The following is a 501,300-nucleotide window of genomic DNA, read 5'->3' as shown; positions in this document are numbered from 1 at the left end:
ACATAGCGCCGCAGTATTACAGGCCTCCCTCCCCTGATTAAAGGGGAGGGGCCTAGCGCAGCGTGCACCGGGGCCCTGCTGGACCACCGGGGAGCGGGGTGTTGGGAAAACGGCCCGCCCAGCACCTGCCCTTTAATTTGCACCGCCACAGCCGCAAAAACACCACCCTGACCCTGTTGGACATATCGTCCGGCGGTAGGTCAGGGAGCGCAACTGAAGTTTGTGGCCGGGGCGCGAGCAGGGCGCTGGGCACGGTGATGATGTCATCACCGGAGGCGCAGTGCCACGGGGCTACCACCGCCGCTTACCTCCTGCTGAATTTCGCGAGAGGCGTTAGCGGCGCCGCACCCAGGCGCCAACGGGATGTGCAAAACAACTCAATTTTTTCCCCAAAGGATCTTGGTTTAGAAAAACAAAATGTAGAATCAGTTTGGGTGGAACTAAGAAACAAAGGGTAGAAAACACTAGTGAGAGTAGCGTATAGGCCGCCCCCTAACAGTGGTTGTAGTGTCAGGCAGAGTATAAATCAGGAAATTAGCGATGCATGTAACAAGGGTAATACAGTAATCATGGGGGACTTTAACTTTCATATAGACTGGGCAAACCAAATTTGCAGAAATTGTGCAGAGGAAGAGTTCATGGAATGCATTCATGATAGTTTTCTAGATCAGTATGTTGAGGAACCTACGAGGGAATTGGCTATTTTAGATCTAGTACTGTGCGATGAGAAAGGGTTAATTAATAATCTCACAGTAAAGAGCCTCTGGGAAGCAGTGATCATAATATGATAAAACTTTATGTTGAGTTTGAGAGTGACTTAGTTAAGTCCGAAACTAGGGTCCTAAACCTGAACAAAGCAAACTACATCGGTATGAGAGGCGAGTTGGCTAAGATAGGTTGGGAAACTTGATTAAAAGATATGACAGTAGAAAAGCAATGGCAAACATTTAAAGAAATAATTCATAATTCGCAACGCATATACATTCCCATAGGGAATAAAAACACTACGGGAAAAATGGTCCAACTGTGGCTAACAATAGAAATTAAAGAAAGAGGCTTATAATGTTACCAAAATGAGTAGTAAGCCTGAGGATTGGGAGGATTTTAGAATTCAGCAAAGGAGGGCCAAGAAATTGATAAAGAAAAGGAAAATAGAATATGAAAGTAAACTAGCGAGGGACATAAAAACAGACTGTAAAAGCTTCTACAGGTGTGTAAAAAGGAAATGATTAGTGGGTCCCTTACAGGCTGAGACAGGAGAAATTATAATGGTGAATAAGGAAATGGCAGAGAAATTAAACAAATACTTTGTGTCTGTCTTCACGGAAGAAGACGCAAAAAATCTCCAGAAATTGTGGAGAACCAAGGGTCTAGCGAGAATGAGGAACTGGAAGAAATTAGTATTAGTAAAAAAATAGTACCGGAGAAATTAATGGGACTGAAAGCTGATAAATCCCCTGGACCAGATGGCCTATATCCTAGGGTTTTAAAAGAGGTGGCTATAGAGAAAGTGGATGCATTGGTCGTCATCTTCCAAAATTCCATAGATTCAAGAACGGTTCCCGCGGATTGGAAGGTAACAAATGTAACCCCACTATTTAAGAAAGGAGGGAAGAGAGAAAACGGGGAACTACAGACCAGTTAGCCTGACATCAGCAGTAGGGAAAATGCTAGAATCTATTACTGTATTAAGGGCGTGGTAACAGGGCACTTAGAAAATAATAATACGATTGGGCAGAGTCAACATGGATTTATGAAAGGGAAATCATGTTTGATGAATCTGTTAAGAGTTTTTTTGAGGTGTAACTAGCAGAATAGATGAGGGGGAACCAGTGGATGTGGTGTATTTGGATTTTTAGAAGGCATTTGATAAGGTGCCACACAAGAGGTTATTAAACAAAATTAGGGCTCATGGGATTGGGGGTAATATACCAGCATGGACTGAGGATTGGTTAACGGACAGAAAAGAGAGTAGGAATAAACGGGTAATTTTCAGATTGGCAGGCTGTAACTAGTGGGATACCACAATGATCAGTGATTGGGCCTCAGCTATTCACAATCTATCATCAATGATTTGGATAAGGGGACCAAATGTAATATATCCAAGTTTGCTGATGATACAAAGCTAGGTGTGAATATAAGTTGTGAGGAGGATGCAAAGAGGCTTCAAGGGGATACAGACAGGCTAAGTGAGTGGGCAAGAACATGGCAAATGGAATACAATGTGGAGAAATGTGAAGTTATCCACTTTGGTAGGAAAAATAGAAAAGCAGAGTATTTTTTAAATGGTGAGAGATTGGAAAACGTTGGTGTTCAGAGCGACCTGAGTGTCCTTGTACATGAATCACTGAAAGTTAACATGAAGTACAGCAAGCAATTAGGAAAGAAAATGGTATGTTGGCCTTTATTACAAGAGGATTTGAGAATAAGAGTAAAGATGTCTTACTGCAATTATATAGGGCCCTGGTGAGACCACATCTCTACCCCAGAGGGCTGTGGAGGCTGAAATTTTTGGATATTAAGCCAATCAAGAGATATGGGGATGGTGCAGGAAAGTGGAGTTGAGGTAGAAGATCAGCCATGTTCTTATTGAATGGCAGAGCAGGCTCGAGGGGCTGAGTGGCTTACTTCTGCTCTTATTTCTTATGTTCTTATGAGAGTGAGAGACAGGGTCAGAGGAAGATAGAGAGCGAGACAGGGACAGAGGGCGATAGAGAAACAAGGAGGGACAGAGGGCGAGACAGCAATAGAGGGAGGGAGGGGTGAGATTCCAGGCGCGTGTAGTCCGTTCCCAGGGACTGAGCGGCGGCCGCACTTCAGAACAACACAGGTGGAGGCGCAGCACATGTACAATGGCTGCTGGATGGAGGCTAAAACAAACAATTTTAAGGCCCGGAGTGAAAATGTTTTTTAAAAATTTGGAAAATTGTTTAAAGCCAGAAAAAAATACAGGAAAGTGATGATGGATGTCCCGTGGTAAGTTCCAATTAAATTTTGCCAGGTGTAGTCCCCTTTTTGAAAGAGTTTATCAGGATTATTTAAATCATATTATGAGAGAGGGGGAAAAGTTTGTGCCAGAGTCTGAGAGACGGAGCAAACGGCAGCAGAAAAAGAGGAAACAACTTCTCCAAAACATATCCCAACTCATAACCAAGGCTGGGGATAGATAGCCTCACCGCCTTCTTAGGAAGTTTAACCACTTTATTCACTTACTTATTTGAGCTTCGTTTAGAGTTTATTTTGTTATTTTTTTTGTTGTATGTTTAACAACAGCGTTGAAGAGGGAAAGAAAAACTTGGAGCAACTTGATGTGCCAAATAACTGCCCGAATCCGTGAAGTTAAAGTTTAAGACTGAAGGCTTTTATTAAGTAAGAATCATGGCAGAGTTAACAGAGTTCATCATCGACCGAGCCCTTGGTAGAACATACCAGAAGAGGGGCGGGGCCAGGGAGGAGCATTAGTGGTTCCCCCCGGTGGAACATTCCAGACATTACAAGTACAAGTACAAATATCAGAACACAGAGTTATTTCATCACACAACTTCTTCTGTCAAAGCTGCAATGAGACTTGAAAGAATTTAAAGATTTTTAATGAACTTTTAACAAAAATGAGTGTTAAAAACACTTTTCCTTCCCCCTAAATTTCAAATATGATTTTGGAAGAAACAAGCAAAAATCAATTGTCCCCTCATCTAAACAAGTTCCAACCAGGTGTTGAAGTCCAAACACTTTTAAAGAAACTTTGAATTGTTTTAAAATTGAAATTTCTCAATATTTGGTTTTAAACAATCGAAGTGAGTAGCTTTACACAAACATGCAACCATGCTGTTGAGGAGGGGGAGGGCAGGGAGGATTTGTAGGAGTTACATATTAATATTTTTTTAAAAGTCAATAAAAAGTAAGACGTTTAGGAAGAGAACCAAAAAAGGGGAAAAACACAAACCATTTTATTTTGCCTGTTGTTCTATAGTCTGAACAGGTCCCAGGAATAATGTAAATATAGATTTCCTCTTAAACGTTTAGTGGAGTGTTAATAGAAACAAGAGTTATGTAATGATGTATAAAAATTGCAGGAAGCTACTTTAGAAGATACCACTATTTGTTTATTGAGAAAGACACAGAAAATATTGCGATTAAACAGACAATGTACAATTTCGATTTGGTATAAATGTTTAAAATAAGAGATTAAAAATTGAGACTACAATGAAGGTTGTTTCCCGCTATTTAATTGCAAAATACCTAAAATAATTCAACACTTTGTGATAAGAGCAGGGATTAATATTTTGGAGAATGTTTGAGAGAAAAACATTAGAAGTGAAATTCATAAATTAACATCTTTTCATCAACATATTAGTGAACATTTCCAAGTCAGTCTGATTCAGTTTTCTTCAGGAGAACCAATGTTAAATCATAACTGTTCCTACTTTTTGTTTATAATTCAGTGACACAAATTGTGTATGTATTTTTCTGCACTTGTGAATAATTGCTGCATTTCTGACATGTTACATGGGGGGTGTGCTGGCTCAACAAGACGTTTATTAATGGAAGTGATTGAAATTGAAAATACGGGTACCCATTTTTTTTCAATTCTTGTTAATACTGGGAACTAAAGAACTACAGCACTTTATACTGGTTGGTTGACCGTTGCATTGATGTTCTAATTACGTATCTGGACATCCAGCATGTCAGCGCCATAGGAAAGCCGCTGCTCCTGCTGCTTGGGCAGCCATTGTTATAGTGACATGAGGGATGGGCTAATATGTTGAAAACTTTAAAATTAATACAAATTGCACGAATAGATATGCCTCTTTCAACTCACCTTGGACTTTTGGATTGTTTGTCAATGCATAATCGAGTAACTGAGTGACGTTTATGAAGTGTTTATGCAGTTCTTTGATATCCCAGTCATTTCTGACGAGTATTTAAAAAAAAATAATAATTTGTACACGACGAACTAAAAGCTTTTACTTAATTCTACCGTAAACCAACTTGCAGAATGGGCATGTAAATGACAATGAATTTCAATATAGATAAGTGTGAGGTGGTACATTTTGGTAGGAGGAATAAGGAGGCTACCTACGCCTTGGAAAATAAGAATCTAAATGGGGTAGAGGAAAAAGGGATCTAGGGTATAGATTCACAAATCATTAAAAGTAGCAACGCAGGTTAAATAAGCCATAAAAGTGCAAATAAAGCACGGGGGTTCATTTCTAGAGGAGTAGAATTCAAACGCAGAGAAATTATGTTAAATTTGTATAGAAGCTTGTCTGATTGTCCCATGATTTGAAATGGTGGGGTGGCAATATGGCATTACAGTATATATGCTTTTAAGTGGTTGCTGTTGCTGTCGTTGTTGTAAAAGTTGTTGTAAACATTGTTCTTGTAAAATTTGCCCACGGACGAAAAGGAGTTTGTGGCCTCGCTCAGTGGATAAAAAAAATTAGAGGTAACATTGCTCCCCACCATCAAAATCCTGTGGATCATAATTGACTAGAAGCTTAACTGCACCAGCCATATCAATACTGTGACTACAAGAGCAGAGCAGAGGCTGGGTACTTTGCGACATGTGGCTCATCTTCTGACCCCTTAATGCCTACCCACCAACTACAAGACTCATGTCAGGAGTCTGATGGAATATTCATCATTCACCTGAATGGGTGCAACTGCAACACTAAAGGAGCTCACCATGATTCAGAACAAAGCAGTCCACTTGATTGTCACTCCTCCACTAAATTCCCTCCCCCTCTAGCATACTGTGGCTGCAGTACGTATCTACAAGATAGACTGTAGCAACTTACTAAACTCATTTCGACAGCATCACCTGACCACATGACCTCTACTACCAAGAAGGACAAGAGCAGCAACGTCATGGGACTACCATCACCTCCAAGTCACACACCATCCTGACTTGCACCGATATTGCCGTTCCTTCATCGTTGCAGGGTCAAAATCCTAGATTCCCTACCTACCACCATTGTGGGAACACCATCACCACAAGGACTGCAGCAGTTCAAGGAGGAGGCCCATCACCACCTTCTCTGAGCAACAAGAATTGGGCAATAAACGTAGCCTTTACCAATACCGCCCTCATCCCGAGAACAAAATGTAAAATAATAGAAGGAACGGCGCTCGCCGTTCACCTCGCTGACAGCTGCCCACAAAGTTTTCGCGAGCTTCTCAGTGTAGATTTCCTCTAACCCAGTGTCTATTCCAGCGTGGTGCTCTCTACAGGGGATCTGTAGCATCTGTGAGCAGGACAAGAAACAGCATGGCTCTTCAACCGATCAGATTGAAGAATCTTCACTGAACCACGCAGAGTCCAAACCAGGAAGTATAAAACAGGAAATACAAATTAGATTTAAATGATGTACAGAATGTGAAATAAAGATAGGAAAATACGGATGGGATTAAGGGAGAGAGATAAGAGACAGACAGAAAAGGTAAACAATTATTTAAATTTTTAAAAAAAATCTCCAATACTAATTTTCTTCTGAGGGAATAAGACTTCACACTTGTAAAATTATTTTTTTAGGGACAGAGAGGTTGTTCAGCAGTAATTATCACTTATTACACTGTTAACATAGAAGATAGGATCAGGAGTAGGCCATTCGGCCCCTTGAGCCTGCTCCGCCATTTCTTCTAAGGCAGTCCCTCGGAACTGAGGGTGACTTGCTTCCACATTAAAAATGAGTTCGCAGGTGACTGAGGAGTCCAATGCGGGACCTACAGACTCTGTCACAGGTGGGGCAGACGGTGGTTGAAGGGGCGGGTGGGTGGGGTGCTTGGGTTGACGTGCGCTCCTTGCGCTGCCTGCGCTTGGCTTCCGCTTGCTCCCGGCGAAGAGACTCGAGGTGTTCGGCGCCTTCCTGGATGCTTCTCCTCCACTTTGTGCGGTCTTGGGCCAGGGATTCCCAGGTGTCGATGGGGATGTTGCACTTTTTCAAGGAAGCTTTGAGAGTGTCCTTGAAGCGTTTCCTCTGCCCACCTGGGGCTCTCTTGCCGTGCCGGAGCTCCGAGTAGAGCGCTTGATTTGGGAGCCTCGTATCGGGCATGCGGACAATGTGACCCGTCCATCGGAGCTGATTTAGCGTGGTCAAAGCTTCGATGCTGGGGATGTCGGCCTGTGCAAGAACACTGACGTTGGTGCGCCTATCCTGCCAATGGATTTGCAGGATCTTGCGAAGGCAGCGTTGGTGGTACCACTCCAGTGCTTTGAGGTGCCTGCTGTACATGGTTCATGTCTCGGAGGCATACAGCAGGGCGGGTATCACTGCTGCTCTGTAGACCATGAGCTTAGTGCCGGATTTGAGGCCCTGGTCTTCAAACACTCTCTTCCTCAGGCGACCGAAGGCTGCACTGGCACACTGAAGGCGGTGTTAGACTTCGTCGTCGATGTCTGCCCTTGTTGACAGTAGGCTCCCGAGGTATGGAAAGTGGTCCACGTTGTCCAAGGCCTTGTCGTGGATTTTGATAATCGGGGGGGCAGTACTGTGTGGCGGGGGCAGGTTGGTAGAGGACCTTTGTCTTACGGATGTTTAGTGTAAGGCCCATGCTCTCGTACGCTTCGGTGAAGGTGTTGACGATGGTTTAGAGTTCGATCTCCGAGTGAGCGCAGACACAAGTGTCGTCTGCATACTGTAATTCGACGAGAGGATGGGACGACCTTGGATCTGGACTGGAGGCGACGGAGGTTGAACAGTTTCCCGTTTGTTCTGTAAATTAGCTCCACTCCAGTGGGGAGCTTACTGAGGGTGAGATGGAGCATTGCAGCAAGGAAGATCGAGAAGAGCGTTGGTGCGATGACACAGCCTTGTTTGACCCCGGTTCGTACGTGAATTGAGTCTGTGGTGGAACCGTTGGTCAGGATCACAGCTTGCATGTCGTCGTGAAGCAGGCGGAGGATGGTGACAAACTTTTGAGGGCAGCCAAATTTGAGGAGGACACTCCATAATCCCTCATGGTTGACAGTGTCGAAGGCCTTTGTGAGATCAAAAAAGGCCATGTACAGTGGTTGTCGCTGTTCCCTGCATTTCTCTTGTAATTGACGTGCGGTGAAGAGCATGTCCATTGTGCCCCTTAGTGGGCGGAATCCGCATTGCGACTCTGGGAGGAGCTCTTCGGCCACTGGGAGAAGGCGATTGAGGAGGATTCTTGCGATGACTTTCCCTGTGGCAGACAGCAGGGAAACTCCTCTGTAATTACCACAATCGGACTTGTCACCTTTCTTGAAGATGGTCACAATTACAGCATCTCTGAGATCCCCTGGCATGCTCTCCTCCTTCCAGATAAGGGAATTGAGTTCATGAATTCGCGCCAGTAGTGCTTCTCCGCCATGCTTTAGTGCCTCGGCGTGAATTCCATCTGCTCCTGAGGCCTTGTTGTTCTTCAGTTGTCGGATGGCCTTTTCAACCTCATGCCGGGCTGGGGTTGTGCTGAGATGGTGGTGGGTAGCATGCTGTGGGATGGAGTTGAGGACACTCGCGTCGAAGACAGAGTCGCGGTTAAGGAGATCTTCAAAGTACTCCTTCCAGCGGGCACTGACTGCCTCTCTGTCCTTGATGAGTACCTCTGTTCTTGGCCCGCAGTGGGGAAGGGCCTTGGGTGCTTGGGCCGTAGATGGTCTTGACTGCGCTAAAGAATCCACGCACGTCGTGGTTGTCAGCTAGCTGCTGGATCTCCTGCGCTTTCTCCACCCACCATCTGTTCTTTAGGTTGCAAGTTTTTTGTTGGACCTCGGCCTTCAGGCTTCTGTAGAGCTGCTTTCTTGCTCTCGAGTTCTGTTGCTGTTTCCAGATCAGGAATGCCTTGCGCTTGCGGCTTATTAGCTCCTGGATCACCTGGTCGTTCTCGTCGAACCAGTCTTGGTGTTTCCTGGTTGAGTGACCGAGCGTCTCTTCACAGGTGCTGATTATGGAGGCCTTGAGTGCAGACCAGGCGCTGTGGGTGCTCTGTGTCTCTGCATCACTGAGAGTCGTCAGGTTGTTTGTGAGGCGCAGGCTGAATAGGGCTTTCTTAGCGGGGTCTTTGAGTGCTCCAGCGTTAATTTTCCTGCGGCATTGTTTCTGTTGCCGCCGCTGTTTTGGGACTACATTGATGGAGATGACAGAGCGGATTAGGCGGTGGTCTGTCCAGCAGTCATCAGCTTCCGTCATGGCGCGGGTGGCGTGGACGTCCTTGCGGATCCTCGCTCGGACGATGACGTAGTGCAGCAGATGCCAGTGCTTGGAGCGAGGGTGCTGTCATGAAGCCTTGTACTTGTCTCTCTGATGGAACAAGGTGTTGGTTATGACAAGGCCATGTTCTAAGCATTTCGACAGGAGGATACCGTTGGAGTTGGCTTTCCCTACCCCCTCTCTGCCAATCACATCTCCCCAGAGGTCTGTGTCCTTTCCAACTCTGGCGTTAAAGTTGCCAAGGAGGATCAGCTTGTCGCCCGTTGGGACTCGGGACAGAGATTGTTTGAGGCTGGAGTAGAATTCCTCTTTGGTCTCGTCTGTGGCTTCCAGTGTTGGGGCATACGCACTAATGACTGTAGCGCACTGGTTCCGGGCTAGGGTGAGCCTAAGAGTCATGAGGAGCTCGTTTATACTGCTAGGAGAGTCTCTGAGATGCCCTGCACCCCGACCCCGCTGCTGATCCAGGCTCCGCCACTCCTGGGCCTTGACCTTGCTGCTGTGCTTGTCCTCGCTTCTGCGTCCCGGCCTCGGACATGAATGATGCCGTCTCTCACAGGATCAAATTAGCACTGATATTCTCGCGATCCCTGGCCGCGAGCTCCACTCGCGATCCACTAGTCACTAGATCACTAGTCTTGTGGAGAAGCGTAGTCTTGACGGCAGAGAGATCTGGGAATTTGGGAGCTAAGTTTAAGTGAAGAGCCAGTGCTCAAGAGAACAAAGAACAGGCATGGTCGGGGGATGGGTAGTGGGCTCAGGTAACTTTAACCTTGCAACTTGAACTTGTAGTTAGGGATAAAATGCACCCACTATTAGAGCCAGGGGAACTTAAACAGCAGACAAAAGGAGACTGGGGGAAAAAGAGCAAAGGATGGCAACGGATGGTCAAGGGTGGCAAAAGAGCTCCCTAGGGATCTGCCAGCACAAGAGCCATCTTGAAACCCACTTTTAATCTGCCATTTGATGAGATCATGGCTGATCATCCAAATTCAGTACCCTGTCCCTGCTTTCTCCCCATATCCCTTGATCCCTTTAGCCTTAAGAAATATATCTAACTCCTTCTTGAATATATTTAATGAATTGGCCTCAACTGCCTTTTGTGGTAGAGAATTCCACAGGTTCACCACTCTCTGGGTGAAGAAATTCCTCCTCATCTCTGTCCTAAATAGCTTACCCCTTATCCTTAGACTGTGACCCCTGCTTCTGGACTCCCCCGCCATTGGAAACATCCTTCCTGCATCTAGTCTGTCTAGTCCTGTTAGAATTTTATAAGTTTCAATGAGATCCCCTCTCGTTCTTCTAAACTCCAGTGAGTATAAGCCCAATCGACCCAATCTCTCCTCATACGTCATTCCTGCCATCCCAGGTATCAGTCTGGTGAATCTTCGCTGCACTCCCTCCTTAAAAAACTCACTTACTCCTGAATGCACCAGCCCTAATATTTTCAGCCATCTTTAGTGGGGAACTAGTGGGCAACAATGTTCCCTGTAAGCTGGCGGTGCTCTGGAGCTCCCGCGCACTGGTTTTTAAAATGGGAAAAACCACGCATGTGCAGTATTTTGAATGGGCCGCGTAGCCACTTAAAAGTGCTGTGCACCCCAAAAAAATCAAGGGAACATTGCTGGAATTGCTAAATTTACCGATGACACCAAACTTGGGGGTGTGGCAAACAGTGAGGATGATACCAATCGTCTGCAGCAGGACATAGAAAGGCTAACAGAATGGGCAGACAAGTGGCAGATGGAATTTAATAGAGAAGTGCGAGGTGATGCATTTTGGCAGAAGGAACAGGGAGAGGCAATATACACTTAATGGCACAGTTTTAAAGAGTGTGCAGGGTCAGAGCGACCTGGGAATTAATGTGCATAGGTCCCTTAAGGTGGCAGGACATATTGAGAGAGTGGTTAACAAAGCATATGGGATCTTGGGTTTCATAAATAGAGGTTTTGAGTACAAAAGTAGAGAAGTTATGCTGAATCTTTATAAAGCGCTGGTTGGGCCACAACTGGAGCATTGCGTCCAGTTCTGGTCACCACACTTTAGGAAGGATGTGAAGGTCCTCGAGAGGGTGCAGAGATTTACCAGAATGGTTCTGGGGATGGGGGATCTTAGCTACAAGGACAGGTTGGAGAAACTGGATTTGTTTTCAGTAGAGCAAAGGAGGTTGAGGGGTGATTTGATAGAGGTGTACAAGATTATGACCAGCTTGGATAGGCAAGATGGGGAAAGGCTGTTCCCACTAGTTGACAGTAAGTACAAGGATTAGGGGACACAGGTTTAAGGTTTTGGGCAAGAGATACAGGGGGAACGTGAGGAAAAACTTTTTTATGCAGCGAGTGGTGCGGGTGGAGGCGGAGCTGAGCGGCAGAGCGACTACAAGAGGCCCCAGAGGCTCAGGTAGGCGTACCAATCTCCAATCTCAGGCAAGGAGAGAGGTAAAAAGTATTCAAGGTGTGACGTCACCACAAAGCGGGTAAGTGATTGGTTGGTAAGTATTTCTCCCTTTTTAAGCTTAAATCTCCTTGGTTTATAGTTTCTAAGGTGTGATATTCACCATCTAGAATCGAGGCAGAGGGTATTTAAGAATAATATTAATAAATTTAATTAATTACAAAAAATGGGAGATCAGGTGATGTGTTGCTGCTGCAATATGTGGGAGCTGCTGGACACCATTGATGCTCACGGTGATCACATTTGCAGTAAGTGTTGGCTGCTCGAGGAATTCCGGCTCCGTGTTGAAGAGCTGGAGACCGAGCTTCAAACACTGAGACACATCAGGGAGGGGGAGAGTTACCTGGACTCTGTGTATCAGGAGGTAGTCACACCAATTAGATTAATTAATTCAGATGTAGTCCGTGGCCAGGGTCAGGATGGTGTGACTAGAAGTGAGGCAGGTACGGGGATCCAGGAGGTAGTGTTGGAGGAGCCGCAGCCCTTGCACTTGTCCAACAGGTTCGAGGCTCTTACTCCCTGTGAGGATGAGCAACCTGGCCACAGCACCGTGGAGCGGGGGGCCATTCAAGTGGGGGGGGGGGGGGGGGGGGAGTTAAAAGAAATGTTGTAGTGGTAGGGGATAGTATCGTTAGGGGGATAGATAGTGTTCTCTGCAGCCGAGAGCGAGAGTCCCGAAGGCTGTGTTGCCTGCCCGGTGCCAGGGTTAAGGACATCTCCTCTGGACTGGAGAGAAACTTGGAGTGGGAGGGGAAGGATCCAGTTGTCGTGGTCCATGTTGGTACCAACGACATAGATAGGACAAGGAAGGAGGTTCTGCTGAGGGAGTTTGAGCAGCTAGGGGCCAAATTAAAAAGCAGAACCACAAGGGTAATAATCTCTGGATTATTACCCGAGCCACGAGCGAATTTGGCTAGGACAAATAAAATTAGAGAGTTAAATGCGTGGCTCAAAGACTGGTGTGGGAGAAATGGGTTTTGCTTCCTGGGACACTGGCACCAGTACTGGGGCAGGAGGGAGCTGTTCCGTTGGGACGGGCTTCACTTGGCCAGTGCTGGGACTCGAGTCCTGGCAGATCATATAACTAGGGCTGTAGAGAGGGCTTTAAACTAACTAGTGGGGGGGAGGTTCCTAGAGAGCAAATAATACAAATGACAACAGAGAAGGTCATAGACTTAGGTAGCAGTGGGGAAATTAAAAACCAGAGCATGTCAGGAAGGGGCAGAAGGTATGGAGTAAAAGGTAAAGTAATAAAAAGGGCAAAAGCAGGAACTAAGTGTCACAAAACATCTTTGAAAGTTCTCTATCTAAATGCACGTAGCATTCGTAACAAAATAGACGAGTTAATGGCACAAATAACTACATATGGGTATGATCTTGTGGCCATTACAGAAACATGGCTGCAGGGTGACAATGCCTGGGAATTAAACATACCAGGTTATTTAACGATCAGGAAGGATAGGCAGGAAGGAAGGGGAGGTGGGGTGGCTATGTTAATAAAGGAAGGAATCACTGTAATACAGATAAATGATATTGGGTCAAAAGATCAGGACAATGAAACAGTTTGGGTGGAGGTAAGGAATAATAAGGGGAAAAAAACACTAGTGGGCGTAGTCTATAGGCCTCCGAACTGTGGCAACTCTGTTGGATGGAGTATCAATCAGGAAATAGTTGAGGCTTGTAATAAGGGAACATCTATAATTATGGGGGATTTTAACGATCATATTAATTGGACAAATCAAATTGGGCAGGGCTGCCTTGAGGATGAGTTCATTGAGTGTATTAGGGATGGGTTTCTTGAGCAGTATGTAACTGAACCGACCAGGGGGCAGGCAACCTTAGATCTGGTCCTGTGTAACGAGACAGGATTAATTAAAAATGTCCTAGTAAAGGATCCCCTTGGAATGAGTGACCATAACATGGTTGAATTCCATATTCAATTAGAGGGTGAGAAGGTTGTATCTCAAACAAGCGTGCTAAGCTTGAATAAAGGAGACTATGAAGGTATGAGAGCGGAATTGAGTAAAGTGGATTGGGAAAATAGATTAAAGGGTAAGACGATACATGATCAGTGGTGTACATTTAAGGAGTTATTTTACAGCTTCCAAAAAAAGTATATTCCACTGAGAAAAAAAAGGGTGTAAAAGAAGACAGCCATCCGTGGCTAAGTAAAGAAATTAAGGATAGTATTCGACTAAAAACAAGGGCATATAAGGTAGCCAAATCTAGTGGGAGGATAGAGGATTGGGAAAACTTTAAAAGACAGCAAAAAATAACAAAAAGATTGATTAAACATAGAAACATAGAGATAGGAACAGGAGTAGGCCATTCGGCCCTTCGAGCCTGCTCCGCCATTCAATGAGATCATGGCTGATCTTCGTCTGAGATCATAGCTGATCTTACCAGTTCAGTACCCCGTCCCCGCCTTTTCTCCGTAACCCTTAATCCCCTTAGCCTTCAGAAATATATCCAATTCTCTCTTGAAAATATTTATTGAATTAACCTTCACAGCCCTCTGTGGCAGGGAATTCCACAGGCTCACCACTCTTTGAGTGAAGAAATTCTTCCTCATCTCTGTTTTAAATGATTTGCCCGCTATTTTTAGACTGTGGCCCCTGGTTCTGTGCTCCCCGGCCATTGGAAACATTCTCTCTGAATTCAGCCTGTCCAGGCCTGCCATAATTTTATATGTTTCGATGAGATCCCCTCTCAATCTTCTAAACTCCAGTGAGTACAAGCCCAAACTATTTAATCTCTCTTCGTAGGTCATTCCCGCCATTCCAGGTATCAGCCTGGTGAATCGCCGTTGCACTCTTTCCATGGCAAGAACATCCTTCCGCAGATGGGGCGACCAAAACTGTACACAATACTCCAGATGCGGTCTCACCAGCACCTTGTACAGCTGTAGTAAGGTATCCCTATTCCTATACTCGAACCCCCTTGATATGAAGGCCAACATACCATTTGCCTTCTTAATCGCCTGTTGCACCTGCATGCTCTCCTTCAGTGACTGGTGCACAAGAACACCCAGGTCCCTCTGCACTTCCCCATCTCCCAATCTATTGCCATTTAGATAATAATCTACCCTCCTGTTTTTACCCCCAAAGTGGATAACCTCACATTTATCCACATTATAGTGCATCTGCCACGTATCCGCCCATTCCCCCAACCTGTCCAAATCGCACTGTAGCCTCCTGACATCCTCATCAGAGCCCACCCCTCCTCCGAGTTTAGTGTCGTCAGCGAATTTGGAAATATTGCATCCAATTCCCTGATCCAGATCATTTATATATATTGTGAACAGCTGGGGTCCCAGGACAGATCCTTGCGGCACCCCGCTGGTCACTGCCTGCCACTCCGAAAACGAGCCGTTTATTCCAACTCTCTGTTTTCTATCCGCCAGCCAGTTCTCTATCCACGTTAATACTTTGCCCCCAATCCCATGAGCCTTAATTTTGCATGATAATCTTTTGTGTGGAACCTTATCGAAGGCTTTCTGGAAGTCAAGGTACACCACATCCACTGGCTCTCCCCCATCTATTTTACCAGTTACTTCCTCAAAAAATTCCAGCAGATTAGTCAAACACGATTTACCCTTTGTAAATCCATGTTGACTCTGTCCGATCCTTTCCCCATTTGTCAAGTGCTCCGCTATTTTATCCTTAATAATGGACTCTAGCATTTTGCCCACAACCGATGTAAGGCTTACTGGTCTATAATTCCCTGCTTTCTCTCTACCCCCCTTTTTAAATATTGGGGTAACATTAGCTACCCTCCAATCCACGGGTACTGTTCCCGAGTCAATGGAGTTCCGGAAGATGATCCTTAGAGCATCTGCTATCTCCAGGGCCACCTCCTTAAGTACCCTAGGATGTAGTTTATCAGGCCCCGGGGATTTGTCGGCCTTCAGTCCCCTCAACTTACCCAACACCATATCCCTAGAGATACTAATTTCTGTCAGCTCCTCCCTCTCATTAGTCCCTATGTTTGCCGATATTCCTGGGAGGTTATTTGTGTCCTCCTTTGTGAATACAGAACCAAAGTATGAGTTTAATTGGTCTGCCATTTCCTTATTCTCCATTATATATTCTCCCGAATCGGACTGCAAGGGACCGACTTGGGATTTTACCAGTCTTTTCCTCCTGATATACCGATAAAAGCTTTTGCAGTCTGTCTTTATGTTTGCTGCAAGTTTACTTTCGTATTCTATTTTCCCCTTCCTGATTAATCCCTTTGTCCTCTTTTGCTGTATCCTGTACTGCCCCCAATCTTCCGGTCTGGTGCTTTTTTTTGCCAGTTGATATGCCCTTTTTTTTGATTTTATGCTGTCCCTAATTTCCCTCGTTATCCACGGTTGAGTCACCTTTTTAGGTTTATTTTTATGCCAAACCGGTATAAACATGTTCTGGAATTCTTCCATTCTATCTTTGAATGCTTGCCATTGTCTATCCACTGTCAATCCCCCCAGAAACACCACCCAATCAATCTGACCCAATTCCCGTCTCATACCCTCGTAATTCCCTTTATTTAAGTTCTGGACCTTAGTCTCTGATTCAATTTCCTCACTCTCCATCTCGACTGAGAGCTCGATCATATTATGATCGCTCTGACCCAAGGGGCCTCGTACAAGAAGATTGCTGATAAGTCCCTTCTCATTGCACAATACCCAGTCTAAAATGGCCTGATCTCGAGTCGGCTCCTCGACATATTGGTCCAGATAACCGTCCCGAAAACATTCCAGGAATTCCTCCTCCTCAGAATTTTTACTAATTTGGGTAGTCCAATCAATATGTAAATTAAAGTCACCCATGATGACAGCTGTGCTCTTATCGCACGCTTCTCTAATTTCCCTTTTTATGCCTTCCCTCACCTCCATATTACTATTTGGAGGCCTATATATCACACCCACTAACGTTTTCCTCCCCTTGCTATTTCTCATTTCTACCCATACAGATTCCGTTTCATCCGAGTTAATATCCTTCCTTTCCATTGCATTAATCCCCTCCTTTACCAGCAATGCTACCCCACCTCCCCTACCTTTTTGCCGATCCTTCCTAAATATTGTATATCCCTGGATGTTAAGTTCCCAGCCTTGCCCACCCTGCAGCCACGTTTCTGTAATCCCAATCAAATCATACTTGTTTACCTCTATTTCCACAACTAATTCATCCACCTTGTTCCTAATGCTTCTAGCATTAAGATACAAAGCCTTCAGGCTTGCTTTTTTCACACTCTCATTATGAATTAGTTTGGCCCTTTGTGTTTCTCTCCTTTGCTTATTGCTTCTCACCTTTCTACCATCTATTTCTGACTTCATATGACTTCCCTCTTTTCCACTACCTAGGTTCCCATCCCCCTGCCAAATTAGTTTAAATCCTCCCGAACCGCCCTTAAGAAAGGGAAGATAGATTATGAAAGTAAATTAGCAAAAAATATAAAAACAGATAGTAAGAGTTTTTATAGTTATATAAAAAGAAAAAGGGTGGCTAAAGTAAATGTTGGTCCCTTAGAGGATGAGACCGGGAAATTAATGGTGGGAAATATGGAGATGGCAAAAACACTGAATGAATATTTTACATCAGTCTTTACAGTCGAAGACACTAAGAATATCCCAACACTGGACAAACAGGGGGCGAAAGGGGGGGGGGGGGGGGGAGGAGCTAAACACGATCAAAATCACTAAGGAAGTGGTACTCGGTAAAATAATGGGACTCAAGGCGGATAAATCACCTGGACCTGATGGCTTACATCCTAGGGTCTTGAGGGAAGTGGCGGTAGGGATTGTGGATGCATTGGTAATAATTTTCCAAAACTCCCTGGACTCGGCAATGGTCCCGGCAGACTGGAAAACTGCTAATGTAACACCCTTATTTAAAAAGGGCAGTAGACAGAAGGCTGGAAACTATAGACCGGTTAGCCTAACATCTGTGGTAGGTAAAATTTTGGAGTCCATTATTAAGGAGACAGTAACAGGACATTTGGATAATCATAATTTAATAGGACAAAGTCAGCATGGTTTTATGAAGGGGAAGTCATGTTTGACAAATTTGCTGGAGTTCTTTGAGGAAGTAACATATAGGGTGGATAAAGGGGAACCAGTGGACGTAGTGTATTTAGACTTCCAAAAGGCATTTGACAAGGTGCCACACAAAAGATTATTGCTTAAGATAAAAAATCACGGGATTGGGGGTAATATTCTGGCATGGATAGAGGATTGCCTATCTAACAGAAGGCAGAGAGTTGGGATAAATGGTTCATTCTCAGACTGGCAATCAGTAACTAGTGGTGTTCCGCAAGGGTCAGTGCTGGGTCCCCAACTCTTTACAATCTATATTAACGATTTGGAGGAGGGGACCGAGTGTAACATATCAAAGTTTGCAGATGATACTAAGGTGGGGGGGAAAGTAGTGAGTGAGGAGGACATAAAAAACCTTCAAGGGGACATAGACAGGCTAAGTAAGTGGGCAGAGATTTGGCAGATGGAATACAATACTGGAAAGTGTGAGGTTATGCACTTTGGCAGGAAAAATCGTAGAGCAAGTTATTATCTTAATGGCAAGAAACTGGAAAGTACTGAAGTACAAAGGGATCTGGGGGTCCTGGTGCACGAAACTCAAAAGGTTAGTATGCAGGTGCAGCAAGTGATTAAGGCAGCCAATGGAATGTTGGCTTTCATTGCTAGGGGGATAGAATATAAAAATAGGGAGGTATTGCTTCAGTTGTACAAGGTATTGGTGAGACCGCATCTGGAATACTGCGTACAGTTTTGGTGTCCATACTTAAGAAAGGACATACTTGCTCTCGAGTCAGTACAAAGAAGGTTCACTCGGTTAATCCCGGGGATGAGGGGATGGACATATGAGGAGAGGTTGAGTAGATTGGGACTCTACTCATTGGAGTTCAGAAGAATGAGAGGCGATCTTATTGAAACATATAAGATTGTAAAGGGGTTGGATCAGGTGGATGCAGGGAAGATGTTCCCGATGATGGGTGAAACTAGAACTAGGGGGCATAGTCTTAGAATAAGGGGCTGCTCTTTCAAAACTGAGATGAGGAGGAACTACTTCACTCAGAGGGTGGTAGGTCCATGGAATATGCTGCCCCAAAAAACTGTAGAAGCTACATCATTACATAAATTTAAAACAGAAATAGACAGTTTCCTAGAAGTAAAGGGAATTAAGGGTTACGAGGAGCGGGCAGGAATTTGGACATGAGTCTAGGTTCAGATCGGTCATGGCCCTGTGGGTAGCGGAGCGGGCCCAGGGGCCATGTAGCCTGATCCTGCTCCTATTTAGTGTGTCTAATTCTGTTAGATGCAGGAGATGGTTCTGTGATAGTGGATTGGCGGTTAGGATCAGATCAGCCATGATCTTATTGAATGGCGGAGCAGGCTCGAGGGGCCGATTGGCCTACTCCTGCTCCTATTTCTTATGTTCTTATGTTATGACCTGGAACTCGCTGCCGACGGAAGCGGTGACACTCAATGTTTTCAAGGGGAGACTGGATAGGCACTTGAGGGAAATAAACTTGCAGGGCTACGGGGATAAAGCGGGGGAATGGGACCGACTGGATTGCTCTGCAGAGAGCCGGCACAGATCTGATGGGCTGAATGGCCTCCTTCTATGTCATTATGACTCTATGTACAGCAAGTTCACGCCGTTGCAATGATTTCAATGCCAATTCTATTGACAAGGTCTGCAACAGCGCACTATGGAGTATCTCTGACAGCAGCCTCCGGATTTCCGGTGCAGACGCCAGAAGTTGCTGTCCGCTCTATCCCATAATAACAGTGAGCGCCGATAGCCTCACCGTTATTATTACCGCAAAATCCAGGCCAATATCTATCATTGTCTTGAGACCGAGGTGAGCTTTTGGTAACATGCCTAGGAAATCAGCAGCAAACTACTGGACTTTTCCTATTCCAGCCACAACTGAATAAAGCAAACAGAAGTCTCACTTTACAACATGGATTGAGCTGAATTCTCAAATGTTTGCATTTTCAATTACAAGAGTTTTTTCCCCCAATAAATTATAGGAATACTATAGTTTGATTATTTTGACGTAATTGATAAAGTTACCTTTATTGTGCCCTGTATATTCAGAACATCTTGTGCATTTCAATTTGTTATTTAGATATGGAGTTCAGAACACATGTGAATGCAGATGATTTGTATAGATAAATCGCATGATTCGCTAATTGTAAACAGTTCACGTACAACATTCACTTGGATTTGATATTCAATTTATTCACATTATGGCAGTGAAGGAGCAGCAGTGTAACAAAGGCTAGAGAATACTAAGCTCCCTACATAGCTCAGCTGTGAGAGGCTGAGCTATATAGACCAAATAAACTCAAATCTGCTCTCATGATCTAATCCCAGCTGTGGCAGTAGCAGGGAAAGTACCATAATTTGACTTGGCACCCTGTGTGGGGCAGGAGGAAATCGGCAGGGTTTTGCACTCTTGATCGCTCTCAAGCGGTCCCTGATTGAAGTGCATGTGTGTGTGCATCTACTGCGATGCCTCCCCCACCAAGGTCAAACAGCCTGCAAATACTCACCATCTAGGCTCACATGTAAAGAATGGCCGTCGAGGCAAGGTACCAGAGGGACTGGGGCATCATGGAACTATGCTCATTCACACTTATTTTATATACTAGTTAGCCACATTATAGTTTTCTTTTATTCATTCACGGGTTGTGGACGTCGATGGCAAGGCCAGCATTTATTGTAAATAATTTATTGTAGTAAAGGAGTGGCAGTGTCACAAAGTCACGAGACTGTAATTCTTAATGAGTGTAGTGGATCAGACCAGCCCATCTATTTCATTGTACTATGCTAAACAAAACCTTTTCCTCTTTGGTTCCCCTAATTGTACAACAAACTATTAGTACCTCTCTGCAATATGTAACTGCTGGGCTTCCAATGAAAGTTTGCTTAATGTTTTCCACATGGCTTCAGTCTCTGATGACAGCTCCAATGTTTCCAGGAAAGCAGTAGCCCTGGAAAAAATATTAATACTTACACTCATCATATTGAAAGAAAAGTAGCGAAGTATTTCCCCAAACATTGACTTTTTTTCTCCAGTTTGAACACAAGGAGGTGATCAGTAAAATAGGTTCGAGGCGTTCAATAGTTCTGTCATTTCTTAGTCAGCCGCTGAAAGGGACATTCTTAAGTAGGGGAAATCTGACAGGTGTTTATCTCACCCCGGCTACTCTCTACCTGGGTTCTGGAGTACAACTGATGTCAAAAATATTAATTTTTTTGAAGAGAACGATGAAAGTTTGGCATATCGGGGAGAGCGCGCACTTCTGTGTTTGGGGTGGTTACTATTGTCCTCTAAATATTAGAATATACTGAAGAGTACATTACAGGACTGGTATTCTTTTTCCTGTCTTTCAACTAGTTATATCAATCTGCTCAGCAGAGATGTCCAACTTATTGGAGCAGGAGGCCGCATCCATATGCCACAACCAACGAGTGGGCTGCATACGATCACATCAAAAGGAGGGGCACCATAAACTAAAATGCAAGCCCCCTCCCCCATTCACAAAAAATCTGACGCACCCCATACACAAAAATGCGAGCCCCCTCAAATGCAAAAATTCCAAGCCTTCCCCAAACACTTATTATCCAAGCCTCCCTGCACTAAGAATCTGTACCTTACTTAGCTTTTTGTTATTCACTTACAAGTCTGGTTCACCGCTGCCCACTGTCCTGGATGGTTATTGCTGCTTTTTTCGTCCATGTCTACTACCACCGCTGTTGTTGCAACCACCATTGCCTGTGTCCTCTGTCAATGTCTCCAACACTATCCAGAAGACAGTTGCATGGTAGAGACATCAGCCTCAGCTCTTGAAACTTCCTAGCCCTAAAACACTTGATTCCTGATTAATGTTAAAAGGTTGTTGCTTCATTGGTCTAAATCCACCAATCAGGGAGCAGCCTTTTGTAATCCTCCAAGCCTGGGAATTTTAAAAAGCTCAGGCTGAAAACCTGCATTGTGCACAAGTGTGCGAAGAAGAAAGGAACCACGGACTAAGTGAAAGGACCTTGCATCTTGATCTCCACTGTTCTATAGGAAAGCATGTTTCTCGACCAGAGGAGTAGACTCAGCCAATGCGCATCATAGAATCAGTACTTCACATAATGTAACCAGCACAGATCTGGTATTTGTACCAATTTATCACAAATTACAAACCATACTTAATGTAGAAAATTTAAGCCAAAGGAACAATATAACTGAGCAACCAATGGGAAGATTAGCTAAATTTTTGGTTATGCTTACAATTATGCCCTCTGATTTTCTTTCTTTGAAGGCCTAAGAAAAGGAACCCCGACCAAAGTTTTTTTTAATGCAATGTTTTAATCATTTCCCGTACCTTCAAAAGAATTTCTATTATACAAGGTATTGTGTGCATAAACAAATTGTGCATTTTGTCTACATAATATAAATTCTTGTGCACTGCACCTGAAAATATTAAAATAGCTTGGTGCAAAAGATGCAATTCGAAGCAGAATTTTGTTGTTGCAGAAAGCTATGCAAACTCAAATACCACATAGAATATCAAATCATTTTGATCTGAATATAATCCGAGGGAGTTGCGGTTGCAGCTTTAAAAAAAAAATTCAGAAAGCCTACTTCCAATATCAAATAACTGAAATGTTAATGCTCAGTACCAACCTGTTGTAATCTCCATCATCGATCGCTGTGCCAAATTCAATCAGTCCTTCATCCAAAGTGTAAGAAATAGTATTTACTCCCTCAGTGACTATGACTTCTGTTTTACCATTACTCCGCTCCAGATCTACAATATCACCCTGTAGAGAAAAGAAAGAAAAATATAATAAAGCAGTCAATCAGCCATACATTTTTAAATCTAGTAAGGTAATATATCAAACAAAGCATTTATGGTTCATTTATTTGATCTCTCTCCACCCCATCCCAATGTCCCAATTTATGTTTTTGTAAAAACTGCGGCACAATTTGAGAGATCAACACAAACTATCTGAAATGTCAACTCCTTCAAGAATAAATGTAACGTCAAGAGGGTGTCAGAATACATTGCACAAGAACAATGATGATAAATACATCGTTCTATAGGCTCACTATATTTCTGATATGTCAAAGATTTTGGCACTTCAAAAAGAAGTTTGTCAAAAAATTGCACCAGTCTAGTGATGCACATTAAGATCTTTGTACAGTATGTTAGCTGACATAATATGAGCCAGAAGTGTAATGAGGACAATGAAGACAAAGAAACTGAAATAGGGTATCAACAGGCAAATCAAAGATTTCTCATCCATATTTCATCAACCCAAAAGCACCCTTTGTCATCAAGCATTCCTTGTCATATACAGCATGGACTGAATATAGAGTATTCTATTGTAAACCAGCATTGTGCTTATCCCCAAACGAAGAAAAATACAGCACGATTCTCATCACCACAGAATTATTTCTCCCACTTTGTAACTAACCATCCTTGTGGCTTCTTCACTGAACAAGACTGTCAATTTAGTGGCCAATCATTGTCAAATTAGGAGCAGTTTTTGTCACAGACACATGCTCACTAGAGAGTAGGTTGATATTGCCTAAACTTATTCCCCTTAAAGGACTAAGAATGCTAGAGCCAACAGAAAAGTGGTATTTTCATCCAAATCAATTAGTCTTGGCTAGATTGGATTTCAATCACTCAAGTATTACATATATATGATGCATATCTGCATACCTAACTTGCCAAACAATATTGCACAAGATACTGGATCGAACAATGGGTTAATACATTACCTTTCCACCTTTGAGGCCTGGAACATGATTTTCACTTTCGGCAGTGGTGGAAAACTCGCAATAATTGGAAAAGAAAATCGGGCGGAGTGTGTAACGGCTGGCCAATCCGCTACCACCAGTGGTCTGCCACCACCGAAAGTGAAAGTTAACTCCTGGTTTTCAAGCCAGCTCAAAATGATGGAATTTAACCTCCCTTTCTGCAAGGGTTGTTTGCGAAATGAGCATAACCCAGTTCCTTGTGGATACGGGGTCACCACACAAAAATAGCCAAAACATAGCAAAATTGCAATCTCACTTGTAGATGCCAAAGGAATGGTTGAAGTAGAAAGTTTATTTAAAAAATCATACTGGGATATGCTCTTGTGAGGTTTGCCATGAAAAGGAGCAAGAATGGTTAGATGGAGTACTAATAGTGCAAAGCCCTCCACCATTTGTCCGATTTTTTAAAAACTAAAATATTTCTGGTTTCCACTCATACCAAGTAATTAAACTATGGGGGTGGTCCACGTGTTTGTCGGAGAAGCTGTATTCTTTTCTACTGCATTCAGTGCTAGGCTGGAGATTCATCCAGAGGTGACCAGGCCAGATATTCTTAATACACAACAGTAATCAGCCAGTACAAAGCTGTCCTTGTTGGATGAGGTTCAAGGTGCAATTATAGACCTGAAATAGCAGAATTCTATGAGGGGGAAATACCTAGCTGAAATGGTGATATCGTCTAACAGGTATGAGACTCGGGGGTAGAAACTCTGCTGAGCTCTTTCTCAGGCCCAGAGTTGGCGCAGCGAGTGCCCAAATATGTAGGCGCAACTAGGAATTGAAATTGGTCAAGGGCCCTCACCAATGTTCCCTCTAATTTTTTGGGGGGGGTTACACGTCCCTTTAATGGGCTGTGCAGCCCATTCAAATTTCCACGCATGCCTGGTTTTTCCATTTAAATATATATTATATAATTTTATTCTATTCTTTTCCTTACCTTAAGTGGAAACATTGTAACTCGTTCTGGAGCATCAATATTGTACCAGACACACAGATTGCCACGGTTCTGGGCCACAGCTACATCACTGCCAGGTACCCATTGAACATAGGTGCAGTAATTCAGGACTGTTGTCTTTGTGTTTTCTTCTATATCAAACAGGTGCAGCTGCAGCATAGAAGACAATCATTGTGCCATGAGCAGAATGGTTTTTATTCCAAAAACTATGTTTTAAGAAAATCAGTTTTCAAAATCTCATTGCTTCTGTTGCGATTTAAATTAGTATGTGGTGCAGATTCAGATGGTATTTAAATTATTTCCTTTACCCACCACTTTTATTTTTAAATTAAGTGAATTTTGTGAGAAGCACAAATCTAAGGAATGCCCGTCATCTTGACTCCGATAGTGATGCATCATTCCAGTGTCAAGACCCTCTGTCATGTTGATATTCTCAGTCAGTCCTTCCCCGTGCATTACCGATGGTTCCAAAACCCCAGATTGCTGTTCTACCAACACCACATTGATGTCAATTTCATGTAAGTCATTTTCCTCATGGTAGCCCCAAATGCCCAGCAGAACACGGATAGTGTCAGCCCAAGCTTGACCATGTACCAGTCTTTATTCGTACCAGCCACAATTCAACTGAAACTGGCTGTTCTTATAATGATTCAGAAGTTGCAAAAGTGCCTGTTGTATCAATATGTGAAACTTACAGACATACTATTTTACTGTAAAATACACAAAATAGGAAGAACTTACACCAAGTTTTTTGTCTCTGAAAAGCAGCTTGTGTCCAGTTTCATTTAGTTCTAACCAGTCAATCTTTGTATCATGACTTATGGCGCCCAAGTTATAACCAGACAATAGATCCACTGGGAAGAAAAGAAACGTAAATATTTATGATTATTTTAAAAACATAATCTTCCACTTTATGCCCTCCAACTTATTTCTGCTGCTGATTATTTTCCTCCATGCATTTTTCATTTGCAAGGATGGTAGAGCTGAAACTCTTCAACACCCAACATCTGCAACATCGCCTTTGCCTCAGTGATGTAACATCTTATTTCTTTTATTATACTCTGCTCCCTCTTATACTCAGTCACTGCAGAGAATAGCCCAACTTTCTTGAAAGTTCCAGAGAAAGAAGCTAACAATTTGCAATTTAAAATTAATCAGCATCAGATTGGATCAAAAACTAGGCAACCCAGACAAATTAGTTTAGCAATAATTGATATTATTTGACCATAATCCAGTCTCCCCTTGAAAACATTGAGGGGGAGAAATTGGGTTGAGGCGCCAAGTTCGCCTGGGCGCTGATTTTTGCGCAGCGTTTGGAGCATTAACGAACGTCAGAAATTCAGTTTCAGCGCCCCTAGAGGGAGACGGGGTGAGGCTCGAGTCGCTCCGCGTCCCTCTTGGGGCGCTGAAACTGAATATCGCAGCGCAACGTGCCGCAGCGCCACACGCTGCGGCACGGCACGCTGTGGTACTGCAGGCCTTCCTCCCATTGTTAAGGGGGAGGGGCCTGCAACAGTGCGATCCTTGATCGCAAGTGCCGGCAAAAGAGCCCGGCACCAAGGAGAAGTGCCGGGCTCTCGGGAAACAGCTGGCAATGTCGCGGGGGGTGGGGGGGGTGGTCAGGAGGCTGGGGACGGAGGTGCTGGCAGACGGCCGCCGAAAAAGGCGGCTGCCACGCACCTCCACCTTAACTTGCGCCACTGCCGGCACAGCAAGGCCCCGTGAACCGGGCGCGGGTAGCGAACGGCGCTACAGCGGCGTTCGCTACCAAATATTGCGATCGGGGCGCTGCGCACACCGATGATGTCATCGGTGGCGGCGCAGCGCAACAGGCTAACGCCACCATTAGCGCCCCCGCTGAATATCGCGGGAGGCGCGGCCAGTGGCGCTACAGCCACTGACTGCCCTCTTTAGGCGCTAATAGGTGGCGCTACATACCCAATTTCTCCCCGAGTGTCTCCGCTTCCACCACTTCAGTCGGCAGCGAGTTCCAGGATAGGGATAGTGATAATGGCACCTTAATGTAAGCAGGCCTAGGTATTTGTCGCCTGTCGCTTTAATTCTCCGCTCCACTCCCACTCTTAGACCTCTTACACTGTTCCAATGAAGGTCAACGTAAGCTAGATGAACAGCACCTCATCTTTCGATTAGGCACTTTATAGCCTTCTGGACTCAACATCGAGTTCAACAATTTCAGACCATAACCTCTGCCCCTATCATTTTTTTCTCTCTCACATGCCTGCTGTCAATCATTCTGCCATTGCCATTATCACTTCATTTAGAGTCATCTTTTGTTTCTTAACTTGTCCCATTACCATCTCCTTTTGTCTCTTAATCTCTCCTGCCTTCCAGCCTATCACAGACCTTAGAGTCATAGAGTCATAACGGCACAGAAGGAGGCCATTCGGCCCATCAAGTCCGTGCCAGCTCTCTGTAGAGCAATCCAGTCAGTCCCATTCCCCTGCTTTATCCCCGTAGCCCTGCAAGTTTATTTCCCTCAAGTGCCTATCCAGTCTCCCCTTGAAAACATTGATTGTCTCCGCTTCAACCACTTCTGTCGGCAGCGAGTTCCAGGTCCTCACCACTCGCTGCATAAAAAAGTTTTTCCTCACGTCCCCCCTGTATCTCTTGCCCAAAACCTTAAATCTGTGTCCCCTAGTCCTTGTACCATCAACTAGTGGGAACAGCCTTTTCCCATCTAGCCTATCCAATCTGGTCATAATCTTGTACACCTCTATCAAATCACCCCTCACCCTTCCTTTGCTCTAATGAAAACAAATCCAGCTTCTCCAACCTGTCCTTGTAGCTAAGATCCCCCATCCCCAGAACCATTCTGGTAAATCTCCTCTGCACCCTCTCAAGTGCCTTCACATCCTTCCTAAAGTGTGGTGACCAGAACTGGACGCAATGCTCCAGTTGTGGCCTAACCAGCACTTTATAAAGATTCAGCATAACTTCTCTACTTTTGTACTCAATACCTCTATTTATGAAGCCCAAGATCCCATATGCTTTGCTAACCACTCTCAATATGTCCCGCCACCTTCAGGGACCTATGCACATTAACTCCCAGGTCCCTCTATCCCTGCACACTCTTTAAAACTGTGTCATTAAGTGTATATTGCCTCTCCCTGTTCCTTCTGCCAAAATGCATCACCTTACACTTCTCTGTATTAAATTCCATCTGCCACTTGTTTGCCCATTCTGCTAGCCTTTCTATGTCCTGTTGCAGTTAATTGGTATCATCCTCACTGTTTGCCACACCCCCAAGTTTGGTGTCATCGGCAAATTTAGAAATTCTACTCTGTATTCCAATGTCCAGGTCTTATATATATCAAAAAAAGCAGTGGCCCCAGCACTGACCCTTGGGAAACACCACTGTCTACCATCCTCCAGTCTGAAAAGCAGCCATTTACCACAACTCGCTGTTTTCTGTCCTTAAGCCAATTCCTTATCCAAGTTGACACTGACCCACCTATTCCATGAGCCTCAATTTTGTTAACCAGCCTTCTATGTGGTACTTTGTCAAATGCCTTCCTAAAATCCATGTGGACAACATCCATTGCATTTCCTTCATCAATACTCCCTGTTACTTCACCAAAAAATTCAATTAGATTAGTCAAACACGATCTGCCTTTTACAAATCCGTGTTGGCTCTCCTTAATTAGCTTAAACCTCTCCAAGTGCCTGTTAATTTTTTCCTTGATTATTGTTTCTAAAACTTTACCCACCACTGATGTTAAACTGCCCGCCTGTAATTACTAGGACTGTCCTTACATCCTTTCTTGAACAATGGTGTCATATTTGCCACTTTCTAGTCCTCAGGCACCTCCCCCGCATTTAGGAAAGATTGGAAAATTATGGCAAGCCCTTCTACTATCTCCTCCCCCAAATTCCTCAGCAACCTGGGATGCAAGCCATCTGGACCAGACGACTTATCCACTCTAAGCATACCCAGTCTTTCTAGTATATCCTGTCTATCAATTTTCACCCCTTCCATTGCTTCTACCTTTTCCACTTCTACCGATATTTTGTCAGCATCCACCTCCTTAGTAAACACCGACACAAAGTACTCAGAGTATTCTAGCCTTGACCAGCGCCTCTAAGCATATATCACCTTCTTTGTCCCTAATAGGCCCCACCCCGCCTCTTACTACCCGCTTACTGTTTACATAAGAACATAAGAAATAGGAGCAGGAGTAGGCCAATTGGCCCCTCGAGCCTGCTCCACCATTCAATAAGATCATGGCTGATCTGATCCTAACCTCAAATCTTCTATCACTCTCCATCCCACCCAAACCCATGTGATCTCCCGGGAGAGGCGAAAAACCAGATAAAAAACCCAATGGCCAATTTCGGAGAAAAAAAATCTGGGAAATTCCTCTCCGACCCATCTAGGCGATCGAAATTCGTCCAGGAGATCACTCTGTCCCTATATTTTCTACAGTACTTACCTTCTGTAAAGGCGATCTCCACCCCAGCCAGGAACAGGAATAAAACCATCTCCTGAAATCTAACACAGAATTAGAACACAAGAAGTAGGAGCAGAACCAGGCTACACGGGGCCATGACCATTCCGAACCTAGACTCATGTCCAATTTCCTGCCCACTCCCTGTAACCCTTAATTCCCTTTACTTCTAGGAAACTATCTATTTCTGTTTTAAATTTATTTAATGATGTAGCTTCCACAGCTTTCTGGGGCAGCAAATTCCACAAACCTACCACCCTCTGAGTGAAGAAAATGCTTTTACATGCCAGCAAAAGATTTTTGGATTCCCTGTTATGTTAACCACCATTCTACTCTCATATTCTTTCTTTACCAATCTTACTTTCATCTTCACTTCCCCTCTCAACTTATTGAATTTGGTCTGGTTCTCCCTTGAAGAATTCACCTGACATTCATCATACACCCTCTTTTTTTGTTTCATCATCTTCTCAATCTCCCTCATCATCCAAGGAGCCCTTGCTTTGGTTCCGAAGAGAGTTTAAAAAGCAAGGTTTGCAGTGGCAGTTATAATTGCAAAAATTGAAGAACATTTTTCTTAGCAGTATCCCAATACCATTTTGTGACAGCACTTTTACACTGTACTTATGACACTGGGAGGCTTCCCTTTTGCTCTTTCCTCCCCTCCCCCCTCTCCGTACACTTGCTTTAAAACCTGTTACATCACCAACTTTTTCCAGTTCTGACGAAGGGTCATCGACTTGAAACGTTTACTCTGTTTCTCTCTCTACAGATGCTGCCTGACCTGCTGAGTATTTCCAGCATTTTCTGTTTTTATTACTAATGTGCACTGGTTGGGCCAAATGATCTGTTTCCGTGTTACAACTTCAATGTATTTCTATCCAATCACTGTTGCACCAATACCAATACTTCATGAAACATGGAGACAAAATTCCTTTTGTTGTTAATTTTACCAAAAAAGCAGAAGTACAAAGCAAGATTTCTCATTTAGTACTCAGTGACTTTTTTGTTAAAAATCATCAACAGGAGGAATTTCAACTTCATGATACTAATCACTGAATATATAAAAAGAATGATGAAGTTGGAATGCCTAGCTGTGGTAAACTTTGAAAAACTTTAAGTTAACAAAATTTGGTTAATATTTTTGAAAATGTCACTTTGTGTATACAAAATGGAAACACAGTAAAAACTGTTGAATAATGTCCTTCTCCAGCCTCCCAGTGTCATAAGTACAGTGTAAAACTGCTGTCACAAAATGGTATTGGGATACTGCTAAGAAAAATGATCTTCAATTGTTTTTGCAATTATAACTGCAAACCTTGCTTTTTAAACTTTCTTCTATAAATTTTGGAACCAAGGTGGTCTGTCCCATCAGCTTCTCTTCAGTGAATAGAAATATTGGAGAGATAGATGAAAAAGAATTTGGGTGTGATTACAAAGTATTCATTGAAAGTATCCCATCAATATGACCATATTATGAACAAGACTAATCATGTACTGGGATCCATCTTGAGGGCATGACACAAGTTATTTTAACACGGTACAACTCACTAACAAGGCTTATTAGAATACCTTGTGCAATTATGGGCATTCTACAAAATATTAATGGAAAGCATTTACAGAAAAGCAGCAATAACTCAGTTATATTGTTGGCATTGATATTGTATTGGAAACCATTTCTGGAATGGTGCAGAATTATACAGCACCTGTTTGAGGCAGTTTCATACTGTTAGAATCAATAGCTTAGTAAGATTATGCTACTTTAATTTTGAATAGATTCAAAATGAAAACCCCCTTCACATCAATACAAGCTATCCTCTATAATTTCAGCATACGTTTCATGGAAGACTTATCCAATTGGTGTTCATTATAGAAAAGGGAAACTAGATCACTACTCAATGTCTTTAAAATGATGAGAGGTAATGATTAATGTAGGTGTAAGTAGGTTATTTGATTATTTTTTAATCTTACCAAAGCAAGTACACAATGTTGACTGGCTACTTTTAAAAAGTCAAGAACAGGCCTAAAGGTTATGAGTAAAGGTACAGGTGGTCAAATATTCCAAGGAACATGGTTCTCATGCTTTTGTAAACATGGACGTGTCATCTGTGGAGGTGTAACAGGCCAGAGTTGGACACTGTGGGTTGGAAGGCGAGGCCAGTTCAGTTTTACTTGATTACCTTCGGGAGTCAGCAAGACAGTTTGCAGAGATTTATTTTCCTCAATGGTTTTACCTGCAGTTTGTTGGTTGCCTCCCTCAGAAGACTGATTTTATTGGGTAGAATCTATGATGGAGAAAAGCCTGTGGAAGTAATGGTCCTTATGGGCCAAACAGCCAATGCTTCATACTTTATTTGCATCATTTCAAATACAGGCCATCATTTTAGTAAAGCAGTCATGCACTAGGAGACATACATCACTAACTTTACCCATTGAATTAAATATGAAATCACCCTGAAATAAAGTGCAATTGATTAGTTACCATGCCATAAGTTATACTCTAGATTGAACCTACCAATTGCTATTGTCTTAATATCTACCAGATATGCCAGTTTCTTATTGTCTTCTACCCCTCTTTGTTTGCGTTCATTCAGGCGAACACTGTCAAATAATGTGAAAGAGAAAAACAATTCATCTCAGTCTAGAGCTTTTTATAAAATAAGGTCATTAATTCATATAGTCACTACCATTAATGAAGTCAATTTTACAACATGTGTATTTTCAACATTCAGTGGGATCTACACAGCCACCAACACTTCAAAGATAAAGCAGCAGCTTCAAATCTCAGAAGCCTGCTTTCCAGGGGAGGCAGAAAAACAACCTGCTAATCAATAAGCTGGCAGCTGTATCAATTCAGAGCAAGATGGTAAACAAAAAGGACAAGATCCCAGCTAATTCATATTAACCTTCATTGTGAGATTTTACTTCCAACCAGCCAGTCCAGTAGGTTAAAGTTCTGGAAGTTAGAAGAATCTCTGGAAGAGTTAAAAGATCTAATCATTCATTAATTTATTTTCTTGGGTAGAGATACATATTAGTACAAATGAAAGGCTTAGAAAGGTAAATTAAATGAGACAAAACACAAAACCTGGGGTTAAAAATCTATATAAGCCACACCTGATTAAGTGAGGGTTCATGAACTCTGTTCTAACAGATCCCAAAATGTCATTGTTGCCATATTCCACAAGTGTCAATTCACCAGCATTGAAGATCATGCACACCTGTAAGAGAAATGTACTTTAAACATGATTTAGAAAACACTTACTACACATCTTCCAATGTTGGATGAAAAAATACTGTTGCCTACAACAAAATATTGAACAGTAAAGTATTGATGTGTGCTAGTAGTTTGAACTGATTTCTTCAGAATACTGCACATATAGTTGATAAGACACTGTTGTAAATGTATAAAAGTCAAATTTTGACCACCATGGCCACGTTTGGTAGGATAAAAGCCAAAGCCCTGATTTCACAACATTGGCAGAAATCAAGATGAGCTGGTCCATGGCACAGGCTCATCAACTCTGGCAGTTCAAGTGCAGACTGCACCGGATATTTTGCCAGGAACCCATCCACCTAATTTGAATTGGCTTTTGGCACATGTAAAGCTTTCCCAGAGAGCTTGACCTGAAGCATACTTGGCTGGAGAGCCTATAATATGACAAGGTAGCAGCTCAAAAGGCTGGTGGTAGCAGAACAGTGGACTTATTCTTCACAATGGTAACTTGGAAGGAGGCTGTGCTCCACACTTCTGCATTCACTTCTTGTGAGGCCAGTCAAGCATGACACATACAAAAGATGTAAACAAGGGTGAGAATACAGATGCAATATAATTGGATTTCTGGTTAAGTTTTTGAGAAGGTAACTCATCAAAAAGTATTGCAGAAAATTAGCAGACATTGTATTAGCAGCAGTGTGCTGAGACGGGATGAATTGCGGCTGGATGGTCGGCGCCTGTGTGAATGGGAAGTATTCTGGATTGGAGTGACTGTGGTGACTGATGTCCTGCAGGGCTTGGTGTTGAAATTGCTATTCTTTAACATTTTCATAAATGATCTGGAAGAAGGTGCTGGGAGCATCAACGTTTGCAGATGACACCAAAATAGTAGGAGTGGTTAATATAGTGGAGGATGGGGACAAACTGCAGGTGGACCTAGACTGTTTGGGAGGTGAGCAAACAATTGATAGATATAGTTTACTACTACAACAACTTGCATTTGTATTGTGCCTTTATTTTAGTCTACTTAAATGACAACAGCAGCCAAAAAATAATGAAAAAAAAAGTATTGGCGAAAAAAGAATTAAATTTAAAAAAATGGCAGATCACCCAGCAAACTCAACAATTGAATGGAAAAGAAATGCAGCAAAATGTATTTGTAAACACAAAATAAAAAACATTAAAAACGATTCAAACAACCAGGTCTCCAGATTCCTGCTACAGCCATTTAATTTGGGCGAGGTGCATGTTGTGATTGAAGCCTTGCCTTAAGATGTGAAATTCACAACGGGATCAAATTTAAGTATGTAATCGATGCTGATGAGGTTTGCATGTGCCTGTAGTATGGCCTGATTCTGGTCCAAAAACTAAATGTCACCAAATGCAGTAAGCAGCAAACTTATCCTTAAATTACAATTTTTCTTTTTTTAAATTAACTTAATCTCTTCATTGTAAGACATATATCAGATATTCTGCAGTGGAAAATAAACATTTCAACTCAGCTTCTTCTCATTAAAAGCTTACCAAGAATAGCATGTACCCATGTTTCATTCATACAAAACAAAAATATATTTTTGTGACCAAACACACATTTAACATAACAATTTCAAAGTGAAGCAAAACTTACACTTTCATTATCAAAGTAAAGCTTTTCATTTCCACCAGACCCTTGCCAAGCAACCTAAAACAAAGCAGAAGTTATGAACATTTTCACTTGAAGTGAGATTACCAATTTACTCTATGGGTATTCGGGGTAATTTTGCTGTTTGCAGATATGGTATTTCACAAAAAGGTGAAAAAAATGTTAATTCTCACCTTGGAATTACCACTTGCAATATGTGTACACAAACAGGCTTGTATGAAATTCCTTAAATAAAAATGCAAATGCCTCATTTGAGAAAGTGGACGGAGGAATTTCATGCCCAATAAACATTGATATGCTAATATTGTACCCACATCATTGTGAAGCCTAAATAAATAAGTATTTTTAATTCTCTCTCTTCCTTGCCCATTACACCATTCCAAGGCTGACACAGTAAACAAGTGACCTGTTCCCAGATCTGAATCAATGTTACTCTGGTATTGGCCATCACAACGTATACAACAACCATAAAAGTTAAGTCACCCTCCTCCCAAGCAGGTGCCTCAGCTAAAATCACAAATTTAACAATGTGTGAAAATCACAGGTATGAACCCATTCCTACCACTCTGGCACAGTCTATTAGTACAATGTCACTGAGCTGTCTCACCAGAAGCACTGAAAGAAATATATTCCTTCTTGGAATACTACAACCAAATCTTAACACTACTCTTGCAATGCAGTTGCAAATGAGCCAGTGTCCCCACTGTCTAGTTACCCATGGGGAAAAACATCCTTGTGTGAACACTGACTGAGAAGAGAATCAGCCACAGATGTGATACCCTTTATAGTTAAATATCCTGCCAACACCATCTAGGCTCACATAGGTGGGTTAATAAAGATTTGCTGGTCCTCCTGGAACTGCAACCCAGGAGTGAGTATCTTCAGGAGAGGAGGGCAGAAAATTTGGAAGATAAAATTAAAAAATTAAGAGACATTCAAGGCTCTCTCAGGAGTCACACAGTTATAGAAGTGCACTGCACCTAGCAAGCCTGAAAACCGGCCACGTGTCCTGGGCCTAGGCGCATCCCCTGTGCAAGCCTGCACCCCTTGATAGGGTGCTCAGCTGGGGACCGCGGTGGAAACAAGAGCACGGCAGACCTCTTAGGCCAGCCTTGGACCCAATGACCCTGAAGAGAAGAAAAAGAATCTAACTTCAATAACAATCTATTCTTGGTGTGCATTACTACAAGAAAAAAAGGTGAGTAATGCAGATTGAAAAAGAGAGAATATACCCCTTCAAGCTTTAAAAAAAAAAGGTAAATATAACACCCAAGGCAGACGTCTGAATTCACACAATACCTCACTAAGTTTGTTGGTAGCCAAGTCTCCGAGAAGCAATGTGTCAGTGCTATGAGCCACCAGGTATCGATCTTTTCCCATGATCTTCACTTCATCGATTTCATACCCATAGTGGGACTTCAGCACTACTCTGGTACCAGTTGAAAGGTTCCTTACTATAACCTGATTTGAAAAAAAATAGGCAATGATACCTGTCCTGAGTTTCTTTTATTCATTTAATTTTATGGAGTGTTTAAAATAAATAGGTGTCTTTACATGACAAAGTAATATAATACGCAGTCTACTGAATACAGTTCATCAAGACATTCAATAACTTCAAAGTCATGATTCATAGGACCTAATGTTTGTACCATGTAAGGCAATACTTTAGGATGCAATACTGGAATTAATCACAGTCACAAAGCCATGGGTACAGACATTAGGTCCTATGAATCATGACTTTGAAGTTATTGAAACAGTGAAATATTAGGCTGGGCATAAACAAAATCTGCATGAAAAACAAAATGTTTTAAAAATAATAACAATTTCCAAAGACAATGGGGCCAATTTTCCCACAGGTGCGGGGAATTGTCGGGTTCCCCGAATGTCGGGTTCCGACACGAATCTAAATGGGTCAGCCAGCTGCAAGCAATTTTCCCTCAATTGGCCAATTTATTTCCAGCATGTGGGCACTCTTGCTAATTGTCCATTTCCAGTCAGAAAGCCCCACAGTATGATGTCATCATTCATGGTGCTTTCAAGGTCCACAGCAAGCATTGCATCCTCTGAAGGCTTCCAAACGAACCATACAGGATGGCAGAGGAGCCTGCAGTAGCTATGGCCAGTGCCAGACCCCAAGCTGCCTCCAAATTCGACGAGGCTTCACTGCAGGCATAATTGGTTGGGGTTAGGGCACACAGGGAGGTCCTCTTCCCTAGGTCAGGGAGAAAGAGGCCTCCCACTGAGACCAAGGCTGCATGGATGCAGGTATCAGCAGATGTCAACTCCCTGGGAGTCACCAGAAGAACCTTGGCATTACATCTCTAACTCCTTCCTTTACTCCCCCACAGTACCATCCAGAGCCCCTGTCCCCACTTTGGAGGAGGAAGAGGCTGTGCAGCCAGACTCCTCAGAGGAAGCTCCAACCTCTGAGGGCGCAGCGTCAGCAGAAGTAAGCGCACCCAGCACCAGCGCAGACACTCGCACCTCACGGGGACCTTCGGGACATAGAGTAGTGTTGTCACCTGGTGTTTCACAGCTCACAAGTGAGCATCAGCAGATTGTGGAGACAGGGACAGCAGTGGAGAGTCCTCATCGGAGGGCACAGGACTCTGCCAGCTCAGCTGCATGTCGACCCTCTGCCTCTGGGTCCATCCGCAAAAGAGGTGATGGATCTCCATGCACAGATGCAGGAGTCTCTGGCAGGTTTTGTCTCCAGGGTCGCTGCGAGTGTGGCGCAAATGGAGGAGTCCATTGCGAAGATGAGCTGAGCCTTTGCGTAGTCATTGGCGCATGAACGCATCACCATGCAAAGGTTGGCACCCTCCCTGGAGGAGATAAGTCGCCAGGGTATGGAAAACATGGTGCGTGTTCATTATAGAATGACATCTCTTGAGGAGCGATGGGCATCTATTGAACAGAGAAACCAGACCTTCATGAAAGTCCTTCTGAGTAGGACTGCCAATGCAGATACGGGTCCCCATGGCCTCCTGATGCGCAGCAAGGCGCTCTCAAGCCACATCCAAGCGCTGGCCCCTTCTGGCCTGTGCAGCTTCAGGTGAGTGAGCAGCAGCCTGGCGCTCCTGCTGCTGATGCTCCTGGTTCTGCTGCTGATGCCTCTGCTGCTGGGGTTCCTCTAATGGCATGAAGGGAAGGGAAAAAAGGCCTCCCATACTTCTGGTAGATGCCTCCGTTGAGGAAGCGCTGAGTGAGGGTGCCGAGCGGTGCTTCACAGGAGCTCACACTGGAGAAGTGTGTGAGGCTCCAACCTTCCACAGCTGTGCCTAAGCCTTGAACAAGTTGCCCCAAGCTTGAAACAACAAGGTCCTGCAACCTACAAATGCTGTCTGATTAAATCTCTTCTTTTCTGATTGACCTGCAGCTGAAAGTAAGCGAGCCAATATTGTTCACGCCAGGTTTCATCAGCGGTGTTCCCACCAGGCGCGTTTAGCGTGGGGAAAGGCTGAAAATTGCAAGGGCCCCTTAAAATAGGATTACAGATGCCAATTATTGCTCATTAGGCTCCCGCCGACCAGTTGAGCCTGCTGCGGGCGGGACTGATTCGGGTCACGCTGAAACAACGGGGCGAAAGTCGGACGGGGCGGGGAGTCGCGACCCCCTATTTCTGCGATTTTCAACCCCCGCCCGCCTGAAACCCCGCCTGACGGCTCCAGGAAAATTGGGGCCAATGTGTGAGGGGAGGAGGCTTGGCTGATTACATTTTGTTACAAATATCTGAATTTTGCGTTAAACTATTAGTATTGTATAATTATTTTTACTTTCATTTATAAATACAAATTCCAAAGCTAACTGCTTGAACTACACCATGAGTGGTAAAAGGGAAGCCAATTTTTGCTACCTACCTGACTGAGGCCAACATACGTCATTTCAAATTTGTTCTTGTAGATAGATCTACGCAGACAGCAATCAAACTGTTCCACACCTCCACAAAGAGTGCCCTGTAAATTAAACACGACAGGGGATGTATAATATTTTCCTCTTCTGTAATTTTAACAAAAAAACTAACATGGGTATAAAATGGGAAACACCGCTTTTTACTCATGTTTATTTTTTCTGCTAAAACAGAAAAATATATCCCATCATAAATTTATCCCATAGTAGGAAGTTAAACATTTGTTTTAAACCATCCAGGAGGTAATATGATGAAGTCATTGTATTTATCTTTCATGTATAAAAATGGATTTGCTGAAAGTTGTATTTTAGAAGCTCAAAAACAGCTGTTGATGAAGCAGATTTTGTTTTGAATACTAACCGCACATAGTCTAGAACCATCCTTTTTCCAGGCTAAGGCAGTAATGGTGTAAAGATTTGGGATCTCTTTTGGTCTAGACTCATCCCATGCACTTCTACGAGGACTCCAGTTTAGCACTCTGAGCCTGCAAAAAAAGCACCCGATTTAGGCTAGCGAACATAAATTAGTAACTTACAACAATGTCCAAAACAGGTAGCAAGCTTTTTCCTACTTTAAAAAAAACACACATCTTCATGATAAAATTAATAACATACAAATGATGAGCAAACCCAGTGTAGTTGTCTATACTGAATGGAATTGCTGCATCAATTAGATGCAAGACCACAATGAGGAAAATGTCCAAAATTAGATTAGTCTGAAAAAATAAGTCCATTCATCTTCTGAAGTGATGTGGGTATGCAGTACAAATCCTAAGTGTTATCGAGAGAAAATAAATGGGTCTATTGTTCGCCTTGGGCACACTATTCCAAATCACTTTGCACATAAAGTCTCGCAGCATTCGATAGCAAGTGCCGGTTTGCCTACGAGAGCTGGTTTATGTGTTGCATACAAGAAAAATAGGCTGGAAATTGCGGTCGGAGGCTTCCCGCGGGCGAATGCTTCTGTCACCTCTGCTTCACCTGCCATCTATTCCATCAACATGGGTGCTGTTTATACTGTCTCACCTTGGTCCTCAGAATCCGACCATGATCAGCCCCAACACCAGCAGCACCAGGCACACCAGCAGCACCAACAACAACAACCTTCTCCGCAATCACCTGATGCTACACAGGACATCAGCACCCGACCACATTGCTGCCCAGGAGGCCAGGGATGGCCTCATCATGGTCAGATTTAGTTAACTTTACGCTGTACACCCATATGGCTGCCACATGATGTGCCAGGTTGGCACCACCCCACACCAACACCATAAATCATCCCTGCAATGACCAAGCCATTCCTTTCACACTCACACCATTGCCCGGGGGGGGGGGGGGTGGTACCGCTAAGTCTCACCATTCACTGGAACTCAATAAGCAACGTCCAAAGGTGCACACAAATCTGTCCAAGTGTTGAAAATAAAGATTTTTATGTTTGACACTACATTAACACAAACTTTACATAAACATTGGATAAAACACCCAAGTGGCTACCCTTGTGTGTTGTTAGTTGGTATGATTGCACTGCGATGAGGGTGAGTGTGAGGGGTGGCTAGTGAGATGGGAATGTGATAATATAGATAGAGAGGGATGGGTGGAGGTGCAAGGTAAGTTGGTGTGAGTGAGGAGGTGCAGGAGTAGGGTTGGGAAGGCAGAGTGATGGGAATGTGATGAGAGGCACAGGAGAATGAAGGCGAGTGTGGCTTTGTACTAATGCTTTGTGATCTAATGAGATCATTGAAAGGTTTGCGCCACTGCACCCAGGTCCTCCTGAAGACATCCCTGTTTGTGACCTCCTCTGCAATGTGCAACCATGTTGTGTTGGTCTCCTGCTGAGGGCTCTTCCACCCATCGGAAGAGAAGAGGACCTCACTGCATGCTGTGACTCCCTCCATAAGCATATGGAGGACATTGTGGGAGAACCTGGGTGCAGCCGTGCACCTCTGTGCAGTGATTGTCAGTGTTTGCAGCACCTTAATGCTGTAGAACACGGACAGCACAAATGTCAAAACAAAATTGGCCATGGTCCCTTTAAGGAAACCGGCTGATAATGCATCATAAATGACTTCACCAGATCCGCTTCCTCTAATTGGACCGGGAAACGCGCTGGCCGGGCTTAACAAGTCCTATCAATGTAAATTCATTTTAGGCAGCGGGATGGAGCCAGCAGCAGGGCCGCAACCCACAACCGACATCACCCGTACCGGACCCGCCGAAGTAAGGAAAATCCCAGCCTTCGTGTCAAGAAAAAGTGTCAGCCCTGCTTCTGATCATTATTCAGCAAACCCTATTGAAATTGCACATGCATGGCTATTAGGAGAAAATAAGTCAATGTGGCTGTGATGCTGCTCCCTTGGTCAAATCTCACTGTCTAGGTTCACACATGAAGAATGCCCACTAGGCAAGGTACCAAAAAAGATGAAGAAAAATATGTGAGAAAAGAGATTAAAGTAAAAGAAAAGTGACATATCATGCTCACAATTTCACCAACCTATTTACATTTTACTATTGATGTGGATAGGAACTTAGGAAATTTTAATTGGGAAACATGAAAGTACTGCCCCCCAGCATCCTCAATTCAACATGGGGAAAACATTGGAAGAAATGGTTAGTATATTTTATATAACCGCCATAGTAAGGATACATTATTTAAATCCTTTATTGGCATAATCTTGCACAACAAAATGCCAAAACATTTCAACAATAAATGTAATTTCTTTATCATTTTACCTGTCATAGCTGCCAATGACTACAGACTGACCACTAGGGCTAGTGGCAGCTACTGTGAACTCTTTTTCGGCAGTATCTCGGCCATAATCAAACTGTTGGATAACGTGGCCCTCCTTTCCATAGGCAATGATCTTCTTATCACATCCAGCAGCTACAATGCTATTTACAGCCCAAGCTAAGGCATAAGGTGGACAACAGTGTGTAGCTAGCTTACCCTGAAACAAAAAAGTTGCATTTCACAATTTAATAAGGTACCATTTTAACAGTAGACAGCATTACAGTATTACAAAAAATTGATTTATTTTTTATCTCAAGATAAATGAAATGTACATCTATCAATATTTCCTCAGACTGGTAAATGGAGGCATAGATTGCAAATGAGTGAGGCTTCTGAACATTGGACAGCAACCACAGCATTGACTTATCAAATAAAATGTACCAGTGAGAAAATGGATTTAGAAACAGTCAAATGAATACCTATGACCACAGGACTATGAGGCAAATAGCTTTACTACAGAACCATGGGATTTATTTTGTTAAAAGGATATTAACTTACACTAATTGTGCTGGAAAAGCCAATATTAGTTAGCCTCAAGTTAAGATTATTTTCTTTTTCTTGGTTCCACTGATTTCATCATAGAAATTAGAATCAACCCACACAAAATATATATGTGAACACTTAAGAAATTTAGTTACCTTACAATAAAAACAGGCAATACATTATGCGCACAGAATATTGAGTGTCTAGAAATGATTTCCAAGCAGAAATCTCATCGAGGTGTTTGGATAATGTCACAAACCATGGCATGAGTTATTGAGAACCATCTTCTGAACTCAAGGATGAGATAGTGTCAGACGTGACTCAGTCGGTAGCACCCTTGCCTCGGAGTCAGAAGTTTGTGGGTTCAAGCCCCACAAAAATCTAGGCTGACAATCCAGTGTAGTACTGAGGGAGTGCTGTTTCTTCAATGTAAAAGCTGATGAGCGGCCTGCGCGGGACCTCCAGATGGCCGCAGCTTAGCGGGAACGTTGCTCATATGCATTTGCTTACCTTAAGTTGGAGAATAATCAGTTTTATTACATGGGCTTGCAATCCAACAATAATTATCCCTTCCACTCCAAGCTATCCTGTCAGCAGCAGGATTTCTCTCCCCTCCTTCCCCCACTCGTCCCATTGCAGCTGAATAGAGTCTCTCTCTCTCCCCCTGGCTCAAATCGGTCTCTCTGACCCTCCGGTCTTCTCAATTTAACAGATTTTCTCTCGCCAATGCCAACAGGGTAGCTTTCCTTCTCTCTTTATTGCACGCCGCTCAAAAGGGTCACATCAACTACCTGCATTTATATAATGCATTTAACATAATATAAGCACTGAGCTGCTTCAGAGACAAAAAGAGATGCTGAGCAATAGGACAGGAATTGGGAAGGAGATCAAAGACATAGTCGAAGAGGGAAGTTTTTAAAGAAGCTCATGAAGGTGGGGTAAGAGAGGCAACAAGGCAGAGAGGATAGGGAGAGAGCTCCAGGGCAGGGAGCCCAGATGGCTGAAGGCTCTGCCATCAATGGTGGCATGGGGGCAGAGAAATTGCGAAGGAGGCCAAAGTTGGAAGACCAGAGGATCTGTAAAGGCACATAAAGCAGGAGGAAGCTGCAGAGGTTTGGGGTAAGGGATAAGGATGTGGTGGGATTTGTAAATGAGCACAAGAGTTTCAATGCATTGGAGGATGGGAGCCAATGGACAGGTCAGTTAAGACAAGCAGGACAGGATGCAGGTAAAATAGTTGCAGACAAGTTGGAGCTTATGTAGGGATGAAGAATGGAAGTCTGACAAGAGGTTATTGGACAAGTTGAGCCTGGAGGTGATGAAGGTATGGATGAGGATTTCAGCAGCAGTGGGAGAAGGGAAGAGGACAATGATGTTCTGATTGTGGAAAATGGTGGTCTTAGTGATGGGTAGGTGTTACATTTTGGGGTTTTTATGCTAAAAATTATTTTTGGGTTTAGCATCACCAGCCGCACCAATAAGCGGACTTTGTGCCCCACTGAACCAGAACGTTCAATATCTAGGTAAATGTAATGAGACCCAATGATTGAACAGAGAACCTTTGCCACTGTATTCCACTTATTGCAACATATCACTTGTCCCTATGTGATCTCCTTGAATATACACTCCATCAGGCTGAGGGTCAAACTATAAACCAACAGACAAGTTTAGTTAATAATAAACTGGTAAATAAACAGCATGCAGTACAAACAGTATATTTACAGATTTTACAAGATTTACTATTCTCCTCAAAATGGCAGAACAACAAAGACGTCACTGTCTTTTATTGTCCTGTGCTGTCAAAATAAACCTGATCCCTGGAACACTGTTGCTCACTTCTTACATTGCAAAGCACTACCATAGAGTCTCTATGGTATCTGTGCTGGCTTCAGAAATACTGCTGATTAATTTAAAATTAGCAACAGATATATCTAGTACACTAGTCAACTTCCTGTGGGCATGGCACATGGGGAGTCAGGACAAAATGTAGTCTTCAGGTGAAAGGGGGTTAAAGGGAAGGAGTGCAATGTAATTCAGTCCCTATTTTAAAGTCATACATACTATTTTTATATTTCCACTGTAAACTTCTATGTGTACATTTATAATGGAAACAGCCTATATAAACTTGTCATGCTGGAATTATACCCTTCCGCTAGTGGTGGCGCTGCAGTGCCTCCACTGGGGAAGGGCGCAATTACAGCATGACAAATTTACATTGACAATTTCAGATTATACATGTGGACATAGGAATTTATAACTAAAAAAGTTAGCAGAAACTGAGTGCCGATGTAAGATCTTTTATATATGTATAGACATTAAAATCTCTAAGTGGGTCATCGCATTCCTTTTTAAAATGATTTGAAAACTCCAATGTCACCCAATCTCGATGAGAAAATCCATTATAAAACTATTCACATTTACCTGCGGTAACTGTTACGCTTGTAGGTGGTTACACTGTAATAGGAGTTTGCAATGTTAAAGTGTTCTGCTTGTGATTTAATGTTAAATGACTGGCTTCCTTTATACAGATTATAATCTACTACTGTCTTTGTTTGAGCAGAACATGGCCAGTAAAAGCTGAAAAAAAATCCTGGATAAAATGACCAGTGTAACATAGAAATCGGAGTCAGTAAATAAGTCTCTCTAGAATTACAGGCAGTAAATCTCTGTAAAAATTGGGGTAGTGTAGGAATAGGTGTATTCCTAACAAATAGCGGCGCTTGACTCGGAAGAACAACAAACAGGATTTTAATGTTGGATAAGATGAAGTACAGCAAACAATGTAGAACGATGCAGGAGAGAGGAGAGTCGTGGAACAGGTCTTTCCCCAGTGGGGACGCCACGAGGACTGACTCGGCAGTCCTGTGGATTGCGTGATGACGTCATCGCATTTTCCCGTGCTTGGGCAGTCATGTGAATGGCGCGATGACGTCATCGCGTTCTCCCGGCACTGCAGCTGGCCGTTGCGGCTGAAGTCGCGGGAGGCCGAGCTGAGCCGGCGATTGCCGCAGGAGCGGGAGGCCGAGCTAGGCCGGCGATTGTCGCGGGAGGCCGAGCTGGGCCGGCTCGCGTTTAGGTGAGTCACGTGATGCGCGACGTGACGTCATCGCGTTAGCCCGCGTTTGGGTGAGTCACGTGATGCGCGACGTGACGTCATTGCGTTAGGTCGTGTTCTTAAAGAGGCAACGCCCCGTACATGCAAACTGTATATAAACATAGTTAAAGTTAAAGGGAATTATAAGTAAGGGACACTCGGTGGTACCGCTACAGTAGCATAAATCCATAATTACTTAATTCTGAGGACAATTGGTAAGTCACCAGTATTAACTTTGCTGCTGCTGTTTTTTTTATATATATTTCAATATAATTAACTCCTTCCTTTCATTTCTCCCTTCCAAAATTTATTTTTCCTACTGAGCCTCTATCTATGCTCCCTCCTGACGCACCGTGGAACTCAGCCATAGGGCCATTGGCCATCCACTCTCCAAAGCTTCTCGCTTCTCCTTTTCTTTTTGCTGCCTCAGTTCAGCCTAGTTTAACCAGCATTCCTCCACTTCCAAGAGCCAATCCCAAGTTACCATCTGATGGGGTTCTGATGAAAGGTCATCGACCTGAAATGTTAACTCAGTTTCTCTCTCCACAGATGCTGCCTGACCTGTTGAGTGTTTCCAGCATTTCACATTTTTACTTCAAGTTATCATCTGCTGCTTTTGTGCCTTGAACGCCTTTCCCCAAAGTTCCCCGTCCCTGCCCTGACTTTTTCTGGCTGCCCCCAGCAAAACATTCTCATGGCTTCTTGCAACACTCTAATCATGGATACTTGTACTCGGAAGTATACAAAAAAAATTGGTCTAGAAATTGTGGTCGGAGGTGTACCTCCGGAGTACACCTCTGACCAGGGAAACAATTACAAAAGTACCGCCTGGCGCCCAGGCTGCGAAAAGTTGCGGTCTCAGGCCTCCAGGCGGAAGGCAGCGCAATCGTCCACGGATCCCAGGGATGCAGGCAGTTCAGAAGCGTACCTGGGATCTCATGGGCCCAGTCCTCCAATTAGTAAGCAGAATTCTATTTCAATCATTGATGATGGGAATCCCCTAATGATATGCAATGAAATCCCAAAATCTAATAATTATACAATGTACAGAATTGGAATTTTATTCATAAGTTTCTTCATTGCACCAACCTCAATAAAAATTTGAGTTTTTTCATAATTTTATACATCATTAAGACTGTATTTACACGAACTCATTTAATAAAGTGTATGTGCATAATTTAGGATCTAAAAATAATTTAAGCCGTAGATATCCTCTTACACTGAGGCAGGTAGACCCTACACCTGCTTGCATCAACCGTAAGACTTACGTGGGCAATTCCTGGCCAGTTGCCGGGCAAATAGCCCAACTCTGTGCCAGTGATTGTTTTTTGGACCCCCCCCCCCCCCGCCACAGATGGCCCGTCAACGCAAGCGCATGCGGAAATCTGGAACTTACTGAGCATTTCAAAGGGATTACGATGGCATACTCTGACACACACTGCAATTTCAGGGCCATTATCTTTGTCTCTCTCGCTCTCTCTCTCCTTCCTCCTTCATTTCTGCTTCTCTCTTGTTCCGAACAAGCAAATATAAGAGTAACCTATACAATTCCTATTCCTATCTAAATTCTTATGTGGACCTTTGCCCATGTAAATTCATCATTTCTTGATTGTGCAATCTGCCCACCAGGTTCCCACAAATCACTCAAAATGCTGTCTGAATGTTTTTTTCATCCACCATTTCTTTCCCAGCAACTGAAGTCTATTGTGTCCAAAGTATTTATAAAAAATAAAAAGTTCATAAAATTACACATTTCACAATAACATGATTATATTGATCCATTGAATAGTCATGTGTGTCTTTTAATGCCTTCATTAAAGTTTGTCAAGCTTGACTTTAGACTTGATACTTCTTCTCAGAGCTGTGATGCTGTTAGATCAATTCAAATTGTGCAGTCTGAGCACGTGCAGTGTTCCCAATTGCAGTAATAGTGTGGAGGACAAATTCATGGAATGTATACAAGATAGTTTTCTAGATCAGTATGTTCAGGAACCAACTAGGGAACAGGCTATTTTAGATCTAGTATTGTGTAACGAGAAAGGGTTAATTAATAACCTTGTAGTAAAGGGGCCTTTAGAGAAGAGTGACCATAATATAATAGAATTTTATATTGCGTGTGAAAGTGATTTAGTTAAATCCGAAACTAGGGTCTTAAATCTACACAAAACAAACTATGTAGGTATAAGGGGTGAGTTGGCTAAGGTAGATTGGGAAACTGCATTAAAAGGTATGACAGTAGACAAGCAATGGCTAGCATTTAAATAATTAATATATAATTTACAACAAATATACATTCCTTTAAGGCACAAAAGCCCCATAGGAAAAGTAATCCAACCGTGGCTAACAAGAGAAGTTAAAGATAGTATTAGATCAAAGGAAGGGGCTTATAATGTTGCCAAAAAGGGTAGTAAGCCTGAGGATTGGGAGGAATTTAGAATTCAGTAAAGGAGGACCAAGAAATTGATAAAGAAAGGGAAAATAGAATGAGAGTAAACTAGCAAGAGACATAAAAACAGACTGTAAAAGCTTCTATAGGTATGTAAAAAGGAAAAGATTAGCAAACGTAAACGTGTGTCCCTTACAGGCTGAGACAGGTGAAATTATAATGGTGAGTAAGGAAATGGCAGAGAAATTAAACAAATACTTTGGCCGCGATTTTGTCATTGGTGCCGGTATGGGTGCGGTACAGCTGGTTTCCAGCTTCCTGTCCCGCCCCCAGCTGCCTCCGCTCCACAGACATGATTTTACCTTGATTGACCTTGTTAAGCCCGCCCTACGGGCTTGCCGGCCAATTAACAGGAAGTGGGTCTGATGACGTCATTTGATGACGTGTCATCAGCCAGTTTCCTTAAAGGGACCATGCACAACTTTATTTTGACAGTTGATTTCTCAGTGTTTGACAGCATTGAGGTGCTAAAAATACTGACGATCACTGCACAAAAGTGGCCTCTTGCACCCAGGCTCTCCAATAACTCCCTCCATATGCTGGAATAGATGACAGCTGCAGGTGAGATGACAGAAGCAATCTGTCACTGGTGAGAGAGGGTCTCCCAATGAGGTGGCACTGGACATATAGTTGGATTTAAAAACTTGTAAGCTAAAGAAATCTGTAAATGTTTAAAAAATTCAGTTGTAGGGTTCTCAAAATTCCCACATTCCCCAAAAGTTATGGATAAAGGGACCCTCTATGGACAAGTTGGTAAAAAGGGTATCCAAAATGGCTTCTACAACCTCGTGACCAAAAGTACAGGATTTTAAAAGCAAGGCCCTGCAAACAGGCAGGCACTTTTTCAATAGCCTGAAACTAAACCTAAAATGCATAAATCTGTGAAGAGACTTTGTGGAGCCAGACAGCTAAAGCAAACACCGAATATGCATTCATTCACCTTGAAACAGATCAGGTTAGAATGGGCCTAAATCGAGGCCATTAGGTTTCTGCATATTTAATCGGTAACAGCTCACAGTAGCCATCAAACCAGGATAAGGACAATTAAGTTTCATAAATGACAAACAGCCAGGACATCGAAGCCATTAAACACGGAGACAACCACTCCAGAAGTCGTTAAAGTAAATGGCTGTAATCATTTTAAACGAGCCCGCCAAAAGTTAGACAAAGGACTGACCTGGTTTGGCGCGCAGATAAGGAATGAAGAATCGGGTATAATTGTAGGCCCATCGGTAGTGATCGGTCTCTTAGCGCTCTTGCTTTTGCCCCTTATCGTTTGGCCGTTGGCCTGCTGCCTCTCGTTCTCGTGCCCTGGCCTCGTGGCGGGTTCTCTTCTTGCTCCCCACACTGCTCAACACCAAGGACGCCCATTACTACACCGAGGGCCCAACACGGGAGGAGAATGAGACCAGAGTTCAAAACCACACAGGACACACAGGCCACAAACAGGCAGACGAGACGAGACAAAGAATACGGTAAACTGATAAAGGCAGAGAAGGGCAGCGAAAAGACACATTGGGGGCCAAACGCCTAGTTATAAGCTGGTGTTTGACGAATAAACTGGTGTTCGAAGCATGGGTAGTAAAATCAGTTTAACAATATAAACCGCCAACCGAGCCCCAACCGTTTTAAAAACTCGGCAACGACTAAACCGCCCGAGGAAGAAGAAGACGATGAAGGCGCGACTCGGCGACAACGTTAGCTATGGAAAAGGAGGGTGATTCGCATAAACAACTCCACCGCCGCGCCCTGTGACCACGTGGCGACGAGATACCCCAAAGGACAGCAAGAGCGGACCCCAAAAATCGCAACCGTTAAAAGTCAACAGGTTTCGAATTGGTGAGCATAAATCCCTGGCCACTCATAGCTTAATCTAGTTAGGTATAGGGGTAGGTTAAGGATAAGGGGATTTTAATGTATTTGTTTCCCTCGATGTGCCGTGTGTTCCCCATTCCCATATAAAAGTGTATTATTTTTATATGCCTGTAATCAGCTTAGTAATTCTCAGTATTGTGTTTTATTCTGCCTTTAATAAAAATTACAGTTTGCTTGCACCGAACCACTTGTCTACTAGTTTTTCTGTATCGCCGCCTGTACCTAAGTCCGGTGTCTAGAACCCAGGGGGTGTGGGAGCGATTCGAACCGCTCAGAGACAGTCAGAGGCGAAGCTGACTGGGCACACGTCAACCCCCTACAAATAACCAACATTTTCTTTGCTCTGAAACTCACCGTGTGCAACATTGGATCCTTCACATCACTTCTGCAGCTGTCATCATTCCACAAACATTACAGCAGATTCACAACACCGCCACACTAACCTGGCATGGTGTCCGGACATCGGGAAACCCGAAACAGAAGCGGGAAAATCCAAAAACAGGCTGAAAACTACTGACAAGTACCCATTAATAGGCAGGTAATTGCCTTTAATCCGCTTCCCGCCGCTAGGTGTCGGGTCCATTTGCAAATCGGGGACCTGACACTTGAGAAGGTTGTTTGGAGGCGAGTTGACAGCGGGATTGGAACCCACCGTCAATCAAAACGAATTTAACCTCTGACCCGCCTCCAAACCCGCCCACTGAGCACTGGCAAAATCGCAGCCATTGTGTCTGTCTTCACGGAAGAAGACGCAAAAAGCCTCCTGGAAATAGTGAAGAACCAAGAGTCCAGCGAGAATGAGGAAGTGAAAGAAATTAGTATTAGTAAAAAAATAGTACTGGAGAAATTAATGGGACTGAAAGCTGATAAATCCCCTGGACCTGATGGCCTACATCCTAGGGTTTTAAAAGAGGTGGCTATATAGTGGATGCATCTTCCAAAATTCCATAGATTCTAGAACGGTTCCCGCGAATTGGAAGGCAGCAAATGTAACCCCACTATTTAAGAAAGGTGGGAGAGAGAAAATGGGGAACTACAGACCAGTTAGCCTGAAATCAGTAGTAAGGAAAATGTTAGAATCTACTATTAAGGATGTGCTAACAGGGCACTTAGAAAATAATAATAAGATTGGGCAGAGTCAACACGGATTTATGAAAGGGAAATCATCTTTGACAAATCTGTTATTTTGAGGTTGTAACTAGCAGAATAGATAAGGGGGAACCAGTGGATGTGGTATAATTGGATTTTCAGAAGGCATTCGAGCAGGTGCCACATGGGATTGGAGGTAATATACTAGCATGGATTGAGGATTGGTTAATGGACCGAAAACAGAAAGTAGGAATAAACGGGTCATTTTTGGGTTGACAGGCTGTAACTAGTGGGGTAGCGCAAGGATCAGTTCTTGGGCCTCAGCTATTCACAATCTATATCAATGATTTGGATGAGGGGACCAAATGTAATATATCCAAGTTTGCTGATGATACAAAGCTAGGAGGATGCAAAGAGAGGATATAGACAGGCTAAGTGAGTGGGCAAGAACATGGCAAATGGAATACAATGTGGAGAAATGTGAAGTTAACCACTTTTGTATGAAAAATAGAAAAGCAGAGTATTTTTTAAATGGTGAGAGATTGGGAAATGTTGGTATTCAGAGGGATTTAGGTGTCCTTGTACACGAATCACTGAAAGTTAACATGCAGGTACAGCATGCAATTAGGAAAGAAAATGGTATGTTGGCCTTTATTACAAAAGGATTTGAGTATAAGAGTAAAGACGTCTTACTGTAATTATATAGGGCCCTGGTGAGACCGCACCTGGAGTATTGTGTACAGTTTTGGTCACCTTACCTAAGGAAGGATATACTTGCCATAGAGGGAGTGCAACGAAGGTTCACCAGACTGATTCCTGGGATTGGGGGATTGTCCTACGACTGAGTAGACGAGACCAATATTCTCTAGAGTTTAGAAGAATGAGAGGTGATCTCATTGAAGCATACAAAATTCTTACAGGGCTTGATAGAGTAGATGCAGGGAGGATGTTTCCCCTGGCTGGGGAGTCTAGAACCAGGGGTCACAGTCTCAGAATAAGGGGTCGGCCATTTAGGACAGAGATGAGGAGAAATTTCTTCGCTCAGAGGATGGTGAATCTTTGAAATTCTCTACCCCAGAGGGTTGTGGGGGTTGAGTTGTTGAGTATATTCAAGACAGAGATCTATAGATTTTTGGATATTAAGGGAATCAATGGAATATGGTGATAGTGCAGGAAAGTGGAGTTGAGGTAGAAGATCAGCCATGATCTTACTGAATGGCAGGGCAGGCTTGAGGGGCTGAATGGCCTACTCCTGCTCCTATTTCTTATGTTCTTATGCTCTTATCAGTATCACACAGTCAGTTGAACTACTGGAATATTTTTCAGTAGCTTCTAAAAGCAACTTCACGAAGGGGGGTATGCATGAGGTAAGTGTGGATTTTGTTCAGAGGTCGGCGGCATACTCCTTAGCTACGCCGTCGACCGCAATTTCAGGGCCAACATTTTTAATATATAAAACAAGCATATGTAGATTATGGATAGATGTATACTGTAGTTGGCATAGATAATTTTATTGCCTTTTCATTCTTTTTTGTAATTATTGGGCATTATAGCAGACATCGGTGGTTAGGATGCTCTGTGCAGTAGCCCCTTCAGTGAAGGATTAACAATTGTGATGTAATTACTACATTTATTGAGTCATAATCTACAATTTACCCAAAGTACAAGTCAATATTCATGTTATACTGATGTGCAGCAAAACCTACATATCTTAAGCTCTTTTGGCCATTTGGAAAGAAATATTGAGGTTTTAGCCAAATCAGATTTGTCCTATTTATTTTCAACCAAAATCTTTTCCCTAAATCTATTAAATGTATCAAATGTAGGTGAGTACTATTCAGTTTCTCAGATCATTTAATGGATTTTAACACCTATGAATCTGTCCCTGACAGTTTTGTAAGTCACTGGAGTGTCACCATAGACAAAAACAGTAAAGCCCATTGGAGGTTGATCATACCCTTTACTTACTATTTATGCCATTTAAACTAATACAATACCTGCGAGTCACCCGCCCCTTCATCATCAAAATAGTAACGCACAATAGTGCCATCTGCATGACCAGACAGAATCCCTTTACCCGAGGAACTGTGAAAAGAAATGAAAGTGGTAAATAATTCATAATTTAACCTGGTAACTAAGACTTCAAAGATAGGATAGAAATTAAAACTCTGAAATTCACGCAGCACATTACATCTGAATCACTGATTAAGAAGTGCGTGCTAACAGCGGAGGATCAAAGGAGTATAAATTCATTTTGGGCAGTAGTGCAAAATGGGCAATGGCTAATCGGCAGCCGATTTTCCATTTGAGGTCAATGGAAAGGAAAATCGGGTGGAGAGTAAAGCGGGTGGAGGATTCACTATTGCTCATTCTGAGCTACCGTGCAAGACGAATTTATAGCCCAATATGTCAAACCTGAATCAAGGCTCATGGTGGTGGGTGAGTGGGTGGGTGGGTGGGGGGGAGGTAGATGGGGCCAGGTAGAGGGGTGCTTTTTAAAAATTTTTTATTCGTTCATGGGATGTGGGCGTCGCTGGCAAGACCAGCATTTATTGCCCATCCCTAGTTGCCCTTGAGAAGGTGGTGGTGAGCCACCTTCTTGAACCGCTGCAGTCCGTGTGGTGAAGGTACTCCCACAGTGCTGTTAAGGAGGGAGTTCCAGGATTTTCACCCAGCAACGATGAAGAATCTGCGATATACTTCCAAGTCAGGATGGTGTGCGACTTGGAGGGGAACTTGGAGATGGTGGAGTTCCCATGCGTCTGCTGCCCTTGTCCTTCTAGGTGGTAGAGGTCGCGGGTTTGGGAGGTGCTGTCGAAGAAGCCTTGGCGAGTTGCTGCAGTGCATCTTGTAGATGGTACACACTGCCGCCACGGTATGCCGGTGGTGGAGGGAGTGAATGTTTAAGGTGGTGGATTGGGTGTCATTCAAGCGGGTTGCTTTGTCTTGGATGGTGTCGAGCTTCTAGAGTGTTGTTGGAGCTGTACTCATCCAGGCAAGTGGAAAGTATCCCATCACACTCCTTACTTGTGCCTTGTAGATGTTGGAAAGACTTTGGGGAGTCAGGAGGTGAGTCACTTGCCACAGAATACCCAGCCTCTGACCTGCTCTTGTTGCCACAGTATTTATGTGGTTGGTCCAGTTAAGTTTCTGGTCATTGGTGACCCCCAGGCTATTGATGGTGGGGGATTTGGCGATGGTAATGCCATTGAATGTCAAGGTGCAGTAGTTAGACGCTCGCTTGTTGGAGATAGTCATTGCCTGGCACTTGTGTGGTGCGAATGTTACCTGCCACTTATCAGCCCAAGCCTGAATGTCATCCAGGTCTTGCTGCATGCGGGCATGGACTGCTTCATTATCTGAGGAGTTGCGAATGGCACTGAACATTGTGCCATCTGCAAACATCCCCACTTCTGACCTTATGATGGAGGGAAGGTCATTGATGAAGCAGATGATTGGACCTAGGACACTGCCCTGAGGAACTCCTGCAGCGATGTCCTGGGGCTGTGATGATTGACCTCCAACCACCACAGCCATCTTCCTTTGTGCTAGATATGACTCCAGCCAGTTTTCTCCAGTTTTCTCCCCGTTTCCCATTGACTTCAGTTTTACTAGGGCTCCTTGATGCCACACTTGGTCAAATGCTGCCTTGATGTCACGGGCAGTCACCCTCACCTCACCTCTGGAATTCAGCTTTTATGTGCAACAAAATCATATACCCATTTATAAAGAGCAAGTTTACAATGTCACTGTACATAACACAAAAGAAAACATCTTCCATGAGAGAATGTCTGCCATTTACAAAGAAAATAATACTTACTTTGAAGTCAATGAAACCACATAAGAATCTGTTCCATAAATGGTTGAGGACTTGTTTGTTTTCGTGTTAGCTAAACGAACCTATGTTAAGCAGAAACAATATCAACCGAGAACAGATACATTTAAAAATATTGCTTTTAATAACGCATGAATATTTACAAGGTTGTCATCACACATCTTACTCAATTACTCACAAGTAAGATTACAAGAAGAATTTTCTTCAAAACGCCACTTGGTGGCACAACTGCATTACTTTAGACTTCTTTCTCATTTAAGAATAATGCTCAAGAAAAATTACCTTTTTAAAAAAATGTTTTCCATGCTAGTAACAATTAAAATGGAAGTTAATTTATATGTTCCTTATTCAGTCGTCTGGAAAAAATGACTGGCGAAAAGACAAAGTTGTGTTTATTCAACATGGTTATTTCTGATTTGTAGTACTTTTTCGATGGAAAGCTCACAGAAAATCTCCTACAAATATGCGTGTTCTATTTGCACTGCACAAGCTATAAATTGTCTCATATATAAAAAATACCAGAAGCTTGGAGGTAATTTAATATAACTTATAATGTACTAGTTTATTTGAGGCACTCAAGGGATAATCATGAAAGCCAAGTTTGAGTATTTTACAACCCTCACCTGGATCCCAAAATTAGATTACTGCCTTCGAACAATTGCTTGTACAACTGAGCGGCTTTAGGCATTCACAGGCAACCACGTAGTTTGGACCAGAATTACATGGTGGCCAGACCTTGTACAAGTAGCAAGTTCCCTTCACTGAACAACATGCGTAAACTAGTTGGTTCATGACCTCTGGGCTGCTAGTTCAGTCCCACAACCACGACACTACAGTGCCCACCATATTTGCTGCATTTACAACATATACTGAACATTAATCTGAACTGTTTAAATTTTAGAAGTGCCATATATAGCTCAACACCTTTAATGCAAGATTAATCTGAGTCAACAGGACACTTCTAGATATGCCCAACAAGAAATGTAATTGAGCAGTATAGGAAGGGACACCTCAATAAAACACCCAGAGTTGACAAATAAACACTTTAGTGAACACTCCAAATAGCAAACATGCTTTTCTTACTTCAATGTTCATTAAGTGGTATGATGCTAGTGCTGTGATAGAATATTTTATCACTTACACTCAGCATCTGCATCAGACATTGGCAGGTTGAATACAGTGAGGGTAAAATGCAGAATAAACCTCTCGTGACATTGCATAATAATGTGTCTGAACGTAAGCAGTAAGGCTTCCCTAAATGAAATTGCTCTTTTTAATGCCAATTAGTGCCAAATTAGAGACAATTTTGTCCTGTAATCATGCTTACCAGGATCCACAATGAAATATTCCAAATTCATTTCACGTAGAACTTTTACACAATTAATAGAAAAGACGAATCTCATTAGCTTTCAAAAGTGAAAGACAAGTGTTCCACACAGCACTGTACTACTTAATCCATTTCACATGAACACTGGGTTAACTGGTCAGCTAGTTAATTTAATATCATTATTTTCCATTAATTTGCAAAGTTTGGTATTATTTAGTATTGGGCTTTGAATACATTTAGTTTTACATTTTGGGGAAAGACATCTTCATTAAAAAAGTTAAATATAAAAAACAGGGCAAATATGCTAAGCAGAATCAAACAAACTCTTTACTCCAAGGATCATTCAATTAATCTCCTGGCCACCTAACTAGTATTGCAATTTTCAGAATTTGTAAATTTCTAACAATCAACATTTGCAAAATTCCTTTATTAAAACAAAGAAATAGAAAGGAGGCTACAATGATATGACACTACCAGTGTGAGACAGTGGTTGCAGATAGGGTTTGGAGCTCCACTATAGACCTCTGTGCATTCATACTTGCACATGTGTAGAGCTCCTCACCCAACCTGGTAATTCTTTTAATGTTTTGAGAGTGTAGGTGTGAGTATCTACAATCTCGAAACATTTTTTAAAAACAACTGCACTTTATTAAAAGACCAGAAGGCCTGATGAACCCAGGGCACTTTTTAAACCTGTTTAACAATGAATTGGAGCAATCTCTCATATGGTGTCAAGCTCAAGTGGTGTGAGACTGCCTCCTCCAGTGGATTTGACATGACTGCATTCGAGAGGCAAATCAGAATCTGACTGCAGAATTAATGGAGGGGAATTTTCCCAGCCCTGGGGAGACGGGTATGGAGGCGGGACTGCCGGGAAAATGGCAGAAACTGGGAGCGGGTATCGCCCCAGCTCCCAACCCGCCTCCGTGTCATCTTCCAGGGAGGCGGGGCCCTGAGTCGCCCAGGGACCCTTCTGCTCAAGGCGGGAAGGGGTTTAGAGCCAATTAACTGCCTGTTAACAGGCAGTTTTGAGACTTTTCCCCATTTTACCCCTGCAAGTGCGGGCTTCCCGACGGCTGGGAACCTCGACAGGGTCAGCGAGGTGAGCAGTGGGTCAGTGGGGGTGAGAGTGGTCAAAATGTCCGCTGTAGAGGTGAGTGATGGGTGCAAGTGTGGACAGGTAAGTATGAGAGGTGAGTGTAAAGTGTTGGAAAAAGTTTCCTTACCTTTGCTTCTTTCTGCAGGCTTCAATCTTTGAGGATCCGGAGGTGCCTCATCTCAACGGCAGAGATGACAGAATGGCTGCTGCATTCTCAGATGCAGCAGCCATCTGCTTTCTGTTCAGGAGAGAGGTCTTGGTGAGCCTTCTGTGCAAGGGCTCGCCTTAGAACAGAGATTGTCAGTGTTTGACAGCTTCTCAAAGCTGTCAAATGCTGACAATTCATCTGTCAAAAACTTTGAGACAGATGAAGCGGCATACGCTGACGTCATGTCACCAGCTTTCCCTTAATTGGCCGGTAAGCCTGCAGAGCGGGCTTAACAAGGTCAATCAAGGAAAAATAGCGTGGGTTGGTCAGACGTCGCTGGGGGCGGGACTAAAACCCGGAAACCAGAAGTCCCGCCTCCAGCACGTCTCCATTGATAAAATTCAGTCCATAGTATCACTTTTGCATTCCTGTGAACTGCTTCACCACAACACAAAGGTGACAGTATAATCGTACCCAGTGCAATAGTGCTAATAAAGTTACATATTACATAGAATCTACAGCACAGAAACAGGCCATTCGACCCAACAGCTCTAAGCCAGTGTTTATACCACCCACTCTAATTAGCTCTTCCCACCCTACCCCCATATCCCTCTCTCTCTCTCGTGTATGCAGCAAGTCTTGCCTTAAATATATTGATATACTGCTTCTTTTATTTATTTATTTTTATTGTTGAAAGAATCAGTATAGTGAACTACAGGAATGTACCTTTCCTTCAGCCAATCCAAAAACGATTGCTTGATCTGCTGGCCAGATTAGACATGTAACAGCACTCTGAAATATAAAATAAAAGTATTTATAATGCGAAAAGCAATAATGAATATAGTGACGGAGTCTTTCACCGCATATAGAACCAAAATGTCAACAAAGGTTGCAACATTTTAGTATGAATTGCAATTAAAAAGATTAATAAGTTATTGGGTTTCTGTATAACCTGTTGGACACACGCTGTCTGGAGTACTGAGCTTAGTTCTGCTCGCAGGTACTGAGACAAACAACTAAAAATGATTCTGGGCATGAGGAATCCAAGTTACACAGAATTACATAGAAATCACAACACAGAAACAAGCCATTCGGCTCAGCCAGTCTATGTTGATGTTTATCCTCCACAAAAGTCCTAATCCCATGTGCCCACCCTATTCCCATATCCCTTATTCCCCCTATTCTTCAACCATGTTTCAAACCTATTTTCAAAAGCTAATGTAGCCTCTGCTTCAATCACTAACTCATTATTGCATCATACAGCTTCACATTCCTCCATGTTAATGTTTCTCCTGCTCTCTATCCTAAATTACTAAATTTAATCTTAAATCCCTCAACTACTAGAAATAATCCAGTTCTAGTCTGTTCCATCGCTTTATAATTTTAAACACCCCTGTCAAATCATCCATAATCCCCTCTGTTCTAAAAAAAAGCCCCAATTTTTAAAGCATTTTCACAGTTATATTTCCTGACAGCATCCTAGTGAATCTGTGCTATTGTAGGAGTCGCTGGAAATAAACAGACTGCGAGACTTTCATAGCAGCAAAGAAAAACGCGTGTTAGCTTTATTAACTCTCCGCATGGACTGAGGGGCTCGGCCTCGTCGCAGGGCTATGACGTCATCGCACAATCGACGAATCTTAAAGGGACCCTGCCCCGATAACCCAACCAAGTTCCGTACATAATGTGGAGCGATAACAACATTGGCTATACATAGTGAATTGTGTTACTGTCCCTATGTGGTCTCCGCCACATACGTCCCCCCAAAATTCGCTAGAACTGGCAATGTCAGTCGTTGAGGGGCCCGGATCACACGGCCGAAACGGCTCCTTAAGTCCGGTGCGGGGACGTCGCAGGAGGGTCCCCGGGCGCTCGGTGGTGGACTGAGGGTGCAGAAGCCAGAGGTCGGCCCCGCCGCGGAAGCTGAGCCAACCCAACGGGTCGGGGGCCTGGTCGGCCGCCATGCGGGTGTAGTCAATGCCGAGGTGTACGGCGCTGGCGATGGCCCGGGAGAGACAGTCGGCAACAGGGTTGTTTTTCCCAGCCACATGCTGGATGTCCGTCGTGAACTCGGAGACGAAGGAAAGCTGGCGCTGCTGACGGGCCGACCACGGCTCGGAAACTTTGGCCATGGCGAAGGTCAACGGCTTGTGGTCCACGAACGCCGTGAACGGGCGGGCCTCCAGCAGGAAACGGAAGTGTCGGACGGCGAGGTAGAGGCCGAGAAGCTCGCGATCGAAGGTGCTGTACTTCCGCTCGTTGGGGCGGAGCTGCCGGCTGAAGGCGGCGAGCGGCTGCCAGGTGCCATTGACCCACTGTTCGTGGATGGCGCCGACAGCATAGTCCGAAGCGTCAGTGGTGAGAGCGATCGGCGCATTGGGCAACGGATGCGCCAGTATGGTCGCGTTAGCCAGGGCCCTTTTCGTGTCCGTGAAAGAATTGGCCATCTCCTCGGACCAGCCGACGGCGAGCTTGCCTTTGAGGGCCTCGTAAAGGGGCCGCATAAGCTGGGCTGCCCGGGGAACGAAGCGATGATAAAAGTTCACCATGCCCAAAAACTCCTGCAGGGCCCTCACGGTGAGGGTTCGTGGAAAATCCTTCACGGCCTCCACTTTCGACGGCAGTGGCACCGCCCCTTCCTTCGTGATGCGGTGCCCGAGAAAGTCGATCGAGGACAGCCCGAACTGGCACTTGGCCGGATTGACGATTAGGCCGTGCTGGCTGAGGCGTTCAAAGAGAGTCCAGAGGTGGGACACATGCTCCGTCCTGGAGGCGCTGGCGATGAGAATGTCGTCCAGGTAGACGAACAGGAATGGCAGGTCTCGTAACACGGTGTCCATTAGGCGTTGAAAAGCCTGAGCGGCATTTTTGAGACCGAATGGCATGCGGAGGAATTCGAACAGCCCGAACGGGGTGATCACCGCGGTTTTCGGGATGTCCTGCGGCCGAACGGGGACCTGGTGGTAACCCCGAACGAGGTCCACTTTAGAGAAAACAACTTTCCTGGCCAGGTGGGCGGAAAAGTCCTGGATGTGTGGAATCGGGTAGCGGTCGGGGGTCGTAGCGTCGTTGAGGCGCCGGTAATCGCCGCACGGGCGCCAACCGCCGCCTGGTTTCGGTGCGATGTGGAGGGGCGAGGCCCACGGACTGTTCGACTGGCGAATGATGCCGAGGCGCTCCATCGTGTCGAACTCGGCTTTAGTGATGGCGAGTTTCCTCGGGTCGAGGCGCCGAGCGCGGGCGTAGACAGGCGGACCGGTGGTCGGGATGTGGTGTTCTACCCCGTGCTTGGTGGCGGTGGACGAGAAAGTGGGCTTCGTGAGGTCCGGGAACCCGGCGAGGAGGCGGGAAAACTCGTTGGAGGCCGAGAGTGCGCTGGACAACTTCGTCGTGCCGGAACCACTGAGCGAACACGGGAGCGAACTGAAAGTCTCAGCGTTGACGAACGTCGGTTCTTGACGTCCACCAAAAGGCCATTGGCGCAGAGGAAGTCAACGCCGAGAAGGGGGGTGGACACTTTCGCTGTAACAAAATCCCAAGCGAAACGCTGCCCGCCAAAACACAGCGCCACGCTCCGTTTCCCGAAAGTACGGATGGGACTGCCGTTGGCGGCTTCAAGGGCGGGGCCTTGGTTCCCCCCGTATGTCTACGGTTGACGTGGGCAGGACGCTCACCTGGGCAGAGGAAATGACGTCCAGAGTCAGTGTCCGTAATGAATAACAGACTACCTGAACGGCCGACAGCTATGGTAGCTAATGAGTGGGCCTTCGCGTTTCCCGACGCGGTAAAGCTGCACGGGGGCCGGCACTTCTTAGCGTTGGGGCCGAACTGCGCGTGGTAGAAGCACATGCTTGGGGGCTGCCGCCGTTGGGCTGTGGCGGTGGGGGCAGGGCCCCGCATGGCCGCGCAGTACTGTTGCCCGGCAGAGAAAAATTTGTCGGCCTCCTTGGCCAGGGCGCGGAAATCACTAATATGAGAGTTGGCTAAAGCCGACCGTACCTGCCCTGGCAGCTGTTGTAGGAACGGTTCTCTGAAGAGGAAGCACGGCTTGTGCTTGCCCAGGAGAGTTAACATGTGGTCCATCAGTTCTGAGGGCTTGGAGTCGCCAAGCCCGGTTAGAGAGAGAAGCAAGCGTGCGCGCTCGGGTTCAGTTAGTCCAAAAGTCTCTAGGAGGTGCGTTCTCAGCGTCGCAAATTTGTGGTGCTCCGGGGGGTCCTCGAGTAGGCTCATGACTCTGGCCGCGGTGGAGCTGCCGAGAGCAGAGACGACGTAATAATACTTCGTGTCGTCTGCGGTGATGTCCCGGAGCGCAAACTGAGCCTCGGCCTGGGCGAACCAAGCGGCAGGCTGCCGTTCCCAAAACTCCGGTAATTTGAGAGAAACGGCGTTCGTCGCCATCTCGGATAAAGTCTTTGGAAACGTCCAAAAGAGAAACGGGGTCACCAATGTAGGAGTCACTGGAAATAAACAGACTGCGAGACTTTCATAGCAGCAAAGAAAAACGCGCGTTAGCTTTCTTAACTCTCCGCATGGACTGAGGGACTCGGCCTCGTCGCAGGGCTATGACGTCATCACACAATCGACGACTCTTAAAGGGACCCTGCCCCGATAACCCAACCAAGTTCCGTACATAACGTGGAGCGATAACAACATTGGCTATACATAGTGAAATTGTGTTACTGTCCCTATGTGGTCTCCGCCACACTATACCCTTTATATTGCCTTAACATCTTCCTATAGTATGGAGCCAAAAACTGCATACAACTCTGGTCTTACTAGTGTTTTATCTGGATTCACTCTTGCCTCAGAGTCAGAAGGTTGAGAGCTCAAGTCCCACTCCAGAGACTTGAGTACAGAATCTAGCCTGACACATCAGAGCAGTGCTGAGGGAATGCTGCACTCTGGGAGGTGCCGTCGTTCTGATGAGATATTACACGAAGACTCCATCTGCACTCTAAGGTAGACATAAAGGATCCCATGGCAATATTCAAAAAAGAGCAGGGAGGTTCTCCTGGTGTCCAGGCCAATATTTATGCCTCAACCAACACCAAAAAAAATGGTTATTTAGTCATTCAGCTCATTGCTGTTTGTGAGACTGATGTTTGCAAATTGGCTTCCATTTTTCCCTACATTAAAACAACAAAACTTCAGAAGTACTTCATTAAGCTGTGAAGTACTTTGTGGTGTCCTGAGGTCATGAAAGGTGCTATATAAATGCAAATTCTTTCTTTCATCATTACATCTTGACTTTTGTATTCTATGGGGGAGAAATTCAGTTGGCTGCGCCACCCGTTAGCGCCTTACGAGGGCGCTAAGTGGGTCGCAAGCCAACTGTCGCCCGGGCGCGGCACTATCCACGCCTCCCGCTAAATTCCACGGGACGCTAGTGGTGGCGCTATCCGTTAGCGCTGCGCCACTACCGATGATGTCATCGGTGTGCGCAGCGCCCTGCTGATGCCCCGGGCGCAATATTTGGAAGCGCCCCCTGATTTACCGCCGGATGCTATGTCCGACCGGTTCAGGGGGGCCTACCTGCAGCCGGGGAGGCGCAAATTAAAAGGAGGTGCGGGGCGGCCATTTTTGTTGTTGGCCGCCTGCCAGCACCTGCCTGCGCTCCCGTCCCCGGCCTCCTGAACCCCCCCACCCCCCGCGGAGTGCCGGCTGCGTTCCAAGAGCCCGGCACTTCTCCTCGGTGCCGGGTTCTTTTGCCTGCACTTGCGATCCTCGGGGGCCCAGCTGGGCCCCAGATCGCGCTGCACAAGGCCCCTCCCCTTTAAGAAGGGGAGGAAGGCCTGCCATACTGCAGCGCGACGTGCCGCAGTGTGTGGCGCTGCGGCACGTTGCGCCACGATATTCAGTCGCAGCGCCCCAAGAGGGATGCGGGGCGCCTCCAGTAGCGCCGCGCTTCCCTTTGGGGCGCTACCACTCAATTTCCGGCGGGCGGCCGCGATTGCTTCCGGGGCGCTACTTTTAGCGCCCTGGCGAGGCTGGCGCCCCAAACGGGGCTATTCTCAATTTCTCCCCCTATATCTCTTCCCATAAAGCTTTTTTATGGCCTTAACCATTTGAGGTGCTGCTTTTAACGTCTTGTTAACCTAATGCTTTAATCCCTCTGCTCTTCCACACCACCCAACAGTTCTCCTGTTCAAAGTATATTTATTGCTTCTTTTAATCATAATGTACCACCTCCACTTACTGACATTGAATTCCATCTGCCACTTTTTTTGCCCATTCCACCATATTATTAATATACCCTTGCAGCTTCCTTTGGTTCTCAGAATTATCTACTATGCCTCCTATTTTACCACGTATCATCTGCAAATTTGAACTCCACTCTCTCTAGCCCTATATCCAAATCATTGATGCATACGGTTAACAGAAGCATGCCCAGAATAGAACCCTTTGGGACACTGTAACCCACTTCCAAGCAATTAGAAACCTCCGTTAACTTTTACTTTTTGTTTTCACCCTTCTAACCAATTTTAATCCAACTTGTTATCTGTCAGCTAATTCCAAACTCCTTAATCTTTTCCAATAATCTCCTCTGTGGTGCATTGCCAAATACTTTTTGAAAAGCTATGTACACCACGTCCACTTCATCACATTCATCTGCCATATGTCACCTCCTCAAAGAACTTGATCAATCTTCTTTTCTGAAATCTGTGTTGACTACTTCTAAATATTTTCCCTTCATCTTTCATGTAGCAATTTCATTTTTAAATAAAGACACCAAAACTTTTCCTGCCAGAGATGTTAAACTAACTGGCCTGTAATTAGCAGAGTTAGCGCCATCTCACTTTTTGAAAATGAGCAATACATTCATAAGAACATAAGAAGTAAGAGCAGAAGTAGGCCATACGGCCCCTCGAGCCTGCTCCGCCATGCAATAAGATTATGGCTGATCATCGACCTCAACTCCACTTTCCCACCTGATCTCCATATCCCTTGATTCGCTTAGAGTCCAAAAATCTATCAATCTCAGCCGTGAATATACTCAAAGACTCAGCATCCACAGCCCTCTGGGGCAGAGAATTCCAAAGATTCACAACCTTCTGAGTGAAGAAATTCCTCCTCATCTCAGTCTTAAATGGCCTACCCCTTATCCCGAGACTATGCCCCCTAGTTCTAGACACTCCAGCCAGGGGTAACAACCTCTCAGCATCTACCCTGTCAATTCCCTTTCAGAGTCTTGTATGTTTCAATGAGATCACCTCTCATTCTTCTAAACTCCAGAGAGTATAGGTCCATTCGACACAATCTCTCATCATAGGACAGCCCTTTCAACCCAAGAATCAATCCAGTGAACCTTTGTTGCACCGCCTCCAAGGCAAGTATATTCTTCCTTAGATAAGAAGACCAGAACTGTGCACAGTACTCCAGGTGTGGTCTCATCAAGGCCCTGTACAATTGTAGCAAGACTTCATTACTCTTATACACCAACCCCCTTGCAATAAAGGCCAACATGCCATTTGCCTTCCTTATTGCTTACTGTACCTGCATGCTAGCTTTCTGTGTCTCTTGCACGCGGACACCCAAATCTCTCTGAACACCAACATTTGAAAGTTTCTCACCATTTAAAAATTATTCTGTTTTTCTATTCTTCCTACCAAAGTGAATAACCTCACATTTCCCTACATTATACTCCATCTGCCACCTTACTGCCCACTCACTTAGTATCACTTTGCAGACTCTGGGGGGAATTTTCCCAGCCCTGGGGAGGCGGGTATGCAGGCATCACTGCTGGGAAAATGGCAGAAACTGGGAGCAGGTACCGGCCCTGCTCCCAACCTGCCTCCGTGCCATTTTCCCGGGAGGTGGGTCCCCGAGTTGCGCAGGGACCTGTCTCCTCGAGGCGGGAAGGGCCTTAGAGCCAATTAATTGCCTGTTAACAGGTAGTTAAGTCACAGTTTTGAACCTTTTCCCCATTTTACGCATGCAATTGTGGGCTTCCCGACGACTGCAAACCTCGCCAGGGTCAGCAAGGCGAGCAGTGGGTCTGCGGGGGTGAGAGGGGTCGAAATGTCCGCTGTAGAGGTGAGTGATGGGTGAAAATGTGGACAGGTAAGTATGAGAGGTGAGTGTAAAGTGTTGGAAAAAGTTTCCTTACCTTTGCTTCTTTCTGCAGGCTTCAACCTTTGAGGATCCAGAGGTGCCTCATCTCAACGGCAGAGATGACAGAATGGCTGCTGCATTCTCAGATGCAGCAGCCATCTGCTTTCTGCTGAGGAGAGAGGTCTTGGTGAGCCTTCTGTACAAGGGCTCACCTTAGAACAGAGATTGTCAGTGTTTGACAGCTTCTCAAAGCTGTCAAACACTGACAATTTATGTCAACAAATTTTCGACAGATGAAGCATCACACGCTGACGCAGGGGGCGAGCTTACCAAGGCCAATCAAGGGAAAATAGCGTAGGTTGGTCAGACGTCACTGGGGGCGGGGCTGAAACCTGGAAACCAGAAGTCCCGCCTCCAGCACGTCTCCATTGAGAAAATCTAGCCCTTTGTGTTCTCCTCACAGCTTACTGTCCCGCCTAGCTTTGTATCATCAGCAAACTTGGATACATTACACTCGGTCTCTTCATCTAGGTCATTAATATAGATTGTAAATAGCTGAGGCCCCAACACTGATCCTTGTGGCACCCCACTAGTTACAGCCTGCCAACCTGAAAAAGATCCTTTTATCCCTACTCTCTGTTTTCTGTCCGTTAACCAATCCTCTATCCATGCTATTATATTACCCCCAACCCCATGAGCCCTAATCTTGTGTAATAACCTTTTAGGTGGCACCTTATCGAATGCCTTTTGGAAATCCAAATATACTGCATCCACTGGTTCCCCTTTATCTGCCCTGCTAGTTACATCCTCAAAAAACTCTAATAAATTTGTCAAACATGATTTCCCTTTCATAAAACCATGTTGACTCTGCCTAATCATGTTATGATTTTCTAAGTAACTTGATACCACTTCTTTAACAATGGATTCCAGCATTTTCCCGACGACTGATGTCAGGCTATCTGGCCTGTTGTTCCCTGTTTTTTTTCTCCCTCCTTTCTTGAATAGCGGTGTTACATTTGCGACCTTCCAATCCACTGGGACCTCTCCAGAATCTAGGGAATATTGGAAGATCAAAACCAATGCATCCACTATCTCTTCAGCCATCTCTTTTAGAACTCCAGGATGTAGGCCGTCAGGTCCAGGGGATTTGTCAGCTTTTAGTCCCATTAGTTTCTCTAGTACTTTTTCTCTACTTATATTAATTACGTTAAGTTCCTCACCCTCATTAGACTCTTGGTTCCCCACCATTTTTGGTATGCTTTTTGTGTCTTCTATTGTGAAGACAGATACAAAATATTTGTTTAACGTTTCTGCCATTTCCTTATTCCCCATAATAATTTCTCCTGTCTCAGCCTCTAAGGGACCAACATTTACTTTTGCTACTCTTTTCCTTTTTACATACTTGTAGAAACTCTTACAATCTGATTTTATATTTCTTGCTCGTTTTCTCTCATGTTCTATTTTTTCCCTTTTAATCAATTTTTTGGTCGACCTTTGCTGGTTTCTGAAACTCTCCCAATCCTCAGGCTTACTATTTTCAACATTATAAGCTTCTTCTTTCAATCTAATGCTATCCTTAACTTCTTTAGTTAGATCACTTTTCCCGTGGAGTTTTTGTTTCTCAATGGAATGTATTTTTGTTGAGAATTATGAAATATTTCTTTAAATGCTAGCCACTGCTTATCTACCACCATATCTTTTAATCTATTTTTCCAATCTACCTTAGCCAACTCACCCCTCATACCTATGTAATTGGCTTTATTTAAGTTTAAGACTCTAGTTTTGGACTTAAGTAAGTCACTCTCAAAATTAATGTAAAATTCTATCATATTATGATCACACTGCCCCAGAGGATCCTTTACCATGAGATTGCTAATGAACCCTGTCTCATTACACAATACAAGATCTAAAATAGCCTGCTCCCTGGTTGGTTCCATGATATATTGTTCTAGGAAACTGTCCCGAATGCATTCCATGAACTCGTCCTCCAGACTACCTTTCCAGCACACATCAACTCTCAATAGAACCCTGAAATATAATTTCTAGAGCTGCTGCTATTTCTTCCCACCCAGCTAGGTGAGTATAACTTTTTAAAATCTCATAAATTAAACTTTCTCCTCACCACAAATTTATTTGTGAAGTTTAATCATGGAGGAGTTGGGGGAGGGGGCAGAAGTGAAATACAGCTTTGGTTTTTGACTGGAAGTTTAGTAGAAAAGGGCTGAAGCAAGTCACAAAGTATCAGTAGCAGCAGAGAAGCAGTAATAACATCTAAAAACAGGGATGTAAAGAAGCATTGACATGGCAAAAGATTCTGACAAATGTTTTCCTTTTCAGCTCAGCAAAGCTGAAAATAAGTTGCTTCTGGAGAATTGATATATTGGGGGTCATTTTCAACTTCGGCAAGGACAAAACCAAGTGATGGGGATCGGCCGCCTGTTATACACCCCAACGAATTTTGCTCAGGCAGGGTGCATTGTGGGCAGCCAATCCGCTACTGCTAGTCTTCTGCCCCGACAACGTTGAAAATTAACCCCATAGAATTTTACAACCTTATGCATTGGTCATAGGATGGTTTGGTTGGAGTCTGGTGTACGTACTTCTTTTGTGAAAATTATTATGTCAAAGAAGCATTTGATTAATACAATGTGGTTCTTAAAATGGTTTTGGGCTGGGATTTATAACAGGCTATTATTTATCAAGGATAACTAAAACAGCACACACTCCATCTGTGCAATCCTGCCGGCCATTTTCAGCACCATGGTATCTGATTTTGACTTAGTCCTGTTTTAGTTAAAGTTCCTTCAGTTACAGATTGAAGATTAAATTCATTGGCTATTTTTACATAAAAGGCATCGGATTCCAATTTGTTATGTACAAATTTGTTGGTTTCAGGAGTTAGTAATGTCTTATCATGTTTACCCACTGCATTGCTGAGCAATACAGATTAGGAAAGTCCCAGGTTCAATACCCTGTTTGTGCTAAGGTCACTGCCCTCAGCTGGGGTGGCATTGAGAGCTGCTCATAATTGGCCTCCGTGAACCTGAATAGAAAAGGGAAATTCAACCATCATTGTATTCTGAATGTTGCTAAGCTCACCAATAAACAAAGACCCATTAAATGCATGATTGTTTCTATTGAAATGTCTTGTATTGCTTAACAGAGGAAAATAATGAAAAAAGACAGAAACAGAATAATTTGATTCTAAGATTGTTCCAAGTTCATACTCCAGATGAACTGAATAAATTCTCCTGCCATAAAAGAATCAGATATGCTCAAACATGTTGACACAAAATGCAGAAATCAATGAAAGCTCCATATTCATATTAGAAAGTTCTCTTACCGTCTGTACAAACTTGTTACAGATAACCTTCTTGTCACCCCTAGAGAAATAAATGCAAAATAATCAGTAATCAAGTTTAGCTGCAATGGTTTAAAGCACCAAATCCACAAGTGGTTTTAATTCAGCCTTTGCTTTAAAGTAATCTACTTGAAGTGGCTTTAAACAATAAAAATGCCCAACACTGAATTTTTTTTAACAATCTATAAAGGATTGCATCACAATTTACTGTAATGCTCAAATTATAAATGTAATAATATGGGACTGTTTTGTAATTGCTGAAGAAGCATTCAGAGCTAAAAAATACTCCTTCCATAAACAATTACTGCCTAATAAAAGTTTCACCTGCTTTGGAAACTCAGTCACTGCTGTAACAAGCATTACTAAATTATACCCTCTCCCACCTTCCCTAGTTTTTGCACCCTGGACAGAAGTATTCAATGTGAACATCAAAGGGCTTGTGCTCTGCAAAACTGGCACTTTAAATTTCACAATGGTAAAATGCCCACAGAGGTGACGGAGCAAACCCACATTAATAGTTTCTGAAACCCAGACATAAAACCTAAAGTGTGGTTTTGTCCCATAATTGCAGCATAATAATTAAAACACTGCCTCATTTCCTGCCCAAAGCTCTTAGTGTAATAATAAAGGCAGGGTACAGATAACATCTAAAAAATAAAAATTAATGCTTGAATTTTAGAAAACTTGGGAATCATAGACTGCTTAAGTCTACATCATTTCTGCATAATGATTAAAGGACTTTTTTGTTAAATAACATTATTAAGTTAGTATATCTTAGAAAACTAGTAAAACAAATTGTACAAAATATTAACACACAGCAAAATATTATGATCCCGGAGAAGAAAATCAATCTATAATTTCAAGAATAACTCACTGATCTGCATGATCGATCACATTACTTTCATTGATGCTCATAAGTCTTTTAAACTAGCGTCTCATGCGCCCTTCATGATAAAGCTGGAAGCTATGGGATCACATAGAAATCTTGAATTTTATATAGAATGTATACTCCAGCTCCAAAATCTATATAAGAGTCAGCTTGGCCCAGTGGTATAATTCCTGTCTGTGTCAGAAGTTGTGGGTTCAAGCTCTACTCCAGGACTTGACCACATAATCTAGGCAGACACTTCAGTGCAGTACTGGGGGAGTGCTGCATTGTTGGAAATGTCATGTTTCAATTGATATATTAAATTGACCGAGGCCCTGTTTGTCTGTCCAGGTGGACATAAAAGATCCTGCAGCACTATTTAAAGAAGAGCAGGGGAGATCTCCCTGTGGTGCAGCCAATAGCTCCGAGTGGAGAAAAATATAAGTAATTTGATTAATTGATTCACTTTGAACATTTCAGAAGCTGATCATTTCTGTTGATTGGATCTTGTTTGGAAATGTTCTCTGATGCACTATTTTTCTCCACTAAGACAAATTGCAATTCCAATTTATTTCCACTTACCTATTCTTTCCCCTGCGCTGCTGGACATACCATGGTCTGGGGATGGGGGCAGCAGCAAAGCTTTAAAGCCCCACCTGCTGCTACGGCCAATCACAAAAGTCGAGGTTACCCTTTGACTGACATCTGTAGCTGGGCATTGCGCTCACACGCGACCCCACAACCTTGAACCAGACGCGTTCACTTGGAAAAGGCATACCTTCCGCAGAGAGACAGTAAGTAATGGATTGACATGTATGCTCATGAATTTCTGTATTCAATATAATCTTATGTTTTTACATAAAAAGATAGTGTGTTATTTTGAGTTTTTTGTAATTTTTTTACAAAATTATAGTTTGAAAGATAAGTTAAAACATACAGGGGGCTTATTTTTGAAAGCCCTGAAAATGGGTGCTGGGATCGCGATGCACAATTGAGCCGTGCCAGTTCAATGCAGTCCTTGCCCTGCTTTGAGGTTGCAGTTGTGACTGCAGCAGGTGGCAGATGTCAGTGAGGACGTCCTTACTGAAGCGCAGACGTCTCACAGATTGTTCCTTGTGGAGGTTCAGGTAGGAGAATTTCCCACTTAACACCCTGGGCGGATATGGCCTCCTTCTGAGAGCCCTTCTCCCCCTCCTTCTTCAGCAGCTTGTCCTACTCTTCGTGCCCTCTGCTCTTTTTCCAAGTCGTGCTGTATTCCAAGGGGAATTCCTACTAGTGCACCCATGTCTGGCAGCAAGTGGTTTGTGCAGAAGCCTTGAACTCAGGAAAAAGTCCTTCAACACCTGCCACACCACTTCCTGCAGACTTTGGCAACTTTAAACAACTATAGAGAGCACCAAACACTGTTAGACGTATACCAACAGCCAGAAGAAATCAACCAGAAACTAACCTCTAAGTAGGTGATGATCCCTTTAAATAGCGCTGGTGGGGGGTTCTTCCTGCTAATCAGTTGTGTAAGCTTAAGAGAGGGCGTTAGCTGGAGTTTTGAGCTCCAAAATGTTAGTGCTGGCATCAAGTCAGCGTTGCATGCTGATTGACACCATGATCTACCTGCTCTGCATACTTCACTGCGCACGCACCAACACCCACACCAATATGGCATCCGGCGTAATTCATCCCACAAGTGTGCACGCGTACTGTGGACGCCATTTTGGACCTCTAAGGGCACTCGAAGCGCCCAAAAAACATCCACTACGGATCCGAATTTTGCGCCAAAATAGTTTAGGGCCTCCTGACTTATCCACCTTGAATTCTATTCAATGTCTTCATCAATCTTCATCAAGTGCTTGATGCCATTGTGAAGGCCAAACTTGGAGTGCCTATTGGTGGCATTTCTGAAAATATTGCAGCACTCCCTTTTACGGATGACACTGTATTCCTGGCAGGCTCGCCTGGGAAACCAGTGCATTCCATGCACCGCCTTAAACAAGGGGTTAATCAATGGGATATAGTTGTCAGTGCTCCCATATACAGTATTATGGCCTTGCACAGCTAAAGATGGGAGCCCAAAAATATTGATTAGAAGAGTACCGGCGGGGGGGATAAAGAGATCACCCTTGGTGAGTACGGCTCTTTACCAAAGCCCCTCACATGGACACGGGATTAGGTCATTGATAATGAGTAAACCTGATGTGTGGCAATGGATTTGGAAATCTAGAACATCAAAGTAGCTGGTACAAGGCAAGCTGCACCGAGTAGCTTCTTCCACTATATTGAAGGCAAAAGTCTGTTGCATATCTGACGAGGAAACTTTAACATTTAACAATGACAGTTATCTGGAGGCCAAGTATGAGAACCCACACTCATATATTCAGGGCTTGATTGCTATGGGGCAAGCAGCTGCTGAAGCTCCACACTGTGAACTGGTGGAGCCACCACTGAATGAGGTACGGTGCGTGTCCCTGCTATGGTCAGGATGACGGTGACAATAAGTTTTATGGCAAGTTGTGCTGCTCAATATATCGCACATGAGGTGCTCTTTGTCTGTGCTGTCCACTTAGCAAGGGTTCAAACTCACATTTGTCTAACAACCAAAGATATTATCTGCCTGGGTGGGAGAAGGGGTGGTGGGCGGGGGATGAGGAACTCTTTGGCATCGTGGCGACGCACCTGTCAATGGAAGTTTAGAATTAACTCAACATGTCAGACTTGGTAATCCAATACCTGAACTAGGTAGGACTACAGTACTTGCAGTACTGATCAACATGGCAACCTAACTCACTAACGGAACCTGAAGGCATAGACCAGTTACTGAAGACTGGGATTCTCATTTAAACTCGGCTCCAAATAACCATGCAGTGCAAAGCCCCTAGGGTAGGGAGGTTGTAACTGGACAAGCAGAGCAAAATTTAACAGTGATCTGCTCTAGTAAGCATTTTAGCTGGCTAAACTCCAGCAGTGCCTTTGCACACACTGAGTTTTTGCGCTGCATGCCATAGCTCTCTGGACTACACCAAAGAGAAACCCCACAGGTGGGTGTAGATTTCCCAGTAGCATGAACTGAAACTCTTGAACCTAATGATGGGTTTGTGTGTGTGCCCCCAATAAATCTATATAATAGGACTTACCATTCTTCTCCAATTTTATAAACATATATGATACTGTCTGTCTGCCCAATGGCTATTTTGGTAGAATCTGGCGAAAAGGCCATGCCTTTGACCATATAGCTTTTCTTGCCATACTGAAAAAAAGGCATATACATTTTTAAATAATTAGTTTTCAATAATCAATGTGAACAGTACACAAATAATTCTTTAAGAACTTTACAGAGATGACTGCTGATGAGCATAATTAATTTATGATTTCACAAGTGAAGTGAACCAGACAGCTGATCATTCATAACTTGCATTGTCAATTGCCTCTGACCTCATTTCAGAACTGACTAATCACCAGAAAAGAACCTATGTTCATTGATAATATTTTGCATGGGTTACAAACTGTGCCGAACAAGTGCTCTCCATGTCATAAATTCAGAGGACTAATGTTAACAGCACTGTGGTCAATAACATTAGTTAGCACAGGTTTCAGAAAACAAATGAACTGGTTAACTACTACCAGTGCACATACAGCAAGATATTATTTATACAGTACTAACTGATTTCATAAGGTGTTGCACACACCTCCAGATCTTGTTTGTCATATTTAACTGCTAAATTAAAACAAACTTATTAGAACTTCATTTGTGAAATTATAAATGCAAGAAAAATTATTTTACTAAACAAGGGAGATATGGTGAGTTTAGTAAAATAATTCTTTGCAAACTTTACAGATGAAGAAAAATAAATCCCCTGCCATTTATCAATAATCATCTAAACTTCAAGATTCAAGATTCACCAAAAGGTACTCAGTGTGTAAAGAACTGTGATTTTTCTTTCTCCCTTTGCAAAATAAGTTTCTTTGTCCTACGTTTTTCAATTCAAATAGCTTGTAACAGAAGTCGGTTCAATTTTCAGCTGTCATAATTCAGCTGAGAATGCACACAACACAGGACTTAAAGGAATATTAGTTTTCCGACACCGAGGTTATTTTTAATGTCTAATTACAGAAAAGAAAATCACTATCCTACAGTATGGCTGTTAATGGCACTTCTCTATAAATAAATGTTAAACTATACATTTGTCAAGTTATCACATATAATCTTTTGAAAATTAAGGTTTTTTTTTACCTTGGAATCAGCAGGTTTAGTGGAGAATTTATCTCTTCTTTCTCCATTTTCATCATAGAGAAGAACAACTCTGTCCACAGTGCAGACTGCAAACTTGCTGTTATTGGGTGCCCATGACATACATGTAACTTTTGCAGCACCATCCTTGGAAGAGGGGGGAAAAAAAGCCTAAGTTCACAAGTTTGGATTGCATTAAAAAAAAACAAGCATTCATCCCATTTGACATTGCTTTTTCCAGAATTTCACACTATTTGTTAAATGAGACTAAAGTCATAGTCTCAACCACCCTCTCTAGCAACCCGCTGAAGCTTCTCATCAACTTCAACATAATGAAATATTTTCTGATGTCTGATGTCCTGAACTAGCCCTTCACAATCCTTAAACTGCTTTTAAATTTCGCACTCCAGGGCAATGACTGGCTTTGTTTCTTTTTAAAGATGGTTTTGACACAAGTGTGACATCTGAACGGTGTCTGACAGGCAATAAGCAGGTTGCAGGTACTGTGCAGCAGTACTCAGAAGTGTGCCTACATGGTAATGGAAGGGTGGTCCTGGGATCAATAGGAGGGGTGATGGGGTCCTGCAAGAAGAGAGGAGAGGAGTGTTGAGGTCTGGGAGAATTGAGAAGAGATTGCTGGGTGTGAGAATAGTAAAAGTGGCATGTTAAGTTGTGGATGGGAGTTCTGGGTTGTAGCAGGAGGGTGGTACTGGGGTGATAAACATAAGCGGATAAGTGTGAGTTGTAAGTTACCACTCATCTCTCTCCAGAACTGAATAACCGATCACCATGCCCGAAATGGGGATTGAACGACAGTGGCCACCTAAAAATATGAATAAACAGATAAAATGTGGGGCTGATCAGAAAAGAACATAGTCCGAGTGGGATGCAAAAGTGCTGTAACGCTGCAAGTCACAAATTCTGAACACATTATACTTCACTGGCTGTAAAGCGTTTTGGGCCGTGAAAGCTGCTATATTAATGCAAGTATTTCTTTCTTGTCGGAAGGACTGACGCTGAGGGTGGGCACCGACATTAAAGTTAAAATCGGCAGCAGAAAACCAATGGCAGCTCGCTCTTCGCCCCAATACTCGGGGCCTCGCCTCTCCGCTCCGCCTACTGCTCGATGCAGTGGAAGCCTGAATGGCTGCGGACTCTCGCTCTCCCAGTGCCGGGCCGTACCTGGGGGCTCAGCAGGGTTTTCAAGTGCTTGAGCTGCATGCCGCCGCGCTCCCTCCGCTTTGTTTCTCTGCTGTCGCCGAACCCGCCACCGTTGCCGGGGTTACCGCCACCCCCGTTCCCCGTGTTACCGATCGCCGTGACGTCACGCACCGTGCGGGGCGGCCAGTGATGACGTCATGCAGCAGGGCTCCATCAGGCGCACGACCAGATTAATTGATTTTCTGAGTATTTCCAGCATTTTCTGTTTTTATTTTAACTTATTTTTTTAACCGGCCGTCAAAAGTGAAGAAATCAAAAGCGCAACCGTTGCTTCAAACGAAAAAGCCCCAACAACTGAGACAGCGGGATCTTTTCGGAATGGTGGCGGCCCGCTGGGGACCCGCGTCCCTCTCTCCCGGACAACCACGTATGGTACGCGTAATGTGCTGACGTTCAAATTACATAGAATGGTTACAGCACAGAAGAAGGCCATTTGGCCCATCAAGCCCCTGCCGACTCTCTGCAAGAGCACTTCAGCTAGTCCCATTCCCACACCCTTTCCCCATAGCCCTGCAAATTTCTTTCCTTCGGGTACTTATCCAATTCCCTTTGGAAAACTGTGATTGAATCTGCCTCCATCACCCTTTCAGGCAGTGCATTCCAGAGCCTAACCACTCGCTGTGTAAAAAAGTTTTTTCTTACATCGCCTTTGGTTTGTTTGCTAATGACCTTAAATCTGTGTCCTCTGGTTCTCGACTTTTCTGCCAATGGGAACAGTTTCTCTCTATCTACTCTGTCCAGACCCCTCATGATTTTGAACACCTCTATCAAATCTCCTCTCAACCTTCCCTGCTCCAAGGAGAACAACCCCAGCTTCTCCAGTCTATCAACGTAATTGAAGTCCCTCATTCCTGGAATCATTCTCGTAAATCTTTTCTGCACCTTCTTTAAGACCTTCACATCCTTCCTAAAGTGCGGTGTCCAGAATTGGACTTAGTACTCCAGTTGGGGCTGAACCAGTGTTTTATACAGGTTCATCATAATTTCCACACTTTTGTACTCTATACCTCTATTTATGAAGCCCAGGAATCCATAAGCCTTTTTAACCGCTTTCTCAACCTGCCCTGCCACCTTCAACAATTTGTGCACACATACCCCCAGATCTCTCTGTTCGTGCACCCCCTTCAGGATTGTACCATTTAGTTTATATGTCCTCTCCTCATTCTTTCTACCAAAGTGTATCACTTCACACTTTTCTGCGTTAAATTTCATCTGCCACATGTCCGCCCATTTCACCAGTCTGTCTATGTCTTCTTGAAGCCTATCACTCTCCTCCTCACTGTTCACTATACTTCCAAGTTTTGTGTCATCTGCAAATTTTGAAATTGTGCCCTGTACACCCACATCCAAGTCATTAATATATATCAAGAAAAGCAGTGGTTCTAGAACCGACCCCTGGGGATCACCACTGTATACCTTCCTCCAGTTTGAAAAACAATCATTCACCACTACTCTCTGTTTTCTGTCATTTCGCCAATTTTGTATCCATGCTGCCACTGTCCCTTTTATTCCATGGGATTCAACTTTGCTGGTAAGCCTATTATGTAGCTTGCTTGTCCAATGCAGACTGAGTCAGATTGGGTTGTAGAAATGGGGTTTGGAGTAGAATAAAATGTTTGTTTATGTAAAGAAAATGTAAACAAAAAAGTAAGGTTTATTTTCCTTCCCATTAAAAAAAAATAACAGCCTTACAAAAGTGGAGATGCCGGGGATTGAACCCGGGGCCTCATACATGCAAAGCATGCGCTCTACCACTGAGCTACATCCCCGCTGTTCACTCAGCTGCCCGGCATTATACAAATGCTATCACCGGATGCATAGAGCACGTGTTGCATGTTTTCATCGCGAGAGTTCACTTGCGTTGCTGCCGATTTTGAGCCAATTTACATGAGCGCCAAACAGCGCCACTCGGCGGCGGGATGATTATTTGTCCACCAACCCTGATAACGGGAGCATGAAATGTCAATTTTAATAAAATCAACAATTGATGTATATGTGGTGACCGAACCTATCTAATTTGGATTCATCTACTTAGCTGATCTAACAACTACCAGTGTGTACATGGGACAGAGTTTTGTATCTGGACATGTCCAAAGATACCTCTATGTAGAGACCTATCGATTTCCAAAGGAAGCCATAACAGAACTATCCACATTCTTGCAGCCAGATGTGGGAACCACTTCCAGCACAGGGATAGCTCTGCCCGTGGCTATGAAAGCTACAGCTGCTTTTGATATTTATGTGGGAGGTGCCTTTTAAGCAACTGCAGATTTCTGTCGCATCTCCCAAGCTTCAATACACATTAACATCAGGAAAAAGAAATTCAGCAATGTTCCTTTGGAATGTGGTCAGCTGCAGAAAACAACCTTCCATTTTTATCGTGTAGCAGGATTCCCAGAGTACAGGGCATAACTGAATGTACTCATGTGGCCACAGGAACCCTTACCCTCAGTGCTACTCCATTCATGAGCACAGAGGGCTAGCACTCCATGAATGTAAAGCTGATATGCACAGCGAGCATGGCTGATGACACCAATGTGTAACCCAAAGATCTGAGAGAGGTACCACAAGAACATGCTTCCACCAGGTGTAATGATATCAGCAAATAGTGATGGTATTTGCCTGTTTGATTATTATGCCTTACCAGCATATTTGCCTGTTTGCCTCTCTCACATGCCCTCTGCTGGTAAGGCATAAATAATCAGAGTAGTTTCGTTTTGGATGGATCTCTAAGATGGTGTCTCCTGTAAAGCAGTTAACTTACTTGAACACACTTTAGATTAAAAGACATACTCTTTCATGAATGTGTCGTCATTGAACCCACATAGAAAACAATACACCAGGGACTTACTGAAGCACACCATTTGAAAAAAGAAAAGAAAGACTTGCATTTATATAGCACCTTTCACGACCTCAGGACTCTCAAAGCGCTTTACAGCCAATGAAGTACTTTTGAAGTGTAGTCACTGTTGTACTCAGTACTGCACTGGAGTGTCATCCTAGACGTTTGTGCTCAAGTCTCTGGAGTGGGACTTGAACCCACAACCTTCTGACTCAGAGGCATCCTTAAGCAGTGATTCAGATGCAAGACAGGTCAGAAGAAGTTCATCCTAAGGTTTCAAAGATTATTGTAGTCTGCTACATTATGCACAACCTAGCCTTATAAAGGAGCATAGCCATGGAATAGGCAGGAAAAGAAACACCGCAACAACCAGAGGAAGAAGATAAGCCTGACCACGAGGCAGAAGATATGTCTGTGCAACCAACAGGAAGAATCATTAGACAGAGTCTAATAGAGCAAACTTTTAATTAAGTGCCTTACATTGTATGGCGCGGGTGTCTTCAATCTTTTTTTCCTGAAGCTTTTCTCTAGTGCAGGTCTAGAGTGTGTGCCTACTACTTCCTAACCATGTGCTCCTTCTAATTGTTCCCCAGTAGGAGAATTAATTTAGGTGGTTGGCTGCTGGGTGTTAATGTCTTCCTGTAAAGATGGAGATGACCCAGTACCTCCTTGTGCTGTCAGTAGATGGCCCTGTAACTACAAGCAGCATGGAGATGAATGTAGTGACTGCTTGTCTCTGTATCCTCAGAAACACTTCTGTAGTTATTTGAGTAGGGTAATTGGAATGGACTGGTGTGGTGTCACCCTGCGAGACAGTGCCATCATCCATGTGAGTTCCTGCCATTCCCCTGTTGCTGGGCACTTCCTCAACATGGCAGAGACCTGTGTGAGAACAGATCACTAGACATCAATCTAGGCTGTTGAAGCCTCATCTTGTAGTGTCTCAATCTGATTCACCAACATGGTAAATCAAATCAAGGTAGATTAAACCCAAGATCTGTTGCACCTCAGTCATAGCATTCATCAACCTTGACCAATGGGGTTCTGCTGCAGAGGACCCTGGAGTAGTCACTTTCTCCATGGTAATCTGCAGCTTGGTCATGCTGCACTGCACAGACGCAGGCTGTGAACTCAATAGACATCCTCAAAACATATAGGATGCTTGCCACATTCTTGAATGACATCATGATGTTGACCTATCAATGTGCATTCTAGGCAGGACCTTAGAGCTGAGCAGCTGAAAGAGCCCTTGAGCTGGTTCTCTGGCCATGTGGTTGTGTCTCCTGTAATTTCACCTACATTTGCTGCTTTTTACTTGTGCCCTGTACTTCACCAAGTGCTACTGCAACTCACTAACTAACCCCTCTGCAGTGGATATATATCTGACGGTGCTTGCCACTGTAGGAGTGAATGACACCATTCTTTCACCTGAAGTGTACTGAAATACACATTGGCCCATAATTTCCCACAGGAGTTTTCCTGCGTGCGGATGCCTCCTATCGGGAAAAAATCTACACCCTTACCCGAGGGCTCGCGAGGTCCGGCCATTTCCGATCCTGGGCCTCTCCACGACGAAATGCGCAGGGCCCACGTATCCCAGGGGCGCATGCGGTTCGCAAGCGTCCCTGCGATCACGTGGGTCAGGTGAGCCAATGGGAGAAGGGAATCCCCCTTCATGCTTTTGACAGATAGACCTGTCAAAAGTATGAATGGGGATCACTGAAAAAAGACATCAAAACATTAAATACATTTTTTAAAACCCATCACGTTTTTAAAATGAGTTAAAATTACATAAACTTTTATTTAATTTATTTATGGGGCTAAAAATAAACTTACCTTTTTAAAAAGTATTTTTAAATTGTAAATGAGTGAAAAATAATTTATTTAAAACTTTTTTTAAGCTCTTATGCTGGTAAAAGCAGGCCTTATGCCTGCTTTTACCAGGCGTAAGATTTTTAAGCGATTTCAGCGGGCGGAGGTTCTGCAGAAAGCAGAACTCTCCACCTGCAGAGGCCCTTCTCCAGGGCAGGCGTCCGATCTGTCAAGAGGATTCTCGATAGATTGGAAATGCCAGTTTTCAGCGCATGCGCTTCGCATGCCTGAACCCTATGGGTGTGTACACACCCCTAGGCAGTACAAAATATGGGCCTGTGGTGGTACCACCGGGTGTCCCTTACTTATAATGTACATAATTCACTTTAACTTAACTATGTATGTATATAACTTACCTGTTCGGGCCGTTGTCCCTTTAAGAACGCGACCTAACGCACTGACGTCACGTCGCGCATGACGTGACTCACCCAGATGCGAGCCGGCCCAGCTCGGCCTTCCACTCCCGCGACGGCCGCCGGCACAGCTCGGCCTCCCGCTCCTGCGGTGGCCGCCGGCCCAGTTCGGCCTCCCGCGCCCGCGATGGCCGCCGGCCCGGTTCGGCCTCCCGCGACTTCGGCCACAACGGCCAGCTACAGTGCCGGGTAGACGTGCCGACGCGGGTCACGTGACCGCCCAAGCGCGGGCAAACACGCTGACATCACGACGCGGTCACGTGACCACACAAGCACGGGAAAACGCGGCCGAGCGTGATGACGTCATCACGCAATCCACAGGACTGCGGACTCAGTCCTCGTGGTGTCCCCGCTGGGGAAAGACCTACTCCAAGGCTCTCCTGCATCCATCTCTCTTACCTGCTGTATTTCATCTGTTTCCTGTACCTACCTGTTGGAATTCGGTTATTCTTGAATTAAAGAACTTCTTGATTGTTCTCATGAAGTCGAACTCGATTATTTAGTAGGCATTCGTCCAATACCTACTTAGGTGAACTCGAATACCTACAGGCCATTGTTATGTTAAACTGCACTTGTCATTGTCTGCTCAATCTATATTTTGCTTTGGTATTTTATTCTCTTTTCTTAACAGTTCACTATAACTCCTAATTTAGTATTATCTGCAAACTTGGACATTATTCCTCTCTACTCCACGGTCCAGATCATTTATATACAGAGGAAAGGGAAAAGTGTCAAGACATTGTTTCACGGATGACACAGCCGACAACTCTCCGACCGAGCACTCTGCTCTCGAGATGGCTACACTGCCAAAGACTGCTACACATCTTGTCAAATGTGAGTTTGCAAGGAAAGTATATAAAAAAGATACAATTGACCATTGTAAGACGTTCTGATTGTCTGACAGTTTATAGAATTCAGACCCGTGGAACAGACAACACAAAACCCAATGAATCTGTGAAACTTCTTTTACTTAAAAATCAACAAGAGGTTACAAGTAATTACCAGAATACAAACTGTACTCAATTCATGTACTTATTACTAGCAAGCATCTAAAATCATTTACTTTAAGCTCAGATGATTCTAAGCAAAACCACATACATATTAACACCAGATGAGAGGTCAATTCAATGATGACGAGACATATGACTTTAACTGGCAACTGACCAAGTCACCATCGACTGCAGCCACGAATGTCAGTCCACAATATCACTTATACCCCAAACTTGGCAACTCGCCCACAGCATTCATATCCCAAACTGTGTGATTAATTTTCTTTCTCACTCTCTCTCTCCTTCTATCTGTTTTGACACTTAGTTAACCAAGGCCAGACATTCAAGGGTCGGAGAGAGTCGTTGTTTTTACATTTGCAAGTTGTTGACTCGTGGTTCTCACAGAATTTTCAAGTTATACATTCAACAGCTATACATTCCTTTCTGGTGCAAAAACACAAAAGGAAAAGCGGCCCAACCATGGCTAACAAAAGAAATTAAGGATAGTATTAGATCCAAAAAGGAGTCATATAAAGTTGCCAGAAAAAGTAGCAAGCCTGAGGATTGGGAGCAGTTTAGAGTTCAGCAAAAAAGGACCAAGAGATTGATTAAGAGGGGAAAAATAGAGTATGAGAGTAAACTTGCAAGGAACATAAAAGCTTCTACAAGTATGTAAATGAAAACAAGTAGTGAAGACAAATGTAGGTCCCTTACAGTCAGAAACGGGAGAATTTATAATGGGGAACAAGGAAATGGCAGGGCAATTGAACAAATACTTTGGTTCTGCCTTCACGGAAGAGGACACAAATAACTTCCCAGAACTGCTAGGGAACCAAGGGTCCAGTAAGGAGGAGGATTTAAAGGAAATTAGTATTAGTAAGAAAATAGTGCTGGAGAAATTAATGGGACTGAAAGCCAATAAATCCCCAGGGCCTGATAATCTGCATCCCAGAGTACTAAAAGAGGTAGCCATGGAAATAGTGAATGCATTGGTTGTCATCTTGCAAAATTCTATAGATTATGGAACAGTTCCAGCAGATTGGAGGGTGGCAAATGTAACCCCACTATTTAAAAAAGGAGGGAGAGAGAAAACAGGGAACTACAGACCGGTTAGCCTAACATCAGAAGTAGGGAAAATGCATATTATAAAGGACGTGATAACAGGACACTTAGAAAATATCAACGGGATTAGACAAACTCAACATGGATTTATGAAAGGGAAATTGTGTTTGACAAACCTACTGGAGTTTCTTGAGGATGTAACTGGTAGAATAGATAAGGGAGAACCAGTGGATGTGGTGTATTTGGATTTTCAGAAGGCCTTTGATAAAGTCCCAAGTAAGAGGTTAGTGTGCAAAATTAAAGCACATGGGATATGGGGTAATGTAACTGGCATGGATTGAAAATTGGTTGACAGGAAACAGAGTAGGAAAAAATGGGTCTTTTTCAGGGTGGCAGGCGGTGATCAGTGCTAGGGCCCCAGATATTCACAATATATATCAATGATTTGGATGAGGGAACCAAATGTAATATTTCCAAGTTTGCTTACGACACGAAACTAAGTGGGATTGTGAGTTGTGAGGAGGATGCAAAGAGGCTTCAGGGCGATTTAGACAAGTTGAGTGAGTGGGCAAATACATTGCAGATGCAGTATAACGTGGATAAATGTGAAGTTATCCACTTCGGTAGGAAAAACAGAAAGGCAGAGTATTATTTAAATGATGATAGATTGGGGAATGTTGATGTACAAAGGGACTTGGGTGTCGTTGTACGCCAGTCACTGAAAACAAACATGCAGGTGCAGCAAGCAGTTAGGAAGGCAAATGGTATGTTGGCCTTCATTGCAAGAGGATTTGAGTAAAGGAGCAAGGATGTCTTACTACAGTTATACAGGGCCTTGGTGAGACCACACCTGGAGTATGGTGTGCAGTTTTGGTCTCTTTACCTAAGAAAGGATATACTTGCCATAGAGGGAGTGCAGTGAAGGTTCACCAGACTGATTCCTGGGATGGCAGGACTGTCGTATGAGAAGAGATTGGGTCGACTAGGCCTGTATGCACTAGAGTTTAGAAGAATGAGAGGGGATCTCATTGAAATGTATAAAATTCTGACAGGGCTAGACAGACTGGATGCAGGGAGGATGCTTCCCCTGGCTGGGGGTCCAGAATGCGGGGTCACAGTCTCAGGATACGGGGTAGGACATTTAGGACTGAGATGAGGAGAAATCACTTCACTCAGAGGGTGATGAACCTGTGGAATTCTCTTCCACAGAAGGCTGTGGAGGCCAAGTCACTTAATATATTTAAGAAGGACATAGATAGATTTCTAGACACAAAAGGCATCAATGGGTATGGGGAGAGAGCGGGAATATGGTATTGAGATAGAGGATCAGCCATGATCATATTGAATGGCGGAGCAGGCTCGAAGGGCCGAATGGCCTACTCCTGCTCGTATTTTTCTATGTTTCTAAGGCCAGACATTCAAGGGTTGGAGAGAATCATTGTATTTACATTTGCAGGTTGTTGACTCGTGGTTCTCACAGAATTTTCAAGATCTTATCTTATGAAGGAAAAGTACCAGCACATCATGTTATAGCCAAGTAGTCTCTTGCCCTCAAAGCTTGTCGGTACATTTGGTCACTTTTAGATTCAGTCAAGTTTACCATGGACAGTATTACATAATCCACCTTCAAGTGTCTGTACCTGAATTTAAGGTCACAGACACTTATACGTTGTCGTCGTCCTCGTCTTTCCGGGTCTTCTGTAACAGCTTGACCAATGCTTGCTGCTTGTGGCGTCTGTTGACTCGACAAGTTATTATCAGTAAGTATAACACAATCACCAACTGAACAACGACTAAAACATGGGAGGTAATTCTTATCCAGGAGTGAACCTCGATATTCATACCGATATCCCACGAAGCCAAATCATCCCCAATCCTAGATATTTCTTTGCGCAGGTTCAGGTTTTCCTGGGCCAAGGTATAAAAGTGCTTTGAGACTGACTAACTCGCTGCATTATTTCGACCAGGTGTTCTGGTAGAGGTGGAATGTCATAGCCGAATTGAGTCACATACTGGTGTAATTGCTCTTTTAATTCATCTTCTACAGTGATATCTACTTGCCTATGCGAATAAATGCTTAATAAAACCCGCGCACCAAGTCTTGCAGGTTGGACTGGGGTAAAGCAAAAAGTTTCCATCACAATGGGACAAGTCAGGTGGTTACCATACTGGTATTCCCGGTGTATGGTGGTGACACCTTTCCCTCGGTACGCAGATTGTACGGGGAAGAGCTTTCCTACAACTACTTTCATGGTGCAGTTCCATTCTACCCCATCCCAATCAAATCCACATGCAGGAGCTGCATGTTCTATCATATCATAAGGACAGATGATTGTATCCCGAGTTTGTGCGCACCCGGTAAGATCTGGGGCCACTGATGTGGTCCCATCCACCCGGGTCACATACTGCGGGGGTTCGTCATACCTTACTAAGTGGTGTCCCTGACGTACTCCTATATTCTCCACGTGGAGTAGAAGATTTGGGGTCGCCTTTAGGTGCAGGATGGGATAATACAATACCATCCCTAATAAGGTGATGTCATTCTGTTCCTGCAAATGACATTCATGTTTTACCGGGTAGACCTGTACTAACCCCCTGACTTGGCACATAGTTATGGTAAATTGATAAGTGGACATCGCCCTCAGATGTCAATCATTCGCCCACAAGGGAAGTTTCCCTTCAGCAATGCGCTGCGGGTTTTCACGGGCTTGTTCCACGAACCAGGATCCATACATTACACAAAACATCATTTCGCACGGCCTCACTAGAGGCATTCAGATTCTCCTTTAAAATTTGGTTTATCTTTTTAGCATGGGATTCTAAATAGTTAACCACGTTCTACAGATGAACGGTCATAATTTGGTCCTCCTTCAATTCCTCTTGTGCCAGACCGTTCATTTCAGAATTTCTTTTAGACGATTTCTAACTGCCTTTACGGATTGATCCAAACCAGCCAAATCAAGGCTATTAACAAGGGAGGATCGGTACTAAAAACATATGCATCATTTATCAGACCCCGTCGCGTTCTGATATGGTCCCCTTTAACCCCATAACCGACATTGTTTCCTTCAGTGATCACAGTATTTTCCCCAAAGTTACTATTAAATCCATTACCATCTCCTGAGCCCTTGCGATATAATGGCTCTAATTCCGATTCCGCCAAAGATGTGCTGGCTCTTTCCCAAAATCCTTCTATTAATTCCCGCACGATTCTCCCGTATAACCGTGCTGTTTCTGTTTGGCACCGGTTTGGTATTCCCACCTCGGTCAGATTTAATATCGCAGGTACCACCTCGTGATGCACATCATGGTACAATATCATCCAAGTTGGGATTACCACGAATCCATTTGTCAGCCCCGGAGAGTGGGATAGACAACCCGGGTTTCCTGTTCTTCCTGCGGTTGTGTTTTATTCGTAGGGTGGGAAGTTTAGGACGGACTTTCAATTCTACCGTGTGTATTATTCCGTTTTTACATTCCTGCACATGATAATGTGTGCAACCCTTTGAACCCCTACATGGTCTTCCCTCCTGATGTAAGCCCCCAAAAGTGCGGACCAAATGATATACAAGGTCGACGTCACTGGCTTGTTGAAAGAAAGACAGACCAACTAATTGAAGTCAAAACAGTTTACTCAGGCCTGGGGGAGAGCCTTTCAGACACGTCTGAATCCAACTCCAACAAGCTTCTCAAAGTCCACACAGTTATACAAAAATTAAGGCCCTGCCCTAGAGGCGGGGATAAGCTTATTAGCATATACAGAGTTATAGCTAAATTGTAATTATAAAACCGTGACATTCCATCCTTCCAGTCGCTTACAAATCTCACATTTTGTTATCAGTTGGTCCCGTCACCTCTTGTGACCATGGGCCTCATCTTAATTACTTTACAACCATCCATTTGCCGTGGTCAGATGGTTTGGTCTGTTTTAAGTGTTTTCTTAAGATATCGTTCCTTTTAAAGCGGGCAATCCGCAGACTTTCTGTCTCACTCTTGGGTCACTTCTGCAAAGCAAAAACGCTTTAGTTAATCCTCAATATACTTTGAAGAATAGAACCCTGTTGTGTTTTACACTAAACAGACCCTTAAGTGCATAGGTGTGACTCGCTTGGCCGAACCCATACATCTCTCAATCTTTCCAGGGGTTGTTCTGGCAGTTTTAATCTCTCAGCATTTGACCCTTAATCATGTTTAAAACTTAACTGGGTTTATACAATTTTACAGACCTCTATTGTTCAACTCAAGAGCATGAATTAACCCATTCCCTCCACCTTGTATATTGATGTTGCAAGTGAATCCTGGTTTGTCTTGCCCTGTTATCCAATTTTTAATATCTTACTTCACCTCCCCACCCATGAACCATTGGTAGGGACCCCTGTCATCTATTCCATACGCTTGGGTACTTTTCCCGCCTATCCAGTGGACGGGAGCTCCACAAAGCGGCTCTGTGAATACGGAAGTATGGTTGGATGACCGAAGGGTTTACTCACTCATAGATTCCCTCATGCTCTTGCCACCACCATGGTCAACATAACAGAGTGTCTCCCGCTGCTCGGGATTGGGTCGGGTTTCCTACATTCCCCCGAGGGTTCCCTATCTGATAATGCCTTGAATGGTCACTTGGTTCTGCTTGTAAAAAACACACCCTTGGCCTGGTGGGGCAATCTTTGCCCTCCCTACCTCCCTGAACCTCATAGGTGGTAACCCATACTTTCCCTGAACAAGCATTTTCGCAATCACCCTTGATGTACTGGAGGGTAATGTTTCGAGTGGCGTCCTGGGATGGTGTCTCCGGGGCAACTGCAATTGACCTATTATAGGGAAAATAGTTAGTGTTGGTCCAATATGCCGAATAGGCTGACATGGAAACTTCAAGATAGAGCAGAATTCTGATCATTGGCCAGAATAATTCCTTCATTTTATACAGTTCAGGCTCTCAATACTGATGTATTTTTTAAAACAAAACAAAACAAAATGGGACTTCCTACTTTTCTTTTTCTGCATTGGGCAATTTTCTCACCCCTACCACTGATGATACGTCAAGGGGGTCTTTTTATTTATTTTACTACGTCGTGGGGTAGGAGGGGTCTGTTGGAATCGTCTGCGGATAGGAGGTGGTTCCGGACCTGGGGCGGGGAGGTTTCTACAGCTTCCATGTCCTGTCCACTTTCATTTGAATCATACTGTATCTGTGGAGGTGCCACTTCAGGCAAGGCGCCTCATTGGGTGGGGGTGTCCCATTAGGCAACCCTTCTTCATCATCCCATTGGAGAGGGTAAATCCAGCTAACCATGCTCATGCTCTTGGCTTGTTGTCTTCTTGACCTGCTAGTGAGCTGAAAAAGCTTCATCTGGTTAATGTGAAACCATTTGATTTTCTTAGGTAACTGAACCGCGTATACCATAGGACTAGCTTTGTCAATAATGTTATATGGCCCCTTGTAGAGGAGTTCAAAAACTCTCACCCTCGCATAGTTTCGTACCATTACCTGGCTCTCCACTTCCCATTCCTGGGGTTTACTTGGAGCCAGGTGTAGTCGATTGTGTTGGTGTACCTTCCCAGTGTTGTGGGCAACTCTCAAGTTCTGTTCCTTTAAAGTTCCCCACAGGTCACTCAGGAATTTGTCCCGTGTGACTTCTTTAATTTGTTTATCAGTCAGAGCGGAAACCAACAGGTGTGTGGGGGTTCGCCTGGGTCTCCCCGTTACCAATTCATGAGGGGAGTGACCCGTTCCTTTGGATTTGTTACTACATAAGGATTAGGGGAAGTACCTACTTGACCTCGTCCTCACCAATCTACCTGTCGCAGATGCATCTGTCCATGACAGCATTGGTAGCAGTGGCCACCGCACAGTCATTGTGGAGACGAAGTCCCATCTTCACACTGGAGGACACCCTCCATCGTGTTGTGTGGCACTACCACCATGCTAAATGGGATAGATTCAGAACAGATCTAGCAGCTCAAAACTGGGCATCAACGAGGCGCTGTGGGCCATCAGCAGCAGCAGAATTGTATTCCACCACAATCTGTAACCTCATGACCCGGCATATCCCTCACTACCATTACCATCAAGCCAGGGGACCAACCCTGGTTCAATAAGGAGCGTAGAAGAGCATGCCAGGAGCAGCACCAGGCGTACCTGCAAAGCTGCAACACAGGACTACATGCACGCTAAAAAGCGGAAGCAGCATGCTATAGACAGGGCTAAGCAATCCCACAATCAACAGATCAGATCAAAGCTCTGCAGTCCTGCCACATCCAGTCGTGAATGGTGGTGGGCCATTAAACAACCAACGGGAGGAGGAGGCTCCATGAGTATCCCCATCGTCAATGATGGTGGAGCCCAGCATGTGAGTGCAAAAGACAAGGCTGAAGCATTTGCAACTATCTTTAGCCAGAAGAGCCTAGTGGATGATCCATATCGGCCACCTCCTGAGATGCCCACCATCACAGAAGCCAGTCTTCAGCCAATTTGATGCATTCCATGTGATATCAAGAAATGGCTGAGCGCACTGGATACAGCAAAGGCTATGGGCCCCGACAACATCCCGGCTATTGTGCTGAAAACTTGTGCTCCAGAACTAGCCGCGCCTCTAGACAAGCTGTTCCAGTACAGCTACAACACTGGCATCTATCTGACAATGTGGAAAACTGTCCAGGTATGTCCTGTCCACAAAAAGCAGGACAAATTAAATCTGGCCAATTACCGCCCCATCAGTCTACTCTCAATCATCAGCAAAGTGATGGAAGGTGTCAGACAGTGCTATCAAGTGGCACTTACTCACCAATAACTTGCTCACTGATGCCCAGTTTGGGTTCCGCCAAAACCACTCGGCTCCCGACCTCATTACAGCCTTGGTCCAAACATGGACAAAGGAGCTGAATTCCAGAGGTGAGGTGAGAGTGACTGCCCTAGACATCAAGGCAGCATTTGACCGAGTGTAGCATCAAGGAGCCCTCGTAAAACTGAAGTCAATGGGAATCGGGGGTAAAACTCTCCACTGGCTGGAGTCATACCTAGCACAAAGGAAGATGGTTGTGGTGGTTGAAGGTCAATCATCACAGCCCCAGGACATTGCTGCAGGAGTTCCTCAGGGCAGTGTCCTAGGCCCAACCATCTTCAGCTGCTTCATCAATGACCTTCCCTCCAACATAAGGTCAGAAATGGGGATGTTTGCTGATAACTGCACAGTGTTCCGTGCCATTCACAACTCCTCAGATAATGAAGCAGTCCATGCCCGCATGCAACAAGACCTGGACAAGGTAACATTCGCACCACAGAAGTGCCAGGCAATGACTATCTCCAACAAGTGAAAGTCTAACCACCGCCCCTTGACATTGAACGGCATTACCATCGCCGAATCCCCCACCATCAACATCCTGGGGGTCACCATTGACCAGAAACTTAACTGGACCAGTCACATAAATACTGTGGCAACAAGAGCAGGTCAGAGGCTAGGTATTCTGCGGCAAGTGTCTCACCTCCTGACTCCACAAAGCCTTTCCGTCATCTACAAGGCACATGTAAGGAGTGTGATGAAATACTCTCCACTTGCCTGGATGAATGCAGCTCCAACAACACTCAAGAAGCTCAACACTATCCAGGACAAAGCTGCCTCCCTGATTGGCACCCCATCCACCACCTTAAAACATTCACTCCCTCCGCCACCGGTGTACCGTGGCTGCAGTGTGTACCATCTACAAGATGCACTGCAGCAACTCACCAAGGCTTCTTCGGCAGCACCTCCCAAACCCGCGACCTCTTCCACCTGGAAGGACAAAGGCAGCAGGCGCATGGGAACACCACCACCTCCAAGTCACACACCATCCTGACTTAGAAGTATATCGCCAGTCCTTCATCGTCGCTGGGTCAAAATCCTAGAACTCCATACCTAACAGCACTGTGGGAGTACCTTCACCACACGGACTGCAGCGGTTCAAGGCGGCGGCTCACCACCACCTTCTCAAGGGCAATTAGGGATGGGTAATAAAATGCTGGCCTTGCCAGCAACACCCACATCCCAAAAATGAATTTAAAAAAACCTCATCCCACTTAGTGTGCTGTTTGTTTAATTCCTTTCGCAGAGCCAGCTTCAATGTACGGTTCATTCTTTCCACAATTCCCGATGATTGTGGGTTGTGGGTCACATGCCATTTCCCACCTGTAAAAGACTTCCTTGGCCTGACTCTACCACATCTGGAGAATACCTCTCTAACTAGGGTCTTGGCCATGCATGAGGCTGTGGCCGACTTGCACTGGAAGACTTCTACCCACCTGGTAATCTTGCACCATCAACACTCATCTGGCCCCTTGATTTTCCTTCGAGCCCAATGGGTTAATTCGTCAATTCCTGATTCCCTTCTGTCAATGTGGGGAAATATTCACTTAAAATTAAGAAACTTAAATGTAATAATGTCCAATATCTTTAAATTTCATTCAGTTGTTGTGTGGTGAATTGAAAAAAAAAGCTGTCAGCGGAAAGGGTTAACTCCTTTGCAGGTTGGTAAGAAGGTGGAGCAAATTGTCAGACGCACGCAATTGTGTCACTTCACGTAAATCTTAAAAAAAACTTTGCTGATCAAAAAAGACAGTTTGGTTTTCACAATTTAATAGGTTAGTTAACATTTTTCAAAAGAAGACAAACCCAGATACCATTAATCAATGTCAACTTGTATCACACAGCTTCTCGCAGCTTTCAGGTAAATTTAAAACAAAATCTTTGTGCCTTTAAAATTGTGTTACTACTACAAACCTTTTGAAAAACAACTCCACACACAACAATAGCATTTCTATTTTTTACCCCTGGTCACCCATACTTGAAATTGATCAGAAATGTCAAAAATATCAGTTATAGATGTGATTGCCTCATGTCCGGAATGAGAGGCTTTCACACAATTTACACCAACCAGAATTTCACCGTGGCCACAATAAAAGTCTGGTTTAAACAGGTTAATTAACCTCAATAACTCCAATTCAATTCAAACCAATATCAAGGAGAAGCTTCCCTCAGCTTGTAGCTTCGAAACATTGATACAAGTTCTTTTCAGGCATCACTTCAGACAGAACTTTTCCTTTTCTCCTTTCTTTATTTCACCATTGGCTACTTGTCAAAAATTTAGAAAGTGGGCGTCTCGGACTTGCTGTAACCAAATTAAGAAATATAAGTGCTTTGTAAATGTTCAAATTGATTTAAAATAAAATCAAACAATAGCTATTTTTTGTAATCCAATTAAAACAAAATACTTTCAAAAAGTCCAAACTCATTTCTACCAGACATGATTAGAAACCATGGTAACTGTAACTTCAAGGCTGAAGCTTATCTATTGTAAAGCAAACTGCTTCTACAGTTTGCTGTACAAGCCGTCCCAGATAAAATATATCCACAGCAGTGTCTTTAACTTAAAAAATGCAAATCACAAAGTTTCTCCCACTTCTAGGTGCACAATCATAAATTGAAATAAACATATTTAACACATCCACACTCTTAAAACTGCCAACATCCAACAAAGGGTTAAATGGCTTTAGCTCCATATACAGAAAAGTGGGTGGAGCTAAAACAAACACAACAGACAATTTCTTTCAAAAATAGACTTTCAGACAAAAGGAATACTGTAACTTTGTAAAATTCATAGTCAGGAAAACTTCCACACTTTAACACACACTTTCTCACAAACTGAAATTCCAGCATTCTTTAAGGTTCCTTTCACTCAGCAAATCTTGTGTTTTATTTGTCTCAGCACAGACGCTGATAGCTTCCGTGTCGGTAAAACTTTAAGTTTCCTTTTTTCCTTCTTTGAAATCGTCATCTCAGCAGCTTTTCCTGGCTTCCCAAATCCCTCTTTTTTTCCTTTCTTTGCCGAATTTTCAGCTTGGTTAGCCTGCAACTTGGATCTTTTTCCCTCTTTATCTCCCACTCGTTAATCCGCTTATTACATTCAGTGTGGTCCCCACAAGCACTCCGTTCCTCTGGAGCCTGGTTCTGGGTGACCCTAAATGCAACCTTCAGGTCCTCATTGATCTTTTCTGCCTGCTCTGACCGATGTCTCTGTTTGGATCGTTCTTTTGACAAGGCATCACACTGATTCTGATTATTTATACATTGGCTCTCGAGTTGTTGTTCTTTATTATATCACATCTCCTCCTGTTCTAACTTTTCCTCGAGCCTGTTTCTACTTTCCCTTTCTTCGTCTGTTTCCTTCCTTAACTTGATCTTTACCCTTTCATCAGATGTAACCTGCCTCTGATAGGCCAATAAACAAATGGATTTCCTTAACCTTTGCTGACACATGGACCACTATTCAGCCTCCAATACTGGATCATCACTGTCTATAATGACCCGTACCCACCCCTCTTTGAGGGGTAACTTCGCTGTCACAAACCTAGTGACTAACTCATCCATTGTCTTTGCCATTATCTGCTCCGAACGGGTCCCTGTTCGGGCGCCAATAATCTGTAAGACGTTCTGATTGTCTGACAGTTTATAGAGTTCAGACCCGTGGAACAAACAACACAAAACCCAATGAATCTGCAAAACTTCTTTTACTTAAAAATCAACAAGAGGTTACAAGTAATTACCAGAATACAAACTTGAACGGCAGAGCGGGGCTATAAAAGGCTCCAGAGACCAGGTAAGGCCTCAGAGCGTCGGCGGGAAACTCGAGCGGCAGAGCGGGGCTATAAAAGGCTCCAGAGACCAGGTAAGGCCTCAGAGCATCGGCGGGAATTCAGCGGCAGCAGCGGGGCTATAAAAGGCTCCAGAGACCAGGTAAGGCCTCACAGCGTCGGCGGGAATTCAGCAGCGGCAGCGGGGCTATAAAAGGCTCCAGAGACCAGTAAGGCGTACCAGTCTCCGAACTCGGAACTCAGAGGGAAGGAGAGAGGTAAAAAATAATCGAAATGTGACGTCACCAGAAAGCAGGTAAGTGATTGGTTGGTGAGTATTTCTCTCTTTTTAAACTTAAACTCTGTGGTTTATAGTTTCTAAGGTGTGATATTCATCATCTAGAATCGGGGCAGAGGGTATTTAAAAATATTAATAAATTTAATTAATTACATAGAATGGGAGATCAGGTGATGTGTTGCTGCTGCAATATGTGGGAGCTGGTGGACACCATTGATGCTCACGGTGATCACATTTGCAGTAAGTGCTGGCTGCTCGAGGAATTCCGGCTCCGTGTTGAAGAGCTGGAGTCCGAGCTTCAAACACTGAGACACATCAGGGAGGGGGAAGAGTTACCTGGACCCTGTGTTTCAGGAGGTAGTCACACCAATTAGATTAATTAATTCAGATGTAGTCCGTGGCCAGGGACAGGATGGTGCGACTAGAAGTGAGGCAAGTACGGGGATCCAGGAGGTAGTGTTGGAGGAGCTGCAGCCCTTGCTCTTGTCCAACAGGTTTGAAGCTCTTACTCCCTGTGAGGATGGGAACGGGGACTGTGGGGAGGATGAGCAACCTGGCCACAGCACGGTGTAGCGGGGGAGCCATTAAAGTGGGGGGAATTAAAAGAAATGTTGTAGTGATAGGGTATAGTATCGTTAGGGGGATAGATAGGGTTCTTTGCAGTCGAGGCGAGAGTCCCGCAGGCTGTGTTGCCTGCCCGGTGCCAGGGTTAAGGACATCCTCTGGGCTGGAGAGAAACTTGGAGTGGGAGGGGGAGGATCCAGTTGTCGTAGTCCATATTGGTACCAACGACATAGATAGGACAAGGAAAGAGGTTCTGCTGAGGGAGTTTGAGCAGCTAGGGGCCAAATTAAAAAGCAGAACCACAAGGGTAATAATCTCTGGATTACTACCTGACCCACGTGCAAATTTGGCTAGGGTAAATAAAATTAGAGAGTTAAATGCGTGGCTCAAAGACTGGTGTGGGAGAAATGGGTTTTGCTTCTTGGGACACTGGCATCAGTACTGGGACAGGAGAGAGCTGTTCCGTTGGGACAGACTTCACTTGGCCAGTGCTGGGACTAGAATCCTGGCGAATTGAATAACTAGGGCTGTAGAGAGGGCTTTAAACTAATTAGTGGGGGGGAGGTTTTAAGAGAGCGAAAAATAAAAATGACAGCGGAGAAGGCAATAGAGCAAGGTAGCAGTGGGAGAATTAAAAACCAGAGCGTGTCAGGAAGGGACAGAATGTATAATGGTAAAGTAGTAAAAGGGGTAAAAGCAGGAATAAATTGTCAGAAAACATATTTGAAAGTTCTTTATCTGAATGCACGCAGCATTCGTAACAAAATAGACGAGTTGACGGTAAAAATAACTACACATGGGTATGATCTGGTGGCCATTACGGAAATATGGCTGCAAGATGATCATGACTGGGAACTAAACATACAAGGGTATTTGACAATTAGGAAGGACAGACAGGAAGGAAAGGGAGGTGGGGTTGCTATGTTAATCAAGGATGGAATCACTGCAATAGTCAGAAATGATATTGGGTCAAAGGATCAGGATAGTGAAACAGTTTGGGTGGAGATAAGGAATAATAAGGGGGAAAAGTCACTAGTGGGCGTAGTCTATAGGCCTCCTAACAGTTGCAACTCTGTTGGTCGGTGTATAAATCAGGAAATATTTGGGGCTTGTAATAAGGGAACAGCTATAATCATGGGGGATTTTAACTTTCATATTGACTGGACTAATCAAATTGGGCATGGCAGCCTTGAGGAAGAGTTCATAGAGTGTATTAGGGATGGGTTCCTTGAGCAGTATGTAACTGAACCAACCAGGGGGCAGGCAATCTTAGATCTGGTCCTGTGTAGTGAGACAGGATTAATAAAAAATGTCCTAGTAAAGGATCCCCTTGGAATGAGTGACCATAATATGGTTGAATTCCAAATTCAGTTTGAGGGTGAGAGAGTTGGATCTCAAACCAGCGTACTGAGCTTAAATAAAGGAGACTATGAAGGTATGAGAGTAGAATTGACTAAAGTGGACTGGGAAAACAGATTGAAGTGTAAGACGGTACAAGAGCAGTGGTCTACATTCAAGGAGATATTTCACATCTTTCAAGATAAATATATTCCACTGAGGAAAAAGGGGAGTAAAAGAAAAGACAGCCATCCGTGGCTTAGTAAAGTAATAAAGGATAGTATCCGACTGAAAACAAGGGCATATAAAGTAGCCAAATCTAGTGGGAGGATAGAAGAGTGGGAAGCATTTAAAAGCCAGCAAACAATAACTAAAAGATTAATTAGAAAGGGAAGATAGATTATGAAAGTAAACTAGCAAAAAATATAAAAACAGATAGCAAGAGTTTCTACAGCTATATAAAAAGAAAAAGGGTGGCTAAAGTGAACGTTGGTCCCTTAGAGGATGGGACCGGGAAACTAGTGGTGGGGAACATGGAGATGGCAAAGACGCTGAACAAATATTTTGTATCAGTCTTTACAGTAGAGGACACTAAAAATATCCCAACACTGAACAAACAGGGGGCAATGGGGGGGGGGGGAGGAGCTAAACACGATTAAAATCACTAAGGAGATGGTACTCGGTAAAATAATGGGACTTAAGGCGGATAAATCCCCCGGACCTGATGGCCTACATCCTAGGGTCTTGATAGAAGTGGCGGTAGGGATTGTGGATGCATTGGCGATTATTTTCCAAAACTCCCTGGACTCAAGAAAGGTCCCGGCAGATTGAAAAACTGCTAATGTAACACCCTTATTTAAGAAGGGAAGTAGACAAAAAGCCGAAAACTATAGACCAGTTAGCCTAACATCTGTGGTTGGCAAAATGTTGGAGTCCATTATTAAGGAAACAGTAACAGAGCATTTGGATAAACATAATTTAATAGGACAGAGTCAGCATGGTTTTATGAAGGGGAAGTCATGTTTGACAAATTTGCTCGAATTCTTTGAGGACGTAACATACAGGGTGGATAAAGGGGAACCAGTGGATGTAGTGTATTTGGACTTCCAAAAGGCATTTGACAAGGTTCCACACAAAAGATTACTGATCAAGATAAAAAAATCACAGGATTGGGGGTAATATACTGGCATGGGTGGAAGATTGGCTATCTAACAGAAATCAAAGAGTTGGGATAAATGGTTCGTTCTCGGGCTGACAATCAGTAACCAGTGGTGTTCTGCAGGGGTCAGTGCTGGGACCCCAACTCTTTACAATCTATATTAACGATTTGGAGGAAGGGACCGAGTGCAACATATCTAAGTTTGCCGACGATACAAAGATGGGAGGGAAAGCAGTGAGTGAGGAGGACATAAAAAACCTGCAAAAGGACATAGACAGGCTAAGTGAGTGGGCAGAGATTTGGCAGATGCAATATAATGTTGGAAAGTGTGAGGTTATGCACTTTGGCAGAAAAAAATCAAAGAGCAAGTTATTATCTAAATGGAGAGAAACTGCAAAGTGCTACAGTAAAAGGGATCTGGGGGTCCTGGTGCATGAAACACAAAAAGTTAGTATGCAGGTGCAGCAGGTGATCAGGAAGGCCAATGGAATCTTGGCTTTTATTGCAAGGGGGATGGAGTATAAAAACAGGGAAGTCTTGCTTCAGTTATACAGGGTATTGGTGAGGCCACACCTGGAATACTGCGTGCAGTTTTGGTTTCCATATTTAAGAAAAGATATACTTGCTCTCGAGGCGATTCAGAGAAGGTTCACTCGGTTGATTCCGGAGATGAGGGGGTTGACGTATGAGGCAAGGTTGAGTAGGTTGGGACTCTACTCATTGGAGTTCAGAAAAATGAGAGGCGATCTTATCAAAACATATAAGATTGTGAGGAGGCTTGATCGGGTGGATGCGGTGAGGATGTTTCCACTGATGGGCGAGACTAGAACTAGGGGGCATAATCTTAGAATAAGGGGCTGCCCTTTCAGAACTGAGATGAGGAGAAACTTCTTCACTCAGAGGGTAGTAAATCTATGGAATTTGCTACCTCAGAGAGCTGTGGAAGCTGCAACATTAAATAAATTTAAAATGGAGATAGACAGTTTCCTAGCAGATAAGGGAATTAGGGGTTACGGGGAGAGGGCAGGGAAGTGGACGTGAGTCTAGATTCGGATCGGTCATGATCCTATTGAATGGCGGAGCAGGCCCGAGGGGCCGTATGGCCTACTCCTGCTCCTACTTCTTATGTTCTTATGTACTCAATTCATGTACTTATTACAAGCAAGCATCTAAAATCTACTTTAAGCTCAGGTGATTATAAGCAAAAGCACATACATATTAACACCAGATGAGAGGTCAATTCAATGATGACGAGACGTATGACTTTAACTGGCAACTGACCAGGTCGCCATCGACTGCAGCCACGAATGTCAGCCCACGATATCACTTATACCCCAAAACTTGGCAACTCGCCCACAGCATTCGTATCCCAAACTGTGTGATTAACATTGTTTTTTCTCTCTCTATCAGTTTTGACGCTTAGTTAACCAAAGCCAGACATTCAAGGGTTGGAGAGTCATTGTTTTTACATTTGCAGGTTGTTGACTCGTGGTTCTCACAGAATTTTCAAGATCTTATCTTTTGAAGGAAAAATACCAGCACATCATGTTATAGCCAAGCAGTCTCTTGCCCTGAAAGCTTGTCAGTACATTTGGTCACTTTTAGATTCAGTCAAGTTTACCATGGACAGTATTACACCATGCATATAAAACCCCCAATTATAATGTATCTTTTCTGACAAATGAGTATCTTGAAATGTCCTGATTTGCATGCAGTGTAATTCCATGTTAATATTGCTTATATACAATGAATGGATTACCCATTTACAATATTATATACAAGCAATATTGCCATGCAGTTCAAGAAGTTTACTCTGTTGCTTCTCCACTTTGGAGGACTGTCAACATTGCCTGTTTCCTGGCTTCTCCTCCTTCAACACCACCTTCACCGTTGTACCCGTTTTCTGGCTGCTCCTCTACTCAGGTCACATGCATTCTATTACCCGACTGAGGACGCTCAGGCCCCTGCACCGCTGCTTCTTGGCTACTTTTCCTATTGTGCCAGCAGTACCGCCATGATACAGTAACAAACTAAAGCCAGGTTAGTGTGTTCCAACGTTGAAATCGCTGTATTTAAAATTTTAGGAAAAACAAAGTGGTTTCTCAAAAACATCAGCAACGGGAAACAACTGGGCTCTAATAATTAATAGAGTGTATGAATCCTGGGGTCGGATTATAATCCGATCACTCTGCTCCTTGGCAGAATTTTCATTTTCAATATTCAAAATGTAAATAAATAAAGAGGCCACTTTTGGGGTTCATGAGCTGCTGATAAGTGTACTTATTCAGCAGAGCTTCTTCCTGATTCAATGTGTTACCATGTCAATGTTAGGGATCGGTGTACTCTGTTGGTAGGAAAATTGACCCATGGACCCAATTTTTCAGAACTTGCTCCTATCTCCAAAATAGACACTGGAAGTCAGGAGAAAGACAAATGTAATTAATTAAGTTTTGAATGAGGGAGAATAAAAATATAAAACAGAAGTTAAAATAATAAAAATAGGAATTAGGAGAGACAGAATGTGGAAGATGAAATAAGAATTAAATTGATACATTATTTTATTTATTTAAAATTGTGTTTTGGTGGTTATTTTTGTTGTTCAGGTTTGATATTACAGTAATAAAAGCTACTCCTGACATCTGTGTAGTTTTATTACGAAAATATTAGGATTAGTTTCTAAGTCACAGTGGAGCCACAAGTGACCAACTGGCCCAGGGATGCTGGAGGTTCCCTGGAATTGGCTGCAGCCCAAGGGTTAAATATTAGAGTGGTCATCACACTCAAACAATGTTGTTGAATAACCACAGTGGACTATCTTTTTATAGTCCCCTAGTAAAGATTGATATACTTGGAGTGGTGTAAGTTAGGACAGCTTGCCATGGACTTCTGAAGCAATTATGTAGATAGTCATCTAACCGTCTACATTTACCACAAACTCAAACATCACTTACTGCAGAGCTACGTGATATTTTTAACCCATCTATGTGTTAGATTGTTCTTATTTTGCTGTAGCCTTTATCCCTGTATTACCACATTTTCCAAAGTATCAAAGTCTTTATTCAATGATTCAATGAGCTGTTTTTCAGTTTATTGCCTGTCTGTGATATGATTGCTTATCTGGGATATGTTTCACAGGAAATCCTTGCCAGCTTTTTTTGTTAAGATTGATTTCACCATAACGTTGTCTCAATCTTTGGATCTAGTACAACTAGAATAACAGCTAGCTTGGAATGTTATAAGGCTCCTACTCAACTGAGAGCTTGACCTCATGTCAGATGTGTCCAACCTTTTGTCCAACCTGTATGAGGTCATCTGATTCTGTCATGCAAGCTTTTTCCTGCTAAACCTATTCTTACAGTACATGAATGAATAGTCTGGTTTATGTAACTTCAGACTTCCCTTTGTGTCCATTTGTGTGAGCATCTTGGCTGCTGCTCCAGACCAGAGACTATTACTCCAATTTCCCTTCCTGGGCACTCATATCCTCTTTCCATCACCCAGGCATGCCACCTTTCATCTCCCCCTTCTCCAGCATGAAGTCCTTCCTGATCCCTACTCCCACCCACCATTAATCTATGGCCTACCTTCTCTGCTGGCATTGTCCCAAGTTTGAATCCTCACTAATGAACCCATGGCTTTGCTCTGTAACTCCCTTGGCGGGGATCATTGTTGTTGCCTTCCTAATAGCAGCAACTGCCCTATCCTGCGCTCTCACTCACTATCTTACATATTCTTTGGGTCTTCAAATTCCTTCCCATCCACTTACCCTGCCTTCCACAACTCCTCCATACCCTGCAATTGGAACAAAAATCACCATTCTTGCTCAATGTCCGTTAACTTGTGAATTAGGCCTTTGCCATTCACAACCGCATCAAGGATGATTGTATTGCCAACCTGGCACTGAAAGAGATATGGATCTCGTCTGGCAACTCACTCCTCCTCACAGAGGCTCCCCACTATACGTTTCACCAGCAGGGACCTCATCACCCCCCAACCCCCCCAAATTAACCCGGGATCTTTTCCACCTTCGAGCACCTCACCCCTTTCCACCCTTCTCCTCGGGTCCCCACCATCACAGATGCCAGTCTTCAGCCAATTCGATTCACTCCATGTCATATCAAGAAACGGCTGAGCACACTGGAAACAGCAAAGGCTATGGGCCCCAACAACATCCGGGCTGCAGTGCTGAAGACTTAACTAGCCGCGCCTCTAGCCAAGCTGTTCCAGTACAGCTTCAACACTGGCATCTATCGACAAAGTGCAAAATTGCTCAGGCATGTCCTGTCCACAAAAAGCAGGACAAATCCAATCCAGCCAATTACCGTCCGATCAGCCTACTCTCAATTATCAGCAAAGTGATGGAATATTTCATCAACGGTGCTATCAAGGGCACTTACTCACCAATACCCTGCTAACTAATGCCCTGTTTTTGTTCTGCCAGGATCACTCGGCTCCAGAACTCATTACAGCCTTGGTCCAAACATGAACAAAAGAACTGAATTCCAGAGGCGAGGTGAGAGTGACTGCCCTTGACATCAAGGCAGCATTTGACCAAGGGTGGCACCAAGGAGCCCTAATAAAATTGAAGTCAGCGGATTCAGGGGATAAATTCTTCACTGGCTGGAGTCATACCTAGCACAAAGGAAGATGGTTGTTGGAGGCTAATCATCTCAGCCCAGGACATCGCTGCAGGAGTTCTCAGGGCAGTGTCCCTGGTCCAACCATCTTCAGCTGCTTCTATAATGACCTTCCTCCAACATAAAGGTCAGAAGTGGGGATGTTCGCTGATGATTGCAGTGTTCAGTTCCATTCACAATTCTTCATGTAACCCCTTCACGGTTCTCTAGATATATGTGAGATGTGGTCTCTGTTGTAGACAGTATTCTATAGTCCAGTAAGGAGATCACTACTACAATGGCTTAATTCTAATTATCTTACTTTATAGTTTTAACGTCAGACAGTACAAGAAGATTACGGGTCAATGACCTAAATTAGACATTTGCATACATTAGAATGAATCTAGATATAATAAACATACATTCTCCTTCATGGGGATTCAAAGGAGAATCTGTCCCTGTGTCCAAATTCGAGTGCACTCTTTCGTTGGCGCGCTTAAGTTGGAGCTCATGGTATGTATAATGTCTGCAAGACTTACGACTCCGAACCCCTTCGTTGAATTCTCTTCACGATCACTGAATCCCACTTTGAGTTCTGGATGCAGAGCTACTAATACGAAGGGCGGCGGCCGAGTTTGGAAGCCCGGGACGGGATGCGGCAGCCATTTGCCTCCTGAGCCCTCTTTTCAGAGCTCCTGCCCTCTTTTCTTCCAGTCGCTCCCGTTTCCCGCTCGAAAAACCCGACTCCACCCCTTCCTCCTGGGGTTTCTGCCTGGAGACTGCGCAGCCTCACTGCAACAGTGGATACTGGTGCAGAATTATGGAAAGTCTGCTCTTAGTCACATTGTGTCCTTAAAAGTTCTTGCCGTACCTTCACATGGGCACCTTTAACCCAGGGATTTATAACAATGATAATACAGTGTCTAAGTTAAAGATTGATAACCATACTTAGCGTACATAACATTTCCAGTGGGTATCACACTCCCCCCCTACCAAATATAGGCATGTCCCCATGACTAATGAACTTTACACATAAGGGGTTGCATGCTTCCCAACCATGTATAAAGGGAGGTAACATATCGAACCGTAGGGGCTATCATTACACTTGGCACTCCTAGTGTACTGTATGTCAATCTTTCAGGAACCTTCTTAACTCGCTGTGAGCTCCTTATTTCGGATACCCTGTCTTCAGTTCCTTCAACTACGTTGGAGGCGTTGGTTCCTTTGTTATCATGCCTTTCAGTCTCTTTTATCTCCTTCTCGGAAGCATCTGGTTCTTCCCAGACCATGTCCAAGTCTGAGCTAAATGGTTCAGACAATTCATCCAGATTCTGTCTTATGCGTCTTTCTGGGAGGTCGTACCATAGATCCCATTCTTCATCTTCCGACTCATCAGGTTCCTCATGATCCACACACTGTGTCATGGGTTTTCTGTCTTCTGGAACAAAGTTTTCCTGGTTTCTCGTTTTTTTCCTTCTTCTTCTCTGCAGGGTTCTCCTACTAGGTGTCGGCTCATTATCCGCTGGCGGATCCAGACGCACTTGCTGTCCCAATGGCAGGATATGATTCCGGTGCAGTATTTTTATGGGTCCATTCCTACCTGCAGGTTTTAGCCGAAACACAGGTAGTTGTGACATTTGACTTTCAACAATGTAAGGTGTAGAAGCCCAGCAGTCTGCTAACTTATGTTTCCCTTGAAGTCCTAGGTTCCGTATGAGAACTCGGTCACCAGGCACGAGTTGGGAAAACTGGATCTTCTGGTCATACCTCTGCTTATTTCCTTTATTCTGTTTGGCAGAAACAGACTCAGCAAGTTCATAAGCAGCTTGCAATTCCTTTCTCATGTCAGATACATACTTGAGGTAAGTTCTCTGTGATGTGCCATCACTGGATACTCCGAAACACAAATCCACCGGCATCCTCGCTTCACGTCCAAACATGAGGTAGTACGGTGAAAAACCAGTAGCGTCATTTCGGGTACAATTATAAGAATGAACAAGATGTCCAATGTGCCAACTCCACTTGTTCTTTCGCTTTGAATCCAGCGTTCCAAGCATGTCTAACAAAGTACGGTTAAACCGCTCAGGTTGAGGATCTCCCCGAGGATGGTATGGAGTTGTTCTTGACTTCTCAATCCCGAGCATGGACAACAACTCATGTATAAGTCTACTTTCAAAGTCTCTACCTTGATCACTGTGTATTCGCTTTGGCAGTCCATAGTGGATGAAGTATTTCTCCCACAACACTTTGGCAACGGTGGATGCTTTCTGATCCTTTGTGGGAAAAGCTTGGGCATAGCGAGTATAATGATCTGTAATGACCAAGACATTTGCGGTATTGCTGGAATCGGGTTCGATGGACAGAAAATCCATACAGACAAGGTCTAGAGGTCCATCACGTTGCATGTGAAACAGAGGAGCAACTCTTTTAGGTAAAGTCTTTCTCTGGACACAACGTGCACAGGACTTGCAGAACTCCTCAACCGCAGACTTCATACGCGGCCAATAGAATCTGTCCTTGACCAACCCATAGGTCTTATCTACTCCCAGATGACCTGCGTCATCATGCAAAGACTTCATCACTATTTCCCTGTACTTTTCAGGCAGGACCAACTGTGAATGACATGGTTTAGTGGGTGGGCGAGTGATTCTACACAACACTCCCTCTTTAATTTCCAAGTGGTCCCATTCTCTTAGGAGCAGACGACAGTCAGGATGTTTTGATTTGTCGATCTGTGTAATATCACCCAGACGGAGAGCTGAAAACACCTCGTGAATACAAGGATCCTCCTGTTGTGCTTTGGATATTTCAGATGAACACAACATGGGTAAGTTTTGTACATCCAAACTGGAAAGGTTGCAAAATGCCTGGGGAACAGCATGCATTGACGCTCCCAAGTGGTCAATCTCTCGGGCATGAAATGAATTCTTTGGTCCAGATACCACGGACATCTGACACATTACTTTCACATCTGCTGAAGCAACATCTTTCCACTCTGGTTTCTGGTAGTGTGGGCGACGAGACAGAGCATCTGCGTCAATGTTCTGGTTCCCAGGTCTGTACCTGAGACTAAAGTCGTAAGCAGATAGTGCAGCAAGCCAGCGGTGGCCGGTGGCATCAAGTTTTGCCGAAGTCAACACATAGGTTAATGGATTATTGTCTGTCCTCACTTCAAACTTCGCTCCATACAGATAATCCTGCAGCTTATCCACCACCCCCCACTTCAACGCCAAGAATTCTAGCTTATGAGCTGGGTAGTTACGCTCTGATGGCGTAAGACTGCGACTGATGAACGCTACGGGTCTCAGCCCTGCTCCTTGGTCCTGATACAACACACCACCCAACCCTTCTTGACTGGCATCCCCGTGTAGCACATATGGCAGCTGTGGGTTTGCAAAAGCCAACACGGGGGCTTGAGTAAGACTTTGCTTTAAGGTGTGGAAGGCCTCTTCGCATTTCTCATCCCATCTAACACCAAAAGGCTCAGAGGGTTTGAAGTAGTCCTTGTTCTCTTTACCTTTAGCCTTTTTCTTCCTCTCGGCTGGTGGGAGGTAACCAGCCAGCAGCTGATTCAGAGGATGGGCCACTTTGGAGTAATCCTGCACAAAGCGCCTGTAATATCCGCAGAACCCAAGAAATGACCGCAAGGCAGTCACTGTGTTCGGTTTGGGCCATGTGGTAACAGCTTCGATCTTGGATGGATCTGTGGCTACTCCATCCTGTGATACAATATGCCCCACATAGGACACGGATGTTTGGCAAAACTGACACTTGTCCAATGATAGCTTGAGACATTCATCCTCCAGGCGACCAAGCACTTTCAGCAACCGAGCTTCGTGTTCTTCAAGGGTTGCCCCAAACACAATGATATCATCCAAGTACACCAATACTTTGAGCAAGTTCATGTCCCCAACTGTTTGTTCCATTATTCTTTGAAAAGTTGCTGGAGCGCCTGAAATTCCCTGTGGCACCCTTTCAAATTGGTAGAACCCAACTGGACATATAAAGGCTGTCTTTTCTTTGTCCGATTCACTCATCGGTATTTGGTAGTATCCACTTCTGAGATCCAACACACTGAACCACTTGCTTCCATTAAGACAAGCCAGTGCATCCTCAATTCTTGGAACGGTGTATTGGTCGGGAATAGTACGTCTGTTAAGCGTCCTAAAGTCCACACACAACCGAATCTTTCCGTTCTTTTTCCTCACCACCACTATAGGAGATGCATAAGGACTCCTGGACTCGGTAATGATCTCAGCTTCTTTTAACTGCGACAGGTGCTGTCTCACTGCTTCGATGTCAGCTGGTGCCAGCCATCGAGACCTCTCCCGAAAGGGTTTATCCTCGGTAATTCTGATAGAATGGCGAGTACTCTTACTACAACCAACATCAAACTCATGAGTAGAGAAAACTCCTCTCCGCTCCATCATCTTCCTGACTAATCGGTCCTTCCATTCTTTAGGAACGAATGAATCTCCAAAGTTGAAGGAGGAGGGTGTCAGATCTCCGGTTGAGTTAACTTTGGACTCTTCCTTCACATGTGACGACAGTACATTTACAGGAAACAGATGCGCAATCGGCATTCCTTTCCTCAATGTGATTCCTTTGCCTGACATATTCCTCACGGTCACTGTAACTCTCCTTGACATCACAGCTGTCGGGGTCTGCAACTCTGGTCTCACCAGAAGCTCATTTGGAAACCGTGACTCTTCTGCAGGATCATCAGGTGACTCTATCAGAATGGCTTCAGTACCTGGCGTTCCAGGGAATTTTGGTATCCCAGGGATTCTAGCCACTCCTCCAGGACGCAGGGTGATAGGTTTGGCTCGAAATTACCACACAGTTCCTCTTTTGCTATCATCTACGTCGGAAGAAAGTTCAGGCAGTTTCTCAAAAGCCTTTTTGAAAACAGGGTGAATATGTCTGGTGCTCAAGAAGTTTTCACCTCCCTGCTCTTTGCAGCTTGTCAGGAGTCGTCTCACTATGGGTGTATTACTGCCAACCAGTATGAAAACCTCACCTTTCACCATGGGGTCAGGGCAAACCAACACAAGTGCATCAATGGTCTCAGTGGTCCCTACATCAGCTTCCAAGAACTCCAACCACAGCGACAAATAGCCATCATATGGGTAATCAGCAGGACTAAGGCCCCAGATCTGCAGAAGACTGATTGGGGTTAACGGCAAATGCGTCAGGTATCGGTCATAGAAGGATCTGTACAGTATGGTAACCTGAGAACCCGTGTCGAGGATAGCTTTAGTATAAATGCCTTCAATCTGTATTGATACAGCAGAACTCGGCCCTACTAAACCTTCAGGTATGATGTCTTTCATATCCCCTCGTCTATTATTGCACTTAGTGGAACGTGTCTTAACTACAGGGACAGCAGGCCGTTCCGTTACTGTGCCCCTTTGTAGTTTCCCGACTTCTTGGTAAGTTTTATGAGACGGTCATTTACTTTTTTTAGATTTTCCTCACCTCTACATTCTCGCTTGAAATGTCCATCCTTTCCACAGTTATAACAAAAGACTCCAGGTCTATCTCCTTCATGGGGATATCCTTTAGAGGAATCATTCATTTTGCTGTTAGACTTCGCAGGGTGTTCAACCTTTTGCACCCATGCGTCATCCCTTTCTGTGTTGGGCTTAGACCGAAAATATGCCATCTCGGCTCTCATGACATTTATTTCCTTCTTCAGCTGTTCCATCTCAGGGTTGACATCACCCTTAGGAGTAGGAACTGTAACAGGAGTCACAAGCTTGGACATCACAGCACTCTTTGCTACATTCCGGGCCTGAAGCATATCCTCCTCCTCTCTGACTTCCCTTAGCAGCTCAGTGAAGGTAGGTGGATCTCGCAACTTATGGGTCATGCGTATGCGAAGAGCAGTCACGTCTTCGAGCAATGCACCTCGCACAACCTGTTCAATGCGGAACCGATTCATTTCAGGCAACTCAATCCTTCTTTTCCGTAACATACAATGCAGCAGTTTGTCTATTCTCAGCAGATAACTGGACAGCTTCTCTCCCTCACACTGGAATGTGCTTCTGAATCTGACCATCAAATCTGAAATGGTTTCAGTAGTTCCAAAGGCAGTTTCTAGAGCCTGCATGTAGTCAAAGGAAGTAGCAGAGGTGTTCTGTGCCTTTAAGAATCTTACAATGTCAGCAGCAGGACCCTTAAGGTTTTCTACTATTCTCTGCCTCTTCACATTGTCACTGCACTGCCATTCCTCTAGCAGAGGCAGGGTCTGCTCAGCCCAGGCGTCGTACTCCTCTTCCCCACTGGGAGTTGGTCTCACTCCTGAGAACATACGGAGCTTACGGTATCCCTGAGCCTCGAAGGGCAGGTTGGTGCATTTATCCACCAGAGAACTAATGGCACTGACCAACTGAGTGTTCATATCCAGGGCCGAAGGACCTATCAGACCTTTGACATCAGCAACAGTCTTTCCTTCTTGTCTCAAGAATGACAACAACTTGGTCTGAAACCCTTCTTCTTCCTTAGTAGTAATAGGGACAAACTGAACTGGCCAGGGACCAGCCTCTTCAGAAAGCCCAACTGCCTCAGGTAAACCATGACCTCTCAGGTTCTCTGATGTCTGGATCAACACAAACTGCTTCTTGGTAGCTGTATCCAAGCAGCGCTCAACTATCCTAACCTTTCCAAAGGCTTTGACACAATTCAGAGCCCTTAGCAAGACATCATCAGGGTCATCGTTAGCAACACCATTCAGCACAATGGCATGGGTAGTAGCTATCTGCTTCCGTTTGCACCAAGCTTCAACCTCAATAACATCCATCTTTTATGCTCAAACAGCCCAGTAGAAACCACAAACCACTCTCTTAGCAATGAGCATTCAATACTGTTAGTTTACTGACATAAATAGACCACAATCCCAGACGAGCCCCCAAAATGTAACCCCTTCACGGTTCTCTAGATATATGTGAGATGTGGTCTCTGTTGTAGACAGTATTCTATAGTCCAGTAAGGAGATCACTACTACAATGGCTTAATTCTAATTATCTTACTTTATAGTTTTAACGTCAGACAGTACAAGAAGATTACGGGTCAATGACCTAAATTAGACATTTGCATACATTAGAATGAATCTAGACATAATAAACATACATTCTCCTTCATGGGGATTCAAAGGAGAATCTGTCCCTGTGTCCAAATTCGAGTGCACTCTTTCGTTGGCGCGCTTAAGTTGGAGCTCATGGTATGTATAATGTCTGCAAGACTTACGACTCCGAACCCCTTCGTTGAATTCTCTTCACGATCACTGAATCCCACTTTGAGTTCTGGATGCAGAGCTACTAATACGAAGGGCGGCGGCCGAGTTTGGAAGCCCGGGACGGGATGCGGCAGCCATTTGCCTCCTGAGCCCTCTTTTCAGAGCTCCTGCCCTCTTTTCTTCCAGTCGCTCCCGTTTCCCGCTCGAAAAACCCGACTCCACCCCTTCCTCCTGGGGTTTCTGCCTGGAGACTGCGCAGCCTCACTGTCTGCAACAGTTGATACTGGTGCAGAATTATGGAAAGTCTGCTCTTAGTCACATTGTGTCCTTAAAAGTTCTTGCCGTACCTTCACATGGGCAACTTTAACCCAGGGATTTATAACAATGATAATACAGTGTCTAAGTTAAAGATTGATAACCACTCTTAGCGTACATAACATTTCCAGTGGGTATTACATTCAGATAATGAAGCAGTCTGTGCCTGCATGCAGCAAGACCTGGGCAACATCCAGGCTTGGGCTGAAAAGTGGCAAGTAACATTCGCACCGCACAAGTGCCAGGCAATTACCATCTCCTACAAGCGAAAGTCTAACTACCTCCCCTTGACATTCAATGGCATTACACCATCAACATCCGAGGGGTGACCATTGACCAGAAACTTAACTGGACCAGCCACATAAATACTGTGGCTACAAGAGCAGGTTAGAGGCTGGGTGTTCTGCGGTGAGTGACTCGCCTCCTGACTCCTCAAAGCTTTTCCACCACCTACAGCGCACAAGTCAGGAGTGTGATGGAATACTCTCCACTTCCCTGGATGAGTGCAGCTCCAACAACACTCAAAAAGCTCGACACCATCCAGGACAAAGCAGCCCACTTGATCAGTACCCCATCTACCACCTTAAATATTCACTCCCTCCACCACAGGTGCAAATTGTCTGCAGTGTGTACCATCTACAAGATGCACTGCAGCAACTCGCCAAGGCTTCTTCGACAGCACCCCCCAAACCCACGACCTCTACCACCTAGAAGGACAAGGTCAGCAGGCGCATGGGAACACCACCACCTCCAAGCCCCTCTCTAAGGCACACACCATCCGGACTTGGAAATATATTGCCGTTCCTTCATCATTGCTGGGTCAAAATCCTGGAACTCCCTACTCAACAGCACTGTGGGAATACCTTCACCACACGGACTGCAGCGGTTTAAGGCGGCGGCTCACCGCCATCTTGTCAAGGGCAATTAGGGATAGGCAATAAATGCTGGCCTTGCCAGCGACACCCACATCCCGTGAATAAAAAAAAATTTGAATCCCTCATGCCTTTCATTTAAAATCTTCATCATCTACCATCCCCACAAGCCCCATGCAGAATTCCTCTCCAAGATATACTCTCTGCTCTCTTTTCTTTGCCTCTGCACCAAGTGACTCCTAATCCTCAATATTCACTTAAACATCCCTTGCCCCATACCTTCAAATTCACCACCCTCCTATCCTATCTCAATCTCACCCTTCATAAAAACTCATATTATCCTTGGCTACCCCTCACCATCTCTCATGGCCTGTCTGCACCCAGGAACTTGATCAGCTGATTTGATATCGCTGACCACTTCCTTCCTCCGTTATCACCCACAATCACTGCACTCCTTCAATCCCATTACTTCAATCAACTGCTTATGGAAAGGACTCTCCCTCAGGTCCCTTATACAGTAACTGCAATCTCAAATTTTTAAATCCCTCACCTGTGGCTCTCTAGTCATCATGACACCTTTGCAACTGTTCGAATCATAGAAACGTACAGCTCAGAAGGCCATTCACCCCATTGAGCCGGTGTTGGTTCTTTGAAAGAGCTATCCAATTAGTCTCACTCCCCTGCCTTTTCCCCATAGCCCTGCAAATTTTTCCAACTGTTGACTTGCTTAATCACTCCCTCACCTCTATCTTTGATTGCCCCTATTCACAGCAAAACTATCACTGTTTCCTAGTAGGGCTCTCATCTTAGCTCCACTAAGTATAAGTGGTGGAAATTCGAGTATACCTGGTGCATAGCTGTCCTAGCCATCAATCACAAATCTGGTTAAATCTGTCAAACACTACCATGATGCACTCTCCTCGGCCAAAACTGCCCACAACTCCAGGATTATGTCAAACTCCTTTTTTCTATGACCAACCCCATCTCCTTGTCCCCTCCACTCTCGCCTCAAATACCAAGTGCAAAGAGCTCATGGATTGCTTCGACATCAAGATCAAGACCATCATTGATCATTAGTGGCAGGGTATTCAACCGACTGGGTCCCACTTTCTGGAACTCCCTTTCTAATTCTCTCCATGTTCTCCTTTAAAAATAACCTAAAAACTCATGTCTTCAACCAAGCATTTGGTCACCCTTTAGTTTTTTGGCCAGTTGTCCACATCTTTGATGTGTCTTGGGATTTTTCTTCAATGTTAAAGGCACTATATAAATGTTGTTGTGCCATCTAGCATGGTCTGACTGGATTATCATTTTATTTGACAAATAAGCTCACTCGGTAAATGTCTAGTCTATGAAGTTCAGTTTTCAGATTCTAAACAAAACACATCTAAGTAGAAAATCTTTGCTAAAGGTATGATGGAACATAATGGCCCAGAAATTCAGGTCCCAACGCGTGAGTACGCACGGGGTGCTCATGCGTAGGCCCAACGAAAGTGCCGGTTTCGTGCATGCACTGCGCATGCGCGGGAAACCGGCACTTCCGTTCCCCTGAAAGAAGGGGTTCAGAAGTCAAATGTGTGTGCCGGAGAGGCAGCGCGTGCGCATTGAACTTACGTTTTTTTTGCAGATTTCTCCAGGAGGGTAAGTCTCCAGCAGTTACACTTTTAAAAAGCAGGCACAAGGCCTGCTTTTAACAAGGTAAGTGGTGAATTAATTAAATTTAAAACATTTTTTCCACAGGTTTATTATTTTTAAATACTTTAAAGAAAGCTAAGTTTATTTTTAGAATAACAACAGAAAATGCTGGAAATACTCAGCAGGCCAGGCAGCATCCATGGAGAGAGAAACAGGGTTAATGTTTCAGGTCTGGGACCCTTCATCAGAACTGGAAAAAGCTGGAAATGTAACAGATTTTAAGCAGGTGCAGAGACAGGGGGGCGCGGGGGGAGGGGGGGGGGAGGTTTAGGAGGGGAGGGTGCAGAGACAGGGGGGGCGGGGGAGGGGGTTTAGGAGGGTTTACATTTCCAGCTTTTTCCAGTTCTGATGAAAGGTCCCAGACCTGAAACATTAACCCTGTTTCCCTCTCCACGGATGCTGCCTGGCCTGCTGAGTATTTCCAGCATTTTCTGTTGTTATTTTAGATTTCTAGCATTCGCAGTATTTTGCTATTAAGTTTATTTTTAGCCCCGTTAGAAAATGTAATTAATTTTTTCAAAAATTTAAATTATTGTATAAAATAGTTATTTCATGTAATTTATAGTTTATTATTTTTAAAATGTGATTTAAAAAAAAAAATTATTTGCGGTTTCAGTGATGTTTTGGGGCTTATAGTAGTTATAGGGTTGACAGCTCTTCCTGTCAAACTTATGAATGAAGCATTCCGTTACCATTGGCTCTCCATGGCCCACGTGATCCCAGGGGACGCATCGAAGTAACTGTGCCCCTGGGATACGCAAGCACTGCGCGCCGGCAGTTGAAGGAGGCCCAGGATCGGAATTCCACGGGGGCCCACAGCTCAACGGCCGGCGCGCTAGGTAAGTGCAGGTCGGGGGCTTGCACCCGCGGGAAGCCCCCAACCCGAATTTCTGGGCCATAACTTTGTAAAATATGTGATAAGGATATTTTACATGGATTTTTTTTCAATTCATACATCGGTGTATTAGTAATTCATACAGATGATTCTGGTAACACTTAACTTAAATACAAACATCATAGGGTGCCTACAAGCAATAAGGCTGACATGTTGGCCAACATCTTACAAGAGCGAGGACAAGACACTTGAACTGGTGACAACTTTGAAATGTACATAGGTACTGTAAAAATGAGACTTAGCATAATTTTCAAGGTCTCTGCAATTGGTATCTCAACGTCCTCCATCCTGAGGTGCTCTGTTACCTTCTTTGTTGTATGCAAAAGTGATTTTTCAGATATAGTATATCATGATTTCTCATCAGAATATCTAATCTTTGCCAGCCCTTTAATGTTAAGATATTTTCTGCCATCCTCCTCATTTCTTTTGGTTGGAAGGCTCATTGATTTTATAAATGCAAGTTCTTTTGTTATAGGCATTTTCTGCTGGACAGCACAATGCTTGTTAAGTGTTGCAGCATGCTTGCATAAAGCAAATATTGCCTCACATTGTTTGATCACTTATCAGAAGAACAACCTCATAGCTGTCCAGAGTGTTTTTTATTGCTTCTTTTAATTTGCAATTTTCTAATCGTCATCACGAGCGGAAACAAGAACAGTAACACGACTCACACAATAGCAAAATACTGCGGATGCTGGAAACCTTAGTCATCAACTTGAAACGTTAACTCTGTTTTTCTCTCTCTACAGATGCTGCATGACCTGCTGAGTATTTCCAGCATTTTCTGTTTTTACTTCAGTAACACGACTCGTTTGGAAAGCTTCTGTCTCATTTTTGCATTATTAAACTGATTAAATTTACATGATTTTATCCTGGGTTTCAGATGTTGAACAGGTTAGCCAAACAGCCAACCAACTCCATTAACATTGCCAAGGCAAACTACATTATTGATACAATATTAACAGATCCACACACATTTGAAGTCAAGCTTCACAGTTTCAGAGACATTTCAATAGCCTGAAGATTTGGGCCTTCCTGACACATGGTCTTGATGGATAATGGAGATGAAGAAGAACTAGCCCTTGTCCTTGTTGATGTGTTACATTGGGCCAAATCTTGCTGGAAAAATTAATGTGCAAATCGGCCAGTAGGTTCAGGGAATTAAGAGCTATGCCAGATCTTGCTGGTCTATTTACGCCATTCCGCCATTTGCTTCACACAAACGGCATCTTGCCCTTAGCCTCCCTGTTATTTTTAAGAACTTACTGGATTTGCACATTAATTATCCATTAAACTCTCCACAGAAAGTTAGGACTGGTGATTAAGAGCACCCTTTTAATGACATAATAATGGTTAAATGCAATGCCAATCATCCTCTCTGGCCCAGAAATGGAACAATTTAAACTGTTCAATCTCATTCCTTCAGGTGATAAATTGTCGTTAGAGATTTTAAAAACGTCAAATTTTTAATTTTTACATTTTTTTACTTACTTTTCATTTTTGTCTCTTTTCTCTCTCTCTCTTAATCTAATCTTTCTTTCCCTCTCTTTATTTCTCTTTCTGTACCCGATTGACTCTAATTCACGCTCCTTCTCAGTCCTTCCTCTGTTTCTTTCTCAATCCTTAAATTTCATTGGTTAGAGATACACTGTTGGTCCCATCGTTCACTACGGTCCCAGATGCGCTGCTGCCCCTGCCGCACCATTATCAGCTCACACTTCCAGCAAATTACGGCGCAAAATATTTTTGCGCTGAAGGGTGCAGGAATAAGTTTCACTAATGGCGTACAATGCCCCACTCCAATAAGATTTGGCCAATTGTCTTTTTTGCTAAACTCGGGGGCAGAGATTTCCCCTCCATTACAATGGATAATGGAGATGCCACTAATAACACCAACTTTACCCCTCTGCCACCCTAGACTCCGCAACTGCTGCTGTGCTGTTTCACATCAAGTCATGGCTGAGTCAGAACTTTCCGCCTCTTGATATCGGCAAAGCTGAAGCCATTCTGTTTGGTTACCATGAGAATCTTTGCACCTCAGGCAACAATCCCATCCCTCTTCTCAGCTACTCATTTATGTTGAACCAAATGGTGCACAACATTGGTGTCCTGATGAATCTTGAGCTGAACTTCAAAACCCGGATCTTGTCATCACAAGATCACCTACTTCCATCTTTGCAATGCACCTGTCCATGTCCTATCATACCCGCACTGTTACTGAAACATTCATCCATGCCTTTGCCAGTGCCAGGCTTCATTTCTCCAATACTTTCTGCATCAGCCTCGTAACATAAGGAGTGGCCCTGGGAGTCCTCAACACTGACTGCGGACCCCATGAAGTCTCATGGCTTCAGGCCAAGCATAGGCAAGGAAACCTCCTGCTGATTACCACCTACTGCTCTCCCTCAGCTGATGAATCAATACTCCTCCATGTTGAACACCACTTGGAAGAAGCACTGAGAGTAGCAAGGGCACAGAATATACTCTGGGTTGGGGACTTCAATGTCCATCTCCAAGAGTGGCTCGGTAGCACCACTACTGACCGAGCTGGCCGAGTCCTGAAGTATATAGCTGCCAGTCTGGGCCTGTGACAGGTGGTGAGAGAACCAACACGAGGGAAAAACCTATTTGACCTTGTCCTCACCAATCTACCTGTCGCAAATGCATCTGTCCATGACAGCATTGGTAGCAGTGACCACCGCACAGTCATTGTGGAGACAAAGTCCCATCTTCACACTGAGGACACCCTCCATCGTGTTGTGTGGCACTACCACCGTGCTAAATGGGATAGATTCAGAACAGATCTAGCAGCTCAAAACTGGGCATCCATGAGGCGCTGTGGGCTATCAACAGCAGCAGAATTGTATTCCACCACAATCTGTAACCTCATGGCCCAGCATATCCCTCACTCTACCATTACCATCAAGCCAGGAGACCAACCCTGGTTCAATAAGGAGTGTAGAAGAGCATGCCAGGAGCAGCACTAGGCGTACCTAAACATGAGATGCCAATCTGGGGAAGTTGCAACACAGGACTACATGCATGCTAAAAAGCAGAAGCAGCATGCTATAGGCAGGGCTAAGCGATCCCACAATCAACGGATCAGATCAAAGCTCTGCAGTCCTGCCACATCCAGCCATGAATGGTGGTGGACCATTAAACAACTAATGGGAGGAGGAGGCTCCACGAATATTCCCATCCTCAATGATGGTGGAGCCCAGCGCGTGAGTGCAAAATACAAGGCTGAAGCGTTTGCAACCATCTTCAGCCAGAAGTGCCGAGTGGATGATTCATATCGGCCTCCTCCTGAGGTCCCCATCATTTCAGAAGTCAGTCTTCAGCCAATTCGATTCACTCCATGTGATATCAAGAAACAGCTGATCGCACTGGATACAACAAAGATTATGGGCCCCGACAACATCCTGGCTGTTGTGCTGAAGACTTGTGCTCCAGAATTAGCCACACCTCTATCCAAGCTGTTCCAGTACAGCTACAACACTGGCATCAATCTGAAATGTGGAAAAATGCCCAGGTATGTCCTGTCCACAAAAAGCAGGACAAATCCAATCTGACCAATTACTGCCCCATCAGTCTACTCTCAATCATCAGCAGAGTGATGGAAGGTGTTGTCGACAATGCTATCATGTGGCACTTACTCACCAATGCACTGATGCCCAGTGTGGGTTCCATCAGGACCACTCAGCTCCAGACCTCATTACAGCCTTGGTAAAAACATGGACAAAGAAGCTGAATTCTAGAGGTGAGGGGAGAGTGACTGCCCTTGACATCAAGGCAGCATTTGACCGAGTGTGGCATCAAAGAGCCCTGGTAAAGCTGAAGTCAATGGGAATCAGGGGGAAAACGCTCCATTGACTGGAGTCATACCTAGCACAAAGGAAGATGGTTGTGGTAGTTGGAGGTCAATCATCACGGCCCCAGGACATCGCTGAAGGAGTTCCTCAGGGCAGTGTCCTAGGCCCAGCCATCTTCAATTGCTTCATCAATAACCTTCCCTCCAACAGGTCAGAAATGGGGATGTTCGCTGATGACTGCACAGTGTTCAGTGCCATTCGCAACTCCTCAGATAATGAAGCAGTCCATGCCCGCATGCAACAAGACCGGGATGACATTCAGGCTTGGGCTGATAAGTGGCAGGAGTGGAGCTAATTTACAGAACAAACGGGAAACTGTTCAACCTCCGTCGCCTCCAGTCCAGATCCAAGGTCGTCCCATCCTCTGTCGTCAAATTACAGTATGCAGACGATGCTTGCATCTGCGCTCACTCGGAGGTCGAACTCCAAACCATCGTCAACACCTTCACCGAAGCGTACGAGAGCATGGGCCTTACACTAAACACCCGTAAGACAAAGGTCCTCTACCAACGTGCCCCCACCACACAGTACTGCCTCCCGATTATCAAAATTCACGACAAGGCCTTGGACAACGTGGACCACTTTCCATACCTCGGGAGCCTACTGTCAACAAGGGCAGATGTCGATGACGAAGTCCAACACCACCTTCAGTGTGCCAGTGCAACCTTCGGTCGCTGGAGGAAGAGAGTGTTTGAAGACCAGGACCTCAAACCCGGCACTAAGCTCATGGTCTACAGAGCAGCAGTGATACCCGCCCTGCTGTATGCCTCAGAGACATGGACCATGTACAGCAGGCACCTCAAAGCACTGGAGAGGTACCACCAACGCTGCCTCCGCAAGATCCTGCAAATCCATTGGCAGGATAGGCGCACCAACGTCAGTGTTCTTGCTCAGTCCAACATCCCCAGCATCGAAGCTTTGACCACGCTCGATCAGCTCCGATGGACAGGTCACATCGTCCGCATGCCCAATACAAGAGTCCCAAAACAAGCACTCTACTCGGAGCTCCGACACGGCAAGAGAGCACCAGGTAGGTAGAGGAAACGCTTCAAGGACACGCTCAAATCCTTGAAAAAGTGCACCATCCCCACTGACACCTGGGAATCCCTGGCCCAAGACCGCACAAAGTGGAGGAGAAGAATCTGGGAAGGCGCCGAACACCTCGAGTCTCTTCGCCGCAAGCAGTGCAAGTAGCGCACGTCAACCCAAGCACCCCACCCAACTGCCCCTTCAACCATCGTCTGTCCCACCTGTGACAGAGACTGTAGGTCCCGCATTGGACTCATCAGTCACCTGAGAACTCATTTTTAATGTTGAAGCAAGTCATCCTCAGTTCCGAGGGACTGCCCAAGAAGAAGAAGAAGAAGGATAAGTGGCAGGTAACATTTGCGCCACACAAGTGCCAGGCAATGACTATCTCCAACAAGCGAGAGTCTAACCACCACCCCTTGACATTCAACGGCATTACCATCGCCGAAACCCCCACCATCAACATCCTGGGGGGTCACCATTGACCAGAAATCTAACTGGACCAGCCACATAAATACTGTGGCAACAAAAGCAGGTCAGAGGCTAGGTATTCTGTGTCAAGTGTCTCCCCATCTGACTCCCCAAAGCCTTTCCACCATCGCACAAGTAAGGAGTGTGATGGAATACTCTCCACTTGCCTGGATGAGAGCAGCTGCAACAACACTCAAGAAGCTCGACACCATCCAGGAAAAAACAGCCCGCTTGATTGGCACCCTATTCACCACATTAACCATTCACTCCCTCCACCACCGGCGTACCGTGGCTGCAGTGTGTACCATCTACAAGATGCACTGCAGCAACTCGCCAAGGCTTCTTCGGCAGCACCTCCCAAACCCATCGGGAAGGACAAAGGCAGCAGGCACATGGGAACATCACCACCTCTGAGTTCCCCTCCAAGTCACACACCATCCTGACTTGGAAGTATATCGCCGATCCTTCATCGTTGCTGGGCCAAAAATCCTGGATCTCCTACCCTAACAGCACTGTGGGAGTACCTTCACCACACGGACTGCAGCGGTTCAAGAAGGCAGCCCACCACCACCACCTTCTCAAGGGCAATTAGGGATGGGCAATAAATGCTGGCCTTGCCAGCAATGCCCACATCCCATGAACAAATATAAAAAATGTCAACTTTTCCAAAACTCTATCCCATTACTAAATTCTGAACTTCTCATATTCTCAATGTCACCAACATCAATTGGCTTCCATCCCCAGTGCATCAAATTTAAAATCACTCTTCTCATTTTCAAATTGATCCATGGCCTTGCTCCTCCCCATCTCTGCAATCTTTAACCTTGTGTTGCTTCAATCTACATATAGATTGGGCTAACCAAATTAGTAACAATACTGTGGAGGAGGAATTCCTGGAGTGTATACGGGATGGTTTCTTGGCCAATATGTCGAGGAACCAACTAGAGATCAGGCCATCTTAGACTGGGTATTATGTAATGAGAAAGGATTAATTAGCAATCTTGTTGTGCGAGGCCCCTTGGGTCAGAACGATGATAATATGATAGAATTCTTCATTAAGATGGAGAGTGAAATAGTTGACTCAGAGACTAGGGTCCTGAATTTAAATAAAGGAGACTACGATGGTATGAGGTGCGAGTTGGGTAGGATTGATTGGGGAATGTCACTCAAAGGGTTGACGGTGGATGGGCAATGGCAAACATTCAAAGATCGCGTGGATGAACTACAGAATTTGTTCATCCCAGTTTGGCATAAAAATAAAACAAAAAAAGGTGACTCAACCGTGGCTAACAAGGGAAATTAGGGATAGCATAAGATCTAAGGAGAGGACATATAAATTGGCCAGAAAAAGCAGTAAACCTGAGGATTGGGAGCAGTTTAGGATCCAACAAAGGAGGACAAAGGGATGAATTAAGAGGGGGAAAATAGCATATGAGAGTAAGCTTGCAGGGAACATAAAAACTGACTGTAAAAGCTTTTATAGATCTGTGAAGAGAAAAAGATTGGTGAAGTCAAACATAGGTCCCTTGCAGTCAGAATCAGGGGAATTTATAATGGGGAACAAAGAAATGGCAGACCAATTAAATACATACTTTGGTTCTGTCTTCACAAAGGAGGACACAAATAACCTCCCAAAGATGTCGGGGAACATAGGGTCTAATGAATGAGAGGAACTGATAGAAATCAGTATGTGTAGGGAAATTGACGGGATTGAGGGCCAATAAATCCCCAGGGCCTGATAATCTACATCCTAGGGTACTTAAGGAAGTGGCCCTAGAAATAGTAGATGCATTGCTGGTCATCTTCCAAAATTCGATAGACTCTGGAACAGTACCCATGGATTGGCGGGTAGCTAATGTTACCCCACTGTTCAAAAAGGGTGGTAGAGAGAAAACGGGGAATTACAGACCGGTAAGCCTGACATCGGTAGTGGGGAAAATGCTAGAGTCCATTATAAAGGATGTAATAGCAGAGCACTTGGAAAAAAGTGACCGGATCGGACAAAGTCAATATGGCTTTAGAAAAGGTAAACCATGTTTGACTAATCTACTGGAATTTTCTGAGGATGTAACTGGTAAAATAGATAAGGGAGAACCAGTGGATGTGGTGTATTTGGATTTTCAAAAGGCTTTCGATAAGGTCCCGCATAAGAGATTAGCGTGTAAAATTAAGGCACATGCGGTTGGAGGCAAGGTATTGACTTGGATAGAGAACTGGTTGGCAGACAGAAAGCAAAGAGTTGGAATAAATGGCTCTTTTTCCGAGTGGCAGGCAGTGACTAGTGGGGTACCACAGGGATCAGTCCTTGGACCCCAGCTATTCACAATATATATTAATGATCTGGACGAGGGAACTAGATGTAATATCTCCAAGTTTGCAGACGACACAAAGCTGGGTGGGCGTGTGTGCTGTGAGGAGGATGCCGAGAAACTCCAGTATGATTTGGACAGGTTGGGTGACTGGGCAGAAGCATGGCAGATGCAATATAACGTGGATAAATGCGAGGTTATCCACTTGGTGTCAAAAACAAGGCGGCAGATTATTATCTAAATAAATGGCAATAGATTGGGAGAAGGGGAAGTGCAACGAGACCTGGGCATCCTTGTGCACCAGTCGCTGAAAGTAAGCATGCAGGTGCAGCAGGCAGTTAAGAAGGCAAATGGTATATTGGCCTTCGTAGCGAGAGGGTTTGAGTACAGGAACAAGGATGTCTTGCTGCAGTTGTACAGGGCCTTGGTGAGACCACATCTTGAGTATTGTGTGCAGTTTTGGTCGCCTTATCTGAGGAAGGATGTTCTTGCCATGGAAGGAGTGCAGCGAAGATTCACCAGGCTGATACCTGGGATGGCAAGAATGACGTATGAGGAGAGATTGGGTCGATTGGGCTTGTACTTGCTGGAGTTTAGAAGAATGAGAGGGGATCTCATCGAAACTTATAAAATTCTAACAGGACTAGACAGACTAGATGCAAGAAGGATGTTCCCGATGGCCAGGGAGTCCAGAACCAGGGGTCACAGTCTAAGGATAAGGGGTAAGCCATTTAGGACAGAGATGAGGAGGAATTTCTTCACCCAGAGAGTGGTGAACCTGTGGAATTCTCTGCCAAAGAAGGCAGTAGAGGCCAATTCATTAAATATATTCAAGAAGGAGTTGGATATATTTCTTAAGGCTAAAGGGATCAAGGGATATGGAGAGAAGGCAGAAACAGGATACTGAATTTGGATGATCAGCCATGATCTCATTGAATGGCGGAGCAGGCTCGAGGGGCCGAATGGCCTACTCCTGCTCCTATCTTCTATGTTTCTATGTCCCACCATCCTCTTCTTCCAATTCTGCTTTGCTGTGTATTCCTCTCTCCCTCTCCTCCATCATCATTGTGGAGCCTTCAGCTAGTACACCCAGCACTCTAGAACTGTTTTCCTAAACTTTCTAACCATACCTTTTGAAGCTTCCTCAAAATCTACGTATCTGACTGTACTTTTGGTCACTTCCCCTAACTTCCCTCAGTCCTGCTTAGGTCTCCTAACCTGCTGCAAAGCAATTTGGGACATTGTGTTATGTAAATGGCGCTATAAAGTACAAGTTGTTGTTAAAGTGTAATGTAATATGGGACAGCTCAGTTTATTGCTGGTGGTAAAATGATGGATTTGAAAATAGCAACTTTTCATCTTGCTGGTAAATGAAGAGGGTTATTTGCTAATCAGGAAACAGGTCCACTTGATTTACTAATTACCCATCTACTAGCTAAATTTTACATATACTGAATTTCATCAGGTAACAATTCATTCTTCATTTACAGTCTCTGCATTGACCAATTGGGGCTAATTTTAGAAAGACATGCATTTATATGGTGCTTTTCATGACCACAGGACGTCCCAAAGTGCTTTTTAGCCAATTAAGTACTTTTGAAGTGTATTCACTGTTGTAATGTAGGAAACACGGCAGCCAGTTTGCACACAGCAAGCTCTCACAAACAGCAATGAAATAAATGACTAGATTATCTGTTTTAGGTGTTGGTTGAGCGATAAATGTTGACCAAGACACTGGGAGAACTCCCCTACTCTTTTTCAAAAAGTTCTGTGGGACCTTTTACATCCACTTGAGGGAGCAGACAGGGCCTCGGTTTAACATCTCATCCAAAAGATGGCACATCCAGCAGTGCAGCACAGTGTCAGCCTAGAGTATGTAGTCAAGTCTGGAGCAGGGCTTGAACGGACAACCTTCTGACTCAGAGGAGAGAGTGGCATCACTGAGCCAAGGTATTATTCTCGCTCTGTTATGGCTTGGAATGGGATGCAACGGAGTGTGAAATTGGATGAAAATCTGGACCAACTAATCTGTGTTCATTCTGTGAGTTGTTCAAGTTTCTGATTCGATTGGGGCAGATAGTGGAAGCTCTCATCCAAAACAGGCAGGAGTTTCATTTATAGATGAAATTTGGGACAGCGATATCCTGCATGCGTTTTTAACGGGGCTAAAATAAACTTACCTTTCTTTAAAGTATTTTTAAATGATAAATCATCGGGAAATTTAAAAAAAAACTTTTTTCAACTCTTATCCTGGTAAAAGCAGGCTTTATGCCTGCTTTAACCGGGCGCAAGAATTGTAAGTGTTTTCTGTGGGCGGAGGGTCTCCAAAAAGCGGAACTCTCCACCCGCAGAGGCCCTTCTCCCGGGCAACCGGAGGATCTGTCAAGAGCATTCTTGACAGATCGGAAATGCCAGTTTCCAGCGCATGCGCAGTGCATGCCTAAAACCAGCATTTCCGATATCCCTACAGGTGGGTACACAGCGCGTACACACCCGTAGGGATCGGAATTTCTGCCCCTTTGTCTTTTTTCTTCCTGCACTTGATTCTCTGGAGCCTCTGTGCTAATTGCTTTTTTTTTTGCCCTCAAACCATTATTGGCAATATTGGCTTTCCCAATTGGAATCCGCCTATCTGAGGTGTTAAAACAAACAGGACGACCAACAGATGGAATCCAGGCAGGTCAGGCTACACAAGAGATGCTCTGTGCCCTCCCACTGATGCCCACACCTACAGACAGAGATGCACAAATGGCCAGAATTGGAGGAGCGCAGATACTTCGGACCATCTAACTTCCTTTCCTGGCCCCCCAGTTAGCTGATATTGTTACTGATTCCATCTCATCAGGTACTGTCCCCCTCCCCTTCAAATCAGCCGTCATCACCCCTCTCCTCAAAAAATTCAACCTTTGACCCCTCCGTCCTTGCAAACTACTGGCCTATCTCCACCCTCCCTTTCCTCTCCAAAGTCCTTGAACATGTTGTCACTTACCAAATCCGTGCCCATCTTTCCTGGAACTCCATGTTTGAATCCCTCCAATCAGGTTCTCGCCCCTGCCACAGTACCAAAACGGCTCTTATCAAAGTCTCAAATTACATCCTATGTGACTGTGATAAAGGTAAACCATCTCTCTTCATCCTTCTGCAGCCTTGGACACAGTTGACCACTCCATCCTCCTCCGACGCCTCGCCACTTTCGTCCAGCTGGGTGGGACTGCACTCGCCCGGTTCCATTCTTAGCTATCTAATCGTAGCCAGAGAATCAGCAGCAATGGCTTCCCTTCCCGCTCCCGCATCATTACCTCTGGTGTCCCCCAATAATCTATCCTTGGCTCTCTCCTATTTCTCATCTAAATGCTGCCCCTCGGCTATATCATCCCAAAACAGCGTCAGTTTTGACATGTACGCTGATGGGTGACGACACCCAGCTCTACCTCACCACCACCTCTCTTCACCCATCCAATGTCTTCTAAATTGTCAGACTGCTTGACCGACATCTAGTACTGGATTAGCAGAAATTTCCTCCAATTGGGAAGACCAAAGCCATTGTCTTAGGTCCCCACCACAAACTCTGTTCCTTAGCCACGGACTCCATCCCTCTTCTTGGCACCTGTCTGAGGCTGAACCATACTGTTCGCAAACTTGGTGTCATATTTGACCCCGAAATGAGCTTCCGACCACATAGAAACATAGAAAAATAGGAGCAGGAGTAGGCCATTCGGCCCTTCGAGCCTGCTCCGCCATTCAATATGATCATGGCTGATCCTCTATCTCAATACCATATTCCCGCTCTCTCCCCATACCCCTTGATGCCTTTTGTGTCTAGAAATCTATCTATCTCTTTCTTAAACATATTCAGTGACTTGGCCTCCACAGCCTTCTGTGGTAGAGAATTCCACAGGTTCACCACCCTCTGAGTGAAGAAATTTCTCCTCATCTCAGTCCTAAATGTCCTACTCCATATCCTGATACTGTGACCCCTCATTCTAGACCCCCCAGCCAGGGGAAACATCCTCCCTGCATCCAGTCTGTCTAGCCCGGTCAGAATTTTATACGTTTTAATGAGATCCCCTCTTATTCTTCTAAACTCTAGTGAATACAGGCCTAGTCGACCCAATCTCTCCTCATACGAGTCCTGCCATCCCAGGAATCAGTCTGGTGAACCTTTGCTGCACTCCCCTCGATGGCAAGTATATCCTTTCTTAGGTAAGGAGACCAAAACTGCACACAGTGCTCCAGGTGTGGTCTCACCAAGGCCCTGTATAACTGTAGTAAGACATCCTTGCTCCTGTACTCAAAGCCTCTTGCAATGAAGGCCAACATACCATTTGCCTTCCTAACTGATTGCTGCACCTGCATGTTTGCTTTCAGTGACTGGTGTACAAGGACACCCAGGTCCCTCTGTACATCAACATTTCCCAATCTATCACCATTTAAATAATACTCTGCCTTTCTGTTTTTCCTACCAAAGTGGATAACTTCACATTTATCCACGTTATACTGCATCTGCCATGTATTTGCCCACTCACTCAACTTGTCTAAATTGCTTTGAAGCTTCTTTGCATCCTCCTCACAACCCCACCTAGTTTCGTGTCGTCAGCAAACTTGGAAATATTACATTTGGTTCCCTCATCCAAATCATTGATATATATTGTGAATAGCTGGGCCCAAGCACTGATCCCTGCGGTACCCCACTAGTCACCGCCTGCCACCCCGTAAAAGACCCATTTATTCCTACTCTCTGTTTCCTGTCTGTTAACCAATTTTCAATCCATGTCAGTATATTTACCCCCAATCTCATGTGCTTTAATTTTGCACACTAACCTCTTATGTGGGACTTTATCAAAGGCCTTCTGAAAATCCAAATACACCACATCCACTGGTTCTCCCTTGTCTATTCTACCAGTTACATCCTCAAAAAACTCCAATAGGTTTGTCAAACACGATTTCTCTTTCATAAATCCATGTTGACTTTGTGTAATCCCGTTGATATTTTCTAAGTGTCCTGTTATCACATCCTTTATAATACTCTAGCATTTTCAATTTTTTTTTTCAATTTCAATTTTATTTGTCACATAACCAAATACAACAAGTGAAATCCAGTCAGTGAAATGCTTTTTTCTTAACGATCCGAGCACACCAAGCAGCAAAGGACACTTAGCTGCCTGGTACGCACGGAGCCCGCAAGGACAGCAGCCATCTTCATCGGCGCCATCACAATAAGGTCCGCTCCCGCCTTGCTCCGCCTTTCCCACACTCCTGCCCGACAATCTTCAGCCGCCGTGGTACCGACGTCCCGGGGCCTGCTTCTCCCTGGCTCTCCTTCCACCCAGTCTGACCTCCGAGCCTCCCGCGGTGTCCGACCTCCCAGGGCCTGCTTTTCCCGCCCTCGGTCCGCTGGCCGCCTCCCCTCCTACCGGTTCGACCTCCGAGCCTCCCGCCGAGGAGCTGCCGGCCACCGTGCTACAGCGGGTCGTCGTGGCCTCCATCGCTGCTTCTGCTGCCTCCCCGCCGACCTCATTAGCGCCGATGCACAGCGTCTGTAGCGGGAGTGGGCCGACCAACTCAGGGAGAGCGCTTACCCTGCTACTGATGTTAGGCTAACCGGTCTGTAGTTCCCTGTTTTCTCTCTCCCTCCTTTTTTAAATAGTGGGGTTACATTTGCCACCCTCCAATCTGCAGGAACTGTTCCATAATCTATAGAATTTTGCAAGATGACAACTATTTCCATGGCTACCTCTTTTAGTACTCTGGGATGCGGAATATCAGGTGCTGGGGATTTGTCGGTTTTCAGTCCCATTAATTTCTCCAGCACTATTTTTTTAAATAATACTAATTTCCTTTAATTCCTCCTTCTCACTAGACCCTTGGTTCCCTAGCATTTCTGGGAAGTTATTTGTGTCCTCTTCCGTGAAGACAGAACCAAAGTATTTGTCTTGTTAATGAAGCACCCGTAACTGATCAAAATACAGCAGCAGCACTTCTAAAGCGTACAAATTCAAAGGCACACACATATTCCGAACACTCTGAATCCTAAATGTCACCTATTCTATTCCATTTCCTCCCCATGCCCAATTTTTTTCTCATCTGCTGAAGGTGACTTGTGTTTGTGTAACTACTGCAGCATCAGCAGCCCTCTGATACAATTTAATTGCTCTGCCATTTCCTTGTTCCCCATTATAAATTCTCCTGTTTCTGACTGTAAGGGACCTACATTTGTCTTCACTAATCTTTTTCTTTTTACATACTTGTAGAAGCTTTTACAATCTGCTTTTATGTTCCTTGCAAGTTTACTCTCATACTCTTATTTTTCCCCTCTTAATCAAACTCTAGGTCCATTTTTGCTGAACTCTGAACTGCTCCCACATCCACTCCATCACTAAGACCACCGATTTCCACCTCCGGAACATCACCTGACTCTGCGCCCATCTCAGCTCTTTTGCTGCTGAAACCCTTATCCATGCCTTTGTTATCTCTAGACTTGACTATTCCAATGCACTCCTGGCTGGCCTCCCATGTTCTACCCTCCGTAAACTTGAGGCCATCCAAAACTCACACCAACTCCTGTTCACTCATCATCCCTGTGCTCGCTGACCTACACTGGCTCCCTTAAGCAATGCCTTGATTTTAAATTTCTCATCTTGGTTTTCAAATCTCTCCATGGCCTCACCCCTCCCTATCTCTGTAATCTCCTCCAGCCCCACAGCCCACTGAGATATCTGTGCTCCTCCAATCTGGCCTCTTGAGCATCCCCAATTTTAATTGTTCAACCATTGGTGGCCATGCCTTCAGTTGCCCAAACCTAAGCTCTGGAATTAAGAATATAAGAACATAAGAAATAGGAGCAGGAGTAGGCCAATCGGCCCCTCGAGCCTGCTCCGGCATTCAATAAAATCATGGCTGATCTGATCCTAACCGCCAATCCACTATCACATAACCATCTCCTGAATCTAACAGAATTAGACACATGAAATAGGAGCAGGATCAGGCTACGCGGCCCCTGGGCCCGCTCCGCTACCCACAGGGCCATGACCGATCCGAACCTAGACTCATGTCCAAATTCCTGCCCGCTCCCCATGACCCTTAATTCCCTTTACTTCTAGGAAATTGTCTATTTCTGTTTTAAATTTATGTAATGATGTAGCTTCTACAGCTTTTTGGGGCAGCATATTCCATGGACCTACCACCCTCTGAGTGAAGTAGTTCCTCCTCATCTCAGTTTTGAAAGAGCAGCCCCTTATTCTAAGCCTATGCCCCCTAGTTCTAGTTTCATCCACCATCGGAAACATCCTCCCCGCATCCACCCGATCCAACCCCTTCACAATCTTATATGTTTCAATAAGATCGCCTCTCATTCTTCTGAACTCCAATGAGTCCCAATCTACTCAACCTCTCCTCATATGTCCATCCCCTCATCCCCGGGATTAACCGAGTGAACCTTCTTTGTACTGACTCGAGAGCAAGTATGTCCTTTCTTAAGTATGGACACCAAAACTGTACGCAGTATTCCAGGTGCGGTCTCACCAATACCTTGTACAACTGAAGCAATACCTCCCTATTTTTATATTCTATCCCCCTAGCAATGAAAGCCAACATTCCATTGGCCTTCTTAATCACTTGCTGCACCTGCATACCAACCTTTTGAGGTTCGTGCACCAGGACCCCCAGATCCCTTTGTACTTCAGTACTTTCCAGTTTCTTGCCATTAAGATAATAACTTGCTCTACGATTTTTCCTGCCAAAGTGCATAACCTCACACTTTCCAGTATTGTATTCCATCTGCCAAATCTCTGCCCACTTACTTAGTCTGTCTATGTCCCCTTGCAGGTTTTTTATGTCCTCCTCACTCACTACTTTCCCTCCCATCTTAGTATCATCTGCAAACTTTGATATGTTACACTCGGCCCCCTCCTCCAAATCGTTAATATAGATTGTAAAGAGTTGGGGACCCAGCACTGACCCCTGCGGAACACCACTAGTTACTGATTGCCAGTCTGAGAATGAACCATTTATCCCAACTCTCTGCCTTCTGTTAGATAGCCAATCCTCTATCCATGCCAGAATATTACCCCCAATCCCGTGATTTTTTATCTTAAGCAATAATCTTTTGTGTGGCACCTTGTCAAATGCCTTTTGGAAGTCTAAATACACTACGTCCACTGGTTCCCCTTTATCCACCTTATATGTTACTTCCTCAAAGAACTCCAGCAAATTTGTCAAACATGACTTCCCCTTCATAAAACCATGCTGACTTTGTCCTATTAAATTATGATTATCCAAATGTCCTGTTACTGTCTCCTTAATAATGGACTCCAAAATTTTACCTACCACAGATGTTAGGCTAACCGGTCTATAGTTTCCAGCCTTCTGTCTACTGCCCTTTTTAAATAAGGGTGTTACATTAGCAGTTTTCTAGTTTGCTGGGACCTTTGCCGAGTCCAGGGAGTTTTGGAAAATTATTACTAATGCATCCACAATCCCTACTGCCACTTCCCTCAAGACCCTAGGATGTAAGCCATCAGGTCCAGGTGATTTATCCGCCTTGAGTCCCATTATTTTACCGAGTACCACTTCCTTAGTGATTTTGATCGTGTTTAGCTCCTCCCCCCCTTTAGCCCCCTGTTTGTCCAGTGTCTTCTACTGTAAAGACTGATACAAAATATTCATTCAGTGTTTTTGCCATCTCCATATTTCCCACCATTAATTTCCCGGTCTCATCCTCTAAGGGACCAACATTTACTTTAGCCACCCTTTTTCTTTTTATATAACTATAAAAACTCTTACTATCTGTTTTTATATTTTTTGCTAATTTACTTTCATAATCTATCTTCCTTTTCTTAATCAATCTTTTTGTTATTTTTTGCTGTCTTTTAAAGTTTTCCCAATCCTCTATCCTCCCACTAGATTTGGCTACCTTATATGCCCTTGTTTTTAGTCGAATACTATCCTTAATTTCTTTACTTAGCCACGGATGGCTGTCTTCTTTTACACCCTTTTCTTCTCAGTGGAATATATATTTTTTGGAAGTTGTAAAATAACTCCTTAAATGTACACCACTGATCATGTATCGTCTTACCCTTTAATCTATTTCCCCAATCCACTCTACTCAATTCCACTCTCATACCTTCATAGTCTCCTTTATTCAAGCTTAGCACGCTTGTTTGAGATCCAACCTTCTCACCCTCTAATTGAATATGGAATTCAACCATGTTATGGTCACTCATTCCAAGGGGATCCTTTACTAGGACATTTTTAATGAATCCTGTCTCGTTACACAGGACCAGATCTAAGGTTGCTTGCCCCCTGGTCGGTTCAGTTACATACTGCTCAGGAAACCCATCCCTAATACACTCAATGAACTCATCCTCAAGGCAGCCCTGCCCAATTTGATTTGTCCAATTAATATGATAGTTAAAATCCCCCATAATTATAGACGTTCCCTTATTACAAGCCTCAACTATTTCCTGATTGATACTCCGAATTCTCTCCCTATACCTCTCTGACTCTCTTTCCTCCTTTAAGATGCTCCTCAACACCTACCTCTCTGACCAAGCTTTTGGTCATATGCCCTAATACCTCATGTGCCTTGGTGTCAAATTTTGTTTGATAACGTTCCTTTCAAGCGCCTTGGGACGTTTTACTACGTTAAATCTGCTGTATAAAAACACGTTGTTGTTGTTCATACATAAGGGCTCCATGAATGAAGAACACTGTGGCGTACCGATCACAGAAAGGATACAACCCGCTTTCCGGTCCGTAGACTATAAATCAGGCGTCATGCCTTTAAGAAGGATCACACCTTTAAGAAACTCGATCTGCAACATAGTTAAGCCCAGAGCGGGGGAGGAGCAGTCGAAGCTGTGCACTGATGAAAGGCAGTCGGACTTTGTGTAGTCTCTGACTCCATTTTGTGTTCCGCATGCAGCCTCAACAATTAAACCTTTTCTGTTGAACCTCTCCGAGTTCAGTATTTTTTGCTAGGAGTACGTAGACTCCTACATTGGTGACCCCGATGCTCAGGACGACTCCTAAGCGTAACCATGGCTGACACAAACACAGTTTCTGTGAAGCTGCCGGAGTTCTGGGAGAACCTGGCCACCGCCTGGTTCCTTCAAGCCAAATCGCAATTCCGACTCCGCGGCATCACCGCCGACGCAACGATGTACGACTACCTCCTCGCCTCCCTGGGCAGCTCCACAATCACGAAAGTCTGCACAACACTACAAAACCCTCCGGAGGAAGGCAAGTACGCACATCTCAAGGCCGCGCTCATTAAAAAATTCACAGCCTCCCAATTCTTGCGCAACTGCCACCTCCTCGACCTCCCAGGCCTCAGTGACTTCACGCCGTCAGACTTGCTCTCACATATGCTTGCTCTGACCGACGAGAAACCGCCGGGCTCCCTCTTCCGCATGCTCTTTATCCGCAAACTACCTCCCAGCATCCGCCCGGCGATCGTGGCGTCCAGCCTCACGGACCTCGAGGCCCTGGCCGACGAAGCCGATAAGCTCCTGTCCGCCAGCTCCAACCACGCCGTCACCCCCGACCTGGCCTCCGCAGCGTCGGCGCGCGCTCCACCCTCTATCGCTCGGCCACGAGGCCCCCACGTCCCCCAAGCCCTCCGACCCAAGGCTACTGCTACTTCCATACCCGGTTCGGCGCACGGGCACGCCGCTGCAGCCATCCCTGCACATTTCCAACCGCCCCCACACCGGCCTACACGATGGCCATGGGGCAAGCAGGCGCGCTGCTGTACGTTATGGACAGCGCCTCCGGACGCCGTTTCCTATGCGACACGGGCGCGCAGCGCAGCATCATCCCCGCGTCCGCCCTCGAGATCCAGCGAGGCGGCCGCGGCCCTGCGCTGGCTGCCGCCAACGGCACCGACATCCGGACATACGGCACCCACACCATCACCATCGACCTCGCAGACCGCCGCTACCACTGGGAGTTTATCACCGCCAAGGTGCTCTCCCCGCTCCTCGGTGCGGATTTCCTGTGCGCCCACGGCCTGTTGGTCGACATGCCTCGGCGCCGCCTCATGGACATGAACACCATGTCACCTATCCCGGGCGCCATGGCCCCCCCCAACCCGCCGAAATGGCGTGGCAGTGCCGCGCCCGCTCAACGGACGACTACTCAGCACTCCTGGCTGAGTTCCCAGCCCTCACCAACCCGAACTTCTCCGCGAAGGTTGCTAAGCACGGGGTAGAACACTTCATCCCCACCACAGGCCCACCGGTGTATGCCCACGCCCGCAGACTGGACCCGGCCAAGCTGGAGATCGCGCGGGCCGAGTTCGCCACAATGGAACAGCTCGGCATCATCCGCCGCTCCAACAGCCCCTGGGCCTCCCCACTCCACATCGTCACCAAACTCGACGGGGGATGGCGCCCCTGCGGGGACTACCGGCGCCTAAACGACGCCACCATGCCGGATCGGTACCCCATACCGCACATTCAAGACTTCTCGGCTAGACTGGCCGGCCGCTCAGTCTTCTCCAAAGTCGACCTGGTGCGCGGTTACCATCAGGTGCCAGTCCACCCCACGGACGTTCCCAAGACGGCCATAATCACCTCTTTTGGGCTATTCGAGTTCCTCCAAATGCCCTTCCGCCTCAAAATCGCGGCCCAGGCCTTCCAGCGGCTCATGGACTCGGTCCTCCGGGACCTGAAGTTCCTCTTTGTCTACCTGGATGACATCCTGGTAGCTAGTTCCTCCAAGCAGGAACACATCGAGCACCTCCGCACCCTCTTCCAGCGGCTCAGTGAGCATGGGCTCATCATCAGCCCAGCCAAGGGCCAATTCGGCCTCAGCAGGATCGAATTCCTCGGCCACCACATCACGCAGGACGGAGCCATTCCCCGGCCCGCCAAGGTGCAAGCCGCCCAGCAGTTCCCCCGGCCTACCACCATCAAAGGCCTCCAGGAGTTCTTGGGGCTGATCAACTTTTACAACCGCTTCATTCCCGGAGCGGCCTCCCTCATGCGGCCCTTATACGAAACCCTCCGTGGTAAGAAAGACAGAATGGCGATCGAGTGGTCGGCGGACATGTTGACCGCTTTCGACTCGACCAAAAAGGCGCTCGCCGACGCCACCATGCTCGCTCACCCACAGCCCAACGCCAGGGTGGCCCTCACCACGGACGCCTCCGACCACGCGGTCGGCACCGTGTACGAACAGTGGGTCGACGGGGCCTGGCAACCGTTGGCCTTTTTCAGCCGCCAACTGCGCCCCCCGGAGGCCAAATACAGCGCCTTTGACCGCGAGCTCCTCGCACTGTACCTGGCAGTCCGCCATTTTAGATTTCTTCTGGAGGGCCGCCCCTTCACCGCGTTTGTCGACCACAAACCCCTGACATTCGCGATGGCGAAATCTGCGGACCCGTGGTCAGCCAGGCAACAACGCCAGCTCGCCGCGGTGTCCGAATTCACCACGGACATCCGGCACGTCTCCGGTCGAGACAACGTGGTGGCCGACTGCCTATCCCGCCCCGCCGTCCACGGCGCCCACCTGGCAGTGGACTATGCTCAACTGGCAGCGGAGCAACGCACCGACCCCGATCTGCTCTCCGCGCCCACAACCCTCCCAGGGCTGCGACTGACCGACGTCGCCTGCGGCCCGTCCGCCGTCACAGTCAAACGCGACACCTCCTTAGCGCAACCACGCCCCGTAGTCCCGGCGTCCTGGCGAAAACGGGTGTTCGACATCGTCCACGGCCTCTCACACCCCGGCACCCGCGCGTCCATTAGACTGGTGGCCAACCGATTTGTCTGGCGCGGCCTGCGCAAAGATGTGCGTGTCTGGTCCAGATCCTGCATAGCTTGCCAGCGTGCCAAAATCCACCAGCACGTCAAAAGCCCCACTCGAGGAGTTCACCGTGCCAGAAAGAAGGTTCGACCACGTCCACATCGACCTCGTCGGCCTCCTGCCGCCATCACAAGGTCACACGCACCTGCTGACAATCGTGGACCGTACCACCCGCTGGCCTGAGGCCATTCCACTGACGTCCACCACCACCGCCGACATCGCGAGGGCGTTCATCGGTACCTGGGTCGCTCGGTTCGTCGTCCCCTCCGACATGACGTCGGATAGAAGCCCGCAGTTCACCTCTGATCTGTGGGCCGCCATCGCCCGAAACCTCGGGGTGGCCGTTCACCGCACCACGGCTTACCACCCCCAAGCCAACGGACTGTGCGAGCGATTCCACAGGTCCATGAAGGCGTCCCTCCGCGCCAGCCTCGAGGACGAGGCTTGGATCGACCGCCTCCCGTGGGTGCTACTCGGCCTACGCTCCGCGGTCAAGGAAGACCTGCAAGCCTCGGCGGCGGAACTCGTGTACGGCCAGCCGCTGCGCGTACCTGGAGAGTTCCTGCCCACCGCCACGACCCCCTGGTCGGCTGACCAGCAACGCCGCGCTTTCGCCAACCGAGCACAACAGTTCGCTCCGGTACCCACCGGCCGGCACGGCGAACCAGCAACCTGCGTACCACCTAGCCTGCACATGGCCAAATTTGTTTTTGTGCGCCATGACGCACACCGAGGACCTCTACGGCCCCCATACGACGGACCCTACAAGGTACTCCAGACGGGGAACAAGTTCTTCCTCCTCGAAGTGGGCGGCAGAACTGACAAGGTGTCGGTCGACCGGCTCAAGCTGGCGCACCTAGAGCCCGACGAACCCGTTCAAGTGGGCCAACCCCCACCGCGGGGCAGACCGCCTAAGAGCCCGACGCGTCCGACCGCCCCGCTCCCGACACCAACCGCCAAGAGCCGTTCCGGCCGTGACATCAAGCCGCCATGCCGGTTCGTACACTCCCTACTAGCGGATTCTGGGGGGAGCTGTGTGGCGTACCGATCACAGAAAGGACACAATCCGCTTTCCGGTCCGTAGACTATAAATCAGGCGTCATGCCTTTAAGAAGGATCACACCTTTAAGAAACTCGATCTGCAACATAGTTAAGCCCAGAGCGGGGGAGGAGCAGTCGAAGCTGTGCACTGATGAAAGGCAGTCGGACTTTGTGTAGTCTCTGACTCCATTTTGTGTTCAGCATGCAGCCTCAACAATTAAAACCATTTCTGTTGAACCTCTCCGAGTTCAGTATTTTTTGCTAGGAGTACAAGTAGACTCCTAAAACACAATGAATGAGTCATACTCATATGCTTGAAACTTACAGGTTGTCCATTGTTTATAATGACAATTTGGTAAGAAAATATTTCTGTAATTTTACACAGGAAAATATACCTCAACATAACCGTTAAGTCTCTCACTACCGGCCAAGCCTCCTTAACGTTGAGCCTGATAACCATGAATTGAGTTATACTGTATAAAATACCGCCAGACTTCGCCTACACCTTCCTCAGACAAATTAAACCTCACCGAAATGTTAACCCCTCCCTTAGTTTGCATGCAAACAATACTATTATACCCCATTTTATTTAACTCCGTTTTGCCGTGATCATGTCCTGCGCACATGTTCACCGTCTCCATCGCTGGGACTAAAGTTAGGTACGTCACTTCCTTCGTTCAGCGGCATGTGCAAGCCTGTATGAGTGGAGCTGTACCTGTCGTCGGCGTGGATGAACAGGAGCGCATTCTGTACATTTTCCTCAGCCTATCTTCACGGGTTGTCCGGGTCCATTGCAATAAAGAGCGGACGATCAGAGGGACCGCCCTTGCTTTGATTGACAGCCGGGTGGAATCTCCCCTTTGTCCGGACAGAAGCTTGTGTTGCAGTTTGTGCCGGCCGTGGGGCTCACGTGTTAGGCCCCGTGCGAGTTACAGTCAGTGAGGCACTGGGAAGGGAACAAGGGACGCGCTGTAGCAGATAAGATGCCGGGGAGAGTTGTACCTGAGGAAATGGCTACGCTTTTCTTGGAAGACGGCTTTTCTTTCAAAGGCAGACTCTTCGGCGCAAGTGCCACCGTCTCTGGCGAAGTGGGTAAGTTTACTCGGTGTCGATCCTTGTATATGTGTAATACCGCAGTTCTTCCACGAGATAAAACTTTCTAACGATGCCAGCGTGGAGGACTTAAGTCAACATTGTAGAAACGCTTCACACCGCAACAGATCAAACGACGAACACGTGGGATTTTAGGTCGCAGTTTAGCTTTATAAAGGTTTTGAATCTTTAAATTGTGATTTATTATGTGGGGCCCATCGATTTTTTGATATTTTGGTTGCAGTGTTTTAGGGATGTCCATGTGTTTGTATCATCGTGGATTGTGCAGATGAGCGCCATGGTGTCGGGGGACAACATATATGAAGTTCAAATCCATGATCTCATTAGTTTGCATATATCTCAAGTTGCTGATACAACAGGCATCAATTATTTATCCACCAGTGAGGTAATAATGCGAAGCACATTTCTTTGCAAACCCGCAAGACCCGGAACAGGACAAACAAACATGTTAACACGTTTGGTTACCCTTGCTGCAAACATGCACATGATAGCTTACTCTTGTTGTAAACATGCATCGAACTTTCTGCATTAAAATGGTGAATGGAAGCCTGTGAATTCCTGTGTATGTATCAAAGCCTTTTTAAAAAATAAAGTGTATGTTTGCATGTATATATTTTTGTTAAATATTCAAAACGTCAGTAGTGGTGAATTAAGCTAAATCATGTATTTACACTTGCAAATTGATATTTGCGTATCATGCCATATATTATCATTTGCTTTATTATGTTTTATACAGTGAAAGTTTATTTTTTGAATACTGAAGTGTTCTGTTAGGGGAATCTAATGTTGATCTCTGTTAATATATTTAAATAGACCAAGGGAATTTGTTCTTGCAAAAACTGCAGTGTCCTATTTTGGGTACCACAGAAACCTGTTTGTTGAAAGAATAGATATCCAAACTTGATCTATTCTTAAAAGGCTGTGTATGATATACTAAATTTCAGCAAAAAATTGTTTGCTGCCGTAATGACTGTTAAGCATATTGCCTGTGTGGAACTAACATAAGAAGTAGGAGCAGGAGTAGGCCATACGGCCCCTCGGGCCTGCTCCGCCATTCAATAGGATTATGGCTGATCCGAATCTAGACTCGCGTCCACTTCCCTGCCCTCTCCCCGTAACCCCTAATTCCCTTATCTGCTAGGAAACTCTCTATCTCCGTTTTAAATTTATTTAATGTTGCAGCTTCCACAGCTCTCTGGGGTAGCAAATTCCATAGATTTACTACCCTCTGAGTGAAGAAGTTTCTCCTCATCTCAGTTTTGAAAGGGCAGCCCCTTATTCTAAGATTATGCCCCCTAGTTCTAGTCTCGCCCATCAGTGGAAACATCCTCACCGCATCCACCCGATCAAGCCCCCTCACAATCTTATATGTTTTGATAAGATCGCCTCTCATTCTTCTGAACTCCAATGAGTAGAGTCTCAACCTACTCAACCTTTCCTCATACGTCAACCCCCTCATCTCTAGAATCAACCGAGCGAACCTTCTCTGAACCACCTCGAGAGCATGTATATCTTTTCTTAAATATGGAAACCAAAACTGCACGCAGTATTCCAGGTGTGGCCTCACCAATACCCTGTATAACTGCAGCAAGACTTCCCTGTTTTTATACTCCATCCCCCTTGCAATAAAAGCCAAGATTCCATTGGCCTTCCTGATCACCTGCTGCACCTGCATACTAACTTTGTGTTTCATGCACCAGGACCCCCAGATCCCTTTGTACTGTAGCACTTTGCAGTTTCTCTCCATTTATTTAGATAATAACTTGCTCTTTGATTTTTTTCTGCCAAAGTGCATAACCTCACACTTTCCAATATTATATTCCATCTGCCAAATCTCTGCCCACTCACTTAGCCTGTCTATGTCCTTTTGCAGGTTTTTTATGTCCTCACTCACTGCTTTCCCTCCATCTTTGTATCGTCGGCAAATATGTTGCACTCGGTCCCTTCCTCCAAATCATTAATATAGATTGTAAAGAGTTGGGGTCCCAGCACTGACCCCTGTGGAACACCACTAGTTACTGATTGCCAGCTCGAGAACGAACCATTTATCCCAACTCTTTGATTTCTGTTAGATAGCCAATCTTCCACCCATGCCAGTATATTACCCCCAATCCTGTGATTTTTTTATCTTGATCAGTAATCTTTTGTGTGGAACCTTGTCAAATGCCTTTTGGAAGTCCAAATACACTACATCCACTGGTTCCCCTTTATCCACCCTGTATGTTACGTCCTCAAAGAATTCGAGCAAATTTGTCAAACATGACTTCCCCTTCATAAAACCATGCTGACTCTGTCCTATTAAATTATGTTTATCCAAATGCTCTGTTACTGTTTCCTTAATAATGGTCTCCAACATTTTGCCAACCACAGATGTTAGGCTAACTGGTAGTTTCCAGCTTTTTGTCTACTTCCCTTCTTAAATAAGGGTGTTACATTAGCAGTTTTCCAATCTGCCGGGACCTTTCCTGAGTCCATGGAGTTTTGGAAAATAATCGCCAATGCATCCACAATCCCTACCTCCACTTCTCTCAAGACCCTAGGATGTAGGCCATCAGGTCCGGGGGATTTATCCGCCTTAAGTCCCATTATTTTACCGAGTACCATCTCCTTAGTGATTTTAATCATGTTTAGCTCTTTCCCCCCCTCCATTGCCCCCTGTTTGTCCAGTGTTGGGATATTTTTAGTGTCCTCTACTGTAAAGACTGATACAAAATATTTGTTCAGCGTCTTTGCCATCTCCATGTTTCCCACCGCAAGTTTCCTGGTCTCATCCTCTAAGGAACCAATGTTCACTTTAGCCACCCTTTTTCTTTTTATATAGCTGTAGAAACTCTTGCTATCTGTTTTTATATTTTTTGCTAGTTTACTTTCATAATCTATCTTCCCTTTCTTAATTAATCTTTTAGTTATTGTTTGCTGGCTTTTAAATGCTTCCCAATCCTCTACCCTCCCACTAGATTTGGCTACTTTATATGCCCTTGCTTTCAGTCGGATACTATCCTTTATTACTTTACTAAGCCACGGATGGCTGTCTTTTCTTTTACTCCCCTTTTTTCTCAGTGGAATATATTTATCTTGAAAGATGTGAAATATCTCCTTGAATGTAGACCACTGCTCTTGTACCGTCTTACACTTCAATCTGTTTTCCCAGTCCACTTTAGTCAATTCTACTCTCATACCTTCATAGTCTCCTTTATTTAAGCTCAGTACGCTGGTTTGAGATCCAACTCTCTCACCCTCAAACTGAATTTGGAATTCAACCATATTATGGTCGCTCATTCCAAGGGGATCCTTTACTAGGACATTTTTTATTAATCCTGTCTCATTACACAGGACCAGATCTAAGATTGCCTGCCCTCTGGTTGGTTCAGTTACATACTGCTCAAGGAACCCATCCCTAATACACTCTATGAACTCTTCCTCAAGGCTGCCATGCCCAATTTGATTAGTCCAGTCAATATGAAAGTTAAAATCCCCCATGATTATAGCTGTTTCCTTTATTACAAGCCCCAACTATTTCCTGATTTATACTCCGACCAACAAGAGTTGCAACTGTTAGGAGGCCTATAGACTATGCCCACTAGTGACTTTTTCCCCTTATTATTCCTTATCTCCACCCAAACTGTTTCACTATCCTGATCCTTTGACCCAATATCATTTCTGACTATTGCAGTGATTCCATCCTTGATTAACATAGCTACCCCACCTCCCTTTCCTTCCTGTCTGTCCTTCCTAATTGTCAAATACCCTTGTCTGTTCAGTTCCCAGTCATAATCATCTTGCAGCCATGTTTCCGTAATGGCCACCAGATCATACCCATGTGTAGTTATTTGTACCGTCAACTCGTCTATTTTGTTAAGAATGCTGCGTGCATTCAGATAAAGAACTTTCAAATATGTTTTCTGACAATTTATTCCTGCTTTTACCCCTTTTACTACTTTACCTTTTATCATTATACATTCTGTCCCTTCCTGACACGCTTTGGTTTTTAATTCTCCCACTGCTACCTTGCTCTATTGCCTTCTCTGCTGTCATTTTTATTTTTCGCTCTCTTAAAACCTCCCCCCCAACTAATTAGTTTAAAGCCCTCTCTACAGCCCTAGTTACTCAATTTGCCAGGACTCTAGTCCCAGCACTGGCCAAGTGAAGTCCGTCCCAGCGGAACAGCTCTCTCCTGTCCCAGTACTGATGCCAGTGTCCCAAGAAGCAAAACCCATTTCTCCCATACCAGTCTTTGAGCCACACATTTAACACTCTAATTTTATTTACCCTAGGCAAATTTGCACGTGGCTCAGGTTGTAATCCAGAGATTATTACCCTTGTGTTTTTGCTTTTTAATTTGGCCCCTAGCTGCTCAAACTCCCTCAGCAGAACCTCTTTCCTTGTCCTATCTATGTCATTGGTACCAACATGGACCACGACAACTGGATCCTCCCCCTCCCCCTCCCCTCTCCAGCCCAGAGGAGATGTCCTTAACCCTGGCACCGGGCAGGCAACACAGCCTTCGGGACTCTCACCTCGACTGCAAAGAACCCTGTCTATCCCCCTAACGATACTATCCCCTACCACTACAACATTTCTTTTAATTCCCCCCACTTGAATGGCCCCCCGCTCTACGGTGCTGTGGCCAGGTTGTTCATCCTCCCCGCAGTCCCCGTTCCCATCCTCACAGGGAGTAAGAGCCTCAAACCTGTTGGACAAGAGCAAGGGCTGCGGCTCCTCCAACACTACCTCCTGGATCCCCGTACCTGCCTCACTTCTAGTCGCACCATCCTGTCCCTGGCCACGGACTACATCTGAATTAATTAATCTAATTGGTGTGACTACCTCCTGATACAGAGTCCAGGTAACTCTCCCCCTCCCTGATGTGTCTGTGTTTGAAGCTCGGACTCCAGCTCTTCAACACGGAGCCGGAATTCCTCGAGCAGCCAGCACTTACTGCAAATGTGATCACCGTGAGCATCAATGGTGTCCACCAGCTCCCACATATTGCAGCAGCAACACATCACCTGCTCTCCCATTCTATGTAATTAATTAAATTTATTAATATTTTTAAATACCCTCTGCCCCGATTCTAGATGATGAATATCACACCTTAGAAACTATAAACCACAGAATTTAAGTTTAAAAAGAGAGAAATACTCACCAGCCAATCACTTACCTGCTTTCTGGTGACGTCACACTTCGATTATTTTTTACCTCTCTCCTTCCCTCTGAGTTCCGAGTTCGGAGACTGGTACGCCTTACTGGTCTCTGGAGCCTTTTATAGCCCCGCTGCCGCTGCTGAATTCCCGCCGACGCTGTGAGGCCTTACCTGGTCTCTGGAGCCTTTTATAGCCCCGCTGCCGCTGCTGAATTCCCGCCGACGCTGTGAGGCCTTACCTGGTCTCTGGAGCCTTTTATAGCCCCGCTGCCGCTGCTGAATTCCCGCCGACGCTGTGAGGCCTTACCTGGTCTCTGGAGTGTTTTATAGCCCCGCTCTGCCGCTCGAGTTTCCCGCCGACGCTCTGTGGCACGTACACCAAGAAGATCTCAAGTTTTTTTTCTAGTCTCTGCTGATTTAGGTAATCTCGGGTGGGGAGGTAGTAGGACCACTACCCTTGGTATCAGTTCCCTGGACTAGTTAACGGAGACACCATCCAGGGTTCCTGTTCGCTGTCTGGTCCTGTGAGGTGCACATGTGGACTTCATGTAAAGATGAGGACTGGGATCAGTTGCGATGCTCATGATGGGCAAAAGACCAAACAACATTTGCAGTCTAGGGCTTGGTTTTGCTTTGCATTTGGGCCCAGTGAGATGCTTAACCTGGATGCAAACCAATTATACGGCTTAAAAGATTGCAGAATTTTGGGCATAAATGAGTTATGCGGGTAACTATAATATAGCCCGGTCTCAATCTTCTACACCTGCCCATTTGAAATCTTTTTTTTTAAACAAAGTTTTTGTTACCAATTTTGTCCCCAGTTGCATGGTTACAACCGTTAGCAATTTTTGGTTTAGGTGGCCCCATCACATAACATTGTCCTGTAACTATGCTCATTAAGTGCCACTTTCAGGTGCAATACTGTTAGAATGTTGCTACCACACATTTTTAGTTGGCTAAGTAAACTAGCGTCAAATAATTGGAAGCAGGGTTTCCATAAATTTCAAAGTCAAGCAGAAATCTTAAAAGTAGTATAATTAATTTGAGTTAGCAAAGAGAGTCTGGGTTCTGGCGTTGGATGATAAAATACAGCATTGGCTACCGTAACTGTTTAATTGAACGGCTATCGGGACGAGTAATTTTCGTAATATTGATTACTGCGGATAAGTGGTAATGGAGAACACCACCAACAACTTGTATTTATATAGCACCTTTAGCGTAGTAAAACTCCCCAAGTCTTTTCACAGGAGCATTATCAAACAAAATTTGACACTGAGCCACATAAGGAGCTAGTGGGGCAGATGAAAGCTTTTAAGGAGTGTCTTAAAGCAGGGAAGAGAAGTGGAGAGACATAGGGAGCGATTTCCAGATCTTAGGGCCTTGGCAAGTGAAGCCACTGCCACCAATGGTGGAGCGATTTAAAATCGAGGATGCTCAAAAGGCCAGAATTGGAGGAGTGCAGATGGGATAGAGGAGGTTACAGAGATGGGGAGGGATGAGGCCATGGAGCGATTTGTAAACGAGCATGAGAATTTAAAAATTGAGGCGTTGCTTAATCAGGAGCCAGTGTAGGTCAGCAAGCATGGGTGATGGGTGAACGGGACTTGATGCAAGTTAGGACACGGGCAGCAGAGTTTTGGATCGCCTCAAGTTTATGGAGGGTAAAATGTGGGAAGCAGGCCAAGAGTACATTGGAACAGTCAAGTCTAGAGGTAACAAAGGCATGGATGAGGGTTTCAGCTGCAGATGAGCTGAGGCAGGGATGGAGTCGGGTGATGTTACAGAAGTGGAAATAGGCAGTCTTAGTGATGGCACGGATATGTGGTTGGAAGCCCATCTCGGGTCAAATATAACACCAAGGTTGCGAACAGTGTGGTTCAGCCTCAGACAGTTGCTAGGGAGAGGGATGGAGTTGGTGGCTTGGGAACGGAGTTTGTGGTGGAGACCGAAAACAATGGCTTCAGTCTTCCCAATATTTATTTGGGAGGAAATCTCTGCCCTTCCAGTACTGGATGTCAGAGAAGCAGTCTGACAATTTAGAGACTAAAGGGGTCGAGAGAGGTGGTGAGAGAATGTTCCATAATACCTGGAGCGGAACTACTGAAGTACATTGTGATCTTGTATACAGGAAGCAGGTTCCAATTTGCATTCTCCATTGTTGATTGTCTGCTAAATAGGAAAAGAATAGCTTGTCAACTACAGTCATACCTGTTTATTTTCAACTCGCTCAGTTGTATTTCCAGTTTTAGCGCAACCATTTCTAAAGTCCCGTTTTTTCCCCTCGTTCCCTCCCCCCCCCCCCCCCCCCCCCCCCCCCCCCAAATACAGGAAACTTGGTTTATCCGGAGGTTAACTGTACGGAATGCTCGAGCCACCGGCAAAAATCAGGAGCCGTTTCGTTAGTTTTTTTTTCTTTTCGTTGCTTTTTTTTCCACCAGTCAGGCTCTGCAAGGTCTCGCTGAAGCTGTTGCTAAGCTACAGAGACGCTTGCAAGGTACGGCCGACTGTTTAGAAGCTGTTGCTAAGCAACAGGGTTTGTTGCCAGATACGGAGCTCAAAATCTCCATATGTTTCAACATTAGCGCTGGTTTATCCGGCAGTTTTGATGGGACGGCAACAGCTCGGTCCTGTCGGTGCCGGATAGCACAAAGTTTCCTGTATTTCCAGTTGTGAAAAGTTTGTTTTATTGCAATTTGATTTATTGGAATTCCCGCTTATATGCAACTATGGCGCTCAGAAATCCAGCTATAACAAGACTTGTCACCTTTTGAACCCGAGGCTTTCACCTCTCAATCCGATGGGTTCGGTGGTCAATGTGCCTAAAAACTTGGTTTTCACCTGTTTGTTAGTGTTGTGTGGGTGAAGGAGAAATGGAAATCAATTTTCCAGGTGGCTAAACAAGCAAAAGCGCCGTGACTTGTCGCTGCACGAGCACGTGGAAGTTTGGCACAGTTTGAAGGAATTGGAAAAAAAGAGGAAGACCTTGCATTAATACAGTTTTTTTTCTCCAACCTAGGGACATCCCAAAGTATTTTATAGCCAACCTTTTGAAGTGTAGTCACTGTTGCAATGTAGGGGAAACATTTTTTTGAATTGAGGATTCAAAAGTTAGTTGCACAGAAGCGTGGCATTTCTGAATCTCTGGTTTCTAGAATTTTGAAAAGAAAAGCAAACGTCTTGAAGCACTGGGGAAGAAATGAGAATAGGGATGGGAAATTGAAGCATGAAAGTAATTTGTCTGATGTTGATGAAGCGCTGCTAACGTGGTTTAATCAGAAATCCCAGTTGACGACTGCCTGTTGAAAGCTAAAGCAAAGAAATCAGCGTGGAAAGATTTTGAAGCATCGAATGGATTCCTGCGCCGCTGGAAAGTGAGATACAACCTTGTTTATAAAAAGCTGTGCCGCGACCAACCCGCCGCTGCTGTGTGGACTGAGGATGGCATCTGCCGAGAGATGACTGAAGCAGAAATTGTTTCTTCTCTGAACGACAGACTCGCCAACAGACTGCCGCGGATGTATCCGAGCTGCAAATTCCCAAAGTTAGAGGGGTAGATTTTCACTGCGTTCTGTGCCTGTTCATTGAGTCAAAAGATGGAAGGGGAAAGTTGATGATATCTGATCTCCTCCAAGAAAAAAACACAGAATTCTTAGCAGTATTAAAAAAAGGATACCGGGACGTGAACGTTTATAAATTAAGATGTTATTACTGTATCCACCGTTTCAAGATGTTATTAGAGTTGCAGTAGAGCAGGCAATAAGAGGCTGGTGGGGAATCTAAAAATAGCCACTGGGCACCATTATCACTAGATGGGGAAGGGGGTGAAAACAGTGGTTACCAGGGTCGGGTTCTGACTGTATAATAAGAATAGAATAATGGAAGTCATCAGGGTGTGGAGATGCCGGAGTTGGACTGGGGTGGACAAATGTAAGAAATCACACAACACCAGGTTATAGTCCAACAGCTTTATTTGAAATCACAAGCTTTCGGAGCGCTGCTCCTTCGTCAGGTGAAGTGGAGAAATGCATAAAGACACAGCTTATATAGTCAGAGAATAATGTCAGATGTTTACAGGTAATCTTTCCAACTGCCATTTATCGCACCTCAGCAGAGAGATAATCACAGCAGTCAAAGGTGTGAATGGTGTCCAAACAGGTCAGTCAGGGAAACATTACATCAAAGAACATGCAGATGCTGGGGTCTGTATGAAAAACAAAAAAACAGACAGAAAACACTTTTTTTGCTGGAAATCACAGCAGGTCCGGCCGCATCTGTGTAGAGAGAACAAGCCAATGTCGACTCGAGTCTGGATGACCCTGCGTCAGGTGGGGTTACATGTCGCGTGACATGAACCCAAGATCTCGGTTGAGGCCGTCCTCATGGGTGCGGAACTTGGCTATCAGTTTCTGCTCGACGATTTTGCATTGTCGTGTGTCTCGAAGGCCGCCTTGGAGAATGCTTACACGAAGATCGGAGGCTGAATGTCCTTGACTGCTGAAGTGTTCCCCAACTGGGAGGGAACACTCCTGCCTGGTGATTGTTGCGCGGTGTCCGTTCATCCGTTGTCGCAGTGTCTGCATGGTCTCGCCGATGTACCATGCTCCGGGGCATCCTTTCCTGCAATGTATGAGGTAGACAACGTTGGCCGAGTCACATGAGTATGTACCATGTACCTGGTGGGTGGTGTCCTCACGTGTGATGATGGTATCTGTGTTGATGATCTGGCATGTCTTGCAGAGGTTGCTGTGGCAGGGTTGTATGGTGTCGTGGTCGCTGTTCTCCTGAAAGCTGGGTAATTTGCTGCGAACGATGGTCTGTTTGAGGTTAGGCGGCTGTTTGAAAGCGAGTAGTGGAGGCGTGGAGATGGCTTTAGCGATGTGTTCGTCATCATCGATGACATGTTGAAGGCTGCGAAGACCATGGCGTGGTTTCTCCGCTCCGGGGAAGTACTGGACGACGAAGGGTACTCTGTTGGTTGTGTCCAGTGTTTGTCTTCTGAGGAGGTCTATGCGATTTTTCGCTGTGGCCCGTTGGAACTGTCGATCGACGAGTCGAGCGTCATATCCCGTTCTTACAAGGGCGTCTTTCAGTGTCTGTAGGTGTCCATCGCGTTCCTCCTCGTCTGAGCAGATCCTGTGTATTCGCAGGGCTTGTCCATAGGGGATGGCTTCTTTAACGTGGTTAGGGTGGAAGCTGGAGAAGTGAAGCATCGTGAGGTTGTCCGTGGGCTTGCGGTAGAGTGAAGTGCTGAGGTGTCCGTCTTTGATGGAGATTCATGTGTCACCTGACGAAGGAGCAGCGCTCCGAAAGCTTGTGATTTCAAATAAAGCTGTTGGACTGTAACCTGGTGTTGTGTGATATCTTACGGAAGTCATTAGGACAGGGACAAGAATGCAGTATTACAAGGATCACATTACCCAGGCAACCAGACAGAAGTTTGGGGACAGGCCAAGTGAAATTTACATATGTGACTGCTCGTAGCATTCAAAATAAATTGGTTGAATTAGAGCCATTGGTGATAACTGTACCAGTTAGACATATATGGCTAATCCTGGAATTTAATGCAGTTTGCAAGGGTATTCGGGAAGGATGGGGGCAGGGGAAGAACAGGAAAAGTGCTGTGCTGAGCACAGGATCAGACACAAGCAGATTGAGATGTTAGCTGTCCCAAAAGAGAACTGAAAAAGGACATAGCAGGTATAAGACGCGTCACACCAGAAAATTCTTCCAATACTATAACAGCAATATGGTAGGCAGGAAGAACACTAAAACCCTAAGGAAATCAATATGGTAGGCAGGAAGAACATTAAAACCCCAAGGAAATCAAGTGGAGGTGAAAATGATAATGAACAGGAGATAGTAATAAAAACAAAATGCTGGAAATACTCAGCAGGTCAGGCAGTATCTGTGGAGAGAGGAACAGAGTTAACGTTTCAGGCCAATGACCTTTCGTCAGATAGTAAACATGTACAAAGACTACTCCTTGGACAGTTTAAATAAGCTGCGCCAACGCTCCTGTGAAGCGCCTTGGGACATTTTACTATTGTAACCCCTTCACGGTTCTCTAGATATATGTGAGATGTGGTCTCTGTTGTAGACAGTATTCTATAGTCCAGTAAGGAGATCACTACTACAATGGCTTAATTCTAATTATCTTACTTTATAGTTTTAACGTCAGACAGTACAAGAAGATTACGGGTCAATGACCTAAATTAGACATTTGCATACATTAGAATGAATCTAGACATAATAAACATACATTCTCCTTCATGGGGATTCAAAGGAGAATCTGTCCCTGTGTCCAAATTCGAGTGCACTCTTTCGTTGGCGCGCTTAAGTTGGAGCTCATGGTATGTATAATGTCTGCAAGACTTACGACTCCGAACCCCTTCGTTGAATTCTCTTCACGATCACTGAATCCCACTTTGAGTTCTGGATGCAGAGCTACTAATACGAAGGGCGGCGGCCGAGTTTGGAAGCCCGGGACGGGATGCGGCAGCCATTTGCCTCCTGAGCCCTCTTTTCAGAGCTCCTGCCCTCTTTTCTTCCAGTCGCTCCCGTTTCCCGCTCGAAAAACCCGACTCCACCCCTTCCTCCTGGGGTTTCTGCCTGGAGACTGCGCAGCCTCACGGTCTGCAACAGTTGATACTGGTGCAGAATTATGGAAAGTCTGCTCTTAGTCACATTGTGTCCTTAAAAGTTCTTGCCGTACCTTCACATGGGCAACTTTAACCCAGGGATTTATAACAATGATAATACAGTGTCTAAGTTAAAGATTGATAACCACTCTTAGCGTACATAACATTTCCAGTGGGTATTACATCATGTTAAAGGCGCTATATAAATACAAGTTGTTATTCTTACAAAAGCAAAATACTCTGGATGCTGGAAATCTGAATGCTGGAAATCTGAAATAAAAACAGAAAATGCTGGAAATACTCAGCAGGCTAGACCCATCTTTTGTTTCTTTACGTGTCCCATTACCACCCCCTTTTGCCTTTCACCATCATTCCTTTTACCATTTAGTCACTCCTGCCTTCCACCCGATCACAGACCTTCACTTTTGTTCTTTCCTTCCCTGCCTCTCTACTTGCTTACAAACTATTCTAGTTTCCAGTTCTGACGAAAGGTCACTGACCTGATAGTTTAACTCTGTTTTTCTCTCCACAGATGTTGCTTGACCTGCTGAGTAGTTCCAGTATTATCTGGTTTTATTATTATTCTTGTTGGAGAGTTTAACCAACCTGTGCAATGACTACTTCTTGAAGAGTTTAACCAGGGAGGATGCTTAAAATAAACCATACACTGTTAAAATGCACACTGTGTATGCTCTGTGGCTTGAACAGCAGCAAAGCAGATATTCTAGATTGGCTCTAAGGACTGAAAAACAAATTCTCTTGGGTGTGCCAAAAATGATTTAAAAAGCAGCATTTAAACGGCCTACACATTGTAACCATACATGCAATGTAAACTAATGGACAGTCAGAGAGTTCTGCTCGCTTGTAGATGTGGAAACTATTGAACCTTCAGCATTAACAAGATTGGAGGTTATTGTAACCCAGATGATAATCCGGTAAAAATCTAATGGGCCAGAAATTGGTGTCGGGGGCTTCCCGCGGGTGCAAGCCCCCGACCTACCCTTACATAGCGCGCCGACAGTTGAAGCCTGGGCCTGCGTGCATTTCCTCTCTGTGGCCCGGTTCAGCTCCCGGTGCGCTGTGCTTGCGTGATCCAGCGCCGTAGTTAGTTCGATGAGCCGGCTGGGATCACGTGAGCACTGGGCAACCAATCGGAGGTTGCAAGAGTTCATTCATGTTTGATAGTAAGAACTGTCAAACTCATGAAAACTCCGGGCGCCCAAAACAGTACTTAAACTTGAAATAAAATTTTTAAAAACATCGCACTACTTAAATGAACTATAATTAACTTTAAAAAACTATTTTAAACAATAGTCTTTAAAAATAATAAACCTGTGGAAAAAATGTTCTAATTTTAATAGACCACTTACCTTTTAAAATGAAGTCCTTAGGTCTGCTTTTTTCATTCGTAAAAAGTTGAGGCCTTCACGCACGGGCAAACCTGTAAAAAAGACGGAAGTTCAACGCGCACGCGCAGACTCCTGCGCGCACGCGTTTGACCTCTGAACCCTTTGGTTCAGAGGTTTGGAAATGCCGGTTTCCCGCGCATGCGTAGTGCATGCAAGAAACCAGCACTTCCATCGGGTCCACGCGTGGGTACTCCGTCCGTACTCACGCGTTGGGACCCGAATTACTGGGCCATATCTGTGAACCTATGGAAGGATAGGGTAGCCATGTTTTACTCGCTCAGCATAACGATGCTTAAACTTCTTTTGAAATAATTAAATACTCTTTGTTAATAAATTAAGTTCTTAAATCTCTGGAACGAAGAGGATTAAAATACGCTGAGATTTGACCCGTGGCAGTTCAGGTTAATGTTTTTATGTATTGCCACACTGTGTTATGGCGGAAGATGTTTGTTTGTGGCTCAGCTGGCAAGTTTCTCATGGTTGGTTTATCAAGTTCAGGCCAGGTACATCCTTCCACAACAAGTGAAAATTCAGAAGTTGTCACAGGAAGTTTTCAGTTTTCATACACAAATTGGTTGCCAGTTGCAGGGCGGCTGTGCAAATTAAAGGAAGGATTGGAGCAAAATTTGAAAAAATACTTTTAAGAAAGTATAACTATCGGCCTTTATTCAATAAATATGGCGTCTAAAGACCAACTGCTGTATTTGTAACTTTACGAATGTACAGTTGTCAATGTAAATGGCTTAAGTAATGTATTTTCTTTTCAGTTTTCCAGACTGGTATGGTGGGTTACCCAGAGGCCTTGACTGATCCATCATATTTGTCCCAAATACTTGTCCTTACCTATCCATTAATCGGGAACTATGGCATACCAAAGGATGAAGAAGATGAACATGGGCTCAGCAAGGTACATAGCATGCAATAAACTATTGTGTATACTGATAATGCTTGAACTAGTCTATATAATCAAATCAGTTTGCAGTACTATATAAGTAAACCAGTGTCCTTGAATATAGGTAATCTGCTTTATTCTGGGTCAACTTTCAACAAGATTATGCAGTTACAAATGGCATTGGCCTGGCAGTAAGTTGTCTGTTTTTCCTCTGACCAGGAAATTATTCCTGATATAGACCTAAGAAAAACTGTATCTTCTCGACCTAATTCAGTAAAAGCATAGCATTTTTCTCTTGCATCCAGTAATCGTGTCTAAAATTAGGAAGGCTCTAGTATTTCTCATGTTTGGGACATTAATCACTTTGTTTATTTGCAAGGCTTATTTCTTGCCTATAGAAATTGAATGCATTTTAGACCTCCTTATTGCTGCTGAGTATGTGGATAGTTGGTAACTGATGGAAGTGGAAGAGATGGACAGCCCTTCAATTTAATTGTTCTCAGTATTGAGGTTGGCATGTTGTTTATCTGTTCATGCTGAAATGTATGGCAAAGTGAAGGGGAAGTTTCCTTTGAACAAGGCTGAGAGTTTGCGTATTGTGGCTGTTTCTAGATATTTGACCCTTTGGACCAAGTGACTGGGGTAAAGTTCTTATTTATATGAATAGGATGCACTGTATGAGAGAGAGGCCCTTCATTTTGAAGTCGGTGCGTGTGTTTAATTTTCATATTTTACTTTTTAGTGGTTTGAATCTGCCAAAATTCATGCTGCAGCACTGGTAATTGGTGAAAATTCGCAGAATCCAAGTCACTGGAGCTCGGTTCGCTCATTAGACCAGTGGTTGAAAGAACACGGAATTCCTGCATTGGAGGGTAAGAATCTTAACTCTTTACTCTGCATTCCTGATTTGCTTAATTTTAAAATATCAATCAAATCCTGTGGCATTACACACGGGACAACAAAACAAAATGGATGTTGCCAGGACTGGAGAATTTTAGATATGAGGAAAGATTGGATAGGCTGGGATTGTTTTCTTTGGAACAGAGGAGGCTGAGGGGTGACTTAATTGAGGTGTATAAAATTGAGAGGCCTAGATATATAAGAAGGATCCACCAGGGGGCATAGATTTAAAGTAATTGGTAGAAGGATTAGAGGGGAGTTGAGAACTTTTTTCACCCAGAGGGTGGTGGGGGGGTCTGGAACTCACTACCTGAATGGATGGTAGAGGCAGAAACCCTCATCACATTTAAAAAGTACTTGGATATGCACTTGCAGTGCTGCAACCTAGAGGGCTATGGACCAAGAGCTGGAAAGTGGGATTAGGCTGGATAGCTCTTTTTCGGCTGGCACATACACGATGGGCCGAATGGCCTCCTTCTGTGCTGTAAATTTCTATGATTCTATGAACAGTGATCCACGATGTGGGTCTGGTACCAACAGTTCATTAGAAAATTGAGTGAGAGGCGATGTTTGCTGTAATTTTTTTTCGCGCATGCGAGGTATTTCTATTGAAAAGCCAGCTCCACAGGACCCCTGGAGCTCCATGCAGCTTACAGGCAACATTGGTGAGAGGATGAACAAACTTGGCATCAGGGCCAGTCTGCTTAAGTAAGAAATAGCAAAATTTAAAAATATCCATGTTCTCAAAGGGTGGTGGGGAGGGATCAGTTCATGTCCTTTAAAATTATATAATTTCCTGTGAATGGAAATTTACCCCCCAGCTTGTAAACTTCTGCAACCCAATAGAAGCATTGCTGTGGAGCCACCTGGTGATTAGAGATAGAAACACAATGCTAGGGAAAGTTGACCACCATGTGTTTTTAAAACGTGCAATTTCACAGCCTACTTTAACCTTGAGATGCCCAATCACAGCTACATACCTGCAAAACGGGGATTACATGGAATGCATTTTTAACATATAATACATTCACACGAAATGCAAAGAAATGTTGGAACAATTGATTAACTCTTAATGTCCGTAGCAAATTATCAGTGAGGCAATTGCAGCCAAGTAGTTTGTTCTATGTTGACTCATTCACTTGGCTGTATGGCTGGATCCAATGAAGTGTTTGGTTTTAGGGACCAAACCAGAGATTGTTTTAGTTAGAGAGCCGTTGCTGACACGGCTTTGGTAGTTAAATTCCCTGCTTTACATAACCTGCTGTCCAATTCGCAATCTTTGTGCTTGAGTAGGTGTGTTACTGAAATCAACTGTAGTTGCAGCTCCGATGACCTACATAAACTAACTGGTTACTGTTTGGGAATCCAAACTATGCTGGACAACAGTTCTTGTTAACATTAGTTAAAACCTGATTGGATGGAGTGGACCTCAAATAGCTAGTTTTGCTTCTCGCACCATTTAGATTTGATTAAATTCATAATTATCACTTGAGGTGTTGAAGTTCAGCATGCACAGACTTCGAAATGAATACAGTACTGCTACTATGCATGTTGCCAGTATCCCAGAGGTATCCCAATTTCCGACCTGGTCATTAGTCAAATCAGCTGGAAATGATTTTCTAGTTTGGTTATGAGGGGTTAAGGCACACGAGCATTTATTTGTTTAATGCTATTGTGCACTCCCTATTACAGGAAACTTTGTGCTATCCGGCACCGACGGGACCGAGCTGTTGCCGTTCCCTCAAAACTGCCGGACACACCAGCGTTAATGTTGAAGCATACGGAGCTTTTCATCTCCGTATCTGACAACAAACACTGTTGCTTAGCAACAGCTTCTAAACAGTTGGCCCGTACCTTGGAAGCGTCTCTGTAGCTCAGCAACAGCTTCAGAGAGACTTTCCAGAGCCTGACTGTTGGGGAAAAAAAAACCTACGAGAAGAAAAAAAAAACCTACGAGAAGAAAAAAAACCTAACAAAACGGCTCCTGATTTTTGCTGGTGGCTCGAGCTTGCCTGTATCTAGTTAAATCTTTGACTTGCCTCATTTCTTTTCAACCTTGGTGATCCTGTGCACTCTTTATCTCATGGCCCTTCATATAGGTTGCTCAATTAAAAAAAAAAAAAAATCAATCCAGCTAAATTTTTTTTCTGCATAGTCTACTGCACACTTTCCAATGACATTGCAGCAAAAGCCAAGTTGACCTGTTCTCCATTGACTTGTATTAAGCAAAGAACAATGTTAAAACATTGTTGTTTTTGAGTAGTTGATCATGGACCTACAGTTGGAGAAGAATAATTGGAACCTGAACCTGCATTTTGTTACACTAACTAGCTTCCCATACTACATTTTTATATCTGTACATTTAAATCAGAAATAATTACTTTGACCAACTCATTGTTATTTTGAAGGGCCTTCATTAATTAATTTTTTGTAGAAAATGTTTCTATAAGATAAATTCAAGAGTGAAATAAGCATTTTCTCCACATTTAGAATATTAGCACTTGTAGGGTCTAACTAAAAATGTTGCCTTTGTGGCGACACGCCACCATTGGACATAATCCGCTCACGGCGGCATGGACAGTTTACGCAGGCACACTGCCGGCAGCAGCCGCCCCCAGCCGGGGGCCCTTTCTTTCGGCAACTTGTTTCCCACAGGGACAGGCTGCCGGGAGCACTTCCTGTCTGGGGAGTATTTAAGTGGTTGCGCGGGCTTTTCAAGCTCTCTCTTTGCCATGATGTAGATTAAAGCAGTTGTGTTTCACCAACTCTGGTCTCGACTCCCACGTTTGCCGCGGTATCTGTAATGCCCTGTGACAAATTACAGTAGTAGAGATGTAACCAATGCAAAGCCGCCTTATGATGGTATATGAAATAACAATAATATTACTTTCTTAAACTTAATAGGAATAGATACCAGAAGCCTAACAAAGAAGATTCGGGAGAAAGGCACACTTCTGGGAAAGCTTGTGATAGATGGGACAGACGAGAACAGTCTTCCTTATGATGATCCAAACAAAAGACATCTGGTGAAGGAGGTTTCCATTAAGGTAAAATTCAGGAGTGCAAAAAGACCATTCAAGACTTGTACTCGCTGTTATTCATTTCCTTGCCACTCAGGCCCGAGTCCTCCCCATTCCTGCTAAATCAGTAATTTATCCAATTTCATTTTGACTGCCTTAGCTGAGTAAGCATTTACAGCAGTAACAACTTGCATTTATATACCACCTTTTAACATGAAAAAAGTGCCAAGGCAGAGGTGTAATCAAATGAAGAAATTTCTCATTAAGTTACATTTTTAAGTTTATAATCATGTTCCCTTATTCTGAACATAATGGCCCAGAAATTCGGGTCGGGGGCTTCCCGCGGGTGCAAGCCCCCGACCTACACTTACATTTCGCGCTGAAATTTTATGACTGGGCCTGCTTGGGTCTGTGGCCCGGTTCAGCTCCCGGCGCGCTGTGCGTGCGTGATCCAGCGGCGTACTTAGTGCGATGAGCCGGCTGGGATCACGTGAGCACTGGGCAACCAATGGGAGTTTACAAAAGTCCATTCATGAGTTAGACATAAGACCTGTCAAACTCATGAAAAGTACGGGCGCCCAAAACACTACTTAAACTTTAAATAAAAGTTTAAAAACACATTCCAATAATTAAATTAACTCTGAATAACTTTAAAAAACTAATTTAAACAATTAATCAAATTTCTGCCAAAATTTTTTTTTCAAGAAATCGGGTCCAAGAATACTCTTACCTTACTGTAAATTCTTTTAAAATAATAAACCTGTGGAAAAAAAATTCTAACTTTAATTATTAGACCACTTACCTTATAAAACTAAGTCCTTACATCTGCTTTTTACATTCGTAAAAAGTGGAGGCCTTCACACACAGACAAACCTGTTCATAAAAAAAAAACGAAGTTCAACGCGTACGCGCTGCCTCAAACGTCGCTAGGGAACCGCCTCTTAACCCTTTGGTTCAGAGGAGAGGAAATGCCGGTTTTCCGCGCATGCGCTGTGCATGCTAAAATCCGGCACTTCCAACGGGCCCACGCATGAGTACCCCGTCCGTACTCACGCGTTGGGACCGGAATTACTGGGCCAATGCTTCTCAGCTTCCACCATATAAATTCCCTTTTCTGTTCTTGAAACGTTCAGTCTTCTCCTACTTATCTGAACGCAGCCAGTTCATTTCTAGCATTAGCTTCTCTTCCTGTCCCTGCACCATCACCACAGAAATCCCACAAGGATCGATCCTTGATAGCCTTCTCTTCAATTACAAGCTGCCTCTCGGTGATGTCATTCACAGGCACGGGGTCAGCTTTGATATGTGTGCTGGTGATGCCCAGATCTACCTCTTCCTCTACTCCTCAGCCCCATGACCACCTCCATACTGTCAGACTGCCTGGTCAAATTCAAGTCACGAATCTCCTATCCGACATCAGAAATACTAAAACCATAACCTTCATTTCTTTGCTACTGACTAGGGTTGCGAAGGGGTGGAAAGTTTCCGGAAATTTTCCACGGAAAGTTTAGCTTGGGAATTTTGCCCAAAAAAGCACATGCTAGCATAATATTATTTTTTTTTTGGTTTTCTTTCATTTTTTTCACAGGTCCTCTCTTTAAAATTACTAACAGAGATGGAATCTTAATTATTAAGGAATTTCTTAATCAATATATGTTTATCTTCTTACTTGGCTTGTTTTAATAATTACAAATTTTGTGTGTGACTGAACAAATGTGTCCTGATTGGTTGGATGAGCGATTAGCTCCCTCTATTGGTGATGTAGCGTCGTGCATGCACAGGTCATGCTTCCATCACATGGAGCATCAGGAAAAATTTACTCACCCTGTTGCAATCGTGCTGATCGACCACAGTTCGACACAGACGAATGCCCTTTATTTCTCTGCATAGAACAATGCCACGTTTACCGTCTGATGTGTGGAAGCATTTTACCCCAGGCATTAAAGATGGAAAGACTCTGTACATGTGCAAACACTGTACAAAGCCATATGTAAAGAATGCCACAAAGATGCAGCAGCATTTATCCAAATGCAACAACTTCACTCAAAGCTCACAGCAGTCAGCCCAGAGTTCCTCTGCTTCCATTCAAGAAGATGATGGTTCACATTCAGTATCAGGCTCCTTATCAGCAACTCCTGGCCCACTTGGAAGGTTCTCTGATACAATGGATAACCATAGCCAGAAGAATGCAGATGAGTGCCTTGCTTGAGCTGTATATGTGACAGGCTCACCCCTCATGCTCACAGCCAATGTGTACTGGAAGAGATTTTTCAATGTTATTCGCCCTGCATACTGTCCTCTCACCAGACATGCTTTGTCTACTTATTTGCTGGAGGCTGAGTATAACCGAGTCCAAGGAAAGCTCAAAGAAACAATAGAGATGGCAGGCTGTGTTGCAGTTATCTCAGATGGGTGGTCGAATGTACGAGGGAAGGGCATCATAAACTACATCGTCTCCGCTCCTCTCCCGGTGTTCTTCAAGAGCACAGACACGAAGGACAGCAGACACACAGGCACAGACATTGCTGATGAGCTGAAAGCGGTCATTAACGATCTTGGATCACAAAAGGTCTTTGCAGTAGTTACTGACAATGCTGTGAATATGAAGGCTGCTTGGGCTCAAGTGGAGGAGGCCTGCCCTCCTATTACGTCTATTGGGTGCGCAGCTCATGGACTCAACCTGCTTCTCAAGGACATCATGGGTTTGAGAACCGTGGAAACTGTACAAGAGAGCCAAGCAAGTTAAGTATGTCGGGAAAACAGGTAGTTGCAGCAACCTACAACTCCAAGCAAACGACCAAGAACACCACACTGAAGCTGCCCAGCAACACTAGATGGGGTGGGGTTGTCATAATGTACAACAGCCTTCTGGAGGGTAAGGAGTCGCTGCAAGAAATGGCAATATCCCAGTCTGGGGTTATGGAAACCACCATCAAGAAAATACTGCTGGATGATGTGTTTTGAGAGAGAGTGGTTAGCAGCCTTAAACTACTCTCACCAGTAGCATCTGCAATTGCTCAGATTGAAGGAGATGATGCTGTCTTGTCAGATGTTCTCAGGCTTTTTGCTGATTTTAAAAGAACAAATCAGCATTGCCCTACCCACATCCCTGCTGCTCAAAGCAGAGGAGAAGGTAATTGTTCAATTCATACAGACGCGTCAAGAATTTTGTGTCAAGCCGATTCATGCTGCAGCATACATGCTGGACCCAAAGCATGTTGGGAGACCAATACTTTCTGGAGAACAGATCAACAGCGCTTAGTGTGATTTCTACCCTCTCTCGCCACCTCAATCTGGATGTGGGCAAAGTTCTGGGAAGTCTGGCAAAGTTCTCTGCCAAGCAAGTTCTTTGGAATGGGGACGGGATATGGGAATCATGCAAGCATATCAGTGCACATACCTGGTGGAAGTGACTTCGTGCATCTGAGGCCGTCACTCATTGCATCGGTGATACTCCAAATCCCACCTTCATCAGCGACCTCTGAACGAAACTGGTCACTTTTTAGGAATACGCATACAAAGGTGCGCAACAGGCTGACTAGAGAGTGGAGAAACTGGTGGCTATCCGGGCGAACCTACAACTTATTGAGCCAGATACAGAAGTGTCCACCACACAGCTAGACAGTGACACAGAGGAGGAAATGGACACGTCAGAGTCAGAGAATCAGGAGGAGCAATCATGAGTAGAAGACTCAAAGGGACAAAATAAGGACAAATTACAGGCTAAATAAGCTGATGCTCTTTTTATTTTAGATGGGTCTTTTTTGTGGAGGGTTCAATAAAGTTCAAAATTGTAACCTAAATAAAGTTTTGAAAGCCTGTTTTTATTTGTATGGAAGAGTGTCTATTTTGATGACAAAGATAATATAAGGGTCAGAGACAAGAACCATCAGTGTGCAAAAAAACGAAATTCCCAAAAATTCCCATGGAAAGTTTCCTCTCTTAAAAATTCCCGGAATCTTGCAACCCTACTACTGACCCTTAAAATGAAGCCTCCCCACCTGGCTATACCTTCCACCACTTGCCCCGCTTGGACCGCCGTGGTGGCGGTGTGGCTCTCATCACCAAATCACAGCTTGGTCTGTCCCCCTATTCCTCCGGCAGTTTCTCCTCCTTTTGAGCATCTCGCCTTATTCCACCCCTCTCACCTCTCATTTAAAATTCTTCTTCTACCGCCCACCCAAGTACCATAAATTTTTTTATTACCGAGATATCTTCACTGTTCCCCTCTCTCAGCCTCGGCACCGAACGACTTCTCATCCTCAGTGATTTCAACCTCCATCTCAATTCATCATGCTCTCTCTCCTCTGAGTTCCTATCCTCCCTTAATCTCTCCCTCCATGTAAACTCCCCAACCCATATTCACGGCCACCCCCCTGACCTTGCCATCTCACGTGGCCATGCTGCTCCCATCGTGTCAATCATAGATAAGGCCATCTCTGATCACTTTCTTGTATCGCTCTCCACCCACATCTCCCCCCACCTCCCTCCAACCCGACTTCCTTCTGTGTCCGCCCCTGGGGAAAAAAACTCTCTTACAACTGCACTTATGAAATATAAACCTTGCCTCCTATTCGCTACTGCTACCTGTCTTCTTAAACCCCTCTCCCCTGTCTCCTCCACCCTCACCTCCAATAATAATTGTGAGGAACTCATGGACTTCTTTGTCTCTAAGATTGAGACCATCCGTTCAGCTGCCTCTGCCACTTCCCTTCCTTCCCCTAGCCCACTGGGCCAAACTTACTCTAAGGTTCCCCCCTGTCCTAGCCCTGACCTTGCATCTTTCTCCAGTTTCTCTCCGATCTCCCCTCATGACCTATCTGCGCTCATCTTGTCCACGAGACCCACCTCTTGCTCCCTTGATCCTATTCCCACCAAACTGCTGACCACCCAGCTTCCTTTTCTGGCTCCCATATTTGCTGATATTGTTAATGGTTCTCTCTCCTCAGGTACTGTCCCCCTCTCCCTCAAATCTGCCGTCATCACTCCCTCCTCAAAAAAACAAAAAACAAACCTTGATCCTGCCGTCCTTGCAAACTACCACCCCATCTCCAACCTCCCTTTCCTCTTCAAAGTCCTTGAACTTGTTGCCTCCCAAATCCATGCCCATCTTTCCCACAATTCCATGTTTGAATCCCTCCAATCAGGTTTCCACCCTTGCCACAGTACCGAACTGGCTCTCGTCAAAGTCACAAATGACATCCTTGGTGACTGTGACAAAGGTAAACTATCACTCCTTGTCCTCCTTGACTTGTCTGCAGCCTTTGACATGGTTGACCACTCCATCCTTCTCCAACACCTCTCCACCATCGTCCAGCTGGCTGGGACTGCTCTCGCCTGGTTCCATTCTTATCTGTCTAATCGTACCCAGGGAATCACCTGCAACGGCTTCTCTTCCCGCTCCCGCATCGTTACCTCTGGTGTCTCCCAAGGATCTTTCCTTGGCCCCCTCCTATTTCTCATCTACATGTTGCCCCTTGGCGACATTCGAAAACACAGCGTCAGTTTCCACACGTATGCTGACGACACCCAGTTCTACCTCACTACTTCTTCTCTCGACCCCTCCACAATGTCTAAATTGTCAGACTGCTTGTCCGACATACAGTTCTGGATGAGCAAAAATTTTCTCCAGTTAAATATTGGGAAAACCAAAGCCATTGTTTTCAGTCCCCGCCACCAACTCCGTTCCCTAACATCTGTCTGAGGCTGAACCACACTGTTCGCAACCTTGGTGTCAGATTTGATGCCGAAATGAGCTTCCGACCACATATTCACAGCAATACAAAGACCGCCTACTTCCAACTCCGTAACATCGCCTGTCTCCACCCTTTCCTCAGCAGCTGAAACCCTCATCCATGCCTTTGTTATCTCTAGACTTGACTATTCCAACGCACTTCTGGCTAGCCTCCCACATTCCACCCTACGTAAACTTGAGGTCATCCAAAACTTGGCTGCCCGTGTTCTTACTCGCACCAAGTCCTGTTCGCCCATCACCCCTGTGCTCGCTGACCTACATTGGCTCCCGGTTAAGCAGCGCCTCGATTTCAAAATTCTCATCCTTGTTTCCAAATCCCTCCATGGCTTAAACTTGTAAATGGTTGTACTTGAAGCTACAGTGTCCCATAGAGAATACCTTAAGCATATTTTATTTAACTTATTGAATATTTTCACATTTTAATAAGTGTATATATTATGATGAACAGCAAGAGTGGGAAAGAAAAAGCATGAATGGGAAAACTATGATCTGTAACCGAAGGGGATGGCAGCTAACTCTCCAATATCAGTGGGTTTCAGGCAAGGTGGTGTGCTGCAGTGCCATACAGACTAGGGAGGCCCAAGGTTAGCTGATCTGTCAGAGCAGTGGGGTGTTACAATTAGCTTTTGTGTTCTAGGATTCCTGCTATCATCAGTATTCCTATCCTATAGCTGGCTGCTGAAGATAGACTGTATCAGAGGGCTGCTGATGTTGCAGTAGTTATACAAACACAAGTCGCCTTCAGCAGATGAGAAAAAAATTGGGCATGGGGAGGGAATGGAATAGAATAGCCGACATTGAGGATACAGAGTGTTCGGAATGTGTTTACTCTTTCGAAGTGCTGCTGCTGTATTTTGATCAGATACGGGTGCTTCATTAACAAGACAAATACTTTGGTTCTGTCTTCACAGAAGCGAACACCAATAACTTCCCAGAAATGCTAGGGAACCAAGGGTCTAGTGAGAAGGAGGAATTAAAGGAGATTAGTATTGGTAAAAAAAATAGTGCTGGAGAAATTAATGGGACTGCAAGCCGATAAATCCCCAGGGCCTGATAATCTGCATCCCAGAGTACTAAAAGAGGTAGTCATGGAAATCTTCCAAAATTCTATAGATTATGGAACAGTTCCTGCAGATTGGAGGGTGGCAAATGTAACCCCACTATTTAAAAAAGGAGGGAGAGAGAAAACAGAACTACAGACCGGTTAGCCTAACATCAGTAGTAGGAGAAATGCGAGAGTCTATTATAAAGGATGTGATAACAGGACACTTAGAAAATATCAACGGGATTAGCCAAAGTCAACATGGATTTATGAAAGGGAAATCGTGTTTGACAAACCTACTGGAGTTTTTTGAGGATGTAACTGGTAGCATAGACAAGGGAGAACCAGTGGATGTGGTGTATTTGGATTTTCAGAAGGCCTTTGATAAAGTCCCACTTAAGAGGTTACAAACAGCTACAGGCGGCTGTACGAGCGCTGCCCAGTAACTACAACTTTGAGATATACAAGACTGTCTGGAGAATAAAACAAGCAGAAGCTAAGAGAGTTGCCCTGCAAATGCCTGAAGGACTCCAGATGTTTGCCTGCGCGATTGCTGATATCATAGAAAGTATTACATACGAGGGCGGGAAAAGCAGGCCCTGGAAGGTCGGACAGCACGGGAGGCTCGGAGGTCAGACGAGGTGGAAGGAGAGCCAGGGAGAAGCAGGCCCCGGGACGTTGGTACCACGGCAGCTGAAGATTGTCGGGCAGGAGTGCGGGAAAGGCGGAGCGAGGCGCGAGCGGACTCTATTGTGATGGCGCCGATGAAGATGGCTGCCGTCTTTGCGGGCTCCGTGCGTACCAGGCAGTTAAGTGTCCTTTGCTGCTTGGTGCGCTCGGCTTGTTAAGAAAAAAGCATTTCACTGCCTGGATTTCACTTGTTGTATTTGGTTATGTGACAAATAAAATTGAAAAAAAAAAGTGTGCAAAATTAAAGCAAATGGGATTGGGGGTAAATATACTGACATGGATTGAAAATTGACTAACAGACAGGAAACAGAGAGTAGGAATAAATGGGTCTTTTTCGGGGTGGCAGGCGGTGACTAGTGGGGTAGCGCAGGGATCAGTGCTTGGGCCCCAGCTATTCCCAATATATATCAATGATTTGGATTTCCAAGTTTGCTGACGACATGAAACTAGGTGGGATTGTAAGTTGTGAGGAGGATGCAAAGAGGTTTCAAGGCGATTTATACAAGTTGAGTGAGTGGGCAAATACATGACATGCAGTATAACGTGGATAAATGTGAAGTTATCCACTTCGGCAGAAAGGCAGAGTATTATTTAAATGGTGATAGATTGGGAAATGTTGATGTACAAAGGGACCTGGGTGTCCTGGTACACCAGTCATTGAAAGCAAACATGCAGGTGCAGCAAGCAGTTAGGAAGGCAAATGGTATGTTGGCCTTCATTGCAAGAGGATTTGAGTACAGGAGCAATGATGTCTTACTACAGTTATACATGGCCTTAGTGAGACCACACCTGGAGTACTGTGTGCAGTTTTGGTCTCCTTACCTAAGAAAGGATATACTTGCCATAGAGGGAGTGCAGCAAAGGTTCACCAGACTGATTCCTGGGATGACAGGGCTGTCGTATGAGGAGAGATTGGGTCGACTAGGCCTGTAGAGTTTAGAAGAATGAGAGGGGATCTCATTAAAACGTATAAAATTCTGACACGGCTAGACTGGATGCAGGGAGGATGTTTCCCCTGATTTGGGGGGTCTAGAACAAGGGGTCACAGTATCAGGATACGGGGTAGGACATTTAGGACTGAGATGAGGAGAAATTTCTTCACTCAGAGGGTGGTGAACCTGTGGAATTCTCTACCACAGAAGGCTGTGGAGGCCAAGTCACTGAATATATTTAAGAAGGAGATATAGATTTCTAGACACAAAAGGCATCAAGGTAGGGGGAGAGAGCGGGAATATGGTATTGAGATAGAGGATCAGCCATGATCATATCTGCTGAAAGGGCTGAATGGCCTATTCTGTTCCTATTTTTCTATCTTTCTATTTGATGTAAACTTAGCAAAACATCAGTAGAAATGTGCCCAAAATAGAAGTTTTGTCTTTACCTAACTGTCCCAAATGTCCCACTCACCCCCTAATGGTCACAACTTTTTTCTGCTATGCAGTGGTTTTATTTACATGCATCTATGAAACTAAATTTCACCCACATACTTCATCTAAAGGCTGAATATTTTCAAGAGATTTTTTTCAGTAAACATTCCTTTGAGCTGCTGATCTTTGTTGGTCAGTTAACTTTTTGCGTCTTAAGTTACAAAGGTGATCTGCAAAGGCTATTTTCTTTGTTTCTTAGGAGCCCAAAGTATACAATCCCTCTGGAAATGTGAAAATTATGGCAGTGGACTGTGGGATGAAGTACAACCAGATCAGATCCCTGTGTACGAGAGGAGCCTCTGTGACTGTGGTACCATGGGATTATCCTTTTGATAGTAACGGTGAGCAGAAATATTCTTTATGCCATTGCATTATTGGAAATATTAACATTGTGAGGAACTATATTAAAGAATACATCATGAGACAGTGATATAATCCTTATTAGCCCTTTTAAAATGTTTATACAGAAGAGAATATTAAGTTGCTTACCTCTCTGCACACCCCCGCCCCCCCGCCATGGGCAGTGTGACACAACACTGAACTGTACTGTGTTTTACCTGGCGTAAAAGGTTAAGCAACTCAGATGCAAGTGTGTTACGCACATAATTACAGTACGCCTGAATTTCCTTGAGCTTTTATGCTCATCTATTGATCCCTGTACCTGAACACATCGTAGTTCATCGTTATGGCTCTGACCCCAGGCTAAACATGCGAATTTCCTGCAATTATGCTGATTCAAAACGGGTGTAAAATTACGTCCAGAATTTAGGTGCAGCAGGAATCCATTATTTTTCTAGTGCTTTATTGTGATTTTCTAAAGCGCTTAAAAATAAATAAATAATCTTCAGTTATTACCAATCTGAAATACTATTTTTTTAGGGCAATTGGGTATTTCTAGTATTGTAGACATATTTGGAATAAATGTTGGGATTTGATTGATTTCAAATGCTATTTTTGCAGATTTCTAAGTTGAATACTGGAAACTTTGCAAAGGTTACTGAAGCTGAATTTAAATGTTCATTGTATGTGAATTTCTTCTGTTTACCATTTTGAGAGTTCTAAACCATCAAAGCAAAGATAAGCACACTAAGATGATAATTGCAAAATGTGGAAGAGCGAATTGTGACGTCCTCCATTCAATAAATAATATCTTGAGTTTTAAAATTAAGGCCATGAATGCCTATGACTACTCTGATTTTTGGAAAAGTTCTGGGAAAGGATTGATAATTATTTGAAATTCCCACTAATATTTGTTTTTCTGTTTTACAGAGTTTGACGGGCTATTTATTAGTAATGGGCCAGGAGATCCTGAGTATTGTCAACAAACAATTAACAATGTCAAAAAGGCTATTTCTGAAGAAAAGCCAAAGCCATTATTTGGAATTTGTTTGGGTCACCAGATCCTTTCATTAGCAATTGGAGCCAAGACGTATAAAATGAAGTAAGTGAACTACTTATTAGACGTGCACAGGAATTCTGATTTTTTTCTTCTTGTGGCAGTGTTCTATTGTGAGGATTGAAGACTCATAAGTATCTCCTTCAATGACCTAGTTGGTAAAGACACTGCTTGCTGCAGCACTCTGATCAGAAGGTCCCAGGTTTGATTCCTAGTCTGAGTTGAGTTAGCTGATCTCAGTTAAGTCTAAAGTTAGCCTCAGCACTGCTGGGCTAGGAAGAGATGGTGACAATGTTCCCTCTAATTTTTTTTCCCCCCTGCGCGAGCCCTCTAAATTTGCTGTGCGGCCGCACATGTGCCATTTCTCTTCCAGCAGAACAGCTGGTGAGCAGCCTGCGCGGGACCTCGCGATCGGTGCGCGACTGTACACCTTAGGGGGAACATTGGATGGGGTGGGGGGGTAGGGCTGGAGACATTAGGCAGGGTTCTCATTCTTAACCAGTGAGTTGCACAGTGTGTAGATACTGAGTGAGGACAGGATTGGTCTTGGCTGTGGACATTCCACAGTTGGAGAGAATGCTGACCCAAGTTGTCCAGGCTAATAGTGAAGAACTGGGCAAAGTACTTGAGGGCTACCAGTGCTGGTGGAACTGTACCCCAGTAAGAGTTGGTACCTAAAGGGAGAAAGGAGGTAATGAAAGTATCAAAAAAGCTGTTTTGAGTGATGTTTCATTAGACTGAACCTTCAGGGTCTACAATATCATGCTATTACCTATGTTTGTAGACCTTTAAGTGAGCATTACTTCATTCAGTATGAACAAAAAGCAAAATACTGCAGATGCTGGAAATTGAAACAAAAACACTCAGCAGGCGGGACAGCAAATTAATGTTTCAAGTATGGAGCTTTCGTCAGAACTCCAGTTTTACCTAAAACGTTAACATGTCTTGTTATCTACACAGATGCTGCCTGACCTACTGAGTGTTTCCAGCAGTTTTTAAAAAATTAATTACTTTATTGGTAATCCATGTTTTGAACCATAGACTAAAGTTACTTAGTTGCATATATAAACTATTGAATTTGAAACTGGAGGAGGATTAATGAAAAAGGATATGCTGGTTTTGTGCTATGTATAATGTGAAATGTTTTTTTCTTTCCCTTTGAGATAAGACAGTCTTCATCTATTAACTCGAGGAACAGCACTTCATATTTTGATTAGGCACTTACAGCCTTCTGGACTCGACATCGAGTTCAACAATTTCAGATTATAACCTCTGCCCCTATTTTTTCAGATGGCAGCTGTTGATTCTGCTATTCCCATTTACACCTCCTCTGGACCCATCTTTTGTTTCTTTACTTGTCCCATTACCATCTCCTTTTACCTTGTACCATCATACCTTCTGCCATTTAATCTCCTGCCTTCTACCCTATCACAGACCTTCCCTTTTGTTCTTTCCTCCCATCCCCCCTTTCCCTGCCCCATGCACTTGCTTAAAACCTGTTACATCTCTAACTTTTTCCAGTTCTGATGCAAGGTCATCGGCCCGAAACATTAATTCTATTTCTCTTTCCACAGATGCTGCCTGACCTGCTGAGTATTTCCAGCATTTTCTGCTTTTATTTCAGATTTCCAGCATTCGCTGTATTTTGCTTTTGCTTCATCTATTAGTCTTAAACCACAAAAATGTTGAAGGGTCAATTGATTTTTTTGTTAATTCAATCGATATGCAATGCCTTTTAATGCAATGCCTTTTATAGGATTGATTCTATTGTCTCGAAGACTTGTAGTGATAAGAAACAGACTTTTCTGTTGGATCATGGAGCAGATTTTGGTGTTGCTACTCATTGCTTATACAGTCCCCACTGCTTATAGCGGGCACATTTGTACGAATGTGATTTGTCCGCTATATGAGATAGCTGGTATATCGTAGTAGTAGTGTTCATTTCTAGTACTGTAATCTTATTGAGTGCACAGCACCTTGACTTTTTGACCTGATGGGCTGCTGTGTCAATGCAGTTCTTTTAAGCCATTAACTAAATGGATTTTCAATCTGCCTTACTCTTCATCCAGTTTTAAGGCTTTGTAGATGTTGCTATCCTAACAAAGCTTCTGTTTAGATGGTTGCTGGAAAAGAAAAGGCTTGAAGTGTCTCTGGTGTAAATAAAATTATAACTGCTGGGTGACTGTTCTGATATCCCCACAATATGCTGTTTTATAGTTTCAATGTAAAGTAAATGAAATGCATTGAACGTTGTTTAAGTACAACTGGCTGCAAACTGTACAATGTTTCTCATTCATTAAAGCTGTCATTGTCTAAGGGAAGTGAAGTTTGCCTCAGTGAGGCTCTTTTATTACATTCAGTGCACCTTAACATGGTACTATTTATTTATGTATGTTCTTGCATTCAGTGCAACAAGGTGCTAGTGAGTAATAAATGGAACACTATCTTTGAAATTGACGTTAATGCCCAGAGTTAATAGCTATCGATTTTTGGCCGATAGAAGCGACTGCCTGCATTAAAAGTGGGAATTTTAAGTGGTGGGGACAGTATACTTGAATCGATGTTTTTGATTTACTTTAATGTTAATCACCCTCCTAATATGTTCAACTATTTTGTTAGTATCAGTATCTTCATTAGCTTCTGCTATTTACTTAATTAAGACTCTTAACAAAGATATAGGAGAGTAAGTTAATAGGTTTTTAAAGGTAGACGTGTAAGTGGAAAAGACTATAAAAAGGCAAAAGTGAATTTTGCGGTTTGTACATAAATTGTTGAATATAAAAGCAACAGTGATACTGACTTTGTCCAAGCCATGAATTGGGCCACAGTTGGAGCATTGCTTGCAGTTCTGGGCCCCAATTATAGGAATAATAATAATAGAGCCATAGGAAAGATACAGTAACATTCACCAGAATAGTCTCTGGAATCAAAGGTTATCGTTACGAGGTTTGAAAAATTTTGGACATTTTTCACTGGAATTGGGAAAGTTAAGAGGTGTTGAATGGAGGTTTTCCAAATTATGAAAGGATTTCAGAAGGTAAGTCGTAAAAGGTTGTTCCACTGGTTGCTGAATTGCTAACAAGGAAGCACAGATTTAGGATTATCACTAGAAGAACAAAGGAGAAGTTAGAAAATATTTTTCACACCGGGTTATTAGAACACTGAAATAAAAACAGAAAATGTTAGAAATACTCAGCAGGTCGGGCAGTATCTGTGCTGAAAGAAATAAATCGATGACCTTTCGGCAGAACTGACCAAGGGTCATCGAGCTGAAACGTTAACTCTGTTTCTCTCTCCACAGATACTGCCTGACCTGCTGAGTATTTCCAACATTTTCTGTTTTTATTTCAGATTTCCAGCACCTGCAGTATTTTGCTTTTTTATTAGAACACTGATTGCTTCAGCACAAGTAGCTCTTAAGGCAGAGGCTCCAAGATTACTGTACTTAAAAGAAAATAGGATAAATATTTGAAAAAGAAGATGATATATTATAATAAAGATATATAGAAAGGGCAGGGGAATGGATTCAGATAGCTGCAGTGAAGTGCTAGCACTGGGACATCCTTGGCCCATATGGCCTCCTGTGTTGTAATACTGTGATTCTGGCTAATAGTGACTTTCAGCTGGCCAATCCTGGTGTTTGTTTGGAATTTCAAAGAATTTTGTTTTTAACCTTGAAGTCAGGTTTTAATTGCAATTTATTGTTCTGATAGATGTTCTCCACAAGCATTTATTTGGATTTTAGTGTAAAATTGTATTGACTAGTCTCATGCAAAACAGTGAAAAGGAGACTTGGCTCACAAAGATGATTGCTATATATAAAAATGGACGTTAATTTATAAGGTATTTAACAATATCATTATTTAATCTGCAAAAATAGTTTAACTTCATTGTAGCAGCTTTCCCACAGTATTAGTGTTTTGGGAACGTGATGTTTGTGAGAAAGGAGGTTGTTTTTAGCTCTCAGGATTTGATTGCAATGCCAGGTTTACATTGGCAAATAGATACTGAAACTTTCTCACAAAAGGTATGTAATTAAATGTAATTTTGTGAAGTGAAACCATTTCACTTTCCTCCTCAGTTTCTAGTACAGTTCTAAATAAACCATTTTCAGTTGCCTTTTTATTCTAGGTTAAACCAGAGATAATACATATTTGGGGATTGTGGGTGTGACATCACTTCCTAGCACTTTGAGGACTGAATACCAACTTTTTCACTTGAAGCAATCCAGCGCAGTCCTCAAAGGGATAATGTCTGCTTAAAAATTGGTATTTTGAAATCCGGTGCTTAAAATTTTTGATATCTTTTAAATTGCTGGGAATCTCAATAGGGATTGTGTGTCACTCTTGTCCAATTAACAATCTTCAGACCAGGAGCTTTTTCCTCCATTCAAGACCAAAAATATTACTATTCAACCAGCTACTTTTGATGCTTGTTTAAAAATGTTGGTTTGTAACACATGCTGAAACTTGAAGAATGGCCGGGCAGAAACATGTACCTACCATGTAATGTTTTAATGAAGCTGATCGTTTGGTAATTCGTGATTATGCTCAGCCATTGAGCAGCAGGACTTTTATTTTCCTTTGCATGCTGAACTTTTTCTGCAAGGAATAAATTTGTTTTTTTAAATATATATAGGTATGGAAATCGTGGGCATAACCAACCTTGTATTCACGAAGATACACAGCGTTGCTTCATCACTTCCCAGAATCACGGCTTTGCTGTTGAGCCAAGTTCTCTTCCACGGGATTGGTCTGTTCTGTTCACCAATGCTAATGACCAGTCTAATGAAGGAATAATTCACAACTCTAAACCATTATTCAGGTGAGCATTTGAAAAGCAAAATGTGCTGCTCCTCTCTCAATTTTTCAGTTATTACAACAACATGCATTTATATAAAACTTTTAATGTAGTAAAAATGTCCCGAGATGCTTCACAGAGGCGTAATCAGACAATTCATTGAAATCATTGAGCCTGGTGGTGACAAAAGCATGGATGAGAGTTTCAGTAGCAGATGGGTCTTGTTACAGAGATAGAAGAAGGTAGTCTTTGTGCTGGAGAGGGTATGGGGTTGGAAGCTTGGCTCCAGGTCGAATTATTGCAATAGTTCTAAATTTTATTATAGTAGCTTGCATCATTTAAATTATTTTTGTTAAATGATAAGATTTTGTATAAGTTTTATATTTTTCTTTGGTGGGCGGTTATATTGGATTCATTTGGCTAAAGTAGCAACAGTTTTCATGAGAGCAGAAAAGATTCACAGTTTTTTTTACTAGTTTTAAATACAGTGCAATTCAAAATTACAAATTTCTTGGAAGCCTTCTGTACGTAAGCTATCACAGTACATGACTAAGCTGTTTAATTTATTGGGCCCACTGCTTCACTTCCATGGCCAGTTCTCATGCATTCTCATTCTCTGCCTCGGGCTGTATCCTGGCTGCACTTCTTTCCACAGTTTCCTTCTGCAGTCAGGAAGCCTGAAGTTAGATTCAATTTAGAAGTTGGATATTGGCATCTGGAGCTTGGCATTCTTCCATTGAATGAACACCTGCACCTAATGAAGGTTTAGTGTGATAAGGTGGTGGTCATTATATATGGGACTAGCGGGGATGGGGATTCTAATACAGATATAGACCTCTGCTATCTTAGTATTTCTGTTATAGCTATCCAACTACATAAGAACATAAGAAGCAGGAGTAGGTCATTTGGCCCCTTGAGCCTACTCCGCCATTCAATAAGATCATGGCTGATCTGATCTTGGCTTCAACTCTACTTCCCTGCCCGCTCCCCATAACCCTTGACTCCCTTACCTTTCAAAAATCTGTCTTATCTTCACATTAAATATATTCAATGACCCAGCCTCCACAGCTCTCTGGGGAAGAGAATTCCAAAGATTCACAACTCTGAGAGAAGAAATGCTTCCTCATTTCTGATTTAAAAGGGTGCCCCCTTTTTCTGAAATTATGCCCCCCTAGTTCTAGATTCCCCCACGAGGGGAAACATCATCTCTGCATCTACCCTGTCTTATATGTTTCAGTAAGATCCCCCCTCATTCTTCTAAACTCCAATGAGTGTAGGCCCAACCTGCTCAACCTTTCTTCATAATATAACCCCTTCATCTCCAGAATCAACCTTGTGAACCTTCTCTGAACTGCCTCCAATGCAAGTATATCCTTCCTTAAATAAGGAGACAAAAACTGTACGCAGTACTCCAGGTGTGGTCTCACCAATGCCCTGTACAGTTGTAACAGGACTTCCCTACTTTTATACTCCATTCCCTTTGCAAAAAGGCCAACATTGCATTTGCCTTCCTAATTACTTGCTGTACCTGCATACTAACTTTTTGTGATTCATGTACAAGGACTCCCAGATCCCTCTGTACCTCAGCATTTTGTAATCTCTCCCCATTTAAATAATTTGTTTTTTGATTTTTCCTACCAAAGTGGCTAACCTAGCATTTTTCCACACTATACTCCAAAGCCAGATTTTTGCCCACTCACTTAGCCTATCTATATCCCTTTGGAGATTCGTTGCGTTCTCCACACAATTTGCTTTCCCACCTATCTTTGTATCATCAGCAAATTTGGCTACATTACACTCAGCCCCTTCATGCAAGTCATTAATACAGATTGTAAATAGTTGAGGCCCCAGCACTGATCCCCGCGGCACCCCACTGGTTACAGTTTGCCAACCTGAAAATCACCCATTTATCCCAACTCTCTGCTTTCTGTTAGTTAGCCAATCCTCTATCCATGCTAATATATTACCCCCAACCCTGTGAGCTCTTCTCTTGTGTAGTAACCTTTTATGTGGCACCTTATCGAATGCCTTCTGGAAATCCAAATACACAGCATCTACTGGTTTCCCTTTATCCACCCTGCTCGTTATATCCTCAAAGAACTCCAGCAAATTTGTCAAACATGATTTCCCTTTCATAAAACCATGCTGACTATGCTTGACTATATTATGATTTTCTAAATGTCCTGCTACCACTTCCTTAATGATGGACTCCAGCATTTTCCCAATGACAGATGTTAGGCTAACTGGTCAATAGTTGCCTGTTTTCTGTCTCCCTCCTTTCTTAAATAGGGGCGTTACATTTGTGATTTTCCAGTCCGCTGGGACCTCTCCAGAATCCAGGGAATTTTGGTAGATTACAACCAATGCATCCACTATCTCTGCAGCCACCTCTTTTAAGACTCTAGGATGCAGGCCATCGGGTCCAGGGGACATGTCCACCTTTAGCCCCATTAGTTTGCCTAGTACTTTCTCTCTAGTGATAGTGATTGTTTTAAGTTCCCCCCCCCCACCCCAATAGCCCCTTGATTATCCATTATTGGGATGCTTTTAGTGTCTTCTACCGTGAAGACCGATACAAAATATTTGTTCAGTCATTTCCCTGTTTCCCATTATTAATTCCCCAGACTCATCCTCTAGGGGAATCAACGTTTACTTTAGCTACTCTCTTCCTTTTTATGTACCTGTAGAAGCTCTTACTGTCGTTTTTATATGTCTTGCTAGCTTACTCTCATAAGCTATCTTCTCTCTCTTTATCATTTTTTTAGTTGTCCTTTGCTGGTTTAAAAAAAATTCCCAATCCTCTGGCCTTTCACTATTCTTCGCAACATTGTATGCTTTTGTATTCAATTTGATACCATCCTTTACTTCCTTAGTTAGCCCTGGATGGTTCATCCTTCTCTTAAGAGTCTTTCTTTCTCACTGGAATATATCTTTGCTGAGAGTTATGAAATATCTCCTTAAATGTGGTGGTTGCAGGTTTGAGATTGGGATTGTATATCTTTTATAAGTTACCCTGAAGGATCTAGAATCATCTGTGACGGGGCAATGGAGCATTGCGGTCGAGAGCTTTGCCTGCAGTGTTGGGAGTTGAGAACCAGTACAGTCATAGCATAGCAACAGGCTGGTCAGCCCATCAACTATGTGCATAGGTCATCTAGTCTAAACGCACTGTCCTGCTCACTCACCATACTTTTTTTAAAATCACTTTTTAAGCAATTATATGATTTCCTTTTATAAAAATTATTTATGGATTCTGCTGATTCGTCGCAGAGCATTCCACATTCTTAATCACCCTCCTGTGTAAAGAAGTTTATTTCTGCCCCCACTTCCCCAATTCTTTGTTATCATAAAATTGTGCCCTCTCATTACCATGTTGCTGACCAGTGTGTTATTCACCTTATCACAAGATCTTGAAGATCTCTATCAAGTCACCCTTAACTGTTTAAACTTTAATGAAAAAAGCCCCAACTTCTTCAGTCTCTCTTTATAACTGTAACCCCTCAACATCAGCACAGGTGATTGAGCATCATCACAATTGGATTGGGAGACTTGTAAGGTGTACCATTGAGATGAATTCTTGAATCACCTGCTAAGTGTGGTTGTGTGCCTGTTTTTTTGCCCATTCTATGTGTATAAGCATACCTGTTCAGTTGGGCAAGAAGTGATGATTGTTGCAGAGGTCTTTATCGGTTGCACAGGTGTTCATTGCCTGAAGCTGGAGACCTCTGAAGTGAGAACGTGAAAATAATTTATTATGCTGTTTTGTGGCCTTGCATCTAGGTATGCAACAGAATTCCAAGAAACTAATATAATTTGTCCTCTATTGATGATCTAACTTTGTTTCTTTTCTTACTATATTCAGTGTCCAGTTTCACCCAGAGCATAAGGCAGGACCAACAGACCTGGTGGATCTTTTTGATATCTTTTTAGAGTGTGCGCGTGACGTGAAGCTGGGAGTTAATTTAGACAAAACGGGTAAGAACTTAGACGTGCGCTTCGCATGCCTGAAACCGGCATTTCCGATGTCCCTACGGGTGTGTACACAGCTCGTACACACCCGTAGGCATCGGAAATACGGGCCACAGTATGTATGACCTGTACCTTTTTATGGCCTTATTTTCCATTTTGAACATCAGCAGTGTCATATAAAAGGCCTTTAGTCATAATCTTTCAAATCAGTTAATCATTATATTTGGTCACCTGGATAACATTTATTTCTCTTATGCTAATTCCTATTTTTGATCATCCTGTATTTAGTAGCCAGAAGTTTTTAAAGGTTTGAATTTGTTTATTGGAGGTTAGTTGCAAAGGGTATTGTACATTTTAGAACTTTCTCAAATCAGATTTTGCTTATTTGAAATTTTATATTTTTTTCACATAATGTAGCCAGAAATTCAACATAAAAAAAAACAGTAGCCAGGATGTAAACCGGTGCATCTTTCATTCTCTGGTTATGTCCTATTTAGATCTATGTTCAGTTCACACGTGCTGTCGTATTAAGGCAATTGTGGCCTCTTGTTCCTCCTCGCTACTGAGTTATTTCAGATTCTCCACTACTGTGAGCTTAACAAAATTATTTTTTAAAAGTTGCTTCAATAAATCTTCTGCAATATATAGAAAAAAAAATTCAAGTTCTTGATTATCATCATGCACTCCTAATCTGTTGCCATGTACATTTAAAACTTGGAGATACTGCTAAATTGTTATGTTTTTGTTGGTTTTAAAATAAAAATATACATGGCCATAAGAATTCTTCTGCAGTCCAAGTTTGAAAAACACAGGTAGTACTTGTATTGGAGGAAGAAAATTATACTGAGATAGTAATCTGATTACTGAAAATCTCGATTTGCTGTTATGCATGATTGGTAACCTCGGTCTTTAATTAAAGAGCCAATTCTTTGCATCTTGAAAAATATTTTATGATTTATTTTTCAAGTGTTTTTAATGCTGATTAATATTTAAGAACAGAGAAATGTTTAAAAAAATGTTCTTTATATATTCTGCAAATAAATGTTAAATCAGTCAAGTATTTAAAAAAAAAAGTTCATCAAAATAAAAGATGGCCATGCACTGCTGATGAATGGAACACTCAACAATGTGCCTTAACCTCATTTTGGAAAGAGCATCTCTCATGTGCCAGTGTGAATCATCGAATGATATAGCACAGAAGGAGGCCATTTGGCCCATTGTGCCTGTGCCGGCTCTTTGATGGAGCTATCCAATTAGTCCCACTCCCTGGCGCTTTCTCCATAGCCCTGTATCTTTTTTTCTTCCAGTATTTATCCAAGTCCCTTTTGAAAGTTATGATTGATTCTGCTTTCACCACCCTTTCAGCTAATGCATTCCAGTTCACAACAACTCGATGTATTTATATGAATTATTTTTTCCTCATGTCTCTTCTGGTTCTTTTGCCAATCATCTTAAATCTGTGTTCTCTGGTTACTGACCCTTCTGCCACTGGAAACAGTTTCTCCTTATTATCTATCAAAATCATTCATGATTTTGAACATCTCTTATCAAATCTCCTCTTAATCTTCTCTGCTCTAATAGAACAACCCCAGCTTCTCCAGTCTCTCCACATAACTGAATTCCCTCATCCCTGGTACCATTGCAGTAATTCTCTTTTGCACCCTCTTTAAGGCCTTGACATCTTTCCTAAAGTGTGATGCCCAGAATTGAACACCATACTCCAGCTGAGGCCTAACCAGTGTTTTCTTTTGCTTTTGTACTCTTATGCCTCTATTAATAAAGCCAAGGATCCCATATGCTTTTTAACAGCCTTTTCAACTTGTCCTATCTTTAAAGATTTGTGTACATATACCTGTAGGTCTCTCTGTTCATGCTCACCCTTTAAAATTGTACCATTTAATTCATATTGCCTCTCCTCATTCTTCCTACCAAAATGTATCACTTCACACTTTTTTTTAAAGTTCATCTGCCATGTGTCTGCCCATTTCACCAGACTGTCTGTCCTCCTGAAGTCTGTTACTAGCCTCCTCATTGTTGACTACATTTCTGAGTTTTGTGTCATCTGCAAACTTTGAAATTATGCCTGTATACTCAAATCCAGGTTACTAATATATGTCAAAAAGAGCAGTGATCCTAATACCGACCCCTGGGGAACACGACTGTGTACTTCCCTCCAGTCTGAAAAACCATTCACCACTACTCTGCTTTCTGTCCCTTATCCAATTTCGTATCCATGCTGGCACTACCCCTTTAATCCCATGGGCTTTAATTTTGCTGACAAGTCTATTATGTGGTACTTTTGTCAAACGCCTTTTGAAAGTCCATTTACACAACCTCAACCTCACTACCGTCATCAACCCTCTCCATTACTTCATCAAACGACTCAATCAAGTTAGTCAAACACGATTTGCCTGTATATATAAATACATCACCCATGTGCCCTTCTGGCCAACTTGTGCTGTGCTGTGAGCCCTCATCCACTGAGAATTGTTGAAGCTGTCCAAACTAATTTCACACAGGAGCCAATGGAAACATAGAAGATAGGAGCAGGAGTAGGCCATTCGGCCCTTCGAGCCTGCTCCGCCATTCAATGAGATCATGGCTGATCATCCAAATTCAGTACCCTGTCCCTGCCTTCTCCCCATATCCCTTGATCCCTTTAGCCTCAAGAAATATATCCAACTCTTTCTTGAATATATTTAATGAACTGGCCTCCACTGCCCTCTGTGGCAGAGAATTCCACAGGTTCACCACTCTCTGGGGGAAGAAATTCCTCCTCATTTCAGTCCTAAATGGCTTACCCCTTATCCTTAGACTATGACCCCTGGTTCTGGACTCCCCGACCATCAGAAACATCCTTCCTGCATCTAGTCTGTCCAGGCCTGACAGAATTTTATAGGTTTCGATGAGATCCCCTCTCAATCTTCTAAACTCCAGTGAGTATAAGCCCAATCAACACAATCTCTCCTCATACGTCATTCCTGCCATCCCAGGTATCAGCCTGGTGAATCTTCGCTGCACTCCTTCCATGGCAAGAACGTCCTTCCTCAGGTAAGGCGACCAAAACTGCACACCATATTCAAGGTGCGGTCTCACCAAGGCCCTGTACAACTGTAGCAAGACTTCCTTGTTCCTGTACTCGAACCCTCTTGCTACGAAGGCCAACATACCATTTGCCTTCTTAACCGCCTGCATGTTTACCTTCAGCGACTGGTGCACAAGAACACCCAGGTCTCTTTGCACTTCCCCTTCTCCCAATCTATTGCCATTCAAATAATAATCTACCTTCCTGTTTTTGCCACCAAAGTGGATAACCTTGCATTTATCCACATTAGAGTACATTTGCCATGTTTCTGCCCAATCACCCAACCTGTCCAAATCGTACTGGAGTTTCACGACATCCTCCTCACAGCATACCCTCCCACCCAGCTTTGTGTCGTCTGCAAATTTGGAGATATTACATCCAATTCCCTCGTCCAGATCATTAATATATATTGTGAACAGCTGGGGTCCTAGGACCGATCCTTGCGGTACCCCACTAGTCACTGCCTGCCACTCGGAAAACGACCCGTTTATTCCAACTCTTTGCTTTCTGTCCGCCAACCAGTTCTCTATCCAAGTCAATACCTTGCCCCCAATCCCATGTGCCTTAATTTTCACACTAATCTCTTATGTGGGACCTTATCGAAAGCCTTCTGAAAGTCCAAATACACCACATCCACTGGTTCTCCCATATCTATTTTACCAGTTACATCCTCAAAAAATTCCAGTAGATTAGTCAAGCATGATTTACCTTTTGTAAATCCATGTTGACTTTGTCCGATCCTGTCACTGTTTTCCAAGTGCTCTGCTATTACATCTTTTATAATGGACTCTAGCATTTTCCACACCACCGATGTCAGGCTTATCGGCCTATAATTCCCCGCTTTTTCTCTACCACCTTTTTTGAATAGTGGGGTAACATTAGCTACCCTCCAATCCATGGGTACTGTTCCAGAGTCTATCGAGTTCTGGAAGATGACCAGCAATGCATCTACTATTTCTAGGGCCACTTCCTTAAGTACCCTGGGATATAGATTATCAGGCCCTGGGGATTTATCGGCCTTCAGTCCCATCAATTTTCCTAACACCATTTCCCTACAAATGGAGAGAGGAAACTTTTTATCCCATCAATCTGGGCTGGATTTGAATCTAACTATGAAGGGAGAAGTATGCTGTTCAGTCTCTCTTTTAATCTGAAATGTTCCAGTCCCTTAAAGGGTCTTCTTTAGACAGAACAATTTACAACAAACTAGAAACTTTGATTTTGTTTACCTGTTTTCAAAATGATTGGGGGAATTAAATTTAAGACTTGTATTATGACCATTCAGTTGCTAATTTATTTTCTAAAGTTAATGTAATTGGAATTGGTATATTGGCAAGAGCAATTATTAAAAGCACAAGTACTTAAAGATTATTCTTTCTCCTAATAACTGATGAACGCACAAAGTGACTGCTAAATGCAGCGATGACGCAGATTAAATCTTTTCTTGTTCATTAGTTAAAGGACGAGTGATTTCACATTATTCCTTCAAAAATGGAACTGAACAATCTAAAACCCCACCTGGAAGGATACAGCCTCACAAGATCCTTATTCTTGGATCAGGTGGACTGTCTATTGGTCAAGCAGGGGAGTTTGATTACTCTGGTTCTCAGGTGAGTTGAGGAACAATGGATCATGAACAATTTGTTAATGGTGAAGTTTGAAAGATTTGAACGGGGATCGCATTCAACGGGAAACGAGTTAAGACAGCTACAGTAATTGTCTGCAGAACACACTGACTTTGTATTTACAAACTGTGGTAAACCACTGTAGTTCACTGTGTTCACTGTTGTTGTTGTTGTTGTCGTTCACTCTTGTTTCACTGTTGTGCCTGACTATGCCTCAGCTGACTCCGCCCCTGGGCTACCGAGTATAAGAGCGGCCGCATGGCAGCTCCTGGCATTCGGTCGTCCACTAGAGGCATAGTCCTGATCTGTCTGAAGTGCAATTCAGTAGTTAATAAAAGCCTGTCGTTCTGAACTCTGCCCAGCCTTTTATTAGAATTGATAGCGCATCACAAACTAAATTCTTGGATTGAGTGTAAGGATTCATGAAAGATTTCGGGGAAGTTAATCACGCTGCAATAAATTACTGTGTGATTTGAGCTTTGTTATGCCACTTTATTTGTCTTTCTGGTTTAGATTTGATTAACATTGTCTCGTCTCAGTAATTGTTTTCATTTCACTAGTTATGTTTTTTCTTCTGTTTCATATCTAAATTGTGATTCTATTTCAGGCTATTAAAGCGCTGAAAGAGGAGAATGTTCAGTCAGTGTTAATTAATCCAAATATTGCAACAGTACAGACATCCAAAGGACTCGCAGACAAAGTCTACTTTCTACCTATTACTCCAGAATATGTAACGCAGGTATAGTCTCTTTCACTGCTAATACAAGAATTCTTATTGAGCACCTGCTTATGTTGGGCAAACCTGAGTAAATTGACCTGTTGCTGATCACCACCACTGCAAAAGCTTTGTGTGTGTGTTTTATACTTATTGAGGTGAAGTTTGTGAAGGAAGTTGAAGGTTATTTTTGTAGTTGGTAACTACCGAGACTTTGGTACGCACCAGTGCTATAGGTCAAGGGACATTATAGTAAACTCGCTGGTATTTCATCAAGCTAACGCTCTGCTGCATGTTGAAAGGCTGTTGACAAGCAGTCCCTCCACTTAAGCAATGAATTTCAAACAGTTTATCTTATTGACTCCAGTAAAAAAGTTGAAGTAAGTGAGGTTTCTGGAACTTGGTTGTGATACTGCCTCTTTGCTGACTGGCTCGCTCAGATGAAACAATCCAATCCCCTGGAGTCAAATGCTCATCTTCAGTGCTGAACCTTGGATGACAAACATACAAACCATTAAAAAAAAGTACAATTGTACAGACTTGTATGACTTAAGTTACCAAAAACAAACTCATTACCATCTTAAATCTTTGGCTTTATTTTAATATTTTGTGGCTGCTTATTTTGACCTTGTTGACCAAATATTTGGCTCTTACCAAACTTATAACCTAGTTGCCTGGGGTTCCCCCAGTGTCAGAGCCACACAGGATAGGAAGATCCCAGGTTTATGTGGACTTGGCTAATCTTAGCTGACGTGATGGTAGGGGCATGTGCAGGTGGCTTCAACACCTCTGGTTTAGGGAGAGGGAAATTGGGTAGCATTTATGTTGCTAATGACTACCCAGCAACCCTTCCTATAGAAGGCTTGTGTGATCACCCGCAATGGCTTAGCTGTGACACCCTTGCAGAAGGACATTAAGCACTTGGATGAGATTCTGCAGGTGCCCACTGCCCGTGGAGCTGTAACCCAGCAAGGAGTTGATGTCTCCAGAAGCAGTGGGGTTGGAGGGAAGGGAAGTGGGGAGAATAATTTTAAAAACATGTAGAAAATAACTGGCCTTATCTATATTTAATCTTGTATGGAAATGAGAAAAAATTGACGAAAAACGGTAAAGAAAGAAAGTACCTGTATTTTTATTGTACCTTTCAGGTCTACCCAAAACACTTTTTGGAAAGTGAATTACTTTTGAAGTGTAGTCACTACAGTTTTGTAGGTATAAGAGGCAGCCAATTTGTGCACAACATGGTCCCACGATCAACAATAAGAAGAATGACTAGTTACTCTGGTGTTGGTTGACGGCTAAATGTTGGCCAAGACACTGGGAGAACTTCCCTGCTCTTCTTTGACTAAAGCCGTGGGATCTTTTATGTGTACCTGAACAGGTAGATGGGGTTTCTGTTTAATGTTTCATCTGAAAGACACTACCCATGGAGTGCTGCCTTGTTACTGTACTGAAGTGTCAGCCTAGCTTATGTGCTCAAGTGCTGAAGTGGAATTTGAACCCATGGTCTTCTCAGAGGAGAGAGTGCTACCACGGAACGAAGGCTAAAAGAAATGGCAGCTTATACATCGTTTCTGCAGTTAATATGGTGATTGATGTAACTAAGTCTTGAGTTCCATGTGTTATACATGGATATAGTTAACGCAATATTTTTGGACAAAAGCAAAATACTGCAGATGCTAGAAATCTGAAATAAAAACAGAATGCTAGAAATACTCAGCAGGTCAGGCAGCATCTGTGGAGAGAGAAACCGAGTTAACAGTTCAGGTCGATGACCCTTCGTCAGAACTGGAAAACGTTAAAAAAGATATAACCGGTTTTAAGCAAGTGCAGAGGCAGGGGGAGGGGAGGAAAAAACAAAAGGGAAGGCAGGAGAGATTAAAAGTATGATTGTATAAGGCAAAAGTAGATGGTAACAATACTTTGGATATTTTTAAATTTTGTATTCAGGTCATCATGAATGAACGACCAGATGGAATCCTCCTGACATTCGGTGGACAGACGGCACTAAACTGTGGAGTGGAGCTTCAAAAAAGAGGAGTTTTAGAAAAATACAATGTCAGAGTTTTGGGGACTCCAGTCTCTTCTATTGAGATGACAGAAGATAGGAAGATATTTGTTGAGAAAATGGCAGAAATTAATGAATATGTTGTACCCAGCGAAGCTGCTTTCTCTTTAGAACAGGTAAAAATCCTGATTTATTAATAGCTGCTCTTTCAACTGTTGCATTCTGTTTGTTGCCTCCTAGCAATGAATGCGTGTGCTCCTGGGTAGGTTATAGCAACACTTTCAAGTAAAATCCACAGCATATGTAGCAGTGTGACTCATCAAGTTTATAAATTTAAAACATTTTGACAGTGCTTTCACTTTACACTAGTTGGCTAGGACCAGAGGCTAATAATGTCACTCGCATGCAGACTAATTGTACTGTAAAATGATCTGCGTAATAACTTGCTGCACATTTCTGGGTATTGTTGGATATTTGTACGATAACTTCAAATAAAATAATAATTCAACCTCCTCTTCCTTTTATTAGGCTCAAGGTGCAGCAGAACGCCTGGGTTATCCTGTTTTGGTGCGGGCTGCCTTCGCTTTGGGTGGACTGGGCTCGGGATTTGCTCAGAACAAAGAGGAGTTGGTGACCTTAGTGACACAGGCATTCGCACATACATCTCAGATTCTAGTTGACAAGTCTTTGAAAGGCTGGAAGGAAATAGAATATGAAGTTGTCAGAGATGCCTATGATAATTGTATCACAGTAAGTATGGAGAATCTGATCCGAAAGATCCCCTCTTTCGGTTAGTGTGAAACCAGTTTTTTAAAATCTTTGCAAAGGCCTGTCTGTGTGATTTACTAAGTTATGTATTCTCTGTGTCCACAGGTTTGCAATATGGAAAACGTGGATCCACTTGGAATCCACACAGGGGAATCAATAGTTGTTGCACCGAGCCAGACTCTGAATGATAAGGAATATAACCTGCTGAGAACAACGGCAATCAAAGTGATACGGCACTTGGGTGTTGTGGGAGAGTGTAATATTCAGTATGCCCTGAGCCCTGAATCTGAACAGGTACTCGGCTTCATCCTCCTGGCTTTCTTAATCATCTATTGAAATGAAATTTGAAGAATTTTGTCTTTGCTATTAGATCATGCAATTAGCGTAATATGATGCTGGAAAAGAAAATTTACAGTCCTTAACCTGTACATGAATCTCTCCACATTCAGATTACTAAGTTTATACAATGCCATCTCCTTTCCGTGTTTGGAAGCTATCAAGTTTTTTATTTTTCTGTAAATTTTAATAGCTTAATTACAAATTACATTTAAGTACACCTGCTTTCAGGGTATCTATGTCAGTGGTTCTAGACTTAAGTGTCATGATTATTCAGTGCATAAATCCTACACCTAGCGTTGCAGATGGTATAAACCTGCATAAAGAGATGTGCACTGGATTTTACAGCAGTTTAAGAGTTGATGGATATCTCATTCCTTTGCAGTAATTTTTTATTGGCAGTAATGTGGGATTAGTTCTGATTGTTATGAATAGAATTTTTGTTTAAAATCCATCCAAGGTTACGTTACAAAGTGGAGTTTGTGTGTCATTCCCCTACCCTAGAGTTATCGGCCCAGAAATTCGGGTCTCCACAGGTGAGTACGCACGGGGTACTCGCCCGTAAGCCCAATGGAAGTGTCGGTTTCGTGCATGCACTGCGCATGCGCGGGAAACCGGCACGTCCGTTCCCCTGAAAGAAGGGGTTAAGAGGTGGCGCGCGTGCGCATTGAACTTACGTTTTTTTTTGCAGGTTTTCCCGGGAAGGTAAGTCTCCAGAAGTTAGACATGTAAAAAGCAGTTGAAAGGCCTGCTTTTTACAAGGTAAGTGGTGAATTAATTAAAATTAAAACATTTTTTCCACAGGTTTATTATTTTTAAATACTTTAAAGAAAGGTAAGTTTATTTTTTAGCTCCGTTAGAAAATAAAATTATTTTTTTCAAAAGTTTAAATTATTGTTTAAAAGTTATTTCATGTAATTTATAGTTTATTTTAAAAATGTGATTTAAAAAAAAAAAATTTATTTGAAGATTTAGTGATTTTTGGGGCTTATTAGTATTTATAGGTTTGATAGGTCCTGTCAAACTTATGAATGAAGCATTCCCTGCTACCATTGGCTCGCCATGGCCCATGTGATCCCAGGGGATGCATTGAACTAACTGCGCCCCTGGGATACACAAGCACTGCGTGCCGGCAGCTGGAGCAGGCCCAGGATCGGAATTCCACGGGGGCCCACAGCTCAACGGCCGGCGTGCAAGGTAAGTGCAGGTCGGGGGCTTGCACCCGCGGGAAGCCCCCGACCCGAATTTCTGGGCCATCATTTTAAGAACTCTGCTGCTGATGTATACATCGCTTCCCTCTAGAAAATAAAGAACATACATGAAGATGCAATTTGCATTTGCAATTGTATAGAACATATGTTTAGTTAACTAAAATAGAGTAGCGTATTTTAGAATTCTTTTGTTACTTGGACAAAAATGGCTTAATTTCAAACTATAGATCATCTTTAAAATTAGGATAAGTAGAAATTTATACCTAAATTTCCATTTTTTTTTGATATTCTAAAGGTGTGATCTGAGATTACTTGCATGGTCAAATTTTTGAATATGTTTGATAACTTGGCTTCCATCGTCATTTTTAGATGCATTCCATTGTAGTTGTACACCAGCATCACTTTCACATCACTCTGTCTTCCAGTATTTTATCATTGAGGTGAATGCCCGTCTTTCCAGAAGTTCAGCTTTGGCCAGTAAAGCAACTGGTTATCCATTGGCTTATGTTGCAGCTAAACTAGCTCTTGGCATCCCCTTGCCTGTCCTAAGGTAATTCTTGCTTTATGAATTAAAATGTCTTGTGCATAACTACAGGGATGCTCTTTCAGACTACAATAGAACGTTATCCTTCAACCCCTAGAGTGTGGGCTTTATCAGATGGGGTAAAGTAGACCAGCTTTATTTCTTGTGGTTGGAAAGCTGCAGGTGACATATGTTTGACAGTCATACATAGCAGTACTGAGGGAGTGCTGCACTGTCGGAGGGACAGTACTGAGGGAGTGCTGCACTGTCGGAGGGACAGTACTGAGGGAGTGCTGCACTGTCGGAGGGGCAGTACTGAGGGAGTGCTGCACTGTCGGAGGGGCAGTACTGAGGGAGCGCTGCACTGTCGGAGGGGCAGTACTGAGGGAGTGCTGCACTGTCGGAGGGGCAGTACTGAGGGAGTGCTGCATTGTCGGAGGGGCAGTACTGAGGGAGCGCTGCACTGTCGGAGGTGCAGTACTGAGGGAGTGCTGCACTGTCGGAGGGGCAGTACTGAGGGAGCGCTGCACTGTCGGAGGTGCAGTACTGAGGGAGCGCCGCACTGTCGCAGGGGCAGTACTGAGGGAGCGCCGCACTGTCGGAGGGGCAGTACATAGCAGCCTAATATTGCCCATACAAAATCCATTATTGAAGTAGCCAGTGGCATGTGATTGATTTAGTATGCTAAAATGTTATACAACCTAATTTCCACAAGTTGGGAAGCGGAGGGGGGGGGGGGGGGGGGAGTGCGGGGGAAGAGATTTCCTGTGTCCTATTCATTATGGAATTATAAACCCATTTATGAAGAATTGCTTTATATTTGTGTTGCCCATAGTGCAAATCTTCGCCCATGGTGTCCGTATTCGGAGTAGTTTTTATTTTGTCGGTATATTTGCTACTTTTACAATTAAAGGTGATTTGGTCTCTTTTGCAACTTAATATTTTGAAATTCACACAACCACTACCCCCCTACACTGCCATCCCCCAGAAATACTTGCCTCCATTTGGAAAGTGTTGGGGAAACCATTGACCTGGGACCTTGGATGCAGATGTTTAGAACATGCTCGAAGTGTATACCATAAGAAATAGGATCAGGAGAAGGCCGTAAGGCCCCTCGAGCCTGCTCTGCCATTCAGTAAGATCATGGCTGATCTTCTACCTCAACTCCACTTTCCTGCTCTATCACCATATCCCTTGATTCCCTTTGTGCCCAAAAATCTATTGATCTCAGTCTTGAATATACTCAACGACAAAGCATCCACAGCCCTCTGGGGTAGAGAATTCCAAAGAAAGAAGGTATGTTTTTTTCCCCATTGGATCTTCGTAATGAAGACATTGCTTCAGTTGCCATAGGCAATTGTCAAAACATGCGAATGATCCATCAGAAGATAGCTGTAGCTAGAACATTGTCAAGTCTTCTGAGTTCCTGTCGTAGCCAGGGAAACACCTGCAATTGTTTTGTTTCCTGCTCCTGTACCGTTACCTCTGGAGTCTCCCAAGGATCTATCCTTGGCCGCCTGCTACTTCTCATCTACATGCTGCCCCTTGGCAACGTGATCCAAAAACACAATGCCAGGTTCTACATGTACGCTGACGGCACCCAGCTCCACCTCACCACCACCTCCTTCGACCCCTCCACTACCTCTGATTTGTCACGCTGTTCAGGAGCAGAAATTTCCTCCAACTAAATATTAGGAAGACCGAAGCCATTGTCTTCGATCCCTAGCCACTGACTCCATCCCTCTCCCTGGCTAAGGCTAAACCAGACCGTTCGCAAACTTGGCGCCCTATTTGACCCTGAGATGAGCTTCTGACCCCATATCCACTCCATTACCAAGACCGCCTATATTCCACCTCTCTAGCATGCCCATCCGCGCACCTGCCTCAGCTCATTTGCTGAAATGCTCACCCATGCCTTTGTTATCTCTAGACTTGACTATTTCAATGCTCTCCTGGCTAGCCCCTCAGCTTGCACCCTCTAAACTTGAACTTCTCTAAAATTCTACATTTCTGAATGTAAAGTTCATCAGTGTCCTGTTAAAGGGACTTGCATGAAATTTTACCAGGGCTGTTCGATATTGTGAGCATTGATGTGACTGCTGATGTGAAAACTTTTATCTTCCCTTCAGCTGGAAGGTAACCCTGCAGGTTCAGCAACACGCCTGTTGAATACGTCACCACACGGCACCTCTCGGCTCCTCCTGGAGTGAGATTGGTTCCTGTTGGGAACACTGGCACCGTTTCAGGTGTAACCCTCCACTGCCCGCCTGCTCACTGCACAGCGATGGAGTGCACGGCAACTGAGTGTTTCAGGGTTTTTTTCCTCCCCCAGTGCTGTTTACCGGCCTGTCTGCGCAGACCCCAGTTTGAGAGCTTCTATTATACAAATACAGGGGAGGGTTGCTGTCATATCCAATTAGCAAGTTACAACAAGAGTGTTCTGATTGACCTTGGGCAATGCTACATTACCGGATATTGGCATATAAAGTCACTTCAGTTAACTGGGTGTGTGGGCTTACCTACAGGAATGATTTTTGACACTAGACTCAAGAAAACCATCTGGTGCAGCCTAAAAACTTGAACCCCCTCCTCATCACCCTCTTCTTTCCTGTGCCCCCCCCCCCCCCCCCCCAATCCATCTAACAGTCTCCTCCTTCCTCCTTTTCTTCTCTCCCCTCCCTCTCCCTTTGTCTCTCTCCCCCTTGCCACTGGTCTCACTCTCCAACCCCTCTGGCCCCTCCTTCCATTCGCTCATCTCTCCATCAATTGCTCTCCCCCGTCTCTCTTTTCCCGCTACCTCTCAGTTTCTTTGTCTCATCTCTGTTTCCCCCCCCCCCAAATCTCTTTTCCCGCTACCTCACTATATCTTGGCCTCAGTGTCTTCTCTCTCTCTCTCTCTCTCTCTCTCTCTCTCTCTCTCCCCCTCTCCCTTAATCTTTCCCACACTCCTCACCCTCCAGCCGCATCAATCTCTTCCTTTTGTGTCTCCATCCCCCTCTCTCCCCTCCCCCCCCATTGGTCTTGATCTCTTTCCCCCTTCCCTGTGTCTGTCTCAGCTCTCTCTCTCTCTCTCTGTGTGTAACCCATCTCTCCCTATCACTCGCATTCCTCTCTCTCCCATTCTTCTCACTGTACTTCGATCTGTCTCCCATTCCTCTCTGTAACCCATTTCTCTCTGCATCAATCTTCCCCCACCTCTTTCTCTATACCTCCTCCATTTCTCTATACCTCCTCCATTTCTCTCTCCCATTCCTCTCGCTGTATCCCCATCTTTCTCCCTGTCACTCTTCCCCATACATCTGTACCTCCATCTCTCTCTCTCTCTCTCTCCCTATCTCTACCTCCATCTCTCCCCTAGTCACTTCCACATTTCTCTTTCTGTACTCCCATCTTTCCCCTCTCTCCCATTCCTCTCTTTGTACCCTGTCTCTCTCCAGTCACTCTTCCCCATCTCTCTCTGTACCTTTATCTCTCTCCCCATTCCTCTTCGTACACCATCTCTCTCTTTCTCCCTGTCACTCTTTATCACTCTCTGTACCTTCACCTCTCTCCCTCCCTCCCTGTCACTCTTCTCCATCACTCTCTGTACCTTCACCTCTCTCTCTCTCTCTTTATCTCTCCCATTCCTCTCTTTCTACCTCCATCTCTCTATCTCTTTCTCCTTGTCACTCTTCCCCAGTCTCTCTCTCTCTCTCTCTCTCTCTCTCTCTCTCTCTCCCTCTCCCATTCCTCTCTCTCTACCCCATCTCCCTATCACTCTCCACCATCTCCGCCCCCTATCCAAGTCTCGCACGCTCCTTCACCAGATCGCACTCGCTGACTCTGCTGAGCTGTTTGAACAATGGCGGGACTTTGTCCCGCCCCACCTCCAGGGGCAGCTTCCCCACGAAGAGCTTCACCATCCTCGCCGTGCGGGAGGGTGATCAGTAATATCACAGCGCAGCTCAGCCCGACTCCAACCGCCCCGAGTCACAAAATAGCGGCTGTGGCACCGCCTTCCTTGCTCTTCCATTGGCAGCTGCTCCCTGCAACTTCGCTTTGTGATTGGTTTCCTCTGCTGTTAATTAACTGCCATACCTGTGAACAGCTGTCAAAGAATCTTACAGCTGATTAACTGTCAGTCGAAGAATCTTACAGCTGATAGGCTGTCAATCAAATATCTGCTGGCCCACAGTGTTTTCCCTGCTTTTCCTGCAGCGCACAGCTGCTGCTGCCAGCGCCATGGCAACCATTCACCGCCCCGTTCAGCAGCTCCGCACCGGCTCGCCCTCCACCAATTGGGTTTTCTTTTTTGCGGACCCCCTGGAAAATCTCTGGACCCCGAGGGATCAGAGGACCCCAGTTTGAGAACCACTGTTCTAAATCACCTCCACTTTCCTGCCCTATCCTCATATCCATTGATTCCCTTTGTGTCCAAAAATCTTACTGATTCCAGCATTGAATATACTCAACGACTGAGCATCCGCAACCCTCTGGGGTTACTGCTATGAGAGTAAAACTGCTACAAATATTGGTCACCAACATTTTCAAACTTGGTATATAAGCTGTTTTTCCTTTCCACTGAGAGATTGATGTATCAAAGGAGAAGACTATATGTAATGAAACACGTTTTAGAAGAGTAAGAAAAATGTCCAATAATGACTTGTATTTGTTAGAAAAACAAGTACATTGTCAATGAGGTCAACTGTAGTTTTGGGTGTAAATTTCCATTACACCTACCAATTAGGCTCCCTAATTTTATTTTATGCTGATGAAATAGAATCTTTGGTTACAGCACAGAAGGAGGCCATTCGGCCCGTCGAGCCCGTGCCGGCTCTCTGCAAGAGCACTTCAGCTAGTCCCACTCCCCCGCCTTTTCCCCGTAGTCCTGCAAATTTTTTCCCTTCAGGTACTTATCCAACTCCCTTTTGAAAGCCACGATTGAATCTGCCCCCACCACCCTTTCAGGCAGAGCATTCCAGATCCTAACCACTCGCTGTGTAAAAAAGGTTTTCCTGATGTCGCCTTTGGTTCTTCTGCCAATCACCTTAAATCTGTGTCCTCTGGTTCTCGACCCTTCCGCCAATGGGAACAGTTTCTCTCTATCTACTCTGTCCAGACCTCTCATGATTTTGAACACCTCTATCAAATCTCCTCTCAACCATCCCTGCTCTAAGGGGAACAACCCCAGCTTCTCCAGTCTATCCCTGTAACTGAAGTCCCTTATCCCTGGAACCATTCTTGTAAATCTTTTCTGCACCCTCTTTAAGGCCTTCACATCCTTCCTAAAATGCGGTGTCCAGAATTGGACACAATACTCCAGTTGAGGCCGAACCAGTGTTTTATACAGGTTCATCATCATAACATAAATGGCCCCTTGCTCTGACTTGACTGCTGTGATGTGAGTATTTCAGATAGATGGAAAAACATTTGGGAATGGGGTAGAAGTGGAAAGAGAAAAATTGTCATCAAACATTGAACAACTCAACACTGAAAGGTTCAAAGCCGATGAGGCATCCTTCTCCACTGAAGAAAATAGGCAGTTGGAGGATATACATTGGAAGAGAGGGTTCACCAGGCTGTATTATTTAATGTCACTGAATGTCAGGCAGGACATATGGGTGCTGATGTCTCCTCTTCCAAAGCAAAAACGAACTGTTCATATATATCATGGTGTTGCAACATTCCTCCATTAGTCCTTCAGTAGAAATTAGTAACCTTTGTCTTAGCCCCTTATATTTTTATAGAGTTAAAATTCTGTAGAAAATTTAAGTAAAATGAAGTACAACTTGCAAGAGAACTATTTAGCTTAACTTGCTGAACTCTTTTTTTTGTATATTTGGTGCAGAAATTCTGTGACAAATTCCACAACTGCAAACTATGAGCCCAGTCTGGATTACTGTGTAGTGAAGGTACCCCGTTGGGATCTCAGCAAGTTTTTGCGTGTAAGCACCAAAATTGGAAGTTCCATGAAGAGCGTTGGTAAGTACGGTTGATAGCTAAGCCTGCAGTACAACAGTTGCCAAATAACTAAGATTGGCTGTTTTGACACTTTTATAGGCTGAAAGACATTTTAGTTTGTATTTTTTTTCTGTTACTAATTTAATATTGTGCAAAAAGTTATAACACTGAAAATTCCCATAGAATGGAGTGTTATTGTAGCCCAAGACTGGTTTCTCCACCCCCCCGCTCCCCAGTTTTTGAGTTTATATTCACATATTATGTATATGTATTATGCATTGGCTGTATTTTTTCCATTGCACAGTTCTTCTGGGAGCAGTGCACTGAGCACCAACATTTCTTTGCATGGCTGTGTTTCTGTTGGAGCAATGTGAATCTAAGAATTGAAGCAATTTGCCTTGATTTTTGGGATTCATTTGGGTCAATAGCAACAGATCCTGTCCCCAAATAATATGGGTCAAGACTGATTGATTATGTGGAAACTACTTTTTTATAAATTACAAATGTTAACATAATTTAAAAATTCTTGCCAATTGTTTTGCTGAAAGTTTTCATTAGTGCCAGTAATATTGGTTTTGAGTTATTTAACCTGAGACTGTTAATGTTAAATTAATACTGGCAGAGAAAGAGAGGGGGAGAATATTTTTGCAGAGAGCTTTGTGTTCTTTCTGCTTTCTCACAATACCTGGTTCATTTACTCTTCCTTCTAGCCAATTTACATTAAGGTCAATACTCATTTTGTTTAAACATATCACAAAATTGGCAAAAATATTAATTAACTTCTTAAAAATAGATTGTCATGTAACAGCCAGTTTCCAAATCAAGATACCCATCTTCCTGCTAATTTGGGGATTTGGTACAGAAGCTTATCTTGGTGCTCAGACTTGCCTTCAAGCGTTCCTTCCCTGCTATTGTGTTAAAAGCAGTGAGCAGTTACAAAGCACCAAGACTGGATACAGAATGTGAACTATTTGCTGAAGTTCCCAGGTTTGTAACTTGCAAGGGGCATTAATGGAGGTCTGGGAGCAGGCTGACCTCTTGCCCTCAGCAGCAGATGTGGGATGGCCAGATGGGCTGAAAATGAGCGATTAATTTAGAAGTAAAAAGGAAATTATATTGAAGTGGTTTCTTTGCATAAATATTTAGAAGATTTTGTAAAGCATGGACTGTTCCTAATTAAGGATTATTTTCCATTGATATGTTGTGTTGAATAATCCACTATTCAAATTATTGCAGTATAATAAAAACAGAAAATGTTGCAAATACAGTAGGTCAGTCAACATCTGTTGGTGGCTGTGTACTCTTCATCAGAACTGTGTACTCTATTTGTATAATCTGTTTCAAAACAGGTGAAGTGATGGCTATTGGTCGCAATTTTGAAGAAGCTTTCCAGAAAGCGTTGAGAATGGTAGACGAAAACTGTGTTGGGTTTGATCATACGTTGAAGCCGGCTTCTGATGAAGTATGTCGGGAGCTATTTTACCTTGGTTAGAAATTAGCTTAACGACCCAAAAGTTTAGCATCCTCCAGAAAATAAATCCTAACAATTAGAGATTTGCTTTAGGGGTTTTTCACTCTGTACAGACACATGGGGGAAATTTTTACTTATCGACGTGCTGGGAGCGGGGGCGGGCACAGCGTTCGACATTGACAGATTCTCTGCCCGGAAGTCAGCCTGATTGACAGGCTTGGCTTCCAATTGGGCGGGGAGCACTCAGGACCAGGTAGGCCCGATCCCTTTCTCCGTGGCGGGGGGGGTCTGATCCCTGAACCCGGAGGGGGTCCGATCCCTGATGGCGAGGTGGAGTCCGATCCCTTACCTGGGGGTGGAGGAAGGGCTGATGGTGGGAGAGCTTGGTGTGGGGGTAGGGGGAGCTGGGAGGAAGCACTCTTGCTTCTCTTGGCCCACAAGGCGTCCTCGCCTTGCTGAGATCCGGCCAGCCACAGTAAAACCTGCACATTATCCGAGGCTGCCAGCCTACTTAACATATTTAAAATGCCACTCCGCCTCTTGGGAGCAAGTTGGCTGCCCACCCCTTTTCTCAGCTCGGGTAAAACCCCGAAATCAGTGGGTTGGGGCCAGCTTCCCGATACACCTTGAATTTTTGGCCATTTAACCCCGCACTCAGTCCCACCCGCTCTCACCATCCCACCCATATTAAAATTCACCTCGTGTATTTAAAAAAAAAAAAAAAAATTGCATTGCTGTATAAGTCATTCCAAAAAAATGAGATTTTATTTTTCAAGCTTCTGACAGCTTCTAATTCTTGATTAGTTCTTAGCTTGTATGTCTGAAATTGAACTTAGTCTTTCTATATATTAGTGATATTGAAGTTGCTAACCAAAGTGAACACTAACGAGGATCTGGGTGGGAAAAGGTAGATTTGTTTTTCCATTTCTGGTGACGATTGCGAAAGATGAAAAGCAGGAGATTTCTTGTGAGACTTGGACAACACATGGGAATGATGGAAGTTGCCTGCCATTGCTGCAATCACGTACTTTTCATAAATAGGGATATGTTATATTTTTTAACTTTCTTCCCATATTATATGATAGAAAACATGCCTAAAATCTGAGGCTGTGCATGATGCCATAATTTTACTGCTTAAGTAAGTACAGTTTGACCTGGTATGGTGACAAATGCAATACAGGAAACTTTGGTTTATCCGGAGGTTGTATGTCCGGAAACCTCAATCTACCGGCAGAAATCAGAAGCCGTTTTGTTCGGTTTTTTTTTCTTCTCGTGGCTTTTTTTCAACAGTCAGGCTCTGCAAAGTCTCTCTGAAGCTGTTGCTAAGCTACAGAGACGCTTCCAAGGTACGGCCGACTGTTTAGAAGCTGTTGCTAAGCAACAGTGTTTGTTGCCAGATATGGAGCTGCAAATCTCCGTATGCTTCAACATTAACGCTGGTTTGTCCGGCAGTTTTGATAGATCGGCAACAGCTCGGTCCCGTCGGTGCCGGATATCACAAAGTTTCCTGTAGTTAAAAATAATCTGGTGCATTTACTGTAATAACATTACAATTTATTGTAACTTTAAAAATCAATCCATGATTTACTCCCTGATCAATTCCCAATTAATCTGTCATGTATTGAAATTATATAAGTCTATCTGTCCCTGATGATTATAACGTTGTTTACCTCCCAATTCTTGTTAGTTTATTTGGCTTTCTCGAACATTGCAACATTCCTATTTCGGGGGAGAAATAAATCCTGTGCTGAGTTCTGATCTCCTTGGAAGAACAGCAAGTTTTCTAACATGTTCTGATGTAAACCCTGAAGTGGTCACATTTTAAAGCATAGTGGGCTACCTGCTATCTAACACGATATAGTATTGTGCCTGATGTGCTTTAAAATGGCTGCTGATAACCTTGTCCTTTAAGAATGTTGAAAACTTTGTACGTGTTTTTGTAATTTAAAATCCTTGATTTCAAATCTTTTTTTCCTCCCATCTCTGCACACAATTCTCCTGTCGGGGCTGGGAAACGATGATCCCCCGAGTCTGACAGTGCTGTGTCGGTGTTACGTAAATGAAAGCAGCCCAAGTGTAATATTGCTCTCCCACTCGTGGAGAACTTAGCGTCTTTCCCGTAATGCTGAGTGCAATCAGGACCTCGTAGCGTGATGGGAATCATAAGTGCAAACATTTTCCACTGTTGCATGTCTGACCACCAACTTGCTGTCCTAGTTTTGCCTACATTTGTACAGATTTAATTACCACAGAAAACTTCACATCGCCCTTCGGATAAGTTGTAGCTTGTTACCAGTTTTATAGCATTCCTCCAAGAGATCCAACATCCAGGTATTTTTCTTGTACATTGTTCCAATCTTAATTTTAAATTGATTGCTTGATAATGTACCACTTTATTGTTTCTTAGGAACTTGAAACTCCAACAGATAAGAGAATCTTTGTCCTTGCTGCAGCCTTGAGGGCAGGTTATGAAATTGACCGTCTGTATGAATTGACCAAAATTGACAAGTGGTTTCTTCACAAGATGAAGAACATTGTAGATTACTCACTGAAGCTTGAGTTGTACATGAAGGATGAAATGCCTCGTCATGATCTCCTGAAAGCTAAACGTCTTGGTTTCTCTGATAAGCAGATTGCAATGGCCATACAGAGGTAAACCACTGAGGCAATTCACATTGACTTTATAGTGCAAATTGTTTTCCAAAGCAGGCATTCTAAAAGCAATCAGATTTGACTAAGATATTAACTATTTGAATGTGACCTTTCATTATTCCCACACAACTATAATGTTACTTGGCAGACTGTCAGCTAGACCATTGCCGTTTCTGATCGTAACCTCCAGTTCTTTGGAGTTTGGTGTATTTTACCTCCTGATCCTCTGGAAATATCAAGGCATGGTGGCCCTGCATTGTTTGAAATGTGACCACTTTTTGTTTGGTTCTTGGGTATGCTATATTTTAGACTTGAGGCTGCAGGTTGCTTTTGGCTTACATTATGTGTACTAGTGTTATAGCCTGCACCATACTCGATCAAGGGATGTCACCGGGTTTGGAGTGACAAACAATAAATTAGATTCAAAGTTCAGATTTGGATATTAACTCTTCTTGCTCCTTGGGTAGGTACATGTTCAAAATCTTTGTATCCAGGGGGTGATGACCTATAAATTGCTTTGGTTGTCTTTCCTTAGTACTGAGCTGGCAGTGAGGCGATTAAGACAGGAATGGAAAATCCTTCCTGTGGTGAAACAGATTGATACAGTAGCAGCTGAATGGCCTGCTCAAACCAACTATCTCTATTTGACGTATAATGGTGAAGGACATGACCTCGACTTTACCAAACCTCACGTGATGGTGATTGGTTCCGGTGTATACAGAATAGGGAGCAGTGTTGAGTTTGATTGGTGTGCTGTTGGATGTATCCAACAGTTACGCAAGGTTAGTCTTCAAAATTGCTTTATCGGTATATTTTATATACTTTAAAGGACTAATTGAGAAATGTAGTTTTTGTTAATAATGTTCCAGGTAATATATTCAGTAAATGCTCTACTCACTGCCACAGGAATGCATTTCAGCGGGCTCTCTGTTGATTTTAAAGTTGGTAGGTATGCAATGCTGATCTCACCAGAGGTTACTAAAGGGAATGATTGCTGGAGGTGAGCACATGCTGCCTTTAGCACTCCCTCTGTAGCTGGGCCTGTGGTTGCCTACAGATACTCATGGATTTGACTAGAGTCATTGGCAAATACATGGAATGCTTTCAGTTTGCAGATCAACTTTTCCAGCACCAGTTTATGTTGCCATAATATAGGTGAATGAAAATCCTGGCAGCCCAAACTCCTGGCCATTATCTATTAGTATGGAAAATTTGAGGTATTAATGTTTGAATTTTTCAATTCGTAACGTTAACTCCTTGTACTTTAAGATTAAGTTTACTACTGTATAACTGTTTTTGTAAACAACAAATTGCTGACTAATACTTTGGGGGGGGGGGGGGGGGAGGCGGCTGGATGGTGTATAGTGTAAATCTTCATATTGTCTCTTCCCCCAACCACCCAATGAGTGGATATAAATTCAGCATTTGATTAACCAGCAGATGTGTAGCATGCGGTGTTTCATTTTCTTGAAAGCTGAAATGCATTTAAACTATTGATGCTTCATTCCATACAGATGGGCTACAAAACCATAATGGTGAATTATAATCCTGAAACTGTCAGTACAGATTATGACATGTGTGACCGGCTTTACTTCGATGAAATATCATTTGAGGTAAGTTACTTTTTAAAAATTAGTATCTGGCCTGTAATTCTCACTGTTGTCCCTTTTGTTATAAGTACAAATAATTGACTGTTCAGAAATGTATGAATGCATTTAATATTTGGAAGAGAATTTTTATTCAAATAAAAACTTTAAATGACTAATATTTGTACCTTCGAGGATTGCCATTTTTTTTTCAACGGTTCATATTCTGGGTTTGCTAAAGTGTTCATTTCTTAAAGTAGTCACATCATTTTTTGTAAAGTGTGTATCTGATATATAATGCACTAGCAGGGGAGCCCGGTGTTTCCAGGGCAATTTTGGGGCGCGCGGTCTCCGTGCCCCTGTGTGTCCCTCCTCTCTGTCCCTCTCCCTGCCCCCCTCGCCCTCACCTCCCCCTCACCCCCACCCCCCCCATACCTCCCCCCTCCCCTCACCTCCCCCCTCCCCTCACCTCCCCCTCCCCCTACCTCCCCCTCCCCTTCTGATAGCGGTCGTGCGGGGCCTAGCGCTTGAGGCGCGGCCGGGCTGTCGGGTGGAGACGGACCCGAGCTGAGCTCCCTCGCGGATCGCGTGGCTGATGGGCGGCCGCTGCCACTCCCCCGACCGCTGTGTGTGTCGGGCCGAGCGGTTGGGAGGCAAGGCCCGAGTGAGCCCAAATTACCTGCCGGTGCGGCGGGGCAGGAGCGGGATTTGGAGCCGCAATGTGAGGGTTGCTGTGGGGGTGGAGCTCCCCCGCGGGTGGTGCGGTTGACGGTTGGCCGCTGCCGATGACCTGCCCGCTGCGTGGAAACGCCCCTGCCGGAGTCGGAATGTGGGGGTTTGTTTGGCTGGTGGTGTCCCTGTGGGGATGAAAAAAATGGCGGCGAAGTTTAGGGAGACTGGAGCATTAGGTCCCGCCTGTGACGCACCGATTGGTCAACCATCAGGTGAGTGAACTGTAGGATTGGTCAAGCAGCATGTCACTCAACGCTAATGAGAGGAAGGATTGGTCAAGCGCTAATGAGTGGATTTTTGAATGTTTTTTGTACACTGTGCAAACAATTTTTGTGTGACAAAAAAGTAAATACGCCTACAAGAGTCCTCTAATGAGCTTTCTTTTGATATAACATATGTGTAGGTACGCTCTATAACTTTTGATTGTATAGCCGGACAGAGAGACAGAAAGACAGACAGAGAGACATACTGTTTTATATATATATAAGATACATAAAAATATTTAAGACTTTTAATTATGCCTACACCACTTTTTTGATTGGAACTTAATAAACAAAACACACCCTCAATCAGATTTCATGCTATAAACATTCCAATCTCATTATCACTAATGATGTGGAGCAGATGCTGTGATAGAAATTGCTTCTTCCACCATGTCATTCCATTGTGTCTGCTGTACTAAAGCAGCAAGGCTCCCTGTGATGCAAAGTAACTACAATAAAGGAAGTGCGTTGGGACTGAATTATCTGATTCTGTGCGGCAATAAGTATTCTAATTTCTTGAATTGAACACACCTGTCCCCCTTTTTTAAATGCTCGGCAGGATCGAGCCTCTCCCAAAGAATCAGATGATAACTGCACTATGATGTGGTGCTGAGCCATATAGAATAAGGAGATTATTATTTTAACCCCTCATCTATGCCGAGTTAGGTGATCTCAGCTTGGCAGTTGTGGGGGTGCAACAATTGGATTCAGTATATCATGCTAGGAAGTGGAAAATTCAAGCTACTAATCATTATCCATTGACCCATGTTGCAAAGTATGCATGTCAAAGGATATCTGTTGAAGATAAGCTTGAATAGAAAGTGAATCTCACTGATTGTTTAGGTTCACAGATGAAGAATGGGAGGTCTGGTGGTTTCCATGAAATTATATTTCATAGCGTGAGTTGCCTTCAGGAGGGGAATTGATATTGCCATTCTTTCCCCGAACAAATGCTTGCAGTACAGGTCGGATTAACTCTTTACATCGCTCAAATACTCACTGGATTAAATAATGGCATATGTGGAGATGCCCAAAAGCTAGATTGTCTTGTTCAACTGTTTTATTTATGGTAAACTTAACATGCATAGAAACCCATGCGTAAAAGTCTTCCAAGTAGACTACTGAGGTATCTATATAGTTGAGTTTCGCTTTGCATGTTGTTGAGTAGGCCTTTTCTCTATGCCAAGCTGGGTCATATACCTATTAAACCATTGGCTTGCAAGGTTTTGTGGAGCCAAGTGGGAAGAATCCCACTGACTGACTGGTTTACCACTCTACGTACCATCGATGAGGCAGCCTGGTTGGTCTAATCATCAACAGCACCTTGGATTACTGTGGTCTGACTTGCTCAGGTATTGTATCATTAAGTTTCTGGGGTGGTTTAATCTTACTTGCCCACTCGGTATCGATTTAAATAGCGTTCTGCCACTGGACTTGATAGAGAGTTTTATTCACCTGAAACATAAAATGTTACTACCAATTACAAGCAATACACTAAAACATAAATGTAGAATACACAGGTATAAACAATACAGCCTCAATATCTGCGCCCAGAAGGCAAAGGTGATCAATTTTCCTCCTATCAATGGCACCGATGTCACGAATCGCTCCAAGAGCTCTACCTAACTGGGGGCTCGACCTTCCTTATACAGGAAACTTTGTGCTATCCGGCACCGACAGGACCGAGCCTCTGCCGTTGCCTAAAAAGTGCCGTACACTCCAGAGTTAATGTTGAAAGATACGGAGATTCTTATCTCCGTATCTGACAACAATCACTGTTGCTTAGCAACAGCTTCTAAACACTCGTGTGTGGCTGCAAGGGTCTGTAGCTAAAGCTGTTGCTATAGCTACAGACCTTGCACTGCTTGACTGTGGGGGAAAAAAAAGCAAAGAAAACAAACAAGAAGAATAAAAAACGGCACCTGATTTCTGCCGGTGGCTCCAGTTTGCCGGATAGCTCACCTCCGGATAGCACAAAGTTTCCTGTATTGGGTTTTTCTGCAAGTCTTGTGACCATTTTATCCGAGAGAGATGTTTGTCCTAATTCTTACCTTATCTCAGACATTCTATGTACTGGGTCTGGAGGTATGATCTCACCCACCAGGACATGGGATGCTTGCAATCCCAAGGCCTTTGCAGGATGTTTAACTTACTGAGCAGACCTTGAAGCAGATCATGCACTAAACTTTCCTTTTTCCCTTTAAGTTGCTGTAGTTGCAGCTTTCCAGCTGTTGTGCTGGGACTTTTTAGTTGTCTACACCCCCACGAGCTTTTGATGTCCAATTTGATCTGTTTTCCCAAAGCGTGCTGGATGAAGGTACTGAATTCCTTTCTCACAGTCTCCCATGGAGGATTGACTGTCCCATTCTCCAATGATTTTGCATGTCACCTTGAAACCAAATCGACCCCAAAGACAGCCTTGTTTCCCCCTTCAGCGCTCCCCCAGGTTGGTCATCGCTAATAGACAACTGAGATGGGTGGGTTTGCACCCTTCCTAGGCAGAAAGCAGATGCCAGACACGACTTCCAATTGGTAGGATGAACAACAGGGCTCATGATAAAAGTTGGAATACCAAGAGTTATCCTGCTGCAAGATGGGAATGTGCCATATCCTATCAAGTGGTGTTTCTGCCAGTTGCAGGTGCATATGCAATGGCTTGTCCCTCTACAGCTGAATTAAAGTAAATGTCAGACCCTAATTTTTTTTCTGTACCTGGCCTCCTGGTAACACTTCAAGCAGCTGCTGTCCTAAACTCTGATTTTCCATCAATGTTGTTTGCCTAAGTATCTGCTTTTTAGTGTAGCAGGAGGACCTACACGTTAAAGTTGGCCAGAAGCTCTAGATGCTCCATCAGCTACTTAATCCAGGCAATCCCGTAAGGGGCTTTGGCAAAGGGCTGTCCAACTAAATGATATGGGGGGGGGGGGAAAGACACTATTTAGGAAATGTCGACTTTGCTAAGATAGTTAGAAGTACCCTTGAGAGTAAAATATATTCAGTATTGCTTTTATTGTCTTTCAGGTTGTGATGGATATTTATGAACTGGAAAACCCAGAGGGTATAATCTTGTCTATGGGTGGGCAGTTGCCAAACAATATTGCCATGGATCTGCATCGTCAGCAGTGCCGAATCCTGGGCACTTCACCAGAATCCATTGATACAGCTGAAAATCGCTTCAAGTTCTCGCGAATGCTGGATACGATTGGTATTAGCCAGCCACGGTGGAAGGAACTGTCTGACACAGAGGTGCGTGTGCATTTATTGCAAGCAGTTAAACTGTCCGTAGTTTGCAAGTTAATTTGCTTTATACAGTGTTTCTCATTTTAATCTGTTTCACAGCTAAATAAGGAACCCACACTAATTATTGCTGAGTTCAACATTTGAAGGATTATAGAATGTTTTTTTGTTCTATAACTTGAAACGTTAAAGCAGAACACTTTCTGATACTTAACGGTCTTTTTTTTTTTTACAGTCCTCCAAGCTGTTTTGCACAAAAGTTGGTTATCCATGTCTCATTCGCCCATCGTACGTGCTGAGCGGGGTTGCTATGAATGTGGCCTATTCTGACAGTGACCTGGAGAAGTTTCTCAGTAGTGCAGTAGCTGTTTCGAAGGAGTACCCAGTTGTCATTTCCAAATTCATTCAAGAGGCGAAGGTTTAAAAAAAATTGATTTTCTCATAGTTTTAAATTTCTTTCCAATGCTATTTTTGTTACCCTAGAAACACTCGCTGCTTTATGACTATGACTAATCCTGATTTGTTATTTTCATGCATGTATTTTAAGCTTAAAAGAAGGGTAAAGTTTTTCCTATTTCTATCAGTCAGATATCATGTACTTCAGCATTTAGATTAAATTTATTTGCCAAAAGATATTTACAGGGAGTGACATTTCTTTCTCAATTAACAAACCACATGCAAAATTGTGGTATTCTTCAGTTTTGAAGGTGTGATTTCTTTTAGAAGAATTTTATCACCCAGACTGGCTAATGACCCCATAGTATGTTTTGAGAGTATCTTATTTTTTTTCTTGTACATTTGTGCATCTGTGTGAAACAACTGTCATTTAGATTAAAAATTTGTATTAATCTGAATTTTGACTTAAATCTCATACTTTTGGAATCTTTAAAAATCAGGAGCTAATGGCAATAATGAATGTGAAGCCACATGTCTGGGGGAGATGGGAATTCCTGTAATTGATTTAGTCTCTTGTATTAAAGCTGGTGTGGTGGAACACTTTGTGTGATATGCACAATCTTTCTTAATTATTGCCCAATTAAGTCCAACTTTAATGTAATTATGTATTTGGTGAAAGTGTATGTACTTATTTTAACAATCTTTGGCATGGTAAACGGTTAGTGTTTTAAGTGCCATTTGGGTAACTTGTATGAGCTGCGAACTGTTGTAATGAAACAAGCTGCACATTTATGGCATACAGGAAATCGATGTGGATGCAGTCGCCTGTGATGGAGTAGTGATAGCAGTAGCTATATCAGAGCATGTCGAAAATGCAGGGGTCCACTCTGGAGATGCGACACTGGTAACTCCACCTCAAGACCTTAACCAGAAAACAACAGAGAGAATCAAAACCATAGTTCATGCTATTGGACAGGAGCTACAAGCCACTGGTCCTTTCAACCTTCAGCTCATTGCAAAGGTTAGATCCTTGTTTAATCAATTATTAATTGTCTGTGTTGTTTGAATTGCAACATGCTTGGAGATATGAATGGAAGAAGGCCTTTTTTCCCCAGTATTCTACTTAGTCGATTATTCTAGACAGATAGTGAATTGAATTTATTTTTTTATATTCTATACCAACAGAAAAGACTCAGCTGCAAGGTTTTGGGATTTTTTCCTTAATTTTTGTTCATCATAGTGAAGGATCTTTGCGCTGGAAACTCTTTCTATTTTAAGCACTCATTGTTCGTGTTCATCATTCCAGATCATATATAGCACTGTTGGATCCCTCCAACATGCTTCAACCCCAATTTTGCAAAAACAGCCTGTACTGCATCAGTGTAATATTTTTCCATTTCTCACACCGGCCAACCTGTGACCCCTTGGAGTAAGATTGCCAACTTAGTGCTAAATTGGGGACGGTTTTGTGCTGTGAACCATGCCCACAAAAACTGGATTGAGACTGCTCAAACTCATTTCACATTTGGATCCTTATAGGCAGAGGACATTTACACCTAGATAAAGACTAATCCCTATCCCACTGCACCACCCCATCCTCAGAGATGTTTTTGGATCCCTATTATCGGACCACCCATTTGTATTAATTATGTACAAGTTTTATTGTTTAGTTTTGCAGTGTATGAAAATATTGCAGCAATACTCCAATCTCAGACGAAAATAAAAACAGTGTCTAACTTTTAAGTCTCCTTTGGGCTGGACAGAATAAGGACATGGATTCTGGGCTCTCCTAATGCCTTGCTGTTTAAATGCATTATCCAGTGTGCAACTAAGCCATATGGTTTAGCAAGATCCCAGGATCGATTTTTCTGGTCCTGTTGAATTTGCTGATGTCGCTTGATATCATCGATATCTCTAAGGAATTTTCCCACTTGTATACCTCCTTTTTAAGGCAGAAGAATCTGGGGTAATTTTAACTTTTGGCAATAGTGTAAAACAGGTGGTATTGGATCGGCCGCCCGTTATAAACCTTGCCTGATTTTTGCTTTTCATTGTTAATCAAAAGGAAATTCATGTGAGGTGTATAGCGGGCAGCCAATCCAATGTCGCCCCTTTAACACTATCGGCAACAGTTAAAATTACCCCCTCTGAGTTTCTCCAGCCTAACTTGGTCCTCTGACACAAGGGATCAGTCTTGCAATCCTCTTTTGCACTGCCTTCAGGGTTTGGATGTTTCCCATGTGCTTTTGGTGGCCAGAATTAAACACCATACTAAAGGTGCGACCTCCAGAACATTATACAGCTTCAGTATGTCAGCTGAGACTTGACTGATGTGGCAACATAGCTCAGCATTCTGTTAACACGTTTCTCGCAGCCATTCATTAAGCAAGTGTGTCTCCTATTTTTTTTTAAATATATCGGGTGATTGTTGGGAAATTGAATCAATGAAATGAGTATATTTTAATATTCTTTGTTTTCTGCTCTACAGGATGACCAACTCAAAGTGATAGAATGCAATGTAAGAGTTTCACGTTCCTTCCCATTTGTGTCGAAAACACTTGGAGTGGACATGATAGCCCTAGCTACGCAAGTTATTATGGGTGAAGAGGTTGAGCCTGTAGGTCTAATGACTGGTCCAGGAGTTGTAGGAGTAAAGGTAATCTGATCTTAACAAAGATATTGAATTACAGAATGGTAATATTGCCTCTTCTATGCCTAGTGCCTTTCACCATACTTTTGACTTTCCTTTTAAAAATACCATATGAAACGAAATTGCAAGAGGACATAAGCTAATGGGGAAACTAAAACTGACCGGAAAGTTACATGGTTTTTGTATATTTGTGTACAGTTATTTCCAAGTATTTCTGCTATGTTCATAAATGTTGACATTTGATTTACACAGAGTAGCTTTGCTTGGATTATGAATGTACATTGCAAACAGTTGTAATGCTACAGTATTTAAATGCATGCCCCTATTCATTATTCATGGATTGACCTTGGAGCAACCAATATTATTAGGGAAATTGTAATCTTCAGCTTTTAATTTATTAAAAAGCTCCTGATGGAAGACTTAACTATATTTAAACTGGATCAAAAGCAAAATACTGCGGATGCTGGAAATTGAAATAATAAAAACATAAAATGCTGGAAACACTCAGCAGGTCAAGCAGCATCTGTGGAGAGAGGAAACGGAGTTAATATTTCAGGTCGATGACCGATTTGATAAAAGGTCATCGACCTGAAACGTTAACTCTGTTTCTCTCTCCACAGATGCTACCTGACCTGCTGAGTGTTTCCAGCATTTTCCGTTTTTATTTAAACTGGACATCTGGTAAGTAATGTTGGGAAACAAACCATTTGTTAAAATAGGATGGTAGCTTTTTGAAAACTCATGTCATGTTCTTGAAAATGTAGAAACCTTTTCAACGAGTTGTCAAACCAGCTTTCAAGAAATATCATTTTGCTCTGTGCAATCTCATTTGCAGGTGCCTCAGTTTTCATTTTCCCGCCTTGCTGGGGCAGATGTGGTTCTGGGAGTGGAGATGACGAGTACTGGAGAAGTGGCCTGCTTTGGAGAAAATCGGTACGAGGCATACCTCAAGGCCATGTTGAGCACTGGCTTTAAAATACCGAAAAAGAACATACTGCTTTCAATTGGCAGCTACAAGGTAAATACATATATACTAGCCAGCTTACAAAAGGTTCTGGTATTTTTTTTGTTACCAGAATATAATAGCATATATATATTACAGGGGTAACATAGAAACATAGAAGATAGGAGCAGGAGTAGGCCATTCGGCCCTTCGAGCCTGCTCCGCCATTCAATGAGATCATGGCTGATCATTCAATTCAGTACCCCGTCCCTGCCTTCTCCCCATATCCCTTGATCCCTTTAGCCTCAAGAAATATATCCAACTCTTTCTTGAATATATTTAATGAACTGGCCTCCACCGCCCTCTGTGGCAGAGAATTCCACAGGTTCACCACTCTCTGGGTGAAGAAATTCCTCCTCATTTCAGTCCTAAATGGCTTACCCCTTATCCTTAGACTATGACCCCTGGTTCTGGACTCCCCGACCATCCGAAACATCCTTCCTGCATCTAGTCTGTCCAGACCTGACAGAATTTTATAGGTTTCGATGAGATCCCCTCTCAATCTTCTAAACTCCAGTGAGTATAAGCCCAATCGACATAATCTCTCCTCATATGTCATTCCTGCCATCCCAGGTATCAGCCTGGTGAACCTTCGCTGCACTCCCTCCATGGCAAGAACGTCCTTCCTCAGGTAAGGTGACCAAAACCGCACACAATACTCAAGGTGCGGTCTCACCAAGGCCCTGTACAACTGTAGCAAGACATCCTTGTTCCTGTACTCGAACCCTCTTGCTACGAAGGCCAACATACCATCTGTTTTCTTAACCGCCTGCTGCACCTGCAGGCTTACCTTCAGCGACTGGTGCACAATAACACCCAGGTCTCTTTGCACTTCCCCTTCTCCCAATCTATTGCCATTTAAATAATAACCTGCCTTCATGTTTTTGCCACCAAAGTGGATAACCTCACATTTAACCACGTTATGGTTGTACCGGTGCAGTATTTGCCTTAGTTTTGAAAATCACAACAATGCCTTTTTGTCTGGGAAAAGGAGCTTGCCCCAAGGCGGGGGCAATACCATGAGGTCCCAGAAAATTCCTGGGTCAACTGGCTTTGTCAATTTGTATCTCAAGCACTGTGATAAGGAAAATACAAGTATTACAGAAATAAGGTAACTCAAACTTCAAGAATAAGTGTCAGCCTTGGCTGAGCAGTAGCACTCCAGCCTCTGAGTTAGAAGGTTGTGGGTTGAAACTTCAGTACAGTACTGAAGGAGTGCTGCACTTTTTGGGACGCTGCCTTTCAGATGTGATGTTAAACCGAGGCCCTGCCTGTCCCATTGGGTGGACGTCCTTTGCGAAGGAGAGCAGCGGAGTTTTCCTATTGTCCTGGACATATTTATTCCTCAACCAACATCGCCAAAGTAGATTATCTGATCATCTGTTTTTAAAAAAAAATCTAAGTTCTGTGTGGGACCTTGCTGTGTAAATTGACTGCAACAGTTTCCTCCATTACAACAGTGACTGCACTTCAAAAATATTTCATTGACTGTGAAGCACTTTGCGACATCCTGAGATCGTGAAAGTTATATAAATGCACCTTCATTTTGAAGTATAGCTTTAAGTAGCAGTAATCGTCTTTTCCAATCTCTGCCTTGTCCTTTTTTAAAATTTAAACCTTTTTTGGTAACTATCTTGCTTAATGGTTTTCAATATTGAAATAGAATATTCCTAATGGCTATCTATATTGCGTTCTTAACTTTTTTCCAACAAATATTGTAATGTGAAGATTTGAGAATATTTTCTTCCAATTCCAGAACAAGAGTGAGCTGCTATCCACAGTTCAATCTTTGGAGCAACTTGGGTATAGTCTGTACGCAAGTTTGGGTACAGCAGATTTTTACACCGAGCATGGGATTAAGGTAAAGATTGTATGTATGTATGTATGTATGTACACATTTGGGTAAAATTTGGAATGGCTTCTGTGAGCCAAATTAATTAAATAATATTCCTTACTTAAACAAGTGAAGAGATAAATTCACCAGCAAAATTAATGGCTTGTAAACTCTTTGAAAAATGATATACTGTAATAGGTTCTCTGATGCAAAGCGTATCTCTGTTTCAAGCTGATTTAAAACTTTTTTTTAAATCAAACTAAGTTGAAACAATGGCATGACTACAGTTTTCTTATACAAATAGGTGTAAAAAATATATTTGAATCTTCATTTTGTGTTAAGTAGGAGGATGTCAGTACTGGATCTTTTCTCTTGTCACATAGTGTCATTAAAAGATTTCCTCGGTCAAATGCAGCATGGTCAGGTGCAGAGCTCCCTTTGCTTGACCCCACTAATGTTCTTTTGCCGCAGTCTCAGAAGAGTAATGCTTCTGAAACGGTGACATTTTCTTATGGTACCTAAAGAAGACTGGTGCTGAATTGTGGACAGTTTCGTGCCACAGAATAATGCCCACCCCTGACTGGTTTGAGACCTGCCAATCACATTTCATAAATTGAACTTGCAGCTGGCAGAAGAAAGGATTCTAGCTTTATTCTTCTAGGCTGAATTTGAGTTCAGGCCCTAATGCTGAAATTTCCCGTGAACATTTTTATAAACTCAACCAATGCTTGAATTTTTTCTGGCTATCTCCCAGTAATTGATTTTTTTTTGTCTTCCGGTTCTTTTTTCTGCAGATTAAGGCAGTGGACTGGCCATTTGAAGATACTGATAACGGTTATCCTTTGAAAGAGAGGCATAGAAATATTGTGGACTACCTAGAAGAAAATCACTTTGACTTGGTTATAAATCTCTCCACGAGGAACTCTGGAGGAAGACGTCTTTCTTCGTTTGTTACCAAGGGTTACCGTACTAGGCGATTGGCTGTAGATTACTCTGTTCCGTTAATTATTGATATCAAATGCACCAAACTCTTTGTGGAGGCAAGTTCCCTGATAAAGTTTGACTAGTGGGAGTGGAGTCGTTTTCACACATATTTTACCTTCAATGATAAAAGAAAAAATATGACCTATTTTAATCTGTTAATTGGTATATCTTCTCTCTCTAGGCTTTGCGGCTGGTAGGTGATACTCCTCCAGTGAAGACTCATATAGATTCTATGAGTTCTCACAAATTGATTCGCTTACCAGGTAATGGCAGCTGTAATCTTGCTCTTGCACTTTTTAGTCAGTATTTGAGTTCTGAGCAATATGTCTAAGCGACTATTGACATTTGGTTAGTAATTAAATGTCTGAGAAAACCTTGCATTTTGTAAAGATGGTGTGAACAGTAAAGACAAAATGTTTGCATATGCAGCAATATTCCTTGTAATGCAGTACAGTATATATTTAAAAGTAAAGGTTTATGTCTCTTGCCCATTTATGCATCTTCAGGTTTGATTGATGTCCACGTACATCTTCGTGAGCCTGGTGAAACCCATAAGGAGGATTTTGCTTCTGGCACTGCAGCAGCTTTGGCAGGAGGAGTTACCATGGTGTGTGCCATGCCCAACACAAACCCTGCAATCACAGACCAGACTTCATTTTCCCTCGTACAGAAGGTAAATAATACTTTGAATTTTCACTTCTTTCTTTAAACTGGAAGTTCAGATGTATTGAGTATTTTTGAATTCCAGTCAAATTTTAGGGCAAGCATTATTGATGTTTAAAATCTGCCAAACTAATCTAGTGCACACTACAGGCAAATTGCACAATTTGGTTCTGCCTAGTATCAAAAGAATTAGTAAATCCTCCATTCTTTTTGGAGAAACTTGAATGAAATAAATGCTTTTAGTCTTGTGATGAATAATCTCACTCTTACCTTGTTAAAATTAGATGTGTCTTTTGCTTTTAACATTAGTTAGAGTTATAGGTCACATTTGGTTTTCTTTCTTAATTGTAACAATTTAATGTCTTGGCAAAATTTTTCCCCCCAGTTCAGTTGGCAACTGCTGGTGCTCGTTGTGACTTTGCATTGTTTCTGGGAGCGTCTTCAGACAATGCTGATGTTTTGCCATTGATGAGCAATTCAGCTGCTGGTTTGAAGATGTATTTAAATGATACTTTTTCAACACTCAAAATGGATAACGTATCCTTATGGATGGAGGTATAGTGGATTTTTTCCAATTTTGTAAAGATCAGATTCTGGTCTTGGTGCATTTTTTTTATGGCTTAAGCATAGCTCAATAACATAAAGGAGTGTACTGTAGTTCCCATTTTCAGATTAAGCTTTCAGTTTTCTGAGACAACTAGAGAAATGTTTACTAAACAAATCAATGCTAAAACGCCTTGGTCTAAATTGACCTAAAATGTAGTTTATAGCTGCTTTTTTTCTTTATGTAGCAGTTCTTTATGTAAGTGCTCAAAATCTGATTGTATAAATTACACTGCAAAAGTGGCCAGTTATTCATCATCATCATGGTGGGAGGACATTTTTTGAGTCCCCGTTGGCTTATATTTTTCTCGCCAATTTTGAAGACATTAACTTTACGCTGGGGTGCAGTGCCTTACCCACATGACCAGTGCTCCTGGGACATTTTTTCCTCGTTTCCCTACCACACACACACACACACACACACACACACACACACACACACACACACACACACACACACACACACACACGAATTTGAAGCCTTCATGCATGGCTCGGCTCCTCATTGGCTAAATTCCCGGAGTCATCGTGGGAGGGTGTGTGTTGGTTTGAATGATACAATGCAGTAACCTTTGTTTACTCATACTTTGTGGGGTGGGGGGGGGGGGGGAGTGAGGAAGACAAGTATGTCAGTTGTGCTAATTATTCAATATTATTGTACTGTCCTTGCAACCTTCTGCTTATGATCTCTGAAAGAACAATCCAAGCTTTCGGTGACATACCATAATCCTTGTGGTGGTTTTGATTTCTAATGATATGAAATTCCCAAAAGTCTCCATCCTGTCTTCACTCCCCACCTTACCTGTGCATCCAGTGATCATTAGATTGCATGAAATTATTTGCGACAATCTAACTTAAATTTTCTTCTTTTTTTTCTTTTCTATTTTGTAAAACTTATCTGTGTGGAAAGAAGTGCTCCAAACTGCTTTATAAGCATTTTCTAGGAGACACTCCAAATAGTTTGCTTTTGTCCCATTCCACCCCAGCTTATGGCGAAGCACCTACCCTCTGTTTAGATCAGGGCTTCGGCATATTTATTCTAAATGAACTGCCTCACTAAGTCTTAAAAATAGTAGGTGTTCCTTTTTGTGTGCATTTTTTACTGTTTAATTATGAATTTTAAATACAATTACTTCTCATTTTCAGCACTTTGAGAAGTGGCCCAAGCATTTGCCCATAGTGGTGCATGCTGAGAGACAGACTGTAGCAGCCATTTTAATGGTTGCTCAGTTGTACCAGAGATCAGTTCACATTTGCCACGTAGCTCGAAAGGAGGAGGTAAGAAAACATACTTTGACCACTTACCAAACTTAAAAATTCCCTCCAATATATTCAATTGTATGAATTTATTTTTACAAAGCATTAAGCTTTAAAGTTGCAAATCTGCATTTTGGAAGATTTTTTAAACTAATACTTCAGTCATTTTAAATTTCCTAGATGGAAATAACTTTCAGTTGATTATTTACTTCAAAGTAATATGTCCCTTTTCCAGGACTAGGTACAAAAATTCCACTAAAGTGGCTTGTGGAAAGTTTCCTAGTGGGCAATAAGAAAGGAACTGTAGTAAATGTTAATTCAGTCTTTTGTGTAGACTGTAAACCCTTAAATTTTGTTTTTGGCAGCTATGGAAAGCAAAGTCAGTATGAATTTTGTAAAGCCAAAGTTATGGCCACCCTTTGGCTAGTCCAAAACTGGATGGGAGTGGGGCTGGGAGGCGTAGAAGCCAGACGGCTAGAAAATGTTGCATTCCTTCCCAATATTAACTTAAACATGCAGGGGTAGAGTTTCCGCTTTGGGCGCAATCGACAGTCTGGTTGCAAATTGCACTGGTTTTTCAAAGTGAATTTATGGCTCAAGTTTCCGCACAAACTCATTTTTGCACAATCAGACGTAAAATCTTCCATGAACCAGCGCAATCAGGCAGCGTAATCGAACATCATTGTTTAATTTTTTTCCCCTTGCATTAAAAATGATTCATTGATGTATTTAAGAGTGATAACTTGATGCAGTTTTATTAATACAGCTGAAAATAGGTTTATCACAAAAATAAGACTTTTTAATAAGTGTCTAGCCCGGCACCTGTGAGTAATCTGATTTTTAAATCGCTGTAAATGACTTTTTGAACAATTATACTGAACCATTTACTGGTTTCATTGGTGTACACTAGTCAGTTTCTTAATAAATTAAATATATTTTATACTTAAAAACTTTTAAAATGTGCGTACTAGTGTCGACGTGCCTTTTTATTAAAAAAAAAAGCAGCTTAATTTGAAGACCCTCCTCGAATGGGCATAATTGGCAGGAACTCGCCGTGCTCATTATTTTGATCTGGTGGCGAGGCCTGTTATGTGCACGCGGCCGGCTTCCAGCGCAATGTTTTTAAATCCGCGTTAAAGATTACGGAAACTTGATTTACGTTCGACCTAACTTGCGCTTAAAATTCCCCACTCTTGGTTTGGCCAATTTCAGACAAATTGCCAGCCCAAATTCTCGACCTTCGTGTCGTTTCTACCAGCATGAGGCTAAATTCAATAAAATTGCATTATACTGAAATGTGTAAAATAGTAGTTCCAAAATTTCTACATTTCACTAGTGGAATACAGAAAAGGTGTACTGATGGTTTATTAGGAACTAGCTGGGCGAGCCCGGCTTTGCCAGGGCTGTTTTGGGCCGGGCAGTTTAAATCGAGTCCCAGGCTTTGGGGCCTCTCTGTGTCCCTCTGTGAATCTGCTGCCGGGCAACATTTTAAATCGCCATTCAATTATATCCTGACTATTTCACTGAGGGATAGTGTATAATTCATGAAAAGCAGTAAACCTATGGACTCTGATTTAATAACCTTAATTATCAAGTCATATGAATAAGTAATATTTCAGACCATGTTTTTTTTTCTTCTTCTGTGGTATTAAATGGATTTTTAATGTTTTACTCCCTGAAGCCAAAAAGAAGACATGTGACTTACCCCCCCCCCCCCTTTCCCAAAAAAGAGATTTGGTTCAGTTCAAATCTGAAAGTAACTCAGAAAGCAACAAGACTTTTACTGGCTACACAGTTATGTGACTCTTTATTTGTTATGTCCAACAGATCCAGATTATTCGAGCTGCAAAACAGAAAGGTGTACAGGTAACATGTGAAGTGACTCCTCACCACCTGTTCTTGAATGAGGAAGACCTTGAAAGTATAGGCCATGGCAAAGGCCAGGTTAGGCCAATGCTCAGTACTAAAGAGGATGTGAATGCTCTTTGGGAAAATTTGGATGTCATCGACTGTTTTGCAACTGATCATGGTATGTAATTGAGTCGGCACACTATTTTAGTTCTTAAATCACTGAACTTTTGGGTCACTGTAAGAACCAATGAGAAATGTTTTCAGAAAAATCTTAACCTTTGTACATTTTGATGATGTGATGAAATACATCCTTTTTATTCGCAACCGACAGTTTTATTTGCTATTGTTGAGGCTGCCGCGGAACACGAATGGAGGCCGAACCGATCTGAGGAACACATGGCTTTTTATTACATTCTCTTGAGAGATGGCTGCCCCAGCTCTTTTCTCTGCTAAACCCGAAAACCGAATGAGGGCGACGCCCGCGCTTTTGTGCACACTGAGGGCGACGCCCGCTCCTTTGTCATGCCTTAAAGGCAGCATGCTTCTTAAAGGCAAGGTGCCCGATTTATTGTCCACGGACAGAAAAGTGGATTGCGCCCGTTTAGGTGGCGATCCGCCACACAGCTCCCCCCAGAATCCCCTTAGGAGGTGTGGACGAGACGGTGCGGCGGTCTGATGGGCCGGCCGGAGCGGCTCTTGTAGGACGCCAGTGGACGTGGAACGGCCGGGCGTGGAGCAGCCGGGTGTACTGGCTTGAGGGCAGGTCGGCCGCGTGGCGGTGGACGAGCTACTGGGACCTGCTCACCGGGCTCCGAGTGTGCTGGCTTGAGTCGGTCAACCGACACTTTTTCAGTCCTGTCGCCCACTTGTAGGGCGAAAAATTTGTCCCCAGCCTGTAGCACATTGTAGGGCCCGTCGTACGGGGGTTGAAGGGGTCCGCGGTGGGTGTCGTGCTGGACGAAAACGAACCGTGCCTGGTGCAGGCTTAGCGGGACGTGTGAGGTGGATTCACCGTGCCGGGCAATGGGCACCGGGGCGAACTGTAGTGCCGGTGAGGCGAAGTCGTGGCGTTGCTGGTCGGCTGACCAGGGTGTCGTGGCGGTGGGCAGGAACTCGCCGGGTACGCGCAGCGGCTGGCCGTACACGAGCTCTGCTGCCGATGCGTGGAGGTCTTCTTTAACCGCGGAGCGCAGGCCGAGGAGGACCCACGGGAGTCGGTCGGTCCAGGCGCCGTCCTGGAGGCTGGCTCGAAGAGGTGCCTTCAAGGATCTGTGGAACCGCTCACAGTCTGTTGGCTTGGGGGTGGTACGCTGTGGTGCGGTGAATGGTCACCCCGAGATTGCGTGTGATGGCGGTCCAGAGTTCAGAGGTAAATTGCGGACCTCTGTCCGACGTCATGTCGGAGGGGACGCCGAACCGTGCGACCCAGGTGCTGACGAAGGCTCTGGCGATGGTGGCGGTGGTGGTAGAGGTCAGTGGAATTGCCTCGGGCCAGTGCGTGGTGCGGTCGACGATCGTCAGCAAGTGCGTGTGGCCTTGTGATGGCGGCAGGGGCCCGACGATGTCCACGTGGATGTGGTCGAATCTACGTGAAGGGACGGTGGACTCCTCGAGGGGTGCTTTCGTGTGTTGCTGCACCTTGGCCCGTTGGCAGGCTAGGCAGGAGTTGGCCCAAGTACGCACATCCTTGCGAAGGCCGCGCCAGACAAAGCGGTTGGCTACCAATTTGATGGATGCGCGGGCGCCGGGGTGGGAGAGGTTGTGAAGAATCTCGAATACCCGGCGGCGCCAGGACGCTGGGACGACGGGCCGAGGTTGAGATAGGGATATGTCGCACTTGACCGCGACTGCGGTCGGGCCGCAGGCGATGTCGGCCAGGCGTAGCCCTGGTAGGTTGGTAGGTGCGGAGAGCAGATCAGGGTCCGTGAGCTGGTCTGCTGGGAGTTGAGCGTAGTCGACTGCCAGGTGTGCGGCATGGATGGCGGGGCGGGAGAGGCAGTCGGCTACCACGTTGTCTCGGCCGGAGACGTGTTGGATGTCCGTGGTAAACTCGGACACTGCCGCGAGCTGGCGCTGCTGCCTGGCGGACCAGGGGTCGGTTGTCTTTGCCATTGCGAATGTCGGGTTTGTGGTCGACAAACGCAGTGAAGGGGTGGCCCTCCAGCAAAAACCGAAAATGGCGGACCGCCAGGTACAGCGCGAGGAGCTCGGGGTCAAAGGTGCTGTACTTGACCTCCAGGGGGGCGTAGTTGGCGGCTGAAGAAGGCAAGTGGTTGCCAGGCGCCGTCGACCCACTGCTCGTACACGGCGCCGACCGCGTGGTCGGAGGCGTCCGTGGTGAGCGCTACTCTGGCATTGGGCCGTGGGTGCGCGAGCAGGGTGGCGTCGGCGAGCGTGGTCTTGGTGGAGTTGAAGGCGGCTGATACGTCTGCCGTCCATTCGACTGCCATCTTGCCGCTCCTGCCCCGGAGGGCTTCATACAGGGGCCTCATGAGGGACGCCGCTTTGGGGATGAAGCGGTTGTAGAAATTCACCATCCCGAGGAACTCCTGGAGTCCTTTGATGGTGGTGGGGTGGGGAAATTGCTGGACGGCCTGCACCTTGGTGGGCAGGGGAATGGCCCCAGCATGGGTGATGTGGTGGCCGAGGAAGACGATCTTGTCCAGGCCGAACTGGCACTTGGCTGGGCTGAGGATGAGCCCGTGGTCGCTGAGGTGCCCGAACAGGATGCGAAGATGTTCGAGGTGTTCCTGCTTGGAGGAACTGTCTACCAGGATGTCGTCCAGGTAGACGAACAGGAACTTCAGGTCCCGAAGGACCAAGTCCATGAGCCGTTGGAATGCCTGGGCCGCGTTTTTAAGGCCGAAGGACATCCGCAGGAACTCGAAAAGCCCAAAGGGGGTGATTACGGCCGTCTTGGGGACATCCGCGGGGTGGACGGGGATTTGGTGGTAGCCGTGCACCAGGTCGACTTTGGAAAAGACTGAGCGGCCGGCCAGTCTAGCCGAGAAGTCCTGAATGTGTGGCACGGGCTACTGATCAGGGGTGGTGGCGTCGTTGAGGCGGCGGTAATCCCCGCAGGGGCGCCAACCCCCGCCTGGTTTGGGGGCGATGTGGAGTGGGGAGGCCCAGGGACTGTTGGAGCGGCGGATGATGCCGAGCTGTTCCATAGTGGCAAACTCGGTCCACGCGATCTCCATTTTGGCCGGGTCCAGCCTGCGGGCGTGGGCGTACACTGGGGGGCCTGTGGTGGGGATGAAGTGTTCCACCCCGTGTTTGGCGACCTCCGCGGAGAAGGTCGGGTTGGTGAGGGCCGGGAATTCGGCCAGGAGTGCCGAGTAGTCATCCGTGGCCCGGGCGTGGCACTGTGACGCCATGTCGGCGGGTTGACGGGGGGCCATGGCGCCCAGGATGGGGGACATGGTGTTCATGTCCACGAGGCGGTGTCGAGGGATGTCAACCAGTAGGCCGTGGGCGCACAGGAAGTCTGCGCCGATGAGAGGGGAGAGTACCTTGGCAGTGATGAACTCCCATCGGTAGCGGCGAGGTCGAGGGTGACTGTGCGGGTGCCGGATGTCCGAGCCGTTAGCGGCAGCCAGTGCCTGTCCTCGTTCGCCCTTTTGGATGTCGAGGGTGGAGGCCGGGATGATGCTGTGCTGAGCTCCAGCATCGCACAGGAACCGGCGGCCGGTTTTGTCATCCGTGACGTACAGCAGGGAGCCCGCGTGGCCCACGGCCATCGTGGGGGCTGGTACGGGGGTGGACTTGAAGGAGCAGGGAGGTGTGCACCGTTGTGCCCTGGCGCTGAACCGTGCGTGGTACTAACAGTAGCCTGGGTTTGTGGGGCGCGTGGGCCTCGTGGCTGGGCCTTGTGGCCGGTGAGGGGCGCGCCCAGGCTGTGGCTGCCAGGTCCGGAGCGACGTCGCGGCTGGAGTGAGCGGACAGCAGCTTGTCGGCCAGGGCTTCTAGGTCCGTGAGGCCGGACGCCACGATCGCTGGGCGGATGCTGGGAGGTAGCTGGCGGATGAACAGCGTGCGGAAGAGGGACCCGGGTGGGCTCTCGTCGGTGAGTGAGAGCATGTGGGAGAGGAGGTCTGACGGTGAGGCGTCACTGAGACCTGGAAGGTCGAGGAGGCGGCAGTTTCGCTGGTATGTCGAGGTCGTAAATTTTTTAAGGAGCGTGGCCTTAAGATGTGCATACTTGCCCTCCTCTGGTGAGTTCTGCAGCGCTATCCAGACCTTCGCGACTGTGGAGCTACCGAGTGATGCGACGAGGTAGTCATACTTCGTCCCATCTGTGGTGATGTGTCGCAGCCGGAATCGGGACTCAGCTTGGAGGAACCAGGCTTCGGGCTGGTTTTCCCAAAACTCCGGCAGTTTCACGGAAACTGCGTTCGTGTCCGCCATTGCAGTGCTCGGAATACGTTCTGAGCGTCGGGGTCACCAATGTTGAGACTGCCGCGGAACACGAATGGAGGCCGAACCGATCTGAGGAACACATGGCTTTTTATTACATTCTCTTGAGAGATGGCTGCCCCAGCTCTTTTCTCTGCTAAACCCGAAAACCGAATGAGGGCGACGCCCGCGCTTTTGTGTACACTCTGAGGGCGACGCCCGCTCCTTTGTCATGCCTTAAAGGCAGCATGCTTCTTAAAGGCAAGGTGCCCGATTTATTGTCCACGGACGGAAAAGTGGATTGTGCCCGTTTAGGTGGCGATCCGCCACACTATAATCTTTGCAGTTCCCAGTCCCGGGAGATTCCTGTGGGTGTAGCTGTACAGATTATCTGGTCATTATCACATTGCTGTTTGTGGCACCTTGCTGTGCGCAAATTAGCTGCCGTGTTTCCCACATTACAACAGTGACTCCATTTCAAAAGTACTTCAAGTCTTTTTTCTTTTTATAGAGTGGGTTCACGTTTAAAGCAAGTAACCACGCAAATGGCAATATGTAGTAAATGAGCTGAAAAGTATTTTTGCTGCCAGATCAGTGTTTTACATGAAGTTGTTTTCCTCCACAGCATAACTAAAAAGTATTGGTAATTTTTTTTAAAAAGTTTGCCTATTAAGATACTAAATCATGCTCACTAACAATTGCTTAATTCAATTACAGCAATAGTTTAAAATTATTTTATATTGCTACATTTAATTAGAACTGTATTTTGTGTGTGGTTCCACGATTAATTGAATGCGGTGCTGTGATCATTTGTATTTCATAAAAATCTTAAAAGCAAAATTATTTCAACTAAAAGGTTTCTAAAGATGTTTTTTTAAACATGATTTTGGTCTAGGCCCTGCAAAAGCACTGGGCAGAGTAATTGTGTTTTATGTAAATTCTTTCATCTTCACTTCTTTAGCCCCACATTCTGTTGAAGAAAAGAATAGTGATTCGCCACCACCAGGTTACCCTGGCTTAGAGACCATGCTTCCACTACTACTCACAGCCGTCAGTGAGGGAAGACTCACCATTGATGATCTAGTGAAACGACTGTATGAAAATCCTCGTAAGATCTTTTCGTTGCCAGTTCAGGAAAACACCTACGTGGAGGTAGGGCTTGAGCTTTGAGAAATCTTGTCTTTGAAGCTGTATTGCAAAATAATTTTTTTTAGTGTATCTGGCATGTTCATTGAAAATCTATTTTTTAATAGTTTTATATTTATAAGAGGATAGGAATGTATGGGCCCTGAAATTGCGGTGTCTTCAACGCCGTCGTATTCCCTTTTGAAAGGCCCCGGAAGTTCCGGATTTTCACATGCACTGGCACGAAATCCGGAACTTGCGATCTGCCAAGGTACGCCTTGACAGATCGTCCGAACCGACGGGAAAAAATGAGTATTGCTGCCGCAGAGTTGGGCTATTTGCCCAACAATTGCCTACGCAACTCTTATGGCTGTTAAAAGCAGGCAGAATTGGGGGTGTTAGTCAAAGCCGTCGCCTAATCTGCACGTGATCATCTCTCTGTAAAGGACCGTGAGCAGCAGATGCAGTTTGCTAGGTGGGCATGTACACGTGGAGGGAATGTTTGGGGCCCTGGACAGTGCTGCATCTCCTGCGTTTGCATTAGAAGGTGCAGGAGCGAGCAGGTGGTTGATGAGTGAACCAGGTATTCCCTGGGGAATGCTTTCTTCAGAAATAGCGCGGGAAGGGAGGGGAATATGTGTTTGGTGATGGGATCATGTTGGAAGATAATCTGTTGAATTCAGAAGCTGGTGGGGAGTATAAGGGGCAACTTATAGTTTTAAGCAGGAAAGGCAGAACCATGGAAATGGGAAAGAGTTCTGTCTGCCATGGTGGGCGGGGAGCGAATCCTCGGCTGAGGAAAAAGGAGAGTATTTCGGAAGCTCAGGTGTGGAAGTTGACATCGTTGGAGTAGATGTGACAGAGACAGCGAGAAAGGAATGGGATGGGAAGAAGTTTAATCAAGGTAGTTAAGGAAGTCAGTGGGCTCGTGATAGATGTCTGTACAAAGTCCGTCCCCAGAGTTAGAAAGAAGTTCGGGAAGGGAAAAGTCCAAAATGAACCATGTAACGGTAATGGTGGGTTGAAATTTGAAGCCGAGTTAATGAGGCTCTCTAGATCAGGGCAAAATTAGTGGGTTTATAATAGATGTTAGTGGAAGCCTTCTGAAATCGTGTAATGGAAGTCTACAATTCTATGTTTAAAGAAGAACTATTTTAGTTGGGAGCAATTAGAGAAGAGTACTGGATCTGTTATCACAGTTATTAGTCTTAATTGGAGCAGGCAGAGAGCACAGGAACTGCTCCTTTACTCAGTTCGGTTCAGACTGTGCCGTGAGGTCCTGATTTGTAGGATGGCCGTCTATCTCCACCTAGTTAACGTTATATTTTATGCTGTCACAGATCCTGGTGGATAATTGCGAAGCTGGTGAGTTGGAATTCCTGGTAATTGAGTTGCCACTGCGCGCTCAAGTTTTTCTGTTCTCTCAGCAAGTATTCGAGTCAATGTACAGAAGATTTTAATAAGAACCTTGCATTGGACACCATTGGCGGTATTAGAAATTGTTTAAATGGGAAGGAAGTCCAAATGAGCATGAATCGTTACAGCTGCAGAATGGTTCAGTCGTAGGCCATTGCTTAAAAATAAATGATTGAATAGTAAGTCTAATGTGTTTGAAGTACTAATTAAAAATCTAAATTTTGGTCATGTTTTGCATAAGGAGAAAATTGCAAGTATGAAAACAAGTTTACATTTAACTATTGGAGCTCCTGGTGGCTCAATTTTGATTCAATGCAATTTTAATGTTTTGGATGCATTACAGGTTGATTTGGAGCAAGAATGGATTATCCCAAGCTACATGCAGTTCACAAAGTCCAAGTGGACACCATTTGAAGGAAAGAAGGTGAAGGGAAGAGTCAGGCGAGTTGTATTGAGAGGTGAAGTGGCCTACATTGATGGACAGGTAATGTTTAGAACGGGTTTTCTCGGAATTCTTGTAGTATTTGCTATGTTATCACATGACTGCATGGCAGTTTGCGTGTTTATGCTCAGCTTTATCTTGACATGCAGAATGATGCATTCAGTGAAAATGCTGCTAGAAAACGCTTTGTGCCTTTTTTCCTTCTTTAGTGCAAGAGATTGGAAAACCATGCACCTGGGCAACTTGTATCACTCTTTCATATAAGTTGTAGACCAAGCTTATTTCTGAAAATTTTCAGTTGTAACTGAAAAGTCCAATTTTATAAGTGGGATGTTTTAGGGACTGTTTGTACTGTTGCTGAACTGCTTCATACTTTCTTTGTCTTCCCTGTTGGTACTTAGCGTGGTTCATGGATTCTGCGTTTTTAGCATTGGTGTGTTTTTTTAAAAATAGCAATTCAGGCCTTCTCCCTGCTGCTTTGAACCAGCTGCCAGGTGGATAGAAACAACTGAGGAGTGACTGCTGCTTTTTACTTTCTTTTGTGATGTAAACTCACATTCCTATCTTTGCACATTGGTGCAATTACATTGACTTTTCTAAGAACATAAGAATTAAGAGCAGGAGTAGGCCATACGGCTCCTCGAGCTGATCTTTGACCTCAACTCCACTTTCCCACCCGATCCCCATATCCCTTTATTCCATTAGAGTCCAAAAATCTATCCATCTCAGCCTTGAATATACTCAATGATTGGAGTAGAGAATTCCAACGTTTCACAACACCCTCTGATTGAAGAAATTTCTCCTCATCTCAGTCTTAAATGGCCGACCCCTTATCCTGAGACTATGCCCCCTAGTTTTAGATTTTCCAGTCAGGGAACACAATCTCTCCGCATTTATCCTGTCCCTCCCCCTCAGAATCTTATACATTTCAAATGAGATCACCTCTCATTCTTCTAAACTCCAGAGAGTACAGACGCAATCTACTCAATCTCTCCTCATATGGCAACCCTCTCATCTCAGGAATCCATCTAGTGAATCTTCATTGCAACCCCTCTAACGCAAGTATATCCTTCCTCAGATAAGGAGACCAGAACTGTGCACCGTACTCCAGGTGTGGTCTCGACAAAGCCCTGTACAATTGTAGCAAGACTTCCTTACTCTTGTACTCCAACTCCCTTGCAATAAAGACCAACATGCCATTTACCTTCCTAATTGCTACCTGTACCTGCATGCCAGCTCTGTGTTTCCTGTACAAGGACACCTAAATCTCTAAACACCAACATTTAATAGTTCCTCACCATTTAAAAAATATTTTGTTTTTTTATTCTTCCTACCAAAGTGAATAACCTCACATTTCCCCACATTATACTCCATCTGCCACTTTATTGCCCACTCACTTAACCTGTCTATATCCCTTTGCAGGCTCTTTTGTGTCCTCCTCACAGCTTACTTTCTCACCTAGCTTTGTGTCGTCAGCAAACATGGATACATTACACTTGATCCCGTCATCTAAGTCATGAATATAGATTGTAAATAGCTGAGGCCAAAGCACTGATCCTTGCAGCACCCCACTAGTTGCAGCCTGCCAACTTGAAAATGACCCGTTTATCCCTACTCCCTGTTTTCTGTCTGTTAACCAATCCTCTATACATGCTAATATATTATCCCCAACCCCATGAGCCCTTATCTTGCGTAACAACCTTTTACGTGGCACCTTATCAAATGCCTTTTGGAAATCCAAATATACTGCATCCACTGGTTCCCCTTTATCTATTCTGCTAGTTACATCCTCAAAAAAGCCATAAAAGCATGTTATGATTTTCTAAGTGCCACTTCCTTAATAATTGATTCCAGCATTTTCCCGACGACTGATGTCAGGCTACCTGGTCTATAGTTTGCTGTTTTCTCTCTCCTTCCTTTCTTGAACTTCTTTATTGACTCCGATCATGATGCCTCACTGTGGATTTACAGAAACTTGAAGTCTGCCACCAAGAGTTAGACAGAAGTGTTTTTTTATTAGTTCATGGGATGTGGGCGTTGCATTTATTGCCCATCCCTAATTGCTCTTGAGAAGGTGGTGGTGAGCCTTCTTGAACCGCTACAGTATATTTCTTTGTAGTGGTTTGGTACAACTGAGTGGCTTGTTAGACTATTTCAGAGGGCAGTTAAGAGTCTGGAGTCACATATAGGCCACATGGGTCTGGAGTCACATTTAGGCCAGACCAGGTAAGGATGGCAGAATTCCTTCCCTAAAGGGCATTAGTGAACCATGGTCACCATTACTGATGCTAGCTTTTTAAAAAAAAAAAAAATCAGATTTATTTAATTAACTGAATTTAAATTCCCCCGCTGCCGTTGTGGGATTTGAACTTACATCTCCGGATTCAGGCCTCTGGATTACTAGTCAAGTAACATAACCGCTATGCTACTGTACCCATTGACTGCCTAGATAACATTTACTTAATTAAATTTCCCATCAGTTATAATTATCAGCTGCTTGGTTTCTGCTGCCAACTTTGTCAAACTATATAAAGCTAGCATTGCATTTAACAATGGGGAATGACCATTTTTTCTCTCCCTAAAGTGCACACTCCACCTATTGGCCTAGTTGAGATATGGCCTGAACTGCTTTCAACGTGTGCAGCTGTTGTGAATGAAATGTAAGCTTTTTTAAAAACTAACCTTCAATTCATTGTACTAACATCTTGGTGACTGTTAATTAGTCACCAGAGATTTGACTAGGAATTTCTATTCTTAATTTAAGAATGAGGTTCTCAGTAACAAATCAAGATGTACAGCAAAATTCAAGGGAGGCAAGTTTTATTTTCTACTAAAAATATGTACTGAGAAGAGCAAAGCGTTGCTAAGAGAGCTACAATTGCAGGCAACACTCCTGGCCTTGAGAAAAGGTTGTGCAAGGGGTTGTGGGGTGGATGGAGTTGGAGAATCAGCCTAATTGCTATCCATTTTACTCCTGCTGTATAATGTCTGTACGTGGACATTGGATCAGAACAAAAATGTTCTTACATTAAGTAGCCTGCACCACTGGCTGTTTAAGCTCACACGTGAAGACTGGCTACTTGGATGAGATACTGGAGGGTGACCAGCGTCACTCGAACTTTGCCCCAACATGAATCTCATCTTTGGAAGAGGTGTGGAGGAATAAAAAACTAAGTTTGAGTTGGAAGCAGCAATAGAATGGCCGAAGAGAAGGTTTTAGAAGAAAAATAAGTAATGTGACCATAAGGACCTTGTCTGATGATGATTCTCAAGATCAGTGTGTTGCAACAGCAATCAATGACTTGGATTTATATTATACCTCTTAAAGTAGTATACATACCTGGTGCTTCATCGCAAAAAAAAATGACAACATTAATTATAAGAAAAATAAAGAGTGACAACCAAAAAGCTGGTGAAAGGGAGAGGTTTTGAGGATTCTCGTAAAGGCAAGGAGAAAGCTATGTTCTGTGAGTGATGTTGGGATGAAGTTCCAGACAATAGGGCCAAACCAACTGAAGCCTCGGCCACGATGGACATGATGAGGAAGGGAGGATGCAGCAGAGGCCCAAGTTGAAGGGCCAAAGAAAACAGGCTGGGGCATCAGGTTGCAGAAGTAGGGTTGGAGTGAGGCCATTGAAGAGTCTGTAGGTAAAGACAAGAATTTTGAATTTGGTGCATTGAGAGGTGGCGAGCCAATGGATTTTGGAAAGGACAGGGAAAAAGACAAGTAGGACTTGGTGCAAGGGCAGCAGGGTTAAATGTTGGCATTTTAAGGGTGAGGTAGCACTTTTGAGGAGGGCAATGCCTGCAAAGGGTGCCATTAACAATGGCAGTGAGAATTAAAGCAAGGAAAGTTAATTGGATGGGAAGGGGATTGAGGGAGCAGGAGAATGAGATTGGATGAGTGGCGATATGGGAGAGAGTGATGGGGGTCAGGACTGAGATAAGGAAATGGCTGGGAATGGGGAGGAGGAGGCTGAGGCAGTTACAAAGAAAGCTTTGAATTGAAAAACTCCGTAAGCTTTCTGGACTTTGTGTTCGAGGTAAAGGTGATTAAAGATGGTTGGAGGGGGTGGTTAGTCATTGAGAAGAGTTTAGGGTTGTCTTGCACCCTATAGGGTGATCCTGGAGTAGTAAGAGGATTTGGCTCTGGAGATGGAGAGGTGATGTGAGATTTGAGGTGGTCCAGCCAGATCTGGTAATGGGAAAACAGGCCAGTCATTCACCAGGTGCACTCAATTTGATGAGTTTGGGTGGAGGAGGGAGGGGAAATGTGAGCATGAATAACACCATGAAGGTAACATGTATAATCTGAAGAATTATGGATTTCTTGGCTACAGCTAGGTGTGTTTTGGATTATCTCCCCTTTCATTGAAATCAAACTTAAAAAGCATTTAAAAACAAAAGAGAAGAAACCTTCCTGGTTGCTGTGGTATTTTAATACCTGCTTTTAAGAACCTTTTTCTAAATGTTGTAAATCGTTAAGCTTTGCCTTCATATTACATTTTGTTATAAGTACATGTTCCTGCTCAGTTCTGGAACAAAACTCCACAGTATGAAAATGTGCTGGATTCTAATCTGTAATTACAGGTATTGGTTCCCCCGGGTTATGGACAGGATGTGAGGGCCTGGCCTTTGGGTGTCCCATTGCCACCACCTCCAACTACAGTAAAGGTAAGGCTTCAATTCCAGCGCAAACTGTTTTGATAATTAACTTTGTGGTGCAGTTTTAAAATATAATTCATGGATGCAGCTTTTACTGATCTCTTGTATTATGCCCTTTTCAGTTGACAGGTGTTGATCAATATGAGTTAACAACCAGAGTTGAGCAATAGACAAAAAGCATAGTTTCACTTTTGCGTTGACTTGGTTTCTTGATGTTCTGAAAGCACACTAGTCATCCGGACATATGAAAAGACAGTGAGGAAAAGACCAAATCGTCCATCAAGCCTGTCCCAAACAGTCAGTGCTATTAAGCATTGTGACTCCCAGTGTACCCTCCGACTTGCAGTCATGTAATCTCGTGGGAGAGGCAAAAAAAAAGATTTAAAAAAAAAAAAAAACTCCAGGATAATTCAAGGGAGAGGGGATGGGAGGTATCTGCAAATTCCTCTCCAACCCCTGAAGGCAATCAAAACGACTTCAGGGGTAACAATGAAGTACATACCCAATGTCCCACCTACCCTTTGAACACACTGATATTAGCCACAGTAAGAAACATAGAAGATAGGAGCAGGAGTAGGCCATTCGGCCCCTCGAGCCTGCTCCGCCATTCAATGCGATCGTGGCTGATCATCCAAATTCAGTACCCTGTCCCTGTTTTCTCCCCATATCCCTTGATCCCTTTAGCCTTAAGAAATATATCCAACTCCTTCTTGAATATATTTAATGAATTGGCCTCTACGGCCTTCTGTGGTAGAGAATTCCACAGGTTCACCACTCTCTGGGTGAAGAAATTCCCCCTAAATGGCTTACCCCTTATCCTTAATGTGGAGATGCCGGTGTTGGACTGGGGTGGACAAATGTAAGAAGTCACACAACACCAGGTTATAGTCCAATAGCGCTGCTCCTTCGTCAGGTGGTGAAGAGTTGCATATAAGCACAGCATATATAGTCAGAGAGTACTGCCAGATGATTACAGGTAATCTTTCTAACTGCCCTTTATCACACCTCGGCAGAGAGATAATCACAGCAATCATAGGTATAAATGGTGTCCAAACAGGTCAGTCAGGAAAACATTACATCAAAGAACAATGAGGTGAGGTCACAAGGGGTCAAATGTTGCAGATGCTGGGGTCTGTATGGAAAAACAAAAAACAAAAAAACTACTTTTTTTGCTGGAAATCACAGCAGGCCCGGCCGCATCTGTGTAGAGAGAACAAGCCAACGACGACTCGAGTCTGGATGACTCTACGTCAGGTGGGGTTACATGTAGCGTGACATGAACCCAAGATCCCGGTTGAGGCCGTCCTCATGAGTGCGGAACTTGGCTATCAGTTTCTGCTCGATGATTTTGTGTTGTCGTGTGTCTCGAAGGCCGCCTTGGAGAATGCTTACCCGAAGCGACCCTTATCCTTAGACTGTGACCCCTGGTTCTGGACTCCCCGACCATCGGGAACATCCTTCCTGCATCTAGTCTGTCCAGTCCTGTCAGAATTTTATAAGTTTCAATGAGATCCCCTCTCATTCTTCTAAACTCCAGCGAGTATAAGCCCAATCGACCCAATCTCTCCTCATACGTCATTCGCTGAACTCCCTCCATGGCAAGAACATCCTTCCTCAGATAAGGCGACCAAAGCTGCACACAATACTCAAGATGTGGTCTCACCAAGACCCTGTACAACTGCAGCAAGACATCCTTGTTCCTGTACTCAAACCCTCTCACTACGAAGGCCAACATACCATTTGCCTTCTTAACCGCCTGCTGCACCTGCATGCTTACCTTCAGCGACTGGTGCACAAGGACACCCAGGTCTTGTTGCACTTCCCCTTCTCTCAATCTGTTGCCATTCAGATAATAATCTGCCTTCCTGTTTTTGACACCAAAGTGGATAACCTTGCATTTATCCACGTTCTATTGCATCTGCCATGCTTATGCCCAATCACCCAACCTGTCCAAATCATACTGGAGTTTCTCGGCATCCTCCTCACAGCACACACGCCCACCCAGCTTTGTGTCGTCTGCAAACTTGGAGATATTACATCTAGTTCCCTTGTCTAGATCATTAATATATATTGTGAATAGCTGGGGTCCAAGGACCAGTCACTGCCTGCCATTCGGAAAACGACCCATTTATTCCAACTCTTTGCTTTCTGTCTACCAACCAGTTCTCTATCCAAGTCAATACCTTGCCCCCAATCCCATGTGCCTTAACTTTACACGCTAATCTCTTATGCTGGACCTTATCGAAAGCCTTCTGAAAGTCCAAATACACCACATCCACTGGTTCTCCCTTATCTATTTTACCAGTTACATCCTCAAAAAATTCCAGTCGTTCACTTCCTTTTTGAACAGTTGCAGCAAAACTGCACTCACTGGACAGGCCGGTAAGGTGGTCCAAGTGTTGATAACTCTGCGTAATGGGAAACCTCCTGACAACGAACCTAGTCCTTTACATGCATAGCTTATATGCATGACCCTTATTTTGCTTAACCTGTCTAGTTCATATTAGTCTGTCCACACAGACACAGTCTGGTCCCATAGAGAGGCCACGTGAGATGGCCGTGTCAAGGGGCTGGCCATGAATATGGATAGGAGACTTTATGTGGAGACAGTTTTAGGAAAGGCAGTGAAGTCAGAGGAGAGAGGGCAACGTAAGGTGAGATGGAGATTGAAATCACCTGAGGATGAGGAGTTGCTCAGTTTGGGGGGGGGGGGGAGGGAGGGGAGATCTCTTGGTGAGAAACTTGGGGTGGGGTTTGGTGCGACGGTCGTGAATGAGGGTTTTAAAGGACAGGTGAGAGGAGTGGAACAAAGTGAGATGCTCGAAGGAGGAGAAGGTACCAGAGGAGTAGATTTGATTGAGTGAGAAAAGATGACCAGGATACCAGAACTCCCAGGTCTTCAAATCGTGTGGTAGGATCTTTAAGGATCTCTAGGCAGGCAGTAAGAGCCTTTGTTTAACATTTTCTCCTAAGGATGGCACATTTGGCAATGCAGCACTCAATACTGCGCTGAAGTGTTGGACATAATTATGGGCTTCAAGTAGCTTTAGCTTTTTACAGCGCTAAAACAGCCGGCATAAAAATAGTTTCTCAATATTTTTCATAGTTGGCTTTTAAGATTTCTATGATTTGTAATTGATAAATTATCTATAATGTACGTGTTCAAACTACATTTATTTTTAAGACCCCAGAGCATTCAAAACCTACTCAAACTGAAACAGTCCGAACTAGAGCAGCAAGCCCTCGCAGGTTGGCAAGTAGTGGTCCTGGTGTGGATGCCAGGTTCCATCTTCCTCCAAGAATCCATCGCTGTTCTGACCCTGGACTTCCAAGTGGTATTTTTCTCCTTTTTAGATGTGATTTAACATGGTCTTGTGCAGTTCAACTTTCAGGTGGATTGGTCTGAAAGATCACTAGATGGCCTGGTAATTTTTAGTACTTTTGAGCTGAATAATATTAAAACAAAATTAATCCTAAATTTATGCCACAAGATACATGAATTCCATATTTATCAGAAAGGTGCTGTGCTAAAGTTCATTGTCCCAGCTTGTGCGTGGTCACCAAAGATTTGCATTACATGGTTCACCTATTTTAAACAAATATCCACATTGATGGCTTCCACGTCACCAGTTATGTGGCCTAAATTGCAAATCGTATAATTCACTGCGCTGTTTGCTCACTGCGCTGTTTGCTATCTATCATTTTAGCATTCACGCCACAGTTTTAAAAATAGCATTCACGCAAACAAAATAGCTATCTGGTTTATGCAGATTTTAGCAAAAATTCTAGAGTTCTGAGATGTCACTTAACAAATCCACAGAGTGTATATGTTTTATACATTGGCCTTGCCAGTATTGCCACAAAATCTAAACATTCAGGTTCTCAATGCTTTCAGCATTGTTGCATGCTGAATTTGTTTGAAGGTGGTCCAAGTCAATTTGTACCTCAACACCTTTTTGACAGTTTTTCAAATGTTTGTCTTGTGTGAACTTGTTTTTTTAACAGACGAACTGATCAGGTGTGTGGTTATGTTATAGTATTCTGACATTTAATGGTAACTGACCCACATTCTACCCAGCAAGAAGACTAGACTTCTGATAAATAATTGTATTTTGCTAATTTAACTGAATAATTTTCATGCAATAATCATGGTTAGTACTTTGGCACTATCCATAGACCATTAATGTTCTCGGTACAATGCCAGGAACCTCTCCATTTTAGAGGTGCTTTTTTTTTTTTACATAAACCTATAAAAATTATTAAAGGCCACAAATTTTGACCATCTTTAAAAAAAAAATTCTGATTGTTCCGGTTTTTCCTCCCTAGCAGATAAGTATGAAATCTAATTAATGGAGCAGAAATTCACTCTTCAGCCAATACTTTAGCCTTTGCTCTCAATCTACAACTTGGAATCTTGACTATACAGTTTGGAATGACCTAATTGCTTGCTGAAGTAATCATTTTTATGTGATTTATAAATTAGATTTTAAAAAAATAATAGTCCGATGAATGGTCAGCTGTGTATTTGACTTGCTCCCAAATAGTCAGTTATGCTCTGCTAAATGATGCATCAAACTATTTTTAAAAAGTCAATCATTTATATCACAAACACATGAAAACTTACAGATTTTACTATAACATATACACTAACTATAGTTAAGTCCTTTCTTTGTTTTCAATGCTTTTGGTATATTCCCTTAGCTAAGAATCTATCTAAAAATGAAAACATTTGCCATATTGTTGGACACAGACAGAACAAAAAAACTTCCAAAAGGGGCCTGGTCTTCATGCAGTTTTGAATTTAAAGAATGCATTCTGATGTTAATCATGGGTTTCATGGATGCTAGTGGTCCTGTTGTGCTGAAATTTAAATGTAGTGCCTGGTTCCCTCTGGTCAGCACATGGAGAAATGTATGTGTAAGTTGCAGAGCATGCTTGGCTGTTCTGATCTGGATTGTTTGATTGAATTAATGACTTTTTGCTGCTTCTGCATGCTTTGATTAAAACAGCTGAAGGAGAATACAAGGAAAAACCAGTCAAGAAATTCATCGAACAAGGTGTGAATTGCAACTTCTGATTTAAAATTCAATACTTGGGAATGTTCAAGTTTATTGGAAGTACTAAAATTGATTATTTTTTGTAATCTGATGTAGGAATCAAATAATCCCAACAATTTCCCTCTAAAAAGAATGTTACGCGTTCCTTTCCTGAAAATGTTAAAAAGCTCTGTTGCAGCTTTGTAAATGTTTAGTAGAATAGTATTGAATCTGCTACCTGGAATGTGCTGATTCAGATGCTCTGAAATGTCTGCATGTCACCACACTGAACAGCATTGAGACATTATGGAAATATGCTTGACAGGATTTTGATAGAATAATTCTGCTGTTGATGTAATAAATGCTACTGTTTTAATTTAAGGTTTTAATGACTTGATAAAGGATGAGTTGGGCTTCAGGTTTGCTATTTCGGCTTGGTTTACAAAATTACATTTATATGTAGAGGTTTGTGATTGATTTTCCCCCAGCCCCACACATTACCACTGTCCCACTGATCGCTCAATAAATCAGCAATCAGATACAGGGGCTTTCAGTCCCATTCCAAATCGGGGAAATGTATACCATAACAACTGACTACAGTGCAGTAACGGAGGTTGAGAACAGGGCACGTACAGGGCCCGGTGGTGGATTGTATGGTGGCATATATAACACAACAACAATTTGAATGTCTTGTTGGGCAGTTACAGTGGCAGCAACTGGCATATTGTGCATGAACCTGACCGCACCAACGGGTATGTTGGCTTGAACAGACATCTTATTTTTAAACTCTAAAGTGAAAGTCATGTCAATGAATGGATTGCATTTTAAACTGAGATATGTTCAAAATAAAATCAATAACAGTTAAGAGTTTAGTGTGACCAGCTGAATGTTTGTTTGCATAATGGCTAAAAGCCAGTCATTTTAAATAATGCTAGAATAACATCTGAACATTTATTTGTTTTTAATGTGCCAAAGATACCGTGAGTCAGGATGGTTATATATATCCTCCTCCAGTCTCGAGGCTTCTGTCGCCACAGAATCTTGCAGCACAAGCTGTCCCTCATCCATACTCCCCTTTATTACATCCTTTCGTTGGACAGCACATTCTGTCAGTCAAACAGTTTACTAAAGACCAGGTAATCACTATCTTTATTGCTTTTAATCTGCTTTCATTTCCAGTTTCTGATCGTATAATGTTTCTGTTCTCATCCTGATCTTGTGTAGTGAAATTGATTGCCGATTGATGTGAACCAGTTTAAAACGGGGCAAGGACCTTGATGGGGGGACTGATCTTGCCGTCTTAATGACTGAGGAATTGTGTTGCATCCCCCAACATTTAACCCAATTCCAGCTGGGCACTGGTTTTCTTACAAAGCAGGCACATGTGCTTGTGGGAGAAAAAACATTCTGCACCGTACCAAATTTCTCGATAATTCAATAAATTCGGCAGGTGATTTCTCAACTGTCTTATTTTTATTTAACAATTTTGCAAACAACAGTCAGCTGCTGACTCTTAATGATTCTTCTATTAGTAACCATTCATAAAGTCATGCCAAACTTTTATAAGAACAGCTTCACATAACCTAGGTTTCTTTCTTTCTCCCCTTTTTTAATTAAAAAAAAACTAAACATTACAAACAGTTTACAGTTGAATCGGGAAAACTAGCAAAGAATTAACTGTCCAGGTATAAACATTGTTTTAATTTTAAATTTTCCAAAACTTACCCTTTGCAAAAGAGGGAAAAAAATCCTAGTTTTCACACTGGTACAAAACTGGTGTATATTCTCAACACCAGTATTTACAGGAGCTGACTGCCTAATTGTGCTGTATTTGTATACAGTAGTAATTTAACAAACTAATTCCTCTTTTCCAGCAGTAGATACTCACTAGTGATATTTAGGACGTGTTCCCACATTGCATAATGTCCTGTAGTACATATTGTAGCCTTCAAATATTGTCCATTGTGAACATCTGCAATGTTGTAAAGTCATCGTAGAAGAAACGATGGTGTCTCTTGATATTTTGTGTTTGTAAGTGATATGCAAGTAGAACAATTCCTTCTGGTCAGATGAGTAGTGCAGAATATCATAGCTGGTTCTTGGAACACACACCATAAAATAGATTATAAACATTCATGTGATTGGAAATAAGACACCCATGTCCATTGTAACTTGCAGGCTTGCCCAGGTTGCATTCAAATGGGCATCAGAAAGAGGGGAGCATTAAGTACTACACAATTCGATCTATTTCCACTAATTCAAATGTTAATTTAAGGACCTTTTAAGGTCCTTGTTGAATCTACAGGCATTAGCAACAGTGGAGGATCTTGCATGACACATTGCTGTTCTTAATCACTCAATCCAATCTGGAGTATTGGTTTTGATTGTGGATGGTGCATCTACATTAGTGTCAGCCTGTGTGTACATGTGTCGACAGATATATGCTTTCACCAATGTGTTCAACTGTACCAGGCTGAGCATGGTAAAGGACCACCACATCTACATGGTCTGTGCAGAATCTAAGAGTCTCAGCTTTCTGTATTATTGAAAGCTTTATATGTGGAAGATGATCTGCAGCTAAAGAATGAGGACATTTATTCAATTTCTTGCTTGTAGAAGGAAAAAATAGAATGGTTTCTTTATTCCTTGACTCTTTTTGTTGTTGGAATGTGGGCAATGCTAGCATTTATTGCTCATCTCTAGTTGCCCTGACAACATGGTGGTGGACAACTTAAGCGATTGTTTTTACAACTGAGTGACATGCTAGGCCACTTCAGAGAGCATTAAGAGTCAAACATGTAGTTCATCCTCATATAAAGATTTCCTCCTCCTGCCCCCTGCCTGTCTACTACCTGGAGTGCTGTGCTTTGTTACCCCTGTTATTGTATCAATTTGGTCCCTCTGCCTCCTCCACCAAAAGAGTTGAGAACCCAGAAAGTGGCTTTGCGTATGGGGCTGGATTTTTGAGGGAACCATAAGAAAGTTTTAAAAGTATTAACACACGGTTTAATTAGGATAATACATCATTTAAATTGGATATAGACAATAAATTTACAGAATGAAGTCTATAACTGTGGTACATGATCTAACATTTTGTCTTTGTTAGCAACTTAGACTGAGTACTATCAGAATATCATAACATTGAAGCTGTTAACAAGTTAGCTGACTCCCTCTGTGCTGTTAAGAGAAGCTAAAAGTGTTAGCCGTGCAACGGTTAAAAGCATACGACATATTATTTTGTATACTATAATAGCATTGTAGAGGTAGCTAGTTTCCCATATCTATTAACTATATTGAAGTTGCTTTCTGAAAAGAGTCCAGGTAATAATGTAATTGTTAATGTTAATTGCTAATATGTACATGCAGCCTGTGTGATGCAAGAATTTATTTTTATACATCACATTTCTAACCAGTCTTTCTTGTTTGTAGTTGTCCCATTTGTTCAATGTTGCTCATAACCTACGTTTAACAGTGCAGAAAGATCGTAGCTTGGACATTCTAAAGGTTTGTTTTTAAATAATTTTATTTGATTCATGACAGTTATCCCAGAGGCTGGACATTTTCATATAGTGTGCTTCAGTCGTCTAATGATTTTAATTATATTTGTGATTTTGCTCAGGCTGGTTCCTCTTAAAATGACTTTGCATTTGTTCTGGTTGATGTGCTTATCCAAGATTGTGTCTCTTCTGGTGTACCCCAGGGATCCATCCTTGACTCCCTCACTTCACCATTTACATGCTACCTATTAGCAATATCCATGCTGACAACCTTCAACTCTATATCTGTCTGCCCCATTGATCCAAAGGCTGTTTGAGAAGCTAAGCGTACTGCTTTGAACTCTGAACTGAGCTTCCTCACGCATATCCACTCTTACAAAGACAGCTTTCTTCCACTATGCAACACTTTCCATCTCTGCTCCGACCCTACTTCACCGTTCCTGAAACCCTAGGTTGTACCTTCATTACCTCCGAGCTTGACTTTCCTGATCCTCTCCGAGCAGATCTCCCTGCTTCAACCCATCACAAGTTACAATTCATTCAAAACCGCACAGCCTGCCTCCTCAACTGCCCACAAGTTCTGAACTCTCATCCTCTCCAAGCTCCACTGGCTCCCCATGCTCTAATCTTGTATCGACATATACATCTTCCACTTTGCTTACTCTTGTCCTCCATTCCATCATTGGTGACCACACATTCAGTCACACTGTTTCTGTCTTCAGGTACTCCCTATGAAGTTCCCTCTGCCATGCCATATCCTGCTTTCAAAAACCCCGTCTTTGTGACAGCATTTCTCATTTTTTTCCTTTCTCTCCTCAACGTTCATGTTTTATCCTCAATGTAAAATGCTTTGAGATTACCTTCCATTACATGAGAAATGCTATAGAAATCCACCTTTACTGTATTATAGTTCTTCCTGTAATTTTTAAAAACCCTTCCTACCAGCCAAAAAATAAGATCCATTTAGTGTTGGGAGTAAAAAAAATCTATTCTGCTTAGAGATTCAACTGAACTCCAATCCATATGTTTGCAAGGACAGTTAATTAATGTATATATGTATACACATTCTCATATAAGTTGACATCTCTTAAGTGTGCAGAGAATAACCTGAAGGAAAAGATTCATTTTTTTGATTAACAAGGTATTTTACTATTTTAAAATTAAATTCTAGGCAAAAAATAGTTGCAATTGTATTTTATGACTTGTAATTGAATGTTGGTCCATTTATTAAACCAGCCAGTTACACATTATTAATATGTCTGACGGCTGATTCACAAATATCAATTTTTGAATAGACCAGAATTTAAACCGCAGTTCATTGCTGTTTGCAGTACAAAATATGAAGCTGCAGTTGGCGCCAACATGTTGAAAAAAGTAGAGACTGGTTTTTCCAATTCAGTCATCTAAATTTGAGCTCTGTCTGATTGATTTGGTTTGAACGAGTGTGAGATTGGTAACTCAGTTCTGCTGTCCACACATTTCACCCAGACTTTCAAATCCTATTTTGTATTAGACCGCTGACTGCTGCAGTAATAAAATAAACACTGGTTTGTCTTCTAGACAAGAGAGCAGTTGTGTGATGAAAATATGCAAAAACAGCAATCTAATATTCAGTGTGTGTGTGTGTGTGTGTGTGTGTGTGTGTATATATACACTATGCAAATCATGAAAGCCGTGTTTAACCATGACCTAACAATCCCAAATGATTTAAAAGCATCAGAATAAGTTGCCAGAAGCAGAGATCCCAACACTAATGTTTATTTTCTCACAACAGGGGAAAGTTATGGCTTCCATGTTTTATGAGGTCAGCACAAGAACAAGTAGTTCATTTGCTGCCGCCATGCAACGGCTTGGTGGTTCTGTGATTCATTTTTCAGAAGCTACTTCATCTGTACAGAAAGGGGAATCTCTCTTAGACTCGGTACAGACAATGAGTTGCTATGTGGATGTAGTGGTTCTTCGCCATCCTGAGCCAGGTGCAGTTGAGGTATGTGTTTGAATCTCCTGGGTACAGAATATTACTTGATATTTTAATTTTCTGGGCTTCGTCACCAGCGGAGAATTTGTGACATTAAATATGCTCCTTAAATGTGTGTCTTTTTGTCTGATGTATATACATTTGTAAAAATAAACAAAAATATTGGCATTAGTTTGTTATTCATTTAGCTAAAAAATATGGACACAAAAACAATGATGCAGTTTTATTACTTTTTGCTGCTTCTACTGCCTGTATTTTGTATTTTTTGTTTTGTAAATGGGAGCTAATTATTTATATTTGGCTACATTGTTTTGCCACCCAGCAAAAGATAATGTAACAAAAAGGAAGATACCAGTGTGTTCTTAATTGTAAGTACACTTAGAAAAGGCTGCGGTGTTTATATATTTTTTAGACAGTATATATATCTTTACGTTAACCAATTGGAAGCCCCAATTTGGTTGATTTTGATCACAAATTTAACATACAATTCTGTAAGGATAATTTAATAGAGAATTTGATTGTTTTGTGCCTGAAGTATAAAAGTAGGATCTGATTCTTTCAATGTTCCTCAGTATAAATGAGGACACTGTAATACTTAAGTATATGCAGGAAGTCGTTGCAGAACCATGGCTTAATTTGTAAATCTTATTTCCCAGGTATTGAGGAACTATTTCCAAGTTTGATTTTTGGATTGTTTTATGTTCATAAATTTAAAGTCAAATTTTGTTTTGCTTTGTCTGCAAGAGAGCGTTCTTTCACAATTGAAAGTTTTAGCTTCAACTCTACTCGGGTCTTGTAGGAGACGGTTGCAGACTGGTACTGCTGTTGTACCACAGGCTAATTTCCGACAGCATCTCTTGTAATAACGCAGAGAAACATCCTGGTAGAAAGTAGAAAATGGTGCAAAATATACAAAATTAATGGAACAATTAAGTGCTGATTCCAATGTGTAAATATGATGGCACAGAACTGACGATGGGGAGAATCTACATTAATACATAGTTGCCAAGAATTTAAGTGAAAATGTCTGGCAATCAAGGTGGGTGGATGAGGGCGATTTACAGGATTTAGTGAAAGAGAAAGTTTCACTCTCATTTCTGTTACAAAAAATTGTTCAAGTTCTGCACTGTATTTTTTTTAATTTCTTAGTTTGTAGAAATATCATTTTACTTAAAAATTAGATTTCTTTAACTAGTATTTTAAGAAACTTTAAACAAAAATTCTTTGCCTATGTGACATTAGACTGGTCTGGATTAGCTTAGCTCTTGAATGTGTTGCTTACTGTAATTTTCACTCCTTGTATTTGTGATTGTGCGTGTTTTTGGCTTCACTTAAAGTTCCACTCCAAAATACTTTAAAAATTTGCGTGCACCTGTTTCTTTCAGCTTGCTGCTAAACATAGCCGAAAGCCTATTATTAATGCAGGAGATGGTGTAGGTGAGCACCCTTCCCAGGCTTTACTTGACATTTTCACTATTCGTGAGGAGCTGGGGACTGTGAATGGAATGACGGTAAGATAGGTTTTTTTTGTGTGTAATTGTTTTATAGCAGAATCCTGTGTCTAGGCCCGAGTAAGAACTAGATTGATTTCAATCTCCTTTAACCCAATTAGCGCAATTTGGAATATAGTTGTGGGTTGCACTGGGTTCATTTTGTACTATTCTCACCCCAATCTTTTGTCCGATACTGCTAAATTGTCAATATTTCTAAACTTGCATTAAACTTATTGGGGGAGAAATTGGGTGAGTAGCGCCACCTGTTAGCGCCTAAAGAGGCAGCCAGTGGCTGTAGCGCCACTGGCTGCGCCTCCCGCGATATTCAGCAGGGGTGCTAATGGTGGCGTTAGCCTGTTGCGCTGCGTCGCCACTGATGACATCATCGGTGCACGCAGCGCCCCGATCGCGATATTTGGTAGCGAACGCCGCTGTTGCGCCGGTTCACGGGGCCTTACTGCGCTGGCAGAGGCGCAAGTTAAGGTGGAGGTGCGGGGCGGCCGGTTTTTTTGGCGGCCGCCTGCCAGCACCTCCGTCCCCGGCCTCCAGATCCCCCCCCCCCCCCCCCCCCCCAACGGCATTGCCGGCTGTTTCCCGAGAGCCCGGCACTTCTCCACGGTGCCGGGCTCTTTTGCCGGCACTCGCGATCGGGGTTTGCGCTGCTGCAGGCCCCTCCCCCTTAATGGGAGGAAGGCCTGCAGTACCGCAGCGTGCCATGCCGCAACATGTGGCGCTGCAGCACATTGCGCTACGAAATTCACTTTCAGTACCCTAAGAGGGACGAGGAGCACCTCGAGCCGCGCCCCGTCTCCCTCTAGGGGCACCGAGGCTGAATATCTGACGATCGCTACTGCTCCGAACGCTGCGCAAAAATCTGCGCCCAGGCGAACTTGGCGCCTCACCCCAATTTCTAGGCCATTGACTATTATAGATTATAGTCTCTACCGGCACTTTAATGTGCAACTGAGATGCTGTCTTTTTTTTAATTGGTTTGACATTGATCTAGGATGTTATGAATCCATTGTGTGCTAAAGTGCAATAAGTCAAAAATGCCATTACTTTGGATTCATAAAACTATAACTTTATACATTGACAAGTGTTTGAATACAGTGTGTAACCATATTATCTAGCGTTATAAACAGTTACTGTTGTGAGATTGATTTCAATGTAAAGTACACATACTGCCCTAAGAATCTCCAACTGCCTAGTATATCTTGCAGACATTTGTTTTATCAATAATCCTGTACTAAACAACAACAACAACTTGTATTTATATAACGCCTAACGTAGTAAAATGTCCCAAGGCGCTGCACACAAGTATTAGAAGACAAAAAATTTGACACCGAGCCACATAAGGATAAATTAGGGCAGGTGACCAAAAGCTTGGTCAAAGAGGTAGGTTTTAAGGAGCGCCTTAAAGGAGGAAAGAGAGGTAGCGAGGCGGAGAGGTTTAGGCAGGGAATTCCAGAGCTTAGGGCCTAGGCAACAGAAGGCATGGCCACCAATGGTTGAGCAATTATAATCAGGGATGCTCAAGAGGGCAGAATTAGAGGAGCGCAGATATCTCAGGGTGTGGGGGGCGGTTGTAGGGCTGAAGGAGATTACAGAGATAGGAAAGAGCGAGGCCATGGAGGGATTTAAAAACAAGGATGAGAATTTTGAAATCGAGGCGCTGCTAATGAGGGAGCCAATATAGGTCAGGGGTGATGGGCAAACAGGACTTGGTGCGAGTTGGGACATGGGCAGCCGAGTTTTGGATGACCTCGTAGGGTAGAATGTGGGAAAGTTTACGTAGGGTAGAATGTGGAAAAGGCTTTTACAATGAGTGAATGTCCTTCGTTTATATTGTCACTGGATATCGTCCAGTCACATGTTGATAAGGAGCAGTAGAACTTGGCATGTGCATGAAAAATATCAGTCTGGAGCTACATTTAAAGCACTCCTTGAAGATTTATGATGAAACATATTTAAAGAATTTTTTTCACAAATTGTAAATTTAATTTGTTAATAGATCACAATGGTTGGAGACCTGAAACATGGGCGAACAGTACATTCGCTGGCCTACCTTCTCACATTATACCGTGTTAATCTCCGATATGTTACTCCCAGAAACCTTCGGATGCCCCCAAATATCATACGTTTTCTGGCTTCTAGAGGAATCAAGCAGGTGAGCAAAACTGGAAAAAAAATAGATTAACCTGAGTTTAATTTGAAAGTGCTTACTATAAGAAAGAGTAGTTTTTAATATTAGATCTGTCATATGTGTCTTGTAAATAGGTTCTGAGAGCTGGGCACTTATCCGTATAATTTTGGAAAGTTCAATATCTTAGTTATGATTTAAAATTTCTTATAACACTGTTTTGCTATTTACTGCCCAATGTGTATATTAACACTCGTTTGCATACACAGGAAGAATTTGACAGTCTGGAAGAGGCTCTGCCAGATACTGATGTGTTATACATGACTAGGATTCAAAAAGAAAGATTTGCCTCGGAGGAAGAATATGAAGCGGTAATGATAAATATATACTATATCAAATAATAGGAGTTTCTCCACCCATGTCCCATTTGAAATTCAAAGATAGAATTCTGGTTACATTTGAATGTTCTGCTTCTTGGGTTCTAAATGGATAAATTAGTTCTCAATATAATTTATAAACCTTTTTCTGAAATCCCTTTGTTGAAAAGGTAGTAACCCTTGCTATCACTAGCATTCTAAAAGTCCTGGGTATTTCATAGCTTTCATTCTGAATTGCTCCCTATGCCTGTTACTGCTGTTAGTGTGACCATGATTATTTTGCTTTTAGTTTAAATTTTAGTTCAAGATGCCTAATTAATACAAGGAATCTAATTTCAATGATCATTGCCATGTGTGTAGATATAGGAACCCCAAAGTTCCTTTGTGGCTATGCCAGGAAAGCAGCGGAACTGTGTGGGTGGAGATGGAAAATCGGGCAGCGAGCCATTCTGCCAGCTTTTCTGCCCCCCATCCCCGATAGAACTTCTTGGTATTTTCCATTGTGATGAAATGCTTTGCCCATAAGAGTGGGCTCATTATTACAGTATGTAACTGAGGAAACTAACTTCCTGTGACTCGCTGGTGCTCAGTGTTGCTCATGCCTTGGAGGCAATGGTGTGGGATATAATTATGAGCCATCTTTCCTGAAAGTGTTTACACTGTGGCATGCATTGCAGCAAATCCCCCCTGCCCCCTGTGGTGGGTGCCTCTTCAGCACTGTAAATGATGTCCATCTGAAATATGTTAATGCCACCACCTCAGCATATGCGCTGGAGACAGGGGAGTGGCCATGGGACAGGTGTAATTTCCCCCTTATCCCCAAAAGGTCTCCCATTGAATTTCTAGGTTTGGGTTTCCCCCCACCTCCCAATTTTTTCTCATCTTCTGCTGGAGGTGCTAACTGCCAGTAGTTATAGTTCTTGGGCACCTTGGTCAAGTAATGATGTGGAGATGCCAGTGTTGGACTGGGGTGAACAAATGTGAGAAGTCACACACCAGGTTATAGCATCACCTGACGAAGGAGCAGCACTCCGAAAGCTTGTGATTTCAAGTAAAGCTGTTGGACTATAACCTGGTGTTGTGTGACTTCTCACATTGGTCAAGTAACTTCATGTGAATTTAGAATATCAGCATGCTGTTATATCATGGTGGCATCATGCCAAGGCTGATTCAATGTACCTTCTAACATGTCAGTGGGTAGCAATCAAAAGTGGGAAGTTTGCTTTTTCCCCCCTGGCAGTTGGGGTGGGGGGGGAGAATTTTGTTCCCATTTACAAATGTTTGATCCAGTGACATAAATTGGTCACTTGTGTATGACATCATGATGAAACTGATTCATGGCTTTTCTTCCTTTAGAACAATAGGTTTCCCAAAAATGTTATCATGAATATTTTGTTTCAAGTAAATATACTGCACAGTAGTGATTCCTCATTCATCCTCATAAAAATGAGCAGCCTTTGATCCAAATGAGAAAAGATGTGGCACTGACCCATTAAGATATTTCATGCTTGCATTATGAATTTGCACCTCAATTTTATCTTATTGACGGTAGTCCTTCGGGTCCACACCCTGAAAAAATTAACTTGATAAGAACCATATTAACAGTTAGTAGCTACTTAATAATTTGTTTAAAGAAAGGTGTAGTGCCAGAGGACTGACGGATAGCTAACGTAATACCTATATTTAAGAAGGGAGATAGAACATGTCCAGGGAACTATAGACCAGTCAGCTTAACATCAGTGGTAGGAAAAATAATGGAATCCCTACTAAAGGAGAAAGTAGAAGAACATCTAGAAGCCAAAAATATAATAATGAATAGTCAGCATGGATTTCAAAAGGGAAAGTCTCGCTTGACCAACCTTATTGAATTTTTTAAAGAGGTAACGGAGAGTACACTAGGGTAATGCAGTAGATGTAATTTATCTAGATTTTCAAAAGGCCTTCGGTAAGGTACCCCGTAATAGACTGATGAATAAGGTCAGAGAATGCGAGTCAGGGGACAAGTAGCAGATTTGATAGCTGGCTGGCTTCAAGACAAAGCAGAGAGTAGAGGTAAAGAGTAGCTATTCACAGTGGTAGAAGGTGGGTAGTGATGTTCCACAAGGATCAGTGCTGGGACCACTGTTGTTCACAATTTATATTAACGATTTAGACTTTGGAATCAAAAACACAATTTCTAAATTTGCGGATGACACCAAATTGGGAGGGGAGGGGGGAAAATCAATACTGAGGAGGACTGCAACAAATTAAGGAGAACATTACTGTAATAAACTTGCAGAATGGGCATATAATTGGCAAATGAAGTTCAACACCGATAAATGTGAGGTATTACATTTTGGTTGGAAGAATAGGGAGGTCACTTATTACTTGGAGGGTGTAAGTCTGGTGGGGGGGGGTGGTAAAGGAGCAAAAGGATCTGGGAGCACAAATCACAAATGTAGCAACACAGGTTAGCAAGGCCATAAAAAAAGCAAACCAAGCACTAGGGTTTATTTCTAGAGGTATGGAATTGAAAAGTAGTGAAGTTGTGCTAAACTTGTATCGAACCTTGGTTAGACCACACTTGGAGTACTGGGTACAGTTCTGGTCGCCATATTATAGAAAGGATATAGAGGCACTGGAGAGGGTGCAGAGAAGATTTACAAGGATGATACCAGAAATGCGAGGGTATACATATCTGTAAAGGATGAACAGGCTGGGTCTCTTTTCACTTGGTAAAAAGAAGGCTGAGGGGTGACCTAATAGAGGTCTTTAAAATTATGAAAGGTTTTGATAGAGTGGATACAGAGAGAGTGTTTCCACTTGTGGGGAAGAGCATAACTAGAGGCCATCAATATAAGATAGTCACCAACAAATTAAATAGGGAATTCAGAAGAAACTTCTTTATCCAGAGGGTGGTGAGAATGTGGAGCTCACTACCACAGGGACTGGTTGAAGCGAATAGTATAGATGCATTTAAGGGGAGGCTAGATAAGCATATGAAGGAGAAGGGAATAAAGGGTTATGCTGATAGTTAGATGAGGAAAGACAGGAAGAGGCTCGAGTGGAGCATAAACATCGGCATGGACGGGTTGGACCGAATGGCCTGTTTCTGTGTCGTATATCCTATGTATTTGAAGTTTATCATCAGTTTCAGCAACTTCTTGCAAGTTTTGTTTTCATAGTTTCTTTATCCTTTGTTTTGCAATGTTGATACTCCCATTTTTTGTTTGATTTCTAACTTTGTCAGTTAAGATGTGTCAATTTAGCACCATTACCAATGTGGTTAGAAGAATACTTCCTGTTGGGCATCTGACCTTGTTTTAAAGTTGTATATCCTCTCATCAGGACTTTACAGGGATATACACCCAGCAACAGTGCCTGTACTGTCTTTCATATTACATAACTCCTTGCACTACACATGCTGTTCAGATTTTCCCAAGAAAGCTTGCCATGAATGTAGGGAAATTATTGCAAGGAGGTGGAAATTGACTGATTCTTACTGTACTAATAATGATCCCTTGGGAATCCAGTTCTCATTCAAAATAAAAATACTCCTGGTCAGATAAATGCAGGACACTGTAGCTGGCTTGGACAAATGCTACCTTGAAAGCACTGACCGATTCATGCTCTACATCTCTAATGGTGGGAGAAAAGTGTTGTGGGCTTTATGTGACTTGCACAGCCTCTAGGTCTGGCCAAAAGTCTTGGTACTGGAGGAAAGACCCTCAGATTTGGGCATGTGTATTAAGTCAATCAGCAGTAACAAGAAACTTCAGCCAGAGATGTCATTTCACATAGTTACTGCTTAAAGTCTAGCCCGAGCTAGTAGGTTAACTTCACACTCATTTTGGTCCCTAGATAGGACATTAAAAGATCACTTTGGAGGTTTTAGTCTAAAGTATTTGTGTCTGATCCCATGTTTGTCATTCCTTCCTGTCATATGACTTGAACAACTTTATTATTGTTATACGGAAGATCAGTGGTGCTTAAAGACTCCCTAAGATTTTTTCCCCTTTTCTCTCCTCCACTCCTGAAGATATTGACACCTTGCTAACTTGCCTAAGTGCCTTTATTCATTTGTGAGCTTCAACAGTGTGTTAGTAGGCTGTTTGATTTGGGGAAAGTATCACAAGCCTGATCCTATCCTCACCCGATGCCTACGCAGTTGCACTTTCAGCAAAGATAGCTGAAGTGGGTAAGCTCCAGATTTTTTCTTTTTGATTACCCCACAATCCGAGGCAGTGAGCCAATTATAGTGTCTGGGGGCGGGTGCTCAACCCGTCCCCAACCCGACTCCGTGCCATCTTGCCAGGAGGCGGGAAGCCGTCCCGCGCCGGGTCCCGTCTCCTTGGAGGTGGGAAGGGATTACTGCCATTTAACTGCCTGTTAACAGATAGTTAACAGGCAGATAAAAGGATTATCCCCATTTTGCCCACACCAGTGCGGGCTTCCTGAAGGCTCCGAAACCCGCCAGGGTCACCGAGGCGAGTAGTGGGTTTGCGGGGGGTCGGAGGGGTTCAAAAGTGTGCTGTGGAGGTGAGTGACGGGTGCAAGTGTGGAGAGGTTAGTATCTGAGGTAAGTGGAAAGTGTTAGAAAAAGTGTAAAACAACAACAGAAAACGCTGGAAAACCTCAGCCGGTCAGGCAGCATCCGTGGAGAGAGAAACCGAGTTAACGTTTCAGGTCGATGACCTTTCGTCAGAACTGGAAAGAAACAGGAAATGGAAAGCAGGTTTAGGGGCTGGGAAAAGGGGGAGGGGACAAAAGGGAAGATCAGTGATAGGATAGAAAGCAGGAGAGATTAAGAGATATTCAAGGTGAGAGGAGGTGGTAATGGGACAGGTTAAGGAACAAAGGATGGCTCTAGATGAGGTGTGAATTGCACTGGCAGAATGAAGGACAGCTGCCATGTGGGAGGGAAGGAAAAAAAGGGCCAAACAAAAATTGTGGATAAGAAAAAAGAAAATATTGTGGCGGTACCACTGGTTGTCCCTTACATTGAGACACATAATTCCCTTTAACTTACCTTTTGGGGCCGTTGCCCTTTTAACTTACCTGTTGGGGCCATTGCCCCTTTAAGACGCACCCTAGCGTGCTGACGTCACGTACGACGTGATGTGCGTGCGCCGGCACAACCCGGCCTAGCGTCTTCGGCCTCAACGGCCAGCCAACGGGAGCGACGCGATCTTCCGCTGCTGCAGCAAGCACCGGCACAGCCCGGCCTCGCGACCTCGGCCTCAACGGCCAGCGACGCAATGACGCGCATCACGTGACGCCCTAAGCGCGGGAAACGCGAGCAACGTGATGACGTCATCACGCTCCCCACAGGACTGCGAACTCAGTCCTCGTGGAGTCCCCGCTGGGACAAGATCTACACCACGGTGCTCCTACAGTCAGCCATCTTACCTGCTATCTTACCTGCTGTAATTAGCCTGTTCCTGTAAATAAACAACTTGTTAATAGTTCGTCGAAGTCAAACTCTCTTATTTAGTGGCGATCTACACGAACCGCTACAATATATATATATATGTGATAGGGGCCGAGGTTATGGTCTGAAATTGTTGAACTCAATGTTGAGTCCAGAGGGCTTTAGAGTGCCTAATCGAAAGATGAGGTGCTGTTCCTCGAGCTTACGCTGAGCTTTCGTGGAACCGTGCAAGAGGCTGAGGACGGTAATTTCTGCAAAAGAAAGCAGTTTGATGAGGTCTTGAATTCAAGAACTCATCAAACTACAGAGAATGTCAGTGTTTGACAGCTTCACAGAACTAACTGTCAAATGATGACAATTTTGACAGATGAAACATCATACGTTGACGTTCTCTGTAACTGGCTTTCCCTTAATTGGCCTGAAAATAGCATGGGTTGGCCAGAAGTTGATGGAGGCGGGACTGAAACCCGACAAGTGGGAGTCCCGCCTCCAAAAGCTCCCCATTGGCAAAATCCTGCCCAAGGAGTTAGATTTCTGAAGTTTTTAAAAAAAAAAGAACTTCATAACATTCTTCAAGGGGAATTGACAACATTTTACTCCTGTACTTTGCTGCTAAAACTGTCCACAGCAGTCAAAAGAGCATGATGCTTTTTTAAAAAGAAAGTGCACTGTGATTTTTTTTTCCTCCTACAACCTTGGTAATTTACATATTAATTGTGATTTTTTTTTTCCTAAGTGTTTTGGACAGTTTATTCTCACTCCTCACATTATGACCAAAGGGAAGAAGAAGATGGTGGTTATGCATCCATTGCCACGAGTTAATGAAGTTAGGTAAGACATTGTATGTGTGTATGCATGTTCACACTGAAACTTTGTATATATTAATTGGGTATTATCTGCTATTAACATTCAGAAATATTGTATACTTAATTTCCTTACAAAGTTGAATCAGATTGTAATTTAGTTGTGAATATTTACAAGATGAGGTAAGGTGAGGGAGAGACAGTAGAATCTATTGTCTCTCTGTTTCACAATGTAATTGCAATGCTGGATATATCATAGAGCATTTCATTATGGGAAAGGAAGGAAACCTGGCAGCCAGATCACAGAATCACAGAAACCCCACAGTGCAGATAGAGGCCATTTCGGCCCATCGAGCCTGCACCGACACATATCCCACCCTATCCCTGTAACCCCATGTATTTAATCCCCCTAACACTAGGGGTCAATTTATCATAGCCAATCAACCTAACCCGCACATTTTTGGACTGTGGGAGGAAACCGGAGCACCCGGAGAAAACCCACACAAACATGGGGAGAATGTGCAAACTCCACACAGACAGTCACCCGAAACCGGATTCGAACCCGGGTCCCTGGCGCTGTGAGGCAACAGTGCTAACCACTATGCCACCTCAGACTGTTCTTGCACATGCTGTGTGGTTTATTCTAGAGCAGTGTACGAAGAAGTCTGAGAGCAAGTTGTTCTATTTAAATTATGGTATTCACTACTTCATCACATTAATCTATATGGAACTTGTTTTAAGCCAGGTTTATACCTTTATCAACTTAAATGGAATATTTTTTCACGTGTGTTTTTTTGGAGGGAGAAAGATCCTTTTCTTACTGACAGTCTATCTGTGGAGTTGTTTGGACAAGCTTGCATCCTAGCATTACCTTCCAGTGTGATGTCAGATTCCACATGTAGCTGACCAGCTCTACCCAACCACCATCTCACTCGACCACTCCACTGCTTCTGTGTTAACAGCCTGCTTGTCCGACATCCAATCCTGGCTGTCAGACAAACAGTCTGATAACAAATTCAGTGCATGGGGTTGAGCGGTGTGATGGAGAGGTAGAGCTAGGTGATGTCAGCATACACATGGTTGCTGACCCTATGTCTTTGGATGATGAGGCCAGAAGGCAGCATGTAGATGAGGAAGGAGAGTTAGTAAAGGATAGATCCTGGGTGACTCCAAAGGTAACAGTGCGGGGACAGGAAGAGAAGCCCCCATTGCTGGATTTGCTCTAGCTGTGATCGGGGTAAGAGTGGAATCAAGCCAGGGCAGTCCTCTGAGCAGGACAGTGGAAGAGAGGCGTTGGAGGAGGATGGTGTAGTAGACCAACAGCTGCAGGGAGTACGAGGAAGGATAATGCAGCACAGTCACAGAGGATGTCATTTGTGACTTCGGTTGTGGCAGGGGCAAAAACCTGATTGGAGATATTCAAATAAGGAGTTGTGGAAACATGGACATGGATTTGGGAGGCGACAACATATTTGAGGGCTTTGGAGAGAAAAGGGAGGTTGGAGATGGAGGTAATACAGAGGGGTTGAGGCTGGGCTTTTTGAGGAGGTGAGCGATGGTGATAGTTTTTGAAAGGGAGGGAAGTATTTACAATGTAATCTGGCATGCGGGCTTGAAGGGACATTGGATGGGCAGAGGTTTAATGGGAATGGGGTCAAGGGAGCAGGAGGTGGGCCTTGTGGGCATGAAGGGGGATGAGAGAGAAACTAGAGAGAAGCGTGTGTTCGGGGCTAAGCTCGGGGGAGCTTGGTGGGGGGGGGGTGGTTGGCAATGTGGGCAAGGAGAGCAGTGAAGCAAGAGAGATGGCTACAGGATCGTCTCGGTCTTTGTGACAAATAAGTCCATGAGCTCCTGGCAGTGGGCGAGGGTGGAGAGGGCAAGGGAGGGGGGGATTAAGGAGATCTTTGGTAGCTGAGAAAAGAAGCCAGGGTCTAGTTTTGCTCTCAAATGTTCCTGGAATAGTGGGCGGTTTTGGCAGAGAAGAGTGAGGCCCAATGGGGTCCAGCTAGACCATTGATGGATGGTTAAACCAGTTGTGCGTCAGACGCATGTAAGTTTGCGCCACTTGTATTGGAGGAAGTGAAGATGGGAGCACACCAGGGGGAATGGCCAGAATGGGAGAGAGTAAAGGATCTGCTGGGTACAAGGGCATTGAAGATGGAGGAGAGGGTGTGGTTGAGCAAATCGATGGATACAGAAGTAGCACAGTGAATGGAAGGCCAAAGGTTAGGCAGTTGGGAGTTTAAAAGTTCTGTAGTAAGTAACTTGGGAGTCTTTTCCAGAGGTGGTTGTAGAAGGAATTGGATTGGAATGGGGTATGGCAATGTTGGTGGTGAGACATAAAAGGAAGTGTACAGCGATTGCCTTTTCAGTGATTTGAGACCATGGGAGTAGAGAGGGCAGGAGAGATGGCACAATTAAGAGGGTGCCCGGGACCGGTATTTCCAGTGTTAAATTTCGCACATGTGCGAAACTGAATGGGCCGCACGTAGCCCATTAATGGGACACGCACCCCAAAAAAACATTAGGGGGAGCATTGGAGGGTGCTCTCCTACATTCTAACCTACGGAGCCTGGCAAAGGCTTGCTCTTGCAGCTTCATGTTTAAAAGCAACCAGAGTCTGTGACTATAGCACTCTTCGTTCACAACCATACCACCCTGCTGATGGCCTAGGACCAGAGACTTTCCAACACTAGTTATTAGACAGGATAACACATTGCTCAGCATTTACAGTCTTCAGAGAACATAGTGGTTAGCACTGTTGCCTCACAGCGCCAGAGACCCGGGTTCGAATCCGGCCTCGGGCGACTGCCTGTGTGGAGTTTGCACATTCTCCCCGTGTTTGCGTGGGTTTTCTCCGGGTGCTCCGGTTTCCTCCCACAGTCCAAAGATGTGCGGGTTAGGTTGATTGGCTATGATAAATTGACCCTTAGTGTTAGGGGGATTAAATACGTGGGGTTACAGGGATAGGGTGGGATATGTGTTGGTGTAGGGGTTACGGGGATTGGGTGGGATATGTGTCGGTGCAGGCTCGATGGGCCGAAATGGCCTCTATCTGCACTGTGGGGTTTCTGTGATCTGTGATCAAAACTTCGCTTATTAGCATTTTAACCACCTTACTCCTCTAAAACGTGTTTAAACTTAATGTGAACACACTATGGTTTTACACCCAACATTTCAAGGTAGCCTTTTCCCCCCCAAATCATTTCTGTGGAAAAACAATCAAATCCCAAAATGTGATGAATCCTATTTGATCAGTTTTAAATGCTTTTAGTAAAATGTAGTCTGAATGCCTACATGTGTACGGTATTGTACATTGGCCATACTAGCTGTCTAAGTTAATAAAACTGTTCCGTCTGTAATTGTTGTCATATTCTACTTCCCTCCCCCCCAGAAATCTTTATTGCTCTGACAGGACTAGATGTGTGATTTTCTCATAACTCGATAACTTCTTTGCAGTTTATAGTTGACCACCTACAGGCACATTTGAGCAAGAGGAAGAAATCTCTCCCCAGCCCCACTTCGCTCCCTCTTGATCAGGTTTATTCTAACATCTAACCCCTTGGGGAAACTTGGATTCAAACTATGGTCAGGTCCTTTGTTTAATAAAAAAACACACACATAGTTAATCCTTGGTATACAGTTTTTTTAGACTTAAACTGAATCAAAGGCAACTTCAATCCTATACTTATGAAGTTCAAATTGACAGTACTAATACTGCTCTTCCTCTTCAGTGTGGAGGTGGATTCTGACCCACGGGCAGCTTACTTCCGCCAGGCTGAAAATGGCATGTACGTGAGGATGGCTCTACTAGCAACAGTTCTGGGCAAGTTTTGAAACCACAAATCAACTGAGACAGGAAGAAAAGGGACGGCATTTAAGAGCAAATTAAAAAATACTTGCTGCTCATAAAATTTGTGGTAGCTTTATTGGTGACCATGACTTTAAAGAGATGGCAATATTTGGGCTCTCTAGGCTATCATTTTAAAATGTCACAATTTACAACATGAATTTCATTCTATGGATTTGCTGCCTTAAGTTAGATCAGTAATTTTTTTTTGCTTAGGTGCTGACCTCTTGAAAAACACTCCCTATTCATCATCTATTCACTGAGAACAGAAGGCAGACGGTTTTATGCATGAATATTATTGCTGCTCTGTTACTTCATGAACATGTTTCACTGAGCTAAGTCTATCTCAGCTTTTCCAAAAATACCCAGGTTTGTGGTTTAGAGGAGCAAGTGCCTTAGCCTCCAAAGTAGTGGATTACTCAGGTCTTTATGATTCTTCAAACATTCAGCAAACGTTTTTTCATGTATCTAAGGCAACTTGTTCTTAACAATTTACGTATTAATCCTTAAAACTGCAGCCAGGATTCACAGTAACAACAGAAAGCTGTTGTGTTCAGTGATAAAGGTTAAAAAGCACAATTGTATTTGAAATTGTTTTATGATTGCAAGTAACATTTAAGACTGGAAATTTTTTGTGCTGATATCAAATGTTTCTGTTATTTGAATGGAGGCATGTAACTGTTTATTTGTGTTGCACCTGTTCAAATAATGGAAATAGGAATTTGATACATACACAATAAGTGCTCATATGAGAACATCACACAGTAATTTTCAGACCATAGTGCTTTAAATCTGTCCAAACTAACACATCAGTCTCCCTTTTAAAGATATCCCCTTGTTGTATTTGATGCATTTCAAAATGAAAACCACTGCTACAGAATATTCTATTTTATATATTAAAGTTTTAGCGAGTACTTCGTTCACAGCCTATAAAAATACTTGTGTTCACAGTATAGTTACAGAAATCCTAGTAGCTTTGCCTTAGGACTATGCAAGTTTAACTTCAGAGCGCAGATTTGGTTTTGACCATTTTAAGCTATAGCCTAGATGGCCCAAGGAACACTGATGAAATCTTTGTACTGTTGTACTAGTAGTGTTACCATCTTTTACAGTCTGTTCAATACTTGGAGAACCTCTTGGCCTGAATACTGCTATTCTGTATTAATTATGAGGATAAAATTGTTTGGCTGTGTTAAACTGCAAATGGTGAGGTTGCTGACTGCCCTAAAGCATCCTTTAGGTACAACTGCTGCTGTTGGCCCAAAAATAAGATTTGCCAACGCCAGACAAATCAAGCTACTGTGAAGGTACAGATACAAGATTTCTGCGAGATTCCTGGTAAAGAAACAATGATGCATTTGAAGCTATTCCATCTGAACAAGACCATATTCAACCTTACAAGATACTAACCTACTGAAACATTATGTATCAATGTATTATTGATTGCAAGACTTGCCTGAAAAAAATCTGTTTATATTTCTGAACTTGTTAGCTTGGTTCCAATCTCTAAGAACCACATTTTTCTGTTATGATTAACCATAGGGCCTGTGATATTGTTTTTTGCAGTCTATCGAACTGGTTGTGAACTTAAATGTTCACAGAAAACTTTCAATGAAAACCATTAACAGCTTGCTTACATTTTTTTTAAAAACTGAATAATGTTCTGTTCAATAAAAGATTCTTAATATGCTGAACTTCAGACATTATTTAAACCTGATGTCAATTTTGATTTCCAAAACCTTTGTACTAACTAAGGCTTTGTTTTGAAAAACATGCAAACAGCTGACTGCACTCCTAACCCCAAATCAAATCAAAATCAAATCAACTTTTATTGTCATTGTTAGTGCACAAGTGCAGTACAACGAAATGTAGGCTTGCGGCTCCCGAGAGTGTACAATTTGGATTAGGACACTTAAACATACATTTGTACATATATATTAGCATAAATATGACCATAATAAAGTGCATCGGCAGATGTGCAGGCTTTAGTGTTTATTTGTGGAGTTCAGTAGGCTGACAGCCCTGGGAAAGAAGCTGTTCCTAAATCTGGTCGTACGGGTGCGAATGCATCTGTAGCGTCTTCCAGATGGTAGGAGGGCGAACAGACTGTGGCTGGGGTCTTTGATGATGGACCGTGCCCTCCGTAGGCAGCGTTTCTGATATATATGTTCTATGGTCGGTAGCCGGGTGCCGGTAATGCGTTGGGCAGTTTTGACTACCCGCTGCAGGGCTTTCCGGTCATGGGAGCTACAGCTGCCGTACCATACCGTGATACAGTTTGTCAGGATGCTCTCTATAGTGCAGCGGTAGAAGTTAGAGAGGATCGGGGGTGACAGATTACATCCCTTCAGCCTCCTCAAGAAATATAGGCGCTGCTGGGCCTTCTTCACCAGAGAGGAGGTGTTGAGGGACCAGGAGAGGTCTTCCGTGATGTGGACTCCGAGGAACTTAAAGCTGGCCACCCTTTCCACCTCCGCCCCATTGATGTGGATGGGGGTGTGACTTCCGCCTTTGGACTTCCTGAAGTCCACGATTATTTCCTTTGTTTTCTTGGGTGTTAAGGGCCAGGTTGTTGTCGGCGCACCACTTCACGAGATGCTGGATCTCCTCCCTGTAGGCTGACTCATCGTTGTTGGTGATCTGGCCTACTACCGTGGTGTCATCTGCAAACTTGATGATGGTGTTGGAACCATTAACAGCCACACAGTCGTGGGTGAAGAGGGAGTAGAGGAGGGGGCTCAGCACACATCCTTGTGGGGCCCCCGTGTTCAGGGTCGGAGGGGGGAGGTGTGGTTGCCTAATTTGACAGACTGGGACTCGAGCCTTCTGGTGGGGAAGAAAGGGAGAGAGGAATTAGTATTGAAAAAAAAAACTGGCAGAACCTGTCATACTGAGTAACTTTTCTGATTGAATACTGTTTTTTGTTTCTTTATTTCCATTATAAATTGGTCTGTTGCACCTTGTTGGATGTTAGCAGCTTATTGCCTTTCAAAAGAATCCTTAAAATTTGAGCCCCTACCATTTAACAATGGCCCTGAATTTGCAGTCGGCGGCGTAGCTAAGGCGTACGCCAACATCGGAGCAAAATCCGCACTTGCCTCGTGCGAAGCCCTGAGCGAAAAGTTGCTTTCAGACGCTGCGGAGTTGTGCGCATGTAGTGGCCCACTGATCCCAGGGACACACTGCTGTGCGTATGGGAACCTGGGATCGCATGAGGCCGGTGCTCCTTTCACTTCCTGATTCTTAGCTAATCAGGAAACACAGAAATCTCCGATGGGACAGCATTAAGCTTTGCAGAAAGTCCATCTGAGCAGCTGACCTGGTTTTAATTTTACTGTCACACGGCACTTTCCAAAAGATTGCTGCAGCATCTTTCTTCGATTCGCATTCGGTTTGATAAACAATTTGATGTCAGGCTTCGGCTTTTAAATTCTGACTATTTAAAAAAACAACTCATTTAAAATAATTTAGCAGCCAGAAATGCTATTTTATTAATAAATTAGGATCATTGCAATAGTATTTAATACACAAACCAAGATTTCAACATTGCTAGAATTCAAACATTTAAAAATCTTGAAATACTTTTTACTGAAGGTCCTTAAAACCATAAAACTTGATTAGGTTGCTTTTTATGGGCTGTAGCATAAACTTGGCACAAAATTAATACAATTTTTCTCACTTCTTTCTCCCCCCCCCCCCCCCCCCCCCGCGCTGTGCAACAGGCTCCTGCGCCTTTTTGCACTAGCCGTTAAAAATTTCAGGGTAATTAATGCACAGTACCTTTTCGCCAGCACGTTGATTTCAATGGATAGGTTAAACGTGCAGCGAAGCCAATGTGGAGTCGGAACTTGACGGATCGCAAGTTTGGGATTTAGCGCATGTGGAAATCTCGAACTTGCGGTCAATTTCAAAGGTGGTATGATGGCGTACTCATACCAACCGCGAATTCAGGGCCAATGTCTCCAATTCAGCCTTTCAACCTGTTTGGAATGGAGCTAAATCTTGTATCCCATTTGGGGACTCTCGCACTTTTTTTTTCTCGTCAGGTTGGGCCTGTTTTTTTTAATAGCTTATATCCTGGGGGATGGCATCATAGGCAGTTACATTTCTCTGGTTCCACGTTCAAGTGACCATTCTTCATTTGTAAAAACAGATAGCAAATTCGATTGTGAGGGTATCACAATTGAGTTCAGTTGTCTTCGCTTGTTTTCCACACATGCATTTTTCAGGAGCAGAAGCCCAGGTTGTTTTTCTCCATCTCCGAATGTAGGGATGCTGAGGTCAGTTGTCATATAACTGCTACCTGAATGACAACAACAACTTGAATTTATATAGTGCCTTTAACGTAGTAAAACATCCCAAGGTGCTTCACAGTAGCGTTAACAAAATTTGAGAAGCTAAGAGCACAGTCCACCTATTTAGTCTCGGACACTTGTCTTGTGTGGCTCATTACTACCACACATGGCTCATTTGTCCATTGCGTTGTCATATTTAGTATGTAAATTTTTGTTTCTTTTCAAAAGGGTATTTTTAATTTGGTTAGTAATAACATCACATTAGAAATTCCAAGTAAGGCATGCAACTGCTTTGAAAGATTGTTTCACAAAACTATAGCTGACATCACAAATGCAGCTAAGATAAATTGGAATTGTATTTTCCTAATAAACATTTACTGTCAGTGAAAGTTTCTAAACCAATCAATTAACAACCATGGACACCACATTCCCTCTCCTGCCTATTCACTAATTATAGGATTTGGATGCCTGACCATTTTTGATAGGAGATCCTTTGCTTCTTATTCAAGTGGGTTACATGTCTGCAGAGCTGGCTCACGTGATAGCAAATTTTGTCCCGGATTTAACATTGCTTACTTGTGTGTGGGAGATGTGAATGCTAGTACTGGTGTTGTCCTGCTCTGCGGCTATGCAGAGTTCAGATGATTGAGCTGACAACAGCCCTTGACAGATGGGATCCATTTGCTGAAGCTCTTCATTGCTGATGTGCTCATTAGAAAACTGCAGTCCCCACTATTATGTATTTTTGTAAATTGCACAACAGCTCTTGACTGCACGGATACCATGTGAAATAAACTACATTTAAAGAAAGAAATCAAGCCAGCTCTTCCAACTACTTGCATTGTATCTGATCATAATTTGACATTTTATTGTCTGAAAAATTCTGCAAACATTCTTCCTAATCCCCAAAGACATTCTAGCAAACTGCCGCACCAGTTACAGCCAGTATCAACTATATTCTTGATGGGCACAGCATTAAAAAGCTTTGTTAACAGACTTTTCAACTTGTCTGTGCCACATTCAAAGATCTGTACATACACCCTCCAGGTCTCTGTTCCTCGACCCCTTTAAAATTGTACCATTTAGTTTATATTGCCTCACCTCATTCTTCCTACCAAAATGTATCACTTCACACTTCTCTGTGTTAAATTTCATCTGCCACAGGTCTGCCCATTTTACCAGTCTGTATGTCCTCCTGAGATCTGTTACTATCCTCCTCATTGTTGACTACATTTCCAAGTTTTGTATTGCACTGCTCGCATGTTCCCATGGAGATAGTTACTACTTGTCTGCACTCCGACCTACGGCACATAATTAACCTGTTAGTTCACCGATGGACAATGGCTGTTTTCGTAGCACAAGACAGTAGCTGCTAGGCCAAAAAGTTCACCAGGTTTTCTCTTAAGCAGGGGTGGGAGGGAGGAGGAGGTTCCTTCTGATATTTGCTCGAGCTAAAAATATATATCTTCTGCTTCAGTTCCTGATAGTAGCTCCCTCCCTGCCACCGATCAAGAACAGCTCCTGTTTGCAATGAATCTGAAGCAGTTCGGCACCTTAGATGCAGTGCAAGATTGGATATATATACCGATGCCACCCCTCCCCATGCAACTTAAGATTTTATTGATGCGATATTGAATCAGAATTGTAGTGTGAAATTGATGTGCGGGCAAGCTGGCTACAGCAATTGAAAATCGCATTCTATATGGTAACAGGATTGTTGTCAGCAGGCCACTTATTGCCGTAAAATTTCTTATGAAACTGAAATTGTGTACATATGTTGCAATTTTATGTTGAAATAAATCATAGGTGATGCCATTAGAACCATTTAAGTTGGTGTGACAGAAAAATAAAATTCAGTATTTTCCAGATAAAATGCTAATTGGCACAGGTGTGATTTGTACCAGATTAACGAGCTTACATTCCCATCTGTTTTTCATTACCAAGATTTTGAGCCCTCTGGGGTAATAACATGCACTCCTTCTAATTTGCCCCCTGATGGGTGCTTCATTCAGTGTCGCTTTTCCAGCACAGGGTGGGGAAGGGAGAGAAAAATCATGTCCCAAATAAATAAATCAGACGCATTAATTACACGATTGATTTCCCTTTCTTGATGTTGCGGATCTGTTTGGTAAATCCTAGCCACAATTGCATCACCACTTAAGAAGACGGTACCTGGGGCATACCTCCTAACATCGGATGGTTGAGTACTCAGTGAAATGAGGGCCCTCAATACATCTAAATATTCCCTGTTGGTACCAAATTTAAAATGCATATTGTGATGAGCAGGCTTGAATTGAGATATCTATCAACATGCTTTCTTCAGTCCTACATGAGTTTTGGATCTAACTGCCGGTTGTGCCTTTGACAGAAAGTGACGGGATTAAACAATGTTGCATTTGATCTTTAAAATGCCATAAACGGCAGTTGGATGTTGTGCTATACTTCGTTCAGTGAAGACGACGCGCCTCGCTGAGTCTTTGAAAAACCAGGCACTACAAAGTCTTAATTTTTGATTAGAATACAGGAATTTTATGCTTACCTGATACTGAATAACCACCTGCCCGAAACTCAAGGAGTACCCAAGCATAGTATAGAATCACAGAAATTTACAGCACAGGAGGCCATTTGGCCCATCGTGCAACATGGTGATAACGTAGGATTTTAAAAATGTTTTTTGTAAAGCTTTTTCAGATGCAGTAATATAGTTTTTGTAAAGAGCTGTGACCTGTTAGGAGATTAAATAAGCCACCGATGAGGTTTATAAACCGTCAATATATATTGGTTTATGTTTGGAAAAAATAGCAACTCATGATTTCTATACCAAATCTCATGATTTTTAAGAATTTGTCTCTTGATTTACAAGAGGATGAGGTTGGCATTACTGATATCCTCTTTATTTTTATCCTATCCAATATCGTTATTGCCTCCTCCTTTAGTGCTATATTGGCAACATCCTCTTCTCTCGTGAAGACAGATGCAAAGTACGCATTTAGTATCAGCTATGCCCTCTGCCTCCACAAGATGATACCTTTTTGGTCCCTAATTGGCCCCACCCTCCCTTTGCACCCTTTTACCATTTAATAATAAATTTAATGCAAGAGCAGTCAACATGTAACCCTAACCTGTTCTCCAAGCAAACTACACAGCTGGATAACTTTTTTTCCTTGAGATGTGGGTGATGCTGGTAATCCTGCATTTATAGCCCGCCTTGAGGACCAACCATATGGTGTGGGGTTGTAATCACATTGGCCAGACCAACTGGGAGTGGCAGGTTCCTTGTAGGGCATTATTGGATCAGTTTTTTTCCCCCAGGACAAATCAGCAGCTATTAAAAAAAATTGAGCGCTGGGTTGCTGGTCTATTACCATAAACCACTGGGCTGCTGCACTGGTAAAAACAGAACAGGCTGGAAACACTCAGCAGACCAGGCAGCATCTGTGGAGAGAGAAACAGAGTTAACATTTCAGGTCGATGACCCTTCATCAAAACTGGAAAAAATTAAAGATGTAACAGATTTTAAGCAAGGGGAGGAGAGATTGAATGTTAGAAGGTATGATGGTGCAAGGCAGGAGGAGCTGTGGTCTCGGCGGTTGCTCCCCAGGGCCCATCTGGCTGTGGACAAGGTGGGAGGAGCTGTGGTCTAGGCGGTTGCTCCCCAGGGCACTTCCGGCATTTGCTAGCCGTCACTTCCTGCGGGCTTGCGCGTGCGCCGTGCAGCCGGCGGGGGAGAGAGAGTGAGCGAGCGAGCGCGGGGCCGGAGCGGAGCCGGGAGAACGGAGTGAGTGAGCGAGGGATCGAGCGGCGCTGGTAGCGCCCGCCACTGAGATCCAATTCCTCTCCTCTGAGCGCTATTTTCTGTTTGCACTGTCCGTTCAGCCAGAGGTAAGACGCCTGTTCCCCGGCCGGGTGAGGCTCGGAGGCGGCGGCGGGCAGGCCGGGCGCGGAGCACCGAGCTGCGGGTAGGGAACAGTGCCAGCAGGCGGTGGGGCAAGCCGCCACTTAGACAGCACAGGCACACGGCTGGGGCTCCGGCTGTGAGCGGTGAAAAGATGCCACTGGGTCTTGTATTTCTCGACTGCTTCAAATGTTTCAATCTTCAGTAATTAAATCAGCGAAGACCCCCTTTAATGAAGTGCGGTGAAGCTGTCCTGAGAGGGGGGTGGAGAGGAGGCTGGGGGTGGGGTTGGGGGTTGACGCTGTCCTGGGGTGGGGTTGGGGGGGTGACGTCCTGTGGGGTTGGGGGGGGTGACGCTATCCTGGGGTGTGACGCTGTCCTGGGGGGGGGGGGGAGGGGGGTTGACGCTGTCCTGGGGGGGGTTTGGGGGTGACGCTGTCGTGGGGTTGGGGGTGAAGATGTCGTGGGAGGGTGGGGTTGGGGGGTGAAGATGTCGTGGGAGGGTGGGGTTGGGGGGTGAAGATGTCCTGGGGGGGGTGGTGGGGGGTGAAACTGTCCTGGGTTGGGCGGGGGTGAAGCTGTCGTTGGGGGGGAGATGGGTGAAGCTGTCCTGAGGGGGGGAGGCGTGGGGTGAAGCTGTCTTGGGGGGGGGGGGGGGTCGAAGCTGTCTTGGGGGAGGGGTTGGGTGGTGAAGCTGTCCTGGGGTTGTGGAGGGGGCTGGAGCTCTCCTGGGGTTGGGAGGGGAGGAGGGGGGTGGTGGAGCTGTCCTGGGGTTGGGAGAGGCGGAGGTTGGAGAGGGTGAATGGAGCTGTCCTGGGGTTGGTGGGGGTGGTGGAGCCCTCCTGGGGTTGGGGGTGGTGGAGCTGTCCTGGGGTTGGGGGGGGCGGTGAAGCTGTCCTGAGGTTGGGAGAGGCGGAGGTTTGTGGGGGGAATGGAGCTGTCCTGGGGTTGGGGGGGGGGGTGGAGCTCTCCTGGGGTTGGGAGGTGGGTGGTTGAGCTGTCCTGGGGTTGGGGGGGGGGTCGAAGCTGTCTTGGGGGAGGGGTTGGGTGGTGAAGCTGTCCTGGGGTTGTGGAGGGGGCTGGAGCTCTCCTGGGGTTGGGAGGGGAGGAGGGGGGTGGTGGAGCTGTCCTGGGGTTGGGAGAGGCGGAGGTTGGAGGGGGTGAATGGAGCTGTCCTGGGGTTGGTGGGGGTGGTGGAGCCCTCCTGGGGTTGGGGGTGGTGGAGCTGTCCTGGGGTTGGGGGGGGCGGTGAAGCTGTCCTGAGGTTGGGAGAGGCGGAGGTTTGTGGGGGGAATGGAGCTGTCCTGGGGTTGGGGGGGGTGGTGGAGCTCTCCTGGGGTTGGGAGGTGGGTGGTTGAGCTGTCCTGGGGTTGGGGGGGGGTGTGGAGCTGTTCTGGGGTTGGGGATGGTTGTGGTGGAGCTGTTTTTGTGGGGGGTGGTGGAGCTGTTTTTGTGGTGGGGATGTTGGGGACAGGGGGGGCTGAAGCTGTCCTGGGAGGAGAAGAGGTTGGGGGTGAAGCTGTTCCTGGACGGGGTGTGGCGGGTAAAGACAGGAGGGGGTGAAGCAGTTGGGGGAAGAGGAGGAGGGTGAAGCCGCTCCAGGAAAGCGGGCTGGGGATGAAGCTGACAGTTGTTGAAGTTGATGTGGTGTCAGCCATATGTCAGAATCCTGGGAAGTTCTGCTATCATCTAATGGAATGTTCTGTAACCACAAGAATGCTTTTCGAAAGACAACTTGGGTGTTGTGTTGGGTGTTTGTTTCGTTTTCATTGTACATTTTGTACGATAAAGCTGGCCTAATAATACAGCCACATTTCCTGCTGCTGTTCTAATCAACCAGTTAATCGTCTGTAATCTTCTTTCCTTTTTAGCTAACGTAAACAAAATTAAAAATGAATTAACTGATGTAGCCTAACAGAAAGGTGTGTTGGATTCAGGGGTGGGGAAAGAGGAAAAGATGAAGAATAAAGAACAGTACAGCTTGTGGGTTCGAATGTGGTAGATTTATATTTGGTAGATTGATATTAATGGCTTAACAAGGTGGTTCATGTTGCAAGTAAAAAGGAAAACATACTTTAATTTATATAATGCTTTTCACGACCTCAGGATGTCTCAAAGTGCTTTACAGCCATTAAAGTACTTTTGAAGTGTAGTCATTGTTGTAATGGAGGAAATGTGGCAGCCAGTTTGCGCACAGCAAGCTCCCACGAACAGCAACGTGATAATCTGTTTGTGACATAGGTTGAGGAATAAATATTGGCCAGGACACTGGGGAGAACCTCCATGCTCCTCTTCAAAATAGTGCCATCGATCTTTTCGGCCCACCTCAGAGGACAGACAGGGCCTCAGTTTAACGTCTCACCCGAAAGCCAGCACTTCCCACAGTCTAGATTTTGCGCTCAAGTCTCTGGAGTGGGAATTAAACTCAACTTTTTGATTTGGACAAGTGTTACTCCAGGAGGTGGGATGAAGCCATTCCGAGGGTGGTGGTGGGGAAGAGTGAGCCATGGCTAATGCCATAGGAATAGTTAGTGTGGTGAATATGCCCTTGGGCTATAGTCTCTAATATATTTATAAGAAACTTGGAAATGTAGTAAACAATGAGGAGGATAGTAACAGATTTCAGGAGGACATAGACTGGTGAAATGGGCAGACACATGGCAGATGAACTTTAATGCAGAGAAGTGTGAAGTGATACATTTTGGTTGGAAGAATGAGGAGAGGCAATATAAACTAAATGGTACAATTTTGAAGGTGGTGCAGGAAGAGAGAGACCTGGGGGTGGGTGTATGTATATACATCTTTGAAGGTGGCAGGACAAGTTGAGAAGGCTGTTAAAACATATCGAATCATTGGCTTTATTAATAGAGGCATGGTTCAAAAGCAAGGAAGTTATGCTAAACCTTTTACAAAATGCTGGTTAGGCCTCAGCTGGTGAGGACAAATGTCCTCAATTCTGGGCACCACAGGAAGGATGTCAAGGCCTTGGAGACTGTGCAGAAGAGATTTATTAGAATGGTACCAGGGATGAAAAGACTTCAGTTATGTGGAGAAGCAGGGATTGTTCTCCTTGGAGCAGCGAAGGTTAATGGGAGATTTGATAGAGGTGTTCAAAATCATGAAGGGTTTTGAGAAAGTGAGGAGAAACAGTTTCCAGTGGCAGAAGGCTGGGTAACCAGAGGACGCAGATTCAAGGTGATTGGCAAAAGAACCAGAGGCAACTGTTTTGTTACACAGCAAGTTGTGTGATCTGGAATGCACTGCTTGAAAGGATGATGGAAGCAGATTCATAGTAACTTTCAAAAGGTAACTGGATAAATACTTCAAGGGAAAACATTTGCAGGGCTGAGGGAAAAGAGTGGAGGGAGGGGAGTAGGACTGATTGGATAGCTCCATCAAAGAGCTGGCACAGGAATGATGGGCCGAATGGCCTCCTGTGCTGTATTCTATCATTCCAAGACTTCCTTATACCAGTGTATTCACGTTCGACTATGAAAACTCCAAAGGGACGCTGGTGCATGCATTAATAAAAGTGTAGAGGAAACCATCAAAGCAGGGTTCCTGAATCAGTGTTTAGAAAATACTTTTTCTTCAAAATAAAAATCAGTGAAAGTTTATAAATTTGGTCAAACTGAGTTTCAAAGAAGTTGTTTCTAACACAAGATTGTTTATGAAATAAATTGGAACAATTATTGGTTCTATAGATTTCAATGGTGAATGTATGGGTAATTTGAGTAAATAACTTAACTTAAATCTTGGTTGGGGTGGTTTAAGTTAACTTGCGAATTATGAGTAATTGATTTTGAGGAAGAATCGTACAGCACAGAAGGAAGCCATTCGGCCCATTGTGCCTGTGCCGGCTCTTTGAAAAGAGACAATTAGTCTCACTCCCCTGTTCTTTCCCCAGAGCCTTGCAAATTTTACCTTTTCAAGCATTTGTCCAATTCCCTTTTGAAAGTTACTGTTGAATCTGCTTCCACCACCCTTTCAGGCAGTGCATTCCAGATCATCATAACTCACCATAAAATAAAAAATCCTTATCTCCCCTCTGGTTCTTTAGCCAATTAGCTTAAATCTGTGTCCTCTGGTTACCAACACTCCTGCCAGTGGAAACAGTTTCTCCTTATTTACTCTGTCAAAACCCTTCAAGTTTTTTAAACACTTATATCAAATCTCCCCTTTACCTTCTCTTCCCTTCTAATCTTATGCTCACTTACATAGACTGAAATTCTTATAACTGTCCTGTAGAGTCTACTAATACTTGCGTTTCTGACCCTGACTTCTGTTGTGGAGAACAGTTACAGTCCTTTACTAGAAGGACATTGCAACTTTGAAGGTTTAACTAAAGATGGGGCAAAGTCTTTATATGTCATCACCCACTCTTCAAAACCTACCCTTCACCCTCTGTTCTTGCAAACTACTGTCCCATTTCCAACCTCCCTTTCCTCTCAAGTCCTTGAAAGTCTTGTAGCTGCCTAAATTTGTGCCCATCGTTCCCTTTTTGAATCTCCAATCCGGTTTCCACCCCTGCCACCACAGCAAATGGCCCTAAGCAAAGTCACGTGTCCTCCTCTGACTGTGACCGTGGTGCATTCTATCTCCCTGCAACCTACCACAACATCCTTCTCCAGCACGACTGCATTGTCCAGCTGATTCAGGCTGCCCTCACTTGGCTCCACTCTTGCCTTTCCAATTGTAGCCAGAGTATCTCCAGCAACGGCTTCTCCTCCTGGCCTGTACAGTTACTTCTGGAGACCCCATGTATCTATCCTTGACCGCTCCGTGGGAAAAGTGAGCCATCCATGGCTAACTAAAGAAGTTAAGGATATAGTATTAGATTAAAAGAAAAGGCTTATAATGTTGCAAAGAATAGTAGTAAGCCTGAGGTTTGGGAGAGCTTTAGAAACCAGCAAAGGATGACCAAAAAATTGATGAGGGAGAAAATAGAATGAGTGTAAATTAGCAAGAAATATAAAAACAGATTGCAAGAGCTTCTACAAGTATGTAAAAAGAAGAGAGCCGCAAAAGTAAGCGTTGGTCCCTTAGTGGCTGAGACAGGAGAAATTATATTGGGGAACAAGGAAATGGCAGAGGCTTTAAACAAATATTTTGTATCTGTCTTCACAGTAGAAAGCACAAGTAGTGTACCAAAAATGGTAGGGAACAAAGAGTCTAATGAGAGTGAGGGACTTAAAGTAATCAATATCAGTAGAGAAAAAGTACTTGAGAAACTAATAGGACTAAAAGCCAACAAATACCCTGGAGTTTACAAGAATGAGAGGTGATCTCATTGAAAGAGATAAGATTCTGAGGGGGATTGACAGGATAAATGCTGAGTGATTGTTTCCCCTGGCTGGAGAGTCTGTAACTAGGGGGCATAGTCTCAGGGTAAGGCTTTTAAGACTGAGATGAGGAGGAATCTCTTCACTCAGAGGGTGGTGAATCTTTGGAATTCTCTGCCCCAAAGGGCTGTGGATACTGAGCTGTTGAGTATATTCAAGGCTGAGATCGATAGATTTTTGGACTCCAGAGGAATTAAGGAATGTGGGGATAGGGCAGGAAAGTGGAGCTGAGGTTGAAGGTCAGCCATTATCTTATTGAATGGTGGAGCAGGCTCGAGGGGCCGTATAACCTACTCCTGCTCCTAATTCTTAGTTTCTTTTCCTCATTTACAAGCTGCCCCATGGCAACATAATCTGCAGATATGTGGATGGCTTCCACAGAAATGCTGATAACACCCAGATCTATCTCGCTCCACTGCCTGTTTCAACCCCTCCACTGCCTCTCTGTTGTCAGACTGCTTATCCAACATGCAGTCTTGCATGATCCGCAGTTTCTACCACATAAACACTGAAGACAAAAGCCATTTTCTTTGGCCCCACCACAAACTTTGTCCCCTTGCCACCGATTCCATCCCCTTCCCCGATCACTGTCTCCGACTGAACCAGATGGTTCTCAACCTTGACATCCTATTCAAGCCCAAGCTGAACTTCCGACTCCATATCCCCATCACCACAAAAACCACCTACTACCTCCTCCCCCCCCCTTCCCATAACTCCGCCCCTGTCTCAGTCCATCTGCTGCTGAAACCCTCATCCATGCCTTTGCCACCACTCAACTATGCCAATGCTCTCCATCCTCCACCTTCTGTAAACTTCATCAAACTCTGCTGCCTGTATCCTATTCCGCACCAGGTCCTGTTGCCCATCTCCCTAGTCCTTGGCTCCTGGTCTCCCAACTTTTACAATTTAAAATTCTCATTCTTGTATTGGAATCCATTCATGGCCTCTCCCTTCCCTATCCCTGTAACCTATTCCAGCCCTATAACACTCTCTTTTCCCCCCCCCCCCCCCCCCCCAAAAAAACGATTTGACGCTGGCCTTTTTGTGAATTCCTCCCCTCCCCACTACCATTGGCTGCCGTGCTTTCAGTTGCCCCAAAATCTGTAACACTCTAAGTCATTAAAATTCTTCTCATCTCTTTCTCATTTAAGACCCTCCTTAAAATCTACCTCTTTGACCAAGCTTTTGGTCTCCTACTATAGCTTGATGTCGATTTTTTTTGGCAACACCTCTGGAAAAACCTTGAAGTTTTTGTACATGCTGCATAAATGCAAGTTGTTGAATTCTTGTGTTCCTGATGCTGATACTGCAGAATGGAACAGTTTCCTTTTAAGGCACCCAGTGCATCAAGTACTCCCAGGTCAAATGTAGCATAGTTAGATGCGTAGTAACATTCCCTCTGCTCTGCCTTAAACAATGTGCCCTAGCAACTGTATACCAGCATGGGTTGCCACCCACAGGAGAGGCAAGAGTTTTTCCCACATTCTGGATTCTGAATAAAGCAGTGTAATTGAGCGCAGTTCTTTTTAGTGGGGTTAGGTGGAGAAAGGGAGGAAGAATGAAAGGGAAAGCGACCTTTTTCTGTAACCTAGGAACTTGCCACTTTTCATGTAAATAGTTGAAGCAAGTAGATTAGATGGTGGAAACCTATTTCGTAATATGCCTGTATTTTGTGTACCCAAGCCACATTTTATGAAAATAAGCAGTTTATATAAACTCATGGTTCTGTAAATCTATTGATGGATTGGAGTTCTGCCTTGTTTTCAATCAACGTAAAAATCTACATGTTTTAATGTTTCTTTAACGTGAGTTTGTCTGGTCTCTACCGTAATTACTTTAAATTGTCTGCTGCACTTTAGGGAGCACCTAGTCCAGATGGAATACGCGAATCTGGACCAGTGCGAATTCCTTTTATTTTTTGACTTAAATTGCGTTTGAGGTGCATTTGCATGGCCATGGACATGCAATGAGAGTTGGAAGCTTTCTCACCTTTCTGTTTACAAGAGAATGCTGGAGACACTGCCCTCGACCGTGTCAGTTCTATCTCCTGCACTTCTGCCCTCACCCCTGCCCCTCCCTCCCGGAACCACGATAGGGTTCCCCTTGTCCTCACCTTTCACCCCACCAGCCTCCACATTCAACGGATCATCCTCCGGCATTTCTGCTACCTCCAAAGTGATCCCACCACCAAACGTATCTTCCCCTCCCCTCCCCTTTCAGCATTCCGTAGGGACCGCTCCCTCCGAGACACCCTAGTCCACTCCTCTATCACCCCAAACAGCCCTTCCCCTTCGCCTGGCACCTTCCCGTGCAAGCAGAGGAGATGTAACACCTGCCCCTATACCTCCCCCCTTCCCACTGTCCAGGGCCCCAAACACCCCTTCCAGGTGAAACAGCGATTTACTTGTACTTCTCGCAATCTAGTACAGGTAGACTACCCTTTATCCGAACTTCCGAAAACCAAAACCCTCTAAAAACCGAAGGTTTTTTCGGTCAGCGTAAGTCGTGCGCACGACATGACCAGAGTGGCGCACGACTTACGCTGGGCAGAGGGTCAGCGTAAGTCGTGCGCACGACCCCCCCGCGGAACCACCTGACTCTCTTCCAAAGGCTTGAAAGCAACGAGAGCTCTGAGCCCGCGGCGGTGCCGGCCCCTGTTCCGACCGAGCACGACGACCTGTTGGTGGAAATGCGGAACTTCATTGCATTCCAGGCTAGCAGCGACGGACAAGCCACGACTGCGGACCCCCGCCGACCCACCTTCCGAAATCCGAAACACGGCTGGTCCCGAGGTTTTCGGATAAAGGATAGTCTACCTGTATACTGTATTCGCTGCTCACGATGCAGTCTCCTCTGCATTGGGGAGACCAAACGCAGATTGGGTGACCGCTTTGCGAACACCTCTGTTCAGTCCGTAAGGGTGACCCCGAGCTTCCGGTCGCCTGTCATTTTAATTCACCGCTCCATTCCCACTCGGACCTCACCGTCCTCGGCCTCTTGCATTGTTCCACGAAAGCTCAATGTAAACTCGAGGAACAGCACCTCATCTTCCGATTAGGCACTTTACAGCCTTCTGGACTCAATATCGAGTTCAACAATTTCAGATCATAACCTCGGCCCCTATTACATTTTTCTTGTAATTTTTCCACTCCTTTCTCCACCCCCCCCCCCCCCTTTCCTTTTGTTTCTCTCTCACACCTGGCAGCTATCTCTTGCCCTGCCAGTACACTTCACACCTAATCTCAGCCTATTACCATCTCGTCTAGCTTCGAACACCTTTTATTGTCTCTTTCTCTGCTTTTGTTTCTTTTACTTCTTTTGTCAGATCGCAGATTTTCTTTCCAGTTTTGAAGAAGGGTTCGACCCGAAACGTCAACTCAAATTTCTCTCCACGGATGTTGCCTGACCTGCTGAGTTTTTCCAGCATTTTCTGTTATTTCGGATTTCCAACATCTGCAGTATTTTGCTATCAAACAAAACTGGCTGTCTGATCTGGCAATTAATCCAGTTAAGGACTACAGCACTAAACATGCAACCTATCTAGAAAGATATTTTTTTTTTTTAAAAACTTGACTACTGGGCAACAAGCAAGAGACTGACTATTGTTTAGGATTGATGACACCCTAGCAGATGACTCTATAGCAGACATTTCAGCGAGGTTCATGCTGTTGGTGTTTGACTCCTTCATGCTCAATGTTTGCTTGATAGAGAAATAAATGGTGGAGACCTTTCCTAATTCAGTACTTTTCTGTATGTGAGGAGGTTTACTTAGGACTCTTAGAGTTTGATCTTGCTTAAAAGTGCTTTGTTGCAGTTGTGTGTTCCAAATTGAGACACATTCAGGCTTTGCGATTTTTACTATTTTGAAGAGACTGAGTTATTTGAAGTTCTGTAATCTGGTGAAGTCTGTTGTGTTCGCTCCTACTTCTCAATAAGCCTGATTTTGTGGTTGTAGGCCAAAGTAGACTGTCTTATTTTGTCCATCAGCCGGAGAGGTGAGGAATTTGCGGTGGTAATCCGTATTATCTTGCGTGCATCTCATTAGTAAAAGGATTCATTATTCACGAAATAACAGAAAATGCTGGAAAAACTCAGCAGGCCAGGCATCATCCGTGGAGAGAGAAACAGTTAACGTTTCAGGTCGATGATCCTTCGTCAGAACTGCGGAAAAAGCAGGAAATGGAAAGCAAGTTTAGGGGCTGGGAAAAGGGGGAGGGGATGAAAGAACAAAAGGGAAGGTCAGTGATAGGATAGAAAGCAGGAGAGATTAAGAGACATTGAGATATTCATGGTGAGTGGCGATGGTAATGGGACAGGTTAAGGAACAAAGGATGGCTCTAGATGAGGTGTGAATTGCGCTGGCAGAATGAAGGACAGCTGCCATGTGGGAGGGAAGAAAATAAAGGGCCAAACAAAGTGTGGATTAAAAAAAAAGAAAATATATATGTGATTAAGGCCGAGGTTATGATCTGAAATTGTTGAACTCTGTTGAGTCCAGAGGGCTGTAGAGTGCCTAATCGAAAGATGAGGTGCTGTTCCTTGAGCTTCCGTGGAACAATGCAAGAGGCCGAGGACGGTGAGGTCTGAGTGGGAATGGGGCGGTGAATTAAAGTTCCAGGCCACCGGGAGCTCGGGGTCCCCCTTACGGACTAAACGGAGGTGTTCCGCAAAGTGGTCACCCAATCTGCGTTTGGTCTCCCCAATGTAGAGGAGACCACATCGTGAGCAGCGAATGCAGTATACTAAATTGCAAGAAGTACAAGTAAATCGCTGTTTCACCTGGAAGGGGTGTTTGGGGCCCTGGACAGTGGGAAGGGGGGAGGTATAAGGGCATGTGTTGCATCTCCTGCGCTTGCACGGGAAGGTGCCGGGCGAAGGGGAAGGGGTGCTGGGGGTGGTAGAGGAGTGGACTAGGGTGTTGCAGAGGGAGCGGTCCCTATGGAATACTGAAAAGGGAGGTGAGGGGAAGATGCATTTGGTGGTGGGATCACGTTGGAGATGGCGGAGGATGATCCGTTGAATGTGGAGGCTGGTGGGTGGTGAAAGGTGAGGACAAGGGGAACTCTATCGTTGTTCTGGGAGGGAGGGGCAGGGGTGAGGGCAGTAATGCGGGAGATAGAACGGACATGGTCGAGGGCCGTGTCAACCACAGAGGGGAATCCTCGGTTGAGGAAAAAGGAAGCACTGGTATGGAAGGTGGCATCGTTGGAGCAGATGCGGCGGAGACGGAGAAACTAGGAGAATGGAAAAGAGTCCCTACAGGAGGCGGGGTGGGGTTCATTATTCACCATTTGCCTGCTATTCCAGATAGTGTTCTGGCTGTTGGGAGCGCAGCATTTCCTATGGAAGTACCAGGAATGTGCCCTAATGGTAACGCGAGCAGGAGCCTAAATTAATATCTCTGACCAGAGCAGTGCAAAACAACGGATAATAAAATTAAATTGAGTGTGATGAAAGAAATGGCTCCATTTTAGGAGGTTTTGTTCACTTTGTGCACTGTATGTTTTGGGTTGCTGTTATACCACTACATTTGGTGCAATATTACTCCAGTCTGATCTACAGCCACAAAGTGCACGGGTCTTCTGGGAACTTTTAGAAACCTACTTTTGACTTTTTAAGAAACATTGAGAAGCAATGCTCTTGTCTGATTTCTGGTATATTAAAAAATAATCCAACTGGGAGTGAAGTTCCACACACATGTCTAAACACACATAGTGTCGCCAGTCACCGAGCTGCGTGTGCATAATTCAGGTCTGCTGGCTGTGTATTGCACTGTATTGCTACCAGTCTCCCATTGGTAGCTACAGTATATTGACATACTGTAGTCTTAAAGATGGATGTCTTTCTGACTGTTTATGAGGAGTGTTTAATGCTTAAGAAGTAGCTGCTCTTAATGTACTTAGTGTTGACATAAGCAGATTGTACATCAGCTTATGGGTCTACTTTTAGATCCTTATTCTCTTAAAGCTTCCTAAAAATTTAGTTTCTCTGGATTAGATTTTTTTTAAACTTTTTTTATTTTTAAATTCCAATCGTATAAGCTACAAGATGGCTACATAGGGCTATTGCTTAGTTTTACATATTAACTGGTGACCTGTGCAGTTTGATGTGCATTAAGACACCTGCCTAATTTCTGTTTGAGAAAATAACTTTTTAAAATCATTATTGCCATACTTTATTTTGCATATGTTTACATTAATGTGGAAAAATATTTAGCAGACATTCTTTTGGGAATAAGTTGGAATAATGGACTGTTATCTCCAGTTTATTGGTGATTGCTGATCAAAAACTTGATAAATGTCATTATATTCAAAACGTTTTATGATCTTTGAAAAGATTAGGCAACTACCAGATGTTACAGATTGTCTTTGTACTTTGACTTTGTACTATAAAGGATTTTTAAACTTCAGATAGAATGTCAGTACAGAAGAACTGAGAATTTCTATAAAGGGCTGTGCTTCATAACTGCACATCCTCATGTTCAAGTAAAATCACCATGGCACAATACCTCCTGCATTTTAACACATTTGTCATTATTAGCATGGCTCAATTGGCAGCACTGTTTGCTTGAGTCAGAAAGTTGTTGGTTCAAGCCCCACTCCACTCCAGGATTTTGTTTCTGGACCTCATGCATTGCTGGGGAGTGCCATCTCCAAACTATGTAACACACAACCTATTATCAAGGCTACTGATGTATGGTAACTGAATAAGTCAAATTCTGTTTTTATTACATGGTGTTCTTGGATTTTTACTGGTATGTTTTAGGGATTGAATTCAATGACTGTCCATTATTCTGAGAACTTGGGAGTGGTCCTGGGCTTTGATGATGTTTGAAGCCCTGAGCTTTGGTACCATGGGAAGAATGGTCCTGGAGTTAGGCAGAACTGGCTCCAGGTATCTGACAGTGTTGCAGAACTACAAGGTGGTGTGGGTTTGGTTCACTGGATTCCTAGATTTAACGAAGGAAGGGGGAAGGGCAGTACTGGTTTGGATATTTACAAGAGAGCTGTGGAGATGGGACAATAGAGATAGTGGAGGATGGAGAGATCCACATGTGAAATACCACGGAGAGGACGAGGAAACTATTAGTCACAAAGGGTGTGCTTTGGGCATGGAGGGAAGTGGACTGAACCAATTCAGATAGGGAGTGAGATTTGAGCGGTGGTGACATATTCTAGGAACTTGGAGAGCAAAAAGGAGTTTGGAGATTCATGTTTAGAGAGTGCGGTGTGCTTGAGAGTAGCCTTTTTGAGCAAATGATGATGGAAATGGAGCCATTGATGTGGGCAAGTGTAGTGCCAAGGAAATGTAGTTACATGGTTGGGAGGGAGCTCAAGGCTACAGGAGGTGGGCTTCACAAAGTAGATGAGCTTGATGACAAGGAGGAGAGCTGGAAGCAGAAGTTATTGATTTGAAGTCTGGACTTTGGGGAGAGCTGGGCGGTTGGGCATTGTTGGTTCCTGCACGAGAGGGAGTGGAGGAGGCAGAAGCTAGCACGCAATTAGTTTCAATTTTAGAGATGGTGAAGTCCATGCTTGACATTAGAGGTATGGATGGAAGGAGCAGAGGAGGGAAGTCAAAGTAAGTGGCTTTTTAAAAAAAAAATTTTTTAAGTGTTTTGAGTTTGTCATTAATTTTCTGGATAATCTGCAGCGAGTGTCTCAGCTCCTGACTCCCCAAAGCCTTTCCACCATCTACAAGGCACAAGTCAGGAGTGTGATGGGATACTCTCCACTTGCCTGGATGAGTGCAGCTCCAACAACACTAAAGAAGTTCGACACCATCCAAAGCAGCCCGCTTGATTGGCACCCCATCCACCACCTTAAACATTCACTCCCTCCACCACCGGCGTACCGTGGCTGCAGTGTGTACCATCTACAAGATGCACTGCAGCAACTCGCCAAGGCTGCTTCGGCAGAACTTCCCAAACCCGCGGCCTCTACCACCTAGAAGGACAAGGGCAGCAGGCGCATGGGAACACTACCACATCCAAGTTTCCCTCCAAGTCACACATCATCCTGACTTGGAAATTTATCGCCGTTCCTTCATCGTCGCTGAGTTAAAATCCTGGAACTCCCTTCCTAACAGCACTGTGGGAGTACCTTCACCACACGGATTGCAGCGGTTCAAGAAGACGGCTCACCACCACCTTGAGGGCAATTAGGGATGGACAATAAATGCAGGCCTTGCCAGTGACGCCCAAATCACAGGAACGAATATTTTAAAAAATCTGCAGTAGTGTGAGGATTTGTTTGTGGAAACAGATTTAGGCTCAAAATTTGCAGTTGGAGGCTTCCCATGGGCAGATGCCTCCGACCTGCAAAAAATCTATGAATTTACCTGGTGGTCCGTAGATTCACGCTCCTGGGCGCCTCGGTACTGTGGTAAACCACTGTAGTTCACTGTGTTCACTTGTTGTTGTTGTTGTCGTTCACTCTTGTTTCACTGTTGTGCCTGACTATGCCTCAGCTGACTCCGCCCCTGGGCTACCGAGTATAAGAGCGGCCGCATGGCAGCTCCTGGCATTCGGTCGTCCACTAGAGGCATAGTCCTGATCTGTCTGAAGTGCAATTCAGTAGTTAATAAAAGCCTGTCGTTCTGAACTCTGCCCAGCCTTTTATTAGAATTGATAGCGCATCAGGTACCCGCGGGTAGAGGCCCACGTGGGCTGGCCCAGCCAATGAAAGAAGGGAATCCCTGTCATACTTATGGGAATTCCGTACCTATGGAATCCCCATAAGTATGATGGGGATCACTTTTTTTTAAAATACACGAACACATGAAATTTAAAAAAAATTACTTATTTATAATTAATTAAAATGACATTTGATTAAATATTTTAAACACTTAATTTTTTTAAATGTATATGTTTTAATGGGGCTAAAAATAAACTTACATTATTGGACAGGGTTTTTAACGTATATGACTAATAAAAGTTTCTTTTTTTAAAACTGTTAACGCTGGTAGAGGCAGGTCTTACACCTGCTTTTACCAGGCGTAAGCATTTCAAGGGCATTCGCTGGGCAGAAGTTGGGCAAATAGCGCAACTCTCCGCCCGCAGATGCCCTTCTCCCGGGGATGTGGATGATTTGTTAAGAGAATTCTTGACAGATCGCAAGTTCTGGGTTTTCACGCATGCGCTTCGCATACCTAAACCCGGAACTTGCACGGCCCCATAGTATTGATTAAGGTGGTGGGGACAACTGGTGAAGCTAGCATCTTTTAAAGATATGGAGGTGGAAATTGTACTCTGATTTTTCTGCAATCATCCTCCCTCAACTTTGCCCTACACAACTCTTCACTCATACTCGCCCATAACCTTGACATCACACAAAACTTTGCCACCTCCAGTGCTTTGATCACTGACAAGGACATCTCATTTCCTTCAGTCCACATCGCCCTGCCGACTTCCAAGCCATCCATCATCACCTCACACCTTTTATAAAAAAAAACTTTTCACGCTGTCCCTACTCTGACACCCTAAATGACTCTCTGCCCTCCAGAATATCGCTACCTGCTCAACATCTTCCATGATTCTGTCTACAACATTCATAGTCCCACTAAGGCCAAGTATCGATGCTAACTGGGAAACAATTACAAAACTCCTCCAGCCTGCACAGTCACCATTGTACGCATGGAGCTAAGACACCGTTTGCTAGCTGATTGGTTCCCTCCATTGTCATCTTCATCAGAAATTGGAATAAACTGGTCTTTTTCCGAGTGGCAGGCAGTGACTAGTGGGGTACCGCAGGGATCGGTGCTTGGTCCCCAGCTATTCACAATATATATTAATAATCTAGACAAGGGAATTAGATGTAATACCTCCAAGTTTGCAGACGACACAAAGCTGGGTGTGTGTGCTGTGAGGAGGATGCAGAGAAACTCCAGTACGATTTGGACAGATTGGGCAGATGCAGTATAATGTGGATAAATGCGAGGTTATCCACTTTGGTGGCAAAAACAGAAAGGCAGATTATTATCTGAACGGCAATAGATTGGGAAAAGGGGAAGTGCAACGAGACCTGGGTGTCCTTGTGCACCAGTCGCTGAAGGTAAGCATGCAGGTGCAGCAGGCGGTTAAGAAGGCAAATGGTGTGTTGGCCTTCGTAGCGAGAGGATTCGAGTACAGGAGCAAGGATGTCTTGCTGCAGTTGTACAGGGCCTTGGTGAGACCACACCTTGAGTATTGTGTGCAGTTTTGGTCGCCTTATCTGAGGAAGGATGTTCTTGCCATGGAGAGAGTTCTGCGAAGATTCACCAGACTGATTCCTGGGATGGCAGGAATGACGTACGAGGTGAGCTTGGGTCGATTGGGGTTATATTCGCTGGAGTTTAGAAGAATGAGAGGGGATCTCATTGAAACTTATAAAATTCTAACAGGACTAGACAGACTAGATGCAGGAAGGATGTTCCCGATGGCGGGGGAGTCCAGAACCAGGGCTCACAGTCTAAAGATAAGGGGTAATCCATTTAGGACCGAGAAGAGGAGGAATTTCTTCACCCAGAGAGTGGTGAACCTGTGGAATTCTCTACCACAGAAGGCAGTTGAGGCCAATTCATTAAATATATTCAAGAAGGAGTTATATATATTTCTTAAGGCTCAAGGGATATGGGGAGAAAGCAGGGACAGGGTACTGAATTTGGATGATCAGCCATGATCTCATTGAATGGCGGAGCAGGCTCGAGGGGCCGAATGGCCTACTCCTGCTCCAATCTTCTATGTTTCTAGGTTTCATTTATTTTGCATACTAAGTAAGAAGGGATGAGATTTCAGTAGTCAGATTCCCCAGGCTTTGGGAGAGACGATGAGGACTTTGAAGGAGATGCTCAAGAGGTGGTAAAAGGTGATGAGGTGGCAAAGCCCTGTGTGATGTAAAGGTTATGGGGGGGGATATGAGTGAGGAGTTGTGTAAGACGAGGTTGAGGGCGAAGGAGTGCAGAAAAATCAGAGTACAAAGGAAATGGTGTGACGGGATGTGACAAGTTGACATTGGACATGGTGATGGGGGCTGTGACAATTAGGGCAGAGAATGTGTACCTGGGTGAGGTGCCCTCATGAGGTGGAAGGAATCATGGTCCGCCAACCAGGTTTCGGTGAAGCCCAGGATGTTGATTGAGATTGCAGATTGTGAAAACATTATTCACAAAAGAGCGCACTTATTAAAGGTGAGGTAGAGGAGGTTATCGAAGATGGTGGCAGACTTATGCAGTGAGTGTACATGGGACAAGGAGGAAGTGGGAGAGATTTACTCCCAAAAGTGGTGGGTGGGATTTGTACCAGTAGTGGGGAATGAGGCAACATTTTTTATTTGTTCCTGGGATGTGGGCGTCGCTGGCAAGGCAAGCATTTTTGCTCATCCCCAATTGCCCTTGAGAAGGTGCTGGTGAGCCGCTGCCTTGAACTGCTGCGATCTGTGAGGTGAAGGTACTCCCACAGTGCTTTTAGGGAGAGAGTTCCAGGATTTTGATGCAGCGGCGATGAAGGAACAGCGATATATTTCCAAGTGAGGATGGTGTGTGACTTGGAGGGAAACCTGCAGGTGGTGGTGTTCCCATGTGCCTGCTGCCCTTGTCCTTCTAGGTGGTAGAGGGTTTGGGAGGGAAGCTACTTTGCTAGAGTCAATGGTAGAAGCTACAGTAGGCACAGTGAAGAATGCCTAAATCAGAGCAGAGGGAAGCTTGGGCTAGTCTAGGAGGTACTTGATCCTGAGGTGGCACCAGGAGAGCCAGTCATTGGTTGAGTAGTAGTAGTGGGTTGGGGGATGAAGAGGGGCGAGGTAAAGACTGGGTCCCAAGAATTAATTTTTTAAATGCCATCGGTCCTGGTGCCTTTTCCACCAATTTCTCAATAGCATCTTATCTGTAGTTACTTTGTCTAATTGTGTTACTTCCTCCTACTGTACTCTTGACTCCCACTACCACACTGAAAATTAAGTCAAAGTACCCCATATCATGGAGAGTCTAATGACACCACTGTCAGCCAATCAGTTGGAGTGTATTTTATAGCAAACAGCAAAGAAAGTTTATTTAGAGTCTATTTAAAGAGTCTCTATGAACTGAACGTAAAGTAAATCCAGGCGTGATTGATGGGGGGAATTACCCAATCATCTCACTATATGCAGTTTTGTATTACTTGCCCAGTTTATTTCCTACAACTAGATTCATCACTGCTTCCTTGTTGGACTAAAAACGGACGGATCTAGAAAACAGTCCTGAGCACACTGAAAACTCCTACACTCCTTTGCCACTTAGATTACTCTTCACTCCATTTATTATTTGGTTAATTAAAGCCACCCATTATTATAGCTTGTTCCTGCATTTTTCTCTAATTTGTCTATACATCTCTTTCTCTCTCCTATCTACCATTGGGTCTATAAAATACTTCCAATAGAGTAACAGTTCCCTTCTTATTCCCTAATTCTGGTCAAATAGATTCAACTTTTGCAGTATCCCCAGTGTCATCCTTGTGCTCTGGTGCTGTTTTAGAATCTTTGATTAACAGCCACCTCACCTGTATCCCTCCTGAATATTTTGTAGTTGGGAACGTTCAGCTCCCAGTCCTGCCCTAGCCTAAGGCATGTATGTCTCTGTTAATAGTACCAAATCATTCCCTTCATAGCAATTTGTGCCTTTAGTTCACCAGTTTTATTCATATACTTGGTGCATTTATGTGCACACATTTCAAACCTACCTCTGTTTGATGGTCTGACTTGCTTCAATCCCTCCCATTTCTGATCTGTTCTTTTTTTTAAATATCTGATCTGTTCTTTTTGATGTAGCAAATCTGACTCTGGACCATCATACCAATGACAAAAACTAGAAAGCCTGTGAAATTCAAAGTTTTTTTTTAAGACATTTCATTTTTGGGAGTTTTTCTTGTGCAGAATTGGGTAATGGAAGTAGTCTGTCTTTCTGTCTGCCTTCTAATAAGTTTTGTATTTAATACATTGACTCTGTCTGTTTAAGCTGGAGAAGATGGAGGATTTGGGACCTTGGCAACTAATTGATGCATTGGAGAGGCTGCTGTCACCTGTGGCATTGTATAAGCCAGTCCCTCAGGAGATGAGAATAAACACTGAAAGCACAGACTTGGTGTGATCTCCTTATTGGAAGGACTCTTGATTTAACTAACCAGTTGAAACTAAACCAGTGACCAGTATAAACTTGTTACTGCACAGTCATGCTTGACTCCCACGCTGTTGTGCTCAGTAGACTGCAGTTTATTTAAAATCTTGTTATTGTCCTTCTGGCCAGAATTGGGATCTAGCTTCGCTGATTTATAATCAACATGCTGGGACGTTTAGCCAAATTTTCTGCAGCTATCTTTTTATTCTTATGGTTGAGTACCCTTTCCACCCACCCCAGGGCTCGACATTGAGTTTTTTTTTTAAGCTCTTCTTGTTCTTGAGAGGGATGCAGAGGCGAGCAGTGGAGATGTTCTGAATATCAGAAATTTTAGTTTTTGAGAAAGGTTAAGTAAATTGGGATTCATTTCTTTGGAAAAGGGAACACTTTTTGAGGAAGTTTAAGATTATGAATGGAATTGACACTTACCCTGTCATTGTTCATGTAGTGATTCAAATACCAGGTGACAGTAATTTAAATGTTTGCTAATTCAGAGTAGGAAGTGAGATGAAACTTTTCACCCATAGAATAACAGGTTTGTGGAAGAAGTTTATCAGAGAAAGTCATTGGACAGTGTAAATGTGTTAGAGGCAATTAGCTGCATCTTTGGAAAGAGAAAAGTCATTTTGAGGGCTTATGGCGAGAAGCCAGGCAGGTTGGGTCAAGATCTTTTATTTTTTTTAAATGAGCTTGTTGGACTTTTTACCCTGTTCCCAAAAATTTTTTTTTTTTCCATTTACATGCTTCAATGTCTGTCTTAAATGACCAAATGTATGAGTTGGAAAATGGGAGAAGGTGGCAAACAGTTTAGTGTACTTTCAGACTCTGGGTTTAATCTAGTTCACAATGATGAAATGTAATCTTTGCGTTTTCTTCTCCTCCCCTCCCCCTACACCATAACAGATTGACTGTTCCACTGAGCATATATCCACAGCACAAAACTACTCAGAAATTCACACTAAACCGGCACTTGCTGAAATTAGATGGTTTATGTGGGAGTACAAGTGTCACCAGTGTATTCGGGTGACTGTTCTGATTGGGGCTATGGCCCATCTTTGGACTGAGTCAAGGGAGCCTTGAATCTGGCTTAGTCTGTATTTTGATCTGTGATCTAACCCTACCTCTTGAGTTTTTGATATCGATGGGTACCCAAAGCGAGAGAAATTCCCTTTCTCTCTGAGCACTTCCCAATTGAAGCTTTGGTTTCAAATATTGGCTGCCTGTTGCCATAAGTAAGCCATCACAGCATATTCATGCATTTTAAAAATAAAAAGGTGCTGGTGAAAGTGACGTAGGGCCTGGGTGATGGAGCTGAATAGTTTTTCTTCTCTTTACATTTAATAAGAACATGCATGTTGAAAAAACACTGCCAAATTAATATCAAACTAAAATGTGCTTTTCTCTTAAAGCTGCCTGCCAACATGTCTACACCACGACTTCAACGTACAATGTCCCGAACAGGTGAAAGTTTATACAAGGCACTAGGCTTGGAGAAAGGAGCTACGCCAGAGGAAATCAAAAAAGCATACAGGTATGAAACAGATTTTTAAATCATTATACTGTTTCATTTGAAACCATGACTATTTATTTAATGTTTTTGAGACTCTCCATTAATGGTGTAAAATTGGTGTCATAGAATAGTTGCGTTTTATCATTCAGAATTTTTAAATATGTAAAATTGCTTTATGACTGCACTTAAGCGCAGTATGGGTTTCCCACGTATACTGCCCATTTGGAACTTCATTTTTTCTGCCCACTAGAACTCTGCGCATATGTGGTTGCTTTCTGAACACTTAAAGTAGTGCTAGATAGGCTTTACAAGTGACCAGTGGGTTTGTGAGCACCTTGTAAACCAGAGTCAAGTTAACACTTCAGTGCATTACTGAGGGAGTGCTACATTGTTGGAGCGGCTATCTTTCTTTTTTTTCCCCCTCTCCCTTCGTTTTTAAAATCTCTCTCTCTCTCTCTCTCACTCTTTCCCCCCCCCCCCCCCCCCTCCTTTCTCACCCTCTTTCATTCATGATGTCGGGTCTTGCCCTAGACTGAGTGTTGATAGGCTCGTGGGCAGAAAGGGAATCGCAGTGAACCCTGATCCTGTGACCTGATGTCCAAAACTGTTCTCTTGCAGTTATTGCTGATTTTTTAATCAGAAATCCTGGCTTAATGAGTTTCTTTCTTCCCTACCCTGGAATAGAGATCAATTATAGCACCTCAACTGCTGTGGCTGAAACCGGCTAATGCCCTGCAGTTCAGGAACTTTCCTGAACCCTATGGCTCATTGCCAAGTTGGATGAGTCATGGGACTCTGCTCTTTTTATATATGTAAGAAGTCACACAACACCAGGTTATAGTCCAACAGCTTTATTTGAAATCACAAGCTTTCGGAGCGCTGCTCCTTCTTCAGGTGAAGTGGAGAAATGCATAAAGACACAGCTTATATAGTCAGAGAATCATGTCAGATGTTTACAGGTAACCTTTCCAACTGCCATTTATCACACCTCGGCAGAGAGATAATCACAGCAGTCAAAGGTGTGAATGGTGTCCAAACAGGTCAGTCAGGGAAACATTACATCAAAGAACAATGAGGTGGGGTCACAAGGGGTCAAATATTGCAGATGCTGGGGTCTGTATGAAAAACAAAAAAACAGACAAAAAACATTTTTTTTGGCTGGAAATCACAGCAGGTCCGGAGATTTTATATATCCTTTACTTTCGATATAATAATGTAGGGATGTATTTCCAGTGCTTCACAATAGAGGAGACCTTCCAAGGAAGTGTCATATTAGGGGAACAAAAATACATGCATTGTTGGGAAAGGCTTAAAAGGCATTTCAACCCACTAGGGGAGAAGGCTAAGAAGTGACGTGCAAAAATAAAGGAAGGAAAATCAGTAATGAGCAACACAGGGTACTCTGGTGTGGGTACTGACATGAAAGTTTTTTATTCATTCTTGGGATGTGGGTGTATTGCCCATAACTCCAGAAGATGGTGGCCATCTCAGAGGGCAGTTAGTTAACCACATACTGTACTAGCTTTTTATTCCAGATTTATTTAATTAACTACATTTAAATTCCCCGTGGTGGGATTTGAGCTCATGTCATTAGTCCAGGCCTCTGGATTACTAATCCAGTAACATAACCACTATGCTACGGTACCCTTGTACTACATGAGTTGGTTCAGGGGAAGGATTGCCCTTTGTAGCACTCCATTGCACCACCCCTATAGGTTAGCACAGGAGATGGAGACAAATTTCAGGATGTGCCAACCATGGTAACTGCAGGTGTCCTCCCAGCAGATGGCACAGTTTTGCACCTGGATCGCTAATGACCCCAACCCTGTGAAGACAGGGCCCTACAGTTGTTAGTTAGATGTTCCGAAACCTTCGCACATGGAGTATGGCATCTTGGTAGATATAGCCAATCAGGATATATGAACTGCAGGTCACTGACATAGAAACATAGAAGATAGGAGCAGGAGTAGGCCATTCGGGCCCCTCGAGCCTGTTCTGCCATTCAATGCAATCATGGCTGATCATCCAAATTCAACACCCTGTCCCTGCTTTCTCCCCATATCCCTTGATCCCCTTAGCCTTAAGAAATATATCTAACTCCTTATTGAATATATTTAATGAATTGGCCTCAACTGTCTTCTGTGGTAGAGATTTCCACAGGTTCACCACTCTCTGGGTGAAGAAATTCCTCCTCATCTCAGACCTAAATGGCTTACCCCTTATCCTTAGACTGTGACCCCTGGTTCTGGGCTCCCCCGCCATCGGGAACATCCTTCCTGCATCTAGTCTGTCTAGTCCTGTTAGAATTTTATAAGTTTCAATGAGATCCCCTCTCATTCTTCTAAACTCTAGCGAATATAAGCCTAATTGACCCAATTTCTCTTCATGTCATTCCTGCCGTCCCAGGTATCAGTCTGGTGAATCTTCGCTGCACTCCCTCCATGGCAAGAACATCCTTCCTCAGATAAGGCGACCAAAACTGCACGCAATACTCAAGGTGTGGTCTCACCAAGGCCCTGTACAACTGCAGCAAGACATCCTTGCTCCTGTACTCGAATCCTCTCGCTGTGAAGGCCAGCATACCATTTGCCTTCTTAACCACCTGCTGCACCTGCATGCTTACCTTCAGCGACTGGTGCACAAGGACACCCAGGTCTCGTTGCACTTCCGCTTTTCCCAACCTATTGCCGTTCAGATAATCTGCCTTCCTGTTTTTGCCACCAAAGTGGACAACCTCACATTTATCCGCATTATATTGCATCTGCCCAATCGCCCAACCTGTCCAAATCGTACTGGAGTTTCTCTGCATCCCCCTCACAGCACACACACCCACCCAGCTTTGTGTTGTCTCCAAACTTGGAGATATTACATCTAGTTCCCTCGTCTAGATCATTAATATATATTGTGAATAATTGGGGTCCTAGCACCGATCCCTGTGGTACCCCACTTGTCACTGCCTTCCACTCGGAAAAAGACCCGTTTATTCCAACTCTTTGCTTCCTGTCTGCCAACCAGTTTTCTATCCAAGTCAGTCCCTTACCCCCAATCCCATGTGCTTTAACTTTGCACGCTAGTCTCTTATGCGAGACCTTATCGAAAGCCTTCTGAAAGTCCAAATACACCACATCCACTGGTTCTCCCTTATCTATTCTACCAGTTACATCCTCAAAGTTCCAGTAGATTAGTCAAGCACGATTTACCTTTTGTAAATCCATGTTGACTTTGTCCGATCCTGTCACTGTTTTCCAAGTGCTCTGCTATTACATCTTTTATAATGGACTCTAGCATTTTCCCCACTACCGATGTCAGGCTTACTGGTCTATAATTCCCCGTTTTTTCTCTACCACCTTTTTTTAAATAGTGGGGTTACATTAGTTACCCTCCAATCCATGAGAACTGTTCCAGAGTCTATAGAATTTTGGAAGATGACCAGCCATGCATCTACTATTTCTAGGGCCACTTCCTTAAGTACCCTAGGATGTAGATTATCAGACCCTGGGGATTTATCAGCCTTCAATCCCATCAATTTCCCTAACACCATTTCCCTACAAATACTGATTTCATTCAGTTCCTCCCTCTCATTAGATCCTATGTTCCCTGACATCTCTGGGAGGTTATTTGTGTCCTCCTTTGTGAAGACAGAACCAAAGTATGTATTTAATTGGTCTGCCATATCTTTGTTCCCCATTATAAATTTCCCTGATTCTGACTGCAAGGGACCTACGCTTGACTTTACCAATCTTTTTCTCTTCACATATCTATAGAAGCTTTTACAGTCAGTTTTTATGTTCCCTGTAAGCTTACTCTCCTATTCTATTTTCCCCTTCTTAATTAATCCCTTTGTCCTCCTTTGCTCAATCCTAAACTGCTCCCAATCCTCAGGTTTGCTGCTTTTTCTGGCCAAGTTATATGTCCTCTCCTTGGATCTTATGCTATCCCTAATTTCCCTTGTTAGCCAATGTTGAGTCACCCTTTTTGTTTTTTTATGCCAAACAGGGATGAACAAATTCTGTCGTTCATCCATATGATCTTTAAATGTTTGCCATTGCCTATCTACCGTCAACCCTTTAAGTAACATTCCCCAATCCATCCTAGCCAACTCGCGCCTCATACCATCGTAGTTTCCTTTATTTAAATTCAGTACCCAAGTCTCTGAATCAACTACTTCACTCTCCAGAATTCTATCATATTATGATCGCTCCTCCCCAAGGGGCCTCGCACAACAAGATTGCTAATTAATCCTTTCTCATTACATAATACCCAGTCTAAGATGGCCTGATCTCTAGTTGGTTCCTCGACATATTGGTCCAGAAAACCATCCCGTATACACTCTTGGAATTCCTCTTCCACAGTATTGTTACTAATTTGGTTAGACCAATCTATATGTAAAGTCACCCATGATAACTGCTGTGCCCTTATTGCACGCATCTCTAATTTCCCACTTAATGCCATCCCCAACCTCAGCATTACTGTTTGGGGGTCTGTATACAACTCCCACTAACGTTTTCTACCCCTTGGTATTTCTCAGCTCTACCCATACAGATTCCACATCATCAGAGCTAATATCCTTCCTTACTATTGTGTTAATCTCCTCTTTAACCAGCAATGCTACCCCACCGCCTTTTCCTTTTTGCCTGTCCTTCCTGAATGTTGAGTTCCCAGCCTTGGTCACCCTGGCGCTATGTCTCTGTAATCCCAATTATATCATATCCGTTTACATCTATTTGCGCAGCTAATTCATCCACCTTATTACGAATGCTCTTCGCATTAAGACACAAAGCCTTCAGGCTTGTTTTTTTAACACTTAGATCTTTTAGAATTATTGTTTACTGTGGCCATGTTTGATTTACACCCTTGATTTCTCTGCCTTCCACTTTTGCTTTTCTCCTTCCTGTCTTTTGCTTCTATCCTTGCTTCCCTTTCCTCTGTCTCCCTGCACAGGTTCCCAACCCCCTGCCATTTTAGTTTAAACCCTCCCCAACAGCACTAGCAAACACTCCCCCTAGGACATCGGTCCCAGTCCTGCCCAGGTGCAAACGGTCCAGTTTGTACTGGTCCCACCTAACCGGTTCCAATGTCCCAGGAATTAGAATGCCTCCCCCTTGCACCATTCTTCTAGCCACGTATTCATCTGAAATATCCTTCTATTTCTACTCTGACTAGCACGTGGCACTGGTAACAATCCTGAGATTACTACCTTTTGAGGTCCTATTTTTTAATTTACCTCCTAATTCCCGCAGTGCAACTAAGGAGTACTGTGACGGGGGTGTTTCCGAGGAAGCACCAACATTATGATAAATACTTACATTTATTTAGCTCCTCTAATGTCCTCCAGATGTTCAGAAAGTATTTCACAGCCAATGATTTACTTTTGAAGTATAGTAACTTGTTATTTTGCCAAGTACAGCAGTCAATTTGCACGCAGAAAAGGAGATAAATACCAAGATAATCTGTTTTGGATAGTTGACCAGGATACCAGACAAATTCCCCTGTTCTTCTTTGAATAGTGGTTTGGTGTCCTTTACATCTGCCTGAATAGGTATAGGGGACGTCAGTTTAACTTTTCAATTGAAAGATGGTACCTCTGACACTGGATCTTTTCTCTCAGTACTGCACTTAAATGTCAGTGCAGATTATATTTATTTTTATTCATTTTCAGATGTGGGGTCACTGGTGAGGCCACATTTATTGCTCATCCCTGGTTGCCCTAAGAAGGTGGCAGTGGGTGGTCTTGAACCTCTGCAGGCCATGTGATGAACGCGCACCCACATTACTGTTGGGGGAAATGAGTTCCAGGATTTTTACCCAGCAACGATGAAGGAGTGGTTATATATGTTCAAGTCGGGATGGTGTTGGGCTTGGATGGGAATTTGGAGGTGATGCACCTGTTGCCCTAGTCCTTCTAGGTGGTCGAGGCTGTGGGTTTGGGAAGAAGACTTGGCAAATTGCTGCAATACATCCAGTAGATGGTACACACTGCAGCCATGGTACACTGATAATGGTTAAGCCAGTAGATGGGTTTCCGATCAAGCAGACTCCTTCGTCCTGGATAATGTTGAGCTTCAGTGCTGTTGGAGCTGCACCCATCAAGGCAAGTGGCGAGTATTCCATCGCACTTCTGACTTCTGCCTTGTTGGTGGTGGAGAGGCTTTGGGGAGTCAGAAGGTGAACAACTTGCCACAGAATACCCAAATCTTGACCAATTTTTATTGCCATGACAATTATGTGGCTGGTCCAGTTAAGTTTCTGGTCAATGGTGACCCGCCAGAATGTTGGTGGAGGACTCTGCAAGAACAGAGAAACCTGGGGTTGTTTGTACATAAATCTTTGATGGTGGCAGGACAGGTAAAAAAGCAGTTAATAAAGCATATGGGATCCTGGGCTTTATAACTAGAGGCACAGAGTACAAAAGCCAGGAAGTTGCACTAAACCGATGTAAGACACTAGTTCAGCCCCAGCTGGAGTATTGTGTCCAATTCTGGGCACCACACTTTAGGAAGGGGCGTGAAGGCTTTGGAGAGGATACAGAAGAGATTTACTAGAATGGTTCCAGGGATGATGATGATTAGACCAGGGGTGGATAGACTGGAGAAGCTGGGGGTTGTTCTCCTTAGAGCAGAAAGTCTAAAAGGAGATTTGGTAGAGGTGTTTAAAATCATGAAGTGTTTAGATAGAGTAAATAAAAAGCAACTGTTTCCAATGATAATGGGTCAATAACAGAGGGCACAGGTTTAAGTTGTGCGGCAAAAGAACCAGAGGGGAGGTAAAGGAGAAAAAATTACACAGCGAGTTGTGATCTGGAATGCACTGCCCGATGGGCTGGGGGATACGGATTCAATAATAGCATTCAAAAGGGAATTGGATAAATACTTGAAAAGGAAAAAATTGCAGAGCTATGGGGAAAGAGCAGGGAAGTGGGACGAATTGGGGCAAATGACCTCCTGTGCTGTACTAATCTATGGTAATACCATTGTCAAGGGGAGATGGTTTTATGTTCACCCGAGGGCAGGCGACCTCAGTTTAATGTCTCATCTGAAAGACTGCACCTCTGGCAATGCAGCACTCCCTTAGTACTGCACTGGAGTGTCAGGCCTGTACTCAAGTCCTTGGAGTAGGGCTTGATACCACAACCTTCTGACTCGGAGGCAAGACTGCTACCACTGACCCAAGGCTGACACTTATGACGAAGGGAAAGTTATTGATGAAGCAGCTGAAGATATGTAGGCCTAGGACACTGCCCTAAGGAGCTCCCGCAGTGATGTCCTGGGGCTGTGATGATTGGCATCAACAACCACATTCATCTTCTTTTGTGTTGGGTATGGCTCCAGCCACTGGAGAGCTTCCCCCCCAATCTGCAATGACTTCAGTTTTGATGCAAAGGACAGTTGCTCTCACCTCACCTGGAATTCAGCTCATATCCATAAAAAATAGGAGCAGGAGTAGGCCATTCGGCCCTTCAAGCCTGCTCCACCATTCAGTAAGATCATGGCTGATCTTCTACCTCATCTCCACTTTCCTGCACAAACCCCATATCCCTTGATTTCCTTAATATTCAAAAATCTAACGATCTCTGTCTTGAATATACTCAACGACACAGCCTTCACAGCCCTCTGAGGTAGAGAATTCCAAAGATTCACCACCCTCTGTGTGAAGAAATTTCTCCATCTCAGTCCTAAATGGCCGACCCCTCATTCAGAGACTCTGACCCCTGGTTCTAGACTCCCCAGCCAGGGGAGCCATCCTCCCTGCATCTACCCTGTCAAGCCCTGTAAGAATGTTGTATGTTTCAATGAGCTCACCCCTCATTCTTCTAAATTCCAGAGAATATAGGCCTAGTCTACTCAATCTCTCCTCATAGGACAATCTCTTCCCCCCCCCCCCCCCCCCCCCAAATCCCAGGAACCAGTCTGGTGAACCTTTGTTGCACTCCCTCTATGGCAAGTATATCACTCCTTAGGCAAGGAGACCAAAACTGTATGCAATACTCCAGGTGTGGTCTCACCAGGGCCCTATATAATTGCAGTAAGATGTCTTTACTCTTGTATTCAAATCCTCTTGTAATAAAGGCTAACATACCATTTGCTTTCCCAATTGCTTGCTGTACCTGCATGTTAACTTTCAGTGATTTGTGTACAAGGACACCCAGGTCCCTCTGAACACCAACATTTCCCAATCTCACCATTTAAAAAATACTCTGCTTTTCTATTTTTCCTACCAAACTGGATAACTTCACATTTCTCCACATCATATTCCATTTGCCATGTTCTTGCCCACTCACTTAACCTGTCTATATCCCCTTGAAGCATCCTTGCATCCTCTTCGCAACTTACATTCCCACCCAGCTTTGTATCATCAGCAAACTTGAATATATTGTGTTAAGTCTGTGTCTTATATTGAGAATTACTACACAGACCACAAGAGTAAAATTTAACAGGTCTTTACTAGTTGAAGGTCAGGGCGGAACTGCCCAATAAATTATTACACAGCACTTATATACCGGTGTGGTCACCACCGGTATTACAGTATACAGCAGCCAAGATAAAGTAGTGCAACCCTTAAAATAGTTCTCTTAAAGGTGGAACGGTTACATAACCTAAAAAGGGAGGATTGTAGTGTAACAGTATATATTCCCATTAAACATAACATCATAACATATATATACAACTTCATGTAAAAACAGTTCACAGATTCAGTCTCTCTGGAGGCTTCCTGACTCGGTCCGGATAACGCCTCGGTGGTGTAGTAGGTTCTTTTGGCAAGGTCGATTCGGCTTGAATGCCAGTGTCGGGTTCATCTGGTTCCAGTATCACCGGATCGGAGGTAGATACTATGGGTATTTCTGCTTCATCATTAGGCGTATAGAGTTGTGGTGTAGGTTGTCCCTTTTTGGATGACGCTATGATCTGGTCAGCATGGCGCCTTATTATGCTTTCACCAATGTCCACGGTATACATCAGCGGTCCTAGTCGTGTGCAAATAGTTCCAGGCTGCCATTTCTCGGTACGGTAGTCCCGGGCCAAAACTTGTTGACCTATCTGGAAGGTTCTAGTCGGCCTTTCATTCATGCCTTGAAATTGCCGGTTCTCTACGTCCCTTCTGATGTTTGGCTTGATCAAATCCAGCCGGCATCTTAGTCTTCTATTGAAAAACATCATGGCGGGAGTTTGGTTTGTGACCGCATGTGTTGCATTCCTGTACGCCAACAAGAAGTTATCTACCTTATGTTGTAGATTTATGTCTTCATTACCCATGGCCTTTATGGCCTTCTTGAAGGTCTGGACAAACCTTTCAGCTAATCCATTGGTGGCGGGATGGTATGGGGCGGACGTGTAGTGCTTAACCCCATTGTTTTTTAAGAACTTCCTGAATTCTTCGGACACAAATTGCGGTCCATTATCAGAACAGATCTGTTCCGGCAGCCCATTCCTGGCAAATATGGTCCTTAATACTGTGATGGTTTTTTCCGTGGTGGTGGAGGACATCTTTATTACCTCCGGCCACTTGGAGTGTGCATCCACCGCGATTAAGAACATTGAGTCCATAAATGGACCAGCAAAGTCGATATGTACCCTTTGCCATGGAGATGAGGGCCACTCCCATGGATGCAGAGGAGCTTGTGGTGGGGCGTTTTGGACCTTCTGGCATCCTAGACAGCTCTTGGTCATTTCTTCGATGCCTCCATCGATACCTGGCCACCACACGAACGCTCTGGCTAGGTTCTTCATTTTCACTCCACCCAGATGCCCTTCGTGAAGCTCCTTTAGCACTTTATGCTGGAGTTTGGGTGGAATCACCACTCTGGATCCACACATCAAAGTTCCTCGGCACACTGACAGCTGTTCTCTTCTTTGCGAAAATGCTGGCAACAGTGGTTCGCCATGTGCTGGCCATCCCTTCACCGTTAAATCGTAGACTCGTGAGAGTCGGGTCATTTCTTGTTTCCTTTTCGATCGTAGAATTTGTTACTGGTAGACATTCCACTATGGTTGAGTGGAACATCTCCACTGGGTCCACTGTAGGCGCCTCTTCTACCGTTGGCAACGGTAGGTGTGATAAACCATCAGCATTCCCATGCTGTTTTGATCCTTTGTATTCTATGTCATATTGGTGTGCCCCTAGGAAAAGGGACCACCTTTGTAGCCTTTGCGCTGTCATAATGGAAACGCCCTTTTTAGGGTTGAATATGGATACCAACGGCTGGTGGTCTGTCAGCAGTGTAAACTTCTGGCCCTGCAGGTAATGATTAAACTTCTGGCCCTGCAGGTAATGATTAAACTTCTTTACTCCCCACACCAGGCTGAGAGCCTCCCTATCTATCTGAGCATAGTTGCGCTCAGCGGAGGTCAATGATCTGGATGCAAATGCGACTGGCCTTTCCGAGCCATTTGGCAACTTGTGTGAGAGTACTGCTCCAATACCATAAGGAGAAGCATCACAAGCTAAACGAATAGGTAGCGTTGGGTTGAAGTGAGCCAACACTTCCTCTGAGGTGATCAATGTCTTGCTTTTGCGAAAGGCCTTCTTACAGTCCTCGCTCCACTTCCATGGTACTTCTTTCTGCAAAAGAGCATTCAGCGGGTGCAGCACCGTGGATAGATTTGGCAGAAACTTATGGTAATAGTTAATCAACCCTAGGAACGATCTCAACTGGGATACATTTTCCGGAGCGGGAGCCTTCACAACAGCTTCGATCTTGTCAGGTGACTTGTGCAGCTCCTCCTTGTCAATGACATGACCACAGTACGAGATCCGTTTCTGAAAGAACTCTCATTTCTGGCGATTAACTCGAAGGCCATATTCCTTCAACCTGGTGAGCACCAGTTTCAAATTTACAAGGTGTTCCTCATCGTCATCTCCTGTAATCAGGATATCGTCCAAGTAACATTGAGTGCTTGGAATTCCCTGTAATACCTGCTCCATGGCCCTCTGCCAAATTGCCGGAGCCGAAGCCACTCCAAAAACCAGTCTATTATATCGATACAAGCCTCTGTGCGTGCTGATTGTGAGATACTGGCGTGACTCTTCCTCAACTTCCATCTGTAAGTACGCTTGCGCCAGGTCTATCTTGGTGAAGCGTTTCCCGCCAGACAATGAAGCAAAGATATCCTCAATCCGCGGAAGCGGATATTGCACCGTGTGAAGCACCGGATTAACTGTGATCTTGAAGTCTCCACAGATGCGGACCTTCCCCGGTTCCCCTGGCTTGTTACTCGATGAACGCTTCATGACGGGAACAATGGGCGTGGCCCACTCACTCCAGTCCACCTTAGACAGTACTCCTGAACGTTCCAGCCCTTCCAGCTCCGCTTCCACAGCAGGTCGTATCGCATACGGTACCGGTCTGGCTTTGAAAAATTTTGGGTTTGCATGTTCTGCAATCTTGATTTTTGCCTTAATTCCTCTGTGTTCCCAGTCCCTGTTGGAACACCTCTTTAGCCTCATCCAATATTCTGGACAATCGTTCAGGTTTGACATCTTTTTTTCCGGAATCTACCGTTATTGCATTTAGGGAGTGCCAGTCCATATTTATTTTTCTGATCCACTCCCGTCCCAGAAGTGGTGGACCTCCCTCAGGTAGTACATATAAGTCCATTCCTTGGTGTTCTTTGCCCTTGTGTATCACCTTGACTTTTATCTTTCCGATGGGGTATACTTTTTGCCCCGTGTATGTCTGCAATACTATCTCCGTATCCCGTAGGGGAATATGTTTGAATAACTTTTTGTAATCTTGCTTATTCATGACCGTCAACGCCGATCCGGTGTCCAATTCCATCTTCACTTGGACTCCTGCTATCTGCAGTGTGATCCAGATAGTTTGTAGGTCAGCTTCCTTACGTTGTGAATTCTCAGACTACCCAGTTCCTTGCTGTTGGAGTCTGAATCCGAATTCTGTTCATCCGAACTCTTCTCAGCCACCTTATGTACCTTTCTGCACTTTTCCTGTGGTGACTTTTTGTTGCTGGTCTTCTTTCCTGACCGGCATACTTTAGCTATGTGACCGAGCTTGCCACATTTTCTACATTCCTGGTTTTTAAACCAGCATTGGTTCTGATCGTGTGTTGTCTTTCCACAACGATAACATTTCGTTGTACCCAAAGCCATTTGATCTATGCTGAGTACCGCTGCATTTCCGCAGTGCCTCTTGCTGCGGCTTCGTGCGATGCTGCAATAGTGACAGCCTTATCAAGTGTAAGATCATTCTCTTCAAGTAGCCGCTTTTGTGTTCCTTCTTTCGACAACCCACACACGAATTTGTCTCTCAGTGCCTCTGTCAGGCTTTCCCCAAACTGGCAGTATTTCGCTAGCTTACGCAGTTCAATTAAATACTCCGTGTTGCTTTCCTCTTTCAGTTGCGTTCTCGCATAAAATTTAAATCGTTCCGCTAGCATCAGCGGTGTGGGGTTCAAATGATTCTTTAGGACAGCAACAATTTTAGCGAAAGTCTGATCCGCCGGTTTAGCTGGTGATAGAAGATGCTTCAATAGCCCATATGTCTTCGCACCCATTGAGTTTAGTAAGGTTAGTGCTTTATCTTCATCTGATATTTTATTTGCCTTACAATATATCTCTATGCGTTCTACATACGTGGCCCAATCTTCAACATTGGGATCGAAATCGTTGATGTTACCACGCTTAGGCATCCTCGCGATCTTCTTGAGAAACAAAATAATTTTTTTTTTTTCTTTTACAAAATGGCGGTTTCCCGCGCTTGTCTTTTTCCCCCGCCTCCGAAAATGGCGGCTTCCCGCGTTTGCCTTTCTCCCCCCGCTGGTTGTAATGGCGATTGCCGTATTGCTGCGTTCGCCCTCCCCCAGCGGTTTTCAAATCGTGCCTCCCAGCCCCTCTTGCAGTCTGGTCCTTTTCCCCCCCCCGGCTGCGGCTGAGTTCTCCGCGGTTTTTTTTTTTTATTTTCTCCCGCGCCTTACGCTGACCCGGTCGCTGCGCCTTGCGGCCTCGGTAGCTGCCCGGCCTTTTTCACCGGTCGCGGTCGAGCTCTCTCACGACGCTGTTGCGTCTCCCAGCCCGCTTGCAGCCCGGTCTTTTGCACCGGCTGCGTTTGCATTCACCGCGGCTTCCGTGCCTTACGCTGCCCCAGTCTCAGCGCCTCTGGCCCTGACTTCTGTCCGGCTCTTTTCCCCGGCCGTGGTCGAGTTCCCCGCCCTTATATCCTCCGTTTTTTTTTGTTATCTTCTCCCCTACTCACAGCCAACGTGGCCGACTTGCTGCTCGTCGCTGATCGGCTTACCCACCACCGTGATAGAAGGGATGATCACTGCCTGTTGCTGATGGAAGGCTTCGTGTCAGAATTCTTCCTTTGCTCTGCAGACCCGAGTCTTTTCTCAGCAGAATGATGAGGGCGGATGCCTCCTCTCGACGCCCGTTAAACTGCCTTGGATGTATCCCTGCCGCAGGGTAAGATCGTACTCGTCGCCACTGTTAAGTCTGTGTGTTATATTGAGAATTACTACACAGACCACAAGAGTAAAATTTAACAGGTCTTTACTAGTTGAAGGTCAGGGCGGAACTGCCCAGTAAATCATTACACAGCACTTATATACCGGTGTGGTCACCACCGGTATTATAGTATACAGCAGCCAAGATAAAGTAGTGCAACCCTTAAAATAGTTCTCTTAAAGGTGGAACGGTTACATACACTACATATTGCATTTGGTCCCCTCACCCAAATCATTGACATAGATTGTGAATAGCTGAGGCCCAAGCACTGATCCTTGCGGGACCCCACTAGTTACAGCCTGCCAATCTGAAAATGACCCGTTTATTCCTACTCTCTGTTTTCTGTCCGTTAACCAATCCTCAATCCATGCTAGTATAATGCCTCCATCCCATGAGCCCCTAATTTTGTTTAATAGCCTCTTGTGTGGCACATTATCGAATGCCTTCTGAAAATCCAAATTCACCGCATCCACTGGTTTCCCCCTGATCTATTCTGCTAGTTACAACCTCAAAAAACACATAGATTTGTCAAACGCGATTTCCCTTTCATAAATCTGTGTTGACTCTGCCCAATCCTATTATTATTTTCTAAGTGTCCTGTTACCATGTCCTTAATAGATTCTAGCATTTTTCCCTACTACTGATGTCAGGCTAACTGGTCTGTAGTTCCCCATTTTCTATCCCCCCTCCGCCCCCCCCCCCCCCCCCCTTAAAAAGTGGGGTTACATTTGCTACCCTTCAATCGCGGGAACCGTTCCAGGATCTTTGGAATTTTGGAAAATGGCAACCAATGCACCCACTATCCTTATAGCCACCTCTTTCAAAACCCTAGGATGTAGGCCATCGGGTCCAGGGGATTTATCGGCTTTCAGTCCCATTCATTTCTCCAGCACTTTTTTTTACTTATACTAATTTCTTCCAGTTCCTCGTTCTCGCTAGAGCCTTGGTTTTCCACTATTTCCGGGAAGTTTTTTGCACCTTCCGTGAAGACAGACACAAAGTATTCGTTTAATTTCTCTGCTGTTTACTTATTCCCCATTATAATTTCTCCTGTCTCAGCCTATAAGCACCCACATTTACTTTCGCTAATCTTTTCCTTTTTATACACCTATAGAAGCTTTTACAGTCTGTTTTTATGTCTCTCGCTAGTTTACTCTCATTCTATTTTCCCTTTATCAATTTCTTGGTCCTCCTTTGCTGAATTCAAAAATCCTCCCAATCCTCAGGCTTACTATTTTTGGCAACTTTATAAGCCTCTTCCTTTGATCTAATACTATCTTTAACCGCTCTTGTTGGTCAAGGTTGGACCACTTTTCCTATGGGGTTTTTGTGCCTTAAAGGAATGTATATTTGTTGTAAATGATGTATTCTTTAAATACTAGCCTTTGCTTGTCTGCCATCATACCTTTTAATGTAGTTTCCCAATCTACCATAGCCAACTCACCCCTCATACCTACGTAGTTTGCTTTGTTTAGATTTAAGACCCTAGTTTCGGATTTAACTAAATCACTTTCAAACTCAATATAAAATTTTATCATTATGGTCACTCTTCCCTCCAGGCCCCTTTTACTACTAGGTTATTAATTAACCCTTTCTCATTGCATAATACTAGATCTAAAATAGCCTGTTCCCTAGCTGGTTCCTCAATATACTGATCTAGAAAACTATCTTGTATATATTTCATGAATTTGTCCTCCACACTTACTGCAGATTTGGTTTGCCCAGTCTATATGCAGATTTAAAGTCCCCCATGATCACTGTATTACCCTTGTTACATGTGCCTCTAATTTTCTGATTTACACACTGCCCTACATTACAACCACTGTTTGGGGGCCTATAAACAACTCCTACCAATGTTTTCTGCCCCTTGCTGTTTCTTAGTTCCACCCAAACTGATTCTACTTCTTGATTTTCGGAGCTAAGATCCTTTCTCTCTACTGTCTTTATCCCATCCTTTATTATCAGGGCTACCCCTCATCTTTTTCCATTTTGCCTATCTCTTCTAAAAGTTAAGTATCCTGGAATATTTAATTCCCAACCATGCTTCTTTGCAACCACGTCTCGGTTATGGCTATTAGATCAAACCTGTTAATTTCTATCTGCACTATTGATTCATCTATTTTGTTGCGAATGCTTCGCGCATTCAGATATAGTGTCTTTAGCTTTGACTTATTTCTATTTTTCCCTGATGCCTTATTACCTTTGTTATTCTCTGTCCCTTCCTGACCCACTCTGCTTATTTTTACCCAAAACTCTACTCCGCTCTAGAGCCTTGACATTTCTCTCTGCTTTTAAATTGATTTTTTCCTGAATCTTCCCACCCCTTCATTAGTTTAAAGCCCTGTCTACTGCCCTAGTTTTTCAGTTCACCAGGACACTGGTCCCAGCCCGGTGGAGCCCATCCCAACGGAACAGCTCCCTCTTTCCCCAGTACTGGTGCTGTAGTGTATGTGCCTTTAAGAGCCCCCTGTGTACTGTAATGCCGGTAATGGCCACTCGGGCTATATAAGCCTGTATATTGTGTTGTATCAGTTAGTTCACCTCCAGACTTTGTTCAGTAAACACCTGTGAAACCAACTCCTGCCTTCAGTGTCTCTATTAACACACGGACACAACAGGTGCCAGTGCCCCATGAACTGAAAACCCCTTCCTCCCACACCACTCTTTGAGCCACGCATATAAACCTGTTTGTCCTTATGCCAATTTGCGCGTTGCTCAGGTAACAATCCAGAGATTACTGCCTTTGAGGTTCTGCTTTTTAATTTGAATCCTAGCTCAAACTCCCTCCGCAGAACCTCATTCCTAGTTCTACCTATGTCGTTGGTTCCTACGTGGACCACGACAACTGGATCCTCCCCCTCCCACTCCAGGTCCTTCTCCAGCTGCAAGGCGATTTCTTTAACCCTGGCACTGGGCAGGTAACACAACCTTCGAAACTCTCGGTCACGGCTGCAGAGAATAGTATCTATCCCCCTAACTATACTGTCCCCGACCACAACTACATTCCCTTTCACTCCCCCCACTTGAATGGCCTCCTGCACCATGGCAGCAAGAACCTTATACCTGTTGGACAGGGGCAAAGGCTGAGGCTCCTCCAGCACTGCACCTGGGGTCCCCTTACTTGCCTGAGTTGCAGTCACACCCTCCTGTCCCTGACCTCTAACCAGACCTGTACCACTACCTAACCTAAGGGGTGTGACTGCCTCCTGGATCAAAGTGCCCAGGTAACTCTCCCCATCCCTGATGCCCCGCAATGTCTGCACCTCAGACTCCAGCTCAAAAACTCTGAGCTGAAGTTCCTCAAGATGCAGGCACTTACTGCAAACGTGGTTGTCCGGGATCACAATGCTCTCCACAAACTCCCACATGCTGCAGTTGCGGCACACCACCTGCACTGCCATCCCTGTATGACCCTGTTTTATTTAATTAAATGTAATTAAATTTGTGTTTAGTTAACTTGGTATACAGTGTAGTTTCTTGACCTCGATTAGGTTAAGGGGACAGGTAGACTATCCTTTATCCGAAATCCTCGGGACCAGCCATGTTTCGGTTTTCGGAAAATTTCGGATTTCAGAAGTTATTTTATAAGACTGGGAAATTTGTCGGGGGGGGGGGTCGGCGGGGGGAGCGTAAGTCGTGCGCCACTCTGGTCATGTCGTGCGCACGACTTACGCTGAACGAAAAAACTTTCGGTTTTTAGAGGTTTTCGGTTTTCGGAAGTTCGGATAAAGGATAGTCTACCTGTACTGAAATTAAATATCTACTTGTAACACACAGTGCTACAAGTAGTATAGGCAAAAAGCAACAACTCCTTCCCCCCTTCTCTGAATTCCCACTCTTTCCAAATTCCCAAACAAAACTCTGTTCAAGTCCAGTCCGTTTAATCCTGCTCTGTGCAGACCACCATGTTTGGTCCAAGGCTGTAATGAGATCTGGAGCCGAGTGGTCCTGAAGGAACCTAAACTGAGCCTTGGTGAGCCGGTTATTAGTGAGTAAATGTGTGTTTTTCTCTCCCTTCACCTTTCTCTGCTTGGTAGCATTATTGACGTCTCCTTCCATTACTTTGCTGAAGATTGGGAGTAGGCTGATAGGGTAGTAATTGGCTCATTTAAATTTGTCCAACTTATTGTGGAAAGGACATGCTGTGAAATTTTCCACATTGTCAAGTAGCTGCCAGTGTTGGTGCTCTCCTGGAACAGTTTGGCTAGGGGTGCAGATATTTCTGGAGCAAATATCATCAGCACCACTGCCAGGATGTTGCTGGGGCACATAGCCTTTGCTGTGTCCAGTGCACTCAACTTGTGTTCAAATCGTGAAGTGTGACTGGAAATTACGATAAGGCATCCGAATATCTTAGTATTGCCATTGGCTCATCTTTCTCTGCTTCTTTTGGGAATAGGAGCTTCCATCTGCGCTAGTTTTCTGGCAAAGTGAGCTTTGTTCACTTCTGTCTACAGGTACCAGTGGGTGGCCCAGAGCATCTTACCATGCAGCTTGACCTGCCTGGTGTCCCTCCGTTATTCCTACTCCAAACACCTCTGACAGGAATCCCCATTGGTGCCAGTATTGGGGATGTATTTAAAAGAAAATGCAAGAAAAAACACACACAAAGTGAAGAAAAATTGTTAGGAAATGGCTGAATTACAGTTACTTTAACATTTCTAAGTTCTTTCCATGATCTTTCACATATTTACATTCCCTAGCTATGTTGGATGCCCATTTTGTGGGTTAGAAACAAAGTTCTGCTGACCAAAATGCCAGGAAATGGCATGCAGGGCATCTGCCTCCGAATTAAATATTAAGATAAAGCTCCTATCTGTTTTAGGCAGCAATATCCAATTCTGGTGTGCGATGCCCATGAGAAATTATTTTGTGATGGAAAGTGGATTGAAATCTCGTTCAGTAATTCTGCCTGCTTTTCCAATCAGGTTTGAATTAAAATTTGTAGCCATGAAGGTTACTTCACCATATACTAAGAATCAGCAATGTTGCAGTTGAGCTGCTAAAATTATTAAGCAGAATGAAAAAGATTAGTAAAAGAATTGCACTTTTTTGTGACCATTCGAATTGCAATAGTTTCTGTTTGTTAAAATGACCCCCATTTTCCTGCAGTAATTTTCCTGTATTACAAACATTTCAGACCTGATGCAGTATTGAATTCTGATATTGATTCACCTATTGTAAGAATTCTGGTTCTGTAAACTAAGCTATACAGTTCTGCTGCGGAGTTGTTGCTTTTAGGTTAAATTTAGTTTCTTGCCATTATACCCTCCTCAAAATATATCTCAAATGATTTGAATGCTGGTGATTTACCAAAATAGCAAGAGTTAAAGACGGTAGTGATGTGAACAGGTTTGTGATCCTGGTTTAGGATGTAAAATGCAACTTTCTGATGATGGAAGCGGTACCTGAAGTGCTGTTCCAGGTAGTCATGTTACATGGGTTAAGGAAGGTGGTTTAATTTCCAGTTTTGTTTTGAATTAGCCCTAGCTCAAGAACAATTTGTCTCCAGCAACTTTTTGTGACCTGTTTGTAGTCTTGAAGTAAAAAATCATTTGTTTTCCAACTAGAAAACTCGCTCTCAAGTATCACCCAGACAAAAATCCGGACAATCCTGATGCGTCAGAAAAGTTTAAGGAAATAAACAATGCAAATGCTATTCTGCACGACAACAATAAGAAACGCATCTATGATGAGTATGGCTCAATGGGACTGTATGTAGCTGAGCAGTTTGGAGAGGAGAGCGTCAAATACTACTTTTTCATGAACAAATGTTGGTTTAAGGTGGGTTTAATTTTTTTTAAATCTATTATGTTGGTTGAATTGTAATCTATCTTATTTTTGAAATTCTTCTACAAATCCTTTACTAACCTAAAATGGTTCAGTATTAAGCTATCTAAGTGTTTCTACTGTTCATGGTATTCAAATGTTAGCTGCCAATTTTTGTTTGGTTTTTTGCTGCACCAAAATGAAAAAAAGCTTAAAGCAAGTGTATGCATCAAACTGGCTATATGGTTGTTCCCATACCATGATCAGACTTTTGAGTATGTCCCTTGAACTGTGTTCCTAGTACTTCTGACCTTTTTTCCTATATATGTACACACACGAGTATGGTAACATTTGGAAACTAAATTTGTTTGCATACTTTGTATCTTTGTGCACAGTAGTTTTCATGTAAGATTACAACTGCAGGTAAAAAAATCTTGCATATACAGGAAACTTTCTGATATCCGGCACTGACGGGACCGAGCTGGTGCCGTAACATCAAAAGTGCCGGACATACCAGAGCTAATGTTTAAACATACGGAACTGAGAAGCTCCGTGTGAATCAACAAACCCTGTTGCTTCAAAACAGTCAGCTGCAGCTGCAAGCGTCTGTAGCTGAAGCTGTTGCTATAGCTACAGACCTTGCAGTGCTTGACTGGGGGGGAAAAAAGCAATGAGAACTAAAAAAAAAAAATATAGAAAACGGCTCCTGATTTTTGCCGTTAGATCGAGTATTCCGGACATATAACCTCCCGGATAAACCAAAGTTTCCTGTAGCTGCATTTCTTGTCGACTGCACCCTACTTCCTGTGTCTTTTTTTTAAGTAGGCATTTATAATGGAAGACCCCTGTATCACCCTCTTGTCATATGGCGGTTAGATGACTTCTCTGCACTCCCAGCCACCTAATTTTTGAGTTTTTTCCAGTATTTTAAACCTGATTTGGGGGGTTTTCCACCCCATTTTCAGGGGAGATCCACTAGTTTGTGGACACCTTATTCCAGGCCATGGAGTGACACCTTCCTGTTCCCCAACTGCCCTTTATGATCTGGCTGCAAGCCCAGTTCTTAGCCCAACCTGCCAAATGCCATAGAAGGTGATCTGGCCATCACCCACCCCTTTTCATATTCTCGTAGTCATTGGCCTTGAACCTCTTGACCCCGCCTTGCCTTTTGATATCTCCAATGTCTATCTCCTGCCTAGATGATACCATGGGGAACTTGAAACATTCAAGGAGGTTTAGTATTTTAATCCATTTTTTTTCAATTTAACATAGAAACATAGAAGATAGGAGCAGGAGTAGGCCATTCAGCCCCTTGAGCCTGGTCCGCCATTTAATGAGATCATGGCTGATCATCCAAATTCAGTACCCTGTCCCTGCTTTCTCCCCATATCCCTTGATCCCTTTAGCCTTAAGAAATATATCTAACTCCATCTTGAATATATTTAATGAATTGGCCTCAACTGCCTTCTGTGGTAGAGAATTCCACAGGTTCACCACTCTCTGGGTGAAGAAATTCCTCCTCATCTCTGTCCTAAATGGCTTACCCCTTATCCTTAGACTGTGACCCCTGGTTCTGGACTCCCCTGCCATCGGGAACATCCTTCCTGCATCTAGTCTGTCTAGTCCTGTTAGAATTTTATAAGTTTCAATGAGATCCCCTCTCATTCTTCTAAACTCCAGCGAGTACAAGCCCAATCGACACAATCTCTCCTCATACGTCATTCCTGCCAACCCAGGTATCAGCCTGGTGAATCTTCGCTGAACTACTTCCATGGCAAGAACATCCTTCCTCAGATAAGGTGACCAAAACTGCGCACAATACTCAAGGTGTGGTCTCACCAAGGCCCGGTTCAACTGCAGCAAGACATCCTTGCTCCTGTACTCGAATCCTCTCGCTATGAAGGCCAACATACCATTTGCCTTCTTAACCGCCTGCTGCACCTGCATGCTTACCTTCAGCAACTGGTGCACAAGGACACCCAGGTCTCGTTGCACTTCCCCTTTTCCCAATCTATGGCCGTTCAGATAATCTGTCTTCCTGTTTTTGCCACCAAAGTGGATAACCTCACATCTATCCACATTATGCTGCATCTGCCCAATCACCCAACCTGCCCAAATCATACTGGAGTTTCTCTGCATCCTCCTCACAGCACACGCGCCCACCCAGCTTTGTGTCGTCTGCAGACTTGGAGCTATTACATCTAGTTCCCTTGTCTAGATCATTAATATATATTGTGAATAGCTGGGGTCCTAGCACCGATCCCTGCGGTACCATACTAGTCACTGCCTGCCACTCAGAAAAAGACCCGTCTATTCTAACTCTTTGCTTCCTGCCTGCCAACCAGTTCTCTATCCAAGTCAGTACCTTACCCCCAATCCCATGTGCTTTAACTTTGCACGCTAATCTCTTATGCGGGACCTTAGTGAAAGCCTTCTGAAAGTCCAAATACACCACATCCACTGGTACTCCCTTATCTATTCTACCAGTCACATCCTCAAAAAATTTCAGTAGATTAGTTGAGCATGATTTACCTTTTGTAAATCCATGTTGACTTTGTCCAATCCTGTCGCTGTTTTCCAAGTGCTCTGCTATTACATCTTTTATAATGGACTCTAGCATTTTCCTCACTACCAATGTCAGGCTTACCGGTCTATAATTCCCCGTTTTCTCTCTACCACCTTTTTTAAATAGTGAGGTTACATTAGCTACCCTCCAATCCATGGGAACTGTTCCAGAGTCTATATCATTTATTTTTAATGGGACCTGCTGCACTGAGCCCTTGACTGGTTCTGTGCCCTCCCCGCAGTTGGCTCCAGGCCTTCCCCTGCCAGTTCCCGCTGCCAGTCTTATATCTCTTCCTTCTTTGGTACACCTACACTGCCTCCCTCTCTACCCTCCCTGTCTTCTTCCCTCTATCTTCTGGTCTTTACTGTTTCTGGAAACTGGTGATAGATGATGAGAGGGCAGGGTGAGGGTTTGGGGGAAAATGGAAGGGAAGATGGAGACATAGCGAAGGATCAGAAGAGGAAGCAACAATGTGGGGAAAGGAAGGATAGATTGAAGAAGCAGATCTCTGGTAAGATGAGGGCTGATTACCTCCATTATCCTTTACTCTTGTCTTCCAAAAGAGTGACAGATCCCAGTCTTTCCCAATCTACTCTGTACAAATATGCACACAATCATGGAATATAATACTGAAAATACCACTAACACTTTCATAATGCTCTTAATAAAAATGCAGTTTGACTTATTCAATCCCCATAAATTGGTGCCTCTGATATGTTGTATATTACATGGGATAGCAGTGTATCCAATGCCACAGATCATCTGCAAGTCCTTTATAAATATTTCTGACATTGTTCTTAGTCTGTTGATTTTTTTTTTGACCCCACTGTTCCTCTTGTGTACTGTTTACCTCAGCAGTGTCAGCTGCAGCAAAATACCCACTGAAACCCAGGCAGTCTAAGTAGTTCCTATGTTCAATGGAAATCCAATAATTTTGGTAGTGTTGGGAATACTTTAATCCTATTATTAGAACTGGGAATGCTTATAGAGAAAGGAGTGCCGGTTTGGAAGCCAGAATGAACTTTCTGTATATCAATGCTGTATTGATGTTTCATAATTGGCCTTCAGGAGGTGTGATTTGAAATTGTAAATACAGACACTTTTTGCCTGCCCCCCCCCCCCAAAATTCATGAAAATGCCTATCTTCCATGTGGCATTGTCAAGACACTTGCAGTAATCAAATTTGACCATTTGGTGCCAGGCAACCACAAACTACATCTTGAATACAGACTTGGCGTTCTGGTAGGGCTTGTGTTTCACAGACTACCCTACATTTTGTCCACAATAAAACCCAATAAAGGTTGAGGAGAAAAAAATACACAATAGATTAAGTGCCAAGTAAAGGTTTTGGGTGGGGGTTGGGGGTGGAGAACAGACGGGGAATTGGGATTTAAAGATGGAGCTGCCGTGGTTAACAAAAATGGCAGAAACTGTTGGATGGACAAAATGGCCTTGTTTTCCTTTTACATTACAATAAACTGGTATCCTTAATCTGTAATATAATAAACTATCCTTAATCAAGGTACACTTCCATATCCCTTCACTGGAACATGCTGGCTACTAAATTACACATTTTAAAGGTCTCATTGAAAAAAGGTTTTTAGCTTGATTTTATAGACACAATCTGTTGTCATTCATGTTGTATCAGATTGCATGAAACTAAAATATTTGAACACTTTTTTAAAATTATGTGACCCTGCAAAACCACACTGCAGAATTTTGTGCTCAGCATGCATTTTTCTGGTGCCTGAAATGGTGGTTTTAGACGTATTGAGTCGGCTGCAACTGACACTGGGAGTACAAGATAACAGTCATTCTTTTAACAATTGGACACCATGATTATCTTTAATGCAAATAATTTCATTTTGAAAGTCCATATTTTTAAAAATATTGGAAAATCAACTAAAACTGGAATGCTTCAGTTGGGATTGAACTGTAAACTCCATAATTTTAATTCAGATGTGGCAGAGCCTTCAGTGCTTTTTATCTACAAGTCCTGACATTTCATTGAAGGACATGGATAATGTTTGATCTGAGATAGTCTCATTGGTCCCAGCAGGCTCTATAGATTTTAAATAAAAGTCAAGTGATGAATGTTAAAAATAGTTCAGTTGCTCTATTTGCTTTTTAATGTCATAGCACATAGAAAACTCAAGACATTTTTAACCATAATCTTTTTTTCATTATGTGGCAGGCTCTTATTGTATGCTGTGGCATTGTCACTGGATGCTGCTGTTGCTGTTGCTGCTGCTTCTGTTGTGGAAAATGCAAATCGTCAGAAGAAATGGAAAATTATGATATTATAAATCCTGAAGACTTAGAGGCACAGATTAGAGCAGAGCAAGGTGGTGGTGGTGGTAAGTCTATACAAATGGACACTATTTCAGTTACCTGTGAAGATATTTTGTGAGCTGTTAACTTTTGTTTGATTGTGATGATTTACGATGCAAACTATTTACTCCAAATTAACCATTGGAATTGAGTAAAAGTTTTTATTCCAGAAGGATTCAGTTGGTAATGTTCTTTAAAGTTAACCAACCACTTTTCTTTATCCAGCATCAATGAACTTTAAACAATAGCATATGTAATGATCAGGTCCAATAATCATTTTTTGAAAGTATAAAGTTGTATGGTTGAAACACTGAAAATATTCATGCACAACTGAATGTTTCTCATTGCCTACCTAATGTCAAGATTTTTCTAGATTCTATAATTTTTTTAAAAATTTCATTGTGATTGAAAATGGCTAATGTTTGATTTTTCCTGTATGAAGGTTCCCAGAATTTGTGTAACATAAGTCATGAGTGTGACCTCTGAATACAAGAGTAAATTCTGCTTTCTACTGTTCACTGTGAAAGGGTTTGATTCTAAAGTATAATGTTGCACCCAAATGGAAGCTTTGTATTGCTGACCTGTAGATTTTCAACTGCTTGTTTTAAGTAGAAATGGGATTGGAGATTGTTTGACATTGCCAGTATTGGGATAGAATGTTCTCTGTTCAGTTGCCTTAATTCTTCTGACAAAATGTTTCATGACTGGATTGCTTGAAAAGAATGTGGTTAAAATTGGTTGCCATTAAATTATACACTTAGTAGTCGTTCACATTAGCTGTGCAATCTTGAAAATAATACTCGTGTTAATATTTGGGCAGGAGCCATGTAATCCTCCCATACTTTGTCGTATTAGCTTCAGCAATTTTTTTTTGAATAATTTAAGCTGGAAGGAAAATTGGATGCAAAGTCTCCACTCGTCATTGTTTCATGGGTCCCAGGTTTGATGGGCGAGACTAGTAATGGCAGAAAACTAGAACAAGGAATAAATTGCCCATTAATGAGTCTAGATAGCTCTTCATAGAACCCTGTGGTTGAAAGTTTTGTCAAACAATTGAAGATGACTAATCATGGGACGGTTGTATAATTCCTACTTAAACACCTTAAAGAAGAAACATTTTGTCACTCCCATTAGTTGAATAAGGTTTCTAGAGTTTTAGGGTGTTCATTGTTGGAATTATATTTTTGGACACTGGTGGATGCTCCTCTTGGTGTTGCATGGTCTCGGCCCACTCTGGTTTCACTTTTGGCACCCAGTTCAAAAATCATACGGGACCAAGTTAGAAAAGGGATAATTATATTCCATCTCCTCTCATAGTCTAAAATTGTCCTTGTACAGTATCAGAATCCCTAAACTTAACATTTGGAAAATCTCCATTGTTATAGCTGGCTGAGACAACTGTTTGAGCAACGAATGTTGCACTCTGCCACAGATATTGTGCATGCAATACCTTTTGTGGGTGCTGTTTGTTTTCAGTATATTTATCAGATAGTAAATGGCACTGCTGATTTGTGCCAAACTATTTCTAAATTTCAATTGTTAAGTCTCAGCTTTTTTTTCTGATTTCCAAGTATGTGGTCAAGGAACAAACTTACTGCAGTTTTGATTTTCATTCAAGGACTACTACATAGGTTAATACTTAACCTTGATCTAGCCACTGAGAGTCAGAGCCGGTCTTGCTGTACCAGTTGAGAAGATGTGTAACTCATGCCATGTACAGCAAGAAACTAATGTACGAGATGGAATCTAATTCTTCCCTCTTCTGACTTATCCCCAATCTAATGCTTCCACTGGCTGTCAAAATTGGATGTTCAATTTATTAACCCTTGCATAAGCACAAAAGTTCACAAAAATATAAGTTGCTTGCTTCATTGGGGTTTAATTCCCATGATGCAAGACTCTTCAAAAATTAGCACAGTAAGATGGCTTAAAATGTGTTTGATTGTATATAGACTGCATTATAGGAGCAGCAGTTTGTTTTTAGGTATATGGTTTTGATTGCACTCTTGGATCACTTGGGCATATAAAGTGTCCCAAATTTAGTATTGTCACAAAATCTAAGTTTTATCTTTTAGATTTGTTGATACTTGATCAGTTTGGTCTTTAATTGATCTGTTCCTCTGTTTAAATTGTTAAATGTGCCTATTTGTATCCCATTGTATTATAAGGAAAGAGCAATATGCTATGTACATTTTACTGGATCAAATTGCCCAGAAGTATTGCCTCAATCTGTTGCTGAATATCCCAATCTTGAATTAAAAGTCATTTGAATGAAGATTTGGCTCTTTGATTACTAAGAACAAACTGCTAGAACAATCTGAAGATTGGAATTGTGTATTATGTACTGAATTAAAGTAGTCAGTATTGTATAACTTACTCGATTAACGAGCAATCTTTTTTAGAAAGGAATGTTGGCCTTTTCAGTTTTATCCTTCTGAACTTGAGAAGGTGAACTTTATTCTAAATTGCTTCTTGAGTCAGTGCCAACAAGTGCGTTCCCATGGGCACAGCTCCATCTTGCACGCTCACCTGAGGCAAGTAAAGGTCTTGTGTAATACAGCCGTTCTCTGCCATGTGATGGTTAAAAAGCTTGTGTAGCTCCACAATTCTTATTTTCCAACCTATAAAGAACAGTTATCATTGAGGAAGTTTAAATTAAATATTTCACTTGATGCTGCTTCCTTATCACTTTTGTTGACAAACCACTTTTGGTTGACAAAATTAGAATGGTCGCCAACGTGTTGAGATGAATAAGTAGGATTTTATTCCCTACACTTCACTCCTCTGTATGGGGGCGCTTGAAACAATCCTGACAAGTTGCATAATTCCCAATCACTGTAATTGTGCAGTTCCATTTTATTGCAAAGAAAAGTCTGTTCTCCCAGGTTTTTATTGTAGAGAAAGTGTAGTTAAGCTCACCAATGTGTACTATTTACTAAATGTTGCCAAATTCAAAGTTACTTTGTGTCATGGTTAGCCTCATCAAATTCAGTTAAAGAAATTTTTTTAATTTAGACTTGTATAAAATACAATTAACTTTCCTTTGATATTGCAATTCTAACTAATCAACAGACATGGTATCTCAATGTACTAACTTCCTTCATATGAGGGGTTATAGTCATTTGAATTCAGTGTGCAGTTAATGCACTTAATGTGCTATACAAAGGCCATTCAGTTCATTTAGGCTATTAACTCTCCTGAGGAAATGTTCTGCAAGAATGCTCCTTGATCCTCAAAGGCAATAGAACAAAATTGCAGACTGCATCTGAAGTATCAGCTTGGGCTTGTGGCACCACTTGCACCTTCTGAGTCAGGTTTGTTCTGAAGTTCCAGGATTTGAGCACATAATCTCAGCTGACATTTTAGTGTAGTACTACATTGTTGGGAATACTGTCTTTTTGATGAGACGTGATACCCAAAACCCCTTCTGCCTGTTCAGATGGATGAAATGTAATAGATTCCATGGTACTATTCGAAGAACAGGGTCGTTCTCCCCATGTCCTGACCAACATTTACCTTCTAACCAACACCATCATAAACTGATTAACTGGTCTTTTACCTTGCTGTTTGTGGGATCTTGCTGTGTGCAAATTTGCTACCATGTTTGCCCACAAAATAACAGTGACTGCACTTCAAAAATAATTAATTGCCTGTGAAGTGCTTTGGAATATCTTGACATGAAACATGCTAGATAAATGAAAATTATTCTCTCTTATCGTATCTCATTATTCAACTTTGGCCTGCAGCTCTTCAATCTCCCTCTTTCTCTCCCCATCTGACCTCAGCAGCAGAGGACCATTATGTCCCATGAACTCCATCTCAAATCTTGTTCCTACTCAGACAATTATCCAGCTCTGTTTTTGAAAGGGGTAAATGGACTAAGCATCAAATAATTTTGTTGGGAGTCTGTTCCATATATTCTGGAGGGAGGGCAAGAAGAGTTAACAATTGTTAACTTGTGCTCTCTAATTCTGTACTTGCCCATATCAGATACTCGGCTTATCTCCACTCTATGCCCCAAATCCTTTAATCACTGTTTCTCTTGTCTGAGCACTCTACGATGCATTAGTGCCCTTCTGAATAAAAGGGGCCATGGTTGGGCACTCCATGTGGAGCATCACTCGAAGAGTGTGCTGACCAGGAAACACAGCCTCACGGTGCCTAATTTTTCTGTTCATTCATTTAAATGGATGGAAAAATCAGACTCTGCGTGTCTGCAATTTCCCGGCAAGTGCCCTGGGAGCACCCGAATGCAGATTCACCCCTACCATGTGCAAAATTGCTAACAATATTTGAAATGTGCTTTCTATGATGTGCATACAAGGTTAGAATAACTTTCTGTAACAGTCAAAAGCCCTTGAGATCTAACCTACCGCTTGATTAACAGCTTACATTAACTAGACACTTTGCGTGGATAATTATTAATTACACCCAGATTCTTTTAAATGGCTCGGCTTAATGTGAGATTTGTTGGTGCTTGGGAATAAAACATTCAGTGTCATTGTTCAGCCCTGCCAGTTTAGGATTAGCAGTGCTTAATGCAAAATAACACTTCCTATACTTCGGCTCAACACTGCCTCAGCCCTGACCTGAGAAGATCACTTTCTACTGCACTAGTGTGACTTTTTTTTTTTTTTACAGTGTGGCTCCTGAGTGAGATTGCTCAAACTCGCTAAACTTCATTTAATGCTATTAGATCCAGCAAAGAATTAATTAATCCCATCAGTCAGGCCAGAGGTCAGTGTAACCCACTACAACAGTCAGATTAAAAGGTTGTATGTTCCATCCATGTAGTCAAGGCAATTCCATCCCCAGTTCAGTTTCCTATTTTAAAATTGGACTTTCATTGTTTTCTATTTCTTCTTGCAGTATGCAAAATAGTACATGTATCTAAAGCCACTTGTTTAATTAGGTAATGTAATACAAATCACGCATGATACTGGCGCAATGTAATCCATTTCCTTTATATAAGTAATGAGTTTCTAGTACCCAACCGTCTCAATTCACAGCTGCAGATCAAGCATGATTGCTCAAATTAAAACCAGCCCCTGGTAACAATGTTTTAATCTTATTCTCACCTCTTATTTAAAATCTTTGTTCTCTACCGCCCACCCAAGTAACAAACATTTTCTCACCAAAATACCTTCACTGCTTTCCTCCCTCAGCGCCGAGCAACTTCTCATCCTCGGTGATTTCAACCTCCATCTCAATTCATCATGCTCTCTCTCCTCTGAGTTCACTGACTCCTGTCCTCCCTTAATTTCTCCCTCCATGTAAAGTCCCCAACCAATATTCACGGCCACCACCTTGACCTTGCCATCTCATGTGTCTTCGCTACTCCCATCGTGGCAATCGCGGGTAAGGCCATCTCTGATCACTTCCTTGTATCGTTCTCCACCCACATTTCCCCTTCCCCCCCCCTCCCAACCCTACTTCTGTGTCCACCCCTGGAAAAAACACACTCCCAATTCACTTGCAACTGCATTTTCAAAATCCCAACTGTCTAGCCTTTGGTCCCCATTCACCACAACATTTCTGCAGCTACCGATCTGTTCAACCACACCCTCAGCACCACTGTTGACCTTGTCCCCATTATAACCATTCCCCCTGGTACAGTCTTCATCTCCGCTCCGAGGGATGCAGACATGAACAGATGTGGTGGACAACTGGTTTAGCCATTCACCGCGAGATCTGGCTGGACTACATAAAGCACTATTGGCTCCTGGTCTCGTCTGCCAAAACTGCTCATCATTCCAGGATCATTCTGGAATGCAAAGATAACCCTAGCTGCTTTTCTCTCCTGCAAACCATCTTCTTAAATCCCTCTCCCCTGTCTCCTCCACCTTCGCCTCCAACAAGTGTGAGGAACTCGTGGACTTCTTTGTCTCAAAGATTGAGACCATCCGATCAGCTGCCTCTGCCACTTCCCTGCCTTCCCATAGCCCACCGGGCCAAACTTCCTCTAAGATTCCCCCCTGCCCTAGCCCTGAACTCTCATCTTTCTCCAGTTTCTCTCCGATCTCTCCTCGTGCCCTCTCCGATCTCATCTTGTCCACTAGACCCATTTCCTGCTCCCTCAACCCTCTTCCCACTAAACTGCTGACCACCCAACTTCTTTTCCTGGCTCCCATGGTAGCTGATACTGTTAAACATAGAGAAACATAGAAGATAGGAGCAGGAGTAGGCCATTCGGCCCCTCGAGCCTGCTCCGCCATTCAATGAGGTCATGGCTGATCATCCAAATTCAGTACCCTGTCCCTGCTTTCTCCCCATATCCCTTGATCCCTTTAGCCTTAAGAAATATATCTAACTCCTTCTTGAATATATTTAATGAATTGGCCTCCACTGCCTTCTGTCATAGAGAATTCCACAAGTTCACCACTCTCTGGGTGAAGTAATTCCTCCTTATCTCTGTCCTAAATGGCTTACCCCTTATCCTTAGATTGTGACCCCGGTTCTGGACTCCCCGGCCATCGGAAAAATCCTTCCTGCATCTAGTCTGTCTAGTCCTGTTAGAATTTAATGTTTCAATGAGATCCCCTCTCATTCTTCTAAACTCCAGCGAGTATAAGCCCAATCGACCCAATCTCTCCTCCATAGTCATTCCTGCCATCCCAGGTATCAGTCTGGTGGATCTTCGCTGCACTCCCTCCATGGCAAGAACATCCTTCCTCAGATAAGGCGACCAAAACTGCACACAATACTCAAGGTGTGGTCTGACTAAGGCCCTGTACAACTACAGCAAGACATCCTTGTTCCTGTACTCGAACCCTCTCGCTGCGAAGGCCAACATACAATTTGCCGCCTGCTGCACCTGCATGCTTACCTTCAGCGACTGGTGCACAAGGACACCCAGGTCTCGTTGTACTTCCCCTTCTCCCAATCTATTGACGTTCAGATAATAATCTGCCTTCCTGTTTTTGCCACCAAAGTGGATAACCTCGCATTTATCCACATTGGGCAGAAGCATAGCAGATGCAGTATAATCACCCAACCTGTCCAAATCACACTGGAATTTCTCTGCATCCTCCTCACAGCACACACCCACCCAGCTTTGTGGCATCTGCAAACTTGGAGATATTACATCTAGTTCCTTCGTCTAGACCATTTATATATATATTGTGAATAGCTGGGGTCCTAGGACCGATCCCTGTGGTACCCCACTAGTCACTGCCTGCCACTCGGAAAAAGATCCATTTATTCCAACTCTTTGCTTCCTGTCTGCCAACCAGCTCTCTATCCAAGTCAGTACCTTGCCCCCAATCCCATGTGCCTTAACTTTACACGCTAATCTCTTTTATGCGGGACCTTATCGAAAGCCTCCTGAAAGTCCAAATACACCACATCCACTGGTTCTCCCTTATCTATTCTACCAGTTACATCCTCAAAAAATTCCAGTAGATTAGTCAAGCACGATTTACCTTTTGTAAATCCATGTTGACTTTGTCCGATCCTGTCACTGCTTTCCAAGTGCTCTGCTATTACATCTTTTATAATGGACTCTAGCATTTTCCCCACTACCGATGTCGGGCTTACCGGTCGATAATTCCCCGTTTTCTCTCTACCACATTTTTTGAATAGTGGGGTAACATTAGCTACCCTCCAATCCATGGGAACTGTTCCAGAGTCTATAGAATTTTGGAAGATGACCAGCAATGCATCTACTATTTCTAGGGCCACTTCCTTAAGTACCCTAGAATGTAGATTATCAGGCCCTGGGGATTTATCAGCCTTCAACCCCGTCAATTTCCCCAACACCATTTCCCTACAAATACTGATTTCTTTCAGTCCCTCCCTCTCATTAGACCCTATGTTCCCGACATCTCTGGGAGGTTATTTGTGTCCTCCTTTGTGAAGACAGAACCAAAGTATGTATTTAATTGGTCTGCCATTTCTTTGTTCCCCATTATAAATTCCCCTGATTCTGACTGCAAGGGACCTACGCTTGACTTCACCAATCTTTTTCTCTTCACATATCTCTCCACGGTTCTCTCTCCTCGGGTACTGTCCCGCTCTCCTTCAAATCTGCCATCATCACTCCTCAAAAAAAAAAAAAAAAAAAAAAAAAAAAACCTCGATCCCTCTGTCCTTGCAAACTATCACCCCATTTCCAACCTCCCTTTCCTCTCGAGTCCTTGAAGATGTTGTTGCCTCTCAAATCCGTGCCCACCTTTCCTGGAACTCCATGTTTGAATCCCTCCAATCAGGTTTTCGCCCCTGCCACAGTACTGAAACTGCTCTAAGTCACAGATGACATTTTATGTGACTGTGACAAAGGTAAACTATCCCTCCTCATCCTTCTTGACCTGTCTGCAGCCTTTGACACAGTTGACCACACCATCTTCCTCCAACGCCTCTCCACTGCCGTCCAGCTGGGTGGGACTGCAATCGCCTGTTTCCATTCTTATCTATCTAATTGTAGCCAGAAAATCACCTGCAATGGCTTCTCTTCCCACTTCCACACCGTTACCTCTGGTGTCCTCCAAGGATCTCTCCTTGGCCCACTCCTATTTCTCATCTATGTGCTGCCCCTCGGCGACATCATCCGAAAACACAGCGTCAGTTTCCACATGTACACTGACGACACCCAGCTCTATCTCGCCACTACCTCTCAACCTCTCCACTGTCTCTAAATTGTCAGACTGCTTGTCCAACATCCAGTACTAGATGAGCAGAAATGTTCTCCAACTATATATTGGGAAGACTGAAGCCATTGTCTTTGGTTCCTGCTACAAATTCCATTCCCTAGCCACTGACTCCATCCCTCTCCCGGCAACTGCCTGAGGCTGAACCAGACTGTTCGCAACATTGGTGTCATATTTGACCCTGAAGTGAGCTACCCACCACATCCGCGCCATCACGAAGACCACCTATTACCACCTATTTCCACCTCCGTAACATCGCCTGACTCCACCTCTGCCTCAGCTCATCTGCTGAAACCCTGATCCATGCCTTTGTTACCTCTAGATTTAACTATTCCAACGCACTTCTGGCCGGCCTCCCACGTTCTACCCTCCGTAAACTTGCGGTCATCCAAAACTCTGCCCGTGTCCTGACTCGCACCAAGTCCCATTTACCCATCACCCCTGTGCACGCTGACCTACATTGACTCCCGGTTAAGCAATGCCTCGATTTCAAAATTCTCATCCTTGTTTTCAAATCCCTCCATGGCCTCGCCCCTCCCTATCTTTGTAGTCGCCTCCAGCCCCACAACCCTCGAGATATCTGCGCTTCTCTAATTCTGGCCTCTTGAGCATCCCCAACTTTAATCGCTCAACCATTGGTGGCTGTGCCTTCAGCTGCCAAGGCCCTTTGCTTGGGAATTCCCTAAAACACTCTGCCTCTTTTTCCTTCTTTAAGACACTCCTTAAAACCTACCTCTTTGACCAAGCTTTTGGCCACCTGCCCTAATATCACCTTGCGTGGCTCGGTGTCAAATTTTGTTTTATAACGCTCCTGTAAGCGCCATGGGACATTTTACTATGTTAAAGGCGCTATATAAATACAAGTTATTGTCTTATTGCTCAACAACTTCTCAGGATTGATACGGTCCATATAGGTGCCAACTTCATTATTTGATTTGCTGCAGTGGGAGATTCAGTAGTTCCAATTACTCCCCCTTTTTATGTGGTGTATGTGGTTGATGAAGAGAACACAAGTCCAGGGAATTATAGACCAGTTAGCTTAATGTAAGTGTTAAGAGAGTTACTGAAATCTTTGTTAAAAGATCAGATAACAAAACATCGAGTGGCAGAATATAATAAATAAATAGTCAGCATGGATTTCTAAAAGGAAGGTCATGCTTAACCAGCCTGATTGAATTTATTGAAGAACTGACAGAGTAGACAAGTGCAATGCAGTGGATGTGGTATACGTGGACTTTCAGAAGGCCTTTGATAAAGTCAGAGTGTGGAGCCAGGTACAAGTTAGCAGAATAGATTGAAAGATAGCTCCTACCCTTTGTTTTCTGTTTTGTAGCTAAGGGAAGTTTATTAGACTGGCAGAAAGTGGGAAATGGTATCCTGCAGGGATCTATGCTGGGACTTCCCTTAGTTCCTATCCTCTGAAATTTGCACATGATACCAAATTGGGGGGGATATAGCTTAATAATGTGGAGGACTGCACCAAAATAGAGACACATAAACAGGCTTCAGAGTGGGTGCATAAATGACACAAAATTCAATATAGCAAAGCGTGCGGTGTTCATTGTGGTCGGAGGCATAAGGAGGCCATTATTTTTTGGAGGCTAAGAAACTAAATGGGATAGAGAGGCAGAGATACCTGGGAATATAGATACACAAATCATTGAAAGCAGCAACACGAGTGGACTTCACTTGGCCAGTGCTGGGACTAGAATCCTGGCGAATCGAATAACTAGGGCTGTAGGGAGGGCTTTAAACTAATTAGTGGGGGGGGGGGGGGTTTTAAGAGAGCGAAAAATAAAAATGACAGCGGAGAAGGCAATAGAGCAAGGTAGCAGTGGGAGAATTAAAAACCAGAGCGTGTCAGGAAGGGACAGAATGTATAATGGTAAAGTAGTAAAAGGGGTAAAAGCAGGAATAAATTGTCAGAAAACATATTTGAAAGTTCTTTATCTGAATGCACGCAGCATTCGTAACAAAATTGACGAGTTGACGGTGCAAATAACTACACATGGGTATGATCTGGTGGCCATTACGGAAACATGGCTGCAAGATAATCATGACTGGGAACTAAACAGACAAGGGTATTTGACAATTAGGAAGGACAGACAGGAAGGAAAGGGAGGTGGGGTTGCTATGTTAATCAAGGATGGAATCACTGCAATAGTCAGAAATGATATTGGGTCAAAGGATCAGGATAGTGAAACAGTTTGGGTGGCGATAAGGAATAATAAGGGGGAAAAGTCACTAGTGGGCGTAGTCTATAGGCCTCCTCACAGTTGCAGCTCTGTTGGTCGGAGTATAAATCAGAAAATAGTTGGGGCTTGTAATAAGGGAACAGCTATAATCATGGGGGATTTTAACTTTCATATTGACTGGACTAATCAAATTGGGCATGGCAGCATCGAGGAAGAGTTCATAGAGTGCATTAGGGACGGATTCCTTGAGCAGTATGTTACTGAACCAACTAGGGGGCAGGCAATCTTAGATCTGGTCCTGTGTAATGAGACAGGATTAATAAAAAATGTCCTAGTAAAGGATCCCCTTGGAATGAGTGACCATAACATGGTTGAATTCCAAATTCAGTTGGAGGGTGAGAGAGTTGGATCTCAAACCAGCGTACTATAAGCTAAAATAAAGGAGACTATGAAGGTATGAGAGTAGAATTGACTAAAGTGGACTGGGAAAACAGATTAAAGTGTAAGATGGTACAAGAGCAGTGGTCTACATTCAAGGAGATATTTCACATCTTTCAAGATAAGTATATTCCACTGAGGAAAAAGGGGAGTAAAAGAAAAGACAGCCATCCGTGGCTTAGTAAAGTAATAAAGGATAGTATTCGACTGAAAACAAGGGCATATAAATTAGCCAAATCTAGTGGGAGGATAGAAGATTGGGAAGCATTTAAAAGCCAGCAAACAATAACTAAAAGATTAATTAAGAAAGGGAAGATAGATTATGAAAGTAAACTAGCAAAAAATATAAAAACAGATAGCAAGAGTTTCTACAGCTATATAAAAAGAAAAAGGGTGGCTAAAGTGAACGTTGGTCCCTTGGAGGATGGGACCGGGAAACTAGTGGTGGGGAACATGGAGATGGCAAAGACGCTGAACAAATATTTTAAGAACATAAGAAATAGGAGCAGGAGTAGGCCAATCGGCCCCTCGAGCCTGCTCCGCCATTCAATAAGATCATGGCTGATCTGATCCTAACCGCCAATCTACTATTGCAGAACCATCTCCTGAATCTAACAGAATTAGACACACGAAATAGGAGCAGGATCAGGCTACACGGCCCCTGGGCCCGCTCCGCTACCCACAGGGCCATGTCCGATCCAAACCTAGACTGATGTCCAAATTCCTGCCCGTTCCCCGTAACCCTTAATTCCCTTTACTTCTAGGAAACTGTCTATTTCTGTTTTAAATTTATGTAATGATGTAGCTTCTACAGCTTTTTGGGGCAGCATATTCCATGGACCTACCACCCTCTGAGTGAAGTAGTTCCTCCTCATCTCAGTTTTGAAAGAGCAGCCCCTTATTCTAAGACTATGCCCCCTAGTTCTAGTTTCACCCATTATCGGGAACATCCTCCCCGCATCCACCCGATCCAACCCCTTCACAATCTTATATGTTTCAATAAGATCGCCTCTCATTCATCTGAACTCCAATGAGTAGAGTCCCAATCTACTCAACCTCTCCTCATATGTCCATCCCCTCATCCCCGGGATTAACCGAGAGCAAGTATGTCTTTTAAGTATGGACACCAAAACTGTATGCAGTATTCCAGGTGTGGTCTCACCAATACCTTGTACAACTGAAGCAATACCTCCCTATTTTTATATTCTATCCCCCTAGCAATGAAAGCCAACATTCCATTGGCTTTCTTAATCACTTGCTGCACCTGCATACTAACCTTTTGAGTTTCGTGCACCAGGACCCCCAGATCCCTTTGTACTTCAGTACTTTCCAGTTTCTTGCCATTAAGATAATAACTTGCTCTACGATTTTTCCTGCCAAAGTGCATAACCTCACACTTTCCAGTATTGTATTCCATCTGCCAAATCTCTGCCCACTTACTTAGCCTGTCTATGCCCCCTTGCAGGTTTTTTATGTCCTCCTCACTCACTACTTTCCCTCCCATCTTAGTATCATCTGCAAACTTTGATATGTTACACTCGGTCCCCTCCTCCAAATCGTTAATATAGATTGTAGAGAGTTGGGGACCCAGCACTGACCCCTGCGGAACACCACTAGTTACTGATTGCCAGTCTGAGAATGAACCATTTATCCCAACTCTCTGCCTTCTGTTAGATAGCCAATCCTCTACCCATGCCAGAATATTACCCCCAATCCCGTGATTTTTTACCTTAAGCAATAATCTTTTGTGTGGCACCTTGTCAAATGCCTTTTGGAAGTCTAAATACACTACGTCCACTGGTTCCCCTTTATCCACCCTATATGTTACTTCCTCAAAGAACTCCAGCAAATTTGTCAAACATGACTTCCCCTTCATAAAACCATGCTGACTTTGTCTTATTAAATTATGACTATCCAAATGTCCTGTTACTGTCTCCTTAATAATGGACTCCAAAATTTTACCTACCACAGATGTTAGGCTAACCGGTCTATAGTTTCCAGCCTTCTGTCTACTGCCCTTTTTAAATAAGGGTGTTACATTAGAAGTTTTCCAGTCTGCCGGGACCTTTGCTGAGTCCAGGGAGTTTTGGAAAATTATTACCAATGCATCCACAATCCCTACCGCCACTTCCCTCAAGACCCTAGGATGTAAGCCATCAGGTCCAGGTGATTTATCCGCCTTGAGTCCCATTATTTTACCGAGTACTACTTCCTTAGTGATTTTGATCGTGTTTAGCTCCTCTTTCCTCCCCCCCCCCCCCCCCCCCCCCATAGCCCCCTGTTTGTCCAGTGTTGAGATATTCTTAGTGTCCTCTACAGTAAAGACTGATACAAAATATTCATTCAGTCTTTACAGTAGAGGACACTAAAAATATCCCAACACTAGACAAACAGGGGGCAATGGGGTGGGGGAGGAGCTAAACACGATTAAAATCACTAAGGAGATGGTACTCGGTAAAATAATGGGACTTAAGGCGGATAAATCCCCCGGACCTACATCCTAGGGTCTTGGGAGAAGTGGCGGTAGGGATTGTGGATGCATTGGTGATCATTTTCCAGAACTCCCTGGACTCCGGAAAGGTCCCGGCAGATTGGAAAACTGCTAATGTAACACCCTTATTTAAGAAGGGAAGTAGACAAAAAGCTGTAAACTATAGACCAGTTAGCCTAAAATCTGTGGTTGGCAAAATGTTGGAGTCCATTATTAAGGAAACAGTAACAGAGCATTTGGATAAACATAATTTAATAGGACAGAGTCAGCATGGTTTTACGAAGGGGAAGTCATGTTTGACAAATTTGCTCGAATTCTTTGAGGATGTAACATACAGGGTGGATAAAGGGGACCCAGTGGATGTAGTGTATTTGGACTTCCAAAATGCATTTGACAAGGTTCTACACAAAAGATTACTGATCAAGATAAAAAATCACAGGATTGGGGGTAATATACTGGCATGGGTGGAAGATTGGCTGTCTAACAGAAAACAAAGAGTTGGGATAAATGGTTCGTTCTCGGGCTGGCAATCAATAACTAGTGGTGTTCCGCAGGGGTCAGTGCTGGGACCCCAACTCTTTACAATCTATATTAACGATTTGGAGGAAGGGACCGAGTGCAACATATCCAAGTTTGCCAACTATACAAAGATGGGAGGGAAAGCAGTGAGTGAGGAGGACATAAAAAACCTGCAAAAGGACATAGACAGGCTAAGTGAGTGGGCAGAGATTTGGCAGATGCAATATAATGTTGGAAAGTGTGAGGTTATGCACTTTGGCAGAAAAAATCAAAGAGCAAGTTATTATCTAAATGGAGAGAAACTGCAAAGTGCTACAGTACAAAGGGATCTGGGGGTCCTGGTGCATGAAACACAAAGTTAGTATGCAGGTGCAGCAGGTGATCAGGAAGGCCAATGGAATCTTGGCTTTTATTGCAAGGGGGATGGAGTATAAAAACAGGGAAGTCTTGCTTCAGTTATACAGGGTATTGGTGAGGCCACACCTGGAATACTGCGTGCAGTTTTGGTTTCCATATTTAAGAAAAGATATACATGCTCTCGAGGTGGTTCAGAGAAGGTTCGCTCGGTTGATTCTAGAGATGAGGGGGTTGACGTATGAGGAAAGGTTGAGTAGGTTGAGACTCTACTCATTGGAGTTCAGAAGAATGAGAGGCGATCTTATCAAAACATATAAGATTGTGAGGGGGCTTGATCGGGTGGATGCGGTGAGGATGTTTCCACTGATGGGCGAGACTAGAACTAGGGGGCATAATCTTAGAATAAGGGGCTGCCCTTTCAAAACTGAGATGAGGAGAAACTTCTTCACTCGGTAGTAAATCTATGGAATTTGCTACCCCAGAGAGCTGTGGAAGCTGCAACATTAAATAAATTTAAAATGGAGATAGACATTTTCCTAGCAGATAAGGGAATTAGGGGTTACGGGGAGAGGGCAGGGAAGTGGACGTGAGTCTAGATTCAGATCAGCCATGATCCTATTGAATGGCGGAGCAGGCCCGAGGGGCCGTATGGCCTACTCCTGCTCTTATTTCTTATGTTCTTATAAGGCCATAAAGAATCCAAACAAAGTCCTGGGCTCATTTCTAGAGGAATAGAATACAAAAGCAGGGAGGTCATGTTAAATTTATGTTGATTTTGTTAGGCTGCACTTGGGGTACAGTGTGCAGTTATTTGGGGTGCAGTTATGGCCTACATAGTACAATGGGGATTTTGGAGCACTGGAGAAAGTGCAGTGAAGATGGACAAGCATGTTACCAGAATTGAGAGGATGTAACGATCAAGAAAGATTGAGCAGGCTGGGGTTCTTTTTTTCTGTGGAAAAAGAGGACTGAGGGCACCTGATGGAGGCCTTAAAATTAAGAGGATGGATGTGGAGAAACTGTGTCCACTTGTGGGTGAGTCCAAAATAAGGGGGCGTAAATATAAGCTCGTCACTAACCAATCAAATCAAGAATTATGGATGAACTTCTTTAGTGGTGAGAATGTAGAACTCGCTGCTACATTGAATGATTGCAACGGATAGCGTTGATACACTTAGAGGGGGGGGACGGTGTTGATGGATACATCAGTAAGAAGAGAATAGATGGATACAGGGGCAGGGTGGGAGGAAGAGGTTGAAATTAGAGAAGGCTCATGAGTATAAACAGTGGCATAGACCAGTTAGATTGAATGGCCTGTTTCTGTGCTGTAGATTCCATGCAATACATGAACACTTGATCCAATTGAAGTAGAGAGCTGAACATTTTCTTGATTGCATCTTAATGGCTGAAAATTGTGAAGCTGAAAACCGTTGCAGACTGTCTCAGATAATTCAACACCAACCAATATTGAACCATTTGTTCCTAAAGGTGCAGCATATAACAAATAAATATTATCACAAGGAATTTTGTACGTGCAGTTTTTATCGTCTGGATATTAATGACATGTAGGCAGAACTCCTACTTTGATAATGCATACCTTTTCTCATAATGGTTAGAAGAACACAAATACTGTCCTAATCTGAAGGTCTGGTTACTGCATACTCTGGAATTCAAAGCCACCTTGGGTTTATATTCAGTGAAACGCATGGCAACTGATTTTCATAACTGAAGACTGATGTGGAGTGAATTAATTTAAACTTTGATTTTCACCTAATTAAATATATGGGACTCAATCCCTTGGTTTTCAAGCCGTTTCAGGCCTGACCCCACCAAAAAATTCTCCTAGGCTTTTTCCAAGTACTGCTACCTATGGATACCAATGATGATGACAATACAATCCCTATGTCACTTCCCATATCTTTTTGTCTACAATGTGTGCACTTTATTGCAAAAAGTCTACATCAGCCCTTAATGTAGTTGGTGGTTAGGTGTTATTCCTCCCTAGAAAATCGACTTTTGACGCTGTATTTAAGCTTCCAGGAATTTTTGAATAGATTGAATTAACATTTTCCAATGTACTGTCACAAACTTAGCAATATTTTTTGCTATAATTATTCCATAAATGGAGTTTAAAAAAAAAATGATTTGCTCTAATAGGATTCATAAAATTAGGGTTTAAATCAGAAAATAGTTCAAAGCAAGCAGAGAAATACTGAAACAACTGGCTCCATAATCTAGGGAATTAAAAAGACATTTGTTTTCTTAAAGCAAACAGTTTACTTCATTATTTTAATAAGAGCTGGCTAAACTACTCTGACCTCACTGCTAATAAACATCCCAGTGAAGGAGGGGGGGGTCATGATTTTTTGACTGGTTGGAGAGCTGTTCCGTAGCCACTGATCCCAGGAAACTCTTGCTTTCCCTGCCATTAGCATGGTTTCCCAGGTCAGTTCTTGTTGCCAGTCTGAAGTCATGAACCCCATTGCAGTAAATGTTTCTGCTCTGGAATAGTTCCTCTTGATGCCCAACTATGAGGGAGATCAAATCTGACTGGTCTTGCTAAAGGTAGAAATTTTTTTTTTTTTAGTTTGATTTTTTTAATTAACAACTCAAGTTAAAATGGAGACATGCGTTGAACAAGAAGTGCTCCCTTTGACTTAGTTTCTCCTTTATTTTAGTACTTTGGATTAGTGCCTGGTTGCTCACTACCCCTTTAATTGAGCTTCTGAGAACTGCAGTTACTCTAAATTGTCCTAGAACAAATGCATTGGCTAATCTAGTAGATAGGCACATAAATGTCTTTGATCTTGAATTCAGTCTCCAGAACACATTGGAGGACGTCCTTGTTTGAACTGTAATGCCCAAAAAGCATTAGCACTGCAATGTTCTGAGAGACCGGACATCCATTGCCTCAAATCATATCCATGATAAAATGTTACACCCTGTGGAGCCACACCAACTGCAGGCCAGTCAGCCTAATGTCGGTGGTAGTGAAACTTTGAGACAATAATCCGGGATAATGTTAATTGGCATTTGCAAAAGTATGGGCTAATAAATGAAAGTCACCACAGATTTGTTAAAAGCAAATCGTGTTTGACGAACTTGATTGAGTTCTTTGAAGTAACGTAGAGGGTTGTTAAGGGTAGTGTGGTTAATGTTGTGTATATGGACTTTCAAAAGGTGTTTGACAAAGTACCACATAATCGATCTTTAAGCAAAATTAAAGCCCATAGGATTAAAGGGACAGTGGCAACATGGATACAAAATTGGTTAAGGGACAGAAAGCAGAGTAATTTTTCAGACTGGAGGGAGGTATACAGTGGTGTTCCTCAGGGATTGGTATAGAAACATAGAAGATAGGAGCAGTAGTAGGCCATTCGGCCCCTCGAGCCTGCTCTGCCATTTAATGAGATCATGGCTGATCATCCAAATCCAGTACCCTGTCCCTGCTTTGTCCCCATATTCCTTTAACCTTGAGAAATATATCTAACTCCTTTTTGAATATATTTAATGAATTGGCCTCAACTGCCTTCTGTGGTAGAGAATTCCACAGATTCATCACTCTCTCTCGGTGAAGAAATTCCTCCTCATCTCTGTCCTAAATGGCTTACCCCTTACCTTTAGCCTGTGACCTCTGCTTCTGGACTCCCCTGCCATCGGGAACATCCTTCCTGCATCTAGTCTGTCTAGTCCTGTTAGAATGTTATACATTTCAATGAGATCCCTTCTCATTCTTCTAAACTCTAGCGAATATAAGCCTAATCGATCCAATCTCTCCATACGTCATTCCTGCCATCCCAGGTATCAGTCTGGTGAATCTTCGCTGCACTCCCTCCATGGCAAGAACATCCTTCCTCAGATAAGGTGACCAAAACTGCACAGAATACTCAAGGTGTGGTCTCACCAAGGCCCTGTACAACTGCAGCAAGACATCCTTGCTCCTGTACTCGAATCCTCTCGCTACGAAGGCCAACATACCATTTGCCTTCTTAACCACCTGCTTCACTTGTATGCTTACCTTCAGCGACTGGTGCACAAGGACACCCAGGTCTCGTTGCACTTCCCCTTTTCCCAATCTATGGCCGTTCAGATAATCTGCCTTCCTGTTTTTGCCACCAAAGTGGATAACCTCGCATTTATCCACATTATACTGCATCTACCCAATCACCCAACCTGTCCAAATCATACTGGAGTTTCTCTCCATTCTCCTCACAGCACACACGCCCACCCAGTTTTGTGTCATCTGCAAACTTGGAGATATTACATCTAGTTCCCTCATCTAAATCATTAATATATATTGTGAATAGCTGGGGTCCTAGCACCGATCCCTGCGGTACCCCACTAGTCACTGCCTGCCACTCGGGAAAAAGACCTGTTTATTCCAACTCTTTGCTTCCTGTCTGCCAACCAGTTCTCTATCCAAGTCAGTACCTTACCCCCAATCCCATGTGCTTTAACTTTGCACGCTAATCTCTTATGCGGGACCTTATTGAAAGCCTTCTGAAAGTCCAAATACACCACATCCACTGGTTCTCCCTTATCTATTCTACCAGTCACATCCTCAAAAAATTCCAGTAGATTAGTCAAGCATGATTTACCTTTTGTAAATCCATGTTGACTTTGTCCGATCCTGTCACTGTTTTCCAAGTGCTAGAGTCATAGAGTTTTACAGCACAGAAAGAGGCCCTTCGGCCCATCGTGTCTGCGCCGCCCATCCCTCCCTGTCCAGTCTAATCCCATTTTCCAGCATTTGGTCCATAGCCTTGTATGCAATGGCATTTCAAGTGCTCATCCAAATGCTTCTTGAATGTTGTGAGGGTTCCTGCCTCTACCACCCTTTCAGGCAGTGAGTTCCAGCTTCCAACCACCCTCTGGGTGAAAAAGTTCCTCCTCAAATCCCCCCTAAATCTCCTGCCCCTTACCCTGAATCTGTGCCCCCTTGTTATTGACCCCCCTACTAAGGGGAAAAGTTCCTCTTTATCTACCCTATCTATGCCCCTCATCATTTTGTACACCTCAATCAGGTCCCCCCTCAGCCTTCTTTGCTCCAAGGAAAACAACCCCAGCCTGTCCAGTCTCTCTTCAGAGCTGAGGCGCTCCATCCCAGGTAACATCCTGGTGAATCTTCTCTGCACCCTCTCCAAAGCAATCACATCCTTCCTATAGTGAGGCGACCAGAACTGCACACAGTACTCCAGCTGTGGCCTCACCAGCGTTTTGTACAGCTCCATCATAACCTCCCTGCTCTTATATTCTATGCCTCTGCTAATGAAGGCAAGTATCCCATAAGCCTTTTTAACCACCTTATCTACCTGTTCCGCTGCCTTCAGGGAATTATGTACATGTACACCAAGGTCCCTCTGACCCTCTGTACTTCCTAGGGTCCTACCACTCATTGTGTATTCCCTTGCCTTATTTGTCCGTCCAAAATGCATCACCTCGCACTTTTCCGGGTTAAATTCCATTTGCCACTTTTCCGCCCATCTGACCAACCCGTTAATATCGTCCTGTAGCCTGAGGCTTTCCTCCTCGCAATTTACCACCCCACCAATTTTCGTGTCATCCGCGAACTTACTGATCATACCCTTTACATTCTCATCCAAATCATTAATGTAGATCACAAACAGCAAGGGACCCAGCACCGATCCCTGAGGTACCCCACTGGACACAGGCTTCCAGTCACAAAAGCAACCTTCGACCATCACCCTCTGCCTCCTGCCACTCAGCCAGTTTAGGATCCAACGCGCCAAGGCCCCCTGGATCCCATGGGCTCTTACCTTCTTGACCAGTCTCCTGTGCTCTGCTATTACATCTTTTATAATGGACTCTAGCATTTTCTCCACTACCGATGTCGGGCTTACTGGTCTATAATTCCCTGTTTTCTCTCTACCACCTATTTAAATAGTGGGGTTACATTAGCTACCCTCCAATCCATGGGAACTGTTCCAGAGTCTATAGAATTTTGGAAGATGACCAGCAATGCCTCTACTATTTCTAGGGCCACTTCCTTAAGTACCCTAGGATGTAGATTATCAGGCCCTGGGGATTTATCGGCCTTCAATCCCATCAATTTCCCTAACACCGTTTCCCTCCAATTACTGATTTCATTCAGTTCCTCCCTCTCATTAGACCCCATGTTCCCTGACATCTCTGGGAGGTTATTTGTATCCTCATTTGTGAAGACAGAACCAAAGTATGGATTTAATTAGTTGCCATTTCTTTGTTCCCCATTATAAATTCCCCTGATTCTGACTGCAAGAGACCTACGCTTGACTTCATCAATCTTTTTCTCTTTACATCTCTATAGAAGCTTTTGCAGTCAGTTTTTATGTTCCCTGAAAGCTCACTCTCATATTCTATTTTCTCCCTCTTAATTAATCCCTTTGTCTTCCTTTGCTGAATCCTAAACTGCTCCCAATCCTCAGTTTTGCTGCTTTTTCTAGCCAATTTATATGTCCTCTCCTTGGATCTTATGCTATCCCTAATTTCCCTTGTTAGCCATGGTTGAGTCACCTTTTTGGTTTTATTTTTATGCCAAACAGGGATGAACAAATTCTGTAGTTCATCCATGCGATCTTTAAATGTTTGCCATTGCCTATCCACCGTCAACCCTTTAAGTAACGTTCGTAACGTTCCCCAATCCATCCTAGCCAACTCGCGACTCATACCATCGTAGTTTCCTTTATTTAAATTCAGGACCCTAGTCTCTCAGTCAACTACTTCACTTTCCATCTTAATGAAGAATTCTATCATATTATGATCGCTCCTCCCCAAGGGGCCTCACACAACATGATTGCTAATTAATCCTTTCTCATTACATAATACCCAGTCTAAAATGGCCTGATCTCTAGTTGGTTCTTCGACATATTGGTCCAGGAAACCATCCCGTATACACTCTAGGAATTCCTCCTCCACAGTATTGTTACTAATTTGGTTAGCCCAATCTATATGTAGATTAAAGTCACCCATGATAACTGCTGTGCCCTTACTGCATGCGTCTCTAATTTCCCGTTTAATGCCATCCCCAACCTCAGCATTACTGTTTGGGGGTCTGTATACAACTCGCACTAACGTTTTCTACCCCTTGGTATTTCTCAGCTCTACCCATACAGATTCCACATCATCAGAGCTAATATCCTTCCTTACTATTGTGTTAATCTCCTCTTTAACCAGCAATGCTACCCCACCTCCTTTTCCTTTTTGCCTGTCCTGCCTGAATATTGAATACCCCTGAATGTTGAATTCCCAGCCTTGGTCACCTGGAGCCATGTCTCCGTAATCCCAATTATATCATATCCGTTTACACCTATTTGCGCAGCTAATTCATCCACCTTATTACGAATGTTCCTCGCATTAAGACACAAAGCCTTCAGGCTTGTTTTTTTTAAGTCTCTCAGTCCTTTTAGAATACTGTAATTTACTGTGGCCCTGTTTGATTTACACTCTTGATTTCTCTGCCTTCCACTTTTGCTTTTCTCCTTCCTGTCTTTTGCTTCTATCCTTGCTTCCCTTTCCTCTGTCTCCCTGTACAGGTTCGCAACCCCCTGCCATTTTAGTTTAAACCCTCCCCAACAGCACCAGCAAACAATCCCCCTAGGACATCGGTCCCAGTCCTGCCCAGGTGCAAATCGTCCAGTTTGTACTGGTCCCACCTCCCCCAGAACCGGTTCCAATGTCCCAGGAATTTTAATCCCACCCCCTTGCACCATTCCTCTAGCCACGTATTCATCTGAAATATCCTTCTATTTCTACTCTGACTAGCACGTGGCACTGGTAGCAATCCTGAGATTACTACCTTTTGAGGTCCAACATAGAAACATAGAAGATAGGAGCAGGAGTAGGCCATTCGGCCCTTCGAGCCTGCGCCACCATTCAATGAGATCATGGCTGATCATCCAAATTCAGTACCCTGTCCCTGCCTTCTCCCCATATCCCTCGATCCCTTTAGCCTCAAGAAATATATCCAACTCTTTCTTGAATATATTTAATGAACTGGCCTCCACCGCCCTCTGTGGCAGAGAATTCCACAGGTTCACCACTCTCTGGGTGAAGAAATTCCTCCTCATTTCAGTCCTAAATGGCTTACCCCTTATCCTTAGACTATGACCCCTGGTTCTGGACTCCCCGGCCATCAGAAACATCTTTCCTGCATCTAGTCTGTCCAGACCTGACAGAATTTTATAGTTTTCGATGAGATCCCCTCTCAATCTTCTAAACTCCAGTGAGTATAAGCCCAATCAACACAATCTCTCCTCATACGCCATTCCTGCCATCCCAGGTATCAGCCTGGTGAATCTTTGCTGCACTCCCTCCATGGCAAGAACGTCCTTCCTCGGGTAAGGTGACCAAAACTGCACACAATACTCAAGGTGCGGTCTCACCAAGGCCCTGTACAACTGTAGCAAGACATCCTTGTTCCTGTACTCGAACCCTCTTGCTACGAAGGCCAACATACCATTTGCCTTCTTAACCGCCTGCTGCACCTGCATGCTTACCTTCAGCGACTGGTGCACAAGGACACCCAGGTCTCTTTGCACTTCCCCTTCTCCCAATCTATTGCCATTCAAATAATCTGCCTTCCTGTTTTTGCCACCAAAGTGGATAACCTCACATTTATCCACATTAGAGTGCATTTGCCATGTTTCTGCCCAATCACCCAACCTGTCCAAATCGTACTGGAGTTTCACGACATCCTCCTCACAGCTTACCCTCCCGCCCAGCTTTGTGTCATCTGCAAATTTGGAGATATTACATCCAATTCCCTCGTCCAGATCATTAATATATATTGTGAACAGCTGGGGTCCTAGGACCGATCCTTGCGGCACCCCACTAGTCACTGCCTGCCACTCGGAAAACGACCCGTTTATTCCAACTCTTTGCATTCTGTCCGCCAACCAGTTCTCTATCCAAGTCAATACCTTGCCCCCAATCCCATGTGCCTTAATTTTGCACGCTAATCTCTTGTGTGGGACCTTATCGAAAGCCTTCTGAAAGTCCAAATACACCACATCCACTGGTTCTCCCTTATCTATTTTACCAGTTACATCCTCAAAAAATTCCAGTAGATTAGTCAAGCATGATTTACCTTTTGTAAATCCATGTTGACTTTGTCCGATCCTGTCACTGCTTTCCAAGTGCTCTGCTATTACATCTTTTATGATGGACTCTAGCATTTTCCCCACTACCGATGTCAGGCTATAATTCCCTGCTCTTTCTCTACCACCTTTTTTGAATAGTGGAGTAACATTAGCTACCCTCCAATCCATGGGTACCGTTCCAGAGTCTATCGAGTTCTGGAAGATGACCAGTAATGCATCTACTATCTCTAGGACCTCCTAACTCCCAATATTCAACTTTTAGGACCTCATCCTGTTTTTTTACCTATATCGTTGGTACCTATATGCACCACAACAACTGGCTGTTCACCCTCACCCTCCAGAATGCCCTGCAGCCGCTCAGACATCCTTGACCCTTGCACCAGGGAGGCAACATACCATCCTGGAGTCTCGTTTGCGGCTGCAGAAACGCCTATCTATTCCCCTTACAATAGAATCCCCTATCACTATAGCTCTCCCGCTCTTTTTCCTCCCGTCCTGTGCAGCAGAACCACCCATGGTGCCAGGAAGTTGGCTGCTGCTGCCTTCCCCCGATAAGCCATCTCCCCCAACAATATCCAAAGCGGTATATCTGTTTGAGAGAGGAATGGCCACAGGGGACCCCTGCACTACCTGCCTGCGCCGCCTACTCTGCCTGGCGGTCACCCATTCCCTTCCTGCCTGTGCAGCCTTTACCTGCGGTGTGACCAACTCCCTAAACGTGCTATCCACGACATCCTCAGCACCGCGAATGCTCCAGTACGTGTCCATTCGCAGCTCCAGCGCCGCAATGCGGTCTGCCAGTAGCTGCAGCTGGATACACTTCCTGCACACATGGTCGTCAGGGACACAGAAAGTGTCCCTGATTTCCCACATAGTGCAGGAGGAGCATGCCACGGGGCCAAGCTGTCCTGCCATGACTTACCCTTTAATTAATTCAAATTAAATTAAATCAAATCAAATCAATACCACTAATTACACTACAATTAAATTATATACTCATGGGACCTTGTTTACTAGCACTCCCTGCTACACAACAGACCGTAGAAAATATAAACCACAAAAATTAAGACCTTCTATACTTTTTAAACGATTAACCTTAACTGTCAAACTATAGAGTAGTATAAATACTCACCTGGCCGTACTCACCCAATCAGCTGCTTCCTCTTGCCCGCGTCACTTTTTGAATCGTGACGTGGCTCTGGAACGCCGCTGCCAGTCTGCGAGATTGGCAAGCCTCTGAAAAAAGCCCGTGAAAGTGAGTCTATATACTCACTGTAACGCCGCTCTCCTGCCGCTCCCGACACCGGCCTCTGAAAAAAGCCCGCGAAAGTGAGTCTAAATACTGTAATGCCGCTCTCCTGCTGCTCCCGACACCAGCCTCTGAAAAAAGCTCACGAAAGTGAGTCTAAATACTCACTGTAACGCCGCTCTCCTGCCGCTCCTGACACCGGCTTCTGAAAAAAGCCCGCGAAAGTGAGTCTAAATACTGTAATGCCACTCTCCTGCTGCTCCCGACACCAGCCTCTGAAAAAAGCTCACGAAAGTGAGTCTAAATACTCACTCTAATGCCGCTCCCCTGCCGCTCGGGACTGCACCTTTTAACTGCTCCGCTCTCGCTGTGCTCCCTCCAGGTCCGCTCCTTCTGGTATTAGGACCACTGCTCTTATATATTAATGACCTGGACTTGGGTATACGGGGCATAATTTCAAAGTTTGCAGATGACATGAAATTCAGAAATGTAGTAAACAATGCGGCGAATAGTAACAGACCTTAGGAGGACTTAGACTGGTGAAATGGGCAAACACATCACAGGAAATTTACTGCAGAGGGCACCTGGGGTGTAGGTACACAAAAATATTTGACGGTGGCAGGGCAAGTTGAGAAGGCTATTAAAGCATGTGGGATCCTTGGCTTTATGAATAGAGGCATGGAGTACAAAAGCAAGGAAGTTATGCAGTGTGGCTCAGTTGGTAGCACACTCGCCTCTGAGTCAGAAGGTTGTGGGTTGAAGTCCCACTCCAGGGACTTGAGCGCATACAGCAAGGCTGACACTCCACTGCAGTGCTGAGGGAGTGCTGCACTGTCGGAGGTGCTGTCTTTCGGATGAGGGCGCTATTTCGAAGAAGAGCAAGGGAGTTATCCCCGGTGTCCTGGCCAATATTTATCCCTCAACCAACATAACAAAAACAGATTATCTGGTCATTATCACATTGCTGTTTGTGGGACCTTGCTGTGTGCAAATTGGCTGCTGCGTTTCCCACATTACAACAGTGACTCCACTTCAAAAGTACTTCATTGACTGTAAAGTGCTTTGAGACGTCCGGTGGTCGTGAAAGGCGCTATATAAAAGCAAGTCTTTCTTTTCTTTTAAACCTTTATAAAACACTGGTTAGACCTCAGCTGGAGTAGTGTGTTCAATTTTAGACACCACACTTTAGGAATGCTATCCAGGCCGTGGAGAGGGTGCAGAAGAGATTTGCTAGAATCAAATCAAATCAAATCAAATCAACTTTTATTGTCATTGTTAGTGCACAAGTGCAGTACAACGAAATGTAGGCTTGCGGCTCCCGAGAGTGTACATTTGGATTAAGACATTTAAACATTCAACATACATTTGGCTTGTAATACATTAACATAAACATAACCATAATAAAGTGCATTGGCAGATGTGCAGGCTTTAGAGTTTGACAGCCCTGGGAAAGAAGCTGTTCCTAAATCTGGTCATACGGGTGCGAATGCATCTGTAGCGTCTCCCAGATGGCAGGAGGGTGAACAGACTGTGGCTGGGGTGGGTAGGGTCTTTGATGATGGACCGTGACCTCCGTAAACAGCGTTTCTGGTATATGTGCTCTATGGTCAGTAGCCGGGTGCCGGTAATGCGTTGGGCAGTTTTGACTACCCGCTGCAGGGCTTTCTGGTCATAGTAGCTACAGCTGCCATACCATACTGTGATACAGTTTGTCAGGATGCTCTCTATTGTGCAGCGGTAAAAGTTAGAGAGGATCAGGGGTGACAGGTTACATCCCTTCAGCCTCCTTAGGAAATATAGGCGCTGCTGGGCCTTCTTCACCAGAGAGGAGGTATTGAGGGACCAGGAGAGGTCTTCCGTGATGTGGACTCCAAGGAACTTAAAGCTGTCCACCCTTTCCACCACAGCCCCATTGATGTGGATGGGGGTGTGACTTCCGCCTTTAGACTTCCTGAAGTCCACAATGATTTCTTTGGTTTTCTTGATGTTAAGGGCCAAGTTGTTATCGGCGCACCACTTCACGAGATGCTGGACCTCCTTCCTGTAGGCTGACTCATCGGTGTTGGTGATCTGGCCTACTACCGTGGTATCATTCGCAAACTTGATGATGGTGTTGGAACCATGAACAGCCACACAGTCGTGGGTGAAGAGGGAGTAGAGGAGGGGGCTCAGCACACATCCTTGTGGGGCCCCTGTGGTCAGGGTCGGGGGGGGGAGGTGTGGTTACCTAATTTGACAGACTGGGGTTTGTTTGTTAGGAAGTCCAGGGTCCAGTTGCAGAGGGAAGTGTTCAGGCCAAGAGTTTGGAGTTTGGTGGCCAGCTTGTTGGGGACGATAGTGTTGAATGCTGAGCTGTAGTCTATGAACAGCATTCTGATGTAGGTCTCCTTACCATCTAAGTGATTCAGTGCCGAGTGCAGAGCAGTTGTGATTGCATCCTCCGTTGATCTGTTTGCACGATAGGCAAACTGGTGTTGATCAAGAGAGGCGGGAACACTGGCTTTGATGTGAGCCAGGACCAGTCTCTCTCAACACTTCATTATGATGGGTGTGAGTGCGACAGGTCGATAGTCGTTCAGGCACGTCACAGCCGTTTGTTTTGGCACAGGAATAATGGTAGCGGTCTTGAAGCATGTAGGGACTACTGCCTGGGGCAGTGACAGATTGAAGATGGCGGTGAAGACATCAGCCAGCTGATCACATTCCTTGAGTACCCGTCCAGGGATGCTATCCGGTCCAGCAGCCTTTCGTGTGTTCACTCCGCGTAGAACACCTCTTACGTCGGAGGTCGACAGAGTGAGCACCTGGTCTTCCGGGGGTGGCAAGGCTTTGGTAGCCGGCTCCCTGTTGTCCCTGTCGAAGCGAGCGTAGAAGTTGTTAAGCTCCTCCGGAAGGGAGGCATCGCTAACCGGGGGGCTGGTGTTTTTGCCCTTGTAGTCAGTGATGGACTGGATGCCTTGCCACATGCGCCGGGGGTCCGAGTTGTTGTGGAAATGATCCTCTAACCAACGATGAGGGACTTCAGTTATGTGCAGAGACTGGAGAAGCTGGGGTTGTTCTCCTTAGAGCAGAGAAAGTTAGGAGATTTGATAGAAGTGTTCAAATCATAAATGGTTTTGATAGAATAAATAAAGATAAACTGTTTCCAGTGGCAGAAGTGTCAGTTGATTGGCAAAAAAACCAAAGGCAACATGAGGAAACATTTTTCTACACAGCGAGTTCTTGTGATCTGGAATGCACTGCCTGAACGGGTGGGCGGTGGAAGCAGATTCAATAGTAACATTCAAATTGGAATTGGATAAATACTTCAAAGGAAAAATTCACAGGGCTGTGGGGAAAGAGCAGGTGAGTGCGTCTAATTGGATAGCTCTACAAAGAGCTGGCACAGGCGCAATGGGCCAAATGGCCTCCTTCTGCTGTATCATTCTATGATTCTATCATAAAGAATTTCCTCAATTTTCAAAGCTATTAAGAACTGTCGCCCAAACATTTTGCCTAAACCTGTTCAAGCTACGGTTGTAACCAATGTTCCCTTTAAGCCACATGGCTGCGCAGCGCTCTGGAACTCCTGCGCAGCCGGCTCACCGGCTTTTAAAGGGAAAAACTGCGCGTGCGTGGAATTTTGAATGGGTCGTGCAGCCCCCCAAAAAATTAGAGGGAATATTGGTTGTGACCCTTACTACCATTAACATGACCCAACCAGGAGCTAAGGAAAAGGAGCTTCATATCTCATATACCAATTCTTGCCTCAGATTTACTACAAAGGACTTGGGGTAGTGGGTAATGCCAAAAGCAGAGCTGTGCATCAACATGAATATAAAACCCCAGAAGAAAACAATCAAAGGCAAAACTGGGAACAGAATTCTAGATAGATTTACATAGAATGTACAGCACAGAAACAGGCCATTTGGCCCAACTGGTCCATGCTGGTGTATATGCTCCACACGAGCCTCCTGCCACCCCTCTTCATCTAACCTTATCAGCATACCCTTCTATTCTTTCCTCCCTTGTGTTTATCTAGCTTCCCCTTAAATGCTTCTATGCTATTCACCTCACTGTTAGCGAGTTCCACTCTCTGGCTAAATTCTATACCACTGCCACTCTTTGGTATACTGCAGTATCTGGGACCCACTAAACAGTGGGAGATTTCCCTAACATTCATCCCTGACACTGGATGGCGGGACCAGCAATCACAAACTTGGCTGACCCTCGGATACATTAGTTTTCCTTCATGATGCTGACCTGGGGAGCAATGGGAGCTCCGTAGTAATTCATCCCATAAATCAAATCTGTCAGCGATATAGGTGATCACAATCCATTCACCTCTCAAAATACCCGCTGGCAGAATTAACGTTTACACCCAAATAGAGTGGCCATGCACACTCTGGCTTTCCAGGACTCCAGCGAAGTCTTTGCCCTTCCATGGACCTAGCTTCACTGAAAGCATTTGCAGAATTACTAAGCCAGATGCTGACGACTATTATCTCCCTCTTTCCACTCCCACCCGCAATTACATACCTGTATGAACCGGATTCTAGTTCATGTCATCCATTTGGGTACCATCAGTACACAGCCACTTCAAAAGATGTCACTGGTCTTTTCTTTCTCTTGTATTTTCCCTCCTAAAAAAAATACATCCATGCCACTAGTAAATCCATTCCCAGTAAATTCCGGATATACCCATCGCTCGGTAAAACAAAAGCATCAGCAGCCCCTGCGGAATGGCAAAACCCACAACCCCAAATAACAGTGACATCCCTTTCCCAGTCTCTTCCAGTAGAAAGCAGAAGACCGATGGTACTAGCCTTAGGCTGGATTTATATTACATGCTTTAGAAATCGTAACTGGTGGGAATTGGCCTCCTCGAAAGTGGGCTTTAATGTGCTTGGTGGTCTTCTGAGCTATACTTCCACTTTTGCATTGATGTGGACCCAAAACTACCTTGCTTCAAATTTGCAACCTAACTCCATCATGGGAGAGCGGCATCACCACAAGGACAGTAATGGTTCAAGAAGGCAGTTTGTCACCATCATAGAGTCATAGAGTTATACAGCACGGATAGAGGCCCTTTGGCCCATCGTGTCCGCGCCGGCCATCAAGCCCTGTCTAATCTAATCCCATATTCCAGCATTTGGTCCGTAGCCTTGTATGCTATGGCATTTCAAGTGCTCATCCAAATGCTTGGGTCAACCAGGAATGGGCAATAAATGCATTGCTCACATCCCAGCAGCAGGTTTTTTTTTAAGTATAAATGCAGTCTTAAAGTATTTGGCTAGGACAAATAAAATTAGAGAGTTAAATGCGTGGCTCAAAGACTGGTGTGGGAGAAATGGGTTTTGCTTCCTGGGACACTGGCACCAGTACTGGGGCAGGAGGGAGCTGTTCCGTTGGGACGGGCTTCACTTGGCCAGTGCTGGGATTAGAGTCCTAGCGGATCATATAACTAGGGCTGTAGAGAGGGCTTTAAACTAACTAGTGGGGGGGAGGTTCCTGGAGAGCAAATAATAAAAATGTCAACAGAGAAGGTAATAGACTTAGGTAGCAGTGGGGAAATTAAAAACCAGAGTGTGTCAGGAAGGGGCAGAAGGTATGGAGTAAAAGGTAAAGTAATAAAAAGGGCAAAAGCAGGAACTAAGTGTCACAAAACATCTTTGAAAGTTCTCTATCTGAATGCACGTAGCATTCGTAACAAAATAGATGAGTTAATGGCACAAATAACTACATATGGGTATGATCTTGTGGCCATTACAGAAACATGGCTGCAGGGTGACAATGCCTGGGAATTAAACATACCAGGTTATTTAACGATCAGGAAGGACAGGCAGGAAGGAAGGGGAGGTGGGGTGGCTATGTTAATAAAGGAAGGAATCACTGTAATACAGAGAAATGATATTGGGTCAAAAGATCAGGATAATGAAACAGTTTGGGTGGAGGTAAGGAATAATAAGGGGAAAAAAACACTAGTGGGCGTAGTCTATAGGCCTCCGAACAGTGGCAACTCTGTTGGACGGAGTATCAATCAGGAAATAGTTGAGGCTTGTAATAAGGGAACATCTATAATTATGGGGGATTTCAACTATCATATTAATTGGACAAATCAAATTGGGCAGAGCAGCCTTGAGGATGAGTTCATTGAGTGTATTAGGGATGGGTTTCTTGAGCAGTATGTAACTGAACCGACCAGGGGGCAAGCAACCTTAGATCTGGTCCTGTGTAACGAGACGGGATTAATTAAAAATGTCCTAGTAAAGGATCCCCTTGGAATGAGTGACCATAACATGGTTGAATTCCATATTCAATTAGAGGGTGAGAAGGTTGGATCTCAAACAAGCGTGCTAAGCTTGAATAAAGGAGACTATGAAGGTATGAGAGCGGAATTGAGTGGATTGGGAAAATAGATTAAAGGGTAAGACGATACATGATCAGTGGTGTACATTCAAGGAGTTATTTTACAACTTCCAAAAAATATATATTCCACTGAGAAGAAAAGGGTGTAAAAGAAAAGACAGCCATCCGTGGCTAAGTAAAGAAATTAAGGATAGTATTCGACTAAAAACAAGGGCATATAAGGCAGCCAAATCTAGTGGGAGGATAGAGGATTGGGAAAACTTTAAAAGACAGCAAAAAAATAACAAAAAGATTGATTAAGAAAGGGAAGATAGATTATGAAAGTAAATTAGCAAAAAATATAAAAACAGATAGTAAGAGTTTTTATAGTTATATAAAAAGAAAAAGGGTGGCTAAAGTAAATGTTGGTCCCTTAGAGGGTGAGACCGGGAAATTAATGGTGGGAAATATGGAGACGGCAAAAACACTGAATGAATATTTTACATCAGTCTTTACAGTCGAAGACACTAAGAATATCCCAACACTGGACAAACAGGGGGCTATAGGGGGGGAGGAGCTAAACACGATCAAAATCACTAAGGAAGTGGTATTCGGTAAAATAATGGGACTCAAGGCGGATAAATCACCTGGACCTGATGGCTTACATCCTAGGGTCTTGAGGGAAGTGGCGGTAGGGATTGTGGATGCATTGGTAATAATTTTCCAAAACTCCCTGGACTCGGCAAAGGTCCCGGCAGACTGGAAAACTGCTAATGTAACACCCTTATTTAAAAAGGGCAGTAGACAGAAGGCTGGAAACTATAGACCGGTTAGCCTAACATCTGTGGTAGGTAAAATTTTGGAGTCCATTATTAAGGAGACAGTAACAGGACATTTGGATAATCATAATTTAATAGGACAAAGTCAGCATGGTTTTATGAAGGGGAAGTCATGTTTGACAAATTTGCTGGAGTTCTTTGAGGAAGTAATGTATAGGGTGGATAAAGGGGAACCAGTGGACGTAGTGTATTTAGACTTCCAAAAGGCATTTGACAAGGTGCCACACAAAAGATTATTGCTTAAGATAAAAAATCACGGGATTGGGGGTAATATTCTGGCATGGATAGAGGATTGGCTATCTAACAGAAGGCAGAGAGTTGGGATAAATGGTTCATTCTCAGACTGGCAATCAGTAACTAGTGGTGTTCCGCAGGGGTCAGTGCTGGGTCCCCAACTCTTTACAATCTATATTAATGATTTGGAGGAGGGGACCGAGTGTAACATATCAAAGTTTGCAGATGATACTAAGATGGGAGGGAAAGTAGTGAGTGAGGAGGACATAAAAAACCTGCAAGGGGACATCGACAGGCTAAGTAAGTGGGCAGAGATTTGGCAGATGGAATACAATACTGGAAAGTGTGAGGTTATGCACTTTGGCAGGAAAAATCGTAGAGCAAGTTATTATCTTAATGGCAAGAAACTGGAAAGTACTGAAGTACAAAGGGATCTGGGGGTCCTGGTGCACGAAACTCAAAAGGTTAGTATGCAGGTGCAGCAAGTGATTAAGAAGGCCAATGGAATGTTGGCTTTCATTGCTAGGGGGATAGAATATAAAAATAGGGAGGTATTGCTTCAGTTGTACAAGGTATTGGTGAGGCCGCACCTGGAATACTGCGTACAGTTTTGGTGTCCATACTTAAGAAAGGACATACTTGCTCTCGAGTCAGTACAAAGAAGGTTCACTCGGTTAATCCCGGGGATGAGGGGATGGACATATGAGGAGAGGTTGAGTAGATTGGGACTCTACTCATTGGAGTTCGGAAGAATGAGCGGCGATCTTATTGAAACATATAAGATTGTGAAGGGGTCGGATCGGGTGGATGCGGGGAAGATGTTCCCGATGATGGGTGAAACTAGAACTAGGGGGCATAGTCTTAGAATAAGGGGCTGCTCTTTCAAAACTGAGATGAGGAGGAACTACTTCACTCAGAGGGTGGTAGGTCCATGGAATATGCTGCCCCAAAAAGCTGTAGAAGCTACATCATTACATAAATTTAAAACAGAAATAGACAGTTTCCTAGAAGTAAAGGGAATTAAGGGTTACGGGGAGCGGGCAGGAATTTGGACATCAGTCTAGGTTCGGATCGGTCATGGCCCTGTGGGTAGCGGAGCGGGCCCAGGGGCCGTGTAGCCTGATCCTGCTCCTATTTCGTGTGTCTAATTCTGTTAGATTCAGGAGATGGTTCTGTGATAGTGGATTGGCGGTTAGGATCAGATCAGCCATGATCTTATTGAATGGCGGAGCAGGCTCGAGGGGCCGATTGGCCTACTCCTGCTCCTATTTCTTATGTTCTTATGTTTATTGCGATGGTGTATGTCAGATGCACCTTACTCTCAGCAATTTACGTGTGGTTTTGAGGATCTTGCTGACTCATAACTCGTTGGATCCTCTAATTCTTGGCAGTGGGAAAAAAGAAATCGATTCAATATATGCAGCCTTGTGGCATAATTGTTGGGACCTCCAGCTAATATCTTTTGACGAATTTAATGTTCATAACGTTGGTTTTGGAGGTGCTATTGTCTTCTGTTCACACAATTTCAGGTCATGGTTAATTTCTCAATCTATTGGAGTTATCTGACTACATGGGTGTTTCAAGATTTCCACTTTTAAATGCTGTATTGTGTGTTTGGTTTTTAACAGTTTTAATTTACTCCAGCCAGTGTGGAGCAACTTGAGTCCCGGTGGTCACTGAGCAAACTTTCTTTTATTCTGTCATGGATTCCTTTGATTGTTTATACTTAAATTTTAGATGGTTTGCTGTAACCCTCGGGAAAAGATCCCCAAAAAATTTGTTTGGAGCAGATATATTTTTTTATGATGGTTCTAAATAAGGATGGTTTTATATCCTATATGCTGGCTAATGCTTAACTGCCAGCAATTGCCTCAATTCAGATTGTTCCTAGTATAATCAAGGGTTCAAAAGACATTTGATAAGGTTCCACACAAAAAGTTGTTACACTAGATAAGGGCTCATGGGGTTGGGGGTAATATATTAGCATGTATAGAGGATTGGTTAAAGGACAGAAAACAGAGTAGGAATAAATGGAGTCGGCCATTTAGGACTGAGGTGAGAAATTTCTTCACTGAGTTGCGAATCTTTGGAATTCTCTACCCCGGAGGGCTGTAGATGCTCAGTCGTTGGATATATTCAAGGCTGAGATCCATAGATTTTTGAGCACTAAGGGAATCGAGGGATATGGGGATCAGGTGAGAAAGTGGAGTTGAGGTCGAAGATCAGCCATGATCTTATTGAATGGCGGAGCAGGCTCGAGGGGCGTATGGCCTACTCCTCCTAATTCTTATGTTCCTGCAGAGGGTATTGCTGATGGATATTATAAACTAAACATCTATAAAGATGAAATAACAACAGAAAATGCTGGAAACACTCAGGTCAGGCAGCATCCGTGGAGAGAGAAACTGAGTTGATGTTTCAGAATTCTGACGAAGGGTCCCAGACCTGAAACGTTAACTCGGTTTCTCTCTCCACTGATGCTGCCTGACCTGCTGAGTGTTTCCAGCATTTTCTGTTATTTCAGATTTCCAGCTTCTGCAGTATTTTGCATTTGTACCTATAAAGGTGGGATGTACCCTGATGCCCAGGGTTTGTTTTATGAAAGATGTATCTGGTTATGTATCTATTCACAGAGAGCATCTGGGAAAGCTAAAAGGGCTTCCTTTGAGGTGGATTCTTTAGAGAATAGAGTGAAGAAAACATCCCAAAAAAATTCAGTGCCATTCCAGGAATGATTCCTTGGTAATAACCTCAAACTCCAAGTCAGAGCAGTTCCCTTCGGGGCCCTGAAGAACTGTTGAAAGTGTAAGATGTTGTAATGTCAGGCTTGAGATAAATGCTGCCTAAAAGCTATCGCGCTCAAATTTCACTCGGCACATCGGGATTACTGCATGGTTTCTTACTGAGGCCAAGTCTCATTTCCTGTTTAAGCTGCTAAAATGTAATTATTGCAGCTGAGCTTGAAGTTCTGACTGTTCATACTATATTGTTGCTGATGGGAAATAGCTGCACATATGCACGTTAGTCGATTAAATGCCTTGTCTGCAGGATGGTTCATTTAAGAGCTCCATCAAATATCAGGAATCTTGTTTCCCTTGTCACTTGAGCATAAAAGTCCTCCAGTAACCTTTCCTTTCCCTATACCTAGGTGTATTGAATAAGTCGTGGCTCAGTGGATAGCACTCCCTTGAGTCAGAAGGTTGTGGGTTCGAGTCCCACTCTAGAGACCGAAATCTAGGCTGACACGCCAGTGCAGTACTGAGGGAGTGCTACACTGTTGGAGGTGCCATCTTTCGGATGAGACATTAAAATGAGGCCTCGTCTGCTCTCTCAAGTGGACATAAAAGGTCTCAGGCACTATATCGAAGAAGAGCAGGGAAGTTATTCCCGGTGCCCTGGCCAATATTTATCCCGCAATCAACACCTAAAATAGATTATCTGGTCATTATCACATTGTTGTTTGTGGGAGCTTGCTGTATGCATATTGACTGCTGTGTTTCCAACATTTCAACAGTGACTACACTTCTAAAAGTACTTAATTGGCTGTAAAGCGCTTTGGGAAGTCCAGAGGCCGTAAAAGGCGCTATATAAAATCAAGTCTTTTCTTTTTAAAGTACATTGAAAGAATAAGGCAGCTCTATTTTTGATCAGATTTTCCTTGCAGTTTGTTTGCATGCAGAGGAATTGCATTGCTACTCTGCCTTTTGATCAATGTATAAATTCCCAACATTGTACCAAGTTGGGTCTTTCCTACCACCTAAAGAACTGTGGAAACTATCCATAATGAACCCTTGTGCAGACTACAGGAGTGCCATCATTGCGTCATTTGAGGTTCGTGCAAAACAGTTTGTGTCTCATAATTTGACTGCATATTAATTAGCGAAAGAACTACATTCAAAGGGTGATGAAAACTAAACCAAAAGTTTGTAAGTTTCTTCAGTACTAACTTTCAAACAAAGGCTGCTTTGATGCTCTGAATCTACAGTCACGATATAGCACCAAGTGTCAGGACTTCTGATCAGCTGCAATGATTAAATTTTTGCACCTTAACAAGCAGGAAATTAGTCTCTTGACTTCGTTCCTGACATTCCCTTCTTTCCTTCAGTGTATGTGCCTCACAAGTGAAACTTAGATATTCTGTTACAATCTTTCAAATGTTTCACTTTGGAAATTTGTCCATGTAGCCTTAAAGGGATATATTAATCTAGAAGATTAGTTTATTGATTTCCTAAAAAGTTTGAGATTATGTTCTGTTTCATTGTTGCCATCTTATTCTTCTCCAGTTTTTATGTACTTGGCATATTGGGGAAAAACATATTGGGGAAAAACAATGTGCCCATATGAGAATTAGCCTATTTCTGTTTGCTGCAGTCCCAACTGGATCAAGCTACATCATATCCTGTCTCGTTTCTTTCTGTAAACTTTGGATACCATATGATTCTTTTTAATGTGTACCTAGCAACCTATTAGACACATGGTGCTTTGCAATAGTTTGCTTATGTAGGTATATTATTTATAGCTGCATTACTGTGAATAAGGTTATCTTTTGCCACAGAGAACAGTTGTGAAGGGGCACTTGATTATATGTGCAGTGAAGCAAGAGTGAGTAGTCTATAGAACGAGATAAAGGAGTTGGTTTATGCGATCTATATACACATATAAACACCACTATCTGTTGGACCGATTTGTGTTTTTTGTTTGGCACATATAAATTCTGTGCTTGAATCACTAATACAGAGCAGTGCTACTAATAAATGGGAAATTGAAGTATCAATACCTTTGTAATTTTCTAAAGTCCGATTCTTTAAGTTTGCAATATAATAACTATCTTATGAAGATGATTGTTCCAGCTATAGTTTTGCTGGCAGATAAATTTTGCAGGGCTTGGCTTTAGGTTGCTCGTGAGATTTTCATATTTTGGCAGCTGATAAATCCCCAAGTTCGGGAATTCTCAAAGCATGTATTGTTGAGGCTTACCTGTACTTACATAGAAACATAGAAGATAGGAGCAGGAGTAGGCCATTCGGCCCCTCGAGCCTGCTCCGCCATTCAATGCGATCATGGCTGATCATCCAAATTCAGTATCCTGTCCCTGCTTTCTCCCCATACCCCTTGATCCCTTTAGCCTTAAGAAATATATCTAACTCCTTCTTGAATATACTTAATGAATTGGCCTCAACTGCCTTCTGTGGTAGAGAATTCCACAGGTTCACCACTCTCTGGGTGAAGAAATTCCTCCTCATTTCTGTCCTAAATGGCCTACCCCTTATCCTTAAACTGTGACCCCTGGTTCTGGACTCCCCGACCATCGGGAACATCCTTCCTGCATCTAGTCTGTCCAGTCCTGTCAGAATTTTATAAGTTTCAATGAGATCCCTTCTCATTCTTCTAAACTCCAGCGAGTACAAGCCCAATCGACACAATCTCTCCTCATACGTCATTCCTGCCAACCCAGGTATCAGCCTGGTGAATCTTCGCTGAACTACTTCCATGGCAAGAACATCCTTCCTCAGATAAGGCGACCAAAACTGCACACAATACTCAAGGTGTGGTCTCACCAAGGCCTTGTACAACTGCAGCAAGACATCCTTGTTCCTGTACTCAAACCCTCTCGCTACGAAGGCCAACATGCCATTTGCCTTCTTAACCGCCTGCTGCACCTGCATGCTTACCTTCAGCGACTGGTGCACAAGGACACCCAGGTCTCGTTGCACTTCCCCTTCTCCCAATCTATTGTCATTCAGATAATCTGCCTTCCTGTTTTTGCCACCAAAGTGGATAACCTCGCATTTATCCACGTTATATTGCATCTGCCATGCTTTTGCCCAATCACCCAACCTGTCCAAGTCATACTGGAGTTTCTCGGCATCCTCCTCAGCACACACGCCCACCCAGCTTTGTGTCGTCTGCAAATTTGGAGATATTACATCTAGTTCCCTTGTCTAGATCATCTATATATATAAATCGGTACTTCTGTCATTCTGTCTATCTGTCTATCTGTCTGTCTGTCATCGCGTGTGCGTTGCGGGTATGCACTCGAAAGTTACAGGGCGTACCTACGCGCGCGTTACCTCCAAAGAAAGCTTACGCTTCCGAGACGATTTTAAGCGTATTTACGTTTCGGCCGGGCTAAAATTGCGCCCGCGGTATCCCAAAAACCTTCAACATTCCGCTCATTAGCATCTCATTATCCGCTCATTAGCGACAGAGTGACCTCGAGCTCGACCAATCGTACGCCGGGTTGCTGGCGTGTGCCGCCGGGCCAATCGGTGCGCGTGTGGCCGGGCTTTATCGTTCTGAACCGAGGTGAGTCGCCGCCATCTTGATTCCAAACTTTTCCTTTCTTTTTCCCGCTTTCTGCGTCTTAAAAAAAAACGTTGCTTTTAAAACACATATTGTTTTTTAAAAAAATGATTTAGAAAGTAATTAACTTATCTAATCTCATTAATTTTCCGACCTTTCCCCGTTTTTCCAGGTAGGCCTAGAAGCCTCGGCGTCTCCTCCGCACCCACGCCCGAGCTAGGCACCTCCCGGCCCCACTCGAAGGCTGGAGGGCCGAGCCTCAGCCCAGCGCCGCTAGGGTGCGCCTGCAGCAGGAGCTGAGACGTCTCTCTCTGCCGGGGCTTGCTGGGCGTCCAGCGTTACCCTGGCAACCGGGCCCACCGGACGTCTCGCACAGCCGCAATCGGCGGTCTTCACCTCGGGGGGAGGGGGGGCGGCCGCGACCCTCGGGGGGGGGGGGGGGCCGCGACCCTCGGGGGGGGGGGGGGCGCGACCCTCGGGGGAGGGGGGGGGCCGCGCGCGCAGCAGGAGCAGCTGAGACGAGGCGTCTCTCTCTCTGGCTTGGTCAGCGTCACGGTTGCCCTGGCAACCGGGCCCGCCGGCCGAGAGAGACGCCACGTCTCAGCTCCTGCTGCGCGCGCAATCGGCGGTCTTCACCTCCGGGGGGGGGGGGAGCGGTGGCGCGACCCCCGGGGGGGGGGGGGGGGGGGGGCGGTGGCGCGACCCTCGGGGGGGGGGGGGGGGTCGCGACCCTCGGGGGGGCGCCCCCCCGCCCTTCCCCCCGCCCTCCCTCCCTTCCTCCCCCCCACCCTCCCTTCCCCTCCCTCCCTTCCCCTCCCCTGCCCTCCCTTCCCCCCTCCCTCCCTTCCTTCCCCCTCCCCTCCCCCCGCCCTCCCTTCCCCCCCGCCCTCCCTTCCCCTCCCCCTCCCCTCCCTCCCCCCCTCCCCTCCCTCTCTTCCCCCCACCCCTCCCCTCCCTCTCTTCCCCCCAGTCGCGCTCTCTCTTCCCCCCAGTCGCTCTCTCTCTTCCCCCCAGTCTCTCTCTCTCTCTCTTCCAACAACAACATGCCCTCGAAAAAGCCTCGGCACCGCCGGGCACTTCAGCTAGTTAATATATATTATGAATAGCTGGGGCCCAAGGACCGATCCCTGCGGTACCCCACTAGTCACTGCTTGCCACTCGGAAAAAGACCCGTTTATTCCAACTCTTTGCTTTCTGTCTGCCAACCAGTTCTCTATCCAAGTCAATACCTTGCCCCCAATCCCATGTGCCCTAACTTTACACGCTAATCTCTTATGCGGGACCTCATCAAAAGCCTTCTGAAAGTCCAAATACACCACATCCGCTGGATCTCCCTTATCTATTTTACCAGTTACATCCTCAAAAAATTCCAGTAGATTAGTCAAGCACGATATACCTTTTGTAATTCCATGTTGACTTTGTCCGATCCTGTCACTGCTTTCCAAGTGCTCTGCTATTACATCTTTTATAATGGACTCTAGCATTTTCCCCACTACCGATGTCTGTAATTCCCCGTTTTCTCTCTACCACCTTTTTTGAATAGTGGGGTAACATTAGCTACCCTCCAATCCATGGGTACTGTTCCAGATTCCATCGAATGCTGGAAGATGATTAGCAAAGCATCAACTATTTCTAGGGTCACTTCCTTAAGCACCTTAGAATTTAGATTATCAGGCCCTGGGGATTTATCGGCCCTCAATCCCATCAATTTCCCCAACACCATTTCCCTACAAATACTGATTTCTTTCAGTTCCTCCCTTTCATCGGACCCTATGTTCCCCGACATCTCTGGGAGGTTATTTGTGTCCTCCTTTGTGAAGACAGAACCAAAATATGTATTTAATTGGTCTGTATTTCTTAAGGCAAAAAATGTAAACTTACCTGAACAAGTTGTTTATTATCTTCAACAGATGTGCCACATTTCAGGATTCGTGGTCTGTTAGATGTTTTCTACATTTATTTTTGGAGCACATCAGCTAAAAGTGAGACTTTGAAGTGCTGAATTCAGCACCTCAGTCCTGAGCGCTTTTAATGGCTTGGTGACATTTAGACTCCCAGCATGAGAAGCATCTAATATCCACACTTCTCAATACATGGTGCAATTATGGGAAGCTTTAAAACTTTTTTTTTCAGGAAATTTGCACATCAATTTGGACCTTGTGTGAACATTTCCTCCCTCATACCTGATAGTTCCCAAACTGTTCTTGAAAGCATACTTCCGAATGACTCCTAACAGCCATAAATACCACTGGTGTTTTTCAGTTATGCTCATTGAAGTAGCTGTAGTGTCAATTCTAGCCACTAGATGCCACTGTGGTGAAACCGTCCAGTTGTAGTTGCTGGTTTTGCCCCTCCATCTGTGTTGTCACTAGTTTCAGCAAGGGTAATGGTTGGCATTGCCCAGTACAGGAAACTTTGTGCTATCCGGCACCCACGGGACCGAGCTACTGCCGTTTTTTTAAAAGCTCCGGGTAGACCAGCGTCAATGTTATCAGATAGGAGCTTTTCATCGCAGTCATAGAGTTATACAGCACGGATAGAGGCCCTTTGGCCCATCGTGTCCGCGCCGGCCATCAAGCCTTGTCTAATCTAATCCCATATTCCAGCATTTGGTCCGTAGCCTTGTATGCTATGGCATTTCAAGTGCTCATCCAAATGCTTCTTAAATGTTGTGAGGGTTCCTGCCTCCACAACCCTTTCAGGCAGTGAGTTCCAGACTCCAACCACCCTCTGGGTGAAAAAGTTCTTTCTCAAATCCCCTCTAAACCTCCCGCCCTTTACCTTGAATCTATGCCCCCTAGCTATTGACCCCTCTACTAAGGGAAAAAGCTCCTCAGCATCCATCCTATCTATGCCCCTCATAATTTTGTACACCTCAATCATGTCCCCCCTCAGCCTCCTCTGCTCCAAGGAAAACAAACCCAATCTGCCCAGTCTCTCTTCATAGCTGAAGCGCTCCAGCCCTGGTAACATCCTGCTGAACCTCCTCTGCACCCTCTCTAACGCGATCACATCCTTCCTGTAGTGTGGCGACCAGAACTGCACACAGTATTCCAGCTGTGGCCTAACCAGTGTTTTATACAGCTCCATCATAACCTCCTTGCTCTTATATTCAATGCCTCGGCTAATGAAGGCAAGTATCCCATATGCCTTTTTTACCACCTTATCCACCTGTTCCGCCGCCTTCAGGGATCTGTGTACTTGCACACCCAGATCCCTCTGACCCTCCGTCTTGCCTAGGGTCTTTCCATTCATTGTGTATTCCCTTGCCTTGTTAGTCCCCCCAAAGTGCATCACCTCGCACTTTTCCGGGTTAAATTCCATTTGCCACTGTTCCGCCCATCTGACCAACCCATCTATATCGTCCTGCAGACTGAGGCTACCCTCCTCGCTATTTACCACCCTACCAATTTTTGTATCATCCGTGAACTTACTGATCATACCTTTTACATTCATATCCAAATCATTAATGTAGACCACAAACAGCAAGGGACCCAGCACCGATCCCTGTGGTACCCCACTGGCCACAGGCTTCCAGTCACAAAAACAACCTTCGACCATCACCCTCTGCCTTCTGCCACTAAGCCAGTTTTGTATCCAATGTGCCAAGGCACCCTGGATTCCATGGGCTCTTACCTTCTTGACCAGTCTCCTGTGCGGGACTTTATCGAAGGCCTTACTGAAATCCATGTATACCACATCCACTGCGTTACCCTCATCCACACACCTAGTCACCCCCTCAAAAAATTCAATCAAATTAGTCAGACATGACCTTCCCTTGACAAAGCCATGTTGACTATCCCTGATTAATCCTTGCCTCTCCAAGTGGAGACAAATTTTGTCCCTCAGAATTTTTTCCAATAATTTTCCTACCACTGATGTTAGGCTCACTGGTCTGTAGTTCCCCGGTTTTTCCCTACTACCCTTCTTGAATAATGGTACTACATTAGCGGTTCTCCAGTCCTCTGGCACATCCCCTATGGCCAGAGAGGTCCTGAATATATGTGTTAGAGCCCCCGCAAAAACACTGTTGCTCAGCAACAGCTTGTAAACACTCGGCCCAGTAGCTTGGAAGCGTCTCTGAAGCTGTTGCTAAGCGACAAAGACGCTTTCCAGAGCCTGCCTGTGAAAAGCAGAAAAAAAACCTAACCAAAACGGCTGCTGATTTCTGCCGTTAGATCAAAGTTGCCGGACATTCAACTTCCGGATAGCACAAAGTTTCCTGTATTGTGCGAGAGTAATTTTCAAAACTGGAGACATTTTCTATTTTTCAAGGAACAGATTGTGCAACAGAGTCACCGTATTAATGGACTTGCAAAAAGCACAGACATTAAATTAAGTATACTGAGTCAATTTAAACAAGGGAAGTCTGTGGGGAAATATCTGGCTTCCATCCATGCATCTCCTGATGATGCAACTACAACTGAGAATTTGCAGTGGGCAATCAAAGATGTGAGACCAATATTTTACTGTTTGTGTAATGAGAATGCTAGTATGCTGTCACCCAGAAAGGGAATTATTGAAAAATGTTGGAAAAGAATGGTTTGAGTTCATTTTAAATTCCACTTGTCGATGTTACTTGACTACTTCTGAGATATACTGGAGTATTCTTTTGATTGCTTGAAGCTTGACAGAACTTGTAATCATTGTTTGCAAATGTTTCATAACATGAAATTATTTGAAAATGCTGTAATTTGCCAATGCAAGTTATTTATAAATGTAGGTTATTATGTAACAAGCTGTTAGAAACAAACAGCTTCACAGTTTTTGTTGTTTTTAAAGGCAAATTTGCAGCGTTGTGTTTTTATATTAGTGGTTTGTGGTAAAGGCTAAATAATTTGTTACTTTTGGATCCAAAAAGGGACCTATTTGAGGACTAAACTAAAGTGATGCTTAGCATGTAGAAACGTGTGTCCCCACACTACCCTCGAGTGCATGGGCAACTTGATCTGAAGTCTTGAATTTTTTTCCCTATGAGCAGGGCGTCTCCAAATGGCTCGCCAGATATTGGTAGTATGGGGTACACACCTAGCATGTCTCCACATGGTAACCATCAGATGGATACAAAGGTGTTTCATCATTATTAAAGTACTTCGATGTATTGAATAACTAATAAAGCGAGAACATTTTTCTGAGAATTTTCTTGTTGCTTTTTCATTCATTAGGGGAAGCAGTTATTATCGCCCAACCAGCACCTAGTTCAGCCCCTGAAAACGCAGATGAAAAACAGCAGGTGTAACTACTCGTAAGAGAATTTGAGGGTTTTTGGCTTCTTGTCCTCACTAATATCCTTGAGCTTGCAACCTAATGAATGCTGCATAGATCATAACATTGCTTTAAACATTGCTCGATCAGCTGATTGTTTGCAGTCTCATTATGCTAATGATTTTGTGATCAAAATGATTGTTCTTGTTATGCCATGTTTAAGTTTTGTGTACAAAAAGCCTTTTTTGAAGCAATCTACTAGAGTTAATCAGACCCCTTAAATGCAGAGTACATAATCCTCTTGAGGCTCAGATCAGAAATGTCCCACCTATGTTTTTGAAGGCCTCAGACTTTGCTTGCTTTGTATTTAATGCTGTTGGCTACTTAATGAAAGTCTAAATAATTAGGACTGGATGGATGTACAATGTTGCTTTTGGACAGCAGATTATTAGTGCATTTGCATTTCAACTAACTTTGTGCTCATATTAACAATTTGCAAATTGAACACATTGGCTATATTTTAAGCATGTACTGTTCAAATCATACAATCATAGCTGAATTATCTTGGTATTTTAATTTTACACTAATGTTGTAATGTTTTAAATTCAAATTCAATAATAGTGAATTATATTTGCTGCAGTAACAATTTATATGCTAATAGTGGTTCTCAAACTTTTTTGGTTGAAGAAGTCTTTTTCAAATGGATTGGTAATCACGGACCCCCATCTAAATGATAATACTATACACTACTCAATATGAAAGTGCTGAATGTAAAGAATGTTTTAATAATGCTTTTAAGAAAACAAGTATTTGCTTACAGATATCATTGAGATGGGTGTGCCTGCTTCTCACATGCTGAGTCTGTCTATCCTTGGTGTGATGTTTGACCAATTCTGGGTACTCCACAGCAACAGATGGCCACTATTAGCCACTTAGTGCTGGACAATTTTTAAAGCTGTCAGCAGGCTGGCCAAGGTGAGTGAGGGCACGAGCACCCCTGCACATGCTGGGATGCTGCTGGAAGTATGACTCACCAACATACCGTCCCTCTGGCATGTTCTGGAACAGCTGCACTGTGGGATTGTATGTGTTTGGGTGAACACATTCAGGCGCGTGTTTGAAGGGCCCCACAGGCGCTCTGATCACGTGTCGGGAGAATGGCACAGGGTCGCGGCGCCAGGGAGACGAATTGGTTCGACCGGCAGGGAGCAATTGTTGCAAAGTGAGAGCGCGCTGTGGGCCTCTGAGGAGGCGGGCCCAGCCGTTGAGACTAATTCGCAAGAACTGAATCAGTGTCGGTTTTATAAAGAGGAGTATGCTTGAAATTACCTCTGATCGTGGACCCCCTGGAAAGTCTCTACAGACCCCAGTTTGAGAACCACTGTGCTAATAGGTTCATATAGTTCAATGTGTAGCATCAATAGCTCATTGTTTGACACATTTTTACTTCAAAATTACTAATATAGAAATATTTTTTCTTTTGCACCTCCATGTTCAACTAGAATAAGTATTATTATTGCCCTTAAAGTATATTTGTGAGGCCTTCTGGCAGACTTCTCAACCTTTATCCCGGCTTTGATGGAGCTTGAAAGATCCATTTTCCCCTTCCATTTTTCTCCACTTGCTCCTAGCCCGTGCTGGAGCCAGGCTCTATGACAACTAACGAACCTCCAGTAATTTGTTCAAGTGACCATTTTTTGTGCATTAGCTTTGCCACCGTTGAGCTACTTAACTTTTTTGGGGGGGGTGGGGGAGGCGAGCGGTGCATCATATTGAGCATGATTGTGCCCTTGGATGACTTTTACATGCTCTTCTGCCCTTTCCAGTGGTATTCATTGACTAGCAGTCAGGAGCAGAAACTCTGGCTGTATCCCCCCCCCCCCCGACCCCCAACCCCAATTTCCACCAAAGCCAGAAATGCTGGAGCCAGCTGTGCTCCAACTGCCACCCATGCTCAGATTAAAAATGCACAACCCCGGGATTATTTGAGACTTTCCTGATCTTCTCGGCTTCACCCAGTATATTTTAATACGTTTCTTCTCTTTCAGTTCTCCTTTTGTCTCTTTGCCAACATTACAGTACTGCATTTCAAAATAATTAATTGTATGTGACATGTTTTGGGACAAGTGGGAGCGATGAAGAGGTGTTTTATAAATGCACCTTTGTTCTCTCTTTCCCCCATCCCATTTCTAAAGCTGCTTAGTTCAGACAGTGATTGCGTAGCAAAAATTGATATTTTTAGTTAATTTGCTGTATTTTATAAAGAACTAAGTTGAAATGTTTGGTCAATTACAACCAAGCTCTGGATCATTACAACAATACTTGCAGTCAGAAAATTGCTCACCTGCATAGTAAATGATATGTCACGATTTCTGTGGCGAACTTTTCCTTTTTCAGCATTCATTTGCTTGCAGCGCTCTGTCATGGGGATTCCCAGTGTGAACACTGTCTAAGCTGTCTAGCTATACAAAACCCTGGTTAGACCACACCTGGAGTACAGCTATACAAAACCCTGGTTAGACCACACCTGGAGTACAGCTATACAAAACCCTGGTTAGACCACACCTGGAGTACAGCTATACAAAACCCTGGTTAGACCACACCTGGAGTACAGCTATACAAAACCCTGGTTAGACCACACCTGGAGTACAGCTATACAAAACCCTGGTTAGACCACACCTGGAGTACAGCTATACAAAACCCTAGTTAGACCACACCTGGAGTACAGCTATACAAAACCCTGGTTAGACCACACCTGGAGTACAGCTATACAAAATCCTAGTTAGACCACACCTGGAGTACAGCTATACAAAACCCTGGTTAGACCACACCTGGAGTACAGCTATACAAAATCCTAGTTAGACCACACCTGGAGTACAGCTATACAAAACCCTGGTTAGACCACACCTGGAGTACAGCTATACAAAATCCTAGTTAGACCATACCTGGAGTACAGCTATACAAAACCCTGGTTAGACCACACCTGGAGTACAGCTATACAAAACCCTAGTTAGACCACACCTGGAGTACAGCTATACAAAACCCTGGTTAGACCACACCTGGAGTACAGCTATACAAAATCCTAGTTAGACCACACCTGGAGTACAGCTATACAAAACCCTGGTTAGACCATACCTGGAGTACAGCTATACAAAATCCTAGTTAGACCACACCTGGAGTACAGCTATACAAAACCCTGGTTAGACCACACCTGGAGTACAGCTATACAAAACCCTGGTTAGACCACACCTGGAGTATAGCTATACAAAACCCTGGTTAGACCACACCTGGAGTACAGCTATACAAAACCCTGGTTAGACCACACCTGGAGTATAGCTATACAAAACCCTGGTTAGACCACACCTGGAGTATAGCTATACAAAACCCTGGTTAGACCACACCTGGAGTACAGCTATACAAAACCCTGGTTAGACCACACCTGGAGTATAGCTATACAAAACCCTGGTTAGACCACACCTGGAGTATAGCTATACAAAACCCTGGTTAGACCACACCTGGAGTACAGCTATACAAAATCCTAGTTAGACCACACCTGGAGTACAGCTATACAAAACCCTGGTTAGACCACACCTGGAGTACAGCTATGCAAAACCCTAGTTAGACCACACCTGGAGTACAGCTACACAAAAAAAACCTGGTTAGACCACATCTGGAGTATAGCTATACAAAACCCTAGTTAGACCACACCTGGAGTACAGCTATACAAAACCTTAGACCACACCTGGAGTACAGCTATATAAACCCTGGTTAGACCACACCCGGAGTACAGCTATACAAAATCCTAGTTAGACCACACCTGGAGTATAGCTATACAAAACCCTGGTTAGACCACACCTGGAGTATAGCTATACAAAACCCTGGTTAGACCACACCTGGAGTACAGCTATACAAAACCCTGGTTAGACCACACCTGGAGTATAGCTATACAAAACCCTGGTTAGACCACACCTGGAGTATAGCTATACAAAACCCTGGTTAGACCACACCTGGAGTATAGCTATACAAAACCCTGGTTAGACCACACCTGGAGTATAGCTATACAAAACCCTGGTTAGACCACACCTGGAGTACAGCTATACAAAATCCTAGTTAGACCACACCTGGAGTACAGCTATACAAAACCCTGGTTAGACCACACCTGGAGTACAGCTATACAAAACCCTGGTTAGACCACACCCGGAGTACAGCTATACAAAACCCTGGTTAGACCACACCCGGAGTACAGCTATACAAAACCCTGGTTAGACCACAGCTGGAGTACAGCTATACAAAACCCTGGTTAGACCACAGCTGGAGTACAGCTATACAAAACCCTGGTTAGACCACACCTGGAGTACAGCTATACAAAACCCCGGTTAGACCACACCTGGAGTACAGCTATACAAAACCCTGGTTAGACCACACCTGGAGTTCAGCTATACAAAACCCTGGTTGGACCACACCTGGAGTACAGCTATACAAAACCCTTGTTAGACCACACCTGGAGTACAGCTATACAAAACCCTGGTTAGACCACACCTGGAGTATAGCTATACAAAACCCTGGTTAGACCACACCTGGAGTATAGCTATACAAAACCCTGGTTAGACCACACCTGGAGTATAGCTATACAAAACCCTGGTTAGACCACACCTGGAGTACAGCTATACAAAATCCTAGTTAGACCACACCTGGAGTACAGCTATACAAAACCCTGGTTAGACCACACCTGGAGTACAGCTATGCAAAACCCTAGTTAGACCACACCTGGAGTACAGCTACACAAAAAAACCTGGTTAGACCACATCTGGAGTATAGCTATACAAAACCCTAGTTAGACCACACCTGGAGTACAGCTATACAAAACCTTAGACCACACCTGGAGTACAGCTATATAAACCCTGGTTAGACCACACCCGGAGTACAGCTATACAAAATCCTAGTTAGACCACACCTGGAGTATAGCTATACAAAACCCTGGTTAGACCACACCTGGAGTATAGCTATACAAAACCCTGGTTAGACCACACCTGGAGTATAGCTATACAAAACCCTGGTTAGACCACACCTGGAGTATAGCTATACAAAACCCTGGTTAGACCACACCTGGAGTACAGCTATACAAAACCCTGGTTAGACCACACCTGGAGTATAGCTATACAAAACCCTGGTTAGACCACACCTGGAGTATAGCTATACAAAACCCTGGTTAGACCACACCTGGAGTACAGCTATACAAAATCCTAGTTAGACCACACCTGGAGTACAGCTATACAAAACCCTGGTTAGACCACACCTGGAGTACAGCTATACAAAACCCTGGTTAGACCACACCCGGAGTACAGCTATACAAAACCCTGGTTAGACCACACCTGGAGTACAGCTATACAAAACCCTGGTTAGACCACAGCTGGAGTACAGCTATACAAAACCCTGGTTAGACCACACCTGGAGTACAGCTATACAAAACCCCGGTTAGACCACACCTGGAGTACAGCTATACAAAACCCTGGTTAGACCACACCTGGAGTTCAGCTATACAAAACCCTGGTTGGACCACACCTGGAGTACAGCTATACAAAACCCTTGTTAGACCACACCTGGAGTACAGCTATACAAAACCCTAGTTAGACCACACCTGGAGTACAGCTATACAAAAAAAACCTGGTTAGACCACATCTGGAGTATAGCTATACAAAATCCTAGTTAGACCACACCTGGAGTATAGCTATACAAAACCCTGGTTAGACCACACCTGGAGTACAGCTATACAAAACCCTGGTTAGACCACACCTGGAGTATAGCTATACAAAACCCTGGTTAGACCACACCTGGAGTATAGCTATACAAAACCCTGGTTAGACCACACCTGGAGTACAGCTATACAAAATCCTAGTTAGACCACACCTGGAGTACAGCTATACAAAACCCTGGTTAGACCACACCTGGAGTACAGCTATACAAAACCCTAGTTAGACCACACCTGGAGTACAGCTATACAAAAAAAACCTGGTTAGACCACATCTGGAGTATAGCTATACAAAACCCTAGTTAGACCACACCTGGAGTACAGCTATACAAAACCTTAGACCACACCTGGAGTACAGCTATATAAACCCTGGTTAGACCACACCTGGAGTACAGCTATACAAAACCCTGGTTAGACCACACCTGGAGTACAGCTATACAAAACCCTGGTTAGACCACACCTGGAGTACAGCTATACAAAACCCTGGTTAGACCACACCTGGAGTACAGCTATACAAAATCCTAGTTAGACCACACCTGGAGTACAGCTATACAAAACCCTGGTTAGACCACACCTGGAGTACAGCTATACAAAACCCTGGTTAGACCACACCCGGAGTACAGCTATACAAAACCCTGGTTAGACCACACCCGGAGTACAGCTATACAAAACCCTGGTTAGACCACACCTGGAGTACAGCTATACAAAACCCTGGTTAGACTACACCTGGAGTACAGCTATACAAAACCCTGGTTAGACCACACCTGGAGTACAGCTATACAAAATCCTAGTTAGACCACACCTGGAGTATAGCTATACAAAACCCTGGTTAGACCACACCTGGAGTATAGCTATACAAAACCCTGGTTAGACCACACCTGGAGTATAGCTATACAAAATCCTAGTTAGACCACACCTGGAGTACAGCTATACAAAACCCTGGTTAGACCACACCTGGAGTACAGCTATACAAAACCCTGGTTAGAGCACACCTGGAGTACAGCTATACAAAACCCTGGTTAGACCACACCTGGAGTACAGCTATACAAAACCCTAGTTAGACCACACCTGGAGTACAGCTATACAAAAAAAACCTGGTTAGACCACACCTGGAGTACAGCTATACAAAACCCTAGTTAGACCACATCTGGAGTATAGCTATACAAAACCCTGGTTAGACCACACCTGGAGTACAGCTATACAAAACTCTGGTTAGACCACACCCGGAGTACAGCTATACAAAACCCTGGTTAGACCACACCCGGAGTACAGCTATACAAAACCCTGGTTAGACCACACCCGGAGTACAGCTATACAAAACCCTGGTTAGACCACACCTGGAGCACAGCTATACAAAACCCTGGTTAGACCACACCTGCAGTACAGCTATACAAAACCCTGGTTAGACCACACCTGGAGTACAGCTATACAAAACCCTGGTTAGACCACACCTGGAGTACAGCTATACAAAACCCTGGTTAGACCACACCTGGAGTACAGCTATACAAAACCCTGGTTAGACCACACCTGGAGTGCAGCTATACAAAACCCTGGTTAGACCACACCTGGAGTACAGTTATACAATACCCTGGTTAGACCACACCTGGAGTACAGCTATACAAAATCCTAGTTGGACCACACCTGGAGTACAGCTATACAAAACCCTGGTTAGACCACACCTGGACTACAGCTATCCAAAACCCTGGTTAGACCACACCTGGCGTACAGCTATACAAAACCCTGGTTAGACCACACCCGGAGTACAGCTATACAAAACCCTGGTTAGACCACACCTGGAGCACAGCTATACAAAACCCTGGTTAGACCACACCTGCAGTACAGCTATGCAAAACCCTGGTTAGACCACACCTGGAGTACAGCTATACAAAACCCTGGTTAGACCACACCTGGAGTACAGCTATACAAAACCCTGGTTAGACCACACCTGGAGTACAGCTATACAAAACCCTGGTTAGACCACACCTGGAGTGCAGCTTTTCAAAACCCTGGTTAGACCACACCTGGAGTACAGTTATACAATACCCTGGTTCGACCACACCTGGAGTACAGCTATACAAAATCCTAGTTGGACCACACCTGGAGTACAGCTATACAAAACCCTGGTTAGACCACACCTGGACTACAGCTATGCAAAACCCTGGTTAGACCACACCTGGCGTACAGCTATACAAAACCCTGGTTAGACCACACCTGGCGTACAGCTATACAAAACCCTGGTTAGACCACACCTGGAGTATAGCTATACAAAACCCTGGTTAGACCACACCTGGAGTACAGCTATACAAAACCCTGGTTAGACCACACCTGGAGTACAGCTGTACAAAACCCTGGTTAGACCACACCTGGAGTACAGCTATACAAAACCCTGGTTAGACCACACCTGGAGTATAGCTATACAAAACCCTGGTTAGACCACACCTGGAGTACAGCTATACAAAACCCTGGTTAGACCACACCTGGAGTATAGCTATACAAAACCCTGGTTAGACCACACCTGGAGTACAGCTATACAAAACCCTGGTTAGACCACACCTGGAGTACAGCTATACAAAATCCTAGTTAGACCACACCTGGAGTACAGCTATACAAAACCCTGGTTAGACCACACCTGGTGTACTGCTATACAAAACCCTGGTTAGACCACACCTGGAGTATAGCTATACAAAACCCTGGTTAGACCACACCTGGAGTATAGCTATACAAAACCCTGGTTAGACCACACCTGGAGTACAGCTATACAAAACCCTGGTTAGACCACACCTGGAGTATAGCTATACAAAACCCTGGTTAGACCACACCTGGAGTACAGCTATACAAAACCCTGGTTAGACCACACCTGGAGTACAACTATACAAAACCCTGGTTAGACCACACCTGGAATACAGCTATACAAAACCCTGGTTAGACCACACCTGGAGTACAGCTATACAAAGCCCTGGTTAGACCACACTTGGAGTACTGTGAGCAGCTCTGGGCACCACACCTTAGGAAGGATATATTGGCCTTGGAGGGGTGCAGCGTAGGTTTGCCAGAATGATACCCGGATTTCAAGGGTTAAGTTACAAGGCGAGCTTACACAAATTAGGGTTGTATTCCCTAGAATTTAGAAGGTTACGGGGTGATTTGATCGAAGTTTTCAGGATATTAAGGGGAACAGAAAGGGTAGATCGAGAGAAACTATTTCCACTGGTTGGGGAGTAGAGGACTAGGGGGCACAGTCTAAATATTTGAGCCCGACCTTTCAGGAGTGAAATTAGGAAACACTTCTACACACAAAGGGTGGTAGAAATTTGGAACTCTCTTCCGCAAACGGCAATTGATGCTAGCTCAATTGTTAATTTGAAATCGGAGATTGATAGTGGGTGCACAGAGCAGTGAATGACCGCAACTTCAGGATTTCCGCGATTAGATGCGCATGCACTAAATCCTGAAGTTGAGGTCAGTTTCAGAGGAGTAACGTCGGCGAATGAAAATTCCGGCCCATTGCTTCAGACTTTAGAACAATTTTTTTTTTTTTTAGCTTGGTCGATAAACCGAAGAGTCCATTTAAATTGCCTAACAAAAACTGCCCAACACATCTGCTCCTGCATTTTATACTGGGAAGATACTGCATCATAGTAATTAAATTTTGTTTTTCCCTTTAGGTGTAAATATCCCTATCATCATTCAGCCACAGTCAGAATCCATGGAATCTGAATCATCCCAGCTGTCATCAGACCAAAAATCTGGCTGCAGAAGCGATACCTAGAAATGGAGGATCTGAAAATTAATTTTAACCAAGCATATTTGAGCAGGGTTTTGAAAATAAATTTTAATTGAACATGTATGTAACTTATAGATTATGCCAATTTTTCTGAAGGATCTTCACACTCAACCAACACATTTGTAAATTTGTTTTGTAATGTATTGTACAGTCTGCATTTGTGTCTTATGTCCAACCACAGAGCAACTGAAACATTCTTATGGGATATAACCTATTTTAAACAAAAGGGTCACTTGGCTGCTTTTTTCTTTAGTCCTACAGGCTTTTTTTTTGCAATATAATAGGTCTGTATTTGACTGAAATCATAACTTTATTCTTCATTCCATTGAAGCAAATGTCTGAGTTTGTAAGCGAATAAAAAGGTAAGTAACTTCATGTTGCACTGATTTTAGGCTTTCAAATGACTGTTAGCTATTAGTAAAAGACTGCTAACTGAAAAAAGATATATATATATACTGTACACATTTTTGGCCCAGAGTACACTTTTACTATGTTTACCACCAAAGCCAGTCTTGTTTTGCAGCATGTGCAAAATGGTAGTTGCATCAAATTCGGCTTGGGAATAAAAGGTGTCTTGAATATTTCCGTTTTAGTGGATTGGAAAGTAGTTTCCTCATTGGTTAGAGGCATTTAAGTTTGTAGGTGTGGAACAGATCTGCAGTGTGCAACACCTTTATTTGACCAGCTAGATGTGTTTTATTTGAATGATGCAAACTATTTAGAATTATTGATTCATTAGATGAGAAACTTCTTGCACGTTCACCAGAAGGTAGATCCGTGAAGCTGTGGTCATCTTAAAAGCATCTATTTGGCCTAATAAGAATGTACTTTGTACCGCACTGCACTTTTAATTAGTGATTGAACGTTTGTGCCAAATAGGTTATTTACTTGATTAACTGAGTGGATTTAGTTATCAGGATTGTCTGTGGGAAGATTTATTTCATGTAATATCCAAACTCTCTGGCTATATTGGCATGAGCTAAATTGCAGTTGTAAGATTGTCACTTGACTACTTTAAAAAAAAAATCTGTAATCTGGCCAAAAATCTAAATCTCTTAATCATAGAAGATGAGTGTTGATATTCCGATCTGCGATGCATTTAGTTGTGAATCCAGTGCTGCTATCTATTATCAAGATTTTGATTTATTGGAAGTTTTGAATAGCCATTTCTTAGTTCAGACTAACATTATTGTATTTTCATTTCTCTCCCTTACTATTTGTCCAAGTAAATTTTATGGTGGGAAAATGTGGGTTCACTTTTGATTGCCTGGCATTGAGCCTATCACAGAACTACAAATGCCAACAGTGTGTAAAGGTTGATGGCTATTAATTACTAACCTGTATCTAATAGTTCCTAAAAAAAAAATCCATGTAGTGTAACTTTACAAATACAAAACTAATTCACTCCTCACAGTATTTCCCCCTATAACCTATTGAAAAGCCAATCTCGAGGACTTTGTTCATTTTTTTTTTAAGTGTCCAGCACTGTTGCGTTCTAGAAGTCAGTTTTTTTTCAACTCATTCAACAAATGGCGCAAGTGAATTTCTATAATATGCTACGGCAGTGAGAAAATTTGATTTAATGAGCTACTGACTCAAACATGATTTTTTGAGCTGGTCTTCATGCACACTTACTGATGACTTTTGCAGCAGGAGAGGATTTTACAAATGTCTTTTATGTGACTATTGCCAGTGCACATCTCTCTGGATTTTTGAATTTTTCTACAGTGGTCACTCAATATAATTTTTTAAAAAGCATTGGAATTTATAGTGAAATTAAAAGTAAAACAAAACTTAAATCTGCAGCTTCACTCTTCTAGTGTTCAATTTTGTCTAATTAAAATTAACACTGCTCTTTTTTAATGAATTGGGCTGCTTTGGTGTTGCCTACAAGAGATTTTTATTATCATTTCAAGTCAAAAGCAACCAAAACTTTATACTGCTTGTAGACTTTGGGTGAACAAACATTCTGTAATAAGTTTAGCAATTGAGTCTTGTTAAACAAGTTTTTGTGCTGTCACTAAATATAATCAAATTGTGTATGCCAACTAAAATGTTTTTCCAGGAATTGTGAAATATATATTTAATCAATGCACACAACATAATTGAAAAATGGCAGAATTGGCCACTATTTTTATTGGTCTGTGTAATTGTAAATACTAGAATCTGTATGCTACATTTATTATACTGTACTTATTACTGAACTTTTAAAATGTTCATTTAACTGTGTATAAACAATTTTATTACTGTGCATAAAGTTTCCATACTTGTGTATTTTTTAAAGTATATGTTTACAGCTAACAAACCTCAGAAATGGAATTTGTTTTGTGGTAGACTTGTGAGACAGAGAATATGTCTGGTAGAAAAGGTCCACAAAGCTGCAGCATATTATAGCAAAATATTTTTAGTACTGGTTTGAAATGTCTTCAGGTCACTGACTTCGGGCTTCAGGGAAGAGTATGCCATATTCCAGATAATATAAATGTGAACAGATGAATCCAGCTCAAGTAAAATCTCTATATATGTGCATTTTCCAATTTCTGTTCCAATCCAGAAACTAGGTAATATTATTCCAACAGACACATACAACACAATGTTTGTCTACTAGCCCACTAAGCATTGGTCCTATTAAGAAGGTAAATATGGTCTAACCAAAGGCAGTAAGTCTGCACAAGTTGTTGCTTGACATTGCTTTGGGGGCTTGAGAGTTGCATAAATGTATAATGTATCAAAACACAATATCCATTTTTAACAATTTTTGTCCTGTTTTGAATTTATGCAAATCACTTTTGCAAAATATGTACTTTTCACATGATTGTCATTACTGTGGATGAGCAATATAAACGGCACCTTTGGCCAGTATTTCTTATTTTTCTATCATGTTCTGCAGCTTTAGTGCTGTCATTTTTTAACAAAGCAGTTTGAATTTCTAACATCTCTGGTAACCTATGTTCCTGTGAATAAAATAATACATTGATATCCATGTAGCATAGTTTGTACGTCACATAGTGATTACAACAGCAGCTTTCTCCGTAATTACTACAAGATTAATCTTTGTCCAATTGCAATGTATTAAAACAGGAATCAATTCTTTGCTAAGACGCATGTTTTGTGTTCAATGCCCGCCCCCCGCCCCCCCTCCCCAAATGGGTAAAAATTTCTGTTTAATTTTTCAGAATTGTTTCTTAGTTACTGCTGTATCATGTTTGCTGGGATGCAAAGTTATTTTGGTAATGAGGTTCTAGTCTACAAATCCTACTTTAACCATTTTTAAAACCATCAGTAGCATTTTGAAGATCTCAAGGTGGAAATTTCTTGTAGCACAGTTCTATAGTTTAGATTCTGTTGAAGAGGTAGATGTTCTGACAAAGTGGAATTTTTTTTTTAACATGCATAGTGCTACTTTATTTTAAAGCATTGCTCATAGAAGATTTTGCGCACTCAACCTGGATTGTTTCTGACTGAAATTTGTTCTTAATACAAATGGCTGGCATAGAAAAAGTGGTGCATCCTTCCATAAAATACTGAATTTTTTCCCTGCTTTAAACACCCTTTGCAGTTAACATTTCTGTTGTAACATTGTTGTGAACTATATGGGACACAACTAGGGATTTATTCTTAAAAATAACATGAATTGAGGTTAAAATTGTTGAACAACTCTAATTGTTTTAAATGCAGCCTATTTAAACCAAACTAAATCCATACAAACCAAAACTTTGATCACTGGTATCATTTATGTAGCATTAAAAAGCAAATGTGATTGGGATGGCGAGCAAAAATTTATTAAGACATCAATTAACTTTGTCTCTTCAGGCTTCCATTATTTAAAGAATCCATCTTTCCTGAACGTGCACTAACTTAATCTGGTACATGGATTTGCATCCACATTAGTTTGAAAGTTTTATGAAGAAAAAAATTACTACAAAGATCTGTCTGACAAAGTGGAATTTGGAAACCACTGTTTCAACTGTAGAATGAGAGGAATTCAGCTCTTGTATGCTTCTGACAGCTATACATTTATTAGTCCATCCATTAGAAAATCTAAATTACACTTTTCCTGGAAATTACACTTTTGCACCCAAACTCGCCTGATTTTAAAAACAACAGATTATTTTTTTTTAATGATTTTACCCATACGCAGTATAAGCTGAACACCAAGGCTTTAATTGGTGTAACTTGTGCCCCTTAAAATCAGCATTGATATTTTCTCTGTCTTTGGGAACCCATTTTTATTCCAGTTGTGCGCTCCTTCAGCAGAAATGGTTATTGATTTTCCAAGATGAATAACGATAACTTGGAAAAAAAAGTTAGGTTATAAGATGAGGATATTAAATGGTGGGGAAATGCCCCCTTTTTAAAAAGTAAAGCTGTTTACTTATTGCAAATTTCCACATCATTCATGGGCAATGATGGCTAAGTCGCATAGGTTATCTACACCAGTAAATGTTGTGCTCCCTCTTATGGTGTCTAGGCCATTTGATCAAAATGAAGCTTGAAAAGTTGACCAGCCATCATCTATTTTCACTATAATGTACTAATCTATGTCTGTGGCTAGTGAATTAGCGACTACTTGATACTAAAACATGTTATAACATCATAGTGCTGTCTAGGGGTGCAGTTATACTGTAAAACATACTGTAGCTGTTGATCACGGAATATAATCAAATTGTTTCTGCCAATTAAAATGCAGGACATTATAACTCCAGAGTTGGATCCTGTCCCCACTCCAGGTGGCAGTAGTGTCATACCACGTGGAGAAGCGAGTCTCCCACTGCTTGGGCTTAATGCCAAATAAAGTACAACTCCAGTGGAGTTTTAAGTAGTACTCCAGGGTGGGGGTGTCCCGCATGCTCAAGATTTAAAATTTACCATCTGGAACCCCAGCTCTGTGCATGAATATGAGTACGCAGACATGGAACTCCCTCTTGGTCATGAGAGTTGGAATTTGAAGCCAGGCTGCCTGGCCAGAACTATTCAGTAGCTATAATTGTACCCTAGAATGAGTCAAGGTTTAAAAAAACAGTTCTCCAGTTATATAAAACATGGCCAAAAAAAAAAACCAATCATGAATTCATAACCAACTGCCTTTGGGGTTAAATGTGAGCTTAAATAGTGCTCTGTTTTGAATATTATCACTTTTGTATCTTGACCGGCCTTGATGTTTGTACTCACCAAAGGTGATGAGAAGCATCAAAAAAGTGAAATGATCTCATCTGGTGGAATCACTCACATATTCTCAATTCTGGATAATAAGTGTGGAATATATATGTAAACATACCTAGATTTTTTTTTAAATCACTGGCAATAGTAAATGATTTTGTGTTCCCTTCTAAAGCATTTTGGACTATTTGTTTAGGTACAGAGACTTTAGGCACAGCACTTCTGGGATTGCACTAAATACTGGAACTGTTTGCTCTGAATAACATCCCCATAATGTCTTGTGCCGACGACTGGCCGTACTCCATGAATTAATTAAATTGTTTTTCAAACACATTTAAATATATTGTGTATGCAATTTTGAAACCTGATGGCAAAAATTTTTACAAACTAGTTGTCGCTGCTTTGAATTACAAATGTAATGCTATGCAATTTTAGTCTGATGTAGAGTTTGCCTCTTGAATTCTATATATAAGGGCATGTGCCATGTTACTCTGAACTGGATTTGTGTTTTTATATCTGTTTCATATTGTCTGCTTAGAATGTGCCCAATAATGGTATTTATTTGGAAGTCAAGCTCTTCACAAATTGAGACAGTTTCCTTTTTGTAAACCATTTTTTTGTAATATTGCTGGCAGATTTCCTTGCCGTTCTGGAGCCTACTAAAATTAAGAGCTGTTGGGAGCTGGTTTACCCATTGCAAAAAATATGAATTGGCACTTAAATCAACCTATAAGCTGAGAGCCAGTGAAGCTATTTTGAAAGATAGCTAGTTGGGAAAGAAAATTGCAGAACTAAATTTAAATTAGTGGCAGTGCTTCTTAGTTAATGTTGACAATATGTCCAACATAACACCGCCGAGGAATGGGGAAATATTCTGGTATGTGTAAATTCTTTATGAAATGTGAGAGCTTATGATTTCTATAATTTGCTTTCAAACTCATTATGCATGTTTTGAAAGAGAAAAAACTTAAATTTAAACTAAAACATATCACTGATTGCTATGTAGCGATACCCCCCAAGAAAAGGACGCTGTCTCATTGTCCACTTTTCTATCAGAAAAGGGTCTAAAGGAGATTTTATTTTGCTCCTATCTCTTGTAATAAGTCTGTGTTGTAATGAGAAACAACCACTGTCATGAAAAGTCTGAGCTGTATTTAATAATTCAGGGGCTTGAGGTATTTTTCAGTTACATACTTCACTATATAAAGGGATAATGATCGTTTATAGGGGACTATGTGACATTACAATTTTAATCTAGACTGGGCTGTGTCTGAATTTAATGTGATCAGATTATATTTTGTACAATTTTGTTTCATGGAAGACTTGACAATAAATGTGGATTCCTAAGATATTGGCTGGTATGTGTTATGGTTTAACTTACATTTCACAAGATCGATACAGATGAAGAAAGCTATTCTATGCTCAAAGATACGGAAAGATTTTACAATCTTTGCCTGCCATCTTTCTTCGCCCCCCCCCCCCCCCCCGCGCACCCCAAATCATGGCATCCAACTGTTAAATGATTTCAGGATGTTACTTCTACTACCCTACTAGGAAATCTATTCCAGCTTTTGTGAAGAACTTTTTACCTGGTGAGAATTAGATCTAATCTAAGTGGAATTTAGAAGCATAAAAATGGTAGGATCAGGAGCTTGACGAGAGGACGTGTGCGCCATGCATGATGTGGGAAGTGTTCAGGAGGAGTACATATGCATGGAGTGTTAAAGAGTTGTATTGCTTGAGCAGAGAAATGCTAAATTCAAGGACCAGTTGACTGCGCTCCAACATATGGGGAGGAAAGGTTTCCGGAAGATAGATTCTAGAAGGTAGTGGCTGTACAGATGAAGCTGAATAGTGAAGCACAAAAGGAAGTGGGTGACCACATCTGGGGGCTGAGGTTGGAGACTGGAGGAACCAGTACAAGAAATCCCTGTGGCTCTGGAATAGGGGATACACTGTTTCTTTTGTAGTGGTAACCAAGGCACTAGAATGGCATGCTGCCTCCCAGGTGCCAGGGTAAGGGACTCAACCGGATGGGAAAACTTTTGCAGTGGGAGAGAAACTAAGCAGAAGTTGTGGCTCACGTAGGAACCAGTGACAGGAAAGTGTAGGATGGGATCTTGCAGAGGGAGTTTGAGGAGTTAGGTTCTAGATTAACGTGCAGGACCGGAAAGGTAGTAATTATGCCTAGGGTGATGCAATGGACGAGTAAGGGAGGAACAGATTAGATTTGTCAATGCATGACTAGAAAGGTGGTGTGGAAGGGAGTGTTTCAGATTTCTAGAACATTGAAGAGGTTCTGGGGCAGGGTCATACTTTACAGATGGGTTGGTCCTCATTTTAAACTATTAAATGAGGTTAAAATGCAAAGTCAACAGAGCCAAATGTCATGCATCCCAGAATACTCTGAGGTTGGGGAGGAGATGGAGGCACAAACTATACCTTTACAAAAATCTCGCAGTGAAAATTGTGTCAGGGTGGCAAATGTTGAGAAGTCTAGAATGAGGGAACATAGATATATATGAAAGATTTAGGATGGGGGGAGGGGCAGAAAAAACTTTTTTTTACACCAGATTTGAGGCTGTGTAATGCACTAACTACAGTTTGTGATTGAAGCATAGACTGTCATCATTTAAGAAAAGGTTAGATGGGTGGTTAAAGGAAAGGGGATAGCGATATAGGAGGAGGGTGGCCACCTGGGATTAGGACTACTCGTGTGGAGGTTAAACACCACACAGACTGGTTGGGGCGTTTCCATGTTGTAATTTCTGTGTTCTATGTTCTACCCTGTTTAAGAAAGGCAAAAACTAGGAAATTTAAGACATTTAGTCTTCCCTCAGTTGTGGGTAAGCTTGAATTCATTTAAAAAAGAAAGAAATTAATGAACATTTAGAGAGCAATGGACAGATTGGTGATAGCCAGCATGGATTTGTAATGGTCAGATCATGTTTGACTAATACAATTGAATTTTTGGAGGAAATTATGCTGTAAAGATATAGGAATGCAGTGGATATATATATTTATACATAAAGCATTTTTATTTGAGATTATCTATTGAATTCTTTATTGCTGACCACAATATACACACAGTTCATTTATTGCTAGTTTTTTTTTGCAAGCTAGGAAATTTACAATTCATTATGGTTAATTTGTAGGAATGTCTAGTTCCTATCCAAAAGACTGAGGTCCACTCAGGCGATCAAATCAACGAGGTTTAATGATAAGTAACAGAGTTTAACATAACTACAGGAGAACATCGAATATAGGTCTAGTCAGTTCGGAGGCTCCACAAGGACTGCTAGGGCGGTCCCATGGCTGACGCCATGACGTCATCACGTTTTTCCCGCCGGTGGGGATCACGTGATGAACGGCGTGACGTCATCGCGTTTGCCCGCGCTTATTAAAGTGACCGCGCTCTGTACATGTAAACAGTGAAAACAAAGATACAGACTCAGGCTGCAGCCAACACATTAAAGGGAATTATATACAATTGATTGGAATCCCTTAGTGGCTCCACCACATGCGCCCCCCCCCCCCCCCCAGAATTGTCTTTAATAGCAAAAGTAAAACGGCGAGGAGGCCTGACAAGCCTGTTAGATCGACTTCTGTAGCCTTGAAGTGGGAGCTGATGGACGGCGGGCGAGCTGGCGGGCGGTTGCTTTAGATCTGGCACGGCGACTGTGGCCGGTCAGCCACGTTTCGGCAGTTGTGCGATCTCAACTGGGCAGTCAAGGTCCAAGTGAGCAGGCTTCAACCGGTCAACCGAAATGTGGTCCGGTTTACCTCCAACATTGACCAAAAAAGATTTGTCTCCCAGCTCTATCACACGGAAAGGACCAGTGTAAGGGGGTTTGAGTGGGTCCCGATGAGCGTCGTGGCGGATAAACACATAGTCGGCGTTCTTCAGCTCAGCTGGGACGTGGGAACTCTGCAAGCCATGATGCGACGTAGGCACTTGAGCGAAACTTCTGGCAGCCTCCTGGTGGCTGATGAGCTGCTGGGACACGGCCCATGGCTCTGTTGGAGATGGAAGGAAATCCCCTGGTATGTGTAGCGGCTGGCCATACACAAGCTCCGCCGAGGATGATTGAAGATCATCTTTAGGTGCCGTACGAAGACCCAAAAGGACCCATGGAAGCCTGTCCACCCAGCCCGTGCCTTGAAGGCTGGCTCGCAGTGCGGCTTTGAGCGACCTGTGGAACCGTTCACCTGTGGATGGTAGGCAGTGGTGCGATGTAGCTTGACGTCGAGCCCCTGAGCCACAGCGTTCCAGAGCTCCGAAGAGAACTGCGGCCCACGATCGGATGAGATGTCTGCCGGTACCCCGAAGCGGGCGACCCAAGAGGAGATGAATGCCCTGGCGACGTCTGCGGAAGTGGTGGAAGACAGAGGAACTGCCTCCGGCCATCGAGTGTTGCGGTCCACCATTGTAAGAAGATGAGTAAACCCGTGCGAAGGTGGATGTGTCCCCACCAGGTCCACATGCACATGATCAAACCGACGTTCCGGGACGGCGAAAGTGGCCAATGGAGCCTTAACATGACGCTGCACCTTGGCCTTTTGGCAGACCACGCAGGTGTTGGCCCAATCGCGAACATCCATGTGCATGCCCCGCCACACGAATTTGGACGACATCAACCGTTGCGAGGCCTTCATGCCAGGGTGCGACAACCTGTGTATGGCGTCAAAAACTTTTCGGCGCCAGGCGACCGGGACGATAGGGCGAGGATCTCCTACGGCAACGTCGCAGAGTAGCGTAGTGCCCGCGGCATGGAATTTGACGTCAGCCGCTTGGAGGCTAGAGGGGTTGATTCTATAAGATTGGACCTCCGGATCCGAAGCTTGATCCGCAGCCATGAGGGCATAGTCGATGCCGAACTGGACTGCATGAACAGTCGCGCGGGAGAGGCAATCCGCCACCAGGTTGTCCTTACCGGACACATGCTGAATGTCAGTGGTGAATTCTGAGATAAACGTCAGCTGACGTTGTTGCCGAGCTGACCACGGTTCTGCGGTCTTGGCCATAGCGAACGTTAGTGGCTTATGGTCCACAAAAGCCGTGAACAGACGTCCTTCTAGCAGGAACCGGAAATGGCGGATGGCCAGAAAAAGGGCCAGCAACTCCCGGTCAAACGTGCTGTACTTTCGTTCGTTTTGCCACAGTTGATGGCTTATAAAACGCCAGCGGTTGCCATGTTCCATGCACCCACTGTTCCTGCACTGCGCCGATGGCGTAGTCTGGCGCATCGGTGGTAAGGGCGATGGTGGCACCTGGCAGCGGGTGTGCCAGCATGGTTGCGTTGGCTAAAGTGCCTTTTGTGTCGACGAACGCCCGGTCCATGTCGACCGTCCAGCTGATCGGATCCTTGCCGGACTTGCCCTTGAGGGCCTCGTACAGGGGCTGCATAAGCAGAGCTGCATTAGGAATAAAAATTTACCATCCCGAGGAACTCCTGCAGGGCCTTGACGGACTGCGGGCGCGGGAACGAAGTAACTGCCTCCACTTTCGTTTACAGAGGAATTGCGCCGTCTGATGTGATGCGATGGCCTAAAAAATCAATCTGCTGCAGGCCGAACTGGCACTTGGCCGGGTTGATGATCAAGCCGTGTTGACTGAGGCGTCTAAAGAGGGTGCGCAAATGGCAGATGTACTCCTCTATTAGGGCTGGCGATGAGGATGTCGTCGAGGTAGACTAATAGAAACTTGAGGTCCCGAAGCACGGAGTCCATCAAGCGCTGGAAAGCCTGTGCAGCGTTCTTCAATCCAAACGGCATCTGCAGAAATTCAAACAGGCCGAATGGGGTGATGACTGCAGTTTCCGGGACATCTTGCGGGTGTACAGGGACGTGGTGGTAGCCACGGACAAGGTCGACTTTTGAAAAAATGGTATTTCCTGCCAAATGTGCAGAGAAATCCTGAATATGAGGGATTGGGTACCGATAAGGAGTAGTGACGTCGTTCAGGCATCGGTAGTCGCCACAAGGCCGCCATCCGCCGCTGGGTTTCGGAACAATGTGGAGAGGCGAAAACCAGGGACTATTCAACCGATGAATAATCCCTAGCGTGTCGAACTCCGCTTTCGCAGCCGCGAGCTTGCCAGGTTCGAGGCGCCGGGCCCGCGCATAGACCGGGGAGCCAGTAGTGGTGATGTGATGTTCGACACCATGTTTCGTGGCCGTGGAAGAGAAAGTGGGTCTGGTCAGGTCTGGGAAATCTCCGAGGAGGCGAGTGAAGTCATCCGGAGGAGGGGACGTGCAGGAGACAGTGCGCGCCACGGTGTTACCGCGGTAGCACGGGATGGAGTGAAAAGTGGCCGCATTGATCAACCGGCGGTGCCGTACATCCACCAGGAGGCCGTTGGCGCACAAAAAATCCGCCCCAAGGATGGCTCGAAAGACTTTGGTCGTGATGAAATCCCAGTAAAACCGCTGGCTGCCGAAGCACACCTGGACCCGCCGGCTTCCGAAGGTGCGAATGGCCCCGCCATTAGCCGCCTGGAGGGAGGGGCCGTGCCCCCCAACTTGTAGATCAAGATTGGACGCGAGTAGGATGCTACACTGCGCCCCAGCGTCGCAAAGGAAATGTCGACCAGATAGGGAATCGTTGATGAAGAGGAGTTTTCCCAAATTACCGATTGCCATCGCAGCCGCGGGGCGCTCGTTATAACCGGTCCTCCTTCGACAGGGTGGCTGCTGTTTTTTTTTTTTAAGCGAAAAGCTGCAGGGAGGGCGGCAGCATCTTGCCTTCATGCTAAAACGGGCGTGGTAGAAGCACAACCCCGCAGGTTGAGGGGCTGGAGCGGCGTCCGTGGGGGATGGGCGCCTCGTGGCAGCGCAGCACTGCTGTGTCACCGCGAAGATCTTGTCTGCATCAGCAGCCAGCTCTGCGCAGTCGGTGACTTCTGACCTGGCTAGGGCAGCTTGAACTTGCTCCGGTAGCTGGCTGAGGAATAGGTCCCTGAAGAGGAAGCATTCCGGTTCGGAGCCCAGGAGCATGAGCATTTGGCTCATGAGCTTGGACGGCTTGGAGTCCCCGAGGTCAGGCAGATTGAGCAGCCGGCGGGCGCGCTCCGACTTCGTGAGCCCGAAGACCTGTAACAACCGCGCCTTTATCGTATCATACTTGCGGTCTTCTGGTGGATTACCAAGCAGGCTGACGATCCGCGAGGCTGTGGCGCTGTCGAGGGCGGAGACCACGTGACAGTAACGGGTCTGATCCGCAACGATGTTCCCGATGGCGAACTGGGCTTCAGCCTGGATGAACCACGCGGCTGGCTGTGGCTCCCAGAACTGTGGTAGCTTTAAAGTAATGGCGTTCGATTCCATGTTCGGTAACTTCTGCGAAAACCGTTCGCAAAAGTCGGGGTCACCAATGTAGGAATGTCTAGTTCCTATTCCAAAAGACTGAGGTCCACTCAGGTGATCAAATCAACAAGGTTTAATGATAAGTAACAGAGTTTAACAGATAACTACAGGAGAACATCGAACATAGGTCTAGTCAGTTTGGAGGCTCCACGAGGACTGCTAGGGCGGTCCCGTGGCTGACGCCATGACGTCATCATGTTTTTCCCGCCAGTGGGGGATCACGTGATGAACGGCGTGACGTCATCGCGTTTGCCCGCGCTTATTAAAGTGATTGCGCTCTGTACATGTAAACAGTGAAAACAAAGATACAGACTCAGGCTGCAGCCAACATATTATTAAAGGGAATTATATACAATGATTGATTGGAGTCCCTTAGTGGCTCCGCCACAAATTCATACTTCAGGGCAAAGCAGAGGCATGCTTAGTTCCAGAAATCTTTGGTTGACATGATTTGACTGTTCGCCATCATGTGTGAACTGGAATACATCTTCCAAGTCACTTACAGTATTTGGCACAGATCCAATAAATCAAGCCATCCCATTCAGTTCCAAACTAACTAGGTAATCCCTGGGATAGGGGTTTTGATTCATCGCTGTTTCTAGGATGAAGATGGTTTGGGTTTGGGGGTGGGGCGGGGGCAGGTCCAATGATTCTTTGTTGTTCCTTTGACAAACGCCATCATGACAAACAGTTGTGTGGCTGGGACTCAGCTCACCACTCAGTAAGTCACAAGCCAGCAGTACTGTACTACGGAGCTAATTCTAGCTCTGATGGCATTTCACCAAGTCATTGTTTCAAAGATCATGTTGAGAGATACTGCAGGAGAAGTGCCTTTATTATTAGGAGAATATTAAAGGTTGTAACTAATGTAAATATTTTTCATTTACCTGTTAAATAATTTGTGTTTTATAACCTGATCCTTGGTCTGATGGATTATATTCATCTGTATACTAAAGATGAGGATGTAGTGGCATATGATATTTTTCAGTAAACCAGAATACAGTGGCAAGGATTCTCTGTTCAACCAATGGGTCTTGCTAAATTTACCTAAATATTGGGCAGCTAAAGGCATGCTCTAGTTCATAGGAGTATGATGCCCACTTGTGGGAGTGGTCATTGACTCTGAACCCAATTGTATATTTAGTGTGAATAACGAGAAACTTAACATTAACATACAAGAGATGTTATGAGAATTGAATTAAATAGTATTAAAGGAAATTTAGCCACATGGACGGACGAATGTTTGGCGAATAGAATGCAAACGGTAATAATAAATGATGGTAATAGTAAATGGATGTTTTTTCAGATCAGCAGGCTGTGCCTGGACTTACTTTTTTCCATTTATATAAATGATTTGTGCATAAGCACAAGTGAAATGATATCAGTACTTGCCAATGCCAGATTAGAGGCCATACATGAGGACTTGGACAGGTTAGTAGTGGGCAGATGCAGTTAAATGCAGAGAAATGTTGTACATTTGGGGGTGGGGGAGTGGGAGGAGAAAGGATAGTGAAAGGAAATATACCCTAAATGTTGAGATTCTTAATGTAGGAACAAAGAGATCTAGGGGTGTAGATACATAGGCCCATAATTTGCAGTCAGCGGCGAAGAAAACCGCCCACAAAGATCTTGTGATCTCTGTGGCGAGAAGTTTGGCGTTTTTGATGTGCAATTGAGGTCAATGTAGTTGAGTGGAAATTTCATAGCTGCTGTGATGTCAACAAGCTGTCTAAGCAGCCGTTTACGATGCAGACTTCTCACAGACAGGGAACCAGGAAGGGAAGAAGCTGCTTTTATTCTGACTTTTTAAAAATGTTAGAGCAAAAAAGATTGAGGCTCTCACATGGGCAAAACGTAAACCTGAAATAAATATGAACAAACTTTTTTTAAAAATCTAACTTTTTTTAAAGTTTCTTAAAAGTTGTATTTTTTATTACAATGGAGAAATTTTACAAAATTTAAATTAGTTGTTCTGGGCAGTAACATTTGTTTAGCAGTCAATACGCTATTAAAAACCTCAGTTACACCTGACCCAACAAGGTCTAACTTTCAATGGAGTATTTAACAGCGATATTACGGCGGAAAAGCCCAAGTTTTCGTCAGTTTCACTGATTACACTGATTGCCGGCTATGTGGCGGGGCACAGCGCAGCTAGTGTCAGAGCAGTGAATGACTGACCGAAAATTCAGGATTTCCGCGTTACGATGTGCATGCGCTGTATCCTGAAGTTGTGGTCTGTTTCAAAGGGGTAATAACAGCGAACATTGTTCGTTTGCTGTAATTACCCACTGCAAATTCTGGGCCATAGATTTTCAAAAGTGGGAGTGTAGGTAGACAAGGCCATAAAAAGGGAAATGGGATTTTGGGATTTATACATAGAAGCATTGACTATTAAAGCAAGGAAGTGATATTAATTTTTTTTTTAACAAAGGATTGGTTAGACCACAAGAAGAATAGTGTGTGCAGGTCTGAGCACCTCATTATAGGAAGAATATTAGAGCCATGGGAAGAGTACAGCAAGGATTCACTAGCATGGTATCAGGAATGCGAGGTTATAGCTATGAAGAAAGGCTCAAAAGGGGGAGATTAAGAGGTTTTCAAAATCATGAACAATTTTGAGAGGATAAACAGTGAATGCTTGTTTCCACTGGTTAGTGAATTCGTAACTAGGAGACATAATCTCAGGATACTCATTCGAAGAACAAAGCAGGAAGTTTGAAGAAATTTTATCAGGATTATTAGAATATGGAAGAAAGTATAACATCATTTAAAATGGAATTGGATGTTATTTTATTCCGTGTTTTATTAAATACACGGGTGCTGCCATTAAATAGTCCTCCACTTTACAAAAACTAATTTCATAGCATAACTTTTTATATTGCAAGTTGTAGACTTCAGTTTAGTAGTTGGTGAGTCTGCCACTGGGCCTTTTAATACAGGCATTTCCCATTTACTGCTACCATCTTCATATTTCTTTACTTTCTGCATATTGTAATTGTTAAGTTTATGCACATCATGCTGCCTTTTCTAATGGCTTTTTTGCTTATTGTTTAACAGCCAAGACTGTAACATTACAAGATTTCAGAATCAAAACCATATCAAACATTGGTTTACTCTGTTCCCAGATGTTAGGTAGGCGGATTTTACAGGTATATTGGGATGGGACTAGAATTGGCACTATTAAATGTGATACAGCCTTGAACAGTGGGCCTATTGCCCTCTCTTGGTAGATGTTAAATTACAATTGTATAGCCTTTTCACATTAAAAAGCCTTAAGGGGAGGGTTTTCCAACTCTCTATTGAAGTATCAATTGGAGGAATCACCACAATTATTGAATCATTGTCAAATAACTTAAGTGTTGCTTACATGAATTTAATTCATTCTCACATTTTATTGTAAATTTTTCATAACTAGAGGCAAGTAACAATTAGGAATGTTTTAAAGAGAAACATAAAGGTTTTATTTTCACACATGTATGCATATTAATTGAAAACCAGTTGATCACTAACTGCAACAAAAGCAAAATACTGAAGATGCTGGAAATCTGAAATAAAAACCGAAAATGCTGGAAATACCATCTTAATTATATTTCTTTCCTTACTGCATATCTTAGCTGTTAAGTTTATGCGTGTCATGCTGCCTTTTCTAATATATCACTAACTGCACCCGCTGTTCACTTTTTGTCAACTTTCCTAATTTCCCTTTTGAAATCGACTCAAAGGTTGTATGATTTTAGCTTCCTATGTACACGTAAACCCCGGCCCTGAGCTATTCATTTTCTTTTGACAGCTACACGAGTGAAATATTAATCGGTTTTGTACCGTTATTCATATTACTGAGATAGTAACCTCATGTTGCCTTGTAGTGTGATTTTCCCACCAACCTCTGGTTGTGTTACCATTTGAAAATTTGAGCCAGGTCACCTGTTGACTGCTACTTTATTGATGCTCATTTTGACATCATGGGATTTTAAAAATCTGCATTCAAACAAATGCCACCTTCTTGACCCTGGTTGTGACTATCTATTACCTCCCACAAGCCACAATTTGCCAGCTGCACTCACTGTGCAGATTTGGCACTGAGCACAATGTAAAGTTTTAGTGGAAGAGCATTCTCAGATAACGGTGCCCCTCAATGGAGAGCAGCTCACACGCAGACTGTTTCACATCCAACATCATACCTTATGTTGGAAAGAACTCCCACTGTAGCTCAGTAAAACATTGCCCAGCAATACAACTTTATGTGCTGCTTGTAAAGAAAGAGGAACTTGCATGTATATAGCCTTTCATGACCTCGGAGCATCCCAAAGCACATTACAACCAATGAAGTATTTTTGAAGTGTAGTCACCGTTCTTTGAAATAGTGCCAAAAAGGGTCTTATACATCCAGCTGAGCGGGCAGACAGCGCATGATCTGTATGTTTACTTGTTTGACATAATTGCATCATTCAAAAGTTGGTCGAGGTGGTTTTGTCTGGGTAGATTGGCAGCCGTGCCTTCAGCCGTCTAGGCCCTAAGCACTCAAATTCCCTCCCTAAACCTCTCCGCCTCTCCCTCTCCTCCTTTAAGACGCTCCTTAAAATCTACCTCCTTGACCAAGCTTTTAGTCACTCATCCTAATATCTAGCTCCTGTGAAGTCTCACTATGTTAAAGGCTCTATATAAATGTGAGTTTTTGTAGATGTAGCCCCAATTCTTTGGCATCAGCTGGTGTGGTCAACATTGATTTGTCTATAGCCAGTGCTTCTAAGACCCCTTTATAGCATATCTCTGCTGAAACCCTCATCTATACCTTGATAGGGGTAAGAGAAAGTGTTTGAAGTCCTTTGGGTATTAAATTTGTGTCAATAGTCAGTGATTGAATGATTCATCTTTGAGAGTAATGATGTAAAATCTAAATCCAATCTGGTCTTATCCAGCGCTCCACACAGAATAGATTGTAGAATAATATAAATTAATACAGGCTGTTTCGGCGAAGCTGTGTTTAACCAAAAATTGAGATTCTGATTACAAACTGAGGAAATAGGTGAGGCTCTTTTTTAAAAAATAGCTCTATAAATTAGTGATCAAAGATAGTCGATGGTACGTATAATGTAAGGACTAGGTTAGCTAGCCCAGTTTGGAATTGACCAGCTCGAGGACCTGAATGTGCACACTGTTATTTATACTTTTTATGGTTAGATTCAAGATTAGAAAATTAACGCCATTCTCTTTGAAAATGACCAAGTATGAGGATTTTTAGGGAAAAGGGTAAGTTTCTCGATTAAGAGCAACGCTCATCAGATCGACTGATTGGATATCCGTGATTAATGACCTCCACCTTGCCAGGCACCAGCAAGAGAAAAATGCATTTTACATGTTGGATAGTAATGTGTAATGAATGATCTTGATGTGGGAGCATAGATTTTCATTCATATGCCCTATATATCATAGTTGACATATTAAAGGTTATGTTCTTTATGTTAGAGAGTGGTTAGTGAAGGATCACTTTAAAAAGATCTCCAAAACTCTCTGGTTAAGTTCCCAACACAGAGAACAAGTTATCCTCAGTAGCTCATAGGGTTCTTTTTCAGGGTCAGATATGCTCCTATACTCTGGCTCAAGTGCCTTACCTTGGAAGCAGCCAGTAAAGGAAAATGAATCCCACCAGCAGTCTCACCCATTCCTCTCAACAGTGCAAGCAATTTTCTTTCCTATTCTGCGGTTACTCGAAGTAGTGGGAAGGATCCTTGTAAGATTGTTCAGAAAGAATCAGGAAACCACCAGCTTGAAGATAATAGCATAATAAAGAACAGTATGAAATAAAAGCAGGTAATTCAAACCAACAAACCTACTTTTTTCAAAACCCCATATATAATTTGCATGCTCGTAAACCATGTCCAATTATTCTGAGGGAATTGAATAACTACGAGTACATTTTACAATAAAATAAAGTGACACTTCTCGACTTCCAAAGATAATTGTGCAAAATTATTAGTTTTAACTAAGGCTATTGTTACAAGAATACAATTTCTATTATTTAATACTGACCATTTGAATCCCGTGTGTGACATTTCTGTGGTCACAAAAGAAATGTGGCCACATTTATTTCTGTAATGTTTTATCCAATTTCCAAAAATGACTCATTTGACAATGTGAATGTTTTCAATAAACTTTTTCAATTTCCACTTTTACAAATGCACATCCTTCCATTTATGTAAGTACTCCACATCCCAATGGTATTTTGACACAAATTTCAACCACGGTCGCTTAGTTTAACCACACAATTTTTCCAAATCCCTTTGAATATCAATTTCCTTTACTCCGGTCATAAAGTTTGGAGTCATTAGCAAATTATATTTACAGAAAATACCAGTAATAATATGAGGCTACAGAACTCAAGTTCGTCATCTTGTTCCTCATCAAACTCACACAGTCTGCTTCAATACCAGGGCCTAGAAATTCAGTCTGGACACTTTTGGGGCGCTAAAGTCGGGCACTCGCTAAAGTTAGCGCCCGCCGGAAAGTGCAGGCCACCTCGCCGAAATTCAGTAGAGTTGGCCAAGAGTTTGGCCGAGCGCTGAAACTGGCGTTGCAATGCTCTGTTCAGGCGCTAATCCGGCGATGCGGCCTGATAACGCCGAGGCCGGGCGCAGCGCAGGTGCGGTCATGTTTTGATTGACAGCAGACACCCTGACGCCGGCCTGCTCTTAAAGGGGGAAGGGTCGACTTTGACTGCTGCCACGCCCTGCATACTGGAGCCCTGCAGCTAGGCCTCAACACTGCTGGTGGGCCAAAATAGCGCCAGGAGACATGGAGAGGGCCCATGAACGAGCGCAGCGCTTCTCCGAGCATGCTCTGAGGGTGCTCATTAATGGTGTGGAGGACAAAAGACAGATCTTGTGCCCGGACAGTGGCAACAAGGCTCCCAGGAGCGAGTACAGGAAAGCCTGGAGGAGAATCGCCCGCAGGGTGTCATCCACCTGCGATGTCCCCAGGAGTGCGGACCAATGCCGCAAGAAGTTCAACGACCTCACTCGGTTGGTGAAGGTGAGTACCCTTTCCAGTGTCCTCCTCATCCTTGCATGTGAACCTCACATTATGGGCAAAGGGACCTCAAAGGCCTAATGGGCAGCCCTCCTCCCGCAGCAATGGCACTGGCATGATCATCAATAGCACTTTCTGCACTTACCACACTGGCCAAGCTATTCCACCATGGGAGGCAGTGCACACAGCAACAGGGCACCACACTGGCCAAGCTATTCCACCATGGGAGGCAGTGCACACAGCAACAGGGCACCACACTGTACTTAGAGTCCGTCCTTTCTCTTGCAGGCCAAGCTGGCAAGGAATTTGAGGAGCCAGACTGTCACCGGTGGAGGCCGTCCCCAGTACCAGGCGCTCACTGATCTGGAGGAGAGCGTGGCTGGACTCATGCGTTCCTGGGTGACTGGCCCTGTTGCGATCGGAGATGCGGACCCTGTACTGGAACCCACTGGTAAGGACATGACCGGTTGGACCTCTCTCGTTGCCCTAGTGCTTCAGATCTAGATCCTTTCCCACTGACCGACAAATGCGCATAATGCCACCACTCAGGCCTCCCTCGCTGACGCCATGTCCTCACTCTAAAGCTACTCTTATGCCTTCCTGCTTTCAGCTGCTGAGGAGGAGGTGGTCCCTGAAGCTCCGAGTGCCAGGCCCTTGGAGGAGGAGGACGACGAGGACCAGGAGGAAGGCGGCACATCGGGGGAACCCTCAGCCGCGCCAGGGGATGGCAATGGAGGGGGGATGTCTGGCCTGCAGGAGAGCCAGGGGGAAGTGTTGCAGGGGAGGGCAGATCCTGTGGCCAGTGGGGTTGAGGCACGCGGGAAGGGTCCGGCAGCACGCCGGCCTGCTCCCCAGAGGGGGGAGGTGTTGCAGGGGAGGGCAGATCCTGGGCGCAGTGGGGTTGAGGCACGCGGGAAGGGTCCGGCAGCACGCCGGCCTGCTCCCCAGAGGGGGGAGGTGTTGCAGGGGAGGGCAGATCCTGGGCCCAGTGGGGTTGAGGCAGGCGGGAGGGTTCGGCCAGCTCGGCCGCCTTCTCCCCAGAGGGAGAGTCCTCCCTCCAGTCCGGAGAGGGTCCTCGCCCAGGAGGTGCGCCTCCTCGAAGAGATCTCGGCGGCCTCTGAGCGGCGCCACCAGGAGTTCATGGGGGTTGTGGACCAGGTGCCTCAGGCCATTCAGTCCCTGGCTCAGAGTGTGGTCGCATTCGGGGAATCACAGGCCAGGGGGGTGGAACAACTCGCGGCAGCCCATGACAGGGGTGTCCAGCATCTCGCGGCAGTGCAGGACGCGACTCGCGAGATGAGTGGTGCCGTCCAGACACTGGCACAGCTGATGCGGCCACATACCAGGGCAGTTCGGGCACTCACTTCTGCCACACTCGCTGTGGCGCAGAGGCTTCGCCACAGCACCCGCCGCCCTGCTGCAGCACAGCGGTCTGGCCTCCACCAGATAGCTGCGCCTGCTGCACTGCCAGGCCGGCCGAGTGCCAGTGTCTCTGGCGAACATCGCGCGCCTGCCATCAGCCAGCTTGCCCCCCTTGGTGCAGCCGACACTGCCACTCCCCCAGCCAAGGTGCGACGAGCTGCTGCTGGCACTGATGCTGGCCAGCGACAGCTGCAGCAGTCAGCAGCCGGCCCCTCCCGGGATGTGCGTCGTCTAGGCCGACCCCCAAGGGCATCTGCCGACACGCCTCGGGGCCCTCATGAGCCTTCCCCCAGCCTTGTCCCAGCCACAGGGCCCAGGTTGAGGCGGAGCAGCAGGTCGGGCAGGGGCCGGGGAAGGCTGTCTAAGGACTCGCCCTCTCGGCACACCCACTAGAGTGTGGTGAGAGCGGTTTTTTATATATGGGGGGGCTTGTGTTTTGGGGGGGATTATTTTGGGAAGGCCGAAGATCAAGGCCTTGTTTGTTTTTATGGGGGTGTTTGTGTTGTGGAGGGGGGCCCTTATTTTTGTAAGGCTGATGTTGAAGGCCATTTGGATGGCCAAGTTTTGTAAGTCCTCCCCAGGTTTTGGGAGCAACAGATGTTTTTGACTGTTTTTTGGGGCTCTTGTCTGTTTTTCTGTTTCATGTGGGAAGGGCCCTGAGTTTGTGAAATAAAGCATTTTATTTATTCAGCATGTCCAGGTGTCATGTTTCAAGTGGTTGTTGCGTTAACCGGCTGAGGGCTTGCGGAGCGGCTGCCTTCAGGTGCGTACATTTCCACAGCCCATTCCCTGACAGGGGGCCTAGAAGTGTCGAGCAATAAGCCCCCGGCGGACGGCCCTTGGACCTTGTGGCTCCCTCCTGGGCTGGTACTCCTCCTCCTCCTCCTCCTCCTCCTCATGGTCCTCCTGCTCGTCCTCCTGAGGTGGTGGTGCAATGTCAGGTGGCAGTGCCTGAGTCCTGCGGATAGCCAGGTTGTGCAGCATGCAGCACACGACGACGAACTGGGAGACTCTATCCGGCGAATACTGTAGAGAGCCGCCGGAACGATACAGGCAGCGGAACCGTTGCTTGAGGACGCCTATCGTTTGCTCTATGATGTTCCTTGTGGCTTGATGGCTTTCGTTGTATGCCTCCTCCGCTGGGGTCCTGGGCGCGCGGAGCGGGGTCATGAGCCATGTACACAAAGGGTAGCCCTTGTCCCCAATAAGCCATCCCCTTGGTGGAGGCTGTGCCTCGAACATGTCAGCCACAGTAGTCTGGCGCAGGATGAATGCATCGTGGCTGCTTCCTGGGAAGCGGGCATTGACAGCTAGGATGCGCTGCCTGTGGTCACACACCAGCTGTACATTGAGGGAATGGTAGCCCTTCCGGTTGCGGTAATCCTCGGCATTGTGGATAGGTGCCCGCATAGCCACATGCGTGCAGTCAATGGCGCCCTGCACCATGGGGAAGCCCGTGAACCTGCCAAATCCGACTGCACGCTGCTCCTGCCTCTGTCGGGTCATGGGGAAGGAGATGAATTGGTGTCTCCTCGCGAAAAGTGCATCGGTGACCTGCCGGATGCAGCGATGCGCGGCAAACTGGGAGATGTTCGCTATGTCCCCAGCAGCGGCTTGGAAGGAGCCGCTTGCATAAAAGCTCAGAGCCACCGTGACCTTCACTTCCACCGAGAGAGACGTCCTGCACATCAGCTGTGGACGCAGATCTCTGTGAAGCAGCTGGCAGATCTCTGCAACCACCTCCCTTCTGAAGCGCAGCCTCTTAACACAATGCGCTGCAGTCATGGTGAGATAGGACACCTGCTGCCGGTATTGCCTGAGTGTGTAAGGCCGACGCCTGATGGCCCCTCTGCGTCTAGGCATGGCTGGCCCTCTCTCATAGCGTCTGCGAGCCCTTCGCACATAATGCTGCAACTCAGGGTTGCACCCCCATACAGCCCCCATAATGAAGTTGAAAACAGTGAAATCACAATGAGTCAAATGTCAAAGCACTGGCCAGAAGCCAAAAATACCTCTCCTATGTTGTCCCAAATCAGTTAGCTCTGTCCCTTGGTCTCTGTCCAGAAATCCAAAGCAGTAAAGTCATTGCAGCAAAATGGCTGGGCTTTATAGGTCAGTTAAGTGCCCTTTAATTAGCGCTCCCCGAGGCCCACAGGGCCTCTGTTGCGTTCCACTTCACAGTTCTTAGCAGCGCCACGCCCACATTGGGCGGGCGCCACTGAATTTCCGGTTTGGGGCGCACAAACAGCGTTGCGCGACGATATGACGTCATAAGCTGCGCGCGCACCTGAGCGGGCACAAACACTTTGCGCCGGTGCTAAATGTCAACTGAATTTGGGCGTCGGCGCGGATCGCGCTGCGCCCGGGCGCAAAGTGCCTAGCACTGGAAGTAGACCCCTCTTATGGCGTTAACGGCTGGCGCTATCCACTGAATTTCTAGGCCCAGGTTTTTTATATACACAGCAAAGGTGTGACTCTGAGCTGGTAAAGCTAATTCACTGAATGATCAACCAATGGAAGCTGAGTCTATCAGCTTTGTGCAACAATACATGTATTGACTCATTACTGTGCCCTTTTCCCTATATTTCTTGATCAGGATGAACAGCAGGTGACAAACAGATTTCTATGCAAATCCACTAGATAGAAGTTCATTTATCAGATTTACTTTTTCTTTAGCATATCTAGCTAGTTAATTTTCTATTAATTCAATACAATTTTCTCAACTTGCGTGCAGAACCTTATGAAATTCTTGTGGCTTCATGAAATTATTCATATTCTGAATTCATACTGACATGTTCGTCACCCTTTATAGAATCGTTTTGATGTTGACCCACTGCCGATCACTTTCTCCATTTACCAGTCTTCGATTAATTGATTTAAATTTCTGTCATTCATGTTTTACTTCCGTACATCAAGATTTTTTATTTATGCATCCAATATGAAAAAAGGCCATTGGACTCCTACATGCTCATCCTATTCTTCAGTTGATTTCATCCCAATATAATGTCCCCACCCCGCACCACCAAACCCCCGGCCACCCCCCTCCATTTTATGGGAGAGGCTAAAAGAACCCAAAGACCCATAACCAATTCAGTAGTAGAGGGGTGATGGGTGAACAGGACTTGGTGTGGATTGGGATATGGGCAGCAGAGTTTTGGATGAGCTGAAGATTATGGAGGGTGGGAAGAAGCTGGCCAATAGAATATTGAAATCGTTGAGTCTAGAGGTGAGAGTATTGGCAGAAGATAGGCTGAGGCAAGGGCAAAAGCTGATGATGTTGCGGAGGTGAAAAGTAGGTGGTCTCTGTGATGGAGAACATATGGGGTCGGAAGCTCAGGTTGAGGTCAAATAAGACACCGAGGCTGCAAACAGTTGGCTTCAACCTGATATAGTTGTCGAGCAGGGGGATGGAATTGGTGGCAAGGGTCGAAGATGATGATTTCAGACTTCCCAATGTTTAACTGGAGGAAATTATAACTCATCCAATAGTGAATGTGGGACAAGCAGACTGACGGCAGTCAGTGGAGGATTCGAGAGAAGGTGGAGAGGTAGAGTCGGGTGCCATCATCACACATGGAAATAACAACAGAAAATGCTGGAAAAACTCAGCAAGCCAGGCAACATCTGTGGAGAGAAATTAGAGTCAACGTTTCGGGTCAAAACCCTTTGTCAAGACTAAAGAGGCACAGGGAATGAAATAGATTAAGAGGCCAGGCTGGGAGAGAACAAAAGAGAAGAGACATATCATACATGTGGAGCCTGATATCATGCCTTTGGATGATGTTGCCAAGGGGCAGCGTGTAAATAAGGAAGAGGAGAGGGCCAAGGGATTTCAGAGTTAACAGTGCAGGGGCGGAAAGAGTTAACATTGCTGGAGATGCTCTGGCTACGATTGGATAGGTAAGAGTAGAACTGAGTAAAGGCAGTCCATCCCAGCTGGACAATGGAGGAGAGTAATTGCAGGAGGATGGTGGGGTTGATAATGGGGCAGTAATTCCTCCCCAAACGCGTGAGTACGGAAGGGGTACTCACGCGTCTGGCCGGAGGAAATGCCGGTTTTCAGCATGCACAGCGCATGCGCTGAAAACCGGCATTTCCTCTCCTCTAACCCAAGAGTTGAAGAGGCTAGCGCGTGCGCTGTAGGGGGCAGCGCGTGCGTCTTGGATTTCCTCTGTTTTGGGGGATTTGCGCATGTGTAAAGGCCTCCGGTCTTTACGCTTGTAAAAAGCACACGTAAGTATTTATTTTTACAGGTAAGTGGTGTTTTAGTGCAATTTAGAATTTTTTTTCCCACAGGTTTATTATTTTAAAGAATCTACAATAAGGTAAGTTTAGTTTTAGACCCTTTTTATTAAAATTTATTTTTTTCAAAAAAAAAATTATTGTTTAAATTATTTTTTTAAACTTATTTATACTTAATTTAATGATTGGGATGTTTTTTAAATTTTTATTTAAAGTTTAAATAGTGTTTTGGGCCCCCGTAGTTTTCATGAGTTTGACAGTTCTTACTCTCAAACTTATGAATGAACCTTCCCCTCCCCTGATTGGTTGTACAGTGCTCACCTGATCCCAGCCGGCACATCACACTAACTACGCCACTGGATCAGGTAAGCACTGCGCGCTGACATCTGAACCGGGCCTGTGACAGGAAATGCAAGCAGGTCCGGGCTTCAGATGTCAGCGCGCGGGGTGAGTGCAGATTGGGGGCTTACACGCGCGGCAAGCCCCCGATCCTAATTTCAGGGCCAGTGTCAAAGGCTGCAGAGAGGACGAGGAGGATTTATGCACTCTGGTCACAGTCACACAGGATGCCATTTGTGCCTATCATTAGGGCTGTTTCATGCTGTGGCAGGGGAGGAAATTTGTTTGCAAAGGTTGAAACATGAAGTAGCGGGAAAAATGGGCACAGATATGAGAGGCGACAATGCGTTCGAGGACTTTGTAGAGGAAAGGGAGTTTGTAGATGGGATGGTAATTTGTGAGGACAGAGTTCAAAGGTGGGTTATTTGCAAGGACAGAGGTCAAGGAGGAGGGTGATGACGTTGGATTTGAAAGGGAGGGGGACAGTGCATGAGGAGAGGGAACCATTTACAATGAACTAGGTTGTTTATCTTTTTGGAAATAGTTGAGACTTCAGCACGAATCCATGGGGCTCTCTACTGTGCATCAGCCCAGCCTGACATTCCTCCCTCGATGTTGCTTTTCTTTCAGCAAATTCCTTATCTACCTTTACTGAGGATACCCCTCCCTGCATTTGACATTGCAAAGCTTTATCACTGGCTTCCTGGAAGTTAAGATGCACTACATGGATTTTAGGAAGGCCTTTGACAAAGTACCACATAGAAGGCTGGTTAACAAAATTGAGGCTCATGGAATAGGTGGGTCAATGGCAGCTTGGATAAGGAATTAGCTTAAGAACAGAAAACAGCGAGTTGTGGTAAATGGCTGTTTTTCAGACTGGAGGATGGTAGACAGTGGTGTTCCCCAAGGGTCAGTGCTGGGGCCACTATATTTTTTGATATATATGTAAATGACCTGGATATTGGAATACAGAGTAGAATTTCTAAATATGCCGATGATGCCAAACTTGGGGGTGTGGCAAACAGTGAGGATGATACTAATCGACTGCAACAGGACATAGAAAGGCTAGCAGAATGGGCAGACAAGTGGCCGATGGAATTTAATACAGAGAAGCGTGAGGTGATGCATTTTGGCAGAAGGAACAGGGAGAGGCAATATACACTTAATGGCACAGTTTTAAAGAGTGTGCAGGGATAGAGGGACCTGGGAGTTAATGTGCATAGGTCCCTGAAGGTGGCAGGACATATTGAGAGAGTGGTTAGCAAAGCATATGGGATCTTGGGTTTCATAAATAGAGGTATTGAGTACAAAAGTAGAGAAGTTATGCTGAATCTTTATAAAGTGCTGGTTAGGCCACAACTGGAGTATTGCATCCAGTTCTGGCCACCACGCTTTAGAAAGGATGTGAGGGTGCAGAGGAGATTTACCAGAATGGTTCCGGGGATGGGGTATCTTAGCTACAAGGACAAGTTGGAGAAGCTGGATTTGTTTTCATTAGAGCAAAGGAGGTTGAGGGGTGATTTGATAGAGGTGTACAAGATTATGACGGGTTTGGATAGGCTAGACAGAGAAAGGCTGTTTCCACTAGTTGATGGTACAAGGAGTAGGGGACACAGATTTAAGGTTTTGGGCAAGAGATACAGGGGGGACATGAGGAAGAACTTTTTTACGCAGCGAGTTGAGAGGACCTGGAACTCGCTGCCGACGGAAGTGGTGGAAGCGGACACACTCTATGTTTTCAAGGGGAGACTGGATAGGCACTTGAGGGAAATAAACTTGCAGAGCTACAGGGATAGAGCGGGGGAATGGGATTGACTGGATTGCTCTATAGAGAGCCGGCATGGACTCGATGGGCTGAATGGCCTCCTTCTGTGCCATTATGTCTCTATGACTATGACTCTATGACTACGTCATTGTGTCCATTCTTTAAAAGTATAGGAAATGCTACAGAGAAGTGGGCACTTAATTACATTCTAGTAGGAAACCTGGCATCATTATGGTAGGTATAACTTCTTTGTGATTATACCTACATATATTCAAGTGTTATCAAGTGTGTTCGTTCAAGAAGATTTCAACAGACATCTGTATTTGCCCAGTGATTGTGGGTAATTCCTGATCAATTGGTTTGCAACCTTTTCATTCTGTTATACTCCGTGAAAGCAGATGAATATTGTAACGTGAAGTAAGAGGTATTCACGTAACAAGAATATATTGCTGAGCAGAAATGAATTGGCTGTGCACAGGACAACAAACTGTATTTATTTAAAATCACTCATTAGGTATTGGGAACAAATCACCCCGATATTCTTTCCTCCATGGATTTAATTTCAGGTTTTTGAATTTGAAACTTAATTCCTTAATTTAGGCAGTTGATTTCAAAAGCATTCAAGTTTTTTTTTAACAATTTACTGATGAATTTATATCTAATCTGTGGCATACTACATGACTAAATGTCACTTGACTGGGAGAAGAGCTGCCCAACAAATGGCTCTTCCACATCTCAGTCTCACATTTCATGAGATAAATATGGAGTGAGGAATGCAGGGTCCACAACTGTTGGCCCATGTGACTTGTTGCTTAAAAGAAAAGAAATTCAATCCTCCACGAAGTGCTTCTAAATTTAACTGTTTGCTCAACAGTTGATGTTTCAGCTGAGACCAAAAGGTAGAAAAAACAGAGCTCTGAAGAAAGTGAAAAAGTTCATTACTACTTAACCGATCAAGTGAACCTCCTGATTTCGGGGATGAACCTTGCGGTGGGCTTCAAACCAATGCTCGGAGACGCACAGACAATGGACAGTTTGGAGAAACAACTTATTTGTCCCATTTGTCTGGAAATGTTCACAAAACCAGTAGTAATTTTACCGTGCCAGCATAACTTGTGTAGAAAATGTGCCAATGATGTTTTCCAGGTAGGTGTTTAAATTATCAATACTTGGCTGTGGTATAGTTAATTTCAGTGAACTAATAATAGATTGGACATTAGAATACCTGCTTTCTGTGTTTATATTTTTAGTAAAATGTATGGGCTTTTTATGTAGCTGAAAAGTGCCCTTCAGACAAAATATTTTTGCTAAGACTGTTTTAATGTTCTTTTTAAGCTTGTTTGTGTGCGAGTTTGTTTAGATGGCAGAACTACGAGTGAAGGGACAACAGGGAAGGGAAAATGAGAAAGGAAAAAATGTCAGATCACAAACATTGGTGGGTGCCGGAGGGGAAGAAATGACGATTGAGTCCAGCTCATCCCTTTTTAAAAAAAACACACATTTCCCATTGTCTGACCTATAGGAGATAGCACTGGTGTTGAATGACATGACTGGTATAATATAATTGAAGAAAAAAATAGTAATGTAAAACTGAAGAAAAACTACAAAAAGAGCAAGCTTGAGAAAGAGACAAAGTAGAATGAGAGTAACAGGTGGCCGAGCTGAATAATATTTTTAGGACTGATTGACATTTTCATTTGATATGTAATTCCCAGGCTTCCAACCCATTCTGGCAGTCGAGAGGCTCCACTACAGTGCCTTCAGGGGGTCGCTTTCGCTGTCCTTCCTGCCGACATGAGGTAGTGCTGGATCGCCATGGAGTTTACGGCCTGCAGAGAAATCTCCTGGTGGAAAATATCATTGACATCTACAAGCAAGAATCATCCAGGTTACGCAATGTGCTTTATTTATAGAGACAGAGGGTACATGTGCTTTAGCGAATGGTCTGCAACCATAGAACAGGTTTCATTCTTCCGTAGTTTTTTGTTTTTGCTGTTTCCCTGTTTGTGTGCTGAACCACCCTCTTACAACCATTCACTCCCACGTTGTTCTTTCAGCTGAGGTAGGGAAAAAGTAATTTTTCCACCAGCACCATTCGGGGAATCAACTGATAGTAAGTGGGAAGAGACAGCATCAAATCTCCTTGGGAATGGGGCAGAATGAAGTAGAATGCCCCACAATGGAATCCAAATAAGAATGGGTAAAAATGGTCGCAATTTTTAAATCAAAAACCAGCAAGGTTGAAAAGAGTAAAAGAGATGATGAGGTTAAGTCGGGCAATACTGATTAGGGGACATCAAGATTGGGATTTAAAAACCTGAAAACTGTAGGAGGAAGAAAGATGGAAAATGTTGAGTTCTAGTTTTGCAATGTTGGTAAACATAGAGCTAATGTCCTTTTACGCTAAGCTGGGAGCAATGTTCAAATGGACATCCGTGGCCTTTGTGACCCACTGGCTCCACTACATCTTTTTCTAGAAGTTTACAGCATTAAAGAAGGCCATTTGGCCCATCGCGTCTGTGCTGACTCTTTGTTAGAGCAATCCAAAACTAATCCTACTGCCTTGCTCTCTCCCTTAAAAGATGCAATGGCCTCTGCCTCAACTATTCCCTGTAGCCAAGAATTCCAGATTCCAGCAACTTTCTTATATGTTGGTGCTCCAAATCAAATTAAGGCCAGAGACCCATGATTGATGGATAAAAGGTGAAAAATCTGACTCCACACATTTACATTTAAGTGGAGATGGTATTTGCAAAATCCTTGAAAATGAGACTGTCTGATGCCATCAGGTCTCCAGAGTTCCCCTTTATATTAGAGTGCCATCAACAGCACTATTCACACAAAACTGCCTTGAAAAGTAGGAAGCTGTTCCTGGCCGAATGCACAGTCAGGCCAATTCAAACTTGAATTGACCAACCTGAGCCTATTGCACATTTTAATGACAAAACTAAACTCTCAATGACAAAGTTATTTTAATTACTTTGCTCTTCATTTAATTGCTAACCAATTTCTCACTCTTCTGGTCAGAATCTTCTGGTCTCATTCATTCAGCCAATCTAGGTTGTAATGATGTCATGTTTTTCCAGCTGACAATAATGGGTAAATCGTGTAATTGTTGACTTCCAAAAAAACATTTATATCGTGCCTTTCACATTCTTAGGACTTCACAGCCAATCAAGTACTTTGTGAAGTGCAGTCACTGTTGTAATTTAGGGAAACATGGCAGCCAGTTTGTGCACATCAAGGCCTGATAAACAGCAGTGAGATTAATGACAAGATAATTTGTTCTAGTGATGGGGTTTAAAGCCATGATCTTCTGAGTCAGAGGTGAGCGTGCTATTACTGAATCAAGGCTGGCACCAGATAAATTCCCAGAGACTGATTTAATTATCATTAATTTCACTTACATTTTACCCTGATGATATGATCACTCTTGTGTTATTTCTCCAAAATCATCCTTAGCAGGAAAAAGTAACAACTCAGGACACAATAAGTAAGCTCAAACGGGAATAATAAACTACCAAGGGGCATTGATAATACGTAGAGTAGGTATTGCAGTTGCTTTACTTGAACACCGTTACATTGTTATCTGGTCTGAATTGTATGTAGATAATAAAGTAGTGCGGTACAACAATCACTGAAGACTAATTCTGATCAAATTAAATTCCACATCATGTTTGAGGAGTGGAGAGAAATATTGACAACTAGCTTTGATTTAATTCTATTTAATAGATTATATGGAGCTGAAGTGAAGAGATTATGTGATCACAGTAGTAGATGTCTATTGAGAGACAAATAACAAATGAGCACAGTATTGAAATATGTCAAGTAATATCTCACTATACTCAGTACAATTCCCTCCATAAAATAATTTACTATTTTAATTTTACTTTGTGAGAAAGGTGATGATGTGCCAGTTTTTTCACTATCCTCATGACATTGTTCCTAGTGATTTGTAGAATGCGGTATTTTGGAATGCTCCCAGCAGAGCCAGCGATGCCCCACCCCGCCAGCTCAACACACTCTTTCTCAAACCCCCTTGCTTCCTGAAGTCTCTTCCCTCTTCTTTAACAAAGCCTTTGCCTAAGATTGCCAACTCTGGTTGCATGTATTCCTGAAGGTTTCATCACATGACCTCCCGTTTTCAATCGCCTCACCAGCCTCTTTCTCGGTTCCAATATTTTTATAACTAATAATAAAAAAAAGCGTTCAAAGAGAATGGGGGGAAAAAAGACCACCCAATTTGATTGTTCTTCTGGGTTGCTTGCATCAGTGTCCAGGAGATTAATCTTTTAATTCCTGGAGGCTTGGTACCCCATACCTTTGCCCTCAGTGATTCTCTCTCTCTCTCTCTCTCCTCCCCCCCCCCCTGTCCCCATCCCTTACAATAGGGTATCTGTCTCTCTCATTCTCTCTTTATTCCTCCTTGAAAAAGTTCTCTCTCTTTCTCTCCCTGCCCCCAAATGAAGTTTCTTTCTGCCCCTCTCTTTCTACCCCTCCCATCCCAACAAGGTGTTCTCTGCAAAAGATAGATAGCGATCAGGAGGGAGGAAGTCAAATTATCCTCTCCGACCCACTAGGTGATCAAAACTAGTCCAGGCGATCACTCTGGTCCCTGATAATTCCTTGCAGTACCTACCTTTTGTAAGAGGTGAACTCCACCCCAACCAGTAACAGGTCCAGCTCTCACTTGAAGGAATTCAGTGAATCGGTGTCCACTATTCTCTGGGAAAAGAACCACCTCCTGACATCTAACCTGGACCTAGCCTTATACAACTTAAAGTTGTGACCGCTGGTCCTTTATACCTATTTAATTGGAACAAACTGTCAACTCGAACACAATCTATTCCCTTCATCATCTTATAAACCTCGGTCAGATCACCTCTAAGTCTGTGCTTCTCTAAAGTTTAGAGCCCCAACTCTTTTAGCCTATCTTGATAACTGAGATGCTTTAAACTGGGAATTAGTCTAGTGGCCCTCCTCTGTACCCTTCCCAAAGCCTCAATATCACCCACCCACCATGTGAGACCACCAAAACTGGACACAGTATTCCAACTGAGGCCTGACCAAGGTCTTGTACAAGGACCAAACCAAAGATAAGAGTACAGTTGTATAAGAATTGACATAAGTGGGAAAAGCTCTGGTATTGATACAGGGGTGATTAGATGTTAACTACAAGTACAGGGCGTGGTCATGCAACATCCTCATAGTCTTCCACACTGCCAAAAAAAAAGTATTTTCTTCCTTCCTCTGCTGAAGGCAATGATTCATGCTGAGGTACAGTTCTACAGGCACTGGCCGCCCTCTCATATCGCACCCATTCTTCATGTGGAAGCCTAGGTAGTGTTAGCAGGCTATTCAATAACTGGACATTAAAGCTGAAGTTGATCCTGTCTCCACCTGACACCTGCACACCTGTTTCCAGCAGGAGTACCTGGATAGCAATCAGAAGTGGTGATGCTGGTTCTTCCCCCACCTAACCTCATTGAGGCCAACTAATTCAGCACAGCCAGGAGTCAAACCTGGCACCTTTTGGTCTCTGTGGCTTAGTGCAATGTCAGATGGTCCTTTTCTTGCTCTGCCATCAGGGAGCTCTCTGACTTTTACGGGTGATATTAGAGGGCTGTTTCCACATAATCCCAGCAGAGAGTGCCATTCAGAGGAAACTCATGGTGGGAGATCTCGCACATTAAAATTTCCACATGGAAAATGGTGGTTTGTGTCCCCACTGGTAATGCCAAAGGAATGTTCTGCTTACGCAATTTTCCCAATTTCACTGAATTTTTTATTTATTCATTCCTGGAATGTGGCCGTCGCTGGCAAGGCCAGCATTTATTGTCCATCGCTAGTTGCCCTTGAGAAGGTGGTGGTGAGCCGCCGCCTTGAACCGCTGCAGTCCGTGTGGTGAAGGTACTCCCACAGTACTGTTAGGGAGGGAGTTCCATGATTTTGACCCAGTGACGATAAAGGAATGGTGATATATTTCCAAGTCAGGATGGTGTGTGACTTGGAGGGGAACTTGCAGGTGATGGTGTTCCCATGCATCTGCTGCCCTTGTCCTTCTAGGTGGTGAAAGGTTTATGATTAGTTAATAAAATATTTGCACATTTAAAGCTTATGAATTATGCTAGGTTCTGTTTGGTTTACTAGTAGTCACCACACATTTGTATTACACTTTACATCATGCACATGGATAGAAGGTCTGAGTTACTTTGGAAATTAATTATTTTGTCTGCTGAACCTTTAAATATCAGTGTTTTCAATGATATAGATCCATATTGCACAGTTCAGTGACAAAAAACTATATTTAAAGATTCATTGGACAAAATAAATAATTTACAAGGTAACCCAAACATTCTACAGGTATGGTAGTATGAACAATGGACATTTTGCAGCCAGTGGCAATATCAGGCAATCCAAAATGGGTGTGCCATCAGTTCAGTGCCAAGCACACTCCACTCTGCCTTAACTCTAACCTTAGTAGAGTACATCCCACTACACAGTGTAATATTTTTATTTCCTTCCTTACCAAATTTCTTCCTGAGAGAGCCAATGTAGTCTGGATGAACTGTGAATTTGTTATATGGACTTACACCTATTCAGAACTGTGTTGAGACAGCCTAATTTTATTTCAGATAGGACTCAGCTGACAGATTGCATCCCATCAATCTAGGTTGGATTCAAACTTAAGGCTCAGTGTGTTATTGTGCCACTAAGCTGATATTTAAAAAAAAATATAAATGTACGTCCAGGAACTATGAAGTTTAAATTGTGACAATTTAAGTTATATAAAACTCCAAGGACCCAGATTTCATATTCATTATTTGTGATGACACCAGCAGGGTACCATGGTTCTAATTTTAGGTATATGATTTATAATCACATATTATGTGTTTATAAATATGCTAAATACAGAATTATTTTACTTATGGCAATCAAACATGCCGCTCCTGACACTTTCCTGTACAATAGTACCAAAACATTCCTACTGCTATTCTATTTTATATTCAGAAATTAAAACCAAAGTAATTTATTAAACTTACTTTCTCTCCTTAAACTAAATTGATTTGAGACATTTTTTTGCATGTAAGGAGTGCTGTACAAATGCATGATGGTGGAGATGAAGAAAGAGATGGTGGTGGAGATGGAGTAAGTGATGGTCGTGGCAGAGGTGGGGTGGTGGGTAGAATTGGAGAAGGTGATGGTGGAGAGGAGGGAGGGGGTATTGATGGTGGAGAGGGAGGAGAAGGTGGAGTTGATGGTGGAGAGGGAGGAGGAGGTGGAGTTGATGGTGGAGAGGGAGGAGGAGGTGGAGTTGATGGTGGAGAGAGAGGAGGAAGTGGAGTTGATAGTGGAGAGGGAGGAGGAGATGGTGGAGAGGAAGGAGGAGGTGGAGTTGATGGAGGAGGAGGAAGTGGGGTGGGTGAGAGGAGGAGGGGTGGGTGATGGAGGAGGAGGAGGGGTGGGGATGGGTGATGGAGGAAGAGGGGGTGGGGGTGCTGGAGGGGGTGTTGGAAGAGGAGGTGGGGTGGTTTGATGGAGGTGGAGGAGGTGTTGATGGAGGAGGTAGTGGAGGGGATGATGGAGGAGGAGGTGGAGTAAAGGGTGGGTGATGGAGGAGGTGGTGGAGGAGGTGATGGAGGAGGAGGAGGAGGTGATGGAGGAGGTGGTGGAGGGGGTGATAGAGGAGGAGGGTGGGGTGGGTGATGGAGGTGGGGGAGGAGGTGGTGGTGGAGGGGGTGATGGAGGAGGAGGTGGAGTAAGGGGTGGGTGATAGAGGAGGTGGTGGAGGAGGTGGTGGAGGAGGAGGGTGATGGAGGAGGAGGGTGGTGTGGGTGGGGGAGGAGGTGGAGGAGGAGGTGATGGAGGTGGTGGTGGAGGGGGTGATGGAGGAGGAGGTGGAGTAAGGGGTGGGTGATGGAGGTGGTGGAGGAGGAGGGTGGGGTGGGTGATGGAGGTGGGGGAGGAGGTGGAGGAGGTGGTGGAGGGGGTGATGGAGGAGGAGGGTGGGGTGGGTGACGGAGGTGGTGTTGGGGGCATTGATGGAGGAGGAGGTGTGGTTTGATGGAGGTGGAGGAGGTGTGGTTGTGTTGAGGGAGAAGGAGGTGACAATCGTCTCTAGAGAAATAACTAACTTTTTTAATAAAATGACAAAAGTTCTTTTACTTAACTTCCCTAAATTCTAGTAGTAATGTTACTTTATTTTACTTTAACTTTAATACTTTTAATAATAATTCACTTCCATCAGGCCTCTGCACACCAAGTCTGACCAGCAGTTAATGTGTGAAGAGCATGAAGATGAAAAGATTAATATTTACTGTCTAACTTGTGAGGTTCCAACCTGCTCAATGTGCAAAGTCTTTGGCGCTCACAAAGATTGTGAAGTGGCACCTCTTCAAAATGTCTACAAACGTCAAAAGGTACCTTGATGATAATTTGCTTCCCTTTAAAGAAAATCTGTGTCCCTAATATTTTAATAAAGAATGTGAAATATGGAGAGTAATTTATGAAATTAGACTGATTAACAGCTAGTCACATAACTAATGATTGCTGAAGATGTAAATTCTGATGTGACAGTGGTTTGTTTTATAAGACATCAATGTAGTAATATATTCCATTTGCACCCTGGCAAGGCAGTGTTATCACTTTACTAGCATCAATATATTTTATAATTTGGCATTGTGCTTTACTCTAATGGGCCAAGATAAAATCTAATGTTATTATTTTAGCACCGAGCGAGGACATTGAATTCCCGATGACCTAGTGGGCTGGATCCTGTTCCTGATGGTTTAATGGCACGGGTCTCTCTTCCTTGTGGATGAACAAGCCGTTCAGTTTGGGTTGGGCCTACATCTGAACCCCAGTGGCATGGAATAGTGTAGCCATCCATTTCCGTCAGATGTGTGTGGAGGGCTGGGCATGAATGTCCATGTTCTCTCCCGCTATTTATTAGTGTGATCAGGATCATATCCATGGTATTAATAAAGCAATAAGAGTGTTTTTTTCAGTAACAACTGTTGTACTATCTATCCAGCACTTCTACAGCCACAGTTTTTATCCAGATTTTATCATTCTATGGTCAGCAAAGCAGCAAACATCACTCTTCTGTAGGATTATCATTGACAACTTTCCTGTCCACCTTGGCAATAATTAGGCTTCATGTGTTACAAAATGCCCGAGAAGATTCTCTTGAGAATGTGCACAATTCATAAAAAAAACTGTTGTTTAATGTGTTCCTTAAGAACCACAGTGTCTTGGTTTTCATTCCTGTAGTCTCTCTCCACATGTGGTGTTGCTGTTTGTGATATCTGCCATCTCTTCCCTGCCTGAATTCTGTGGGTCTGCTCCTCCGAAGGAACCAAAGTGGGTAGATGGAGTTAAGATACAGATCAGCCATGATCTAATTGAATGGCAGAACAGGCTCGAGGGGCTGAATGGTCTACTCCTGTTCCTATGTTCCTTCCTATATTTGACTTCATTATTAAAACTGATGCTTCTCAACTCCCCAGCCCACCTGCCTGTTCAATTCATCAGCCAATGCTCCTGAAACTGTTGAGCTGCTGAATCCTGTCATCCCTTCGCTGACTGACAGATTCAATTGCACCTGACTTCAGTGAAGGGAAACAGGAAGAGTGTAGGAGAAGTAAAAAGCAAATGAAACTAAGCAATAAAAAAGCAAGGTGGCAAGAAAAACAGGAACAGAGAAAGAGGAAGAGCACTACGATGCACGGAGAGAGCAAAGCAGAGAGAGAAAGTGATGAGCACCTGGCAGGGTTAGTTGGCAGATTGCAGACTCCAGAACAACATTTATAGTTGCTATGTATTAGGCTATTGGATCTTTGGGCTGGGGGAAATTAAAGGTTGTTGATAGTGTTAACATTCTTTTTGTTGTAGAAATGCTAGTGTACCTCAAATAGAGTGTTAAGGAATTATCTTAAAGGCGTTGCTATTAGGTTGCCTGTGGAATTGTTCAATCCTAAAAGTCAATCTTGTGTTATCTTTGCTGACTAGAATAGCTTGTACTCTGGCCTGATAAGTGTTGCTATTTTTTGCAGACTGAGCTCAGCGACGGTATTGCAATGCTGGTGGCAGGAAATGACAGAATCCAGGCAATCATTACTCAGCTGGAAGAGATTTGTAAAACTATTGAGGTAAGTAAACGCATACCAAATTATTTGTGACTAAAACCATGAAATGATGACCCTTTAAGTTGTAATCCATTAGATGCTCCTCAAGAAGTGCCTTCAATTAATAAATCTTCCAAGTTTACAATAGTTGACCATGCCATTTACCCATCACCCCTGTGCTCACTGACCTACATTGGCTCCCAGTCTGACAATGCCTCAATTTTAAAATTCTCATTCTTGTTTTCGAATCCTTCCATAGCCTCGCCCCTCCTTATCTCTGTAACCTCCTCTAGGCCTACAACCCTCCGAGATCTCTGCACTCCTCCAATTCTGGCCTCTTGTGCTCCAATTTGCTCCACCATTGGCGGACATGCTTTCAGCTGCCTATGCCCTAAACTTTGGAATTTCCTCCCTTAAACCTCTCTACCTTTCTACCTCTCTCTCATCCTTTAAGACGCTCCTTAGAACTACCTCTTTAACCAAGCTTTTGGTAACCTGTCCTAATATCTCCTTATGTGGCTCGGTGTCAAATTTTGTTTTATAGCTCTCCTGTGAAGCACATTGGGACCTTTTACTATGTTAAAGGTGGTATATAAATGCAAGTTGTTGTTGTATAGTGTCAATGGGTAAGGAACTGTACTGTTTGAGCTTGTCATTAGCTACCACTTCCCTGCAAACATTTGGCAACTGAGAGTCTTTGTCAAATGATGAAAGGGCAAATAAAAACAAGTTAAGGGCCTGGGATGCTGTACCTTTTTAGATACATCAGAGCTATTCACTGTGTTGTTTCATATGACAGTAAAGGTGATATCAGTGCCGTGCAGGTGGTACTCTGCAGCAGGGCAGCATGAAGCTTCCCAGCATCATAAGAATGCAGATAAAGTTTTATCTCTTTGAACACTGAAGGATTTATTCTGTTTCATCGCGTATTCTCGTATAGTATGTCAAAAGTAGACTATTAGAAAATGCAAATCTAATTTTTCCATATGATGCTAAAACGCTGCAATCATCAAAGTGCTGATATCTCAAAATCCCAACGAAATGCAGCAGGATTTTCTAAATTTAAACTTTGAGCCGTGGCTTTTCTGTGCCATGTCCAAAAATTAAATCAAGTTGAACCTTTTCTCTATTTCAGAGTGTACTATAAACAGACAGGTTCTGTCTTCCTGCATGTTGTTCCTTTCTGATTTACTTAAAATATTATTTTGCCTAAACATTTTGACAGATTATATATGAAAAAGGAAAACTTATTTTTGTTGATAGAAGCTGAAAAAGTCTGACCTCAAGGAGCTACCAACCTTAGCTAGTCTTTAAAGTCACAGGCTGAATGTTGGAAACACATTTAAAAAACGCCCAACTCTGATATTTACTGTGATGAATGATGTAATAGTTTCATAAAGTACAAAACTATGATTTAACAATGAATTTAATAACTGAATAATGTTACAATGAATAACCAAGGAGGAATTATGCTAGAATATTGGATGAAGAGTTAATTGAAGCATGAGGCGATAGCAGGGTATTCCCTAGAGCTCCTGAACACTTAACATGGGGATGTGTTTTAGTCACTGATTCGTTATTCAACATGAACTACTTTGTCACTTACTTTAAATTAACAGTTTTGTTGTGACTATATATTAAATTAGGATTTTTTTCTTTTGTTCTCTGATTTCTATTAACTTCAACAGGTGTTTCATCTTTTTGTTTCTTTTGATTAGAATCCTGGAATGTTACAGCATAGAAACACCAGGTCTGTGCCAGTGTTTTTCTCCATATGAACCACCTAGTCTAATTCCATTCCCTTGCTCTCTGCCAATACCTTTTAATATTCCCCTTTTCAAGCAACCAATTCCCATTTAAAACACTTTATGAATTCTGCACCAGAGAATTCCAAGTTCTAACAATCCTTTGTAAAGACTTTGGGGGAAATATTCGGTACCTTAGTGCCTCCTGTTAGCGCTAGCAGATGGCGCTAACGGGGCACTAGAGCATTATATCCGGGGCGCGGCGAATCCAACAGCACTCGCCAAATCCCCCCCGCAGCACCGCCACTAACAGTTATTGTCGGGAGCCTCAACGGCAGGTGGATCATGACGTCAGTGAGTGTGACCGCCCGATCTGCAAAATTGATTGTTGCCACCTACCTTAGCACCTGGAGTAAACAACGACAGGGCGAGCTGGCGTGAAGCAACAGGAAGCCGGCTCCAGGGACGTTATTTAAAGGGATCATCAGTAATGAGTCGCAGCTGTAGCTTAGTGGAGTTTCAGTGTTTTCTTGTCAGTTTCACATAGAGCAACAGTCTCATTCCGTAATTTCAACGTTATTTAGTATCAGGAGTGTTGTGGCAACTAAAAAGTAGTTACATTTAGTCTTTAAAAAATCAAACTGCTACACTTGGTTACATTAATGGGCGCTGTACTGACAGTCGACCTCGCCCTCCAGGATCTTTGGTGGCGGGAGCGAGAAAGACTGGAACATGTGGCCAGAGGAAGGAGGAGGACCATCAGGGCTCTCAACAGGAGGCCTTCCCCTCTGAGGGTATTCCAAGAGCACTTCTCCCTCCAATTAAGCAAGGAGCAGTGTATTAGAAGGCTCCGCTTCACCAAGGAGGTAGTCACAGAACTCTGCCGCCTCCTGCAACCAGACCTCCAGCCTCAGGGTGACCACGGCGCTCTCAGTGACAGTCAAGGTCACGGTCACCCTCAATTTCTTTGCCAGCGGACCCTTCCAGTCTGCAAGAGGAGACATAGTTAACGTCTCACAGTTTGCCATCCATCGCTGCATCCGGAAGGTCACAGAAGCTCGCTACAGTAGGAGAAGGGACTACATTTCCTTTCCCATCACCAGAGAGAAGTAGGACGAGCGTGCATGTGGCTTTGCCAGGATAGCGGGATTCCCCATGGTGCAGGGCGCCATTGACTGCACCCACGTGGCTTTGTGGGCACTGCATAACAATCCTGAGATCTTCCGTAACCGCAAAGGCTACCACTCACTTAATGTGCAGTTGGTGTGCGACCAGAGACAGTGAATCCTCAATGTCAATGCTCGCCGCCTTCTTGCGCCAGACCGGTGTGCCAGCACTCTTCCAGTCACCATGTCAAGCTCATGGCTGGCTGGTTGGAGACAAGGGCTATCTGCTCTCCACCTGGCTCATGGCTCCCCTCCGCAACCCCAACACTCCTGCCCAGCACTCATTTAATGAGAGCCATGCTGCCACTAGGAACATCATTGAGTAGCCCATCGGCCTGCTGAAGCAACGGTTCCGCTGCCTTGACCGCTCGGGAGGAGCCCTCCAGTACTTGGCTGAGTGGGTGTCCCATTTCGTTGTCGCCTGCTGCATGCTCCTCAACTTGGCCATCATGAGGGCCCAGCCCTTGCCACCAGGGATTGCGGGACCACCTCAGGAGGAGGAAGAGGAAGATGAGGAGAAAGAGGAGGAACAGGAGCGAGGGAGAAGGCAGCCACTCCACCGGCCTTCCGGAAGGGCGGTCCGTGACCGCTTCATCAGACTGCGGCTCCAATGAATTAAACCCCAGATTCCCGTTGCTCACCACATCCTCATCATTCCATCCCTGTTGCAGGCCATATCACAGCGCAAAGCTGAAATGAGACACACCACAAAAGAATCCAAACTGAATTAATAAATTTATCAAAAATCAGTGAACACATATTTACAACAAAAATATTAACTGTTCACCCTTGTCCAATTCCTTAGTGCCTCTCGTTAATGTGCCTTTGCCTACTCTAGTGCTCCTACGAAGTGTTGGCCCACTAGTGGCTGCAGCAGGGCTGGTGGAAGGCTGCTGAGTGTCTGTGCAGGAGACTTCAGATGGCCTTGCAGGACGCCCTCGGCCAGCTCTGGGCCTGGAAGGCCCGGCTGTAGACTGCACCACCTCAGCATAGGCAGCAGCAGTCTGGGTTGGCTGGATGACAGGCAGTGACAAGGGCAATGGCGGAGTGCCCGTGGTGGGAGCAGGAATGCTGTCATCCTGAGAGAGAACAGCAGTTTCCTGCTCCACTGACCCACTGGCACTCCCCTGGGGCAGCACCTCAGCACCCCTAGCAATCTGTTGGAGCACAGATTGCTGGCCTGCTCCGACACCATGAAAGCCCTGGTCGACAGTGGTAGACTCAGCCATGATGGCAGCAGTCAGAGATTGAATTGCATCAAGCTGAGACTGCATGAGAGCAGTCTGAGATTGGATGCCACCAAGCATTGCGTGGCTTCTGCCTGTGCTGCAATGGAAGCTGCCAGATCGCCCATCACACATGGCATCAGGTCTGGGTCGCCACAGTCTCTCTGGGAGTTTACCATCCTTTGCAGACTGGAAATGATGGGCTCCATGGTGTGCACAGAGCCTTGTGCAATGTTGGAGGCAGACTCCTCCACGCTCCTTATCATTGCCAAGAGGCTCTCGGGCACCCTTGCCATTGCACCTATCATCTCCATGTGCATGCCCATCACCCTTCTTCTAAATACCTCCCCATCGAGGTCCTCATCTGAGTCCTGTGCAGCAGAACTCGCCCTCTTGGAGCTGACCCCTGAGCTACCCTTTCACCCTGGCCTCGCTGCAGTCCACTCGTCCTCAGTGCCTCACCCTTTGCAGATCCCACTACTATACTAGCCTCTAAAGAACACGTAGTGCCAGTATCTGAGCTGGTGCCTGCGGGTGAGACAAGCAGTGACGCGATGTGTTCTTCCTCCTCCTCTTCTCCTGCCTCGCTCTCTACAGTGCCCTCAGGGACAGGCTGCTCAGGTGCTTGCTCATTATCTGAAAACATAAAGGCACAAGAGTCGGGTTAAGGTGAGGGGAGGGGTGCAGGGAGGCAGAAATACATGCATACAGCATGATTAACTGGAAATTGCGAAACGCTTGTGGGGTGAGGGGGAAGTGGGATGTGAGAAGAAGTAGTAGGGATGAACATACCGTTGTGCCCATGGGGCTAAACGAAACCAGTAGCCACGGCGCTCACCACCTGGCGCCCAATAATCAGCAGCACTCGATTCTCCAGTGCAGACAGTGGTTGGGTGTCGGCTTGTCCCCCGCCTGTGCGCTCCTGCTCCCTCCTGTTGTGAGCCACCTGGAGTGTGGAGCAATGTGTTTGGATGATGTGCCTGCCATGGTGAATAGTTGTCATTGTGTGCAGGTGTGAGATGCGTGTGTGAGTGTTGGTAGGTAGCGATTGTTGGTGAGTGAGTGCTGGGAGTGTGGTGCTTTAGGCAGTGTGTGAAGACTATGGTTTAGATGGTGGTATGTAGCATTTGTTGAAGCATTGACTCACCCTGACCACCCGGGTGAGGTCGTTAAATTTCTTCCTGCACTGTGTGTGTGTCCTGGGGACCACAGTGCTGCCTGAGATGCGCTGCGTTACCTCCCTCCACATGGTGCGGAAGACTTGTGGCGAGGGCCTCTTGCCACTTGCCGGGTAGAGCACTGCCCTCCATCTCTCCACAGTGAACAGCAATGCCTCCAATGCTTCATCACAGAATCTGCAGGCTCTCTTCCTGGGCGTGGATCTGCCATGAGTACAGCTGCTTCAGTCCTCTGGCTCCTTCTCCTTGACCTGCTGCTGTTTGGTGAGGCAGCTGCACAACCAGCAATGCTGAGAATTAGGTTCTGCAGCATCAATGAACCTCCCCTTTAAGAACTGAAAAAAGCCTGTGGCAATCATGACTTGCGATTAGACTGCACCTGATATTGGTCCACCCTTTGAGAGTAATGCCAATGAGCATGGGCTTAGACTTGAATTAGCGCTCCAATCATTTCTTTGAGCAGTGAGCATGAATTTTGCATGCAGTCTAAAGCATTAGCGCCTGGCGCTAATTCTCCAACTTTTCTAATGATACCCCCCATTCCTGGGCTATAATGAACTTCTAGCCCTTTGTTTCTAACCGCCCCTTTTAATTCTTTTTGTGATTATTGTTAATTCATACCCCTTGTTGCCATATTGCCAACTAATGGAAACAATCTATTATATTTACCCTGTTATAACTCGTCATAATCTTAAGGTCACTTCTTAAACATCTCAGCTCCAGCGAAAAAAATACTAACTTCTCAAATCTCTCTTCTACGCTACGCAGTCCCTCGACCCTGATAACATCCTATTGAATCCAATGTGCACCTCAGTAATTTAATCTTGTATTATAGACTCTGGTAGTTTACCACCGACTAAATAAGACTAACTAGCCTGTAAGTTCCTGGCTTATCCCTGCCTCCTTTTCTGAAAATGGGAGTCATTTTTGCCATCTTTTAGTTCTGTGGCATAATTTTCCATCCCTTCATCAACAGACCCTGAAAATGCTCTTTGTGGGGTGTGGGGGGAGGGGAGGGTTGAACTTTATCCCTCACCCAAAAATTCCTCTCAGCAAGGGGATGAATGAGAGGCTTCTCTCCTGCTTTGATGTAAAATTCTGCTCCGCAGGGGATAAGACAGCTGCAGCCCTTTACACCAACTAGGCCCTGAAATTGTTGTCAATGGGCGGGGCGGGGCGGGGGAAGAAATGTCTACAGGGGGATGGGGGGGGGCAAGCTTTGAGCGCATGATATGGTCATAATGGCAGCGGCCTGTCAAAGACTTAAAGGCAACATACTGGATTTAATGGCTAGGAATTGTTTCAAGGGTGTGATTTGGTTAAAAGATATACTGCTTTCAATAAGTAGCAGGGGACAGAATGCTCAGGTATACTAACTGATGTCAGGATTGAGAAGGTTGCTGGTTCTATTGTTGGATGCTGTAAGATGTTCAGGTGCATGTTGGTGGCTCACGGTTGGAGGTGCAGAACAATTCACTAAAATTATTTTATTATTTGAACTTTGAGACAAAGACTTAAATATTGAAACCCTACCAGTACAATTAACCCCTACTGTGTGGACACCAGACTGGGTGACACTGACAGGCAAGGTGTGACACCCTTAACATTAAAAGCACTGAGCGTTTTCCATGGAAGTTTTCAATGAAATGCACACCCTTCGTACCAAATTTAATTTATAATAGATATATATTTCAGTTTGAATTACCTTTGTTTGGCTACTTTTTTAACTTAACTTGTCCTGTTTAACCATGTGAAACCTTTCTAAATCCTTTTTCCCTATAAACCAAAAGTTATTTTCTCCTATTCTATTCTCTTGCTTTTCCCCTCCCCTTGCACAGTAGTTTAAACTCTCCATCACAATTCTAGTTAACTGCCCTGTGAGATATTGGTATTGGTCCCAGGTCTGTTCAGGTATAGCTCACTGCTCCTTCAGAACTGGTTCCAATGCACCAGGAGTGTGAACCTTCCCCTTCTGACACATCTCCAGCCACACACTTATCTTGCTAATCTGTCTGCTCCTGTAGTGTGTGGTAGCAATCCTGAAAGAAATGCCTTTTGAGGTCCTGTTTCTTAATACATGATTTAACCCCTGGAACTCTTAGCAGGACCTAAATCCTATTCTTCCCTACATTGTTAGCTCTGACATGAGCCACGACATCTGGCTGATCCTCCTCCACCTCCAAGAACCTCTGCACATGCTCTGTTATGTCTCTAATACCTGCGAATCTGGGAGGCAACACACCATTTGGGATTCAATGTTATGATTGTAGAGCATCTGTCCACTCTCCCTAATGGTTCTCCTATTATCAATGTGTTCACTCACTTAACCATTTTTTCCCAGTACCAAGCCTTTGCTCGTGGCTGCTATTCCTTGAGTCAGCATCCCTGGAATAAGTATTCAGTATTGAAAACCTATTTGCCAAGTTAATACCTTCAGGGGTCCCCTCCTTCCTATTCCTCCTCCACCCAGATAGCTGATCACCCACTCCTGATCCTTATCTTCTGTCACTCTGTCTGCCATTGTGGTAGTGACCTCTTGGAATGTGGTTTCCAGAAGCCCATATTCCTCCCATACATGATGGAGTGTCTCCTTCTGTTCATAGAGCTCAGTAACTTTGAGCATTAGTAAATGCGTCAGGAGGAACCAAACGATCCTGGGACTAACACATTTGGTAAGATTCACACAATACAATTTGTAACTGTCCTGTCTTTGTAACCTTTTTGAACTTTAACTTCTAGAATCATAGAATGATACAGCATAGAAGGAGGCCATTTGGCCCATCGTGCCTGTGCCTGCTCTTTGAAAGAGCTATCCAACTAGTTCCACTCCCCTGCTCATTCCCCATAGCCCTGCAATTTTTTTTCTTCAAGTATTTATTCAATTCCCTTTTGAAAGTTTCTATTGACTGCTTCACCACCCTTTCAGATCACAACAACTCGCTGTGTAAAAAAAAAAAAAGTTTCCTCATGTTGCCTCTGGTTCTTTTTATGATCTGGACGAGGGAATTGGATGTAATATCTCCAAATTTGCAGACGACACACAGCTGGGTGGGAGGGTATGCTGTGAGGAGGATGTCATGAAACTCCAGTACGATTTGGACAGGTTGGGTGATTGGGCAGAAACATGGCAAATGCACTATAATGTGGATAAATGTGAGGTTATCCACTTTGGTGGCAAAAACAGGAAGGCAGATTATTATTTGAATGGCAATGGATTGGGAGAAGGGGAAGTGCAAAGAGACCTGGGTGTTCTTGTGCACCAGTCGCTGAAGGTAAGCATGCAGGTGCAGCAGGCGGTTAAGAAGGCAAATGGTATGTCGGCCTTCGTAGCAAGAGGGTTCGAGTACAAGAACAAGATGTCTTGCTGCAGTTGTGCAGGGCCTTGGTGAGACCGCACCTTGAGTATTGTGTGCAGTTTTGGTCACCTTACCTGAGGAAGGACGTTCTTGCCATGGAGGGAGTGCAGCGAAGATTCACCAGGCTGATACCTGGGATGGCAGGAATGACGTACGAGGAGAGATTGTGTCAATTGGGCTTATACTCACTGGAGTTTAGAAGATTGAGAGGGGATCTCATCGAAACCTATAAAATTCTGTCAGGTCTGGACAGACTAGATGCAGAAAGGATGTTTCTGATGGCCGGGGAGTCCAGAACCAGGGGTCATAGTCTAAGGATAAGGGGTAAGCCATTTAGGACTGAAATGAGGAGGAATTTCTTCACCCAGAGAGTGGTGAACCTGTGGAATTCTCTGCCACAGAGGGTGGTGGAGGCCAGTTCATTAAATATATTCAAGAAAGAGTTGGATATATTTCTTGAGGCTAAAGGGATCAAGGGATATGGGGAGAAGGCAGGGACAGGGTACTGAATTTGGATGATCAGCCATGATCTCATTGAATGGCGGAGCAGGCTCGAAGGGCCGAATGGCCTACTCCTGCTCCTATCTTCTATGTTTCTATGTTTTGCCAATCGCCTTAAATCTGTGTCCTCTGGTAACAGACCCTTCTACCATTGGAAACAGATTTTCCTTACTTACACTATCAAACTGTTCATGATTTTAAACAGCTCCATCAAATGTCCTCTTAACCTTCTCTACTCTAACAAAAACAACACCAGCTTCTCCATTCTTTCCACATAACTGAAAACACTCATCCCTGGGACTATTCCTGCACCCTCTCTCTAAGGCCTTGACATCCTTCCAAAAGTGTGGTGCATAGAATTGAATGCAATATTTCAGCTGAGGCCGAACCAGTGTTTTATAAAGGTTTAGCATAACTTACTTGCTTTTGTACTCTATTCCTTTATTAATAAAGCCAAGGATCTCATATGCTTTTTTAACGGCCTTCTCAACTTGTCCGTACCACCTTCAAAGATTTGTGTACATACACCACCAGGTTCCTGTTCCTGCACCCCCTCTAAAATTGTACCATTTAGTTTATACTGCATCTCCTCATTCTTCCTCCCAAAATGTACCACTTCACAATTCTCTGCACTAAATTTAATCTGCCATGTGTCAGCCCATTTTACCAGTTTGTTTATGTCCTCATGAAGTCAGTGACAGTGAAACTTGTAAATTAGGGACACCCAAGAGACTTGCATCAGGTGTCTTTTATTTTCAAAATGGTCATTGTATGTAATGTGATAATTTTCAGTAGAATAGGGAGTTCTTTATCGAGTGTCCATAGCAGCAGATAAACTGCTCTCTCCCTGGGATAGAGCCATGCAAGCATTCAATTCCGGAGATAGCGTGGTTTCTCTGCTGCTATGGATACTGGGTAAAGAGCTCTGAAGGCTGTCCGTATTTCATAATTTGTAAGTGTCTGTTGTTTGAGTCCCACTTGTATATTTCACCATGTAAGTTATTTGGGTTCATTTTTTGAGAGTCCCATTTTTACAGATTTCACTGTAGCTCCCCTATTCCTTAATTCTAACCAAATAGATTCTGTCTTTGACCCCTCAACTACATCATCCCTCCCCAGTGCTATAATAGTTTCTTTCACCAATGTTGCCACCCACCCTTCTTTTTTTCCTTCCCTATCTTTCCTGAATACCTTGTAGCCAGGAATATTAAGTTTCCAACCCTCCCCTTCTTTGCACCAGGTCTCTCTTATTGCCACTATACCATAGTCCCATATGGCGACTTGTGCTTGCAGCTCACCACCTTATTTACCATGCTACGTGCATTTCTGCACATGCACTCCAAACCCACCTTCGACTGCCTCACATTTACCCCCTGTCTAATCCCTCCTATTTCTGAACTATTCTTTACTCTAGTACTATTTGTCTCTCCCGGTCCTCTGTGCACCTTGTTTCTCCTCTCTAATGTTTCACCCTGGTGCCCATCCCCCTTGAAAATTAGATTAAACCCTCCCCCACAGCACTAGTTAACCTTCCCACAAGGACATTGGTCCCAGCTCTGTTGAGGTGCGACCCATCCACCTTGAACAGCTCCCTCCTGCCTTAGAACTGATCGCAATTTGCCAGGAATCTGAAGTCCTCCCTCCTGCATCATTTCTCCAACCACGCTCTTATCCTATTATTCCTATACTCACTAGCACTTGGCACTGTTCTGCTCTTCAATTCCCTCCCAAGCTCCTGAAACTCTGACTGCAGGACCTCAATCCTTTTCCTTCCTATGTCAGTGGTTCCCATATGGACCATGACTTCTGACTCTTTCCCCTTTCCCCCTCAAAATGTTCTGCACCCTCTCAGTGATGTCCTTTACCCTGGCACCAGGGAGGCAACACACCATATAGGACTCACGTCGACAGTTGCTGAAACGCCTGTCTATCCCCCTGACTATCGAATCCCCAATTACCTCTGGATTTCTACACTTTGCTGTGCCCCCCTGTGCAATCATTTGCCCCATGGTGCCATGGATGTGCTCTAGGCTGCACTCCCCCGAGGTGTCGTCACCCTCTGAAAACCGATTTGAGAGTGCCACACTCCCGCAGGATTCCTGCACTGCCTGCCTCTTTCTACCCTGTCGGATGGCCACCCACTTACTATCCTCCTGAACTCTGTAGCTGTGAGGTGACCACCTCCTGGAATGTGCGCTCCAGGAAATTTTAGTGCGCCTCCCGTATGCCTGGCTTTAACTCCAGCTGCTCCTCAAGCTCAGAAACCCTAAGCTTGAGTTCGAGCAACTGGAGGCACTTCCTGCACATGTGGTTATCCAGGACACATGAAGCATCTTGGCGTTCCCACATGGCACAGGAACTGCAGGCAATGGGTCTCAGCTGACTCAACATTTTCCTTAAAAGTCTATTTACTTATGTTATATATGTTTTAACTTTAGTATCCCCTTACTCCTATTTATTATTCAATTATTTATGTATACCAGATTTTTATTTAATGCAATTCAGAGCCCTTTAATGTAGGTATCCTCTACTTAGTTAGTTTTGATTTTATCCCCTTAGATCTAATTAATTACTCTGATTATTTATATATTTACTTATGTACTGTTGCCTCTTGGTTTAAAGTACTCACCACCTCCTTCCCCCTCTGCACCAAATTACCGTCGTCACTCTGTAGCAGATTTGCACAGCTCTATACAACCTGCACTATACAAAATATAAAAATTTAAACTTATAATAGATGGTGTATAAGCTCTTTGTCTCAGATCCTTCAGTAGTGAGAGGGGAAAGGCAAACTAACTTTGACTGTGTCAACTAAAAAGAAAAGTCAGTGGGAGTGCTCCCCCTTTTAATATACTTTTAAGATTTCTTTGTGTTTTTGTTGTCACATGGAGACCCTTGAGTAGGGTCTCTCTCTACTCCCTACTTGGGGGCTTGAGTGAATTACAGGATGCGTCACCGGACATCCCTGGGTGTCCGTATTGCAAATAGTTGGAGGCCCATGACATGGAACCAGCCTGACAGCTGCTTCAGAGCTGCCCAATCCCGAGAGATCACGCTATGGGCTGGGGATGCAGATTTCTCAACCTATAAAGTAGTTTCCTGAGGTCACACGGCTCCAGTGTGGCTCCAAGGGCAGTTTGAATTAAGACCCTCTGCTGTTTGCAATGGGACAGCTCTGGGACACACAAATACTGATGATATCACTGGAGCAACCTTGCAGGAAGGTCTCCATGGAGCAACAAACTTTACCTGTTTAAAAGTCGAGGAAATCTCAGAAAAAAGTATCATTTTCATCTATTAAAAAGGGGAGCATTTTGAATAAAAAGTACAATTGTGGACCACACAGGAGTTTTTAACTATAATATCTCAGACTATTAATTCATGATTTTAACATCTGTGGAATTTCATGGTGTAATCTTGTACTGGAAGACATAAGGAACAGTAATAATTAGCAAAAGGTACTGTTAGATTTCAATTGGCACTCTGCTACACATGAGGCCTAAAATGTGGCAATAGCCTCTGTGCTTGCTATCTGCCTCTCTGATTTTGCAGATCTTGGGCTTGCAAGCACTCTTACATGCTCCGTATGTATTTTCTCTTTCTCTCACTTTGCCAGCAGTTTTTTTTAAATGACATATAGTTAGCCGATGTAATGTGTGCATACTGAAGAATATAAAGCAAAATCTATTGTCTGAGAAACACAGCTTTTTTTTTTCTAGAAGCTGAAAATGTTGCCGTACATAAAATTCAGTGCATGACTGATTTCAGTTGAGTGGAACCTGCTGCACTGTTTGCTAACCTGTTTCCTAAGAGGGGATTGTATTGATTTGTATGTGGGTTCAATGATGACACATTCATGAAAGAGAATATCTTTTAATCTAAAGTATGTTTAACTCTGTTAACAGCATTACAGGAGACACCACCTTAGAGATCCATCTAAAACGAAACTAAAATGAAACTCTCTCTCTCTCACATGCCCTCTGCTGGTCAGGCATAAATAATCAAACAGGCAAATATGCTGGTAAGGCATAAATAATCAAACAGGCAAATACCATCACTATTTGCTGATATCATTACATCTCCCTTTCTTAAAACAAAAGTATTTTACTTTTATCTAACAACATGTTTTCTTCGTATTACTCTGCATTTTAACTGTAACACTTAATGAACTTACATTATCATTATCAAGGTTAGTTAACCTTGTTTTGTGTGTTCACATGAAATATGTAAATACACTAGAACTTGAAGAGAGAATAAGATAACATTACTTCCTTCTATAACAAGAGTCCTTAAACTTGCTCAATGAGTCTCTCAGGAGGCTTCACGTGTCTTGAGGATTTTCTGATTGATTGTCCTTGAATCTGAGTTGTTGCCTCAGATGATGATTTCTCAGCTGTGTGATCAGGTTGTTCAACAGTATCAGTCATTTGACTTGCTGTGGCTGGTCCCATGAGAAGATCCCGATGATTTCTTCTCAGAACAGCACCCTCATCTGTCTGAATGGTGTATGATCTTGGTTGGACTTCACTCAGGACAGTTCCCTTCTGAGTCCATATGTTTGTTTTGTCTTTGAACCTACTTGGTCACCAGTGTGGAGTTCAGGTAGGTTTTGTGTTCCTCTGTCATAGTAGTACTTTTGCTTTTCTTTCTGTTGTTCTTTGAACTTCCTCACTTTCTCCCCCTCTTTTGTTTTCAGGAGGTTCTCCGGGATGGGTAGGTTTGACCTTAGCAGACGTCCCATAAGGAGTTGGGCTGGTGACATACCACACTCGAGCGGCGTTGTGCGGTATACAAGCATGCTCTGTTAGAAGTCAGTTCCACTGTCTTTTGCCTTGTACATCAGTCTTTTCACTGTCTGGACCGATTTTTCCACTAGTCCATTGGACTGTGGAAAGTGAGGATTTGACGTTGTGTGGACAAAGTCCCACTCTTTGGCAAAGTGTCGGAAACTTGCATTGTAAAACTGGGGTCCGTTGTCTGTGAAGACCTCGCTTGCCACGCCATGTCTGGAGAATATGGCTTTCATACATGTTATCACAGCATCTGCAGTGGTGGTGTACAGTCTACAAACCTCTGGATACAGGGAGTAATAGTCTGTGACCACAAGATAGTCCTTCCCTTGACATACGAATAGGTCAGCGCCTACCTTCTGGTAAGGTCTGTCTGGCGCTGGGTGTGGCTTTAGTGGTTCTACCGGATTGCTTGCTCGATATTTCAGGCACATTGTGCAGTTTGACACCTCATTTGTCACATCTTGGTTGATTCGTGGCCAGTACATCACCTCTCGTGCTCTTTTCTTACACTTTTCGATTCCCAGATGTCCTCCATGGATCCTTTTTAGCATCTCTTTTCTCAGACTCTTTGGGATAACTATTTTACTTCCTTTGTAGATGATGTCTTCGACCACTGATAGTTCCGCCCTGCAGTTCCAGTACTCTGCCATGTCAGGTGAGCAGTCTTGCTTCATGTTGGGCCATCCATCCAAGATGCTTTTCCTCAGTCGTCTCAGTGTTTCATCTTTGTTTGTCTCAGTTTTTATGAGCTCCATTTTTGCATCTGCTATGGGCAGTGCACTTGTGATCATGTCCACGTAGGCGTTCACTTTTTCATCCATTTTGGTGTTTGCGGGCTCACTTGGGTCAACAGCTCTGGACAACGTGTCTGCTGTATACATCAGCTTACCCGGTGTGTACGCAACATTCAGTGTATAGCGTTGCAGCCTGATCATCATTCTTTGTATTCTTAACGGACAGCTATTTAGTGGCTTTTGGAACAATGCAATCAAGGGCTTATGGTCAGTCTCTACACTGATTGCTTGTCCTGCCACAAACTGGTGAAATCTTTCACAGGCGTATGTGATGCTGAGCAGCTCCTTTTCTATTTGAGCATATCGCGTCTCCGCGTCTGTCATCGAGCGCGATGCATATGCAATAGGTTGCCAGTAGTCATATTTTTGCAGAAGAACAGCACCGAGCCCACTCTGTGATGCATCTGATGATATCTTGATGGGTCTCGCTGGGTCATAAAACCTCAGAACTGGTTCCTCTGTGAGCAGTTTCTTTAGATCGCTCCATGACTTCTCATGCTCATGATTCCATTCCCATTCTATGTTCTTTTCAGTTAGTCGTCTCAGTGGCGCCATCTTTTCTGAGAGGTTGGATATGAATTTACCCATGTAGTTGATCATTCCATTAAACCTCTGCACGTCCTTTTTGCATTGTGGCTTTGGCATATTCTCAATGGCGGACACTTTTCTGGGATCTGGTCTGATGCCCTCACTGCTAAAGATATCTCCCACGAATGTCAGTTCTGTCACCCCGAGCTGGCATTTCTCTCTATTCAGCTTCAGGTTTGTTTTCCTTGTTGCTTCCAGCACTTTTTTCAGTCTCTCGTCATGCTCAGTTCTCGTGGTTCCCCATACTATGATGTCATCCATTGATGTATCAACTCCCTCCAGGTGCTCATAGATCATATGGATAGTTTTGTGATACACTTCAGGAGCTGAGGCTATGCCAAATGGTAACCTTCGGAATCTGTATCTGCCAAATGGACTGTTGAACGTGCACAGTCTTGAACTTGCCTCGTCCAGTTTCATCTGCCAAAATCCTGATGATGCATCTAACTTGCTGAAATACTTTGCATTTGCAAACTGTGACATGATTTCCTCATGTGTAGGAAGCTTGAAGTGCTCTCTCTTTATTGCTCTGTTTAGATCTCTTGGATCCAGGCAAATTCTGAGCTTTCCATTCTTTTTGTCCACAATGACGAGGGAACTCACCCACTCAGCTGGCTCATCTATCTTCTGAATCACGTTCAGGCTTTCCATCCTGTCCAACTCTGCCTTCAGTTGCTTTTGAAGAGCAAACGAAACTTTTCTGCATGGATGTATGACCGTTGGCATACTTTTATCTACTCTGATCGTGTGTTCTCCTGGAAGGCAGCCTAGACCCTGAAATAGGTCGTTGTACTCTTTCATGAGTTCATCATAGACTGTCTCTCCTTCACTTTCCACAACGAGGACTCTCTTTACCAGGTTCAGTCTCTCACAGGCTTTTAAACCTAGTATGGCCTGTACATCCTTTGGCACCACGATGAGTGCTAGCGTGTGCTCTCTGTCCTTGTGTGTCACTTTGACAATGCATCTTCCTTTCACTGGTATATCAGTACCTGAGTATCCTGTCACTTTCACTTTTATTCCATGTATCTTTGGTCTGGGTCTAATTTTCTTAAAATCAGTCTCTGATATCACATTAACTTGTGCTCCAGTATCCAATTTAAATGGAATATGTATGTCATTCACTTTTAGTGTCAACATCCAGTCTCTTTTTTCTTTTTTGTTTTCAGACACGACATCCACATCGAACTCCTCTATCTCGCTTTCATCTACTGTATGGACCTTGCTTTGTTGCGCTTGGTTCTTACAGCAACGGGCATAATGGTTGTTTTTGTTGCAACTATTGCATGTTTTACCATATGCTGGACACTTTTTTGGTGGATGCTGTGTACCGCATCGACTACATGACTTTCGATTGTCCCTTTCATTTTTGTTCGCTGGCCATGCCTCTTTTTTCACATTGGCGCTCTTTTTGTTAAACGGTTTGTGTCCGTTCTTACTCACTGCATCCACGTTGCAGCTACTGTCACTGAACAGCTCCTTTGCCTGCGACTTCATAGTCTCTGTAGCCCTACACAGTGCTATGGCTTTTCCCAGGTCTAGATTCTGCTCTCTTAGCAGTCTTTCCCTTAGACCATTATCTGGAATACCACACACCAGTCTGTCTTTTACCAGCGAGTCTGTCAGTCCCCCAAATTCACACAATTTGCTTCTGTTTCTCAGTTCAGTCACATACTGATCAATAATCTCTCCCGTTTTCTGTACACATGTGAAAAATCTGTGCCTCTCAAACGTCACGTTACGTTTAGGTATGCAGTAGGCCTCAAACTGTTCCATTATTTTATCCAGCTTCATTTTGTCTCCATCAGCAGCGAATGTGAAGTTATTATACACCTCCAGCGCTTCATCACCCACGACATGTAAGAACACTGATGCTTTCATTTTATCACTTTTCTCGTCAGCTCCGATTGCCGCTAAATACAACTCCAAACGTTGTTTGAACCTCCTCCAATTTTCAGCCACATTACCTGTCAACTGAAGCTTCGCCGGTGGGTGTAAACCTTCCATTTTTCACTTCGTTAGCTATTCTCCAATGGTAAGTAACGATGTTCTCTTTTGGCTTGCTAATATGTGGAGAGCTGATTTCGCTGGGTAGCTTACTTGCCACTATCTCGTCGAGTTGCTAACTTCAGATTTTTCCTCTTCATCTCTTTCAATCACTTCTGACTTCTGACACCATGTATTGATTTGTATGTGGGTTCAATGACGACACATTCATGAAAGAGAATGTCTTTTAATCTAAAGTATGTTCAACTCTGTTAACAGCATTACAGGAGACACCATCTTAGAGATCCATCTAAAACGAAACTAAAACTAAACTCTCTCTCTCACATGCCCTCTGCTGGTCAGGCATAAATAATCAAACAGGCAAATATGCTGGTAAGGCATAAATAATCAAACAGGCAAATACCATCACTATTTGCTGATATCATTACAGGGATCTTATTGAAACATATAAGTTTCTGAAGGGGCTTGACAGGGTAGATGCAGAGAGGATGTTTCCCCTCGTGGGGGAATCTAGAACTAGGGGGCATAATTTCAGAATAAGGGGAAACCCTTTTAAATCGGAGATCAGGAGGAATTTCTTCTCTCAGAGAGTTGTGAATCTTTGGAATTCTCTTCCCCAGAGAGCTGTGGAGGCTGGGTCATTGAATATATTTAAGGTGGAGATCGACAGATTTTTGAACGATAAGGGAGTCGAGGGTTATGGGGAGCCGGCAGGGAAGTGGAGTTGAGGCCAAGATCAGATCAGCCATGATCTTATTGAATGGCGGAGCAGGCTCGAGGGGTCAAATGACCTACTCCTGCTCCTGCTACTTATGTTCTTATGTTTCTGTGTCTAAACAAGGTACTGTTAAACTGAGTCGTGGAGTTTAGTGTTTTTAGGTATATATTTATTCCAGTGTGGATTCAATTTGAAAGTAATGGATGATACAGGAAATGCTGAGTGTAGACATAATGTGCATTTCTAGCCTGTAAATAGGCTTTGTGAGTCTCTTGTTTATATGGAATGTCAATCCACACTGAGGATGCAGTCAGCAGGAGATTGAAGTTGTTGCATGAACATTCTGGTCATGTGCTTGCAGCATTAGAGCAGTGTATTCCTTTGAATGTAGTAATTGACTTCATGGTTTTTATATGTTATTTACCAGTGTATTCTTTAGTCTCTCTAAAATGTGCTGTGATTATCGATCATTGCAACGATTCAATCTAGCATCTTTGATTTATCTGATTTCTCTTTTTATCAGTGGACATAGAAACTCAAAATTTAAAAGCTGCTGTTTTATTTTTAAAAGTGGTAAGTTACCCTATTTGCACTAGTTGCACAAATAAATTAGATTTTTAAATATGTTGATTTGGGAATATTAACTTAATATATGCTGTGAAAAATAACTTCTGCTAAATACAGCTTTACTAAAGATGAGTAAAAAAAGGTTAGCTTTTGTTGTGTATGTCCCTTTAAGGGAATAACTGGTCTCAGACTGCAGTACCGGCAATGACCACCCCTGTATAAAAGGCGCTAGCAGTCTTCTGTAGTTTCAGTTTCCAGAGTGTCTCCATTCAGTAAAGACTTGTTAAACCAACTCCTGCATTCCGTGTCTCCATTAACACGCGGATTTAATACTGGCGACGAGTAAGAAACGAACTTACCTGCAACTCGGCAGCACCTCAGACGATGTTATTGAAGGTCGAAGCCAGAAGAAAGAAAAAAATATATAATCCAAAGAAACTCGAGAAACGGGCGTCGACCATGAGCAACCGCCCTCCAAATCATCGGATTGAAAACTTGCAGGGGAGACTGTCAAGAGCCAGGCTTGGTTCCCCAGTCTGTGGTTTCCCAGCTAATCGGGCTGGTGGCAGGTAGTGCACTGATCCTTCCTGGGCTGCGGCGGGCTAGAGCTCGATCGGGTGGCTCTGTAACGGGGCCGGGCAGCGAGTCGGGAAGCAAAGAGAGAGAGAGAGAGAGGGTGGAGCACACAGGGCGCGGCCGGTGCTTCGCAGCCGGGCAGCGTTCGGACCTAAGAAGAGGGAGGGAAGTGTCCCAGAGGGTCCGCTCCACGACGGGAATGGTTAAAAATAAAAATACCGCGGAGAGCGGCGTTGACAGCAGCGGCAGCGGCGGTAAAGCGTGGGAGGTGCCATCTTAACTCGGCGGGGAAGAAGGAAAAGCACGTGAGGCGCCATTTTGATCCATCGGGGATGAAGGAAAAGCGCGGGAGACGCCATCTTAGATTTTCAAGATGCCAAAGACTGGCGATATCACTGCCTTTGATAATGCAATAGAAGACTGGACCACGTATGTGGAAAGAGTCGAGGTATATTGCGAGGCAAACGAAATAGCCGAGGAGAAAAAGGCATCGGTATTGCTAAATTTAATGGGCGCAAGAACGTACGGCCGATTGCGGGACCTGATTACTCCAGCCAAACCGAAGGCGAAGAGTTTTAACGAAATTGTTGCTATCCTACAGGAACACTTAAATCCTACACCGCTGCTGATAACAGAAAGATTTAAATTCCACAGGAGAAATCAGCATAAAGATGAGAGCAATGCTGATTACCTTACAGAACTACGCAAGCTATCAAAGCACTGCCAGTTCGGAGCAGGACTGGCAGATACCTTACGGGACAAATTTGTCTGTGGACTCCTGAGTGAAGGAACCCAGAAGAGGTTACTCTCAGAGAAAGAGCTGACGCTAGATAAGGCTTTCAGCGTGGCAGTATCGTATGAAGCAGCAGCAAAGGGAGCTGTGGAAATACAACAAAAGCCACAGGAATACGGCACCCACGAAATGACACGGGGATTTGCAAAATGTTATCGCTGCGGCAGAACAAACCATGACCAGAAGGACTGCTGGTCCAAGGACAAAATATGCAGGCAATGCGGAAAGATGGGACACATTGCACAAGTTTGCAGGTCTGAGAAGAAGACCAACGACAACAAAAAGGCTACTAAGGAACCGTACAGGAAAGTACAAAAGATGACGGACAGTAGTTCCGAAGACCAGATGAGCGATAGTGAATCCGGGAACAAGAGACTAAGCTGTCTCAAACTTCACAACGTAACCGCAAAAGAGGATCACCGAACCATTTGGGTCACCCTCACGATAGCAGGGTCCCAAGTCAAAATGGAATTGGATACAGGATCAGCTCTAACCATCATGAATCGATGAGACTACGAGCGGCTATTCTCACACATACCCTTGAGAGAGACATCCATTGTCTTGAGGACGTATACGGGGCAAAAAGTATACCCCAGAGGAAAAATAAGGGTGCCTGTCGAATACAACGGCAAGAAAATACGGAAATTGTATCTCTACATTCTGCAAGATGGTGGACCACTGTTATTGGGACGTGAATGGATCAGAAAGATAAGTTTAGACTGGCACTCCATTCAGGCACTGACGGTGGCTGGTAAAAAGGACGACGACGTCACTCCTGGACGATTGTCAACAATCTTAGCTGACGCCAAAGAGGTATTTCAACAAGAACTGGGCACTCTTAAAGGCGTAACCGCCTCGATAAAAATAGAAGAGAATGCAATTCCCAAGTTTTTCAAAGCAAGACCGGTACCATATGCAATTCGCCCAGCCGTCAAGGCAGAGCTGGAGAATCTGGAGAATGCAGGCGTATTGTCTAAGGTAGACTGGAGCGAGTGGGCGACACCCATCATTCCTGTCATGAAGAAAACGTTAAACAATAAGTCTGAGGAGCCAAGGAAGGTTCGCATCTGTGGGGACTTCAAGGTGACGGTGAACCCAGTCCTTCACACAGTACAATATCCTCTTCCAAGGATAGAAGACATCTTCGCCTCACTATCTGGAGGGAAGCGTTTTACAAAAATTGACCTAGCACAAGCATATTTACAGATGGAGGTTGAAGAATCCTCTAGGAAGTATCTCACGATAAACACTCACAAAGGTCTTTACCAAAATCAAATCAAATCAAATCAACTTTTATTGTCATTGTTAGTGCACAAGTGCAGTACAACGAAATGTAGGCTTGCGGCTCCCGAGAGTGTACATTTGGATTAAGACATTTAAACATTCAACATACATTTGGCTTGTAGTATATTAACATAAATATGACCATAATAAAGTGCATTGGCAGATGTGCAGGCTTTAGAGTTTATTTGTGGAGTTCAGTAGGATGACAGCCCTGGGAAAGAAGCTGTTCCTAAATCTGGTCGTACGGGTGCGAATGCATCTGTAGCATCTCCCAGATGGTAGGAGGGCGAACAGACTGTGGCTGGGGTGGGTAGGGTCTTTGATGATGGACCGTGACCTCCGTAGACAGCGTTTCTGGTATATGTGCTCTATGGTCGGTAGCCGGGTGCCGGTAATGCGTTGGGCAGTTTTGACTACCCGCTGCAGGGCTTTCCGGTCATAGTAGCTACAGCTGCCATACCATACTGTGATACAGTTTGTCAGGATGCTCTCTATAGTGCAGTGGTAAAAGTTAGAGAGGATCAGGGGTGACAGATTACATCCCTTCAGCCTCCTTAAGAAATATAGGCGCTGCTGGGCCTTCTTCACCAGAGAGGAGGTGTTGAGGGACCAGGAGAGGTCTTCCGTGATGTGGACTCCGAGGAACTTAAAGCTGTCCACCCTTTCCACCACCGCCCCATTGATGTGGATGGGGGTGTGACTTCCGCCTTTGGACTTCCTGAAGTCCACAATGATTTATTTTGTTTTCTTGGTGTTAAGGGCCAGGTTGTTATTGGCGCACCACTTCACGAGATGCTGGACCTCCTCCCAGTATCATCGATTGGTATTCGGAGTAGCATCGGCTCCAGTGATATGGCAAAGAGCGATGGAACAAGTCCTGCAAGGGATTCCGGGGACTCAGTGTTACTTGGACGACATCCTAGTGACAGGTGAAGATGACAGTGAACACCTTAACAACCTAGAACAGGTGCTCACTAGACTACGTGAACATGGGCTACGAGCCAACCGCCCAAGTGCGAGTTTTTTAAGAAACAGATATCGTATTGTGGCCACGTGATTGATGAAGAGGGGTTACATAAGTCCCCTGACAAAATTGAAGCGGTTGTTAAGGCCCCAGCGCCTGAAAATGTGTCGCAACTGAGGTCATTCCTCGGATTGGTGAATTACTACCATAAGTTTTTACCGAATTTGTCCACAATTCTGCACCCACTGAATGCCCTACTATGAACGGGAGTAGCATGGAAATGGAGCAATGACTGTAAGCGGGCCTTTCAGAAGAGTAAGGAATTAATCACTTCAAGAGAAGTATTGGCTCACTACAACCCATCACTACCGATAAGACTGGCGTGTGATGCGTCTCCCTACGGCATTGGGGCGGTACTGTCACATAAATTCCTTGATGGTTTAGAGAGGCCGATAGCTTTTGCGTCACGCTCGTTAACTTCAGCCGAGCGTAACTACGCCCAGATTGACAGAGAGGCCCTCAGCCTAGTGTGGGGGGTGAAGAAGTTCAATCACTACCTGCACGGTCAAAAATTTACTCTACTAACTGATCATCAACCTCTTGTCTCCATTTTCAACCCTCAGAAGGGCATACCGATAATGACAGCACAACAGCTACAGAGGTGGTCCCTTTTCCTAGCGGCACACCAATATGACATCAAGTACAAAGGAACTAAACAGCATGGGAATGGTGATGGATTGTCGCGCCTACCGTTGCCGACGGTGGAAGAAGAACTTGCATTGGATCCAATGGAGATATTCCACTCAACCATAGTCGAATGTCTCCCTGTGACGAATGCAAACATAGAAAAGGAAACACGAAATGACCCAACACTATCCCGGGTCTATGATTTAACGGTGAAGGGATGGCCAGCACATGGCGAACCACTGCTGCCAGCATTCTCGCCGAGAAGAGAACAGCTGTCAGTGTGCAGAGGAACCTTGATGTGTGGATCCAGAGTAGTGATTCCACCCAAATTGAAGGATAGAGTGCTCAATGAGCTTCATGAGGGTCATCTGGGAGGGGTAAAAATGAAGAACTTAGCTAGAGCGTTTGTGTGGTGGCCGGGAATCGATAGAGAAATCGAAGAGATGACCAAGAGCTGTACAGGATGCCAGAAGGTCCAAAATGCCCCACCACAAGCCCCTCTACATCCATGGGAGTGGCCCTCATCTCCATGGCAAAGGGTGCACATTGATTTTGCTGGTCCCTTCATGGACTCGATGTTTTTAATTGCGGTGGATGCACATTCAAAGTGGCCAGAGGTAATAAAAATGTCCTCAACCACCACAGAAAAACTATCACAGTCTTACGAACCATATTCGCCAGGAATGGGCTGCCTGAACAGATTTGCTCTGACAATGGACCACAGTTTGTGTCTGAAGAGTTCCGGAGGTTCTTAAAGAACAATGGTGTTAAGCATTACACATCCGCCCCATATCATCCAGCCACTAATGGATTGGCCGAGAGGTTTGTTCAAACGTTCAAGAAGGCTATCAAGGCAATGTGTAATGAAGATATACCCCTACAACACAAGGTGGACAACTTCTTGTTTGCCTACCGGAATGCGACACATGCGGTTACCAACCAAACTCCTGCCATGATGTTCTTCAATCGAAGACTACGATGCCGCTTGGATTTGGTTAAGCCGAACATCAGAAGAGATGTGGAGAACAGGCAGTTTCAGAATATGAATGAAAGGCCGACCAGGAGTTTTAAGATAGGTCAACCAGTTTTGGCCCGGGACTACCGCACAGAGAAATGGCAGCCAGGAACGATCTGTACACGGCAAGGACCTCTCATGTATACCGTGGACGTTGGAGAGAGCATTGTAAGACGCCATGCTGACCAGATTCTAGAGTCACTGGAAAACGTCAACTCCACACCACGATCTGATACACCTGGCGATGAAACCAACGTACCAATTGCATCTACCGCAGAATCGGTGATATTGGAAGCAAATGAACCAAACAACGACATTGATCCCGACTCAACTTTACCAGAAGAACCTGATACCCCAAAGAGGCGTTATCCAGACAGAATCAGGAAGCCTCCTCAAAGACTGAACTTATAATTGCTTAACCTCAACCAATGTATCTAGCAACCGTAATTGTAATTAGTTATCATTTAGTTGTTAAATGAATGTTATGTACTGTTTATCTAAAAGGGGAGGAATTGTTGTGTATGTCCCTTTAAGGGAATAACTGGTCTCAGACTGCAGTACCGGCAGTGACCGCCCCTGTATAAAAGGCGCTAACAGCCTTCTGTAGTTTCAGTTTCCGGAGTGTCTCCATTCAGTAAAGACTTGTTAAACCAACTCCTGCATTCTGTGTCTCCATTAACACATGGATTTAATAGCTTTTAACTGATAACTATGCAAGTGAAGTGGACTTCATATTTGTTAATTGTTATAATTTTGAGAGGCCCAAGTTTTACATTTTGCCCAATATCATATTGAGGTTCTGGTTTCTTTTTCTGCATTTTAGTGTTGTGTATTGTATGCAAAAAATATGATATTTAGAGCAGCATAATCTCTCAGAGCTGCAACATGCTGTGCTACGTATTTGCGGAATGTGAATTTCCCCTTGCAGTTTCCCACATGACCAGTTCCCAAACTTTTTGACGCTTATCACGAGGAAGCTCCTAATGTTGGCTATGCACCTCCCCATTGAAATGAAAAGATGTCAGATGCAAGTCATCCTAAGGCCTTATTCTAGCAGCAAGCACAAGAGTAGCAATGGCATGAGAACAGGTTTCAACCTCTGGGACTCGCAGAAAATAACTTTTGCTTCAGGGATTTTCTGCTCCTTGTAAAGGGCCTTCAAACAGCCCCGTGCATTGTTCCAGGGGTACTTGGGAGTGCATTTTCTGTATTGTGCCCACTGGAGTAACAGACTGTAACAGGCTCAGGGAAAGCACAAAGTGCAATATTTACTCTGACTAAAACCAACAGAAGTGTCATGTTTAACAGCCCTCCTAATCTTTTTAATTTTTTTCACTTGGAGTATTGCTGTTAGCTTTGGAAAGTGACCCAGTGATATAGGACACTTTTTTAAATGCTCCAGAAAGCTAAGGTTAGCCGTGTTTATTGTCAGCTGCTCTTGCTAACAGATTCAGTGATAGCACCAGCTGTGGTTTCAAACACGACAACATGTTTGGCTTAACTCAGGCTATATGTTGCCTAACGTGTCCTCAGAAAATCCTGAACGTGTTTTTTAGGCTGGGAATTTTCTTTACATCATGCAACCCATATGGTTACATAGGTATGTTTCCAACAAACATAGTTAGGATTTGTAAAATATTAACTTCCTTCAGTGCATTGCGTGTTGTGCAGAATTAATTATAGCTAATTGCTAATGCAGAAAGCAGCCACTCCCTCATGAGGATGACACACTGTCCCTTCACCTCTTGATTCACATTTCCATCCAGAAAGAATGCTGAATCATGTTTAATGAGTTAGTTCAGGAGCTTTTCTTTTTCTTTTTTTATTTTATTCATCTGGACTCTCGCTACATATTTAATGCAGTAGGAAAACTTGACCAAAAATGTAAAGAAAGCACAACCTATAATTTGAAATGTGTAATAACAACAGAAAATGCTGGAAAAACTCAGCAAGTCAGGCAACATCCGTGGAGAGAAATTTGAGTTGACGTTTCGGGTTTGACCCTGCGAGCTTCTGGCAATACCCTGTATTATAATGTAACTGATCACAAGGGGGTATTTTAGAGCCCATTGATTTTTGTTTTTGCCTATTCTCCTATGGGAAAGTATTTGGCCTGTGTTTGGTGGCTTCCCAAACATTGCAACTAAGATCAAGAATCTAAGACTTGAGCCTGCATCCTGAAATCCCATGTCGCAGAACATTGGTGAATCAGAGGTGCATCGACTTTCTTCCTGTTTGGAATGTTTCTTTCACTCTTTGTTCAGGTCATGTCCCTGTCACGTAGCATTCCCTGCCTGAAAGGGCTGATGATCAGTTCAGAGGCCTAACCAGGTGCGAATGACTGGAGGATGCCACTACTTCCTTCAGCTGAACATTGGGAAGACCAAAGCCTTATCAGGCCCAACCGTAAACTCTGCTGCATTGCCACTGAATCCATCCCCAGCCTGGCAGCTTATTCAGGCAGAACCAGACTGAGAGAGATCTTGGCATCCTGTTCGACCCAGCGTAGAGCTTCAAACCCCATATCCTGTCCATCTCTAAGACTGCTTACTTCCACCTCTACAGCATCTCCTGCCTCCATCCCTACCTCCGCCTCTCTACTCCTGTAACCCTTATCCTTTGATCACCTCAAACTTGCTTATTCCAATGGTCACCTTTCCAGCCTTCCATCCTTCACTCTCCAGTTTCTCCAAAATGCAGTAGCCCACATTCTATTCTTCACTAAGTCCTACTTGGCAATTACCTCCATCCCCAGTGATCTACATTGGCTCCCTGTATCCTAACATATTACATTTAAGATTTCCATCCTCGTCTTTAGATCGCTCCATGGCCTTACTGTGCTCTACCTCTGTAACTTCCTCCAGCCTTATATACCCTCCTGCACCTTTAGGCCTCTTGATTCTGTCATACCACATCCTTAGGCCCTCCGAACCTAGAATCATAGAATAGTACAGCAGGAGGCCATTCAGCCCCTCGAGTCTGTGCTGGCTCTTTTGAAGAGCAATCCAGTTAGTCCCACTCGCCGGCTCTTTCCCCCAGATCCCTGCATTTTTTTCTACAAGTATTTATCCAATTCCCTTTTGAAAGCTGCTATTGAATCTGTTTCCACCACCCTATCAGGCACTGCATTCCAAAATCTAACCACTCGTTGTCTGAAATTTGTTTTTCTCATGTCACCTCTAGTTCTTTTGCTAATCACATTAAATCTGTGCCCTCTGGTTATCGACCCTTCAGCCATTGGAAATGGTTTCTCTTTATTTACTCTATCTAAACCTTTCATGATTATAAACACCTCTATCAAAGCTCCTCTTAGCCTTCTCTGCTCTAAGGAAAACAAACCCAGCTTCTCCAGTCTATCCACGTAACTGTAATCCCTCACCCCTGGAACCATTCGAGTAAATCTCTTCTGTACCATTTCCAAAGCCTTCACATCCTTCCTAAAGTGTGGTGCCCAGAATTGGACACAATACTCCAGTTGGGACCGAACTAGTGTTTTATATAGGTGTAGCATAACTTCCTGGTTTTTGTACTCTATGCCGCTATGTATAAAGCCCAGGATTCCATATGCTTCATTAACTGCTTTGTTAACCTGTCCTGACACCTTCAAAGATTTGTGCACAAGTACCTCCTTTAAAATTGTACCATTTAGCATGTATTGTCATTCTTCCTACCAAAATGTATCACCTCACAATTTTGCATTGAATTTCAACTGCCCATTCCACCAGCCTGTCTGTCCTCTCGAAGTCTATTACTATCTTCCTCACTGTTTACTGCACTTCCAAGTTTCGTGTCATCTTCAAATTTTGAAATTATGCCCTGTACCTCCAAGTCCAAGTCATTAATGTATATCAAAAACAGCAGTGGTCCTGGTACTGAACCCTGGGGAACACCACTGTATACCTCCCTCTGTTCCGAAAAGCAGCCATTCACCACAACTCTCTGTTTTCTATCCCTTAGCCAATTTTCTATCCATGCTGCTACTGCCCCTTTTATCCCATGGGCTTCTTTGCTGGCAAGCATATTACGTGGTACTTTATAAAACGCTTTTTGAAAGTCCATATACACAACATCAACTGCACTGCCCTTATCCACCCTCTCTGTCGCCTCATCAAAAAACTCAATCATGTTAGTCAAATACGATTTGCCCTTAACAAATCCATGTTGGCTTTCCTTTATCAGCCCATACGTAGAATCATAGAATGGTTGCAGCACAGAAGGAGGCCATTTGGCCCGTTGCGCCCTTGTCCAAGTGTCTGTTAATTTTCTCCCGGGTTTATCCTTCTCCCTTTTTTGAACAAGGGTGTAACATTTGCAAACTTCCAGTCCTGTGGCACCACCCCGTAACTAAGGAGGATTGAAAGATTGTGGCGAGCACTTACGCAATTTCTACCCTTACTTCCCTCAGCAACCTAGGATGCATCCCATCTGAACCGGGTGACTTATCTGCCCATCACCATTGTTTTTGTTGTATGCTTCCAACGTGTGTCCAGATCACAGATGATTTCCTGGCCAAGAAGGTGAATGAACAAACTATACTGCCCTTAGCAGCCAATGGGAGGAATGCAAGAGAAACCCAGAGTGGCTCATCTTTTGACAGAGAGAAGTCAATGCATGAAATACACTTCCAGATAGAGCAGTGGAGGCAAAAACCATGGAGATGGGGGAGGGGGGAGCCGAATGTAGGATCTTCCTCAATGAATTTAGATGCATCAAGCAGCCTTCCTCATCCATAACTATCTTGTGGTTTTGTGATCATAGTGCAAATTCCCTGTATGGTTTCTGCTATGCGCAAGCTAGCAAGCAAAGCCTTGGGTGGAGTACAGAGCAAATTCACCAGAATGATACCAGGACATAAAAGGTTAAATTATTAGGAAAGGTTGCATAAACCTGGCTTGTATTTCCTTCAGTTTAGACATTTGAGGGCTGATCTGATCAAGGTGTTTAAAATGTTAAAAGGATTTGAGAAGGTAGATACAGAGAAACTATTTCCTCTGTTGGGGGAATCTGGAACAAGAGGACATCATTTTAAAGTCAGATCCAGGCTATTTAGGAGCAAAATCAGTAAGCACCTTTTCACACAAAGCATAATGGAAATCTGGAAAACTCTCCCAAAAAAGGCTGTGGGTCAACTGAAATTTTCAAGACTGAGATCAATAGATTTTTGTTGGATGAGGGTATCAAGCAATATGGAATAAATGCGGGTAAATGATTTTGAGATACAGATCAGCCATGATCTAAGTGAATTTTGGCACAGGCTCGAGGGGCTGAATGACCTAATCCTGTTCCCATGTTCCAAGGGAGAGACAACCACTGCTGATGAATGGCTGAATTTTGTCATAGCCATTATCTGATTAGGGCACTACTCAAAACAAATTGATAAGAGAATTCCTGAAATTGAAAAAGAATCATTAAGACAGCAGCTAATGACTAAGAGGTTGACACAAAGCTGGGTGGGCGTGTGTGCTGTGAGGAGGATGTCGAGAAACTCCAGTACGATTTGGACATGTTGGGTGATTGGGCAGAAACATGGCAGATGCACTATCACGTGGATAAATGTGAGGTTGTCCACTTTGGTGGCAAAAACAGGAAGGCAGATTATTATCTGAATGGCAATAGATTGGGAGAAGGGGAAGTGCAACGAGACCTGGGTGTCCTTGTGCACCAGTCGCTGAAGGTAAGCATGCAGGTGCAGCAGGCGGTTAAGAAGGCAAATGGTATGTTGGCCTTTGTAGCGAGAGAGTTTGAGTACAGGAACAAGGATGTCTTGCTGCAGTTGTACAGGGCCTTGGTGAGACCACAGCTTGAGTATTGTGTGCCGTTTTGGTCGCCTTATCTGAGGAAGGATGTTCTTGCCATGGAAGGAGTTCAGCGAAGATTCACCAGGCTGATACCTGGGATGGCAGAAATGACGTATGAGGAGAGATTGGGTCGATTGGGCTTGTACTCGCTGGAATTTAGAAGAATGAGAGGTGATCTTATTGAAACTTATAAAATTCTGACAGGGCTGGACAGACTAGATGCAGGAAGGATGTTCCCGATGGTCGGGGAGTCCAGAACCAGGGGACACAGTCTAAGGATAAAGTGTAGGCCATTTAGGACAGAAACAAGGAAGAATTTCTTCACCCAGAGAGTGGTGAACCTGTGGAACTCTCTACCACAGAAGGCGGTGGAGGCCAGTTCATTAAATATATTCAAGAAGGAGTTGGATATATTTCTTAAGGCTAAAGGGATGAAGGGGTATGGGGAGAAAGCAGGGACCGGGTACTGAATTTGGATGATCAGCCATGATCGCATTGAATTGCGGAGCAGGCTCGAGGGGCCGAATGGCCTACTCCTCCTATTTTCTATCTTCTATGTATGTGTATAGAGACTGGCTGGTTGAGCGAGCTAGGTAATTCATCTTTTGTGTTTAATTCAGCCCAGACTGCTGGGTTGAAAATCTCTCTGATGCCGACAAGGGTTACAAGAGAAATTAATTTTGAGCAATCTCAATCCATTTTCTAAAGGGCAAGATTTCCATCCGCTCAATGTAAGAACTGAATGGTTCGCGAGCTCGGTCATACATGCCGAGGCTTCTGATGAATCTCGGAGGTGCGGCCATGATTGTCCCGATATAAAACAGCCCAAAATTTGATAATCTTACCATAGAATAGCTGTAATGTATGATCACATGGCTCATCACATGGTTTAGTATGAGCATGCTCAGTTCGCTCTGGCCTAGTAAACAAGCTCCTTGACTAGCAACTCATCGTGTCTCTGTTCTTCATTTGTTCTACCCACATATATTACATTTTTGGCGACGAGGATGGGATCCCAAAGACATTTTTAGGGATCATGGAAGCACACAGTGTTCAACCTTTGAGTGAAAAAGTTTAAGGTGAATGTGTGACACCTAAACTGAATTTTTTGTGATGTTTTACTGTTAACGCTGATGCAGAAACGTCTGTGCTTCGCCTTCGTGTGTATGTATATACAGCAACAGCGGCGTTGATTCTCACAGGTACACAGGTATCGTGCTGAGTCACTGTTCGACGGGATCGGAACAATCATGGCTACGCCTATGGAATTCATTGGCAGCCTTAGCATGTATGACTGAGCTCACGAGCCAATCAGTTCTTACATTGAGCGGATGGAGATGTTTTTTAAGGCTAATAACATTATTGAGACCGAAGGTGCAGATGAGAATGTTCAAGCTCAAAATAAAGTAATTCGTGAGTGTAAAAAAGCTATTTTTCTAATGGAGATCAGGCCAGTTGTCTACGAAATATTTACAAACCTACTCGCGCCAGGGAAAGTGAAGGATGCATTGTTAGAAGACACTGTCGAGAAACTCGCGGACCATTTCGACCCAAAGCCTTTAGAAATAGCAGCGAGCTATAAGTTTGGTACCAGAAACCAAAAACAAAGTTAAACCATCAGTGAGTACATTGTAGCTCTTAAGAACCTGCCTTTGCATTGTAACTTCGCCACATTATTGGATTGTACGTTGCGAGATAAGTTTGTGTGTGGACTGGTGGATGAGCGCATACAGTCCAAGTTACTGAACACTCCGAACCTAACGTTTGACATAGCATGCAAAATTGCCCTATCTATGGAGATGGCATCTAAGAATGCTAGGGAGCTCCGTCCAACTCAAGTGACTGGTGCAGCTGAGGTCTACAGTCACAAAGCCACCGCCGAACCTAAAGCTATGAGACTGGGTTAAAAGCATGTCGGTGAGAGCAGTTCAGTGAATTGTTATCACTGCAATGGAAATCACTCACCACAGATCTGCCAATACAGAAATCTGAAGTGTTTTCACTGCCAGAAGCTTGTGGAGCTAGATCGAAAGCCGGAAGTAAGAACTATTCTAGTGGCAATCAAAAGCAGTGACAACAAAAGGGAGAAATTCACAATATTGAAGTGAACACACCTGATGTTGAAGAACTAGGCATCTACAGTACGATAGCAAAATACTGCAGATGCTGGAAATCCGAAATAACAACAGAAAATGCTGGAAAAACTCAGCAGGCCAGGCCAGACTAATTTCTCTCCACGGATGTTGCCTGGCCTGCTGAGTTTTTCCAGCATTTTCTGTTGTTATTTAGGCATCTACAGTATCTATTCCACTAGCGGCACGCTAGCAGTCGTGAGAAAGACTTCTGTACAAAACTTTTGATCAATAACCAATATATTGATATGTGTATCGACACAGCGGCAGAATGATCTATCATGAGTAAGGACACATATGAGAGTAAGTTTAATCAAGTACCACTTAAAAAGAGTACCGCAGAGTTAAAAACCTACTCCTGATAAATCCTAGAGACATGTGGACAAATGGAATGTACAGTTCAACACAATGGCCAGTCAGTAAACCTGCCTATTATTGCAGCGAGCTACAACAACAGACCAACTCTCATGGGAAAAGACTGGTTGAAAAAGTTAAACTAGACTGGAAAAACACCTTCAGTGTAGATGCTTCAAAGAAGCGACTCTACACAATGCTGAACAAGTAATTTAGTACTTCAAAGGTTGAATTCCCACAATGTCAAATTGAAAAGGAGCAAATGTGCTTTTGTGCAGCCTGAGGTTGTGTACCTTGGTCTGAAAGTTGATGCAAATGGCTTGCAACCAGTTAAGGAAAAGGTTGATGCTGTCATTAATGCTCCAAAGCCACAGAGCGTGTCTGAGTTAAGATCTTTCCTTGGAATGTCCAGTACTGCGCACCTTTCTTACTTGAGTTAGCGACCATGTTAGCTCCATTGCATGAGCTCCTCAAGAAGGATATCCAGTGGAAGTGGACAAAAGCGCAACAGGAAGCTTACGACACTTGTAAGAGAAATCTCTCTAGCGATGCTCTACTTGTGCACTACAACACAGAGCATGAGCTTAAGTTAGCGTGTGATGCTTCCAGCTATGGTGTGGGAGCTGTCATAAGCCACATAATGGATGACGGCCAAGAGAAACCAATTGTGTTCGAATCCTCAAAGAGCGAAAGAAACTACATGCAAATTGAAAAGGAAGCAAGAAAATCGAACAGCTCCTGATCGGCAGAAAGTTTACCCCGATAACCGATCACAAACTGCTCCCAGCAAAATTGGGGCCCAAATCTGCCATCCCTGTAATGGCTGCATCAAAAAAGCAACATTGGGCATTGTTGTCACAATATGACTACACGATTGAATATCGCACTTCAAAGCAGAACGCAATCGCAGATGCCTTCTCCAGGTTGCCACATGAGGACTCATGTTGGGAGTGAAGGCGAGATTTTCACGCTAGGTGCCATTGACAAAGACTTTCCTGTGAATGCAACTGAGATTGCAGATGAGACTCAAAAGGACTCAGTTCAGACTTCAGTAATTGAAGTACCAGGTTCAAACAAGTCTGAGATAGAAACAGGATCATCTTTGAGTTCGGAACCAAAACAAAACAGCCCGAAAACTGGTTCAACACCAAAACTCTTTTTAAGGAGATCAGGAAGGCTCAGCAAACCTGTTATTAAACTGGATTTGTAGTTCATTTCGAAAAAAAGCCAGGAGTTTTTGTTATGTGGTACATGTAATGCTGCGAAAGGTGGGACCAGAGTTTGGTTGTATTTGAGAGGGGAATATGTACAATTTTTTTAAGGGGAAAGCAGTGTAATGTATTATCACATGGCTTAGTATGAGCATGCTCAATTCGCTCAGGCCTAGTAAACAAGTGTAAGAAGTCACACAACACCAGGTTATAGTCCAACAGTTTTATTTGAAATCACAAGCTTTCGGAGCGCTGCTCCTTCGTCAGGTGAAGTGGAGAGATGCATAAAGACACAGCTTATATAGTCAGAGAATAATGCCAATATAAGCTGTGTCTTTACGCATCTCTCCACTTCGCCTGACGAAGGAGCAGCGCTCCGAAAGCTTGTGATTTCAAATAAAACTGTTGGACTATAACCTGGTGTTGTGTGACTTCTTACATTTGTCCACCCCAGTCCAACACCGGCATCTCCACACCATGGCTAGTAAACAAGCACCTTGACTAGCAACTCATCATGTCTCTGTCCTTCATTTGTTCTACCCACATATATTACAATGGCTGGTACAGATATAGGAAAAGTCACACTACCACAAGTAAGAGGTGTTGTTCTGAGGTTATGATTAAAGTACATTCTTAGAGCAGACTAGATTGAGCTTGGGCACAATGCTGCTCCCACTATGGCTGAATTGGAAATGATTGATGCTGACAAAAATGGGGGAAAATCAGGAAAAGTAAGGAAAATAGAAATAGGTCAATAATCCTTTTTAGCTGCACTCACTATACATTTTAGCAATGTGCATCACACACATTCCCTTCCATAAATCATTCCACCTCTCCACTCCTCTCTTTTAAAACAAACCTACTCAAAACCCATCTTTTCAACGTAGTTTTTGGTCACCCTTCCTAATCTCTCTCTCTCTCTCTCTCTCCTCTCCCCTGTGGCCCAGTGACTATTCACTATCTATTGCCATTGTCAAAAACCATGGGACTTTTTTTTTTACATCAATGGCATTGTATAAATGCAAGTTGTTTTTGATGTTGTTTTACGTGCATGCCATTTGGAACCACATCAGTGCAGGAAGTATTTCAGCAAGAAGTCCTTGAAAAATTCGATGAAGCCTACGTGACATTGTGGTGTTTGGAGACATACATAATATACACAACAAAGACTTCACAGTATTACCTCAGAAATGATGGATGACCTGAGGGTCAGTAAGGACAAACCTAAGTTGCACTTCTAAAAGTAACGTATTTTGGACACAATAGTTTTGAAGCAGGTTTTATAAAGGCCAAAGTTGTTCAAAATATGAAGTCCCAAAGACAAACGAGGAGCTTGAGACGATTATGAACATAACATAAGAAATAGGAGCAGCAGTCGGCCCTTCGAGCCTGCTCTGCCATTCAGTAAGATCATGGCTGATCTACCTCAACTCCACCTTCCTGCCCGATCCCCATAACCCTAGGTTCCCTTAGTATCCAAAAATCTATCGATCTCTGTCTTGAATATACTCAACAACTGAGCATCAACAGCCCTCTGGGGTAGAGAATTCCAAAGATCCACCACCCTCTAAGTGAAGAAATTTCTCCTCATCTCAGTCCTAAATGGCCGACCACTTATTCTGAGACGATAACCCCTAGTTCTAGACTCCCCAGCCAGGGGAAACATCCTCCCAGCATCTACCCTGTCAAGCCCCCTAAGAATTTTATATGTTTCAATGAGATCACCTCTCATGCTTCTAAACAGTCGGTAATATAGGCCTAGTCTACTCAGTCTTTCCTCAAAGGACAATTCCCACCATCCCAGGAATCAGTCTATTGAACCTCTGTTGCACTCCCTCCAAGGCAAGTATGTCTTTCCTTGGGTAAGGAGACCAAAACTTTACACGGTGTTCCAGGTGTGGTCTCACCAAAGCCCTTTATAATTTCAGAAGACTTCTTTACTCTTATACTCCAATCCTTTTGTAATAAAGGCTAACACACCATTTGCTTTGCTAATTGCTTGCTGTACCTGCATGTTAACTTTCTGTGATTCGTTGAATTTGCTTCAAGACTGATTCAGGTAATGAAAAAAAATGTACGAGTAGGTTGCTAAAGCTATCAAAGAAACAAAGCAACTGATCTCAAAACTTCCAGGCCTAGTGTTGAGTATTTTGACACAAGAAAAGAGGTCATACTGCAGGTTGATGCATCACATGTTAGGTTAGTTGTTGTGATCCGCCAAGATTGCAAATCTGTGGCTTACGCCTCACACAATGATCGCAGCACAAAAAATGGCGTGCAAATAAAGAGAGATGTTGGAGATGTATAATCTTGTTATCACACTTACTTCCTGTTTTACAATTTTGTCACGCCACTTGTAACACCTGCTTATATTACTTTTATTGGATAATGCTGTAATGGCTGCAAAAATTACTTTTCTTTCAGTCCTCACGCACTAGGTAGTATTGCTACCATTGTGGCGGTACCACCGGGTGTCCCTTACTTATAATACATAATTCCCTTTAACTTAACTATGTATATATAGCTGGGGGAGCCCGGCTTTGCCAGGGCTGTTTTGGGCCGGACGGTTTAAATCGAGTCCCAGGCTTTGGGGCCTTTCTGTGTCCCTCTGTGAATCTGCTGCCGGGCAACATTTTAAATTGAGTCCCAGGCTTTTGGGCCCTGTCTCTCTGTCCCTCTCTCAATCTGCTGCCGGGCAACATTTCTACCTTTTAATAGCTTCAAAGATGAAAGTGAAAGTACTTATAAAACGTTTTTGGTAAATGTTATGTAATTTTTAAGAGATACTAACTTTTTCGAAGCTGGATTGGCAGAGTAGTTTGAGCTGGAAGTAGTGAAGCAATGGCTGCCCGATGCCTGAGTTGAAAAGCATTAGTCCCGCCCACAGATGCAGCGATTGGCCAACCATCAGGCGACTGAACTGTAGGATTGGTCAATCGTGACGGCACAGGATTGGTCGACCTTGACGTCAGTCAATCAATGGTAATTAGTAGATAATGAGTTGAATTTTGAAGGTTTTTTGCATAACGCGCGAACAATTTTCGTCCGACCGAAAAGTAAATATGCTTATGACGGTTCTGGAATCGTAAGCTTTCTTTCGACGTAACACACGTGTAGGTACGCTCTATAACTTTCGAGTTTATTCAATACAGACAGACGGAATGACAGACAGACAGATGTATCCTTTTATATATATAGATATAACTTACCTGTTTGGGCCGTTGCCCCTTTAAGAACGCGACCTAACGCACTGACGTCACGTCACGCATCACGTGACTCACCAAAACGCGTCGGCCACTGGCCCAGTTCGGCCGTCCGCTCCCTCGACGGCCGCAACGGCCAGCCACAGTGCCGGGTGCCGGGTAAACGCTCCCGCTCCTGTGACTTCGGCCGCATCGGCCAGCTGCAGTGCCGGGTGCCTCTCGCTCTCGCGACTTCGGCCGCAACGGCCAGCCACAGTACCGGGTAAATGCGCCGATGTTGCGACGTGGGTCACGTGACCGCCCAAGCGCGGGCAAACGCATCGACATCACGACGCGGGTCACGTGACCACTGAAGCGCGGGAAAACGCGGCCGAGCGTGATGACGTCATCACGCAATCCACGGGACTGCGGACTCGGTCCTCGTGGCGTCCCCGCTGGGGAAAGACCTACTCCAAGGCTCTCCTGCATCCATCTCTCTTACTTACTGTATTTCATCTGTTTCCTGTACCTACCTGTTGGAATTCGGTTATTCTTGAATGAAAAAACTTCTTGATTGTTCTCCTGAAGTCGAACTCGATTATTTAGTAGGAATTCGTCCAATACCTACTTAGGTGAACCCGAATACCTACACCATCGTACTTTGCACCTCCCACGAACTGCAACAACGTTTAGATATATTTTCCGTAATTTTCTTTATTTGATTTTATATTGAGAAGATTAAAAAAAGTTATTTTTCCCCACAGTGCCATTAATGCCTTTTTTTCCCCAACCTGATATATCTCTGTTTGAATTTTAAATTCAACCTTTCCCCCACTGTGCCACCTCGAGCAATTTCTAAACTGTTGGGCACTTTCCTGGTGCTGCCTGCGGTTTGCTTTAAAAATTCGACTCTCAAAAGCCACTCTGTTGCCGGCCTTTCCTGCTGCTATTTATAGCACTTTAAATAACAAATGAAATTCTTTTGATTCAACTGGAGGGTATAGAGGAATATCTTTGGGATCAACCTGAGGAGCATCTGGGCTTTACCCCAAAGGAGTAAAGGCAGCCAGAGGCGGATTGTCGCTAAAGCAGGGACGGGCATCATCGAGAGAGCAGTTGTTTGGAGCTTGGGCAACAGATGGGGATTGCAGTAATCATTAGTACTTTGGCATCAATCTGATCCGAGTGGGACAGCTTTTGCTTCAGCTAGTGAGATTGGGGTGACAACTTTGGGCTTAACTTGGTAAGCATCGGGCGTCAGCCAGCGAGGGTTAAATGAGGACATCAGGCAGAGAGGAATAGATGAGTGCTGAATCAGAAAGAGATGGAGGGGCTCATTAGAAATCCCAGTTGCTGGCTTGCTTTCATGGACCCTACACACCAAGCTCTTACTACATCAGGCTGATGGAGCATCGTATTGTAACAGATTCTCTGCAAATCTAATTTTAACATTGACCTAAGAAAAGTACTAGGCACTTGGTCTAAGCGTTAAACAAAGCTTTAATCAACTGTTTTACAACATGGTGGTCTAGTTGTGTCCTTCACTAGTTCCTGTTAAGAATGTCCTGCGCAAGCTGGGCCCGTGCCCGATTATTTATACTCTCCCTGGACAGCGCCACCCGCAGGCCGCTCAGTATTATTTCATAAGTCTTTCTTTCATGAATGACTGATTCATGTCAAACATCTTGGATTGTATAGACAAAGTTACGGAAATACAAGACTGCAGAAATGTTTTGCCACTGCAAGGACTGATTTTCATAATAAAGTCAGGATTTCCGAGTGCCAAGTCGAATGTCTTGAGGAATAATAACATTCTGAGGTGACCTGGTTATAGAATTAAAGCTATGCAAACTTGCATACTTTGATATGAAATAGAGAATGTTTACCATCCCATTGAATGTTTAAAATACTTAGTATGTGTAATTAGTAGTATATTGTTGTGTTGTATCTGTAGTCACTTACAATTAGTGTTCAAGTTATGTGCTTAACAGAAAGTGACAAATCAGAGTACCTGAAAGAAATAGAGAGAATGAGCGATTGAGTTAGGTGATATCAGTCTAACTGAGCCCAAGTAAAGAGAACGATCCAATGGATCGATCTGTATGAATCTGTATTCTAAGTGATCCACTATTTTTACCCATCTGTGATCGATTAGTTTTCCTTGCAACAAGGCCAGGGACTTTCCTGGATGTCTTCTGGCTGAACCAAAGTGCCATATAAATCTCTAATCTTTACACCACGAAATTAAACTGCATTAGTCACAATGACTCACTGCAATGCAGAGCTGTATGTGTTGCTGAAATGGACCTAACTACCAGAGCAGGGTGAATGGAAAATTGTGATATCCCGGTGCTACAAGCTGTGTTTGTGGAAGTTCCCCTGCGGGCAGGAAAGTAAAATATTTATTACCAATAGAGGGAGACCTTGTCCTAGATAACATCTCCTCTCGACAGGCAGACTTCAAGCAGAAGCTCACCGAGTCCAGATGTAAAGTTTGATCTGAGTTTTGTGAGAGCTGTCCCTGTGAGGAGGGAGGGAAGGTGAGACACTGTTCAACTTCATGATATCACAGAACCACGAATTCGGAGAATTACTAGAATTACTACTCCCCCTTCAAGTCAAACCTTCTGGAGGACCCACGGAATCCAAAGCAATCGAAAAAAATGTACAGGAATATTCTGCTTCCAATAGAAGGCCAGTGCAACCAGCTGGCAAACGTATCCGTACTCCCGGAGTAGAAATCAAGACCCCGATGTAAAGTGGTCTGTTGAATAGTTACATCTTGCCTGGAAATTTTGCTGAATTATTTCCAAGCAAAATGCACCCTCATAGGTGGTGAAGCGTTGCCAGCTGGCATGATGGTATCAACAAGCCATCAGCATTGCATTGTTACAAAGGGATACAAATAGGTCCCACTGTAGCGGTGCCTCCGAGTGTCCCTTACTTACCGGACATAATTCTCTTTAACGCGATGACGTGGGCGAACGCGATGACGTCACGTTGCGCATCACGTGACTCACCCAAATGCGGGCAAACGCGATGATGTCATCACGCAAGTCACGTGACTACCCAAGCGCGGGAAGAACGCGATGACGTCATCACGCAATCCACGGGACTGCCTACTCAGTCCTTGTGGCGTCTCCGTCTGGTGAAGACCTATTTTATGGCTCTCCTGTACCTAGCTCTGCAACCTGTTTGAATTCCTCTGTCCCTGCATTAAAAACCTTTTTGATTGTTCTCCTGGAGTCGAACTCGATTATTAAATAGGAATTCGTCCAATACCTACATCGGTGACCACGAGTACCTACAATTGGTGACCCCGTCTCCGTGAACGTTTTTCACAGAAGAAACGCACAGCCGGAACCCCGTCTCTGTGAACGTTTTCACAGAAGAACGGCATGACGAACAACAACCGACGAACACCAATTCCTACAATTGGTGACCCCGTTTTTCATGAACGTATTTCACGGAAGCAGCGCAGCCGGACCCCGATTTTTCGTGAACGTTTTTCACGAAAGAAGCACGCATGGAAGCTTAAGCCATTTCGCTCAGCTACCACAACACTGGGAGCAACAATCGCCCTCGTGCTTTATAAAGGTAGAAGCCCCGTTCGCCCTGTGCAACATCGATACGGCGCAGACCACGTACCTGGATACGGTCTCCGTTTTCGACAGCTCTACCAACTTTCGGAGCATCAGCCTCTTCCAGAACCCCACGGCAGAACAGCAAGTATAACACCCTCACAGCGCGGGTACAGCATGTTTACGGGCTTACAGGATCGGAGCGCGCCCCGGCGGAGAGGCCATGAGGACTCGGTCCTTGCAAAACACCCCTCGCAACTCACGAGGATTCGCCCCTCGCAATCCACGAGGATTCACCCCTCGCAACCCACAAGGACTCGCCCCTCGCAAACCACAAGGACCCATCCCCCGCTGACGCCGCACCAGCCTGTCAGGCTGCTGGTCTGTCTTTTCTACTGCGCTTTTCGGCGCGACGGCGAAACGTTGCCGCCCTCCCAGCAGTTTTTTCCTCCTACCGCAATCAACAACAACTAGAAGCGTTGCCGCCCTCTCTACAGTTTTCCCCTCAACAAAAGCAAACATCTACTGACGCTGCGACCATCGAGGACGGGTCCAACGGGCATCCCGCGGCCGCGATCGGCCACGCGAAAATTGCTGTCATCACTGATCAACGCAGCAACGGTGCACTCTCTACTGTGTTACCGTAGTAGCACTACGACACATACTGTTCCGTGCGTTCCCGACTGCCGGAGGGTTCGCTCGTCTGTCGGCGAGTTCACCGACCTGCCCAGACCCACGTTTTTTTCCTCCTGGATCACCCGTTCGGCGTTCCTGCAGATTTCGTCAGACTGGGGACCTTTTCCCAACAATGACAGAGCCATGGTCCGTGTCTGCCCAACCTGCCAGTCACTATGACGCGGCCGGCTTTTTCGTCCCGGCGCCCGCTTCGAACCATGGGCTACAGAGGTCACACGCTTCCACGGTCCTTCGCATGGGAATACGTTTTATTCGCCATGACGCCACGGTCCTTTGCAAGGCTGGATACGTTTTATCCGCCACGACGCACGCAAGGATCTGCTCACGACCAGCACATTTGGACCTCGCCCGCCAAGTTGAGACAGCACGACCGCCGAGACCACCGACCACCCATCGTCGTTACGCCAACCCAAGTACGACCGCCCGCCAGACCATCAGCCACCCAGCAGTCTCCGTCTCGAGACTACAGGAGTCGTTCGGACAGGCTCGTCAGACCATCTCATTGTTTGACGCCGACCGTTAAAGCGAATTCTGGGATGGGTGCATGTAGCGGTACCACCGAGTGTCCCTTACTTACCGGACATAATTCTCTTTAACGCGATGACGCAGGCGAACGCGATGACGTGGGCGAACGCGATGACGCGGACCAACGCGATGACGTCACATTGCGCATCACATGACTCACCCAAACGCGGGCAAACGCGATGACGTCATTACGCAAGTCACGTGACTACCCAAGCGCGGGAAAAACGCGATGACGGCATCACGCAATCCATGGGATTGCCTACTCAGTCCTTGTGGCGTCTCCGTCTGGTGAAGACCTATTTTATGGCTCTCCTGTACCTAGCTCTGCAACCTGTTTGAATTCCTCTGTTCCTGCATTAAAAACCTTTTTGATTGTTCTCCTGGAGTCGAACTCTATTATTAAGTAGGAATTCGCCCAATACCTACATTGGTGACCACGAATACCTACACCACCTTCTTTGTTGACAAGCTGAGTGACTTTTGTTTTGTCTGTCCAGAGGCATAATGGTTCTGCAACAAAGCCAACCGTGCCCCTTGAAGTTCAAGTCTACTGATGTACCAATTGGGGTCTAACAGCCCAAGATTCCTTAAAATAAGCTACACAGGGAAGCATCAATTATTACTGTCTTTGATAAGGAAACTGTTTTCAGGAAGACTTCCTAAAGCAGGGGTATCCAACCTGCAGGCCACAAAGTCAAGGCAACTCCCTTACTAATAAAACTTTTATTTATCATTCCTACTTTGTCCCATTAGAATTTTACAAGCCTGGAGGTTTGAAAGAGGCTGTTCTTCAGTTGCTTCATTGGTGGTTAAGTCCTAAATCAGAACATCAAGGCCTGTTGGTATCTGCAGCTTGAAATATATGCAAATTAGTGGGGAAAAGAATTTTAACTTTATATATGGCCTGCAATGCTCCATTGTTTGCACTTAAGTGGCCCACAGCAACAAAGAATGTGGGCACGCCTGCTTTAAAGGACACGCTTACTCCTGTGTTGGCCACCACAGATCTGGTTTGTAAATCACTACAGCACTGACTCTTTGCTGAGGTCGGTTCCATATAACAAAAGGGTAGAAAAAAGTCAATCTGTCCTTTGATTAAAACCAAGATTAATACGTTTTATCTGATTACTGCTCAGCAAATTTAGAAATAAAGAAAGCAGCAAGAGCCATTTTTATGAGGGCAAAGAATTAAATTCCTTGTTCATCTCTTCCCGCTCTATTCCTGTTCTGCAGTTAAAGTATAGCTTCCAAAATTCAGCTTATGATTTGTAAAAGTATTTTTTCTTACTGTATTTGTAAACATTAATATTCAAATTTTAGAAGTGATTTGCTATTTTTGAACTTTATCTGATGCCCCTTGAATTGTTTAACTTCCTTCACTCATAATTATTACTACTAGTTTTCCCTTGTTATAATTGAATTTTATCGTGCAATATTTACATCATTTCATTGCCAAAATGTGATCACTAGAGTTTAATTGACACTGTTATGCACTGATTAGCATATTTGCATAATATTTCTGACCACTATTTTAGCAGTCACTTTGCTCAAAATCATGCATTGAGAGAATTAAATCACTAAGTGTAGAGCTTCTGACGTGCTACTGGTCTTTAGAGCTTAGTGTGGTTGCTTCATGCTGCATTTGCATTTTATAATCTTCAGCATAGCATCTGAGGATGCATTGGACCCCAGAATCTATTACACATTATTAAAAGAAAGAACTTGCATTTATAAAGCCCCTTTTCATGACCTCAGGACATCCCAAAGCGCTTTACAGCCAACAAAGTACTTTTGAAGTGTAGTCATTGTTGTAATGGTGGGAAATTACATTGTGATGTCATGATAGATTTCACCATCATACTTGCCAGTGGCCACAAGACTGACTGCTCAGTTTGATGGATGATGTCCTGATGGGTACATGCAATGTGTGTGGCTCAGTTAATACACATTCTGGACTCTATGACTCCTTCTGAGAACCAACGCACGAATGTATACACATATAATGCACAATGAAGCGTATTCACGTATGTATATGATTAGGGTGTGCCAGATAAACCTAGTGTCCAATGTGTATAGCCAATATAACCTACCTGGTACAAGGAATGTAGCCCCCAAAAGTCAAGAGTAACATGACTCAGTTGTGCCCACGATTCTTCTAATGGTGAGTTTTCAGTCTCACCTGTGATCAGAGAAAGGCTTGAGCGAAGCAGAATCCTAAATCACTTTCCACTCGTGAAACTGGTTACTCTTACAAGGGTGTGATTGTAAAGTTAGCCATCAAGATCCTTGTCCAATTTTTATACGTGGGCCTAGACAGTGAGTGTATTTTACCCAGTGAGTGGGACATCATAACTGAGCAAAATCTTGACCTCGCCTGATGTCCGTACTTGAACCTTCCAGCCAGATAGCAGCTGCAAAAGTGTCTCATTTCAATTCTTTTTTTTTCCTTGGCAGTTTTAGGTCAAGGTCATGGAATTTGAAATCCAATAACCAGTGTTGTACCTGTAAAGGAGTTATTAATAAATGGTCTGCTCCAATAAATCTGAAATATGTTTTGGAGAGAAAAATAATCGAATTTTTGAAAAAGTCAAATGGGTGCAATCTTTTATTTTAATGCAGTCTAGTAAAATATCTCAGAAACGGTACTGTATTTTTAAGTTTATGATCCCGTTAAACTGAACAGTATTACCTCTGCACTTGTCAATTAAATTCTTGTGCCTTAAATTTTATGGGTAAACTGGGATACATAAAAAATAGACCCCGTTTATTTACTAGGCAATCTGTATAGGCCAACATAAAGGATACTTTGAGATGATTCTATGTGTAATATTGCACATCTGGCCTTTATAGCCTTGCATAATGAACTCTATTAGTAGGCCAGTGGCAGAGTTGCTACAACAACATGAAACATTGTTGGATTAGGTATCACTTGGGCCAGAAACTATGCAGTTCACTGCCTCCCCTCCTCCTCATAAAAGTTATTTTAGCTCCCTCGATGGTTCAGTTGGTAGAAGCAGTGTGTAACTGAGCAATACAGACCAGAAGGTTTTAGGTTCGATTCCTGGTCGATGCCGAGTTGAATATCTCAACTGGGTGACTGTAAAGGTGCTACACTTGGACTCAGTGCATTTGGACTAGGGAGAACAAATATCTGCCAGATTCCCACTTCTGATTATTATTTAGTGGCTCCTGCTGGGAAGCACATGTGTGTGGATGTTGAAAGAGCAGTGGATTGGCCTTGATTCGAATGCCTTTTTGGTTGAGTAGCTCATAAGCCTATGGTGACAACAACATCAACTTGTATTTCCGTAGCGCCTTTAACGTAGTAAAACATCACAAGGCGCTTCACAGGACTGTTATAAAACAAAATTTGACACCGAGTCACATAAGGAGAAAATAAGGCAATGACCAAAAGCTTGGTCAAAGAGGTAAATTTTAAGGAGGGCCTTAAAGGAGGAAAGAGAGTAGAGAGGCAGAGAGGTTTAGGCAGGGAATTACAGAGCTTTAGGGCTTGGCAGCTGAATGCATGGCCACCAATGGTTGAGCAATTAAAATCAGGGATGCTCAAGAGGGCAGAATTAGAGGAGCACAGATATCTCTGAAGGTTGTGGGGCTGGAGGAGATTACAGAGATAGGGAGGGGCGAAGCCATGGAGGGATTTGAAAACAAGGTTGAGCACTTTAAAATCAAAGTGTTGCTTAACCGGGAGCCAATGTAGGTCAGCGAGCACAGGGGTAATGGATTAGTTAGGACCCGGCAGCTGAGTTTTGGATGACCTCAAGTTTACGTAGGGTAGAACATTGGAGGTCAGCCAGGAGCGCGTTGGGGTAGTCAAGTCTAGAGGTAACAAAGGCATGGATGAGGGTTTCAGCAGCAGGTGAGCTGAGGCTGGGGCAGAGACGGGCGATGTTACTGAGGTGGAAATAGGCGGTCTTAGTTATGGTGTGTGTTGTGTATGTACCTTTAAGAGAATAACTGGTCTCAGACTGCAGTACCGGCAGTGACCACCCCTGTATAAAAGGCGCTAGAGAGCCTCTGTTGTTTAGTTTCGTTATTGACTTCCACCAGTAAAGATCTGTTTGTTTTCTCTCCTGCTAGTCCGTGTCTCAATCATTCATGGACTTAACACTGGCGACGAGTAAGAAACGTACTTACCTGCAACTCGGCAGCAGCTCCGACGACGTTGTTGAAGGTCGGAGCCAGAAGAAAAAAAAAAGAGTCCATTGAAACTCGAGAAACGGGCGTCGACCGTCAATCATCGGGTTCAAAACTTGCAGGAGAGATTGTCCAGAGCCAGGCTGGGTTCCTCGGTCCGTGGTTTCCCAGCTAATCGGGCTGGTGGCAGGTAGTGCTCTGATCCTTCCTGGGCTGCGGCGGGCTGAAGCTAGATCGGGTGGCCTTTCAACGGGGCCGGGCAGCGAGTTGGGAAGCAAAGAGAGAGAGAGAGGGTGGAGCATACAGGGCGCGGCCGGTGTTTCGAAGCCGGGCAGCGTTCGGACCTAAGAAGAGGGAGGGAAGTGTCCCAGAGGGTCCGCTCCACGACGGGAAAATAATAAAAGAAAAAGAATCAATATTTAACGCACAGGAAACCGTGGAAAGCAGCGCTAACAACAGCGGGGAAGAAGACAAAGCGGGGGAGGCGCCATTTTGTTAAATCGGGGAAGAAGGCAAAGCGCGGGAGGCGCCATTTTAGATTTGCAAGATGCCGAAGACTGGCTGTATCACTGCTTTTGATAATACAATAGAGGACTGGACCACGTATGTGGAAAGAGTCGAGGTATATTTCGAGGCAAACGAAATAGCGGAGGGGAAAAAGGCATCGATATTGCTAAACTTAATGAGCGCTAGAACGTATGGCTTATTGCGGGATCTGATTACTCCAGCCAAACCGAAGGTGAAGAGTTTTAACGAAATTGTTGCTGTTCTACAGGAACACTTAAACCCTGCACCGCTGTTGATAGCAGAAAGATTTAAATTCCACAGGAGAACTCAGCACAAAGATGAGAGCAATGCTGAGTATCTTACGGAACTACGCAAGCTATCAAAGCACTGCCAGTTCGGAGCAGGACTGGCAGATACCCTACGGGACAAATTTGTCTGTGGACTCCTGAGTGAAGGAACACAGAAGAAGTTACTCGCAGAAAAAGAGCTGACGCTAGATAAGGCTTTCAGCGTGGCAGTATCGTATGAAGCAGCAGCCAGGGGAGCTGCAGAAATTCAACAAAAACCACAGGAATACGGCACCCACGAAATGACACGGGGATTTGCAAAATGTTATCGCTGCGGCAGAACTAACCATGACCAGAAGGACTGCTGGTCCAAAGACAAAATATGCAGACAATGCGGGAAGATTGGACACATTGCACAAGTTTGTAGGTCTGGGAAGAAGACCAGCAACAACAAAAAGGCGACTAAGGAACCGTACAAGAAAGTACAAAAGATGACGGACAGTAGTTCCGAAGATCAGATGAGCGATAGTGAATCCGAGAACAGGAGATTAAGCTGTCTCAAACTTCACAATGTAATCGCAAAAGAGGATCACCGAACCATTTGGGTCACCCTCACGATAGCAGGGTCCCAAGTTAAAATGGAATTGGATACAGGATCAGCGCTAACCATCATGAATCGACGAGACTACGAGTGGCTATTTTCACACATACCCTTGAGAGAGACATCCATCGTCTTGACGACGTATACAGGGCAAAAAGTATACCCCAGAGGAAAAATAAGGGTGCCTGTCGAATACAATGGCAAGAAAATACGGAAATTGTATCACTACATACTGCCAAATGGTGGACCACCGTTATTGGGACGGGAATGGATCAGGAAGATAAACTTAGATTGGCATTCCATTCATGCAATGACGGTGGACGGTAAAAAAGATGAAGACGTCACTCCTGGACGATTGTCAACAATCTTAGCTAATGCCAAAGAGGTATTTCAACAAGAACTGGGCACGCTTAAAGGCGTAACCGCCTCGATAAAAATAGAAGAGAATGCAGTTCCCAAGTTTTTCAAAGCGAGACTGGTACCATATGCAATTCGCCCAGCTGTCGAGGCAGAGCTGAAGAATCTGGAGAAGGCGGGCGTGCTGTCTAAGGTCGACTGGAGCGAGTGGGCGACACCCATCATTCCTGTCATGAAGAAAACGTTAAGCAGTAAGTCCGGAGAGCCAAGGAAGATTTGCATCTGTGGGGATTTCAAGGTGACGGTGAACCCTGTCCTTCACACAGTACAATATCCTCTTCCAAGGATAGAAGACCTCTTCGCCTCGCTGTCTGGAGGAAAGCGTTTTACAAAAATTGACCTGGCACAAGCATATTTGCAGATGGAGGTTGAAGAGTCCTCTAGGAAGTATCTCACGATAAACACTCACAAAGGTCTTTACCAGTATCATCGATTGGTATTCGGAGTAGCATCGGCTCCGGCGATATGGCAAAGAGCGATGGAACAAGTCCTGCAAGGGATTCCGGGGACTCAGTGTTACTTGGACGACATCCTTGTAACAGGTGAAGATGACAGTGAACACCTTAACAACCTAGAACAGGTGCTCACTAGACTACGGGAACATGGGCTGCGAGCCAACCGCCCCAAGTGCGAATTTTTTAAGAAACAGATATTGTATTGTGGCCACGTGATTGATGAAGAGGGGTTACATAAGTCCCCTGACAAAATTGAAGCGGTTGTTAAGGCCCCAGCACCTGAAAATGTGTCGCAACTGAGGTCATTCCTTGGGTTGGTGAATTACTATCATAAGTTTTTGCCGAATTTGTCGACAATTCTGCACCCACTGAACGCCCTGCTACGAACGGGGGTAGCATGGAAATGGAGCGATGATTGTAAGCGTGCTTTTTGGAAGAGTAAGGACTTAATCACTTCAAAGGAAGTATTGGCTCACTACAACCCAGCACTGCCAATCAGGCTGGCGTGTGATGCGTCTCCCTACGGCATTGGGGCGGTACTGTCACATAAATTCCTTGATGGTTCGGAGAGGCCGATAGCTTTTGCGTCACGCTCGTTAACTTCTGCCGAGCGTAACTACGCCCAGATTGACAGAGAGGCCCTCAACCTAGTGTGGGGGGTGAAGAAGTTCAATCACTATCTGCACGGTCAAAAATTTACTCTACTAACCGATCATCAACCTCTTGTCTCCATTTTCAACCCTCAGAAGGGCGTACCGATAATGACAGCACAACGGCTGCAGAGATGGTCCCTTTTCCTAGGGGCACACCAATATGACATCGAGTACAAAGGAACTAAACAGCATGGAAATGCTGATGGATTGTCACGTCTACCGTTGCCGACGGTGGAAGAAGAAGACCTTGCAGTGGATCCAATGGAGTTATTCCACTCGACCATAGTCGAATGTCTTCCTGTGACGAATGCAAACATAGAAAAGGAAACACGGAATGACCCGACACTATCACGGGTCTATGATTTAACGGTGAAGGGATGGCCAGCACATGGCGAACCACTGCTGCCAGCATTCTCGCCGAGAAGAGAACAGCTGTCGGTGTGCAGAGGAACCTTGATGTGTGGCTCCAGAGTAGTAATTCCACCTAAGTTGACGGATAGAGTGCTCAATGAGCTTCATGAGGGTCATCTGGGTGGGGAAAAAATGAAGAGCTTAGCCAGAGCGTTTGTGTGGTGGCCGGGAATCGATAGAGAAATCGAAGAGATGACCAAGAGCTGTGCAGGATGCCAGAAGGTCCAAAATGCCCCACCACAAGCTCCTCTGCATCCATGGGAGTGGCCCTCATCTCCATGGCAAAGGGTGCACATTGATTTTGCTGGTCCCTTCATGGATTCGATGTTTTTAATTGCGGTGGATGCACATTCAAAGTGGCCAGAGGTAATAAAAATGTCCTCAACCACCACGGAAAAAACTATCATAGTTTTACAAACCATATTCGCCAGGAATGGGCTGCCTGAACAGATTTGCTCTGACAATGGACCACAGTTTGTGTCTGAAGAGTTCCGGAGGTTCTTAAAGAACAATGGTGTTAAGCATTACACATCTGCCCCATATCATCCAGCCACTAATGGATTGGCCGAGAGGTTTGTCCAAACATTCAAGAAGGCTATCAAGGCAATGTGTAACGAAGAGATACCCCTACAACACAAGGTGGACAACTTCTTGTTTGCCTACCGGAATGCGACACATGCGGTTACCAACCAAACTCCAGCCATGATGTTCTTCAATCGAAGACTTCGATGCTGCTTGGATTTGGTTAAGCCAAACGTCCGAAGAGATGTGGAGAACAGGCAGTTTCAGAATATGAATGAAAGGCCGACCAGGAGTTTTAAGATAGGGCAACCAGTTTTGGCCCGGGACTACCGCACTGAGAAATGGCAGCCAGGAATGATTTGTACACGACAAGGACCTCTCATGTATACCGTGGACGTTGGGGAGAGCATTGTAAGACGCCATGCTGACCAGATTCTAGAGTCACTGGAAAACGTCAACTCCACACCACGATCTGATACACCTGGTAATGAAATCGACGTTCCAATTGCAGCTACCGCAGCACCGGTAATATTGGAAGCAGATGAACCATACAACGACATTGATTCCGACTCAACATTGCCAGAAGAACCTGTTACCCCAAAGAGGCGTTATCCAGACAGAATCAGGAAGCCTCCTCAAAGACTGAACTTATAATTGCTTAAACTTAACCAATGTATCTAGCAACAGTAATTGTGATTGTAATTCGTTATCATTTAGTGTTAAATGGATGTTATGTACTGTTTATCTAAAAGGGGAGGAATTGTTGTGTATGTACCTTTAAGAGAATAACTGGTCTCAGACTGCAGTACCGGCAGTGACCACCCCTGTATAAAAGGCGCTAGAGAGCCTCTGTTGTTTAGTTTCGTTATTGACTTCCACCAGTAAAGATCTGTTTGTTTTCTCTCCTGCTAGTCCGTGTCTCAATCATTCATGGACTTAACAGTGTGGCTATGTGGTCGGAAGCTCATTTCGGGGTCAAATATGACATCAAGGTTGCGAACAGTCTTGTTCAGCCTAAGACAGATGCTATGGAGAGGGATGGAGTAGGTGACTAGGGAACGGAGTTTGTGGTGGGGGCCGAAGACAATGGCTTCGGTCTTCCCAATATTTAATTGGAGGAAATTTCTACTCATCCAGTACTGGATGTCGGACAAGCAGTCTGATAATTTAGAGACAGTGGAGGGGTCGAGAGACATGGTGGTGAGGTAGAGCTGGGCGTCATCAGGGTACATGTGGAAACTGATGCTGTGTTTTCGGATGATGTCGCCAAGGGGCAGTATGTAGATGAGAAATAGGAGGGGCCAAGGATAGATCCTTGGGGGACACCCGAGGTAACGATGCAGGAGCCATTGCAGGTGATTCTCTGGCTATGATTAGATAGATAAGAATGGAATTAGGCGAGTGCAGTCCCACCCAGCTGGACAACAGTGGAAAGACGTTGGAGGAGGATGGAGTGGTCAACCGTGCCATAGGCTGCAGACAGGTCGAGAAGGACGAGGAGGGATAGTTTACCTTTGTCACAACCTTTGTGAAAACAAGTAATTACATTGAAGGTGCAGTGGCATATGGACTTTTGCCACTAGCATATAGTTCCACGAGAATTTATAGCACTCCAGTACCTAGTCCGTGTTGGCCATTTTTCATAAGCAAACCTAGTAGACTATTTGATGAAGGGACATTGTATGACTCAGCAAATACCAGCAATTCAATTTGCAATCGTCCTGGTTTGTGTGTCTCAGAACCACACAGGACGTTGCATTTACCAGCTCACCCATCAGTGGAGATTAGCGTTGAGTTTTTACTTTGTGTTTGAAATATTATACTCTTGACATAATATATTCATTTGAAAGACTGATGGAGAAGGATGCTTTTATCCTGTGAATTTGTAGTGCATGTAAAGCCAGGTCCCAAAGGTGAACAGCAGCGTTGTTACACACTGCATAGGCCAGCAGCTGATATTTGAGCAATTATAGCTTTGGTTTGGTAGTTTAATTGTAACAAATTGGGTGGGCCTGAACCTGTGCTGTAAACTGAGCCATGGATCAGGGGCAGGTTGCGGCAGAAAAGAGCCTAATATGGCATTTGCCCATGAGTGATGTTCAATGCTTTTTGATAACAGTTCCAATAAATGTATTGATTATTCTTTCCAAAAAAGCTATAATTGGTTCTTCTTCCAAATTCTCCTCTCCTGAAGCTAGGTCTCAGGTACCTCACAAAAGTGGCTGTTCTTTTTTGTGTGAAATTTTGTGAGATAAAGGACATTAGTGCTGGGGAATAGAACAATTTCATCCTGAGCACTCTCAGGTCAGCAGGTTAGACGGTGAATAAAGTTCCCTCTTATCCGTCCTAGCAAGGTGCCTCAGCTCCAGCCTCTGAAGAGTAGCCATTATTGCACCATGCTGCTACTTTTTCCACTCTGAGCTGCAGTCATTCTGTACTCTTAGTAAGATTGACAATCTAGTAACAATTAGTGCTGAATTAGGGGAAGTAGTGTGCTGTGTGCCCATGCTCACTAGAAATTGATTCAGACTGTCCAAACTCAATCCATACAGCACCCATACAGCCAACATACAGAGGAGAATTTCATCCCATCAGACCAGGTTGGATTTAAACCCAGGTAGTGGAGGTGCAAGGCCAGAGGCCTTTCTTCATGTGTGAACTTTGATAGTGTTGGCAGTCTGTTCAGCTGTCTGTGCATCCCAGCTAAACCCAATCCTGTCCACTTCTGTATTTTCTAGCAATCAGAAGCTGATTATTTTTCTCTTCCTAACCCTAGGGCACTGAGGCTAATTGTAGCCCTCCACCTATCACTGTTACGCTGAAATCAGCTAGCTCAGAACAGACCAGGGATCTAAACCGGATTTTCCTGGTTTGTACAACTCCATAAACACTGCACAGTACATTTGCCATCGGGAAGGCTGAATTATCACTTTTTAATACTGGTAACAAATATTTGAGCCAAATATTCATTGCTAATGTGCCTCCTGTCTATTCATAATCAAACATTTTGGCCCTGAAATTCCACAGATGTTCTTCTGGTTTCCCACTGTAAATTTGGCAGGATATCAGCAGAACCCTCAGAGAAGTGGCCAACGACGCCATTTTCCTGGGGTGTCCATCAGTCTCCTGTCAAAGCTACAGCGGGAGACCAGGAGAACCCCCGTGGAATTTTAGGGCCAAATTTGTTTGTAATGACCCCGCTTCTGTTGCAAGCCTTGTGGCATAAGCATTACTGTATTCTGTGCAAGACAGTTTGAGAAATGGGCTTCTACCTATGACTGCCCTCATCAGGATAGGAAGAAGAGCTGCTCTCAGATGCCTTTTAAGGGCTGGCTGCAGAGGAGCAGGGGTTGACCACCTCCCTTGGGCAGGGAATACTTCATAATGTCAGGAGATTTAGTGTAACTTACGCAGCTTTTGATTTAAAACCCAGTTCTGTCCACTGCAATACTCTTGTGTCTGTACTTTGACTTCACCAGTCTGTTCCTTGTACCCATGTTTCAGCATGCCATAAACAGACTTTCATATGTTTGCAGGACAACAGCAGAAGTCAAAAACAACTTCTTTGTGAAAAATTTGATGCTCTGTATGCTATTCTGGAAGAGAGGAAAAAAGAAATGCTTCAGTCTATTACGCGTGAACAGGAGGAGAAAGTGCAGTATGTGCGGTCTCTGATGAGGCAGCACGGAGATCACCTGGAGGGAGCCAGCAAGCTGGTAGAAACAGCCCTGCAGTCTATGGAGGAACCCCAGATGGCAGTGTTCCTGCAGGTCTGCATATCGCTTGCTCTTTGTATTTCTGTAAGGATCGTACTGTTGTGGATTTTTCTGTTTTTATTTGCAATGCAGGTCATTTTATGCATTTCTTCTGTTCACAGAATACAAAGCAGCTGATTAAAAAGTAAGTCAATTTTAAAAGTGTGCAATTAAAAACACATCTTTGTTTCTGCTGTAATAGTTGACCAGCAAGGTTTATTTGAGTAAAATCTCTGATCTTCATTAATGAGGCACCTTAAATACCCTCCAATTTCTGTCATTACCCCCAATCTTCTCTCTTGCACACTCTGTCTCACAAATTTTCTCTCTTCCTCTCTCTTTACACACACACTCGCTCACTCTGTCACACAGTGTCTCTCTCTGTCTCTCTTTATGTCTCTCACTCTCAGTTTCACGCACTCTCACTTCCATAGCTCCTCTTTCAGTTGAGAGTGAATGAATGAGTTGCAGACATGTCAGTACAGTACTAATGATAATAGGAAGTATATCGCTGTTCCTTCATCGTCGCTGGGTCAAAATCCTGGAACTCCCTACCCAACAGCACTGTGGGAGTACCTTCACCACACGGACTGCTGCGGTTCAAGAAGGTGGCTCACCACCACCTTCTCGAGGGCAATTAGGGATGGGCAATAAATGCTGACTTTGCCAGCGACGCTCACATCCCATAAATGAAATTTAAAAAAGAGAAATTTGCCTCTGGTAGGAAACATGCATGGCCTCTCGTAGATGGAGAGTGTGCATTGCCTCTCATAGACAAGGAGTGTGTGCATTGTTCCTCGTAGATGGGAGGCAGGTTTTCTTTCTTCAGACAATGACAATTGTCCTTGTATTCATCCACGGGGTATATATTCATACTAGCTCTATGACTTGATGGAATAAAGCACCATTTGGTATGCCAGCGTAATCATATTTAAATATGCATTTAGAAAGTTTTCAATGCTGCAACCAGTTGCATCTGGAGAGAGAAGAAACAGCTCACAATCCTGAATGAGAATTAAAAATACCCTTCAGAGTTTTTGTATTAAAACTAAACCCAAATTACAATTTCAAGCAAATTTTCTCCAATCCCACACATTTTCAGATGGAAGCTACTTTATGTGAGTGGTGTTAAAAGGGAAGTATAGTACTGGTAAAATACACACAGATAAAACAAGAACAATGCTTCCCCCTTTTAGACTATTACAATAAACACTGAGAACACACAGACATAATCATTTCCCTACAGTCAAAATCTGTATTAAATTATTGGCAAAAAAATTACGGTATTGTACACAAATATTGAAGTTTGAATTAACTATCTGCCCATGCCAGATCAGTGCTGCAATAGTATTTCTGCTAGTTTTCATAAGAAGGCATCAATTCATAACTGTAAAGAAGTGTTCAAAGATCGAGATTCAACTGCATGATCAGGGCACCAAGTGCTTTGCATGATCTAAAGTAATCTGGTTAAGAAGGTTAATTTCTCAAACATTTGTCAAGCAGTATATCCTACCTCAAGAAAATACCTCCGGTGCGCTGTCTAATGGTACATGATATTTAAATTCTAATCAGCTATCCATTTGATTATTGAGATTTCCTTGCTAAAATAAACTGCACAATTGCTGTGAATGTGGCTGGGTTTTGAAAAGATCAGACAATAGTAAGAATTAATATATTTAAAAATTAGGTTAAAGTGGGTTTTCTTACTTTTCCTAACATCCATCTTAATAGTGACTAGTGGGGTACCGCAGGGATCGGTCCTAGGACCCCAGCTATTCACAATATATATAAATGATCTAGACGAGGGAACTAGATGTAATATCTCCAAGTTTGCAGACGACACAAAGCTGGGTGGGCGTGTGTGCTGTGAGGAGGATGCCGAGAAACTCCAGTATGATTTGGACAGGGTTGGGTGATTGGGCAGAAGCATGACAGATGCAGTATAATGTGGGTAAATGTGAGGTTATCCACTTTGGTGCCAAAAACAGGAAGGCAGATTATTATCTAAATGGCAATAGATTGGGAGAAGGGGAAGTGCAATGAGACCTGGGTGTCCTTGTGCACCAGTCGCTGAAGGTAAGCATGCAGGCGCAGCAGGCGGTTAAGAAGGCAAATGGTATGTTGGCCTTCGTAGCGAGAGGGTTCGAGTACAGGAACAAGGATGTCTTGCTGCAGTTGTACAGGGCCTTGATGAGACCACACGTTGAGTATTGTATGCAGTTTTGGTCGCCTTATCTGAGGAAGGATGTTCTTGCCATGGAAGGAGTGCAGCGAAGATTCACCAGACTGATACCTGGGATGGCAGGAATGACGTATGAGGAGAGATTGGGTCGATTGGGCTTATACTCGCTGGAGTTTAGAAGGATGAGAGAGAAACTTATAAAATTCTAACAGGACTAGACAGACTAGATGCAGAAAGGATGTTCCCGATGGCCGGGGAGTCCAGAACCAGGGGTCACAGTCTAAGGATAAGGAGTAAGCCATTTAGGACAGAGATGAGGAGGAATTTCTTCACCCAGAGCGTGGTGAACCTGTGGAATTCTCTACCACAGAAGGCAATGGAGACCAATTCATTAAATATATTCAAGAAGGAGTTAGATCTATTTCTTAAGGCTAAAGGGATCAAGGGATATGGGGAGAAGGCAGGGACAGGGTACTGAATTTGGATGATCAGCCATGATCTCATTGAATGGCGGAGCAGGCTCGAGGGGCCGAATGGCCTACTCCTGCTCCTATCTTCTATGTTTCTATATCAAATTGACATTATGTGGAAATGGAAGCAATTTAAATGGTATCCACAATATAGCTGAGAAATGCTCTACCATGTGAGTAAAATTTTTATTGCAACCATCAGTTCAAACTCAACTCAATCATGATGGCCTGTAATTTCCGATAGAAAGCTTCCTGCGTGCGGATGCTTCCTATTGGGAAAAAATCTAAGCCCTTACCTGAGGGCTCCCGAGGTCCGGCCATTTCCAATCCTGGGCCTCTGCTCTTCGAAATGCGCAGGGCCCACGTATCCCAGGGGCGCACGCGGTTCGCAAGCGTCCCTAGGATCACGTGGGCCAGGCAAGCCAATGGGAGAAGGGAATCCCCCTTCATACACTTGACAGACCTGTCAAAAGTATGAATGGGGATCACTGAAAAAAGACATCAAAACATTAAAAAATAAAATTTTTTAAAAATCATGTTTTTAAAATGAGTTAAAATTACATTAAATTAAATATTTTAAACTAATTTAATTTTCTGAAAAAAGTAATTGAAGTTTTTTACGGGGCTAAAAATAAACTTACCTTTTTTTAAAAAAGTATTTTAAAATTATAAATGAGTGAAATTTTTTTTTTTTTTTTAACTTTTTTAAACTCTTATGCTGGTAGAAGCAGGCCTTACGCTTGCTTTTACCAGGCATAAGATTTTTAAGTGATTTCAGCGGGCGGAGGTTCTGCAGAAAGCGGAACTCTCCACCCACAGAGGCCCTTCTCCAGGGCAGGTGTCCGATCTGTCTCGCATGCCTGAAACCGGCATTTGCGAGGTCCCTGCGGGTGTGTACACAGCGCGTACACAACCTTAGGCATCGGAAATTATGGGCCAATATCTCTAAGTGGAAATTGCATTAAACAAAATGGATAAATTCTTTACTTTGGCTCCAGTTAAATTAATATGAAGGTTACTGTCCCTATTGATTTTCAGATTTCACTGTACATATCAACCTGTCAGTAATAATATTTTATTGATGCACTGACTCTCTTAGAATTGTCGATACTTCAAAAGCTGCCCAGATGGAGAGAACAGAGCCTGGATATGAAAACATGGATCATTTTGTTGTCAATCTCGGAAAAGCCGAACAAATGCTGCAAAGGATAAATTTCCAGACAGGTATTAAAGAAACACCTTGGATTCAGTGCAGTAGTATTTTTTGTTTATTAGAACAATTAGGGAGCATATTTTATTCTCTCAATTTTACTGAAAATGTAGAGTGAATAAAAAGTGGTGTCAAACTGTTAGAAATTGTGCCTGCGCTCAGTGCTGATCTGAAAATTCCAACTCTCTGCAAGTGAGTTTAACAAGTTTATTTATTTGCTTTTTAAGGCATTTTTAAGGTTATTAATTCAGAATGTGTGTAGCATTCCACAGCTTCACAATCAAATTGTGACTATTTTACTCCAGCTCCTGGCATTAGCCAGCTTAACAAATGGGAAAATTCAAAGTATCATCACAGAAGTGAATGGTAACGAGAGTTTTGTCAGACAGCTCAGACACGATGGGCCGAATGACCTCCTTCTGTGCCGTAAATTTCTATGATTCTAGCATGGCTTTAGCAGCCATTGGAGTATCACAGTGGAGCAGAAGCAGGAAAGGTTGCTTGACAGCTCAGCCATACAGATGTTCTTGTTTTTCATTGCTGCTAGTGCTCTGCAATTTGCCCTGCAATATAAATAGGCAGATTGTGGGAACCCCAGTTTACATCAGAACTGCACTACCAGAATTGATTATACCATGTAAAAGGGGCATTTGATATCTAGTGGGCAATATTCCTTTTTCTGGGTATATGTGCAAATATGGATGCAAAGTCATGGATGGCCCAGGCCATTGTTTATAATCAGCAGCCCATGTTAGGGGTACCATGAAATACGAGAAAGAGGATTAATGCATTTGATTGTCCACTTGGTTCTCAAGTATGGTATAGGGAAGCTTCAAATGGAGGCAAGTTGTTTCCTTCCTATAAAGAAAGACTTGTCAGAGAAGACACCCTGTGTCACTCTCGCATGCCTCCTCACCATCAGCTAAAGAGCTACTACATTTGCCAAGAGTTGAGACTAGCCTTTATTCATCCTTTTGCTAAGAAATAAGTGGCACCTAAAATAACTTCTGAAAAATAAAAATAAGTGGAGCAATAAATACATATTAATAATAATTAACCATCTAGCAACTGAGATTGAATCACATTTAATAGCCAGCATTAAAACATTTTTAATTCATATTTGGGGCTTGTTTTGCTGATGGCATTTATTGCCCATCCTTAGCTGCCCTGAGAAGGTGATGGTGGGCTGCCTTCTTGAACCGCTGATGAACCAACTCCTACACTCAGCTGGCTAGCAGCTTGATCCTGTGGAAGGGCTAGGGGTAGGGGGTAATCATGGGTTGGCAGTGAGCCACAGAACTCCTGCTCCTCTTGGCCCCATGAAAATAAAAGCTAAAAAAAGTGTGGGCCTCTTTCAGAACATGTGGTTAGACTGCTCACTGCCTGGTACAAATGGGTGGAGCCTCGCCTATTCGTATTTCAAAATTACAATCAAGATCCTAACCAGTGTAGGACCCCAATTTGCATATTTAAACAACCTCCTGCCCAAAACAGCCGGTGTGCTGTTTGCCCATTTACAGGCCCGCCTGAAAATTGCATCAGGTGGGCCTTGGGCGTCCAATTGGTGGCTGAGGAGCACCCTGATTTTTAATACTGGCATCGCATTTTTCAGATGAGAAACAGGTGGCTGGCAGTTGAAAGATGTCCCCCATATTTGTTCAGTTAGTTCCAGGGCAGCAACCAAGATTGATTGGAGAGAGGGATCACTTTTCAGCAAGAGTGAGATGGCTACAATGACAGCAGTTTATTTTCTCATAAAAATGGGATGGCTTGTGAGCTGTGACAAGTACATGCTTGTTAGATTAATTTGACATTTGGTAAGGTACTAAAGATATATATAAAATGCAAAGACAATAAACCTGTAAGGATAACCAATCCTCCATTTTGATGAAGAAGTTCTCCTTAAGAGGATGTGGCATTTCTTTGGATGGGAAGGGCTCCTAATGTATTAGCTGTAAACAACCAAAGCTGTAACCGTGCAAGCATAATCGCTGTTTCCTAATTCAACATTAATCAGTTTTACTCCTAGCGGTGATAATTATGAAAAGGCTCTTAATAATGGCACTAAGTTCTGGAAGTTATTTTATTAAAATTCCCAATGAGTTACATTTGGCTTACATATATTTTAATCACGGGATATCACAAACAATTGGCCACACCATCCTCCTCCAATGCCTTTCCTCCATTGTACAGCTCAGTGGGATTGCCCTTGCTTAGTTCCATCTTACCTATTGATATACCTATCAATTCGTCCAATAAAAGGCGACGAGTTAGGAACGTAACTAAAGGTTTTTATTGACTAAATAACAGAGCCCACCCTCGTGGGTGATCGGGTCCAACAAGGAGGAATACCAGCCAGTCGACTACCTTTATACCTGGGCAGGTAGGTGGAGCCATGGGCGGAGTCGGAGGTGGTCAGCCCAGGTATAACAGCGCGACAAGAGGCGACCTCGTATCGTGATACAACGGTGATAACAATACAACAGTGATAACTATAGTGTAACGATAAAGTGGTTTACCACATTCACCCCTTGTTTAGATTTGAGTCCGGCGGGGTGAAGTGTACTACCAGTTCTGGTATGTCAGTCTGTCCGGAGGCCTCGTAAGCCTCTCCGATCGTCGCAGCGGCGGTGCTGCATTATCCGGTGTTAGTGCTGGTGTCTGCGTGGTCGGCGAAGGCTCGTGGGGTTCCGGCATGCCGTCTACCTGGGCTGGAATTGGGGGGGTGGTGGGGGGGGGTAAAGGTGGTGTCTCCGGAGTGCCCGAGGGTGCGAGGTCTCGTAAGGAGACAGTGTCCTCCCGCCCGTCTGGGTAAGCCACGTAGGCGTACTGGGGGTTGGCGTGCAGGAGGTTCACCCTTTCGACCAGGGGGTCTGTTTTATGGGCCCTCACGTGCTTTCGCAGCAAGACGGGCCCCGGAGAGGTCAGCCAGGTTGGTAGAGTGGTTCCCGTAGTCGACTTCCTGGGGAAAACAAACATTCGTTCATGGGGGGTGGCGTTAACGGCAGTGCAAAGTAGTGACCGGATGGAGTGCAGCGCTGTCGGGAGGACTTCCTGCCAGCGGGAGGTTGGGAGGCCCTTAGACTTTAAGGCTAAGAGGACGGCCTTCCATACCGTCGCGTTCTCTCTTTCCACCTGGCCGTTCCCTTGGGGGTTGTAGCTGGTGGTCCTACTTGCTGCAATACCTCTCGCTAGTAGGAACTGACGGAGTTCCTCGCTCATGAAAGAGGAGCCCCGGTCACTATGTATATAGTTTGGGAACCCGAACAAGGCGAAGAGGTCGTTCAGGCATTTAATGACCGTGGTACTGGTCATGTCTGGGCAGGGGAAGGCAAAGGGGAAACGGGAGTACTCATCAACAATGTTGAGGAAGTACACATTACGGTCAGAGGACGGGAGGGGCCCCTTAAAGTCGATGCTCAGGCGCTCGAAGGGGCGGGTGGCCTTGATCAGGCTTGCTCTGTCCGGCCTAAAGAAGTGCGGTTTGCACTCGGCGCAGGTCTGGCAGTTCCTGGTTATGGTCCTGACCTCCTCGATGGAGTAGGGCAGGTTGCGGGCCTTAATGAAGTGGTAAAGTCTGGTGACCCCGGGGTGGCAGAGGTCGTTGTGGAGGGTCTGAAGTCTATCACTTTGCGCGCTGGCGCATGTAATTCGTGACAGAGCATCGGGGGGGTTCGTTCAGCTTACCTGGCCGGTACAAGATATCATAATCGTAGGTGGAGAGCTCGATTCTCCACCTCAAGATCTTGTCATTCTTGATTTTGCCCCTCAGCTTGTTATTAAACATAAAAGCGACCGAACGTTGGTCGGTAAGGAGGGTAAATCGTTTGCCTGCCAGGTAGTGCCTCCAGCGTCGTACCGCCTCCACAATCGCCTGGGCCTCCTTCTCGACCGACGAGTGTCGGATCTCAGGGCCCTGTAGGGTCCTTGAGAAGAAGGCCACCGGTCTCCCCTCCTGGTTAAGGGTGGCGGCTAGGGCGAAGTCGGATGCATCGCTCTCGACTTGGAAGGGGATGGACTCATCCACTGCGTGCATAGTGGCCTTGGCAATGTCTCCCTTAATGAGGGAGAAGGCTGCGCACGCTTCCTCCGTAAGGGGGAAGGATGTGGACTTCATGAGGGGTCTGGCTTTGTCCGCATAATTGGGCACCCATTGGGCATAGTAGGCGAAGAGCCCCAGGGTTCTCTTAAGTGCCTTAGGGCAGTGGGGGAGGGGTAGCTCCATGAGGGGGCGCATTCTTTCGGGGTCGGGGCCGATGAGTCCGTTCTCTACTACACAGCCAAGGATGGCAAGGCGCGAGGTGTTAAACACACATTTCTCCTTATTGTAGGTGAGGTTCAGCCGTTGGGCTGTACGGAGGAATTTCTCCAGATTCACGTCGTGGTCCTGCCGGTCGCGGCCGCAGATGGTGACGTTATCTAGGTAGGGGAATGTGGCCTGCAGTCCGTTCTGGTCAACCATCCGGTCCATCTCCCTTTGGAAGACCGAGACCCCGTTGGTGACACCGAAGGGGACCCTAAGGAAGTGGTATAGGCGCCCATTCGCCTCGAAGGCGGTGTACTGGCGGTCCTCGGGGTGGATAGGGAGTTGGTGGTAGGCCGACTTAAGGTCGATGGTCGAGAATATGCGGTATTGTGCAATCTGATTGACCATGTCAGATATGCGGGGAAGGGGGTATGCGTCCAGCTGGGTGTATCTGTTTATGGTCTGGCTGTAGTCGATGACCAGGCGATTTTTATCGCCGGTCTTAACGACCACGACCTGGGCACGCCAGGGGCTGTTGCTCCCCTCGATGATGCCCTCCTTCAGGAGACGCTGCACCTCAGAGCTAATGAAAGCTCTGTCCCCAGCGCTGTACCGCCTGCTCTTGGTAGCGACGGGTTTGCAGTCGGGGGTGAGGTTAGCGAACAGGGAAGGTGGCGGCACCTTGAGGGTGGATAGGCTGCAGGTGTTACGCGGTGGGCGGTTTAACCTTCGCTGGTTGTCGACTGTGAGTGGGGGGAGGGGTCCACCGTATGCTAGGGTTACACTTTGGAGGTGGGATTGGAAGTCCAGCCCTAGTAGGACGGCAGCGCAGAGCTGGGGGAGGACGAGGAGTTTAAAGTTTTTATACTCTGTACCCTTAACCGACAAGGTCACAGCACAGTAGCCGCTAATGTCCGTGGCGTGGGACCTCGATGCCATCGAGATTCGGTTGCGCGTTGGCAGGACAGGGAGGGAGTAGTGGCTCACCGTGTCTGGGTGGATGAAGCTCTCCGTGCTTCCGCTGTCGAACAGGCAGGTCGTGGCGTGGCCGTTTACTTTGATGTCCATCATCGACTTGGACAGGTGGTGTGGGCGGGCTTGATCCAGAGTGACGGAGGCTAGCGTGTAGGTAAGCGAGTCGTTGTCGTCTGCGGGCGAGGCGGTCGTCGGGTCCGGGGGCCCGGTGGCAGTCGGGCGTGGTGGGTAAAATGGCGTCTCCCACGAGGTAGGACAAAATGGCGGAGAAGATGGCTGCCCCCATAACTCACATGAGGCACTATTGGGGTCGGTTGCCTTGATCAAAGATGGCCGCCCCCATGACTCACGTGTGGGGATACTGGCCTCAGTTGCCGTGAAAGAAGATGGCCGCCCCCACAGTTCGCATGAGGCACTGCTGGCCTCTGAAGATCCGCTCCTGCAGGCCTTAGAGAAATGGCCTTTCTTCCTGCAGGTTGTGCAGGTAGAGTTCCTGGCTGGGCAGCGCGACCTCGGGTGCTTCTCCTGGCCGCAAAAGAAGCAGCCGGCGGCCCGATCGCGGGTGCCCGATGTCGGAGCCGGTACCGGGGGTGGCGGGCCCGGTCGGGTCCGGGACGCCGACGCTGAGGTAGGTCCCGGGGGCGGCGCTGCGAAGGGTATTGCGGTAGGGGTCGGGCCCGAGTCCCAGGGTCGTGAGCAGTACCTGGAAAACGCCTCCTGGTCCTGATGGGCCACCTCCAGGGAGAGAGCGAGGGCTTCAGCTTTGTCCAGGTCGAGGTCTTTAGCTTCAAGCAGTCTTTGCTGTGAGTAGTCGGACCGTAGGCCTTTCACAAAGGCATCGCGGATATTATCTTCCGTATTTTCAACAGCCGTCACCGCTTTAAAGTCACAGTTCCTGCCGAGTGCTCTTAGCGCCCGTAAAAATTCAGCTACAGACTCTCCTGGCTGTTGCGGGCGGGATCTTAGGAGGTGCCTGGTGTACATGTAATTTACCGGGCTGCGGTACTGCTGTTTCAGTAGGTTGATAGCGGCCTCGTACGTAGTCGTGTCCTGTATGAGTGCGTATACTCTCGGGCTCGCTTGGGCGTTCAGAAGTCTTAGTTTGGATCTCTGCGGGGCGCCGGATTCTTCCAGGTAGGATTCGAAGCAGTCCAGCCAGTGTTTGAAGTTGAGGGCTGCGTTTGCTGCCTGTGGGTTTAGATCCAGGTACGGTGGTTTGAGGGCTTGCAGCCAAGCCGGCTGGTGTGGCTGTGCTTCTGGGAGGGCTTCTGGCTGGCCAGTAGTAGACATCTTTAAAATTTAGTCAATAAAATTGATATACCTATCAATTCGTCCAATAAAAGGCGACGAGTTAGGAACGTAACTAAAGGTTTTTATTGACTAAATAACAGAGCCCACCCTCGTGGGTGATCGGGTCCAACAAGGAGGAATACCAGCCAGTCGACTACCTTTATACCTGGGCAGGTAGGTGGAGCCATGGGCGGAGTCGGAGGTGGTCAGCCCAGGTATAACAGCGCGACAAGAGGCGACCTCGTATCGTGATACAACGGTGATAACAATACAACAGTGATAACTATAGTGTAACGATAAAGTGGTTTACCACACCTATCCAATCACAGCCTGTGCATCTCCAGTAATGGCTTCTCTTCCCACCACACATCATTAACTCCAAAGTCTCCCAAGGATCTGTCTTTGGCCCCCTCTATATGCTGCCACTTGGTGATATCATCCGCAAACATGGGGTCAGCTTCCACATGATGACATCCAGATCTATCTCTCTCCCACCCATCTTGACTCCTCCACTGCCTCTGTGTTGTCAGACTGCTTGCCCAATACACAGTCCTGGATGAGCCTCAATTTCCTCCAATTAAATATTGTGAAGACTGAAGCCATTGTCTTCAGCCTCTGCCACAAACTCCATACCTGTGCTTCTGATTCCATCCATTTACTCAGACTGAACCAGATTGTTCTCAGTCTCTGCCTCCTATTCGACCCCGATTAAAGGTTCCAACCCCATACACTCTGCATTACAAAGAACACCTACGTCCATTTCTGTAACATCACCCAGCTCCACCTTTGCCTCAGCCAATTTGCTGCTGAAACACTCATCCATGCCTTTGTCACTTCTGGACTTGATTACTCCAAAGCTCTCCTGGCAAGCCTCCTATCCTCCACCCTTCATAAACTTCAGCTCATTCAAAATTCTGCTGCCAGTGTCTTATCCTGCACCAAGTCCTGCTCGCCCATCACTCCTGTTGTTGCTGACCTACATTGGCTGCTGTTCCCCCGTGCCTAAAATTTAACATTTCTATCCTCATTTGAAATCCCTTTGTGATCTTACCCCTCCCTATCTCTATAACCTCCTCTGACTGTGAATCCACCGCTCCCTTCACCGTACAATTGGCAGCTGGGCCTCATGCTCTAGAACGCCGTCCCTAAACCTCTCCGCTTGTCTACCACCTCCTTCTCCTTTAGACCTTCCCTCGAACCAACCTCTTTCACTAAGCTTTTGGTCACCCCCTCCTAATATCTCTTCCTTTGCCCTTGCTGTCCATTTTTGTCTGATTGTGCCTCCACGAACTGCTTTGGGATATTTTTCTATGGTAAAGGCAATGCAAGTTATTGTATGAGAATGAAAAAATAGCAAGAGCAGAGCAAACAGGAATATAGGTTGACGCTGTTCAGAGAGGAGTGCAAATTATTCACATTTAAGTCAGGTGAGATAGCTGTCTGCAAAAACCTTGGCACTAAACTGAAAGATCTTTTTAATAGATTTGCCTGATTTTCATTCTATGACCAGTATACCACCTGAGATAGAAACATGCTTTTTCTTTGGTCTTTAAAGCTAAGAAATGCTCTCTGAGTTTTAAGGAGGTCATGCTGTGCAAAATACTAGGATCTCAATATTAGTCCGTTTTCTTTTATATCAAAGTTCATTTATGTCTTTTCAAAACAAGGCTGTAGTTTCTGTGAAGGTGTATTGTCAAACAGTCAGTGTTAGGTCATTTTAGGTAAAAGTTGACTTTTTAGGTGGGGTAGCGGGGGCAAGGTTCATAGTAGCCAAATAAAGAAGCAGATAATTATTTTTCCCAAATGAATGCCCGCAGAGTGTTATTGAGGGTACATGCTATCAGATAATCAATCTAATCCTTTACGGAATGGAGCTTTTCCATGCATTTTTCTTTCATGTCCTTGATCGGTTTTGTTTGCTTTTTCCTGTATGCACCAGTTTTATAGCCGCTGTGTTGTCAGATATCGGCTCTAACTAAAGACGACTGTTTAATGCAATAACTTCGGGCCATTTTCAGCCAAAGAGTAAATATAACCTGACAGGACATATACAAAACCACATAAGAATATAGGAACAGGATTAAGTCATTTAGTCCCTTGAGCCTGCTTTGCCATTCTGTATCTCAACTCCATTTACCCGCCTGTAATCCAGATCCCTTGATATCCTTACCCAACAAAAATCTATCAAGCTTAGCCTTGAGAGCTCCAATTGTTCCAGCATCCACAGCCTTTTGAGGGAGAATTCCAGATGTATGGCAGTAACTTGCTTACTGGAAAATATGGGGATGCCCACAACATTCTCCTGTCACCTCAGAAGGCAAAAAGATAAACTGCCACAGCCACTGCACACAAGCTAAACTACATGATCAGAAGTCACTACAGAAACAGTAAATCATATTGAGATACTAAATTGCACAATACTTAACAATAGAACTGGAAGCAGCACTACCAGGTGTTAATGTACCCTATTCAGGAAGCCACTTCTGCAGTCTCTTTCAGCACATTGTTGGTAAATACAATCTCTGCTGTTGATTTTCACACACTTGTAAAGGCTGAAGACCACCAGAGGCTCCTTGGATTCTCTTTCTTTAATGAATTAGCCACCCAAACAACATGGGTGTCTTATCTGTGACAGGGATGCCTCATACGTCATAAACAATCTCCATTTGCTTAGCAATGTTGGACCTCAAACATACCAGTTGCAAACAACGCCTCCAACTGTATGGCAGCTCACTGAATTAGTATATAAAATACCCTGTCTCCTTCTAAGAACATACAATTTCATTAATTCTGGATCAAAGCTCACTGGGGGGCTCTGATGCAGATAGATTATCTCTGGTGGCTATTACAATCTTCCACGAGTGCTTGGATTCCATCTTAAGATAACCATCCTATGTATAATATATACAACTCTCAGGGCAAGAATGTGTTCCTCATTACAACCTGAAACCTACTAGATTGGTGGACTTATTATTTTCCACTTCTACAATTTTGCCCACCTTTATTCCTAAACCTCTTCCAACCACTGCTGAAACTCTATCCAGGCCTTTGACATGTCCAGCACAAGTTCTCAAATGCTCTCCTCCCTGACCTCTCGAGCTCTGCCATATGCAAACTCCAACTCATCCAGAGTTCCAACATCCACATACCAAGTCCAAGTCACCTATCGCTCCTATCTCCACTGGCTCCCTGTTCCCTCACACATTGATTTTAAAATCTTTGTCCATGGTTACAAATCTCTCCATGGCCTCGCTTCACCCTAGCTCTGCAACTTCTTCCAGTCCTATATTCCCAGTTTCCACCATCTAGTCTTTTGAGTCTGGCCTACCATGCATCCCCTTCAGCCATTATGGCCCTGCTATCTGGAATTTTTGTTCCAAAACCCCTCCCTTGCTTACCCCTCTACCCACCTTCAAAACCCTGCCCAGAACTTACCTCTTCAACCTTGCTTTCTGTCATCTTCCATAATTTTTCTCCCAATTCTTGCTCAGTGATTAATTCTCCCCCTCAGGTCACCGCTGTGGGATATTTTGCTACATTGAAGGCTCTTTATAAGTGTAAGTTAGTATTGTATTATACCAGCTGAATTTTTCCTATAAAATATATGAAAACCCATGTGCATTTTGATTAATCTGTGAGGTTTTGATTTTTTAAAATAAATATTTGCCTGAGATATTGGGCCTGAATTTGCGGTCGGAGGCTCCTCACGGGCGGATGTCTCCGAACCGCGATAAATCTACGCACCTCTCTGATGGTCCTGGATTCACAGAGACTCGCGCTCCTGGACCTCTACATATAGGCCTGCATAGAGGCCCACATATCCCAGGCGCGCATGCGGTCCGCAAGCATCCCTGGGATCATTTGGGCGAGCCCAACCGATCAGAAAGGGGATTCCCATTATGTTTATGGGGATTCCATTTACGTACAGAATCCCCATAAGCTTAATAGGAATCACCCAAAAAACGCATGTACACAACCTTGAAATAAAAAAAGTCATTACATGTTTGAAATTAATTAAAATACAATTTCCTTAAACATTTAAAACAAAAACATTAATTTTTTGAAAAATAAATTTAAACATTTTTAAGCCCGCCAAAAATAACAAACTTATTTTGCAGGTTTTTGAATATTAAAATAAATTTTAAAAAATCATTTTAATATTTATTTTCACCCTTACGCTAGTAAAAGTAGGCCTTATACCTGCTTTTACCAGGCGTAAGAGTTTCATGGGCATTCGTTGGGCAAATAGCCCAACTCTCCTCCAGCGAATGTCCATTTCCTGCGCATGCAGAGGATCTGTCAAGAAGATTCTTGATTGTTTCCTTTATTTCCTGAATTTTTATAAAAACAAACACAATCATCCAGTAGCAGGGCTGCAATCTTAAATTTTTAAGAAGTGTATTTTTATATCTAGTTCAAACTTTTGATGATTTTTTTTGTGCTTACATGGAATATACAGCACGGAAACAGGCCATTTGACCCAACCAGTCCATGCCAGCGTTTATGCTCCTCTCGAGCCTTCTCCCATCCTTCCTCATCTATCTCTATCAGCATTATCCTTTATTCCTTCTCCCTCAAATGCTTATCAAGCCTCCCCTTAAATGCATCTATACTATTCGCCTCAACTACTCCCTGTGGTAGTGAGTTCCACATTCTCACCACGCTCTGGGTAATTCTTCTGAATTCCCTATTTGATTTCTTGGTGACTATCTTATATTGATGACCTCTAGTTTTGATCTTCCCCACAAGTGGAAACGCTCTCTCTCTTTATCTACTCTATCAAAACTTTTCATAATTTGATAGACCTCTATTAAGTCATCCCTCAGCCTTCTCTTTTCAAGAGAATAGAGACCCAGTCTCTTCATTCTTCCCTGATAGGTATAACCTCGCATTTCTGATATCATCCTTGTAAATCTTTTTTGCAGCCTCTTCAGTGTCTCTATAACTTTTTTATAATATGGTGTCCAGAACTTTTAGGTAGTATAGTGAAGACAAAACCCTAATCAAGTTCACAACACAGGAGGAATTCAACCCCAATGCATCTGTCATAGCTCTTTACTATGACAATCAAAACATAATCCCACTACCCTGCTCTCTCCCCATACCTTTGTACTTTTCTCTACTTCAAATATTTATTCCATCTATGACCTTTGTAGGGGGTGGTGTGTGGGTCAGCCTCACCACTGACTTATGAGTGGTTCGAATCGCTCCCACTCCCTTGATTCTAGTTCTAGACCTTGGGCTTATTTGGGGGGTGTGACAAAAGTGCAGCAGACAACCGGTTGTGGTGCAAGAAACTTTGATCTTTATTCAAGAAAGAAAATACAACATAACAATCTTATCCTCTAATAAAAATGGGGAACATTTTAATACATATGAGGGAAATACAGTAGAAAATACCTCACCCCTCCCAATCCCACTTCCTAGCTAAGTTGAACTCTAGAGGACCAGGGATAATGCTTACTAAACGAATCCTTGACAGTTGAGCTGGTTCGCAGTTTTGGGGTTCACTGAATGTGTTGGTTGGTGTCTGCCGTACCCCGGATGCGGTAGAGGACTTTGACTGCTGGTCAGTCTTCGCGAGTTCGCTGATGCGGTAGGGTGCGTTTTGGATTTATGGGGTGAGTACCCACTTTTCTTCTGTAGAGATAGAGATTAGAGTTCCTTTTAAGTAAAAATCTTACCCGGGGGTAAGTTAGGAATAGATTGTAGAGTGGAAAACTTTTGAATCTTCGTTTTTCTCCCGAGTTGTTTTTCTTTGGTCGCGGTGGCTCAATATTACCAGGTTGGTTGGTGGTAATATTTTGTTGGTAGTTTCGTAAGGCCCTTGTAGCCGCGATGTGTCCGATGATGCCCTGGGTCACTGAAGCTGTTGAACTTGGGTGTATGGTAGAATGCTGCCCCGTCTCGATGCTCCGGTTTCTTCTTGTGTGTTGCTTCTAGAGAGAACTGTCTTCTTGAGAAAACAGGCCTTCAATTATACTTTGAGGGGCCTTCTAATCTGCGCGCCAAATCAGTCCTGGTTTATTGTTTGATTTGGGTGGGCTTGTTAATGGTAACTTGATTAGAAATGTGTAAAATGGTTTCGGGATGCTGTACTGATTATTCAATGAGCTGTTGAGCTCCTAGTTAATTGTCATAGCTATACTCAGGTTTCGAGTCTCCTGTCCGAGCCCGAGATTTCTATGTAGGTTGGCAAGGTGATTTGCATTATGCATGTTTTGGTTGGGTCCTGTGTTTTGGGTGGGGACTGCTCCTCCGTGGGTCGATTGTTAGGATGTTAATGTCTGATAGGAGCTGAGTGAGGTTACACAGTTCCCCAGACAATTTGATTTACTCCAATTCCCAAACTGTCTTTACAGAGGTTGATCCCATTCCCTGTTGCAGCCTTTTCTCCCTTTACAGGCCCAACATGCCTTTTAAAAATGCCAAATCTTGGTTTCCGACCTTGAATCTCCCTCTGTTAGGCTCAATGCATATTTTATCATCCTGAAGCTTGTTAGAAAGAGTCCAGTCATTTTCCTTAGGGCTTTTCTTCTAGCTTTGGGGGACCTGTGAATTTTGAGAATCTTACACCTTATGTATAAAACCCCAAATTCTGTTGACCTTTTTATGGCTTTATCTATTTACACTTTCAGGAAATTATGTATTTGAACCCATTGATCTTTCTGTTCATCCACACCCTTCAGTGTCTTTCTATTATGTGTATATTCTCACTCCTTGTTTTTCTCAAAAAATATATTGCCTCACACGTATCTACATTAAATTGCATCTTCCACCTGTATGCCCATTCTGCTAACCTGTTTCTTCCTGAAGTCTTTTAAAGATTTCTCAATGTTTGCCAAACCGCCTACTTTTATATCATCAGCAAATTTTGAGATCATGTTCCCTATACTTCACTAGCACTTTGAGACATCCTGAGGTCTATGGGACATCCTATGGGAATGGTAGCATAGTGCTATTGTCACTGGGCTAGTAATCCAGAGGCCTGGACTAATGATCCAGAGACATGAGTTTAAAATCCACCACGGCAGCTGGGGAATTTAAATTCAGTTAATTAAATAAATCTGGAATAAAAAGCTAGTATCAGTAATGGTGACCATGAAACTATCGGATTGTTGTAAAAACCCATCTGGTTCACTAATGTCATTTAGGGAAGGAAATCTGCCATCCTTACCTGGTCTGGCCTATACGTGACTCCAGACCCACAGCAATGTGATTGACTCTTAACTATCCTCTGAAATAGCCTAGCAAGCCACTCAGTTGTAACAAACCGCTACAAAACACAATAATAAGAATGAAACCGGACGGACCACCTGGCATCGACCACGGCAACGTCACACCCAGCCCAGTCAAACTTACAAAGTCCTCCTCACCAACATCTGGGGACTTGTGCCAAAACTGGGAGAGCTGTCAACAGCCTAACATAGTCATACTCACAGAATCACATCTTTCAGCCAATGTCCCAGACTCCTCCATCATCATCCCTGGGTATGTCCTGCTCCACCGGCAGAACAGACCCACCAGAGATGGCGATACAGTGGTATACAGTCGGGAAGGAGTGGCCCTGGGAGTCCTCAACATTGACTCCGGACCCCATGAAGTCTCATGGCTTCAGGTCAAGCATGGGCAAGGAAACCTCCTGTTGATTACCACCTACCGCCCTCCCTCAGCTGACAAATCAGTACTCCTCCATGTTGAACACCACTTGGAAGAAGCACTGAGAGTAGCAAGGGCACAGAATGTACTCTGGGTGGGGGACTTCAATGTCCATCACCAAGAGTGGCTCGGTAGCACCACTAGTGACCGAGCTGGCTGCGTCCTGAAGGACATAGCTGCCAGTCTGGGCCTGCGACAGGTGGTGAGAGGACCAACATGAGGGAAAAACCTACTTGACCTTGTCCTCACCAATCTACCTGTCGCAGATGCATCTGTCCATGACAATATTGGTAGCAGTGACCACCGCACAGTCATTGTGGAGACGAATTCCCGTCTTCACACTGAGGACACCCTCCATTGTGTTGTGTGGCACCACCACCGTGCTAAATGGGGTAGATTCAAAACAGATCTAGCAGCTCAAAACTGGGCATCCATGAGGCGCTGTGGGCCATCAGCAACAGCAGAATTGTATTCCACCATACACTGTAACCTCATGGCCTGGCATATCCCTCACTCTACCATTACCATCAAGCCAGGGGACTAATCCTGGTTCAATAAGGAGTGTAGAAGAGCATGCCAGGAGCATCACCAGGCATACCTAAAAATGAGGTGCCAACCTGGGGAAGCTGCAACACAGGACTACATGCATGCTAAAAAGTGGAAGCAGCATGCTATAGACGGGGCTAAGCGATCCCACAATCAACAGATCAGATCAAAGCTCTGCAGTCCTGCCACATCCAGTCATGAATGGTGGTGGACCATTAAACAACTAACGGGAGCAAGAGGCTCCATGAATAGCCCCATCCTCAATGATGGTGGAGCCCAGCATGTGAGTGCAAAAGACAAGGTTGAAGCGTTTGCAACCAGCTTCAGCCAGAAGTGCCGAGTGGATGATCCATATTGGCCTACTCCTGAGGTCCCCACCATTACAGAAACCAATCTTCAGCCAATTCGATTCACTCCATGTGATATCAAGAAACGGTTGAGCGCACTGGATGCAGGCTATGGGCCCCGGCAACATCCCGGCTATCGTGCTGAAGACTAGCCCCGCCTCTAGCCAAGCTGTTCCAGTACAGCAACAACACTGGCATCTATCTGACAATGTGGAAAACTGCCCACATGTCCTGTCCACAAAAGGCAGGAGAAATCCTCAATTCTTGGTGTTCCGACGTGGAACTACTTACATCTTCTTGTTCACCCGATCTTGAACACCTGATGATCAAATGCCGACCCTTCTACCTCCCGAGAGAGTTCTCATCCGTGATCATTACAGCGGTGTATATTCCACCACAGGCCGACGCAAATAGGGCACTAAACGAGCTGTATGGGACCATTAGCAGGCTTGAAACTTCCCATCCAGAGGCTGCATTCATCGTGGCTGGCGATTTCAACAAAGCCAATCTGAAGAAAGTACTGCCTAAATACCATCAGCATATCACCTGCCCAACGCAAGCCAAGAACACACTAGATCACGTTTACACTCCATTCCGGGATGGATACAAGGCCCTCCCCCGCCCTCCCTTCGGCAAATCAGATCACGACTCCATCCTGCTGCTACCCACCTATAGGCAGAAACTGAAACAGGAAAAGCCTGTGATGAGATCTCTACAATGCTGGTCGGATCAATCAGACGCTATGTTACAAGACTGTTTTGATTCCACTGACTGGGATATGTTTCGGAATGCCTCGGACAATGACATCAACACATATACAGATTCAGTCATTAGTTTCATAAACAAGTGCATAGACGACGTTGTTCCGAGGATTGCTGTACGAACATTTCCCAACCAGAAACCCTGGGTAAATGGCAATATCCGTGCTATGCTAAAAGCACGGTCCATTGCATTCAACTCTGGGGACATGGATGAGTACAAGAAATCAAGGTACAACCTCAGAAAAACCATCAAAAATGCAAAAAGACAATACACGGACAAAGTGGAGTCACACTATCATAGCTCAGATTCGCGAAGGATGTGGAGCGGACTACAATCTATTACAGACTACAAAGGGAAACCCAACTGTGTCATGCCCAGCAATGCCTCTCTCCCGGATGAGCTTAACACTTTTTACGCCCGGTTTGAGGCCAACAACAACTGGCCTGTTACAAGGGCGTCCGCGGCTCAGGACGACCGGGTCTTCTTAATCTCCGTGGCTGACGTGAGCAAGACCTTTAAGAGAGTGAACACCCACAAAGCACCCGGTCCAGATGGAATCCCTGGACGTGTCCTTAGAGCATGCGCTGACCAGCTGGCAGCCGTGTTTACGGATATATTCAACCGTTCACTGTACCAGTCTGTAGTCCCCACCCGCTTCAAGATGACATCGGTTATTCCAGTCCCCAAAAAAACAAAAGTAACCTGTTTAAACGACTACCGCCCCATAGCACTCACTTCTGTCATCATGAAGTGCTTTGAGAGGCTGGTCAAAACCCACATCAACTCGTTACTACCTGACACACTGGACCCACTCCAATTTGCCTACCGCCCAAACAGATCTAGGGATGATGCCATCGCCACTGTACTGCACACTGCCTTATCACACCTGGATAAGAGGAACACCTATGTGAGAATGTTGTTCATTGATTATAGTTCAGCATTCAATACCATTATCCCCTCCAAGCTTGTCAACAAGCTCAGTGAGCTAGGACTTAACACCTCCCTATGCAACTGGATCCTGGACTTCCTGACGGGAAGACCCCAGGTGGTGAAAATAGGCAGAAACACCTCCTCCACACTGATCCTGAACACGGGAGCTCCCCAGGGTTGTGTGCTCAGCCCCCTTCTGTACTCCCTGTTTACTCACGACTGCGTGGCCACGCACAACTTCAACTCCATCATCAAGTTTGCTGATGACACTACCGTTGTAGGCCTGATCACAGATGGCGATGAGACAGGCTACAGGGAGGAGGTAAGAGCCCTAGGAGAATGGTGCAAGTACAACAACCTCTCCCTCAACATCAGCAAAACAAAGGAGATGATCGTGGATTACAGGACGCGGCAGGGGGAGGGACACACCCCAATCTACATCGAAGGGGCTGAGGTGGAGAGGGTCAGCAGCTTCAAATTCCTGGGTGTATTCATTACGGAGGACTTAACGTGGTCCCATCACATCGACGTTGTAACCAAGAAGGCATGCCAACGCCTGTTCTTCCTCAGGAGACTGAAGAAATTTGGAATGGCCCCCCAGATTCTCACCAACTTCTACCGGTGCACCATCGAGAGTATCCTGTCCGGCTGCATCACTACCTGGTATGGCAACTGCACCGCCACAGACCGCAAGGCTCTACAGATGGTAGTGAAAGCTGCACAACACACTATAGGAATTAAACTACCTGCTGTGCAGGATATCTACCCTGAGAGGTGCCGGGGGAAGGCCCTGAGAATCATTAAAGACGCGAGTCACCCCAGCCACAACCTCTTCGCCCTGCTCCCGTCCGGTAAGAGATACCGAAGCATACGGTCTCATACCAACAGGTTTCGAAACAGCTTCTACCCCCAGGCCATAAGACTCATGAATGATTAATTTATTATTATTTATTACTGTTGTTTTATTTATTATTACTGTCTTTCTATTAGTATTTCTATTAGTATTTTTATCATTGTTATGCCATATTTATTCCAATGTTGGGAGGACTCGTAAAAATCAACATTTCATTGTGCAGTACACACGTCTGCTGCATATATGACAAATAAAATTGAATTGAATTGAATTGAATTGAAATCCAACCCGGCCAATTGCCACCCCATCAGTCTACTCTCAATCATCAGTAAAGTGATGGAAGGTGTTGTCGACAGTGCTATCAAGCGGCACTTACTCACCAGTAACCTGCTCACCGATACCCAGTTTGGGTTCCGCCAAGACCACTCCGCTCCCATCAAGGGGTATGGTATTGAGATAGAGGATCAGCCATGATCACATTGAATGGCGGAGCAAGCTCGAAGGGCTGAATGGCCTATTCCTGCTCCTATTTTTCTATGTTTCTCCTGACCACATAACAGCCTTGGTCCAAACATGGACAAAAGAGCTGAATTCCAGAGGTGAGGTGAGAGTGACTGCCCTTGACATCAAGGCAGCATTTGACCGAGTGTGGCATCAAGGAGCCCGAGTAAAACTGAAGTCAATGGGAATCGGTGGGAAAAAGCTCCATTGGCTGGAATCATACTTAGCACAAAGGAAGATGGTTGTAGGTCAATCATCACAGCCCCAGGACATCGTGGCAGGAGTTCCTCAGGGCAGTGTCCTAGGCCCAACCATCTTCAGCTGCTTCATCAATGACCTTCCCTCCAACATAAGGTCAGAAATGGGGATGTTCACTGATGACTGCACAGTGTTCAGCACCATTCACAACTCCTCAGATAATGAAGCAGTCCATACCCGCATGCAACAAGACTTGGACGGCGTTCAGGCTTGGGCTGGTAAGTGGCAGGTAACATTCGCGCCACACAAGTGCCAGGCAACGACTATCTGCAACAAGCGAGAGTCTAACCACTGCCCCTTGACATTCCACGGCATTACCATTGCCGAATTCCCCACCATCAACATCCTGGAGGTCACCATTGACCAGAAACTTAACTGGACCAGCCACATAAATATTGTGGCAACAAGAGCAGGTCAGAGGCTGGGTATTCTGCGGTAAGTGTCTCACCTCCTGACTCCCCAAAGCCATTCCATCATCTGCAAGGCACAAGTAAGGAGTGTGATGGAATACTCTCTGCTTGCTTGGATGAGTGCAGCTCCAACAACACTCAAGAAGCTCGACACCACCCAGGACAAAGCAGCCCGCTTGATTGGCACCCCATCCACCACCTTAAACATTCACTCCCTCCACCACCGGCGTACCGTGGCTGTAGTGTGTACCATCTACAAGATGCACTGCAGCAACTCATCAAGGCTTCTTCGGCAGCACCTCCCAAACCCGCGACCTCTTCCACCTAGAAGGACAAGGGCAGCAGGCGCATGGGAACACCACCACGTGCAAGTTCCCCTCCAAGTCACATACCATCCTGACTTGGAAGTATATCGCGGATCCTTCATTGTCGCTGGGTCAAAATCCTGGAACTCCCTCCCTAACAGCACTGTGGGAGTACCTTCACCACACGGACTGCAGCGGTTCAAGAAGGCAGCTCACCACCACCTTCTCAAGGGCAATTAGGGATGGGCAATAAATGCTGGTCTTGCCAGTGACGCCCACATCCCATAAACAAATTTTAAAAAAGGTCGTGAAAGGCACTATATAAATACAAGTCTTACTTTTTTCTTTCTCTACCCAGGTCCAAATATCTCTATACTGAGAACATACGTGGACCCAGCATTGTGCCTGGGCTGCACGACTTCCAACCCTTCTCTAGCCTGAGCAACACCAATTAACCTAACTCTGGCCTAGAAATTCGGTCACATAGCACCGGTTTGTCAAGCGCTAAACGGCCTCCTAAGACCCCAATATAATGGGCAGTGCCCATGTCTGAAAAAGGCATTAGGCCCCATGCATATATAAATAAAGGGCTGGCTGCATACTGTTGTTGCTGTGCATTGGGTTTGTGTACTTGTATAGGCAGGAGATATGTGGTTGAGTCCCCTCAAATACAACACTACCCACATAACTTAAAAGTTCATCAATTCTGCCAAATTTAAAGACACCTGCCAAATTTTCTGTGGCTTTACCATGCTTGGGTTACTGCAGGAAGCATGTCAAGTAGATATTTTTTGAGTGAAATTTTTCAGAATGCTGTGTAAGTGCTTCCTAATTTTCCGACAGATTTGTTTGGCTTCTGTCTGGTAAATACATTTCACATTAGGCACCTTAGCAGCTGGTAATGGCTTGTGACTCAAGTGAACTAATAAGTCTCCTAGGCATCTGATCGGTAAATTGATGTTAAGGATATGCATACATTACGTCAGAGGTTCCTAATGATTTCTTCTTACTTTTATTGTACAGATTGCCAGGGAGAAGAAGAGGAAGAGGTAGAGGAAGAAGAGATAGAGGAAGGCGGAGTGGCTGAAGAGGAAGGAGAAATAACTGATGGTGAGCAATCAAAACTAGAAGCAGTTGAGCCTTCAACTTCATTATCTTCATCTCATTTCCGATCATCAGACCCCAGGCTACAGGGTGCACTAGAAATCAGAGCTTCAGATGAAAGTCAGTCTTCATCAGCTGATGTAAAATGAGGTGCTTGATCAAGTTCTGGTTGTAATCGTCCAAGAAAGATATGTGAAATTCTAACATCAAATGACGTAAGTTAGCTGAATAGGAATTCTTGTTTGTTCAGCTTTCTGAAATAGAAAGAGCAATAGGTGAATTTTAGTTCAAACCACTAAATTTGGCCTTTGCTGATGCTAAAAGCCAGTCAGAAAAGAAGAATGCTGCAACTATGGGTCTCAGAGATCAAGACCTCCAATATATTGAAGCAACTTTGGTTGGATTTTCAAATATCTCAATCCTTGACGGTATTGACTAGGCAGTCCTCTTAGACAAATCTGCAATGGCCCATTCAGACCAATCACTGCATATAACAAAGCTTCCAGTGTACTGTTAGGTTGATATTTCATCACTGAATATATGAGCAATGCACAAGGGCCTATTTTCTTGGTGGAAGAACATAATGCAACAATTTTACCTCTACCATCTGTACTGTGCTGGATATTGACCAAACTGAGATCACTTCCCAAAGTTGGGAATAAGTAAAGTCAATTCTTGTTGATTCTTTAAAAAAAAATTGAATTAGAGATGACCCAACTTCGCATTTTTGTGTGAACTTTTAAACGCAGGACATAGAAACATGGACATAGAAAATAGGAGCAGGAGTAGGCCATTCGGCCCTTTGAGCTTGCTCTGCCATTCAATATGATCATGGCTGATCCTCTATCTCAATACAGTACCATATTCCCGCTCTCTCCCCATACCCCTTGATGCCTTTTGTGTCTAGAAATCTCCTTCTTAAATATATTCAGTGACTTGGCCTCCACAGCCTTCTGTGGTAGAAAATTTCACAGGTTCACCACCCTCTGAGTGAAGAAGTTTCTCCTCATCTCAGTCCTAAATGTCCTACCCCGTATCCTGAGACTGTGACCCCCTCATTCTAGACCCCCCCAGCCAGGGGAAACATCCTCCCTGCATCCAGTCTGTCTAGCCCTGTCAGAATTTTATACGTTTCAATGAGATTCCCTCTCATTCTTCTAAATTCTGGTGAATACAGGCCTAGTCGACCCAATCTCTCCTCATACGACAGTCCTGCCATCCCAGGAATCAGTCTGGTGAACCTTCGCAAGTATATCCTTTCTTGGGTAAGGAGACCAAAACTGCAGAGTACTCCAGATGTGGTCTCACCAAGGCCCTGTATAACTGTAGTAAGCCATCCTTGCTCCTGTACTCAAATCACCTTGCAATGAAGGCCAACATACCATTTGCCTTCCTAACTGCTTGCTGCACCTGCATGTTTGCTTTCAGTGACTGGTGTACAAGGACACCCAGGTCCCTTTGTACATCAACATTTCCCAATCTATCACCATTTAAATAATACTCTGCCTTTCTGTTTTTCCTACCGAAGTGGATAACTTCACATTTCTCCACGTTATACTGCATCTACCATGTATTTGCCCACTCACTCAACTTGTCTAAATCGCCTTGAAGCCTCTTTGCATCCTCCTCACAACTCAATCCCACCTAGTTTCGTGTCATCAGCAAACTTGGAAATACTACATTTGGACAAAGTTGAAATGTTAGTTGTTGCTGATAGTTGAATCTGTCCGTAAAGACGGAGAGGTTAGTGCTCTACCGCCACCTCTTAAACCTTCACCTTTTGCAGTACCAATATAAAATATAAGCTACTTGCATTTATAAACTGTTTATAAGGTCAAAATGTTTCAAAGCACTCCATACATGAATTACGTTGAAGTGCAGTGACTATTGTTATCTAAGTGGATGCACAAGCCATTTTTCAACATCAATGTGCCACATGGAGCAATGAGATGAAGGACCTGATTTTTAATGTGGTATTGATTGCAGGAAGAATGCCAGCCAGGCATCTATACTTTCAACTGTACCAGCATTTTAATTTTATGCCAAACTTCTACAATTACATTTGGCTTCACAAAAAATAAAAAAATTAAAATTTCCTTTATAATTTTTTAAAAATGTGTACGTAAGAGTCTACAAATCACTAAAAGTAATGATGCAGGTTAATAAGGCCATTTTAAAAAAAAGCAAATCAAGCACTAGGGTTTATTTCTAGAGGGATAGAATTGAAAAGTAGAGACGTTATGCTAAACTTGTATCAAATCTTGGTTAGACCACACTTGGAATACTGTGTACAATTCTGGTTGTCATATTATAAAAAGGATATAGAGGCACTGGAGAGGGTGCAAAGAAAATTTACAAGGATGATACCAGAAATGTGAAGTTATACCTATCAGGAAAGTATGAACAGGTTGGGTCTCATTTCTCTTGAAAAGAAAGGCTGAGGGGTGACATAATAGAGGTATTTAAAATTGTGAAAGATTTTGATAGAGTAGATAGAAAGAGTGTTTTTCCACTTGTGGGGAAGAGCAAAACTAGAGGCCATCAATATAAGATAGTCACCAAGAAATCTAATAGGGAATTCAGAAGAAACTTCTTTACCCAGAGGGTAGTGAGAATGTGGAACTCGCTACCACAGGGAGTGGTTGAAGCAAATAGTATAGATGCATTTAAGGGGAGGCTAGACAATCATATGAGGGAGAAGGGAATAGAGGGTTATGCTGATAGAGTCAGATGAGGAAAGACTGGAAGAGGCTCGAGTAGAGCATAAACGCCAGCATGAACTGGTTGGGCCGAATGGCCTGTTTTTGTGCCGTATATCCTATGTAATCCTATATAAGAGGCAACAAGTCAGAAATTAGTTCAACCTCGTTATGGTCTGTGTTAGGTATTGTCTTCTGCACAAACCATTTAATGATCCAATGAAATGCCGTAAGAATAATAATCCAACTGGCATTAAAGCCCTTTAATGGCATCATCAATAGCATCATTAATGAGCTGCCCTACCTGGTTATATGTGAAGGTTGCAATTCCTACAAATCAGCACATTAATTTACTATTAAATTAAAATATCTGACCACAGGTTATTTTCCATTATTCAATCAGCACATATAAATATGCATAAAAACTAAATTTGATCACAAATGAATATGACCTCATGTATTGCTCGCAGTAACAGAGCAAACTGGAGTCCAGAAGGAGACCGTGATGACCACCTTTCACCTAGCCAAAATTATTTATTCTTGTCAAACAATTTTGCCAACATCATAGTACTGTTTTTGCAATGTCTGCATCCCCACAATGCCCAAAGAAAGGGCTAATCTGCATCAAACACCAAAATATTGCCAAGAAAGAATGAGTGATCTGAAAGGCTTGCAAAAACAAAAAATTGGAGTTCAATGTCCAGAGATTGAAAAAACATCATTGAGGTACTACACCATCGACTAAAGTCTAACTTGGTCAAAGGACAAGAATGTAAAGATTGGCAAAATCATTCCAGGAGACAGAGTATTTACCCTGCAATCCCAGATGTCTGGTAAGTTTATATTGCAGTTTATCCTTTCATGCAATCTTTCAGTATAGTAAAAGTAGTGGAAACAAACTGTGCATAAACATAACATCAATAAACATAGCATGTCAATATAAAACTGTAAGGTTTATAATTTACAAACATAAAATCCTTTGTACAATAGCCTATAGTTGCACTTCATCTGCTTTTTTAAGTCTCTTCCAAATGCTATCTGTAACTGTCTCTAGTTCCAGTGTATGTATATTTTTAAGTAATATAGCTTACATATTGTGTCTTTTTGTCTTCACAGGTGAGTTGTCACTTGTTGGCAACCCCACTGCATTCTACTAGAGAAGGCATAACATTTCAAGGGCAATGATCAGCACCAGGTGCTAGGAGACCACTGGTGAGGAGGAGTCATTGCTGCGGTCACTGAACAGTATTCTCATATAAAGTGAAGCCCATAGTCTGCTGCCGTGTGACAGGAGGGCTTGTCCTCAGTTGCCAAATCTTCCCACAGGGTTTGCCTAGTATTACCACAGATAGTAGGCAAACCCTGTGTGAGATTCTGTACCAGCAGACGAGCGACATGTCCGCTACAAGAAGCAGAGTTAGCTTTTGATACCTCTCTCCTCAATCTGCAAGAGACTTGTGGAGGAGCATGTATGTTCATTGAAGCAGACAATAACCTAAGACAATACCAATATGTGATCTGGGAACATCACATGCACATTGATATGCTTCACTTGCATAACATGCAGGAACAAACAGTTGCTAAAGGAGAGGGTCAGTCTAATCAGTCAGCTTAGAACACTAGTGCAAAATCAGCAAGCTTTGGTCACACTGCTCCAGAATGCATCCTTTCTCCACGGTGTCATCTAAGACCTTCTCTGTGGTCATATGGGGCTAGTATCCCCTTCACTTGTAGTTGATAGCCCCCCCACACCCTCTCCTTTATGGTGCATCCTTAGACAGATGGGTCCTTCTAAAAGCCGGGCAGCCAGTCTTTCTTGCGTCTGAAAAATACCAAGAGAAATCAGGATTGAATTAATGTTTAACCATGTAAATATATCCTACGTTGATAACCCCGAAAAAAGTTATGGCATGGATTGCACTGCATAAGTGATGCTTTTGTACATATTGCTTGTTTATGTTGAACAACATATCTGATTGTAATGAAGGTTAACTACCATTAAACATTTACAGAATAATATCTGTTATAATATTTTTCTAATTATTACAATAAAGATGTTTATTCCTCTCAGTTATATTTCCAGTGTGCTCTTTTCATCCTTCAAACCAATCTTTGAAACTAGGTTGGACCCTTCAACATGGCTGCTCCTCAAGTGTTCAGTCCAATTTAGTGCTGTTTTCTTCTAGTGACTCAGATGATAATGCAATGTTTATGTAATGGCTACCAGTTGTGAAATTGCACTTCTTGCCTCCAAGTAAATGTCACACATACATCTTTTCAATAGTATGTAAGGAAAGACTCATATTTTTGTCGCATTCTCAGCCGGTCTCAGAAGCATCTCGACATGTTTTGCGAACAGTTGCTTTGAAATTAAATTACTATTTTAAATATGCATCCATTTCTTCAGTGGTCTAGTTGAAGTGGGATGGTGGATTCCTGGTGGCTCAGCTGTGATGTAAGTGTGTGTGTTTTCCCTGATAATGTTGGTGAACTGGTTGATCTGGAGGAGTTTCTTTTTCTAATCTCTGTTGCTGTGGAGATAAGTGTGTGTCTCTGTTCCTTGTGATATAGAGGGAAGAATCTATCCACATTCCCTTGCTGTGTACCAAGACTTGCATGTCATCCAGTGTGATTAGAATTGAATGACTGGTTTAGTTTTGATTTCAGCTTCACAAACGTAAATCTTGGGACGCTGGAGCAGCATTTAAAAGAAAATCAAATCCTTAGCAACCACTGAAATTCATTCACTATTCATCAGCCCATCAACTTACTTAGTCCTTTGCTAGCAATCTCCCTTACACCAGTCATTTGACTGCATTGGTGATTTTAGCTAATATTTTAATATTACTACAGGTGTCCTAGTCTATTGTTTATGAATAGTGTAGATAACAGGAGACTTGGAACAGAACCCAACAGACCTCTGCTAGCCACTGCTCCAGAGCTTATTCATTTATCATAGTCTTCTGCTTCCTATTGTCAAGCCAATTGCAAATCCAACTAGTTAAGTTGCTATTAATTCCACAGATTTGGATCTTTATCTTATGCTTATTTTGTTTTCTCCACTCTCGAAGACACTGACTGATGCTGGGATACAGTTCCATAGATTGCCCTCTTGCCCAGGTGGCCATTTGTGTATGAACCTGGACTGAGAGTGCAGACAGTTACTCGATTATGGAGGGAATTGCAGCTGAGCCTGAATGTACCTTCGCCTGACACACACTTTGAGTAGGGGCCCCCAGCTAGTGATCAGGAGTGAGTACCCTGGCTGATTTTTTTTTCTACCCTTACAGCAGTGGTGTTCAGGCCAACTGCGGCACCAGAATTGGAGACTAACTAATTTAGCACAAACTGGGAATTGAACCTGGAAACCTCCAATCTTTATGGCTTCGAACTAAACTGGGTGATGTCTCTACCTTTATTAACAAATCATGTGGTGTCACTAACAGCAGCAATAAAGCCATCCATAGTCCATGCTATCTTACCATTCAAGTGAAAGAGAGTGATCTGTAGAGCAGGAGGGCAAAAGGTGAATGTGCCCATTTGTTTGGCTTCATATCCTGTAAAATTTGATTATTTCTGAAGTTGAATTTGAAAATGGATCCCTTCCTCCACCTCTGGGAATATGATTGCCTCCTTTACTGGATGCTGTCAGCAATAGAATGCACAATCCACTTTACATCCAGGATCAGACACAGATAACCACTATCTGTTTTCATTCAGTCTACCTGCAAATAAGAGCAAGACAAACTGTTCCGATTAGATCACCAGGAATTGTGATTCTTGTTCATTTAAAAAAGCATTGTTACCTTGGCTCCAGAAATTGACAGTCGAGTTTTGGTCACAGTGACAGTGCAAAACTAGTGACTGTGGATGGATGTTGTCACTCTGTTTTTAAAGGAATAGCACAACAATGCTTAGAGACTCAAATTGGGGAAGATTTGGTCATTGCGAATGAAGCCATAGTTGTTTTACCACTTCCAATTCAGGCTTCAGTTCACCATTTATCCCTAGTGGGTGATAGAGTGGGGTAAATCTATAATTTAAAGGAACAAAAATCATGCTTTTTATTACAACAGTAAGAAACAAAACAGGGAATAGGGCACATACACATCAGTAGGGCAAGAAAATAACTCGGGTATATTTGCCTCTGGCCACTAATATGAATCATAATTTTCCTGTTTTATACTCTTCAATTTGTTACTAACTATTCAAGAAAAATAATGGGCCAGAATTTGCTGAAGCAGGGCATCATGGTGTGCCCAGTTAGTTAGACTTCTTCCTGCACCAGTCAGCTCAAAAAACTTTTGCCCTGTAAGTTGTTTGAAGTGCAAGCTGATGAAAGGGCATCTGGGACCATGGTGAATGATTGGTTAAGGAGATGCACTGTTGATCCAATGAGATGTAAGAATTGAGAAATAAGCAGAGGAAGGACTGAGAAGAAGGGTGAATTAGAATTAAATCAGGTACAGTAAGAAAAGTTAATAATGATTGGATTAAGAGAGGGACAGAAAAAAAGAGACAGAAAGAAACATTTTTTTTTAATTTGACATTTTTAAAATCTCCAAAAAATATTCACTCTAAAAGAATGAGACTCCACTCTTTTAATTGTTCACTTTCTGGGCAAGAGAGGTTGATTAGCAGTCATTAACAATTATCACATTGTTAAAAGAGTACTTCCGCTATTAATTACTAGACTTAACTTTCCATGGTGAGTTTAATGGGCAATTAATGTGCAAATGCAGCAACTTCATAAACTCACGGAGAGGTTAAGGTTGTTAAGCCATTTTCGCAAAGCTAACGGTGGAGCGGTGTATATCATCCAGCAACTTGTGGCGATTCATAATTCAGTGTATTTCTTCCTCGCCACAAGTTTCTGGATGATTTGGACATTAATAATGGCGTGCGTCATTCATGCCATTATTTTTTCAGCAAATTCCAGCCCAATATGTTACATTTGTAAAAGCAGCTTATAAATACATACTTTGGTATGATATCTTAGCTATATGGATACATATTTTCCACTCTTGATTTAGGTTTTCATAGACTACTAACACTACCCATTTATGTGTAGATTCTCTCTATTTCCTGTATGAACAAAAGCATATACCTAGTGGTACAACATCCTGGTATTAAATCTATCATGGCAAGTTTTATGTAAAACATTTAATGTTGTACCTTTTTATACTAACCAGTCAGTAACCTCATCATTGTTATCCAAAGCAGTCTGTGGATATACAATGGAATGTTTAAGATAGAATTAGTGTGTGAGAGAAACAGACAGAGCCCAAGTATGTTGGAAATTAGCCTGTGTGTTAAGTATGAACTGATTCTTGATATTGGAAAGGCCAATGTTTGGTTCAAGCATTTAAATAGTAAATAGCTTGCAAGCTGAATTTGCTTTAGTATGTTTACATTTTAGTTACTGGTACCAGTGAGGAATGACTATTTAGACCAGTTCTGCTTTTGCTGGTCTTAAGGATGTAGTGATGAGGTTCAGTCGAAAGTGGACTGAGATAAAGAAGTTGGTAACTTTAACATACAGTTTGTTGTGTTAGTCCCAGAGAAAGCACCCTGTGGATTGTTAAACTCGGAAAATCTCATGCTTTTCTGTTTTTGTTCTTTAGTTCTTCGGTGTCGTATAATCCGCAGCCTACCTGATGAGTCATGGTTGTTGGTTGGTGATTTATTGTAAAAATACGTTAGTTAATTGTGTTAACTATAATCAGCCAACCACTGAGACAAAATTTACAGCACTGTCAGGTGTGCTGTCACCTCAATTGTCACAGCTTATGTAATTGGTTTCAGCCAGAGTAATATTGTCACAACAATTTATGGCATTTTACTTGATTCTAATAAGTTCTGTGTTATGAGAACCCCGTTTTCGAGGTGAGAACGAGTGATAAATCCTTAATTGCAACTGAAAATAGGTGTTATCCAATGGCAATAAAAAGAAAACATTTTCTTTGTATTTTTTAGCATTTACATTTTTGTTATTGTGTATGTCTGCCTAAATTGAGGGATCACCCATGCTTGCAATGGGATTAAACATCAAACAATATCAGATCAACCATTACATGGGCCATTTGTGGCACAGTATCACTTTACATTGCCATTATTTCCACCCTGAAGTGGGTCAGGCTGGCATTTCCATTTCCCACACTCCCTTGAACGAGACTCTGGAAGTAGTATTCATTCCTTTATCGCCACTTTTATACTAGACCAGCATTTATGAGCTGGCATCCAACACTTAACTATTAAAAAGCAAAATACTGCGGTTGCTGGAAATCTGAAATAAAAGCAGAAAATGCTGGAAATACTCAGCAGGTCAGGCAGTATCTGTGGAGAGAGGAACAGAGTTAACGTTTCAGGTCGATGACCCAATTGGGGCGCTACTCAATTTTTAGCCCCATAATTCTTAATTCGTCTCATTGCTGTTTATGGATCTTGCTGTTCACAAAATGGCTACATAACTGTATCTGCACTTCAACGTAATTTATTGCCCATGAAGTGCTTTTGATGTTTAGAGAATCTGATAAATGCAGGTCTTCATTCCTCCCTCACTCCCTCCTTTCCTTCCAAAACTGAAGTTTGAAAGTTAAACATGGATCTCCATTTTGGCAGTCCAGTCTTTTAGCTATCTGCTCTTTCATTCTTCATTCCTCATTCATGGTCTATCCTTTTTGATGGTCATCAGTTAACTGTCTACCCATTAGCTAGTCAGACACACATACACTTTTAGAGGCTATGTATTTTAATGAATTGTGCAGAAGAGGAATGTTGCTGCTCACGCACACTGCATCTTCATTTTGGACAGCCGGTTGAAACTTTTGGATATATACCTTGTACCTGGACAAGGTGTTTATTATGCCACGTAAAGTTGCAAAGTCTGAGTCCAACAGCTATGATTGGCCTTCTGCTTATATTGTACTGATTCTGTGTTATGTTCAAAAGCCACAGACCCTCTTAGCAAGTCAATTTGAATTAGTAGCATCTCGGCCACAAGCCGAACACATTATCTGATCCTATTCTATATTACAGCCCTATTTTAAAATAGTAACGTAGCTGTTTCATGCAAACAGTAGAGTAGGAAAATATATCTCATTAGTTAAGATTCAAATAACATCTTTCTCTAGTCGTTCAATAAGGAACTAGCTTTTCAGGTGCTTTATTTCCCATTTTATAATCCTCAATCCAGGCCAATTATTTCATCCGTGTTTAATTACCTATAGTTTTATGTTCTCTCTTTATTTTTCAATGGGACATTTGTTAAAAACCTCTAATTACATTACAGTGAGCTTTTTCATAAGGATCTTAATGCACAGATTTATTGTTTTATTATTTGATAAAGTTATATAGCATGCCCCCTAGCTATGATCTATCAAAATGTCTCCTTAAATTATTTTTTATTGAGGAAAAGGTTTCAGTATGCCACTGGACTTGTAGCCACAAGTACAGATGATAGATATGTAATATTCTATTCTTTTCCACAGGTCAATACTGAAGTCACATGAAGAAAAAGAGGACAGAATTCATGAAGCAGGCTACTGATTTGTGTTGGGAATAAGGTTCACAAATGATTTATTGCTTAGGTACTGAATGACAATTGACATTTATACAAGCTTGCAGTATGGTCACTTCACCTTTTTTTTTGTTTGATCATTGCTGTGTGAAGAAATTAACACAGTATTGTAGTTTCTCAATTTGACCAAATATTTTATATGTTTTCAGTGGCATAATTAAATGTTAGTTTAAACACTTCTGTAAACACTAGGATAATGTTGACTTAACACTATTGCAATATTAGGTCCTTCGAACCAAAAATAAGATTCTGTACTGATACATTGTTTGGAAGACCCCTTCCGTGATTATTGTGATACTTTAGCATAGTTTAGAATTTTCAGACAGTTGTATTAATAGCGGAGTGCTGTTATGTCCCCATTATTATAATTGGTTTAATTCGTTTATTATAATTTTATTTGATTTGACTACGTAAAATAAAGTACAAAGTGTACAGTCAGTTAATTGAGTTCTATCCCATTTTTGTCAAAAGTCAAAAATATTCCATTGATAGAGCATTGCCTATAGTTCTATGTAGCATGATAGAAGGATGGAGATAGAGAGATAAAGTTTACTAGAGAGAAAGAAAGAGAGAACGGTTCAGCTGATAGATGGATTTTTTGAGTCAGATAAAAGAAAGAAAAAAGATGCATTATTGCTGCTCTGGTGTTGTCGTTATGCTGTTCAATGAATGTTTCTGGAATGAGGTCGGACTACAGTGAAAGCTAGATTTCTTGTTGATGTCATTAAGTTGGTTCTACAATTAAATGATTTTGAATTAAGGAGCCATCTGTAAGCAAACCCCTAACCACTGGCAAAGCAATAATTGAAATCTTGCATACTAATCTGCACCTAGAGTAAACAGTAGCTTCAACAGAGTCTGGATCACTGATCACTGATTAAAGCTGTTTAGGTGAGTGCACACCATGTAGTTGAGTGTTTGTCACTTTAATTTATTATCAACTTGCAAATTAAGTCAGTTTTGATTTTACTGTTTGCTGCATAAATGTTAAAATGAATCTATTCTCATAATTAAACATTGTTGATTTCTGCAAATGTTTGTTGTATTACCAAAAAATAACTGAATCATATGATATTTCATTTTTAAATTTTATACAAGTTTTAGTGAATTGATCTTGGAATTAAATCCACAGAAGCAAGAGGGGAAAAAAAGATGTCAATGATAGTCTGGTGATAAAAAATCTGGAATCCTATAGTATAAATAGATGTAGTTTTATTCACGTTATTATTAATCAATTATTAAATGCAGTTTTGAAATAATTTGACTCCAATTCATGATTTGCATTAAATGCAACTTGTATACTAAAATACATCTAAATTTATTTTCAATACTATAGGTTGACATTCTAAAGCCTGCTTTATGTATGATGCACATGGTACCGTCCAACATATTCTGCAGCACTTTAACAGATACTTTCTATATGAACAGAATACCTCATCAGTTTATATGGAGTTCTAAATAACCTATTTTCTTTTACCATTTTCCACAGATTTTATATAATCTGTTAACAACCTCATACATAATTCTGAAGTGGAAAATAAAAGCAAAGACCTGGAAGTAAACAACACATCAATCAGTAACAGTGCGAAAGATAAGTTAAGTTTTGGATGAAACACTTCATCAGGGGCAGCTGTAGCTTAAATTCAATGCTGTTCTAATATTGTATAATTTGTAACATTTACACTTAAAGTCACAAATCATATCCACAGCGTTAAAAGATGCAAGTTGGCAATAAAATCTTTGCATCCTAATTTATTGCTGTTCAGCCCACTCTATCACCAAAGTTGTTTCATCCATATATTTTCTCTTTGTCATAATAAGTGACCTTGGAGGAATTGAGTTTTTGGTCTATAAAAAGCAGATATTAAAATACTCATCAGAGAAAGGTATTGAGGATTAGGAGTTACGAAGAGATAGTTGCAATGTTAGGGCTTTTTCCCACTAGAACTACATGCTGCCCCTCGGTGACATCATCGGAAAACACATCAGGTTCCACATGTACGCTGATGACACCCAGCTCTACCTCACCACCACCTCTCTCGACCCCCTCCATTGTCTCTACTTGTCCGACATCCAGTACTGAATGAGCAGAAATTTCCTCCAACTAAATATTGAGAAGACCGACGCCATTGTTTTCGGTCCCCGCCACAGACTCTGTTCCCTAGCCACTGACTCCATCCCTCTCCCTGGCAACTGTCTGAGGCTGAACCAGACTGTTTGGAACCTTGGTGTCATATTTGACCCTGAGATGAGCTTCCAACCACATATCTGCGCCATCACTGAGACCAACAACCTCCACCTCTGTAACATCACCTGACTCTGCCCCAACCTCAGCTCATCTGCTGTTGAAACCCTCATCCATGCCTTTGTTACCTCTAGACTTGACTATTCCAACTCATTCTTGGCCAGCCTCCCATCTTCTACCCTCCATAAACTTGAGCTCATCCAAAACTCTGCTGCCCCAATCCTAACTCGCACCAAGTCCTGTTCACCAATCACCCCTGTGCTTGCTGACCTACATTGGCTCCCGCTTGGGCAATGTCTCGATTTTTAATTTTCATCCTTGTTTTCAAATTCCTCCATGGTCTCGCCCCTTCCTATCTCTAACCTTATTCAGCCCTACAATCCTCAGATATCTGCACTCCTCCAATTCTGACCTCTTGCTCATCCCCGATTTTAATTTCTCCACCATTGGTGGCTATGCCTTCAGCTGCATAGGCCCCAATTCCCTTGCCAAAACCTCTCCGCCTCGCTTTCCTCCTTTAAGACACTCCTTAAAAACTACCTCTTTGGCCACGCATTTGGACATCTACCCTAATATCACCTTCCGTGGCTCAGTGTCAAATTTTGTTTGATAACACTCCTGTGAAGCGCCTTGGGACGTTTTAGTATGTTAAAGTTGCTATATAAATGCAAGTTGTTGGTGAGGAGTAACCTGTAAGAGGTCTTCAAGATTATGGAGTGTTATTATAAGAGAAGTATAATAACCTGTCAGCCAGATGGTCACAAGAGGTTAGAATAAATGTCTTTGCACAGAGGGTGATTAGAATGTGGATTTCTCTGCCACGAACTGTGGTTGAAGCAGAGTCCATACATACTCTTAAAAGGCAATTAGGTAGTTGCTTAAAAAAGCAGAATCTTAGAGCATATGGGCAGGGAACAGAGTGAGTGGAATTAGATTAGGTGGCATATGGAGAAAAACAACAGCATAGACTTGATGGTCTGGGTTACCTGTTCCTGCTAACTCCACAGCAGACTTGTTGGGTCGAATGGCCTGCTTCTCTTCCTAGGCTCCTAAATGATTCCTAATTCTTTTGTCCTTTGGGTTAGAGTTTCTGCCAGAATTCCCTTGTAACACGGTTTACAGTATTATATCATTTAGTATGAAGACAGTGCCAATGAATTGTTTCAAAATATATCATGTTCGTATCTAAAAAACACATTATACCCTCTTTATCTGATGAAGCGTTCTTCTCTGTAGAAGCAAAGCATCTTCAAAAGTATCCATGATAGAACTAGAGGAAATTTTAGGAAGAGGCAATTTGGCCCAACGTGATATCAATTTAATCTCTTCAAATCCACTCAACACAAAACTAGTTGAACAAAACTATTTTCCAGTACTGGTGTGTTCAAGGTTAAACTTCTGAGAGAATACTATCATGCCCTCAAGACCATTTCTAATTTGCAGTTTCCTCTCAATTTTGCCCCAATCCTAAATTCAAGCATTAATTAAACTGTTAGCTACTCTGATCACCCAACTATTATAACATCTACATTTCAATTCATTAATTTATACATGGACTTTTAACAAAATCCAAAGATGCAGCCTAACAACCCTGGTCTGTTTTCCATCAATATACAGCCTTTCCAGACTGAACAAAGTGTTGAGTCAAAATAATGCTTTTAAAGAATTTTTATTACAAAATATAAATGACAAAAAAAACATTTATTTCATGCTGAACACTTATTTCATGAATATTCTATTTATTTGGTAATTTTGGAATAGAACATTTATTTCAGTTTTACACGAGTTTTATAAGACAGATTTGGTTAGTGCATTGTTTAGTGACTTTGGGGATCCACATGATGAATCTCTGAATGATTAAACTCTAATTTGATGACAGAATGAGCTCATTACATTGCTATATTCTAGATACATATATCACTTGCCAACTGTGTCCATAATTTTGCGATTGTTGTCTGCCTGCATCCATTGATTCTCATTCTTGGCAATCTCGATCATTTCCCTCAAGATGTGAAATGTGAGATCCAAGGAATTGGGTGGGTCAGCGGGTCTCTTTGAGCGTTCTGCAAAGGCCGCTACCATATCTTGGTCGACTTCTTGGGAGGACATGAGGCTTTCTGCATTTAAGGAAAATTCACGCAGGAGATGACTGGTTTCTTTAGCAAAGATCTCTTTCACATTCTGAAGGTGATCTGGAGGTGGCCGAGAGTAAATCATCATGTACTTGGGATTTTGTCCCAAAGACTGAAGTAACTTTTCCCTCAGAATGTAGAAAAGAGATTGATCATATTCTTCATCAGTGGCTCTGTTGACATTGGAACCCCATCTGTCGAAGATACTCAGATCTACAGCACGACACACAGCAGGAGGTATGCGAGTGACAAGTAGTAAACAGGCCACAAGGAAAATCGAGGGAGTTGGCGTCATGCTGGATAGAAATCTGAAAATAAAGACATGAGAATCTGAATTATAGTAGAGCTTAATATGGTAATAATAAATGTTCTTGAGTATGGCAGCACCTAGTTTTAGAGGCCAAATCACACACTTAATTGTGATTTATATTAAGTTATTCCACTTGCAATTTATTTCTTAACATTCTACTGTAAAGCAGTTAAATATGTAGATATCCCATAGCATTACTAACAGGTAGATGACAGCTAAAAATATGAATACATTATTTGAATAATTGATTGGTTTCCGATACCTTCTGGTTTGTGTAAGTTAGTTTGGTGAAAAAAGGAAGGTTTTGATTGTGTCGTTTTCTGCTGCTTACTCATATCTCATTAGTACTTTGTTACTTTTGATTGGTTATAGACTTAGTCATATACTTTACGAGCATAGGCAGAAATGGAGAATGGTCTGTTAGTTCTAATGCACACAATTACTACCCCTTAATGTACAGAACTAAACTGTGCACTGAGGAATTTCACTCCCTAGGGATTTCCTCTTTGGTAATTACATTGGCCCAGAAATTCGGGTCTCCACGGGTGAGTACGCACGGGGTACTCACCCGTAGGCCCAATGGAAGTGCCGGTTTCCTGCATGCGCGGGAAACTGGCACTTCCGTTCCTCTGAACGAAGGGGTTCAGAGGTCGAACGCGTGTGCGGGAGAGGCTGCACGTGCGCATTGAACTTCGGTTTTTGTTACAGGTTTTCCCGGGAGGGTAAGTCTGCAGAAGTTAGAAATGTAAAAAGCAGGTGTAAGGCCTGCTTTTTACAAGGTAAGTGGTGAATTAATTAAAATTAAAACATTTTTTCCACAGGTTTATTATTTTTAAATACTTTAAAGCAAGGTAAGTTTATTTTTAGCCCCATTAGAAAATAAAATGATTTTTTTCAAAAATGTAAATTATTGTTTAAAATAGTTATTTCATGTAATTTATAGTTTATTTAAAAAATGTGATTTAAAAAAAAATTATTTGAAGATTTAGTGCTGTTTTGGGGCCATAGTATTTATAAGTCTTGACAGCACTTCCTGTCAGACTTATGAATGGAGCATTCCCTGCTCCGATTGGCTCCCAATGGCCCACATGATCCCAGGGGACGCTTCGAACTAACTGCGCCCCTGGGATACGCAAGCACTGCGCGCTGGCAGCTGGACCAGGCCCCGGATCGGAATTCCATGGGGGCCCAGAACTCAATGGCCGGCGCGCAAAGTAAGTGCAGATCGGGGGCTTGCACCCGCGGGACGCCCCCGACCCGAATTTCTGGGCCATTATTTTTTTGGCACATTTGTCAGCAGGAGGAAATTTTCTTCTTACGAGATGCTTACAAATTAACTGATGAAACTGTACTTTTAAAGGTCAACTTGTTGACTACTGCAGAATTTATTGGGGCAGATTTTGCGGAGGGTATGATGGCATACTCAGAGTATGCCATCATACCTCCTTTGAAATTGATCGCAATTTTGGGATTTCCACATACGCTAAATCCCGAACTTGCGATCAAGGTACGCCTTGACAGATGATCCGCACCACCTTGGAAATCCCAATTGCTGGCACAGAGTTGGGTTAATTGCCCAGCAATTACGTCTAGAAATTTTATGGTTGATGCAAACAGGCCTGTTTGCATCAGCGTAAGGGGATTAGATAGAGACAGTTACTCATTCTATTAGCTCTGGAATGAATTGTAAAACTGTCCAAAACACCTCCAATGATTAATGTACAGATTTTTCAGATCTTTGTTTGGGCTCTGTTGTATTTATGTTTGTGTCACCTGTCCATGTTATTTTATGTGAAATTTCACAGAGTTTCAACGATTTATCAGAACTCTAATTCCTAAGTCAGATTTAAGAATTAATTCCCAAATACTTTTTTTAGGTGGGTCTGTGTGAAAGAGAGCGAGAGCGGTCATTTTGGAACTATTTATTCTCCTCGGCCTTATAATTATTCTGAAAATACATCGGGTGAAGTGCAATATAAAGAAAGTTACCAGTATTGGGGGTAGACACTTCCCCTTTGGTGTACTGATTGGAGCACGAAGCCCAGGTACGTTTCCGCACAGGCTGCGCCCCTTGGATCCGTGGGCCATTACGCTGCCCTCGAGTACGCAGCGTCAGAGGGCAAGTTCACGAAGGAGGGCCCCCATCAGGTAAGTTCGTATTCTTTTTGTAGGCCTGCAGCGTACTCCATAGCTACACCGCCAACTGCAATTTCTGGGCCAATATTTCTACAATGTTAAGTTTGTAGAAGAATGTAGCTTTCACAAATTGAGTTAATGTAAATATTTGCAATCAATTCTGCTTAAATGTACACATCCTTTAAGTAAATGGAATTTTAAAAGCCAAAATTGAACCTCATCTATTTACATACCATTCACTGTGGATATGACCATTTTCAATGTATAGTTATTGGCCTAGAAATTCAGTGCCCTTAGCACCGATTTTGCGGCGCTAGAGGGCCTAGCGCTGCAATTGGCGCCGGTTCCTAAATTGCCTGGCGCCCTTCCGCGGCGGTAGACCGGTAGCGCTGCGCCGGCACCGATGACGTCATCGGTGTGCGCAGCGTCCCGGTTGCCGTGGTAACCCGGCCCCAAGCCGAAATTCAGTTGCGGCCGCCTCGCCAGTGGCAGCCGCAACTAAGACTCCGGCAAACGAGTGTTGCCGGAGTCTGCGCCGGCGCTTTAAGGAGGCGCGGCGGCCGGCCGCTTTCCCGCCGTCCGCCTGCCCGCAGCTCCCTCCCCGGACTTCTCCCCCCCCCCCCCCCCCCCCGGAACAGATGCAAGCCCGGCACTTGTCCGAGGTGCCGGGCTCATTTTTGATGAGATTTGCGCGGGCCGCGGCCGGGTGCAGGCAGCTCCTCCTTAACGGAAGGAGGAGGCCTGCACTTCCCGAGCCTGCCGCACCGCAGCGGGCGCCGCAGCGCCGGAATAGCGCCGCAATGCGGCGCGTTGCGCCAGTTTTCAGGCGCTAAAACCCTTCAGTAGCGCCGGCAGCCGTTTGGGCGCGGCGCTACTGAATTTTTGGCGCGCGCAAAGGGCTTTAGCGCCGGCGCTAAAGCCCTGGCGCAGCGCAAACTCAATTTCTAGGCCACTGTCTTAAATACACACCAACATGGGAGGATTTTTAACACTCATTGGAGTTATGCAGATTTATTTGTATTTTACTAAAGCATGGCTGGAATTTAAATATACTCCATCTGTGGAAACTACTTGCACCGTTTACAAGTAAGAATCCAAAGCAGAGTATTTACATATGGTTTAAATATTAGTTACTTCCATGAGTAATGTATTTGTGATGCTTTAACACTGCTGATTAAAATGACCTGAGGTAATGTAGAAGTAAAGCAAACTACAAGTGGTTCAGGTAAAGAGAATGCCCTACATGCTGGCAATCTGAAATGGAGAGAGGAAATTTACAGCAGAAATGCAAGAATAAGTTTTGGGTGACACCCTTCATCAGTGGCAGGTTTGATGAAGGGTGTCACCCAAAACATTAACCCATCATTCTCTTTCAGATGCTGAGTGACCTGTGCTTTTTCAAGATTCTCTATTTTTACTGCAAGTAGTTTTCAAATCTCTTATTTTTGACTTGCAATCAGTCCATTCTTCAACAATGAATAAAATACCCAATACCACACGACCCTTGCAAAAATTTTTTTAAAGAGAAGCTGACCATTATTTACACGGATCGAAGATATCTAAATGTCTAAATCTCATAGAAAAAACTTCTCAATGAACTGGATGCAATTGAGGAAACTCCTAACAGCTTTTAATGTGTATTAGCAACCAGAGATCTGTAAGTTGGAAGGGGAGCAAGTCGGGTAGAATTTTCACAGCCCACAGCTGGAGCAATCCAAAACTAATCCCACTTTCCTGCTCTCCCCATAGCCTGCATCTTCCTCTGTTTCAAGTATTTATCCACTTTTCCCTTAAAAGATGCCGTGGTCTCTGTCTCAACCACTCCCTGTGACAAAGCATTCCACGTGCCAACAATCCTCTGTAAGGAAATTTCTCCTAATCTTTTGCCTCACTCTTAGTGATAATTTTAAGTTGATGACCCCTCATCACAGACTGCTGAACCAGAGGCAATAGTCTTTCCCAATTCAAGGTATCAAAATCCTTCAATAATTTAAAAAATCTCTTAAATCTCCACTTAGCCTCCTCTGTTCCAGTGGAAATAGTTCTAGTATCTCAAGTCTCTTCTCATAACTATAGTTTCTCATCCCTGGTATCATTATTGGTGACTCTATGCTGTATGTCATCTATAACTTAGTGCCTTTTCTATAATGGGCCACCATAAACTGCATATCATACTCTAACTGTGGCCTAACCATTACCTTATGTAAATGTGTCATTACCTCTTTGCTCTTGTACTCTATTTCCCTATTTATAAATCCTAAAATGACTTGCCTTTATAACTTCATCAATCTGCTTTTGCACTTTGAAGGAATTATGTATTTGTGCTTAGATCTTTCTCTTCATGCACAGCCTCAATATATTTCCACTGATATTTTCTAAAATGCATTACCTCACACAAAATTGCATCTGTCACCTGTCTGCCCATTCCACTATTTGTTTATGTCCTCCTGAAATCATTTACATTCCTCCTCGCTGTTTCTTGTCAAGCTTTCTCTTTTTATATCATTAATGTATTTCAATATTATGGCTAATATACATTTATTAATTATAGAGAACAAAAGTGGCCCTTAGCACGAACCCCTGAGGAACGCCACTCCTAACCCTTCTCTATTCTGAGAAGCACCCATTAACCCTAATCCTTTGTTTCCTCTCCAACTTTCAATCCATGCTGCTACATTTCCTCTTATACTATATCCCTGATTTTTATAACAGGCCACCTATTAATCACCACCTGAAAATCCATATATATTCCATCTACTGCATTCCCTTTATCTACAGAACCAGGCACTTCTTCAAAAAAGCTCTCTTATGTTCAGCAACTATGATTTACTTTTAACAAAGCCACACTGGCTGTCCTTGATTAATCTATATATTTTTAAATGCTCATGAATTTGATCTTGAATTATGGATGCCAAGTGTTTGCCCACAACTGATGTTAGACTACCTGGTTTACATTCTCCCAGGCAACATACTTATTTAATATCTATGCCATAATGAGATTCCTCCTTACTTTCCTGTGTTGTTCTATCATGAGAGCATGAGGAATTAAAACAGTTCCTGTTGCTGGTTGCTATCCAAAGTAGAACCTGCTTTCCTGCAAATCTGTGTACCAGTCTGGACTATCTTCTATTCTTTCTGGAGCTGCATTTTAAACATGACCTGAATTTTGCAGTAATAATAAGTGAAACTATCAGTGCTCACTGTTATAACTGGATAAATCAGACAGCAACTTCTGGTTTCTGCACATGCGCAATTAAACGTGGCAATCTGGAAGTTGCTGTCAGAGATACCCTGCTCCTCCATAGGGTGCTCTATTGCAATCCTCGCTGATAGACATTGAAATGAGTGCAATGACGTGAACTTGCAGTACTTTCCCACTAGTTCCCCATTAAAGATGGCTGAAAAAGTTAGGGTTGGTGCATTCAGGAGTAAGTGAGTTTTTAATGGTGTGATAATTGATAACAACCTCTCTGGCCCTGAGAAATTAATTTTACAAGTGTGGAGTCTCAATGCCTCAGAAGAAAATTAGGGTTGGAGAGTTTAAAAAAAAAAAAAAAAAATCTCTTTTATCCTCTCTCCCTAATCCCATCTGTATTTCCCAATCTTTATTTCACTTTCTGTACATCATTTACATTTAATTTATAGTTCCTGGTTTAGACTCTGCGTGCCTCAGTGAGGATTCTTCAATCTGATTGGTTGAAGAGCCTTGCTGTTTCTTGCCCCACTCACAGATGCCACGTATCCCCTGTAGAGGACGCCGGATTAGGCAAGTCTGCTCTAAAACCAGTCAAAACTTTGTGGGCAGCCGTCAGTAAGGTGAACGGTGAAATACAATCAGATATTCATGTGAAAATTAGCAAAAGACAATGATATTTTTAGGACTCTTAACAGCAATAGGTGATGTTGCTTGAAAAGCAAGTGATGCATGTATGACAAAGACAGTAATGGACTTATTAATGGCAACTATGTTGGTCGATTTCCATGTAGAAATAATACTCTGAGTAATAGCTCACATGAACCTCAATGGACAGATGATAGAAAACATTTTCAAAATCAACAAGTCTCATTTCCATTTCTTAATAATCTATGACATGCCCACTTACATTTTTTCCAAACCTGGATATACTGCTGAAGGATTCAGCTAACTAATATAAATGACAACTTTATAATTTCTTTATACTCACTTTTAATTTGATGTTAGTACCAGCTTGAGGTTTGTCAAGTCACACTTAAACATAGCACATTTAAAAATGTTTGCATAAAACATTACAAGCTGCAATGAAGTCCAGAAAGAGCTTGTTTGAAGAAAGAAACTCTAGGAAATTATATTCAGTTGCCTATTTGAAAGGGAATCATATAACATAGCAGTTTCGCAAACATCTATTACTTCTCCGTCAATAATGAAATAATTTCTATTTACATTGAATGACAGAACCTGGTATACTGTTTTGTGCAGCACACCCTTAATTCCCTCACTGTTAACCCAACACCTCAGTCTCTAAAATTATTGTCGTCTTATAATATCTCAAGATGCTCAACTCAAATCAAATTTAAGTTTTTCAAAATCTAACCATCTATACACTTTAAGTACTCTGTTTTCTAAGTTATCCAAATGGACCTCAGATCTGTCTATTGTATTCACATCTATAGAGAGGTTGAATATTATTGTCACCTCTCATCTCATCTCAAAACATCATTTTTTTCAGTTTTCTCTAAAAGGTGCTAACTCACAGCAGCACTAACCCTCTGCTACCTCAGTTGAGATCATCAAACTCAATACTGACCAGGGATTCAACTTCCTGATCTGTATGGCTCAGTACCAAACCAGCCATTTATGGAGCTCTGTCTTGCTGTATTTAAAGGCACTCATAGAAGTTTTTGTACTGAATTGTTTTATCTTTGGATTTCACATGTGTAGATGAATTAAATTAAAATTGACATATATAGGATTTATCTGTAGCCTTAGTACCATTGTAAAATGAATTATGCCCCAATTATACTGTTAATGTATAACTGTACCATTTTCAGCACGATGTGAATGGACAGTGTGGAGTGTCCTTGCACAATTGCACACATCCCTATTTAAAAGCACCAATGCAGTTCACTTCTCCAGGCTTCAACTGTCAGTGATTTTTTAAAACTCGACACATCAGTTTTTTTCCATTATGAGAAATGTGAAGGTTGTTTAGCAGTTGTCCAAAACCATTTTAATGTTAAATTTTCAAAATTTGTTCTCACTGAGTGCAGTTATACTACAGTTGAAATGGAGCACAAGTTTGGTTTCACACCAGTAGAAGAACATTTAAATTGTCGCAGGTTCACCACAATTATACTGCCTGTCTTGCATCAGTGCAACATAAAAAGCACTTTGCACCAATGCAAATGGATGGCATAACTATAGCATCTTACTAGCTCATCATTGATTAATGTTAATAGGAGTCCAGCCCATTTATTATCATACCCAATTTGCCAGCAAAATGTATGCTATTAAAGTAGAACCATCTTCATGAAAAAGTGGCAATTTGCTTCATTTCCTTAGTCACATGACTTGTGTTATTGTGATAAAAATGATTCAAGCCTTTTTCAGCTCTTCTCTGTTCCCAAACACAAGAGGCTTATAAAAAGAAAGAAAATATTTACATAAAAGGGAACAGGTGTGAGCTCATACTTTATTTGGTCTATGCTGGAAACGACCTAGGTATAGAACAGTAGTGTATAGTGTAAAATATATTTCATTAGTTAGTGTCTTCATCCTATTGAAGACCTTTTCAAAATGAAAAAAACAGTATCTTAATGAGTTGGTGAATCTAAGCTAGACTTTATTACTATTTGTGATCCTCTTTAACTCATCATTGCAGTGAATCATGAAGAGCTGTGAGCTGGAGAGTATGGCTAAGTATTTGCAACAGTTGTCAACTGGTCCAAACAGTCATTTCTGTTTAACAGTCACATAATAGCCTACAGTAACAATGGTGTTTTTCTTTTAAATATGAATAAAATTGATGAAATTGCATAATTCTACTAATATCTTAAAGTTAGTTTAGCTCACTATTTCTATTCTAATTAATCTATTTTCATTAACTTCTATCTAACTATTGAAGGAAATTATTACCTTCTGTTGATAGAGAGATTTCATAAATGGAGCAGAAAAAACAGGAGGAACATCATGGATTAACAGGCTATTTGGCCCATTACAGGCAGCCTCTCTTATACTGTAATCTCCCATTATACCATACAACCATGATTTGAATGTTGCTGATAGTTTCGTCTCTGCTACCCTGCCTGACAGATTATCACTCCTCGAGTAAACAAGGTCATCCCAATGTATCGGTTTTAAATTTACATTTCACTAATTTAGTCCTTCTTTGCTGACTTACTCTGAAGTAATATTCTGGGTTTACCTGATATGCACTATTTTAAATATTTTATTTACCTTGATGGGGTACCCTGCTTCAATCACTTTTCTTTTAGACTGTAAAGCTTGACTTCTTTACTATGAAGATTTCTACCATTAACTTTAATTTGATACAACAAGGCATCTAATCTACACAACAGGAGACCCTAACACCTTTATTTCTTTCCAAATAAAACTAATGTTAATAGCAAATAGTTAAAAGTATACAGGTATCCTACCCCAGTGGCAGCTTCCATTCCGCATTCTCCTCTGACAACACCTTCTCACTGCAATCTTTGCCTAACTGACACTTCACAGCTCTTATATTCTGTTGCTCAAGAATTACCAGAGAGATGCTCTAGAATTCAACTAGTTGCTGCTATCTACAGACTTCTCTGGCATGGCCTTCAGGCTTCTCCTCACTAAGGTTCCCCTCTGTGGATGCTATTTTCCCCTTGGCAGAATTATGATGGTGAAATGATGTGACCACAGCTGTCTGGTGAAATCACAAAAAGCCTTGCAGAATTTCACTGTTTCTACATGTAAACCACTATCTTCTTAAAGATCAAAAAACACATCTTCTAAACTCTGAGTTTATAATCAGCCAAATGAAATCTATTTGGATTCACCCAGTTGTAGTGTCTAGATTTTGCAAAGTACTAAACTGTGCACACATGGGAAAATAAAATATTTTGCATGTTCCAAAATTAAATACAATTATGTCCTTAATCAATAATACAAATGACAATTGAAAACATTGGCATAAAATATCTGGAATATTTAATATTACAAGGGATATACTACAGTGCAGTGAATTGTACAACTGAAAGATTTAGGAGTCCATCAATAAATTTCATTTTTTTAAGTTAAAATATGTAGCATTTCCACAGCTGCACTAATGTATTTATATATAACACACTTTGGAAGTTTTGCTCCATCACTTTAAAAATGTTACCTGGTTAGAGAGCTAAAGTTTTAAAATAAGTTTGGGAGAATGTGACAGAAATAAAACTATATTCAAAGTACTGTGGTTTGCCACCGCTATCTGATTATCTAGATCTAGGGTGAAGGCTTTAGATAAAGTAAATAAAGAGATACTGTTTCCAATGGCTGAAGCGTCGATAACCAGAGGGCACAGATTTAAGATGATTGGCAAAAGAACCAGAGGTGACATGAAGGAAAACTTTTTTATGCAAGGAGTGGTTAGGATTTGGAATGCGCTGCCTAATCGGGTGGTGGATACAGATTCAACAGTAGCCTTCAAAAGAGAATTGGATAAATACTTGAAGGAGAAAAAAATTGCTGGGATATGGGAAAAGAGCGGGGAAGTGGGACTAGCTGGATTGCTCTTTGGAGGAGCAGGCACAGACTCGATGGGCGGAATGGCCTCCTTCTGTGCTGTACTATTCTATGATTCTAGGCTTTGCAGATTTTAATTCGTGTTGAAGCCGAATATGATTGGGGAAAACATTAGGTGAATTATCAAGCGAGTTTTTGGAATTCAAATGTTCACAATGCAGGTCATTTCCAAGCTTTTCCTACATTACATCAATGACTACATTTCAAAAAGTCCTTCATTGGCTGTAAAGCGCTTTGGGACCTCCGGTGGTCGTGAAAGGCACTATATAAATGCAAGTCTTTAAAAAAAAAATCCTACGAACGTGTTAAATAGCTGCAACCCTTAGGGACTGGCTACAGAGAATTTATTAAAGTTAGGCAGTCGATAAAAAAAAAAACTTGCTCCGGTCTACTGCACAAATTAGGTGCTAAAGTTTCAGTTGCCCAGTGTTGCTGTCTATATATTTATTGGGACCGAAGGTCCAGTACAGATGTCAACTACAATGCTCAGACCAATTTATACCCTCAACCTCCAGAATAGAATGTTATATAATATGGTTCCATGGCTTTTTATCTCTTGTTTAGATTCAAATAATATTTTTTTAAATGGCTTGATCGTAATATGCTACTTTTGAACGAGAATGCTGGGTTCCGTGTTAGATTCACAGTTCTCTGGAATTTTTCCGCTTCCTTTGCCAATGAACTTGTGGAACAACTGCAACTGAATGTTTCTCTGAAGGTACCGCACTAGCCAACCTTTGACGAGTCATTTCAACCAAGTCTAGCAAGCGTTGGAGAAGCCAGGTTCGTGAGTACAAAGCTCCATCCATTAAATGTGGCACATTGGTGTCCCTACTTAGCCAGTATCCAACAGTGCGAGAAGGTATCGGGAGATGGCTCTGCTACTTTGCCTCCAGTATCCTAACTAGTGATCACAGGTTTCCTGCACACGCGAAATCGCACATCAGTAAAGACGATGGACAGGTGGCCAAGACCAAGGAAGAAATTAGAAGTTTGTTGATGGACCTTTGCGTTGGCTGAACGAAGGGAAAGTTCTCGGATTGTGCAAGTTCGACACTTAACTAACGAGTAAGGGGCACTAATGGGGTGTTTTATGTCACACCGGAGGAGTTGTTCGGGCGCCTGTCGCCGGTTGCTGGTCAGTTTCAGCATAACCAATTTAAAATTAACCTCTGACTTGATAAGAGTAAATAAAAGTAGTCAAAGTAGTCGACCAACTACCCGAAAGTAAAAGAGCACGAATTTAAAACGGTTACAATTTAAATTGAAAACAATGGCATCTATCACCAAACGCCACATAACATAACCCTGAACGTGGTTTAACCATCCAGCTGCCTCCTAAGCTTTAAACAATGTTATTTTTGAAATTCAGACGGAACAGTCTTGTTGCCGCTGCTGATACAACGAGAGCAGGAGCGGAGTAGATGTTTCCTCACTTACCTGCGTGTCCTTGGGCTGGAAAATATGTCTAAAGTTGGAGAAAATGGATCATTGACAGCGACTGTCGACTGGCGCTTTAACTCCATGGGATCCCCACAAGGTTTATATAACATCCAAGGGGCTGGGCTGACGTCAGTGTCACTGCAGGCACTGCTTGTAAATGGACGGAGACGTTACACAAAACAGCAATAGTCTGTCAGCTAGAACTAGAACATAAAAATATATAGTGCAGCCATAGATGACACACTTTTGATGAAGCACATCTATTAAAAATTTAACTAGCCAAAAACTGGAGTGCCCGGTTGCACCGACTTAAAAGCGTTATTTGTAAACCAAAGCCTGTTTTTTTAATATGTAATTTTTGATCAACAAATTACATTGAATGCACAAATGTTAATTTCAATTAACTTTCTTGACGTTTCAATGCTATATCTAATATGTAGTTAATAATATAACTGAGCTCCAAATGGCTCAGCTGGGAAAACTAGTGAGCAGCCTAGTGATGCATATCAGGTAGTGCCGAGTTCAAGCAGCCCGCTTGATTGGCACCCCACCCACCATCTTAAACATTCACTCCCTCCACCACCGGTATACCGTGGCTGCAGTGTGTACCATCTACAAGATGCACTGCAGCAACTCCCAAACCCACGACCTCTTCCACTTAGAAGGACAAGGGCAGCAGGCGCATTGGAACACCATCACCTCCAAGTTCCCCTCCAAGTCACACACCATCCTGACTTGGAAGTATATCGTGGATCCTTCATCATTGCTGGGTCAAAATCCTGGAACTCCCTCCCAAACAGCACCACACAGACTGCAGCAGTTCAAGAAGGTGGCTCACCACCACCTTCTCATGGGCAATTAGGGATGGGTAATAAATGCCCACATCCCAGGAACGAATAATTTTTTTTAAATTCTGGGTCTGAGCCCAGTTGCTGATCACAGCTGTGGGGTAAACCGGGTCAGGCTGGGGAGAAATCAGATAGTGATCCCTAATGTGTGGGATCGTTAGCTAAGGAGAGAAATGGGCGTAGCTGTAATGTTATCAAATAAATAGCCTGTCAAAAACTCAGTGACTTGGCACACTCTTGAGTGGTCACTCGAATGAAGAACCCAAATGACGTTTCTTCATGTGCATCTGCAGAACAACTAGCAACGGGCAATGCATATAAACACGAGCTTCAATCACCAGTATCCAAATCCTGCAAATAGTCTACCGTTTAGCCAGCTCTGTACCAACATTAAGAATATCAAAAAGAAAGATGTAAAAGTTTTTGAAGTTTACTGAGGTGGTCCGTGACTTCACTCCGAAGTTATTCCATACACATTGGGTCAATGTTTCACGCTTGTGTTTAATTAGCCCAATGTTTGACACGCATGGAAACCCATCACAATGTTTCAGGGTCTCCAATTCAAGCTACTGAAAAATCTATAGCCACCCGAGGGTTTCTGTTTGTTCAATATGAAGTGCATACTGTCTTCCTCTCTTAGCAGCACACCCCATTTACCGAAATCCAGACTGATTTGGGGCAGGGTGGCGAATCTAAAGTTTAGGAGCCTCTCTCAAAACCAATCTCCGGAATCCAAAACTAATCTGCGGAAACATTCAGCGAGCGAGATCGTTGGAACAGACTCCGTTGGGGAGACGGTGGAAGCAAATAATGTTGACGCAATAAAATACAAAGTAGATGGATTTCTTTCAGAAAAATGGGATAAGGTAATCTGATCAATCTGAGACATGACATATGGTAAGTGTAGCTTGATCGGGAGGAACGGGTGTCTTTGGAACTATGGTTCCACCAGTGGGGGTTTCCTCGCCTCATGGCTGGGCCTGTTGTCGACTAATTGATAGAGATTAATTGCCATGATCGGTTAATAACTTCATTGTTGTTGTATCAAACTAAATGGATCTTAGGAATTGCTGGACGGAAAAAGACTATGTTCCCAAGTGTGTGCATGAGTATTACTAAGTTTAACCAGCAACTTCCCAGAGTAGATAACTGTCCGCTTCCCACTGCTTCTTCAGCTAGGACCGCCTTATCCAACAGGGTTTTAACCTGGAGTTGAGTCCTCAATGACTCCTAGCCTACCTCAAGTGAGATAGGCTAGGTGTTCAGTTATAAAGTATTATACATTACAAACTCTCCTCCAATGCCAAATGTATAGTATAACTAGTCTAAAAATTCGGCAATAAAGCAGCTTTAAAATGCAAAGTGGAAGATATTTTGGACTATTTATAAACAAATGTATGACTTTGTTGCACACAGGACACAGAGGAAATGAACAAACTTACTAATAATGAAATAGCTTTTCCCAATTAAATGTAAACAAGTTAAGCCTCTGAAAGATTTTTTAAAAAGTAAGTAAAATTCTCAACTTGCAGAGAAATATCTCATCCATGGCTGCTTTAGTTTTAACTTGTCAGTATTGCACGCTTTGTAAATGACTGACTCTCTTCATATACCATATATATGATTCAAATCATTAAAGCATGCTGATAGCTATGTTCCACCAGGTATGTGATATACCTGAACCTTATTAAAACAAATGAAAAGGGTAAACATGCAAACAACATAAATTGTGTTTCGCACATCATAGCATCACTTGCATGTTAAGGCCACGAGGGCCCCTTCTGCCCATCTCCATCTCCAAATAAAGCCAGAGTTTACCAGGAACGTGTTCATGAAGCCAAAGCCCATTCAAAATCTCTCCTAACAGTTTTTCTTTCCAGAAGTGTTAATCTCTTAATGTACTTTTACTTCGCAATCAACTGTACATTGAGTCAGCCTTTACTTTAGTCACATTGGAACGATTTATATTTATCTTGAAGATGCTAGAAGCGCCAGCGATAGCCTGAGCTCGCCGCTGTGCTGAAAACACTTGTTCGGATGGATAGCGCCGTGGTGCTGAAACAGTCAGAAGAAGCTCATCAGCAAGTCTACCTTCTGGTTAAACATCGTTCAGAACTGTGCGTGGAATCCAGAGCAAGAAATGACCCGACAGCTTAACAAGTCCGTTAATTCTAATAGGTTTTTCATTTAGATTTTCATAGTAATTGATTAAAAGAAACAATTGTTAAAACAATTGCCCTATTTACCTAATGCTTCTTATCGGGTAAGCATTAGCTGGATGGCAGATTTAAAAGTATATATATGAATATAAAGGACGGTCTCTGCAACCTCACTTATTCGGTAACCAAATATAATAGGTTTCAAAAATAATAACAGATTTCCAGCATCCGCAGTATTTTGCTATCGTATAATAAGTTTCACTTGTGGGGCTGAACAACAATTTAAAAATAATTACATTTCTCGTGTCTAATTTCTTAACCACTTCTGTTTTCAAAATCCTATTTATCCGAATTAATTATTGTCCTTTTGGAAAGATTATCATATCCTCGTAATTCAACAAATTAAAACTATCTACGCCATAATGCACATTAGGTTTTATTGTCCTTTTCAGAGCAAGATGATCTTTGGAAGGAATAGATGACAAGCTTTCATAGTCTATTGTGGGTACCAATCTAAACCGTGCTACCTGCATACATCAGTTCTTATTTACGCAAGTCCTGACGTACTTGTTTGTTGTAATATTTATCATAGTTTACCAGCCACTTTTATTACCTGAATATCCAAAGCTTCAAAATTGACACAATATCCATAACTCATAGCAAGCCCTTTCATAGTTCAATCAGCATTAATACAAGTAACAATGGGTTAGAAGCATTACCAATTTACAGTATACAACCTGTACAGAACAAAGATTGCTAAAGATGTAGTGGGATGACTATATGGTGCATAGCCATGAAAATCATTTTCAGTATTATACCTGCACTAATTAGATAGTCAAATTATTGAAACTTTCTTGAGTTTGAATTAGTATGGCACTTTTGACAATTGCAGAACCATAACTACTGGCATATTTTAGATTATCATCTATATATTAAAAATGCAGGGTCTCAACATTCCATTTCAACATTGAAATCTCCTGTCAGGCTTAGTCAAAAGGAAACCCAATTTTATAATTGTCGACAATACCTACAGTATTTGGTATACCTGTGGTAATGTTGTGATTGGCATTTACAGTGTTAAAGACATGTTGCTTAACGTTAGGTACAAAGCCCTCAACTGGCACTGTTAATAAAGTGAGACTGGGTATGTAGTTCCAGTACAAAGAGATTGGGTTTTAGATTACATTGTGACATGGAAGTGTTTTTACAAGCTCTTGATTTTGGTAAGACTAACAATTATGTAAAAACAAACGTGATCTTAATTGGCCAGAACTGAAACTGTAGATAATTCTCAAATTGCATTCAGCTCCATGAGACAATTCCTGGTCTTCACTGTGAATTGCGTGATGTCCAAGCATAGACATCAATTATTTTGCACTCCTGAACAGAAAATGACATTTCCCAAAGTATTCTCCATCAGTTCACACTGTTCAGCCTGTGAAATAACCGAGAAGCTGTAGCATGCAAATCACAGATCATACAGCATATCTTCTTTATATTGAGCAGACAAGTGGGACCCCAGGCAGGAAATTCAAGTCCCCAAGTACAAGTGAGCCCAATGTCAGGGCCTTGGGCATGTAATAAACTCCCTCACCCCACCAAACAGACAATTGGGACCTGGGAATGTGGCAAAATTGTTCCTCCCCTCCCCACTGAACAGGAAATCAGGGTCTCCGAGAATGGTAAATTAACTCTCTTCCTCCCTCACTCCCACTAAGCAGAAAGTCCAGCTCTGGGAGTATTTTCTCTGCTCACCTCCATCCTCTCCCCGTTACCGCTTCCCCTCCTGCTTCCCTGTAATGCCTCGTTCCCACTTCCATTCCTCCACCCACTCACTGTTCCCATCCACATTTCCCCATCCTCCACCTCTCTCCTCCTCTTAACCCCCCGCCCCCGCCACACATACACACTCCGTCCTACACTGGGTCTAAATATTTCTCCCATCTCTAACCCTGCTTGGCCTCAATATTGCACTTGGTCTACAGTCTCCATGTGCAGCACCAAGGGAGATTGGCTATTAAGTTATTAAAAGTCTTGTGTATAGCACAAACTGCCGTGATGTTTAATCCCACCACAGCAGCAGGCAAATTTAAATCCAGTTAATTAAATACATCTGGAATAAAAAGCTAGCCAAGTAATGGTAACCATGAAACTATCGGATTGTTGTAAAAACCCATCTGGTTCACTGATGTCCTTTAGGGAAGGAAATCTGCTGTCCTTACCCGGTCTGGCCTATAGGTGACTCCAGACCCACAGCAATGTGGTTGACTCTTAACTGCCCTCTGAAATGGCCGAGCACATCACTCAGTTGTAACTAACTGCTACAAAACAAAATAATAAGAATGAAACCAGACGGACCACCCGGCATCGACCTCGGCACCAGCTACGGACACGGCAACGGCTCACCCAGCCCAGTCAACCCCGCAAAGTCCTCCTCACCAATGTATGGGGACTTGTGCCAAAATTGGGAGAGTTGTCCCACAGACTAGTCAAGCAACAGCCTGACATAGTCATACTCACAGAATCATACCTTTCAGCCAATGTTCCAAACTCCTCCATCACCATCCCTGGGTATGTCCTGTCCCACCGGCAGGACAGACCCACCAGGGGTGGCGGCACTGTGGTATACAGTCGGAAAGGAGTGGTCCTGGGAGTCATCAACATTGAGTCTAGACCCCATGAAGTCTCATGGCTTCAGGTCAAGCATGGGCAAGGAAACCTCCTGTTGATTACCACCTACTGCCCTCCCTCAGCTGATGAATCAGTACTCCTCCATGTGGAACACCACTTGGAAGAAGCACTGAGAGTAGCAAGGGCACAGAATGTACTCTGGGTGGGGGACTTCAATGTCCATCACCAAGAATGGCTCGGTAGCACCACTAGTGACCGAGCTGGCCGAGTCCTGAAGGACATAGCTGCCAGTCTGGACCTGCGACAGGTGGTGAGAGAACCAGCATGAGGGAAAAATCTACTTGACCTCGTCCTCACCAATCTACCTGTCACAGATACATCTGTCCATGACAGTACTGGTAGCAGTGACCACTGCACAGTCATTGTGGAGACAAAGTCCTGTCTTCACACTGAGGACACCCTCCATTGTGTTGTGTGGCACTGCCACAGTGCTAAATGGGATAGATTCAGAACAGATCTAGCAGCTGAAAACTGGGCATCCATGAGGCGCTGTGGGCCATCAGCAGCAGCAGAATTGTATTCCACTACAATCTGTAACCTCATGGCCCGGCATATCCCTCAATCTACCATTACCATTTAGCTAGGGGACCACTCTGTTTCAATAAGGAGTGTAGAAGAGCATGCCAGGAGCACCTTCAGGTGTACCTAAAAATGAGGTGCCAACCTGGGGAAGCTGCAACACAGGACTACATGCATGCTAAAAAGTGGAAGCAGCATGCTATAGACAGGGCTAAGCAATCCCACAATCAATGGATCAGATTAAAGCTCTGCTGTCCTGCCCGTGAATGGTGGCGGACCATTAAACGAACAGGAGGAGGAGGCTCCGTGAACATCCCCATCCTCAATGATGGTGGAGCCCAGCACGTGAGTGCAAAAGACAAGGCTGAAGCATTTGCAACCACCTTCAGCCAGAAGTGCCGTGGATGATCCATATCAGCCTACTCCTGAGGTCCCCACCATCACAGAAGCCAGTCTTCAGCCAATTCGATTCACTCCACGTGATATCAAGAAACGGCTGAATGTGTACTGGATACAGCAAAGTCTATCGGCCCCAACAACATCCCGGCTATCGTGCTGAAGACTTGTGTTCCAGAACTAGCTGCCGCCTCTAGCCAAGCTGTTCCAGTACAGCTGCAACACTGGTATCTATCTGACAATGTGGAAAACTGCCCAGTTATGTCCTGTCCACAAAAAGCAGGAGAAATCCAATCCGGCCAATTACCACCCCATCAGTCTACTCTCCATCATCAGCAAAGTGATGGAATGTGTCATCGACAGTGCTATCAAGCGGCACTTACTCACCAATAACCTGCTCACTGATGCCCAGTTTAGGTTCTGCCAAGACTACTCAGCTCCCGACCTCATTACAGCCTTGGTCCAAACATGGACAAAGGAGCTGAATTCCAGAGGTGATGTGAGAGTGACTGCCCTTGACAACAAGGCAGCATTTGACTGAGTGTGGCATCAAGGAGCCCTATTAAAACGAAGTCAATGGGAATCAGAGGGAAAACTCTCCACTGGCTGGCGTCATGCCTAGCACAAAGGAAGATGGTTGTGGTGGTTGAAGGTCAATCATCACAGCCCCAGGACATCGCTGCAGGAGTTCCTCAGGGCAGTGTCCTAGGCCCAACCATCTTCAGCTGCTTCATCAATGACCTTCCCTCCTACATAAGGTCAGAAATGGGGATGTTCGCTGATGATTGCACAGTGTTCAGCGCCATTCCTGTGCCCATATGCAACAAGACCTGGATGACGTTCAGGCTTGGGCTCATAAGTGGCAAGTAACATTCGCGCCACAGAAGTGCCAGGCAATGACTATCTCCAACAATCGAGAGTCTAACCACCTCCCCTTGACAGCCAATGGCATTACCATCACCGAATCCCCCCACTATCAACATCCTGGAGGTCACCATTGACCAGAAACTTAACTGGACCAGCCACATGAATACTGTGGCAGCAAAAGCAGGTCAGAGGCTAGGTGTCACCTCCTGACTCCTCAAAGCCTTTTCAACATCTACAAGGCACAAATCAGGAGTGTGATGGAATACTCTCCACTTGCCTGGATGAGTGCAGCTCCAACAACACTCAAGAAGCTCGACACCATCCAGGACAAAGCAGCCCGCTTGATTGGCACCCCATCCACCACCGGTGTACCATGGTTGCAGTGTGTACCATCTACAAGATGCATGCAGCAACTCGCCAAGGCTTCTTCGGCAGCACCTCCCAAACCCACGACCTCTTCCATCTAGAAGGACAAGGGCAGCAGGCGCATGGGAACACCACCACCTCCAAGTTCCCCTCCAAGTCACACACCATCCTGACTTAGAAGTATATCGCCATTCCTTCATCGTCACTGGGTCAAAATTCTGGGACTCCCTCCCTAACAGCACTATGGGAGTACCCTCACCACACGGACTGCAGCGGTTCAAGAAGGCGGCTCACCCCCACCTTCTCAAGGTCAACTAGGGATGGGCAATAAATGCTGGCCTTGCCAGCAACACCCACATCCCATAAATGAATTTAAAAAAAAAATGATCCTGGCCACTTCTTCCATTTGCTGTTTGTGAAATCTTGCCGTGTGTACATTGACTATTGTGTTCGTCTCTCTTAACCTCAGCTCTCTCTCTTAACTTCAGCTTGCTTTCTCTCTCTCTCAACCTCAGCTTGCTCTTTCATTCTTAACCTTAGCTCTCTCTCTCAACCTCAGCTCGCTCTCTTTCAACTCTTAACCTCAGCGCTCTCTCTCGCAACCACAGTTCGGTCTCTCTCACCTTCAGCTTTTCTCTCTCTCCCTCAACCTGAACCTCTCTCTCAACAGCTCCAATTTTAACACTGGGTGAGTGGTGAGCGTGGGGCCAGCTCGCCCAGGTTCACCAACATGAAGCCCGGGCCTCATTCTAGTGTTTGAGATTTGTCTGTCAGCCGAAGTCAGCGGGAATGAGTGCAGGGCCATGTTAAGGTACCAACTGATGGTAGGATGGTATAAGGTAGGATGGCAGTTTAGGTTGATTAGCTGAAAATATACCGCATATTGTTTCTGTGAACACTGTTGTATTGTTCATCTGCAATACTTGTGCAGGGGTTAGACCTGGGAAATACTGGGAGCAGGTGTCAATCTTTCTGGCTACATCTCTGCTCTTTCATTCCTTTCTTATCTTCCTCCTCTGCTCCATGGGTCCCACATGGTTACTTCCCTTTGCATTAAGTTATGCAGCACATCATGATTTTTTGGACATCTTTGTTGAGTTATGGATGAGTACCCTGCCTGAACAGTCCAAACAGCATAATCTTTGCTTTCACATCCTGATGATGGGCTAGAGTAATTCTAGTTGCTTCATTGTATTTATGTTCTGCTGTTTGGGGTTCTTAATGGAATCATCAGCTATGGCTGCAGAGGATTGCCCTGTCTCCCAGCAATTCTCCATTCAGTTGTGCTAGTCTTCAAGTATTGCAGGCATTGTAAAAGGCATCATCGGTTCTTCATGGATAACATTTACATGCATCATGATTTTTCTGTGGTCAGATGCCAACTGCACATGAATGAACAGAAACCCTTTTTGTTCACGTTGCCAATTGGGTTGATGCGAGGAGCCCTGATGGCCATGTGGTTTCCATTTACTGTATCTATCACCTGATGACTTTCTCTATGGAAGGGAGCTATCGAAGCATAGAAATTTCATGAGTGTGTTGACCCTTACAAATATATCGCTGTAATAACAAACACTTGTTCAATGCATCTCTGAACTACAGACTGGCTGATCAGGCAGGTGTTCCCTGCAGTGGTTGGAAAAATCTAGCAGTATTAAAGCTCAATGTTGTGGTAACCTTCAAAGCTATAGGAAGAGCGGTCCTTGTGTTAGACATCTGCAGATCAGCCTGGAGTAGATGGCATAGCTCTGTGGTATCTTCTATAGTGAAGACAGATCTTCCCTCACATGCCTCACAGTGTTTAAATACTGCTGATTTAATTTGTGCCATGTGGTTTTATGATCTACTTTACAATTGTAAATCATGTCTTCACATTTACTGATGGTGATTGCCATCAGAAAGTGAGAGTTAGATTTTTTTGATTAAATGTGATCCTGAGAACAAAAGACTGGTATTTTGGAAAAACTTCCCGTTACATAATGTAATATTGAACACCATGGGACAGAAGAGCAATGTGTCGAAGCATCGGACTTTGTTTTGATTATTTAAAGTGTACTCTGATAACACTGAAAAAAATAATTAAATACTGATGGCGCTGCTCAGGAAGATTTGCTGTTTTATGGATAGTAACATTATACCATGTAAGATACGATGTAAACGTGTGTCCTTTTAAGGCTAGAAGGGGTAATGGTTCTATGTTCTTGAAATTAATGGTAGTTTTAGTTACAGGAGGGATTGCAGAGGAGTACCCTGGTTTATTTGATTAACAAGCCAATTAACAAGTTGGCAACAGTGAGGAACCATTATGATCTTGGAGAGAGGGAGTTTGAAAGGCACATCATTTTAAAGATTGCCGTATCAGAAAGAGAGCCAAGTGCAGGAGGTAGGAAGCATAAATCATTCTAATTATAAGCATCATTTTTTTTTAAGTTTAATCTTTCTGACATATGCACCTAACTTGGTTAAGTGTTTTTACTTGTCCAATGTCTGCTGCAGCTTTTAAGAATCTGAAAGTTGGTTGGGTGTCAGTCATGTGGGAAGAGAGACCCAATCAGATGTGGTATAATAAAGTTGGCTATGATTGATTGCTATCCAGTGCCTCTTGTTTATCTGTGTGGATGTTGAGTAAGGACAAGTTTGAGCTCAGCTGTGATGACCGCAACCCCCAAGTTGAATACC

General features: G+C 43.9%; 5 protein-coding genes, 2 long non-coding RNA genes and 1 other non-coding gene across 18 annotated transcripts in view; 3 read left to right on the top strand and 5 right to left on the bottom strand.

The window, feature by feature from the left end:
- ift172 (intraflagellar transport 172) overlaps nt 1–73,688 on the bottom strand; it is a 179,456-nt gene extending 105,768 nt beyond the window's left edge. The window contains exons 1-18 of one of the 2 annotated variants that reach the window (XM_085996985.1): nt 73,512–73,688; nt 72,333–72,476; nt 71,236–71,348; nt 67,222–67,261; nt 56,553–56,618; nt 53,238–53,317; nt 51,415–51,502; nt 40,373–40,587; nt 38,004–38,127; nt 37,594–37,689; nt 35,033–35,194; nt 33,719–33,772; nt 31,992–32,095; nt 31,390–31,475; nt 25,153–25,265; nt 24,394–24,561; nt 22,314–22,450; nt 20,521–20,628 (exon numbers count right to left, since the gene is read on the bottom strand). In XM_085996985.1, the coding sequence (XP_085853111.1) occupies nt 20,521–20,628; nt 22,314–22,450; nt 24,394–24,561; nt 25,153–25,265; nt 31,390–31,475; nt 31,992–32,095; nt 33,719–33,772; nt 35,033–35,194; nt 37,594–37,689; nt 38,004–38,127; nt 40,373–40,587; nt 51,415–51,502; nt 53,238–53,317; nt 56,553–56,618; nt 67,222–67,261; nt 71,236–71,348; nt 72,333–72,476; nt 73,512–73,550 (1,937 nt within the window). In that variant the 5' untranslated portion in view covers nt 73,551–73,688. Of the gene's footprint in view, nt 1–20,520; nt 20,629–22,313; nt 22,451–24,393; nt 24,562–25,152; nt 25,266–31,389; nt 31,476–31,991; nt 32,096–33,718; nt 33,773–35,032; nt 35,195–37,593; nt 37,690–38,003; nt 38,128–40,372; nt 40,588–41,172; nt 41,373–51,414; nt 51,503–53,237; nt 53,318–56,552; nt 56,619–67,221; nt 67,262–71,235; nt 71,349–72,332; nt 72,477–73,511 lie in introns of those variants that run through there. The other variant, XM_085996986.1, reaches the window with a different exon arrangement.
- A 1,559-nt stretch (nt 73,689–75,247) lies between these two features.
- Nucleotides 75,248–75,319, bottom strand: trnaa-ugc (transfer RNA alanine (anticodon UGC)). Its single transcript has one exon. It is a non-coding gene; the product is annotated as a tRNA-Ala (tRNA).
- Nucleotides 75,320–84,342: 9,023 nt separating this feature from the next.
- LOC147112584 (uncharacterized) lies at nt 84,343–132,655 on the bottom strand. The gene is made up of 2 exons (XR_015079525.1): nt 132,565–132,655; nt 84,343–84,732 (listed from the first exon to the last, which is right to left on the bottom strand). It is a non-coding gene; the product is annotated as an uncharacterized LOC147112584 (long non-coding RNA).
- A 175-nt stretch (nt 132,656–132,830) lies between these two features.
- cad (carbamoyl-phosphate synthetase 2, aspartate transcarbamylase, and dihydroorotase) lies at nt 132,831–245,757 on the top strand. Of its 3 annotated transcripts, XM_085996983.1 has the most exons (44): nt 132,831–132,941; nt 146,920–147,059; nt 147,787–147,916; nt 150,849–150,991; nt 160,078–160,219; nt 161,148–161,319; nt 165,913–166,098; nt 169,937–170,049; nt 174,584–174,738; nt 175,361–175,492; nt 177,419–177,652; nt 178,005–178,226; nt 178,350–178,538; nt 180,217–180,341; nt 186,142–186,275; nt 187,604–187,716; nt 190,133–190,377; nt 190,913–191,159; nt 191,892–191,990; nt 195,980–196,204; nt 196,431–196,613; nt 197,394–197,612; nt 199,080–199,247; nt 200,077–200,259; nt 202,001–202,105; nt 202,873–203,118; nt 203,244–203,325; nt 203,569–203,735; nt 204,116–204,280; nt 205,475–205,606; nt 207,413–207,614; nt 212,793–212,983; nt 214,716–214,856; nt 219,405–219,488; nt 222,664–222,814; nt 224,489–224,536; nt 225,491–225,651; nt 227,945–228,019; nt 229,787–229,999; nt 231,376–231,501; nt 233,495–233,650; nt 233,893–233,994; nt 240,147–240,241; nt 243,948–245,757. In XM_085996983.1, the coding sequence occupies exons 1-44, from the start codon at nt 132,833–132,835 to the stop codon at nt 244,048–244,050; spliced, it is 6,753 nt and encodes a 2,250-aa protein (XP_085853109.1). In that variant the 5' UTR covers nt 132,831–132,832; the 3' UTR covers nt 244,051–245,757. The 3 variants fall into 3 exon arrangements, 2 of the variants coding, with proteins under 2 accessions (XP_085853109.1, XP_085853110.1); XM_085996984.1 differs by lacking the exon at nt 224,489–224,536; XR_015079524.1 differs by lacking the exons at nt 224,489–224,536; nt 225,491–225,651; nt 227,945–228,019; ... (4 more) ...; nt 240,147–240,241; nt 243,948–245,757 and adding an exon at nt 217,399–217,474 and having other exon boundaries at nt 222,664–222,694.
- A 111-nt stretch (nt 245,758–245,868) lies between these two features.
- On the bottom strand, nt 245,869–251,386 carry LOC147112582 (uncharacterized). The gene is made up of 2 exons (XR_015079526.1): nt 247,844–251,386; nt 245,869–246,889 (listed from the first exon to the last, which is right to left on the bottom strand). It is a non-coding gene; the product is annotated as an uncharacterized LOC147112582 (long non-coding RNA).
- A 432-nt stretch (nt 251,387–251,818) lies between these two features.
- dnajc5ga (DnaJ (Hsp40) homolog, subfamily C, member 5 gamma a) lies at nt 251,819–356,293 on the top strand. 5 transcript variants are annotated; one of them, XM_085996982.1, is made up of 6 exons: nt 252,053–252,240; nt 272,130–272,251; nt 291,256–291,469; nt 296,215–296,377; nt 340,212–340,291; nt 349,666–356,293. In XM_085996982.1, exons 2-5 carry the CDS (start codon nt 272,142–272,144, stop codon nt 340,283–340,285), a joined length of 561 nt encoding a protein of 186 aa, XP_085853108.1. In that variant the 5' UTR covers nt 252,053–252,240; nt 272,130–272,141; the 3' UTR covers nt 340,286–340,291; nt 349,666–356,293. The 5 variants fall into 5 exon arrangements, with proteins under 5 accessions (XP_085853106.1, XP_085853105.1, XP_085853104.1 ...); XM_085996980.1 differs by lacking the exons at nt 252,053–252,240; nt 340,212–340,291 and adding an exon at nt 251,819–251,908; XM_085996979.1 differs by lacking the exons at nt 252,053–252,240; nt 340,212–340,291 and adding an exon at nt 251,901–251,981.
- A 21,645-nt stretch (nt 356,294–377,938) lies between these two features.
- On the top strand, nt 377,939–476,015 carry trim54 (tripartite motif containing 54). 4 transcript variants are annotated; one of them, XR_015079521.1, is made up of 10 exons: nt 377,940–378,249; nt 378,819–378,991; nt 385,352–385,523; nt 387,159–387,254; nt 440,212–440,445; nt 440,553–440,575; nt 444,182–444,306; nt 464,398–464,484; nt 468,294–468,389; nt 474,668–476,015. XR_015079521.1 is itself a non-coding variant. In XM_085996976.1 (9 exons), exons 1-9 carry the CDS (start codon nt 378,082–378,084, stop codon nt 474,676–474,678), a joined length of 1,089 nt encoding a protein of 362 aa, XP_085853102.1. In that variant the 5' UTR covers nt 377,941–378,081; the 3' UTR covers nt 474,679–476,015. The 4 variants fall into 4 exon arrangements, 2 of the variants coding, with proteins under 2 accessions (XP_085853101.1, XP_085853102.1); XR_015079520.1 differs by having other exon boundaries at nt 468,294–472,851; XM_085996976.1 differs by lacking the exon at nt 468,294–468,389 and having other exon boundaries at nt 377,941–378,249.
- A 2,639-nt stretch (nt 476,016–478,654) lies between these two features.
- ucn1 (urocortin 1) lies at nt 478,655–491,100 on the bottom strand. The gene is made up of 2 exons (XM_085996977.1): nt 490,773–491,100; nt 478,655–479,441 (listed from the first exon to the last, which is right to left on the bottom strand). The coding sequence occupies exons 1-2, from the start codon at nt 490,883–490,885 to the stop codon at nt 478,919–478,921; spliced, it is 636 nt and encodes a 211-aa protein (XP_085853103.1). The 5' UTR covers nt 490,886–491,100; the 3' UTR covers nt 478,655–478,918.
- Between the last annotated feature and the right edge of the window lie 10,200 nt (nt 491,101–501,300).

The sequence above is a fragment of the Somniosus microcephalus genome, chromosome 9 (assembly GCF_052327205.1).
Source record: "Somniosus microcephalus isolate GS21.2 chromosome 9, FLI_Smic_1.0, whole genome shotgun sequence".
NCBI lineage: Eukaryota > Metazoa > Chordata > Chondrichthyes > Squaliformes > Somniosidae > Somniosus > Somniosus microcephalus.
This window is presented reverse-complemented; position numbering and strand designations above follow the sequence as displayed.

Bases quoted from the DNA above. Each gene is read 5' to 3' on its own strand.
- cad (XM_085996983.1), top strand. From the start codon at position 132,833: ATGCCGGGGAGAGTTGTACCTGAGGAAATGGCTACGCTTTTCTTGGAA. The intron at 196,614-197,393 runs GTTTAAAAAAAA...TATGGCATACAG, and splicing joins AATTCATTCAAGAGGCGAAG to GAAATCGATGTGGATGCAGT. The intron at 204,281-205,474 runs GTATAGTGGATT...TCTCATTTTCAG, and splicing joins ACGTATCCTTATGGATGGAG to CACTTTGAGAAGTGGCCCAA.
- trim54 (XM_085996975.1), top strand. From the start codon at position 378,082: ATGAACCTTGCGGTGGGCTTCAAACCAATGCTCGGAGACGCACAGACA. The intron at 378,250-378,818 runs GTAGGTGTTTAA...TGTAATTCCCAG, and splicing joins GTGCCAATGATGTTTTCCAG to GCTTCCAACCCATTCTGGCA. The intron at 444,307-464,397 runs GTATTAAAGAAA...TTTATTGTACAG, and splicing joins AAGGATAAATTTCCAGACAG to ATTGCCAGGGAGAAGAAGAG.
- dnajc5ga (XM_085996980.1), top strand. From the start codon at position 272,142: ATGTCTACACCACGACTTCAACGTACAATGTCCCGAACAGGTGAAAGT. The intron at 291,470-296,214 runs GTGGGTTTAATT...ATTATGTGGCAG, and splicing joins TGAACAAATGTTGGTTTAAG to GCTCTTATTGTATGCTGTGG. The intron at 296,378-349,665 runs GTAAGTCTATAC...TTTTCCCTTTAG, and splicing joins AGAGCAAGGTGGTGGTGGTG to GTGTAAATATCCCTATCATC.
- ucn1 (XM_085996977.1), bottom strand. From the start codon at position 490,885: ATGTTATATAAACCTTGTGGGGATCCCATGGAGTTAAAGCGCCAGTCG. The intron at 479,442-490,772 runs GTAAGTGAGGAA...CTTTATTTTCAG, and splicing joins TCCAGCCCAAGGACACGCAG to ATTTCTATCCAGCATGACGC.